This window comes from Microcebus murinus, chromosome 6 (genome assembly GCF_040939455.1).
Source record: "Microcebus murinus isolate Inina chromosome 6, M.murinus_Inina_mat1.0, whole genome shotgun sequence".
NCBI lineage: Eukaryota > Metazoa > Chordata > Mammalia > Primates > Cheirogaleidae > Microcebus > Microcebus murinus.
Window position 1 is genome coordinate 31,009,562 of NC_134109.1, and position 469,243 is coordinate 31,478,804.

A 469,243-nucleotide genomic window follows, 5' to 3' on the forward strand; every position below is an offset into this window, starting at 1 on the left:
GGGTTGGACAAGCTGTTTGAAGATATAATAGAGGAAAATTTCCCAGGCCTTGCTCAAAATCTTGATATACAAGTTCAAGAAGCTCAGAGGACTGGGAGATTCAATGCAAACAGGAAGACGTCAAGTCATGCAGTCATCAGCCTGGCCAAAGTATCAACTAAAGAGGCCCTTCTAAGAGCTGTAAGACAAAAGAAGCATTAACATACAATGGAAAGCCAATTCGAATAACATCAGACTTCTCTAATGAGACTTTACAAGCAAGGAGAGACTGGGGCCCCATTCTCACTCTTCTGAAACAAAACAATGCCCAGCCTAGAATATTATTCCCTGCAAAACTAAGCTTCATATATGAAGGAGAAATAAAAACATTCTCAGACAAGCAAAGGCTCAGAGAATTCACCAAGACAAGACCAGCCCTACAAGAAGTACTTAAAACAGCATTACGTACGGAACATCATAATATTAACCCACGAATATAAAAACAACCAAAACTCAAAGATATTAAAGGCCAGATATTACAATGGCTCAAGACAGAAATCATAGCAACAACATCCAACCCAACAGAATGATCAGTAATCTACCTTACCTATCAGTTCTCTCAATAAATGTGAATGGCTTAAACTCTCCAATCAAGAGACATAGGCTGGCTGAATGGATAAGAAAATGCAGGCCAAGTATATGCTGTCTTCAGGAAACACATCTAACCTGCAAGGATGCATATAGACTAAAAATAAAAGGGTGGAGATCAATATTCCAAGCAAATAGAAGCCAAAAGAAGGCTGGTGTGGCAGTTCTAATTTCAGATGATTTAGTTTTTAAACCAACAAAAGTAGTGAAAGACAAAGAGGGTCATTATATAATGGTGAAGGGCACAGTCAAACAAGAAGAGATAACAATTTTAAATATATATGCACCCAACTTAGGTGCACCCAGATTCATAAAGCAAACCTTACTGGAGCTAAGCAAATGGATTAATAGCAACTCCATAATCGCCAGAGATTTCAACACCCCACTGACGGCATGAGACAGATCCTCCAAACAGAAAATTAATAAAGAAATAATGGACTTAAACAAAACTCTAGAACAATTGGGTCTGACTGACATTTACAGAACATTCTACCCAAAATCCACTGAATATACGTTCTTCTCATCAGCTCACGGGACATTCTCTAAGATTGACCATATCCTAGGACACAAAGAAAATCTCAAGAAATTTTAAAAAATAGAAATCATACCATGTACCTTCTCAGATCACAGTGGAATAAAACTAGAAATCAACCTGAACAGAAACTCACATTCCTACACAAAAACGTGGAAATTAAACAACCTCCTACTAAATGATTTCTTCATAAATGAAGAAATCAAGACGGAAATAAAAAAATCCTATGAAGAAAACGACAATGGAGAGACAAGTCATCAACTCCTCTGGGACACAGCTAAAGCAGTTCTGAGAGGAAAGTTTATCTCCATAAATGCCTATAACCAAAAGACAAGAAGATCACAAATAGACAATCTAATGAAACAACTCAAAGAGCTGGAAAAAGAAGAGCAGACCAACCCCAAACCCAGCAGAAGAAGTGAAATCAACAAGATCAAATCAGAACTAAACGAAATTGAAAACAGGGAAGCTATTCAGGAGATTAATAAAACAAAAAGTTGGTTCTTTGAAAAAATAAACAAAATTGACACACCATTGGCTAAGCTAACGAAAAGCAGAAAAGAGAAATCTCTAATAAGCTCCATCAGGAAAAAAAAAGGAGATATCACAACTGATCCCAAAGAGATACAAGATACAATTTATGAATACTACAAAAATCTTTATGCACACAAACTGGAAAATGTGGAGGAAATGGACAAATTTCTAGAAACACACAGCCTCCCTAGGCTCAACCAGGAAGAAATAGATTCCCTGAACAGACCAATCTCAACAGCTGAAATAGAAACAGCAATTAAAAATCTCCCTAAAAAGAAAAGTCCCGGTCCAGATGGCTTCACACCTGAATTTTACCACACTTACAAAGAAGAACTAGTACCTATCTTGCAGAAACTATTCCACAACATCGAGAAAAACGGAAACCTCCCTGACACCTTTTAAGAAGCGAATATTACTCTGATACCAAAACCAGGAAAAGATGCAACAAAAAAAGAAAACTACAGACCAATACCCCTAATGAATATAGATGCAAAAATTTCCAACAAATCTTAGCTAACTGAATCCGGACACTTATCAAAAAAATAATCCATCACGACCACGTGGGCTTCATCCCAGGGATGCAGGGATGGTTCAACATACGTAAATCTATAAATGCAATTCACCACATAAACAGAAGCAAAAACAAAGACCACATGATTCTTTCAATAGTTGCAGAAAAGGCTTTTGAGAAAATTCAACACCCTTTCATGATACGAACACTTAAGAAAATAGGCATAGAAGGGACATACCTAAAAATGATACAAGCCATATATGACAGACCCATAGCCAACATCATACTGAATGGGGAAAAATTGAAATCATTGCCACTTGGAACTGGAACCAGACAAGGCTGCCCACTATCTCCACTTCTGTTCAACATAGTGCTGGAAGTCTTGGCTACAGCAATCAGACAGGAAAATGGAATCAAAGGTATCCAAATAGGGGCAGAAGAGATCAAACTTTCACTGTTTGCTGATGATATGATATTGTATCTAGAAAACCCCAAGGATTCAACCAAGAAACTCCTGGAACTGATCAATGAATTTAGTAAAGTCTCAGGATACAAAATCAATACACAGAAATCAGAGGCATTCCTATACGCCAACAACAATCTAATTGAGAACCAAATCAAAGACTCAATTCCCTTCACAATAGCAACAAAGAAATTGAAGTACCTAGGAATATACTTAACCAAGGAGGAAAATGATCTCTACAGGGAGAACTATGAAAAATACTGAGGAAGGAAATAGCAGAGGATGCAAACAGATGGAAATCCATACCATGCTCGTGGATCGGCAGACTCAACATCATCAAAATGTCTATACTACCCAAACTGATCTACAGATTCAATGCAATACCTATTAAAATCCCATCAGCATTCTTCACAGATATAGAAAAAATAATTTTACGCTTCGTATGGAACCAAAGAAGACCCCGAATATCAAGAGCAATTCTAGGCAACGAAAACAAAATGGGAGGCATTAATATGCCAGATATCAAACTATACTACAAAGCTATAGTAATTAAATCAATATGGTATTGGCACAAAAATAGGAATATTGACCAGTGGAACAGATGTGAGAATCCTGATATAAAACCATCCTCATATAGCCATCTAATCTTTGACAACGCAGACAAAAACATACGCTGTGGAAAAGAATCCCTTTTCAATAAATGGTGCTGGGAAAACTGGATAGCCACCTGTAGAAGGCTAAAACAGGACCCACACCTTTCACCTTTCACAAAAACCAACTCACGCTGGGATAACAGACTTAAACCTAAGGTATGAAACTATTAGAACTCTAGAGGAAAAAGTTGGAAACACTCTCCTAGACATCAGCTTGGGCAAAGAGTTTATGAAGAAGTCCCCAAAGGCAATCACAGCAGCAACAAAAATAAATAAATGGGACATGATCAAACTACAAAGCTTCTGCACAGCCAAAGAAATAGTCATGAAAGTAAACAGACAACCTACAGAATGGGAGAAAATTTTTGCATCCTATGCATCCGATACAGGACTGATGACTAGAATATACTTAGAACTCACGAAAATTAGCAAGAAAAAATCAAATAACCCCATTAAAAAGTGGGCAAAGGACTTGAACAGAAATTTTTCTAAAGAAGACAGAAGAATGGCCAACAAACATATGAAAAAATGCTCAACATCTCTAATCATCAGGGAAATGCAAATCAAAACCACAATGAGATATCACTTAACCCCAGTGAGAATGGCCTTTATCAAAAAATCTCCAAACAATAAATGCTGGCGTGGTTGCGGAGAGAGAGGAACACTCCTACACTGCTGGTGGGACTGCAAACTAGTTCAACCTCTGTGGAAAGCAATACGGAGATATCTTAAAGCGATACAAGTGAATCTACCATTTGATCCAGCAATCCCATTGCTGGGCATCTACCCAAATGATCCAATGACACTCTACAAAAAAGACACCTGCACTCGAATGTTTATAGCAGCACAATTCATAATTGCAAGGCTGTGGAAACAGCCCAAGTGCCCATCAACCCAAGAATGGATTAATAAAATGTGGCATAGGTATACCATGGAGTACTATTCAGCTCTAAGAAACAATGGTGATATAGCACATCTTATATTTTCCTGGTTAGAGCTGGAACCCATACTACTAAGTGAAGTATCCCAAGAATGGAAAAACAAGCACCAGATATATTCTCCAGCAAACTGGTATTAACTGAGTAGCACCTAAGTGGACACATAGGTAATATAGTAATAGGGTATTGGGCAGGTGGGAGGGGGGAGGGGGCGGGTATATACATACATAATGAGTGAGATGTGCACCATCTGGGGGATGGTCATGATGGAGACTCAGACTTATGGGGGAGGGGGGGAAATGGGCATTTATTGAAACCTTAAAATCTGTTGGGTAAGCCTGCCCTCAAGCAGTTAGCAGGGGTCAAAGTTCTGTTCTCTGCTTCCAGGAAAAGCTGTCAGGGCGGGGCTGGAATGGTCCGGCTCAGCCAGAAAGTATGGGTGTGGGGGTGGGGCTTTCTGAGACCCACAGTCTGGAGCGGGCCTCGCTTCTTTCCACCCTGCCCAACTCCGCAGCTACTCCTGGGCCTCTGCCAGCAGGCCAGACCACAAGCCACCAGGCCTCCCCGGACTGTGATGCCGGCGGGGAGGTTCCCTGTACAGGAACGCCACCTGGGCTGGGCGCACGGCCTCCTCCTGGGAGGAGGGTTGCCCTCTAGGATGCTGATCTGCCCCTAGAGCCACACACACCTCAGTAGGCTGTTCACATATAACCCTTCTGTGCCCCGGGCAATGCTAGCCCTCGGTGCAGGGAATCTGGTCTGCAGGTCCGACCTCTGGGTCCCAGAGTTCAAACTGTATCTCCACCAGAGAGAGGATTTCCGGTTCCAATTCACCCATAGGGAGCCCAAGCTGGGTCTATGTCTCTCAGCCTCTGAGTCGGCACCGTTCTCCTGGGAACACCGTGCCAGCAGCACCTGGGAGGGCTGGCGGGTAGGGAGCTCACAGTCTGAGTTCCCCTGAGTCAGCTGTAGGGTCCTAAAAGGGAAGGTCCCATTCCCTGGAGGTGCCTCTGGCTGGTGGCTGTATTGTCTCTCTGGGCAGCCGCGGGTAGGGTCGGCGGAGGGGAGGAGGAGGCAATATGGTGCCTGCTGCGCGGCTCGCGTCTGTGCACACGGAGGTGCCCAGAGGAAGTTGGGAATCTGGTGCCACGTCTGCTACAGGCTCACTGCTGGCTGGCGGCGGCGGCCGTCTCTGGGCTGGTATCCGCAGGTCTCTCCACCCGCTGGGGAGCCCACCAGCAGTCCCAAATGCAGGGGAGGGGAAACAGCAAATCCACCTACCCTTGCCGCTGGTCTCTGGGCTGCTCCGGTGGTCTCAGCCTCCGGTTCTCCTCCGCAGCCTCCTCCCGTGGAGTCTCCCGGGGTCTCAGGTACCCCTCCTTCCGGCCCTCATCTGCTGTATGCTAGTCTTCTTGCTTCTTTTTTCTAATTTCTGCTAGAATCTGTCTTTTCTGCAGAGACACTCTGGCGGTGTTATTCGTCCGCCATCTTGCTCCACCCCCCCTCTGTTCTTAATGTTCTTTATTCCAATAAAACTATTTGCTGGAATGATAGTAATAGGTATTTTCCCATGTAGGAATCTTATGTAAAAAATGACATATTATTACATATATGCCATAATTACTATAACATTTCAAGGTGGATTGTTTTCTTTAGTAAATATTAGTGATCTTTATGCAACAAAGATCACTAGTACATATAGAAGAAGGTTATAAAGTACCAGGTATATGCTAATAATTTTCTACTTTCCTTCTTTGATAAACAACTTGAAAAAAATATTGAATTTTCTGATTCAGCTTTTTCCTTACCCACTCCCCAATTCCACTTGCCAATATCATCAGTGACTCACTACTTTCTAAATCTAATATTTTCTCATTTTTATCTACCCTGGCTGTTCTATAGTATGGGCTACTTATGCTTACTTCCTGCTTTTTGAAAACTCTTGTCTTACATAAAACCATTGTGCTTAGGCTTTCCATAGCATAATGCTAAGTTCGAGGGAGCATCTCTGGGAGGCAGTATCTGGAGACTTGAGTTCCCCATGAACCAGGTGAAAGCTATTTTATTTATTATTTTATTTCATCTATTTTTTATTTTATCTTATTTTTTATTTTATTTTACTTAGCTTCAGAAGTAACTAGTTTTAGTTCTGTTTTATTCTGTTAGTTACAAACAAATCACTAAGGCCAGCTAAGCCCAGATTCAAGGGGAGGGGAATTAAGACTCTATCTCTTGATGGCAGAATGGCAAGGTCAGTTAGTGTAAGAAAATGTAGGATGGGAGCTACCTTTGGAAAATACTATCTACAGATACACACAACACACACGTGTGTGTATGTATATATTTGTGTGTATGTGTGTTAACATGTAGAGAAATTTTTTTCCCAAAGAACAACAATATTAGTAAATCAGTCCGAACTTTATCTGTCTGCTCTTTTGTAGGAACAAAGATTTTGCCCCATCAGTGCTACTTCCTTCTCTTCTCCCTATTATTTTTATAGTAGTCCACATAGCTACTATACACAAAAATGTAGAGTAACCACTGTGCAGTGTAGGCAAAATGGCATTTGCCACTTTAAATACTTGGAATAGCAGGTCTATTTATCTCTTTACCCTTGTAAGTGAACCTTTCTTAGAGAGGAAAGTGGTCTGGCTTCCCAGCCTTAATCCCTAATCAAAAGATAGAGAGCAGAGTATCTTCTCTTTCTCCATAATTTGGATGATACTCAATTTACTGGGGTTTCCTTGGAGTCCATTAGCAGATCGTCAATCCTTTCTATAGTTCCCTGTTTCCTGAATTCCAACTAATAACTTTTCCATGTTGCTTTTCATCATTGGAAGAACATTATTATCACATGGTTAAAATTATAATGATAGCCAGGTGCTAATTTGAATGTAACAGGATTTTGATATTGCTATGGTGGTCTCCTATGGTGGTCTTTGGGCCTTAGGGCCAGAGAGAGAAGGTACCTCATATTCTAGTTAACCCCAGTTTGTTATAATGTAGTTAGGTTAAGAGAAAGTTTCTGCAGAAGAGTGAACTTCCTAATTCTATCCATTCCAAGTTAACCCTATTTCCACTGGCAATTACACCTGTAGACATGCACATGTACCTCAGTATCTTTTCAGCTCACAGTGCTTCCCCAATTCTGTGTCCCACTTTCATATTTTTTGCAGTAGCTTTGTACCACCCTACTATCTGTATTAGATTTCTATTGTTGCATCAATAAGTTACCATAAACTCTATGGCTTAAAACAGCACAAATTTATTATTTTACAATTTTGAAAGTCAGAAATCTGACATGGGTGTCACTGGACTAAAATGAAGGTGTTGGCAGAACTGTGTTCTTTCTGGAGAATCTATAGGAAAATTCATTTCCTTGCCTTTTCCAGCTTCTAAGGTCTACCCTCATTCCTTGCTCATGACTCTCTTCTGTCTTCCACGGCAGCAATGGCAGGTTGAATTGATCTCGTATCACATCACTCTGACCTCCACTTCTGCCTCTGTTTTCCACTTTTAAAGACCCTGTGTTTATGTTGGGCCTACCTGGATAATCCAGGATAGTCTTCCTATCTTAAGGTCAGCCTTAGCAACCTTAATTCCATCTTCAACCTTAATTCCTCTTTGCCATGTAAAATAACATATTTAGTTTCCAGGCATTATAATATGGACATCTGCCCATCACAGGGAGATTTTTATTGTTTTGAGGATATATATATCTTACCTCACTAGACTATTTGAATAATGCAAAGCCAGCTGCAAGTTATCACTGAACACTTAGACTCTTTTCAACCTTAAAAATATCCAAAGCAATATGAACAAATGAGATATTCAATAATATTCTCTAGCTATCAGATTGGCAAAGATTAAAACATTTGACAATGTACAGGGTTAATGAAAACGTGCAGAAGTATGCATACTCATTCGCTGTTGGTATTACTTAATTTGATATAAATTTGGTAAGTGTATCAAAATTTAAAATAGTTAGCCCTTTTGACCTAACACTTCCACCTGTGCAAAGTAATATTCAGATGTTTTTTATGATACTGTTAGTAATTTTGAAGACAAGAAAAATGGAGATAGTCTACATATGTGTCTATAAAAATAGCTCTGATATGTATAAATTGTGATGTATGTATAAATTAAAATAATACCTATTCATTTTTAAATGTATGGATAGAGGACTTCTAGTTCTGTCCAAGATGGAGTATCCCGTTCTCTCTAGCATTTTCCTTTACAACTAAAAAACTCTGGCTGTAGTACAACAAACAATATCGGAAGACTCTGAAAGGTGAAAAGAAAACAGCAGACTGCCTAGGGACTTCATAAAATTTGGCTAAGAACTGAGATGAAGTAGTTACCTACCTCTGGTTAATGGATATTTCCCTCAATTCTTATTGCATGAAGACCTTTTGGTAGATATAAAGTGTATTTTCTGAAAAAAAAAAAAAAAGGAAAAATATTCTTAGGAATAAATGGCAAAGTCAAATCATCCCAGACCTCTACAAATTTACTTCTTAGTTTTAGAGTTCATGCACTTGTGGGATGTGTATCCCAGGATGGTTGAAAACCAGGTGATAGTCCCTGGGGAGTCTCAGGCTGCTAAACAAACATTCTTATTATAAAACTATATCCATGTAAATAAATAAGAAATATACAGTAATCATTTTTATCAACAAGTCTCTAGTTCTACCTGAAAGGCATTGACAAAGAGGTTGGTAGGACAACATGGCTTACAATGGCTTGCAGCTATGGAGCAAATCCTTTTGAAAACCAGTGGAATTTGAGTGGCTCGGAGGATAATGACAGGGAAGGAACATAGGTATTTTGGAAAAGAAAGATGTGAGGAATGGATCATGGTCCTCTTAAGCAGGGTATGCCAGGAGAAGGAAAGAAGGGGATCACAATGGAATCTATCTTCCTTGATCATGTTATTCACTTGTATCATCTTCTTAGTCCTTGAAAATGTAATGATTCACTTTGGCATGACCCTGGGAATGAAGGAGAGTGTGTACACCTGTGTCTAATGCTTCTGAAACATAATGTGAGAGGAGGATACAGATCTGATCATTGAACTTGGCAACAGGAAGGCCATCAGGAACCTGTATAGAGGAAGAATAGGCATAACTTCTAATTGAAGTGGATCAAAGAGAGAATGGGAATTAAGGAAGTAAAAACAGCAAATTTGGAAAATTTCTGAGAAATATTTTGCAGTAAAGTGGAACCGAGAAATGGAGTGGTAGCTGGAGAGAGAAGACTAATTTTGTTACAGATATATTATGGAGAATCTTTTTCATATCTGAAGTGGGAACCTCTGAAGATTTCTGAATCAAAAATTTTATTGAAAATGTAGCATTGAAAAGAGGAAAGCATCAGGAATAACTTGAAGGAAAGGATGAAATTGAGAGACCAGTGAGCAGAAACAGCAGTAGTGCAAGCATAAGGAATAAGGAAATAAGCCGGGGGTTGGGGGTGGCCACCAGGATGGAAATTAACAAACAGAAATGGGGGCCATTATAAAAAAGAGTGATGTTTGCTAAAAGACTTTTGGCAAGGCATTTTGATCACTTGCTCAGAGACAAAACTGTAGAGCTGAAAGGAATCTTACTACAATATTATTTTATAGAAAAGGAAACTGAGATCCAGAGAAAGAGGTTAAAGCATGTATCTTACATGGAAAGAAATTATGTTAAATGTACACATAAGTTTATATATTTATGCATTCCAAGCGTAACTCTACCTGAGAACATCTCAGTTAGTGGTCCTGAATGGAATCATCTGAGCACTTTGTTTCTTGGTCTTCAACAAGCCCCACCTGGCAAGTGGCAGGACTTAAGGCTCTCCCCTTACATGTGTCTTAGGTGTCTCCAAATGGCAAGGCCATGGTACCCATTATCAGAACTTACCCTCTCCTCTAGGATATCAGCTTAGACTGCTGGGCTCTTGAGGTTTCTGCTCTACAATTCTGTTCTGTGGTCCTCTTGAGTCTATCAACTTTCACACTCTCCTCTACACATTGCTGGTCCTTAGTTGACCAACTCTCCCAACATTCTTGGTTGTGGTGGTGCTGCTTGCTATTTACCTCCAAAGCTCTTTAAGGTTCAGGTACTTGCTTCCGTACTGCTGCCACCTGGACCTGCCCACCTCTGAATCAGCTGCTTTTAAGGAAACTCTTCCTTCTGTTTGTATAGCTCTTTTGGAAGGAGAGTTGCTTAAGCTCTGGTGGCATAGCACGTTAATGTTTCCCACTTTCTACTGTTCCCCTGGGTACACACACCTTAAAGGGTGGGGTTGCTGGGTGAAGGCATGTTCAAGGACAGACTCACATGGCATCTGGCACACTGCCATTGCCACTCAGGCATCACTGTTAACTCCAGCACAGAATGTCTGGCTCCTTCATTACTTATGGAGACCACACTATAGCTTGGCTACCCCCACCATCAGGCAGGTATGAATATACTTCAACTCCCAAAATAAACCCAAATAAAGTTATTTTCCATAGGCCTTTGAGCCACATATGAAGCCAAGAATGTGGCTAGGTCTGCTTTGTATATGCTCATTCATTCAAAGACAGTCAAAGGAAACTTTGTCAGGGAAGTCTAACCAGTCTACTACCTTGGGCATGATAGGTCTCATTTTCCTCATCTGGTCAGGACAAAATGAATAAATATAGGTAAAGCACTTAGAATGATGCCTGGTATCTCAGCTCTGGTCCAAATAAGGGGTGTGTGTGTGTGTGTGTGTGTGTGTGTGTGTAATCACATTTGTATACCTCATATCCAATATTTATATACATGCACAGATACTGCAATTGAAAAAGTTTAAGTGAAAATGTTCCCAGATGCTGCCTCTCCTTTCTGTCATTTAGTTTTCCCTTCCTGGAGGCCCTGAGTATGAGTGCTGCCTCCAGGAAGATTCTGTACTTCTCTTAAGCAGGAGAGAGGAAGGAAGTGACATTGGGACTGGAGAGCTTGCTGAGGAGGGGAGGCAGGGAAAAGTTGAATGCTGACAGCCTTAGGTTAGGATTACTCTGTTTGAGATTTCATCTCACATTGAACCTTATCTGCAAGATTACTTTCTGCACATGGACACCATGTGGTGAGAATAATGAGGCCTTTAAAGGATGTGCTGACATCTGTGGCAGACAGCTAGAGACCCCTCTGAGACGGACTGAACAAAGAGCATATATGTAACCAAGGAAACAGTGCCAAATAGGTTCAGGTGCGGCTTAACAAGAGGAAGATGGCTACAACCAGAGCTCTGGGTAGAATGGGAAACTGTTTATAAAGTGCAGAAATTCAACTTTCTGTTTGCTTATGAACTCTCAGATGAAAATCAAGAAACTCAAATCTAGAACTATGTGTGTGTGTGTGTGTGTGTGAAAGAGAGAGAGTGTGAGAGAGAGAATGAATGAACAAGCTGGAGTGATCTTTAAAATATGGCCAAGACTGATTTAAAGCACCATTCCTGAATTGTAGAAATTTCAAATCTCTCCCCAAGATTTCTGTGAATTTCTAGAAAAGTCTGTGTCCCCCAGGATCCCCATCAACTACATATTCCTATTCCACTGAATGCATTCAGTTATAGTTTCCATACCCTGTTTACCTTACCTAACTAAGTTAGAATCTAGTTTTGCCTCTTAGCTACTGTGTGACCTTGGACAAATTACTTAACCTCTCCATGCTTCTGGTGCCTTACAAAATGGTGAAAATATTATTGCTTACCTTATAAGTTTGCACTGAGTGTTATTAAATAATTACTATAAAAACTTAAATATGTTAGTGTATTTAAAGAGCTTAGAGCACCACTTAGCACATAATAGGTATTTTGACATTCTTAAAATTATGCTGACCTGACATTATTAAAGTTATGCTGACCTGATTATTATGCATTAAACCAGATGTTAAGCTCAGCCTCTTTCTTTTCACTCAGAAGAGTCTTATTCAAAAGGGTCTCTGTGTGTGTATGTGTGTGTGTGTGTGTGTGTGTGTGTGTCTGTCTGTCTGTCTCTGTGTATAGAAGACTTTATTGAAGATTAGGGTGATAGAGGAGTTTTCATTCATTTCTGCCAACAATTTACAATTTCAGGATATATAATTCTGTTCCTAAAAGTTCCTTAAACATTTCCAGTTTGAACTTATCCTCCTCTCATTTTCCTCTCTTTCCACACTTCTCATCTTTGTGAATGCAAAGTAATTTAGCTATCTCTTTCTCTACCTTTAGCTCTGCTGGCTTATGCTCTTAGGGTCTCATTATCCAAACTATTTATCAAGAACTTTTTAAAGCATAGTATTTACTTTTGCATATATCATACAGTAGATAGAGTTCCTAATGGTTCTCGTGAATTCTTTAATACTGAAGTATGTTGAAAGCAATCTGATTATTTTATCATTTTCCGTTTATCATTACAGAAAAATGGCTACAGTTTTTCTGTAAATCAACATTTTCACATGTCAGACTGCAAAAGTAATACAAGAAGAGGCTGTGAGCCCCTAGAGAACAGAGATTGAATCTTTTTCATCTTTATATCCACAGCAGTGTCTAGTAGGTGGCTCAAAAATTGACATATACTTGTAATTCATTGTCTTTATCTTTTCAGTAGGAATGAAATACCTTCTTCTGGGAGAAGGCTTCATGCCTGATTCTCATTTGCAATTAGTGGGTATACAGAATTTCTTCACTATCATGATGGGAAAGCAAACGATTCCTTTTGGGCTCAGCTAAATAACAAGTAGCCCAAATGATATCTGTTCCACTGTATAATCCCAGGAACTTTTTTTTTTTTTTTTTTTTTGAGACAGAGTCTCGCTTTATCGCCCAGGGCTAGAGTGAGTGCTGTGGCGTCTGCCTAGCTCACAGCAACCTCAATCTCCTGGGCTCAAGCAATCCTGCTGCCTCAGCCTCCCAAGTACTTGGGACTATAGGCATGCGCCACCATGCCTGGCTAATTTTTTCTATATGTATTAGTTGGTCAATTAATTTCTTTCTATTTATAGTAGAGACGGGGTCTCGCTCTTGCTCAGGCTGGTTTCGAACTCCTGACCTCGAGCTATCCGCCCACCTCGGCCTCCCAGAGAGCTAGGATTACAGGCGTGAGCCACTGCGCCCGGCCTAATCTCAGGAACTTTTAAACATCACAAGTAATTCTCATTCTTTTTACTCCACAGGACTTAATGTCTAACTTTATATTATTGTAATAATCTTCCTTGACATTTGATTTTTTTTTTTTTGGAACAGTAAATAACTTCAATTTCCACCATATTTAACATTTCAACTACAGTTGTTCCTCTAATGGGGTATTCCTGGGAGAAGAAAAATGGTTTCTAAAAGGGAAAGGTAACATTCTTTTCTCTACAGACATGTTATTTCCAAAATGGCAGATATTCCCTTTGTTTTATATACAATTCTGTGTAAAATAATTTTGTCAGCTGGGCGCAGTGGCTCACACCTGTAATCTTAGCACTCTGGAAGGCTGAGGCAATTGGATCATTTGAGCTCAGGAGTTCAAGACCAACCTGAGTAAGAGCGAGACCCTGTCTCTACTAAAAAAAGTAGAAAGAAATTAGCTGGACAACTAAAAAAATAAAAATAAAAAAAAATAAAATAAAAAAAATATATATATATATACACACACACACACATAAAATTAGCGGGGCATGGTGGCACATGCCTGTAGTCCCAGCTACTAGGGAGGCTGAGGCAGAAGGATTGCTTGAGCCCAGGAGTTGGAGGTTGCTGTGAGCTAGGCTGATGCCACAGCACTGAAGGACTTTTTAGGACTGAAGGCTTTCCTTCCAAGAGGTGCCTAAATCCAGTTTCCCCAAGATCACCAATAAAAATGAAAACATTCATCCACACAAAAACTTGAACATAAATGTTCATGGCAGCACTATTCACTGTAGTAAAAAAGTAGAGACAACCTAAATGTCCATCAGCTAATAAATGGATAAACAACATATGGCATAGCCAATACATACGATGGAATGTTATTTGGCAATAAAAAGGAATGAAGTACTGATACATGCTATAACATGGATGAATTGCAAAACTATTATGCTCAGTGAAGGAAGCCAATCAGAAACACATATTGTATGATTCCATTTATATTAAATGTCCCTAAAAAGTGAATCTATAGTGACACCATAGAGATAGTAACTAACCTTAAAGCTATGGCTGCCACTGATCATTTTAGGCCCATTGTGCCAGTAGGCCAGCAAGAAAAGGGTTTCTATACTTGAAAGGGTAATTGACCTTGATAATGATGAGGATTCATGATAATTATTACTGCTACGTAATGGTAGCAGGGAAGAATATATTTAGTACTCACATGAGCCACTGGGGTATCTCTTGGTAATCTCAACCCCCATTTCAACTGTAAATTGTCAAGAAGAGCAACTGTGGCCAGATTAAGTGCATGGTAACCAAAATCTCATACCCCTCAAGTCACACTACCAGCCAATCCACCTGGACCAGCAGAAGTGCTGTCTGACAGTGAGGGAAATAGAGAATAGGTTGTAAAGAAAGAAATCAATGTCAATTCAGACCTCAGGACCAACTGCAGCAGTGGAAGCTATAGTTTCATGCCACTAACTGGGAGCCAATGGTTATCCTGAAAGACACAATCCCAAATGCTGAAATCCCAAAAGATCAAAATCCCTAAAGTCTAAAATCCCCAAAATCACAGTCCTCAAAGATCAAAATCCCAAAAGTATAATTCTGGAAAAAAATAATTTAAAAGTTCTTTAAGAGATATTTATTTACATTTTAAAAAGAGGATGTTTGAGAAACACATAAAAACATGACAGAACACTTCCTAGGCTACTTTATACAATAAATAGGCAATAAATAATAACATTTTTGCAAGTATAAACACTTAGGTATACTAATGACAATCTTACGGATATAATAGTTATAAGCAGATGAACTATATTAAAAAAGAAATAGCTTATATTACTGTAACTGCAGTCATCTGGAATGTGACAGACAGCCTAAGTCTTTTGACAAGATCAATCAAAAACCGTGATGGGTCACCAATGCATATGCAGTAGCTCAAAAAGCTGAGATCTTGAGAAATTTTATCTTTTACAAGTGCAGATAAACAAAAAGGACATCTTTTTTATTTACTGAGGAAGTTTCAGCGTTTTTATGTACACACAATGCTTACACACAAAGTCACCGTTGTGATAATGCATTTTTGTGGAGTCAAATTTGCAAGACAATGTATAAAACAAATTAGAACTCTCTAAAAGTCTTTATACAATTTATACCTACAGTATTGAAAGTAATGGGAAGATGAAATACATAACATAGTGAATTATAAAAAATGATGTTGAGAATTTAAAATAGTGGGGAAAAACTAAAACACCACATAAAAAAACTAAAAAGAAAACATATGAAAAAGTATATGACAGGGACAAATTATGGGCAATTGCACATAGATAGTCCATACAGCTGGCCAACTTTCATGATCATTAACTATATTTTGAAGTCTTACATTGCAATGAATAGCTACTTTTATTCTTTTAGGGAATGGCCTTCCTCAGAATATGTTCACATTTGTTTTCTACATGGTGCTGCTCTTTTTGAAATTATTCTGTGATTTGATATACATGAACATGAGCATTTCCTATGAAATTTTCCTACCTTTTGTTCCATGTTTTTATATTGTTTTGGGTACTCAGAATTCCATTTTGCATGCACTCATATAGTGACCACAGATTTGGTGGAAACAGTAGTGATCAGACACCATTGCCTAAGTGTCTTCTTATCCTATCATGTACCTAATATTTCTTTTCAAGCCAGTCAGTAACTTTGTTGCATTCTCCAGGCAAATTCAGCTTTAACTTTTAAAAGCTCCTTATGTCATCAGCTGGAAGAAATGCCAATACAACAAAAGATACATTTTAAACTGAAGTTTTTCATCTTGCCATATCACATGGCCAATCCAGGTGAGATTTGGCACTTATCTGAATTTTCTACTGAATGCATTGGGCTGAATGGGAAAAAAAAACAACAACTTATTGTTAACACCTTTATTGTTAACACCTTGAAATTTACTTTCAGAAGCCTTGATTGCACCTAATTCAAAATCTGTCATTATGGTTTGGGGATTCAATTGACATTCATTTTCTTCTGCAAAGTCCACCAAATTTTCAAATAAACATTTATAAAATGCTTCACTTTTTCCAGTCATTAATACATTAACAAGCAGATAAGTTTTAGAATTTTCAGATCCAACCAGACCATGAATTGTATATAGTTGATTAAAAAAAACCCAAAAAACCAAACAGGACAGTTTTGAAAGTGCCATCCATTAGCCAAAGTGAAGCTTGTGCTAGCTTTTCTGTGTTAGATTTAGTGGTAAACATAAGAAGTCTATCTTCTTCAACAGTCAAATCCCGAGTCAAGAATAGTTCACCATATAATAATACATTTTGTGACATCAGAGAAACTGCAATATCAGCAAGTGTCTATGGTTCAGAAGGTCACTGAGTTTGTCAAATTCTTTTTATTCTCTGAAAAAGTGTGTTTTTTTTTTTTTTTTTTTTTTTTTTTGAGACAGAGTCTCACTTTGTTGTCCAGGCTAGAGTGAGTGCCGTGGCATCAGCCTAGCTCACAGCAACCTCAAACTCCTGGGCTCGAGTGATCCTTCTGCCTCAGCCTCCCGAGTAGCTGGGACTACAGGCATGTGCCACCATGCCCGGCTAATTTTTTATATATATATCAGTTGGCCAATTGATTTCTTTCTATTTATAGTAGAGACAGGGTCTCGCTCTTGCTCAGGCTGGTTTTGAACTCCTGACCTTGAGCAATCCGCCCGCCTCGGCCTCCCAAGAGCTAGGATTACAGGCGTGAGCCACAGCGCCCGGCCAAAAAAAGTGTGTTTTTTGAAGGCAAGCATGGTGCTATGTGTGAAGGGGCAGAAGTTACACATGATTGAGTGATGACAGGGGAGATTTCTTGCATTTTTCACCTGCATCTTCACTGCTCTAGTCTTCTAAATACTCACTGCACTTGTATTTGGAGAGTGGTTGTGGTCTACAAATTTTGTGAGTGTATGCTGCCCATTTGAAAATATGGTTACTGTTCAGTCATTACAATTAAGCAATTTTCTGCTTTCACAGAACTTAATACTTAGCTTTTAAACTTTTAGCTTTCACCATTACAAAGCCTCATTACACTTAACCCATCACAGCCTTTTTTTGAGGGAACAGTTTCACAGATCTCTCCCATTGTTTTGTAAGGAATACAGTAAGAATGAATGGTATTAAGGTTAAGTATGAAGTGTCCGATTTCCTTAAGTACTAAGTTTGATAGTTGATATCTCTGACATTTCAGTTTGACACTTCTTGTTTTATTTTTATTGTGAAGGTATTATACATCTTCAGTCTTTCAAACACACGTTTTGGCTTGTGATTTATCTTTCCAAAAAATTTTAGAGCAATTTTTGTGAAATCACAGATAACTCAAACATTCGTGTTATTTTTGAATATCAGTTCCATCGTGGAATCGGTGCAGCGCAGACAGCTTGAGATATCAACGAAATGTTTGGGAAGGATGTGGCTAATGAATGCACAATACGTTGATGGTTTGAGAAGTTCCCTTCTGGGGATTTTAATTTTGAAAATGAGCCACGTGGGCGACCTGAGGCCAAGGATAATGATGAGCTGAAAGCTGTGGTGGAAGCGAATCCATCTCAACCTATGTGTGAATTAACAGCAAGGTTTGATGTTACTATTACAACAATATTGGACCATTTGAAACTAATTGGCAAGGTAAAGAATAGATAGATGGGTTCCACATGGATTAAACAAGCATCAGAAGAGAAATCGTTCTGAAGCTTGCCTTTCTTTGCTGTCATGACATAAAGGCAAACCATATCTACATTGTATTGTTATATGAGATGGAAAATGGATTCTTTTTGACATTCGCAAGCATTCGGCACACCAGTTGGATAAAGATGAAGTGACATAGTCCAAAAAAAAATGTTAATCAAAAAAAGCTAATGTTGTCTGTTTGGTGTCCAGCGCTGTTATTATTCACTACAGCTTCCTGAAACCTGGTCAGTCGATTACTGCAGCTGTTTATGGCAACTAATTGTATGAAATGATGAGGATACTTGCAATGAAGCAGTTGAGATTAGTCAATAGAGATAGGCCAATCCTTTTGCAAGACAACTCTCAACCACATGTCGCACAAACTATGCTGCTCAAACTAAGCAGCTGAACTTGGAAACTCTCTGTCATCTACCATATTCACTGGAACTTACAACAACTGACTACCACTTCTTCCAGGCTTTAGATCATTTCTTGCAAGGAAAAATATTTAATTCTCAACAAGTTGTGGAAAACGCCTTTGGTGATTTTATCGCCACTCACTCTCCAGGCTTCTTCACTGCCGGTGTAAACAAGCTAACATTAAGATGACAAAACTGTGTCGATAGTTTAGGCTCATACTTTGATTAATTGTACTGCTTCTTGTTTGAGATATAATAAACTACACTCTTGACTGATTTGAAATACGGCTTCCCCAATACCAAATCTATTAATCAGGGTTCTCCAGAGAATGAGAACCAATAGGATGTGGATATAGATATATGAAAGGTGATTTATTAGGGGAATTGACTTGTGCAATTTTGGTGGCTGACAAGTCCCACAACAGGCTGTCTGCAAGCTGGAGACCCTGGGATGCCAGTAGCATGCCTCAGTCCAAGTCCGAAGGCCTCAGGACCAGGGGAGCCAGTGGTCTAACACTCTGCATCTGAAGTCAAAAGCCTCAGGACCCAAGGAGGCTGCTGGTGTTGTAAGTCCTGGAGTCCAAAGGCCAGTCAGCTTAGAGTTCTGATGTCCAAGACAGCAAAAGAAAAGTTTGTCTCAGCTCTTAGAGAGACTAATTTGTTCTCTTTATTTGTTCTCTCTGGGCCCCCAGCCAATTGGATGGTGCCTGCTAACATTGAGGGCTGATCTTCCCCAACTAATCTGCTCAGACTTGCACACTAATCTCCTCTGGAAACATCCTTACAGACACACCCAAAATAACACTTTATCGGGTTTCTAGCTATTCTTAATCTAATTTTAGGTGTCACCTGGTGACACCTGACACAAGTCTACCCCTTGTCAAGATGGTACCCATATACATCTTCTTAAACCATATTTAATTTCCAAATAAAGAAAATAACAAGGTAATAGGTAATAGTTCTGCTTAACACGATGCAACTCTCTTGTGACTGTGTTTTTGGTGATTTTAGAAATTAGGATTTTGATATTTTAGGATTATGGCATTCAGGATAGTGTCTTTTGGGATTATGATCCAACCGCCTACTAACTTTCTCTTTTAAGTTTTCCCAGAAATTGTAATCAACCAAAATCCTGGGGAAGTCATAAAAGAATAGAGTGACCCTAATGCATGAAGCAAGCAGACCTGAGTGGTACTAGGAAGGGAGCAGAAAATGTTGTGGTACTAGCAGAAAATGTTGGTGTTCTGTCCAGATCACCTGGGTTTCCTTTTATTGACTCAGTGTGCCCATTCTCCAGCTGTTGCTAACAGCTCACACCTGAACAGTCTCTAGAGTCTTGCCTTTGGTAGATTGAAGCAACATCACCAGGAGTTATCTGGAAGTTATGCACTCTTCCCTGTAACAACCTGTAAACAATGACTGCCTGATGCCTGGTATGGAGGTACAAGAGCCTCACTTCCTTGTTATAAGGCCGGAAAGACCCTGTGATGTAATGTATACTTCAGAGCTCTTGGAGATTTCAGGCTGTTGCTCAACTGTGGGGCTGACCCAGACAGCAGGGACCTTAACGACAACATCCCACTGCACACATCAGCCCAGAACAACTGCCCGGCAATCAAGAACACCCTGATCAAAGCAGGGGCACACATGGACATCACTAATGCCTTCAAGAGTTGGCCTACCAGCTGCTGGATGAGAAGCTGCTGGTCAGGAGCACCACGCAGCTCTTCCACTATGAGACCCCGCAGTGCCTTACCACCCCGGCCCTGGGACGAGAACAAGATCCCCTACAAGGGCTTTATCCCAGAAGAGACACAGGTTTTCATTGAGCTGCACTGACCTGCCTGGAGCTTTCACACCCTCGGGGAGGAGTCAGGAGGGTGTGTGGCAGATGCCCTCTTGCTTTCTCTAAACAGGCACAGATGAGGAGAAGGGCTTTTCCACCTCCTGTCCCCTTTTACCTACAGGCAGAAGAGAAGGAGTTAGTGAGCTGCTGGTGCGAGAAGCCTTCAGGGTCATGTGCTAGGAGGACTGTCTTTCTCCAGGAGCCCATCCTACCCATTCTGAATTGGGAGAAGACACAAGACCTTCCCTGTATCTTATCTACTTGGGTTTCAGAGGCCTTCGCCTTCTTACCTAAAGGCAGAGGGACTAAAGCCATTGCCTTCCTTCACTGCTAGAAATTCAGGAACAAGTTGAGAATAGGTCCGCTTCCGTTACCTCTTAGTGGCTGGATAAATCCAGCTGTCAAATACAGTGTTAGGACTGGGGGCTCCCAAGGTCATATGAAAGTCAAGAGCAAGACCACCTCTCTTCCAGCACAACCAGACCCTGCTCCTGCGTCACCGTGGTCATGGGTGTGCAGGCAGGGTTCTGCTCAGGGCAGCCCTCCCCTTGCATAGCTTTCCGTTGGTTTGGTGTTCTTATTTAATAAGTGGGCAGGTTACAAGTGTTGCACAGAAATTCTGAGATTTTACTGCTATTTTTTTGTTTTAAGAATTTCGTTTGTCAGACTCCCATATAAGTTAATTTCGAGCAGTAAGGATTTTGTGGTGCCTGAAGTGGCTAAGGCCATAGGGAGTGAGCTTTATTGTTTGAAGAATTTGGTGAGCTAGGGGAGAGTCCATGGTTCCTAAAACATGGGTGATCATACATTTTTATAAAACTTTGTTCTTCTGCCTTTTATAGGCCTCCCAACTTTCCACTCTTGTTCTTATTAGAAAAGAGAGCTATTCTTGAGAACAAGGATGAGATTAAGTGCCAAAGGAGTGACAACAGTCTGCCACATGGCAATAACTAGCATGGTTGGTTTGGGTCTGGGTTACTGCAGTTTTCGAGTTAAAACTACAGGCCATTCAGCCTCACAAATCTCATACAGATCTCAACATTTTGTTGTGGGCATATCCACAAGTGGCCTGAGCAATTTTTTTGGCTGCTCTACCAAGGTCCTGAATCCAGGGATTCCTGAGAAAGGCCCCAGTACAGCATCAACTCATGAATTCTTCTAGCTAAGACCATGAGTGTTAAGAACAACCTGCTGGTTGAGGTTTGTACAAAGTCTCGGTTTCCCATCACACAGGGTGGTCCTAGAGAATCTGCCCCAGCAAGAAGTTTCTCAGGAATAAGATTACATAAGTCCTGGAAAGCAGGAGTAGATTCTTCTTCATCTGTCTGGAGAGCAGCAAATAGCAGAAGGGAAGCAGCTGCCCTGTGCAGCTCAAGGGACCCAGGTACAGGAGAGTGGCATCTGCTCTTTGCACGTCCCTCTCCTGTGGCAGCCACAGACAGGCCCTTGGGGGATCAGCGGCAGTGGATACCTTGACATCCTGCCCCTTGAAGGAAACTAGGCCTCATTTGGATTTGCAGTGTTTGTTGGGAAATTACTTATTTACAAGACAAAGTTTCGACTTAACTCAGCCAAGGCAGGAAAGGCAGTTCCTGTCCCCTCCAAAGCACAGAACAAGGAAGTGAGATCGTTTAAATTGTGAGTCTCTGAGCTGATATTTAAGTCACTAAAAAGAAGATACTTGAAAAAAATAAAATTTAATGAGACTTGTTTTATGCACTGTCATAAACAATATTCTGTAGCTGTTGAGTACAGTGTTGTACATATATCATTTTCGTTAAGCTTGTTACTTGTGTTGCTAAGATTTTTTAGATCCCTTTTTTTGTCTCTTTGATTTGTTATGAGAAATTAATCTTCTGTGATGGTAAATTTGTCCCTGTATTTTGAGACTGTTATTAAATGCATACAAGTTTAGAAATGTTATATTTTCCTGATGGATTAAAGCTTTTCTCATTATGTAGTGATCATCTGTATCTCTAGAAGTGTGCTTTTTGCTTTAAAGTCTATTTTGTCTGATAATAGTATAGCTACACCAGATTTCTTCGTTTAGTATTTTCCTAATCTGTTTTTCCCATGCTTTGACTTTCATGCTTTTTATGTCCGTGTGTTTTAGACAAGTCACTAGGTATAACGTTGGATTATTTTTAACCCAGTCTGACAATCTTTGGCTTCTAATTGGATAGTTTAGACAATTTCCATTGATTGGGATCAGTTTTATATTTGGTATGGTAGAAACTTATATTATGAAAATATTCACTGACTCTAACAGCTCCTCCTCATAAGGCCCCTTTCTTTCAGGCATATCCCCGCTAATAAAGTGTTACATTTCTAACCCCATTAACATGTAAGCCTGTAACAGGGTTGGCCATGTGATTCTTTTTTAGCCAATTAAAATTGAATGGAAGTAAATGTGCCACTTCTGAGTAGAAGCCTTTAAAGTCAACATATTGTTCTGAGTTATTCTCTGCCACACTCCCTGCGGTGGTGCCACACTCAGGCAGCTCCTTCGTTCTGTGTCCCAGGTTGAACAGCTAAAGCCAACTGACGACTGCCATGTAATGTGCATGAGAAATAAACCTTCAATTCTGTAATTTACTGATATTTGTGGGTGACTTGTTAACGCAGAATGAGCTCACAGAATCTGATTAATACATTTAAATTTATTTCTACCACATTTATTTGTTGCTTTCTATGTTTAGCTCTCTGTATTTGTTTTTTTTTTCTATTATGCTTTCTTCTTGATTGATTTTTAAATTTTTAAAATTCCTTTTCTCCCCTAATAGTTTAGAATTACATTCTATATTCTTTTAAGTTATTTCCCTATATATTTTAACTTGTATACCAGTATCCATTAGGATAGGCTATATTGTACACTGGGAATAAGCAATTTCAAATTCTCAGTGGCTTAGAACAATAAAGATTTCTGTTCTTCCTCTACAATATGTAGGCTGATGGAGGATCTGCCCCTTGGGAACATCATCCGTTGTAGCAACAAGAAGAGAGAATAGATAGTTTGTAGTGGCACTTAAATGTGTGTGATTGGATCACTTCTGCTTATATTTCACTGGACAAAAGCTCCATGACCCCCAAAATTCATGAGAACAGGGAAGTACAATCCTCCTGTGTTAGTGGAAGGAGAAGAAAACTTGAAATATTGAAATATTGGTGAGGAGATGTAATGTCTACCAGTTTGCCCTTCTGCTCACCAGATACTTGAGTCACTCTTCTCCCACGTAGAGCACACTCACATCTCAAAGGAGGCAACCCCCAAATCCCATCTAGTAAGAAAGTTTGGCTCAGAGTCAGGTTCCCTTTACATTTCAGGGTAGGGCAGGCACACAACAGTTTCTACATCAGGCCTTGATATCATGTCTCTTGATATAAACCCTTTGAACCAAAAAGACAAATTGTATTCATCTCAAGCACCCAATATACAATGATGAAACAAGTACAGCATGACCAGAAAAGCACTCCCATTCGGAAAAGAAAAACTTCATGATATATAACAATTACTGGTGCATAATAATTGAAATGCTGATTGGCAAATACTGTTAAGGCCTTCTATCCTTGGGGCTGGGGGTGGCTATTCCTTGAAATCTATTCTCCAGTGGGTGGAAGGACTTATTTTTCTATAGTTCTCTGTGGCCCTGACTCTGCCTTCTGGAAAATTCTTCCTTTTCCATTATCCTTCTGGTCACATCTGAAATAGGGACCTCAGAGCTCCTTGTGGGCCATGCAGGATTCTCAGCCCTCTTCTTGTCCTATTTCTTCTGTCAATAAAACTGCTAAAAATGTAATAGGCTTCCTATCTGTTTGATTCCAATCAACTGTATGTGCCAGTATCCATATCCACAGTTCTTTGTAAGTAAGATGTGCTTTCTTAGGTGTTACATTTCTCTTCTTTCTCACACAAATATCCTCACCTTTTCATAGCCCCTTGATACTAGGTAATGTGAGTCTATTAGAGGTCACTGGGAAAGATACACTTTAGCTCTTTATCCTGAGTTATTTTATCAAAATGAAGCCGTTCATTGGATACCACATCCTTAATTGGCTTTTTGTCCTGAGATCCCCCTCAATCCATCTAGTTGTTTTTACAAGGGTATAATAATGTCTGTACTTTTAATTTTTTTTTTTTTTTTTTTTTTTGAGACAGAGTCTCGCTTTGTTGCCCAGGCTAGAGTGAGTGCCGTGGCGTCAGCCTAGCTCACAGCAACCTCAAACTCCTGGGCTCAAGCAATCCTGCTGCCTCAGCCTCCCGGGTAGCTGGGACTACAGGCATGCGCCACCATGCCCGGCTAATTTTTTTTTTTTTTTATATATATATCAGTTGGCCAATTAATTTCTTTCTATTTATAGTAGAGACGGGGTCTCGCTCTTGCTCAGGCTGGTTTTGAACTCCTGACCTTGAGCAATCCGCCCGCCTCGGCCTCCCAAGAGCTAGGATTACAGGCGTGAGCCACAGCGCCCGGCCTTGTACTTTTAATTTGACCTCTGCCTGAAGGTTGAGTGTAATTGGCGTTTGCTACTCAAAGATTTTCTTACACTTAAGTTTTACATTTCAGGGTGGTGAGGTAGTTTTCCACTCCTAAAAACTCATGGATTTTTACATTCTCTCTACTCCCTTTTATTCCTGTTTGCAAATGTACAAATTCTTTACCAAACTCAGGAAGTTACCAAACGTAGCCAAGAATAATGAACACTCACCAGTAAAGTTTTGTTTTCAAACTTACTCCCCTAGCACTACATATAACTTTATTGAGTACATAATATGACTCCCAAGTTATGGCAAATGACATTTACCAATTTTGGCATCACATCTTTCTCACCTTCAACATGCAATTCCTCACTGCTTCCAGTACCAATGTTTGTTTCTGTTGGGATAAAGTAAGTTATATTGTCCCCAAGTTTTCAGAAGGAACCAGATTTCATTCACAATTTCACTCCAGGTTATAGGCAGTGAAGGTTCAACAGGAATTGTACCTGTCTCTGGTCAAGGTGGCAAGGGAAAGAGAATGGCTACTCAAACAAAGTCTTAAATACTCTCTCTCTTGAGAGTGACACATTCATACTTTATTTATGAAAACTAGTTTTAGGGTTAAAGCTAACTTCTAAGTAGGCAAGGAGGTCTAGGCCCTCCTCATTCCCAAAAGGAGGGCAGAACCATAAATACTGAAGAGTAGCATAAACATCCTGCAACAAAGTACAAAGTTAGTATCTTTAACCTCTTTTAAAATAATGTAAGGACATTAGTACATTTTAATTCTGATTTCTCCTAACATATAATATTTCCCAGGATATTAGTTTTATCTTTTTTATCTTCCAATTAGATATTGTTAACATTGTTATATTTACTACTTTCATTATTCCTTCTCTTATATTACAACTTAATAGGTTTAATTTGGGGTATGTGTGAAATATAACCTTTAGAATCCTTCAGCTGAGAATCTGTTGGTAGTAAATTATTTTTGTATGTCTGAAAAGGTTTTATTTCACTCCCCTTCCTTTTTCTTAAGCCAGAGTTTATTCTCCTGGGTACTCAATTCTAGGTTTTCATTTCAGATTTTGAAGGTATAATTCTACTGTCTTGACAGTACCATTGTTGTTGAGAATTCAGCTGTAAAATTGCCATTACTTTGTACCGAAACTGCCTTTCCTTCTAGTTCTCTTATAATCTTCTTTTCTTTGCTCTTCTGTAATGCACTATAATTTGTCTGGGTGTGGAAGTCCTTTAATTTATCCATCCTGGGATTTTGATACTTTGAATCTGAAGATTCTTGTCTCTCATCAGTTTCAAAAACTTTCAGCCTTCATCTCTAGGATTATTGTCTTTATTGATTCTATCTTAAAACTCTGATTAGATGTAAAGTAGATCATCTTGGTCTAATGTCTAGGGATTTTTCACCTATCTTATATTATTTATCTCTTTGCCTCTCTTTTCTCTATACTATATAATTTTCTTAGAACTATTTGTCAGTTCACTAATTTTTTTTCTTTAGTTGTGTATAACCTGCCATTAAACTTGCCCTTTTGGTTTTTTGTTTCTCTCTATATATCAGATTGATATATATTTACATATTGTTTAAATATACATATTGAATTATATGTATAATTCAAGTTCTATTTGAAATTTTTTTAAAAAGCTGTCTAGCCATTGTTATAGTTTGTTACTAATACCTCTGATACTCTCTTATTGAAATTATAAACCATATTTTTATATTCTGTCTGATAGTATGAGTAGAATTATTTGTAAATCTCATTCTGCTACTCTTTTTATTGTTGACTTATTCATGGGATCTTGTTTCCTTGTGTGTTTTGTGATGTTCAAAAACTCAAGTTTAATTAATTATATCTGTGGGAATTTTATAAGGCCTAAGTTGAAAATGCATTTCTTCCAAGAGAGAGTTTGCATTTTTTTACTTCCATGCCTTGAAAATACCACCACTCCGTATTCCTTCAAAATAGATTATTGCTTCAAGTTTTTAATGCCATGTAAGTAAAGTAGTGTCAGTTTATTCCTCCAAACTGCACAAGGGCCCGCTTGTATGTAGGAACACAGTGAATTTGTCTCTTCTCCCACCAAAAAAGGTAAAAGGAAATTTTCCTTGTTATTCCTGGTCTATAGGTTATATTTTTTATTCATTCACCTTGTTTTTATTCTATGGCTCTCCTAATAGTATGTCTTCCTTGACAAAGCCCAGACATTGCCTACCATCTACATCATTACATACGGCCATCAAAATGCAAGCTCAGTGTCATCAGGGATGAGCAGATACCCTCAGAGAAGCTACCAACCTCAGTGTCACTTTCCTATCTGGGTTCCTGCTTCTATTCCATTTTTGGTCTCTGAGGATTTCCTTTCCTTTCTTGATAGCACAACTATGGATATTAAGAAATTGAGAGGGTTAAAAAACTTATCCAGAATTTTAAATTATATTCATATGTCAGCTTAGAACTGGGCATGTAGTCTAACATAGTGCCAAATATGGAAGTCCAGTTTTTCAATTTTTTTCTTATTTATTCTGTTATTTTTAAAATAAGTACTGGAAAGATCATTAGCTGGTATTTGTTTCATAGAGCTTTAGACTACACTGATCTATCCAGGAATCACTGGCTTTGATCCCATAAGTAGAATCCCAGCACTTCCAATTCTAGGCAATTACTTTGACCCTCTCTTCCTTTGTCCATTTCCTTTTTTTTTTTTCTCCCTGCTTGAACCCAGAGCATATTCAGAGTATGACCTTTGTCTTTGTTTTTCATTCTAAACCCAAAATCGACCTTCTGGACTTAAACACAAATTTAGCTTTCTGAGTTTTTATACCTTGATACTCCCTAGAACTTGCCTTTACTCACATCATTGACCTTTTGCTTTTTACTGTCAAAACTGAGCATGCCACTTGATCTGATCCTACACCAACCATTCTACTCTGTCATTAGCCCCCTGACTTATGCCCTGAAAAAGGCTGTCCCCGTTCAAAAAAAGGTGAAAAATAATAATAATAATAAAAGATTACATTAGTTCTAACTGTAACCACTCTTCTGACAGCAATCAAATTTTGATATCCAAAGCCCAATATACTCTAAGAATGTTTGTATTTTACTACTAGCAATATTAGTTTTAGTATTAATATTATGGCATCTCTTATTCTGTGCCATATATTGATCTATTGATATTACATTCAAAAATTGTTCTCTACTGCTCATCCTAGATGACTTCTTTATATATTTATTTGTACAAATTTTGCAGGCTTTAGAGTTGCTGTTTGTATCAGTGCACCAAACAGGGTAACTAGTTCCAAGGAAACATCTTTTTGTGTGCATATTTTCAGCTCCAAATAAAATAGCATGGCCAGAGGAATGCAGACCTCATATCAGCTAGGCTTACGCCATGTGACAACTGCTAAACCAGGAATGGGTTTAGCTTCATGCAAATCAAACCCTGAGATGAGGAAGTATGGTGTTCTTATGAGAATAAAAAAAACAGATGCAGGATAAACAAAAACACTTCTTAACTACTATTTCTCATTGCCTTTCAGACAAAGTCTGGCTACAAAATTTCTATTAATTTTCTATTTGGCAGAAAATATCTCCTCACCCCAAAAGCCTCCACTCCTTGAACTTTTTTTTCTTATACCTTTAAGTAATTGATTAGATCTATAAATGATCTCTCCTCCCTTGTGGTTTAGACAGCCTGGACCTTAGATACCTGATGGGTAGCCAAGGAACCTGTTGCCTGTAAATGTAGCAGAGTTTCCACCTCTCCCCAGGCTGAATTTCATTTCTTTTGATAATCCATTCTCTGGCTCACCACAAGGTATAGAAGGCCTACTCAGTGATGAGTGCAAAGAAGAGACTAGGTGAACTAGCAATTGATTATAGTCCAAGCTGACTTTGGTTCCATTTACTGGTCCTACCACATGAGGGCAATAGGAAGCAAAAGAGGGAGAGCCACACATAGGACTTTTAAATACACAATCAGTGACTGTGGCCCAAACAGTATCCCAGAATTTGACAGAACATAGCACTCTTCCTTGGGATTGAGATGAATGGAAGGACAGCAGAAAAGAAGAATGAGAGAAAGGGATGGAGATTTTCTTTCTGCTTCAATATGCATCTTTCCAGTCATTTTTCTAAGTATAGGGGATAATGTAATATTTAGTCATTTGTTTTTTTACTTAAGAATATATTTTCTACCTCCTTAAATATTTGATAACATATAACTTTTTAATCACTGGATAAATTAGATATATTATATCTAATCAAAACACTATATTTGGACAGTTGAGGTATTTCCAAATTTTCTGTACTATAAATTATGCTATAATTAACTTACATAGGGTATATCTTTACCCAAACCCATGATTATTTCCTCTTAATAAATAACTATAGGTGAAAATGCTGGATTAAAATAAATATAGATTTTTTTTTAAGGATAAATATTGCTAAGTACTCCAAGAAGTACATCCAAATTTATACTCCACAAACAACATATTGCTTATTTATCTATCTTTACCATGCCAGCACTCTGTGATTTATTTTAATCTTTGCCAACTTGACTCTTTGTTCATATTTCTAAAATTGTAATGAGTTTGAATATTTTATTCACATATTTATTGCTTGTTTTTTATTTCTTTTTGGAATTTTCCATTAGTATCCTTAATCTAGCAAGCAACACTTTTTCTGAGTCATTTTGCTCCAGTTTGGGTATGTAGTACCCGTGTCACCTCAGGATGAGAAAACATTTGCAAAAGAGGAATTTGTATCATTGTTTAGAAAAGATACTTCTTTTTCTTATGGTGCATTTTGTTTCAGTTCCTTGCCTCCCCACCTCATAATCCCCCGGCTCTCTCTTTGCTTTCTCCCCTAGGCAGCTGCCCCTGTAAAGAGTCTGTGGTAACATCTAGATCAGCTAGAAGTCCCATACGCTACCCACCGCGCCACAGAGCCAGCCAACATCTAGATCAGACCCATTCAGAGTCCGCAGGGCAGGAAATTGAGCCCAGCACTCTACTACCCAAAGGTGACCACAGGACAAAGCCTCCTTTTTTGGCCTTTCCAGGTTCCCTGGTTTGTGATGCACAGCCTTTCATTCAGTTTCCTGTGCCAGCCATTCTGATGCATTCACCTCAGAGTCACTTTTATTATCAGTGGATCCATCATATTAAAATGGCACTTAGGGGTTGGGTGAGGCAGCGAGACAGAGGGAAATAGAAAAATGAGCAGAAAGAAGAGAGAAGAGTGAGGCAGGAACCCTCATGCTTGAGGGGAAAAAAATTAACTGGTCTGGCTTAGAAATAGACTTCACTTATGTTAGGATCGAATCCCAGTGTTCTGTCTACTGGGTTTGACAGCTAGCATGGATTATGTTTTAAATTTTCTTCCTCTATATGACCCAAGTTATTTTTAGGAATAATCATGAAATGAAACAAATAATTAAAGACCAGAAAAATTTAAACAGTGAACATTTTCTGTTGTTGAACCTCATAATATATCATCTCAGTAAAAATAAGTCAATGAAAATGAAGACCCCACTTTATAAAAGGAAAAGAGAGTGAAATTTTCTTTCGTTGAACTTTCTATATATAATAATAATACTGGAAGTATTCTAAAAAATAAACTAAATAGGGTAGTATAAAAGAATGCAGTAGTAAAAAGGTAATAAATTAATATTTATTAACTATATTAATGTATATTTTTCAAAGAATAGTAAAATTTAATTTATATTGGCCTATCATAGAAATGAACATCAGCATTACAGTGTCTGTTTCATTGAGCTTTAACTTTCACAGATTTGTCTATGACTTCAATAAAATGGACCTTCACATACTCATACTCAATGGATAGTATAGCCAGATTTATTACTTAATTTTTTAATTAATTTTAACTTCAAAAGTTTTAATATGAAGTAAGAAGATGAAACAGTTAAGAAAAGCTTTAAACAAAAGGATAAACAGAGATTCATATGAATCCAATTTCTCAATAAAATCCAAGAATTGTGAAACTGCCATGTCTTTATTCCTTAGGATCAATTCTAGCAGTTTTCAAATATTCCTATAATCTAAAATTTTAAACACAAATAAAAATTTTACCTTACCATATAGAATGACAGAATGGCAGGAATTCAAGTTTTATTTCTTTGCCTTTATAATCACTGTGCTATCATTGTTTATTTGATTATTTTGTTTGAATACTGGAGTTTGTTGTATCATAAGAAGTGGAGACACAAACTGCACCCAAAGTTAGCTTGAATGATTATACACCTTTACAAAATTCCTCTTAAAATGAATGCATGTAGCTAAGTCTGCATGGGTTAGGGTTCTTATAATTAAAGTCTATGTAGAATGCAATGCTTATTAAAGAATAAGTAACAAAAATGCTAGCTCGAATGTCACATATACATTATTAAAATCCAACAGTAGCCATAGCAATTATTTAAAAGCTAATCCAATGAACTATATCTTTGGGCAACCTGAAGAATGGGGCAAAATATTTGCGGACTATTCATTTGACAAGGGATTAATATCCAGAAGGTACAAAGAATTCAGACAATAGCAAAAGGCCCCAAACAATCCAATTAAAAAATGGACAAATGATCTGAATAGACATCTCCTAAAGGAAGTATGCAAATGGCCAATGGGTATGTGAAAAACTTTTCAATATCACTAACCATTAGGGAAATGCAAATTAAAACTACAATGAGATATCATCTCACCCCAGTTAGAACGGCTATTACCAAAAAGACAAAAAACAACAAATGTTGGTGAAGATGCAGAGAAATGGGAGCTCTTCTACACTGCTGATGAGAATGTAAATTAGTACAACCATTGTGAAAAACAGAATAGAAATTCCTCAAAAAAATAAAAATAGAACTACCATATGATCCAGCAATCCCACTACTCAGTATATATATATCCAAAGGAAAGTAAATCAGTATGTCAAAGAGATACCTACATTTCCATATTTGTTACATAATGTTCACAATAGCCAAGATATGGAATTGACCTAAATGTCCATCAGGAGATGGATGGATAAAGGAAATGTGGTATATATACACAACAGAATATTACTGAGCCTTAAAAAAGAAAAAATACTGTCATTCATGACATTTTGTGGATCCAGAGGGCATTATGCTAAGTGAAAAATGTCAGAAACAGAAAAAAAAATACTGCATGATCTTAGTTATATGTGGAATCTAAAATAGTCAAACTCATAGAAGCAAAGAGTAGGAAAGTATGAGGAGGTATAGGGAGGAGATGGTTAAAAGGAACAAAGTTTTAGTTGTGCATGATAAATAAGTCTGGATGTCTACTATATAAGACAGTGCCTATAGCTAACAATACTGTACTATATACTTAAGATTTGTTAAGTGGGTAGATTTTATGTTGTGTTCTTACCATAAAATAATAATAATAATAATAAAGGGAAGTGGGAGGAAACTTTGGGAAATGACAAATATGTTTGTGGCCTTGATGGTGGTGAGTGTTTCTTGGGTGTATACTTATCCCCAAACTCATTAACATGTACATATTAAATATGTACAGCTTTTTATTTGTCAATCATACTTCATTAAAGTGATTTTAAAAAGAAAAAGAGAGAGAAGCAGCACCAAGGTCTGCTTTCTGCCTGTTGACTTCTGCTGATCCCCGAAGACTTTGAGCTTTGGGAATTTAACTGCCAACATTATGCAGGGGAACAAGAGGTAAAGTTTTCAACCTCAGAATTCTAACAAGATAACTTTTTATAAAGTTAGAAATCCAAATGAAAAATGAGAAGCAAATCTGCTGCAAAATGAGCATGCTGAGAAAAATTACCTGTTTCAAACATGGCACAAACTAGAGGTGGGGAAAATCTCCCATGAGAAGTTATAATAAGCATGCCCACAGCAAGTTTGGGGCCAAATTCACACAATATATGTTACCTTCTCTAAAAGATTTCAATAGAGAATTTAATTCAAAGTCATCTAGGTTGGTAGTGTCTCCTGGGAAACTAGGAGAAGCAAAGACAAATCTTTTTTTGAAGAATGCAACATCAACCAAGTCCCAAAGCATTCCCAAAGGTTCCAAAGAAAATAAACAGCTCCAGGATAAGTAAATTATAGGGCAGAAATAAGGTACTATAAGTGAAAGTCACAACAGAAGTATTAAATAAAAAAGAAGTTAAATATTCAAATTGTCAGACACAGATTATAAAATAAATATACTTGATTGAGAAGATGGCTAACTAGATGCAAGTAGTATGCGCCTCCTTCACAGAGAGGAATCAGAATAGGAAGTGGAGGAAAGAATCTCAGAACTTAAAGATAGGTCTTTTGAAGTAATCTAGTCAGACAAAAGTAAGGAAAAAATATATATAAAAAATTTAAAAAAGCTTTGGAATGTCTGGGACTAAATAAAGCAAATTATCAGTATTCCTTAGGGGAAAAGAGATAAAAGAAATTAGAAAAGCAATTTAAGGAAATATTCAGTGAAAAGTTCCCGAGTTTAGAAAGAAAGTTAGAGATCCAGATAAAGGAAGCACAGTGAGTCCCAGGCAAATGCATTGCAAAATGGACTTCATCATGGCATATTATATTCAGGACATCTAAAGTCAAAGTGTAAGAGAGAATTTTAAAAATCGCAAGAGAATACTGTTTAGCAACCTGCAAAGGAAAGCTCATCAGGCTAACAGCAGACTTCTCAGCAGAAACTTTCCAGACCAGAAGAAAATGGATGGCATTTATAAAGTGTTCAAAGAAATAAAACCTGTTAGCCAATAATTTTACATTCTTCCAGATAAAGCCTTATAAATGAAGGAGAAATTAAATCTTTCCCAGACAAGCAAATGCTTAGAGAATTCATCACCATTAGACCAGCCCTTCAGGAAATGTTCAAAGGAGTCTTAAACATAAAAATGAAAGGCTTATATTAACACACAAAAATAGAAAACTCACAAGCCTTATAAGACAGTTACACAAAGGAGGAACAGAAAGGAATCAAATGACAACATTACAGAATTCCATTAAACCACAAAGACAGAGAAAAAGAAAGAAACAAAGAATTTATAAAATAACTAGAAAACAATTAACAATATGACAGGAATAAAGCCACATGTATCAATTTAAACCTTGAACATAAATGGGTTAAATGCCTCACTAAAAATATAGAGATTGGCTGAATGGATTTTTTTAATAAAAGATCCAACTATATGCTGCTTTCAAGAAACTCACCTCACCTGTAAAGACACACATAAACTGAAAGTAAAGGGGTAGAAAAAGATATTCCATGCAAACAGAAACCAAACACAACCAATACTGGCTATACTTACATCACATAAAACAGATTTGAAATTAAAAACAGTAAAAAATGACAAAGATGATCATTATGTAGTGATAAAGAGATCAATTAAACAAGAGAATATAACAATTATAAATATATATGCACCTAACATAGGAACACTCAGATTCACAAAACAGATATTGACCTAAACAATATAATAATAGGGGGTAACTTCAACATCCCACTCAAAGCACTAGACAGACCATTGAGCCAGAAAATCAACAAAGAAGCATTGAACTTAAATTAGACTTTAAAACAAATGAACATAAAATATATTTACAGATCATTCTACACAACAGCTATGGAATATACATTCTTTTCATCAGCACAAGGAATATTCTCCAAGATAGACCATATGTTAGGCCAAAAATAAATCTTAACAAATTTTAAAAAGTCAAAATCATATGAAAAAGAACTTTATTCAGATCATAGTGGAATGAAGCTAGAAATAAATACAAAGAAGAACTTTGGAAACTATACATATATGTAGAAATTAAATAACATGCTCTTAAATGATCAATGAAGAAATCAAGGTGGCAGTTAAAAATGTTTTCAAGTGAATGAAAATGAAAACAGCATATCAAATTTGTGAGATACAGCAAGAGCAGTGCTAAGAGGGAAGTTTATAGCAACGAATGCCTACATCGAAAAAGTAGAAAGATCACAAATTAACAACCTAGCATCACATTTCAAGAAACTAAAAAGACAAGAACAAACCAGATGCAAAGTTAGCAGAATAAAAGAAATAAAAACACTTCAAAGCAGAACTAAATGAAACAGAGACAAAAAATACAAAGGATCAATAAAACAAAAAGTTGATTCCTTGTAAAGATAAACAAAATTGATGAACCACTAGCTAAACAAACCAAGAAAAGAAGAAAAAAATCCAAATAAAAAATTATAAATGAAAAATGAGATATTACAAGTGATACTACAGTAATACAATACAAAATCATCAGAGGCTTATGAAACTATACATTTAGAAACTAGAAAACCTAGAGGAAATGGATAAATTTCTGGATACATAAAACCTGAGATTGAACAAGAAACAGAACTCCTGAACAGACCAATAACAAGTAGAAAGATTGAATCAGTAATAATAAATCTCCACCCTCCCCCCCCCCAAAAAAAATCCCAGGACCAGATGGATTCACAGCCAAATTCTACCAAATATACAAAGAAGAACTGATACCATCCTCCTGAAGCTGTTCCAAAAAATCGAGGAGGAGGAAATTCATTCTTATTCTATGATGCCAGTATCACTCTGATATGAAAACCAGACAAGGACCCAACAAAAAAAGAAAACTATAGACCAATATTCCTGTTAAACATAGATGCAAAAATCATCAACAAAATAGTAACAAATCAAATTCAACAGCACATCAAAAAGATAATATATCATGATTAAGTGGGTTTTGTAGCAGGGATGCAAGGATGATTTAACATACAACAATCAATAAATATGACATATCACATAAACACAATTAAGAACAAAAGCCATATAATCATTTCTGTACATGCAGAAAAAGCATTCAATAAAATATAGTATCCATGATAAAAATTTTTAACAAACTAGGCATAGAAGGAACATACCTTAAAATAATAAAGGTAGACCCATAGCCAACATCATACTCAATAGGGAAAATGTGAAAGCATTTCTCCCAAGAACTGAAATAAGACAAGGATGCCCACTTTCACCACTTTTATTCAGTATAATACTGGAAATCCTCAGCTAGGCAAAGAATTTATGACTGAGACCCCAAAAGCAAATATGACAACAATGAAAATAAATAAATGGGACTTAATTAAATTAAAAAGCTCTCCACAGCAAAAGAAACAACCAATAAAGTAAGGAGATAACCCACAGAATGGGGGAAAATATTTGCAAACTATTCATCTGACAAGGGATTAATAACTAGAATATATAAGGAGTTTTAACATCTCAATAGGAAAAAATCAAATAATTCAATTGACAATGGGCAAAAGATCTGAATAGACATTTCTCAAAAGAAGACATACCAATAGCCAACAGGTATAAGGAAAAATGTTCAACATCATTTGTCATCAGGGAAATGCAAATCAAAACTACAATGCAATATCATCTCACCCTATTTAAAATGGCTTTTATTTTAAAAAATGCAATAATGAATACTGACAAGGATGTAGAGAAAGAGGAACACTTGTACACTGTTGGTGGGAATGTAGATTAGTGCAACCACTGTGGAGAATGGTATGGAGGTTTCTTAAAAAAACTACATGGAACTGCCATGTGACCCTGTGACCCCACTGCTGGGTATACATCCAAAGGAGGGGAAATCAGTATACTGAAAAGATACTGGTACTCCCATGTTTATTGCAGCACTATCTGCAATAGCAAAGATTTGGAATCAATCTAAGTGTCCATCAATGGATGAATGGATAAAGAAATTGTGGTACATATACACAATGGAATATTATATAGCCACAAAACAATGAAATCCTGCCATTTGCAACAACATGGATGGAACTAGAGAAGATTATGTTAAGTGAAATAAGCCAAGCACAGAAAGATGAATCTCACATGTTCTAATTTATATGTGGGAGCTAAATATTAAAAACAATTGATCTCATGGAGACAGAGAGTAGAATGATAGTGACCAAAGGCTCAGAAGGGTAGTGGGGAAGGGGAAATAAAGTTGGGATGGTTAATGGGTGCAAAAATGTAGTTTGATAGTTAGATAGAATGAACGATATTTGAGAGCACAACAAAGTAACTACAATCAACAATAAGTTAGGGTATACTTTAAAATAACTATTAATAATAGAGTGGAATTGGAATGTTCCTAACACAAAGAAATGTTAAATGCCTGAGGTGATGGATACCCCAATTACCCTAATTTGATTAATTCACATTTTATGCCTATATCAAAGTGTCATACCCTATAAATATATACAGCAATTATGTACTCATAGAAACTAAAAATAAAAAATAATTACCATGGATTTAAAAATCCCAAACAAAATATTACCAAGCTGAATTTAGCAATGCATAAAAAATTATGGTATAACCAAGCTGAATTTATTTCAGTAATGTAACATTGCTTCAACATTTGAAAATCAAATCTATATAATTCAGTATAATAAGGTAGAAATACTAAAATTAGGTCAAGTAATACAATGACTTGGTTAAAATTTAACACTCATTCATTACCTAAAAAAAAGCAAGCAACTATTAACTAAAATAAACCTACAACAAACATCATACTTCCCTCTGCAACAATGGAGCATTCTACTTAAGATTTATTACAAGACACGGGTTATGTATTACCACATCCAATAATCATTGTTCTGGAGTCACAAACCAGCACAGCAAAGGAAAGAAATTAAGTAAATGTTTAAGGATTTGAAAGAAGCAAGTAAAATGGTCATAATTTACAAATAATGTGATTTTCTTTGTAGAAAATCCAAAATAATCTACAAATAAATTATTAAATTATTAGATGAACAGCACTTAGCAAGTCTGTTAGATAAAATACAATTACACAAAATAATTGCATTTTATATGGCAACAAGAAAAAGTAAAAATAATAGAGATAACATGGGAATCTCAAAAATATAAATACCTAGAAAAATCTAGCAAAAGGCACACAAGACTTTATTGAAGAAATTATAAATCTTTAATGAATTAGTCACCCAAATAAAATAAGAGATACACCATGTTCATTGATTGGAAGACAATATCATAAAGATGTCAGTTCTCTTCCAAATTGATATATTTATTTAATGCAATCCTAACATGTCTATGGAAGAACAAAGGGCCAAGAATAGTCAAGACATTATTGAGGAAAAAACTTCAAGATGGGAGGAACGCCTACCAGATGTGAAGAGTTTCTTATATACCTCTAGTAATTAAGGACAGTGTGCTATCTGTGGAGATGCAAACAAATATCCCAATGGAATAGAATGAAAGCCTGGAAAAAGACTCACCAAAGTATTGAAACTTGGTATAAAATAGGGTTGACATAGCAGTCCAATAGAAAAAGTTTAAATTTTTCAAGAAATGGTGCTGGAATAATTGATTATCTGTATGGGAAAAATAAAATTATACTTTGTATTATACACAAAAATTAGTCTTGATTGTGGATCAAGAATTTAAATGTCAAAGACAACTCCATAAAAGCCCTTGTGTCCAGAATGGTCTGCTTGATTGCAACTGACTCTTCAGATTTCAGCTCATATGTTACTTCCTCAGAAAAGCCTTCCATGATATCTGGGCTTAATCAGATTCCCCAGTTATCAATGTTCAAAGGTCACTCTCCTTTTAATGCAAGCTCTTTCTTTGAGGTATAGTTTACATAAGACAAAGTGAACAAATCTCAAGTTTTCAAAGACATGGATGCCCACTTTCACCACTTCTATTCAACATAGTACTAGAAATCCTGCCCAAAGCAATCAGGCAGGAGAAAGAAATAAGGGGCATCTGAATTGAAAAAGAGGATGTTAAACTATCCCTGTTTGCCAATGATATGATTTTAAATTTAGAAAACCCTAAGGACTCCCCCAGAAGACTCCTGGAATTGATAAACAAATTCAGTAAAGTCTCATGTTATAAAATAAATGTGCACAAATCAGTAGCATTTCTATACACTAATAACAGCCTCCCTGAGAATCAAATCAAGAACTCAATACCATTTACAACAGCTGCAAAATACTTGCAATATAAAATACCTACGAATATACTTAACCAGGGAGGTGAAAGATCTCTACAAGGAGAACTACAAAACACTGATAAAAGAAATCATATATGACACAAGCAAATAGAAAAACATCCTATGCTCATGGATTGGAAGAATCGACATTGTTAAAATATCCATACTGCCCAAAGTGATTAGAGATACAGCACAATTCTCATCAAAATACCAGCATCATTTTTCACAAAATTAGAAAAAACAAGCCAAATTCCATACATAATCAAAAGAGAGCCTGAATAGCCAAAGCAATCCTAAGCAAAAAGAGTAAATCTGGAGGCATCACATTACCTAACTTTAAATTATACTACAAGGTTACAATGACCAAAACATCATGGTACTGGTATGAGTGTAGACACATAGATAAATGGAACAGAATATAGAACTCAGAAATAAAACTATATAGCTATGGCTAACTGATTTTTGACAAAGCAGACAAAAACACACACTGAGGAAAGAATGCCCTATTCAGTAAATAGTGCTATAAAAATTGGATAGCTACATGCAGAAGAATGAAACTGAGTCCCTACCTCTCACCATACACAAAAATTAACTCAAGAGGGATTAAAACAGGGATCCCCAAACTTTTTAAACAGGGGGCCAGTTCACTGTCCCTCAGACCATTGGAGGGCCGTTGGAGAGTGCAGCGCACATTCCACACATGCGCACTGTGGGCCCAGGACAAGTCGGCTGCTAAACAGGACAGGCAGCAGTGGCAAAAACACCTGGCGGGCTGGATAAATGTCCTCGGTGGGCCGCAAGTGGCCCGTGGGCCATAGTTTGAGGACACCTGGATTGAAGACTTAAATGTAAGACTTGACACCATAAAAGTTCAGCAGCATATTTTAAAACTGTGGATTTTCATATATAAATTCAGATTTCAGTTTTCTCTTGAAAATTCAGATGATATGGAAACACTGGGTCCACATTCCTCCATAGCAGTACTGACCAGCAATGCTCTCTGTACTCAGTACTTTAGTTTTCCTAGTTTCTCTCTCCCTTTCACTTACATTCTGTCAGCTTCAGTCAAGGATGTGTTACATTTACTTTAAAGAGGTAGCATACCGTAACAGTTAAGATTCAAAGCCAAGCTCTGCTACCTATTGGTTCGGTGACCTTGGACAAATTGATTAACCTCTCTGTGTGTAGATTTTTTCATTTTATAAGATTGAGCTAATAATACTATCTTCTTCATGGAGTTTTTGAGGATTTAAAGTAATAATTCAAGTAAAACCCTTAGACTATTCCTCGGCATTTATAAGTGTTTCCTATTATTATAATTACTGCCTGTCACAGTGTAAGCACTTCAGTTTGCATCCCTTGCTGTAGAGGAAATTCCATCCCTTCACCCTCACAGGTGTGGCCTAGCCAGACAATTGGATTAGATCACAATAGTCCAGCCAAAAATAATGCGGCAACTAAAGTTGTGGTTCTAAGTCAAGCAGAGGACAGTAAATCTCTCATAGTGTCTTTTTTTTTTTTTTTTTTTTGAGACAGAGTCTTGCTTGTTGACCAGGCTAGAGTGAGTGCCATGGCATCAGCCTAGCTCACAGCAACCTCAAACTCCTGGGCTCAAGCAATCCTTCTGCCTCAGCCTCCCGAGTAGCTGGGACTACAGGCATGCGCCACCATGCCCGGCTAATTTTATATATATATATTAGTTGGCCAATTAATTTCTTTCTATTTATAGTAGAGATGGGGTCTTGCTCTTGCTCAGGCTGGTTCTCATAGTGTCTTTACTGAAGACAGCTCCCCCTTAGCTCTCAAGATTAAGAATCGGCTAATTCCCCTGGTTAGAAAGGCTAGCTTATTAGGGCAGGAGTCAGGATGTGTGTGCCATGGAGGACAATTTTAAATGTCATTTGTGTGTGTATGTGTATATATTCCTCAGCTTGTTATGTATTAAAACAAGTCTGACCGGCAGCTACATACAAAATACAGTAATTTGCTCTAAAAACCAGTCCCCAGGTCTGTGAGTCTCCCCTATCCACTTTGGCTGAGGTTTTATGAATTGGAGAAGTCAGTCAGGAACCTGCCAAGATTCTAACACAATGGTGTGTACTCCCAAAAAACAACCACATGTGACATAATTTTGGCTTTTGCCAACCTCAGCCTTTCCATGCACTATTTCTTTGGTGCCACTAGAGCCTAGAGGCAAGTTTGTGGAAGTAAAAGGAAGAGTCAGTGGGAAACTGATTACTATATAATGCTAAATTTAATATTAGAAAAAAACTTGTAGCTACCAAATGATATCAGGTGTACCCAAATATATGTATATAATTATATAAAATTAGAAAACTTAATAATAGTTATCTCCAGGTGGTGGCATTTGGATGATTCTTCTTTATACTCTTCTGCATGTCTAATTTCCCAACAATAAATGTGCATTGCTTTCATAATCAGGTAAAAATCATTAGTTTTTCTTCTTTTTTAATCATTGTCACAGAAGATGCTGTTACAACAGCTGGTCTGTGCACCATCTTGGGAAGGAGCAAACCTTGCAAAAGCTGTTTTCTTTTCATCAAGCAGTGCGTTTCTCACTGGGGAAAGGGACAATAGTCAACAGATCCACACCAGAAGTTTTGTGATGATTTCCTAGGGGAGAGACTGCCCAGGGTACTTGAGGGCTGTTCTGTCTGGCCTGATGCTACTCCTGGCCCTCTGGGGAATTTAGCAGATTAATCACTGTGCTCCGTTAGAGACTCTGCTATTTTTAGCTCTATTGACTGCCAAACTGTAGGCAAACATGCAGTAGGCTGACTACCTTGCAGGTAGGCAACCAAGACCCCATGAAGAGAAGCAGCCTTTCATTAGGAAGAAGACTACTTAAACCAAAAGAAAGAGTAACATATCTTAGTCAGGAAGTATTTAGAGGAGATGAAATCAAGCTTCAAACCTCAGGGACTACAGGCCGTGTGGCTTCCCCAGCAGCCAGAGCTGTATGTCTTCCCTCACTGCCTCTCACCACTCTCCCCATTATTCACTAGACTCTGGCCAAGACAGCTTCTTGCTCCTCGGCCTCCAACATCTGTACCTGGTTAACTCCCTCATTTCATTTAAGTCACTGTTCGAGTGTTACTTCCTTAGAGAGACCTTCTGTCTTAAACAATTCGTGCTGCTATAACAAAAATAGGATAGACTGGGTAGCTTAAACAACAGTGTTCTGAAGGCCGGGGAAGTCCAAGATCAGGGTGCTGACCTATTCAGTTCCTGGTGAGGGCCTTCTTGCTGTAACTTCACATGGGGAGGAGAGAAAGAGATCAGTGTCTCTGTCCCCTTGTAAGGGCACTAATCCCATGATGAAGGCTCCACCCTCATGTCCTCACTCAAACCTAATGACCTCCTAAAGGCCACAATTCCAAATACCATCACATTAGGGATTAAGGCTTCAACATATGAATTTGAGGGCCTCACAAACATTTAGTACATAATAGCTCCCCTGAAATTCAATCTAAATTGCCACCAAATCATCCCCCACCACAGTCACTTTCTAACACCTCACCTGGCTTGAGTTTTCTTCATATAACTGATTTTCATCTGAAGTTTCATTTTATAAAAATATACCCTGCTTTACTTGTTTATTATTTCTCTCCTTCTCCATTATGGCAGAAGCACAATGAGACGGGAATTTTCTCTTGTTTACTGATGTTCCCGAGAACCTAGAATGCTGCCACGTACAGCCATACCCTGTTTTATTGTGCTTTCCTTTATTACACTTTGCAGATGATGTGCTTTTTACAAATTGAAGGTTTGTGGCAGTCCTGCATCCAGCAAGTCTGTGGGCATTATTTTTCCAACAGCGTGTGCTCATTTCATGTCTTTTTGCCACATTGGTAAGTCTTGCAATATTTCAAACTTTTTCATTATCATATCTTTTATAGTGATCTGTGATCAATGATCTTTAATGCTACTATTGTCATTGTTTTGGGGTACCATGAACTACATCCATATAAGACAGCAAACTTAATAAATATTGTGTGTGTCCTGACTTCTCCACTCACTGGCCATTTTTCCATCTCCCTTCCTCTTCTCGGGCAGCCCTATATCCTGGGCCACAACAACATTGAAATTAGGCCAATTAGTAAACCCTACAATGGCCTAAGTGCTCAAGTAAATGGAAGAATCACACATCTCTCACTTTAAATCAAAAGCTATAAATGATTAAACTTAGTGAAGAAGGCATGTTGAAAACTGAGATAGGCTGAAAGCCAGATCTCTTGCTCCAAACAGTTAGCCAAGTTGTGAATGTAAAGGAAAAGTTTTTGAAGGAAATTAAAAGTGCTACTCCATGAATTCACCAATGAGGAGAGAGTAAAACAGCGTTATGGCTGATATGGAGAAAGTTTTGGTGAGGGGAGGGAATTCCATTTTTAATAAAAATCAAACTATAAAATATCCAGAAATAAAATTCTCAAGAAAGGCAAAAGACCTAAATAAATAAACTATAAATTTTTATTAAAACACAAAAAAGAGATATCTAAATGGAATAACTTTATAAGATAGAATCATATAATATAAAACTATCTACCTTTCTTAAATTTATTTATATATTTAATGAAATGTCCACTAGAATCCTAGTTTGGTATTTTTACATTGGATATAATAATTTTAAAGATCATGGAGAATAGCTGAGAGTAGTCAATAAATTTTTACAGAAAGATAAAAGGATGATATTTTGACTTACTATATATTACAATTTGCTATAAATCTAATGTAATAAAAATAGAATATGGGAGGACAGTAGTATATGGGAACTCTTTGTACCTTCTACTCAATTTTTCTGTAAACCTAAAGCTACTCTAAAAATAAAGTTTATTAATTTAGCATAAATAACAATACCAAAAAATATGAACTTGGCATGATAAAAGACAAATAAATCAATGAACTGAAATCCAAAATTGATTCAAGTAGATATGAGTCTTAGCATCTGACAAAAGGGAAAGTATAGTGAGTATATTTATTAACAGGAAATTATGCTCTCAGAATTGGCATCTGAACAAAGACAAATTAGACCCCTGCATCATCACATACACACAAAAAATTCTAGATGAATTAAAAATTTAAAGGAAAAATACAAAAAATAGAATCAATTTTAGGAAAACATTTTTATAAGCTAAAGGTGAGGAAGACCTTAAGCAAAAGGATTGTCCCTTAGAGCCTTCAAAAAGGAAACGAGCCCTGCCAATACCTTGGTTTTAGCTCAGTGAGACCAGTGTTTGACTTCTAACCTATAAAAAACTGAAAGATAATGAATTTGCATTGTTTTAAGCCAATAAGTGTGTGGTAATTTGTTTCAGCAGCTGTAGAAAACTAATAAAATTTATTAAAGAAATTGAATCCCTGATTTAAAAATCTTCCCTCACAAAGAAACTCCAGTCCCAGATTGGCTTCATCAGTATTATGCAAACTCGTCCAAAGAATAGAGAAGATGGAACACTTTCAACTCTTTTAATGAGGTCAGAAAACCTTGATAGCAAAATCTGACAAGAACATTACAAGAATGGAAAATTATCAATTTCTGTCATGAATGTAGCTACAGAAATTCTTGACAAATGATAAGCTAACCAAATCCAGTAGTACCCATAAAAGAATAATACAACCCAACCAATATGACTTTATTCCAGGAAAGTAAAGTTTGCTTGACATTAGAATATGAGTCATTATAATTTGCCACTTTAGCAGACTAAAGAGAAATTTCATAAAATCCTCTCAATATACACAAAGAAAGCATTTGATAATATTCAACACAAGTTTATGACTTAAAAAAAACCACAAAACCAAACCAGGAACCGTAAGAAACTAGGAAGAAAAGGGAATTTCTTTAATCTGATAAAGATTTTTGCAAAGAACATGATATTTAATGGGAAAATGCTGAAAACATTTTCACTGAGATCAAGAAAGAAACAGAGACTTCTGCTATGACCACTTCTATTTATGATTGTATTTGAAATCCTAGCCAGTGCAAAAATAAGATTTGAAAGGAAGAAATTTGTAAGCATGATTATGTATGAGAAAAAAAAAACCCAAAAATATACAAATAAACTTTTAGAGTCAAAAGAAAATTTAGTAATATCACCGTATACAAAATCAGTATACAAAAATCAATTTTTATTTACCATAAAAAACAATTTAACATAAAATTTTGTTTAAGTAGAACAAAAAAGAAAAAAAATATCATTTACTTGACATGACAAAACCCAAACACCTAGGAATCAATTTAAAAAAATACAGTCATCTCTTGGTGTACTTGGGTGATTATTTCCAGGACCCAAATCCTGCCCTGCAGAACTTACATATATGAAAAGTTGGCACTCTGTATACATGGGTTTCACATTTGGAGAATATTGTATTTTCCATCTCTGTTTGGTTGAAAAATCCACATATAAGTGGACCTGTGTAAGTTCAAACTTATATTGTTCAAGGATCAACTGTGTGAGCAAGACCAGTACATTGTAAATTTTAAGACAACACTGGGAGAAATTAACAAATACCTAAATAAATAGGTATTCCATGTTCACAGGTCAGAAGACTTAATACTGTAAAGATGTCAATTCTCTCCAAATTGATCTATAAGTTCAGTGCAATCTTAATTAAATTCCCAGAAAGCATTTTTATGAAAACTGACAAGCTGATTCTAAAATTTCTGTGTAATTACATAGGCCCAAAAATAACCTAGATACTCATGAAGAAGAACTAATAATAGTCAAACTGAGAGTCAAATCAAGAAATCAAAAACCATTTACATTAGCAGCAAGAAAAATATAATACCTAGGAATATACTTAACTAAGGTGGTGAAAGATCTCTACAAGGAGAACTACAAAACACTAATAAAAGAAATCATAGAAGACATAACAAATGGAAAACCATCCCATGTTTATGGAATGGAAGAATCAGCATTGTTAATATGTCTGAACTGCCTAAGGCACCTTGAATGATTTATAGATTCAATGCAATTCCCATCAAAATATCAATGTCATATTTCACAGATCTAGAAAAAGCAATCATGAACTTCATACGGAACTGAAAAAGAGCCCAAATAGCCAAAGCAACCCTAAGCAAAAAGAGCAAATCTGAAGGCATCACATCACCTGACTTCAAATTATACTATAAGGCTAGAGTAACCAAAACAATATTGTATTGGTATAAAGGTAGACACATAGACCAAAGGAACACAATAAAGAACCTAGAAATAAAACCATATACCTATGACCAACTGATTTTTGACAAAGCAGACAAAAACATACACTGGGATAAGGATGCCCTTTTCAATAAATGGTGATGGGAAAATTTGAGAGTCACACACAAAAGTATGAAACTAGATCCCTATCTCTCCCCATATACAAAAATTAACTCACGTTGGCTTAAAAACTTATATGTAAGACCTGAAACCATAAATATTCTAGAAGAAGTTTAAGAAAAACTCTTCTGGACTTTGGCCTAGGGAAAGAATTTATGACTAAGACAGCAAAAAGGAATATAGTAACAGTGAAAATAAATAAATGGGACTTAAACTAAAAAGGAAATAATCAACAGATTAAATACACAACTTACAGAATAGGAGAAAATATTCATAAACTATACATCCACAAAAGACTAATATCCAGAATCTACAAAGAACTCAAACAAATCAGCAAGAAAAAAACAAATAACCCCATCAAAAAGTGGCCAAAAGACATGAACAGGTTTATTTTCAATAGAAGATATACAAGAAAGAAGATATACAAATGTCCAACACACATATGAAAAAATACTCAACATCACTAATCATCAGGGAAATGCAAATTAAAACCACAATGGGTTACCACCATATCCTTGTCAGAATGACTGTTACCAAAAAGTCAAAAAACAATAGATGTTGGCATGGATGCAGAGAAAAGGAAACACTTATACACTGTTAGTGAGAATGTAAATTAGTACAACCTCAATGGAAAATAGTATGGAGATTCCTCAAAGAAATTAAAGTAGAACTACTATTTGATCCTGCAATCTCAGTATGGGTTATCTACTGAAACAAAAAAGATGTCATTTTATTAAAAAGCCACTTGTACAATTCACAGTTGCAAAGATATGGACTCAACTTAAGTGCTCATCAACCAATAAGTGGATAAAAAAATGTGGTACATATCAACTAGGAAAAACAAATCCCACATGTTCTCACTTATAGGTGGGAACTAAGTGAGGGGTATATATGTTAATTAAGTCATGTAATGGATATTGAAAACTAAGAAGGGGGAGGGGAGCAGGGATGAGGGATAAAAATCTACCTATCTGGTATATGTACACTATTCTAGTGACAAGTACACCTTTTTAAAGCCTTGACTTCAGCATTATATAATTCATCAATGTAACAAAAATCACTTGTACCCCCAAAAGTATTGAAATTTTTAAAAAAGTAGATAATGCCAAGTGCTGACAAAAAATGTGGCAAAACAATGTTAGGAAGGGAGGGTATAAATTGGTACAAATGACTAAAATCTGTTATTATCAATGAGTGATGCATTGATTCCATAATGACCCTATAAGCCAGTGATTCCATCCTAGGTATATATCCAAGAAAAGTAAGTGCATAAGTGAACAAAAAGACATGTATTTAAATGTTCACAGCAGCATTATTCAAAATAATAAAAAATTACAAACAATTTTGATGCCAATCAAGAGCAGAATGAAAAGCTAGATTGCATATTCATTCAAAGAGAACTATGGAGCAATGAGAAGTAACAAACTACTGCTACATACATTAATATGGATGAACCTCACAAAAATTATGTTGAGCAAAGAACCCAGCCCCAATAGTACTCTCAATCTACTTCCATTTATATAAAGTCCCAAATCACATAAGACTACTATATGGTTTCAGGAGAAGTCCGGAATTCCCTCTGAAGAGGAAGCATGATTGGAAGGGCATGAAGGGAGAACCTGGGTTATGGGCAACATTTATTGTTCTGGGTGATGATTAAATGCAATGTATTTAGTTTGTGAAAATTCTTTGAACTTACGATTATGACTTGTACACATTTGCATATGCATGTTCTACTGCAATAAACAATTTTATTAAAGGAAAAAAGAAAAGATCATTAAGTGACACATTTTTGAAATAAAAGTTATAACAAGATTGTGTCTCACTAAACTACCTTATTATCAAGTGGTGTTTATTAAACTTCTGTCTCCCCCAATGAACTGTTCCAGAATGTTCTTTAAGCTTCAACTTGATTGTCTGCTCTTGCCTCTTAGTGGCTATCAGTTTGCACAACCCAAGGGCTGTGGAATGCTGGCGTGTAAATTGCCTGTGAGAAGCAACACTGGTTTGTGCCAGATGCAGTGCTGATGGTAGCCAGGGCAGGCAGGTCTGCTACTTGTGAGGTGCATGAGGCCTCCCTTCTGGAGAGGCACCGACTTGTGGGGTTCTGGGGCATAATGGTAAGTCACAGGGCATCCCCAAGAAGCTGGTGGCCCTTTCCCACTATTCAGCCAGTCTGCCCATGGTGTGCTGCTCACCATCGGGAAAAAGAAGGACATTCTATGACAAAAACTCATGGAATCAGCAAGAATACTTGGATTCTGCATTAGATTTCTAGGGCTGCTATCACAAAACACCAAAGACTGGGTGGCTTAAATAAGAGAAATCTATTTTCTCACAGATCTGGAGGCTAGAAGTCCAAGATCAAGTGTCAGCACATTTAGTTTCTCTCTCCTGGGCTTGCAGATGGCCTCCTTCTTGCTGTGTCCTTACAAGGTCGTCCCTCTGTCTATCTGTGTCCTAATCTCTTTTTCTTAAAAGGACACCAGTCATATTGGATTAGGGCCCATCCTAATGACCTAGTTTTCATTTGATTACCTCTTTAGAGGCCCTATCTCCAAATCCAGGCACTTTCTGAGGTACTAAGGGTTAGGGCTTCAGCATAGGACTTTTAGTGGACATAATTCAGCTCATAACAGATTCTTTTTCTTACAAAGCTCTGTGACTGGTTGAATGCCCTAACATTTCTGGGCCTCAGTTTCCTCCCAACTTGAAAATGAGGTCTGCGGCTCTTGCTCCCAATGCTAATGATAAATAGCTTGCTTGCTGACTTTCCTGTGAAAATCTCCTTGGGTTCTAGAATGATAAGAAATAAATAAACAATGGCAGAAGTGGGAGGAAGATTGCCATCACATTTGATGTTTTCCAAACCTTTATGCATATAGTAGAGAGGGAAAAAATGTGATCAACCTGTGGTTCTCAAGCCAAAATGAAAGAAAAAAAAAAAAAGAAAAAGAAAATTCAGTGTTTAAAGTGGTCTGAGACTTCACAGGCCAACATGAAAAGTGGCTATAGAACTTAGAGTGGGAGAAAAGCGGGATTAAGAGGTAGCCAGGGGTAGGGAAGGAAGAAAGAGAATCTTTGGGATTTGCTCTGTACCAGAAATTGTAATGCCTCTGAATCCTCACAACAATCCCGGAGGGTATTATTACCTTTATTATTATTTCTGTTTTACTCATGAGGACACTGAGGCCTGGAATGCAGAGTTGCTGTTGTAGTTTTAGTGAATAAGTAATGTTCATTGAAGAAATAGTAATAGATATAAATAAGACAAAGAAAATTCTGGAACAAGCAAAATTAATCTATAGCAGGTGTCCTCAAACTACAGCCTACAGGCCACATGTGGATATTTTTGCCCGTTTGTTTTTTTACTTCAAAATAAGATATGTGCAGTGTGCATAGGAATTTGTTCATAGTTTTTTTTTTTTTTTTAACTATAGTCCAGCCCTCCAACAGTCTGAAGGACAGTGAACTGGCCCCCTGTTTAAAAAGTTTGAGGACCCCTGATCTATAGTGACAAAATACAGATCAATGGTTGCTTGTGGGAAGAGGGAATGAATACAAAAAGGGCCTGAGAACAACTTTTGGAGGAGAAGGAAATGTTCTGCGTATCGATTGAGGTTGTCGCTCTACTTACATATACTTTTATCAAAACTCATCAACCTATACACTTAAAACAGGTGAATTTTGTGGCATGTAAATTATGCCTCAATAAAGTTGATCTAAGGAGAAAAAGGAAATCACCAGAAATCCTATCACCAAGAAATAACTATTACCATTTTGGTGTTTGTATGCTGCCAGGGCATGCACAACATGCACACATGTGCGTACACACATGCTGTATCACACTCTGTGTTTTGGGTTTTTCTCTCTGTCAGTAATATATCATGAAAGCCTTTCCATGTCAGTACATGCAATGTTGCATCAGCATTTTTATAGTGGTAGAATACACCATTGTGTCAACTCAACATGACTTACTTCACCAATTCTCTGTGTTAGAAAATTAAAATGTTTCCATATTTGAACTCTTATAAACACTAACCATAAATATCCTTATAACTAAATATTTGAGCATGTCCTTAATTGTTGGCATAGAATAAATTTCTTCCAGTACAATTATTGAGTCACAGTGGTTCAAATTTTTTAAGGAATTTGATATATCTTTCAAAATTGCCCTCCCTAAAAACTATGCCAGTTTATATGCCCACTAGCAATCTCTTGGTCTTGACTGCAGACCAGTCAGCATTGTGACTTTCCCTGGGAACAGACACGGGGTAAATCTCACTCGTTGACACATCCTGAAATCTCACAACTTTAGAAGTTACTGAAAACTTTCCATGTCAATGTTTTAGCCCTAATCTTAACTGAATTCAGGATTCATAAATGTTCAGAGGTCTGAGAGCACTCCTAACTGAGCACATCTGGGACTCAAACTCAGGACCGAAACCACCACGTGACTTGTTAAAGGAACATTGAGTCCAGGGACATGTAAAGCACTGGTGCCATCCCAGGCCCAGAGGTTCTCTAGTCCCTATACCTACTTAATCTCTTTGGACCAAACCTTGTTCCAGAGCATCTGGGCAGGAGAGCCAGGGATCCTGAAAGTTGCACACACTGTTGTGGTGTTAGCACAACTCTGGTTGGTTTCACCTTATTTTAATCCTTTGTTCTGTTGCATGTGGCCTCGGGATGGTTATTTAACCTCCCTAAGGCTTAATTTCTGCAACAGAAAATTGGAGTTAGTAATCGTACCTATCTCACAGAGCTTCATGAAAATGTCATGAGATAATACAATCAGATCGCTAGCACCACTCCCGGCCCTGAGGAGATGTTGATCAGTGGTAAGTATTAATATTTGTTGGCCCCCTCCTACTTGGCTTCAAGCAGCATGGGCCTGAGAGAGAGAACCACCTCCCACCCTTGAATTCTGTCCCATCTGCACTGCTGTCACTACAAAAGGCCAGCAACTGTGCTGGTTTTAGATCTGCCTACTGCCACCCATAAACTAGGGACATGAAACCCCGTTCTTAGGAGAGGCCTGCCCACCCCTCATACCTCCAGGACCAAGCCCAACAAATATAGCAGAAATTACAGGCATCTGATTTAAGGCTACGTGTGTACCCTTGGCCTGAGCCAAGCCCCAAGCCCTAGTCCTGCTGTTACATCAAAGGACCATCTCTCCTCCAGTCTCCAGGCCCAGGGTAAGCAGCAATTTGGGAGGCAGCCCCCTCTTATTTTTAGCCTTAAAAACCCCAAAAACCAACATGCCAGAGCTCACCCGAGCGTCTCTCATAAGCTGTTGTTTGATTCGGGTTGAGAAAATGACAGGCTGAGTTCTGCACCAAGAAGAGAAGAAAAAACGAGGGGAAAAAAGGAGTTTTATTTTCTCTCCACTGCCAACCTCCGTCCCCCTCAACTCCTCCCCTAGGCCTGGGTGGACCCTGCCTGGGTAATCGTTCCCTGCTATATTTAAAAACCACGGATGTGTTTTGTGGAGACTTAATTTCAGAATTGCAGGCAGCGTCTCCTGAGGACAAGGGGAAAGCCGGTGCCGCGCGCGGGTCTGCTGCCGAGAGCTCCCAACTCTGCGGAATCCAGGTCGGTCAGGACGCGCCGCCGTCTCCAGGTGCTGCCGGCCGGGAGGCGCCCGGCACTGGGCTCCAGCGATTGGGTGGGTGGCCGCGGGGTAGGGGTTCCGTCTGAACTCGGTTCTTAGGGGCTCTCTGGATGCTCCGTGCGGGCTCCACTTCCCCGCTGCGGGTCGGGAAGCTATCTGGAAGTCTCCCCTCGGCGCGCTAGAATAAATACGCGCGGCTTGCCATTCGGTGCGGCTCTCTCTCCCCGCTGATAGGGTGACGTTCAGTTTGGAGGCTTGGAGATTGGCTTTTTGATTTGGCTTCTTGCGGCAGCTTAATGGGCAAAGCTCTGGGCTCGCCCAGAAACCAGCCTCTCCGCGCGTCCCCTCTGCGCGCAGCGAAGCCGAGACGTCCCCCGCGGTGACAGCGTGCAAGGCGGTGAGCCGGCGCGCTCGCAGCCCCGGGAAAGCCCAGGCGACGCGACCGCAAGCCCAAGCCCGGGTCCCTCGGAGACGCCTGGGAGCGCCGGGCTGCTCGTCTTCCTGCCCCTCCCGGCAGGGATCCCCCGCCGCCCGCAGCCGGGACTCCGGGCCTCTCCCGGGCGTAGTCTCCAGCCCGCGCTCCCGGTCGGGGTTTTCCCTCTTAAAGCGGCTTAGAAGGACCCCTCTCTGGGTCCCCTCGCCCTGGCCCCTGCCACCCTCCCGCCCAGACCTCGCGCTCCAGATGCGCTGCCCCGCAGCTCCCTGACAGCTGCGAGCCCACGAGCCCCGGCGGGCGGGTGGCGGCGGCGGCGGCGGCGGCAGACTGACATGCCCCGGACACCGCTGCGGCCGGCGGGCAGCCCGCGGGGGCGATGAGCCTCTGCGGCCGGTGAGGAGCCCGGCGGCGGGCGCATCGCGCACCTTCCTCGCCCCCGTCACTTGCCCACTCTGCTCGGGAGGCCAAGAGGAAACGGTGAGTAATGGGGGCGAGCCTCCTGCCCTTCCCCCCACCCCCTTAGCGGGCAGCCAAGACATGGGGGGCAGTGGTTGGGGGGCTTGGAATGTCCCCAAGAGGGTCCCTGGTTGTGAATGATGGTGTTAAGTTATTTCTCCAGATCATTCATATGAGCCGCCTTCCTGTGGATTTAGTGCCAGAAGGAGTGGGGGGAGGGTGCCCCGGAAAGTGCACATTGTGTATGCGGTGTTGGGGGGGAGGTAGAACTGGCAGAGTGAGTGTCTGCGGGAGGGGCGGGGGTGGGGGCGCAGAAAGAGATGCCTGGGCATATGTGTCCAGTCGGGCCGCGGGTTTGCTGGGTCAGCGGGGGCTGCTCACTAGGGAGAGTGCTGTGCTGTGTGCTGGATGCATGTGTGCATGTGTGAGCCGCCTGTGCCAGGGCGTGTTGTGCTCCTGGGACTGTGAGTGTCCGCCGCGTTTGGGGGCCAGGAGGGGAGCGCGTTAGCCGCTTGGCGCGCGCCCGCGTGCACGCACGCACGCACGCGCACACCCCTATCTCGGGACTCCACCGCGGCGGGTCGGGAACTGCAGCCCTAGGGCACCCGCCGAGGTGGCTGAGGGGAGGGGGGGGAAGAAGGGTTTCTCGGGTCCTGAGCTCTCCAGCCCCCGGTGGTCTGCGCGGTCTGGGGCCCGGTGGAGAGAAGCGAAGTATGTAACTAATCCTAATCCCCCCCCCCCGCCCAATGCGCGCGCGCGCGCGCACACACACACACACACACACACACACACACACACACACACACACACACACACACACGGCCACAGCCCTCATTCAGAGGCTAGCGCTGCTTCTGCAGGCCCTGGCTGACCAGCCCCGAGGACCTGAGCCACTGGGGGAGACGATAAAAGCGATCTGGTTAGAGGAGAACCAGTTTTTCGTTTTTTATTCATTGTCTTTTATTTTTAACCATGAAGGTGGTAGTGGTGGGGGATTAAATAGAACAAACGCTTTTAATGCAGTGCCATAAATTTACCCGCTCGTCGCTGGCCTCTCTCTCTCTCTCTCCTCCTCCTCCACCCCCCTCCTGAAGATTAAAAAGCGAACCCTGGACGTTTGGTGGTTAGATCTCCTGGGCAGAAGGATTGAAATTGGGTGCAATTTATCAGAAATGCAGGCTGTACCTGGGAGCCAGGCGCCGAGCTCCTGGGTGCTGAAGAAACAACTGGGGGCCGGGGGGGGGGGGGGGGGGGGGCGGGGGGGGCGGTGAGCTGGATGGGCTGTGGGGGGGGATGTGGGTACGTGATAGGAGCACATCCGGCCTTCTGGTGGGGCACCAAAAGGGAAGCCTCCCGGCCTCTGGCGACCTGGTGACTTGCAGCCGTGTGTGATTAATCTTCCACAGCTGTCGTGCCCCATCCACTTGAGCCGAGCTCTTGTTTACCTCAATTTTCAAATATAGCTGCTGCGCCATGCTCTTCCTGAAATAGGGGCATCCGTTCACTCTGTATGGGCGCTTGGCTTCCCGCCGCCCTTCTCTCTGCCGGCCTGGCTGGCTGGATCCAAGTCTGAGAGAAACCTGCTGCCCCTTGGTGCCTTGCAGTTCTCCAACTGAGGCTGGCTGATGGTCAGAGCCTGGGGTGACTAGATGTGGCCTGGTCACATCTCATCCCCTCATTGCGATCTACACGTCCTGTCAGCAGTCCCCTCACGCAAGTCCATTCCATAGCCTCCTTTTTCTTTAAGTAAAATATAGAAATTGGGTTGAGAAGAAGCAGATAGGGCCTACAAAACGGAACTTGGTTGAAGTGGTTCTTTAACTTGATCGAGAGGGGAAGGCCACTCATGCAGTTCCCTCTGCTTGGAATGCTTCATTGTTCTTCCAACACTGTAATGTACTCCTGCTCACCCTTCAGCTCTCAGCTCATTACTTACTTCCTCAAGGAGGCCTTCCATACCTTCCCTGACTAGGCCAGGTCCCCTTTTATTATACCCCATAACCTGAACCTGTAATTTCAAAGCAACTTAAAGATGCACATTAACTTTATTTCTGTGATTGAGTAATTCTGAGTGCACCTCTAGATGGTAAGCTCCACAGAGGGAGGAAAGATCACTGGTTGTTTATTCACGTTGTAGCCACATGACCTAGCACTGTGCTGGCATAGGTAAGCACTCAGTACATGTTGATCGAATGAATGGAATTGGTGGGACAAGTTCCATCCTCCTCATCTCTACTCCTGCTCTCTGATGCCTACTTTACACTGCCCTCCACAGCCCCTTGGTCAGGGAAGGGAGAATATGGTTATCAAATTGACCCTGTAAAAACAATGTCCTTCCCCTGTGCTCCTCCATGGGCTGAGACCCTGGAGCTGATTGGGTGTCCTCTTTCCCCAGCCCTGCTCTGTCCCTGTGCAGGGCAGTTCCTTGTACAGTCTCTGGGCATAGTGATTGGCATTGTTTACGGGCAGTGACTGTGGCCATTGTTCTCCAGCCTGCATGGTCCATCATTGCCCACGATCTGGATTTTGGGAATGTGACACACATCTTGACTCCTCTTTGAACTACCAAGGTTGGATAAGAAGAGAGGAATAATTCCCCCTCCACTCAAGCCTGGTTGCTTTGCCTAGAGGTTCAAGTATTTGGCGTGGTTCAGAAATACACTGGACTCCCAAAGTGAAAGCATTCACTTATTCATTCATTCAGTTGGCCATTTATTCAATAAATATTCAACAACCACTTACTCTGCCAGGCACGAGCTAAGCACAGAGGCAAATAAAATAGAACGGTCCCTTTCCTCATAAACATACATTCCAGCAGGGATAATCAACTAGTGGCCAGGCAATTACGGTATAAAGTGGTTTCTGCCAGTGGAGGGTAAATCCCAGGTCAATGGAAGCATGTAGGAAGAGCACCTCTCCACAGGGGCTTAATGAGGACTTGTAGGGACAGCAAAGCCCGGAAAGGAAGGGTAGGTAGGAGTTAGCTTTGGTGAAAGCAGGGAGGAAAGGAGAGAGGAGGGAGGAAATGTTTTGGGTGAGGGATCAGCATGCTAGTTCCTAAAGTGGATAAAACTCTTCCAAATGACTGGGAAATAAAATGCAGGGGAGATTGAGTGTGGAGAAGCCACAGGAGGCAAACCCTGAAGGGCTTGTACTCTATGCTAAGGATTTCCATGAGTTTCAAGTGAGGGGTTAGGAAAGTTTTAACTATTGATGTGAAGGGTCAGCTTTACATTTTGGAAAGTTTGCTGAAAGTGGGGCAAGAGAAGGCGGCAAAGAGTGAGGAGGCTGTTGTAGAAACCCAGGTGTGTGGCTTCTGTTTTAGTGTACAAACTGGAGATGCCCTTCTAGGAAGAAGTTCTATGACTTTACTTTGATGAGCTTCGTTTATGTTTGGTTGTCTGTTTGTTTTTTGAATGGGCACTCTAAACCCAACACTGGGCAGGGTGCCTTGGGGGAAAGGAGAAAAGGGTCTGCAAGGTATAAGACACATTTCCTGAGCTGCAGAGCAAGGCAGGCTCTAAATCGTTAAGATGGAGAGATTGTGAGGCCTGGAAGAATAAGGAGGATTTAGAGACACAGGGACTATAGAGCAAGACATCTAGATAGGAAGAATCACGTGTTGTGTACGTATATGGATTTTTTAATAATATGGAGAGTGAATAAAGGTTAATTCCAGGATCCAGAGCACTTGAATATGGTATATGGAATCACGTCTACAAGGAAGACAGCTCTATTTCATCCTGGATATAGTTTGGAATACACCGAGCAGCATTTACTGCCTTGGCATTTGGAATGATAAATAGGGCTTTCCTGATTGTGTGCAGGAATGCTGGGTCATGTGGGGACTTGATCCGGAAGTGGTACTGGAAACTGGACTCCTGCCTTGGCTTGCATGTGGTAATTTCCAAACCATTTGAGAGCAGAGGACCTCAAAGTCCTAAAGAATGAAGCCAAACAGTGTGAGCTTGGTCAACATTCTTCCTTTGTACTCTCATTTCCCTGCTTGGTTCCTCATCCTTCCCTGTTATTAATCTCAGAGTAAAAAAATTCTCTTGTCCTCCTGCACAGTGTTCAGGAGCCACCCCTGCCCTGCTTTTGTAACTACCCTGCCTCCTTCTCTTATCTGGGGTGTCTTTCTTCTGCAACACAGGGTCCTCTGCCTCCACAGACCCAATCCTAAAGAGAGTATCACTTGTCTAATTCCTCCTCCCCATCTTCTCTCTCCCCATTGCCTTCAACAAACTCTTGGAATTTTAGAGTAATCATCTATATCTATTTCCTCATCTTCTATTCACTCACTTAACCCTTTGCTCCCCACTTTTATCCACCTTCTGTCCAACTCTCATCCATCAAAGACTTCTCATTCCCCAAAATATAATGACTTATTCCAGGTATCTCTGTCTATCTATCTATTGATATCTCTCCCAATATCTACCTATCTCTCTCTCTCTCTCTCTCTCCCTCCCTCCCTCCCTCCCTCCCTCTACCCATCAGATAATACTGACCATTAGCTCCTTGAAAATCTTTGCCCTTTTGGCTGCTTTCACACTGAACGCTCCCAGGTCTCCCTAACTCTCTATTTGTGGCCCCTCTTCCACTTCTGCTCCAGGATTCTGCCCTCACTCCCATTTGGTACTTTCTCCATTATCCCTTTTCCGTCTCCCTCAGTGATCTGAGCTGTCATTCCCATGTGGGTAGTTCCCAGAGTCTGTGACTCTAGCTCTCCAAGCCCAGGGTCTTGTTTCCAGCCACTTGCACAATATCTCCCAAAGAATGAGGATGAGTCAACTCCTCAAGTTGAAGTTTTACTAACCTGACATCATATCTGTCCTTATGAGCTGCTCCTCCTGACTTCCCACTTCTTTTCATGGTGCCAACAAACTTCCAGCCACCCAGCTCAAAATCCCCAAGTTTATCGTTGACTCCTCCCCTTTGGTTCCCAACTATTGCTTGATGTCTTTTAAGCCCATTCCTCTCTTCTCTATCCCTACTACCACTACTTACTTGCAAATTTTATAGCTTCCTGCATAATAATGATGTTTGTGTGTTTACAACCTGTCAGCTACTCTGTTGCAAAGTGCTTTACACTGCTTTTCCCATTTAGTCCTTACCACAGATGTATGAAATAGTTACTATTATTATTATTCTATAAAACATAGCTTTCTACCATCTTCCTAACTTCAGCTTCTCCCTCCTTCAATTCATTTTAACCACAGTTACAAAATTCCCCTCCTAAAACATCCTTCTAAGCTTGTCATTGCCCTACACAAATACTTTGAAGGGCTTTCCGTTTGTTCTACCTCCTCATATCCAAGGCCGTCTGTGGCCTGGATTCCCATTCCATGTCTGGCTTTACTTTTTACAATCCCTGTTTGGTCACCTGAGAAAACTTGCCCTTTCTTCTTTTGTGCCTTTGTTCTCAGTTTACCTTTCCCTAAGAATTCTACTTTTTCTTCAATGTTCAATTCAAATGCTTCTTCCTGATAGGAAGGCTTCATGGAGAAGTCCCTTCCTCCTGTGAATTTTGATAACACAGCATCTGGTTTTCATGAGCCATTTGCACTTTTGGAAATGCAATTTTTTTTTTCTTGCATGTGGCTTACTGCCTCTCCTGGACCACACGCTTTTTCTCTCCCCCACTCTATGTCACATGATGTCTGCCACCCAGTGGGTGTTCAGTGAAAAATGAAGGAGTGAGTAACGAGTGAGGCATGTGAAACAAGGTCAAGAAAGGGGATCTACACTGTTTATCATAAAAGAAGACAATGGTGGAGTCAAAAATAAAAGCAGAAATAGACAACATAATATTATAATAATAAGAGAGGCACTGAGCTGGTGGTAAGAAGGTTATATTCCAGTTCTTATCACTTCGGACAACCACAAATAAGCCCCACCTCTCTCTCTGGGCCTTGGATTCCTTGCCCATCAAAAGAATTTACGTTGCTGGGTGTGTTGCTGGCTGTGGTGGCTCCCGCCTGTAATCCTAGCACTCTGGGAGGCTGAGGTGGGCGGATCCTTTGAGCTCAGTAGTTCGAGACCAGCCTGAGCAAGAGCGAGACCCCATCTCTACTAAAAATAGAAAGATATTAACTAAACAACTAAAAATATATAGAAAAAATTAGCCGAGCATAGTGGTGCATTCCGTAGTCTGAGCTACTCAGGAGGCTGAGGCAGGAGGATCGCTTGAGCCCAGGAGTTTGAGGTTGCTGTGAGCTAGGCTGATGCCATGGCACTCCAGCTCAGGCAACAGAGTGAGACTCTGTCTCAAAAAAAAAAAAAAGTTTACGTTGGAGGTATTGACTTTTAAGCTCCTTCCTCATCTGGCAATTCTATATTCTGTGAGTCTTGTTTCATAGTATATAGACTGTCTCCTACGAAGTATACTTGTAGTGCTCACAGCCAATAGCTTGCATTACAGAACCATCCAGCTGTAACTTGAAGCCCCTAGTGTGTCTGTTCTCTTGTTGGGTCTGTAGAGGTCAGCTTGGCTGGCCCACTCAGCTGTCTGTGTGCCTGGCCTCCAAGGCACCCTGTGCTGGGTTGAGTGCCCTGATGTCCCTGGGTTGGCACTCCCCACTGTGCAGGTACCAGTCAGCCCCATTGCCATGCTCCAGGGCACTCACAGAACAACTAGCAGTGCTCTAGGACCCCAAATGTTCTGGCCGTCCTGTCTCAACTCCTACACTTTCCTACAGCCCCCAGGAAGGATGTATTTACAGCTATGTAGAAGCCATTGAGAGTCTGGTGGGACCGCTTTGCTCAGTGGCTTTCTAGAGGCTCTGGCCACCCCTGACCACACCAGCACACCGCCTCCCCAGGGAGACAGGAAGCATCATCTTGAGCCCGTGCCTGTTAGCCCCTCAGAGGGAACTAATGGAGGAACCAACTTCAAGGAAAATCCTTAGGGGAGTGGGGAGACAGCACAGCTGCAAAGACAGTAGCTAGATCTTCTGGGAGTCCGATGCGTCTGCTCCTGGCTCCCTCTTGTAATGGGAGGGCCCGTAGCATCCCTAGAGTTGACTGAGCAAGAAAACTCCTGAGCCTTGTTTCAGAGGATGACTTTGACAGCTTGCCAGATTTTATTTGTTCTTTACTCAGGCAATGATATGATTTAATTCTACATTTCAACATTTAAAAAATTAAGATAAATTAAATGACATCAAATAAATCAGGCTCCTGGAGAATGCTGTAAGGAAAATGTGCATAAAGGAGGCTGATCACCGGTATCCCTTGATGGCTCAGCAACGGGACAGAGGGATGTGAGCCCTCTCCTATGGGCGACCTCAAAAGACAGAGCCTGGGAGGTTCTCTCTGGGGAACAGGGCGAGGCAGGAACAATGTCCCTCCCAGGCTGCCCTGAGCTTCTGACTCCTCTGACCCTGGCCCTGATTTCCTTCCAGTTGCAGAGGACGTTTTCTCTTGGTCCTTCCCAACATGACACACTCCTTCAGGCCTGGTGCAAGGAGACCTCTGGCAGCCCGAGCACCAAGCTTTGATTGTGGCTCCATTATTTATTGGCCTAGAAACTCAACAATCAACTGACTCCCAGTTTCTTCCTCTGTATGATCACCCTCACAAGAAAGATTAAATAAGATCATGTGAGTGAGAAGGGTTTTGTGAGCTCTTGGCACATAGTGTTGCTTAATGCTTGTTGAATGAATGATGCAGTATAAATGTTGAGTATCATTATGCCATACTCTGGAGGAAAAGTGAGGTGCCAGCGACAGGACCAGGGTGGGGAGTGGGGGCTGTGTTTGGAAACAGACTCAGGACTTCTGTCCAACCACTATGTGGCCCTGTTGGTTCTTCTGAATGACCTGCTCTCTGAGGTCATTGGCTTTAACCATTTACCTCTCTACCCCAAGGCTTGCCAGGAAGTTTGAAGTCTCCCCTTATGGTTGCATCTTTACAAAATCACTTGGAAATCATTTACATTTAAAAAAGACATTTCTGGCTGTTTTGTGGAGAGTAGACTGCAAGGGGTGGGGCAAAGCTGGCAGCTCTCGCAGCAGTCCAGGTGAGAGGTGTAATGTTGAATCTCCAGCAGCTAGCACAGGGTGTGACACGTATTTGGCACTCAATAAATGTGAGAAGACATCCAGGCAGAAATGATCTTCAAAGCATCTACAACTGTGACGAGCACATAGTAAGTGCCCCACGAACACTTTCATTCATGAATCAGTGAGCAGAATCAGGCTTTCTTGTGGCCACTCTAGACTTTGAGTTAACCTCAATATTTTGGATCTTTTAAAAATAATTTTTACTTTTTTAGCTAGCACTACTTTTCAGGAGCAATACATTCCATGAGTTCATTTTCTTCTGTGCTAAACAGCATTCTCATTTGAAACAGACCTGCGATGTCCACCACCACCACCTCTGGGATGCTTTCAGGCAGTGTTCGTAAGGCCCAAAGAAAGGCCTTTGCTCACATTTAGACACTGATCTTGTGCACTTTTCTATGTGCTCCTTCAGGGCAGGAACCAGACCTGCTTCATCAGTGTATCTCCAGAGTTCGTCACAGTCCTGACTATTGAATTCATAAATGGTTATTCCCTTGACCAGACCGACGAGCACTCTAAGGCCTTGCTTAAATTCCAGCAACTTCCAGCTATTCTCCTGGGGAGCCTAGAAGTCTCACTGACGTTTGTCAGTTTACAAAAACATTTGTTCAACTGTTACAGGAAGTGCCAAAGCTGAGAAGGCATCTAAATGGAATGGTTTTGCGTTGATTCCTTCTTCAGCTCCCCTTTCCTTGGGCCTACATATCTCTGAATCAGGAGGAGCTCTGCAGGACCAGTGGGATGAAGAGGTGCCTGACGTGGTTTGGTCCTTGCTATTTCATTGTTCTCCAACTTACACCGATTCTCCTTTTGGTAGCTCTGAAATCCATGCCTTCTCCAGCAGCACTGCTCCCACGGCCTGGGTTCAGGTTCCCATCGCCTCTTCCCCAAATGCTGGGAGGGTCTGGACCGCTCTTCCTGCCTTTAGTCTCGCCCTGCTTTCATTCAGCTATCCAGTTCCCACACTGCCATCACTCTAAGTTGCCTATCCCAAAGAAACACACTGATCTGGTCCCTCCTCTGATGAAAAACCTTTCAGTGGTTCCTTATTGCCTCCCAGATAATGCCCACACTCCTTGGCCAGGAACACAAGGCCTTTTACCAGCAATTCCTTGCTTACCCCTGTAGCTTCTCTCAAGTGCTGTCTTTCAGCCATGCTGCTCACCCATCTGGAGCCAGACACTGCTAGTTCGGGCTTCCATGCCCCTCAGCATGGGCGTCCCGTTGCCTTTGTTTGAGATGCACTGGCTTCCACCCAGTTAACTCCTGTTCATTCTGCAAAACCTAGATCGTGGAGTTGGCCCCAATGATCCCAGGCAGCGTTACACCTTCCTTCCTTGTGTGCTCTTGGCACATTGCACATGCTTCCAAATCTAGTACTTGTTTTGTCATAATTGTTTGATTTTCTGTCACTGTTCTCCAGTGAAGTGTGTGCTCCTCTAGAGGGATTATATTTTGTTCATATTACTCAAATTTGAAAAACCTTGCTCACAGCATCCCTGACAGATGGTTCTCCAGCCTCCATTTGAACACTGCCAAAGATGAGAAAAATCACTGGATATTATCCCCTTCTATTTTTGCACATTCATTCAGTGTATCCATTCATTCAATAAATATATACTGAGCATCTACTATATGCCAGGCACTGATTTAGGCACTGGGGATACAGAAATACCACATAAAAATTCCTACCCTCCTGAAACTTATATTAAATTTTTTTGAGTATATGGGGGAAAAATGGGTATGGGACAAATCAATGTAAGCTTCTCTCCATAATTCCATGAAAGTCAGTCTGTGACACACAAGGCTGGGTTTCATGCAAATGCACGTGTGTGTGAATGAATGAATAAATGAATAAGTGAACAAAGAGGCCGGGAGGAAGCATGGAGAAGTTGATCTAAGTTATTATCACTGAAAGGAAAAATAACTAGAAATATGTCTTGCTGAAAATGGATGAGTCGCATCATTTTCCTATGAAGATAAGGGACCTCTGGATCTTTTATAGTTCTTTGGTAAATTTTTAAACCCAGCAGACGGCAGTTTTAGGGAGAAACAAAGGGAAAATCTGCTTATATGGGTAGGGAATTGATGCTGACCATTTTTGGCAAGGTATGAAAGCAGGTGAGAGTCCAAAGTGGAATAATTTGTGTGGAATGTGAAATATTTGTCCAGTGCATAGAAAGGCCCTATGGTACCCATTTATGAGTCAACTCATGATCCACTGAGAGTTCTTCTCCCAGTTTAAAGTCTCTAATGGTTGGAATCCCTGAGATACGGAAGCCATAGTCAGGTATGATCCTTGTCTTTTCTCCCAGAATGCTCGGGCTTGGTCTGCTTCTTAAAAACAAATAAGGAACTTTTCAAAGACATAAATATCTAGGCTCCACCCCCTGAGAGTCCAAAATTTAAGTCTGGAGTAGGATCCAGATGTCTGTAATTTTTTTAGAACTCCAGAGTGATTCAGAGGAACAGCCACCTCTAGAATGTGGTCCTGGTTCCATCACTGTCTCCAACTGGGGGATGACGTAATACAGATATAGATACAGCAGTGGGAGAAGCAGAACTTAAACTGAGCTGAGCAAAGCCCTCTCTCTTCCTATCGCTCTGGTCCACTCTCAGTGTTTGTGACTTCCCAGTTCCATGAGGGACTTGCAGAAGGCAAAGTCCTTTGGCTTCCACAAGCCTGATAAACTTCAGGCATCTTTGAAACAGAATTTTAGAGGCAGAGAGGATATCAGAGGTCAGGTCCAACCTCTTAGCCCTATCAATAGAGTTTCACTGAGTGTGACTGCCCATAGTTGCCAAAAAAACAAAAACACACAAACAAACAAACAAACAAAACAAACTTCCCTACATTAAGTTGAAATCCCTTGTGAAGCTTCCAGAAGACAGTGGAAGATGAACATGTAAACAGATAGGCCCATACACTGAGACAAGAGCTTCAATGGTGATCAAAGTGTTAGAGGAACCCAGGGAGTAAATGACTCACTGTGAAAATAGCAGAGGAGAGCACTGTCAGGGAAGCCTTCCCAGAGGAGGTCAGGCTTTCCGGAGCCTGAGGTTCTTGACCTAAGGGACCTAGATTCCTAGCCTGCTTTTCTACCACCCCTTTCATCCCCTGGGGCTTAAAAGCAGACTTTAGCATTTGACAGACCTAGTTTCATAGCCCGGCTGCACCGCTGGCTCAGCTAGTGGACCTTTGTTGGACTTTTGAGCCTGAGTCTCCTCACTTCTAAAATAGTTGACAATAGCAGATATAACAGTGCCTAGTGCAGAGCCAGCTATAGAGTAGGTCTCAGTGAAAGGATATGATCAGAGCTATTGTCATTGTCTTTTAGGTCTTTGGTTCACGAGGAAACGGAGGGCTGCTGGCTTGTCTAGGGAGCTTTCTCTTGTGCGGCAGCGCCTGGGAGAATGTTGTCAGGGCTCCATGATGTTATCATATGGTTCAGATATCATTAAGGGTTTGAGGGGCTTCAGGGAAGGCAAAATTTGACAACTGCATGAGATTGGAGAAACAAGAACAGTATAATATCATCTTGTGTGCTAGTGTAAGAATCTCTATGTTATAAAGCCCTGCTGCATTGCAGCCGCTACCCACGTAGTTTGAGGCAGCTATAGAGCCACCAACCTGAGAGCTTAGAGCAGCAGAAGAAAAAGATATTACTTCCCAGGACATAACTGTAATCAATTATTCCTATAATTACTTGTTTGGCTCAATCCCTCATCAGAGGATAAACTCTGTAAGGCTGGAGATGCAGTTCATGGCTGTACCCCCAATCACAAGCACATTTTTTGGCTTCAAATGGGCAAAAAGCAGTTGTTTGAAAAATGGATTTGATCCAAGAGGCTTTTGGTAAATCCAGAATGTAGCCTTCCCTTGACTTTTTTCTGGCCCTAATTCCTACTACCTTCCTTTCCCTTACTCTCTTATCCTCTGTGGTCTCCATGGAAGTCTGAATTCCATGCCTTGCTCTCACATTGCTCTGGGACAACTAAGAGCACTGTGTCCCTTTGTTTCTTTCCTTTCCTGTAATCAAAGCATCTTTGACTCAAAGGAACTACAGACATCATCTAACCCAACCTAAAGTTTATGGATAAGGAAGATGATGCCCTGAGAGGGTCACTGACTTTCCCAGGTCTCACAGCACACTGAGACACACCTGGGAAGGAAGTTCTTGCCCCCTGCTTCCAAATCTGGGGCTCTACCATTGCTCCCCACTGTCTTGGAGTGTGTAGAGCCTCTAAGCTTGCGGGGAGGCCTCTACATCTAGAAAGATCTACCTTGCTCTCCTCAGGCCCTTGCTCAAAGGGGTCTCCAAAGCGAGGGTACATACCAAGCACAGCAGTAGCACCAGGTGCCTTGGAGGCCAACAGCCAGAACACAAATGCCTACCTTTCCACTTACTAACTGTGCTGTAGGGCAAATTACTTAACCTTTTTGAGCTCTAATTTGCCATCTATAATGATGATAATAGCACCTCCTTCACTGTGAAGATTCAAAAAGATAATAATGCAAGAACAACACTTAGCATCATTATGTTTCCCTCCTTTGATCCAAGTTCCAGTTGGGGCAATTAAGCTGCCTAAGCAGCGGAGGTCACATCTTTCCTACTCTTGAGAGAGTAGGGAGCTTAGCTCCTATGTCTCTGGGGAGTATTTCCATGGAGAAAAGGACTCCGCGCTGATTCTCACCCCCTGCAGGCAGAGGAAGTGCAGAGAAGATGCAGTGTGCTCAGACTCGGGTGACACGTCACAGCCAGCGCAGCCGGGCTGCACTTAAAACTTTAATGTAAATTGGCTGTGACGCCTGTGCAGGGGCCCAGATATAGAAGCAGAGCAGGATGGCTCTACCCAGGCTGGTGACAAGCCTGGAGCGGTGTTCCCATTGGAGAAAGTGGAGGGCGTTGTAGGAGGGAGAATTTGCTCAGTCTGGCCTGGTGGCACTGTTTTATTAATGATCTGGAAGAGCAGAGGAACAGTGACTTTAATTAAATTTGCCAGTGATATTAAAAGATGTCAGGAGCCACTGCTGAGGACACAGACACCTTGCAGATGGCCCTGGGGGCATTACGAGGATAGTCCAGGAAAGAGATGGGAGGCGGTGGGCTGAGCCAGGGCACCAGCTTGGCTGAGGGAGAGGAATGTGACATGGGGGCGGGGTGCGGGGGGCGATCATTGTAGGCCCAATGTACCCTGGGCCCGGCCTCCTTATCTACATCTGCTCTGTCTGCAATAGAGTTCTCTCTTCTTGCTCCCCTCTTGTCCCCCCCCTTCAAGCCGTCCTAAACCCTTTAGTGAAATTGGTTTTTCTGAAATATAAATCAGACCATGTCATTCTCCTGTTTAAAATCCTATTGTTGGCTTTTCACTGCCCTTAGGATAAAAATCCCATCTTCTCAGCCTGGCATGTGAGGCTGGCCACGGACCCAGTCTCCCTACTGCCCGTTGTCACGTCCTGACACTCCCGCCTCGCGCTGCGCTCTGCTAATCCCACCCACATGGCTGGCTTTCTCGCGTCGCCATGGCTCTGCTTGGGCTGTTCTCTTTGACTCAGATGCCCTTCCCACTTTCCTTTCTCCCCCCCTCCCTCTATTTTATTTATTTATTTATTTATTTATTTATTTTGACTACAGCTCGCTCAAGCTTGAAGGCTCATTTCAGGGATCGCCTCCTTCAGAACGCCGCCCTGAATCCCTAAGCTGGCTCTGTTCCCTCTCCGTGTTCCCAATGCATTCTGCCCTTACCTCCACCTTTTATAGAAAAAGTGTCTGTGTGTGCATCTCTCCATCCCTGCTAGATTGTATCTTTGAGGGCAAACACTGTGTCTTATTTTTCAGTTGACCCACTGGCATCTAATACCTGGCCTGGCAAATCACAGGTTTTTGTCAATATTTGTCAAACTGAACTGATGGGAAGGAGACTATTTGGGTAGGAAACTGCAGCAGGAGGCCAGGGCACCTCCGGTGAGCCTGGGGCCTGGGCAGCTCTACCCAGTGGCTAGTCTGTCCTCTGAGCAGGTATAGGATTGTCACATTGCCCCTAAGTCCCCATCAGGCTGGAACCTGACTGGGGGCCATGGATGCTCTACAGCAAAGTGGGACATCTTTGGAAAATGGAGTGGTTAAAACCATAGTTTATGTCATGTGGCTCTGCTATTTCCTTACTGCACACTTTGAGTAAATGCCTTAACTAAGACTCAGTTTCCAAAATGTAGAATAGGGATAAAAATATTACTGATCTCATAGGGTTGTTATAAAAATTAAATCACAGGTATTTAGCATTTTGCATACAATAAACACTTGTAAATATTATAATTTATTATAAGTATTTATTAATTGTAAGTTATTATTAATAATAATTATTAACTATTATTAATATCTTCATTATTTGAAGGAGTTCTAGGGGTCTCAAGTTGACTCATGTCTCTGAGTACACCTCAGGGTTGATTAAGAGGCTTCTGGACCACAGAAGATCATTTGGGTCTTTAAGGGGCTGAGGCAGACCCCTAGGAAGTTGGGATCTGTCTCAATGGGTGTGTAGGCCCGTGGAAATGTCATGAAAAATGACTGTTGGCTTGGTTGCCAGAGGCGTCTCCTCTCTTTCTAACATCTTAGCCAGAAACCATTTCCTGGCAGGGCTAGAAAGGGCAACTGAGAATTCACAGAGTATTTTCCATCTTTAATTCCAAAATCTGGGTACAGGCATTTACTAGCCACCTCACTTTCTCCCCTTGTTTTTTTTTTTTTTTTTTTTTTTTTTTTAATTTCCCATCTTTTCCTTCTGTTCATTTGTTTTCTTAGGGAAGAGTTTTTCTAAACTTGCCCTTGCTCAAAGGTGTCTCTGATTCTGACCATATGGTAGCATATTCTCCATCAAAACCTTTTGCCACAAAGTGTCTACAAGACTGAGGGAGAGCAAAGACCATTTTCCCCCTTAATTGTCCTGGTATGGAAGAGAAACAGGATTCCATGCCTCTAGTTAATCCACTGCCTCAACATTCCACGTCCTTTTACTCCAGAAGGCCAGCTCTCTTCCCTTCCCTGTGGATACCCTGCCGCTGTGGGGTTGGTCGGCCTTCACAGCTGCCACCTCCTGTCACCATGTTGGTTTGTGATTAAAGGACTGCTCCAGCTGTGCCTACCTTCTGTCTCCTCCTGCATGGGGCTTATCAGAATCCACAAAGCATCAGGGTTTTCAGAAGTCAAGGAAAAGAGCCAAGATCCCTCTCCCTCCACACTTCTCCAGGACGAGTGAGTGCCAAACCTCTAATGGGGTCTCTGTGCACATCATGGGTGACAAGAGCTTTCCCAAACTTTGCATATGGATACTGAATATCTTCAACCCCCCTGCTCTTGCACAGTCATCCTCATAACCTGTTCTCCTCTGAGTGAGGTCAAAGGCAGAGACCCCAGGCACCTGCTGTGACAGCCCCCAGTACCCGGACTAATGGGGCATTGTGGGGCTCAGCTCTTGGCCACCGCTCTGGGGAACATGAAGCCAAGTTAATCCACAGAGCCCCTGGGAGGAAGGAAGGCCTTTATGGTTATGCATCCTGGCATACTGTGTCCTGAAGGGAATTTCTCTTTTTGAGTACAAGCTTTGGGAATTTAAAGAGGTCCTACCTAGCTGCTAAAATCTAGTCCGGATTTGTCTGTGAGATCTCTATGTATTTCCAAAGCAAATGGCTATAATTTAGATCATCAAATGGCTTTAAAGAAGTCTGATGTCTGAGAAACTTCCTTGGTGGCTACATTTATTTGCTCCAAAAACATACATTTACTAAGCACCTACTAATTACGTAGGATACCACATTAAACAGAAGAGAGACAGTCTTTGCTCTTATGTCATTCACAGTTTAACGATTGAGTTAGACATTAATCATCTAACCCCAAAAATAAATACGTTAGTTCAAAGTTTAACAAATGCCAGAGTGGAAAAGTAAAGCATATGCGGAGAGGACTTACCAAAGGGAGTTGACCATTTTTAGGGATGAGGGAAAGTTTTTCTAAGAAAGTGCCCTTTGAGCTGAGATCTAAAGCATTCATTATTAAGAGTGGGGTGCGAAGAAGAAACACTTGTTTCAAGGATGAATAATGGCATGTGCAAAGGTCCTGAGGTAGACAATAACTTGGTTTAAACCAGGAGCAGACATGAAGGCCACTGTTGTTAAAATGTAATAAGAGAGAGGGTGCCAGAGATGAAGGAGGAAAAGAAGGAATGAGTTCATGCAAGGCTTTGAGGTCATGGTAATGAATATTGTCTTTATATCAAGAGCGAGAGAAAATTAAAGGGATTCAAATAGGAGAGCAATATGCTTAAGTTTTTGTTTTTTTTTTTTTTTTTTTTTTTAAGATTGTGGCTGTATGAGGGAAGTGGAACTGAGAACCAGCAAGAGTTGGAATGGTGAGTTCAGTTAGGAGGCCTCTGCTGTGAGGAGTGTTGGTGGCTTAGGCTGTGATGACTGTGGTAGAGATCACAAGAGGGTTGTAAGATTTAGTGATAGATTGAAAAAGGGACAGGAGGGAGAGGAAGGCTTGCAGACTCGCACCTGCTTTCTAGCATGAGTAACTGCGTGGATGGAGGTGCTATTTTCTGACATGGGAAAGAGGAGCAGGTAGGAAGCACAGGGTGTTGAACCCTTTCAGTGCTGTGCAAATGCACATCAGCACTCCTCTATTACTAAAAGTACCCCATGTGGTTGTAGCAGAGGGGGATAAATGGGCAGGTTGCCTTTTTTTGGGTTTTGTTCATTTGTTTGCATGGTTATTTTCATTCTCATTCCATCCAAACGAGGCAATAAGTAGAAAGATGAGTATAGTTTGAATTACTTCCCATTCTTCTGAGCTCAAACTCACCTTTTAGTGGTTTGAGGCCAGCAGATGAGGCTCTATTTCACCCCAAAATATTGTCTCCAATTAAAAATTCTATGTGAGATCCATTTCCATGTTACATTGATAATGAATTCTACCACTTGGCCCTTCCCACGTTTGGGTTTGAAATTTGAGTGGCTGAATAGGATCACCTTCCTATAACTGGCTGCCTACACTGTCCATAAGCATGTTTTGCTGGAGGGTTAAGAGCTGCTGTGGCATTGGTCTTAGGCACATCCTTACAGGGTGTCAGTTTAGCTATAGTGTGAGTAGCATTCACTGTGAATCAACTCTTTTGATTTCCCAAGCAAGCTCAAAATTATAACTTGCCTCCAGAAGTTTTGTATCTGGGGAAGGAAATTTTTCCTAAGTGGGATCAATTACACACAGAGCAAAGTATTCTACCTGGGGGGACTAGCCCATGAATATTCGATTCAATATGCACCCTTGCAAACCTATGCCGTGCAAGATTCCTGAGTATTTGACAATGGGGTAAGGAAGGCTGAAAACCCTAGAAATAGTGTACATTGAAATGAAGATTCAGGTTATATGTGACCTATTTTAAGTTGCTTCTTGAGAGCTCTCACAGGAAGTAGTGGGGTTGGGAGACAGGACTCAACAGGTTCACTGTGTTTCCATTCCCCAATACTCCTAGCTATTTCAAACCATTCTTCAACAGAGTCTCCACCAGATGGTTTTGAGGACAGAGCAGCTATTTGTGCCTCCCATTGACATCTATTTTTCCAAGTGAGAGACTGCCCCATATGTTAGTGCAATATGTCACTGGAGGTGAAGCTTCAGTTTGTATTGGTGGGAACCTGCCATTTGCTGGCCCCCTTTTCCTCATGCCTGTTCCTGCCTCTCTGATCTTTTCTAGGTCTCTGGCCTGTCAGGAGGACCATTGGTGCTGCGGTAGAAGCCAGCGGCTAAGTCTTGTGTATGGCGTGGTTAAGGTTGCAGCTTCTCACCTCTGCCTTCTTCCATTTTGGGCTGATTACCTTTGTGCTCTTCCTGAATGGTCTTCGGGCAGAGGCTGGTGGCTCAGGGGATGTGCCAAGCACAGGGCAGAACAATGAATCCTGTTCAGGGTCATCGGACTGCAAGGAGGGTGTCATCCTACCAATCTGGTACCCGGAGAACCCTTCCCTTGGGGACAAGATTGCCAGGGTTATTGTCTATTTTGTGGCCCTCATATACATGTTCCTTGGGGTTTCCATCATTGCTGACCGCTTCATGGCATCTATTGAAGTCATAACTTCTCAAGAGAGGGAGGTGACTATCAAAAAGCCCAATGGAGAGACCAGCACAACCACCATTCGGGTCTGGAATGAAACTGTCTCCAATCTGACCCTTATGGCCCTTGGTTCTTCTGCTCCTGAGATACTTCTCTCTTTAATTGAGGTGTGTGGTCATGGGTTCATTGCTGGTGACCTGGGACCTTCTACCATCGTAGGCAGTGCAGCCTTCAACATGTTCATCATCATTGGCATCTGTGTCTATGTGATCCCCGATGGAGAGACTCGCAAGATCAAGCACCTACGAGTCTTCTTTGTCACCGCCGCATGGAGTATCTTTGCATACATCTGGCTCTATATGATCCTGGCAGTCTTCTCACCTGGTGTGGTCCAGGTTTGGGAAGGCCTTCTCACTCTCTTCTTCTTTCCAGTGTGTGTTCTTCTAGCCTGGGTGGCAGATAAACGACTGCTCTTCTACAAATACATGCACAAAAAGTACCGCACAGATAAACATCGAGGAATTATCATAGAGACAGAGGGTGACCACCCTAAAGGCATTGAGATGGATGGGAAAATGATGAATTCCCATTTCCTGGATGGGAACCTAGTGCCCCTGGAAGGGAAGGAAGTGGATGAATCCCGCAGGGAGATGATCAGGATTCTAAAGGACCTGAAGCAAAAGCACCCAGAGAAGGACTTAGATCAGTTGGTGGAGATGGCCAATTACTATGCTCTTTCCCACCAACAGAAGAGCCGCGCCTTCTACCGTATTCAAGCCACCCGTATGATGACTGGTGCAGGCAATATCCTTAAGAAACATGCAGCAGAACAAGCCAAGAAGTCCTCCAGCATGAGCGAGGTGCACACCGACGAGCCTGAGGACTTCATCTCCAAGGTCTTCTTTGACCCATGTTCTTACCAGTGCCTGGAGAACTGTGGGGCTGTACTCCTGACAGTGGTGAGGAAAGGGGGGGACATATCCAAGACCGTGTATGTAGACTACAAAACAGAGGATGGTTCTGCCAATGCAGGGGCTGACTATGAGTTCACAGAGGGCACTGTGGTTCTGAAACCCGGAGAGACACAGAAAGAGTTCTCTGTGGGTATCATTGATGATGACATTTTTGAGGAGGATGAACATTTCTTTGTGAGGTTGAACAATGTCCGTATAGAGGAGGAACAGCCAGAGGAGGGGATGCCTCCAACAATATTCAACAATCTTCCCTTGCCTCGGGCTGTCCTAGCATCCCCTTGTGTGGCCACAGTTACTATCTTGGATGATGACCATGCAGGCATCTTCACTTTTGAATGTGATACTATTCATGTCAGTGAGAGTATTGGTGTTATGGAGGTCAAGGTTCTACGGACATCAGGTGCCCGGGGTACAGTCATTGTCCCCTTTAGGACAGTAGAAGGGACAGCCAAGGGTGGTGGTGAGGATTTTGAAGACACATATGGGGAGCTGGAATTCAAGAATGACGAGACTGTGTAAGTAACCTTTCTGTATTCTGCCCCTCCCCCACTCCATCCCTCGCCATGTCTTTCTGTCCTTCCGTACTACTCTTTAAAACTCTCCCTTATGTTTGTGTTAATGTCAAACTTTGGTTCCATCACAGGTATGCAGGATCAGCAGCCACTACTGGACAGGGTCCGTCTACTTCCAAACTCTCCCTCAGTTTTCTCACTTTAAATTGTTCCTGGGCAAGGAATCCTGTGATAGGACCTAAGGACACAGAACGTTTTGTCCACTGAAACTCAAAATAGTGGTTGTTGGGGGTGTGGGTGACAGAATTTTTGTGATATCAGATTTTGGAGAATTCTTGTGATTAAGCAAGAGCTGGGAAACTGCTTGGGCCTCCCCTTCCTCTCTTCCTCATGGCAAGGGTGTATGTGAGCTTTGAAGCCAATCCTCACTATTCTGGGATAGCAATAGTCCAATCCGAATATTCTCAAGAAAACAAGTGGCATTGGCTTTTTTCCTGGATGCCATATTGTATAGCCAGATTTCAGATACCTCTTCTTCAACCTGGAAATTGCAAAACTGACTGAAACTTGGCAATCTCTATAAATGCCTATTGCCTATTTTATGATGCCAGTCTTGCCTAGCCTAGGTGAGATGACTCAGTATGGCTTGGATACTGGTTCTATCTTGGAGAAGCAGAGCTCCCAGGGCAGTGGCCACCTGTCTTTAGTCACAAGTTTATTCTCCAAAATCTCGCTAAGCGGTGAAGGAGAAACATCTTAGAAATTATGGGAGAAAATATAGCTTCTGTGTAGCCTTCTCTTTTCAAAGTCCAGGACTCCCCTGAAATACTTCTCAGATTCCTGCCCCATGTAGTCCTTCAGAAACTGTGGGTATTGCACTTCTCTTGTCTATATTACCCTAAGGTCTTTCCCCAATGAACTCATTGCAAATTGGATGTTCTGTATTTTTCCCAGATGGATAGCTTTGGAAATGAAAGCAGAATGATTTTCCCCAGGATTTCCACCTTATGTGAGGGTAGACTTTCCAGGGTAGTCTAGAGGGATGGAGATGACAAGGGCATACTGCTCTGAATACTATGCATGTCCACAAGCAATAAGCAGGAAGAGGAGATGGTGTGAAGAATAAACGGGGCATTTGGAAGGGAGGATGCCAGACTGCTCCAAGAACCGGCTAATTGCACTTTCAGTGGGAAATGAGACTATACAACTTCTAGAAGAGGAAAGAAGGAACTCATGGAAAAGGGTAGTCCAAGGAACCTAAGGAGAGGTGTAATAGAAGTGCTTCTTCCCAGGTCCAGCCATGGGACAGAGCCCAGAAAGGGTTGGGCTGTGCTGGCTACAGAGCTGAGTGACCCATGGGGTTCCACCCCTGTCCCTACTCAATCCCATTCTAATAATGTGACTTTGGGCAAGTCATTTAGTGGCTCTGGGACAAAACTCTCTCATATGCAAAGTGGGAATAATAATACTTTCCTTGCCTGGAGGCAGGGTCAGATCTTTTTCCAGTTCCTTCCAGCTCTAAGATTTTCTAAACCATAGCTCTAAACACAGGCTCTCAGTGTAGGACATATTTGCACTAGCCAAAAATGGAACAGGGGATATTGCCTCCTAAAGGGAAATCACCATTGACAAATTGATTTATTAGAGCTCTGTTTAGTCATTTTACTGGGAAGGATAATCATTTGTTAGTGTAAGTAAAACCGTGTGCCTTCCAGAGAATACTGTCCATTTATATGTGCTCTGGGGAGACTGTTTATACATACAAATGAAGGACAGGCCCTTGCTGGGAAGACAAACTCCATGAAATTTCACACGTGTTTATGGCAATGTCAGTATGTGAGAAATTATTGTCAGGCATTAAATGACATCAAGACCACAAAATTTGCTATAATTTAAGAGACTTGTGGTTCCTCTGATTCAGTGCCTTATCTATCCATGGCACAGAAAGGCAGTTTTAAGAGATCAGAGGCTTGGCTCCCAATTTCCTCATTCTGTTAACCAATTTTGCACCTAGGATCTCTGAATAAACCTTCCTCAAACTCATTTGTGTTTTCAGTTTGTATAGTATCTTGGTGTAAATGAGCCTCGTGAATGATCATTTCTGGGTGATATTAGTTCTAAATGTATGTCAGTCTGCAAAAGTTTGAGATTCTGGCCCAGATATTCTAGGGTTTGGCAAACAGATCTATGTTCCCGTCTATCCCTTTGCATTTTTTTTTAGATATCATTCATTGCAGAACAATGAGTCCAAAACCCAGTAGTCTGTCCTCACAGAGCAGCCCTACCCTTGGTACTTTAAATTGCAAGTTTATAACCAGAGGCAGTATTATGTAGCAGAAAAATCATAGGCTCTAAGTACTCTGGGTTGGAATTCTGGCTCTGTTACTGATCTAACCATGTGGTTTGGGGAAATTTTATTAATGAGATCATTTCCTCATTGGTAAAATGGGGATAATAATATCTCTCTTGGAGAGCTATTATGATGATTCGAGATATAGTGTGCAATGTACCTGGTACATGATATGTGCCCAGTAAACGAGGCCTTACTAGGAATACAGATGAATTAGCAAAGTCCTTCAGAAGACACCGTTGAGATGATCAGGTAACTTGGATCTCTGAGTGACCGTAACTAATCAGCATGCTAGTTTTTTGGTCGCCATGAAGAGACCTAACCTAAGCTCATAAAACATTAGAGCCAGAAAGGACTTTAGAATATCTTCTAGAGGAGTGCTTCTTAAATTTTAATGTGCACGTAAATCACCTAGGGATCTTCTAAAATGCAGATTATAATCCAGAAGTTCAGGATGGGGTTCGAGATCCTACATTTCTAACAAGCTCCCGATGTTGCTGGTCCCAACTTAGAGCTGAAAGCTCTAAAGCTCTTGATCAAGCCATGAGACTCAGAAAAGAAAGTGGGCTTTCAAAGGACTTGCTTAGTTGAATCATGAATGCCTATTCTCTGGTTCTAACTTTCAAGCTGAATTTAGCTAGAACCCAGCTCTTACCCCTGAGGCTCGAATAATTGCAATCCCACCATGGAAACTGAAATTGAAAACTTCAGGGTACTTGGACAGAAGCTGTGTGATATTAGGAATGATTCTTCTTTCTAATCCTTCCCTCTTGGTGTAGCTTTCTTTGTCTGCCTAGCCTGGTAGTATTGTAAACCTCACCATACTCCTCTAGATATAATCAGGTTGAAGCCAGGCCTATGCTTTATCAATAATATTGGATCCATGAATTCCATTTGTTTAGTTTTATGTTTTACTTCTTCAAAGGTGTCTTTAGCAGCATGGTAGAATAGTTTTTTGGAATCTAACAAAAAACTATGAATCAGTCACTTATCAGCTGTGTAACTTTGAGCAAGTCACTTCATTTGTCTAAGGCCCAGATTTTTAGAAATAGTAATATTTATCTTTCAAAGGAGTAATAAGTACCAAATACAAATATGAAAAAATGCACAGTGCCTTCTTGTAGAAGGTACTCGGTCATTCAACAAACATTTATTAAATATTTGCTATGTACTAGATACATAAACGAATCAGGCACGCTGGCATTTTTGCTTTCAAGGATCTCACTCTCAAGTGGAGAGGATCAAAGTGTACAGACAAATCAAAACACATGGGAGAAGTGGAATAATTGAGATAGATTCAATAGAAGAGGAAAGAGAGCTCCCTGCCATGTGCATGGCACCACTGAAGTTTCTAGAGTAACCGACATTAAGGTCGTAGTAGTGACAGGGGTGTAATGGGAATAGGTACATGATTAATTTACACTTACATTATAAAAAACCCTTGACATTTGAGAGAAATATTATTGATGTCTTCATGATCTAGAAGAATCCCCATCTTTGAGACTATCACTATAATAATTCATGAGAATTATGGCCTTTAAGACTGGAGCATACAGTGACAGAACCTCATGCACATAGGGGTTCTGCCTGCACACTAATGTCACTCAGTAAAGAAGTGACTAGCCCCTATATCCCAGGCTCACAGCACACCTCTGCAAAAACAGATTATTGCAGCTCATGGACCTTTGGGGTCTCTGGGAATAGTCAAAGCCACAGATGTCAAAGAAGCAAATGCCAAGGTCTATAGGTAAGCTTCCTTCATTCCAAAAAAGGAAGAGTACAAAGAAAGAAGAGAGTATTGGCTGTGGTACACATTTTCTAACCGAATCAGAATGTTAAAGCTGGAAGATATCTGACTTCCCATTTTCTAATTTACGAAGCTGAGATTCACAGAGGGAAAGTGGCTTATCCAAAATCACACAGCTAGATATGATAGAAAGTTAGAGTTGCAAAGGACATTAAAGCTACTGATTTAATGCCCCCTTTTCTTGATTTGGACATCTCAATTTTATTTTTATCCATCAGTAACACGTAAGCTTTGAAAAGGATATGGCAATTCTTGCCCTGGAAGTACAAATCCAGGAGTATTATGTGACTAACATCTACTACTAACTACTACTAATAATATACTAGGGACTATTTTTATTCTCTTGGTTCACCTTGAGACTGTTAAGGAAGAGAATTATTGAGCCCATAGAAATTTTTAAAAAACTGTATATGTTCGTTGAGAAAAGGTGACAGGTGTAGCTGGGACATCTTTTAGGCAGTGCCAGTAAACTGCATACTAAGCCTTGTTCCATGAAATAATGAAAGTTTTAAAAAATGATGCAGGCCATTCTCTTTCAGGGGAGCTTTCTCTGTAACATTTCAACCCCAAGAATCTTTCCATGAAAATCTGTAAAGATCTGGAGTGTTCCAGGATACCATTTGCACATTCTCCCATTTGACTAAAACATGGTAGGCTTTTTTCTCTTTCTTTGGCTCAGCAAGGTGTTAGGACAGTCTCTTTCTGGTTGCAGAGGGAGATGACTTGTCTCTGGAATGTCCTTTCTGTGCTTGAGAGAAGTCACAGGCTGCAAGCTCAGTGGCAGTGAGAGTCGGGTGGCGATGGTGACAACTGTCCCTTAGCTGGTATCTCTCCCTTTCTTTTTCCTTCTGCCTTCAGTGCCAGCAGCAAGAGCCCTCCCCATCTTTAGGTAAACGATCATTTAGTCACTAGAACTGCGGCATCCTGAAACCCTCAGTAGAGCTATGTACTTGGCACAGATTTGTTCTGAAGAAGAGACTTCATTTCTGAGCCAATTGTTGAGTGAGGGTACTTAGCAGTACAGTGGAGCATTTCAAGTATGATTGTTCAACCACAATTTCCCCTCCTCTGGACCCACAGGAGTGATTAAAGGCTATGTGGATTTATTAGCAGAAGCTTTGGTTAATGTGTCCAGAAGGGCCCCAGGTCCTGGTAAAATGTTTTTATCCCCCTCTCTTTTCTTCTTAATTAATGAGATTGTCAAAGAATATGTCAAAGACTGACATATTCTAACTCCAGTACCCATAAAGCACCCAAGTCTGCTGAGAAACTTATCTGTCTGCAGAAATCTCTAGGAAGACCAGAACCATGCTGGTTGATTTGTTCTAGGGTCTAGCCCTGCAGTGTCCCCTGTCAACACTAGATCAGCAGTTCTCCTTCTACCTGACTTGGTCTGCTCCACAGAGCACCCAGTGTGCTCGCTTGGGTCTGCTCACATTGGTTTGCTCTTGGTATCCATAGAGGGTTGGTTCCAGACCCCTCCTCTGATATCAAATTCTGCAGATGCTCAAGTCCCTGATAAAATAGCATAGTATTTGCATATTACACGGGGACATTTTCCCATACACTTTAAATCATCTGTAGATTACTTATAATATTAATACCTAACACAATGTAAATGTTATGTAAATAGTTGTTATTATATATTTTTATGTGCATTTTTTGTGTTATTTTTTATTTTTCAAGTATTTTCTATCTATGGCACCCATGGTTGGTGGAACTTGCAGTTGGTAGAATCCATGGATGCCCAGATATATGAGAAAATTCAGAGGTACAGGGCTGGAGATCCCACTGGGGAATGTCGGTATGGGTTTAGGAAAGACACACTGTGGTTGGAGATGATCACATGACTGGCCACTCAGACAAGGAAACAATCTTATCCTTGAAGCAGGCTCTTCTGTGCACTGCTTGGAGAGGTGCCACCCAGGGCTTCCGGCCCCAGTGATAACAGGATGTAGATGAGGATACAGCCATGGGCCTTGATTATTTTCTCTTGACTCTTCTGGATCTTAAGGTCAAAGTTTCCTCATTCACTCAAAGGAATTAAAGTAAAGGATACTTGAGCAAAGTGAGGCAGATGAATGAGGAGGACTCTTTCTGGTTGTCCAGCCTATCCTTGACTTCCCAGATATACTTGTCTGGGCATGAGCACTCATTCCTTCTCCACCCTTTGGGTGTGCCCTTGTAGACGCCATGAGGAAAGTTGTAGAGGTCAGAGCTGTGATCTTTTACTTATTCAAGAGATTTCTTTATTGTGGGTTTTTTTTTTAAGAGAAACTAAGCTGTGCTTCCAGAACCCAGTCTGAAATCCCGGCATCGAGCCAGTAGCACATAACTGATAGTTCAAGAGCGAGAAGCCCTTGATTTGTAAATAGAGCAAGGTTCCCAGACTTAAATTCTCCACATTCTAGAAGCATTTTTCGAGAATCAAATGCTTTGAACGATTTTGCTAAATAACCATGAAGGAAAGAACTAAGTAAGTAGTCTCAGGTGGCATGATAATTAGTTATTCATAGGAATTCTATTCCCACCCCTACCTCCTACTGGGTACCCAATTAGGAAATTACCTAGATAAGTAGAGAGGAATTTAAAGTTGAAAGTGATAGAACTTACCTATATGGATAAAAGTTATTTTTCTGAAAACTTAGTGATCACCAGATATCTACATGTTTAAGTTCAACTGTCAATGTGGTACCATCCTTCCCCTTCCTAGCTAAGGATCAGCTAAAGGTCAGCATGCATAGGCACAGCGTGGCTAACCCATCCCTGCCTGAGCCCAGGCCCATTACCTCTTGGTGAGTCGGGTTCATGAAGAACCAGTTATTTACAGAGCCCATAGAAAACACTCTGTAGTGGTTTCTTTAGTTGGTCCTTTCAAAAATAAGTTATCTTTTGCTAGTAACTTAATATTCAGAGTATGGCAAAATATGGCTGCAAAACTAATGATTACGGATGACTACTTCTGCCATGGCTCTGCAGTAATCCATCTTTTCCCAGACTGCTTGATCTTTATTTATGAACTCTTTGTATTTCTCCTCATGTATCCCACGTGACCTTCACTGACCCCTGCCCCCACAACCATCACTGACTATGTCTTTCTTTTCTTTTTCTTAAATTTCAATAGATTTATGGGGTACAAGTTGAATTCTGCTACATGTACATAATGTATAGTGGCGAAGTCTGGGCTCTTAGTGTACCCGACTGAGTTGTGCCGAGGCAGGTGCGCTCTGCCACCATCTCAAAGGCTAACCATGGCCCTGGATGCAAATCTTTGTACATGTTCACCTTATTTCCGGTTTATACCTTACTTTCTGCTTGTATACTATTTTCTTACACTTGCTGTCCCTTCTAAACATTCTCCTGTATCTTTTCTTTCTCCAACTGTCTGTGCTCCTGGAGCTGCAGAAGCTAGCCTTCGGTTTCCACTCCTCCTTGTGCTCAGTGCCTCTCCCTCGATTCCTTCTGCCACGTCTCCTCTTTTAATCTTATTCTATGCCTGATATTCCCTTCCTTCATACTGGTGGCATCTGTACTTGGACTGCCTTCTGTCTGCTGTCTCATCTATGATTTCTTCGATTGATCAAGAAGGTTCTGTGAAAGTGTCCCTTAAGAAAGCCTGTCATTTGGACACAAAGAACTAGCTTTGTGATCGCACCAAGGAGACTAATATCTCCCAGGAAACAAACCACTCACTGTGGTGGTCTTTCTTTCTTCTTCACCATAAAACATTTGCCTAGTCGTATGTGAAGACAAGAAGATTTGATTGTGAGGACCCAACATAGACTAGGACTGGTGTCAGAAAGCCATCAGGGACCACTTTCTCTTTCTGATGTTCTCCCTCCTTGGCCATGTAGTCTGTCTCTTGGCATCTCTGCTTCTCTCTGTGACCTTCTTCATTACTTCCAACTTGCAGTGACACTCATAGACCAGAAGTTATAGTTTGTGGATCCTCTCTCCACGTATGCTTTCTGCTCCTACCTGGAAAGCTCTTTCTATTTTTCTAGCTCAAATTTTTAAGAGAAGGACTCTCATTGGTTCCTTTTTATTCTCCCAACATGGTCATGTCAAAGACCCCTGGTCAAATACATGTTGATTTCCCTGTGTCAATCACCCCCATCTTCCACCCTTTCCCTCCCCCACCAGCTAATCTGTTATAACTGGATGATGGGGTGGAAAAATGAAGTTGCCATGGGAAATCCATGATAAGCTACCTAAGTAGTTTTAGCTCTAGGTAGTGGGCAATGTCACTTAGAAGGGAGACCCAGGTGAGACAGGCACCTGTCAACTCCAAACTGGCATACTATCTAAGGTCTGGGTGCTTCCCAGAGAGCATCGATTTTTCAGTGGTCTGTGCGGAGGCAGTAGGCTAGAGAATGGGAGAAATAGCCACTTCTGAGCCCTCAGCAGCATCAAATGCATCAAGCTGACGACAGGCCCTGCAGCCAAGATTAAACTGGCCTCTGTCCAGATCAACAGAAAATATTCTTAGTGGGTGGTGCTCAATGGCACAAATCTCAAGGCTACCAGGGTCATTTCTTCCACTTTACTCTTTTCTGGTCTGTCCTTTTCAGGACACTAGAGTCAGAAAATTACCTGCTGTCATTTCAGGTGCACTATTTGGGTACTGAGTCACTTTCAAAGCCTCTTTCTGGGTTTGGGTTTCCAGAGCAGCCTGTGTCCTAGACTGAGACAGAGAGTCTCCCTGCCGCTCATGCCTGCCAGGGACAGAATGACAGCGCTCCTGGAGCCTCTCACCCCTCTACTGGACAGCTGGTCAGCTGGACGTCACTAGAGCCAGCAGGCACCCCCGCTTTATCCCAGTAGCTGTAACTTGATGCCTTTCCAGGAACTCCCCAGAAGCCAGAGTATTCTCATCTACAGGTGGCACAGTGTGTGGCTCTACCAGGCGCCCGTGTCTCTGGGCCCAGGGCTGGGGTGGAAAATAGGACTGTCCTCTTCTGTCAGCACCAGTCAATGAGCAGTGGCCACCCAGGGGGTCACCCTGGAAAGGACTTGTGAGGCTGTATCTGGGCTCAGCTGCTGATGTGAGAAGAAAAGGCCAAATATCTGCCAACTCTAGTCGTGGGGCTAGACACAGAAAGAACTTTATGGAATAAAGAAACTCAGAGTCTCCATTTCACTAAGATGTGTAAAGTATGAAGTTGTCACCATCTCTTTAATACTGGGCCAATCCTAGTGAGGAAAACCTCCTGGAATCACTGTCTTCTTTATCTTACTTAACACAGAAGCTTCTTCTATTCCCTGGAGGAATCCAGGGAAAATATGAAATCCATATTTTCAAAAGGCTAGACATAAATTCTCATTGGACACATGAAGCAGATAGTTTCATCGTCAGACTGGCCTCGTCCAGAACCTCTGCTAACCTAGCGGGTTTCTTAACTAGACCAGTGGTTCCCAAACCAGTTCTCCACCACAGACCTCTTTCATTATCTGTCCCTCCCCATGGAACCCATGTTTTAGAAGATCATTAGCTTATAATTAATCAGATTTCCATTTTTTTCTCATAAAATATAGCAAAAGATAACTAGTGTTACTATGATGAGTTAATGTAATTCTAACCAAAGCAGAGAGAAATGGCATTTTAATTAACCTGTGTGGACTGTTGGAAGAATATAGACTTTCTATTTTGGGGGTTGTGGAGAGAGAGTAGAATGAACACAGCCAAGGGCCGACTATCAGAGCACATTTAACTGATGTAAAAATGCTTTGAAAATATCAGGCACTAATTGTTTAAAGTTGTTTTGATGAGGGTAATCCTCATCAATCCTCATTTATATAGGGAGATCAGAATATTTTGGAGAAAAAAGGCATAATGTTGGTTACTGGGGCTTTATCATTGTTGTTCAGCCCTCTAGGCAAACTTACTACTGTTATTTTTCTTACATAATAACACTTCTAATATTTGTATGAAAACATAAAATTCAACTTTTAGAAGCATTATGGATTTTGTCATACCATTAGGGTTACTATCATCATTTTGTTCAGATTAAGTAATTTACCTGGGAACACAGAACTTTGAAAGGTATCGAAACCTAGGGCTTCTACATACTGCATGTTCATACGTGGGAGCTAAAACATAATTGAGCTCATAGAAGTAGAGAGCAGAATTGTGGTTATCAGAGGTTGGGAAGGGTTGGGGGAGGGGCGGATAGAGAGTGGCCGGTTGATGGTTACAAAGTTACAGCCAGATAAGAGGGACAAGTCCTTATCCCTCTTAGGGATAAGAGGGATGGGGTGAATATGGTTAGCAAAAATTCAGTGTATACTTTCTTTTTTTTTTTTTTTTTGAGATAGAGTCTCACTTTCTTGCCCAGGCTAGAGTGAGTGCCGTGGCATCAGCCTAGCTCACAGCAACCTCAATCTCCTGGGCTCAAGCAATCCTTCTGACTCAGCCTCCTGAGTAGCTGGGACTACAGGCATGCACCACCATGCCCGGCTAATTTTTTTGTATATATATTTTTAGTTGGTCAATTAATTTCTTTTTATTTTTAGTAGAGACGGGGTCTCACTCAGGTTGGTTTCAAACTCCTGACCGCCCGCCTTGGCCTCCCAGAGTGCTAGGATTACAGGCATGAGCCACCGCGCCCGGCCCAGTATATACTTTCAAAAAGCTGGAAGAGAGGATTTTGAATGTTCACAATACAAAGAAACAATAAATGTCCGAGGTAATGGATATGCTAATTACCCTGATTTGATCATTACACATTATATACATGTATCAAAATATCACGCTGTGTTCCATAAATATGTACAATTATTATGTGTTAGCTAAAAATAAAGGGGATAAAAACATTCTAGTACATTCACATAACAAATTATGTAGCTATTAAGAATAACATTTTATATTATATCTAAGAGTGTGATAAAATTACAGTATAAGATTATGCTTGAAAATGTGTAATAAAAGGTAATATAGACAGTAAAAAAGGAAAAAAAGAGCAGAGAAGGACGGAGTCCTAAGCCAGACTGTATCCTTCCTACTGCGTAGCGCTTCTCTGGCCTCTTCACTTTGAGGGATTTTGCACCCACCCGTGTCCAGCGGTTGGCAGAGGCGGCCATTCTTGCATGTGTGATGGCTTTGAGAGTCACTGTATGTTGGGTAGCAGGGTGCAGAGTGGAAGGGCTGCATGTGGTATTTACGCATTGTTGAGAATCTCCTAAGAGTGACCCCTTTTGGGAAGTGGAACTGATGGTCTGCATAGTGGAGACATGACTTTTAACTTTTTATTTTATACTAGTCTGTGCTGTTTTGAATTGTTAACACAGGCATGCATTTCTTTAATAATAAAAATACCAAAAACGTGAAAAAAAAACCTTAGATCTTCTGATCCTAAATCACATGTTCTTTCTATTGTGTTACATATTTTAGCATCAGAATACAGTTACGAAGCTGAAAGTAGCAGGCTTCCTTTTCCTCATATGGAGGAAGCTAGGGCATCCCACGTGTCTTCCTTACTAGCAAGAGTTGGCTTCTTTCCTTTTAATTCAGGGGCAACTGGGCCCAGGGCATTTTGGAAGGGCCAAATAAAACTCCTTAATGCCCAGCTCAGAAATCTGGATTCATCACCCTTGACTCCTGGCTCAGACCCACCCTTACCCAAGCCTGTCTACAGAGGATCCTTGTTTGTGTCACTTCATCACCAGGAACTACCAACAGATGATGCTTTGGCCTGCTGCCTGGGGAAACAGGGCAAGGCTGGCCATGAGTTGAGATCCTGGGGGCCTCCTTTGATGCCGGGCCCACAGTGTCTGAGTGCAGCCAGGACCAAGGGTTAGAGTGGAGTGATGACAGGAGAGAGCAGGTGGGTCCCAGCTGCAGCCCAGAAGAGCCTATGCTGCTCCAAATCAAGGAGGCCAGGAGCACCAGGAGCACAGAGGCAGGGGGGTGGGTGTCAGTGGCCCGGTGTACAATTGGCAGACATTTGTGGGGCTCTTCCTGTGGGCCGAACACAGTGAAAAAAGGCACAGTGTCTGTCTTCAGGGAGGTGACAGTCTGATGAGGAGGACGACTGTGTGTGCTAGTTGCTATAGAAGAGGGAACTGCCAAGGGCTGTGGCTGCACGGAGGTGAGCCCTCCCTCCTGCTTTTTGTCGGGGGATTCAGTTTGGTGTCATTAGAGGTGACTTGCAAACACCCTCCTCCAGCCAATTCGGAAGGACTGTGAAGAAGGGACCACCGACTGGCTTCCACTTGTGGAGCACACAGATAGGCCTAGGAGCCGGCCTCAGGGTAAATGGTCCTCACATAGCCATGTCCTCAGACCAGAGCAGCACCTGGCTCTTCCCCCATGTCTAGTAGAAGTGCTGCCCAACCGCAGGGTGTGTCAGGTGAGTGAATAAATGAGTGAAGGAATGAATGAGTGAGTGAATTCCCAGCACTCCCTCTGCCTGTGTGCCACCTCTAGGTTGCAGCAAGCCCAGGGAGACCTGGGAGTGGAACGTGCCTCTCAGGCACAAGGACCAGGGCGCGCCCACCCTCTCTATTTGTCATCTGTTCCCCCTCCTCTCGCAGTGTCAGCAAGATCCACAGAGCCCTCTGTGCACTGTGGCACTGTGGCATCCCTGGGCCTCTCCATGGCCTGACCCCTGCCCAGGGCCAGCTCTTCAGAGGGTCTGCTTCCCTACTGCTCGGCCACCTCGGAGCCTGGGCTGCCTTTGATGCTCAGGAGACACCCTGTAATTCAATTAAGAGTTCCCTCCAGGGAGCATGTAATTATGTCCTATCTGGGCCTTGTAATGACAGCCCCTGCCACTGCACAGGGAGCTGCCCTGCTCAGCTGCCCAGAACCTTTCCCTGGGAGGGAGCTAATCTGCTTAGCCTGGATTGGACGCAGTTCTGTGCAGCACTTTCCTGAATGCCTCCGAAACACATTCCTGGCTGCCAGAACAGGCTTGCCCTGGGGGACTGGGGGCTCCCTCAACCCTGCTCTCTCTCTGCTGTGGACGCTCCACTCAGGATGGTTCTTAGATGTGTGTGTGTGTGGGGGGGGTGCCGATTCCCTGCACCTGCCCAGCCCTTCTGTGGTTTGGAAGGGAGAGGAAAGAAGACCAAAGGCTTTTGCCTGTTTTCTAGGTTAGCTTGGGCAGAGAGGGGATAAGATTGTTTGAGCTACCTTTGGCGTCTTACCTGGGTACTCCAAACGGTGAATGTTTTGGGGGGAAAAGTGCCTGCTGTGTCTTGAGCTTTGGGGGAAGTTGCCTTCATTCTCTGCATGCCTTTCTTTGCTCCTTTGGGCTTGATTTCTGCGCCACATTTTAGATGCCTCAGAATGAGACAGACGCTGCTCAGGGTGGTGCTGCTCCCCTCCGCCACCACACCAGGACAAAGGGGCCCAGGTTTACTGGAGTCCTTTCCTTGCCCTTATGTGGGATCTGCCCAAAATGCCACTGGCAAGCTGTACTGTGTTGAATAATGTCTCTCCCACACAGCGCCCAGATATATGTCTCCCCAGACCTCAGGACATGCCCTGATTTGGGAATAGCATTTTTGAAGATGTAACAAGTTATGATGAGGTTGTGCTGGGTTAGGGTGGGCCCTAGATCCTAGTCTGGTATCCTTACAAGGAGGCCATGCAAAGACACACAGGGGAGAAGTCCATGTGACAACAGACACATGGAGTGAGGTAGCCAAGGGACTCCAAAGATTGCTAGGAAACACCAGAAGTTAGGAGAGAAGCATGGGACAGAGGCTTCCTCAGATCTCCAGAAGGAATTAACCCAGCTGACACCTTGATTTCAGAGTTCCAGCCTCCCACCTGTGAAAGAATAAATTTCTGTTGTGTTAAGCCCCCAAGTCTGTGGTGATTTGTTACAGCTACAGGAAACTAACACATAAGCTCTGCACTGTGCCTACTCCGGACTTCAGTATGTGAGTCAGGGACCTCACATCTGCGGTCAAAGGACTGAGAGAACAGTGCCCCCGGTGCTGCCTGTGGGGTTCACTGTCCCTCAGGACACCGACCCAGAGCTCCCAAGGCAGGAGGAGGCCACAGCCTATGCAACTGCTTTCTCCAATCGCAAACCTCTCCCGTTCCTGTTTGCAAGTAGATGAGGGTAAAAAATAAGTAAATAAATGGCCACTCTCTCTAAGCCACATGCCCTAATCCGATCAGTTACTTTCCCACAGCGGTTACAATGGCCTCCTCTTCTGACTTCCAGTCTCCTTAGCCCTGGTCCTTGCTAGACCTTAAACAACTGCCCAGAGGCTCCAGCCAGCGCTCAAGCAGCCTCAAGCTGCGTTTTCTTGTCTGCTCCTCAATGCCCTGCTGCTTGTCATCGGGAGATTCAGTTTGGTGTCATTAAAGGTGACTTGCAGACTCCCTCCTCTAGTCCATTCAGGAGGACTGTTAAGAAGGGGCGACTGATTGCCTTGGCTTGTAGGGCACACAAGGATATTCCTAGGAGCTGGTCTCAGGGGTAAATGGTCCTCACGCAGGACACACTCTCATTCAACTCCTTTCTGGGCCATTGAAATCAACACCCCGCTGTGTAGTTGAGTTTTTCATCTTGTGATGGGAGGCAAAGAACGACCTATTCTCCAAATCCTCTCACTCTTTGGAGTTCCTTGAAGCTGGTCCTGAGCTGCAGGTGTGTTACCTGGTGTCTTGAAATGCAAATATGTTACCCGTTTTCCTCTGCAAAAGAAGGCAGGCCTCACTAGGGCACGGCTGAGACACCACAGGCAACCCTTGGGCAGCCAAGACCATGGCTGTCGGTGACTGATAGGAGGTGGGGCACCAAATGAATGTGAGGAGCTGGAAGACTGGGTTTTGCATCCTAATTGCCACAAGGACATCACCAATAACAGAAGGGCTGAGAGCAACTGTGTGGGTTAAAGCCCAGATACACACCGGGGGTGGGGGGTGGGGGGGGTAACAGAGCAGCATGATTATAAATGCGTGGACCTGCTGTCAGCCTGAGTTGGAGTCCCAGACTGGCTACTTATTGGTGATGTGATCTAGGGAAAGTGACCTAACCTTTCCCTTTACTTGTTTACATAACATGGATAATAACAGCACCTATCTCATAGGGTTGTTGTGCGGATTGAGTACAATCATGCTAAATATAAAACATTGAGCACAGTGTCTAGTCTAAATTGCTCACCAGGGGTATTATGTGCTAGTTATTAGTTAAGTACCTAGTAGAATCTTGGACATGTCCCAGCTATTTTGACCTATCTGGACCAGCATTTTGCTCAGGTTCCCCCATCAGTAATTGTATTCCCACCCTGAGCCCAAGGTTAGCTTTCAGGAAGAGACAGTTAGTCTAAAGATAGAAAGTCAAAGAGTATTGTCTGGAGGAAGGTGGAGGGACATGTCATTATCTAGGCTTTCTTTGACAATGTCAGGGAACATGACAGGCTGCTCCCCAGGGAGAGAACAGCCCCAGGCCAGGGCAGAAGGTGACCTTGAGGTGGACTCCTCTGCATCCTGATGTGGACTTTGTTGGACTTGGTTGAGAGATGAAGGGAGAGAAAGAACGAATGGAGAGAGAGAAGAATAAAAGAAGTGGGAGGAAGAATGGGCTGGGAAGAGGATGCGCAAAGTCCTTGTCTCAAGGATAATTACATGTGCAATCACTTGCCAGTGGGACTGTGGGGCTGGAACAGCTATAATAATTACAGCACAGGCTCCAGAGGGCTCTTGGGCCTGTCTCTGAGCAGCATGTAGGCCGTATCGAGGCCTCTTCCCCCAGACCCATCTCCCAGGCCCCGCAGTACACACAACACCCCGGAGCCCGGTGATGATCAAGAAGCTTAAACAGAATGATTACAGCCTCAAAGTGGAGTCACATCTGTGGGGTCATGGGATGAAAACCACAAGCCTGTCTGTCGGGCCTGGGCTCCTTCAGATGCAGAGCCCTGCTCTGGATGGCCAGGGATCTGAGCAAGGCTCACGACCCTCCCGTAGAGCTGCCGAAGGCGCTGCCCTCCCCGTGCAGCCCCAGAGGAGGGAGTTCAGTAACTAAAGACTTAACTGCTTTTCCAGCCTGATTCTGGTTTTCCCCATCAGGGCTTTATACCTTTCTTTTTTATCCACATATTTGGAGATGACTCACCCTTGCCTTCATCTTACCTAAGCAAGGCAGTTTTCTGTTATCTCCTGAAGCGCCAAACAATAATATTACCATTCATTTGGTACTTACCATGTGCCAGGTACTGCAGCAGGTGTCTGACATATATTATTTTTGGCCCTTACACAAAGCCTGCGACGGTGTAACCCCATCCCAGCCCTGACCACGCTGCCTCTGCTTCCCGTTTGACAGCACAGCTTGTCATTCAATCAAAGTCAGAGATGTGAAGGTTGGGCTTGGGTTTCACAGGTGTTCCTCCTTCCCACAGTTGTGCAGAGCCCTTAACTAAAATTTGGCATGGTTGAAGCATGAATTCGATCACTGACATAGCTCCTCCTGGCTCAACACACCTAGTTGTTGGATTTTTGCCTTGATTGTGACCCCACTCACATCTCTTCCCACTGTACAACTTCTTTCCTGCAGAACACTTGGCTTCTGCCCTGCTTCCGGTTACTTACCTGGCCCTGGTCTAACTGCTGGTTAAGCTTTGTCCTTGCATATACTGGTTGAATCATGTGTAATTGCTGTTTGTGCATGTAAAAAATCTAGTCATATTGGCAAGTTTTTGTGTGTCATCTAATACTAGGGACCCAGTGTTCTTAGCTTGTCCCTTTGTGAATCCTGCTGTCCCCAGACCCCCACTAGCTATTTCCTGAGCAAAAGGGGATAAAATACTTACCCATCCCTCCTCTCCCAACACTGAGAAGCTCCCAAGCCCTAGTGTTAGGGCTAAAACCTTAGTCATTGTATCTGAATGTCTTCCATATCCCCTTCCTCAAGAGAAGAAATACACACTCCCACTAGCCCTCACCCATGCCCACCAAGCAAGCAAGCAAACAACAAACAAAAGGTGGTGTCACTGATGCTGCTCCACATACGATGGTGTCACATCCCAATAAACTCATTATAGGGGACCTAATCCCATCATAAGTTGAAAATAACATAAGTTGAAAATGCATTTTATACACCTAACCTACCAAACATCATAGTTTAGCCTGGCCTACCCTAAACGTGCTCAGAATATCTACATTAGCCTATAATGGTGCAAAATTATCAAACAAAAAGCCTGTTTTATAATAAAGTGTTGAGTATCTCATGTGCTTTATTGAATATTGTCATTCTAGAATGGTTGTACAGGTACTCAAAACATGATTTCTATTGAATGTTTATCACTTCCATACCATTGTAAAGTTGAAAATCATAAAGAAAACCATCATGAGTCAGGGACTCTCTGTACATGGTATAAAGAGAAAGAACATCAGCTTTGGAGGCAGGCAGACTTGTGTTTGAACAATGACTCCACCAGTCCTTGGCTGTGTGTATTAGTTTTCTATTGCTGCATAACTACTTACTACAAACGACATTTATTTCTCAGTTTCCATGAATCAGGAGTCTGGGCACAACTTAGTTGCAGCAAAGGTGTCAGCTGGGACTCCTATCTTATCTGAGGCTTGAGGTATGTGTGTGTGTGTGGGGGGGTCTTTTTCTAAGTTTAGGTGGTGGCTGGCAGAATTGATTTTCTTGTAGCTGTAAAACTCATGTCTTGCTTCTTCAAGGCCAGCAAGAGAGAGAATTTCTCACTTCTTTTAAAGTGCTCACCTGATGAGGTCAGACCCACCTGGGATAATTTTCCTTAGAGTCAAGGCTTAAAAGTCAACTGATTAGGGACATTAATTATATCTGCAAAGTCCCTTCACCTTCGCGATGTAACGGAATTGTGGCATATAATCATCACCATGTTCACAGGTCCCACTCACATTTGAGGGAAGGGATTATATAGGGCATGCACATAGGGGAGGGAAAGGAATCTCAGGGCCACATTAGAATTCTGCCTTTCTGCCTCTCCTGCCGTGTGACCGCAAGTAAATTGACTAATCTTCTGAAGGTTCAATTTTCTCACCTGGAATAAAAGGGCAATAAAACCAGCCATACATGGCTATTACAAAGACTAAATGAGATACAATAGGTTGAAGAAATCTGGCAAATAGTAGACTGACGTATGTAACAATTTCCCACCTACCCTTCCTTTTGTTGTTCACTTATGCCGTAGTCTCTGTGATTTGAAATACCATGGAAAACCATTTCAAGTAGCCAAAATTATCCCAAAAAGTACAGCCAATTCTCATTATTTATAGTGGTTATATTCCACAGAGTTAGCACAAACATGGACTCAGTACTGAAGCATTGCTCCTGGGGAGCAGGGTTAGGTTTCTGTGAGCCTCTGGTCACAATATTTTCATCAACTGATCAATACACGACCTTGTCTTATGTGTGTTTCTGTTTAAAGACACCTTAGTTCACATATGCAATTGATTGATTTACTTTGAACTCATAGGCAACAGCACCGTAACTCATGCCTGAATGAAGCTTATCTAACACATATTCTCTCCTAAGGCACATTACAGCCTTCTTGGGCTTAGGAACACTGGACAGCACTTTATCATCACACTTGGGGGCCAAGTTAAACAGCAAAGCAATAAAAAAAGAAATAAAAAATTGAAAAACATGGCGCTCGATAAACTGCGAAAAGGACACTTTTTACAGCTGTGAGAGCTAAAATGAGAAGAGCATCACCTTGTTCCACTTCAGCTGTGAATGTGCAGTCAGGTCACTCAAATTTTATAAATGTATTTTAAAATATATGTATAAATAACAGATTTTTCCCCCTCAAATCTTTTTCTAGGTTTTTTTTTTTTTTTTTTCAAATGACTAGATAGAGGAGCTAGAGCAAGGGTCAGAAGCAAGGGCTCTTTTCCCTTGCTGGGCTTCTTTGGAGAGCGGTCATCCTCTCAATACGTTTGACAACTCTTCTAGACACCCTTAACAATGGAAAACTGGGCTGCTGCCGATAAGAAGCCAAGTGTGCCAGTCCCTTGGTACTAACGGGTGAAATGTGCTGGGGGAGCCTTTTGAAGACAGGGACTCCACCGCCCTGGCCTCATTGCAGATCCAGATTCCTGCCAAAGGTAATTTGGCTGGAACTTCCAGCCATGACACTGGCGACATTACAGATCTTCCACTGCCCGGAGTAGGAAGATGTCCTCGGTAGCCATTTTATTTAGCAGAACGCTGGAGGGATCATGGGCAGAGCTGGCTGTGGGTCGGCTGCGCAAGGTGCCTGTTCCTCTCTTTCCTCTGCATGTGGCGAAGAATTGTAACCAGCCTCAACTGGCGGTGGCTTTGAAGCTCACTCAGAGTGTTCCAGAAGGCACCTTATACTGAGCCTCTCATTCCAACATCTTGGGACAAGCTGTCTTCTAGGCCGGCTTGCCTGCCTTCCACTCATCTGCTTTAAAACCACCTCCCTGAGTGCCTGTCTTGGCGCTTCCTCATTAGTGGCCTTGGAACCCGCCCCTCCTTCCTACCCTGCTAACCGCAGCTCAGCTCGTTAGAGCTCAGCAGCAGCAGCAGCTGTGTGCTGGGAAATAGCAGCTGGAGGGCCAAAATTGGGGCTGAGGATTCGGTGCTGGGGGACAGAGTGTTGGAATGGTTTTCTGGGCCAGGCGAGTTCATTTGTTTTGTTTCCTTTCTGTTCCCTTCCTCCCACATAGACCTTTACTGCACCAAAAAAAAAAAAAGAAAAAAGAAAAAAAAACAATGATCTGTCTGACGACGAGGCTATCTGTGGGTATCCACGGGGAACCCTCCTAATAATCAATTGGCAAAACAGAGCAAGACCCTGTGTTTTGTAGCAGGTACAGCAGGACAGCATCTCTAGTGAGGGGGTCAAGGCATCTATTTTCTTCATTAACAAATTAAACCACAGACATGATTTCATATTTGGAAATTATGCTTAGGTGCATGTGTGGGTGTGCAGGTACCAACCAAACCCAGTGGGCACCACTGTCTTTTCACATATTGAATTTAATAAAGGAGGTATATGACATTCCGAATGATTTAGGGTTTTAAGGTTTAGGGGCTTTGTGTAAAATTGGTATGTAAGGGATTTGGAAGTGGGTGAGGGATTCTTCCACAATACTTCTCTTTCAATTTTGGAGCTGAATAATCAAGCATTTATAAATAGTAGAAAAAGAAATTGAAAGAGGGTTTATTCCAAGAAATTCTGTGTCTCATATGAACCACATCTTATAATAAGAATTATGCTTTTTCATTTCATACCCAGTTAACAAATATGATTTGTGAGTACCTAATAAGTTCAGGGCACTGGGCTAAAAGGGGTTACCAAATGTCTTCATTTAACAAAGTCCTGCTGAGCACCTACTTGTGCCAGCACTGTGCCTGGGCTGTCATATGAAGATTAATGTATGAAAGTGTCAGGCCTTAAAGAGCCTATAGTTTGTCAGGAGACTTCAAACAAGTGAGCCAACAAAATGATGCTACCATCTCAGAAATAGTCCTGAAATTCATGGAGTTTACAGTTTTGTTAGGAAGGTAGAACATAAACCTGTGAGCATTAAAAAATAACTATTGAAGATGGTAATGGAAGAATGCAATTGACAACTGAATTATACAGACTGTAATGACTATAAAAATTCATTAAAAGAGATCATTATGAGCTGGGGGCAATCCAAGAGACTTCCTTTTGGAGATAGGTTTGGAGCCAAATCTTGAAGGGTGAATTACTTTTTCTTAATTTATAGGAAAGGTTTTTTACTTCCTATTAAAAGTCTTAGTGTCAAATGGAGGTGAATGGTAAGAGAGACTGTGGCGACAGACAGAGAAAGATTTTTCTGATACCAGAATCCAGTCGTTCAGGCCTGAATGTATTCTTTCAACCCGCTTTGTTCGGGTCCTCCCACTGCGACAGGTGCTCCGCCACACGGTGGGGAGCTGGACACAGCCCCAGACCCACGAAGCTCACAGTCCAGTGAGGGAGACAGACTTATAAATAGACAATGACAATACAATGAGATAAGTACTCTCCAAGGTGGATGATCGTGTGGTCACGTGAATTCACGAGAGGGAAGGACCAACCGTGGGGGAGGAGCAAGAAGGGCCCACGAGTGCAGGGGAAGCATTCGCAGAGGATTAAGTGAGCACTGAGGTGTGTGCAATGTGCACATACCTGACAGCCATGTCACATTCCAGATCCCAGGTGGAAGAGAATAGAGCTACTGGTTCTGGGCTAGGGGTAGAGGGGGGTTGGGATTCTAGAACAGCAGCCGCCAAACCAGGAAGTTATTGGAGCTGTTAGGGTTCGGATCAGCTCTGGGATACACAACTCAAACGCAGGAAAGATGAGTGATTCTCAGCCTGGTTTATCGTTAAGATTACCTGGGGAGCTTAGAAAAAATACTGATGCCTGGGAGAGTCTGATTTCACTGTTCTGAAGTGGGGCCTGGGCATCAATATATTTTAAAAGCACCCCTATGTGTTATGATCTAATACAGCTGTGGTTAAGGACCACTGCTCCAGATTACCTATCTGCATTCCAAAGGTCTTCCCAGGCCCCACCCTTCATGAGTGGACAGGCTTCTTGCAGTAGCAAATGTTGCCAAGGCTCTAGAACTGAGCACACCTGGCTTTAAGACCTGATGTCACCACTTAGTGACCTTGGCCAAGTTCCCAAACTCCCTGAACTTTACAAATCCTTAATTTGCAAAATGTGGACAGTGATAGTACCTCCTATTGGATTATTAAAGGTTTACAAGGAATAATCCCAGCTCATAATAAGCATGCACATAGGTCTGGTGGGCTAGGCCCTCGAGACTTAATGTAACCACAGGGAACAGCTATGCGTAAGCCAACAGTAAGGAAGTTCATGTCACCAAGTCAAAAATCTGTGAAGACTTCTCAGAAGTAAAAACCTATCTCCAACAGTTCTCATTTGGGGGGTCTGTGAGCTGCAGAGGAAGAATGAACTATACAGTGTTACCTGGGGATGGTTGGGAACAGAATGAGGCTCAGGAAAACACTTGGATGTTGGTCATGTATCTGTGCTCAACAATAAAAAAATGAAGTGAGTACAGCTCCTAAACCAAAACTTTGCTGATAGGCAAAAGCAATGAGTTAGTTTTGCATCATTGAGGAAAAACTCTAGAACTGTGACCTTTTTTTAAAGAGCAGAAGAATCTGAGATTATATTTAGTCTAAGTCAATACATGGGAAAGAACTTTGTTCTCTAGAGTTGATGAGAAAAAACTAGAATGAGAGAAACAACAAAAGAACCCTCCACCAAAATACTAACATTCAGACAAGTGCTTTTGAGTTAGGTCTCCTAGAGAGGAGGTTCCTTCATAAATGAGTAGATTTCTCTCCAAGAGCAATCTTCAAAAGGCAATACATGGACTTGTGTGTGATCCCCAAGAGAAAATCAATGACCTTCCTGTGTTTACCTTTGAGGGAAATCAACCAGCCTGCGGTTAAATTGGACACACTTGGTCCCCTCTGTCAAGATTACTGGGGAAAAGAATGCAGCCTTATGCTAATTCTAGCAAAGAATTACCTGACTACTTTATTTTACACAAATTCATGAATAATTGTAGGGAAGTTATATCATATTTCAGGGAGCCCTGGTGGTCAAATGAAGAATCTTTCAGATAAACTCATGATCATTTGCATCACCCACCTGCTTTCACAGAAATCTGGATGATCATAGTCCATCTGAGTTTCAGAAGGTTTGGAGAACAGGGTACAGCATCTCCAAAGACAGCCCAGGGCAGATTGTCTGGGAGAGGCTAGAAAGCTGTCTGATTGTGGCGGTAACGTGAATCAGTTGCCGTGGTCACCCTATGCATCCAGCCTGCTTCTCTTGTGGGGTTTCTGATCAGCCCAACTCTGGTCACTGGCCCTTCTGGTTTCTCTCTCCTGGCTCACATGGGGCTGCACTGGCCACCAGTTGCTGCACTGGGCTCTGTGTTCTATGGCAGGACTCATGAGGGAGGACCATTGGGAGGGATCTACACACCCAGGGACAGCAGCTAGACGGGCACCTTTTTCAGAGAGAAGAGATTACAATGTGAAAGTCTCACCATGAGGTCATCCATGGAGGAAGCGAGAGCTGATCTAAGAAAGGCACTGAGTCCCTGAGGGAATGATATTAATAGCATTAACTTCTGGTGGCATGCATTAATTGATTTCTGGTATTCATTGAAACTAAGGAGTATCTCCTTGGTGTCTCATCCAAAACCTCACTATTCTTCCCACTGAGTCTGAAGAGAGCTTATTTTGTTGACAAGTATAAGAGGTTAGAAGCGGGACCCATGAACCCTTCTGTCCTATTGAAGAGGTCCACCGATTGAAACAAGTGTTCCTACTGCATTTATGAGTCTCTGCTTTGCAGTCCTACTTCTGCTACCGCACATGGGAACCGACTCAGCTCTAAAGCCAGGAGGTTCAAACCTCCCAACTGTCCTTTGTTAGCCACATAAACTTTGACGAGTCACCTGACCCATTAGCACGGGGGCGCAGGGTGTGCCTCAAAGCAGATTTCAGGAATCAGAATCTAGGGTCTTTCATGTGCTAGCTGTGTGCCTCTGGGCAATGTATTTAATCCATGTGTGCTCCCTTTTCTACCTCCACAATGGGTATACTGGTGTCTACCACACAGCTTTTAGGTCTACATGGGATAGCACATGTTGAATACACTTTCCATAGTGTCTGTGCAATGGTAAGCTCTTGCTAAATGTTAGTTAAAACTAACCAACTAACCCACCAGCAAACAAACCTCTTAGCCAGGATTGATGGAAGGAGTCCATGACAGAATGTGTGTAAAGCACCTGGCACCCTGCCTGACACAGAGTAAGTGCTCAGTAAATTAGCTGTTGTTTTTACCAGTATTAGTATCATCACTCTCTTCTCCATAGGCTTCAGGTTTTCCTGGCTGTTTGAGAGAGCAGTATTCCAGCAGAAGCACTGGTTTAACTGAGCTCTTCATGAGTGTGTGGCTACACGCTATAGAGTGTCTGACGTGTGAATATGGTCCTGCCCTTAGGCAGCTCATAGTCTAATTAGAGAAATGTAATTAGATAGAAGAGAAACTAACAGAATACCGGAGTGGCTTGTGGTAAACGCCGAGGGCTGCAGATAGAGGGTTCAGCAAGATCTCACTGATGCTAGAGGCGGTGAAGGAGGAAGGGTGCTAAAGCCTTGGGCTAGGCTTTCAAGAAAAGGCACGAGAGGATTAGTAATTAATGTCAACCTACATTACCTGCCATACCCTATGCAAAAGTATTCTTATCAAATCCTCACAGCACCTTGTTGATAGATACTATTCCCATTTTATAGAGGAGGAAAGTGAGGCTCAGACACATTACGTAATTTGCCCAGAATCCCAGGATCTGAGGCGGGGAAAGGACAGAATCCACTGCGGCCTCGTCCCCACTCCTTGCTCTGTGTCCCCCCGAGCGTCTGCCTGCAGACACACCTGTATTCAACGCCCAGACGGGGCTTGGGAGGCAGTGTTCTGCAGGAGTTGGGAGCCCAGGTAATCACCCCTGTGTGGCTTTTGGCCAGTTATTTGACCTCTTTCATCCTGTTTCCTCATCTGTTCAATGAAGGTTGTGTATACACACCTCGTAGAGCTGTTGTAAGTGTGACACGATGTGTGTGTGACTGGTTCGTCAGGCAGTCTGAGCTCAGAGGGTGTAACCATTGGGCAGTTTTATTTTTCTCCATTCACTGTCTCCAAAAGTCGTATGTTAAATTGCCCTCCCTCTCTGAGACATATACCCTGTGCTCAAACATTAATGACATCTTGGGCAGAATCCACGATTTTCTGGCAACTTCTATTGTTAAAATTATTCTGTCCGTCTAGTTTAAAGTGCCAATCTCAAAGCTAATTTGAAACTCCCTCCTCTGATGTGAATCAGGTTCATGACTCAACGGACTTGCAGGTGGATGGGGGACTCCAAATGTGGTCTCCCCCTCAAGTCTTTCTCCTCCCCACACCTCCTCCCCTCCATCCTTGGCATGGCATTGAGAATGCATGGTCTGCCTCTGGGACACCCCACCACTGCCAGCCTCGAACTCCTCTGGTGCTTTGGGTCAGGGAAGGGGAAAGGAAAAGTCTCTGGGGTTGTCACTCACATGGCTTCCATCCTCTATTAACGTGTTGGCTGTCTGGAGCCAGTGTTCAGCTTCGCCAAAGCTCCTCGGTCACTGTAGACTCTCTCAGAAGGGACTGCCATACTTTCCATAGGTTGGGTCCATTCCTCCAGCCCTTCTCCTGGGGGCACCACCTTGCCTGATCCAGCAGCTGCCTGTCCAGCCTGCAGCCCCTCCCCACCTCCAGCCTTTATCATCCTGTCCATGGAGCCACGGGAACCTCTGCCATCCTCTTCCACACCATCTAAGGTCCAGCGGTCACTGGGGCCAGGCGAGGGCTTCATTCCCTCTCTGCAGGCACTTGAACCACTGAGCCTCCTCCGCTGGCTGTCTCCACCACCCTAGCAGGCCTCCTTCAGCGTAAGAAGCTGCAGGCATGAATCCCTGTGTTCTCATATGCCCCACGCCCATCGGATCACATCCACTCGCTTAGGAACTCAGTACTCTGCTCTGCTCATCTTGATGGCTGTACCAGAGGGGGCTGCAGGCTACCATCTGGGAGGAAATACCAGTGTCCCCTTGTTGGAGGTAACTCTAATCTTTGTGAACAATTTTCCTGATGCCCCCTTCGCTTGGCTTGGCCAGGGCGAGAGTGGGTACTTCTTTCCTTTCTCTCATGAAAGGAGAGAGAGAACCCAAAAATCCATCCCCTAGTCAACCACTCAGGCCCGCTCCTTGTCTCCTCTGTTTTACATGCTGGGGAGGAGGGCGCTGGAGTGATGGTTGAGGGTGGCAGAGCTGGTTCAGCTGCCTTTTGCCAAGTCCTGAAGGAGGTGTCTGTCCTCAACTGTTGGCTGCTCTCTCTAAGTCTGGGGAGAATGAAGGCCTCTTTGCCTCAGCTCTGCACGCCAGGTGCCAATGTTGGGATAGCCGGAAGAGTTCCGTCCAACGTCCTGCTAAATATGTAATGCATGTTAGCACAGTGCCTGGCACTGGGCAGGTGTTTTCTAAGCGGTAGCCAATGGGAGGCCTACTATATTATTTTCCTCTTTGCTTAACCTACAAAGTGCCCAAGACCATTTGTTTGTCCTCACATAGCAAGATAAACAGAGCACCGAGACTGTGGTCCTCTCTGCCCTGTGTCCTTATTCCACCCAGGAGTCTGGAAGGCAAAGACTGAGCATGCTTATTCCACAAATGTTTATTGAAGCCAGCTCTATTTGAAGCACCATATAGCCACAGAGACTATTTTTTTCTGAGCTCCAAATCAGGGTACGTGGTTGGAATAGCTTCAAGTATGGGGACCACGGAAAGAAATGGGTATTGTAAGCGAGCTCCATCCAAGTCTTCGCCTTCCAGGACTTAGAGTTGGTGCAATGATGGGAGAGGTTTGAACCAGGATTCAATCTGCTCCATCCCAATGAGAGGTACAGTGGGCAGAGCTATGAGCTCAGAGCAGCAGGAAACCACTGGTTCAAGGAATGATCTGTCATGTCTAAGCTGCTTTGTAGCCTGGTGGGAAGTATGCATAATCATCCATTCATTCTTTCTTTCCTTCAGTCAACAAAGATGTCTTGAGTCCCTACTGTGTGCCAGGCACTCTGCTAGGTACTGAAGACCTAGCAGTGATCCAAGCAGATAAAGGCCCTGCTTGTGGAGCTGACATTTGAGTGACTGAACTCCCCTTTCTCAGCAGCCGCTCTCTTTATTGGAGAAACCACAGGCTGCTCTCCTCCTGTCCTGGGGCTGATTGCTCACAGAGCCACACAGGCCATCAGGATGCTCCGCCAGCCACCTGCCCTCTCAAGGTCGGGGGCTGTAGCCCCTGGTAGTGTGAGCAGGGTCACCCCCTTTTGTGGTCCTTCCCCTTGCCTGAAAACAAGATCTCAGGGAACATCTGCCATCCATTTTCCCTCCCTGAAGAGCGAGGGAGAGGTGTGTGTAGGGGATTGAGAGGAGTGATGGATTGAGGCGCTGTGAAAGTGAATCATTGCCCAACATGGAGAATGAGGAGACTTGCTTAAAGGACAAGCCATGCTAAGTCATCCATCGTTCTCCCCTGAGGAGGTGAATTGAAGATCCCATTTTTCCCAGAGAGCCAAATTAACGAGGTGTTGGGAGATTTCCAAATTAGAAAAAAAAAAAAAAATGTCACCATCAGCTCTCAAATCAGGCTATTGGATTTTTTGGGTTCTTTTTGTTTATTTGCTTTTTTGTTTTGTTTTGTTTTGTTTTTTAGCAGAGCATTGTATTTGGCATCTAACCTTGAAAAAGAGATGGAGGCATGGAATTTATATTGAAAATTCATCTACCTCTGAGCAGGTGGTACAAATAAACATCATTGCATTTTCAGAAGCAGAAACCACAGTTGTGCCTTGATACCAACTACCTCAACAACTCCAAAGCTTAGTGTTCACAAATTACGAATTAGGAAATTGTTGTTCACTTTACAAATTGGTTTACCTTAGGATTCCTTTTAAGTGGCCAGCTCCCTGAGTACTTTAAAAATATCACTTGATTTATAAGCAAATTTTCATGATATTCTCAATATGAACTGGTAGAAAAAGCATGCATTTTTAAGTCTTAGAGGCCTGGTTTTCAGTTCTAATTCCAATAACGTCTATTATTACTTGTATTGATTAGACCTTCTGAGTTTCATAGGCAGTGCTCCAAGACTGTTAGCATTCTTCCTCCAATAAAAGGAAATATCACAGGTTGTGCCTTAAATGTAGCATTCCTTCCTTCCTTCATTTACTGGTTCAAAACATATTCATTGAGTATTTTCTATGTGCCAAGCACTGTGTGAAATGCCAAGGATGTTTGGTGCATAAACTCTTCTGAGACAGTGACCGTGAGCTCGGGTTCAAACAACAATCCCATTGTAATGATCCATGCCCTTATGCAGCTTGTATTTTAGAAGAAAAGTAAACGAATGGCTAAAAAAAAAAAAAATTAAACATTTTAAAGTAGAGATGGATGTTGTGAGAGAAATAAACAGCGTGCTTTGAACCTAGGTAGGTAGAATGGTCTGGAAAGGCCTCTCTGAAATGGGGACAGTTAAAGCAAAACCACAAGGGTAAGAACATGCCAATCACACGAGGAGCTAGAACAATGTCCTGTGGAAAAGGACTAGTATACACAAAGGCTTCCAAGAAGAATGGGATTATTATGTTCTAGAACCTACAGAAAAGCCAGTGTGGCTGGAGTAGTAGTAGATGGCACAAAAGAAGGTGAATGAGGTAGGCAGGAACCTCATCACCCCGGTTCTCCGAAGCCATGTGCTTTAGCTTCCTGGGGCTCCCATACCAAAAAAGCACCACACACTGGGTGGCTTCAAACAACAGAAATGTATCACCTCACAGTTCTGGAGGCTGGAAGTCTAAGATCAAGGTACTGGCAGGGTCTCTGAAACCTGCAGAGGAGAGTCCTTCCTTGCCTCTTTTGAGTTTCTGGCAGGTGGCTGGCAAGCCTTGGCATTCTTTGGCTTACAACTGCATAACACGAGTCTCTGCCCTTGTCTTCACACAGCATCTTCATGTGTGTATGAGTGTGTGTGTGTCCAGAGGCACAGAACTTTTTATTTATTTATTTATTTATTTATTTATTTATTTATTTATTCACTTTGTATTTTTTATTGACATATCAGAGTTGTACATATTTTGGGGGGGGTGTGGTATTTCTACACCTGCATATAATGTGTAATGATCTAATCAGAGTAACTGGGATATCTATCCCTTAAACATTTATCTTTTCTTTGTGCTGGGAACATTACAATTTTTCTCTTCTAGCTATTTTGAAATATACAATAAATCATTGTTAACTATAATTTCCTTACTGTACTATCAAATACTAGAACTTATTCCTTCTATCTAACTGCATTTTTGTGCCCATTAACTGAATTCTCTTCATCCTATCCTCCTCCCTCTCCTTCCCAGACTCTGGTAACAACGATTCTACTTTCGGTCTCCATGAGATTCACCTTTGTAGCTCCCACGTATGAGAACATGTGATATTTATCTTTTTATGCTTGGCTTGTTTCACTTAACATAATGACCTCCCTTTCCATCCATGTTGCTGCAAATGACAGGATTTCATTCTCTTTAATGGGTGAATAATATTCCATTGTGTATACATACCACATTTTCTTTATCCATTAATCTGCTGATGGACACTTAGGCGGATTTCATATTTTGGCTATTGTGAATAGTGTTGCAATAAACATGGGAGTGCAGATATCTCTTCAACAGACCAATTTCTTTTCCTTTGGATATATACTCAGCAGTGGGATTGCTGAATCATGTGGTAGTTCTATTTTTAGTCTTTTGAGGGACCTTCATACTGTCTTCGAAAATGACTGTACTACTTTACATTCCCATCAACAGTGTAAGATAAGAGCATTGACCTTTTTCCATGTCTTTGCCAGAATTTGTTATTTTTTGTCTTTTTTTAAATAGCCATTCTACCTGGAGTGAGATGATATCTCATTGTAGTTGTGATTTGCTTTTCTCAGATGATTAGTGATGTTAAATATTTTTTAATATGCCTTTTGATCTTTTATATGTCTTCTTCTGAGAAATGTCTATTCAGGTCCTTTGCCCATTTTTTAATCAAATTATTTGTTATTTTGCTATTGAGTTGTTTGAGTTCCTTACAGATTCTGGTACATAGCCATCTTCTTATAATGACACAAGTTATATTAGATTAGGGGTATTCCCTATTCCAGTATGACTTAATGATAGCTAATTACATCTGCAGCAACCCTATTTGCAAATAAGGTCACATTCTCAGATACCGGGGTTTAGGATTTCAACATAAGAATTTTGGTGGCACACAATTCAACCCATAACACCATGGTAAGGAATTTGAACTTTATTCTACCTGTAAGTCCTGGGTGTCTTAAGAAGTTAGGTGGCATTATGTGATATTCTAAAGGCTGTGGTGTGAGAACAGCCTCAGGGTAGTGAGGATGGAAGTTAGTGACTAGTAAAGGACTAGAAAGGGCTGGTCCAAGTGAGAGGTGATGATGGCAGTACTAAGTGATAGAGTAGGGATGAGAGAAGTGGATAGAACTTAGTTATCTTTTGTAGAAAGAATGACAAAACATGCCTATGGATTAGATGCAGGGTGAGGAAAAGGAAAGACTTGGGGTGGTGTCTAGGCTTTTTACTTTAATCATGAGGGCATGATGGTGCCATTTACATTGTTGGGACAAACTTTGAGAAGATCAGGTTAGGGGCTGTGAGTGATGTGAATGGGGAAGGAATGGGGAAAATGCTGAGATGAATATTAGAAATCTTACCCCCCAATCCACAGCATCTTGCTTGTATCTGAAATATCATAAGTAATAAAGCATTCCTTTGTCAGGCAGCTCAATCTCCTCTCCAAATGCAGACATCCCTGGGAGAGGGAACACAGTCAGATGGAACACTTCTCTCAAAAGCAGCCATCAACTGGGAGAGGAGACAAAGTCACAAACAGAACATCAGGGAGAATATGCTAAGGGCAGAAAGAGCAATGAAGGGCCACAACAGAGTGTCTTGGCATCACCATTTTCCCTTAGATGGGCTGCGGGTGAGCTGGAGCAGGACCAGCACCCAAAAGCAACTAGCTGAAAGTGCCAGCATACTGGGGCTACAAGGTAGCAAGTCCCCTCCACAGAGACCAGCTGGAAAAGAAGACAGAGGGAACTTGAAGGGGATTGCGGTGGGGTGAGAGGAGCACATGCAACTGAGGAACAGGGAGTCGAGTAACATCTGTGCTAAAAGCTGAGGTTTCTTTAGAAAGGACTGTTGCCTGGGCTTGACCCATCATGACCATGGCTTTCTCTTGACTTGATTATTTTTGATACGCCATCTTCTTTGGCTATCCTGGCAATAGCTCTCCCAAGCTCGAGAATTTTGCTTCTACCAGAGTTGGGTTTTCATCACAGCATCCTATTCAGCCTGTATCTTCATTGCTCTGTTTTGTTTGAATTTCTCAGGTCAGCTGAATTTGGCCATTTTGGATGATAACCATCAATGGTGGCATCCTGGCTTTGGCAACTGACATAGTGTGACCCCATTGGTCTCTCCCCAACCATCTGATGTGGTCCACACATGGACTTTACCAGAAGACGTGCTCCATATCAGCTCCCCTACAGCCTCAGCGCACCTTGTTCTGAATAGGGTACTACCACCCACGAGTATTTGAGGGCATTTGCCTATGCCAGACAGGGTCCCCAGCCCTCTTGTAGTTTTTTCTGGGTGATAGTGAAGGAAGAGGTGGCTGCAAGGCCAACTCTCCTTGGACAGACCACCCCAGAGCCTGATCTCAGGACCAGCTTATATTGTCCAGCCTATTGAGCAAAGGTCATTCTCTCTAAACAGGGAGCACAAGAGAGGTTTAAGCATCATTCGTATCCTATTTTACTTTCTTTCTTCTATTGCCCTTCAAGGTCTCATCTTTGGACTTGAGCAAATGGTAAAGACCATTCTATTAAAGGTACCAAGTCACCTCGCCTTGGTTTCATTGCCATGCTCTTGGGAAAGGAAGCTCCTCTTTTCTTTGTATAACTTCAGAAAACATCTATTGAGTTGAGGAGATGGAGGAAGGGGCTGTAGTTGAGGGAAGAAAAGATTTCCTAACTAATGTTTTCTTGGCTTTTATTGAGTGTCCAAGCTGGCAGTAAATTAGAATCAGAAGACAACAGTTAGTGATAAGCAGAGAGGCCAACAGTGTTGCCAAGGGTGGGCAGTGGGGAGAGGGGAATTGGTGGTTGCCCCCAAAAGAGAATGTGAAGATCTCATTCTTTCAGGTAGTGAATCCCCAGAGGCCTGAGAGCGGGCCGTGATTATTGCCTGGGCCCCTGCATCAACTGTCTCGGCTCACCTCCCTCGGGGTTGACAAACAGCACACATTTGCTCACAGAGTCAGGTATTCAGTAGCAAAGCAAAAAGCTGAATTCATCTGGTTACTTTAGATACCTATCCCTCTTTCAATGCCGAATTGCCAAGATCGTGGCCTCAAAAGGCTACCCTGAAATGCAATTGGAGAATGGGACAGAGGGTTTCCTGTTTCTTTTCACATTTGCCTTCTGAGCTACTGAGAGGAGCAAGCCAATGCAGCCAGAGCCCTGCTAGCCTGCCCACACTGCACACACAATGATGTTCCTGTGGCTGGAAGTCTGAACACCTCCATTCCAGTCCCAGCTTGGCCACGGATTCCCTGTGCGCTTGGCAAACAGTTCATCGGTAAAATGAGTTGGCTGTTCCATAACTTTTTTTTTAAGCACTAACATTAAGATTCTTACTAATAAACTCAAATACTAAATTGTGCGAGGGGACCAGCCCCTAAATTTTGCAGTGAAGCCTGCAGCATTTTCTGACTTTGCTACTTTCTCTGAGGGAGGGTTCTCCATTTCTGAGTTTGGTTTCCTCTCTCCCATTCTAATCCAGCAATATGTGCTCACCCAGAGGATAATTCACCAAACCAAGGCAAGCTAATTCTTTCATTTTTAATTCATTTCAACCAAACAAATGCCACAGAAAGAGCCAAGGGACCCAGGCTCTAGCTCCAGCACTGCCATTAACTACACGTGGAACCTCCATAAGTCAGCCATTCTGGTCTTCGTTCGGCTTCTCGCTTTGCAGGCTGAAGGGGAAACCTGGATGATCTCTCTTTACTCTTTTATCCGTGGTGGAAATTTATTCACTTGGGAACTTTCCCAGGAGGCTTACTTCCTGGAGATGTCTCTCCTCTGATTTAAAGACAGGTGGTCCTCCATGACCACCTCCACGTCCTTCTCTGTGACTTGGTTCTATCTGGCCTCTGGTTCCTAGTTCTTCAATTGTTCTCTGACTGCACCTGCCACTTCTGAACTATCACTGTGATCCCCCAGGTTGATTTTCTAACATACCTGGACTTCAACCTGATTCTCACATGTATACAGGATCTTCCTAAACAATTATAAACTCTGATACATTCTGTAACTGACACATTTCCCTTATCCAGGGCAATCTAAGAAACCTACGATTTCTTCCGTTTCAGCAAGAGAAATCAGCAGCACTTGAATTATGCAGCTTGATGTTATTAGGGCCAATGTCTGAATTTGTCCTGTCTGTTCCTGTCATTTCTGTTCTGCCTGACATTTAGAAAACCTCTCCTATGACCTGTGTCCTCCTCCAGCTCCATCTGAGAGCACTTACTGTACACCTTGTGGGCCAGCTTTTATTATATTCACATCGTTGATGAAGAAACAGGCTTAGAGGTTAAATTATCCCAAAGCCACACACGGAAGCTGAGATTCTGACCAAGCACTGTCTATCTCCAGAGCATGGCAGAAGCTCCCATCTCTGCCTCTTAATCCTACATCATTTCAGCTTCATCGCTCTCCTACTTGCAATTCTCATCCAAACTTCTCGAATGCTTCACTGTCCCTGGGTCCCTCCTCCCTTCACCTGGCTCTCTGCAGTCTGACCTCCTCTCTGAGATCATTCAAGGCTTCTCTGCCCTGTCTGGCCATGTTGGTCACTGGCCTTCCTGAAGTCCCTACTCCCATGCACTCCAGAACAGAGCATCCTCCTGCCTCTTCGCATTCTGCAGCCGACCCTTGCACTGACAGCTTTCTCTTCCTCGGGCCCATAAATGTGGACGCCCCTGAGCTGTAAAGTCGACTCCATCTACTTCATACATTCAAGTTTTGTCCAAAACTTCTGTGTCGACAAGACCCAAATCTGCGTCTTTAGCCATACATGCGGTCCCTGCTGGGCATGTCTACCTGCGTGCTTCACAGGCATGCGGTGGCTCTCGCTCCACGCCTGAGTCTGGACTCCGCAGCAGAAAGCAATCCTCTTTTTATTAAAGCATAGTGCCTCTTTCAAAATAATTTACAGCACACAACCAGGCCTGCTGTGCAGCATTACAATTTGTCATTAAAACTCCATTCCTTTTGCCAGAGTAAATGAGCCATTTACAGCTGGGGCGCCAAGATGGACTGTTGTTATTTTTTTTCTGCCTTTGTATTATGAGTCTTCATGGCTCTACTCAGACAAGCCCCTGGGGGCTCCCAGAGGAGTTGCCTTGCCACTGGGGTCAACGCTCCAGGCTTGAGGGTAGCTCCCTGGATATAGAGGCATCCCCCTTGCAGAGAGCTGCAGGAAGGCTGGGTTTCCCTGATGTGAACGGTGACCCCGAGAAGTATCACTGCATCCGCATATGTTGTCTCTCACACACACACACACGTGCTCATGTGAGCTTACACGTATGCGTGCACAGGACAAAAGCAATCACGGAAACCCAGCGTCTCCACCTTCCCAGCCACCGGCACTGCTGCACCTCCATCTAGGGGTGAGAACATGTGGATCAGCAGATGAACTTCAGGTGAGTTGAGTGTCCTTAGGCGAGGTTTTTAAATCTCCTCTAAGACATATGCATAGGCAGGCTGGGTGAGCAACTTGCAAATGTTTTAGGGTGTGACGCTGTTTCCCGTAGTCTTTCAGTTCTCAGAATTCCAGCCCCTGGTGCCGTTCTGGGTTGTCTGACCCAGACTAAAAGAAGAGTAGAATAAACAAGTCAGCAAGTATTCACTGAGGGAAAAGCAGTGAGGACACACACGGGGCAGCCCGAGGAGGAAACACTGTCGGTGACTAAGGAAGACGTTTGCCCCAAGACCTGTAGGCTGCAGCTCTGTCTTACTTATCCTCACATCCCACCCACTCCTCATACACATGCTTCCCCGGCAGGTACATCAAAGATGCTTGATAAATATCTTTGCAGTAAACTATGCATCAAAAGTTAGATTCTGCCCTTGAAGAGTTTACAGTTTAGTTTCACAGAAAGCACATGCCCTCCTATCTGTGCCTTTTGAAGTCTAATCTGTCTTTCAAGGCCAATGTCCCAAATTCTTTTTTCTAAGTAAGACCACTGAGTCAGTGGCAAGCTCTCCCTCTCCCTAAGAAAATCTGATTTACATGAGTACATAACTATCTCCCTCCCCTACTCCCGGCCTGTGAACTTCTTGAGTCAGGGAGTATATCTGACTTGTGTCTCCCACAGTACCTGGTGTAAAATGCTCAATAAATGCATTAAAACATTAATGAAGCTTACTAAATGCTCTGCTTGGCAAGCCACAAAACTCAAAGCTCCCTAAACTTTGTTTTTCTCCTCTGTAAAATAAAGATAATAATAATAATGGTTGTTGGAAGGATTAAGTGAGATAATATATATAAAGCTCTTAACACAAACACCTGGCTCACAAGGATAGTGGCTACTACTGTAATGGTAACCTCTAGGACAAGTTTTCTCAGTGCTATTTTGCTATCCTGTACTCTACGTCCAGGAGTCCAGATCAGAATGACCAGCTTCCGGGGCACATAGTTTCTGTGGGAGCTTCCCTTGGAGTATAAATAAGGTCACTGTGGTTCAGCCCATGCTCTGTTGCTCTGTCGTCCTCCACTCAGACATTGACAGTTGTCTTTCCAAGCTTGAGAAGGGTGTCATCTGAGATGGGTTTGAGTATAGAGGGAAATTATATTTAGGCCTACACTGTATAGGAAAATGTGCCTTCCCAAAGTCTATCTGGCGTAGGGTACAGGAGTTATATGTTGGTATTTAGCCTCAGAACCAAAGTCAGTAATCAGGTCCACTTCTCACTTGCAGCCACCTCCTACTATCACCACAGCAACTCCAATGCCCATAACTACAGCAGAGGCCAATCCACCTGCTAAGGACATTGACAAATGTCAAGACACCCTAGGTTTAGACATCCTTTGTGTTCTGCATGAGCTTTTCAATTAATAGAGGACAACTTTTATACCCACACCTATCATGGAAGACAGATGGTAAGAGCTAAAATGGGGGCACAAAGTACAAAAGGCAGAAGAGAAGGATTTTAAGAGCCTTAGGCCTGATCATTGATGAGTGGAAAGAAAACATGCTCAAAGACGGCACCCCATAAGCACCTTCTCCATGTTTTTTCATGGTTTTGCTTCTTCTGACATCTTCTTATCATAGTCTTAAATAATCACCATGTCATCAAATTAACTTTAAAATGTTAAAACTGCACACACTCGGGGAGAATGGGTGGGATGGGAGATGGCTTCATTAAAGAGGTGGGTCTTGAAAGAAGAAGTGGGGCTTTGTCAAGTTAATATGGGAGGAAGGACATTTCTGGTCAAGAGAAGAAAGTGCAGTGCCTGTTGCAGAAGGAGTGGGTAGTAAAATGTGGCTGGAGCAGGGTGTAGAGGGAAAGAACTTCAGAGTATGACTAAACATAGAGAGCCCGCGGCTGAAGGGTGTGCATGTTACTCTGTAGGCAGGAAAGCAACCACTGAAGTTTTGAGCAGTGGAATGACATGACAGATCTGTGTTGTACAAAAGTTAGTCTGGCAGCAATGTGTCCACTGAAAGGGAAAGGAGGAGATGAATGAGAAGACATTCCATGATGAGAAATAGATATTTTTTTCTAGGTGTGAGCCTGATTTCCTCATCTATAAAATCAGGGGTTGGACAGGATGGTCCACTTTCTGTGAACTATATTGGAACAGCAGGTAACAGACCAGCTGGTATCAGAACTGAGTAAAGAAAGTTAGATATGGAGACTGAGTGGAACTATGGAGGAACATGGGGGGAAAGGGTCAAAGGTGACTGCCCAACTTCAATCCAGTGTGACAGGATAGATAGGATTGCCAATAAGTAAGATGGAGAATCCAAAGTGAAGAACAAGTTTGTAAGGTCAAGGATGAATTCCATTTGGGAAATACTGTTTTTGAGATAACAATGGGACATCCATGTGAAAATATTTTAGGCAATTGGAAATATGGACCTAGAGTTCAAGATAGGATCAGGATGAGTACTCCAATTAGAGGACAAGCAGAGTGGAGGTGATATAGAAAATACAAGTTTAGATGAGATCACCAATGGGGAGAATTTAGAATGAAAAGAAAAGGCCAAAGTTTTAGCCTGTGGTGTCCTTTCTCCTTACCATACCCTTCAGACCTGTGCACAAACCATCAGTGTCATAATGATAACATCACCTGGTGTGTGGCTATGGGCAAGTCCTCTCTCCTCAAGAGCCTGATTTCCTTATCTATAAAATCAGGTGTTGGACAGGATGATCCACATTCTGTGAAATATATCTGGAGAGCATGTAACAGACCAGCTGGTATCCCGAAAGGACATCTAGGCAAACATAAACAAAGTCCAGAACAGGGAGGACATTTTGCAGCACTGGTCCCAGGCAGACAGAGTTCAGCTTAATCTGTTGCCATCACTGTCAGCCTTCAGTCACCACGGATCACCCTCACCAGAAGAGGCAATTGGAGTAGAGAGCTAACTGTTTGGAAATGGCCGAAGAACACTGGTCTATAAGACCGTCAATAAAACCCTAGGAAGGATGCTTGGGCAGGTTGAAAAAGTCTGCCTGTTCAGCACACAAGACCCAGGTGTCTGACCTTTACAAAGTCCACACTAACCAATTCCTCTGTGGATCTAGTCTCAACATCACCCAGACTCTGTTTTCAAATAACAGAACAATTGGTTCTCAATTGCGGGTGTCTGGGATATAGCTTACTTTCTCCCACCCCTACACCCAATCTTTTCTGCCTCCTTCTAGTCTAATTTTCATGTAAATTATTTGGGAATGAGTTTGGGAGCCATTAGTAGGGGAATAGAAAGCAGATATGATGGGAAGGGTGGAAGATGTGCTCGGCAGTTAGGAGCCCCTCCCAGCGGCCAGGAATTGGTCATAGCATGAATAAACTTGATGCAGGTTGAGTATCTCTTGTCCAAATGCTTGGGACCAGAAGTGCTTTGGATTTTGATATTTTCTGGTTTGGGAATATTCGCATTATATACTTTCTGGTTCAGCACCCCTAATCCGAAAATCTGAAATCTGAAATGCTCCAATGAACATTTCCTTTGAGCATCATATCAGCATTCAAAAAATTTAGAATTTTTGAAGCATTTCAGATTTTGGATTTTCAGATTAGGGATACTCAACCTGTAGTAGGTTTGGGATGACACCAACATTCTAAGGTCAAAAAGACCTAGCTAGGAATGGCAGGGGAACATGCAACTTTCCCTTCCCTGGGTGCCACCTGAACACTCTTCTTGGCAAGGCCCCAAATTTTGTTCTAGATTGTGTGTGTGTGTATGTGTGTGTGTGTGTGTGTTGATTTTCTTTCTTCAGTTATATTCTAAGTGCCTTGGGATTTCTCCCCACATAGCCCCTTGCGTAGTTCTAAGTAATAATAAGTCATTAAGTCCTTGATTTCAGGCAGCTCCCAGTTTTCCATGTAGGAGGAGCCTTAGAGGCAACGATCTTGTTGGAAGAGAAGTTTAGGGACTTTTCTTAAAGCACATTTCACAAATATGAGAAAATATCAGTTGTGTATATCTAAGAATGGGTGGGGCTTATTGATCCCCCCCCCATGTTACTCCTTATTATCATCAATTGATAGATAGATTGATTGATTGAAGAAGCAATGTTCCCAATGGCCAGAGCAGGCTGGAAGAAAAGAAAAGAAAAGAAAAGAAAAGAAAAGAAAAGAAAAGAAAAGAAAAGAAAAGAAAAGAAAAGAAAAGAAAAGAAAAGAAAAGAGAAAAGAACATCTGTTAGGCTTTCCATTTCTTCTAATTCTGGGAGCATCTGCTAAAAGCTTTTAGATCCCCCAGCATAAGAACTGGTCTCTGCTGATAGAAGGTCTTTAGGAAAAGGAAGAGAATATTTTTAGAACGTGAACACACCTTGGAAATAATGCAGTAGAACCACTTTATTTTCTAGAAGGTGAAATAGAGACCCAGAGAAGTAAAGTGATTTGTTCTTGACTGTACAGCTATTCAGTAAAACCAGGACTTCTGAGATCCACTGCCTTTTCCATAAACCTTGGCTGTCAACCTTGGGGAGCTTTTAAAAAGCTACACAATACCAGATCCATCCCAGGTTAATGAAATCAGAACCCATGAAAATGAGGCCCAGACATCAGTATTTTTTTAAAGCACCCAAGGGTTGAGAACTATTGCTCTCTCCTATGGGACCCCTGCCTCACTGAAATGAGGCTCAAAATGAGTATAGAAAAATTTATGGATCAATTTTAAAATATTTACTGAGTATCCACTATGTTCAAGGCACTGTGCTAAGTAGCAGTAAGGAAATTAGATCAGGGAAAAAAGGCAAGGTCATGGCCTAGGTTTCAAACTAATAGAAAAGACATAAGGAATAAGAAAATATGCCACCTTCTTCCAGCTCTCACCCCTCTTCCTTTTGACAATGGCAGATACTGCTAATTGGTTTTGGCACCCTTTTTGTCTGACCCAAATATAGTCTTATAAACCTTTTCAACCCAGGGTTCCAGGCAGATGTCACCTTTTGATCTCTTGGCACCTGATCTCTTGAACACCATTTGCTGTTCTTGGACAGATCATACACATATGGCTGGAGTTGGATGACTAAATAGGAAAATAATAAAAATTAAACCTAGAAAGATACATTTACAGGAGGTCAAGGAAGGTCTTGCGTGTCAGGCAGTGATTTTGAACTTTATTTCATAGGCAATCAAGAGCTATTGACATCTTTGCATGAGAGCATTAGGTAAAATTAACCTGGTTACTGTGAAGGAAAGGGAGATTGCAGTTTGTGAGACCAGATGCATACCTGAATCATCAGGATCCAAGGTGACAAGGACCTGGACATGAGAGGCCACCATGGGAATGGAGGAAAAGAGATAATCTTAGAGACAAAAAGAGAGAAGGATGGACAGGACTTCATGATGGATTAAGTGAAGCAGTGGAGAAGACAGTGGGATGACTACCAGGTTTGGGGACAGGGTGAGGGCAGAAATGGTAATGCCATTAGGGAAAAGAGAGGTCACTAGATTTAGTGGAGAGATAATCAATGTGAGGTGTCCAGACATTTCACCCAGGGGGAAGCCTGTTCTGAAGGGGCATCAGCATACCTGGGTTCAGATTGCCGGCTCCACCATTTACCTACAGACTGAAATGGAAGTGGAGCAGGCAAGCTTTTAAATTTGTCTCAGCTGACTCTTCTGTAAAATGGAGATGTTGATATCAATAGTGATATCATAGGGCTATTTGGGGGATTAAGCAAGACAAGTGTGGCGGGTCTCAGTAAACACTGACACACCATGTGCAGCTGGTTTGTTATAGATTCTTCTGGCTCATCCACATGGATGATGTTGGGCCTGGGGGACCAGGGACCGGGAGGGAGGCCAGTCTGGAGATGGAAGCTTGGAAATACTCTCTGTGGAAAAGATAATTAAAGTTTGGGAATGTTTAAGACCTCTTAATGAGATGTCAAAAAAAGAATGGAGATCACATAGACAGAATGTTGGAGAACACCACGTTTTAAAATATTTTATTTCCATCATAAAAGAAAAACAACCACTCCATGTAGTCTACTACCATCAAATACATTGTTAACATTTTATTATATTTCTTTATTCCATGCTCTTTGCTTTTAATATAAACAATTACTTTTAAGGGAGAATAAAAAAGGAGAGAGTGAATAAAACATTACAAAAAGAGTTGAAATAATTCCAACCATGGAGAGTAATCATAATACATTTCTTTTTTAAAAAACGAGAATAAAAAGCACAGGCTCCTACAAGTGGGAGAATTGTAATGGTTGTCAAGTGTAAAATTTTTGTTTGTTTGTTTAGTCTACATTTATTAAATACTCATTATTATGTTTCAGACCCTTGGCTAAGTGCTATCCATGCAATATATCATATAATATGGCCAGAAGTCCTATGAAGTAGATGTCATTCACCATCCATTTTACAGATGAGGAAACTGAGACTCAAATGGAGGTTTAGTGTCCTGACCGGGGTCACAGAACCAGGCAGTGGCAGAGCCAGCTAAAGCCAGGTCTGTGACTTGAGAGCTCATGCTTTTAACCGCTGTCCCATCAGATCCTGTCCCCACTGTCCTTGACCCAGTAAAGCTGGAGCTCTGCAAAAGGAATGGTTGAGGGACCCCGGGGTGTGTCTGAGTCAGAAACATCTGGAAGTGGGCTGAGAAATGAGTCTTCTGTGCAACAGAGCAAAAGAAAAAACATGTAGGAGACAATAATCATTGTTCATCTCTGTGTGAACATGTGGTATGGGAGCAGGGGCGATGGGGGACTCCTAAGTCACGTAGAAGAGACTTGTGGCTGCCCACCCTCTCCCATCACTCTCCCCCACCAAGTCTTCTCTGAAATAACACTCTTTCTGGTTCTATCTCTGGCTCCTTCAGACAAAGGGTGCCCATTCGTCTCATCCTGGCAGGACAGGAGCAGAGCTGTATCAGCAGAGACGAGGAAGCCTTCCTCCACAGTGAGTTTGAATCCTTAAACAGAGAGCCCTGCTCCATAATCATTTGGAAATCATTTGTAAACCTTGGGCCATGGCCCCTTTTCTTGCCAGCCTGAGCAACACTGTGAAGAAAAGATGCCCTGGGGCTAGAGACTGGGGCAACACTCCCAGCCTGCTACAGGAATCAGAAAAGCTGGTAGAATTGCTTTTGCACAAACAGCTTTCCTGCCTCATTGGAAAGAAAGCCCTCTCCCCAGCTCTGCTCCACAGCAGCCTCCTGCAGAGCATCCTTAGCATTGCCAAGCTGTTCCCATGGCAACCAAGTAAGGGGCTTTTTGTTTTCCTCAGAAGGTTGAATCCTTTCAACCAAAGGTAACTATTAGCTCTTCCCCACAATCCACACTCCAACCCCCTACCCATGTTTGATAGCATGACTAGTTTTGCAGTAAGAATTTTTAAATGCAATTGAAAACGGAAGATATTTGGAAACTGAGGCTGAAAAGCTTAGGGAGGCAACTAGTCCAGTGGTTTCTCAGCAACCACATGTCCGGGCTGTGGATGTTAGACTTGATTAGAGCAAAACTTATCAGAATCTGTAGGAAGAGCAGCAAGAGTCTCCCAGTTCAATAGTGTCCACTGAAGAAATCCAGAGATTTTCAAAGCAAGGAATTTGGTTGATGTTACAGTGGGAAACACTCACCTGGACCCTCCATGGGGCGTAGGGTGACAATGCTTTTTCACATGTCCCATCCTTTCCAAGGCCATGACTCAAGATGACTAGTAGAAGTTTCTCAACTTCTTACGTAAGCTTGCTTTAGTTAAGATGACCTGGCCCAGCAGTGACACATACCACTTCTACTTATACTCCTCTGACCATCATTCAGTCATGTGGCCCTACCCTGATGCAAAGTGTTCTGGGAAATGTAGCCTTTGTCTGGTCAGCAACAATCCCAGCAACAACTCTACGCTATGGAAGGGAAGCCCAAATCTTTACTGGTCTCCAGCACATGTAGCTAGCATTTATACAACACATTATTTGCCAGCAATGTGCTAAGTATTATTTCATTTAATCTTTACAACAACCCTGTGAGGTTATGATCCTCCTCCATGTGCAGGTGAAAAAACTGATTGTAGAGATGTAACTTAACGAATGCCAGGTTATGTAAAAAGTTGGTGACAAATCCAAAATTTTAGCCACAGCCCCAGAGCTCAAGCTCATAACTGCTATATTCTCCTGTTTTGAGCTTCTGGCTTAAGGAACTGCATCTGTCACTCAGTAGCCTGTGTAGTCTTCAGCAACATACTTTTCCATTGGGACCTTGGTTTTATCCTCTGTAAAATGAGGATGATAACTGAGATAAGATCTGAGGTTGACCGCCAGCTGGGACATCATATGATTCTCAGGTGGGTGGAGTCCCCAGTGTTACTTGACCATAGCAAGGCCCTTTCAAAAGTTTCCTAATGCACCATAGAAACATGAAGCCTCACAGTGTCCATGCAGGGGAAAGCAAGTCAAAGTGTTCCCATTCACCTAATACAGAAATCAATGCATAGAAAAAAGGGAGTGTTTTTCCCCTAAGCCCTCAAAGAGACTTAGGGATAGCCTTGCAAATAGGCCTTTTTGTGTGTTTTTAGAGATGAGGGTCTCACTCTGTCAACCAGGCTGCAGTTGCACAGTCATAGCTTACTGTAAACTTGAACTGCTAGTCTCAAGTGATCCTCCTGCCTCAGCCTCCTGAGTAGCTTAGGACTAAATATGTGTGCCACCACCATCCTGGCTAATTTTTATTTTTATTTTTGTAGAGACAGGGTTTCAGCTATGTTGTCCAGGCTGGTCTTGAACTCCTGGCCTCAAGTAATCCTCCTGCCTTGCCCTCCCGAAACACTGAGATGACAGGTGTGAGCCACCATGCCCAGCCACAATAGGACTTTTTGTATAATACTTTTGCCACCAAGGTGGCAAGGAAAATACACTGCTTCTGTGCCCAAAATGCTGGTTTCCTGAAACCAAAAGATGTCACATGGAAATAAATCATTCCTAACAACAACAAAAAAATGCTTGCAAGCAGTAGATTCTTGCATTGACATGCTCTTGAAGGGCTCGAGATATATAAATTACCCAGCATTACTTCTCCTTAGAGGTTTCAGATGGTAGTACAGTGAACTCCAAATTCATGTTAGAATCAAATATTTAATGAAAGGAAAATCCCTGAATGACCTTATACAGCAAAGCTATATTTTACTGTGTACAGAGGAGACCAGTTGTGTGTGTGTGTGCCCCTGCTTTGTCCTTGCTACCTACGTCTTCTGATGCCTCCACCCACAGCACCCCAAGCCCCAGCCGGGGTTCCTCCTTCCCAAATCCGGAAGTAGGAGACACTCCCTGAGCCTCTTACAATGTCTTTTGGAGGCTTTATATTGTGATACGTTGGACAGGTGGTTAAGAAACAGAAAGAGCATGACCAAAAGGATTTCTCATTTTATGTAGGCATATATTTGCCATTAGTATGGGCATTCCTTTTTGGGAATGAATTGTGCTTCTAGAAGCAGGATGATCCCACAGAAGCCAGGAAGGAGGAACAAAGACTTGAGCTTAGACCTTACCATAGCCAGAGCTGCAGTGACCGAGTTCTAGGCAGATAAGGTTCAAGAGTCGCTTCAGAAGAGCCAAGAGTTTATGGGTAGGTTCCTCTGGAGTAAAGGTTCTTGTTCGTGCTTGTTCCAGAGTCAGACAGGAATGTGAGGAGTCAGAGGGTGAATGGCAACAGGGTGGAAAGCTGGGAGCAGTTGGAATTGGCTGCGGCAGCCTGGCCTAGGGAGCGCAGGCCGCTCGCTGGGGAATGACTAACACTGACGCCTTCCTCGTGCTTCCTCCATCTTAAAGGGCAGGATCTACGCAGGGATCCAGACATTTTGTTGGTCTGGAGACGCTTCTTTTTAATACCTTATTTTAAAATGTACCTGGAATTTATTTTAAGCAGGTGTGGTAAGACACACAGACATGGAAACGCTTGTCATGAAGGAAGAGGTATTTATTCTCACATGTCCCTCAAAAGGGGAGGCCCGGGACACCACGAAGGGCCACATGGGGACACACCAGGGTAGGTGACAGGCAGAGGGAATGAGGGGAAGACATGAACACGTGTCTCTCCTGCGGTTTTCGAGGGAACGAATAGGAGAGGCAGGGGGAGCAGGTTTAGGACTATCTAGTTTAAGTAATTTCCACAAGCTGTGGGGTGTCTCTATTGCCTGGTACCTGGCCCTGAGGCAATTAGGACAGGTGGATAGTGGCCTAGGGGTGGGGCCAGTGGAGGAGGCAGCTGGAGGTATGGGCTTCAGGTTGGTTAATCAGTATGTGAAAGGCACACGTGCAGGTCAGTCCTTTACCATCTCTATAGATCAGCTGGCCCTAGGAGGGCAGTCTCTCCAGGGACAGTAAGGCCCCAGATGTCAAAGCATCCTAAAATAACAGAAAATTAAAGAAAAAAAAAAAAAGCTTGATCAATTCACACCTGCAAGAGGTCTAGTATTTGAGCAGCCCAAGGGAGTCGTAAGTTGGTGTTGCGGGTCAGGTTTCCCAGAAACCAAATTCTGGGTTGGAGATTTGCAGAGGGAAGTTTAATGCTCAGAGTCAGCTCTCTGGCGCCACGTGTGCGGGGGAAGGGAAGGAGGGGCCCCCTTCTCCAGCGAAGGAGAAGCTGGAATGTGATGCCGGCCACGCAAAGCCCTCGGCAGATCCTAGTCCACGGCGAGCTCGAGAGCACAGAGGGCCTTTCAGAAACGTCCCAAACTGGGGCAAGGAGTCAGGCTGGTCCCTGGATGTGGGCTCCCCAGCTCACCCCAGGAGGGACATGGATTCAGTGAGGGAGCCCTCTGCACACAGGACACTCTAAGAGGGAGACTCGGTGCGTTGGTCGCCAACACGCCCACAGCTGGAGGAAGAGGCTTCAGTGCCTAAGGGGAACCCAGGCAGCACACCTCAGTGTCCGCTAGAGCTGGGACGACGAATCAATCTCAGAAGCAGTCTGGGCCCCATGCTGGGATCCCCTGGAAGACATGGGATCATTTCTTTCTTTTTTTTTTTTTTTGAGAGATGGTCTCACTCTGTCACCAAGGCTAGAGTGCTGTGGCATTATCATAGCTCACAGCAACCTCAAACTCCTGGGCTCAAGCGATCCTCCTGCCTCAGCCTCCCGAGTAGATGGGACTACAGGCATGCGCCACCACAGCCGGCTAATATTTCTATTTTTTGTAGAGACAGGGATCTTGCTCTTGCTCAAGCTGGTCTTGAATACCCAACCCCAAGCAGTCTTCCCACCTTGGCCTCCCAGAGTGCTAGGGTTACAGGTATGAGCCACCGCACCTCTCTGCCTCCCCCCCCCCCTTTTTTTCTCTTTAATCAAGCTATGTGTCTGAAGCTATGTGGTAACATATCTCAATTTTCTGCTAAGAAAAAGCCAACAAACCAGACTGGCTTATTCCTGTTGAAAGTCTGAGAATCACACGCAGATTTTGTTGACGACTCTTCTCAGATAAAATTTATCTATTGCTTGTGATATAGCAGTACCACTGCTAAAAATTCCAAGAGGAGAATCCAATCCATGGCATCTTCTTTCTCAGAGATTTGTTTTGCAAGGCAGACGTTCGTCTGGTGCCCCTTCTGGACCTCGCGTGCAAGTGCCAGCCCCCTCTCAAGTGGAGGAGCAGCCGCCCTGCCAGAAAGGACAGCTGGGGCTCCCTTGTTTGGAGACGAGGAAGACTTGGTGGCAAGCACTTGTTTGAGAGCTACAAATAAAGGCCTAGACTGCTTCCTTTTACCTTCCAGCCCCTGTGCGTCACAGACCTAGTGGTGTACCTGAGAACCAGCGATGACGTGGGTGATGCGTCTGTCCACTTGTAAAGGCCTGTGCCAGCCGGAACCTGCAGTGCGGCTGTTGGCCAGCTTCCCCTGTGTCTGGAAGTGCCACCCTTCTTAGAGTCAGAGTTCTCAGCCTGTACTTGCTGCTGGGCGCCACAGACCCTTCCCATTTGACCCTGCACACGCACGCACACGCACGCACGCACAGTGCAAAATAAACATAAGCCTAGGCATCCTTTTGAGAAACTCCAGCCTGACATTGGAAGATGTCTGACATAAGTTTTGTTGAAAAGGTAAAGGGAGGGACAGTCCGGAGATACTTTTTCAGGTGGCATAGGACCTCTGCTTCTTCCCTTCTGGCAACAGGAAGGATGTATTCTTATCGAATTCTACAGTGTTAGGGCTGGAATGTGCTTCGGGCATCACGTGGTTCCACCCTCTCATTTTGCAAATCTGAGGCCTAGAAAGGTTTGGTAACTGGCCTCAGTTTGCAGTTCACAGCGTTTGCTGAGTGGAAGAACCCAGATTAAGTCCTTCAGCCCATTTGACTGCTGGCTGTGTGATCAGCTAGTCAGGTGCACTTACGTGGCCATTCATGCCACCTACCATCGCACACTCCCTGAGAGCAGCAGCTTTTCCCTGCTCCAGTGGCTCTCCCTGCCTCTCTTCTCCTAGCGCACACAGACTGAGGAGTCCTAAGGGCAGCTGGCATTTATCAGCACTTACTATGTGCCAGGAATTGTGCTAAGTGCTTCCCATGAATGAATCCATTTATTCTTTTTTTTTTTTTTTTTTTTTTTTTTGAGACAGAGTCTCGCTTTGTTGCCCTGGCTAGAGTGAGTGCCGTGGCGTCAGCCTAGCTCACAGCAACCTCAAACTCCTGGGCTCAAGGGATCCTCCTGCCTCAGCCTCCCAAGTAGCTGGGACTACAGGCATGTGCCACCATGCCCGGCTAATTTTTTGTATATATTAGTTGGCCAATTAATTTCTTTCTATTTATAGTAGAGACGGGGTCTCGCTCTTGCTCAGGCTGGTTTCGAACTCCTGACCTCGAGCAATCCGCCCGCCTCGGCCTCCCAGAGAGCTAGGATTACAGGCGTGAGCCACCGTGCCCGGCCCTCCATTTATTCTTTATAATAACTTTGTAAAGAGCCATTACTGCACCTATTTTGCAGAAGGGAAAACGGAGGTGCTGGGAGCCAAATCTAAGGAATTTGGGCTTTGAACCAGCACATGATCTCAAGCAAGTAGCTAGCAATGAAAAAAGGCTGGTATCTGGATTCATCTTTGTAAAAGATTATTTTCTCAGCAACTTATCAGAGGAAGGGGCTCCTTTCTTAAATTTTGGAGGGGGAGGAGTGGGGAAGAAAAGATGACCCAACCCAAAGCTTCATGTAAGGAAAGCACTCTGGACACAGAGTTAAGTGCCCGGCGATTAGTCCTGACTCTGCCATTGTCTTGTCAAGTGTTTCCTGTGTGTCCCTTATCTCCAGGGGCTTCAGGTTCTTCATATGAGAAAAAACAGGGTAGGGGTCTGCAGGCAAGACGATCTTTTAGTGCCCTTGGAGCACTAGAGTTTCTAGAATCTATGAGTCTGTATCCTCCATATTATCTCTGTGTAGGGAATCTCCACACTTGTCCATCTACACCACCTGCATCTGCAAAGCCCACTGGCTATGGGACAGGCTGAGACAAGGAAGCACCACCTCTCAGACTCTGTGGAGCATTGTCTGTCTGTCTGTCTCTCTCTCTCTCTCTCTCTCTGTCTCTCTCTCTCTCACACACACACACACACACACACACACACACACACACACACACACACACACACACATACATGCGCTGGAGAGAGGAGGAATCTGCACATCTGAGTCTTCTCCGAGCATCTGCAGACTCCCAGCAGGGATTTGGCTTCCCTCTCAGGCAGCACAGCCCCGCCGTAAATTCATTTGGGTTTTGCTTGCTATGATAATGCATTCGGTGGAGGGGTTATATAATTGCAGAGTCGATGATAATCTCCAGGCCAATTTCAAGTCAAAGCTATTTTTAATGGAATTGCCAGAGGATGGTAGGGATGGGGGCAGGGAGAAGAGCTGGTTAGAGAGTGCTTTTCGAAGCCAATACATTCCCAACAATTTTGGCCTTTGCTTTTCTGAACTTGAATTTTCAGAGGGGAAATTGGAGAATGCTAATTAAATCAGAGCAGGGGTATGGGAGGGCTGGTTCACCTTCTTGCACCTATATTTTTTGGGGGGCGGGATGCTCTTGTGTAAAAGATGACCAGGCTGAGAGTCAGAAGTCCTGAGTTTATTCCCAGTTCAGCCAAAGGCCCACAATGTGCCCTTGAGCAAGCCACCTCCCCTATCAATTTCTTCATCTGTAAACGAGAAGGTTGAACTACAGGATCCTAATGTCCCTTCCAACTTTAAAGTCTTAGATGATCCTCAGATGTCAACAGTGGCAAAGCCCCAGGACTGTGAGCTGTCCTGTGGGACCCAAAGGGTTAGTTTCTTCCTGTTTAACTTCTTTATTCTACCCAAGACTTTTCAGTTACCTTTGTTGATAAAACCTCTCCTGTCTGCCTAAGTGTCTAAGAATATAGGGCTTTGTTTTGCAAACTGTCTTGGGCAGGAGGTCAAAGACATCTACCTTCCTAGGTTATGAATGCATCTAGGAAGGGCATGGTTTGAGTTATTCTCAATGCTGGGAGTTCATGAGGCTTATTCTCAAATCTTTAGAGAAGAAAATTCCACTAACACCTAGGAACATCAGGAAACACATGTGCCCTGTGCCATGGTCAGATTAGGCTGCTGAATTCTTATTTGACCTTGAACTTGCTGTAACCGAACAAAATAGGTAAGTGACCTAATGAAATGCTTTAAAATGTCTTGCTTCCTTTGGCACAAATGTGGCTTTCCAAACCAATTTTAAGCAATCCTGGCTTTATCTGTGCATGTTGATTTAGCCTGTGGTTATAGTGCTAACAATTTAGTGATTCACCTCATTTTTAATCTCCCTTCCCCTTTAGCAGGATCATTTTCTCTGTGTTAAGGGATCAACACTGAGGTAAGAATGACTAAATAACAGCCCTTTTTTGACTACAAATGACTTTATAAATAAAAGAAAATAAAGGAAGAAGTAGGAAGAGTTCTTAGCTCTGTTGCATTTGGCAAATGCCATATGCTTTTTCCCTGTGTGCTGATCAGGCAACTCATGGCATTGAGTCCAGTTCTAGGTACAGTCATGTGCCACATAATGATGCTTTGGTCAATGATAGACTGAATACACGACAATGGTTTCATAAGATTATAAGACTATATTTTTAGTGTACCTTTTCTATGTTTAATATAATCAGATACACAGACACTTAGCATTGTGTTCCAATTGCCTACCATATTGAGTACGGTAACATGCTGTACAGGTTTGTAGCCTAGTTGTGTAGTAGGCTGTACCATCTAGGTTTGTGTAAGCACACTCTATGTTTGCACAATGACAGAATTGTCTAACAATGCATTTCTCAGAACATATCCCAGGCATTAAACGAGGCATATATTTTAAGACCATCTTCAAGCTGGCATCTCCACTGGGCACAAAGACCCATGTACTTAATTGAATCGTGTCCCCAACAAGTTAAAGTCCACTCAGGACCTCAGAATATAACCTTATTTAGATGCAGGGTCTCTGCAGATGTAATAAGTTAAGATGAAGTCATACCAGAGTGGGGTGGACCCCAATCCAATATGACTAGTGTCCTTAAAAGAAGAGGAAAAGACACATGGACACACAGTGAGGGCAGGAGGCCAGGTGAGGGCAGAGACCTAGACTGGAGGGATCACCCACAAGCCGAGGAGCAGTGAGAACTGCTGGCGACCACAGAAGCTAGGAAGAGGCAGGGAAGGACGCTCCCCTTGAACCTTTGGAGAGAAAGGACAGCTCTGCTGACACCTCGATTCCAAACTTCTAACCTTCAGAAATGTGAGGCGCTAAGTCTCTGTTGTTTCAAACCACCCAGCTTGTGGACTTTGTCTCAATAGCTCTAGGAAACTAATATAATACCACTGGGATACAGAGGTGTCCGGGCAGCACAAGGAGAGAGCCAGAACCTCTCATTCTCTTCATTCCCACACCCAGGCGTTGAGTTGACAGGAAGTTGTGGAGCCTGTGAATTGTCTTCACCGCAAACCCTGCTTCCTAGTCCCCCAGTCACTCAGAGCCTTCCTCTGTAGGTGACTGTCTATCCCATCCCCTCGGTGACTGTTCCAAACCCTTCTCACCTTTCTCAAGGCCCAGATCCACCCACTGCCTTACCCTCAACAGATGGTTTACTCTGAGGCACTGACGAGAACATTCTTACCTTCTCTCCTCACCTCAGAGCCCTCTCTGCCTCCTGTGTCCGAGGGAAGTCGTGTAGCCCTTGAATTGAACAGTGTTCCCGGAAAGTTACTTCAATTACCTTCACCTGTGCTCTAGATCCCAACCCCCTCTGGAAACCGCAGGGACCCCGCTCCATCAGCTCTTCCCACGTGGTGCCCAGACTCAGTCTCTCTCCCTCCCCCCGCCCCATCCATTCTTAGTGCCTTTCTACAAGCAGGCCTTGATCTCTCTTAATAAAACCAAACCAAACCAACAAACAAATGTACCTCTCAAACCACTACTTGATTTCCATTTACCTTCAGATTTCTTTGCCGAGTTGTTAATCATTACGACTTCCGCTTCAGCAAACGTTTATAGACAGACTTCTGCCCGCAGCCCATACACCGATGCTCTCTTGAAAGTCACCAGGGACTATCTAAGTCAACAAGCCCAATGGGCTTCTCTCTACTGGCATTAGAGATATTAATATGGCAGATATACATTGTAAGCATCACACATAGCCTCATACTTGCACACAAGACTTGTGTGAGTTTTTGAAATTTTCCTTTCACACATACATATTTTCATGTGGTGATCATGGTTTGCAAGCTCTCTGCAGCATTTATCACTGTGGACCACCCTCCTCCTGAAACTCTGGAATCCGCTTGGCCTCTGGTTCTCCTCCTACCTCTCTGTTCCTTCTCGATATCTTTGACTGGCTCCTCCTCCTGTTACCCACTTTCTCGGGCCACCTTCTCTTCTCATCCTACTAGCCACCCATGGATCATCACATGACTTCTAAAATTTCAATTAACACCTGCCGGCCAACGGCTCACAGTTTCCTATCCTCAGTCCAGACCTCCTCGCTAATCTCTAGAACCTTTTCTCCACCTGCTTACCCAGCAGTTCTGTCTTGATATCCAGCAGACACCTCACTCTCAGCATGCCTAAAGTTGAACACATCATCTCTTTCCAAACACTCTTCCTCTCCTACGCTGTTTCTCTCTGCCCTGGCCCCTCTGCCCACCCCGCCACCCTCCCAAGAGAGTTGGGAGCTGTCTTAAGGCTCTCCATCTCCACCCCCACCTCAAGCCCACTCCTCCTCCTGAGCCCTTTTGCTGTCCATGCACCGCGACTGCCCCAGACACTCTGAAGCCACTTTCAGGTCTGTCATCTCTGTCACTCTCAAATCTAATTGGTGGTCTGGTCCTCTGGATTCTAGCCTCATACTGTCCCTCGAAACTCATTTTGGGTTTTTTTTTATTTTTACTCCTAATACCATCAAAGACACATTCATCTACACCACTGCAGTGGATTACTAACTAGTCCTCATGGCCTGTCAACTTAAATGCCGATCGGAAAGATCTTCCCAAGTACTGCTTGAGGTATGGGTTGGAAAGGGCATGACTCCATCCTACTGCAAAAATCAAGTTCTTCTGCAGCGGCAGACTGGGGCTGGCCCCCAGACACTCCTGAGTGTGGTGCGTGTGTGCCTCCCACGTCACTCCTGTACTTGCTCTCCTGCTCAGAGTCCCTGGCACTCCAGATGTTCTTTGGCCTTTGTGCCTTAGCCCACGCCCTCCTCTTCCCTCATCCAGCCCTGCCTGTCAAAATCCAGGACTTACTTTAAAATGTGTCCCAAACCATCATCGCCATCATCACCACTGCCACCTTAGAATTGTGTTTGAATAGTGTTTCACAGTTTCCAAAATGTGTCCACATGCACTTTTCAAATGAGCTTGACAAAAAACCCTATAGCTGAGAAGGGCGAGGATTTATTAGTCCTTTGACAGATATGGAAACTGAGGTCAGACAAGGTAAATTGCTAGCCAATATGTCACCGCCTTTGGATTCCTCTTCATATTTTTCTTGTCTCCCATGGTATTCTGCCTCCTATTATGATTATTTCTACATTGGTCATATCTTTCCTTCTGTAGTGGGCTTTACTTATGATAATAAATAATAAAAAGAACAGTTTGCCTTTGTATCGCACTTGATGATTTACAAAATGATTTCAAATTAAGCTGTAATCCCAGTGCTTTGAGAGGCTAAGGCAGGAAGATTGCTTGAGGCCAGGAGTTCAAAACCAGCCTGGGCAACATAGAGAGACCTCGTCTCTACAAAAAATTTAAAAATTAGGTAGGCTTGGTGGTGCATGCCTATAGTCCCAGCTACTTGGGAGGTTGAGATGGGAGGATCATTTGAGCCCCAGGAGTTTGAGGTTACAGTGAGCTGTGATCACACCACTGAGCTCCAGCCTGGGTGACAGAGAAAAACCCTGTCTCTAAAAAATATAAAAATAAATATTCATCACTTAAGCATGGTGATCCTCATTTTAAAATACAGATTTGCTACTTGAGCTAAATATTTTTGCTACAGTTGGAACAGGGCCTCATGCATAAAACCAATGCAGCATTTGTGGACTGTCACTGCAGCCTGAAAATCTAGTACTTGAACATCGGACACATGGAAGAGCGAGAGTAGATTTAATCTGAGTATCTCCACATTGTAAAACTAAAACCAATGAGTGGACTTTAGAGGAAGGGAATGTAGACTTGTTATAAAAACAACTTTATAACATTCAGAGCATCCTAATTCTACAACAGCTGAATTTTCAGCTTAGAGAGGAAACCTGGTTTAAATAGCAAAGAAATATGTAATCACAATTTGTGGAAAATGCTGTAAGTGATATAAAAGGGTGCTGAGATAGAAATCAATGGACGAACTTGAGGTTGAGAAGACCTCTTGACAAGGCAACATTTAAGGTGAACCTGAGAGAATAGTGGAAGTTAAGCAGGCAGGTATTGGGGAAGGAGCAACCTGGGCAGAGAAAGCAACCTTTGCAAAAGCCCAGGGCAAAGAGGAGGCTTGTGAAGAAATGAAATGAACGAAGGCCAGCGTGGCAGGCTGGTGGTAGAGGTGGAGAGGCAGGCAAGGCCTCTCTTAGGCCACAGCGAGTGATTTAGATTTCCTTTTCAGTGTAATAGGAAACATGGAAGATTTAAGGCGGTTTTGCATCCTAAAATAATATCATTGCTGGTTTAAAGCTAATTTTTCCAAGGATGGCAGATTCTTAAATAAACTCTTGTACACTTGGACCGTGCCACCATGAGCAGCAGCTGCTCTAATTCAGAACAGATCCTCCTGCCAAACACTGTGTGAGACAAAGCTCTGATTCATCAAGGGGGCATTTTTCTCTGGGAGGAACCCACTGATCCATCTGGAGAAGTACCTGGGTGTAGGAGGAGATGAAGCAGCAAAAGAAGTCAGCCTGTTAGGAAAAGGATATTGTGAGGATGAAAGGGGAGAGGAGGTGCGAGCCCTTTCCCCTAATCCGCAAACTTCAGCTGGGTTACGTAGAGGATCTGTCTTCCCTGTTTCCATTCGGTGGCTGGAGACAACTTGGAAGAGAATCTCAGACATAACCCTGAGTGCTCACCCAGCTGTTCAGTGAATTTTTACTGAGCCTCTATTGTGTGCCAGGATGCACTGGGGTATGACGGTGAACGAGGTGGGCAAAGCCCTTGCCTTCAGAGAGCCCACCTCACAGTGGGCATGGGGGAGCTGAAAGCATCCCTAAGAGGAAATCATCATACACACGTCCAAGAAAAGAAGGACGAAGGGCAAACACATGCACTGATGCCAAACATCTATCAGAGGCAAGCGAGGGAGGAAGTTTAAAACCTGACCTGAAAGATGAAAGGAGGATTTTGAAAAGGAAAATAGAAAGGAAAGGCAAGAGAAATTATCTGGGCAGCAAAATTTATCTGCCATGGTTGCAGTCCCAAAATGTCCACGCTGCAGACTGGTACCAGCCCATGGCCTGCTAGGAACCAGGCTGCACAGCGGGAGGTGAGCTGTGGGCTAGTGAGCAAAGCCCCATCTGTATTTACAGCTGCTCCCCGTCGCTCGCATCACCGCCCGAGCTCCACCTCCTGTCAGGTCAGCAGTGGCATTGGATTCTCATAGGAGCACGAACCCTACTGTAAACTGCGCATGCGAGGGATCTAGGTTGCACGCTCCTTATGAGACTCTAGTGCCTGATGATCTGAGGTGGAGCTGAAGCGGTGATGCTAGCCCTGGGGAGTGGCCGCCAATGCAGATTATTATTAGCACAGAGGTTTGACTGCACAATAAATGTAATCATCCCCAAACCATTCCCACCCCCAGTCTGTGGAAAAATTGTCTTCCATGAAACCAGTCCCTGGTACCAAAAGGTTGGGGACCACTGTGCTATGGTACCTCACTCTCTAATCCTTTTCCTCCACAAATTTGAAAGGATTGCAGGGAGCGCCTATTGGAGTCATTTCTGGGGTATGTGAATGCACAGAAAGGAAGACTTCTGTTCTGAGTTTGCAACCCTCCCCATCTTTCATCCCTATTGTAGACAGCAACTTGTGTAAAAAGGATGCACTGTGGCCCTTTGAGCTGCTGTGATTGTGTTAGGACCCTACTGGACAGTGTTGGCATGAATTAATCTATTGCAGCATCTCTACAAATCAAGAGGCTTTCTGGCTTCTACTGGAAATGTCTCAATGCTTTGTGCACAGGGCAAGCCAAATGCCTCCTTACCCTGAGACTGAAAATGCTTTGGTTGTTCTTGCTGATAGGACCTGATGCATAGATGCATGTCTACAATTGTGCAGTGGCTGCTGGCAACATTTATTACAACCTGAATGGGAAACATGCTATTCTATTCAAGGATTCTGATAAAAATTATCAGCCATGGTAGATGTATAAGGAGCCTGGTTTTACTGTGACTGACTAGAGTTATCCTATTTTTAAAATTTCTATTTCACCTTTAGTCTGGGAAGCAAGCAGGAAGTTGCTCACCAAATGCCGTCATTAGGGTGGGTTATTTGGTTTTCTTAGAGAAGATATAAATCAATCAGCTTAAATCATATTCTGTAGATGTCAGAACCAAAGGATCCACAATCTGGTCCCAACCTACCTTTTCAGCACCAGCTCCCACCTATTCTTTGCAACCCTTGCTCTTCCAAACTTCTCATGGGATGCTGAACTTGTCACCTTTGCTCAGACTGGTCCCTTTACTCTTCTCCACTCAGTGAGCTTTTGTCTCATCTTTTGTGATCTAGCTGAAATCTCAGTGCTTCTGAAAATTCTTCAGCCCCTACTGGAGAGCTTTTTTCTTTTGGGTTCCCACAGGTCAGGTCCTGTGCTTAGTACTGGGCTACAAAGTCAAGTACATAACACCTGTGTTGTCAGATCCTCACAATCTGGTAGGGAGGCAGACACAAGTAAATACGCCACGTGCAACATCCAATAACAAAGGTATAAAAGGGGATACGGAGGAAAGAATTTAATAGAATCAAATCAAATCAAATTGAACATAGGTTCCAACTCTGAGATCTCCTATCACAGTGAAGTTCCCAGTTTACTCCAGTGATGTTATGATCGTATCCTGGCACTCTGCCAAGCACATTAGCCTCTGTCCTATTCTTAAATAAAGGTAATCACCATTCTCATTATAAGCAGCAGCAACCTGACCACCACCCTCATTATAAAATAATCAAAACAGAGTTAATCATGTGTGATATTTCCAAGCAAACATTGCACGAGATGATTATCCATATTAAAAAGATGATTCTTCACTTTCCAAAGGCACCTCTAAATACTAACATTCCTGCCACAGTAAAACTTGGGTCCAAGTTACATATAATACATATAGTCAGTTTTTTCAAGAATGTTTCCTTTTCTAGTAAAACAAAAAATGTATGTGAGAGTATTAGCACAAAAAGATTGCAAAATTAGTTTAGTCAGATGTGAAATAAGATGCACATGCATCATTTTTTTTGTTTGTTTATTACATTGTGGGCCCTCAGTATGGTGAATAGGAGCAGTGAGAAGGGACGTTCCTAGTTTGCTACCAGTGTTCTTTAATATGATATTTTCTGTAAGTTCCTCATAGATACATTTTATCAGACTGAAGAATTTTGTTTTTATTCCTGTTTTCTGATAACACTTTTTTTTTCATGAATGGGTTTTGAACTTTGTTCATGTGTGTATGTGTGATCATCTACTGAGATGATCGTATGGTTTTGCTTTTTAAAGTTGTTAATATGGTTTTATTATATTTATTGATCTTCAAATGTGAACCAAACTTACATTAGTGGCATAAATCCTACTTGGTCATTGACGTAGTCTCCCTTTTATATGGTGCTAGATTCAATCTGGTACTATTTTGTTAAGGATTTTTTGCATTTATTTTCATGAGAGATATTGGTCCACAATTTTTATTTTCTTATAAAGTTTTTTTAGTGTTTAAGATAGATAGCAAGGTTATGCAGGCCTCACAAAATGAGAGGAGAAGTACTCTCTCCTTCATTTTCTGAAAGAATTTGTATAACATTGGAATTATTTTTTCCTTAAATGGTCAGTAGAATATACCCATGAACCCATTTGGACTTAGAGTTGCCATGGGGAAAGGTTTTTGATAAAGAATACAATTTCTCTAATACATAGTACTTACATTTTATTTTTTTATTTCAAAATATTAAGGGGGTACAAATGTTTTTGTTACATGAAGACCTTTTATAATGTTGAAGTCAGGGCTTTTAGTGTGTCTATCACCCAAATAGTGTTCATGGCACCTGATAGGTAAGTTTTTGCCTCTCCTCCCCCACTTCTTGATTTCCAATGACCTTTACGTTTGTGTGTGCCCATGCGTGCCCATCAATTAGCTTCCAATTTTCTATTAATATATCATCTTGTGACAATTTTGGTGAATCGTGCTTTTTAAAGAATTTTTCCATGTCATCTAACTTATTACATTTACTAGCATAAAGTCTTTTATAATATTCCTATTTTATCCTTTGAATGTCTACAGGATCTGTACTGGTGTTCCCTCTCTCATTTTTTAAAAGAAGACTTGATAAAAGTTTATCAATTTTATTGATCTTTACATTTTGTCTTTGTTGTTTGTGTATTTTACATTGTACTGATTCCTGTTCTTTATTCTTTTCTTCCTTCTATTTACTTCGGGTTTAATTTGCTCATCTTTTTCTCACTTCTTGAGATAGAGATCAATGATTTCAAAACTTTCTTCTTTACTAATAAGCATATTTAAACTTATAAGTGTCCCTTTATGTGTTGCTTTAGCTGTTATCTCACAAATTCTGATGTTGCATTTTCCTAATTCAAACGTATTTTGATTTTCCTGGTGATTTCTTCATTGACCCACAGCTATTTAGAAGTATGTAGATATTTTCCAACTATTTGAGGGCTTTCACAGATACTTGTTATTACTGATTTCTAATTTAATTCTTCTGTGGTCAGATATAGTAATAGACTTTTGCTCAATAAAGTAACAGATTTTTGAAATTTACTAAGAATATTTTCTGACCTAGTAGGTGATTGATTTATCTTGGTGCTCTTCCTTGCGTTCTTGAAAAGAAAATGTATTCTGTAGTTTTGGGGTGTAGAATTCTATAAATGACAATGAGGTGATTGATAATATTATTTAGATTATCTATATCCTTACTGAATTTTAATTGTTTCATGAATTAATAAGACAAGGGATGTTAAAAATCTATGTCTATGAGGATTTGGATATTTCTTTCTTTAGCTCTATCAGTTTGGCTATGTGTAATTTGAGACTCTGTTATTAGACACACATACATTTAAAATTGCTGTATCTTCCTGATGAATTGATTTTTTTTATCATTTATGAAATGTCCTTCTTTATCTCTGGTAAAATTTCTTGTCTGAAAGTCTTTTTTGCCTGATAGTTAATATAGCCACTTCATCTTTTTTATGCTTACTGTTTGTATAGTTTATATTTTTCATTATTTTACTTTTAACCTATTTGTGCTTTTATATTTAAAGTGCATGTCTTATAGACAGTATGTAATTTATTGTATCTTAATTATTCTTTCTCTTATCTGATCATTTCTGCCTTTTCATTTAATATATTAATGTAGTTGGATTTAAGTCTATCGTTTTGTTATTCGACACATCTCCCATCTTTTTTGTTGTTGTTCCTCAGTTCCTTATTTATTGCCTTCTTTTAAGTTAAAATTTTTTTTAGTATTCTGTTTTAATTCCTCTATTGGCTTTATAGCTATATCTCTTTGAATTATGTTTTTGTTGGTTGCTCTAGGGATAACAATATGCATCCTTAACTTATCACAGACAACTAAGAGATAATATCGTACTACTTTACATAAAATATAAGAATCTTGCAGCAGTCTGTGCCCCCCCCATCCTTTGTGCTGTTGTTGTCATATATATTATAGCTACATACACTGCAAAATCCACAGAAGTGTTATAATTTTTGCTTCAAACCATAGCATTTCTAGTGTAGGTCTTCTGGCAACATGTTTTCTATTTCCATTTATCTTAAAATGTCTTTATTGTGCCTTCATTTTTGAAATGTATTGTCACTAAACATGGAAATCTATGTTGGCAGTTTTTTTCCCTTACTCTTGGGTTCCATTGTCCTCTGACCTCTATTGTTTATGATGAGGTCATTCATTATTTGCTCTTTCCCTATATATAATTTGTTATTTTTCTTTGGTTGCTTTTTAGATTTTTCTCTTTATTTGTGATCACCAACACTTTGAATATGAAGGCCTAAGTGTTTTTGTTTGCTTGTTTTTCTATTCATCCTACTCGGTGTTCCCTGAGCCTCTAGACCCCATAAATCAATTTTCAGCAAATTTGAGAGATTTTAAACCATTATTTTATGTTTTTTCTTCCTCATTCTTTCTCCTCTCTTCCTAGAACTTTAATTAAATGCAAGTTAGATTGCTTAATGTTGTCGCACAGATCACAGAGGCTTATCATACTGAAGCTTACCTTTTTAAAATTTTTTTTTTCTTTCTGTTCTTCAGATTAGACAATTTCTCTTGGTCTATCTTAAAGTTCACTTATCCTTTATTATGCTGTTTCCAATCTGATATTAAGCCCACTAGATCTAGAATTTCTTTTAGGTTCCTTTGTTATATCCATTTCTCTGCTAAGATTCTTCATCTATTCATTCATTATGAGAACATTTATTTTTAGTTTTCAAACATATTTATTATAGCTGCTTTTAAGTCTTTGTCTTCTAGTTTCAACCTGAGTCATCTTGTAGTCATTTTCTATTGAGTGATTTTTGTCTTGCCTATTGGTCACGTTTTCCTGTTTCTTCACATCTAGTCATTATTTATTGTTTGAGAGATGTTGAGATGAAATATTGTAAACAGTATCAATTATATCATCTTCCTTTAAAATGTTTTGAGTTTTGTTCTGAAAGTAGTTAAATTACTGGTAGACCCTTTTGTTCTCTTTATTCTTTATTAAAATGAGTGTATTTTAGCTTTAAACTTAACCCTAGGGTATGGCTTTTACTCCATGGTATGATCCTTACTTCTACCACACTTGTTCCCAATGCCTGGGACGGTCAGGTCTCAGCATTCTGGTTGGATCTATAATGTTTCCCAGCATGGTCTGAACTCCGTGTTCATCATCAGCTCTCAGGACTACAGGAAGAGATCTCGGCTGGGCCTTGTGGAATCTTGCCTACAGTTGTGCAGCCCAGCCTTCAAGACCTGCAGGCCCCCTGTGCAAACGTCTGTGTCCTCACACCCTTCCTCTTCTCAGCGATCCTACCCTGTAAATTTCATCCACTTCAACAACCCTTATCTCTGCCTCCTCCTCTCAGCTATACTGTCACCGTCTGTGGGCTCCACCTTCCTGCTCCACAACAAGGAGACAGGCTGGACAATTGTGGAGCAGTGGCACCACTTGCTTCATCTATTTCCTTTCTCTCAACTACCACAGTTTTGCACTGCTTGTTGTTCAATACCCAAAAATGATTTCTTCAAACATATTTTCCAGTTTTATGGTTGTTTTATATGGGAGGTCAATTCTAGTACCAGTTACTCTGTCATGGCCAGAGGCACAAGTTCAACTTGTATCTTTTTAAAAATACAAATTGGGTCATGTCACTTCCTGCTCCAAACCCTTTAGTAGCTTTCCATTGCCCTTAGGATAACTTTGGGATCTACAACGTCATGTTAAAGGCCCTACATAATGTGAACCCCAGCTACTTCTCCAGCTTCTTACTGTACCTTTTGCCTCCCATACTACCCTCTTTTTAGTCCTCTTTCTTTCCTTGGACTTCTACTCCAGGGTCTTTTCACATGTTTTCCTTTCCACTTTAAAAACACTCTATCCTCTCTTTCCATGTTCACTACTGCTCATCTTTATGTTTCAACTGAAGCATCATTTCCTGAGGATGGCCATTCCCAGCCCAGCCAGTGTAGGTTACGTCCCCCTGTTACGTACTCTTGTTGTACTCTACATTTTTCCTTCAAAGCACTTATTTAAATTGTAATTATGTGGTTTTTGTTTGATGTCTGTCTGCCCTCCAGAATGCACAATCCAGGAGAACATAGACCCAGTATCTTTTATTTACACCACATCCCCAGTATTTATCAGTGCCTGGCACCCAATAGGTACTCAATACATGCTTGCTGAATAAATGAATCAACTTCTGACTTTTAGATCTACTCATTTTATCATTGATAATAAACATAATACCTTACATTCGTATAGTCTTTTTTACTTTTCAAAGAGGATTTCCTGCATAGCTCCTCTGAGCCTCACAAAACCCTGTAAGGAAGATTGTGAATATAATCAGATAAAGATTTTGAAACCCAGAAAAGCCAGATGATTTGCCAAAGCTCCTACGACCAGAGGCGGGAACATGGCTAGAACAGTCTCCCAGCATCTAATCAGGATTCTATCCAGAAGACCCCTTGGTCCCCCATTCTCTTGGGTTCTTTCTACCCTGAATTTATAGGGAAAAGTGTATACAAAGTATAACCCTCATTTTGAAAGAGAGTTTTAGTTTTTCAGATTGGAATCATGTTGGCTTTTTAGGCCCTTAAAAAATATCAGTAAGCACAGAGGAAATTCTATGTGGACTTATAATTGTCTTGCTCCTGTCAATGCCCACCCTGAGCAGTTCCCCCATCTCCATTCTTGGCCTTATGAGGCTTTTTGCCATCCCTATTAAAATTTAAAGTTGCTTGGGCCTTTGTGTTGCAAAGATGCATCTCAAACATTCTAATATCTCTTTTTGAAAAAGCCAATAGAGACTATGCCAAAAATCAGCCATCAATCTAGAAACCCTGCAGGCATTTGCATGCTGTTGTCCCAGGTAGAAGTGAACGTGCTGAGCTGTACACCCTCCATCTAGCTCCCTCTGTGACCAGCATGGATGTTCACAGGACAACTGGCTGAGGCTGGAAACACAACCTGAATGTTTGACCACGCAAAGCTGAGTGGCTGATCCAGGTTTAGCCTTGACCTCGTCAGTGCTACCTTCTAGCACTTCTTTGGCTCAGCAGCACAATTATTTATTCCAAGGGATGATTGAAGACAGGGTGAGTGTCTCTTCTGGGCTTTTGAACTCATTTATCTAGCCAGTCATTAATAAAAGGCGAAGAGGATAAAAGGGCAGGCCAGAGTGGTTTTGTACTATTAAAGATTGTCTAATTTCCAACTGTGTGTTCTTTGCCACCTTCCTGCTGTTCCACATTCTGAAGACTGTAGGTAAATCAGCACAGGGTTCTTAACATGCTGACGCTGGTTTTGCAAGGTCTTGTGCACAATGGGCCCAGGCGTAGAGCACAATGCTGTGAGGTGGTGATTCAGATAGGCAGCAAGTTCCGGCTTTAGGTGTTCGTCATCAGAGGCTTTGTCAAACTCCCTGTGGCCCAGGATTCGTGCACACACACACAATACACTGTAGCCTGAAAACTCTGGGAATTCTAATTCCTGAATTAATCATGAGGATGCATATCTGATGCTTAGTCCAAACCAAGAGCTAGAATATTTGCAATCAGAGTAATCCTTGAAAAAAATCTAGGTCATTTTCCTGCTTCTCTTTAAGCTTCCTCTTCCATCCTTCCCACTGGTGGTGCTAACCACCATTTATAGAACTTTTATGTGACCCACACAGTGCTAAGCTATTAGCGTCATTCTCTATGAAATAGGTGCTTTTAAGCCCAGTTTTACAATTGGGAACACCTAGACTCAAAGAGATTAAGTAAATTCCATAAAGTCATTGAGCTAGTCTGTGGAGGAGCCAAGATTTGAACCTAAATCTGTCTGATTCCATAGTCTTTGCTCTTAACCAGGGGTAAGCAAACTATTTCTGAAAAGGGAAAATAGTAAATATCTTCATCTTTTGGGGCAACTTGTAGTCTCGGTCACATACTCTTCTTTCTTTTAAAATTCTTTAAAAATATAAAAACCATTTTAAATTTATAAACTTTGTAAGAACAGCTCATGAACCAAGTTTGACCTGGGTCTGGCCTAGGAGCCACAGTTTTCTAATCCCTGCTTTTTAATCAGCACACACACTGCTTCTCAGGGCTTGAAAACTCTGTGCTTTTGCAGTGGGAAATGATGAGAAAAAGCGCCTGGAAACGGTAGCAAGATTACAGGAGGTGCTCTGAGATGAAACCAGGGGTCATTTAATCACCTGACAGTTGTGAAAGGTTTCCACTTTCCCTCTGAGATCCTTTTAGGAGCCTCATACCTCCCGCAGCTCAGAGAACAGGGGCTGGAGGGAAATGCCTCCTGGAGGGAACAGAAAACCTGCAGGGCAGAAATTGTCTTCACATCTGGCTGACTTTTTTCAACTTTTCTCCTCTGCACTTTCTTGGTTCTAATCAAAGCACTGGCAGAAACTTCAGAGTCAGCAGCTTTTTATTTTTAAGCTTTAATTTAACTTTTTTGCAGCTGCTAAGTGTTTGACTGTTTAAGAGACTCCAGTGGTAAATATTTATCTCTAGCCTGGCAGAAGCTGTGGTTCCCTTTGATGAGCTCACACGGTGTGGCTTTTAGGACACTGCTGACCAGGACAGCCGGCTGGCCCCAGTGGGTGCAGTCCCCAGCTGCGGGCTGAACCCCTTCCAGAAAGCACTGCTGGGCCAAGAGGCTTCCCGTGACCCCCCCACTGCCCCTGTCTACCCAAAACCTGCGTCTCCTCTCCGCGTGCCTCCCTGCCCGCTCCCTTTCTCTGGCGCAGACACATTCTTCTGCCTGGCAAAAGGAACCTTGTTTCCATGGAAGCCTCATTAAATCTGCATCTTGCTCAGTTTGGGTTTGATCGCGGCTGCCAGAAGTATTTTTAGCCCATGCAGTTGCGTAATGAGATAGAGATTGGGGAAGGGGGAGGGGACTGTATGGACAGAGAGAAGATTAAAAAAGAAAAAGTAGGAAGAGAAGGAAAACCTCAGAAGAAGAGGGTCTCACAAAAGGGGGGAAGCACGGACCACTTCTCCTCGGGTGCAGCTTCGGCTGCTGCTCCCTTGCTAGGTCTTTCCCACCGGAAGCCTGTGGACGCAGGCCATGACAACTGTCCTGGTCACATGTCAGGGGAACCTCTGATCTCCCTTTCCATGAGCTCAGTCGGCCCCAGCCAGGGTTACACTTAAGCCAGGGAGTGTGACCAATGCTGCTGCTCACAGGTTTCCCTTCCCAGGGATGCGATGGGGCAGGGAGGGTGGTGGCAGAGCGAGGGCAGGGTGATAGCAAGGGAGAGAGGGCGTACAGTGTGCCTGGTGCTGGAACCTGACGCCAAGCGTGTCCTTGGCTGCTGAGGGTCTGAGAACTTTCATATCTGCTCTTGAGCCAGACTATGCCCTCACCTGCTCCTGCACTTGAGGGAGCTCTGGACGCTGGGTGGGTTGTTTGCATTGGTGTCAGAGTGTGTGTGGGTGTGTGCACACACGCATGCACGCACGCAAGCACATGCATGTGTATTCTTGTGTAATAACCCATAAAGAGATAAAAAGCCACAGCCAGAGGTAATAGCTAAGGTTGATTGAGACTTTATCTTGCCGCACAGTGTTTTAGGCATTCTACATGTTAACTCATTTTTCCTTTCCCCAATTCTATGGACCAAACACTTAAAGCATCTCCATTCTACAGACAAGGAAACTGAGACGCAGAGGAGATGAGAAACTCACTCAAAGTCCTCCAGCTAATTAGTGGCCGAGCCAGGTTTTGTACCTGAGCAACCGGACTTGAGAATTCCCTAGAGCAGGGGTCCTCAAACTTTTTAAATAGGGGGCCAGTTCACTGTCCCTCAGACCGTTGGAGAGTGCGCACTGTGGGCCCGGGACGAGTCGGCTGCTAAGCAGGACAGGCAGCGATGGCAAAAACACCCGGAGGGCCAGATAAATGTGCTAGGCGGCCCGCATGTGGCCCTCGGGCCATAGTTTGAGGACATCTGCCTTAGAGTCCTAGATCGGTAACGTGCAGTTGGCCTGTCATACATTTTAAACAACTTTCTGTGCACAGAACCATTTATAGTAACTTTGTATTGATGGACTGAAAGTATTCTGCAGATGTGCTGCTGAGATTTCATTCATCCTCAAAGAGGTGGGGTTTTTTCTTTTTTTAAGGTTTTCCGAGGGCGGTATCTAAATTCATAAAACTCCTTACGATCAAGATTTTCATGAGTTTCCCTCTGACTCTCTTGCCTTGCCATTCTTCCCACATTTCCAGCTGGTTTGTATTGATTTCCTTGTCTCCCTTGAGCCCTGGCGCCTTCCTGACATCGCTTGCAAGACTGTTTCCTGCCTTCACACCCTCAGGCATCGGGAGCCTCTCCGGGGTCCCTGGGCCCCTTTCTCAGGACAGTGTTTGTTTTCCCGCATTTCTCTCCAGTCACTCGGCCGGTGCATGGCTGCAAGGACTTCACTTGGCTTGGCGGACTGGTTCCCTCTTTGCCTGCCAGTCTCTTTGATTATCTCTGTCCACCTGCCCCTCTTCAAGGCCTTAGTTCTCTCTGAAGTTAGCAGCTTCTATCCTCATCCCTCAAAAAACCAAAGTGAAAGAAGATGAAATCAGAACCCACCTGCAGTGCCACCTGCCACAGCCTCTCCTCTAAATACATCATCTGTCTGTTTACGACATGGAAATAAGAGGGGACGTGTATTGAGGGTCTGTCTGTTATTTTAAAATACCTTGATCATTACAATATCTCCACGGCTAAGTACCATAAATACCCCCATTTTACAGATGAGTAAACTGAGGCACAGAGAGATGGAGTGACTTGCTCAAGGTCACACAGTAAGTGGTTGGAACTGTGAGGCAGAACTGGGCCGTTGGACCCTGCCTCTTAATCGCTGCTGCATATGACTTTCCACTTGAGAACATCCAAGGAAGAGTTTGAGGTATATCAGCTGAAATCTTCTTGCACAATAAAGCAGAGACCGACTGTCCTGGAACGACATTGACCTTATCGTCCATTGTTAATGGCTTGTGTTCAGCGATGTCTTCTAAAATCCAAGGACTTGCCCAGGTGCCGCGACTACTGGACACCACTAGGAACAGACAGTGACGGAGGCTTCCTCAGTGACGCAGCCCTACTGGAGAAGGGGTATCCGTGTCTCTCTCTTCCGGTTACAAAAAGCAGAAGCCCACTAAAGCCAGCTTGTAAACATATTTTTAAAGTTGAATGCAGAACTCAAAGAAAGACAAACAGGCCTTACGAGGTGCTGAAAACAAGAACTAGGAAGTTGCCTCCTTGTCTTTCCCTGGCATCAAATGGTTTCTTATCTGTATCTCTCTGCGTCTTTGTCTCATTTCTCTCTCTCATTTCAGACTATTTTGTTGCTTCATCATGTACATGGAGAAACTTGCATTGACTCTCCCAAGTTTGCATAGCCTCATTTCAGGCAGCTGTAGTATCCTTAAAACTCCACATTGCAGGGAAAAATCTTGGGTCAGGGGCCCAACTGAAAGGCAGGGAAATGGAGGGAAGACACAGCAGCCAGGCCTATGAGCAGCAAGGAGGACAGAAAGGAAGCAGTTGTCATAGTCGGAGTGACAGTTCAAAAGATCGAGGCAGAAATAAGTCATGTCCTTTTCACAGATGGAGAAACTGAGGCACAGCATATACTTGGCTGGGATCCAGTCTCTGGCCTTTGTGTAGTGCTAGGTCCTAGACATGGTATCTGATCTTTATGAGAAGTGTGATTTCTCTACTTGATGCCACAGCCCACTCAGACCACTAGCTGGCTAGGGGGTCCTTGGACCCTCTTAGGAAGGCTCAGGTCAAGAGCACCAGGACAAAAGCAGCTGAAGTGAAGTTCTGGAAGAGCTCAGGCTCTAGGTCCTGGGACCAGCTATTTGCTACTCTGTCGCATGGTGCCCAGCTGGAGCTAACACCAAGTACACCTGGATTTGAATACCAGTCTCCAAAGCTTATACTCTTTCTACCATGTGACAAGCTGTCATAAGCCTCACAACATCTCTACAGGATAGCTGCTTTTGGACCCATATTACAGATGAGCAAATTGAGGCTCAGAGGTTATGCAGCCAGTCCAAGATCACACAGCTGAGCCAGGATGTGGACACAGCTCTGTGTCTGATTCCTGAGAGCCTGTGCTTTAGCCACTTGCACTGTTCCTACTCTCTACTTCATTTCCTTGTCTGTCAGATGGGAATGATTACACTCATCTCATATGGATATTGGAGGGCGAAAAACAGATAAAAGAAGAGAAAGTGCTTGGAGAATGTAAGTAGCCCCTGCAGATACGAACTATCTTTGTTGCTGTCACATGCCACCAGCCCCCAGGGCTGTGCTGAGCTGTACTCAGCTCAGAGCTCTGGGGGTGCCTGCTCCCCATCAACAGCAGTGGGGACAGTCTGTCTTCATTCTGAGCAAGGCTGACGAACTGAGCTCCACTCCTCCCCCAGTGCCCCATGCCACAGAAGGAGTACAGCTCATGCTGTGTTCTCTTCTTGCTGAGAGAATGGAGAACCCAGAATTTAGATCTCAGCAGGCTGGGGAGATAAGAAAATGTATTTTTTCCCCAAGATTTCTTTCTAAAATGCTTTTTTGCTGTTGATTCAAATTGTGCATGCAAGTTTCTTCCAGAAATAAAAGATCTTCGAATGATGGGAACTGTTTGTTTTATAGTTGAAGGATAGGAAAGTAAACTGACATTTATTAAGCACCTACTGTGTACCAGCAGCTACCTAGTACATTCTTCTACCAGGCATTCTTGCAATGTATTTTATCCCCACTTCACAGAGAGGGAATCTGACCCAGCAAGATTGTGTTCCATGTGCTAGTTCCCACTGGTCAGTGGCTGCAGGGCTGGGATTTGAACCCAGGTCTCCAAAGCCTCTGTCTTAAACTGCCTCCCATTGGAGAGGAGGCCAGGGTCTTGGTGTCAAAGATGCCCCTTTCCAGTCTAACAGACTAGGAAGCTGCTGGAAGCTACTTATGCAAAGGTCAGCAAGGAAGGAAGCGGAGTCAGAAACTCCCAGGCAACTTGCCCAGGCGGGGCCCCCACCATCTGGCCAGCTGTCATCATCTGGTCTTGCACAGGGCTGGCTGTGTTCTACGGAAACCTCCTGGACATGGCCCAAGCTGGGAGGAGCCTGTGAAGGAACAGTCCGTCAGGTTTCACCAAGGTTCAGCCCAACTCATTAGCCAGGTCCCAGGGGGTGTAATCCAAGGGACAGGACAGACAGGCAGGAGACTCAGAATCCAATTTCATGACCAAAGGCTGAGCTGATAGTCCTTCCAAGCTGTGGCAGAAAGGGAATTGTCCAGAAGCTTTGTTTGACAACTGAGCCAAGAGGATAGAATAGAGAAAGCGATGTCAGGTGGGAAGGCCACCTCAGTTCCTTGACGAAGGTGCATGAGACCAGCTCTTGAAGCACTGGCCCTGCCTTAGGCCAGGAGTTTATCAAAGCAGACCCATCAGCCCTGCAGTGGCCTCTGTGCTTAGAAAAGGGCCTAACATGATTCTCCGAGAAAGGATTTGACAACAACAAAGTGCTGCCTTGTATGTTTTCTCATCTCGTCCTCTCGACAGTCCTGTGAGGTATGTGAGACAGGCGTTTCTCTCTCCATTTGGCAAAAGCAGAAAGCAGGGCCCAGAGAAGTGAAGTTGCTTTCCCAGGGCCGCAGAGCTGGCCAATGGCGTCCGTCTCAGCTGTTTCATCTCCCCACATCCAGTGCTCCATGCACCACGCAAACAGAAAGCCACTGGGCAACCAAAGAGTCTGTCACTGAGTATGCATGCTGCAGTCTCCTTCATGTTGTCTTGTTGCAATATACTCTAGGAGAGCTCATTGTTTTTGTTTAGGTAAGAAATAGCCAACCCTTCTGCAGGACGGTTGACCAAATACCAACATCTGCTGATGAGCATATGCTCAGCATGTGTGTGGACCTAGTTCTTTACTATACAGCTCTAAGGTGTGACCCTCATATGTCCATCACAGTAGTAGGACACATGTTCGCTCTCACTTCAATCCCTGTTTCACATTACAACAAAAATGATTCCAGGCTTTGAGCTAACAGTGGCTAAGCTTATGAAGCATGTATTGAATGCCAAATGCTGACTCAGCTGCTGGAGACAGAGACGTGGATAAGATGGTCAATATTATTCAAGAGGGTTCTTTGGTTGCAAATGGCAGAAACCCAACTCGAATTCACTTTGGAGAAAGGGGAGTTTGTTGGCTTACATAAACAAAGTCGCAGGGACGACCACAACCAGGAATTCAGATGTCTCCAGGATTCGTTCTTTCTTCTTTCATGCCAGCTTTTTTCCCTCAGACTGGCTCCCTCCACCAGGCTGGAGACATAGCTGCAGGCAGCCATCTGGCCACATCTTCAGCTTTGACACTAGAGATGGATTGTCCCCCTTGTGTCAGAGAATGGTTAGACCATCCACTCTGTGGGAGAGACAGGATATGTAAAAAGATCGCAGGTCCCATTTGAACCACACGGTTAGAGCTGGAGGAATGAACACACCCCAGATTAGCGGAGTGGAGGAAGGAGGTTGATGCTCTAGGTGATAAACGATGCCCAGTCCCTGACCTTGAGCAGCTTGCAGTCTGGCGGGAGGTGTGGGTGTGGACAAGTAAGCCGGCAGATGCAGCACATCTGCAACACGAGAGCCCCGACGGTCCCCAGGAGGGGCGTCCATGTGGGTCTGGATTGGGGTGGGTAGAGGCAACAGGAAAACCTTGCAGGGGAGCTGAGGGCCACTCACACACTCTCCAAGAGTGACTGGGAGTCATGAGCTGTGCAGAGGCAGGAAGAGCATTCCAGATGGAAACAATCCCATTAGCAAAAATGCAGAAGCACATGAGCCCTGGAGGCCAAGAGGAAAGGTGACAAGGCCCTGATGTTAAGGATAGAAGAATGAAAGTCCTTTGAAAATACTTGTGGAGTTAGGATCTCAGAACCCAGAAAGGATTTCTTTAAAATAGAATCAAAGAACAACCTGAACAAAGCATAGGGCTGTGAAGATTGGATAGGATGCAACATGGGGAGAAATGTTGGCCTCAAAACTGTATATTGATGACATGATGACCTTTCAGAAGATTTTCCTTTGGGAAGGGAGAGAAAAATCTCAGATTGTCCCAGCAACTAATGAGCTTCCCTGTACATATGAAATCTCCATAAGTGCTGTTGTGAGGATGATGGTGAGATAGGCAAAATAGGTCACAGTGTGGTTTGTAATTCATGGTTATCAAGTTGGCACATCCTTCGGGTCACGCTTTTAAACATGACTTTGAAAAAAATCAAAGATCAGTTAAGTTTGAAGAAGGTATTGATGGAGGAAGATTATGTTGCCTCAAGTTAAAAAGAGCATAGGAGATGGTGATTCGAATGATCAAAAGCATCAAGCTGCCCATTAGGATTCAAGAGAATGGTGTGTGGCTCCAAAACCAGATCCGTGCAAAGCAATGTGCAATGAGATAAATAGTAGACATTCGAACGATTGGACCTGATATAGGATTTTCACGTGCCAGCTTCAAGAAAATGAAATGAGACCGAATAAAGGAGAGGAGGAGTCAAGGGGGTATAAGATATCAGAGAAAGTGAAGAGCTAGGGTCTGTCTGAAGGAAGGGAGGGGGGGAGGCAATGAGAGTAGCTCCTTTAACACAAGAGCCTCATCTTCCCCTCTTCTCCCTCCTGCTAAAAAATTGGTTTGTTTTAGCTGAAATGATTGTAAGGCAATTGTTTTTTTAATAAAAAAGGAGCTATTTTGTGTTGATTTCCATCATAAAATCAGAGCTTTTCTGCCATAAAATTAAATCTCATAATAGGATGAGTAGAAAACTTGAGATCCCGCAAAAGGGAAGATGGCAGCCCACCCAGAGCCACGCTGGGCTTGATTGTACACAGCCGTGCTTCTCCTGCTGGGAGGTGTAGCTACTGCCCAGTGGTTCACATTTTCTTTGCAGTTGTTTTCTTCATATCCTGAGGTTTATGAAATCCCTCACCCATCAACAATTGTTCTTTAGGCCCTGGTTCAAGGATTATCGACCTGGAGTTCATGGATCTTTAGAGGATCAATGGCTGGGTTTCTATAGAGTCTGTGAACCCCCCCAGAAGTTTACACAAAATATTGTGTGTGAGCATGTGCATTTTTCTGATAAGAGGCACCTGAATTATTGAAGCAGTTTGTAATCCCCCCCAGAAGGCTAAGAACTACTTCCTAGAGCTAAGGGGTGTTTTGCTACACCTAGAGGTTTGCAGATTCGGCCAGGGCAGCTCACACAACTGGGATGCAGTTTCACACTTCAGCGGCAGATCTGCTTCCAGCTACACAAACTCATCAGGGACATATGATGGCAGTAATTCTGTAAGAATCAGAAATTCAGCATATTTAACTTATTTAGAGTAAGAACCACAATATACAGTTTCCTCCAAAAAAAAAAAAATCAAAGTTCTTCCCTTGGCAGGAAACAGCATTATTAGATTCATGAAGTTCCCTTGTGTTTACATTTCAACCCTGAAAGATAATTGTGATTTCACTAAATCAAACTTTTATACCTCAATTAGGAAAATGCTGGCTGATTTTGACTTCCAGGGGTAAAGTGTAACCCTTGTGAAGTGTCAATGCACTGTATTTTTATCTGGTATAGTAATAGGAACTTAGCTTTTTAAATTGACAAGCGGGCAGAAGGATGTGCATGTATTTTGTGGTGTGTTTAAGCATCCACATCACTGGGGATGGAGGAAAAGAACATTCAGAACGCAGAACTTCTTATGGAAAATCAACTTAGGGTAGGCAGGAGGGAGAACAAGACAGAATATTTCTGGTAAAACATGTATGAATCAATAGCCAGCCAATGTGCTGATCAAAGGAATTATCCTTCGGGGGAAAACAGTAGAAGCCAATAGAAAAACAAGCATCACACTGCATAAAACAGCAAACAGAAGTCACAATGGCTTCACTGTATGATGAGGTAATTAACAGCTGGAGTTAACAAAATATGTAAAAAGAGAGAGAGAGAGAGAGAGAGAGAGAGAGAGAGAGAGAGAAAGCAAAAAAGAGAAATAGTAGTTAAAGGGGAAAAAAATCCCCAGCAGATCTTTAAAACCAGAAACAATGAAAACAATTATTCAGAAAATTAAGAAAAAAATCTCATTTAGACCTTCATTATCTGGATGACTGGTAAAACATCCTACCTATATAGAAGGCTTGGTCCTCTGCTCCTTTCTCTTTACATGAGTGGAAATGTAGGAATCAATAGCTAGCCAATGTGTTGATCAAGGAAATATCTTTTGGAAAAAACGGTATAAGCCAATTGAAAAAAAGCAAAATGCTGTAAAATGCTGCGTAAAAAACAGCAAACAGAATTACAATGGCTTGATTGATTGATAAAGCCACACAGTCTATATTGAAGACGTCGTCTATGCAGGTGGACTCAACCGTATATATTTATTTATGTATACATCCCAAACACGTGTCTCCCAGGTTCATTGCCACATATCTAGTCATCCTCCAAGTCAGCATGCCCAAACTGAAAGGGTCAATTTTAAAACCAGCTTCTTCTCCTCTTCTGGAAGTCCCTTTTTCAGTCCATTGCTTCACAATCCCCACCTCATTTGCCCAGTGTAAAACCTTAAATTTATCTTTTGCTTTGTCCTACTTCCCATTTTTACATTCAAAATGTTTCTCTCTTGCATCTCTTTTAATTCATTCATTTCATAAGCATTTATGAGCTCGTGTTATGTTTTGGAAATGATTCTTGTTGCCAGAGGTGGTCTTGTAAACAAGCACTCTCCGCTGAGTGCGTTAAGTGTCATCGCGGAGCCAAGCACAGGACGCTGGGGGAGGATGTGAGGGGCTCCCTACGCCAGTCTAGGGAGGTTGGGAGAAGCGTCTCAGGGAAGGTGGTGTCAGAGCTGGAGGATGTGTGGGAACTGGGCAAGAAAGACAGCGGCGAACGGCAGTCTGGAAAAAGGCCTTTCACAGCATGCTAAGAAGTCTGGAAGACAGCAAAGAACCATTGAGAAGTTTGGAGGGAAGGAAGAGCAGCATGAGACCTGCAGCTTGAGCCCTTCCAAGAACACTTTAATACTTACTGAGTGAGCACTGCACACTCACTGTAGCACCTGTTCTATAACTATTAAATACTACCTATTATGCACATACATTGCAGTCTCTTGGTGGACAGAGAACCCAGACGACTCCAGCTATGTTGGGAGAAGAAGATTAAGTGGGCATGAATCCAGTCTGGGAGATGAGTTAGGGGACTGTTAACCAGAATCCAGGCCCGAGGTGGCAGTGGCCAAGAAATGAGAGTTTTAGCAGGGAACGAAAAGTAGCAAATGAATTCACAAGATACAAGTAGGTAAAAACAACAGGAGCCGGTGCCTGATTGGGAGTAGGAGTGATCCGGACAGGGAGTCAGCATGCCGGAATGAATGGACAGCGGTGCCATCCACGAACATGGGATTAGAGGAGGAGAACAGCGTTGATCCAGAAGATAAGAAGTTCAGCTATGGGATGTCTGACTTTGATAGCAAGGGTGTAGACTGGAGAGTGGATAGTTGAAGTGGAGGTGAAGGTCCTTAAAAGTAAAAAGGTCAGGGGATTGAGGGACAAGAATTTTTAATTAGTCATCTTGGGGCACTAACACCCCCAGGATGCTGGCCGGAAGACTATGAGCCTATAAGCCAGGTACCAAAGGCTTCAATGTTGAGTCAAGTGACTCAGACGTCAGAAGACAGTGGCAGGAAGCAGCAGGAGAGGTTTATAGCCTGATGGGGAAGGAGCCATTACCTGAGGGGAGCAGGGAGGGTAGAATTATCACAGCTGACACTGCTCTGCAGGCTTTGCTTCTACAGCAACCCTTAGGAAGGAAACAGCAGTGTGCACAGGAGATGGGTGGGCACTGGCTTCCCTAGAAAACCTACCTAGATTAATTCTATTTCTAAGTAACTCTTATTTAGATAAGAGGCTTCGTTATTTCTCAGAATATCACCAACCAGATTTGTATCTCATTACTTGCTCCCACAACCCTTCTGCTCTGGCCACATGTGCCTGCCCATTGTCTGCTGAATGCGGTAATACTTCCCTGTTTCAATGCCTCACTGTTCATAACCTTCTCTCAACCTGCTCAGCTCAGCTCCCTGAACCTTCGTGTTCTTAATGACCTGCTCCATCCCAGCCCTTCCAAGAACACTTTAATACTTACTGAGTGAGCACTGCACACTCACTGTAGCACATGTTCTATAACTATTAAATACTACCTATTATGCACATATATTGCAGTCTCTTGGTGGACAGAGAACCCAATTTATACTTTGTCAATTTCCAGCACATTTCCTTGTAGATACAGATGCGCCATGAATATTTGGCAGACTGGATAGTTAATTTCCTGTTTGACATGGGCTGAAAATTTCTGGTTCATGTATGTCTTTTATAAAGTAGAAATGACAGATGGTACATGGAGCTCAAATTCCATGAAGCAAAAGCATATGAGAGATGGAACTGAATTTTTTTTCTTTATAGTTCACTTGTAGCAATTGTTTTGAATTTCTTTGATTTTGCCTAAGAGCTAAAATTGTGAATGGCAGCTCAAGTGATTTTTCTGTACATCTAGAAAATGGATTTGAGTATTTGATAGATTGTAACTGATTAAGACAGGAAAAAGGGGAGAGTATAGCTTTCAAGTTTTTTTTTTAATAGCAGAGCATTAAAAAAAAGGGAAGATACATGAGATCAAATGGCAAGTTTCTAAACCTGTTGGACATAAGTCCCTGTGGCCCTTGATAAGCAGTGTTTATCTGACTGCTGGGCCATCCATAGCTAGATAGTGTACATCAGCGGCCAGTGTTCCAGGAAGTTGGAAGAGATGAATGGAAGTCGCACAGCAGCCCAAGAGCTTCCTCAGGAAGGCCCCACTCCTTCAGAACACCATCTGCCTGTCTGCTCTTCTTTATTCTGCACATTAAACTGTCTTTCTTTTCTCATTTTTATTTTGGTTATCCTAATAATACTCTAGCCTGGACTTTGCCCAGGACATCAGGAGATACGAATGATCTTGAATTATTTCTCCCTTTGGGAAATTGTAGCAATTTTAAAAATGTCTTAGATGGCTGGAGATTCTTGAGAATTTCTTTTTTCTTGAGTAATCATCAAAGATAGTGGGGCCTGTGCTTTGGATAGTTGTACCTATGGAAAGTGACATTAACAGCAGCCCCCGGGGCTCCAGTGGGTCAGGATCTTTGGGATTACAAGGGGCTGCTCTATGTATGCCTTCCTCCCCTTCCCTCCAGCACTCCCAACTAAGCACTGGCCGCTGGTCATAGGGTTTATGGAATCCGATTCATTTTGGTTTATGGAATCTGATTAATTTCAGCAGGAGGTGGGTACAAGCACTTTCCCAGAGCAGAGGGTGTGGCATGTCCGGTCTCAGCTAAGGAAACTAGAAATACTTATTCTACTGTTCCTAAGATTCCAGCAAAAATAACCCATTATACAGGAAGGGGAAACACAGGTCAAGGGAAAGCTTTGGGCTTAGAATCAGACTAAGCTGGGCTGGAATCCTGGTTTCATCTCACATCTCTGTGCAACTTTGGACATTGTATCGAATCTCTCCGATTCTCAGTTCCCTCCTCTGTAAAATGCAGGCAATGCTAGTACCCGCCTCATGGAGTTGTAAAGAGAGTTAAAGGAGTGGCATTGAAAGCACTTAGCACAGTGTCTGGCACATAAGGAACACTCAAGCAACGCTGATTGTAAAGAAGCCAGAGAGACCTGGAGGTGATGAGAGAGGCCTCACCTCTTTCCATTTCATTGAAAAGCAATTTTTACTATCTCATTTGAAAGGCCATATAGTATAGTGGTTAAGGACATGGACCATGCAGCCAGACCTCAGTTAAATTCTGTCTTTGCCATTTATTAGCTGTGTGACCTTACACAAGTGGCTTAACCTCCCTGTGCCTCAGTATTATCATTTGTAGAAGAGGAGTAATAATAGTTTCTACCTGTTGGGTTGTGGAGATTGGATGAATTAATACACGTAAAGCACTTATAACAGTGCCTGCAACATATTAAATGCTATGTAAGGTACAACAGACATTTCTGGTAAAAAAAAAAAAAAAAAAAAAAAATAAATGCTATGTAAGGGCTAGCTGTTATTTTATTAAATAATGTGCAGCATAGGACATAGAGAAACTTCAGAATCTTTGAGGTCCTTCCCAGCTTCATAAACCAAACAGTTTGCAGTATAAATATTGGCCTTACATGTCCACTTTCCCCATTAGACTATGAATTCTTGAAGAGCAGGGAAACTGTTCTACTCATCTGCATTGCATAACATCTTATTACTAAGCCTGCCATTCACTAGGTGCCAGACAGTACTGGGCATATTGTACCGATTCAGTTTATGTGGCTCAATGCAGATGGGGAGGTGGGTCAGGTTAAAGATAAGAGAAGGGCCTTGGGGGCATCAGATTAATTAGTCACCAACATGAACTACAAACATTGCTATCCAGGAGAAAGCAGGTCAATGTTTCACCTTCCTATCAGCACCAATAGAGTCCAAGGAGAATGTGTGGAAGTAAATTATAATCTGCTTGTATGTGTTTATTATTAATAAATAATAATAATTAGTAGTAGCACTATTACTATATGGTCTTTTGCATAGGTTGGTGTGTTTTGTTTTAGTGTGCATGGAAAATGAGGTGCCAACCTACTCCCCTTCCCAAGACTAGAGTTCAGGAGAAATTTCCACAGACAGGGATCTGTAGGCTGTGAATTTGGCCATGAAGTGTTCTAGGTTACTGTTTCTAAATATTTGTCCATGTTACACCAAGCTCTTTGAGGTAAAGAACAATGTCTTCCTTATTTTTTAAACTCCTTTAGCCCCTAATGCCAATCACATGCTTTTCCCATGGAAATTCAGCAGCCATTTGTTAAATGGAATGGAATTTCTCCCATCCGAGTACTAACCAGGCCCGACCCTGCTTAGCTTCCAAGATCAGAAGGGAGCCGCATTCAGGATGGTATGGCCATAGATGGAATGGAACTTCTCAAGTCCAAGAAGGCATTCACCTTTTCCCATCCTGCCCTTACCACAGTTTGTCTAGCCATATCTTACCTTCCATGATCCACCTTATAAACAGCATGTAAACATTCCCTACACATCTTCTTCCATCATTGTTCTTGACACCTCTGCCTCTCTGTCTCCCATGTCAAAAATTGCAAATGTCATTTGGGAAACAGAATTCTAGGAATCTAGAGACCTAGAGCTCTTCAGACCCTGCAATCGAGTTTTCTGAGCGGAGATAGGTCCCTGATCTCTCTCCCCGACTCCATTTCTCCTCTTCTAATATTTCCGAATCCCTATGAGGCATGTAGGAATTTGAGAAAATATTCCATTTTCCCCTCTCTTGCTGCCATGCTCCTGGGCACACATTCCCTCTAGAGATTGAACATCAGAGGAGAGATGGAAAAGTACTTTGAAAGTGTGTGCGTGTGAGGAAAATGCTAAGTATTCTTCTGATCGCTTCAATGACAAGTTAGCTTCTTTAGAAACTTGACTAGCAGAGTGTGAGGAAAAAAATGAAAAGACAGAAATGTGTTCAGCTTGGCTGAATAATGACCAGCAGAGTGAAAAGATAAGATAACCACCCACTCACAGAGTTTCTCTCCTCCAGCCCGAGATGTTTAACAAGAAGCATTGAAACTACTCTTAATAGCCGCTTCTAGGAAACAGAATAGAAAAGTTTGTGCAATAAAGATGTCTAAGCAGAGGAGGTACCACCTCCGTCTTGGAAAGTAACCAAATGCTGTGATCTTATTCAGGGTCTTAGTTAAAACAGATTCAGTGATTAATGGCAGTAGTGGTATCAACGATCACAACAGCAATGAGTACACATTCAGTAATTTTTGCTAAGAAATTTGCAGGAGGGTATCTCACTTAATTCTCACATCATCCTTTTACAGATGAGAAAATAGAGGCTTAAAAAAGTGATTTTCTCCATGTTATTCAGCTGTAAGTGGGAGAGTCATGACTCAAACATGGGTCAGTCTGACTACAAGATCTCTGCTCTTAACTTCTCTCCCATATTGTAATATATCTGGACCACTGAAATGGACCACCTTCATACATTGATTTTGTTACCTCCAGAATGCCTAGCTAAGGCTCATGGGCAAGCAAGAAGGGTAAATTGTGACCCTGAAAAATTGGTACAAATGGGGAAGAAATGAATGTATTCAAGAGCATTTCCACCAGTGTTGAAATTACTCAGAATGCTGGTGAATTGGGGCTGCCCATTCTCACCTCCCTCTGTGCCCACAACTCCTTGGCCTCCTTCAATTTCTTTTCCCTTTGGTTCTATTTACTGAGCCCGTATGGAATGCTCCATGGCCTAAGTTAACCCCACCCTGCCGAGCACTGGAGAAACAGAGAGGTGCCTGACATGGTCCTGCCCCGATGGGGTTCACAGGACAGTGAGGATGAATAAAGACAGAGCTGTGGGTGCTGGGTGCCTGATGGTAGCTACAGAATGGAAATGAGACCAGATTTGGAGGAGGGAAAGGGCCTGAGCCACCAGGGAAGGTTTCTGGAGGAGATGGGGTCTCAGCTCTGCCTTGGAGGCAGGACTTACATAATAAATATACTGTGGTCCTTTGTTGTTATGGATGTTTTCATAGAATTTTGTAAAAAAAAAAAAAAAAAAAAGAGGAAAAGATGCAATCTACTGAAAGAGCAGGAAGCAGCAAAGGAGAAAACTGGGAAACTAACCCTCTTGGAGACATTCCTTCACCCACCTTGTGCTGGATTACCCAAAAGCATCAGCTAAAGTAGAGTCATCACCTCAAAAAAATTTTGAAATAATTTGATGTATTTTTTAAAAATCTCATCCTGGGAATGTAATCGGACTATTTATGCTTATTCTGTATATCAGTTTTGGGTAAGAGTATGCATGGGCCCTGGAATCAGACCACTGGGCTCAAATCCTGGTTGTATCACTTCCTAGCTGCATGACTCTGGGAAAAATTACTTAATTTCTAATAGCCCCAGTTTTCTCATCTGCAAAATACAAATGCTAATAGTACCTCATAGGATTCTGGGAAGGGTTAAATGAATTTTTGTGTCAAGCGCAGTGTGTGGTCCATAAGAAGCTATTATTATAAAGAAGGGAGCATCCCAAGATCTTTAGAATTTAGAGGAGCTAAAAGCTCAACCCTGACTTCCACCTTTAACAGCAAATTCAGAACCCCCTTCCTTTGTTATAAGGTTCTTTCAACCGTTTGATGCATGAGAAATCAAGCATTTATTTCCCTGCATAATTTTCTAGACTTCATGCTTGGCCAATAAATATATATTTAGTCCCAATCTCACATGCTTCTTTGGGACTTTTCATGTGATAAACTCCCTTCTATGCTCTTGTGTGTGGTGTCCTTCCTCCCTGCCCTCCACTGAGAGCCTCCTTGCACAGTCATCTGCTCCATTAGGCACAACGATGACCCCACCAAGGTCAGACAATGGCTGGGGCCACATCTGGACCGTGATGACCCTCCCCTCGTAGACTAGAGCCCAGGGCTCAGCCACTGATGGAGTCCCAGAGGGCAGTTGGAAAACCTCACAAAACAATCCCGCCTGACTATTTGGGGATGTCGGACCTCTGACTGCTAAAAATGAGCTTGAGGAATTAGATAGGAAAAGAGAGACAGGCCATACAATTATGTTCCATCTCCCAATTTTCTGAGCCAAGAGTTGCTAGTTCCAGTTAGATCAGTATTGATCAGAGCCTCCTGGGTGCTTGTTCAAATGCAAACAACCCCATATCTACTGCATCAGAATCTGGGACCAGGACCAGGAATTGGCATGTTTATGGTTACCCCAGGTGTTTGTAATATGTGAGCTTGGACGACCACACGTGGAGAATAGCTGTCTAGAACTCTCCCTTCCTGCAGGTGAAGTGGGAGGAGGGTCGTCCAAGAAAGACCTATCACTTCAATTCCAGCAGCTCTGCTTCTATCTGCCTTGTTTGGTTGCATTTCACTGTAGACTTTCTTCTTCTCATAAATTTTCTTCAAGTTTAAAAAATTGTTTTTAGTAGTCTTTGGAATATTGGAAAGAACATTAGATTTGGAGTCCAGGTGGCCTGAGTTCAATTCCCTGCCCTGCTATTTATCAGCTGTGTGACATTGGGCAAGTTTCCAACCTATCTGTGTCGCCTCCTCATGTCAAGATAATCCTACTTCATCAGGCCATTTTGAAGACCCAATGAAATGATGTGTGAGTAACAGTTTTAGGAACACTAGATCATTCTCCAATGCAAGTTTTTATCCTCAGCTTGGAGCCTGCTATGCCCACATTCTAGTCTAGCAAGGATATGGAGTTTTGCACACAAATAAAGGCACCTTCTCCCCCTTTTTTGCCTTTGTATGACTTTGGTTGCCCTGTGGACTGAATCCATGACAAGCCTGGGCCATGGCATGGAGATAGGACTTGCTTCCGGGAAGGAGTCTGGTCTGAACATCTTCTGAACTCCAACATAACTGATGTCATTCCTCCACCCTGCCCCGCTGGCTGCTGTCTCCTGACCCAATTGCCAGAGAAGCCACTCGAGGAAGGGTCCAGGAGTTAGGGCTGTGTCTGGGCCAGTGGAGTGAGCAGTTTTCAGCAATCAGTCCTCTTTGTTGCCCCTTTTCTTGAGAGCCTTTCCTAGGCAGCACCTCCTCCTATCTCCTTGCAGCATCTCCTGATGGAACTCACAGGTGAGTTTCCTTGGAGACCAGCAGCTTACTGGGAACAGTCCACGGTCAGAGCCACCGGTCTTCATGGCTGAGCTCTATCCTTCCTTTCAAGCTGTCCTCCCTCTCCCCTCTCCACCATTGCCATAGCAACACAGTGGTGTAAAAAAATAAAAGAGTTGAGGCATCTAAATATAGTCTGAGTCTCAACACTTCCAGCATGGAGCCTAAAACCTAGGGCGTGACAGCTAGAAGCATCCAAAAGATAACTGGCAGCCGGGAGGGAGGAGGGGTCTGAGGAAGGGGTCAAGGATAGAAGGGAAGGGAAGGAAACAGTTGTCTACTGCAACTGCCGCCTGTGCTTTCTCATGTAACCCACACCACCACCTGAGGTGGATGTGTTACCATCCCCGTGTTACCGTGGAAGAAACAGAAGCTCAAAAAGGTTAGGAATTTGGCCAAGGATGCAAAGCTACAAGCAATAGAACTAAGATGTCAACTCAAGTTTCTGTGATCTCAGAGTTGATGTGTTTTTCCTCCATACCTCATGGACAAGTGCAGGTGAAAGATTTTGCTGGAAGCACTGGCCTCTTTGAGCAGGTCATATAAACAATCTGAGTCCAGAGCTCAACTAAGTTATTGGATGACTTAGGCCAAATACATGGATTCTAGCCAAGCAGCCCCTGGAGAGCTGGGGAAAATGAGGGGGAGGGTTGGTGAGGCTGCATTTCCCAGAGGCAGGAAGAGATGGTGTCCGGGTGGAGGCCATTATGATGTCCTGAAATGGAACTTACACCAGTGGGAAAAGGGCATGATCAGAAGCCCTAAATCAGAAAATACTCACTGTGATTCATACCATCACTTGTTCCCTCACTTGTTCAACAACATATTTATTAAGCACCTGACACATGCTCAACTCTTGAGATATGGTGACAATGGAGATGAAAACAGCCCCTGACCCTGTAAAGCTCAGGCTAGTGGTGAGGACAGATGAGAAGACAATTACACAATTGGCAGATTCTTTACACTGTAACATGCACTCTGAGTACATAACAGTGATGATTCCAGTGGAAGAGAAACACAGAAGCTCTTACAAATAAAAGAAATCCACCGGGCGATGTTAAAGGTGATGTGCGTTGTGGAGAGGTGAAGAGAGAGACTGAACTAGCCTCAGCCATGGGCTTGTATGATCAGCATGCCCTGCAGATCCACCCCCGACCCTGTGTCTTCGTAAGAAACATGAAGTCCCTCTGATAGGCGTACAACTGAGGCTTCAAAAACCCAGCAAACTAGACCCAAATGCAATCTGACAGTAAGGCAATTTATGACATCTTCTTCCTACAGCTCTTGGTATCACTGACATAAAACTGAATGTGTGTGCTGAGGGTGCCCGTGTCGCAGTGGTATTTAGACAAGGTAGGTGATCAAGCTACGGTATCGGCTACTTACGTGCCTATGAATTATGCAGCTGCGGGCGGGGAAGGAGTAGGCTTTAAAGTTGTGAATTTCTGCGGATCCAAAGCTTTCCAAACTACCTGCAAGGCAGCAAATATGGGGGGTGTTGTATGAATAAGTTAGAATTAGATAATATAATGTGTGTGGAGCCCTTTAGTTCTTCAGAGAAAATGCTGTCTAAATACATCGTGCTCGCATCAAAGATAATGATACATTACCCTATTTTTAGTGCTCTACTACCTACCTGCCAGCTATTTCCCAGGGATGTGGTAAAGATGAATGGGCAAGATCTGGAGAAAGCGCTTTAAAATCCTTGATTAAAGGCCCTCCAGGCAGATGTAGAATTTTAAATGTATTATATTACTGTCACGGTCCCTGTGTTTTCTCTTATCACCCTGGAGTGTCACCGCCTTTGTTTCAGGTGAACGGCTCTGCCTGGCTGTTTCATGTCCCAAATGTCATCAGAAAGGCAGTGGCCCCCAGATGTGTAGTATAAACAAACGTGTTTTGAACTGCGGGATCCAGAGCCTTTCTGGGCTGGCTCCTGTCAGCTGGTCCTCACCTCTCTATAAACCTGGCTTCCCAAGCTCATTTTTTCCCCTTCAACAGGAGTATGTAAATGTCCTGCTTGAAATGTGTATGGACTGCAAGGCTTCCTTATGCCCCTGGGCAGAGTTGAGAGGTGGAGCGGGAGGAAGGGCAGACGTGTGTTAGGAGAGGGAAGCAGACTCTCCTCCACCACTGCTCCCCACCCCCACCCCCTGCCGGAAGCGGAAGTGTAAGGGAGGAGAGCCCAGGAGAAGTCACTGCAACCGGGGCAGGGTGGAAAGGCGACTTGAGAAATCGGCGCTGGCACCACAAAAATCAGATTCTGGCATCTCTGGGAAAAGAAAAGAGTGTGAGTGAGGGGCTTATCGGTCAACAAGAGCAGCCAGGATCTGGCTAGAGGGAAGAAATTCAGTTGCTGCCTCTATGCGCTGCACCATCCATGGAGAGCTTCTCTTTCCCCAACTCTGAGACGCCCTCAATAGTAGAAGGTGATACCATTGATTCTTCCACACATTCCCCTAAAACAGGACCCTTGAAGGCCCATCTGTCTCTGACCAATGGGATTACAGTAAGCAAACGAACCGCCCTGTAATGGAGCCAGGGCTCCCGTCTAGGAGGGAGCAGAGAGTGTGGGACGTGGGGGAAGGTTACCCCTGGAAAAGCATCCAGCTACCACTGGGCAGCAGCAGGTACAGGGGAACGATGACCCCTATTTCCACTATGAAAACGAGGAAAGGTGTTGAAGAAACTCAGCCCCTCTCAAGGCATACCATTTTCTCTGTCATTCTTCCTCAGACCAGACCATAGAGCTCCAAAAATACCCTGCCTGATCCCAAACCAGCACTTATCAAACTTCTAATTATTTCACCCTCTTCTGACCCTATCCAGGAAATTAGGGGGAAAATCGTTTTATTGGTTGCTCCAGCCAGTCATCAAATTAAATATTTATGACTGTTTATTCTATGCCAGTTAGTATACTATGGGTTTTACTTGCATTATTTCATTTCATCTTCTTAAGAACCCTATGAGGTAGGTTTTATTACTGCACCCAGCTTCAGTTAAGGAAACTGAGGCTCACAGAAATTAAGTATTTTGTCATAAGCCCTAAAACATATAAGTATTGCATCCAGGTATCTCTGATTCTGAGGCCAATGTTCTTAACCACAATTGATCAAATGGATAATTATTTTCATGGCATCAGTCACAGGAAGGAACAACAGAGAATGTGCTTAACTAAAGTCATCACCGAATAATTGAAGTGACAGCAGTGCCAAGGTGACTCTTCTCGTGCACGTTTTTAAGGCCAGGAAAAGGAGTTTAGACTTGTTTGGGAAGGGAAAAGAGAGTTATTAAAGTGATCTTTACATAAGAGTAGCCTAATATAATAATAGTTCTCTGAAGGGAGTAGTATGTGCAAGAATGGAGTCAGGGAGACCAGCCAAGAGTATGCCTCAGTATCCCATTCAATAATCATATGTTGGCTGGGCACTGTGGCTCACGCCTATAATCCTAGCACTCTGGGAGGCTGAGGCGGGCAGATCGCTCGAGGTCAGGAGTTTGAAACCAGCCTGAGCAAGAGGGAGACCCTGTCTCTACTATAAATAGAAAGAAATTAATTGGCCAACTATATATATTTTCTATATATATAGAAAAACTTAGCAGGGCATGGTGGCACATGCCTGTAGTCCCAGCTACTTGGGAGGCTGAAGCAGCAGGATTGCTTGAGCCCAGGAGTTTGAGGTTGCTGTGAGCTAGGCTGACGCCACAGCACTCACCCTAGCTCAGGCAACAAAGCGAGACTCTGTCTCAAAATAATAATAATAATAATAATCACATGCTGAGTGTCAGTGGGCTCTGCATTCAGACAGGCCTAGGTGCAAATTCTGGCTCCACCACCCACTGGTATCCATGAATCATTCAATCATTTGACAAACATGTCTATGTGCCAGATAAAAGACAGATCAGACAGATAAGGTTCCTGCTCTCATAGAGCTTTTCTTCCGGTGGAGGAAACAGAACATACATATAAACAAGATAAAGATGAAACAAGATGTTTTAATGGAGAGGAGCTGGAGGGCTGATCAGATCAGGTAGACAGGGCAGTGGCATGTAAGTTGAGATATTTAAAAAGAACCTGGTCATGAGGATATCTGGAGAATGAAAGTTCCAGGCAGAGAAAACAGGTAGTGCAAAGGCCCTGAGGCAGGAATGAGGTGGATACATTTGAGAAAGCAGAAAGAAGGCAAGTATGGCTAGGGCGGGATGGGTGGAAGAAAAGTGGTGGAGGGTGAGTTGAGGGGCAGCAAGGTGGAGCTTTGCAGGCTTGATTCACATTTCTCAGGGTGATTCTGGAGCCAGCAGCAGCAGCACCTGGGAACTTGTGAGGAATGCAAATTCTCAGGCCCCACCTAGATCTGCTGAATCAGCACTCTGTGTTTTATCAAGCCTTCCAGATGTTTCTGAGCATGCTAAAGTTTCAGAATTCTTCAGTTAGATTATGCAGTTTCAATTTTATTTGAGGTGCAATGGGGACCTATGGAAGGATTAAGTAGAGAAGCAGCATGTTATGATTTTCTTCAAAAAGAATTTTTTTTTAAGTACTGTGGCTGCTGAGAGGAGAAAGGACTGTAACAGGATGAGAGAAATGGAGGCAGGGCGACAAGCTAGGCGGCTATCGCAGGAGTGCTGGTGAGCAGTGACAGTGGTGACAGTGATTTGAATAGAGCAACGTGGCAGCAAGAACAGGGTCCTCCCAGTTGATGGGACGAGGCTGACAAATGGAGAGTGTGCGGCTCACACAAGCCTGGCTAGGGCAGGGAGGCAGAGCTGGGCCACCATCTCTCCGGAGTGCAGTTCAAAGACCATATTCTCAACAAAGATGCTCCACCCCCCTCCCACACCCTCCCTGTTGTCTAAAATTAGAGAGCTTTGTGTGGAGATCTTGCCTATGGCAAACTTGGGCGGGCTCAGGGCAACTATGCTTTTATGGAGGGCGGATACTTCCTCTGGGGAGGAAGAGGAAGAGGAGGGACAAATGAGGAGTGGCACAGTGAAAAACAGGTAAGACTGAAAGGTTGAGAATGTTTTCTGGCTTCCTGAAAGGCTTAGGGATTAGCTCTGCAGGGTGAACTAGGAGCCCTAGTTACATTAAATAAACACACACACACAGAGTTGAATGAGACCTGTAGTTCCTAAAAACAAGAGTTGTGGATTTTTGCTCATATCATTACCCATGAAAATCCCTAAAGAGAAATAGAACCTCTGGTCTTCCTTATATAGGTTCAGGGAGGACAAAGGGCTTAGAGGGGGCTGCAGCAAGAAAGTAACAGCAGCAGAACTCACACTCAGGCCTTTCCACAGTGTAACATTCTTTCTATGATACCACAAGACATCAAATGACACTAGAGATATTGAACTTGAGTTGGAAGAGGCGAGTCCAGTCTCAAAATGGAGGTAAAACCGCCGTCCAGTCGCCCCCAGCCCGACTCCGGCCGTCGCCGCCGCCGCCGCCGGGGGGAGGAGGGCCATGATCCAAAGGAACCAGAGCAGTTGAGAAAACTGTTGATTGGTGGTCTGAGCTTTGAAACTACAGATGATAGCTTAAGAGAACATTTTGAGAAATGGGGCACACTCACAGAGTGTGTGGTAATGAGAGACCCCCAAACAAAATGTTCTGGGGGCTTTGGTTTTGTGACTTACGCTTGTGTTGAAGAAGTGGGTGCAGCAATGTGTGCTCGACCACACAAGGTTGATGGGCGTGTTGTGTAACCAAAGAGAGCTGTTTCTAGAGAGGATTCTGTAAAGCCTGGAGCCCATCTAACAGGGAAGAAAATTTTTGTTGGTGGTATTAAAGAAGATACAGAAGATTATAATTTGAGAGACTACTTTGAAAAGTATGGAAAGATTGAAACCATAGAAGTTATGGAAGACAGGCAGAGTGGAAAAAAGAGAGGATTTGCTTTTGTGACTTTCCATGATCATGATACTGTTGATAAAATTGTTGTTCAGAAATACCACACTATTGATGGGCATAATTGTGAAGTGAAAAAGGCCCTTTCTAAACAAGAGATGCAGTCTGCTGGATCACAAAGAGGTCGGGGACGTGGATCTGGCAACTTTATGGGTCGTGGAGGAAACTTTGGAGGTGGTGGAGGTAATTTTGGCCGTGGTGGAAACTTTGGTGGAAGAGGAGGCTGTGGTGGTGGAGGTGGTGGCAGCAGAGGTAGTTATGGAGGAGGTGACGGTGGATACAATGGATTTGGAGGTGATGGTGGCAACTATGGCGGTGGTCCTGGTTATAGTAGTAGAGGGGGCTATGGTGGTAGACCAGGATATGGAAACCAAGGTGGTGGATATGGCGGTGGTGGAGGAGGATATGATGATTACAATGAAGGAGGAAATTTTGGAGGTGGTAACTATGGTGGTGGTGGGAACTATAATGATTTTGGAAATTATAGTGGACAACAGCCATCAAATTATGGACCCATGAAAAGGGGCAGTTTTGGTGGAAGAAGCTCGGGCAGTCCCTATGGTGGTGGTTATGGATCTGATGGTGGAAGTGGTGGATATGGTAGCAGAAGATTCTAAAAACAGCAGAAAAGGGCTACATTTCTTAGCAGGAGAGAGCGAGGAGTTGTCAGGAAAGCTGCAGGTTACTTTGAGACAGTCGTCCCAAATGCATTAGAGGAACTATAAAAATCTGCCACAGAAGGAATGATGATCCATACTCAGAAAAGTTACTGCAGCTTAAACAGGAAACCCTTCTTGTTCAGGATTGTCATAGCCACAGTTTGCAAAAAGTGCAGCTATTGATTAATGCAATGTAGTGTCAATTAGATGTACATTCCTGAGGTCTTTTATCTGCTGTAGCTTTGTCTTTTTCTTTTTCTTTTCATTACATCAGGTATATTGCCCTGTAAATTGTGGTAGTGGTACCAGGAATAAAAAATTAAGGAATTTTTAACTTTTCAAAAAAAAAAAAATGACACTAGAGAGATCTAACTAGGGTTAGGAATAGGGTGAGGTGAGTGAGGTGAGTCATGCAAGTGCAGGATAGGAACACGGCTTTATTTACAATTTTGATAGTTTGTTCATCATGGATTTTGGTTTTTTTGCATTAATTCTGGCTTTTAAAAATCACTGGCTGGACACTGTGGCTCCCAGCCCTATAATGCCAGAGCTTTGGGAGGCTGAGGTGGGAGGATCATTGAGGCCAGGAGTTCAAGATCAGCCTGGGCAACATGGTAAGACACAGTCTCAACAAAAAAAAAAAAAAAAAAAAAAATTAAAAAAATATTAGCTGGGAGTGGTAGCACATGCCTGTAGCCCCAGCTACTCAGGAGGCTGAGCCTGGAGGATTACTTGAGCCTTGGAGTTCAAGGTTACAGGAAGCTATGATCACACCACTGCACTGTAACCTGGGCAACAGAGCAAGACTCTGTCTCAAAGAAAAAAAATCATTGCATTAAAATATTATTTATCTATATCAGCCTTTTGCATTGACTGCGGAGAACTTCAGACTTTTAAATGTGAAGGAAATAGGATTTCTGCACCTCCTCCCTTTGTGAAAATCTCAGCTTCTGCTTTTAGACTTTATTCCCCAAGATATTGGCCTACTATGTTCCTCTTAAGATCACCAGGTTGTGTGAAACTAGCAGAAGGCTGGATTCTCACATGATAGCAAAAGATATGCCACTCCTACAACTGAGCTGGGACTAGGACTCAGGCCCTCTGGCTCCTACCCTTTGATAGCCTGGGCCCCGTTTTGTCTCTAGATGGTGCAAAATAAGAATTTGCCATTTGACTAGGAGAAGAAGGGAAGAACCCTGAACTGGAAAACAGGTCATCTAGAAGGTAGAAATTTCTGACTACCCCTTTGGGACCTACAGTTCGATACATCCAAAATGATAACAGAGGCTGACATGCAACCTGAGTGCTGCTTTGTCCTCCAGGGCCACTGCACTGCACAGGGCCGGGGAGCGGCATTCTCACGGACTTTCGGGTGCCTGAAGCTCAGCGCAGATGTGCAGTGCCGTAGCTCTGCCTTAGTTTAGTCCCTGATTGGTTCAGCCAAGAAAATGTCTATAAAATCAGCTAATCTTCCATGTCGTTAAGTCTCTAATTGAAGTATTGTTTTCTGCCCAGCCCAGGGACAGCCATCTTTCCTGGATTTGCTATTTATGGGATCTCTAGAAATTACCCACCAGAAATGTGGGCTTTGTAAGTGCTCTAGTGGACAGGGGTTTAAGATGGAAGACAAGGAGCTTTGACTGTATTTGACTCGGGTCCTGAAAAACCACTGCCTCTCACTTCCTAATTATTATAAGGTTTTTCTTGGACTCAGCATTTCATGTTTATACAATACAAACTCCCCTCCTTTCTGCTTGGGTCAAAATCATTCTTTTAAAATGAGATCCCCAACAGAGAGAGAAAGCAAGACAGAGAGACCCAACATCTCTAAAGCCATGAATCAGATAGCCAGCCACTTGTTCTCTTCAGTGCAGGGAGCAGACACACTGTTAAATAAAATGATTTTATAGATTATTCTTAGTGCCTTTCCAAGAAGGAGATTTATCAACTTCACGGCAGAGCATCCATTTATTCCCAGACCACTGGTGTTTTCTTACTTCCCCTCTTGACTCAGAAGATGGAGAGAATTGGGTGGCAAATATTCCTCTCTTCCCTGACCCCACTCCCTTGGGGGTGAGTCAGGGCAAAGCTGGGGCCCAAATGGGGCCCTGAATAACTGAGTCACATGCAGAGCTGAAGCCTGCACAGACTCCTGCTATGGAGAATGGAAATGTAATTTCCCTTTGAGAACAACTAGGGAATGCCCCTACAGAGACTGCTTTCAAGAAGGCCAGATTCTCACTCCAATGTCTAGTGGAATGTTCCCAACCTTCACCCCACCCCATCACACCCCCACTCACATGCACACACACACACAATCAGGAATAAGACACACTCCCCACCACAGGACAGCAAAAAGGAAGAGGAATCTTTGTCAGAGCTTCAAGAGTTGAGAGCTGCTGTCATGGCAAAGGGAGTATAATGAGACAATGGTTAAGCCCATTCCTTTTCCCACAGGTGTAAGTACACCCACACGTACACATACTTTTATCTTTGCTTGGTAGCCACAAGAAATAGTCAAGCTCAGGAGCCTTTCGGAAGTTTGTTGCTACTATACTCAAGCTAAGACTTATTTGAGCTGCCCAAGGAATGTGAGTAAGTTGGTTCCGTCCACAGAAACATGAAATTATCTAGGGCTCAATATTTTCTCCTGCCCCATGGAAATTCCACTCGAGCAAACAAAGGGAAAAAGCCAAGGGCTATTTTCTGTACAGGGACACACCACCAGACTGTAAGTTCCATGAGAGTAGGAACATCCTTCTGATAAATAATGGATAGGTTAGTGGATGGGTGGATGAATGAGGGACCATACATCCAATAAGCATTTTTTTCAGAGCTCTGTACCTAGAGCTAGGCTAAGCACTGCAGAGGAGCTGGGGGTGAGACTTATTCCAAGCCCCTGAAATATAACCTAGCCCAGGAGGCAAAATAATTACCCAAGAAGCAGCTAGGAAATGCCTCAGGCAGGGCATGATTAATTTAGTGTGACAGTCACAATGTAGGAAACGAGCTGGACATGCAGGAACATCCTCTCAGACCCAGGCAGTCCCTACAACTCTATTGTAGTGGGGACTCTATTTTAGTGGGGCAAGGGGGACCTGGCAAGGTAAAGGGGAGGGTATGCTATCCCCAACTCCTCAGTACAAACTGAAGTCATTTTGTCGCCCTTGAAACCACCATTTACTTTCTCACCAGCAAGCTTCTCATACATGCCATCTCCTCTCTCTGGAAGACTCTGCTCCTCTTAACCAAACCAACTCGACTCATCATTCAGGCCTCTGCTGAAATACTCCTTCCTCTGCAAAGACTCCCTGATATCCTTATTCTAGAGCAGATGTGTCCCCAGCCCTGCCCTTCCCCTATTGTCACACTTATCACGCTTCACTCTAATTACTTGATTAATTATCTGCCTGCCCACTACACATAAGACTCTTTAAAGGCAGAAATTGTGTCTCTCCTGCTTAATCATCATGCCTGACATGTATTAGGTGCTCAATAAATATTTATTGAATGAAAGGGAGGGATGGAGGGAGAGATGAATGGATAGAGGGATGGATAGGTGGATGAGTAGAGGAAGGAAGGAAGGAAGGAAGGAAGGAAAGAAGGAAGGATCTCCAGGGTAAGCAGAAGGATGACATGCTTTGGGCATAATGAGGAATCTTGAAGTGCAGAGTTTGTATGGACAAATTTGAAAAGATAAGATTGCAGAGATGGATGGGTGGATGGGTGGATGGATGAGCATTAAAAAGAGCTTCTGACTCCTAAGATAAAGGATTAAATCTTTCTCCTCTAAGAAAGGAAGGAGAGGATAAAAATTTGTGATCTAAAATCTTTTCTATCCTGTAGAGCTGCCCTGCAAGGCATGACAGCCTTCAAAAGGAAAGGCACCTACTTTAGAAGGCTGCTTTTCTAAAAATTAGAAACTTTGCCCTGACCTTTGGGAGAGAGCGAGCCGCCCCTGGGGCTTTTTGGCACCACCTTGTCTCTGATCATATCCTGAAGTCTAGGTCCGTGGTAATACAGTTATCTCAGATGCCCTTTTCCCTCTAGCCACCTGTAACAAGCTCTTCAGGAGCTGCAAACGTGGATATTTAGAACAGAGGAGCCAACCACGGGCTGCGATGCCCGGTTATGTGCCCAGACCTTTCAGAATGAACAGAGTGAGAATCAAGTCCTCATCTGTGCGGGTCTGCACTCATGCCCAGCAGTCTGATCTTAATAGTCACTAGAGACAAAGTGTTCCTGCACTTTGCCTAGGGGGAGCCACACCCTGGTGGGTTTTCTCTGATCAGAGCAGCAGAAAAGCTGCAAGTAACAAAGGCCTCATCAGGAGAGTCCAGAATAGACACCAAAACAAAAGGGACCGTGTTCATTTTTCCACACACACCCATACACCCTTCCCTCCCACTTCGTCCCTCCCTTTCTGGTCATCTTCCCACCTACCTGACCATCCCCCCAAACTGCAGAATATTCTTCAGTGAGACCCATCTCTGTGCCTCAGCCTGTCCCATATGCCTGTTGGTTCAGGCATGTATGTAGAATCATAGACCAGGCAAGAGTCTGCCCATCAGGGTTGCTGCATACAGTTGTGCAGGTTGTGTGCTACATAAAGATCCTGAAGTTGAGGCTAAAATCCAGCCAGTGTTCTCCACGCAGAGCCCTGCCCCGTGGCAAGGTGCTATGTAAGCCAGAGGAAGGCCCCCTGTCCTTGTCAAGCTGTGTATCTTCAGGGCTGTATCCTTTTTCTACTTTGCACAAAGGGCCCTACCATTGGGACAAAGTATTCTGATTATAAAATAAATGCTGCAAGATAGTTCCAAGAGATCATCTGGCTCAGTTCCTGCCTCCATAAAATAAATAAACCTCCCATAGTAGTTGTCTATTGCTGTGTAACAAATTGTCACAAGCTTAGAGGCTTAAAACAATAACCATTTATTACTATCTCACAGTTTCTGTAGCTCACAACCACCCAGGCAGGCTAGCAGGCTTCACTGGATTCTCTGCCTAAAGGTCTCACAAGGCTAAAATCAAGGTGTCAGCCAGGCTGGGATCGTCCCTCGAGGCTCTGGGGAAATATCTGCTTCCAAGCTCATTCAGATTGTTGGCAGAACCCAATCTCATGTGGCTTTAGGTCTGAGGTCTCCTTTTCCTTGCTGGCTGTCAACCAGGGATCACTGTTTGCACTTAAAGTTGCCTATATCCCTTCTCCCATGATACCCTTCATCTCCAGAACGAAGCCACATGTGGAATCATGCTCATGCTTCACATCTCTCTGGCTTCCCCCTCTTCTTCAGCCAGAGAAAGCTCTCTGCTTTTAAGGGCCCATGTGATTAAATCAGGCCCGCCTGGACAATGTCTCTATTTTAAGGTCAACAGTGGTGCCATGTAGCATTACGGAGGTGATATCTCAGCATGTTCATAGGTTCCAGGGATGATGGTAGAACATCTTTGGTGGAACATTTGAGAAATTCTGCCTTCCACAGCCTCTCTACCCACCCACAGTCCTTTAAAAAGCCAACTCTTTAAGCCTTTTTGCCAAAGGTTTTTTTGAATAAGCACATTCATACCTCATTTTATCAGATACATACCCACTTTGAACAAACAGTAGCACGTGGCAACATAATTTGTAAATCAGTCCAAACTACCTTTTCCTATCATAACTTCTCCCAGACATCTGGGTAGAATCTGATGCTGTCTGTGGTGTGCTGGAGCAGGCACCTACCAGCCTGCAAGAGCCGATTCTTCAATGTTTAGGAATTTCGTAAGTTGACTGTTCGACCGTTAAGTGGCTTGACATCGACCACAGGGAGGGTATTTTCACCACGGAAGACAAACACTCCAAATCAGGGTTCCTCTTTATTCCCAGAGAGCTGCTTTACCAGCTAGCCCACCACTGGGTGCAGCTCTTTAGAGGCCATCCACCTGACCTCGCAGAACATACTGGAATCCTTTCCATGGCCTTGTTCATGCATGGTCATCATCCCATTTTTTAATACCAGCAGGAATGAGACAATCACTTCCTTATAAGCAGTTCCTCTCACTGATGTAATGGTACATGGAAGGGGAGCAGTCCACCTCCCCGGAACTGCCAGCCAGTGGTCCCAGCCCTTTGGAAGCAGCACCTGTGACAGCCCCAGAACCATCTGGAGTGGGTACCAGGTCCCCCAGGAGACATCTCTTCCCTGGATCCACGTATCAGACCCCAGTAGTTGGAAGCACAGACTTTAGAGCCACACTGATTTCAAATCCCAGCTCTGCCATTTATTTAGCTTTCACCTTGGGCAAGTGTCTTTTCTGGTCATCATCTATCTTAACTTTTTTGGTTTCTCATCTGTTGAAATGTGGATAAAAATAGTATCTACCTCATAGCTTATTGTAAAGATTAAATGAGATAATATTAACATACGCAGAGAAAATAGCACCTTGCCTGGCCTATACCTACCTCACAGGTTAGTTGTGAGGATTAAATGACTTAATACAAGTAAAATGCTTAGAGCTATGCCTAGCACAAAGTAAGCATTAGTAAACTAATTTGAAATGTGGTTTCTAGACTCGTCATCACCCTAGTCACCCTACTCTGGGTGTACTCTAATGTACCTCTCAAAAGGTAGTGTCAGAATTGACCTAATTAGTCCAACCTTTGGCTGAAATGCTAGACTATGATTCCAGTCCCCCCTCCCCCAACTGGCGGTAGCATTTGAGCAGCAGCTCTCCTTTCCCTGCGTTTTTAACAGAGCCAGCGAGACCTCTCCGAGGAGTCGGGCCATGGAGCAGCAGCATGTGTGTCCCCTGGGACCTGGTTAGGAAGGCAGACTCTTGGGCCCCACCCAAGCTCCACTGAGTCAGAATCTGCAGGTGAACGAGATGTCCGGGTGATCCATGTGCACACTCAAGTTGGAGAAGCATGGTTTTCAGGGACCCGGGACACACTTATTTTCAAGGGAAAATCAATTAGAGCATCCTAAGCCTTCTCTTGAGACAGGAGCCAGCCTTTCCCCCAGACCTTGGGGGAGGGGTTGGGAGAGTGTCAGTGCTGGGCTGTCAGCGTGTGGGGAGGGGGGTCTGCCTGGGTTCACGGAGTCAGAAGCCTGGCAAGGGAGGAGAGGGGGGCAGCTGGCAACCAACTGGGAAGATAAAGGAGACGACAAGAAAAACCCAACACAGGGACGTGAGGCTTCTGAAAGCTCCATGGAAAGGCCCGCGGCTCCTCCACCAGCTCTGTCCTGCTGCCCCAGATCAAGGCAGCTTAGTGAACACAAGCTGGCCTGCCGCAGCAAGGATACATTTAGAAGTGATGAAAGGGAACCCTTCTCGATATGGCGAAGAGTCATTTAGTAGGAATCGGGAGGGAAAAGGTCACCGAGTCAGAAGCCCAGCCTGTATTTAGAGATTATTTCTGGCATGGGAGGGCCAAAGGGTTAGGAGGCCACCTACTCACAATGCAATGCAGAGGCAGAGCCACTCATTACCTGCCTGTGCTGCCAGAATTTCAATGGGGGGAATTCTGTGGTTCCTCCCTGTGGTGGCAGCTTGGGAATGGTGCCCAGAGCTTATCTACCTGCTTATAGGAAAAAAATCTATAGGAATAGGAAAGGACATGTGCTAAAATCCTAGCTCTGCTGACTACTAGCTGTGTGACTCTGAGCAAGTTACTTAACCTCTCTGAGCATCTGTTTTCTTACCTTTAAAAAGGAAGTGATAATAATACCTATGTTAATACAGCAGAAGGATGAAATAAGAAAGTTCTTCTCATGGTGCTGAAGACCATGGAAACATATGTATTATCTTGGATTTTGTCATTCCTTTATAAAGTGGAAGGATCCACTATATGTATATATATATATATATATATATATATATATATATATATATATATATATATCACAGCATCCTCCTCCAATGTATTATTCATCCATTCAACTCATCAATGCTGCTTACTCCCCCTTTCATGCTAAAGGAACGCAATAGCTAAAGAGAACACTTCCCTTTGCAGCACCCTGAGGATCAGAGGCTGATTTGGAACTGGATGTCCTCGATGCAAACGAATGTTTTGCAAGGCCAGCCAGACAGTCCAGAAATGCATTCCTAATCCCTTCTGGGTTGCTGGTGGGAGATCTCTTGAGAGAATCTTTTCCAAGCTGTACAGCCAGGTCTTATCTGGCAATGCTGTATGCTGTGGCCAGCTTGGAGGAGAGGCAGGTGCAGGCCCTGGAGCTTCTGACAGCGTTACTGGCTCTAGGAGTAGCTGCTCCCATGACCACTCTGTAACTGCCACTGTGATGGAAGGAGGAATTGGGAATGGGGGGACAAAGGATTCAAAGACCCTTACCTGAACCAGTGAGTTAGACCCACGGTGTTGCTGGAGAGATCTTGTGCAGAGTGGACAAATGCAGCAGCCTGTGTAAGCCAAGGGTCAAGGTTTGATGCTACTGGGCTTCCGGCTTCTTTGTCCCACTGAGGATCCTTAGGCATTCCATGAAAGTAGCCCTCAAAATATTTTTTCTCCCTAATGACTTAAATTTTTACTGCAAAGATGGCAGAGTAGATTCATTTTATGAAGCTCCGTGTGTGTTAAAAATTCACCACTAGTGGCCGGGCGCTGTGGCTCACGCCTGTAATCCTAGCTCTTGGGAGGCCGAGGCGGGCGGATTGCTCAAGGCCAGGAGTTCAAAACCAGCCTGAGCAAGAGCGAGACCCCGTCTCTACTATAAATAGAAAGAAATTAATTGGCCAACTGATATATATATAAAAAATTAGCCGGGCATGGTGGCGCATGCCTGTAGTCCCAGCTACTCGGGAGGCTGAGACAGAAGGATCGCTTGAGCCCAGGAGTTTGAGGTTGCTGTGAGCTAGGCTGACGCCACGGCACTCACTCTAGCCTGGGCAACAAAGCGAGACTCTGTCTCAAAAAAAAAAAAAAAAGAAAAAAAGAAAAAAATAAAAAAAAATAAAAAAATAAAAAAAAAAAAATTCACCACTAGTCACTCAGCAAGTCATGATTGAGGCTTCCCATACGCCAGGTGCTGGGGGGTCCACACTGGTCCACAGTAGCAAATAAGACAGACAAGTCCCTTGTCCTCGTGGAGCTTACACGCTAACGTGGACAGGCAGGTGGTAAATGAGTAACTAACCAGCTACCTTCAGGCTGTGATAAGTGCACTGAAGGGGACAAGCAGAGTGATGGTATGGCAGGTGACCACCTCGAGATAAGGTGGCTTGGAAGGCCTCTCTGAGGAGGGGGCGTGCACTGGACACCCAAAGGACAAGGATCAGCACAAACCCCGGGGAAGACTGTCCCAGGCAGAGGGAATAGCAGGGGGATGCTCTGCGTGGGAAAGGGCTTGACTTGAGACACAGGAAGACCAGCATGCCTTGGCCCCATGAGCAGGGGGAGAACGTTATGAGTGAGGTCTGAGAGGCCAACAGCAGCAGGATGGTGCCAGCTCCCATAGGCCATGGTAAGGGCTTTGCATTTATTATAATCACAGGGGGTGTGGTAGGACCTGGACTGCATATTTAGTAGATAACCTGGCTGTGATGTGGGGACAGGATTGAATGAGGAAGTCAAAGGCAGGAGTAGAGAAATCTCTTAGGAGAATACTGCAAAGTTCAAGGGAGAGGTGATGGTGTCCGGATCTAAGCTTTGATGGCACAGGGAAAGGTGTGGTAAATTAAATATGCTGGCGACAGGGCAAGGGGGTAGGGAGACGAGTGAGGAAAGGAAGGAATCGAGTGACTCTGGATTTGGGGCTTGAGCAGTTTGGAAGATGATGGTGCCATTGACTGAATGGGGAGGAACAAGTTTGGAAAGAGAAACTCAAGACCTGGTTGGTGACTCTCACTAAATTTAAATATTTAAAGAGTCCTCATTTGTGACTTGAGCATAAGTGGGAACTTTCTCAGTTTTCAAGAGCTGGAAGGGATTTCTCTAGCCTCCAGGCAAGGTAACACCTTAAGTTCAAATGGACAGGCTGTCTTCCCCAGGAGGGATCTCAGTGGGGGAATCCCACACCTGCCTCCTCCTCCCATTCCACCCTCCAACTGGTGGTTCCAGCTAGCTAACCTGGGTTCCTCCTGTGGCCACTGAATGCCTGTCCTCATCTCTGTTGTCCCCAACTAAGATGTCAATGGCATCTCTTTTTCTCTTTATCTGCTCACTAAAAATCAAAATAAGCACAAATCACGCTACGTTGTAGGACATGTGGTCTGTCCAGCCCGGAGCAGAGCTCATGGCTGATGGGGACACAGGCCAGACTTTGAGAGAATGGAAGAGGTGCTCTCTGTTACCACGCTTAACATTCCCAGCCCCCCTAATAACCCATTTGGGATCTATCATTCCTGTTTTATCCAAACCTTTCTTGACCCGACTTCTATTTCTAGCTTGTACCACCTTTTGGGTCACCAATTCTATTTACTTATTTCCCCTTAGTTTCTGACTTAATGGCTGGAGAGGGTAAGATTCCCTTCCATATTACTCTCAAGCCACCAAACTGGGGTCATTGTCACTGTTAGTAATAATGGCCGCTATTTATTAAACATTTACCAGGGAGCACAAGAGCCAAGAGCGTCACATGCATTATCTCGTTCAAGAACACTACAGAGTCAGAAGTACTATTCCACTCCACACGTGAGACTTGAAGAGCTTTAGCAAGTTGCCCAAGGTCACCTAGCTCGTGAGGGATGGCGGTTTGGACCTGAACACAGGGCGTCAGTCTCCATCACCTGGAGGAAAGGAAGACCAAAGCGTTGTGGCCATTCATGACTAGTCACCACTCTATGGTGTCTAGCCATGACTAGTCATTTCCTATGACCGGGGAGGGTGTGACAAGTGATGAAGGCTTGGAGTCTGTCTTTGTAAGTGGTGGGGTGGTGGGGAGAGGGCTGTGTTAGTAACTGCTGTTGCATTCACTTCAGGAGGGATGGACCCAGATCTGATTCCGCAGGATCAACAGTGTGGACAACGGAGCCTGTGTAGACATCCAAAGCTCTCACGGTGACTTGGGGAAGACTGGGAGAGCAGACATGTTGTCCCAAGTTAGAGTGGAAAGACATTCCTACTTTATAAGAAAGAATAAAGGGAGGACATCTTGACTGGGGTCTGGTCCTGAAAAGTCCCCTCATTAAGCAACAGTCTGGAGAGGCCCAGGTCTACCACTGTCTTTAAAGCTCTTAGTAATATTGAAAAAGAAAGAAATACAAAGCCAGGTTACTAAAACTGTTTTATTATTTTTAAATGTTTACATTAACAAAATAACACCTTTCAATATAAAAAGCAATATAATTGTGCTAGCCACAAGATCACTGTAGGACTTAGAAACTAATTGTAATTCAGGGTGCCCTGGAGTTAAAGGGGTCCAGCCAGTGCATCCCTGTGGCTGCAGAAGCTTCTTTGGAGGTAACGTCAGGAATCTTCGAGGCCCGCTGTGAATTACCAGAACGTGGGACTTGGCTGGAACGGTCCTCCTGGCTCCCCTGTGATCGTCACTGCCGTGCAGAAAGAGAAAAATTCTGTTATTTCTGGGCAAGGTTTCCACAGACCGATTAGTCCCTTCCTTTCTGCTTTTTACCATAAAATAAACCTGCTGTATCAACATCAGCTGATTTTGAAAGCCAAAAAATTCTCTCTTGTGCCGAAAGCAAGAGGGATAAGGAAGTGGACATTATGGGAGGACCTTAGTGCCCGAGCCTTTATGTGCATGTTGTTTCATTGCTCTCGCAACCGCCCTGGGAAGGTGTAAGCGTTACTCGTCCTATTTGTGTGTCAGTTAATTGATTTGTCCAAGCTCACACAGCATAGGCGGGGCTAGGACGCAGAGCTCTGGGAAGCTCGAGCTCTTTCTTTGCAGTGTCCGAATGTGATCGTGCCACGGAGCCACATGAAGCCCAGGAGGATCCCCGTGGGGCTGGAGGGGCCCCTGGCAGCCACCCTCCTCCTGGGGTGGTCAGCAAGCTTGGACACTTCACTGTTTCCTTCTCTTCTGTTTCTTCTCCTGGCTGACTCGGCCCCTCCCTACTCCTTGCTTATGATACTTATTTTTCCATCCACAGCAAAACAGTTTACATCAAGGTAATTGATGGTGAGGCGTATGAGAAAAACAAGAATTACTTCATTGAGATGATGGGCCCCCGCATGGTGGATATGAGTTTTCAGAAAGGTGTAGTACCCCGTCCTCCACACTGACACTAGCGCCCTTCGCTCCCCTTCTGTCTCTTCCTCTCTCCACCCTGTGTGTCTCTCTCCTCCTGTCTAGTCTCTCTGGTTCACTTTCCCTTGTTTCTTCTCTTGCTCTCTTTCACTCTGTTTTCGCTTCTCCCTCTCTGTCTCCTCTTTCTGCTCCCAGCTCTGTCTTAACACCTGCCAGCCTGTCACATGGTAGCCATGAGGGATGCTCAAGACCAACGCTGATTTTTCTGGGATGAAGAAAGGAGTGTGGGGAGAGAGAGAGAGAGAGAGCCAGTGCGCCGAGAGCGTCGTATACGAGGCTCTCTGCTTCCTCTGGGTGGCTTAGTGCACAGGAAGGAAAAGGCCTGAGAGCACCAGCCAGGAGGGAAGCACCAGGAAACAGACTCGGCAGAGATCTCCATGGGGCAGTGTTCTTAGGGCTAAGCTCGAAGTCCCTGGAAGTTGAGAATTGGTGTCCGTGAATCATGGCTCATCCTACTCCCTAAAGCAGGCCTCGGGAGCCAGCGGATCTTGCTACATGCCTACTATCAAGGCTTGTTTCTCTCCCTGACCTTGACTGAGCTGAAAGTACAGATTTGAGTTCCAGGTCTAGGTCAAAGACCTCCCTGCCTTCCTCTGCTTTTCTCCTTAAAGAGCATAGGCTGTGCAGGCAGAGAGTTAGAGCAGCAGGAGAGAGGATTCTGACCCGAATGGACGCTTCCCCACGAAGTCCATGGGACTTCTCAGAGTGAATGAAATCTTTGCCTTCAACTTTCAGATCCCATGCGTCCCACGGCCTCCGATAGGTAAGTCAGGAAACCCTTTCCTGGACAGACCGTACTGTGGGGAAGAAAGACTCCAGTACTGGGGCATTGTTCCTTCCCTGGCCGAGCTATGCCTGTGCCCTGCCAGAGCACCCCCTGCCCAGCCCGCACAGAGTCCCTGCAGCGGGAAAACAGCCTCACACCTTCCAAACAGCCCCAGGGTCCCATATCGAGGGTCAAGAGACAAATTCCCAAAAATTCCTCTTGACAACCAATGGGCTTTGTCTTTTGTCCACTGAGTGAGGTATGAAAATGCCCCAAAGATGAAAAAAAAATGTACACTCATGCATCACTTAATGACGGGGTACGTTCTGAGAAATGCCTTGTTAGGAGATTCCGCCGTGTGAACATCGCAGAGTGCACTTACACAAGCCTAGACGGTGTGGCCTACTACCCGCCTCAGCTCTGTGACATAGCCTGTTGCTCCTGGCCACACACCTGTGCAGCATGTTGCAGAACTGAGAACCGTAGGTAATTGGAACACTGTGTTGAGTATTTGTGTACCTAAACATGTCTAGACATAGAAAAGGTACAGTCAAAACGCAGTGTTATGGCCGGGCACGGTGGCTCATGCCTGTAATCCTAGCACCTGGGAGGCCGAGGTGTGCGGATTGCTTGAGGTCAGGAGTTCAAAACCAGCCTGAGCGAGACCCTGTCTCTACTAAAAAAAAAAAAAAAATAGAAAGAAATTAATTGACCGACTAAAAATATGTATAAAAAAAATTAGCGAGGCATGGTGGCGCATACCTGTAGTCCCAGCTACTCGGGAGGCTGAGGCAGTAGGATCGCTTTAGCCCAGGAGTTTGAGGTTGCTGTGAGCTAGGCTGATGCCACGGCACTCACTCTAGCCTGGGCAACAAAGTGAGACTCTGTCTCAAAAAAAAAACAAACAACAAAAAAAAAAAACCCAGTGTTATAATCTTACAGGACCACTGCCGTATGTGCAGTTCGTTGTTAATGGATATGCCGTCATGTGGTCCATGGCTGTGCTTGTAAAATATACACACCCCACAAATGCACAAGAGTCCTGCCCAACAAGCCACCTCCGATCAGTCTACTACACCATAGGTAGCAAAGGTGAGTCCATCTTTGGAATATAATAGGAACATCGAAACATTGGAGAAGACATTTAGGCCACCATTCATTAGCACCTCTTTGCCCTTTAGAGAGCATTTAGGTTCCAGGCCAGAAAAAAAAAAAGGCAGAAAATAACAATTCTGGCCCACTAGTGGGGCCTGCTGGGCTCCAGGAGAGGCCAGGAGAAGCCACACAGGAGGAGCCAGGCCCACGTGGCAACCTCTCCACACGACCCTGGGTCTGCACCAGCTTGGAGCCAGTCTGTGGAGGGTGATTTTCAAGAAAAATTTTGAAAATCTTGCTTCCCTGGGTGATTTGTTTTTAAAGACACTGTGCTTTGTGGAGACACCGAGACACAAACAGAAACTTCTATCACCTTGTGCCCTGGACCCATGATAATCAACATTTAAGGAAGCCAGTTTGGGGACCTATCACCCCTGTATGATGGAAGTCCAGAGGTGACTTAGAATTTGATGACTCACATCGTTTTCTTCACATCTTCCCAGAAGTGGATCAGCTGTAAATAGCAAAGGGTTCCTATCTCATATTGTGGTTAATACATATATATTTCAGTTCCCACCACTGAAGCCCTATGAGACAAAGAATGGAATTCTGTCTCCCTTTCTTTTCTCTCTTCTCTCTCTCTCTCTCTCTGGTTTCCCTTCCTCATAAATACTTATTCTTAAAATTTTCTTTATGAGGCTCACAATAGAATGGAGTATAAACACAAAGAAGGGACCCAAGCCTTGGCTTCTGCTGACATATTCCTGTCATGGACCCTGGGGCATTCCTGATGGGCCAGTAGTTTACCTGTTGTCCAGACAATTGCCACTGTTACCATGTGACACCCAACGGAATGTGCTGCCCACTCACTTCCTACTAACCCTCCGCAGGGTCTGAAGGGCCTCCTCCCCACCCCTCCTCCTTCCTCCCCACTCCTCCCCACCCCTCCTCCTTCCTCCCCACCCCTCCTCCTTCCTCTCCACCCCTCCTCCTTCCTCCCCACTCCTCCCCACCCCTCCTCCTTCCTCCCCACTCCTGGCCTGGGTTTCTGGCTCCCTCCCTTGCCCACCTTTCCTCGCCTCACTCCCTTTCCCTCTCACCCATGAGAATGACTATGACCAAGGAGACAAGAAAAGCTAAGACCATTTTTTTACATGAGAACAACACAATCCACCATGGTCCTGTCACAAGCCGCCATGGCGGGACCAGGCTGCATGTGCCAAGAGTGATGGGAATGATTTGAAAGGCTGTGCTCCAGCCGACTGCTCCATCAACCACCCCAGTCGACACACTCTCTCTCTTGTTGTCCCTACAGGAAAACCATAAGGGTTAAAATAGTAGATGAGGAGGAATACGAAAGGCAAGAGAATTTCTTCATTGCCCTTGGTGAACCGAAATGGATGGAACGTGGAATATCAGGTGTGAGATTCTTTAAAAACAAAACAGCCAAAAGAAAGAAAGAAATGATTTAAACAAACTGAAAAGCAAAAGAAAAAGCAACTATATTTTTGTCTCCCCCCTTTTTTTTCTCCTTCTCCTCCTTTCTCTTTTTGACCAACGGACTTTTTTTATTCATTTCCCTCCTGTATTCTCGCTCTCACCCTGTTTCGGTATCATCTCTGCCTTCTCAGCCTTCGCTTATTTCCAAATTCCTCCTTTCCCACCTTCTGGGCAGCACTGCAGCCACAACTCCTTGTGACCCTAATGAGTGACTTCTGTGTTTTGCAACAAGTATCCAATTATCCAATGGCCACCAGCCCATGCACTCTCCCTCCCCCACCCCACCCCACACTGAGACCCGTAAATGTGAAAACTCCTTGGCGGGTGGGGAGGAGAAGAAAAAGAAAGGAATGTGATGCATGCCCCTGCCCCCTCCCTGCCTTCCTCCTGGGGCCCAGGTTGCAATGATGCTTTGGCAGTTTTCTGCTGCATTCCCCAACCTCCGTTGAATGCTTGGCAGGTTACTCACTTGCAGAGTGGCCCCCAGGCCCCTCTGCCCTTCGTGGAGGTAAGTGTATTATCTGGCTATTTCACAGTTGGGTGGACTGTGGCATGGGAAGGCGAACCAGTCGTCAGAAGCCGCAGCATCTGAGAGTTCTCTCTTAGAGCTGGCTTCTGACTATGTGACCTGGAACCCTGAGTTATTCTTCCTCTCTTGGGCGCCCCACCCCACCATGTCCTGCCCCTGTTCCTAGCCCAAGGTAGGATATCTTATTGAGTTTACTTGGGAATAATGCAACCTCTAAAACAGAAAATTGAGAGTCTGCAAAGGAAAGAAAGTAATTTCAGGTATGACAATTCCCAGTGGGCCCTGGAAAAGGGCTGACATTGGGCAGGTGTAGTCAGTACCAGTCACCAAGAGGCAGGTGTTGGACATCAGAGATGTCCGCCTTTGCTTGGAATCTGCAAGTGAGCATATTGCCCAGATGCCAAGGTAGCCTTCATCCCACACTAGAGAAGTGGCCTTGGCCCTGCTTTCCTCAGGATGTGCATCTCAGAATACCTGCCAGGGTTCATCTCTAAGGGGGTAACAATAATGTTGCAACCAGGGTAGATGCAAGGAAGGACATCTTTCCTTGAAGAAAATGATTAGAAGTCACTTCTTTGAATGTGTTGGAGGAATAGATGTGGGAATGGGTAGGAGTGCTCTTGGGAAACAGCAAGAGGATGTTTCATGCTCCCATTGAGGACAGACATAATGCTGGGAGCCTCATGGAGAATGCAGGAGTGAAATTCACCTGTGTGTCAAAAAGGGGTGGTCATTCTGCAACTACTTCATAATCATATGACAAGGAGCAGCATAAAGCCTTTCACTCAAGGACAGTTACCCTCCCAAAGTCTCCTCTCTGGGTCTTCTCAGACCCATATGATCAGTCAGTTCCCATTGTCTGCTGGGACAGCTCTCTGCAGAGCTGACTAGTTCTGTGCTGACACTGGTTTGGACACCCCTGGTATTGTAGAGGCCTCTCCATCTTCCATTGCTGGTCTTCTTCTTGGCCGCCTAATAAGACATTGCCATCAGCCTGACTGCTGAAAAGTGCTGGAAGAAAGAGACTATCTGTGGTTCCATTGTTTCCCACATTGTATTCCTGTGATCTTCCAATTCCTGCCACCAAAAATATTCTCAGAAGTTGTCTCAGCATCTGCCCTACTCGTTCCTACCTTCCTTGAGCATTTACTACACATATCCACAATTGGTTGGAAGCAGCAGATACCAAGGCATTGTAAGCCAGCTTCATCAATTTCCATAGTCCCAGCTACTTAGGTGCAAATGGAAGCAGCACAAAGGATCATGCAAGACACTGGAAGCAAGGCAGTGGCTCCCGACAAGAGGAAGGGACTGGAAGTCCATATGTACCCTTTTTTCCACCAGTAAAGAGGCTCTTCTGGCTGGGCTCATGGCACATGCCTGTAATCCCAGCACTCTGGGAGGCTGAGGCAGAAGGATCCCTTGAGGCCAGGGGTTTGAAACCAACCTGAGCAAGAGCAAGACAAGACCCCATCTCTAACAACAACAACAAAAAAAAATTAGAAAAATTAACCAGGCCTGGTGGCATGTGCCTATAGTCCCAGTTACTTGGGAGGCTGAGGCAGGAGGCTCCCTGGAGCCAAGGAGTGTGAGGTTGCAGTGAGCTATGATGATGCCACTGCACTCTAGCCCAGGCAACAAATCGAGACTCTGTCTCAAAAAAAAAAAAAATGGCTCTTCTTTTCTGCCTCCCCTAAGTACCCCTTCCAACAGCATGACAGAAAGTGACCTAAAATAAGCCTTGAGGCCTTCAAAAGACCTCACCAAATACATCTATGTCTACCCCCCATTTGAGAAAACTTCCTTTTCTGCACTGAGTTTTTTGTCAAAGGAGATGTCAGCAAAGCCCTGGTGGAGCCTAGTCCTGGAGCAGGTGAGAAGACAAGGATTTCAGCAAGATATCTGTGTGATATGCCCCCAGACCTCCCCAGTGACCAACATGCCAAGATGGAAGTTGCCAATCAGAAACTTGTCAATTTCCCAGCCTCCTATTCCATTGTCTAGGGGGTTAATTTTCAGTTTCTTCAGTTTTCCCATATTGTGGCCTCAGACCATAAGGTGAAAGGTCATAAAACCTGAATGTCTAGACTCAGAATCAAATGAAAACCCATCCAGATTTCCAAAATTCCCTGCTGTTCTTAGAGTGAAAGACAGAACAGTGGCAATTGCTTTTCATTATCACTGCTGCATGGGAGAGGCTTAGACGTTCAGAATGATACAGTCTCTCCATGGTCAAAATGACAATTGCATTTTTTAAAAAAATAAAGAATTGCATTTGAAATAGGAGACTCTATTCTTGGCAAGCAAAACAGCCTTCAGAGGTGAGATTAAAAGCTCTAGATGAGCTGAGGGAAGGACAAAAGGGAGACTGGATAGGAAACAAGTTGCCCCAGGGTGAAGCAGACCTGGAGTCTAGAAGTAGACTTCTGAAACAACATTGGGCACATCATCAGGGCAGTGGGGCTTGGATGTTGGAAGTCCCAGGTGTGAAAGGAAAGTGCTCTGCCCCTAGAATAGGGCCTGTTTGCTCCTCCTCTTTCCACATCCATGGGATCACCCTGACAAGCTTCCCAGATGCTTCCTAATTACTCGCTGAGCTATGCTCTTTCCTGTTTGTCCCTGGAGTGTCTGGGCAGGAATAAATGACTCTCACCTGACCTTGGGGATTAATACAGGGGAAAGGTTCAGCCCCAGCTTCTCTCATTAGCAGCAGTAGGAAAAACACCCTCAAGGTATTGTGTCACTCAGAGTTGGCTACCTGAATCTCGATGACCCATCTATAACTGCTGAGTGGGAAGTCTTGGATTCATGGAGACAAGGACCAGAGAATGATGCAAATCCAGCTGCCCTCTCACTACTCTAGGGATGAGACAGATGTTGGGAGTGGCGGAACGTCTGAGTGAAAAACCAGGGCAACCCGGACCTTTCTGGAAGTGCTACCCTCGTCCAGGCTACTTGGGTGCATTGATGTTTCCACTGGAACTTGGGGGCCAAGAGGTGCTCTTCCATGCAGACCCATGGAAGGAGCAGAATAAACAAGCTCTCTTGTTAGCTATCTCAGTGGAGTGAGGAGATCCATTAATCCATTACGCCTTGGAATTCTAGCTGGGGAATAGCAGAAAAAGTCAACTGCTGTTTGCCCTGTTTATATCCCATGCAGATTCTGGATATACATGTATCTTCAGTGGCTGTGAATATAGGATGATTGATCTCAGGCCTGAGTTGCATTCCTAGAGATTCTTGGAAGAAACTATTCACAGATTCCCCCAACCCCCACACACATACACACACTTCTTCCTCAGTCACCAGCTGTACCAGGAATATGTGGCAGGGGTTCCCAGACCTTTATCTGACAAGAGCCAAGGAGTGAGGGGCCATACTAAGATACCTTGGATATGAAAATGTGGCGTGTCACAAGAATTTTTTAAATTTTTAGACCTTGAAGTCTAAGAGAGTTTATCATAAGTACAAATTCAGTAGCTAGGAACAGCCTGTGTTGGGTGTGTCTTTAACTCAGTTTCCCAGCTCACATGGGGTTGTCATCTCCTATTTCTGTGCAGCTATTGGCATGACAGTCTCTCTGTCAGTCTCTCTGATTTAGCTTGCTCTTTCTAGAACAAAAAGACCTCTACCCAAAGATGCAGCACCATAAGGTCTATGGAAAAGACAACTGCCAAAACAGACAGCAAACAGCAAACCTTTATTGAACGCTACCGAGTGTAGGGACTTCGCTAGGCACACGTGATACAAAATGGTAGTTGTCTATGGCCCGACCTCCAGGATATATCTATTTAAAAGACAAACCATTCAAGGAAAACATTCTGCAGGACTTACCTTTTCACTAAGTCATTCTTTTAAAGGGAATCAAAGTTCTGGTTAACACAGTAGCTAGGAAGCCATTTGTGGCCATGGAAACCTAAAAGCCAAGCATGACCTGATTATGAGGGTAGGGATGGAAGACATGGAACTGGCCACTGTTCCACTTTTGCACACTTCTACCCAGTGCTCTGAGCTCTCATTCAAGCCCCATGGTCACATCTGCCACTGATAAGCTAGCTATTCTGGCAGGACTGCAACCTACACAATTTTCATGATAACTGGATTCTCACTCCTTGATAGACTGGATCACAAATGCCCCATCCACTGGGTTCCCCAACCCTCACGCCTCCATTCCCAGCCCTCAGGGTTACTGGGAAGGTGCAGAGAAAACTCGCTCCTAACGACAGGGCCACGGTGCTCAGCAGCCTCTCCAGCTGCTCACTCCTCTTGCTGTTGCTGCTGCGGCTGCTGCTGCGCATGCCCGAGTGCTGCTTTGCGCATGCGGCGGCTGAGCGCTCTCCTACTAAGCTCGCTGCTTCCCTTACGCTGCCGGCAACCAGGAACCCCGGGGATACTTTCAAGATGGGACCTAATGCTTTTTCCTTTTCTCTCTTCCCCTTGTCTGGTACCCATTTGCAAACAGCGCTCCTGTTATCTCCAGGTAAGAGGTGTCTTGCCCCCTTTTTTCTACTTCTTGCCAGTGCCATTATTTGGTTGAAGACCAATGTCCTTTGATTTGTCTAATAGCAACCGCAGGGTTGAGTTAACCTGATAAGTTCTTTCAAGGACTGGGAGATTTATTTCCCCCATGAAGTAGCTGTGAGGAAGTAGACAATTCCTTGAGCATCATTTCTGTCAGTGGAGGTGGGTAAAGGCCTATCTGATCCTCTCTGGGACCAGGGAGAGAAATGAAACTTATCAAGGAGCTGGTGGTTCATAGACTTCTCCTGAGTCTTAATTCATCTGCCATCTCATGTTGTGGGGGAAGAGAAGGTGAGAGTCAGAGCTGGAATCTTCTGATAGGACTGACTGTAATGGGATTTGAAAGAATCTAGAATTTTACTGAACCTGGAGAGCTTCCATCTCATCACAGCTGAGACTTAAATTGCTAGAATTTTGTTTCATTTGTTATTGACCCTTAAAGTCACATGTGCCATGAACAAGAAGAATTAGCATGTTATGGGTGAGGGTGGGGGACAATGTTCTGGCTGGAAAAAAAATATTAGATATTTTGTTTTGGAGAGATTCTCATGCAGAATCTAGATCTGGTGGAGGACATACACCTACTTTAAGAGTATGTTTGTATGAGTGGAAAGCAATCATAAATGCATCAAACTTCATGAGCAGATAAGCAAACATTTTCAGCACATCTAGCAATGCTATAACTCTTGATGCAGGGAGGGTGGCCTATACAAGACAGTTTGCAATATATTTTAAAAGAACAGCTTATATTTCATCAATTCTTTGAACATACAAAAAAAATTTAAGGGCCTTTAAGAGGCAAAACATCTTACACAGTTCATTTGTATAGGCTACGCCCTGGATTTAGGAATGGATGTTGTACATTGTAAGGACATTTGCCTTCTGGGAGCCTTAAACAAAAACATGTAGGTAATTCCTACATTTTCTTTTAGTGGAAAAAAAAGTTACTCCAGCTTCCTTGGTTTCTCACTTTATTTTTATACCAGCAACATAGGCTTACCCCCAATCTCCAGTCTTCTCCCAGGGAATTGATTCTGTTTCTAGCACTGATTCTTTCTTCTCCGCTTCACTCATCCTCTTGCCTGTGAAGGTATTTGGGCTTCTTTGTTCCGACTCTCCACCCCATACACAGACGCACACAACAAACAGTGTGATTATATTTATGCTTCTTTATGTTTTTAACATACTTGCAAATATCAATATAAGTGAAAGTAGGGGAAAAGAAGAGTTTCTTTTTCTAGATCTTTCTGTCTTTAAGCCTTTAATTTAGGAGCCTTCGATTAGGTTTTAAATCCACTGGAAATCTCAAATCCTGGTTTTAATTTTCCTGGGTGGACAGGCAAACATGATTAACATGCCTGGTGGTGGAAGAGAGAGTAAATATGTTCATTCTGAGCCAAGCCACCCCACCAAGCTCAGGGGACTTAGAGTGACAGCAATGGCTGCATCACCCTTCTTTTTTCTGAGGATGCCTGCAGAGTATTCACAGAAACCTATTCTTGTCTGGCCTGGCAAGCTCTTTGTTCTTCCAATGTTTGTTCAATATTTCATCCTATTCATATTCTCCTCTCTCCCTCTCTTCCCCACCTATCTTCCTATTCCTAGAACTGAACGTTTGTTTAGTCCATCTGAATATCTAGATCACCCATCGTTTATTCTCTTTACTTGAAATTCTGCAGAAGCACATAAAGAAGTGATCAGAATCACTATGGTCTTTTGAGTTTGAGACTTATTCTCTCAAGAAATTAACTTAATTTGAATTTAAAGGAATGATCATGACAAAAATAGAAAAAGACAGGAGTTACTGCCAAACCAAGAAACTAGATCAGAATTGATTTAAAGGCATTCAAATCAATCAATTAACAGATTTTTATAGAGTGCCTCTGTGGGGCTGTGGGGGAGCTACAGATAGAAGATTGGTTATTTGTCAAAAAGATTATTGCAGAAAGCTAGATGGAAAAACTGACTGTCACCACAGGGGTGGACGGGTCAGCAGTTAGATCAATATCCTGCCAGATGGATATAGTGCTAGATTGATAGCTAGACCAGAGGTTAGACAGGTACATTTATATGTCACTGGAGAGCTCATTATATTGGTATAAAGTTCTTGTGTCACATGTAAAGTATGACATGGGGGAATTGGGGAGGGAGAAGTGGAATAACACTGTCACTACTAAGATAGGCATTGTGATATGGTGCTAAAGCCAGAGAGTAGAGGAAACCAGTACCCATAAGGAATCTGTATGTCTTTTTCTAAGGGTTCTTTTCCCAGAGTAGCTTGCAGTCTGGCTTCTACAATCTCTGGCCTCATAGCGAAAATCTTAGATTCACCCAGATTTGCCTTCAGCATTAACTAATCAAAGACTCGGATACAATGGATTAAATGACGTCAGGCTGCTAAAGGAGGCCTGCTGACTTGGAAATATGCAGAAGGACATAGATCCTTGTGAAAACATAGTTTCCTAAAGTGGCCATCAACACTGGAGGGAAGACAGCACCATGGACAGCTCCCAAATATTTTGGGATTGACTCCTGGTGCTTCGCTGAGTAAAACAGCCTCCTGCTCAGGAATTCGCCACACACTCTCATATAATCTTCATTCAGGCCAACTAAGAAAATCCTGAAATAAAATATGAGACTCTCTTCTTGGTGACTTACATCCTTGACTTCCAGTCTTTTCAGTGAATTCCTCTCCTTGCAACCTCGAGAGCTGGAGTCCCACCCCTCCCTTTGCTTCACCAACTGCCCAGCTAGAGAGAAAAGAAGACCTTCTTGGCCTCTCACCCATTTTGTCCTTGAGATTATCCAAGGACTAGAAGATTCCCCTGGGAGGTTCACTGTGTGGAATGAAAGCAATTAAGGAGCTGAATAAAAGAATTAATTGCATGTGAGAATGTGGACTTGGATGGGAAGATGTTTAAATGAGCTCTGAAAGAAACAAGCTGCCAAGAGCAATTTTCTAATCAAAAGGGAATAAAAAGATTCAATCTCTATTTTACTCTAATCCAGAAAACATGTCTTCATGGTGAAGTGGTCTTAAAATGGACTCACCAGCTGAAGTGGAAAAAATTTCTAACTGATCCACATGAGAAGGGACCACTGGTAAATGAGTCAAGATGCTGTGGGACACAGAGAATGCATCAAAAGAAAGTAAAGGAAGAGCTTTCTTTTATTTTGTTTTTGAACGAGTATTTGCGTTCAAAAAACTGTGCCCTGTTTATATCAAAATCTTGGGGGTCTTTCATTGGAACACCATGAACTTGAGGGAAATCTTCCAACTTTCTCATTGTGAGGATAATATTCACTTATATGAAGTGTAGATGTTCCTAGACACATCCCCCATTTCTCCTTTATAAGGAAAAGAGTGCCAACAGTGTTGGAAACAGATGCTAATATGAACCAGTAGACATTTCCCCTGAATAAGTGTACTTCTGTACCTCAAGAACTCTTACCTGAAGTAGCAGAACAAACAGGCCCAAAAATCCAAAATAGGTAAAGGTCAAGAAATTTGGCTTTTCTTCCCAGCTCCCCAACATCTTACTGAATTACTTGGGAACTCCACTTGGTGCTATGTCTCAGAAGACCTTTGCCTCTAGTCGCCCACCCAGGTCTGAAACAGAAAGAGGAATGCTTACCCAAGCATATAATGGTCTAATAGTCTAAATAGTCTAATGATCTAATGGTCTAATAGTCATAAAGTGTTTAGTGCTTCATAGAAAGAGCACTAAAATATACACAAAGTCCCCAATTCCTAAGAGCCATTCAGTTTGGACCCACTGCCCACACCTAATCCTGTAAGTGTAGACTTCCGGGGAATGGAAAAGGTGCTAAAGCTAGTCTGATTTTGTTTTGTTGCAGAGGTGACAGACAGGAAGCTGACTATGGAGGAAGAGGAGGCCAAGAGGATAGCAGAAATGGGAAAGCCAGTATTGGGTGAACACCCCAAACTAGAGGTCATCATTGAAGAGTCATACGAGTTCAAGGTCAGGCCATCAGTGAGGTCTAATTGCATAATGAATTAATTAGGATGAAAGGCAGAAGACCTCGGGCTTTTTTTTCCCTCCAGTTTTACCACTGAATGTGTGAAGTTGAAACTGAACAAATCACTTACCCACCCCAGGTCTCAGTTTCCCCATTTGTAACATGGAAAAAACAATACTGGCCATTTGTATGCTAGGAATATTGTGAGGAAACATAACATAGAATATGGAATAAATGGTCTAGAATATGAAATAAATGGTCTAGATGTATGATCACCGTTATTTAACTATATTTTTAAAACAAAGACGCTAAAACTCACTACTAAGGGGCAAAGTTTATTAACATTTTTATTGTTATTCTCTATTGTATTACTCTAAACATCCCCTGTCAAAAGTCACAATCAATTAAAAAGGAGAAAATAAAAGGATTTTCCCAGAAGATGCTGTCCAAGGCCACACCGTGCATAGCTTTCAGGACCCCTGGAAGGCAGGGCATCTTTCACCCCTTTGAAACACCAGACTCCTCATTGGTTCTGAGCATTCTAACCTCATGGTTCCAAGTTTTTCTTTCCCTGACAGACTACAGTGGACAAACTGATCAGGAAGACAAACCTGGCCTTGGTGGTGGGGACCCATTCCTGGAGGGACCAGTTCATGGAGGCTATCACCGTCAGCGCAGGTAAGAAGGGCTTCAGGATGGCTTTGCAGGGAGAAGCAGACAACACCTGAAAAGGAAGCGCGGAGCCACATCAGTAGCCCAATCCCTGGGAAGGGCTCTGTGTCCAGTCTTCCCGGCTCTAGTCCTAGGTGTCTGCCTGCTTCATGGGGTCGCTTTGGACAAGAGCGTAGCTGTCTCTAGTTTTGAATCCTGGTTCTTCTGTGTGACCTGGAACCACATATCCTCTCTGACCTCCACTTCCTCTTTCTTCAATATATTGCTGCCTTTCTCAGAAAGGTGGACGGGCACATTGTACCAAACACAAACTTCTGGTTTCCATTTTTCCTTCATTTCATTAATTTGGTCCCACTTTTCTGTAAAATGAGAGACAGTTCAATTCTGATTTAGAGGTGCTGGAGTCAGGAGTTTGAAAAAGGTTTTGCATTGACTCTCCAACAAACCTCCCCCTCCCTGGATGTTTCCAAACCTCTCCTTCGACATTTACTGACAGGTTCCCCAGTAGTGACCCACAGCCTGGCCAGGAGCCCCAGGGCCTGCAGACGTGCTGGAATGGGGTGGAAAGGGTCTGCCAGCCATCAACGCTGCCTCTCAGCACCACCCAGGCATCCTCACACTGCCCAGCACTCCTGGCCTTGTCTTTTTTCATGAGGCTTTGTTGTCATAGCAACCCACAGGGTCACATCCCCAAGGCCCCAGAGCCAGAGCAAAAGGACAGCCAGGGAGAAAGGCTTGCCGCTGCTGCTGCTGCCGCTGCTGCCCCACTTTTCTCAGCGCCCGCCTCAGATCCTTCTAGCCTCCCTCTGCTGACCCGACTCTGCCCCTGGAGACAATGACCAGGATGTAGGCCACATAACCTGCCCCTCCTTCCTCAGATGAGGGAGCCGGAGTCCAGAAACGAGAGATAATTCACCCCGGCTTACAGATTTTCCTCATGGCAAAGCTAGAATTAGAACCCGAGGGTCCTGACTCCTGCTTTGTGCAAACCTGGCCTCTCCCAGTGATGCCAAAATGTGGCAGAGTTCAGCCTTGACAAGGTGCCGCGGGCCCTCTACCTCTTCCTGCATTTCCTGGCAAGGAAACCAGGGCCCATCCCGGCTCTGTCCCAGGGGGCATCTGGAGGACGGCACCGGGTCTCTGGCGTACTCGCATGATCTGGAATGACAGCCGTCCCTCTGGGGCTGGATAATGACCAGAACCGTGACGGCTGCTGCAGCCGTCAGGTCAGAGAACTTGAGAGCAGCCCTGTGGGCGTCCAGTGAAGAGTGGCACGCAGAGCGGATGTCACTGTTCTTCGCCGAGGCTGCCAGATGCAGCCTGCTCCAGCCTCCTTCCTCTCTCCTCCACTTTCTTGTCCCTCTCACGTTCTTCCAGCCTCTCTCTTAATCTCTCTCTCTCCTCTTCCTTATTCCCCTGCCCTCTCTCTCCCACTCTCCCTTGGTGCCCTGCATTCAAAGTGACCAATGAGGCAGCTGGTTTCCCATTTCCTGACTGTCCTGGTGCCCAGGCGCTGGCATCCCCAGCTGCCCAGGAGAGAGCCGGGGTCCCCTTTCAACCCGTGATGTGGGACAGGCCTGGCATTCTCGTGAACGACCATCTGACCTTGCTGCCCTTCCTCGGGCTTGTTTGTCTTGCCTCCAGCAGGGGAGGAGGATGAGGATGAATCCGGGGAGGAGAGGCTGCCATCCTGCTTTGACTACGTCATGCACTTCCTGACGGTCTTCTGGAAGGTGCTGTTTGCCTGCGTGCCCCCCACAGAGTACTGCCACGGCTGGGCCTGCTTCGTGGTCTCCATCCTCATCATTGGCATGCTCACCGCCGTCATTGGGGACCTGGCCTCCCACTTCGGCTGCACCATTGGTCTCAAGGATTCAGTCACAGCGGTGGTTTTTGTGGCGTTTGGCACCTCTGTGCCAGGTGAGAGGGAGAGGTGCTTGAGGTTGCAAAGAAAATATCACCTGGTTCCAAAACCCCCACATGCTGCCTTATTATCTCAGATCTGAGCTCAACAGAGCCTCTGCCCTTAAGGTGCACAAAACTCAATCAGGGGATTAACGGTGGCATTAATAATGATAGCTAACATTTCCTGAGCACTTTCGATGCGACAGGAACTATGTATGTTAAGCAATTTACACGTTTCGTCCCTGCAGTGCTACCCCAAACCTGCTTAGGGAAAATTCCTGTCCCTACTTTGATAGATAAAGAAACCGAGGCCCACAGAGGTTAAGATACTTGCCCAAGTAAGTGGCCCAATTTCCTAACTTCCACATGATGTGACTAGGCCACAAATGATGCAATTCAAAGAATATAGATATTGTTCTCCTTCCACTTGCCTATGGCAGTCTCTGAGAGGCTAAAGATTAGCCTGCTTGAAGATGTCATGGTAGAAATGCCTCCTCTTCTTGGAAGGACACTGTGAGTACAAAGTGTTTCCTAGCAGGACTGGCAAAGGAGGCTTAGCAAGTTTTTGTCCTTTCATATGATGAATTACACACTTTTTTTTCCCTTAAAAACATTCAGAGACAAATGAGAGTAAGCATTCGTTCGTTCCTTCATTGGACAAATGTTTACTGAGCACCTATTATGCCCAATACAGTTCTGTGCTAGTGGCAGGGACTATAATGAGAGGCAAGACAGACATGCTTCCTTCTCCAAGTGGGGTTTATAATCTAGTAAAGAAGATGATACACAGCTACTATAATTAAAATTGTTTCAGTATTTTCTAGGAAGAAAAGTGAAGGTTCTGTGAAAGTAGACAACAGGTGGATCTGGGCTAGGCAGGGACCAGGGATGGCTTCCAGGGGAAGTTACATGGAAGCTGGACCTGAATGGCAAGTGGGGGTCAGCGGGTGGAGGGGAGGGGGGCTACATTAACCCAGCTTCCTTAATTAATTCATTTGGGGTCTCCAGGGCATCTGAACTCTGAAATCCTACCGGGGAGCTGGCATCCTAGTTGCCCCAGGAAGAAACAGGGCATGCCCCTACAGGAGGGTGAGGCTAAGTCTAACCAGACAGGACTCTGCTGGCTGGACCAAGGGAAACCCTTCTTGCACTAAGAAAATATATTCTTTCTGGAGAGTAACTGAATCTACATCACACTCTAGGAAATCCTTGTCCCAAAACCCCAGCGCAGACCTGTGGAATTATTTGTACATTAGTGATGCAAGAGGTTTGGCTATCACAAAAATGCATCAGGTGGTTAGAAATTAGATTGATTAATTGGAAATTAAATTAATTTCCAATTAAATCCAGGGAAGCCCTCTGATCTCCGCTCTCCAGGTCTTGGAGGACCTGAACTATCGTGGTGGGGGTGGAGAGCAACTATAGGGAAAAGAACAGAGGTGGGGAGAAATAGCAGAAGCAAAAAAAGTAAAGTCCTAGGCAAGACCTTGACTTTCGGCAAGAGGTTTTCTCTGGGACTTCTGAGAAAATCGTTGACAATGAGACAAGCCAAGACATGCCAGGCAGGAAGACAGCTTGGGGCATTTCCAAGCCCTTGCATTTGGCCCACAGAACAGCTAATAGCATGAGGGGCTTTAAGAAGGTTATGCCATGGTGCCTTCATCTAATTTTGTGGCTTTGGCTGAAGCTCTTTGGATATAGTTGGTAATATGGAAAGGGTTCTTACATGAGGGTTTAGGGTCAAGTCTCTTGCTAACTTCCTATATGAGCTTGAGTAGATTCCTTGGCCTTGCTTTCCTTACCTGTAAAATGAAAGGGTTGAGCTAGATGTCTCTAATAGTCCCCCTCTGTGTCTACAATCTGTGCCCAGATCTAAAATCAAACATTCTGTGATGCCCTGTGGTGCACACATAGACCACGGAGACAGAGCCTGTCCTCCTTGAGTCCACTGCTCACCTGCATGTCCCCACCATGGCTCTCTACTGTGTCCTCTGTCCCCATAAATCTAGCACCTAGCCCAGTCCTGAGCTTGTAGGCCCTGCCCATTAATTGTCAGTGTCTAGTGAGTAATGGCCCCACATGACCGTTACAATCAGCATCTACTCTAAGCAACTTCCCGCAGCGTCAGCGTTCCCAGGGGAGATATTACGGGGTGGCAAACTCCTCTTACCGAAAAAGTAGTCAAAGGAGAACAAGAGGCCCACTCAGTAAATGTCAGGACTGGAAACGCCCTTAGGAATCCTATGGATTCCTGAAGACAAGGAACAGGGAGTGCAGAGCAGTGATGTGACTTGCCCAAGGCCACACGGTTTGTTAATGGCACAGCTGGGAGCGGCCCCCTAACCCTGCCTGTCATTCCTGGGCTCAGTCACATGCTCCAGCTGCTTTTTGGGCGAACTGACACATAGGCCCTCCACCCCTCAGCCTCCCGCCAGCTCCCATTCCTCTCTCCCTTTTCCAGATACGTTTGCCAGCAAAGCCGCTGCCCTCCAGGACGTGTACGCAGACGCCTCCATTGGCAATGTGACGGGCAGCAACGCTGTCAACGTCTTCCTGGGAATCGGCCTGGCCTGGTCCGTGGCCGCCATCTACTGGGCCCTGCAGGGACAGGAGTTCCACGTGTCCGCTGGCACGCTGGCCTTCTCCGTCACCCTCTTCACCATCTTTGCGTTTGTCTGCATCAGCGTGCTCTTGTACCGACGGCGGCCCCACCTGGGCGGGGAGCTCGGTGGCCCCCGTGGCTGCAAGCTTGCCACGACGTGGCTCTTTGTGAGCCTGTGGCTCCTCTACATACTCTTTGCCACGCTGGAGGCCTATTGCTACATCAAGGGGTTCTGAGCCACAGAGCAAGGCCTCCGGCAGGGCAGGCCTGGGACCTCCCGGATGAGATGGGCACCTCCCCACCAGTGACCTCTCCAGGATGAGCAGCCGTGGAGAGGCAGCATCAGGACCTGAGCCCCAGAACCTCACCCGACCTAGGCCCTGGCAGTGAACTGAAAGGGCAAAGTCTTAATCAACCAGAACGGGGGAATCGCCCACTTGACAAAGTATTTAATTAAATACAAACAACAGCAACAAATCCACCTCCACCCATCTTTCTGCTCTTGTCCCTGACCCACAGCGAAGGTCAGACGCCTTCCCCTCCTTCTGCTGCACCTTCTCCTGCTTATTCTTGTGGCCTCTCGTTTCTTTGGGGGCAGGTTTCTCTGTCTAATTCAGTGCGTCCCTGTTATCTCATGCAGCTGGCAAGGCGCAAAAATGAGTCAGATGCATGTGGCCGGTTTGGGTTCTCTTTTCATTGTGATCATTATTGTGTTTGCTTTGTTTTTCCATGGGTTTTTGCTTATTGTTCTGTTTTGTCTTTTCTTCGTGAAGTTGAGTGATAGAGGTGCCGTGAAGGAACCTCAGGGCTGAGCCGACTGACAGAAGCACGAGTTTTCAGACCCCCGCCCTCCCGCTCCCATGGCGTAACGGCGGGCTCTTGGCTCCTTTGGGTGCTGGCCCTGCCTCCCAGTTTCCTCTGGGTTCCTTGGAGGACTGGGGGCATGTGGGCGGAAGTAGGCTTGCGCCCCATGGGGGCAAAGAACAGGGGCTTCACCCGGAGCAGGAGGAGTTTTTATGTGCTAATGTCGAAATCAAGTCACAGACAAAATGCAATTGCCCTCTCCCCTGCCCAAGCCTGCCCCATTCTGTATGCCTTGTTTCGTCGACGTCTACATGTGTATCCATCTGCAGGGAGCCCCTCCAAGTGGGAGAGATGGGCCAGAAATAGGGACGGTGTGCAATGACAAAGGCTGAGAACAAAAGGAAACATGCTTTCCTGGATCTCTTCGGCTTTGCACCTGAGGCAGGAGAGGGGCGATGTCCAACCAGGAGGATCTTAATAGGGAAAGATTCTATTTTAAATGTCAGTGTTTCTGAGAAATGTCAGCTTCACCACGCCCCGCCCTCTTCCTAATGTTCTATACGAAGACTTGAAGTGGTTTAAAAACCTAGAGGTTTATAAGAGAACAAGGGGCTGCTCCCTCCTCTCCTGGTCCCTCAGGTCACATGTGAGAGCATTTACACAAGACAGGAACTGGGAATCCTCATTTCTCCCACGTTCCTGCTTGTTTTTAAACTTCATGAAGCTCTTTTTCCAGCCTCTGGGGTATTTCTCGCCCCAGGAAGAGGAATCTTAGTTGCCATAATCTCATGGAGCCTGGGTTTTTAGACACAGAGATTGCCGTACCCTGCAGAATTTTTCCCAACAAATTTTGAAAGGACCTGGCTTTAAAACACACACACATAGATAACCACACATACGACATCATCACAGAACTGCCCACACACCTTTAAGGCTTTCTGCAGTGACATAAATACATTTTCTAAGGGAGAAAAAATAAATTAAAAAACACCTGTTTAATTTTAAACACTTTTTTAAAGAAAAAAACTAAAAAAGAAACAGTGCTTGTGTCATAAACTACGTTGACCGTTGCCAGTAGAAATGTTGGGTTGGTTAAAAAAAAATAATAAAAGCTATACTTATATCTCTCTATACACAGCTTGCTTCTTCCCGTGTTTCTTCAGCAAAAGATCCAGGGGCCACCTTGGGTTTCTTCTGAGAAGATATGACTGAGGTGAAGGTGTCATCTCCTATCAAACTCAGGTGCCAATGTGCCAGCCCCAATATTTTTTAAGCAAAAATACTTCAGGGAAATGCTGCCTGTCAAAACCTAGATTTTGAGGAGCCAGAGGATATTAGTACTAAGAGCTATGACGATTAAAGGGGAAGGGGCTTTCTGCAGTAGAAAGTTGTGACAGGGCAAGATGCCTGCTAGGAAAACAGTGCCCTGTGGCTAAGACCAATAGACATCTGTTCATTCATTCATTTACTCATCACTTATTCAACAACTTCTGAGCTCCTTCCTTGTATTGAGCTACGTTTTGGTCACACAAAGAAGGCCAAGAAACTCACAGTCTAGACGAGGGAAATGCATCAGAAACCCATTAGACTTGTTCAGAGAAATGGAGAAGGCAAAACCATGAAGGCCTGGACAGGGGAATCTTGCAGAGCCCAAGGCAGGAAGCACAGCCAGGCACAGGAGCCTGAAAGCCCTGGGAACCGGGCCCTCCTCCTGCCCCACCACACACAGGCTCTCGCACCCCTGCTCCCCTCCCTACTGGGCCTGTCCTCTCCGTCTCTCTCCCAAGGGGCTTCCTCTGCTTTCTTTTCTTACACGCAGCCCAGCACCTCACCAGCCCTAACATTGCATCGTGGCCTCGCAGCTCCAACTCCCCACAATCATCTGGAACTCCCCTCTTTTTCTCTGAGTACAAATTCTCAATCGAGAGAATATGGCCAATTCCCCACCCTAGAGGGCCAATCCCAGAAGGCAAGATCTTTTGTAGAAGGCTGTTGTGGTGGCTGGGATGCCCATGGATTGGTTGCTTTGGGTCAGGTGTCCACTCCTGGTCCAAACAAGGCAGGTAAGGAGAGAAAGGTGATGATGACATTGTGTGTACTGTTGCCCCTTCCCAAAGCCACGTGATGAGAAGGACCTTATTGAGCATATGAACACCAAGGTGCAAATAAAAACAGCAGTTCTATGCTGTTCTATGAGGGCTCTAAGAGTGGCCCAAACAAAGTGCCATGGGAACACAACAGAAAGTATCACTAACGCAGCCTGGAAGAATTGGGAGAGACTTCTCAGAGAATGTAGCATCTAAGTAGGATCTTGAAGGAAGATGAAATAGTGATTTACTTAGGTGAGGGGTCTTGATACTGAAGGACAGATGAAAAAGGAAGAGCATGTGCAGAGGCACGAGATAAGACAGCAGGTGGCATAGTCACAGAAAGACAACTGGCACGGCGAGTAGAGCCCAAGGAAGGGTGAATAGCTGTGGCCCCACTGTGTGCTTTGCTGGAGTTTAGAAGCTGTCTGCAGTGGGGTCCTGGGCTTGAACTGCCGTCCAAAAATGGGGTTAAGAAAGCAGCATCAGGAATACAATTCCTACCGTGGAAGATGATAACTAGACAGCAATGGGATTTGTAAGTAAAACAAAACAGCACAAAAAAGCAGGAATGGAGAAAGGCTGGGCCAAAAGGCTCGTTGTTTTTTGTCGGCCACAAAGTAAAAAATGAAAAATACCTTTTAGCTGATTAAATGGTAGATGCACAATCACAAAATCTATTTGTGACCATCGCTCCCCTCTTCGGAGTCCCTCCTGGATTACCCAGATGTTAGGCTTTGTCAAGAGAGAAGCTAGAATTGTGGGGAGGAGAATTGAGGGAAGCAGCCCTGGAATCTGAAAACCCGCGTAATAGTCTAGGTGCCACCACTGACTCATTCTGTGGACTTGAGCCAACCCGTCTCCTCTTCGGATCATAATTTCCTGAACTGTAAGTGAGGTTTTAATAAATGACCTCTGAAACTCATCGCTTGTAGCTTTCAAACTGTGATTCTACAATATGTACAAAAGCGATGCGTGTGTGTGTGCACACACAAACTGCCTAGCAACCTTAAATGACACACCATCGCAGACGTCCTTTTGCAAAGCCTTGGCCCTGTGCCCTGTGCATTATTGGTTATTATTATGAGGATATTGTTAGCCACTGCACACGTGCTCATTCTCAGCACTTTTTACTGACTGAGCCACAAGATTCCCACCCCTTTGACTCATTTATTATTAGGGTAATGTTAGCTGCTGTAATAAATAAACCCCAATATTTCAGTGGCTTAGCAAAATGAAAGTGTGTTTCTCACTCATGATAATTCAGAGAGGATGTTCTTGGTCAGCAGGTAGCTTTTTTCCATGTGATGATTCAGGGACTTGGTTTCCTTCCACTTTGTAACTCTGCCAGCCTCTGGGGCCTTGGAGTCCTCTTTATCCAGCAGCAGATGGAAGGAAATTAGAGAAGGCACACACTTCTAACTGCCTTGGCTCTGAAGTAGTACTCACCACTTTTGCTCAAATATGAGAAAATATATGAGCTTTTGTTAGTAAAAGCGAGTCACTTTTACCCACTCAAATGCAAGGGAGAATAGGAAACGCAGTTCTTGGCTGGGCAGCCACTTCCCAATGACCAAACAACCACTCTGTACTACAAAAAGATAATTTTTTAATGAATGTTTGCATCTGCCACACTCCCTTTGTGATTAAAGATAGACAGTTTTAACATCAATTAGCCAAGAGCAGTCTGAACTTATGTCTATGTGGATTTTCATGGTTTACAAAAACCCTTCCACATGCATGTGTTTTAATCTAATGAAAACCACAAGAGGTAGATATTTTCATTTTATCAGTGACGTTCTGAGAGGTTAGATGATTGCCTGGGAGTACACAGAGTGAGAGGCAGGCACAACCACAGGTCTTCTGATTCCAAATCCAAACTCCTCCCAGTAATCATGATCTCTTGTGCCAAACACCAGAACAAAGAATGAGACTCACAGGGGGCTGGATTGAGCCAGTGAGAAAGTTCCACCGAGAGGCAGTCAGCGTCCAGGGAGGAAGGCAGGGGAAGCCAGCCGGCAACTGGCCCTCTCATGCTCGTGCGACTCCCTTCTCCTCTCCTTTGTCTCATCTTCCTGAGCAAGGAGCTTCCTCTAGACCTGAATGGACTGATACGCCAGTAAAAGCCCAGGGCAGACTGAAATCTTGGAAATTTCACTGTGATGAAGTGATTTGGATGGAGGAGCCTAATTACCGATGATTAATGATGGAGAGTCAGCTGGCCCCAGGGAGGTGGTAATTCAAAAGACATCTTCTTGGAAAAGGGCACCCAAAAAAGACTCCTGGAAAACTGCCCTGGTAGGTATGTCATGTGGCAGTGTTGACATTTTCAGAAGGGAACAGGGAAGAGGAGAAATCAAACTGACTTTATAAAAAGTAAGATTAGCCTTTACTCATAAACTGGGAGGTAATTTATCATTCTTTTCTTTCTTGTTATACTTTTATGGAAGTGTATTTGACACATAAAAATTATATATATTCAGGGTTTACAGCTATACGTTAACACTGAAATAATTGCGGCAGGTGGAGAGGGGAAGAGTGGATCTAGAGAGGCAGGCTGGAGATTTCTGCATACCATACAGAGTTGTTGCAATGACTTCATGAGATAACAGGCTTAGCAAAGTGCCCACACATAGGCACAACTCCTGGGTGAAAACACTGAGGAGACCCAGACAGGCGAAGCTGACTGTTTGAGGACATGTAGCTAGCCCACAGCAGGACCAGGACCAGGGTAGGGACCCCAGTCATAGGTGCTCTCTCCACTGCCCTGCCTGGCCATGCCATACCATGTGGCTTTGCTACTGATATTAAGCTGTCCTTTCACCCTTAACTTCCCTCCAGGAGTTATCTTCCCAGGCCACAGCCCCACGTCTTACATTTTTGTTTTTCTTTGAGACAGAGTCTCACTCTGTTGCTCAGGCTGGAGTGCCGTCGTGTCAGCCTAGCTCACAGCAACCTCAAACTCCTGGGCTCAAGCAATCCTCCTACCTTAGCCTCCTGAGTAGCTAGGAGTACAGGCATGCGCCACCATGCCCGACTAATTTTTTTTTCTATGTATATTTTTAGCTGTCCAAGTAATTTCTTTCTATTTTTAGTAGAGACTCTTGCTCAGGCTGGTCTCAAACTCCTGAGCTCAAACCATCCACCCGCCTCAGCCTCCCAGAATGCTAAGATTACAAACGTGAGCCACCGCACCTGGCATGTCTTATGTTTTTACAGTGGTATGTGCGTCCATCCCATCGTGCTGTTTCTACCTCATTCTACCACCTTAGCAGGTACATTTCATTATACCTTAGTCTAAACCACATTGTGTCTAGATACTGACACAATGCACTACTCAACAACTCAGTAGACACACTCCTCCTTCCTCCACATTTAATGGACTTTTCCATTTCTATATCCCTCTTTAGATGTATAGCAAATTTAGTGCCATTAAAAATACTAAGTTAGGGTTTGAAAGAAGTGGATTCTGATTCTGGCTCTACCACGAGCTAAGTGTTTGACCTGGGGAAGGCCACTTCGCCTATTGAGGTTTTAGATTTCTCATGTATAAACATTAGAATAGGTGATTTTCTAGGTTCCTCCCAGTACCAAACTCAACAATGACACAAAGGAGGAGCAGGAGGAGGAAGATTCACAGATAGTGAGGCCAGCTTTGTGCCAGGCACTGTGCCAAAGATTTTACCCTCATTATCTCACTGAGCCACCATGGCCACTCACTTTACAGATGACAAAACTAAAACTCACAGTGGACAAGTGATTTGCCCAAAGTGCACATAACTACGTGGTAGCACCAGCATATCTACTTGGATTCATCTGACAGCCAAACTCTAAACCAGTGATTCTCAAAGTATGGTCCCCAGATTCTCAAAGTATGGTCCCCAAAGTAAGTATAAACAACATCAGTGTCACCAGGGAATGTATTAGAAATGCACGTCCTCAGGCCCCACCCTAGACTCCACTCCAAACCTCTGGGAATGGGTCCCAGTAACTTGTGTTTAACAAGTTTTCCTAGTGAATCTGATACGCCCTCAAGTGCAAGATCCACTGTTCCAACCATTGTGCACTAAGCCCGTGCTTGCTCGCTCTCTCGCTCTCTCTCTCTCTCTCTCTCTCTCTCTCTCTCTCTCTCTCTCTCTCTCTCTCATTATACACATTACATGTGCAAACATACAGATATCAACACTGCTCTTTAAACACACCCCCAGTGTCTTTCCATTTGTATATTCAATTTTACTTTTAAATTTGTTCATTTCATGTTTCCATGTAAACATCTCAGTATGTCTCCTACAATATATAAATGTTTTACTATCACTTGCTCTCATTCAGGTTTGCAAGGAATTCTGAGCCTTCAGGTAGTGACTGCAGGCTAGTAATGGAACAGATGTGAGGATTAATGACTAGGAAATGGGTGGGATGTGGACAGATTGATCAGAGCCTAAAGCAGCAGCATTAGATTCTGAAGCAGCATACAATGGACAAAGAAGCTGGGATTCCTTCCAAAAAGAAGTGATGCTTAGGTGGAGTTTCAACCATTAGCCAGAAGAATTGTTATTATGGATTGTTTGTTTGTTTTAATCTTAGTTCCTTTTAAAAATCAAACAAAGAGATAATCTATTCACCCATTCAAAAATTTTACTTGACTGCTCCTCCAAAGATAAGTTAAGAAAAGAGCCTAAAATAGAATCCAATTTTCACCATGTTCCTCCTGAAAGCTCAGGGCTGTAGCTGAGATAAGAAAAGGGTAGTTTGGGAACACTCAGGAGGATGCATGTGAGATTCAGACTGGGTGAGTGATGTTTGAGCTACGCATTGAAGGCCCAGGCAGCATTAGCTAGATGAAAGGTGGCGCACACACATTCCAGGCAGTTGATCAACACCGTAAGGAGAAGTGGTTGAGAGCAGAGAGTGGCTTACTTGTGGGGACCTGGGTTCAAGTCCTAGCTCTCAGATTACTGGCAAAGTGACCTAGACCATGACACCTAAGGTCCTGAAGTCTTGCATTTTTCACTAATTACATAATTAAGATCAGGTTTTTGGAGAGATTAAAATACATAACTGATAGCATTTACCCATCACACTGCTTTGTAGATTTGTGATTATTTGTGCTGTTGTTGTTCCAGGCAGAAGCATGGAACACGAAGGGGTTGAACAGCAGTGGTGCAGAGTGGTGTAATGCAAGTGCCTTGAAGAGTGCCTTGAGTGTGGCAGTAGCAGGAGCTAGATGTACAGCGATGCAGGGTGTCAATATTGCAGCAATGAGAAGCATTTATCTTACTGGAATGTGTATATGGGAGGAGTGGTTGAGGATCAGGACCAGACCAAGATGATTAGCCTCATGGGCTAAACTAAGGAAACTATTAATATATTTATCCTAAAAGCTATTATATTAGTCTGCTTAGGCTACCATAACAAAAGAACACAGAGTGAATGGCTTAAACAATAGAAATTTATTTTCTTACAGTTCTGGAGGCTGGAAGTTCAAGATCAAGGTGCTGTCAGGGTTGGTTTCTGGTGAGGTGTCTCTTCCTAGCTTGCAGATGGCCACCTTCTCGCTCTGTCCTCACACTGCCTTACCTTTGCGTGTGCAGAAAAGGTGGAAGTGTCTCTTCTTCTTCTCAGAAGGACGCCAGTCCTGTTAGATTCGGGTCCCATCCTTATGCCTTCGTTTAACCCTACTTATCCTTACAATCCCCACCTCTAAACACGGTCACATGGGGAGTTAGCATGGACACATGAATGGGGCGGGGTCACAGACCAGTACATAACAGCTATTCCGAGCCTCTGAGGACTTTAAGCAGGAGAGTAACCTGATCGGATGCGCCTCGTGGAGGGTAGTTCAGGCAGGAAGTGGATTGGGTGGAGACCGGAGGCCATTTTGTAGCCATGGCTACTGCCGGAAGTGGGCAGAGGGGTAGCAGTGGGGATGGGGAGGAGAAGGCGGTAGGTGGAGAATAAGGAGGGAGACTTTGTAGGACATGGTGACCCACTGAATGGACAGGGAAGGAGGGTGGAGGAGGCAAGGAGGGCTCTGGGGTTCCACCCAGCACTGATGGGAGTGGGTGGAGACAGTTTGTTCAGTTTTAGGCATGTTGGGTTTGCAGGGCTTGGGGGACACCAGGTGGACGTGTCCAGGAGCCTGGACTCAGCAGAGGCCTGGGCTGCATCCTGAGATTGGATCATGCAGCAGACTTCAAGTGCAATCGTTGTTCACCTGAGCATCTTTTCTGAACTTAAAATAGCCCGAATGCTGCCCTGCAGACCTTTCTAGTTACAAATACGAAAGCCTCCAACACCAACAGCCTATCAGAGCACCTCGGCCTATTTCTAGTGTGTTTCTCCAATCTGAGACACCTTGCTCCTCCCAAGCCCTCCTCCTCCACCCCCACCCACCTTCCACCTCCCTCTCACCTGCCCCTCCCCACCACGTCCATCCCCTCCAGCCTGTCCTGACTTTTCTTCACTCAAGATGACCCTTCCCCAGGCTCTCTCTGCCATTGCTCTCATTACCTCCTGCCTTGCTTCTCCCTCCGCCTGCACATCTCTTTACCTCTTGCTCTGTCTGCATCTTATTTCCTCTCTAAACATACTCATCGCATTTTCTCCTTCCTGCGCCGGTAAGCACAGCCCTTATGATGTGGATCCACTCCCTCAGAGCAGGCTTTCTCACGCCTGTTCTGCACCTAGAGGGGTGGCTCCCACAGTCTCCCCACTCCGCGCTGGCCCCTTTCACTGTGTTGATGCTCAGCGTGTCTGGACCCCCTGCCCTCTGTGTGTCCCTCCTCCCCAGAAACACACAAATCCCCTTCGTGCAAGACCCACTGACCCCACGTGCAGTGGAGGGAAAGGCCCAGACAGAAATAATCCACATCTATAGAAGGTGAAGGGATACCCAAGGTCAAAGGTAGTTCAATGGCTAAACCAGGATGAGAAGCTGACCTTCCGACTAGAGGTCCAGGACTCTTTCTGAGATACCGGGGACAATAACAAAACCAGCATGCTGGGGCCAGGCAGATCCGACTCTCTCGCCTCTCATGGGCTCTTGCTGCAACCTGTGTCCTTCTCCCTGTCTCCTGTCTCTCCCTGCTCTCCCCAAGGAGAAGGCTGCAAAGCCGGTAGTCATGCTCCCATCTTCAGGCTCTCTGGGGTCCTGGGTGAGTCTCCACCAGCCCCATTTCACATCCAGTCAAGGATTTTGAAGGGATCTATATTCAAGGGAGTCATAGCAAACATTCCTCCAGAAAGCAGAGTTCTCTCTCGTCCTGGGTGGGATGAGGCGTGCTGTGGGAAGAATCGCTAAAGCCTGGGCGCTAGGGAGGGGGGAAGACTGGGGATTCCGTGTAGAGCTACATGCCACATCTCTAAAAGTCCTTCCCTTAAAAAGACCCAACTGCTCCACTGTGCCAGCACTGCAAGGGGTTTGATCGTGCAAGAAAAGGGCCAGTCACAAGGATTTACACAGCTGGGGGCCTGTGTGAGCAGCAGGGATGAGTGTGTCCCCAGGGGTCCCATCTGGCCCTGGAGGAGATGGGAGTCTGGGGGTTCCAAGGACAGAGTTGTCTAGGCAGGCTCATTAGGGTCCTGTGATGGCCAGAGCCTGGAGGCTGCTGGGCCTGGGGTTGGAGCTACTAGGGTTCTGTGTGCTCAGGACACGGGGGGCTTCATCATCCTCCATGCTGGGGTAGAAGATCTCTCTGGGACCAACTTCCCTGCAACTATCACTAAATCCACCAGAATAGGACTTTGGGGCTGGGGGAGACATTTTGTTTCCTAAGAATTGGTCATTAGGGCCCAAAACTAAGAATATAGAGATGCCGAGCAGCCCATATCCTGAGGAACACTTGGGGTCTGACACTTAGCCCAAGGATAACTAATATGATATTGGATTAGCTCCGCAACTAGCCACCCTCTCCTCATCCCAATCTATGAAAGAAGACTTGGAAGAGAAAGGGGAGAGCGAGCCAAGAATCATTGGATTGCTTCCTCTCCTCCCCCTTGAAGCCAAAACCACGGGGACGCTCTGAGAGAATTGTCCCTAAGGATTCAGGTTGGTTGCCAGCCTGGCATCTCGCTTCCCAGCTGGACACGTGGGATGTAGCAGACATACTAAGCCTCCTCCACCTACTGAAGCGAGGGAGACGGAAAGCGGGGAAGGATGCAGGACCAGGAGAGGAGGCAGGCAAGGGTCAGCCTGCACCCTCCCCACGCGGCATGGCCGGGGTGTGTGGGTTCCCATGGGGGAATGGACATCCCCGAAGGGAGCTAGTCATAGCCACATTATAGGTGCTGAACCAAAGGCGGAGCCCACAGAACACAGCAGAAAAGGCTCTATTGGTATATACTGGCATGGGCAGTGTAGACAAGGTCAAGCCAGGACTGCACTGCCCATATCAAGGCCCCAGGACTGGACATGTGCCCTACATGAGGGCCAGCACTTGCACACCTACCGCATAGTGGGAAGGCCAGTGTTAATCTGAGAAGCTGCCAGAGTGCGCACACAGGGCTACAGCTGTGGTCTGTCTAGAGACCCTCATCATTTTCCTCTCCCTTCTCTTATCACCTCAGAATTGCCGGGTCAGGATGGAGTGGAGGAGGAATGTCTCAGGGCCCAACCATGGCCCCACTGTTCCCCACCAAGCAGTCAGGGGACCAGCACAAGAGTGTGCGCGGGCAGGGAGCAGAGAAGGGTTTAAACCAAGCTAGAGATCGAAGTTCTGCAACTGGACAGAACTGAGCTTGTAAGTAACTGAAGTGACCGGGACGCTAGGGGAACTGCCTGTATTGTCATTAAAGGGTCCACTACACAGCGCGGGGGTGACACAGCAGGAGACAGCTGGGAGAGATGGCTCCAGAGGCAACAGAAGTTTCATGTGCGTACCTCAGGGTGCTGAGCTCCCTCAACCAGCCACTTCCCCCCCGGGTTACCCGGGCCTCCCCTTCCGTCTCCAAGTCTCCAGCTCTGTGGGGACCGCAGAGGCGCTTGGGGCCTCAGCTACCTAAGGGGTGGCTTCCAAGTGGAGGGAAGGTGTGCATTCCCCTCCGCCGGTCATAGTGTCACGGACCTGTCAGAGGTAATGCACATAAAACGCACCACGTGAACCGAGAAAAGCAAGTCTCTTTGTCCGTAGACAATGTCAAACTTGCACATTTTTAATCAAGATGGAAAAGAAATCACAAAGATAACCTACGCTGCGACAGTCACCAGAGTTGTTCACCAGATATTTCTGAGTCTATTTCTGGGCACTTGCCAGCTGCCTTTGAGTTAGGTAGGGCCATGTGATTTGCTTTAGTCATTGGAATGTGAGCAAAATGACAAATGTCACTTCCAGATGGAAGCTTTAGGAACCAGGGTGTGATTTATCATGTTCCCTTTGTTCTGCCTCTGCCATCGTGGAGGACGGAGCTTCCCTCGGCCAGGGTCCCTGGGGGAGGACAATGTGGAGAAGCGCCCCAGGTGACAGGCAATGTCTGTGTTGCAGGAGTGAGAAAAAAACTTTACGTTCTAAGCTGCTGAGGTTGGGAGAGGTGTATGTCACCACAACTTATCCTGGTCTTTCCTGATCCTTATGAGTAGCTTAGCAGCATTTCCGTCGTCTCATGGAGAGACCGCATCTGAGGATGCTGCATGCGTGACCATCAAGGGTGTGAATAATCAAGGCTGCCCTGGACTTGCAGACAGGCCTAGTCTGGCGTGATACCTACAGGGTCATCAACCATTAGCTAGAGTCAATGCTTTGAAGAGGAGGATACAGGGAAAAGAGCTTTCACAGAGTGCCCCCTGGGAAAGGGAAACAGGGTGGGGCGGGTGGGAGGGGCTGCATGGATGGGGTGCTGGTTGGGGGTGGCACAGAAGAGTAGAAGTAATTGGCCAGAGTGCCCCACCCTAATTTGACAAGAAATGACAAGAGACACCGATGTCACGTATCTAGTGCAGGCAATGTAGGAGTAGGCAGGCACAGAAGCAAGGTGTTGACCCTTCTCCTTGTCACACAAAGCAGGGGAAGGCAGGGTGGGGCTGCATGCAGGCTCACCCAGCAGTCAAGCGTGACTCACTCAGACCTGCCCCTTCCCACACCAGCCGGGTCTCTCTGCTGGAGGCAAGGTCAGCCCCAAATCTCCCAGTGAGGTCCTGCAGGGGCAAACGCCTTCCTTAGTTCTCTTCCCCAAATCCCTGAAGCCTGTGACAGGCCTAGACGAAGTAGTGGTTTGTGAGAAAACCTTAACTGCTCTTACGCTCTTACACTCACAGCTCAGTGCAAACCCCCAGCGTCCAAGCCAGACAGGAGAGAGAAGTCTGCTGTTCTAGCCCCGCAAGGAAGGCAGCTGCGGAGTGGGCAGAGCTGCAGGTGACCCCTGCTCTGCCCTTCCCAGCTGGGTGGCCCCCCTAGCAAGTCACTGAACTCTTGGATCTGAGTCCACACTTGGGAAGTGGGGAGAAAGATGCCTGTGTCGCTGGGTCGTGGTGAGTGACGTGATCAGGCTGACCTCTCTTCTGAAGCCGTGAAAAAGGGGCCCGTGTGACCACATTCAAGGCCTTAGACCTTTTCCCAGGAAAGCTTAGCTAAAGAAAAACTTGGAAGAAAGCTTTGCAAGGGGAAATTATATTCTGTTTACCTGCAAAGGACAAGGGAACAGAGTGTGGCAAAAGGAACCTGGAGGTTCTCAAATGGGTGCTTGAGGTCATTTCCAGGAACAGCTGCGTGCAGAGAGTGGGCAAAAGGGAAAGAGGCCAGTCACACCGGAGAAAATCTAGAGCCCCAACCCCTGCTGCCATTTGCAGTCCCGAAGTCCTCCAGCTCTACAAACCAGACCAGCAGCCTCTGCCATCCAAAACATGTACCCGACAAAACCGGGGGACACACTGCATGAAGCCTGCTGGGGGGTCTGCTCCCCACCTACAGCTGCATCCCAGCCCGGGGTCTTGTGATCTGGATTAGGGCCCATGCACCCACTCCCACCAGCCTGCAGCCATGGAATGGGCTTCCCCCAGCCCTGCCCCCAATGCTCTGCCAGCAACATTCATTCCCTACATTCCAGTGACGGGGGAGGGGACCCCATAGAGCAGGTGTGTGGGTAGAGGTAGGAGGAAGAATCACAGAGCACACAGTGAGTACCACCTGGTGGCCGATGCTGGGTGCCCTGCCAGCAACATCATTAACTGCACAGGGAAAAGGACTAAACCTTCTAGGAAATGGAGACTTCATCAGAGGAAGCCACCCAAAGAAAGAGGCAACACCTGCCAAGGTTTACCCATTTTTATTTTTTATAAAACAAGCTACAAATAGTTTCCCTCCCTCCTTCAAAAAGGAAAACCACACAACACAGCCCACACACAGGTGTGAGAGACAAGATGCCTACAGAAGATTCTGGGCTTCTACAAGCAGGCGCCTTCTCCACGCGTACATGCCTCCTCCAGGCCAGAAATGGGCTGGGGTCTCCCGCAAGGTCTATCCGCGCTGCGTTTTCTGGTTGGGAGGAATGGAATGGGAGAGGGCTTCCTTTCCACCTTACCGTGTGGGATGGGGCTGCCGGCCATCTCTGAGACAACCTCTAGGACTTTCTCCTGGCCCAAGACCCCATCAGATCATGTTCTGCAGGGCCTGCTCCTCCCACGGGGCTGTGCTTACACTGCCAGTGCCTTCCAGCCCTGGAAGGGGATGCACAGCCTGCCAAGGTGGGCACATTTGCGGGGATACTGGGGTAGAATATGAGATGAGGCCAGGTTTCCAAGAGTGATCAGATGAGGGCACCGGGGCAGGGCCACCTGACCTCCCTCGCTGCCACCATGGCTGCTCGTGGCAAGAGGCTCTAAGGGTCACTGCCACTGTGTCTGAGGCCCACCCAGAGTGGACACATGACCTGGGCAGAGGAAAATGCGCATCTGACCCAAAGGCTGGGCAGCAAAAACACCGGCTGGAAAGCCGGGCCTGGGTGTCCCCATAGCTGGCGCAGTACCCCTGCCCTTCCCGGGGAGGCAGCAGTAGGAGACCCAAGATCAGTTTTACTTTTAGAATTGGCCCAAAGACTGGAAGCCCAAAAGAAAATTTAAGGGAACAGAAAGAACCTCAGCATTGGATAATAAAAAAAGAACAAACAACTATGGTGTTACCAACAAGGTGACCGACCCATCCCGCCCTCAGGCCTGTGCTGCCCACTGAGGACAACGGTGGGCCATGCAGGAGAGGCGAGGTCAAACCGTCTGCCCTGGCGCTGAGACAGCCATGTCTCCGGAGCCTCCGGGCTGTCCGGTTGGCGCTGTACACCCTGTGCAGGCTGTCTGTCATCCCTCTGCTGCTTAGATATTAAACATCTACTTAACAACAACGACAACAAAGCCCTGCTGTGTGTCTTCTTTCTCTTTGCCTCCCCCTCATTCTTTATACAATATAGATGCTAAACATGGATGGGAATGTTTAAACTGACCTAAGCAGACCCCTTGTAGATAATCTGCCCGGGAGGTCACTAAGATACTGGTGCACACGCAGGCCCGGGCCCCCAGGGGTCAGGACAGCAGGAACACTCGGGCCAAGCCAGGCTGGTGCCTGTGCTGGCTACTCACAGACCTGGACTCCTCGCCTCTCCCAAACCAGTCTCCCTGGACGAGGCCAAGTGACTTGTCAACTTTGACAACAAATGGCATGAGGTGGCACATTCCTCCCCACCAGAAAGGAACCGATGGGGTCCGCAATACGACCGCAGGGCTCCCCTCTATATACACATGGGTGTCAGTCTCCAAACAGAATCCAAGTAGGCTGGGGATAGAGCCCTGGGTTCTAGAAAGCTGGACCCTGTGTCCAGAGTGCCCACAGCCCACAGCAGGGAGAGGGGAGGAATAAACAGACAGCAATGCCAACACCTGTACAAAAGAACTATACAATTTACAAATATATTTATATACAGTATATAAATCTCTTTCTTCTCAGCCCCAACGACTCCCTCCCTGTCCCCCCCCCCAAAAAAACCTAAACGTTGTCAGTAGCAGATCAAAAACTTACAATAAGAGAAAGAATAACCAGTCTTTCTTCCCTTTCCTTTTCCCACTGTGGTATTAGATACTGGTGTTTAAAAATGAAACCAAAAACAAAACGCGCAAGTAAGAGTCATTAAAAGTGCAAACATGGTGGGCACCACTTATGTTACACGGGACGTGTCTGGGCCGTGGGCGGCGCTGAAGGTTAGGTGTCTGGCGGTCCGTCCTGTTCCCATGGACTCTCCGCCTGCCCTTGGATCCTCTGCTCCTTAGACGAGGCGCCCTATCGAGAGCGGGAAGGAGAGCACAGAAGCAAGAAGTTAGAGTTGGGTCTGTGAGAAACCCACTACATGCATCCATCTCCCCACAAGAGCAGCCTTTCCACCTGCTGTCAGCTGTGGGGCCAGCGGCCTAGACTTGCAGATAGGCACACTCCCCAGCCCGTCCTTCACCGCCATGAGGCACCACAGCGGCAAGTGAAATACGCGTGGCGTCCCAGAGCACCTGGATTCGCTAGCAAGCACAGGGAATCGCACTGCTCTCGGCCGCCAGCCCTTAGCCTGGGGCTGAGGCAGAGACAGCAGACATCTGTTTTCTGGTGGGTATGGCAGAAAACCGTATCTCTTCTTGGAGATTGGGCACTAACCCAATCTTTCTCTTGTATCCTCATCAAAAATCTTAAAAATGAGAGCCGAAGTCACCCGGCCAATCCCTTCACCCCTGCTACACTACGGAGCTTTCTTGGGGGTCCATGGAGGCAACAGGGGAGCTCAGAAACAAGGCAGCGTACTGAGTGGGTTTGTGCCCACTCAATTTCCCTGGGGGAAGCTGCCAAGGCTACTGCCTGCAACTAACAGGAACGTGTACCGCTCAGTTGGTCTTCACCCAGAGAACTGGCAGAGCTGCTCCTATACCTGGGTTCCTGTCCCCTCTGATCCCAGAATGAAGAGTGGATTGGGCAAGAGCCAGAAGTTGTGTGGCCATGCTTCCTGTTCTGTGGGTGTCTGTGGCTGTGTTCTGCCCAGGTGAGCCCTTTACTGGCCAACACCTTTAAACAGAATCCCTTTCCCAAAAGGGTAAGCCCCTGCTGGGTACCTCTTTGAGGTCCCCTTAGCTGTTTGCCGAGAAGGGCTTTTGTGCTGATGGACACTTGCAGAGCCTTCTTGGGTCTTGGTTTTCCAAATTACAGAATGTCAGAGGTGGAAGGACTCTTAGCCACCACTGAGTCCAGCACCTTCACTTGAGAAATCTGGGAGCAGAGACTCAAGGCAGATGAATGACTTACACAAGGTCCACTCCTGCCCGCAAGGTGCCGAGCAGCTCTGAGACTGGCCATGCCTGCTCTTGCAAGGACCAGATCTCCTGAAGGATGGGCAGGGAGGTGGGGGCAAGCGCAAGAGCTGGGCCCCTTAGGGCCACACGACAGCACACACAACTGAAAGCTCTGGGTCTGTCTGTAGGCTGGGTGTGGGGACCACAGCCTTGCTGCTCCCGCTCTGCCTCCTTCACAGAATTGCCTGCGGACCCACTGCCCCACGGAGGAGCAGACGGGCTTTGCAGAGCGTACAGTGCTGGAACCCAAGCCCACCTGTCGGTCACGTGACCCCTGGTCATGCTAACATTCCTTAAGACCCAAGAAGCAAAGACTGCACACAAGGTGGACTGGACACAGGGTGGATGTTGGTACATGCAATCTTACAGATGAGGACACAAACTCAGAGAGTCACAGGCCCAAGGCAGGCAGGTGGGAAGTAGCAGAGCCAGGCTGCCAGCTCCAAATCTCACCTTTCCTCTGCTCCCCAGGTAGCTGCTTCTCTCTGTGCTTCTCTCTAAAAGGATCTCTTCTCTCTAGAAGGATCTAGATCTACAGCAGTCCTGCCACCAAGCCGAGACTGGAGCCACACGTACAGCCAGCAGCAACCAGCTCTCTTTTGTGGAGGTTTCCTATGCCTGTCCTTTACCTAAGTCCTGTCACTTAATCCTCAGAGCGACTTTATAGGATAGTGACAAAATTATCCCTACTTTACGATGATGAGACTGAGGCTTGGTGATGTCAAATAACCTACCCAGGGAGGCACAGCTTTCACGGGTGAAGCGAATCCAGACCTGGCTCTCTGCCTGCAGGACCACGCTCCAGACCACCAGGGAGCCCAGGGGACAGAAGCAGCCTGACCCCAGGACAGGTGGCATCCTCAGACGATTTAAAGGAAGAGCTGGCATTTCTGAAAACCGGAGGCAGCAGTCCCCACCCTGCCTGCCTCAGAGGATGGTGACAATAACCCCGATGAAGGTGCTTTATAAAGTGTGAAAGGCCAGTTACGGAAGAGGCCCCAGCTCTCAGAACGTCTGGTCTTTTCATGTCGTGCAGAGAATCCAGCTCCCCCAGTGAGGAGTCTGGTTGGCAAAAATATCTGTGTTCGTGTGACATTTCCAAAAATTCAATCCCTCAGTCTCAAACCTATACACATCCCAAAGCTCCAAATCCTCCCCTGACCCCACTACTGCCCCCACCGAGTGTGCAAGCCCCTCTCAGCCCACCAGGGGGCACCACATGCTACCAGATGACCAACGTTGGCTCCGTCCCCCAGGGCAGCTACACAGCATCCGCCCAGGTGGCTTTTCTGCCTCCCCCAGAGCAGAGGGACAGAGCAGGCTGCCAGTGATGCCTCCAGCCCCGGCTGTGTCCCACCACTGCTTCTAATCTCCTGCGCCTTCACTACTTACCAGGGAACGTGCTAGGTTCTTCACATGTGCGATCACATGTGTCATCTCACACCAAATCTATGAGGTACACACTATCATCCCCATTTTGCAAACGAGGAAACTGAGGCTGAGAGAGTTTAGGTCACTTGCCAAAGATGGCAGAGCTGGGATTAAAAGGCAGGGCCGTCTGACTTCCGGGGCCCCGCTGTCACCTCCAGCCGTAACTGCACCTAGATCATGGTTCCCCTCGCCACTCCTGGGCCTCTCAGTGGCGGTCTGTGCTGCTGCAGGTGCCGCCTGCCTGGACACTGGGCTTCCCCGCTCGGGATGCTGGCGGCGCTCTGCCCCCAGCAGCCTCTCTCCCTGCTCTCACCGCCCAGGCTGGGTCTGCTCCCCCACTTCCCTGGACGCCCCACTGGCCACCCCCTTGGCTTCCTAGGCAAGCAAGACTGGCCTGCTCACACAAGGTGACACCTTCAAACCCTCATGGAGAGGACAGCAGTCTGGCTTACGAAACCCAAGGCTGAGCCAAGTGTCAGCAACGGTGCTGCCTCAAGTGTAACCTTGAGCAAACTCTGCTCCTCTCCAGGCCAGTCTAGACTCCTCAACTGCAAAACGGACTGAGGGCCTGAGGAGCCCTCCGGCTGCAAGGCAGCACGGGTCGGGGGCAGTGCATCCGCGGGGCGTGTGGACACGGAGACTGGAGAGAGAAGGATCCTGCTGCATTGCCCCGCAGGCCTTAAGTCTACATAGACTCCCTCACCTTAGCCTGTCGGTCAATCCTACATGCCCTCTTCCTCCTTTCTCCACACTTGACTCTCCTCTCTCCATCATGCACACATCTACACACACGCACAGACACACGCACACATATGTGCAGATGTGCACATGTACACAGGCATGTTTAAAGACATGGAAAGATATGCACACTGTGCACATGCACGGACCATGCATGCACACACACAAACATGCACACAGACAGGTGCACACTCAGACATGCTGAGACACACACAGATGTGCATATACAGAAACATGTACACAGACATAGGCACAATGCATGCACACATATGTATAGGTATGCACACGTGCACACTCAGGCATGCTTACAGAGACACACACAGATGTGCATACACAGACACATGCAGAGGCATGCCACAGACACCCAGACACATGCACGGACACAGCACTCCTGCCAGACTTCCAGCCAGGCAGGTGTTCAGGGGTCAAGAGTGGTCCTGAAGCTCTCTGGTCTCCTTAGTCCCACCTTTGGGCTGGGAGGGTTGGGAGAGTGTGTTGAGCCAAGAACCATGACAGTTGCACTCCAAAGCACTCTGGAAGCTTCTGTGGGAAAAGCTGTGAAGACAATTAAGCTAGGACCTGTTCCTAGCTGAGCGTGGGTAGAGGAGGAACATCCGGCTGACCAGTGCTCCCTAAATACTGCATCACAATTCACAGTTTTCTCCGATGCTTCCCTCAGGTCCTCCATGTTGGCAGGGATTGGCAGACACCTGGCGCCAGGAAAGGCTTCAGAGGAAGGCTAGGAGAGCTCCCTGGGCTCCCTGGGCAGGAGGTCACCACACTCAGCCTTCCCCCAGCTTCGGTGTGGTGTGCAGACCGGAACTACCAGCACGGGAAGGGGACTGAGGGCAGCGTCAGTACAGACCATCCCCACTCAGCCTGGGAGGCCTGGGGGCTGACACTAACACTGCACAGTCTCTTTCCAGTGCTGGCCATCTGCCTGCACTCTGCGAAATGAGCATGGATTCCAAGTGTGTCAGACCACGATGTCACCACAAAGGGCACCTCCTCATCCACTCATTCCTTCACTCATTCGTTCATTTGACAAGGACTTAAGGAACTGCTGCCATGTACTGTGCTAGAGGTTAGGAATTGAGAAGACAGAGTCCATGGCTTCAAGGAGGAATCAGAAAAGTAAATTGCAATACAGCGTGATAAGTGCTGTTGAGAGAAGCAAGAATCTCATGAAGAAAAAGAGCCATACTAAACCTCTGCTGAGTTTTCTCAACGTCTCAGGCACTATGATAAATGCTTTCCCTCACTGTCCCACCTAATCAGCACAATAGCCCTGTGAGTAGACGCTACTTTACAGATGAAGAAACTGAAACAGAATGCTTGAGTAACCTGTACAGGTTGATCATCGCAAATCTGAAATCCGAAATACTCCAAAATCCAAAACTTACTGAGCATTGACATGGTGCTCAAAAGTCAGCATCACCCAAATCAGCATCTTCAGCCCTTCCCCTGCTCTACAGACCTACTCGCCCTTCAGGTGCATCCACTCATCATGTCCAAACTATACTAGTCTTCCCCATCCCCCTACACCCAGCCCTCTCTTCCCTCCAGCTGCCCACACCAACCTGCTCCTAAACCCACTCAACCACCCACTTCTCTTCATCCTCCCACCCACTGTGCTTTTCATCACTCGCCCTCCACCACCTCTTGCTTGGGTGACACCGTGCCTCCTAGTGGGTGACTCTGCCTCGCTCATCTCCGATCCATTTCCCACCCTGCAGCCAGATTAACTCTTTCAGCAAAACTGATCTCATCATTTCTCTGATTGAACCCCATCAACAGCTTTCTGCTGCCCTTATAACATGTAAACTCTTTCACCTGGACTAAAAATATCTCCAACCTCACCTTGTTTCTTGTCACCTGCCACCTTCATGCCACCTTAAAATATGCATGCATCACACAACAGACATCCTTCAGTTCCTTGAAAACGCTGTTTGCACCTCCAGAGCTTCAACCCTCCTCTGCCTCAGCTCAGAACACTCTCCCCTCCACCGGCCTCTCTGCTTGGCTATCTCCTACTCATGCCTCGGGTATTGGTTTAGAACACGTGTTGGCAAATGTATTTGTAAAAGACTAGATAGGAAATATTTTAGGCTTTTTGGGCCATGTACAGTCCCTGTCATATATTCTTCTTTAAAAAAAAAATGACAGCCCTTTAAAAATGGAGAAACCATTATTAGCCCATAGGTCATGCAGAGACATGCCACAGACTAGATTGGGCACGCAGGCCACAGTTTGCTGAGCCCTGGTTTAGGCATCGCTCCCTTCACACAGGTTTCCGAGGCTATCTGCCCCTTAGTGACTTAGGTGTCCCTACATATGTTCCTACCTATGCTGTGCTTGTCCTACTGCGACAGAGATTATTAAGTGCTCCCCAAAAGCCATGCTCCCTTCTGCTTCCTGGGTTCCCAGCCTCCCTGCTGCTGGGTGTGGTCAAGTGACCTAGGTTCAGCCAGTGACATATGAGAAACAATGTGTGTCATTTCCAGGACTGGCCCATAAAACTCCCTCACTGCACTGCTTCATGTGTGCTCCATCTGCTGACTAGCAATGGAGATGCCCCCCAGGGTAACCCTGATAGCCACATGATGAAAATGGCAGAGTCACCTTTAGCCTGGATCCCAGAGCGACTACATGGAGCAGCCCTCACTCCTTTGCCTTCCCTTACACACACACACACAAACACACACACACACACACATACTGCACAACCTGGAACCATGCTGCACTATTGCTTGGGCAAGACAAAAAATGTCTACTATGTTGAGCCATGACATATGGGTCCACTTGTTACTGTAGCCTGGCCTACCCTAACCAAAACTCTCACAGCACTTATCACCATGTATGTGAATGCTTATTTACTGTCTGTTTCCTGTACAAGGATAGGGACCTTATCAGTCAGTGCCACCACTGTAGCAGGCATCCAGCATGAAGCCCAGAACAGACCCAGTAAACAGTGGTTGCATAAATGAGCACCTGGGATCTGATTCACTAGGAGAGCCCTTGGCCCCTGTGCTTGGGTGGGGCAAGTAACGAAAGGCCCGGAGTACAGGGGACGGCACTCACCTTCTTTGCTAACACCCAGGCAGCCCTTCAGCTCGGGCAGTGAAATGACCTTGTCTTTGTTCAGGTCACAGTAGTCGGTGAAACGCCGGGCGCATTTCTTGGGCTTGGCTTTCTTCTTCACGTAGCGCTTGAAGGGCTTCATCTCCCGCTTGTTAATGTCATTACTGCTGTTGCTGTCCAGCTGGCTGAAGTACCAGTGCACCACGCGCTCCTCCAGGGTGTGGCTGGGGTCTGGCTCTGAGAACCTGGGCCATGGACAGACACCCCCACCCCACACGACACTGCTCAGGATCTTGCAGGAGCCATCAGTCCGTAAAACTCCCTCCCGTGCCCTGCTTGAGATCCCTCCCCACCGCCAATCTCTCCAGGTGTCAGATGCCAGGGCACTCATGCTGGGCTGCCAGCAGCCAGGTAGAACAGCTCCCCCAAGCCAAGGTCCACCCGGGCAGGCTCAGCCTGCTGTAGCATCATGCCATCCTCTCCAACTTGGATCTCAAGATTGGACAATCCTTTTCTCAGGGCTCCCCAAATGGGTGATCTTATTACATGAGCATGTTTCACCCTCTACCACAGCCAGAAATGTTCTTGCACAGGATGGGGGCTTGAGACAAACTGGCTTGATCTAATTCATACCGAATAAACCACACCTGGAATCCAAATTGTCCTTCCCCTGGCCTAGGGCTCACTGTGCTCGAGCTGCTCTTCCCATAAGCACGTGCACTCTCGGGTGGACACAGCCTGGGAAGGGGGCCCTGGGAGGTGCACCCCTGGCCTCAGGCTGCACGCCGTCTCTGTGAGACAGAGCCTCAGCTGTGAGGGCCGGCAGTTTGTGCTCCCTCATTGCCGGCTGCCAAATGTAGTAGGAGTTAAGAGAAGAGGCTGACTGGGACAGACGCAGACAGAAGTTCTAAACCTGGCAACTCCCAGACCTGCCAGGCATGAGTCTTCCTGGCCTGAGGTTTTCAGTCAGGAGGTCTGGGGTGGGCCCAGAAAACACCACATGTGACCCAACACCCCCAGGTGGTTCTGCTGAGAAACAGCGGACTAGAGTAACCAAGCCACGACCACGTCCAACACAGCCCACACACTGCAGTGACCATAAAGCTACCAGACCAACGTCTACATGTGCAACTGTATGTAATGTCCTGCCCATCCATTTTATTTACTTATTTGTGGCCTATCTTTTCCCAAAAAGGAATCAGGGCGATAACTAATATTTACAATCCTTAAAGCCAGTGATGGGTCTATTATTCAGAGGGACTGAATGGGATCTCTGAGCAGAGGGACAGAGCCTTGGGGTTCCCAGGGCTTGGCACAGAGCAAACGTGGTCTAGGGCCTTGTGCTCAAATTCCTGGGCAACCTCCCCTTGGGAAGGAGAATAAGGTTGAGGTTAGGAGTCCCACACATTCAAATCCCAGGGTTCCAGGGCCTTCGGCACATTCTGAAGCTATACCTGGTAAGAAAAACATTCAAGGCGCTCACCGATGCCACCCTCTCTTCTCTGGGGTCTGTCAGGTTTTCCAGAAGGAAGGGACCGTCTCTGACCTCTCCCCTGTGAACAAGCCAGCAAACTCCCTCCACTTCCCACTCCCCACATGACCTCAAAGTTCAGGGAAAAAGAAGTTTCCTTACAGAAAAATAAAAAAGAAAGCCAGTCATCCCTGTTGTGTGCCCACTCCTAATTAGGTGGATTTCTGTCTGGGGCAGTGCCCCTGGGCATCCTGGACCGATTCCAGGGGGCGCAATTAGTGGATGTGCCAGTGGGCCTCATCCTGACTGGTTTGACTCAGGCAGTACCTGGCGGAAGGTGTGAGGGAGCCGTGCAGAGCTGCCAACTGCCTCTAATTCTTTGGAAATCTGCTTAGTCTGTCATGGAAACCAAGCTCAGGAGGTCTTTGAAACGGCGCGAAGGTATTCACTGTGGAGCTCAGACTTTGCCGTTGCCAGCATACGCAGTGCTTTGGTGGCTTCAGTCGCCCTCTCTGCACCAGTGACACGCGGTCTCAAGGCTCTCTAGACCGCTCCTGCGGCGCACACCGAGTGGGCAAGCAGAAAATTCTCCTCGGCATGCACACGGTACAGGGCGGGGAGCGCCCTGGCTGCCCCTGCCTTTCCCCAAACACCGGGGAAAACTCAGAGACGGGGAACCGAGGAAGGCACTCTGCTCTCCCACCAGAGGCTCGGACCCAGGCTTGGGGGAGGCCGACAGGGAACTTCCCTCTCAGCCAGCCCCTCTGGCCAGGGAGCCATGGCAGCCCCAGGGCTTTCCAGCTCTTCCTTTAACCTTTAGGCTCCGCATAGCGTAATGTCTACCTAGAGGCTGGAATAATAAAGCCTCAGTCGCAGAGACGGGAAGGGATGAGGTCATCCCACCCAGAGGCGCTGCCAGGGGAGGCTCGCTCCCTCCAACACGTGTTCCTGGGGCTCCCGCCTGTCCAGCTTTCAGCAGCTCCATTGATAGAGCTCCCCCACCTCCCTTTGGGCTGTTTTGCAGCAAGAAGCAGTTCTTCTTCCCAACTTTACAACCGCTGCGTTTCCTTCCATGCCAGAGAGTGATCATCATCTGGCTCCGTCCCCGTCCCTCTCTCTATTCTGACTGTCCCGTCCTGCCGAACCCTGTTCCTGCTCGCCTTGCTCCCATGAGGAACTCACAGCGAAGAGCACCCATGATTTCCAACTGCTGGGCTCCCCTCTCCCCTCTACCACCCACGCCTGTGCCCAGCTCCCAGGTGAGCTCCGGGCTGAGATACGCAGAGCTCGCTTCCTTGGGAGGGGTCCTCCGAGCCCCTCCACGCTGTGGCTCTGGGCTCCCTGTAACACTGCCACAACCCACAGCCTGCTCTGTGGGCTGGAGGGTCCTGTCCCCATCCTCCCTCCTTCCTAGCTAACTTGAGACTCTGCTTCTCAACTCCCTTGACCTCCAGAATACTCGACACCACCATGCCCCAGGTAATACAGCCCAGCTCTACCTGTGAAGCTGGGGAGCACTATGGTCACACTTTGGAACTCAACACCTTGGCCAGGCCAAACTGCAAGTGTATTTATAGCAAGAACTTCTTAGTTTTGTATAAGACGTATGCTCGAGACAAATTGGCTGGACCTAATCCACCTGAGTAAGCCATGCTTCCCCGAGGACCCGCCTAAGAACCTAAACAAAGCGACAGGCCCTCTCTCTAGAAAAATACACATAGACACAGAAGGCTGCAGATGTTAGGGGACTAATGGACTTCCTAAAGCCCATTCAAAGTCTAGGGACTCAGGTGAAGAACCATTGTTCCAGAAGACTCTAGCCATAGCCCCAGAAGAATATTTAAGCATCATACTTCTAAATGAAGGAGTGAGACAAAGACAGTGGATGGGAGGGGCATGGGGTGGTTTCCATATTTCCAACAAAACAAAATAGAAACGAGAAAACTACTGAAGACATCTGATTTAAAACTCTGTAGGTCGAGTTTCTGGCTTGCAACAGGGCACTCCCCAAGCTTCGCACCAGCTCTGGTGGAGGCTGAGACCCAGCAAAAGTCCTGGCGCAGCCAACCCTGCAGGACGTGTGTAGAAGAAGACACCAGAGGCCTCTGCTGACATCTTTCCTGGGGCAGTGCTGGGTGGACGTGGGGCAGAAAAGCTCCCCCCGAGTTTCAGGGACTCTCTCAAGCAGTCTACTAGATTCCTTTTCATCGTAATTTCTTACCGTTTACACCCTGACCACAAAGCAACACTCACTGGTCCCTCTACCTCTTGCACCTTCTTCTCCAGCTTCCAGTCTGTCCCGCACATGCACACATTTATCCCACGGGAGATGTCGGGACTGCCAGATTCAACGCTGCTCACCAGGCAAGAGCTGGGGACCCTAAACTAGAGGGAGCCAGGGCTCTTAGATCACTGCACTAGCACTGGCTGGCCCACACTATGGGACTTCTCCACGGCTGAAGTTCTACTTCTGCTAAAAGCTAGAATATCCAAGTTTCCTTGGACATGGTGTGGAAAGACACACCCAAGTGGTAGCAAATTGCAGGTTTCGGAAGACCGTGGTTCTGTGCAACACTGGTGTCTGCCCTGCCTCTGGGCTGTCTTAGTGGCTGTCCTATTGCCTCTCGCCTCCAGGGATGAGGAAACCCACTAGAGCCAGGTCCCTCCCTGAACTGGCCCCACTAAGCCTTCTCCCAATTTTAGAGGTGGCACGGGCCACCCTCCTCCTGCAGCACTTTCAGTTTTGCTTCTGCAGCCTCAGCCCTGCCAGGCCTTGGCTGCAACGCCCAGCTGGAGAGCCAGCCCCGTTTACCACAGGGAAACCAGCTCCGGCCAAGATCTGGGGCCCGGTTCTGCTGTCCTCAGCAGTTTTAGAGAAGGTAAAGCGGGACGGCCTGGAGGCACCAGCCAAGCCAAGCAGACCAACTGAGCCCCATCTGGAGCTCAGTCCAGGCCCCGCCAGCTGTGCGAGTGGGGCTGGGAAATACCAACTCAGCCACACTCCAGCCTCTTCCTTGCAAAGCCATCAATGGGCGACCGCACTGGGCAGGAAGGGTGAAGCCACAGCACAGATGGTCTTTCTTTGGGGGACCAGGGGAAGGGCCAAGAGACTCACCCAGCCCGTCCCACCTCCCCGCAAAGTTGACTTTCCATAGGGCAGGGTGGAGCCAGGAGAGAGTTTCCCCGCTCTGGAAGACTCTGCCAGCTGGGATCTCAGAAATCTTCCTTTGGGAGTGACAAATGCTCATGGATGCCATGGGAGGGCTGATCTAAGGGGAGCACTGTTCCTTGGAGCCCTGGCAGGAGGGACCAAGGGGATAACTCACTCAGCCAACAAACGTGCATTGAGAATGGCTCCCACCCAATGACACTGGCAGGGCGCCCCCTCCCGTGCATCTGCCGTAGATCTTCCATGGACACCCATTCTACTTCGCCTGTTTTTAGATACAGACGGCACTGCTTTTCGCCACCAAATCAGGCTAGAAGGCCAAAAAACAGAGTAGATGACTCCCTCTCTTCTACTCCCTGTAGCTAACAAGTCTTGAAATCCCTTTGATTTCATTACAGAAGCTTCGGCAAAGCACCCCTTCCCCACAGCCCACACTCTCATCACCCGTCACGCTGACAATTGCTGTAACCTCCCTGCTCCACCTTGCTCCCTCCAATCCCGCTTCTGTAGCGCCATCAGATGACTCTTCAGAAGTGCACACCTGGCAGGACTCAGGAGGCCCAGCACCACCCAGGCTCTGCCCGGCTCTGCAGCCTCATCTGCCTGCCTGCCCCCAGCCTGCCTCCCCACCCTAACCCACACTACTTCCTGCAAGTCCCTCCACACACCCTACCCTGTCCACACCTCACTACCCGCGTGGGCCCCTCTGCTAGATGCGCTTACCCCTGGTCCATCCAGGTTGGGACATTTTCCCATTTGTAGGATGAGTGTCACCCCCTATGCAAAGCCTGCCCTCACCCAGCCTGCCTCCCCTGAGTCCCTGCAGCATTTTATCAGCCTCTACTATCACGCTGACTTGGCAGTGTGGTCACATGCCCTTTTCCCCAGGTGTCCCCAGAACCCAGCATGGAGCTTATACTGGAAGGCAGGGGGTAACATGAGAGTTGGTACACACCCAAAATATCCATACTAGGCAAGTGGTGGAGTGGCAGGGAGACATCTTCCTTTTTGCACTGCCCAAACATCTTCCCTGTCCCTTTTTCCCCCCACTGTCCCCAAGTGGAACTGTTTCCCACTGGCATCAGCTGATGTCCGGCTTTAATTGCCAGACCCTGAGAGCATACCGGAGGGATCGGATGTGGCTCTCTTAACCTCATGCTTGCAACCCCAACTCTGCCTGAATTCCAAAGCCAAGGCCAAAACCCAGGAAGCCTGGATTTCCTAATTCTCTTCATCAGCCCTGTTTCAGACATGCTACCCAATCTCCCGCTGCCCTGTGCCTCTGCTCTTCCTTCATATGAGAGCAGTGACTAGCCAGGGTCTGTACACACATAGCACCCCAAGTTCCCGGGGGCCCAGCCAGGGTACCACAGGGCCCTGGTTACAAAGAAGCACTAAACTTGGTGGCTGGATCTGCCTGCTACTTAGTCTTGCAGTAAAGGGCAGAATGAGTAGAGCCTCTGATGCATGCCAGGAAGATGCCTCATCGAGATATTCCTCTCTATATCAGACAGGGATCCACCCATCTGTCCATCCAGCCTTCTAGTTGTTTATTCATTTAACACATTACTGAGCACCTACTATGTGCCAGGCATTATTCTAAGTTCTAGAAATGCAGCAGAGAAGAAGACAGAAGTGCTTCTTCTCCTAAACTCTCACTGGTTGGGGGGAGACAGACAATACATAAACAAGCCAGCAAAATATCAGATAGTGGAGTCCAAAAGGGCTGCTGAGGCAGAGTGTGAACAGGCAGCTCCTCTAGAATGGTGAGAAGGCAACATGTAAATGAACAAGCAGGGCCAGTCATGGGAAGATAGATGGGGAATCAAACTCTAGACTGAAGGAGCGACTGGCACGGAGGTCCTGGGACAGGCAAGAGCTTGACCTGTTTGAGGACCTGGAACCGAGGAGGACCAGTGCTTGGAGCATAAGGGTGGGAAGGAAGGAATGAGCGAGAAGGTGAGGGGCCAGCCCTGGTAGGAGCTGGGGCTTATGCCAATATCATGGGGAGAGCTGAGAGGGCTTTCAACCCAGCAAAACTGGTGCCCCTGGCCAGCTCTCTCCCTGTTTCTCTCTCTCTCTTTCTTCTCCCTTCCCCCAACCCCTTCCTTGATTCCTAAACTATTTCTTGGATCACCTTGTCTGTCTCTTGACTAAAAGTCCAGCCTCTAGGTAATGTAACCACCAAAAGCCACTCAAACCTTTCATTCCCTTCAAAATCAAGTATGGTCAAACTGATATAAGCTTAAAACGGTAAACATGTTTTGGAAAGAATATTTTTTAAAAACTTCTCTCAACTCTAAATTACACCTAAAATAGAAGGTTCAAAAAAAAAGAGCCCCTTCCCTGAGGACACACTGATATTAAAAACATTGTAAATTTCCTAGCTTTTATTATCTATAAAAATCCCTCTAGCTTGTGATTTGAAGATAAGGCACCATCCTAACTTCCCCAGCAGCAGAGCCCACTGTGCTCCCCCTGCCTGCAGCCGAGACCGTGTGTGTGTGTGTGTGTGTGTGTGTGTCTGTGTGTGTCTGTGTGTGTCTGTGTGTGTGTGTGGTGCTCAAGCTACCACGAAAGCAACCAGGGAGGAGCATGAAGCCTCCTTAGGACTAGGCAGGACTGCAGGGGGATGCCTGGGCTGGTGGCAGAGCCAGTGGCCTTCAGGGCACTGTGGGTGGGAAGCCCCCACACCTGGGATTTTTCAGCGTGGTCCTCCCTTCTTTTCTTTTTCCCTCTCTTTTAATAAACATAAATGCCTCATGCCTCTTTCTGCATGAAACAATAGATATTTCTTCATATTCTAAACACAAATAACCTAAAGGCATATAGTACTGAATGTGCCTTTTCAAAAATGACCCCTCCTTTCTCCTCGGAGACCCTGATGCAGCCTCTCTGTCCTAGGCACCGAGCCGCCTGCAGCAGCTCCCTCTGCAGCCTGTCAGCGCCTGCCTCCACCCTTCGCAGACTTCGCACTGTGCTCCTCTGGAGGGGCCGGGCCCCACGCACAGAGAAGCGAAAACGGAGCCACAGCCAGAAACCAGCCTCCCAGCTTGCAGGACCATGCCCGAGAGTGGCAACCGTGGCACTCACTTTTTTTTCTTTTTTCTTTCTTTTTTTTCTTGCTTTTTACAAATTTTATTTTATTGTGGTAAGAACACTAAACATGAGCTCTACCCTGCTAACAAATTTTTAGGTGTGTAGTATAGTACCATTAACTATACGGACAAGGTTGCACAGCGGATCGGCTGGCTTGATTAGCAAGTCCCCGGATCCCTCTCCCCACAGCCCCAGGAACCACCATTCTACTCTGATTCTGTAAGTCTGACCATTACAGGCACCTCACATAAGTGGAATCATGCAGCATTTGTCCTGCACTAGCTTCTTTCACTTAGCATAATGTCCTCACTATGACAGGATTCCCTTCCCTTTAAAGATCAAATATTATTCCACTGTATACATATGCCACATTTTCTTTATCTGTTCATTCACTGATGGGCATTTGGGCTGTGTCCACTTCTTGGCTATTGTGTGTGCTCACTCTGATATGATATAAAATTGGAGTTTCAGGACAGCTGCCTTTGTCTGCCTCAAGATGCAGAACCATTGACAGCTATGCTTAGAGTCCTAGACCCCACCCTAAACACATGCCCTGTGGTCCCCCTGACGCCACCAAGGTGGCCTTGCTTGGAGGAAGCTCTGCACCTAGGCCGGTGCTAGGGCGCTGGCTCCCCCTCCTTGGCGAGCCACGCCAGCACTGAGGCAGGCTGTCGTCCCTGCCGAGCACACGGTGCCTCCTCTGCGGCTGTAAGGAGCCTAAACAGCCCCTGCTCCCAGCTCCCCCAGCCCCTGCGGCGCCTCCCCGTCCAGCTTCATAACTGGAAGTCTCACTTAGCCTGCCTCACAGACTCTTTGGGATCAGTTCCTGCCCGTCTCTTCCACCTCATCATTACCACTCTCTCCTCCTCCTCTTCCCCCTCCTCCCCTGTCCACCCCAGCCCAGCCAAATGAGCCATAGACATGCACTTTCTTGGAGTCACAATATTCCTTCCTTCTCCTAGAATGCCTTTCTCCCTGCTCTGACTGGCTAAGCCCTACTTACCCTTCAAAACCCAGCTCAGCTATCACCTCTGCCAGGAAGCCTCCTCTGACGCCTCCTGACTGAGTTGGACAAGCTGCCTCCTCTGTTCTTCCACCTCTGTCCTGGCGCTTACCTTATAGTTTGTATGTATCTGTCTATATGATCTGGTATCCCCACGAGGCTGCGTTCTTTGAAGGTAGACCTGCCTTATATCCCTAGTCCTTACCCCATTGCTTGGCGTGTCGTGCAAGCCCAAAGGGGGCTAAGGGGATGGGTGGATGCATGTGTGCACACTCCAGCAGATCTAGTGGGTCCAAACCAGTGAGCACCAGTGACGCTGGTTCCTGGGGCCCCTCATGTGAGGACTGCCTGGGCTACCACATCAACTCCCGAGCCCAGCTGGATTTGGCTACGGGAGTGTCCAATCCCCATGCCCAGAGCTCCTCGGGATTCTCAGGACAGAAGAAAATCATAATGTGCTCTGTGCCCCCTCCCTGCCCCCCTGTCCTCCCAGTCCCCACGCTGTGCCCATCACCCTTCCTGCCATTCAGGACTCCCACTCAACCATCCCCTTCCTGGATGAAACAGCTGGAGGTCTCCAGACATCCCCGCCCTTGCTTGTGAGCCAGGTAACTAGAAGCTAGGGACAAACAGCTCCCAAAGAATAGAGAGACAGGAAGATTTTTGGCAGAGACAGCCTTCCAGCCCTTGCCTCCCCCACCCGGCCCTGCTTCCCCCAGCCGCCCTCAGCATCTGGAACCTCAGGGCCCCTTCCCTGCAGCGCCTGCTCACATTCTCACCTCCCACCTCCAGTGGGCGCTGCCGAGTTAATGGCCTGAACCATGTCGGTGGTGAGCGCGTCCAGCAGGCTGGTGATAAATTCCATCTTCTTCCCTTCCGGACAGCCTGAAAGATCAAGTGAGATTAGAAGGCAGAGGCCAGGTAAGTAATCAAGTAAACAGCTTCCTCAACTACTATCCTTTCCAAACTTCTCAAAGTCCTTATCCAGCCAAATCCACTTTGGGGTTTGTCCACTGCTCAGAGGATTCTCATGAACCTCCATCGTTCCCAACACGGGCCCATCAGAACAAATGGGTAATGACACTTTCAGTTTCCTTCCATCCCACAAATGCCAGCTGAGCACCAACGCAGGCTCTACATGAACCGCCAGGGAGACAACTGTGAACAGTATGCAGGGTCCTTATCCTCATGAAGATCACAACATACTCAAGCTAATGCCAGGCAGGCATCCTAAAGTGGGGAAATCGCTACTCCAGGGTAAGAACCAGGTGCTGTGAGAGCACAAGGGACAGAGAGAACCCCTGACGGCCAAAGTGGACTTCAGTAGACCCACCGCTGCATCTACCCAAGAACCTCCTCCTCTTTCCATGGCCCTCCTCATCCAGCTTAGATGATAACTATAGAATCTCTTGCAAATATTCCTAAACCCTTTGCTCCCCTTCTCCTCCTTGCACTATTCCAGTAAATCACAGTGAAAGACAGATGAACCTTCTCGTAGATACGCCTTTCCATGTCTACACCCGCATAGCTGAGTGTTGCTGGGGAACATACCCCCACTCAACCCCATAGATGGGTGTCCCTATAAGTTCATGATCCCCAGCCCCCAGTGGGCCCTACACACGACCACAGCCCACAGCAACTGGCTCATTCTCTCCTATCTCCAAAGCCGCCAGGCCTTGGGGTCAACACTTCCTTCTCAGAGAACCTGTGGCATCTAAAGCAGGTTCTCCCAGCCATTCTTGCGGCACCTTGGGCTCCTCTTTCAGAGTGCCTGCCATGACAGTTTATAAAGGTGCACGTTCATTGCTTTGCATGCAATCTGTCTCCTCCACTCCATAAGCCTCGCGTCAGTTTTGATCACCAGACGGCACGTGGTAGAATCTCAATTCACATTTGTGGAGGGGATGGCTAAAAAGGCAGCACCCTGACCTCCACGACTGCATTCTTGTGACGGGACAGCCCCTCCCAGTAAGCTATCTTCTCTTCACAGCCCTGGAAAAAACAATTCACAGTCCCCAAAACGTCCCAGGCACCCTCAAATGGAGAACAAATTGTAGAATTGCAGGGACAAGATTTTAACCCAACGACTGCATTTTAAAGATGAAGAGGCAAGCACAAGGAAGAGAAGCAAGGCACGCAAGGGCACAGGACTAATCAGGGACAGATCCCAGCCTAGGATGCAGGTCCACGGCTCCTGGCTTCAGGCTCCTGTGATGTCCCTACCCGGCAATCCCTGCTCCCTCGCACAGACCGGAGGAGGGAGCTGCTTGTGCAGGATGAGGGGTGCAGGAACAGAAGGAGGTGAAGGCGCCCTCAGGGGCAGCAGCATCTCCCACCTGGTAGCTCCCTGTCCTTGAAGGGGTCATCGGCCTCTGTACTCTTGGCCCTGGCATCGCTCTCACAACTGGGCATCACGTAGCTGGGAAGAGAGATGTGGGGGAGGTTGGGAGGAGTTAGCAGCTGAGCCTGCCCCGGTCACTACTGCCCACAAATGATCTGTGTTGTCACTAAGCCTAAAGTGCCCAGGGTTGGCAGCAATATATCCCCTTCACTGTCCAGCAGCTACACGGCCATCTCGGCATAAATGTTCCCATTGAGACATGTTAGGGCATGTCATTTTAACCAACCAAGCATAATAACGGTGTCACTTCACAGCTGCGCATAGGTCTTTTTTGATCCAGTGACTCAGGCAAGGAAATAATAACCTTCTGATCAGGAAACTGAGGTTCAAAGGGAATAAGTACTTTTCCAAGGTCTACAGCTAGAAAGAGACAGATCTGTGACCAGAATCCAGGTCTCAGTATCTTGCTACAAGAAACTCCTCTGCTCATAAATGGGGAAGTTGCTCTCCTAGTGACCTGACTCCCACCAAAGCAGGACAGTAATGCTGGGAGAGGCAAGCACAGCAGGGAGCTGGTCCTCTTGTCCCAGGACCCAGCCTGGGGTGCAGGGCAGGCTCCGGGTGGGCTTACCGAGTGGAGGTCCCGGGCAGTGGGCGCCCCGTGTCCACCAGCACACACCAGCAGTAGCCAGTGGACTGGTGGCACTGCACTGGCTTGTAGAGCCCCCCGGGGGCACACTCGGGGATGACGATGCCCTCTCGGGGATTCTGCCGGGCCTCTTCCAGGGCACTCTGTCTCTCCTGGTCACACGAGTGGGCTTTCTCTGCAAGAGAAGACACAGCCTTCACGAGTGGTAAATGTCACCCCTGTGACTTATCATTCCTACTGCCATGCCCAGCACCCAAAGGAAATAGAAAGGCGCAGGCCCGGGCCCAAGGAGCTATGGCATGGCTGCTGAGTCACCACAAAGAGCCTCATCTACCGCCAGCCCCTGGTGCAGGCACTGGAGGCCCAGAGCCACCCCGTGGCCATCTCCACTGCCGTCCTCGCCTGACAGCTTCTACTGCAGCAACAAGCCAGCCGGGCACTCCCGGGCTGCCTCTCAGGGCCAGTTTGCCCAGGGTGGAATTTCCTCACCGCTCCAGAGGCTCCTGCGATGCACTGTCTGCTGGCTCCAGGAGAGGTGGGCTCAGAGGCCTGGCTGCCTGGCGAGCAGATGCAGGCATGCCTGTGTGCAGGCACACCCCTAAGCCCAGACACTGCAGGACAGACACAGCAGGACAGCCACCAGCCTCACGTGGAGCGATGCTCAGCACCCACGAGGAGCGCAAGGGTTAACTCCGGCTCCTTCCCACCCTCCAAAGTGGCTGGACAAAGGAGGCTGAGTGGACTTGAGCCCATTACACAATGCTGCTCCCATCCAGTGGGGGAGAAAACAGGCTCAGCAGGAAGGTGCCGTCCATGTACCGCAGCCTTGGGAACATGTGAACACGTCCGAACAGCCAAACCTGGTTCCCCTGGAGCCAGGCCCGGAGCCGAGACACGGTGTGCCAGGCACGGCCAGCTCCAGGGGGGTCTCACACCTGCACAGCCTCGCACCGGAAAATCCTACCCCGTCTACCAGTCAAAAGACTTTCCTTTTGGTGTTTTTGTTTTTGTTCTTCTTATTAAAAATAAATGGTGTTGGGTTTCTTTTCTTATTATAAAGAAATTTTTTTGAAGATTTTTTCAAAAATCCCTAGTTCCACCAAAGTTTAAACACTGTACCTTCCCTAAATCTTCAGTTGTGCACACACATTCATGCAAATACCAATATGGACTTCTAATTATTTTTTTTTTTACAAAAAAAGGAATCGCATCATAAACTTGTACTCTTCCTTTGTTTCTTCATTTATTTGTTTATTTTTTTCATAACATTATTCTATAGTTTTCCTTTTAAAGAAGTTGACAGGAATATAGTCTTGGGCATTCCATGGAATTTTGACAGCGTGTTACAAAAATACCATTCTTAGAGCCAGGAACATGGTCTCGGCCACCTGGAGAACCACGCTGGTCACAGCACAGATGACCAATATCGCAGACACTCAGCTCTATGGAGCTGAGCCCCTTGGGTATCATGAATGGCTCTGTTAACAATGCACATATATGTAAAGTGCATAGGTTTAGCCAAACTGTGAGTGTACAAAGAGACATGAAGTAGCTCAATGCTGTTTTAGAGAGAAGCCAGATGATGATGGGAAAACCATTCTTTGTCTCACTGCTAGGAAACACAACAGCCCAATGATGCCCATTGCAGGCTAAGGGGACTATTTCCTTAAGGGCATAAAAATATCTGAGGGCCAGGAGGCAGGTATGTATAGCATATTCATTATTAAAATATAATTTTGAATGTGGAAAATTTTTTTAAAAACTATTGTTTTCATAATGCAAATGCAGCAGAGCTAAATAGAATCCCCTTGGTTAGAGGGAGAAGAGCTTAAAAGAGTTGACCTCAGGCTAGGAATTCTGCCTCCACTAACTACCACCAGAACAGCATCTAGGGCAGCTTAGGAAAAAGATAGAAAAACCAAGTGGTGAGGGCGGCCTTGGGAAACTTGGCTTAAAGACCCAGAATTTTGCCTTCACCCCCTGGCTGGGAAGGTGCCATGGCAACTTCAGGGGGATTACGCAAGAATTTTTCAATAGCTCCCCCCACTCCAATTTGGTAGCCTTATTTTCCTACCTCGTATTTCATGCCATGAAAGAGGCAATAGAGGAGCAAACCCAAAGGAAAACAGCTTTTTACTGGCACCACGTTCATGTAACAACCTCTGACAGAGGCTTTAAATTAAGACTCTGCAGGCCGACCTTCTAAGGCCATAAATCAGACTGAAAGCAGGAGGCAGAGAGAGCAGGAAGAAACCTCCCCAGGGCCAGAGCGAACGACGGACCTGGCTTCACACCACTGGGGGTCCTGAAACCCACAGACTCGAGGACAGGAGCCATCTAGGCAGAGGTGCGAACCCAGGGTTTGGGGCCCTGTTGACCGATTTCTGGACGTCCTTGAAGGTTGCTCTGAAATGTTTCTCGTCAGTGAATGCAAAGTTCTATGGAGAATAAAATCATAAAAATGAAAAGCTCACTAATTTTGAGAAATGGGCAGTAGCACAGAATCAAAGAGAAGGCTAAATGCAGGGCTTTTATTATTTTTACTTTATTATTTTTCTATTATATATTTATTTATATATTTATCTATAATATTTTTATATTATATTTCTACTTTATTATTTTTTTATTATTTATCTATTTATTACTGCATTACAGTTCCTCCAAATCTAAGTGCCCTCTAAGACAGGAGTGGTTTATTGTAGTAGGACCAACCATTTGTGAAGAGTATACAGTTTGTCTTCCAACAAAGAGAAAATCTTAAAGTCATTTTATAACTAATAACAACAAAAGCAAACATTCATTGAGTAACACATGCCAGGCAATAGACTAAGGGCTTTACTTGCATAATTCCTTTGCCCATGTGCGGTGGACACTATTATGCCCATTTTGTAGACAAGGAACTGAACTCTAGGAAGGTTCGTGTATTTTCCCAAGGTCACTCAGCTGGGGGTTGGGGGGGATCCTGAAGGTCAAGCCCAACTTGCCAACCTCTATGCAGTATTGCTTCTAACCATTTGCTCTAGGAGAAAAATGCATTTATTTTCTACAGTTCTTCCAGGTCAGTCTCTTTGCAGACTGCCCTAAATACTGCATTCAAAACAAAGTGTGTTCAACACAGCACAGCTTCTTCTGAACCTACGATGTTGTCTCAGTTCATGCCCACTACGAATCTTGTACCTGAGTATTTTTCTCTCTTTGCCCCAAAACTGGAAAACTTAACACCAGATTTGTAACCACCCTTACGGAACTATAAAATGAATCACAGTAGCTAACATTTGTTTATTTACCATGTGCCACACTTAGTCCTAGGTGCTTTACTTGTGTTAACTCACTTCAAACTCATTACAAGCCTCTAACATAGGTGTTATTATCCTCACTGAGCAGGAGGATGCAGAAACACACACTGGCTGCATAATTTGATCAAGGTCATAGAACCAGGAAGTGGCAGAGCTGGCATTTCAGCACTAGCTGCGTTCTTCACCTCTGTTCTTCACCTCTCTTCATCTCTCATTGCCACAGGCTAATCTGATTTTTATTCTAAGCTATGTTTTTCTTTTACTCAGTATGTGAGATTGTTACAAAATGGTCCCCAGTAAGTCACACCTCCCTGTATTCATGCCCTTGTGTGGACTCCTCCACGTGGACTGTGATTTGCTTTGACCAATACAAGGCAGAGGTGATGCTGTGTGTCAGCCTGAGGCCTCAGGAGCCCCTGCAGCTCCCACTTTCAATTTCGTGGAAGCCTCCCTGAGACCACCGCTCAGGGAAGCTGGCCTAGCCTACTGGGGCATGACAGGCCACACAGAAAAGTGGCTCAGCCTACAGCCGGCACCACCTGCAGACATGCAAAGGGTGTCACCTTGGACATTCCAGCCCAGCTGATCTCCACCTGGATGAGTTCAGGAGTGAAGTTATTAGGTAAAACGAGTTAAAGAACCACCTAGCCAACCCATAGACACATTAAAAAGAACAGATTATTTTTATAGTAAGCCAATAATTCTTGAAGTGGTTTGTTATACAGCAATAGATAACTGAAACATCTCGATCTGCTCAACTATTTGTCAATTGACCCATAAGTATTTTTGTAGCCACCCCCCCCCAGCCCTTTAATCAATTGGTCAATCAACCATTCCTGCAGTGCTTTTCTAGACTTCATCCAAATGCTAATCAATAAGTGTGAAGGAGCACAAGCTCATCCCACATCTGAGGACCCAGAAGCCAGTCCACTCTTAAAGCCATGGTCACCCTCTGTCCTTCTCCATCACCTCCCAAATGCATCTTGAAATTCACATCTATCAGCTTTCTCAGGTACCAAGAAGTCACTTTCCTGAATGCAAGACAGGGGGTCTATTTCATGGGTCTCTTCATGACCATGGGTTCAAAGACGGAGCCCCCCAGAAATGGGCACACACTATTCTGAAACACTCAATCTCTGCTTAGGAAAGTTCAGGATGACAGGATTAGAAGGGCCACTCCGGTAACTATAAGAATGGGCTAGAACCATCTGTAAACACTTGGAAGACATAAACACAGGGGACAGGGAACAATTGAGCTGTCCAGGAGGCATGGGGACACAAGACCACACAAGCTTACACACACACACACATTTGCCCTATAATCCTACCCCTGGGATGGCGTAGAGAAGAAGAGAGAGCCAGGTCACTCCCTACTTGGCAATGAGTGGTTAAAGTTCCACTCACAAACCTCTGACTGTCTAAGAGGAGAAACACAACAGAAAAGCATCCTGTGGAAGAAATGAGACCAAGACCAGCCCTTGCCACCAGAAAACACACAGCCCTCTCAACTGCCAATTGCGCACAGCATGGGGCAATGCAGGACCACAGTGGAGCAGGAGGTGGGCAGAGCAGGGGACAGGAAAGACCAAGTTGACCCAGACGAGCACAAACCCTGTCTCCAGGCCCAGGGCATGGATTCCTGCATGTCTCACCAAGCCCGGGCGAGCACGGAGCACGGCTCTGTCTGTTATGGCTAGCCCCGGCCTCTGTGCCTCCTGATTATTCGTGGTGATTAGGAGCAAAGGGGAGCATAGATTACCTAAATCCTCAGCTAATCCCCCATCTCGATTTTAGCCCAGAGTTTAGCCTTTTATCCCGGGAACGTTTTCTCTCTCATCATCTATTTTCTTTTCTCTTCTTTATACATTTTTTTTAAAGCAGAAATGGCCAACAAACATAAACACTATAAGATTTGAGTTTCAGCTCCTTGGGCTGGACTTCCTTTCCGAATGCTGCCTCCCAGGGGCGGGGCTGCTGAAGATGGAGCAGGCAGAAAAGCCGAGGTCCTGGGTGACCCCAGCACCTTGTGAAAGTGTAGTCAGAAGCATCAGTGGGCCAGCCACGCTGTGAACTTCAGGAAGCCAGAGCATGGGAACCTCGTGGTGGCGGGAATTGAGGGCGGGGCGGGGGTGGAGATGGGTGGAGAGAGAAGGCAGTGGCCAGAGAAGGTCTGTATCACTCAGGGGTCTGCAGAGAAAGAGAACCAACAGGAGACAGAGACAAACAGAGGTAGATGCATGTGTGACACACACACACAGAGACAGAGATTTCAAGGAATTGGCTTACATGATTGTAGGGGCTGGCAAGTCTGAGATACGTTGGGCTAGCCGGTCAGCTAGAAATTCAGGTGAGCGTGATAGGGCAGTCTTGAGTCCAAAATCAATAGGCCAGGTCACTGGGCTGGAAACTCAAGCAGGATTTCTATGTTCCAGTCTTCAGGCAGCATTTCTTCTTTTTCTAAAGAAACCTCAGTCTTTTCTCTTAAGCCCTTCAACTGATTGGATGAGGCCCACCCACATTATGGAGGGTAATCTGCTTTAATTGAAGTCAACTGCCTGTAAACATTAATCCAGACCCACAAAATACCTTCACAGCAAAGTCTAGATTAGTGTTTGACCAAACAACTGGGCATAGTAGCCCGGTCAAATCAACACATAAAATGAACCATCAGAAGGTCCATACGAAAAACGAGTGCAAGAGAAAAACCTAAACTTACAGAGAACCGTACACAGCAGAAGTGAGAAGATCCGCGGGCCACAGTCACGTAGCGTGGGAAGGTGTCTTAATGAATGATGCAAGACCGGAGGCCCTCCCAGAGGAGGCTCAGCTGGCAACTCAGGCACCTACTGGGGCCACCCTAGGAGAGAGTTACACTACAGAAAAAGGGTGTGGGACATAAAGCAGGACTAACACATGGGAATGATGGTGCAGGAAGAGGAAATAGAGAGTCTGGGACCCTGGTGGCTGCAGGTTCTCACCCAGGCTGTCATCGGATATGTGTGTACCAAGCACTGGCACCATGTCAGGTGCCTCGGGGCCAGAAAAATTCTATAAGACGTAGCAAGCAGGAAGAACAAGCCTTTAGATCTTAACCCTCCCTGTTCATGGCTGCCCTCCACCCCTGAAGCTTTCCTGGAGGACCCCACCCTAGGTGGAAGCCAAGGAGCAGAGTGGCCCTGCTGAGTGCCTATCTCCCCATCCACCGGCCTGGGCACCCCAGCTCCCCGGACTGCAAGCTGCTAAGGGCAAGGGCTCTGCCACATCCTTTCCAGTCCTTCACGTGCCCAGCCCTGGCGCCCAGCCCTACTCATGGGAGAACCGTGGAATCTCAGGTGTGCAGGATCCGTAAAGAATACTTAGACCAGGTGCCCTCTCTGCTCGAATCCCCTGTCATGCCATCCCTCCCCCAGAATTCCAGCCTGACACATCAGAGATGGGGCCTCGCACTGTTGAATAAATGGCAGGGACGAGACCACAGAGGCCAAACAAAGAATATCTATCCCTTTGACCCATCCTGGGAAACGCGACACTAAGCCCTCAGACCGTCAGGCACTGGATTGTCTTAGGGGAAAAGTCAATAAAATGTTACCCGGCCTGAAAACTGAGAGGAGCATACTTATGTCTCGTTGCAAAAGGAATCATCCCGCTGGGCCAAGAATATTAAGGAAAACACTAGTGCTGTGTCCCCTACAATGACCCTGAAACCCCCCTCAAATACCTCACGGCCACCTAGCTTCTTATCAAAAATGAATGAAATGTTGAAAGATAACCCAAAATAACAAACTGTGTGTCAAAAAACAACCTTCCTAAGTCACAACATGAAATTCCAGAGGCGTAAGAAATCGTGCGGCTCCTGCCTGAGGATTCTCTAGGGCAGTGTGTGAGCGTGTGAGTGTGTGGTGTTGGACCATTCCAGAACTGCTGGGTGGCTGAGAATTTGGCAGAGGAAGGGATTGAAGAAGCAGAGAGAGGGAAAGATAGGACCAGATTTTAAGGAACTGCCTCTGCTGTTTTAGAAGGGCCAGCACAGAGATGGGACGTGGTGCTTGGGGGGCGGGGGGCTGCTGGAGTCCCTGATCTTTGGGAGTGATTTATGGCACATCACTGAGTAGACCCTCTCTGTTTACTTAGCCACGTGAGGGTTTATCACCTATGGGTTCAAGCCAACTATGGGAACAGGTTATTTTTCTTATGCACTTTTCACTTTTTTACAGGAGCGGCTAAGTGGCCCCCAGAGGATCATTTGTCCAAGCACCATTTTCTGGGCTGGCTGTTCCCTGCCACCAGTCTCAAGTCTCAATATCCATGTGACTCAGAGTCATGGGGGCGGGGGGCTCTGAGAACCCCTGAAGACGAGGGGAGCCCACAGAACCATTGCTCAGGGCTCCTTTCAGAACAGAGGTAGACAATTGGCTCAGAAAAGGGAAGTCCTGGAGGAGAGGCCCTGCCAGGGCAGGGAAAAAGCAAAAGTCACTGGCAAACAGAACGTCAGCCCCTAATATTGTGCTCAGGTGTGTTTCAGGCAGAGGTGAGGTGGGGCTGGGGAGAATAGAAAGAGACCTGGCACATATTTAACAGTCACCTCTTCCCCTGGAGTCGGTTTCCATGTCTCCTTTAAGCTAAAAATAACTCTTTTCCCCACAAAATAGATAGCAAAAGGAAGTGAAAAACATAACATCACCACCCAGTTGTAACCTACAAAGGGAGTTCCTGAAGAGCTCCTCTGGAGGAGGCAACCGTTCTGTTAGCTCACTGGAAAAGAAGGTCGCCTCCAGCTCCGCCCTGGAAGGAGAGGTGCGGATGGCATAAAAGCTCAGCTGGACGGCTGTTTGCACAAGCCAGAGGGAACTCAGGGCACTCAGAGGGACCTGGAATGAGGAGTGGGGATACTTGGCCTTCCTTGGCAAGGCTGAAAGCCCTGGTAAGTGCCTGTCACTCCACTCCTGCACACTTCCACCCCAGGGACTGGCATGTTAGAAGGTTCTGTCGCTATTTCGCAGAAGTCCACAGCAGTTGTAATAGAGGCAGTATAGTGAGACAGTCAAGAGCACAGGCTTTGGGGTTAATGAATCAGGCTCTACCACTTGTTGGCTCCATGAGTTTGGCTAGTTAAGTTCTCAAAGTTCCAAGTTCCTCCCCTGTAAAAGCAGGATAACCCTTGCACACGCCTCACAGGGTCAGTGTGGAGATTAAATGCAATCATAGAAGTAAAGCATTTAACGCAGTGCTATAGTAAGTTGATAAAGGGTAGCTGCACTTATTATTAGCTGTCTATGGTAGCGGTGTCCTCAGCAAGTGTAGAGTAAATCCGATCTTCCCGCCTTCTCCTATGAATGACTAGTGTCCTCAACTGGACTGCAGTGGCTGCCCAAGGACAGGGTGATGAAAAGTCTGCCCCAGATACAGCTAATAAAGTTTAGGAGATGAAGTAGAAAGTATACAGAGCTAAGAGTCAGTCTGCTTTTTATATAATTACTGTGCCAGCAATTCAAAACAATGTCAGTGATAAAATATTCCTCCCCATTAGGTGGACCACACCATCACTCCTCCCTCGAGTACCCACTGCCCGATGGTCAGCTCCTCCCTTTGATGTTCCTTGTCTTGGTTCCCTTGACTCCTTTAGCACCAAACGGAGGCCTTGGCTCATAATAGTTGTTGATGGGCCTATGACCCTAAGCAAAGCCCCAACTGGTCTCTGTTTCCTCAACTAAAATTAAGTGGTAGTACTAGCAGATTCTCAGGCCCTTCTCACTCTACTGGCCCACAAACCTACAGTTAGACAGGGTCAGGTGCTCTTCCTCACCCAGACTTAGCTTCCCAAGTCCCCGTGGAGTCCAAGCACCAGGAAGGGGCTGAGTTAAGGTCCAGACTGCTAGGTGATTTCGGGTTTGCCCTCGTACCTTGCGCCTCTTTCCACAGCCCTGCCGTGTGGCCTACGAGCCATACCTAACCGGCTGCTGCATCTCGGAGGCTTCATCTCCCGGGCAAAACTGATGTTGCCCACCCCATATCCCTGACACTGGCCAAGGGTACCAACTCAGGGGGATGTTTACAGCTGGCACCACAAATAGGGCATGTTGTTGGGATGCAGAGTCATGGGTGAGGAGGTGTAAGGGAAAATTACAAACCAACCAGCCAGTCTAAATAGTTTCTCTCTGCATAACCTAAAATGGCCATGCATGGCTCACCCAGGTCTGAAGTGGTGACCGCTTCCTTCCCATGCGGTGACTGAGGTCCTAAGGGGTAGGGAAGAACGAGATAGAAACTCTACAAAGGGTATTTTTTTGCTAGGATGGATTGTTCCAATATAACACGTAGGCATTTGTTTTCTTCACTCTTCCCCCAAGCATCACTGACTCACATCCACTCAAACTTTAGAAAAGTTCCCATCTCTATTGAATCATGCCATTAAGTAAGCAGATATGACCCTTCCACCAAAAAGAATATGAAATGCGTAAAAAAAAAAAAAAACAGTATTTTTGCAGCGAACAAGTACTAAGAAAAAGCAAGCTATCTTCTTTCTATTTTTTCTCAGTCACTTCGTTGACCTTGATCTGACAGGTTCTGTACTTTAAGGAGCAGGCATCAGTAAATAAAAAATTTAGGCAAGAAAGGAGGAGAGGGCATAGACAAAAGTGGAAGATGGAATAGATATTTTTAAATTTGTCAAAATTAAGTACCAAAACTTTACTCTTTACTCCCCAAAATACGAATGTTGCACATGTGTGTTTATAAGGTAACTATCCTGCCTACTTCCAAAGTCATTTTACAAATAAACATAGGACGAGAACCCTCAGATCAAAGCAGAGACTGTGGTTGACTTTCAGCAAATTAGAATGAGTCGATGACAATACCTGGGCAGGATCTTTGATTTCGGGGGTTTTTTTAGCAGCAGAGGCCAAAAGAGAAAATTGGGACATGTGGCTTTGCTATCAAACACCAAAAAGAGTACAAACTCACCTCCAGAAACAAAACCTTTGCTGCTCCAACAAGTGCCAGCACAGGACCATGCAGCACACACCTCCACCCACACCACGCCTTTGTGTTCCAAGCAGACCACGTGGGGCGAAGGCGCAGGGCAGCCGGGAAAGCTAATTTTAAAACACAGTAAAAATGGACTCTGCGGCTAGGCTCTCTGGGGCCTCCAGATGGGTTTACCGCTTCTCTCCGCAAAGGGAAAAATTGAGAAAGAAGAAGGCCTCTGCTTCCATGGAGAAAGCCATGGGGAGGACCACTGGTCTCTGTCCCCAGCTCCATTCTATTGGCCGTGGTGGGCCAAGGCACCTGCACCAGATGGGCAGACACCCAGAAGGGCAGTTACAGAAATAAGCATCCAGGGTTTGTTTTTATATAGATATTTTAAACGCACACAAGCCCAGACCCGTCCTCGGCTGCTAACGTTAGTGGATTACTCATTTTTCCTTCCAATCACGTCATGTGCGAGATTCCAGGTGGCTGCAGGGTATTTGCTTACAACGGCTACCGCTGGTTTCCCTGTGAGCTGTTTATTTTTCCAGAACTCAGGTCATTACATCAGCCGGCGGTTTCTAGATGAGCCAAGAGTGCTGGCCTGGGGGGTGGGGGACCCGGCCAGGAGGTGCAGCTGCCTCAGTTACCCCAAGTCCCAAGCATAGCAGCTATCCTGGCAGGAACTTCCCGGGTGAGGCTGGAGCAATCCAAAACGTGGCCCAGGGGCCGGAAGCAGGTCTAGAAGAGCGACGCTCTGACACTGGTAGGTAAGGGCAGGATGCTGTGAACGGCTTACCTGAGACAGGTACAGTGACTCGGGCAAACACAGACACTCTCATGTATAAGGAGATGGGGGTGTCATTTTCATGGCAAAACTTATAAGAAATGCAATTCTACCCTGTGTCTCTGCCGATGGCTCTGTCTCCGGGAACAGAGCTACCAAAAGCTGCTCCATTCACTGATGTACAGAAGGAAGCTCTGCCGGCCACAGAGGCAAAGTGGGGTCGTTTTGGACTTAACTCACAGAGAGGGCCAGGTTCTAGGGCTTTCTTGAAGTCTCTGGTCAGATCATGAAAGAAGTAAACTAGAAAAGAGGGGGACAAAGGAAAGAGAGCTGGGGAAGCATAGAGGGACACCACACCACTGCACTCTATTCAAGGCTACAGGAGTGAACTTAACCCCCCATAGCTGAGGGAATGGGCATGGGCCTTGGGAGCATGGCTATGTCACACAGGGAAGAGTTAAGGCTCACAGGACCACATTTCTTGAGAGATTGTGCTTTCCCAGAAGAGAAAGCACAGAATTTTGTCATACAGAAACAAAAAGATATAAATCACAGCTATAGGAAAGTGTCTGCATATAGTCAAATTAGAAGCAAGGGGAAATAAGACGAAGAATTAGATGAGTCCTAATTCTCATCATTTATTCAATCCTTTTATTTTTTCTATAAAATGTAGATGGTTAAAAACTATTTTAAACGCTAGGTATATTAAGAAATGCCTAGATGGCTAAGCCCTGATACACACACACATATACACACACACACACACACAACTCAGCAAGAGTTCATATTTCCTTATAAAAGCAGAACAGAGGGTCTGGCCAACACTCATCCATGAGAAGATGCTGCTCCCAAGTTCTAGGGTGTTAGCTGGCCAGGTCCAGCGCCGTCCTGAATGCAGGAAGAAGTCCTGGTGTGCTGGAGCTACAATGGAGGAGAGAACTGAAGACCAGAGAGGCAAATCTGTCAATACTGAACCTGCCGAGCACTCACACGGCGACACTGACCACAGTGAACATGTGACAACACCTTAAAAACAAGGACCAAGACTTCCAGGAGGAGAGAAGGGCACTGGGAGAGGTTGCATGCATATGTGTCATGTTATTGCAAAACCTCAGCTGCCCAGTGGAGCCTTTCCAACATCAACAGTCCCCAGGCCAGAAAACAAACCTGGCGTCACAGGGTCTGAGTGTGAAAAAAGGATACTGGGATAGCCTTTGTGCCTCTGGGAGGTAGCTGAGAAGAAGAGCTCTCACCCCGACGGCTTCGCAGGGTCCCACTGCAACTCCCCACGGGTGTGAACTGCAGAGCACCTGAACCCAGAATCTTCCATCGGACCCTAATGAAAATCCATCCCGGGTGTTTGACCCAGAGGCTCCAGTCCTGACCAGAGCCAGCTGCCCAGACACGAGTTATCATGAACGTAAATCTGATGGCTCATTAAACCAAATGTGATAACACGTGAACAGTGGCTGGCACAATACATAAAGATTCCGTCAAGAGTAGGCATTGTGTGGTTGTTGTTTAAAATCATGTATGGTGCACCATACATGACCATGTGCCAGGTACCACTGAGATGCTGCTGAGTCCTCACAAAGATCCTGCAAGGCTACTATTAACTTTGTTTTACATACAAGCAATTCAAGACTCAGGGAAGTTAATTAACTTTCCTGAGCTCACCAAGCCTCTCAGTGAGGAGTTTGCTTTGGAAGCCAGGTCTACAGGGTTTGCCTGACACCAAATGGTTTTGCCATTATGTGGTTTATCTCTGCTAAGAGATTCCCTACCCTCTGCCTACGAAAGCCAAGCTTCAGGACACTTCCTTGGCAACTCATGTACGCAGCGTGCACCAGAACAGGATGTTAAAGCCTGCAAAAAGGCCTGTGTGAGATGGTGAAGATGCAGGCCTTGTACCTATGCAGGCTTACCTGGGCACGTCAGGAAACAGCTGTCTGCTTGGTCTATGAGAGGGGCCAAAAGACTCGAGTGACACACCCCCATACTCACACTCCCATCCAAATGCTGCTATGCCAATCAGATACACCAGGGCCCAGATAGGAAACATTCCAGGCTTTGCAGTCCACACAGGCTCTGTCACAACTATTCAACTCTACTGTTGTAGACAAAAACAGGCAATATGCAAATAAATGGCTGTGGCTGTGCTCCAATAGAACTTTATTTGCTAAAAACAGGCAGCTCGTCATTTGCCAACCCTTGCTATAGGCCTTTGTCTTTTATGTATTAACATAATTACAGCAAAAAGATTGACAGGCCCTCAGTCCATATTGATCATGTTGGAGAAAGTCCAAGTTTAGTAGGAGATTCCAAAATTATTGATTCATAACAATTATTCTTGGTCTCAGTTTCTCCTAGAGAACTGGTAAGTCTACCCCAACTATCCTGTCCTATACACTAACCTTACAGACATAACTGGGCCAACCCTGGGAAAAATAAAGGTGGGCAGGTCACTCTAACAAAAGGTAGGTGGTTGTACCTGCCTGGAAACCATTTCTCAACACGACCCTATACTCATCCAATTGGAAAGTAGAAATGGAAAACAGAAGAACTTCAGTGGAAGCAAAGATTATCAACTGACTTTGACTTTACCGCTTTACTACACTCAGAGAATACAGCCCCAGAAGACAGGCATCCTATGCCCAAGCATAACTAGTTTTTTCCAGCCTAACCCCTTACTACCTATGACCTAGGACAAGTTACTTCCTCTCTTTCAGCCTCCAACTCTTCATCTGCAAGACTGGGATCACAGTTATCTCACAGGGGTATGGTGAAGCTCAAGTGAGATGACAAATGTAAGGTTCTATAGCACCTGGCAGGGACTAGCTATTATAACAGTGCTATTCTCATTTTACTGATAATGGTGATGATGATCTTTTCTTCTCCACCCTTCCCCAAAACAGTTGAACACACTGAGCAAAGTTCTACAATAGATGTGTTAGGTGGGCAGTAAAGCCCTTGCTCTCACAGAGTTTATAACCCACACAGAGGAGTCAACTACTGGTGGGGGGAAAAGAAATTCAGGGAAGCAATTGCTAAACATCAAATCAGTGTTTCAGGCAAAGGTGCCATATAATTCAGAGCTCACCCTCTTACCTACCACTTGGTCACAGAATGACAAGTAACCCTTTCACTGGGGCCTTGCAAACCTTCCAGGGTCTTAGGGACGAGGGACAGTTGCAAATGTTACTTCTAGCCCTGTGTACTGTAAGCACCAAAACCACTTCTCTTTGGCTTATATTTGCCTAACAGTGAAGGGGCAGACGAGGGAGGTCCTAAGAAGTAGCCTAATAGATGTCTTTGCTTTACAGCAACAATCATAAATGCTTTCCTGATTAAAGAATTCTCACCATAAGAACTATCATTAATATTCCTATTATTCCTACCATAAACGATGATAATAATAAATACATGTACTTACAATTGATAGCTTAGCCAGGCATCAGTTAAGCACTATATAGACATTAATTTAGTTAACCTTTAACCACAGCCCTCTGAGGGAGAGACCATGATGCCAATTCACAGATGAGAACAGAGGGGGATTACGTGACTTCACTGGGGTCACTCGCTAAGTGTTGGAGCTAGAATGTAAACCTAGGTTTCACTTATCCCAAAGCCTGTGCTTTAACCACTGCACTATTCTATCAAAGACTCTGACCCAAGGGAGACCACACAATCCCTTTGCACCCCACCATCCCATGCCTCTGGCTTTTATCAGATAGTGAACCAGACACATGAGAGGTACTGACCAACCCAAGCCGCAGAGGAACTCCACCAGTGCCGCTTGAATTTATCCCTCCGTCTACATCACTCCTTGCACTCTAACCTCACACTGCCACCTTTAGGACAGAGCTGGCACACAGATAAGCCTTAAGAGGGCCCATGACAGCACACTCATTCATTAACGGGCATGGAAAACTCTGCCTGTATCTTTTGTTCACCGTCCTTGCCACCTATAAAGAAAAGATGATATGGCTAAATTCAACAGCCAGGAATAAATGACGCAAAGCGGTGTCTCTAACAACGAAGTCCTTGGTTGAAAGAAGGATGACCTTCTTTGATAGAAACACAGACTTAGCTTATGGATACATTTTCCTGTTGGTGGACATTTAGTTTTTATTGATGATAAATGAACTTTATGGATGTTGGTCTTAACTGATGATAAATAAATGCTACAAATAAATCCTACAAATCTGATCACCATTCAACAATTATCACTTTTCTGCCAGGGGTTCAGCCAGTGCCCAAACCTGACCATTCACAAGACCCCCAAAAGATCAGAACAGAAAAGACATGGCTGTAAGTGGCCAGTTAAAGCCTTAAAAACACATGGAACCCAGTCCCTCCGGGCTTGAAGTCCAACTTCTTTATGCTCAGCCATTCTTCTTTCAAATTCTTCCACATGCCATATAAAAGTCAAGCAAAAATTACAATATACAGGCAAAAAAATTTTTAGCTAAAAGGATCAGCTACTTATGAATGATGATCCCTGAGATGATAACTGAAAAAATTAAAGTTAGAAAGGATTAACTCATCCAATGTTCTTATTTTATAGTTGTAGAAATTGAAGACCAGACAGACTAAATGACTTGGCTAAAGTCACACAGTAGGTAGTCATGGAGCAACCATGGGGCAACCAGGGATGAATCAGGTACATATCTAATCCAAGGAAGATTATTTACCTGAATTTCTTATGTTGGTGTTGTTCAGCTTGGAGTCCTTGATTACCAAGTGCTTAATCCATAGAGTAGGAGCTGTAATTTCTGGAGGGAAAAAAAAGGAGAGAGAAAAAGTCTAGGCAAAGAGAATATGTGACTTAAAGTGTAACCCCAGGCTTCTTAATGGCTTTTTTAAAAAGTCTGAAGCACCAAAGCCTCAGCTATCTCCCTCATTCCACATCCACCTTGTCCCAGTGCCCTCTCCCTTCCTCACGAAGGAAGCTCCTCTCCCCACCAGCTCATGAGAGCCAAGCCGGGCATCCTGTGCCAGGAGGCAGAGTGGGCAGAGTCCAGAGGCGCTGAGCCACTCCATCCAGGAATAAAAATATTATCCCAGGAGGGCAGGAACATGGGCCAAGCCAAGTACTGCTCAGCTGCTTCCCTGGGAGAAGATTTAAAGGGGATAAATCAACAAACGAACGCCAAACAAACCACAGAGACCATTCTAGAGGAAATGGCTGGGCCACAGCAGATTCAGCTTGTTGGGACTCTGCTCCACATGGGGAAGAGAGTAACAGGTCTAATGTGCGCTTCAATCCCCTTGCTAATCGTTTTTCACTGAACAAAGGCTGAATTCCTCCATCCAGAGAGCGCCAGGGTGCCTTCCGGCTCTCCAGGACATGGGTCACCCAGTGGGCAGGTAGAATAAGAATCCCAGATGGCTTTGAACACACTGTGGAGTGATAAGATCTTCAGTGAGGACCTTGGGGAGGTCTCCCAATATGACATGGTCTCCATTCCCCACCAGATCACCCAGGTCCCAGACTTGCCAACGTTCCAGGACCTTTGTGGATGACAGAGACATTTGAACTTCTAGACATGAACATACATATGTCCCATCATCTCACACTTTAGTGCTTTTCTCCAGAGCTGAACCTATGAGAGGGACAGCCCTAGCCACAGTGCCAACTTTTTATTCCTCTGTCTCACTGACCAGTCTCATGATACAGGCCTGGACACACTCAGCTGAGAGCTGCTAAAAGTTTGCTGCATATTGCACTAAAAGCTGAACCTTGTTGTCAGACTTTCTAGAGACCTCAGTCTGCCAAACGTTCTGCTCCTCCTCAGGGGAATCTGGAGTCCTCAGCAGCATACACTGAAGAACACAGGCCCTAAGCAGCTCCACCCTGAATCAGGGCCATGCATCTCATGCTCTTTCTATCCACTATCCGTGTCTACAGAATATTCCAGCTTCTATTTTACCACCAGACACCACTATTTCTTTTGACCTAGAATTTCTTCTCTCCCAAATGTCTTGACTCAACTGTCAAAGTCCCTACAACCTAGCCAAATCAGCCCCACTAACCCCCTTCCTCCCTGCCGCACTGCTCACTGTACCCCATCCCCACCGCGGGCCCTCCTTGTCCATGCCAGACCCCTGCCCAGAACACGCTGATTCCTCCTTCCACTCCCAAGATCTAGCACCAGTCCCACATCTTCACAGAAGCTTTACCCAGACCATTCTGATCTCTTTCTTCCATAAATGTCTATTACAATAAAAATCGAGACCATATCATTAAACACATAACACTCTCTGTCTTGAGAGCGAAGGCTTATACTTGCACACTTCCCTTTCAACCCCCAAAGGGCCTTGCATGATGCTAGGCACAGAGCAGACCCTTGTAAGTGCTGCTTAGTTTACGGAAGGGACGCTACCGGCATGACTGTCTTTCTCAGCCATGATTCCTGGGTCTTGGCAGCTCAAAGGGTCTGTCCAGGCTGTGTTATTGTTGGACATCAGGAGACAGGCAGGAAGCCTGGAGAGAACAGAGAGCCCTTCCAGAAGTGGAGAGTGTACCAGTTCCTTGGAGGATTTGCATTTTTTAAAAGGTTAAAACAACCCAGCTTACATGGGGAAAAAATTGAAATTAAAAAAGAAAATAATAATAATAAAGATTAAACAAACACCCAAAGTTAAGACCTTTCCCAAACCTGAAGACGGGTGGGAGAACATTGTCAGAAGCAGTGGGAGGGCTTACCGTCTCCGTCGAACACTGGCTGAGTCTCCATCGTGGGTGTCGGCTTAGACCCATCATCTGAATTGAGGGTTAAAAAGAATCGAAAAGAGACTACCATTATTGAGGTAAATACTATCTACTCTCCAGCACTGTTGAATGGTTGGGGTTTGTACATGGCCCGGCCAAGTCCCAATGAATAGACCAAAGAAAAAGAAATGAGAGAAGAAAAGAACAAGAAGGAAAGGAGAACCACAGAGAGACACCAACAGTAAAACAAATCCAAGGGTGTGCTCACCATCCCAACAGATTGTCAAAAGGACCTAAGGTTTTGTGGCTTTGGAGGATCCTTTCTCATAAATCTGAGGATACCAGATGCCTCTGCCAGCCCTGTTCCTCCTGCAGGAAAGCTGGGAGGAGGAGTCCACCCCGGCAGCCCTAAACTTTGGCCAGGCATGTTAGGATCAGGTTGGCATCTCCATGGCATCAAATTCTGGTGACCCCAATTTCTTTCCTGCTTTCTCGTGAAAGGTACAGGATGAGTACTTTTTCCAAGTAGCACTGATTAAATAGCTCAAGGAAAACCAGACACCAGGATGCTCTTCCCTTCCAAACTCCTAGCAGTTTCTCCAACTTTGCCTAAAAAAAGAGGAGAAGGTGGGAAGGACCATTCTCTTTCCAGCACACTGAGCTGAAGAGAATCAGGACTCTTTAGGACAGTTTAACTGCGAAACACCAGCACACACCCCAACTCCCCACAAGGGGTGAGGGCAAACAAAATGGGAGAGGACACAGGAAATTGCAGAAATCACCCTAGACTTGCTTGGAAATTTCTAACACAGATGATGGGAGCAGGGAGCACCTAGTATTAATATTAATAACAAAGTCCTAATGCTTATCATTCCACAAGTGTTGGCAGCTCTATTTGCAGCACGAGAACCTCAGCAAGTCAGGAGTTAGTACAGACTTTGTTTGTTTACCTTCTAGGACTCTGAGTTATTTTCATCAAGGCCCCCAAAACCTTGGCCTAGAGCAGTGTTTCTCAACTCTTTTTCTATTGTCACCCACGTATGGAACACTTTCAGACAATGTTTTCCTAATCAGCTCTCTAATGAAAGTTTAATAACACAGATAAACTGTATATATATTTGTGCTTTCTATGTCAAAAGCATAAGTTTTTTTAATCTCCCAAGAAATAACTTCACTCCCTTGGTGAAGGCTGCAAGCAGGTATCTTCACCCCTCTTCAGAATATGTAGTTCAGAGATTTCTCTCTGTTTTCTCACTCGGTGGGGGAAGGGGTTGACAGCACTGTTGTCTCAGCCCATTTGATGATTACACCATCCCTCTCTTCCCAAGACCCCCCAGAAGTCTTTTAGAATGGAATGCTATATCCTCTGAGCACAAACTATTAATGGAGAAAGTGAGTTCTAAGAAAGTCTACACAACCCCCGTCAGACCATCAATAATAACCACCATTTGGAGCTCCCAGTACCTTTGGCCAACTTCCTTGCATATTATCTGGGGAGACAGAGAAGATATAGAGCCTTGATCTCTTTTGTGCATCAAAATCTCACCCTTGAGATCTTAGGATTCAAGAGCTATGGAGACCCAAACCCTTGTTACATTCTGCGGCCAGCAGCTGAGCTGACAGTCCTGTGACACCTGACCCTGCTATTATTCTCGTGCTGACACCAAGACCCAGCTCACACAGGTTCCAAAGTGATCCTGAACTATCAGACAATCACCCCCAGGAATGAGATGTGGCAGGAAGTGAGGAGTAACTATTCTGGATATCTCATTGGCCTCAAACTGGAGTCCAAAACAGGCATGTTTTGATGCCAAACTGTGTGAGTTTGATCTGGAAGTCATTGAGGGAGAATAAACACAGAACAGAGCCACACAATGTCATTTTTTTTAATAGCATCACTTCCCCTGACTCTATTAACACCTCTTTCCATTGAATTCAATGAGCCACTGAATGAAGTCTTTTGGCAGCTGCAAGTGCACATTTGCTTGCGCCTGCCGGATGCGGAGTTCACAGTCTAAATAGCCCAGCACAGCGTGCTCAGCTCCTCCACACAGGGTGGCTTCATTTTAGGAGTCTTACCGGCTAACAAAGGGAAAGTGAGAAAACTGAGAAATCAAACATTCCAAGAAGGACAACGGTGAGAACCCACGTGAAAAATGGCTTATGCAATATTTCAATATACAACATAGACATTAAAATCCTCCTATAATACAAGAGCTGTATTTCCTCTCTGGAGCAAGATAACTGAAAACATTCTGTATATTTCTCCCATTATCCAGCTGAGAGCCTGGGACTGCCCATCTGGCCCAGCCATCAGCAAAGATCTGTGCTCAAGGAGAGCAAAGAGGGTTTCCTGAGGATGTTTTGCACTTTTGCAGGTCAAGGACTTCCACAGATTGCCCAGATGCAGGCACAGAAGCCCACAGGGCATGAAGCCATGTGCAGGGAGGGAATCTTCCTGCAGGGTAGGGTCACTGAGGGTGAAGAGATACAGCTGCTCTGCCACAAGGGAGGCCCTAAATGGAAAACTTTATGAAGTGAGAAAAGACAAGGTGCCCTGCTGCCAGGAGCCACCTGTGAAATCCAGCATGCCCAAAGGCCGGGAATCCAAGCCAAAGCCAACAGGACCCTCTAACCATCATCTCCGGGCACCTGGGCACCTGGCTTCTGACCCAGCAAATAAGCACACCTCTTGTACCAAACACAGGTCCAAGGTCCACATCAGTTCTGCTTCCAGGCAAGCCTTGGAGCAGCACCAGGCCCCACACTGAGCCCTGGGGAGAGAGAAAAGTTTCTGTGTATGCCCCTGGCCTCCCAGTCTCAAGTGGAGTCACACTCCAATTCCCGCTTTACATCCAACTTATTGGATAACTTGAACCCCTCACTTTACTTCTCTGGACAGCAATATCCTCTTCTGAAATTAAAGGGTACCAGCCTCTGGACACAGTGTAGGTATAAAAAATTTTAAAGGCCTATTAGATGGGGTGTGTAATTTCATGAAGGCTAACCATCTTATTTAACTGTTTACTTTTAAAATTGTATTTACAAAATTAAAATCCTATCAAAGTCATTAAATTAAAAATAAAGTAAACTTTACAACTCAACAAGATGACAAACAACCTTATTTAAAAATGGGCAAAATATTTTAATAGACATTTTACTAAAGAAGATATATGGACAGCCAATGAATACATGAAAAGATGCTGAACATAATTAGTCACTAGGAGGGTGCAAATTAAAACCACAAAGAGATACCACTAAACACCCACTAAAATGGCTAAAATTAAAAAAATAGACAATACCAAGTGTTGGCAAGGATATGGGGAAACTGGAACCCTTATTCATTGCTGGTGGAAATGTACAATTGGAAAGCCACTTTGGAAAGACTTTGGCAGTTTCTTTAACAGCTAAACATAAACTTTTCAACCCTGAAATTACACTCCTAGGAATCTATCCAAGAGAGTAAAAACATGTCCACACAAAGACATGTACACAAGTATTCATCACAGCATTATTCATAATAGCTTCAAACTGGAAACAATCCAAATATCTATCCACAGGTGAGCAGATTATTGTGATATATCCATATAATGGAATACTATTCAGCCAATTAAAAGGAATGAATAACTACTACATCTGACGATATAGATGACAAACCTCAAAAACATTATGCCAAATGAAATAAGCCACATGTAAATACTATATATTAAATTATTTTATTTATCTGAAATGTCTAGTAAAGGTAATTCTATAGAGACAGAACAGATCAGTGGGTGCCTATGGCAGGACTGGGAGTGGAGTATAACTGTAAATGGGTTCAAGGTTTCTTTTTGGGGTAATGGAGATGTTCTCTGGTGACAGTTGTACAACTCTACAAATTTACTAAATCCACTGGATTGTACATTTACAATGAGTGAATTTCATGGTATGTAAACCATATGTCAATAAAGCTGCTAAAACAAAAGTGGGGGAATGCCAAAGTCATCACAGATAAATCATCAGGCAGCAACAGCTAAACTATTTGAGAAATCCTTAATTTGGGGAAAGATTCTTCCATATATTTTAAGATATATTTGAATCTATTTCTGTATATGCATATGATGATTTGATGTCTGATGATTATTCTTGGTGATTCTTTTGGACCTCAAATAGTAAGATTTTATTTCTGTTTGATATCATAATACTCTTCCAGACTAAGGGGAAGAGGATAAACACAGAACAAAGCCAATTCAAAGATTATCATTTTTTTTATAGGGAAGGGGAAAAAAAGGAAATTTGGAAACATTGAAAGAAATACATAAATAAGGCAAACCTAAGAGAATTTCTCAAGGATGACGTCATCTATCATCACATGTAATAGTTATTCATTCCTTCTAATTGGCTGAATAGTATAAATAAAATAATATAACATATAGTATTTACATGTGGCTTATTTCATTTGGCATAATGTTTTTGAGGTTTGTCATCTATCATCTAAAAGTTATTCGTTCCTTTTAATTGGCTGAATAGTATTGTCAAGCTCAACAATAATAGTAATACCACACTTTGCAACACTTGGTTTCTGGCAGGTGGCTTTCCTCATCTATTCTCACCACCAGCCAGGGTGCAGGAAGTTGCTAGGCAGATAAAGAGAGAATGGAGCCTCAGTGCAATCAGCGATTTGCTCAAGGTCCCAGAGGCAGTGAGCAGTTTTGGAAACTGCCCAGGCCCAGAGCCATGGCATTTAGTCTTCTTGGAGTCCCCAACCCCCAACCATGCCTTGTCCTTGCAGGTGCAGCCCCAGAAAGCCAAAGCCCCCACAGAGGCTCTGTGAGCCCGTACAGACAGTGGGTTTGTGTGACAGCACAATTCCTTGCCCTGCGAGAAGGCCTGGCCCACGCACAGACAGCTGGAAGTCACTTCGACCCCCGATGACACCGTTCAAAGCCTCCTCTGTTTGGCTTTTTGATTCCTGATTGACATTCGCTGGCGAGGAGAGATAAATGCCCAGCCGAGGACAATGTTGATCCGCTCCGACCCGCTCTCAGGGAAAGACTTTTCAGAATAACAAACAAAACAAAACAAAAACCCAAAAACATTGGTGTGCTTAAGGGACTGAATGGAGCCCAAGAGGTCCAAGGAAGCAGGCCGAGCCTTTCAAGGGACTGGCAAGTCCATTGAGGAGGTGATTGTTCCAGTGTACAATGAGTTTATTCTGACCACATACAAAGAGCTTTCTCTTCCAGGTCCTTCAAAAGCAAATGTCTCAAAGGGGCCAGAGTAGAAATCTGTATTAATGGCATCTCTTGGGGTCTCTGAGACTGAGGAGCCTTGGAGAATGAGGGAAAAAAAACCCACCACCCCCATCCTGAGATTCGGAAGGTCTCTCAACAATCCCAAGATCCCTTCAATTCTTGGGCTCCTCCCAAACTTTGTTCATCACTGGTGACTAACTCATATCCTTTCAGGCTGCCATTGTCTATCCATAAAAAAAAATACATAAACTTCAGCTTGGTAGAAGTGCTGGAAGGTTCTTGCTTTTGAAGGGACCATGTTTCTGCCAGAACCACCATCCCCTTCAGCATGTGGCTCAGGGCCCCGTGCGGAAGTAGAGTCTCATTCTGGGCATCATAAAGAGACAACTGTGCCCATTTGCCAAAGTCCCTTAAGAAGCTGGCCTGAGTCACACCAGGAGAAGGATGGAATGTCAGTCAAGCTCAACATTCCCTGAGAGGCACACCCTATGGCCCATGAGGCTCAGAAATGGACTGTGAACTGTCCCCACCACTGACCGGTGAGAGCAGAAGCGATCTGGACGCTCAGGGTCCTTTGCAAAGCAACAGGTCAGTGTTCTGCATTCCATTTACCCACCTGCACGCTCCCTCCCAAAAGAAGTTAAAACAAGCTTAAAGCTGTCTTTTCGCAAGCAGCTCCCACATCCTCCGGCTCTGTATTCCCCTGGATGAGAGCAAGGACATGAGGTTGGTGGAAAAGGCAGGCCGAGGGTAAAAGAGAAAAAGGAGGCACCAGCAATAGAGGAGTCAGGTCAGGGCTGGGTCCGCACAGAAGGCTCTGCTAATTCTTTTTCAACTTTTTCTTTTGAAGTGATTAGAGATTTACAGGAAGTTGTAAACATGACACGGAGAGGTCCCGTGTATACTTCACCCAGTTTCCCCCAGTGGTAACATCTTTATAGTTAACATAATTATCTGAGTAATCTATAATTATACAGGTAATATTAATATAATTGTAGTACAAATTCAGGAAATTGACACTGGTATAATCTGTGGACTTTATTCAGATTCCACCAGTTTTACATGTACCCATTTATGTGTGTGTGTGGCTCTCTCTCTGCCATTTTATCCATGCGTGGATTGGTGATCACCACCACCCAGCAGTACAGAACTACTCCGTCACCACAGAGATCCCCCTCGTGCTACCCTTCAGAGTCACGATTTTCCTCTTCCACCCCATCCCTCACACCTGGCAACGGCTAATCTGTTCTCCAATCGCTATAATTTTGTCATTTCTAAAATGTTATATAAATGGAATGATGCAGCATATGACCTTTTGAGATTGGATTTTTTCACTTGCATAATGCCCTGGAGATCCATCCAAGTTGTTGCTCATATATCAACAGCTCATCCCTTTTTATTGCTGAGTACTTTTCCACTTATTGCTGAGTACTTTTGCACAATAGTCCCCCTATGTCCACAGGGGATATCTTCCAAGAACCCCAGTGGATGCCTGCCACTGCAGATGGTCCTGTACCCTATATAGACTGTTTTTTTCCTATACATACATACCTATGATAAAGTTAATTTATAAATTAGGCACAGTAGAGATTAATAATAATAACTAATAACACAATAGAATAATTATAACAGCATATTGCTATAAAAGTTATGTGAATATGGTCTCTCTCTCTCAAAATATCTTATCATACTGTACTCATCCTTCTTTCTGTGATCTGTTGATCTGATAACAGAGCCTAAGTGACAGGTGGGGAGCGTAGACAGCATGGATATGCTGGACAAAGAGATGATTCATGCCCCGGATGGGATGGAGCAGGATGGTATGGTTCAAGATTTCATCACACTACTCAGAACAGCTTGCAATGTAAAACTTATAAATTGTTTATTTCTGGAATTTCCCATTTAATATTTTCAGACCACAGTTGAGTGTGCGTAACTTAAACTGCAGAAATGGAAACCACGCAGTGGGCTGGACTACCACACCACAGTCTGTTTTGCCCACTGAAGGACAGCTGGGGTTTTTTTATTTTGGGCTATTACAGATAAAGCTGCTTCTTGTTCAAGTACAGGTTTTTTTGTATGACTATAAATTTTCATTTCTCTGGAATAAATGCTCAGGAGTGCAATTGCTGGATTAAATGGTAAATGTATGTTTAGTTTTTCAAGAAATTTCCAAAGTGTTTTCCAGAGTGGCTGTACCACTTTACATTCTTACCAGCAATGTATGAGTGGTCCAGTTTCTCTGCAGCCTTGCTAGCATTTGGTATTGTCACTTTTTTTTTATTTTAGCTCTATTAGATAGGTAGTGATCTATTACTATGGTCTTCATTTGCATTTTCTATAGACTAATGATGTTGAACTTTCTTGCGTGCTTATTTGCCCTCTGGTATATCTGCTTTGGTGAAATGTCTATTCGTGTATTTTGTCCATTTTTTAATAAAACTGTTTTGTAACCATTGAGCTTTAAGAGCTCTTTGTACATTCTAGATACAAGTCCTATGTTGGATATGTAGTTTGTAAATATTTTCTCCCTGACTGTAGTTTTTTATTCTCTTAACAGTTTTTTGCAGAGAAAATTTTAAAGGTCAATTTAATTATTATTATTTTTTGGGGGGGATTATGTTTTCAGTGGTGAAGATTTTCTCCTATGGTTTCTTCTAAAAGTTTTAATAGCTTTACATTTTACATTTAAGTCTATGATCCATTTTGAATAAATTTTTGTATAAAGTGGTTTAGGGCCAGGTGTGGTGGCTCACGCCTGTAATCCTAACACTCTGGGAGGCCGAGGCAGGCGATTGTTTGAGGTCAGGAGTTCGAAATCAGCCTGAGTGAGACCCCATCTCTACTAAAAATAGAAAGAAATTAATTGACCAACTAAAAAATATAGATACAAAAAATTAGCTGGGCATGGTGGTGCATGCCTGTAGTCCCAGCTACTCTGGAGGCTGAGGCAATAGGATTGCTTGAGTCCCGGAGACTGAGGTTGCTGTGAGCTAGGCTGACGCCACGGCACTCACTCTAGGCTGGGCAACAAAGTGAGATTCTGTCTCAAAACAAACAAACAAACAAAAAATAAATAAATAAAGTGGTTTAGGTTGAGAGTTTGGGATATTTATTTACTGGTTTTGTTTGTTTGGTCTATGGATATCCAATTGCTGTAGCACCATTTGTTGAAAGGACTGTCCGTCCTCCATTGAATTGACTTCACACGTCTGTCAAAGATCAGCTGGCCATATTTGTGTGGATCCATTTATGGGTTCTCTATTCTGTTCCATTGATTTATTTGTCTCTTCTTTCATTGATACCACACTGTCTTGATTACTGTAGCTTTATACATCTTAAAATTAGGTAAAATGATTCCTTCCACTTTATTTTTCTTTTTAAAAATCATTTTAGCTATTTTATTTCCATTGCCTTTCCATAGAAATTTGAAAATAAGCAGCCCTTGAATCTCACATGTTTCTTTCTACAGGCACAGGGTCTGTGCAATGGGACCTGAGAGTGACACTTCCCTGGCCATTACTGCAGAAGACACACGGCCCTCGGAGCCGGAGATAAGAAGTCATAAGTGGCCCCAAGGCCTGTCTATCCATGTGCCCCTATCCCTGCCTTTCTCCAAGTTGCTGTGCCACCCCTGGAACTTAGCCTACTCAGGCAAGGGACAACGAGCAAAAGAATGTATTCTAACTGGCCTGACGTGCTCTGAGCCTTCTCATCTGGACTTCAGGGGCCCCACAAAGGTACCAGTTGCAGGTCCAAAGTACTTGGCCATAAGCTACACTCATCTCAGGCAGCCTCCTCCAGGGGTCTTGGGCTCTGGCTACAGGGGCTACCAGGTAGGGCTATTTGGCAGAGGGGGTCACCTGCCTTCTCTCTCCTGCAGAGGTGATAACTTCCCGGATCTTCTAGAAGTCTGCTGCTCCCCCAGAAGGCTTTACCTCCACCAGAAGACAAACTCCATAATAAAAAGTTAAGAAAATTAGCATGTGAGGTCCACTAGGTGAGACCAGGACTCATACTCACCACCAGGTCCTCAGTGACTACAATAAGCCTGGCATTTAGTAAGTTCTTCACAAATGTTTATTGAATAAAAGAACTGTGTATAAAATACCAATGGTTACCAATACCACAAGGGACTTGAATGAATCTATGACTAGGAGGGTTTTCAGATTCCCTAAATCTCCTTTTCTCTCCAGTCCTTGGAGATGGGGATATGGCGGGGATTCAAACTCTTAGTCCAGTACTCTCCATGCACAAACTTTCCTTCAAAGACCTAGAATAAGGGCCAAGCTGGAGGCGGTGGAGTGGATGGAGCCAAGCTGGAGGAACAGTGAACCGCTGGACAGAGGGAGGCCCCGAGTGCACGTGAGCACTCAAGCGCACCCGTACACACCCTTTTTGAAACTGATCTTTGCAAAGCTGGAATAGTGACATACCAGGCTTGGTCATCGAGGTGGCTCAGAGCACCAGAAAGCAGCAGCAACATGCACAGAGAACACAAAAGTGCTGCCTCTCATGGGCTTGGAGCTGGTTACGCATGGTTCTGTTTCAGCAGGCACAGAGTCAGAGCTTCTTCCCGGGGAAAGGCAACGTGAGCATAAGCCAACACCATGGAGGTCGTCAGCTGCCCACCTCCATCCAAATCCAGCCCGGCCTGGTAGATGATCAGACCTTTGCCATCTGATGGCAATGTTGAGAGATCAACTACAGATCCAGCGCCCTCCCCACCATAGCTGCCAGAGAAAGAGAAAAAAAAAATGTAGCTGGGAAGAGGCTGGAGTCATGTGAGCTGGCGTGACATTCCACGTGTGGAATGACCCTCGACAGCCAGCGCAGCACACCTTGGCCAGGCTCAGGGCCATGAAGCACCCTCTTTCAGGTGTGCTAACAACTCATGAGGGAGGAGGCTGGGGGCCACACGGTCCCCTTTGAGATGCACGCTGCCCATCACCCCTGCCCTAAGCTTGCCCCTTCAGGCTGCTTGATCCATCACTTGAGCGACAAGGTCTCCAAGTTGGCACCAACCTTTAGACCTGGCTCCATGATAGAGTCTAAAATTGGAGACACAGACAGGGACCTTGGAGAAATAAATATGACTCACTCTTTACTTGGAGCACAGCTATGGAATAGCCAGCGGGAGATTTTTAAAATAAGTCTCTGCAAATTAAAGATGGGTTGGATTTGGGAAGTTCTGCCCTTCTCTATGACTGGCTTGACAAATACAGAAGCCCATGCAGGAAATTTAAGTAGAGTTCATTAATGTTTTTATTTTTCTCTCACTTTCCTTAAACAACTAACTCCCAGATCTCTTACAAGGAAAAAGCAAAGGGCAGAAAACTGCTGATGACCCTAAACTTTCACTTGCCATTTATCACAGGATCACCCCAGGGCTCTGCAACTCTGGGCACTCAGAAGACAAAAGCTCCCAGAGAACTGCCAGAAACCATGTCACAAGTGCTGTCCCTATTCTCTCATTGACTCCTTCATCACCACCCCCCACCTCACCCTCCCAGAGGCTAAGAACTTCCCTCCTTGAACCTCACAAGCAATGAAGGCCGGGCCCAGCCACTCACTTTGTGTTCAGTTATCCTGGGAGCTCCTCAAATCACCTGCAGTAATTAGCATCAAGACCCCAAAAAGAGGCCAGTCGGGAAAACCCACAGGCCTTGGTGCAGTCAGCTACCCAGGACAAATTCCTGCCCCCTAAATACATTTTGCTTCCTAGCTACTTTCCTTCAGACCACTTCAATGAAAACCAAACGTAACCTATATCTCTGCTTCTGCAGCCTTCAACTGTTTTAGCCGCAGATTTTCAAGGCTAAAGGGGCTGTGTGGGGCCCTCCTCCTCTGCTCAGATATTCCTCTGTAGCAGGAACAAAACACGTGTGAGCATAATAAAACACATGTGAATGCACGTGCACACCACCCCCGGCACACACACCCTCACATCTCTCTTCCAGGGCCAGGACCAGAGGAGGAGGAGGGGAGGGGGCGGCCAGGATGGGATTGTCCCAGATCAATGGATATTTGAAACTCAAACACATGGCCCAGGACCCACACCGCATGTGTTAATTACCACACATGTGCCCATAAAGGAGTCCGTTAAACACAAGGGGCCCAAAGAACAGAGTGAGGAGAGGACATTCCAAGGGATTAAGTAAATAGTCTGAAGTTCTGACCTCCCGCCCCTCCTGGAACATGTGCATCTGGGTAAGATAACAGCCTCCTCCTCCCTCCCCCACCTCTGTCCTCGGGCCCCACACCTGCAGACCCAGCAACCGCAGCAACCCAGGCCTCCTGCCCAGGCCAAGAGGCTGTGACCTGCTACCACCTGGCCTCCCTCTCTCTTGCCTCCCTCTTACTATCTCTCGGGGCCTCCTCCCCCAGCCTCCTTTCACTCTGCCTTTCTCCTTCTCTCCTTCAGAGACCAATTCCTGGCTGGCAACCAGACTCTCCGTGGCTGCACAATACATCTTTTCATTCCGTCCAGGCGGAGAGAACCGATCCTCCCAGCCCTGTCAGTAGAGCACATTCAAAAAGGCAAGAGGGCAGGGAAAGAAAAGGGCGGGTCCGGTCCTTGCCCAGCTGCCCACCCCCCTCAGACCCCAGACCTCTGGCCTCACCTCCTTTCTGGCCATACCCCTCCCCCTACACAAGGGCCAGGCCCAGCATCTCTCTGCAGCAGGCAGGGAGATAGATGCCTTCTAGGAGAACCCACGTGCGGGCACCAGCTCAGACAAGGGGCCTTTGTGTCTTCCCACCTGCTGCCCTCCAGAGCACATTCCATTCTTAAGTGGCAGCTGAAAGGGGAACCTTGGCGGGTTGACACAGGATATTACAAATGCCCTCTCACACCCTGTCCCCATTCAAACCTCGGCTTCCTGGACAGGTGTGGCTTCAGGTGGCCCTTCCTACAGGTGGCCCGAACCTGCTCTTCACTGCACCGCCCACGGCAGACAAAGAGGAGAGGATCCAGGGCCTAATCGGAGCCTCTAAATCAGAGGGAAAGAAGGGCCACTGGGCAGAATTCAAGACTCCAGGGGAGGGTGAGTCCCAGCATTGCCCACCCCACAGGGCCCCTGTCCTGACCTGTGCAGCAAAGAGATGGTGCAGAGCCATCTGGGAGGAGGGAACCAGCCAGGGCAGGAGAGCAAAGAGTTGGGAACTGTCAGCCACTCATCCCTCCAAGATGAGGTGTCAGATTCTACCCCTTCTTTCCTGCATCACCCTTAGAGGAATCACGCTCTGGCCACTGACCCTAGAGCTAAAAAGGAGCAAAGCCTGCTCACTACTGTTTATTGTAAACTGACATCCCCAGCCCCTCTGCCCTCTTCCTGCTAGATCGATCAATGGGAGCCTGGGATGTCCACGGGTCTGTCTTGCACTGTTATCCCCCAGGGGAAAAGCAGCGTCGACCTGGTAGGATTTCTCTGTCCAGTTTAAGAACCGAAATCCCACGGGTGGCCTTTTTTGGTGCATATGCCTTATTCAGCACCCTATACTCAGCTCCTCTTGGCAGGTGGGGGAGGCGAGTGGAAATCTGGGTGGTCAGTTTCACATGATTGCCAGTTTTTCTTTTCTACCCCCAGGACCTCATACGCAGGAACAAAGGTGATGTTTCTGAAGATTTCAGCTGCAACAAGCAAAACTGAAGGCAACTTCCTGTCCCAGCCCAGTAAAAAAGCACCATTCAGTGTTGATTTCAGGTCTTTGCAGACCCCTCTCCCCAATTCCCCACTTGGGAGGGAATCAGCAACACTCATGGCTGTCCCCCCATGCCCTGGGAAGGGCCTGAAAAGGTACTTGCTCCCTCCTTGTCATCCACTTATTCATTTTTGCCCAGGGGAAGAGGAGCACCCATCCAGCCCACTGGTCCATGTTTTCTGGTGGGTGGTGGCATCTCCATGTTCTACTTCTATGTATTTTCGGAGCACCTGCATCTTGGGGCAGCAGGTTCTCCAGATTCTTATTTCCTGCATTCAGAGCAGGTGTCTTTGCCTCTTCTTCCCATCCCCATGGCATAAGCACTCAGGGCAGGTCCAGAGCCTTGCCTTGGTCCCCCTGCAACTACGTGTGTAGGATAAGCCTGTGACCTTCACAGTGACCCTCGGCAGGCCCAACTCTCCACAGGGACTCTGATGAGCATGCAGTTCCCAAGGCCTTATTGATGCAGGTGGGAAGTCTCAAATTCAGCCTGAGATGGGAGTTCTGGAGTACCTGCACATGGGGTGGAATACATAGCTGCTTCCATGCAACCACCAGCTCTCTGTGTGCATGCTGTCCTGAAGGCCAGTCTCCGTGAATCTTAGGCCTCAAACTGTCTTCCACACAGAAAGTTATGATCAGCATATTCCATAGACCTACTGCTCATATCTATCAACTTGTCCACTAAACAACGCTCAGACAAATGTTGGCTGCATAATTTGTAAAGCCCAGTGTAAAACGAAAATGCACAATCCTCTATTCAAAAAGCAGGAGAAAAGTGCCCTTACAGGCACTTAAATATAAAGCTTTATCCTCTTTTCCATAGCCTTCCTCTCTTGACTTTTCATGGTGTTTTTTAATTTGCTATTTAATGTTGTTCTAGGTAAAGAAAAATTAAAATTTTGGAAGCCACATAGCACACATCACAAAAGCTATATACTAATGGGTGACAAGGTTCAGCAGTGGACACTCACATTTCACATATCTCCTGTGTTCATGCACATCTTCCTTGTCCCATTGGACTCAAAGGCATAGTTATTCAGAATGTCAGGATAACAGCGACACAGGTCATATGCCCAGCCGGGCCTCAGTGAAGAGAATCTGGATGTGCAAGAACAGTGACGAAGGAGAATCCGTGGGGAAAAACCAGCTCTGACAGATTTACAAAACAAGAGAGCCAGGGGCAGATGTGAGCCCCTCTACCTTCCTCATCCATCCTCTTTGGTTTAATTCTGGCTACACTGGTCATCAATTGGCAGAGCTGCTCGGGGAACCAAGATTCTCAGGCCTCACTTTCTAAAGGTCCCTGCCAGCTCTGGGCTCTAGACTCACCCACCTTCCTCGAAAATTCTGGGAGCATGGGCTCCGTCATTGTGTGAGCCTTACTTACCTCCGGTGCTTCTGGGAGGACACAGAAAGAGCACGGAGAAGACTTGTTGGGAGCACTTGGAGCTTTCACCCCAGCCAGGCTCCAAATATCTTTTCTAAGAATGCCTGCTCAGACTGGCTCAAGAAGCAAACATTTAGATAAAGCATAAAACTCCACTCACCTTTCCTTCCTGAGTTACCCTGGCTCACGGGCTTGTCGGTGACTGAACCTTGGGTGAGAAGGGAAACAAAAACATAGCCATTCAGAACACATTATGGTCGGTTGTTTTCAAAGAGTTGGCAGAGCCTGATGTTATGAGCATATGGTGGTGTGTTTTGCATTGTATACACAGCTAGGGATATTATATACGAAGTTAGTGCCTATACACTTGTCGAGTGGGGTTTGTTTAACATCAATGTCATTGATAACCCAGCACTGTGGAGATGAACTATGATTTCCAGGTTCCCCGGCAGCAGTCTTAACCAGATTTTTACAAAATTCCACATTCATGTAACTCCCAGTTGAACATTCCGGTATCTGTCCCTCACCTTCCACCCCATCTCCCTGACTTCTCATCAGCTCCATGTTCTGAGCCACATCAAGTCAGCAAGGGCCAAGTGAAAAGAGCCCCATTCCCCACCTCCCCCCCCAACCCCCGTACTGCAAATGCAATGATTGACATCCCTTGCTTGGTTAGGACAGGAAATCAGCAATTTTCCATCTGCATTAAGTAGAAAATTGTTGGCCCAATTGTACAGAATGGGCCAAAATAGTCTGAGGCATGGAAACAATTTTCGAGACACAGCCTGTTCCTCAAGGAGGGGGCAGCATGTGTGTTTGGCCTGACATTTGCAGATCCTGGGATGGCATGTGCACCCCATCCTCCAGTCCCAGCCCTGTGGCACCTGTCCTCTCCCTGAAGCCCAGCCCCACACATGCAGGCTATAGCCAGCTCTCCCATGGAAGCGGCTCTATAGAGTCCCACCAACAAAAGAAAAGAAAGAATCTATATTTCCCTAATCCATATCACGCTCCTTCTCCATATACCACTTTTGTGAGAATTCAATTACATTACCTTGCATGGCTTGTTTCTAGTGCATTTGTTTGCTTTAAATGAGACTTTCCAGGTCATTTGCAAGGAGAGCTAATTCCTGCCCCTCCCCACCCCAACCCCAATTAAGGTTTCCAGTTTCCATGTAAACCACAAATAAAGTAAACTTCCCTTTTTGGCCTGCAAATTTTGGTTTCCTGATGTAGTTTCTTACTGCCCTTTCCACTTACTTTTCTCTTTATATAGCAGGGCAAGTAGAAATGAATAAATTTTGTGAAAATAAATAAATTAATTAAAAAGGGGGAAAGTTACAATAGCAAGACCACTAGACTTTGGAATTTCCCATAATGTTTTATACTTTGTTTATACTTAAAATGAAAAAGAAGAAAGTCAGTAAAACTCTATACACACAGACATAGAGAAACATGAATCGGCTGATGGGTGACATAGTCTTTTTTAAAAGAAGGCTAAGCCACATAGTGAATTAAGGAAGCAACTTGGAGTCCCTTCCAGTCTGGGTGGAGGTGGGCAGTATGGGGCTGTGTAAATCCATAATCCACAATCCCATGAAATTGACCAAAGAGCAAAATTTCTCTATGCTTATAAAGTCGGGAATAGAAAGGACTTAACTTCTGCTATAGACTAACCTAACAGATCACTATAAAGCAGTGGTTTCCTAACTTGTCTAATCACCAGGACCACCTGAGGAGCTTCATAAAAATAAGGACCTCAGGTCTCACTCCAGGCCTACTGGATCAGAATATACAAGGGGAGCCTCGACATATGGGTTCTTTTTAATTCCCCACGCACTGCCGATGACCAGCCAGATGTAAGGGCCTGTTATGGAAGTGCTCCCTTACTCTACATTACACTCTTCCAGGGTGGCAAATACATGGCAAACAAGCCGCCACTCTCGTCTCCTGCGCCCATGACAGACATCACTAATTGATGACCATAGCCTTTGATGTTGGACTCCCTCGCAGTCTCGAAATCCATCTCAATAAAGCACTTCAAGAGCCACTAGCGATCAGAATGAGCACACAAGTCAATAATTTACATGCCATCTTAGCTCTAGGGATCATAGCCAATGCTTAGGAAAAGAGCACTGGACCAGAAACCTAAACTCAAAATCAATAAATACATGCACGCAGGCATATACAGATTCGCGTGTTAGAGCAGAATTCTCCCTGACCTGGAAAAGGGTTCATAACCACCAACAACCATACGAAGCTTCCCCCACAAGATACAGGAGACCAACCAAGGGGTCTCTCCCCAACCCTTTTCATTCTTCCCGCCCCTCCCTACGGTACCTGAACATACAGGAGTTTTATTCTGCACGGAAGAGCCACTGATGGGCTTCCCATCTGGGGTGACACACCAGCAGTACCCCGTGTAAGTATGGCACTGCACCTGTTCAGGGAAGTGGGAAGGGAAGAAAACTGTAAGTCTTGGGTCACAACATCAGGAATCATCTCCCACACCTTTCAAAGTATCCCCCATATGGTGAAAGAGCACCTTCCACCCCTCACCCCCACATCTGTCTGCAGAGCATCTCTTACAGGTGGACCAGCCAGTCAACAGCACTCACTATGTGTTTGCTGTGTGACTCCCATGCACAGCCACAGCCATTTATCTGCTTCTTTCTTATGACTTTTCACACTTAATATCTGATATCACACTGAGATGTGACCACGGTGTTTTTCCTGAGATGGTTCTCACCAATTCCTGTACATACTCCCATCCAATTGTAAAATTTTCTGATTAGTGAATTAATTTGGCAAATTCAAGTTGGAATGTCACCATTGTAGGCTGATATGATACTTCTTTGACAAGTAGAGACAAGTAGTAAGCTTTTCTTCCTTGTCTAGCTTTTCCCAGCATCCATTCGTAGATCAACCTGACCACTGATCACATAGTTTTCCTGAGACAAGGGCACACGTGGTGGGGTGAAGGCAAGAGCAAAGTTAAGTCAAGTCTAGAAGCCCTGCTGCACCTTCCCCAAGCCTCCATGGCCAGGTCCACCTGCCTGGGAATGATAAAGGGAAATGAGGCTTTTTGCATCCTTCAGGGTAACTCTTCTTCCTCTTCCAATAGCTGTAACCCTACCTGCCTCCTCCCACGCCATCCCGCTATCCTCTTCCCACCTGCTTTCTATACGGAGTTCCTAAACACACACAAGGCACACTGCCCTGCTTAATATCCTTCAGTGATTCGCCCTTGGACTCTGGGTGGAGGTCAAACTCATGTGCACAGTGCCCCTGGTCCTCTGTGATCTCTTCCTGTTCTGCAGCCTCATTTTAATCCACAGTCTGCACACACACCCTCCACTCTGGCCACAGTGAAGCCTTTGATGCTTCCAAATACCCTAGTTTCTCATGATTCTGAACCTTTGCTCCAACTATTCCATTTGTCTGGAATACCACTCCCCAGCCCACCCCCAGCCCATGCCTAACCCCTCTGTATCCCCACCTTCCTTCCTGATATACCTTTTCTTCAAGGCATTCTTAGTCTCCCCTGCCTCCCTGCCCTTCTTCCTCCCATCCTCTGCTCATCCTGCATTCCCTGAATTCACAGCCCTTCCTACAGTGAGCTCTAACTGTCAATTTGTCTGGTCCATCTCCCTCCCCTCAAGACTGTGACCTCAAGGACTACATACTAGTTATTTCCACATTCCCAGCATCTAGCGTAATGCCTGTCATTTATTGTGGGTGATTGATGGGTTGAATAAAGGCATGAATTATCATATTTCCTCAATTCGTGGTCTCCATCAATTCTAAAAATGCAGCATCAATTTAAATAGCCCCACTATATTAAATGTAGATCCCAATTACAAGATGTGTGCCAATTGCAAAGATATTAAAATGCGAAAAAATGTGTCTCTTGGAATCCAGGATGAATTGGAATTGAGGCTAGACAATAATAGCATACAAATTGAGTGGTGAAGTGGAGAAGGGAACAGAGTGAAAAGAGATCTGACAGCCTGGGTGAAATCCAAGAGTTATCACTAATGCGAAATGCTACAAAAAGACTTCTGCTCTTGCGTGGGTACCAAACACCCCACAGTTTCCCCTAAGACGAGTTGTTTCATATGGACCTACCCACAGAAATCAGGCTAAGACAAGATGGAGAGCCCTCGTTCCTACCAGTGAGGTGGCTGGGCTTTAATGAGGCACTCGCCTCTCCCATCTATGCAAGGCAGCGGCACTCAATGCCTTTGCTCTGCACCATGTCCCACTCCACTTCTTCTCATGGCCACGGCTGCTACGGCACATGCTCACCCAAGATCCATATCTTGGGCTGGGTCAGCGCTCCCTTCCAAGGAGGCCTAATGGTGGAATGGAAAAAAATCCAGACAGACCCATGTTTGAATCCTGGTCCAGCCAGTTACAAACCAGGCATATTACTTAAGTCTTTGAGCCTCATCTATGATATGGGGATCACAGCATCAAACTTGGAGGGCTCTGGTGAGGGAGCCCAGTGCCCAGCACGCAGGGAAGGACAGACGCAGAGTGGCTGCAGCAATGCTGGCTCTCAGCTGTGCCAGAAACACCTGGCATGCCGGCCCCCTCACAGGCCAGAGCTCCTCTAGTGACCTCCGCGGGCTTGGGTGGGAAACACTTGCCAGAAACTTGGAGCTGACCCCTTCAGATGCTATCAGCCCTTCAGGGAATGTTTCCCAGAGACAATTCCTCACCTGTGGCAGCATTTTAATGGGGCCTGGCTGGCTGCTTTCTCCTCTTTGGCCAATAATCACCTCTGGGAAGACCTGTCCCAGGGGCTGGGCAGCCCGGCTGACTCACTCCCAGGCCCTTGGCTCCCACAGACAAGCAGGCCTCTCTCTCTGTGAGGACTGTGCCCCGAAAGCCGAGCACCTGAGGCTGTGCTGCACCGCTGGATTTGGGCACTGTAGTCAAGGAGACTGCAGAGGACGGGCTGATTTGAAAGCCCCCTCCTCTGGGGCATGCGCAGACCACCAGACACGGCTACTGGGGATGGAACGAAATGCGTAAGAGGCTAAACCCAAAGCTTTGTTCCAGGGGATACAATCTGACCTTGGGATCGGAGGTCCCAAGGGCCACGTTCTCAGCTGGCCCACAGGCAACACAGCTCCTTTCTCCCCAGGGCCCTCCGCATTTTCCTCAGTCCAGGCTCCGAAGAGCAGACCCCGGATTATGAAATCCTCCAGCTGGGAGCTCCTTCCAAGTGCTATAAAACTGAAATCAAATGAGGAGTTGTTGGCATGTTCCTCTGAGGCCTGGGGTACACAGTGACGGGCACACCTAGCCCAGGTGTGCTGTAGAGGCAGGACAGCTATAAGCAAAAGAAGGTGGGGAAGACCCAAGCAGGTCTGACTACAGGGACTTTGGAAGTGTCTGAGCAAAATCTCTCTGCTGAAGGAGCCCTGGGTGAATCAGCCCAGGATGCTAAATTGAGAGGTTGTCTTTAAGCTTTCCTGGGGAATTTTCAAGATGTCTTTTTGCAGAAAACAAGTCTGGGGACAAACTGTAGCTGGCCTTCTTTAACTTCCAGCTCTACCACTTCACTCCTTCTGCAGCCTCAGAAAGTTTCTGAATCAAACTAAGCCTCAAACTGTCTGTATCTATTTAAAAAGGGAAGGTAATAATAATGATGATAATAATACCAATTTCAGTTGCTAGGAGAATTAAATCAGATAATGTAAATAAAACACTTAGATCACAGGGTAAGTGCCCAGTTAGCCTTAGCTATTTATTTTTATTATCACTGTGTTATTTTTCAGCAAGCTAACTGTGCACTCAAGAAGGCCAGAGCTAGATTATCTCAGGGAGACGAAAGAACATCCTATTCTGAGCAGCCAGGGCGGGGGAGGGGGGGGACAGACAATCTGAAATCAGCAAAAAGTTTGAAAAACTTTGGGTGGAGGAAGGAGAAGTTTGTTTTCATGTAAAAACTGTTCTATTACTCTCAGGAGAGAGAAGCAAATCTTCTTGCAGAAACGCAATCGCGGTGTAAATTCTATAGAATTGATAATTTACATACATACAATCAAGCCATAAATTCTCCCTGGCTTGGCTTCCTCCCTTGAGAACTTATTCTTTTAAATTAATAACTCATATTCTTTGCTTCCCCTGAGAGCTTCAAGTTGATCAACTCTCAGACCCAACCCATGGGAGAAACCTGGGCCAAGAGGAACTGATGAGGTGATCGGCCATTTCTAGTATCTTGCAGTTCTCAAAACTCCACATGGTTACAGACACAAACCATGCAATCTGCTTCTGTCCCACTCTGGAGCATACTAGGAAGGCTGAAGTTTCAACCGACGGGTCTTCCTTAAAGGACAAAAGTGTTTGCTTGTCAACTTAAGTGAAGTTTTCTTTCTTTCTGCTTGTGCTATAACTATACAGCTGAATGTAACTGGTGTTCCCTAAAGGTACTTTAAAACCATGTGTTAGATATGTAGGTTTCATCTCTGCCTCATTTACTTTAATAGATTTGGCAAGAATCCCTTTACATAAACAGCCCAGTGGTATATTTCAGGTCAAACTCTGTCCAAATTAAGACAAATCTGAAATTATTTTAAGCCTGCTAATCTTCACCATGAGCCCAACTCCCGGACACCTGAAGAATGGGGGAGACCAGCACTCCCAGCAAAGCTGATGGCCCAGAGGGGCAAACAGCAGCTCCCAGGAGAATGCAGCCCCACGAGTGAATGGGAGGAAAGGCCGAGAAAAACAGAGAAGGCAAATGGACCTTGTGTACAGACAGCTACCACTCCGGGTGCCGTGCCCAAGATGGAAAACACCGCCTTCTACTTTTACGATGGCTTTTCGGTCACCATCGACGATCTAAGTGTTAGCGCCCGTGGGCCGCAAAGTCGCCCTGTGTGCCAGTCCTTTACAGGAGAAGATCAGAGAGCAGAGGCTATTTGTTCAAAGGTCACAGCTAGTAGATAAAGCACAGGCGATTAGAATCCCGATATCCAAATGCTCATAAAATTTCAGATTTGACAGAGATGAGAGAAAGCCTAGAGGTCACCAATCTAACCCACACATTTTACAAACGAGGAAACTGAGGCCCAGAGACAGAGAAGGAGCATGGTCCCAATAGCTAGTACTGGCACATGGAAATGTCTCGGACCTGGGGTGGGGGAGGAGGCACAGGGAGTGTTTACAACTGTTATTCTCTGGCAAATAGCAGGGGTAGGGGGATAAATATCAGATATGCTCATAGGGGAGGCAGCTGGGAGAGAGTCTTTTGCTGCAGTTTGAGTGAGAGGCCTTTTCTGGAATGGACAACGGAGGCCCCACCGTCCTGCTGTCTGGCCTGCGGCCCCTTGGCTGTTCTCTGGAGGCTTCTCTGGCAAGGGTGAGACCTCACCTCCCAGGTAGCTTCTTTGTTAAGTAGCTTATTCTTTTGCTCTCCTTCCTACCAAGCACCCCTACCTCCTTAGGAAACCACAGATGAAACCAGTCTCCCTGCATGAGCCCATTTTCTTCTCTTTTTTTCCAGGAATGGGGGGCTGCGGTCCTCCCTGCCTTTACTACTGCCGCTGTGATAGACGCGGAGGAACGCAGCTGGCGCTCTGTGAGGCGTGCATAGGAGTTATGGGAGATAATGCCAAATAACTCTGGAAATACTGGGTGAAACAAACTTAAAACATTTCTTTACTGCAGAACTTCTCCTAGCCTTAAATCAATTGGTGATTTAGCTCTAAGATACCATTTGCATCAACTGCCAAACTTATTAAACTAGGGGACCCTCCCCGAACTTTTGTGTGAGGAGCATCTCTGATGGTCCTAGTGTTCTCTGAAACGCGCTGGGGAGTAGGGAGGACGCTGCAGCATAATGAACTGCAAAGCCTTGGTGTATTGCTGTATTTCTTTGCTTTGCCCAGTCCTGCTATTAGCTTATTAAATATGAAGTGTCCGGTATCCTTAAATACTAAATTTGACAGCTGTTATCTCTGACATTTCACTTTGACATTTCTTGTTTTCTTTCTATTATGAAGGTACATCCTCAGTCTTTCAAACACATGGTTTGGTTTGTGATTATCTTTCAAATGTTTTTAGAGCAATTTTTGTGAAACCATGGATAAGTTAAAAATTCATGTTATTTTCTAATATGAGTTCCATGGTAGAACCAACACTGCACAGACAGCTTGAAATATCAATGAAGTGTTTGGGAAGGATGTGGCTAATGAACACACAGTACATCGATGGTTTGAGAAGTTCCATTCTGGTGATTTTAATCTTGAAAATGAACCACTTGGGCAACCTGAGACCAAGGTGGGTGATGATGAGCTGAAAGCTGTAGAGGAAGCAAATTCATCTCAACCTACGTGTGAATTGGCAGCAAGTTTGACATCACTATTGCAATAATATTGGAACCATTTGAAACAAATCAGCAACTTAAAGAAACTGGATAGATGGGTTCCGCGTGAATTAAACAAGAGCCAGAAGAGAAATCATCTCGAAGCTTGCCTTTCTTTGCTTTCACGACATGAAGGCAGAACCATTTCTACACCATATTGTTATGTGTGATGAAAAATGGATTCTTTTTGACAATCACAAGCGTTCAGCACACTGGTTGGATAAAGATGAAGTGCTGAAATGCAGTCCACAACTGAATACTCATCAAAGAAAGCTAATGCTGTCTGTTTAGTGGTCCAGCACTGGTATTATCCACTACAGCTTCATGAAACCTGGTCACTCAATTACAGCGGATGTCTACTGCAACCAGTTTGATGAAATGATGAGGGTGCTTGCGATTAAGCAGCTGAGATTGGGCACTAAAGACAAGCCAATCCTCTTGCAAGACAATGCTCAACCACATGTTGGACAAACAACACTGCTCAAACTACAGAAGCTGGACTTGGAAATTCTCTGTCATCCACCATATTCACCACACCTTGCACCAACTAACTACCACTTCTTCCAGGCTTTGGGCCACTTCTTGCAAGGAAAAATATTCAATTCTCAACAAGCTGTGGAAAACGATTTTCGCAATTTCATCACCACTCACTCTCCAGGCTTCTTCTCTGCTGGCATAAATAAGCTACTGTTAAGATGGCAACACTGTGTTGATAATTTAGGTGCATACTTTGATTAATTGTACTGCTTCTTGTTTGAGATATAATAAACCACACTTTCGATTCAAAATCGGACATTTCATATTTAATGAAAATTTATATAATATTTTTACAGTCCAGATATCAGGCTATCATTTAGTTCACTATGCCTGAAATAATTTCCTTCCAGGAATGATCCCTCCTCTCTTTTTTGTAATGCTTTCTTGAGCTATATATTTGTTAAGAAATCCATCTTGAATTGTCTCAACCATTCAAGGACAACTGGGATGCCACCAAGGCATAGTGCCTTCTCACCTCGTGGCTTAAATTCTCCCCATCTATTTCTCTGTGCCTCTTTGTAAAATAGAAAACATGAACCATACACAAAGGGACAGGCTTGATCAGCATTCTTAGCAACTACCAAACTTGTAATGAAATCACCACTATCCTGTACATGAATATTTCCTAGTGAGAAAAAGGTAAACTAAAAGCAGAAGCCATGCAGATATTTTTCTAACTCTCTTTTGGCAGTGGGAATATGAGATTGTTTGGGTTTTTTTTTTTCTTTTTAATCTTCCTATTGCTCCCAATCAGTTAGCAGGGTCTTTGGATTAACCTAATGAACAGTGAAACTTAAGCATCTTACTGTTGGTCCTACTTCCACAAACCCTTACTTGGCTTCAGGGCAGTATTTTCAGCTGCCCCGTTTTCCTTTGGGCTGCATTCCCTGCAGAATGTCTGAGAAATTGTGTTTTTCCATTAGTGTTAGGGGTTCTGGCTCGAAGACTGAGTCTCCAGATCAATTGAGATGGCCACTTATCTGTCCAGAACTTCTCTCTCCACCAGAAGCCTCAGGACAGCACTGTTCATTAAGTATGTATGAGATTCACCTGGAGGAATTATTAAACCATTGTGGGCCCCACCCACAGAGTTTCTGGATCACTAGTCCTGGAGTCACCTGGAGAATTTGCATTTCTAACAAGTTCTCTGGTGATGCTGTTGTTGCTCAGCCAGGAACCACACTTCAAGAACCACTGCTCTAAAGGAAACATCCCACTCCACTTTTTCTGGCATTGATCACTACTCAAGAAACAAGTACTTTTCTAGGTGGGCATTTGGTAACAAGGGGCCTTGTGACTATACTTTTTTACGAAGTTTCTCTATTCCCATTATTTTAGTGACATCGTATTTGAATGCATGGATCTAGTGACTACAGCATTAAATCTTCTGGGTGATTTCACACATGAAAGAGAGTCTGACTGCCATGAGAAGCCAAGAGAGGAAGAGAAGGAAGGGATGGTGTAATCCTTTTGGTCTGTCTAGCATGAGCTATTCTTTCCTTCATTTGGAAAAGATTATCCCACAAATTTCTCCCTCATCTTTAGTCAGGTTTGGCTAAGGAGCAATAAGATCTGGAAGGAAAAACATAGTTTTGGAGACAAAAAAAACCGAGTTTATATAACATCTTTACTACTACCTGTGTGACTTTGGCAAAGTCACTTAACCTCTCTGAGCCTACCACCTTGAAAGTTATTGAGGAGACAGAATGAGGCAAGAAATGTGAAGCGTCTAAAACAGTGTCAGGAGTAGGGTATACTCAGCACACACTGATTTCATCTTTTTCCCCTTCCCTTTTGCAGAGAGGATCTAGCCCATAGCCTCAAAGCACTGCTGTTCTTGTTGGCTGTAGGCATTGTCTCCTACTCTATGCCAAGTCTAGGGAGGATTGTCTGTTGGGGAATGAAGAATTTTCCTGTAAGAGTATTTACCTCGTTTGCCAGAATTTAAGAGAGGATGCAGGAAAGCAAGATAATCCTTCAATTTCAAATCCTCCTAAATATGGGAGTCTTTGTCAGCTACATTTTTTATGAGTTGATGGTGTGATACGGCTGCCAACATGACATGAGTTAGAAGTGGTGTGTTCAGAACCAGAGACAGCCCCGTTCCCCCCCAGGCTGTTCGTGGCCACATCTGAAATCTTGTGTCCAGTCTGGGGAAGGCTGCTTTTTAAGAAGGGCCTTGAAAACTAGATTTAGAAGAAAGAGGCCCGGAGGAAAGAGACATAAATCCCTATAATATGGGAATGAGTGACAGAACTAAGGATTTCTGCCAGGGCAAAAAGAAAAATTTGTTGGCTAATGAGACAATGTCACAAGAATATAATAATGTTAGTCTTCAGCTATTTCTGTGGAAAGTGGGATTTCTATGGATGCTGTAAGTCCCATAGCTAGAACTAGAGTGAGTCATCGGATGGAAATTACAGGAAGGCAGCTCTGAAGTCAACGGGAAGAAGAGCTTTCCAACAAAATTGTCTCAAAATGCATTATGGATTTCATCATTGCAGGAATAAGCTTCCTGTCTCTGGTGGCAATCAAGCAGAAGGTGGAAGACTACTTGGGAGAAATTATGGAACCTGGGCCCTGGACTCAGGAGCAAGGTGGGGAGAGGAAGGAAAAGATGAAGCAGATAGCTCTGAAGTTTCCTTTAACCTGGAAGGCCCACAATTCTACAACCCTGCTATAAATTGAACGTCTGCTGCTCAAGAGTAAGGTTGAATTTTACAAACTATTAATAGTACCTAGTTGTCAGGCCATTATTCCAAGTATATGGTGAAAGATCTTTTTTTTACATTTTCCACAACGTTTGGACACCATCCCTCAACTCACATATAAAGATATTTTAAAAACCCAAGTGTTAGAGCATCAGGGACCCAAGAAACCTTATTTTCTTGACTCCTGCCCCTCCGGTGCCTAGAACGGCCCAGGCTTTGTAAAAAGCAAATATGGCACCTCTCGTTCATTTACTTTCATTTGCATCTTGGGGAGAAAATATCTAGTATGTTTTTATGTTTAAGAAATACCCAATAAGAAAGTCCCTCCTAAGATTTGTTCAGATCAGAACCTTGAAAAATTTGGCTGGTGGTGGGACAAAGGTGGCCCACAGGAGTCGAAGCCTTTTCTTGATTTCCATGTCCAACTTCACTTTTAATCAAACTTTCTTGCCTTCATAACTCCCACCTGTGTTCATATTATCTTTCCCTATTTTGACGTGGAAAAAAATTCTGATCCCTTCAATTTTGCAGATATTTAGATATCTGACCCTATAGGCTGACCTATAGGGTCACTTCCTGGAATGTTATATGCATTCACAGTGCAGAGGCAATCGCCCTAAAAGTGTACGTATCAGTGGCTCTGCCTGGAAGTTTCCAGAATAAGTGGGCCCACTGTGTGTTCCTAACCACCTGATTGGACATGAGTGACTGTCTCATAAAATCCTAAAAAGTCGTATGGCATTTTCCTCCTGCGAGGTCATCAATTTAACCCCTTCCCAAGGCAGATGCATGCCCTCCCCCACCCCCATGGCACTGCTGCGGACGTCCACTTGGTCTTTGGTTGCCCACTTCCCGGGATGGGAAGGTAAGTCCTCTTAGAGTCCGACATTCCATCTGCAGACTACTCTACTTGTAAAGAGTGCTTCCCTATTTTGAATCAGAATCCTAGTCTTTACAGACTTTACTCAGTGCTCCCGCGTCAGCCCTGTGGGACTATAACAGTAAAAGGTTATTCACAGATGAAGGTCGGAATCTGGCTCTCACGTATCCCTTTGGTCATCTCTTTTCCATCCATCTTTGATTCTTCTCATCTCCATACCAAGCATCTCTGTCTCCACTGAATGAATATCCCTCATGTGACATAATTTCCTGACCTTACTCGCCTGGGTCACCCTCCTGGATATGCACTAGTTTGGCAACATCACTTTAAAGGATGGCAATGTCCTTTAGAGAGGCAGGGTGGACTAGTGGTTAGGACCTAAAACTCCGGAGCCAGGCTGCTTGGGTTTGCATCCTGACTACCACTTGCGGGCTGCGTGACCCCGGGCAAGATAGTCAGCTTCTGTGGGGCTCCGTTTCCTCATTTCCAACATGGGAATGTAATAGCGCTCACCTCCCTGGTTGCAGAGGATTACATAAGTTAATACGTGTCGGGCATGTATAAAACAGCCCGGCACATACATTGTGTATAAGTTAGGAAAGTGGTATTGATGACGATGGTGATTATCTAAAAAAAAGAAAAGAATAGCAGAGAGAGTGATTGGAGCCTCCCATCTCAGAGCCTCTCCTTTCCCAGAGGCAGCAGGGAGGCCAGAGAGGCAGGCTTCCCGCTCTTCCTCCCTTCCAAGTATACCCCCTCGGGGAAGAGCAGCTGCAGACACCAGCGAGAGCTCTCTCCTTTCATTTCCACAATGGACGAACTGTAGGCACAGAATCACCAAGGGCTACAGGGAGCTCAGATGCCCATCTGGGAGCACCCAAATCCTGCATGCTTGCTCTAAAGCAAAGGATGCCAGCCGGTCTGGAAGAGGATGCATAGTGGCCTTTCGGCTATTGAACAGCCATTGAACAGTAGGACAGTCGTTGGAATAGGCAAGTCCCCAGAGAGCACAGTGGATGCAGTGTTCTAAGCACAAAGCGTGCTCCACCCACCCTCATCTTATTGCCCAGCCCTGCACCTGATGGGTAACCCAGGGGTAACAGTTTCCCCATTGAAAAGATGAGAGTAGTGGCTCCTGCCACATGCAAGAGATTATGATGAGTCACTTCCTAGACAAATCCTTCCTGCACATGAATGGAACAGGCCTTGTTCTTGCCATCATTTATAAAATTAAAAATTTAAATTCATAACTGCATAACTTAGATTGCTTACTCACTGAAAATTATTAATATATGCCATCCAGACCTCCTGCAGGAAGGTGAAAAGGCTCCCTGTAACCCACAGTTTCTAATTTGAAAAAGAAATCTCTTCCCTGCCTATAGACTCAGAGAAGAAATATTAGCCTGTTGAAGACTGAGAGCTCTTGGAGACATATAAGTCTCATCTTTGGTGAGAAGAGTTTCCCACACCCAATTTTCACCTTTCTCTCCTTCCCCTGCAAACGTCAAACCAAGATCACTATACAGTCACAAAACCCTGGACCACAGCACAGGCTACAGGTTCCTGGGCATTCCCCCTCCTAGACGCCCTGAGCTAGTGAAGGGAGCTGGCATCCACCGCACCGGTGAGTGCGGAACAACACTCATCTCAGTGTGCATTTAAAAAGGAAAAAGAAGATTGCAAAACTTACTACAAAGTTATAGTAATCAAGATAGTGTGGCATTGGCAGAAAGACAGACATCTAATTAATGGATTAGAATTGAGAGTCTGGAAATAAGCAGTCACATTTATGGTCAACTGATTTTTGACAAGAGTACCAAGACAATTTGGGGGGGGGGTGGTCTTTTCAGCAAGTAGTGCTGAGATAACTGGATAAACACTTGGAAAAGAATGAAGTTGAATCTCTACTTTGCACTATGCATAAAAATTAACTCAAAATGGATCAAAGACCTAAATATAAGAGCTAAAACCATAAAACTCCTTGGAAAAAAACATAGGAGTAAATCTTTGTTACCTTGTCTTAGGGAATGGTTTCTTACATATGACAACCAAAGCATAAGCAATAAAAGAAAAAAGATAAATTTGACTTCAAAATGAAAACTTTTGTGCCTCAAAGGAAAAATTTTAAGAACATTTTTAAGAAAAGACAACCCATAGGATTAGAGAAAATATTTATGAATCATATATCTGATAAGAGTCTTATATCTAGAATATATAAAGAACTCATACAACTCAATAATAAAAAGATGAATTATTAAATTAGGAAATTGGCAAAAGATCTGAATAGATATTCCTCCAAAGATAGAGAAATGGCCAAAAATCACATGAAAAGATGCTCAACATCCTTAGTCATTAGGAATATGCAAATCAAAACCATACTGTGATACCACTTCACATTTACTAGAAAGGGTAAAAATAAAAAAGACAGACAATAACAAGTGTTGACAAGGATATGAAGAAGTAGGAACCTTCATACATTGCTATTGGGAATGTAAAATGGTACAGCCACTTTGGAAAACAGCCTGTCAGTTCCTCAAAAGTTTAAATATAGAGTTACCCCATGACCTAGCAATTCTACTCTTAGGTACATACCAAAAGGATTGAAAACATATGTGCACATAAAAATGTACACAAATGTTTACAAGAGCGTTATTTATAATAGCCAAAAATGGAAACAACACCAATGTCCATCAGCCAATGAATGAATACACAAAATGGGGCATATCAATACAATAGAATAGTATTTGATAACAAGAAGGGATGAAGTACTGATTCATACTACAATGTGGATGAACCTTGAAAATAGTCTGCTGAGGAAAAGAAGCCTGTCATAAAAGCCCACATGTTATGTATGATTCCATTGATATGAAATATGCAGAATAAGCAAACCATAGACATGGAAAGTAGATCAGTGGTTGCCAGGGGCTGAGCAGAGAAGTAATAGGAAGTGACTGCTAATGGGTACGGGATTTCTTCTTGGGAGATGAAAATGTGTTGGCATTAGATAGTGGTGATGGTTGTACAACTCTGTGAATACACTGAAAACCATTCAATTGTGTATTTCAAAAGGGGAAAATTTTATGGTATGCAAATTATATCTCAATAGATCTACTATTTTAAAGAACAAAAGCAGGTGTCCAGCCCACAGAGCAGTTTGCCAAACTCTGACCTAACTCAACTCTCCCATTTTACATTTGAGCAAACTAAGAACCTAAAGAGGAGGAAAACTAGCAGGGGCTAAGCAACGACCATGTGCTAAATAGAGGGCATTTTGTATAAATTATCATGTACAGTATCTGGTTGTTTGGAACAAAAGCAATTGCATGGAAAACACATGTAAAAAAAACAGCAAGACGCCCTGGACACAGTAGATATTTAAATTGTAATAATAATAATGTTTATTGAACACTTAGCAAAACAGGAAAAAGAAAAGCAATCACTTGACCAACAGTAGATCCATTTACCATTTATGCCATCTATACATAAAGGATGGGCTTGAATTTTTAACACTACGACTGCTTTATAAAAACAAGAAAAGAGTTGGCATTGTAGGTCGAAAGCAGGGCTCCATACACTAAAACATACAGAACTGGCTTTGTCTGCAGGATCCAAAAGGACCATCTGTGGCTGAAACAGCTTAGGAACACTCCACCTTACAGATGCACCCCGGGTCTCTGTACTTTACCCAGTACTTTACTCTGTACTTTACCCTCTGTCCTCTACCCTGTCTGGGGAGAGAGCCACAATGTCTGTCACTCTAGGAAAGATCTTTCCACATTAAGACAAAAGCTCATTGCCCTTGGACTCTTTTTAGAACTCCAAGCTCATCACGATAGGACAAATCCTTTCCACCCCATGAGGATGCTCAGCACTCCAGCCTGCCAATGTTTAATCAGCCAAGGGCAACGAAGGCTCACGTTCATGAAAAGCACAGATACCAGTGACGGGCACACCAATAGCACTGGCTTAAGCATTATAAAAGCAATCCACATAACAAAAATATCTGGACCCCCTTAATGTTTCAAAATTTTAAAAAAGCATAGATACCCTCAGGACTTGCTGGGAATCTGGCAAAGGAAGGACCAGGCGGTAAACCAAGGTGTTTCCAGGACAAGCTAGCCTAGCCACACAACTCAGGTCTACAGGGGTGACATCAGGAAGAAGAGGTTCTGTGCTGTGGGGGTGGGGTGGGGGGAAGGGCAGCTAAAGAGGAACAAGACCTGCTTCATAGCTCAACCCCAGGCATCTAGGAAATAAATGTGTATTTCCCCAGGTTTTAGGGAACACAACAATAAAAAAATATAGAACTACAACATAGAAATGACAAGGGAGCTCTCTGCCTTTGTCAAAAAGCACAGAACTTTTCTGGGTTATTTTTAGCTTCCAACTTCAGAAAAAAACATCATCAAGAAGAAATTACAGCTCTCCAGACCCCTATATAAAGGAAAATTATCTCAGAAATTTAAAAAAGTATGTATATGTGTGTGTGTGTGTGTGTGTGTGCGTGTGTGTGCGTGTGTGTGATATATGTGTGCACTGGTTGGGGGAACAGTGGTTAGAATGAGTGAAAATGGGAAAAATGTTAGTGCCTGTAGAGCTACATCAAGAAAAATTGTTCCTAGAACATGGAGCAGCTCAAAGACGGGAAAAAATAACACATTTTTTCACATAAAAGTAACATAATGAATAGTGTCTCATATCGTATAATATTATTAGAACTACAATCCATCTACACAAAAAATGGCTTGGGAATGTGTCTGATAGCAACCACTAATCAACCACATAGTTGCTCAACATTTATGGAAAACAATTTAGTAGTGTGCATCAAATGCCTCAAAAACTGCATGTCTTTTTGACCCAACATATAACTTCTGGAAATGTAATGCCCACATTTCCAGGATTTATGATACATTCAAACAATAGACCACACTGCAGCCATTTTTTACAAATAAGGTAGCGCTATATATAATTTACCTAGAAATAAGTTTGCAATACAATTAGTTAAGAAAATGTTATAAAACAATATATGATATTACAACATTTTTGGTAGAGTGATAATAAGTACACACAAGGAAAAAAATCTAGAGGGTTAGACTTAATTGTTGTTATTTCAAAGAGATAAAATCACTGGCTTTATCTTTCTTATGTACTTCTATATTGTCAGAATGTTTTTTAGCCATGTAGATAGCTTTTCTACTTGGAAAAAAAATGAAAATAATTCTTTTGTTAATTATTTGCTTAGTGAAGTCCCTGATACACATACATGCACACACATATAAAATAAGTGTCTACAACACATCATTTCAGTGGTTACATAGCATGGCTATGTCATAATTTGTTTGAACAATTTTCTATCATTGGATACTCAGGTTGTTTCTAAATTTTTGCTATTTTAAACAGAACTTAGGTGAAAATCTTTGTGGCTAAATATTTTCACATCGTTTTTGATTATTTCCTTAGAATACATTCCTAGGAGTGACATTGCAGGCCCACAATGTGAGCACAATTAAGAATTTTGGGCCCATATTGCAAAACTAACCCATTAAAAAGTCAGTGTCAATTTACTTTCCCAACTACAATGTATGGGTAGCCTTTTCCCTTCACCCAACCCTGAATATTATCAACTTTTGCCAATTTTTACCAATCTGGTAAGCAAAATAATCCATCATCATTGTTGTTTGTATTTCTCTAATGATAAATGAAGATAACATCATTCCTATTCACTTACTGGCTATTTATTATTATTGTGTGACCTGCTTCTTGATATCTCTTGCCTACTTTTCTACTAGAATCTTTTTCTTTCTAAATTATAGGAGTTCTTTATATAAGATTGGCTCTTTGTCATTAAGGCTAATGTGTGTCATTTGCTTTTGGGCTGCTGCTTGGTTTGATTTGGTTTCAATTTTGGTTTTTTTGGGTTTTTTTTGAGACAGAGACTCGCTTTGTTGCCCAGGCTACAGTGAGTGCCATGGCGTCAGCCTAGCTCACAGCAACCTCAAACTCCTGGGCTCAAGCAATCCTCCTGCCTCAGCCTCCCGAGTAGCTGGGACTACAGGCATGCGCCACCATGCTCGGCTAATTTTTTCTATATATATTAGTTGGCCAATTAATTTGTTTCTATTTATAGTAGAGACGGGGTCTCGCTCTTGCTCAGGGTGGTTTCAAACTCCTGACCTTGAGCAATCCGCCCGCCTCGGCCTCCCAGAGTGCTAGGATTACAGGCGTGAACCACCGCGCCCGGCCTCAATTTTGTTTTTTAAAGATGAGGTCTCACTGTGTCACTCAGGCTGGAGTGTAGTGGCTATTCACAGGTGTGATCATAACACACTACAGCCTCAAACTTCTGGGCTCAAGCGATCCTCCCACTTCAGCCTCCCAAGTAGCTGGGAATACAGGCATGTTCCACTACGCCCCGCTTGCTTTTAGTTTTATTTAAGGGGTTTGTGTTCAGAAATTTTAAATTTGTATATATTTTCTAAATAATAAAATGCATTCATAACTCCAAATAACTGACTTGTAAATGGACTTCTGTAACATTACCAGTTGTATATATATGTTCTTTTACATAGTTACTTTGTCATATGTCTTAATATCTTTTCTGCATGTAAACTCCTTGAAGGCAGAGGTCATGATATTTTTCTGAATGCCCCATTGCAACCTACAGCCCAGAATACAGCAGAGCTCAAAAATGTCTAGGATGAAAAGATACTGTGTCTGGAAATTTGCTCTAAAGCAATCCAATTTGAAGTGGGAGATGAAGATGGGGTAAAGATGAAACGGAATTGGCAGCATGTCAATTATCGCTGAAGCTAGGTAATGGGTACATGGAGTTCATTATATTGTTATTTCTACTTTTTTATGTTTTTTTCAATTTCTATAATCAAAAGTTTGGGGTTTTTAAATGTTTGTTTAATCAATTGTTCAACAACATCAGAGAGAGAACTTCTGGAATAACAATGGTGATGAAAATGGAATTCATATGCATCAAGGCCACTTTTGTAGCCCCCAAAATTTAAAAGCATGGGCCTCAAAATTAGGTAGGCTTGAATACAAATCCCTTTTAGCTTAGTGACCTTAAACCAGCTATTCGACCCCTTCAAACCTCAGTTTTCCTTTATAAATAAAGGTATTATATTAATAACCTCAAAAGGTTTTAACGAAGATTAATAAGTATAAAATTCAGTGCCTAGCACCTGGGACCACTCAATAAAGAGTCAACATCATTATCATTCAATGATGTACACGCTTGCCAAGCTCCAGCCAACACTATCTGATGGTGAAGATCCAACACCGTCCCACCATGACTGATGCTTTAGTTAATCAGCTTGGGCACCAGACAACTGCTTGGCAGACGACTTGGTAGAACAGATGTCAGGAATTATGTTCCCAATATCCAAAAGAGAAAACAGATAAGACTGCAGCCAAGGACAAAGTCTGTAGCTCCTGCTCTTCCTCAACAGATCACCAAAGAGGCTTAATTCTACCTCCCAATGATGTAATCAATAAATAAGAGTGATGAAGTCCTTAGAACAGTGGTTCGAAACTTTGACCAAATACTGGCATCACCTAGAAAGCTTAAAAAAAAAAAAAAACAATGTCTGGGTCCCACTCCCAGAATTTGATTTAATAGATGTGGCGCAGGTATTGAGACTTTGAAAAATCTAATGCACAACGTTGCTGGTATAGATGGAAGATGAGCCACTTGTGTGTGTGACTTGGGTCAGGGGTAAGTTCCCCCATAAATTTCAAGAGAGGGTTACCGTGTAATATTCACAGGGCTAAAATATGTTATTAACACCAGGATGTGTACCTATCAATATTCTAAAGAATATTAAAGCAATGTGTAGTTTGTCTCTTGGTTTTGTTCTTGCAAAAAATAAAAAGCCCAGCTAAGTGGTGGTACAGGTTGGGGGAAGGAGAAAGCATTCATCTCGGCATTTTGGCAGCTTGTCACTGGGACTGAAGCACACTCAAAGAGGCAGCCTCATTTTGTGAAGTTGTTGCAGTGTCTTTGATCAGAAGAAAGGCACATCCATTTCAATCACTTTGGCTGGGAATGGGCCGCTGTCTGGCTGTCTGGCTGCCCACCGGGGCGGGCCAGCCTCGAGCCTACAGACACATGGCAGTGCTTAGCGTGTCAAACAAATGAGCGGGTTCTTGACTGTCTACACAACCTTTGCTGAACTTTAGGGGCCCTCTCATTTAGCAATTCAGCCCGGACTAATCTGGAAGTTCCTTTCCCCCAGCAAACACCACCTGGTCCTGCCTGACCTCGACAAAACAAAGCCAGCCAGCAGGCTGTCTGTCACAAGGCAGCAAACACTTCGGAATCGGGAGGGCAGGGGGTCAACCGTCCTCATAAGCAACACGCCCAGGATTACACAAGCCTCGAGGAAGGGAAAACCGATGTCACAGACTCTGCCCTCCTCTCTGTTACCTTTACCCTGTCTCAGCACAAACTAATCTGAGACAGGTCTGATTTCTTCCCCCTGGACATGAATTCTTAGCAGTGCAGTTTCAAATATATACAAAGATCACCTGCATTCTTCTTACTAGAATAAATAATCAATAAAAAAATTAATGACAGAATTCATCAATTTTCATAAATGGGGAGTTTCAAATTTAAAAGATTTGGGTGGTTTTTTTTTTTTTTTTTTTTTTTTTTGTCCCTTAAGTGATATCAACCACAAAATCTTAGCAAGACTTGAGTAATAGAACCACAGCAGAGATGGGAATAATGATGATATAAATATTTATAGAGCTTTTATGTGTTCCAAGTGTGTTAACTCATTTAATCCTCATCGCAACCTTATGAGGGAAGCTATAATAGTCACTAATAATAGTAATGTATAATGATATATATAACATAATTATTATGACATACAATTATTATTATAACACATAACAATAATGGAGATATCAACCTCTGATTTTCAGATGATGAAACTGTGACCCTGAAAAGCTGAGGGACCTGCCTGAGGTGGTGGGGGCTGGGCTTCACGCCAGGCAGTCTGGCTCTAGAAGCGGTGCTAACCACAGCACCAGACTGCCTCCCTCCAGTGCCACCCCAGAGCCTCTACGACAGGTGCCATTTCAGAGAGCAGCAGAGTAGGGAGGTCTTTGGAGGGCTCTGGAGTCAGGGGTATCTGGGTTCGAACAAGCTCTGCTACTCCACAGCCCACTGCTGTTGCATCATCTGTAAACAGGGAGAAAACACCTACCTCACAGGCTACGATGAGGCTTAGAGGAGAAAACAGATAAAAAGCACCCCTCCCAGGGTTGGCAGCTAAGGTCAGTGTAACCCAGCAGTGCTTGAGCCTGTTTGCACATTTGAATCAACTGGGAAACTTTTAAAACACTGATGTCCAGTTCTGCCCATCCCTCTACATTTCCACCCCAACAGGCAGTTAGTCTCAAATCAGTAATCCCCTGCACCCCACCCAGAAATGAAACCGGAGACCCTTCCGGACCAAAGGCCAGACAACACCCTTTGCCCCATTGATTCAGAATGACAGGGAAGTTTTCAAACCCCTGAAGCCTCTGCCCCAGCTCTAAGAGAGAGGGATTCCCCCAAATGCTGCTCAACTGGACAATGAAAGTTGCAGGCACTGGGAGCCGAACCCAACCACTTGGCTAAGCTCACCCTTGTCCAGTGACCTTCCCCACTCCCATTGCCACGGCACCTCCAGGAAAAGAGGTTTTAAAATCTGAGTGTATGCATCCCCACGCACACCCACGTGTGCGCACACGCACGCGCACACACACTCGCTCCTTCACTCCAGGAATCACAGATCACTTTGTGCTCAAAGAGGGCTCTGCTCCGTTCAAGGACTGGGGTAGGAAGCAGGGAGTCCAGAGGGGTAGCAATAAACAGTGAAGCGAATGCCGGGGTTGCCCATGGAAACTGGCAGGAATAAGAAAAAATAATCAGCCCACGTCTGACAGAAGAGAAAAGCGCAGGTCTAGCCCTCCGAGGAGAGGCCGGCAGGGAGGACGGCCGAGCGATGCCAGTTTCCTGGCTCGGACGCCCATGCCTCTTTTCAAAACCCACTGCCAGTTGGCAAGAGGCGGTGCAGAGGGCCCGGGAGGGGGAGGTGGTAGCACAGGAGGAGCTGAGGAGCCTCTCACTCAGCAGTTTCCCAGAAAGCGAAGGCGGGGCCGAGGCCCTCACGCTGCCGGACACCTCCCCTCTGCCTGAGTCCAGGCAACCGGCCCAAGAGAATTGTCCGAGGTCTCACCTGGGTAAAGGAGCCATCCTCACTGCACTCTGGGACAAACACTGCCTCCTGAGGCTTCTTGGCTTGCTCCAGGGCTTGAGCCCGCTCCAGGCGACACTTGCTCTGGCCAGCATCTAAAAGGGGAGAGGAGTGTGTTTCGCTTTTCACTTGGAGCCCACGCTGGGACACGGGACAAAATGACTGCCCCGTGTAGAAACGCAGAGGGAGCCCCTGCACCTGTGGGGGAGCCGGGCCTGCAGCAGGCTTGTCCCACAACAAAAGGGCAGTGGCTAAAGAACTGTCGCTCAGCCCATCTCCCTTGTAACGTCATTCTTAGAAAAGTGGGGAGTGGAGGAGGCTTCATGTTTTTACCCGGTTCTGCCTGTCTTTTCTCCCAAGTGCCCTTCCCCTCACCCAGAAAAAAAAAATGTTCCACTTCCATTATTTTTCACTTGGTTTATCCTATTAATAAAACTAGGGAGCCCAAGGGGGCTCAGAGATGTTTTATGGTTCAAAAATTGCAAACACTTTCTTTAGAAAACCAAAGGCTCTAAGGCAGCCTGCTTAGCCTGCTGCCACTCCTGTGACAACACTAAACAGTCCAGGGCTACACACCCAAACACCTACAGCACTCAGGAAGGTGACACGAATTAGAGAAATGAGCCGGGTATGAGAAGAATGGCATTTAGCTCTGAGAGACTGTAGGGAGTGCTGCAGACTGGGGCAATCTGGAGAACAGCCTCCCCTTTAAAGCGGGTGGCCGCTGCTCAGCTCAAACCGTGTGACGCTTTGCAGGAACACAGACCTAATGTTACCAGAACTTCCAGTTTTGGAAGAAAGGTGCAAAAAGCCCAGATTTTTATGTTGAATCTCCCAATTTTTAAATGTTGTCCCAAATGTTTTTAAACATGTGAGTAGACCAAATAAAACATATGTGTCAGCCAACAATCTGGAATCCCTGTTCAGGAGCCAGCAATGAAGTCTTGCCATTTTAAGTATCTCTATTAAAAGAAAAGAAAAAGGGAAAAGCACTAGCCAGACAGCAGCACACCCTCTCTCCGAGTCCTAGCCTGGTGGCAGTGTTTGCAAGACAGAAAAGCGCTCACTGCTTCAGGTAGACCAGTTCTCCCTCCCTATGCCCCAGTAAAAGGGGTTGAGAGATAGGACAGCAAACCAAATGGACAGACTCATTCCAAGGTCCCTCTGGAGAGTGCACAGTGCAGGGAGCTGTGGTGCTCAGGGGCCTCTCCTTGGCTGGGGGGGGGGGGGTGTACACTCACCTTTGCATCTACCTCTGTGTACCACGCCCAGGGTCAGGTCTCGGCACTTGGCTCGCTGGAACTCACACATGGACTCGTAGGACCTGCCATCCGAGGCACAGATGGGTTTGGGTTGAGTCCTGGAGCAGTGGAGGTTGCACTGAGGGTCACGGTCACTTATTAGAAACTAGGTTGGAAAAAAGTGAAAGAGTATAGGGGTTACTTTTGCAAGAAAAGTGGGGTGAGTCTAAGACGTATAGTACTAGTTTACCCTTGGGAAGCAAGTCCCAAATAAACCCAAAGTTATTAAACCCTAGAGATGAAGGGAACTGAGCAACCACAAAGTCTAGCCAAGGAAGGCACTCTCTATACAGCATAAAAACAATAATGTCTAATGATTACAGACCATTAACAGGCACTGTGCCAAGTAATTCACATGTAGGGCCTCAGTCCTCACAACAATCCTATGAAATAAGAATTGTTTATTTTGTAGATAAGGAAACTGAAGTCCAGAGAGCGTAATTTTCCCAATGTCACATAGCCATAAGTGATAAAGGCTGATTTTGAACCTAGCTCTGCTGGAAGTAAAATCAAAGCTTTAACCATCCATGCAGATGGTCATGCAATCCCTTCTTGGGTACTTCCACAAATCAGGAACTCACTATAAATCTCCAAGTTCCATCTTTGTAAAGTTTTGTTTATTAGACAGTATTGAGCCCCAAATCTATCACCCTTCAATTTCTTCCCACTTCTCCCTGACAGAATATAGATTATGTGATTTTCTGTAGGAAAGGGATTTCCTGGTTTTAAAAATAGCAATAGTAATCAGCTTGGGAAATGCTGAGCAAACACATTTCTTTGGTGCAGGACTTCTCAGACAACTTTGAAACATTCTTATGCATTGTGAACCTCCAAGAGGTATAGCAAATTAAAGATAGCTGCTAATTATTTGCTACTCCTCCCATTGAGCTATGGAATCTAACCTCCTCTTCTTGAATCTGGACTGGCTGGCCTCAGAAACTTGCTTGACCAAGAAAATGTTGTGGAAGTGATGTTTTGGGTGACTAGGTTATACAAAGCTTTGCATCTCCCTCCTCGGCCTCTTACAATCCTCACTCTGAGGAAAACCAGCATCTCCCTCCTCTGCCTCTTACAATCCTCACTCTGAGGAAAACCAGCCACTGTGTAAGAAGCCTAACAACCCTGTGACTGCCATACTGTGAGGAAGTCCAAGTTAGCATGTGTCAAAACCATATGGAGAGAGAAATGTCCAACCAGCCCAGGCACAGGGATATATGTGGGTAAAGATGATTCTAGCCCCACTTGTTATCTGATTGCAAGTAACAAAAATAAAAATAAGTACAGTTGACCCTTAAACAACACAGGTTTGAGCTGCATGGATCCACTTATATACAGATTTTCTTCAACCAAATGTGGATTGAAACATTAGTCATGGGATGCAAAACTCTTGTATATGGAGAGCCAACTTTTTATATATGTGGGTTCAGCAGGGCCAACTACACAACTTGAATAGGCATAGATTTTGGTATACTCGGGGGTCCTGGAACCAATCCCCTGCATACATTGAGGGACGACTGTAATTGCATGACAGACCTCAACCAAGAACCACCCAGCTGAGCCCAGTTAACCTACAGAACTGCGAGAGATAATACTAAATTGTTTAAAGAAGTTCACCATCACTTGTTATTGGCAATCAATAACCAGATCAAGAAGCATACACAATGAAGCATCTTTCAAACTCATTTGATCTTAAGCACATTTATCAGTGAACCTCCTCCTGTTAACAACGATGGAATACAGTTGGAGAATAATAATTAGATCATTTCAATCCATGGGCTCTGTTCAATAACCCATAATAGATCATATGGGCCTAGAGAGCTAGGTCCACTCTCTCTCGCTCCCGTGTGGCAGAGCCCTGGGCACACTGAGGACCTTTAGCAGCAGAGTTGAGGGGACCAATATCCTGTAATACTGCATGGCAATGTCGGGAGCACACATCGGGCTGGCAGACATTGGTGATGCTAGAGTTGACCGTATAATCACACCAAGCTCATAGAGGCTTTGCGAAGGTGTGAATACAAGCCCTGTCTCAGACATATTTTGCAGGCCCTTTGTGCAAAGCACACAGAAGACTTGTTGAGGGTAGTACCACACCCTTCCAGGGAGCGTTGGAAACACAAACCCCACGCCGGCCAAACTCCAAGAGAGCCCAGGCCTGTCCATGAATATACAGACCACAGGCCAGCCATGAAGCCGGTCCTTCCTACCACCCTGACCGCATGCCTGGGTGCTGGCTGCCTAGCACGGGGAAGGGCATCTGAGGGCCGAAACCACTACACAGGCCTAGTCGTGATGGGGGGTGCAACTTGGCCATCTCACAGGTTAAACCTGAGTCCCGCCCAAGGCCCCAAAGGAACTATCCTGATAGTGTCTCCTGAGCACAGCATTTGGTAGAATCTAGTGTTCAGGGCAAAAATAAACAACATAAATAGTCATATCAAGAGGAAGCCCACTGCCTCCCAGGTTGCCACACAGAGGAGGGATAAGTTGACGGGGATGGCAAGAGGGGACAGTGTCATCCTCACAGGACCCCTGGCCCGGCTCCCTCGGGTTGCCCCTTGAGTGGTGTCCACTGCCCTTGAGGACCCTCACACGGTCGCCAGCCCAGGCAGAACCTGTCCCTGGGGACCCCCCTCAACCCAGCCTCTGCTCTGGCTCCTCTGTCACCAGCTCACTGCTGTGGGGCACACTGGCCTGCTCCCCACCTCCCAAACTACCTACGCCCCCCTACCTCCAGGCCTTCAGACACACCGATCCTTCTCCATTCCCTGCCACCCTGCTTCAGACACGGGCTCACGCCGTCTATCCTGGGACGTGCTCCCGACTCTCACCGGTGAGGACCATAAGCTCTCACACCTCACTTCTCCTTCATGGCTCGTGACAGTTTGTGCCGATGACTCTATTGGTGTGGTTTGAGTAACAATGCAATCCCCACCTCCGAGCTGCATGAAGACAAGGATGATGCCTGGAACAGCCCCCGCCCGGCATCTAGCACAACGCTGGGGCACCCCGTTATTTGTGGGATGAATGTGTCCCTGTAGAGGCATTGTCCACGTGGCATTGCCTCAAACCCTGCCGGCGTGGCGTGACAGACCTGGCCTCCCAGGCTCCTGCCCGTGCGGGGATCCCTGGGGTCCCCCACACTCTGAGCCTTGCTTTCTCGGGCCATGTCCCCCTTCACCCTCCCCACGGCGTTACACATGGGCACAGGTAGCCCAGCGCGTCCTGTCCTCACGCCACTCAGAGCAAGCTCTCTTATCAGGAACATGTCGCAGTGGGCCTCAAGTGCCTGCACGGCAGGGCCGGCTTATCTGGGTACTCAGTGTTTGGTGTCTGGTGCACACAGTAGGCTCTTAGTAAACAGTTTTTTACTTTGTGAAATCATTTTTGCCACAGGGTCAGTGTTTCTGTTTACAGTGTTGCTCTGTGACAATGAAAGGCAGGGCACCCCAGTGGTCAGAAGCCTGGCTCTGAATCCAGACAATGGGTGTCGCTCCCAGCTCCAACACCTACATGCTGTGTAATCTTGGGAAAGTTGCCTAACTTCTCTGGGTTTTGGTTTTCTCATCTGTAAAAAAAAAAAAAAGGAAAGTAGTAGCATACGTTGCTCCTCATAGTATTGTGATAAGATTAAATTAGTTAACATATCCTAAGTCACGTATAGGTTCTTGTTCATCTTTCTTATTTGGAATTTAAATGGGGAAAGAGATTTTTTTTTAAAGAGAATACACAGATAAAAAGGAGGGAGAGAGAATGACAAAGTTTCTTTTTATACCCACTGAGGCTGCCTTGCCGTCCACTCCACAGCTCACCAGAAAGGGGAGCTGCAGGCAGCCCTGTGGGGTTGAGCCATGGGCCATAAAGTTGGTCTGAAAATTGTTTGCTCTGCGCCAACAGAGACGCCACAGCACTTGTGCCAGAGACAGCGTAATAACAAGAGGAACGCTCTGTCTGCAAACAGACAGGTTAAAGAGCTCCAGAAGCCCAACCTATCCCAGCACACGGAGATCGTTCTCAGCTTCGGAAGCGCTCCCAAAGGATTCCTGTCTAGAAATTACCAGTTTTTGAGGCCAACTAAAAAGTTCAGGGGCAGCATGAGGCCATTGCTAGAGACCATCTTCAGTTGACTGCGGGGTCTCGTTTTCATCTGTTTTAAGAACTGTGTGTATTTGTGATTGTTTAAAAACAAACAAACAAACAAATAAAAACAAAGAAGTCCATGAAGTGGAGTTTAAACAGAAAGAGTATGCCCTAATAGGATCACCCAAACCTCCCCGGCCCCAAAGGGATTATTTTGTGTCCACAAACACTGAGAGTAAGGTAATCCTCCAGCTTGTTCACGCATCCGTTCATCTACTCTGTACTCAATAACTGAGCATCAAGAGTGAGCCCAACACGCTCCCAGGCAGAGGAAGCAACACATAACCAACATAGCCTCTGGCCTGAGGGAGCTTACACTCTAGGGTCGAGGCAACAAGCAAGCTGACATTTACTATATGGCGAGGTAGCAGGATATCACGTATACACTAAGATAGAGATACCAAGAGAGCACTTGGTCCGAGGGACTCAGGAATGCTCCAAAGCCACACAGTCCAACAGAACTTCCCACGATGATGGAAATGTTCTATATCTGTGCCATCCAATATAGTAGCCACAAACCACACGTGGCTATCAAACACCGAAAAGTAGCTAATGCAAGTGGGGAAGGAAATATTTAGTGGCGCTTAATTTTAGTTAATTTAAATTTAAATGACCACATGTGGCTAGTGGCTGCCATATGCAACAGCCCAGCTACATAGCAAACAAACCAACAGGAGAGGGGAGGAGAGTCCTCAACCGAGTTTTTCCTACTTGAGCCAGGCTAAGACTGATCGGACTAAGGGGGAAAAAAAAGAAGTCATTCTTGAGAATAAATGTCTGCGTTTTGAAACTAGACAGTAAACCGGTTCATTACTTATGAGTCAACAGCCAGGATATTCCCAAGAGTCTGTCACAGTCCACCTGAAGTCACGAAAGTGGCTTTTTCCTCTCTTCTTGCAGGAGACAGGAGTCCAGACTAGCAGTCCCCAGCCCCAGCCTGTGGTCTATGTCAGTTCTCCCAGCACACAGACAAACCTCCCAGAGTCTGAGTCACCCTGTGCGACTGTCTGTTGTGGGCACAAGAACACGGTTGGTGGAAATTTTTGGTGTTGGGTAGAGGCAAGCTGTCTCCCCAACAAGCCAAACACTGAGCCACTTCCCTATAGTGGGAAAATAGTATTTTTATAAAAATCCTCACATAGATTTCCTTCCTTCTTCCTAACCAAAGGACAATAAAAACAAAATAATAATGTCAAACAGGATTGCATAATACGGAAACCAAACAAAAGGGGCTGGGATAATTGTGTATTTGCAGTTCTCTCCCACCCTCTCTCCTTGGGGAGTAGATGACTCCAAACATTTTGTGTTTTGGTCACATTTGTAAAGTAGGACAGACACTTAAAATACATATAAACAAGTTATCCTTCCTATTGGAAAAGTAAGCTACTGGCTGGGGCCGCCTTTGCCATGGAGGAGATTGGGGTAGATGGAATCAATGTTAGACCAACCACCTCCTGCCTGAAAGGCACACACGCTGATCCTTTCCCTTCCGTCTCCAGCAGAGTAGAAAGCAAACCCTGTCTCCGTTTTTACTCAGGGAGACCACCCCAATACCACAAGCTGTGTTAGGCTTGATCAAGTGCCAAGTTTCCATGACAGTGTGGGGAGCAACAGAGCCAGCCTAAGGTTCCATCTGGAGGGAGACGTTCACTTCTTTATGATACAGGGCTGTTCTCGCAGTCTTAACTTCCACCTGCTAGTATCATGCTGACTTAACCAGTATCTAAAATCTAAACAGGCATCTCATAAAATGTATAACTCTATATTGTGCCCAGGTGTAGAGGAAAGGGTAGCAGTCATACTAAACGACCAGGTCAGTGGTCCATCCACTGGGTTTGAGAGACTGAATTTCATAATTTGGAGCAACAAGTGGCATTTCTCTTTATGATATCATACTCAAAAATCACAAATCAAACTCAAACTAATTTTAGGTTTTTCTTTAATAAATTCATATGTAACAGATTCGAGTACTTGCTTTCACCATTTTTGCTTCATGTATCTACTGCTACAAAACAAACCACCCTTAAACTCAGTAGCTTCCAACAATGATTTACCATTTCTCATAATTCTGTGTTTTGGTTGGGCTCAGCTGGGAGATTCTTCTACTCCACATGATATCAGCTGAGATAACACATTTGACTGCATTCAGTTGGGAGCTTGGCTGGGGCTGGAACAATCACTATGGCTTTACTCATTGGTGCTTCAGCTGAGGTGGCTGAAATGGCTAGGGGCTGACTTGGCCTCTGTCTCCAGCAGGCTTTCCTCTCTTATCCACAAGACTTCACTTAGTCCTCTATCTCTTGCCTACGTGCTTGATTCTTTGCCACCAACCTCCTGCCCCCGCCCAATTCAAGCTCAAATTCCACATTGCCACTGATGTTATCCTAAAAAACAAACATTTTCATGTTTTAAACACTACCATTAGCTTTCTTGGAGCTCCAGCTGCATTGTGTTTATACGTCCATCAAATTCCTCAATATACTGCATTATCATTTATCTATTTACATGGCTATAAAAGACTGTGTCTTATTCCTCTTTATATACATAGAGCTTAACACAGTGCCTGTCCCAAAGCAGTTGTTTCATACATGGTTGAAGAATGAATGAATGAATATCAAACCTTACCTAAAATATACCATAAGTAGCCCCTTTTTTCTGTCACTTACTATGAAAAGAGATTTTCTTTGTCCAACCCCCACCAAAGCTTAACACTCTCAAACATATAGAGTAATGAAAGCTGTTTGTTACTTTCTTTTCTTTTAAAGAACATCTATTAGATAATGAAAGCCACATATTAAACACAGGGTTTTTCCCTTGAATTGAAGGAAAGGAAAAAAAATCCCTAAGTCATTGAAGAGAATGTACCAGCATGTTGAGACCCATGTGCCCATGGCGGATGTTGCTAAATGATCATAGAATTCATTCCCAGTGAGCCTGGCTTTAGCCTCCAAGAAGCCTTCCCACCAACCTAGAGATAAGTCATCTCTCCCATAAGTCAAGCAGTAATCTGAGACCCTCAGCTGCTGAGCCCGAAATGAGTATATATCAAGGTAGAAAGCTCTGACAATTTAACAGTCAATGTGTTTAGCACTCTGGTTTTTCTGGCAGCTACCATGTGCATGCACTTGAGTAAGAACAGCCGGGTGATAAAATGGATGCATTTATAAGTCCGTTTTTTGACACCCTAAATTCATTTTCCTACAGATTCAATATTACAAATAATGGTGAGTTTCCCCACCTGCAAATGCCCAGTCTGTAAATGCCTATGAGGAAGGAAAGAGAAGGACGGCAATGCCTACCCTCATGCCTGCTGGGCAGGTAACAGGCACGCAGGGATCACAGTCCCCTCTACTGCTCCTCTCTGCCTCAGGATATGCACATGCTGGGCCCCTCCCTGGAATGTGCTTCCACCGCACAACCTCCAGTCTCAGGGAAAATACTGCTTCCTTGGGGCATCTGACTTCCAAAGTAGGTTAAGACCCCTGTAGTGAGCCCCAGAACGCCCTCTACCATCCACTGTGGCCCATGTGCGACTGTAATTACATCCTCCCCTACTGGGCTATACACTCCCTGCAGGCAGAAACCAAGATCTGGTGCCACACTGCTGGATCCCCAGTGCCTAGCAGGGGCCATGCCCACAGTGGGTGCTCAGTAAATCTTCATGGCTTGAATGAATGAGGAGGAAACCTGAGGCTCAGCAAGGCTGGGCCAGGACATGGTAGAGCACTCCTTCAAGTCTGACTCTCACGGCCCAGCTTCCTTCTACTACACCACAGTGCCTCCCTCCATGTAGGGGTTTATCAGGCGCTGTGCCCCAGATGCTGCCAAGGGACAGAGAGGCCCTGCCATCAGCTCTGCAACAGTGAATGGAGTCTCTAGCAGTACCCCCCAGTGGGACAGGAGAGGAGAGGACTCCAGAAGCAGAGAGAGACTTCCCTTAGAGAGGGGGTATTTTTCAGTCTTGTTTGTAAATCAAAGTCCAGCTCAAGTTTTTAGAACTCAAGTACAGAAAAGCATTTCTGGGAGGTAAATCTGCTATTGAAAAGGGGGAAAAGCCACTCCTGGAGCCAATGCCTGCAAGAAAAAGGGGGGAATCCCATTCCAGATGTCTGGCTGCGGCTCAGCCTCTCACCCTCCAACCAGGGACTGTCTGCCCCTCACCACTTTCTTCACCATCTGCAAAACCGGACTTTGGCCTTTTGCTCTGGGCCCCGCATCTTTGGGAATGGAGAGCAGTTTCACATTAACACATCACTCACCCGTCCACCATCAAATCCGTCTTCCCCACTGAACATCCACATCCCTGCTGCTGCCAGCTGGCCTCCCCCTTCCCTGACCCCATGACCACGGCATTTACACAGGTGCGAAGGAGGGCCTCGATCCACTGGCCTGGGAGTGGGGCTGGGTGAAGATGGAGGAGGGAAGATAAGGGAGGTCAAAGGGAAGGAGAGGCCTGGCAGCAACGCGGCGTCTGCTCTTCCTCTGCACACCTCCACTGCGGGGCCTGACAGCGGCACGCCCGATTAAAGGGCTTTTCATGCCGCTGAGGGAAAGCAGACACCCCCCTCCAGCTGTTGGGCAGCTGGAACCACTTCTGTTGTTTTAGCCAGGAGAGGCCTGACCTTCGTCACCCCAGCGCCACCCCCTCCCCAAGGGAGGAATTTAGCGGTCACTTCCCCCACCTACCCAGCTTCCCTCCTCCACTGTGACCCTGCAGCCACAGGGATGTCTGGCCAAGACCCAGGGGAGAAGGCTGTCTTACCCTGGGTGCCATGTGGGGGAGGGACAGGGAGGGAGAGTCAGTGGGTCAGACGAAGCAGTTGAGACCCTGGGGCCAAAGAGACCCCATCAAAGATGAGAAGAGGATAGTTTACTCAGATGCTCCCAACTCACACTTCCCATATGCACCCCCAAACCCATGCCCCATGCCAATCTTTCAGAAAGGCAGGTACACATAAAGCCTGGGTTAGGGCCCAGGTCACCAAATTAAAAAAAAAAAAAAAAAATGAAGCATTATTCTAAATGAAAGGAGCTAGACCCAAAAAGCTATGTATTTCTAGGACACTCTGGAAAAGGCCAAACTAAAGGGAGAGAAATCAAATCAGTCATTACCAGGGCCTGGAAGTAGGGGGAGAAGCATGAGAGAATGTTTGGGGGTGATGGAAATATCCTATATCTTGATTATGGTAGTGGCTATCCAACTATATCAATTTGCTAAATTGCATAAAAGTGTACATCTAAAAAGGGTGAATTGTACTTCATGTAAATTATAAATCAATAAACAAGAGAAAGACATAAAATCCAAATCAAAAAAATAATAATAATTGCAAAGAATGTTTGCTTTGAAGGGCACATTAGACACCCCCAACTATAGACACTCAGAGAGGTTTCTGGAGATTTCTCTGCCCACGCCCTTCAATACGAGGCATCCTGCTAGGTGCATTGGGGGTTATGAAAATAAACAAGAACACAGGCCCTGCCCCCAAAAGCTGATCTAGTTGCAAAGATTGACATGTGGACAGCTAACTCTATAGGAATTGCATTGTTGACACCAGTAACCAGGAAGCAAAGTCACAAACAGACCAAAGGATAGAATATTTGAAAATGGAATACCAGAAATTCCATTATGTGATATGGCCACAGCTAACTCTTAAGTAGGAAAAGAAAAGGCCGAGCGCAGTGACTCACGCCTGTAATCCTAGCACTCTGGGAGGCCGAGGCAGGCAGATTGCTCAAGGTCAGGAGTTCAAAACGAGCCTGAGCAAGAGTGAGACCCCATCTCTACTATAAATAGAAAGAAATTAATTGGCCAACTAATATATATAGAAAAAATTAGCCAGGCATGGTGGTGCATGCCTGTAGTCCCAGCTACTTGGGAGGCTGAGGCAGAAGGATCGCTTGAGCCCAGGAGTTGGAGGTTGCTGTGAGCTAGGCTGATGCCATGGCACTCACTCTAGCCTGGGCAACAAAGCAAGACTCTGTCTCAAAAAAAAATAAATAAATAAAATAAATAAATAAATAAATAAAAATTTAAAAAAAAAAAAAAGAAGGAAAAGAAAGGAGAGGATGGGAGGGAAGGAAGCAAAAAGAGGCATCTACTCACCAAAGAATCTCTGAGCACCTACCATGCTCCAGGGCTCTGCCCAGTGCCGTGGATAGAGCAGCTGACCCCATGTTCTGTGGGGTCAGAGTGACAGGTTAAGGGTTAAGGGGTCAGAGTGGGGTTAAGTGTCAGGAAGGATCCAGAAGGATTTCTCAGGGAAGAGGCCAAGAGTTGGATCATAAAAGGTTTCCATGGGTAAGCAGGGATGTCTAAGGACACCCTAAGCAATAGCAACAGGTGCACATACACACACCAGCAAACTAATTCCAAAATATAGTTTAGAAATGATCATTCATGGAAGAAATAAGGCTTCAGGGCCAGGCTGGGAGTGAGATCATGGAGGGTCTTGCAAACTCCCAGCTGTTGTTTTTGTTTGTTTGTTTATTTGTTTTTTAAGGAATTGGAAGCCAGTGAAGAAAGTAAAAGACAAGAGCAGACCTGAGCTTTAGAAATATCCAGCAGGGATATGAAAGGCAACAAAGAGGACAGGTAGGAGATTACTGTACCTGAAAAAGGCAGCCCGGAGGATGGAAAAGAAGGGGCATATTTGGGCCAAGGAAGTGGCTGCACATCTGGGTAATAAGCACGGCCACACTAAGACGATGAGCTGAGCAAACCCAAACCCAGCAGCAGCCCCCAAGAGCTGCAGCCTCCACACGGGGAAGTGAGGATCCAAGACTGAGTCACGGTGAGTTTCTGAGCCCAACACTAGGCATCTGTGCACACGCTGCCTTCTCCCTAGGAACTGGTTACCCCAGGCAGAAAAGCAAACGTGCCAGGTGGAACCTGAAGCTGCCTAGGGAAACAAGATCACCGAGAACCAAACACTATTGCTTCTGTACAGAATGGGGCTGCTGCCCAGGGGGAAGATCAGAGTGCTCCATTCCCACCCTCCAGGACTTCCAGGAGGCTAGGAAGGGCAAGGTGGGATGCCACAAGTATGCATCCTGGCAAGACAGGAGGAGAAATGAGGACGAGCGGGGATAAAAGTATTCCTTTGAATGAGTGGAGTCCTGTAGCTAAAATGCCCTTTGGGTTTTAGCCCTCCTTGATCACCAACAGGGCATCAGGCCTTTTGCTCAGAGGCAAAAGGCATTTATTTTTGTTTCCTGCTTACACCACCCACCCCTCCCACCACCCCACCCTACCCCCACCCCCGACCCCAGTCACTAAATACTAGCCAACGGGACTCAGGAAGCAAAGACCGGGTTGGGAGGTCACGTGCTCACTCCCCTCCTCATCCCTCAAACTCTGCCACCAACATAAATAAAAACTCCTCTCACTCCAAATCAAATAAACAGAGCACTCTCCAGGACCCAGGACTCGGATTTTTTTCAATCCTCTCAGCCCACTAGCACTGGGGAAGAAAATAAAGATTAAGTGGATGGTATTAACAAGGAGCAACACAGAAGTCTCAGGGTGCATCCAAGAGACTGTGGATTATAAGAGAGGAGCCACTTGTGGAGGTGAGAAGGCAAGAGGACAAGGAAGGCATTTCTTGGTGCCTGTTTGGTTGTAAGTGCCCTGCCCTTTTATCCCAATGGCACGCACATCTGATAGGAAGGGGCTGTTAAATTAGCACTCCCTCTCCACCTGGCAGGAGCAATTTATTCAGCCAAGACTAGTGGCTCCTTACAAGGTTGTCCTGAACACTCCTGCAAGCTCTGTCCAGTACGAGGCTCCAAGTTTCCACAGAGCATCACTTAGAACAGAAACATCTAGCACGTCCCTGAGCATCCTGGTTGGTGGCAACAGGGCCCAGGCACTCCTCTGCACCCTGAGCCCTGCTCCACCAGCACTAGCAGCAGTTTGTGCCCTGAGATACGTGGTGTGTTTTACAATGGGAGACCCAGGGAGGAGCCGGTCCCAATCCAGCCAGGGGCTGGGCCATGACTGAGCCCCTCTGGTGGAAGGACTATGTTCCAAACAGACAGAACTGTTTTCAAGGAGACTTGGTGAGATTCTGGGCAAAGCTGAAGGAGTGTTCAAGAGATTCAAGATCGCTTTGAGAGATTCCAGGCACTCACAGGACCTAGATGACAAAGTGACACAGAAATGAAGCAGGTCCTCCTCCTTGCCTCCGCATGAAGCCCAGCCCTGCTCTGGCACCTGGAGGGACAGCTTTGGCCATAGCTGGAGTTAGTCCCACTGGCCGAGACCTGGGTGCTCTCAATATGGGCACAGCCAGCAATGAGTGTCCTTTGGACAGAGGGGGAAATTATGACTAGCTTGTGGAAGTATGTAGGGCACCCCAAAATAAGGACTAAGGGGGGAGGAGGTTACTGTTTGAGCAGATGAGGGTCTTGGAGTCATTGTAATTTGGGAGTAAATGTAAATGTGGCACCATGTTGCAATCACACACAGGAGAGGCTGGGAAGATCAGTTGTCAGAATAGACACTAATGGGAGCTCAGGTCCACTCAGCAGGCTGTGGGATTCGAACAGGCTGTCCAGAACTTCAGAAGATCTTGCAGAAGCCAATTGTGGATACAGAGATCGATTTTCCGGGAAGACTACACTGGAACTGGTTGTTAGGCTCCCAGGCTGGTTGACAAAATGCCTCAGTAGCTCACAATGTGGCTGAAATAAAGCCAATACCACTTGACCCACGTAGGGAGGAGAGTTTGAGGGGTGGGAATTGGATAGTTCCCCAAATAAAAGAGCTGATCAGCTGAACCTGTTCATGAGCCGGGCATGTGTGTGTCCATCACACAGACACAGGGATATGTGTGCGCATGTGCACATACACACATGCTCAGAAGAGCCGGTAAGAAATCACCTTTTGCGGGGCACAATCACTAGCTCTTGTTCAAGAGTGTAGGGTAAATGTTGAAGGAGAGAGCTGCTAGCTGAGTTACTTGCAAAAACAATAGCACTGGAAGTCTTGTTTTCCTCTCCTCTGGATCTGCTCTGTGCTATCAGATGCAAGCCCTCCAATGTCACAACATATTCTCCAAAGGAGGTGAATGGAGACCCCAGGAGAGAGCCCTCATGCCTCCCTCAGAAGTCATGGACACCCCTAAGTTCCTCCTTCATGAGCCAGTTGCACCAGCTGAGCCCCCACCCAACGTGCTTCCTGCCACACCCCCAACATGGCAACGGCCCCACGGCCCGCGTCAGGACTGAGCCACTTAACCCAAAAGACGACTTCCCTCTTGGCCAGCTCTCCTTTCCAATCCTGCAGCAGGGCTGCCTTTAGCCCTCACAAGACACTTCTTGGCATTCTTGGTGGTACTGCTGTTCGTTTTCTGACCTTAGAAAATATCAGCCCATTCACATATTGTGCTCTTACCATTTACTGTTCCCCTTATCAACACAGAGGGGCCCAGAGCAGCCTCGCCGCAGGGCCACCCACGAGAAAAGACTCGCACACAAATTGTAAACACAGCAGGATGAAGAGGCAGAGCAGTATACCACCTGGGCCCCTGGGAATTATTTCATAGCCCCATAATCGCTCAATGGAGAAACTGGTGTATTTTTAATGTCGTGGAATTATCACAAAGGAAAATGTCATCTGAGTGCCCATTTCATTTGGGCAAGATCCTGTGGCGCACACAGAGGCCCGTCTTCTTACGTACTCACAGGGTGGAGAGATTTACACTGACGAGGGAGGTAGCAGAGGAAGAGATGCTTTATGCACAGCACTTGAGGAAATCCACTCCCTCACAGCACTAAGCCCAGGGGATCAAACTGAGCAAGTGCAGACTAAAACAAACAGAAGAAGAAATCCCAGTCTTGCCATATCATCGGATTCTGTCGGGGCCGCATGTATTTGAAATGCATGCTTCCTTTTATTGCTGTTCCCACCATCATCTTGAGATCCTGCAGTACTGGTGCCTGGCTTTGGATCACCAAACGCACATGCACTTATACACACGTAAGCATGCACGTGCGCGCACGCGCACACACGCGCGCGCACACATACACACCTTAGACACTCAAAGTCACTTACAGGCAAAAACCAAGAAGAAATCGTTCGGTGCATGTGGAACTGCCACGTGCCACGTAAACCCTGGTGCTGTCGGACCATCTCGAGCTGAAAATCCCTAATGCATAGCTGGGACAAGGATTGATTACTGCTGTCCTGGTCCCAGGCTCACGTGCTACTTTGCACAAGTGTGAGGCTGTTCTGAGCAAGAAAGAAATCCTGTTGACCCAAACTGGGCCAAGGAAAAGTAAATAAAACCATGTCAAATTCTACAGGCAGGAACAGGAGATCTGTGGAAAACCAGAGCAAAACCACTCCTGAGGTAGAGAAAGAATGGTTCTTCCATGTTCTAACCCTTTTTGTTCCTGGGCAGAGAAAATGTCTTTCTTTTAAGGGTAAAATTCATATTTGATTTTTGAGGATCTGTTTCTATGAGTCCATACATGTGTAACCCTGAAGTTCTGATTTCCCTCAAACAAGGGATTGGGAAACAGACTGAGAGGACATTTACCTTTGCACTGGGCAGATCCCATCTGTTAAGCAATCCTGTGAAAGTGAGAGAGTGAGGGGCAGGCTGAAGCCACTCTGGAAAGCCTTCGGGGACAGCAGCAAGCCTGCTCCCTCCCAAGAAACAGTGACTTCACAGGCTTTCTGATACAAGGTATGGTGCCCACAAAACTCGGTACTAAAGACTTTCACCCAGCCTTCAAAGGGGTTCTCATGACTTTTTATTGGCCAGGAAAATGCTCACAATATAAAATTAAATAAGACTAAAGCAAAATATCAAACATACATATAAATGTAAATATATACATATATTATATATATATATATATATATATATATATATATATATATATATATATCTCCTCCCATTCCAGAGAGAGAGAGAAAGATAAAAGATAAGAAATACACTAAAATGCTAAGAGTGGCTATCTCTAAATGGTAGGAATACAGATGGATTATAGATGGGTTTTGTTTTTCTCTTTGCACTTTGCTTTAGTTTCCAAGTTCCCTACCATATGCCTATTTTTAAGGAATGAGAGTGAGGCACAGACAAAACTGCAGACAGATTGACCCAGACCAGCCTCTTAAGCAAAGCTGTATACAAAGCTCTACCCTAAACTCTGGTGTCACCTCAGGAACCACAAAATCTGACAGCCAAGGGCCCACCCAAGGCCAGGCCTAGGAGGGGACTGCCCGGACTTGCAGTGGGACTCGGGGTGGGAGGGAAGGGTGCCTTCTTGGCCCCCTTATCTCCAGGAGTCTGGTGAGGTTTCCTGTTCTTCTGTGTCACACCCAAAGCTCTCAGAAGATCAACACAGACCAGCTCAGTGGCTCTTCCAGGCAGTGCCATTAGCTTTGTGGGGCCCCGGTGACCTCAGGCAGTGTCTACGCAGGCATCAGCCTCCTCACCACGCAGTCTCCCTCGTCAGCCCAGAGGCACGGCCTTCTCTACGGAGCAACTCAGTCTCCGCAGTCGGGATGAACTCTAATCTCCAAGCCAACAAAGGACGGATGTGGGTCTGCCAGCAGCACTCAGCAGCCTTCCAGGTGCACACGCCTCCTGGGTCAGCCGTCAGCCTAGAGGGTGATGATGGGTGGTGAACATGCCATCCACAGGGGGCTGGGGGAGGAATTAAAATCACTCGGCCAAAAAATAAGACCTCAGAGGACAAGCAGCTCTAGCTTCAGGTGCAGGAGGGAAGCAGAGTGCCACCTGCTCTCCCACCATTCCAGAAAGATGCCCTGAGAACAAAAGTCCCCTAGCATTTACTTCCTTGCAAAATAATTCGAAAACTGCAAGATAAAATTTTATATTCTAGCTCTACAACTTGCCACATTCATTCAATAGATATTTGTTAACCGCCCCCTCAATGGGCTAGGCACTGTGCCAGGCACTGGGTACACAGTGACGGTCACAGTGCCATGGTCCCTGCCCTTGTGGCCTCAGGGGCTGTGTTGAGTCTCCACAATCTTTGCTGTTCGTGTTTCACATCCAGATGATGTCCTAGGCCCTTGGTACTGCAGAGTCAGGTCCCAGAGTGGTCCTCAGAGTTCCAAGTAGGGTTAAGCCAAAGCACGACCACCCACATGTAGCAAACTCCTTGGAGAAGGTTCTTCTTGGTCTGAGTCACAACATGGGAGCACCCCACAAAAGGCAATTTCATTCCTGACCTTATCTAGAAGAACATAACTCTAACGAGAACCCAGAAAACTAGCTGGAGGAGGGACTTGGGAGGCCCCCAGGCCAACTCCAGAAGTTGCTCAAGCTAATCAGAGTGTGTAGGCTGTGTCAAGCTACAGGGCTGACTGCCTCCTGGCCTGGTCTCCAAGAGGACAGGGCTAAGGATAACGTGTGCTGGATTGCTTGCTCTCATATAAGAAACTATTTCTTCTAGGGAAAGCAGAAAAAGACAATTTTTACATTGTCCCGTTTTATCCCAATAAATTATATCCTCCCAAGTTCTGATGCATTTTAAAGTATCTCTTCAGAAGACACTTAAAGTAGAAGTTGCTTTGCTTTAAATAGATTCTCCATGCTAGATCTAAATCTGTTGGGGTCCCAGTATCCACCAGAAAACTGCCTAAAAATTATATTTTAGGGCAGAAGTTCCAAGAAAGAAGACTATATTTATCTAAAACCTAGACTATAAAGCACCTAATTGCACCACTAAAATTTCCAAGCACTCTTAGAGGGAGTTAGAGAGGAAGAAGCTGGAGTAGAAATGAATTTTCAAGGGATTTCCATTTATTGGGTGCTTGCCATGTGCCAGGTAGAGGGCTGGGTATTATAAACAAATGATTATAATTGATCCTGACAACTCAAAAGGTAATATTTTGCAACCAGCTTTGCAGATGGAAAAACTTAGGCCCAGAGAAGTTAAACAATTGCTCAAGGCCATTCAGTCAGAATTCAAACCCAGACCTATGACTCCATTTTATCTCAGTCAACAAGGACCAAAGAGCTGCATGAAGACCCAAAGGACTGAAACTCCTGACCCAGCCTCCGACTACATTAAGGTTCAGTAATTTAAAAAATTCACCAATGTGGTTATGTTTTTGCACAACTGAGTAAAGAAAATGTAGATTTCTCATATCCTACCACCACATTCTCACCTCCTCCCAATCATCCCCTTAAAAAAATATGGGACAGGAGGCAGTGGGGGGGGGGGTAGAACTAAACAAAGATTCTGAGTCTTTCACAGCCCATAGCACCTGGACCACGGCAGCAATCTTCCCAGGACCCAGCATTTCCCTCTGTGGACCAAGTCCACCCCATCCTTCCTGCCCCACCTGGCTGGATGGAGGGTTGCTCTCTCTCTTTCTCCTGAGGAGCTGCTCTCTGACCCAGCAAGATGAAAATAAGAAAAACAAAACTCAGAGTCAATGCCATTCTGTTTATGATGTGGGGGAAAGGGGCTGTCCTTGCTTATGGGTGGGTGGGGAGAGGGAAATGGACGCCAAACTAAATCAATATCCCAACTGTCAATCAGCTGTGACATTTTTAACAGAAACCAGATGCGAGCCCTCAACAGGACATAGCAAAGAAGGTGACGCTGCGTGGGGAGGTCCTCTGTCCTGGGCAGAAAACGCAGGGCAGGTGGTGGCATCATGGACTTTCATGAGCCAGGCCTAGGAGCCAGTCCTGGTCTGGGGACCTTGGTCAAGCCTCCATGAGCTTTCGGTTTCCTCATCTGTTAAGGCATGGAAATACAGCAGTTCTCGTAAAAAGGTTGTTCTGAGGATGCGAGAGTAGGTTGTCACATAAAATTGCTTGATATATCTTAGATGTTACTATATTATGACTTTTATTATCAACTAAATCAGAGGTTTTCAAACTGCATTCCATGGTCGCAACATATTTTCACTGAAGCTAGCAAAGATTCTAGGGATTGGTTTTCACACAAAGTTTAACTTCAGATATTTTGTGAAGTAGCCAATTCTCTTTGTATTTTCCATTTCTGTGAGTGTATTTCTTTCTAATTTTATCTTACAGTGATTTTCAAATCACCATGGCTAAAGGAAGTGGGAAATATTTTAAGTTCAAAAAAGTTTTAAATTAAGAAACAATACAAGTGGCCAGGCACAGTGGCTCACACCTTTAATCCTAGCACTCTGGAAGTCCGAGGCAAGAGGATCGTTTGAGCTCAGGAGTTTGAGACTAGCCTGAGCAAGACTGAGACTCCGTCTCTACTAAAAAAACAGAAATAAATTAGCTGGACAACTAAAAAAAAAATATATATATATATATATAAAACCAGCTGGGCATGGTGGCACATGCCTGTGGTCCCAGCTACTCAGAAAGCTGAGGCAAGAGGACCGCTTGAGCCCAGGAGTTTGAGGTTGCTGTGAGCCAGGCTGACACCATGGCAGTCTTGCCTGGGCAACAGAGCGAGACTCTGTCTCCAAATAAAAAGAAACAAGTGTTACTAACTATAGCAAAAACATTTATTTTATTTGTCTTGCGGGGATGGCAATAATGACTATTTTAAATGGAAGAACAGTGTTATGACAGCCCCATGATTATCATCCTGAATTTTCCAATAAGTAAATACTATTATCCTAAACATTTAGTTTTTATTTAGACCTTTCCAATAAGGGTCACTTTTGGCTTGAAGTAAAAGTGTAACATAAAACCTTTAGCTTCAAGATGTATTTTGCAACAGAACTTTACTCTTTTCTGCCTGTGCTGTGCTAGGGGTAAAACTCAGAGAACCGCATCAGTTTAAAGTTTTACTTTGCACACCATAGTGTGTGTCACCTGCATATACTAGTCATGAAAACTCCCAGTGGTCTGGCCACGGAGAATACAGTCTGATTGGACGTGAGAAGAGTTCCACATCTTCAAGAAGTTTGAAAACTGCTGCCTAGCCTAGTTTGCACAGCTTACCTCAGAATAGCTCAGAACGCCTCGTGGGGTGGCAGAAAGTGACAGGGGAGAACCAGTGCCACTATCCCCAAAATGCTGTCAGCCCTGCCAGCACAGCCCGTGCCCTGCATTCCAACCCTTCACAGCCGCTGTGCGTGGTCACTGCCCTGCCAGCGACTCTCAGTCTTCCGGCTCGGGGGCTCCCAGGGCGCAAGGGTCGGTCCCCAGGCCCACAAAGCCTCCTTTGAATGAATAGAGCAGGGGGCCGGCTGCGGTGTCAGAACAAAGACTGAATGTGCCTAATCCAGCCATTGAGAGCCAGGCGACGAGGGCTGCACCTGTAAGAACAATGCCACATCTGAAGCCCACACGGCACCAAAAGGTCCCTCCGGCTCCCACTGCCCCCTCTCCTCCTCACTCCTTTGTGGCTGTCTTTGTTCCTCACTTCCACTGCTCCTTTCACTCAGCGCACCCCCAACCCCCAGGGAAACAGAAAGAGGCACGTGGGGCTGCGGGCGGCCTTGCAGCAAAGTCAGGGGAAGGACCCAAATCAGCAGAGGAAGCTCATCACCTGAGGCTTAGCGGGCGTCCCAGCTTCACAGACTCCTGCGAAACGCAGCGAGTTTACTATCAAACCAGCGTCCCTACAGGAAGCTGCGCCTGGGGCTCCACACATCTCCCGGCAAACCACAGCACACCGGCAGGTGACTTTGTATTTGAGAAACACGGGATAGACGTGGAGAAGGGAGTTTCCATTCACCTAGCACACCGGCACCATACCGCCACTGCACACCTGGGCCCGGCTTGATGAAGAGCTCAGGTTTCAGGTAACAGGATGGCAAGGCCACTCTTTGGTCCAGAGCTTTCAGAGCAGGTGAATGGCCCCGTGGCCTTGGCCCTGAGTAGTCTGGGGCCCCTCCCTGCATGGCTCGGGCTCCTCTTCTCTTCCCACCACTGCGTAACGGGAGGGAAAAGTGGAGACAGCCCTGAGCTGACGACAAGGGCCAGAAGTGGAAAGCAGGACTCCAGCCAAAAATCTGGAGTCCTCAACCTGGACTTCAAAACGTGGCCATTTCTTTCCCTCCTCCCCAACCCACCCTTTGCCACGCAAACCCTGTCATCCCCCAGTAGCATTTCTGGGGAGAATTTTCTCTTATTTTTCACAAGCGTTACAAGACCCAGTACTGCTATAACCTCCCTCAGTCGGCCTTTCTAAACATCGAACAGCTCTCCAGGAATCCTTCCTTAATTCTAACCTAAAACTGTCATGCTGCAATTCAAAGTTATTTCCTGTTGGTCAATGCAACAGTTATTTCTTGGGTACCCATAGAGGCTTGACCCAGGGCCAGCCTGGGTGGGCTCCCAAGGGACATGATCTGGCTCTTTCCTCCAAAAGCCAACGCTCTGGTTGAGGAGGAAAGACAGCCAGCCCACAGAGACGCACACCGCCGGCCTCAGCCGTGTGGAGCACTGAGAGTGGACGGGTTGCGGGTCTTGGAGGAGGAGGCAGTGAGGTGGCTGAGGAGACTTCGGAGACTGTGGCTGCCCCTTGAAGGACAAATGCCACCCGCGCTCATGACTGAGATGAGGAAGGGCGCGTCGTCGGGGGAGAGCGCCTTCAGCAAAATGACGGTGCCCATGCAGGGTCCAGAGGAGAAGCATGCATGTGAGCAAGGGAAGGCTCCCTCCGGACAGCCAGGCGTCAGTCCTGGGCCGGAGGAGCCCGTGGAGACGCGGGCAGGAAAGTCACCCGGTAAAGCTGGTGTTTTCAGCTGCTGCTTCTGGCCACAGTGGGTAAACAGAATGAAGGGGAAAGTGAATAACACAAAATGGACAGTTAAGAGGCACTGGCACAGACCCAGACAGGAGGTGCTGACAGGGGCCTGGGCGACCCAGTGGCAGTGGGGATGGAAAGAAAGAATCAATATATAATAGGAGATGGTTCAGAGGAAGATTCTGGAAACGGCTGTCACCATCTTCTGGTTCCAGCCTACTTTAGTAAACGCAATGGAATTAGGTCACCTCCTGCAGCCCCAGCTCCAGGCCAAGAGCGGCGTCAGGCACTGGGGGAAGCGTCCCTGCCTGGGCGGCGGGCTTGCGAAGCGGCCCCCTGGCCAGGCAGGCGGTTTCCTGGCCGGCCTGCGCAGGTTCTCCCTTCAGGGAGCTGTTCTGAGGCCCAAGCCTGGAGGCCCAGCAGCTCCCGCTCCCTGGGCCTTTCTCTAGTGTTCCTCAGACCTCCTGCTCCAGAAACCCCAGCCCAGGGCCCCAGCTGCTGCCGCCTACCCATTAAAGGTGGCTGGAACTCACTGGGTGTGGTTGCTCGGTATCCCCTCACCCTCATCCCAAGAGCACAGCCTTCTAGCCTCAGAGATGTTTTGGGCACAAGGCAAGGGCCCCGCAAACCTCTCCGGTGAGGCGACCCAGCCGCTGATACGTGGGGCCAACAGTGCGGCCCCTCGGCCTCTGGCAGGGAGCTGCAGGGTGGGCAGGGCCCTGCCGGGGGCAGTCATGGGACAAGAGGAGGTGGGAACAGAGGCTGGAGCCCATCCGGGAACGACCCAGAAGCGAGGCAGTGGAGGCATGTTGAATTTTGCAGCCCTTCTCCACGTGGATTTGGGTTCGGTGCTGCTCTCCGGCCTCATCTCCACCCCTCGGGGGAGGATCGGCAGGGTGCAGAGCCGAGCTCCTCAAGCTCTGCACCTCTTGATCCTTCCTGAACTCCAGAAAAGAGCCTGGACCCAGCCCGGCCGGGACACCAAGAAGAGGCTTCCTCGTAAGAAGGCGTCTCTCCTCCTTTGCCAGCCTGACGCTCCTGGGCTTCCTCCTTCCACGTCCGCTCCAGGAAACAAGCCCCGCACTCTGGCCCAGCTCCCAATCACCACTAGGAAGCAGCCCCACCTGTGTTTAATCCAGACCCAAGAGGCTCTTTATCGATTTGTACTTTTCCCCTGGAGATCGTATCCCTCCGTACCTCTCTAGGGGCTCAGATTCCCAAAGAAGCCTCCAAGATTTTTTTTTTTTTTTTGAAAGAGTCTTGCTCTGTTGCCCAGGCTAGAGTGAGTGCTGTGGCTTCAGCCTAGCTCACAGCAACCTCAAACTCCTGGGCTTAAGCGATCCTCCTGCCTCCGCCTCCCAAGTAGCTGGGACTACAGACACATATCAACACACCTAGCTAATTTTTTCTATTTTAAGTAAAGACTGGGTCTTGCTCTTGCTCAGGCTGGTCTCGAACTCCTGACCTCAAGTGATCCTCCCTCCTCGGCCTCCCAGAATGCTAGGATTACAGGTGTGACCCACCCCCGGTCTGGCTTCCTTGAGTCCCAAGCTTAACTCTCACATGGCTTCCAGAACATCTCTGTAAAACAAACACACCAATGTCCTGGAAATCACTTGGTTTCTCAGGTATCTCTATGGCCAATGTAGCACGATATGTAAGAATGTGGCCTTTAGAATCACACAGACCAGGATTTCAAATCCCAGCTCCACCAATTACGTGCTGTGTGACCTTGGGCAAGTCACTTCACCTCTCTGAGTCTCAGGTTCTTCATCTATAAAACAAGAATAATGCCCATTCCAAGGATTGGTCATCAGGAATAGTGAGATGCTGCACATAAATCACTTAGCACAGTGCCTGGCACACTGCAAACCCTTGATAAATGGTAGCTGTGTCTACTAGGACTACTCCACAGCTCTTGGATTGAAACTGAACAGGGGAGACAGAGGGAGCAGGGAAGGGAAGAGAAAGACTCCAGCACATGGGACGGCTCCAGCTGGCTCCTCCCTCTTCCTCCTCTAACAGGTCAGCGTAGAGCCTCCAGGGACCTGGGGCGGGGCAAATGCTGGCCAATCACTGCAAAGCCATGAGATACCACCTTGAGAAGGTCTCTTCCTATGCAGCTTGTGAGCTTGCCACCCTGGGGAGGTCCTGGTTCCTGCAAGAGACCTTCCTGAGGGACCAGGCCCTCCAGAGAGTCAACTCCAGTGTAGAGAGACTTCCAGATGGCCATTCCCTCTCCAGAAAGGTTTCTGACCCTGTCCAATATGCCCAGCACCCACAGGTCTAACACCTGGGGGGTTGGGAGGTTATGTTTTCCTGGCCTACCCTTGGAAAATTTATGATAAGGGTGGAAAATAAGAAGAAACGCAAGCAGAGGAAGCACATATACACGTGCTTTAATTATTCAGGCTCTGGAGATATGTAATAGTAATAACTCTATTCAGGTGGACATATTAATTGGGCAAAATGGAGTTGGAAAAATTCTGGATTAATCTAGATTTTCTCCCAAGTTGATGTGTGAGGCAGTCTCTTGTTTCACTTGCACTCTGAAACAAAGGTCCCAGGAAGCAGGAAAAGGGCCCACAGAAGATCACCTCCAAAGTAGGGCACACAGTGAGCCCAAGGCACCCAGCCACACCACAGCAAGGATCAGAAGGATCCAAAGCTGGAGCCTCGCTGGAGTTTGCAAATCCAGCTATAAAGCTGTCTGGGCTGGGCCGGACCCTCACCCCCGGCAGGCTCTGGCTCTGGCCTCAAACACACTGAGCCTGGATAAACAAACAGGGGATTACACTGACCCAGACTATGAGGAGACTGCATTTTTGCCTTCTGAAAAAGTTGCGATTTGCCAAGAAAAACCATCTCTGATTCAGACAAGGAAAATCTTGAAATAAATCAGAGCTGCGCACAGGCACGGAACAGCTGAGGAAGCCTTCCTGAGGCCTGGAGGAGGAGGCCTGACTTGAGGCCAGCCCCACCTCCTGCTATCCAGCCTGGCAAGCTGGGGACCAGCACCAGCCATCAGGGTGCCAGCCTGGAGCACTCACAGTTGTGCAGATCCTCCTCCAGGCCTGGCCTTGGGCAAGGCCCTTCTCCTCACTGGGCCTCGGGTCTGAAGCTTCCTGGATTTCATTCAAGGCATCCTTTCTCTTTGGCAGGAATCTCACTGCATCGAGCCCAGCTTCCCTCTGCTCCCTCTCCCAGGTCCCGCCGCCTTCTCTTCCCTGCACTGCCCCCCACGCCCCTCTGCTCATTCCCCTTCTCGTTTCCCCCAGCGGCTCCTCTTAGCTTCACATTACAGGACAGAAGGAACCCTGCTCTGTCACCCCTGACAGAGGCGGCTTGGAAGTTGCTGTTGGGTGGGTGCTCCGTCCTGCCAAGGACTTGGTTCGAACGCGAGCAGTCGAGGAGGACCAGACCCTTCCAACCTCCCTTTGGAAAACCAGAGCAGTGGCTGGAGAAGCATCCTCCCCCCAAGCAACCCTGTGCCTCCTCATGCCATCTAACTGAGCCCACCCCCTATCCTCCCAGCCCCTCATGTCCACAGGCAATTGTAAAGCCCATGTGTCTAGCATCTGTGGGCCCCGGCACAGGCGCACAGCAGATGCTCAGAAGCCGGTGCCTGTCAGAACCAGGCCCAAAGCCCGGACCTTTTGAAGCCACCTTGTATGTGTAATGCTGAATCCGCTGGAAGTCAGTCGGCACTTTACAAAGCACATTCCATATATATGTGACCTCGATTGGTCATGTAAAACAAGTGCATGGGTTCAGTCTCTAGCTCTGGCTTTTGGCCTTGGACATGTTGTTTAACCTACGTGTGCCTCGGCTCCCACATCTACAAACGACATGCTAAGGGAACCACCACGTGAGGAGGTTCTAAGCAGAGCGAAGTTCAAGTGAAGACGTGAAGGGTTTAGAAACGTGCCTGGCACAGATTGAGCACTCAGTGAACGTCACCCATTGTCATCATCGTCTTCATAGTCTGGCTCTCACAGCAGCCTATCCCCAATCCTGGGCAAATGAACTGAGTTTCAGAGAGGTCAAGTGACTTCCTCAAGGTCACCCTAAAAAGAAGTGTTAGAACATGGCCTGCCATGAGGTCTCCTGACTCCGACGCACTCCCACCATTCCACACCCAGTGTGGCTCTCTGGTGCCCACGCACCATGCCGTCGGGGCCACAGCTGTGGGCAAGGCAAGCGCAATCCCTGCCCGGGCCCTAGGGAGGGGCAGACGTGTGAGGAAGGGAATGTGGCCTCTGAGCATTGTGACAGGGCTGGTCAGAGGAGCTGCCCCGGGACAGAGTGGGGTTCTGCTGCCTCTGATCAAAAGGCCATTTGATCCTCAGCAGTGTCTCTAGGACCCGAGGACACAAGAGAAAAAAAAGGAGATTCAGCAAGAGGAGGAACCCACACCTCTCCCGCGTCTGCCGCCCGGCCCCTTGAGCTATATTTTCCAGTCTCCCTTCCCCAGACTCTGAAAGTTAACAGGCCAGCAGTCTGCCTTGCCCCCTGGCCTGACCCAAAGCTTGAAGCAGAGAGGGTGGCTCGGTCCTCCTCAGCCCCCTGGCACAAAATCAGATGCAAAGATCCAAGCTAGCCGGCTGCAGGGCAGTGAGCAGACCTGGTGCTGAGACTTCTCCTTGCAAAACTTTGCCTCAGAGCACATTTCAGAGGTCTGAAGGTCTTAACTTCATTACTGCCCTCAGAATCTCCCATCAGCACAGTCCTGCCTCGTGTTCTTCAAACAAAGTTGTCATCTAACCTTGAGGTAGTTTGCATTTGTTCCCTAGACATGCAACTCCCAGACTCCATCTGGGCTTTTGTAATACCAAGTCAGGAGCCAATTCAGGAGATGGATTAAAAAAAAAAAAAAAAAAGTCTTGTGATATTAACCAGCTCCTTAGGCCTCCGTGCCAGAGGGTTCCTGAGCGGAGCTAAGCAAGTCCCCCCAGGGAGGTTGGGAAGAGTACAGACACCTCTCCAGTGTGTGCCCAGCTTTTTCCAGACCTGTCTATCTTTCCTGGTGGTCTGAGGTATAAGCAGGAAACTGGGCTTCATTTCCTGCTCTGCTCCTTTTGATAAGAAGAAGTTAGAAAAAGAACAACTTCTAACCTACAATGAACTTTCTAGATGGAGCCCCCCTGACCTTAAATGGGCCTCTCCAGATTCCAGAGAGCAGGCAGCCCTCACATCCCTGTTCACTCTTCCCAGTGTTCAGTCATTTGGCCAACAAATATTTGAACCTACTATGCACTCGGCACTGTTCTCAGCACTGAGGACACAGTGGTGGGCAAGATACATAAGGCCCTGCCCTCAGGACTTTCCATTTTAAGGGGTCAGGGCAGACAGACCAGCACACACATAAATGGACAAAACCATTTCAGACAGTAATTTGTGCTCTGAAGAAAATAAAACGGGGTAATGGCCCAGCAAGTGACTGCATCATGAGATTGAGAAAGACTCCGAGGCTGGGGAGGGTGATGTTTACGCACATACTTCACTGTCAGGCTCAATGTCTAGGGCACAGCATGGCTCCTGCCTGCAAGGGCCCCCGGTCTAGTAGAGCAGAAAAGATGCACAGACATGCGAGGGTCCCATCTCCCTTACCTCCCTCACTCCCCTTACCACACCTCACCTTCTGCACGGAGGCGGGGAGAGGATCGTGGAGGGGCAGAGGGGGCAGAGGTCAGACTATGTGGGACAGGGCACAGGCGTGATGAGGAGTTTGAATTTCACTCCCACGTGCCATGAGAGGGCACTGAAGGGTTTCACCCAAGGAGATGATGTGATCTGAAATCCATTTGTTAGGCGAGTCCCCACAGCTGCTGTGTGAAGGAGGACCGGGAAAGAAGGGGGGAGTAGGATATTGGTTCCCAGGGGCCTCAGGGGCTCGGGAGATGTTGGCCAAAGGATACAAAATTTCAGTAGGAAAGAAGGAATCAGTTCAAGAGATCTAGTGCACAACGTGATGACAAGCGTTAATATAATAACAATAGACTGTATTCTTGAAAATCACTAAGTGATTTTAAGTGTTCTCACCACAAAAAAACGATACATATTTGTTTGTTAGCTCACCTTATCCACTGCATGATGTATGCATACATATTTCAAAACAGCATGTTGTATAAAATAAATTTACACAATTTTTATTTGTCCATTTAAAAAATAAATTTATTTTTTTAAAAAAGAAAAGAAGCAAAGAGATCAATATTAAGGCTACTGAGGTTATCTGGGCTCAAGAAACAGAAACAGCAGTTCCGAGTAGGGTGGCGTCAGTGGAGAGAGACGGTGACACAGACCGGGTGTGTTTGGAAGGGAGACTCATTGGGATTTGCTGTTGGACCAGATGTGGGCGGTTGAGGGGCAAAGGACCAATCTGGCTTTGGGGCTTGAGCACGAGGGTGAGTGGCAGTGCAGTTTACCAAGACAGTCTGTGGCTGGACTCAGCTTGCAAGGGAAGGGCAATCCGAGGCATATTAAGTTCTCGGTGCCTACTGGACCTCAGTGGGGGTGCTGCTGGCACCCCACCCAGATCCCCTTTTCTGGCTGGTGCATCCATCCCCAGTTGCAGCAGATCTCTCTACAGAACCGCCTTGATGAAGGCAGACCCCCACCAGGGGACACCAGGGAGGCTCTGCTGCCACCCTGCCCACCCCTACCCAGTCGGTCAGGCCAGGACCAGGCAATACCTGACACCACATCCTTGCTTGGCCTCCTCTCCTGCCATATCCTGCTTGCCCCCAACCCTTGCTCCCAAGAGCACACCCTCAATAAGTCCCACACCAGAATCCCCACCTCAGGTCCTGCCTGCAGCTAGGATACCCAACTAAGACAGCAGCTAAATGAAGGTGTCAAATGGGCAGCTGATCACAGGCTTCTAGAGATAAGGGCGAGAGATACATGTAAGGGTCTCCAGGGCTGGATCTGCAGCCAGGGACTTAGTATAGCTGGTGACAGAGGGTCCAGGACCAAGGCATCAATCCTACACTGAGAAGGGGCAAAGCAGGGGGAGGCCAGGGGACCAAGAAGGAAAACCCAGTGCCATAAAGGGGGCCAAGCAGGTCTCTTCCCCCTTCTGGCCCACACTAAGTTAACCCAGTGCTCCCAATGCCCCAACCCCCGCACGTGCTGGGGTTTCAGAACCAATGAGCGGGAACTCACATTTACATAGAAATAGTTTTGCTGAATTTACTCAAACATTTATTGAGTCCTCTTGTGAGCCAGGCAGGGGGCTGGCCTGGGGGGTGTACAGTAAGGTGTACTTGTCGGTCCCATATGAATCACCTAGGGATTGTGTTAACAGGCAAGTTCTCATGTAATAGGTCTGGAGAGGGCCCAGGATGCTGCATTTCTGAGAAGTGTCCATGTGATGTCGGGGATGCTGGTCAGTGGCCACACTTTGAGCACCCAGGGCAAAAAGAAGACATGATATCCAACGGCAGTAGTCAAGGGCAATGGCAGGCAGTCAACCTGAACTCTGACTTTCCCCAGGAAAGCCGGTTCCTGCAGCGGAAAGAGTTCAGCTAACCCTGGGCCCCACTCCAACATTGCAAGCAGCAGCACATACTGTGCTGAGCACATAATGATGCACAAGACCTCTGCGCCCGAAGCATGATGGAAAGAGTCAAAAAAGCAGAAAACAACATCATCACTTTTTATTGAGCTTGCTGACCTGATGCCAGCGCTAAGAACATTAAGTGCATTTTTTTAGTCTACCCTCACGAGTGCGGTATTTGCACTTACATTTTACCAATGAGAAAGCTCCAAAGGTTACATTACCAGCCCGGGATGACCCAGCCAAAATCCGGGCAGTCCTACTTTAAAGCCTGAGCCCTGTATCATGACAACTGAGCTGCCTCTCTAACGAGCGAGCGAGTGGAGTCTGCAGCCTGGAGCACTGCCCGATTCTCTGCAGATCGCCCGGGCAGGAGAGGAGGGAGGTTGAGCAGGCAGGAGCAGTTGCCCAGGTGAGGCACCCACCACCACAGCCAGCCAAATTCATCTGGAGCACTTCAGAAGGGGTCCTAAGGTGGAGAGAGGGCCCCCTTCCCAGGTACCCATCTTTCCCCATCTGGACTCCTAATCTGCTGTTTCTATTAAAATAGTTCCTACCACAAAGCACCAGTTACTTGCAGCCCCTCTGAGCCATTTGATAAAAGGAAAGGAACACATGAGAGGCATCGGTTTGTTCTCCAGCTGAACGATGCATTGAGACCACCCAAGTTAGGGCCCGGCCCAGCCCCTGGGAATGCTCTTTGTTGAGAACAGAAGACCATAAGATTCTCCTGGGGTCTATGGCAGCCCTCTCCCTCCCCAGCACGTGAAGCCCTGCGCAGACAGGGATTTTAGTCACTCTCTCACAGACTAGTCCAGCTCACCTCTGAAGCCCAGGGACTCTGCACATGACACGCCAGGGGCTGTGCAACGACTTTGTTGAATGAAACGGTGACTCCTTCTGCCGTACTGGCAACAGAGGATAACGTGACACTACATTGTGTAGTGCATCAGTGGAAACGAGTGCAGGCGGACAGCCTCAGTCCCAGCAGCCTGCACTGGGGGACGGCCCAGGCCGAAGGTGTGAGGCGTGAGGGGCCGGTCAGGCCAGACGCGCTTTGTCTCCCACAGCCTGCAAGGTCTTGTCCGTGAGGTAACGACCCAGGCGGAAGTCTGTGGTGCCGGGGGGCTGCCGAGTCCAGCTCATTCCCCCCAGCAGCCCCGGCCCTGGCCTCCCCGGGCTGTGACTCACATAGGCAGCGACGCTCAGGAGGCATCTGGCCAGCCCTGCAGCGGGAAGTTGGTATGAGAGAGGGTCACGGCCCAGGTGCTCTGAAGAGCCCTCAAGACACCCAGCAGGACCATGGGTTCCAGGAGATGAACCGCAGGCTCTCCCACCCCAAGGAATTCAGTGTTTCTCAGGAGCCAGGTATTTCAGCACCTGAGAAATTGTGTCAAGGAGCACAGAGCCTAGCCCCCATCTAACAGCCACTGTGAGCTGGCTTCAAGAATGACTAGAATTTCACGTCCAGCCACCAGGCCTTTCCCTGTGCTGTGTCCCCTGCCTAGACCTCTCCCGCCTTCTTCCCTGGGCAAGTCCCCCACTTCCTCCAGCCCTCTCCGACCTTCCAGGCCAGGGCAAGGCCCCCAAACAAAGCAGATCTCCTTTGTCCCTGTCCGCACAGGTGAAGTTTTATTTCATTCGTGTGATTATTTCATTGCCTCCTCCACCTGACTATAAACTCCACGGTGGCAGCCACTGTCTGTGTCTGCTGTCGTCACTGTCTCCTCACCTGATGATGAGTCTGTCACAGAGTGCAAGTGCAATCTAAGTGTGCTGAGAGAGTGCTGGAACTGGGTTGGAAGACACAGCGATGACGCTTGGGGAAGAGGAAATCATTTGGGCACGGCAGGAAGCTGTTGAGACGGTGTAAGCATATGAATTATGAGCCTCTGTCCTAGTTCTGGCAACAGCCCCTCAGCGATAAGAACATGGGGGCTGCCTGCTCCAGTGAGGGGCCCACACCCCCTCTGTGCCGCCTAATTTGCATATCCATAAAACCTACAGCATTAGTTGTATCTCGCATCAGTGCTTTGGGGTTCACTCACTCTCACAGGGTCAATCATAGCAAAGCCCCAGAGGACACAGAAACACTTCAGAATCTAAGGGGTTCCTGGGCTTTGGGGGCTCACTGGCACTTGCCCGCACTGCAGGGGCAGGCTGCCCTTCTGCCTACAGATGGAACCCTGCTAAAGGCTCTGGGCCTCACTCTGATGAGGTCACTTAACACATTGACTGCCACACTACAAAAAAAACACATTATTTTCCTTGGGGCCAGGGTGTTTTATTACAAAAAGAGAATAAAAACTTAGAAAACAAAGCAATCCTTTCTAATGAAAACGGTTATTTTTTATTATTTTCTGTGGGTTTTTTTTTTCAATAAAAAAGCAATATAAAAACTTGAAAATTAGTAATGTAAAAAAGTAATGTGAAAACTTGAAAAATAATTCATAAGGGTAAAGTATTTTTCTTGACTTGTCAGGCTTAAGTGTAATTTAAAGGTAAACATAAATAGAAAAACAAAACCTATTGACTTCTATTTATTTAATCCACGTTTTTAGAATTGTCAATATTAATTGTAATAATAAGAACATCAACAAGTAAGGGTTTCATGAACCAACTACAGGGTTTTGCCCAGGAGGCCACCCATCATGTAACATGTATGCTACAGCATGGCAGCGTAAGTTGCCTGTGCACCACACGACTCCCAAGGTAAAGAGACATGTGAGTTACATATGCTTCACAAAGCCCCAGGCTCAAAACTAGCATGAGTTAAATACAATTCACATGGTAGTTAATGTGTTAAACTGGATCCAATCCATAGCCACAGCCTAGGCAGCCATCAGGGGGAGAGAGCACACATCCATGCCTCCCTGGGGACTGATGGGCTACAGCAGGCACCACCTCCACTTTAAGGTACAGCATGTGTGTGCCTTTTATCCCTACTCCGGGGGAGACAGGGGAGAGGGCATTTGGGTTAACAGGATGGATGATTTAGTCCAGATGGGGACATTAATTTTACATTGGATAATCCTTATCCAGTGTAAGTTATCCAAAGTTATGTTGAATAATTGTATAGTTAAAATACATTTTTTTAAAAGTCAACATCTGGTAGGTTTCCAGGGATTTCATCAGAGCCAGGGGAGTGAATGGAGCTGGGTTCCCTGCAGGTCTTGGGCCCACCCACCACCCAACCCCACTGTGGCTTTGATGACCCTGAGTCAAAAGCACGAGGCCTGAAGTTGGGCTGGTCAGGGCTTCACATTCACAAGCCATGACATTCCTCTGAAACCATCACAGGTATGTTATATATTACATGCGCCTGGCACCTTCTGATCTCAGTAAATATTAGTAGTGATAATTGCTGTTCTTAAAATAATAATAATTGTTTTTTAAAGTACAGAAGGAAAGGTTCAGGGTCTACTCGGGAAGTAGAGTAACTTCCCCCTTGGCTGGAACACACTCTGGACGAGACAAAGGGCTGAAGAGGTAGAGTCCAAACTGGGGGAAAGGAGCTGTGAGAGCTGCCCAGGAGCCACGGGGAACAAACACCTGGTCTCCCAAACACTCTCTCTGTTCCAGAATGCAGTGCAGCTCTCCCACAGGCCAGGCCTGGCTGTATGAGGCAGCAATAGGATTTCCCAATGAGAAGCGCCAGCCCCAAGGGAAAGAAGTCTTCCCCATTCTATGAAAAGGAATCCTATGTCAGAACTTCCTCAACTGTGTGTGCCTCAGAGACAGCAGAAAAAAATTTAAAAAGCATACAACTTAAACTCTGGAGACATAGGAATCAGAAAAACCCACAGTCACCACCCCCTTGATTTTCCATATTAACAAAAAGAAGATGTTTCCTTATACCTGTACCATTTGCCTGGGTTGTATTGGCTCTCCCAAAAATTACCTGAAGCACCTTAAGATGGATGCTACAATTCAGAAGGGACAGAGAACCTTTGTTCTCAGCTCAGTATTCTGTGGCCTTTGCCAGTGGGGCAGCTATGAAAAGTGTCACCTCTCGGACATACTAACTCAGACATATCAACATATAATACTAATATTTATAATAATAGCAATTTTATTTTTTATTGCCAGGTGATGCTCTAGGTGTTTAACATGTGAATTCGTTTCACCCTCAGAATAATCCTGTGCAATAGACACTTTTTTACAGATTTCAAAGACGAAGAAACTGAGACACAGGGAAGTTCTGTTACTTGGCTGCAGTCACCAGCTGGTACGTGTTGGAGCCAGGAATGGAACCCAGTCAGTCTGACCCTGGGGTTCATGGTCAAAATAGACAGGGTGCGTAAGTTCTGGAGATCTATAATAGGGCATGGAGACTACAGTTAATTACCATGTATTGTCTACTTCAAAATTGCTAAGAGAGAAGATCTTAAGTATTCTCACCACAAAAAAATGGTAAGTATGTGAGATGATAGCTATGATAATTAGCATGATGTAAGCATTTTACAATATATACATATATCAAAGCATCAAATCATACACTGTAAGTAGATGCTTTTATTTTTTTTGGTCAACTGTACCTTAATAAAATGAGGGGTGGAGGGTTGGGGACCACATAACTACAGGCAAGACGGGAGCTGAGGCGAGGTTTTGCATTTTAAAGAGGATACTGCATGTTGCCGCCACTTCTGACTTCTGCTGTGTTCATTCCACATCAACGTTCGCTCATGGAGGGTCTACTGTGGGCCTGGAAGCTGTCTTTGGAAAAGACGCTGAGGAGCAGCAGTCCCCAACCTTTTTGGCACCAGGGACCAGTTTCATGGAAGATACTTTTTCCAGGGATAGGGGGGTGGGAGGGTTTCGGGATGATTTCAATCGCGTTACATGTACTGTGCAGTCGATCCTCTCTGCCAATGATAATCTGTACTTGCAGCCACTCCCCGGTGCTAGCATCATCTCAGCTCCACCTCAGATTGTCAGGCATCAGATTCTCATAAGGAGAGCACAACCTAGATCCCTCTTGGGCTCATAGGGTTCTCGCTCCTGTAAGAGAATCTAATGTCGCGGCTGATCTAACAGGAGGCAGAGCAAATGTGGTGATGTGAATGATGGGGAGCGGCTGTAAATGCAGACAAAGCTTTGCTCACTCGCCGCTCAGTTCTTAACAGGCCATGGGCGGGTACCAGTCCACGGCCTGGGGGTTTGGGGACCACAGCCAGAGATCACTGGCCTACTGCACATTGCTCAGCAGATGTTGCTTATATAAAGACCTGAAAAACAATGTTTGTCATTTTTAAAAAGAGAGTTAAAAAGGAAGTAATAAGTCAGAACAGCTTGACTATTTTTAAAACCATTTTTTAAATGAACAACTGATGTGGTATAGTCCAAGTCACAACAGATTGAAGACAGCCAGCACACTCTCTGGTGTTCCCAAGGTTTTTACACAACACTCAGTAACAAAACTTCTCCCAGGCCATCTCTCTGTGTGTTTATTTAAATATTTTCTAAATGTGTCTTTCATTGATTAAGAAGCTGTAGCTCTACATGTTTTATTTTGTTTTGTTTTGTTTTTAATTCAGGCTGCACATGTCTGTTCATGTGAAATTCTAGAAGCAAGAAAAGTTTACCACAATAGCACATATGCACTCAGCCAAATTCTGGGCAATACTTCAGGCACACATGCTTAGGGAGTATTGTCAGCAAGGTGTTTTGGACAATTGTTTAAGAATCCATGAATATTCAACTTTCAAATAAAAATATCTTAATATCCTTCCTTCAAACTTCTGGATCAGTTTAACTGAAGAGTACTTTGCCATTGCAAAGTAAACTGTTAACTATTTGCCATGTGAATCAGGACTTTATCACATTTTACGAGAAGACAATGAAAACAATATAAAATTAGATAAATTCAAGCTACTCAAGTATCACTGATATCTGTCCTACAAATTGAGGCTCCTTCTGAATTTGTTTGGAAAAAGAGTTGTCCTGCTATTTAAAGTATGAAAACCACAGCCCTACTATAATGCATTTTTGGATACGTGTGAGAAGTGAGAATCCATTCATTCAACATGCTTCCAGCATGTTCCAAATCTCAAGCATTGTTTTAGGCACTGGGGTCCCTGTTCTCATGAACCTTTCTTCTAGTGTAGGAACATAGCTAATAAGCAAGTACATGTATAATCTAGCAGGTGATGATTTGTGCTACAGAGAAAAATAAAGCAAGACAAAGGGTATACAGGAGGTTGTCGGGGGGAAGTTCTTATCCATAGGTTAGTCAGGAAAAGTCTCTGAGAAGGTGACATTTGACCAAAGACTGAAAGAAGGGAACAAGTGAGCCATGCAGTTTTCTAGGGAAAGAACATTCCATACAAGAGGGAACAGTAAGGGCAAAGGCCTTGAGGAGGGAATGTACCCAGAGTGCCCAGGGAACAGCGAGGAGGCCAGAGCAGCTGGAGCAAAGAGGGCAGACAGGCAGCAGAGGAGCAAATCACACACTGTAAAATGGGAAGCAGAGGAGTGACTGATCTGACCTACATTATAAAAGGTCCCTGTTCTGCTGTGCTGATAACAGAGTGCAGGGAGACAAGAAAGGAGATGGTGTGGCAGTCACCGCAGTCATCCTGGAAAGACATCACAACAGCTTGGACCAGGCTACGGCAGCAGAGCTGGCGAGAAGTGGGCCGATTCTGGATACGTTTTTGGAGCATTTTGGATGTGCTGATAGATGTGATTTGGGATGTGAGAGAAATACAAGCATCAAGGATAACTCCAAAGGCTTTGTCACCACTGTAAAGATGGAGCTGTCACGTACTGAGCTTGGGAAGACTACAGGGGAAATGGGTTTGGAGGGTTGGTGGGGGAAATCTGGGGGTTTTGGTTTTGTTTTAGTTTCAGATGCCTATGAGACGTCCGCACGGAGATGCTGAGAGAGAAGGAGGATATGCTGGTGTGGCTACATCCAGTCTAGAGACACAGAGGTGAGGCAGCTCTGCACACAGATGCTATTTAAAGCAAAAAATGAGATCAGCAAAGGAAGGAGCATAGGTAGAGAGGTCCAAGGGCTGAGGAACTCTACCACTTAGAGCAGGGAGAGTTGGGAAGTAACAGAAGGAACTCCCACGTCAGGGGTGGGAGCGATGAGGAGGGACCAGGAAAGGGGACTGACCGGGAGCATCCAGGAAAGCAGGAAAGTGTCTCATGGAGGAGGCGGTGATCAGCCATGTCAGGTGCTGCAGAAAGCCTAACCACGGAAGTGACCAGCAGGGAGGTCACTGGTGACACTAACAAGTTGTTTCAGGGAAGCGGTGGAGACAAAAACCTGATAGGTGTGAGTTCAAGAGCAGGGAAAGCATGTGCAGACGAGCTTCTCAGAGAGTCCTGCTGTCAAGGGTGGCAACAAGGTGACATGGGAGACATTTCAGCAGTTTTGACAACCAGGAAACGAGCTAGTGAGAGAGAGGAACAGTGACACAGAAAACAGGGAGGCAGTAGCTACAGAAATGTCCTCAAGTAAGTCCCAGATGAGATCTGGCACAAAAGTGGAGGAGTTTGCCTAGGACAGGTGCGATGGCAGCTCATCCACAGCGACAGGAGCATCTGGGTACAGATGCGGGTAGGTCCAGAGATACAGAAAGGGCAGCCTGCAGAAACTCTTCTTCCCTTGCCTGCATTTTCTCAGTGAAAGAGGAGGCAAGGCCATTAGCTGGGAGCAAGGAGGGAGGACCTATGTGTTGGAGGCTTATAAAGAGAATGTGTGAACTAGTCTTCTAGAACAATAGAAGCATGAATGGACTAGAGAAAGAGAATAGAGCAGTCCCATAGCCCTCAGGATGAGTACAACAAACTTCCAGTGAGAATGATCTGAATGGTCTCATTCATGAGTTTCAGAGTTGGAAATAGGGTAGGACTTATGGAGGGACCGACATTTCTGGTCCCCGGGAGCCTTCTCTGATGACAACGCATACTCCACCAGACCTAGACAGCTCTGCTTTTGTTTTTTGTGGGGTTTTTCTGGGGGGAAGGGGCTGTTTTTCTTTTTCTCTTCTTTCTGGTATCTCCCATTTCTGATTGTGTGGTGGTTCAGGAGAATTTCACAAGTATCACCAAATAGGAGAGGCCAGTAACAAGCGAGTCTGACTACTCTGAAGGTGTTTTTTAGTTTTTTCAGAGGTCAGAAAATTCCTCGTGGGGGGCAAATCTTGCCCCACTCCCTGTTTTTGTAAATACAAGGCTTTATTTACTCTATAACACAGCCACACCCATTATTTTACATATTGTCTGTGGTGGCTTTTGCACTATAATTGCAGAGTTTAGTAATGGTGACAGAGACTTTATGGCCTACAGAGCCTAAAATATTTACTATCTGGTCCTTTGCAGAAAAAATTTACAGACCCCTAATCTATATCAGTGGTTCTCAAATGCATCAGAATCACCCCCAGGACTTGTTCAAGACAGATTGCTGGGCCCCACCCCCAGACTTGCTGATTCAAGAAGTCTGTGCTGGGGCCCAAATCTACATTTCTTGAAAGTTCCTAGGTGATGTACTCGAATCTTTATAGCAGCACAATTCACAATTGCAAAGATGTGGAAACAACCCGTGTCCATCAATACATGAGTGGATTAATAAAATATGTTATATGTATACCATGGAGTATTACTCAGCCACAAAAAAATGGTGAACTAACACCTCTTATATTAACCTGGATGGAGCTAGAGCCCATTTTTCTAAGTGAAGTATCACAAAAGTGGAAAAACAAACACCACATGTACTCACTATTAAATTGGAACTAATCAATCAACACGTGCACATTTGGGAATAACATTCATCGGAGATCAAGCAGGTTGGAGGGTGGAGAAGGGGAGGGATAAATTCACATAAATTAATGGGTACAATGCACACTATCTGGGGGATGGGCACACTTATAACTTTGGCTCAAATTGTACAAAAACAATTTTTGTAACCAAAACATGTATATCCCCATAATATTCTAAAATGTAAAAAAAAATGTTCCTAGGTGATACTGATGCTGCTGGTCCATGGACCACACTTTGAGAACCACTGGTTTAGGAAAGCCCTGAAGGTGTCAACACAGGCCCACTACAACTCACATCATGAGGATCTTATTCCTGACTCCATAGCGAACTTGAGCTTTTCTGTTCTAACTATAGGTTCAAATGTATAAACAGATATAAGACATATACTGTAAAACAAAAGGTTCTCTAAACAGGCAAGGAATGAGCCATGGAGATAAGGGAATATACACTTCATGTCCTCCCTAGGTCTCTGGAAGCCCTAGCCAGGGTTTCTCTAAGGTATGCTGTATTGAGTTAGCCTGTTAGCAGCTATGAAAAGGGAAACATATTTTCCATTGATTAAGAATAGCATCAGAAATCCCACACTCAAAGCAAAATCGGATCCACAAATGTTTCCACCATTGTGCCAAGACTGTTTTGTTAAAATTGATTCTACCCCACCAGCTACAACAGGGCCTTCTCCTGACATATATTCTAAGAGTTGCCAGATTACGCCAATAAAAACACATAAGGACTAGTTAATCTGAATTTCAGATAAGCTATGAATATGTTTTTTAGTATAAAATATGTCCCATGTACTATCCGAGACATACACACACACACACACACAACAATTTACTGTTTACCCAAAATTCAAATTTAACTAGATATCCTGTATTTTACCTGGCAGCCCTAACTCTAAGGTTCCCCAAAGTATCCAGTCATATTTTGCTTTGATTTGGTCTTCCTAGGAAAATGGTGAGGAGTATTCAATTCACAAGTATGAGCACATAGAACATTGGGTATAGGCGGAAGATCCACCATGTTCCTGCCCTCGGGAAGGTATACACAGTCTAACAGAAAGCAGAGAGACATAGGAATGATTTTGTCACCCAACAAGCCAACTCTGCAGGTGGACCAGCACAATCAAGACGCCAGAGGCTGTGACACCACACACAGCTGTCTGCCTCTGTACTAGCTGGCCTCGGGCTGTCACCGTGGGATTTTTTCTGCGTCTTCCGTCCTCGTCAAGCTGTCATCAGTGTCTCCACGAGCAGCCTTTGGCCATCATTCCTCCAACTTTCTAATGTGATGCTTCCAATTTTCAAATGAACTTAATGTAATAGGATTGTTTAAGTTGTGTTTAAACTCAAAATAAACAGGCCTGGATATTTCCTAGTGAAATAAGTGAAAGCCCAAATATTTCTTCTAAGCAGAAAGCAGTCACATGTAGGGAAGGATAAAGACAAACTGCAGCCTGAGCAGGGCTACAACCAGGAGGGTGAAGGAATGCAGGGCTCTTCCACCATGAGAAAAAAATCAAAAGCACCTTTTTCTGTTCTCTCTCTCCTGCCTGAAAAGCCAATGTTCTAGAATTTCAGCAACTACCTGTGACCTGGAGAAAGCAAGCCACAATCTAAGGATGATGACACAGAGTCCCTGACCACCTTACCAGCTCTGAACAGTCTACAGCTGGATTTCCTTTATGTGAATCATGTATAATTATGCCCCAGCTATGGTTGAGGATCTGTTAATAGCAGCCAGACACCGTTGCTAAAAGCCACAGGTTCAGGGTATATCAAAATATAAAAAGGAACCAAAATAAGGTTACCAGAATTGTGGTAAATTTTAAATATATACACTCAATGAATGTTCTTTCCACATACAAAAATACAATTCAATGTAATTATGCTATTCACTTCTTTCAGTCCTGAAAATGGTCACTATACAAGTGACCTCATTTGGAAACAACGTCCAAAACATTTAAATAATAAAACCACAGTGAGCTACCACACACTATATATTAGAATGCTGAAAACAAATATAAATAAATGAAAAATAAGGGCAATACTAAGGGTCGGCAAGGATGCAGTGCAACTGGAATCCCCACATGTTGACGGTGGGAGTACAAGATGGTACAGCCACTCTGGAGAACAGGTTGGCCATTTCTCAGAAAGTTAGATGTACACTAACCATATGATCCAGCAACCCCACTCAAGATATTTACTCAAGAGAAATGAAAATGTATTTTCATACAAAAACTTGTACCTGAATGTTTCTGACAGCTTCATCCACAATCGTCAAAACCAGAAACAAGCCAAATGCCCTTCAGCTTGTGGATGGACAGACAAACCATGATGCATTCACACTGTGGAATTCCGCCCAGCAATAGAAAGGAACAAACTTTTGTATATGCAATCGCATGGATGAATCCCAAATGCTTCACAGTCCATGAATGGAGCCAGACTCAGAAGGCCACATCATGCCACCTAGATGACATTCTTCTGGAAAAGGCAGAACAATAGAGAAGGAAAACTCACTGCTGGCTGTCAGGGGTTAAGGTAGGCGGGTTAACTAAAAGGAACTGTATCAGAGAATCTGGGTGAATGCAGGGATGGAACTACCCTGTATCTTGACTGTGGTGGTTACACAACTCTGCATTTGTCAAAATTCATGAAACTGCTAACCACTCCCCCCAAAAATGTACTGTATATACTGCATATAAATTTTAAAATAAAATTTTTTAAAAGTTTAAATAAATAGCCCTTTAGGAAAACAGGCCTGGGCCACATCGCTCTCCTGGGCTGTCCACCTTGGACCTAGTCTTAGTATCTGCCCCAAAATCTGTTCCAGCCCCAGACTCTACCTTCCAAAGTCAAACACAGTGGTAGACAGAGAAGATTCTCCTTCCAAATCCTGGACACATTTTAATACCAGCCACTAACTGGCACTGCTGAAATGCAGAACAATAGCTATATTGTATGCAGCTCCATACAGGCCACTGCATAAACATTAGCAACAAGTTCCATGGTGACTCCCTGCTACTGGCCTTTGCAGCTGCCCAACTCCCAGGACTTGAGGATTTGCCCAGGGTAACATGGAGTCTGGATGCAGTTCAATGTGTCAGTCTTAAATCTATAGCTTATAACAGTCTCAGTCCTTGGAAACTCTCTGGAAATAATACAGACAACAGACCCACTCCCACCCAAGTCCCCAGTTTCAGGCTTCCGAATAGCTATCCTCGGTGACCTCCTGGAGGTCAGTGTACCTCAAAGTTTTGAATACGCAGGATTAATCCCTAAGAGTCAAGCCATGGAAAATCCATCCGCTCATGAGGGACTCTGACCACGGGTGCCTTTGACTTGCCACCTTCTCGGCATAAACACGGTCTGTCTCTCTTGACCTTATGCAGCTGCTAAGTCTGGTTTATTAAAACTTGAGTATCCAGGGCTTACTGCAATAGGAGCATTTTTGTCAACCAAAAACAAAATTTTTTTTTCGGACATAAATCATTTAAGACACCCTCCACGTTAGCTGGCATTAAATAAACAGAGCCTGTCTTGCAAGCAGGAGGTGCCAGAGTAGGTTTGCCAACTTCATGCCTCCTGCTTGGCCATCGTATACTCCACCCTAGATACTCAAAATATAATAAAAACCTGCAAAGAAAGGTTTCTTCCCAACTGTTTATTTCCACCCACCTGTATGAGTAACCTGAATCCTGCTGTAATGTGCTACTCAGGCAGCATGGTGTAACCAGCCAGACTTGGATTCAAATCCAGACTCTTACCCTGGGGCCCCTGAGCACTATTCTTAAATTCTCTGTACCTCAGTTTACTCATTCATAAATGGGAATAATAACAGGTCCCCTTTACAGGATAGTTGACAGAAATACATAAGAGAGTCCATGCAAAACGCCTAACACAGGACTTGATCCATACGACGTGCTCATCACATTCAATCTTTCTTTCCCCTAGATAACTTCCTCTATCTGGAGTTATTCCACACAAACCTGAGAGCATAAGCTAACACCGAAAGCAGAGGCAGATGATCTGAGGCCAGGCGGAAACCATGTGCTCCAGGCTAGGGAACGAGGTTCAAAGGGGTGAACGCTATGTGAGCAAAGAAAAAGAAATTTGGTCTCCAATTGCATCCTCTTGACTATTAATAATAACCAACGGCGTCCTGTCCTAGGGAGTGTTAGACTAAGAAACCTCTGCTGTCTCACTCGAGATCCTCATTCATACCCAGTTGGAATGCTTTTGGGCCCAAGAATCAATGAAAAACAAATTAAATAGCCAATATTCATGGCCATTTACAGATTTTTTTTTTAAGTGTTTTCACTGTTCCTACCTCCTAGGGTACCCTTGGAAAATGCCCTGACATTTTCTGGAAACTTTTTACACAGCATTACTTAAAAATCTAAGATTGTTTTCCAATGGAAAATAGCTCTTCACAAAAATAAGCAACTGAACATTCATTAAAGATACAGTCACAATTTTAAAAAGCATTTGCCTAAGTCCTCGCCAGAAATCACGCTTCCCCGATGCTACCCTCTGAAATAAAAGCCAATCTCCCTCCTCGGCCAAACTTTCCGCCACTTAGACACCGCAGTGGGAGCTTCACAGGTCAGCACTGGATGCATCAGCCTGTAAAATCAAAGTGAAGTCCAGCAAAGGAAATGTATTTGCTGAGATATGTTTGCCACAAAAAGGAAAGAACACAGCCAGTTCCTGCAATCAGATACAGCGTGTGACATGTTCAGATCATAAGGCGATACTCCACACACTCAAGTAAAACACATAGCATAGAAAGTAAATATGCACTCTGAAAAAGGGACACAGGAAACTTGCATATTTATGATGAAACGCGGCTCGGTGCCATGACCAATAGAGAATTATTCAGCGCTTGACACAGGGCTAAGCCTTGGGAGTACAGAGACTTAAGACAGGTCCTGGTTTGCTGAGTTCTTCTGATGTAGTCAGAAATGAAAAGCCCATGTCCTCAAGGGGTCCACCTATCGCCTAGTGGGGCAAAGAGATCAAGAGACAGCAAACAAGCCAATCGATCCCTGTAGAGGGCCATGGCAGACATGAGTGTAAAGTCTTGTGGGACAGAGGGGAAGAAGAGAGGGACATTTCAAAGAAACAATTGAGAGAGTAGAATTCTCCCAAATAAATTTCTCTCAAACACACACACACACACACACACACGCCAATACTGAAGATCAAAAGGAAAGAGGAACAAAACAGAAAAATAACTCCCCTGCACGCTTTTGGGCCCCCCCTGCCCCAAGCTCTAATTGTGCCTGGGGAAGTCATCATCGTACACCAGAGGGGTCTCCGCGCCCAGCCTCCAGAGCTAGCAGGGAGAACAGCTGGAGCAGCACAAGGCCAGCACAGCACCCGCGGAACCCAAGGCCCCATCAGAATTAGAGAAGCATCCAAGACATACATATTTTTCAAAGAAAAAGGACAGAGGCCAGATGAGGAGAGCAAGGAGGATGCTGAGGGCTTTTTTCTCTCTACCCTTGGTTAATTACAAGATAAAATGGGACCTGAAAGTCTTCCCTGTTTTGTAGCTCCAAAGGGAGAACAAGGACCAATGGGTAGGAGACTCCAAAGGTAGAATGACATTTAATAGAAAAAGCAATCACTATGTATTAATAGTTTAGCAAGAAAATAGATTATCAGTAGAGAAGAAAGTCATAGAAAGAATTTCTTTATCAGAGAAGAAGTAAAAAGAGAATAGCTAAGATTCCTTATAGTAGACTTTATCTTTTATAAATAGACAGTGAAGTTAACTAATTTTTGCTATCAAAACAATCCTACAATTCCACAATGATAAGACATTAAATGGCCTAGTACTGCTTCCTGTGGTTGTCAGTCCCTGAATTCTAAGGCACTGCCTGCCCCACAAAGCCCCTTGTGGCAGCCTCCCAAAGTTAAAGCAGCTATGGCTCCCATTTTACCTCTAAGGAAACTGAGTCTCAGGCTAAATGACATGTGCAAGGCCCACATCTAGAAGGTGGCAGAGCCAGCCTTTGAGACACATAGGTGGAACTCCAGGGCCCTGCTATTTCCCTGTCTCTATTACCTTCCCTAGTCTCAAATATGTGAAGCTTCACCTCTCCTGGGCATTTTTGGGACAGATCAGGAAGCCCAGAAGTCAAATCTCTGAGAGGCTATAAGAAGGCGCTACCAATGAGGCAGAGGAATGCCATGTGTCAGATCCCATGTGTGACCCATAAAGAAAGAGTCATTGAAATGTCTCCCCTCCCAGGGCATGTGCTGGAGAAATCCACGCTCTCAGAGACAGCAGCACTATCATGCAGGCAAGTTACACAAATGTGAGCAAGAAACGGACACCATCCACAAGAGGATTCACACCCACACGTACTGGACAGGTGAAGCTCCAGACAGAGGCAGCTGGTTTCCTCAGAGGTAGGAAGAAGTTCTGCAAAGGTACATTTCTGACAAGGCTCCATTTATAAGAGTGTAAGTGTATTATACCGTATCTGTCAGAACTCTCTCTGTTGCAAATGACAGAAAATAACATCAAGCTGACTTAAGCCAAAAAAGAAAGTTTATCAGCTATTTATTGATATAAAACAAACCACCCCAAAGCTCAGTGGTTCATTTGCTGGTTTCGCCTGGGCCCACCAATGCAGCCGCATTAGGCTAGAGGGTCAACTGGGCTGGGAGTCCAGGACGGCTTCACGGACACAATGGGCAGTGGGTGCCAGCAGGTGGCTAGGGCACTTCCCTGCCACGTGGCCCTTCCTCCCCCAGTAGGTGAGACTGGTTGTTTACAGGGTGGTCTCGGGACAGAGGTCCAAGAGGGCGAAAGCAGAAGCTGCCAGGCCCCTTGAGGCCTAGTCTCCTCAACTCATATGCAGTTACTCCCACCGCCTCCTATAAGTCAGAGCAAGCCACCAGGCCAGCCCAGATTCAAGAGGGAGGGAAACAGACCCTACCTGTTCATGAAAGGAGCCACAAAGAAACTGTGCCCACACTTATTCCACCATGGGAAGTTTCTAACTCATATAAATGAGAGATTCAAGGAAACTTTAAGCACAGCTGGATCCAGGTACTCATAATATACTACAAGAACCCTGTCTCTTGCCTCTCTCAGCTTTAGAGTGTACCAACCCCAGGGCCTCACTTGCCCAGCAGCTCCAACTATGGAATTGAATCCATGGGCCCAGCTTGGGTCACATGACCATCCCTGAACCAGTGGAAGGCAGACCAAGCCCGGGTCATGCACTCACCTAAAACTAGGAGGTGGCATCAGTCCACTTCAGTTATGGGGAATAGGCGTGAGGGAGGAGTGCTCCCCAAAGGAAAGCAGAGATTCTATGGCCAGAAAAGAGAGAATAGATGCTAGGCAGACAAAAACAACAGATGTTTCCTACAATAGGCTTCTCAAGATGAAGACAGGGCAAAGAGCCACCACAGAACCACACGGAATCTCTCTCCACCAATGCTTCGTGGAACTCTGCCAGGTGACAAGTCCCAGTTTCCCAGCAGGGTGGTGTGCTCACCACTGAATAGCTTCTTGTGCGTTTGGAAAACAAAGACATAGGACAAAGCCTCTTGCAACACGCACGTTCACAGTTCTTCAGCCTGGTATAAGACGTCCTTTCTCAGACATTTGCCAGACTGCTCCCCGAGATGCCCTACCCTAACAGGAATCAGAGTCCTTTGTCTTCTAGCTCAGGGATCCGATGCAATCACAACTTCCCCCTGGCCTCCCACAGCCCCCTCGTAGGCCAACTCATCAAATCTTGGAAGCAACTGAGCCAACGTGAAGGCTGAAGGACTCCAGTGAAGATCTGTGCCATCAGTAAATTAGTAACTCCCAGACTTCAGATCATCCCATGGCCCCAAAAATATGCATAGCATAACCTGCAGAAAGTAGGCCCTCTGCAACAAGTAAACGAAGGAATGAGTCAAAGACTGAATAAATGAGTGAGAAAGGGCACCAAAATTGTCCTCCTAATTACACCTGTGCTTCAGGTCCAAAACCCTCAGGCCCTGAGGCAAAGATTGTGAGAAGAGCCAATGCACCTTAGCGATCCAAGCAGCCCATCTCTTTGGAACCTCCTGGACGGTCACTGATTTATACAGCAGCACCTCTCTTCATCTGCCTGGACATCGCCTGAATATGACAGTAGAAGCCAAGAAAATCTTTCATTTTAAATTTGATCACATGGTATAGCAGTTGCATGTGGCCCTTAAGATTTGGTTTTCCATGGAATTGGACATCCTTTTAGAACTGCAGCTGTCCAGCTAAGATTCTGAATTTCATGTCAGTATACGAACAGCTCCAACCCAAAAGCAAGATGCTTCTCTACTCTCAAAGATGAACATAACATCTGGGAGAGCAGAGGCCAGAGATTTCAAGAGGCTCTTTTCCTTCCAAGGCAGCTTGTCTTGGCATATGTGAGTAGCTACTGGCAGAAGCAAATGGAATTTGGAGTTGTTCATGTTATTTTACGTTACAATTGCATAGGCTTTAAGTTCCAATCCTTGACTGATACATTTAATTCCCTTCTACTATTTTAGCCTAAAGAAGCGGTCTTAAAACTAGAGTGTGCATAAGAATCACCTGCAGTGCTTTTTTAGAAATGCAGTTTCCTATACCCTGTAGCATCTCAGATGAGCTACAGACTGTACTTTGGGGATCACACTCTTTGAAAAATACATGTCTACAAAATGTAACGAGATTCTTAACTGCTGCATGTCAGCTCTTTGGAGAACAGGCCAAGATTTTGCTGTCGATGTATGGTTAGAAGCTGGCATGGCTAAAAGGTTCCGTGCTAGACCAGGCCATTGTGGCATGTGGCCATGAGCCTAATCAGCTGCGGCAGGCACAAGGATGGAGATGTGTGCTACACTGCGATGCACCACTCACCTTGCTTTAGCACTGGGGACATCTGGTCATCAGGTTTCCATACTTAATACAAGGGGAGAGCCTTTGGGTGTTGGGGATAGGCAAGGACATGTTTATTTTCTTGACACCTTCCAACACATTATTAAGTTATGAGAAAACACTCAGCTACCCAAAGTAAGCATCTTAGGTCAATGAACCTCTCTGAGCCTCAGTTTCCTCATCTGCAAATAGGGTAATAATAATGCCTTCCTCATAAGATTGTCATAATAATAAAATGGGTTAGTATGTGTAAAGGGCTTAGAAAAGTACCTGGCACATAATAAAAGCCAGGTAAGTATTATAAGTGTCTGTTACGTACTGCTCTGTAAAGTCAGGAACTATCTCCTTCCTTGTTTTGTTCTATTGTTCCCCAGTGCCTAGAATACCGGCTGGCACTTAGTAGTAGCTCAACAAATCTGTAGAATTTGTTGATTGGAATAGTGAAAAACAGTAGTTCTGTGCCAGGTTCTCTGCCAGGTGCTTCAACATGGAAAAATAAATGAAACCTAGTCCCTACCCTGCCATATCCCCTAAGACTAGACAGTTGGGTGGCTGCTTCCCCCACAGGTGGCTCTAGGAGGCACAGCTGGTCCTTCCCCCATCTTCCTTGGCCTCCCTCCACACTGACAACCTTCTTGAAGCACAGTCGCCTGCACAGTTTCCATGATCCTCCACTGAGCGCACTCCCTTTGTGTGTGTTTGGAGGGAATAAAAGTGGGAGTGGCGAGATGAGAAGTATCCACTCCATCCTAACTATAAGAAAAAGATGAACAAACTGAAAATCAACAACTCTCCTTTCAGAGAGCAAACCACTGCCCCAAAATTAGAGAGACAGGCAGACACACCAAATCACAACTTACCAGAGCAGAGACCTCCCCAGGAGCCCGGCGGAAAAACCTAAAGCGGTACCTAAACCCAACCCATTTAGGTAGAAAAACCTAAACACTAAATGATAACTTGCTGGAGGCTCAGTGTGGACAAGTCTGAGAGTTAAAAACTCCAGGGGCTACATAAAGATGTAAAATTGTAGTGGACGGAAGCCGTCGTCTTCTTATATAACATACTGAGAAAGGCATTGCCAGACGTGACAGAAAAACAGATTAATATCTTTAGTATTTAAAAAGCAAAAAACTATCACCCATATTTTTTATATTAGCAAAAACTTTGGGGGCCGGGCGCTGTGGCTCACGCCTGTAATCCTAGCTCTTGGGAGGCCGAGGCGGGCGGATTGCTCAAGGTCAGGAGTTCAAAACCAGCCTGAGCAAGAGCGAGACCCCATCTCTACTATAAATAGAAAGAAATTAATTGGCCAACTGATATATATATAAAAAAAAAAAAAATTAGCCGGGCATGGTGGCGCATGCCTGTAGTCCCAGCTACCCGGGAGGCTGAGGCAGAAGGATCACTCGAGCCCAGGAGTTTGAGGTTGCTGTGAGCTAGGCTGACGCCACGGCACTCACTCTAGCCTGGGCAACAAAGCGAGACTCTGTCTCAAAAAAAAAAAAAAAAAAAAAAAAACTTTGGGCAGATAATTTACAAAAGAAAAGAAACTAACGTAGGATTTCCAGATACCATACAGAATACCCAGTTAAATTTCAATTTCAGATAAATAACACATAACGTTTTATTTGGGTCATACTTACACATACACGCATATACAAACATACACACTTACACATACTTACACATACTTTGTTTATCTGAAATTCAGATTTACCTGAGTATTTTCTGTTTTTATTTTCCAACTCTTGAAATCTTAAACGAATGGCCAAGAACTTTGAGAAAATGATGAACCTCATTTGTAACCATTCAGAGAGGGCAAATACAATAGAAGAGCAGAGGCCTGGGCTGTGCAGAGAAGCAGCAACATGGCCCACAAAGGCAGGGAGGAGGAACAGGAGCCGGCAGAACCCCTGGACCTGAGCGCAGGGAAGGAGGCATGGCCTCAGAAAGAATGGCCTCAGGGTCTCAGGAGGGCAGGAGGAAGGTGCCCAGCTGATGGGGTTGCAAATTTGGAAATGAATAGCATGCTCAGCATCACTTAACAGACAACCCTTTACAAAAGCATCACTTTTATTATTTGTTCCTAAAACCTATTTGTGATCTATCTAAATGCATTTTAATCTTTTATGAAAAGCTTTATTATGAGGCCAGGCGAGGTGGCTCACACCTGTAATCCTAGCACTCTGGGAGGCCGAGGCAGGGGCGGATTGCTCAAGGTCAGGAGTTCAAAACCAGCCTGAATGAGACCCAGTCTCTACTAAAAACAGAAAGAAATTAATTAACCAACTAAAAATATATATACAAAAAGTTAGCTGGGCATGGTGGCACATGCCTGTAGTCCCAGCTACTCGGGAGGCTGAGGCAGTAGGATCCCTTGAGCCCAGGAGTTTGAGGTTGCTGTGAGCTAGGCTGACACCACGGCGCTCACTCTAGCCTGGGCAACAAAGTGAGACTCTGTCTCAAAAAAAAAAAAAAAGCTTTATTATGTATTACTTAATATATACAAAAAGGAATTTACCTTGTTGTTACCACCCAATTTAAAAACAAAAACCACTGCCCATTCAATCCAAGCCAAATCCCTCTCCCACTTCGCCCTCACACCCATTTTTTTTTTCAGTCATACAAAACTGTGTTTAGTCCTACAAAAAAAACATGTAAGTTGTGTGTTGCTCCTCCTGGCTTTTGCGGGAAGACTGCAGGCCTCCTCTCAATGGTGGTTTGCAGCCTGGGGGTAGGGGATGGTTCTAGGGGGAAAAGGAGAATGAGGCCCCGACTGGGAGGTCCATGTTCATGAGGGTTAGAGGTGGGTTAGGGGCGTGGGGGCACCAGAGAGGGGAGGGTTGTACCTAGTAGGAGAACCTGAGGAAGGCAGGGGATTTGGGGTTGGAGCAGCTCCCCCTGGAGCCTAGGGTGGCTCTGAGGGAGGGAGCAGGGTGAGGGGACCTCTGGTTTACAGTGGGAAGAGCCATAGCTGTGGGCAGGTAGGCTGTGGGGTAGTTGGGGTAGTTGGGTGGTCTGTACCCAAAGCCTCTGCTCACTTGGGTGGTCCTTGCCCACTAGGCTGCCTCTTCCCCAGCTAAAGTGGGGAATTCCACGTGCCCCCCCAGCTCTTAGCCTTTAACCATTAACTTGAGCTTCATACAGTATTTATCATTGCCCTTAATTTTCTCATACATCTTTTACATCTAAACAATATATAGTTTTTGCATGCTTTCAACCTTTATATAAATAGTAGCATGATGTATGTAATCTTCTGCAATTTGTCTTTTTCACTCCAGATTTTAATTATGAAATTGATCCATAATGAGGATAGCTTTAGTCATTTTCAGTTGCTGTGCAGTAGTCTGTTATTTGAATGTAATAATTTATTTCTCTATTCTTCTGTCGGTGGGCATTTAGCTAGTTTCCAATATTTTACAACTACCAAAAAATGCTGCCATGAACATCCTTGAACATGTCTCTGTAGGGTATTACCAGAGCAGAATTACAAGGTCAAAGAGTGTGTGCAACTTCAATCGTAATTCTACAAACCGATTGTACTAATTTATGTTCCCACCAGCAGCAATAAATACATTTTTTATAGTTATGTCCTGCTGGGATTAATTGAAAACTCTCCTTTAAAGTAGATTGAGCTCAAAGCATGCTGAAAATGAGCAGGAGACCTGGCACTAGCCCTAAAAGTTAGCCCAACATGAGCAGAGGCCACTTTTGTCAGGTGTAGACTGAATCCAGGGGTGACTTGGGGATCAGGCTGGACTGAGATAGGTTCAGGGGGTGTCTTTTAATCATGCATGTTTTAATCTTTATTATTTTCCTCTAAGATTAAAAGATGTTCATTACATACAAAATCATTTTAATAATTAATTAAATACATCTCACAGAAAGTAAACATTCCCATGATAACCACCACTAACAGTATTACACATAATCTACCCAATTTTTCTAGTTGTAAATCAACTTTTTTTTTTTTTTTTTTACACAAAGGGGATCATATATTTTGGCTTGCATGTTACTTCTTTTTACTGTCCAATATATCTTTACAAGGAAAGAAACCATCTACCTTTATTGAAACTTCTATTATTCAATAAACATTTACTGACCACCTGCTCTTGGGCAGGACAGAGTCTATAAAGAAAATTAAGCAACTTCACCATTAAGAGGCTCTCACCCAAAAGGAAAGAAACTAACAGATGCAGGTAAAATAACAGCCCCCATTTATCAAGCACTGTCTATGAGCCAGGCACTGTGCTAGACCCTTAATGAATGTGGTAAACAGAATAATGTCCCCTGCCAAAGATGTCCATGCCCTAATTCTAATAATGCTACATTACATGGCAAGGAGGATTAAGGCTACTACTCAGTCTGGATTACCTGGGTGGGCCCAACATAATCACAAGGGTCCTTAAATGGGAAAGAGGGAGGCAGACCAGAGAGATGGTAGAGATAGATTTGACCAGCCATTGCTGGCTTTGAAGGTGGAAGAGGCCATGAACCAAGGAATGCAGGCAGGTTCTGGAAGCTGGGAAAGGCAAGAAAATGGATTCTCTGCGAGAGTTTCCAGAAAGGAACTCAGCCCTGCCAATGTTTTAGCCCATGAAGGCCAGTGTCAGACTTCTGATCTCTAGAAATGTGGGTTATTTAAGCCACAAGGTCATGGTAATCTGTCACAGCAGAAATAGGACGTGTTAATAATACAATGAACATCGTCCATCCTTCCCACCAGCCTGAAACAGAGATGCCGTAACCTCCATTGGACGTATCGGGAAACTGAGGACCCAAGAGGTTAAATTATTTAGCCCAGGCGCCCAGTGGCAGAGCCAGATTCATACTTGAGTCTGTCTGCCTCTGAGCCTGTGCTGAGGCTGCCCCTGGTGGGCCAGAACCCAGGGCATACGGCGACACAGGCTATCGTAGGAGCAAGCAAAGAAGTCTTTGGCTTACAGGGGGCTGAAAGAATTCTGCCTGAGACCAGCCTGGGAGGACTGTGCGTATGTAGCATTCGAACCTTTTGAATGACAGGCAGGATTTTGACAGACAATTGAGAAGGGAAGAAGAGATCAAGAAATGCAAAGTGGTTCCGTGCAGCTGAAGTCTGGGGCACATGGGGGTCTCCAGCAGGAGGTAAGGGTGGGCATGCTGGGCACAGACCAACACTGTCCAGTATGATGGCCACTAGCCACAGGTGGCCACCAACATTTAAATTTCAATTAATTAAAATTAAATTAAATTAAAAACTCAGGTCCTCAGTTATACTAACCATATTTCAAGTATTCATAGCTATATGTGGCTAATATTGGACGGTGCAGGTAAATAACATTTCCGCCCTTGTGGAAAGTTCTATTAGACAATGCCACTGATGAAGGGGAGTCATTGGCATCATTGCTTTTGAGCTGGTCAGTGGCACCGTGTACCTGAAGTAGTGATTCATGTCCTTTTATCTTAACACCCTGCACCTCACTCTTTTATTACCTACTTGTGTGTCCTCTCCCCAGGGGGTTGGCAGAATTGTTCAAGAACAGATGTACAATAAACATCCAAATAAATTATTTTAAACTCCCAGCACAGTCTTAGAGATGTATATCTAGTCCAAAAAATAAATCATCCTGGGAAATAGGTCCAGTTTTTCTCTACTGCCAATACTTTAAAAAAGAAATCAGCCCTTATCTTATAGAATCCAATCAACACTGTAGGGTAAAATGGTTTTTAAGGAGGAAGGGCATAGTTGCTCACATCTGTAGAGAATTTGTCAGGTTTCAAAGCACCTGACACATTATCTCATGGAACCTCGCTCAGCCCTGGTCCTCCCTGATGGTGGGAGAGGCTCTACTGAGACCATCGCTGCCTTCCCTGCTTTGTGGACGATCCAAGATTCACTTTTACAGGCTGCCCAGCTCTGGCTCAAGAAAGGAAGGCTGAAATCAACCAAGGCGATGTCGGAAAGTACACGGAGCTCCACACTCAACAAGCTTCGATAGTGGCCAAAGGTAAGATGTTTTGTGATCTAGCAACTGAGCTCGGAAAGATATCCAATGCAAAGGAAAACCCAACCCATTGCTTTAGTGAGCTATGTTGCTTTGGAGTCTTTATGGGGACAGGTGGAAGTGTTCGTGGAGATCCAATTCTCCTATCCCCTCAGTGACTCACAACTCAGCAGAGCACACACTATACAATGCTAACCCTGTTTGGCAGCCTCACGAGCAGCTCTGATCAATTTCTCATCAGCAGTTCAACCTTTGTCCTCTCCCAAACACGAAAGGAGGGGGCCCTCCACACTGGCATCCCCCACCACTAGCAGCAATGCCAGAACTTGGCTGCCGAAACAATAAATCTCTATGTGGTCCAGGGAGAAAGGGTGCCCTGTACCTGCTAAGCAGGGCCATACACCCCAGCCTCTGCAAAGGAGGGTAAGGGGGGGAGGTGGGCGTGAAGACAGGCATCAAACTAGAAACAGGCCTCCCCCTCCCCCAGTCACTACCTCCACCCTGCACTGGCAAACAAGGCCTCCGACCCACACACCAGCTAGTGAACATTACTGCTCTGCAGGGTTAAGGAGTCAGACACTCAGAGTTGATCCCCCTGAGCAACGGGAAGGGAAGATTGCCTACTGCCAGCTCAGCTTTACAAATGAGCCCTTAGGCCAGCTGATGTAGGTATTTATGCCAGGGCCTGTGCCTGTTCTGGGTCTAACTAGCCAATAATTGAAACAAAAGCCACAACCACTCCCCAGTGGGGAATTTTAGATAGGGCCACGTGCACAGCTGGAAAGGGGGAGGAGGAAGCAGAAGGGAGTGAGAAAGGAGTCCTTTACTCTGGGAAATTTTTATTTTGACCTCAGGTGCAAAGACTTGAATTAATCATACTCTTTGGTTCATGAGACACTCAACATTGGTTTATGCAGGGCCCACTCTTCTTTTTCTTTTTTAGAGACAGGGTCTCATTCTGTTGCCCAGGCAGAAGTGCAGTGACCCAATCATAGCTCACTGCAGCCCCCATCTCCTGGGCTCAAGCAATACTCCTGTCTTGGCCTTCTGAGTAGCTGGAACTACAAGCATGTGTCACCAGGCCCAGCTAATTTTTTTGTTTTTTTGTAGAGATGGGGTCTCACTGTGTTGCCCAGGCTGATCTTGAACTCCTGGCCTCAAACAATCCTCCCACCTTAGCCTCCCAAAGTGCTGGGATTATAGGCATGAGCCACCATGCCCAGCCACTTTTATTTTTTACTTAATCAACTCCTAGATCTTTAATAATGGACAAATGTCTTCAAACCTATCCTCCTCCTCCTCCTCCTCCTCCTCCTCCTCCTCCTCCAAAAAGGTAAAGCATTGATACCAACCATATGGTCCCCACACCAATCTATCCCCTTCCCCACCCTAACCTCACTTTGAATCTGTGTCCATCAGTACTTTGATTTGCTCTGCTTTTCATATGGTTTTATTGTAACTATATGTACTCCTAAAAAGTTTTTTTAAATTTCAGTTGTTTATAAGTTTATAAAAGATGTCATCCTGCATCTTTGTACATTTTTTTCACAATATCTCATACTGCCAAGATTCACTCATATTTTTGCATGTCATTATTGTTCATGTGTCTGGGCCGAGTATAATTTCCCACTGTGTGAATACACCACCGTCTGCCTTCCCACTGATGGGCCATTGGGCTTTTTCCAGGCGTGTGGTATTATGAGCATAGTTGCTGCACATGTCTCCTGCTGGACATGAGTTCCTCTTGGGCATACACGCCTAGGAGTGGAATTGCTGGGCCATGAGAAATGTGAATATTCAACATCAGGAGATAACGAGATAATATCAAGGTCTTTCCATTTTGCTTGCATTTCCTAGAGAGTCTAAGATGATTGTTTTCTCTTCCTATCCTCCACGATTTTGTTTCTTTAAATTTCACATGTCAATTCTACCAAATGTTTAAATCAAGTTCTTGGTCAAACATCTGAGTAGCATTTCAGCTAAATTCCCCCATATGTTAAAGAAGGGTCTTGTCAGGCACACAGAAAATAAGAAGAGCATCGAAGCAAACATAAGGACCCACCCTGGTCCAGACATGGGGGCAGGCTAGTCAAATGAAAGGGAATACTTCAGAAGCTGCTTCACTTTTGGCAAATGCAAGATACAAAAAGAGATTGTTGTGAGCTAAAGCCAGTTTCCCTATTCAAATTTGTTTGTTCAATCTCTCTTCCCCCAACCTTCCCATAACCTCCACATACACTTATCACACTTATTTTTAAACAAAGAACAAAAGCCTAAAAATTAATAAAACAATTTGTAAGTAACCAACTTCAGGTTTAAATGAGAGCAGGGGGCCCAGGTTGGCTATCACTATACCGTCCAATTCACTTCAATAAATATTTGCAGAATGATTTACAATGTGATAAGCACACTAATGAATGAGAGATCATTCTGCCCTCAGAGGGCTTGCAAGTTTGTTAATTTAACAAGACAGAATCATAAATGAAGTGCTGAAGGGGCAACTTAGTGCTAAGATGGTGAATATGCTGGTCTAATGTTAAGATACTCACTGCAGAAGGATTAGTGGAAGTTAGAACACAAGTGCACCAGATACAGAAGTTGTTCAAAGGAGACAGTGATCAATTCTAGCCAAAAGAATGTTCTGCAAAAAAGTTCCTACAGAGTAATGTTGGAGCTCAGTTTTGAAGGATGAATCAAGTAAATAAGAGGAGAGAGAACAAATAAAAAATATACCTAAAACAATTAAGAAATCAATTTCAGATTGAAGAAGACACAAATTAATGGAAAGATATCCCATGTTCATGGATTAGAAGAATAAATAGTATTAAAATGTCTATACTACCCAAAGCTACCCAAGACCTCAAAAGCTCATGTAACAAAAGCAAAAATAGACAAATAGAATTACAACAAACTAAAAAGCTTCTGCACAACAGAAGAAACAATCAATCAACAGAGTGAAGAGACAACCTAAAGAATGGGAGAACATATTCAAAAACTGTACATCTGACAAGGAGTTATTATCCGAAATACATAGGGGTTAATATCCAAAATACAAACACCTCAATAGCAAAAAAACAACTCAATGAAAAAATGGGCAAAATACCTGAATAGGCACTTCTCAAAAGAAGATATACAAATGGCAACAGGTATATAAAAAAATGTTCAACATCACTAGTCATCAGAGAAATACAAATCAAAACCACAATGAGATACCACCTCACTCCAATTAAAATGGCTATTATCAACAAGATAAAAAATAACAAGTTCTACCAAGGATGTGTAGAAAAGGGAACCCTTACACACTGTTGGTGGAAATGTAAATTAGCACACCCAGTATGGAAAATAGTATGCAGGCTTCTCAAAAAATTAAAAATAGAACTATCTTATGACCCAGAAACCTCACTACTGGGTATTTATCCAAAGGAAATGAAATCAGCATGCCAAAGAGATATCTGTACTCCCATACTTATTGCAGCATTATTTAAAATAGCTAAGATATGGAATTAATCTAAATGTCCATCAATGGATGAACAGATAAAGAATATGTGGTATATACACACAATGGAATACTATTCGTGCATAAGAAAAAGAATGAAATCCTGTCATTTGCAACAACACAGATGAACCTGGAGGACATTACATTAAGTGAAATAAGCCAGGCATAGAAAGACAAATATCACGTGATCTCACACATATGTGGAATCTAAAAAAATTGATTTCATAGAAGTAGACAGTAGAATAGTGGTTACCAGAGGTTAGGGAGGGGAGGGCAGAGTGGGAGAAGTTGGTTAAAGGGTACACAATTACAGTTTGATAGGGAACTAACTATTATACAGTAAGGTGACTATAGTTAATGACAGGTGATTATATTCTTAAAAAGTGCAAAGAGAGTGGATGTTAAGTGCTCTTATTACAAAAATGATAACTATGTGAGGTAATGCAATTGTTAATTACCTAAATTTAACCATTCCACAATGTATATGTACTTCAAGACATCATGTTGTATATAATAAATACATATGTTATCTCTCAAATTAAAAAAATAAAACAAAAAAGAAATCAGTTGCTGACTCAGACCTCTTGACTTTCCCATTTTATTATATTCTTCAGACTTCCTAAATCTAGTTCCTGCCTGCAGTCATGCTAAAGCACCAAGTGCAACCCTTGGATCACTGATAAATATACATTATCTGCATTTATTTGTTCATTCCAAACATGGAAAAAGTAAATCTCCATCAGGTACCTGGCCCAATGCCAAGCTCTGGGGATACACTGATGACAAGATGGGCTCAGTCCCTGCCCTCACCCAGCTCCCTGTCTCCAAAGCAGACAGAGAATTAAACAAAGACAGACAGTTAACTTGCCTGACCATAGGCCAGACTCCATCAGCCTGGGAGAGCCCCTCCCCCATCCCATCCTCCCCTGAAACATTTTCAGCAAATTGTGCAGGATTAAAGAAATGGCTGCCCCCACAGTAATTAAAAGAGTCCTGACCAGAGTCCCAGGTAGCCAAGCAGCTGCTCAGAGCTGAGAGACCCCCAAATCAGGTGCTTCCTACATAATAGTCTCCAATCTGATACTTGATAGCTGCTGGTTTCCAGAGTCAAACAAATGTCAGGAATTTTATGAAGGAACGCAGGAAGCAAGTAAGGGGGCAAGGACTGGGGTCTAGGCCTCAGAGGAGCTCAATTAGTGAGCCAGATAAAGTTAAACCAAAAGGGCATGCTCTTGGTTTCCTAGAAAGCCAGCTGGAAAAGATGCCAATCCTTAAGCCTCTGTCACTCAAAAGATTAGCAGAAGAGACCTAGGAGTGCCCAAGGGACACTGCAACAAGCCAGATGTTTCTTCTCCTCTTATGATGCCCCCACTCTCAACCAGAGCCGCCCTTCTGGGGTTACCAAGAAGCTGTCGAAGAGAACTGGAGTCTTTGGGAATAGGTTGAAATTCAAATGTCTCCCTTTAGCTACAAAAACACCAAAAAATATTAAGAATATTTTCTCTACAGACTTGCTCGATGCATCTGGGTTCTCTGTTTTCTCATAAGCCATCTCTTCCTTTAACAGCGACGGCGTCGCCGGTTGGGTGGACGCTCCCCGCAGCCGTGTGGTTATGTGGAAAGCACACAACCTTTAACTCCACATGAACTGGGATTTCGTTCCCTGAGCTACATATGCACGATGAGGGATTCAAGCAAGTCACTTAGCCTTACTCATCTGCAGAATGGTATTTAAAAGACCCACCTTCTTGTTCTTGCTCCCATAAGAGATCAGGTAACGTGCCCAGCCCGAATGTTCATAAGTGGTAGCTCCTATTGCTGCATATAAATGCAACCAGGTAACCACATGCTCGAGACAGGGCTTCCCCTTGGTACTTTCTAAGCGTGTGTGTGTGTGTGTGTGTGTGTTTGAGAAAGTGAGAAAGAAAAAAGAAAGGGAGAGAGAAATCGAAGCAGCTGGAACACACACACGCCTATTTACAGTTTCTGTTTATGTTCCATCACTTCTATCAAATTAATAAACTGGAGAAACTGGAGGGACCCTAACCAAGGTCCCCTGTTTTCCCCTAAAGTGCCTGGCTTTCTCCTAAAAGTTGCTTCCTCTGATTGCAGGAGGTAGGGAAGGAGAGCCATATGGCTTGAGACGCTAGACATGCCCAGCAGCAAACGAGCCCCCCACCATTTGTCTCAGGGCCTCTCTCCTTCGACCCTCATGTGGGCGGGCATCCAGATTTCAGTCGGGGTGCTCTGGTCTGCGTCTCTGTCTTGACTGTTCCTAATTATTGGAGGGAACGCATGGCTCGCCTGACCTCAGAGTTTAAGAGCTTCGAGTCCTAATATCAAACCAAGCAGCTTCATTTAAAAGGCATCCTCATCTGCATCCATAAAAGTCACTCCCGGAGCCCTTACTTGCCCCAGCTTTGGGAATGCCTGCTGTCGAGGATTTATGGCACGCCCTGGATCTAATCTGCCACACTTTAACTGCTGCTGTTGCACATCTGGTCATAAAAGCAAGGGCCGGCCCAACACGGGGACAAACACTTTTCTTTCCTAAGTGGCTGCAAATCTGATCTCACAGTGATAGCAGGGCTCAGATGTAATCAGCCCAGCATCTGGGCAGGCATTAAGACTCCTCAAGTATTGCAAAGCTTTTCCTCCACACACGGCAGCTGTAGCGATGATTCTCATATAGCAAAAGCAATGAATAAAGAACCTGCAATCTGAACAGGTGGTAATGGGGCTGGGCTGAAGGACATCCAGGAACGGAGGCACAAGTTGCTTGAGGAGCCAACCTTGTTTTCACAAAGATCCTAGCTCTTTTCACGTGCTCTCCGGGGCTGCCAGTTGAGGCAAGCAGCTATCCTGAAAGGCAACCGCTCTGACATAAACTGATGCTTGGCCAGAGATTGCCTTGATTAAGTTTAGTCAAACGAACCACTAGGTGGTTTAATAGTACGTTTTTTAAGGCAGTGAAATTCTTTATTGGACCAATTGGGGTGGAGGGAGCAATAATTCAGACCAGAAATGAACACAATGCTGTCGGTTCCAAGAGGTTTTACAATGCCCTGGACAGCCTGTCCTGTGCACAGAATTGGCACGTTTCATGTGCTTCAGAAACTCCAATCAGACCAAGGTTCAACAAGTAATTCAACCTCCCAGCATCGACCCCAGGGGAAGACACCCCTGAACACTGTTCGGATCTTCCCCACCACCTCACCACGGCTCCCCACCCCTGCCCCTCCTCCAGGGCCTGCCTGGCAGGAGGGGGCATTAAAATTATCTGCTGTGGGTTTACGAGCAGTGATCGCTTTTTAAAACAACAACAACACAAGGTCCTTGTGTGGCTCCCGGGTAACCTAAAACTCTCCAAGCAGAGCTGCGCACCGCCCCCCTCCCGCCCCCACGCCTGCCAAGAACGCCAGTGCGGAGCGGGCGCAGCGTGAGACCACAGGAAAGCCCTACTCCAGCGGAGAGCGAGCTTCTCCGGGACGCAGGAGGCACCTCGGAGGGTTTGGGAGCAAACGCCATGGAAGAAGACACTGGGAAAGAAAATCCACCAGTGACAGTTCGGGGGGGGGGGTAGGTGCTGGGAGAAAGGACGGGTGGCGCCCATGGGAGAAAAAAATATTTCAGGAACTTCGCCAAGAAGCCCGCAGGCGACGGGGTAGTAGGCAGAGGACAACAAGATCTGACACTTCCCTTCCCCCTCCTCCTGCCCCGGAGATGAGGGGCAAAGCCACCGCGCCTCCCTCCGCAGGTGGGCGCACAGCTGCGGGCGCACTTACCCTGGGGCCCGTGGTGCGGTGGCCGCGAGCCTGGGACAGCTGCACCAACACCAGCAGCAAGTGGGGCGTGAGCAGGCGAGCGCAGCGCGCGGGCAGCATGGTGCCAGCCGGGCCGGGCAGCCGGCAGCGGGCAGGGGTCGCGGGCTCCGCCGGGCGCACACCAAGCCTGCCTGCCTTCCTTCCTTCTTCGCTCGGCGGCCCTCGCTGCGGCGGCGAGCAGGCAGCGGTTGTGCGGCGGAGGCTCGTGGAGGCTGCGATCAGAGGACAGGGTCATGAACCGCGAAGGAGAGCAGCTGGGGCGCGAGCGTGTGCTCCGCGCGCGGCGCTCGCTGCGCTCGGCAGGGCCGCGGCGGCAGCAGGTTGGACACCGGAGCCCGGGCCATGGGAATTCCCGTTATAAACCCCCGGGAGGGGCGGGGCGGAGCCCGGCGGGACTGATTGACGGGCCGAGAGGCCTGTAGCCGTCGACCCTCTGGCAGGTGAGAGCCAATGGGAGAAGGGCAAGAGGGGCGGCTTGTGTTCTACCCCCCACCCCCACCCCGCCGAGGAGCTTTGCTGCTGGGGGATTCAGGAGAGACCGGTAACTTTCTCTTGGCCCTCCTGTCCACGGAAGGCTTAGAGAGCTCCAGCAGCCTTAAACCCTCCAGAATGCTCACCTGGCTAATAATAATGCCCTAAGCATGCACAGTTCTTAGCTCAAGTACGGAGTTGCTGTGAAGTAGGCAGGAGAAATACTCCTCGGCCCATTTTTCAGATGAGAATGCTATGCCACAAAAGCACTGAGAAATCCACCTTCCTGCTACATCGACACCAAGAGCAACTGGGAAGTCGCCAGGTGACCCGCACAGGGTGGGCTGTGACCAACGTTGGCAGTGGGGAAAAGGAGTGTGCATTTCTTTCAAAGAAACTCCCAGGGAACGACACCTTGAGTCCCACAGCACCTGCCCAAGAAAAGTCTCAAGGGGACATGGTGAAGCATGTGCTGGGCAGGGCCTGCTGGGGAAGGCCCCCATGTATGGGAATGGTCACTGGTGGCCCTGTGGTCCTTGTGATCTGGGACTGGAGCCCAGGCATCCTGGCTCCCCGCTCTGACCCAGACAGCGAGATAACAGCCATGGGAGAGCTAGTGAGAGGGGCCCTGGTCCCCTGGTGGGGGAGAAGGAGGAAAAAATATTGATGGGGAGAAGGTAGTCTGTGGGTGCAGAGACCTCAGAGATGGGTCAGAGGAAGGAGAGATCTCTCCTGGGTGCCCAACCTACTTGGAGAGGACAGCTCAGCAAAGGGTCCAGTGAGATGTTGGAGGGGTCTGGCCAGAGCCATCCCCAGAGAGCCATCTTGGACATGGTCACAGCTGCATCAAGCAGCTCCTTGACAGAGCAAGGTGCTCCACTGCATTCAACCCAGAGACCCATGGTTATCTTCTCATGTGGAGCACAACCCTTAGTGCTTACTTCCATTGGTGTAGGCTACTCCCCTCATGGGGGAGGAATTATTTTCTCCAACCAGATTGTAAGTACCAGCGCTTAACTCTTCCTCCTTGTCTGGCCTGAGAGGTCCTGACAAAGATTAGCTCTGCTCCCCTGGGGCTTCCCACCTGACTCCTGCATTCAGTTTTGCCCACTCTGAATACTGGCTCCATTGAGCCTCCACCCTGCAGCCCGTCATCCTTCTAAATAGCAAACCTAAATGCACCACTCCCTGCTTAAAAGGCTTCACCTCTCCCCAGTGCCCTTAGACAAAAAAAGCCCAGGCTGGATGCTGGAATGGTAACAAAGTACTTGTGCTTCTCCAAACAAAAATGGAAAATGTCTCTAAAAGAATTGCCTATCTTTTCCCCTACCGGGAGTTACTGCTGTGATCAGACTCTCTTCAGCTAGACAGCAGGGGTTCGAATCCTGGGTCTGCCACCTAGTGGCATAACGGTGAACAAGTCATTTGACTTGTCTGGAGTCCAGTTACCCCTTCTGTAAAATGCGGATAAAAATAGTATCCTCACTATGGGCTGTTGTCAGGATTAAAGAAGGAGGAATATGTAAAGCCCTTAAAATGGTTAAATTAGAAATATCACAATCTGGCATTTGAAGAGGACAGGACAAATGCCTCATCTCATTTTATACTCCAAGTGACCCTGTGAAATAGGTAGGTCAAATATCCCTGCTTTACAGGTAGGTAAATGAACACTCCATGAAATTGTGACTTGTCTGGCCTCATTTGGCTGATAAATGACAGCGCTGAGATTCCAAGCTTGCTTTCCGGCATCTAATTCGCTCCTGTCACCAGCCTCCAATGCCTATGGGTTGGACGTTCCCTGCGCGCTAATGGGGGATTTCTTCAGCATCCTACAAGGCAACTGAGACTGGTGAGCTTCACTGAGCTTCAGGGGAAGAAGGTGTAAACAGCAGGGGTCAGCACTTTCTGCAAACAGCCCTGGTGATTTGGCATCCTGGGAATTTGCCCAGCTGGACTAGTGACACTCATCCAGCGCTGTGCCTCCTGCAGCACTGCATCGGTTTCCACGTGCCCGCCGAAGTGCTCACCCACCAAGGGAGGTTTTTCCTGACTCCGCCGCCGCGCTAACGCACCCATCAAGCTGGTCAACTTCTTCGTGTTGCTGAAGTTATTGAGAAATCTGCTGGAGTGAGTAAATAGGCTTGACATGGCCCCCAGTAATCTGGCAGCCCAAAGTGCCCAGGGAAAAAGCACTGCAATAGTCCTTTCCATCCCAGCACCAAATGCCGCTTTCCTGCCAGAAGGCTCCTTTCCAAGTGGTCATTGCTCCAAAAGTCTACATTATTCTAGATTTCAATCATGTAGCTTAGTTTAAAATATGAGCAACTGCTTTCCAGTTACTTTGCTCAGCAAGTATTTGCTTTCCCTCTGGTTGGCATGTGAGGCCTGTCGTAACTGTGGCCATCATTCAAATGGTGCATTTTCTTCTCCCAACTCCTCCCAAGCCCAGAGAAGGTTAGAAATTCCAGAGAACTACTAGTCCCAAGCAGCATCTCTCTGCCAGGCTCAATATTCTGATCCAAGCAAAAAAGTAAAATTGACAAGTTCCTTCTATCCCTGGAGGCCAGGCTTATGGTCCAAAAATAAATCTAGCTGTGCTGGCATCTGGTTAGTCCAGTTTCAGCCATACGCCTTGTCTTATGGGACTTCTATTTGCAAGGGGATATTTCAATGGAAGAAACATAATACTTTATATCATATATTGAGGTCTCAGGGCCTCAAATATTTAGTCCTAGCTAGGAGTGCCAATTTCAAATAAATCTGTTTCTGTATAATCCAGAGGAGTCTTGCCTTGTTTCATATTTAGAGTAGCACCTTTCTGTTCATTTTTACGAGCACATTGATGCATTTCTTTCTGTACCCAATACAATGCTCATCATTATGAGGCCTCTTTGGATGCACATCCAGCCCTCTAAGAGGTTCCAGTATAATTGAAAACACAGACTAGCCAGATATCTGGAGACCATAACTAAGAGCAAAGCCTGCAATGTGTTTGGGGAACTCAGAGAATGAGGATCCACTATAGACCTATGGGCAGGAAGATCTCATGAAGGAGGTAGATCCTGAATGGGGCTCTGGAGCAAAGCGCTCCTATAATATAAACATACCCTGACTTATATCTGCTCCGCTTATTACAACAGCTACCAAAAGAAAGAGGTGAGTTGTGTCTAAGGCCCAGGACTTTTGTCAAGTACTCTATTAAGCTCAGAAACTTGGGACACCAAGAATCCTGAGTTCTGTTACTGGATTTAGGACTAACTTGCTGTAACCTTAGCATTGGGCTAAAGTAAGTATTATTAATCCTATTATGAAAATGAGGCTTACCCACAAACATTAACCTTACTATGGTCACTTTTTAAACTTTAAATATACATGACAAAAATAATTAGAATGACAAACAATTAGAAGCTTATTTCTCTTTGTTATACAAACTCCATTCAATTTAGAAGCTTATTTCTCTTTGGTATACAAACTCCATTCAAAGTCACCAACAGCTCCCTCTAAACCAGGCTCCTTCTATTATTTCTCTGTCATAATAAGCAGCTCCATCTGGTGGTCCAAAAGGGCTGCTTAAGCCCTAGCCATCACATCTGTTTTCCAGCCAGCAAGAAGGAAAAAGTCTGGGAGGCCCAGCTTGGTGGCTAATACCTATAATCCTAGCACTCTGGGAGGCTGAGTCCAGAAGATTGCTTGAAGTCAGGAGTGCAAGACCTCATCTCTACTGTTGGAAGCCAGGACCCTCAACACCCCTATGACCTGTCCTACGCACGCACGGGCTTCGCCCTGGAAAATTCCCAGGACAAAAATAGCACCCTACCCTCCAGCTATAGCTCCAAGAAGAATGCACTCCATGACGTGCTGACCACGGAATGCTCCAGGGTGTGCTAACTGCAATTGTTCCCGACCACCTGCCCGGTTGGGGTTGAGTAATCAGTCACAAACAGCCTCGATACTGATAAGACGCTGGTTGGGGCTAATTAGCCCAAACCCAAGCCTCGTCGTCACCCTACTCTATTTTTCTGTTTCTACTTCCTTGTTTCTGTATGCTTATAAAACCTACAAAGAATCCAAGTAAAGTAGACCTTGACAACCATTTGCTTGGTCTCGTTCCTTTCTCTCGGCCATCTCTTTCAGGCACGGTCCCCCTTGACCCCACGAGTAACAGAAGGTCCCGCGGGCCGGGACAAGTGGCGCCCAACTTGGGGCCCGAGGTACGGACCTTTGTCGGGTGACCCTCGTTCTGCCGCTCACAGAATCGACGGTCTGGTGAGTAAATTTTTTACATTGTCATCCCATCAAGATGGGCCATTCTTTGTCTAAAGAGGCCGTTTTTATCAAGGATCTCAAGGCCTCACTCAGAGAGAGAGGAATTAGAGTTAAGAAAAAGGACCTAGTAAAGTTTTTTGTGTTCATTGACCATGCTTGTCCCTGGTTTATTGTTGGTGGACCTGAGATTCACCCACGTAAGTAGCAAAAGGTAGGCAGAGATCTAAACAATTTACTTCTGAATCAGGGCCCAGATGCTGTCCCTGTATCCGTTTTCTCGTACTGGGGACTAATTAGAGATATTGTTGAGGGGGCAGATTCAGACCCCAATAAAAAGCAGCTGCTCTCAGTAGCAGAATTCTGCCTCTGACCCGTGTCGCAGTCCGCTTCGAGAACGTCTTTAGAGGCGGCCGAAGGGTCAGCTTCCCCTAATAATCCTGAGGGACCAACATGCCCTTCCCCTTGCCCCTCGGTTTGTATTAATATGCCCCCTCAGGACCCCTCGGCTGAGCTCCAGACATCTAGGGACGAGCCCCCGACTAGTAAGCCAGACACCAAGACCCTCTACCCTCCCTTACCCGAGGGTACAGCCCCTCATGCATTTAACTACCTGGTATTCAAGAAACAGCCCCTCCGAGAGTCCCTCGACCCCGCAGAAGAGGCAACCCTCGAAGAGGAAGCAGCCCAATATCACGATCCTGAATGGCCGCCTCCTACCGCAGCCCCCCATAGACCTCCTCCTTATGCACCCCAGATTTGCGCACCTTCGTTAACGCCTCCCCTTACAATGCCCTTGCTTTTGCGTGCCAAAAAAGACTTAAGTCAAAGAGTCACGCAATTAAAGGATGTCTTACAACTTCAAAAAGAATTTGCCCAGATTTCCAAAGACTTGTCCTCTCTCCAAGATACGCTTAAAGATTCTGTCTTCATTAGCCACCCACGTCATGAGACCGCCCAATCACATGCCACCTTAAATAAAAAATCCTTAAAGTCCTCCCATAACGCCCTAGCATTCCCAGTAGTTACCCGGTCTAATAGGCGAGAAGACCTTACTGCCCCTTCTTTGAGCCAGTCCCCGCCCCAAGATTCAGATAATGAGGATACGGAAGGGAGGGAAAGAGAAAGCGAAAGTGATGACCTCCCGGAAGAAACAGAATCAGAGCCCACTGAATTTCGCAGACTAAAGTTCAAAACCTTAAAAGAACTGAATTCTGCTGTTAGGACGTATGGGCCCAATGCACCCTTCACCTATTCCCTCCTGGAGGCAGCCTCAGGGGGCGGCTACCTGCTCCCCGGAGAGTGGATCAAACTAGTACAGGCGGTCCTTTCTCGCGGGAAGTTCCTCTCTTGGAAGGCCGACATTCTCGACCGCTGTCAGACCACGGCTGCTAATAATTTAAAAAACCCCAATTCTGCATCTTGGACCCTTGAAAAGCTTAGTGGACAGGGTAGATTTGCCACTGAACAGCGCCAAAGGAGACTCCCAATTGGACTTTTGTCTCAGACCGCCGCAGCCGCCTTCGGCGCCTGACGAACACTTCTCTCTACGGGATCTGTTCTTACTCCCCTGACAAAAATCACCCAGGGAGCTCAAGAGGGCTTTAGTGAATTTATAGGTAGGCTTTTAGAATCTGCTGAAAGAACCCTCGGACAGGAGGATAGCGATAATAAACTCATTAAACAATTGGCCTATGAAAATGCTAACAGCACTTGCAGGGCCATCCTCAGGGGCAAACTTAAAAACAAAGACCTTAATGACATGATTAGAATGTGTAATGATGTTGACCCCTTTACCCATAAGGTATCACAGGCCGTGCAGCCTGCAGTTGGGGCCACCATCCAAGGGACCGCAGCACAGAGAGACTGCTTTAAATGCGGTCAACCAGGGCACTTTGCGAGGCAGTGCCCCCTAGCCGTCTCCTCTGCTACCCCTAACCTCAGTGAGCCACCAGGCAGGCCAGCCCAGCCCTCCTCCCTCTGTCCTCGCTGTAAGAGGGGAAAGCATTGGGCCAATCAGTGCCGCTCCAAGACTGATGTCTTTGGAAACCCCTTGCCCCCCCTTTCGGGAAACGGCCTGAGGGGCCAGCCCCGGGCCCCCCGTCCTATTCAATTTCAGTTGGCCTTGGGGAACAGCCGACAAGAGAGCCCCCAAACTTTAGACTCCTCTGAGCAACCACAGGGAGCGCAGGAGTGGACTTGTGTGCCTCCTCTGGCACAATATTAAGACCTGAGGATGGTGTTCAGATTCTGCCCACTGGCTCCTTTGGACCCCCCCTCTTCCTGGCTAATATGTTCTTTTTTATTCTGGGCCGAGCCTCCTCTACTCTTGCGGGGCTCATAGTCCACCCCTCCATAGTAGATAGTGACTTTACCGGGGAAATTAACATCTTAGCCAGTGCGCTTACCGGCCCTGTGTATGTCTCTAAGGGACAGCGCTTAGCTCAGGCATTACCCTTGCCCCTTAATACATCCTTCCCAGCCATCGCCTCTAACCGAGGAGCTTCTTGCCCTGGCTCTTCTGATCTCTATTGGGTCCAAGCTGTCACCAAGGAATGGCCCACCCTGCGGCTAAAATTAGATAGTAAACTTTTTGAAGGCCTTCTTGATTCTGGCACTGATTCCACAGTTATTGCCCAAGACGCCTGGCCCGATTCATGGCCACTGCAGCCCTCCCTTACACACTTACAAGGTATAGGACAGTCTAAAGATACTCTCCAGAGCTCAAAAATTTTGACATGGGAAGACCCTGAGGGAAACAGGGGTACCACTCAACCCTTTGTAGTCCCAAGCCTACCTGTTAACTTATGGGGGCGTGATATCCTTGCACAAATGAATGTCATTATGTGCAGCCCCAATGAAGTTGTAACCAGCCAAATGCTTAAACAGGGATTCCTCCCAGGACAGGGTTTAGGCAAAGAGGGTCAGGGACTAAGAGCACCCTTGACCACCCTCCCTAAGTCAGACAGATCAGGACTAGGGTTCAAAGACCATTTTTCATAAGGGCCATTGATCCCCCTGCACTTCAGGCAGATAAAATCACTTGGAAAAGTGACTCCCCTGTCTGGATCGATCAGTGGCCCCTCCCGTCTAACAAACTAGCCGCAGCTACAGCGTTAGTGCAGGAACAATTAGCTGCCGGTCACATAGAGCCCTCTACTTCACCATGGAATACCCCCATTTTCGTCATTCAAAAAAGGACTGGCAAATGGCGGCTGCTACAAGACTTACGGGCTGTTAACCAAACGATGGTTCCCATGGGGGCACTCCAGCCTGGTTTGCCTTCGCCCGTAGCTATCCCCAAAGGCTACTATAAGATAGTCATTGACCTAAAAGACTGCTTCTTCTCCATACCATTACACCTGGATGACTGCAAACGCTTCGCTTTCAGTCTCCCGGTGGTAAACTGTATAGGACCCTCCTCGCGTTTCCAATGGCGAGTATTGCCTCAAGGCATGGCCAACAGCCCCACCCTTTGCCAAAAATATGTGGCTCAGACAATTGATTCTTTTAGAATTCAACATCCTCAGCTATATATAATTCATTATATGGATGACATTCTTCTCGCCGGGGCCGACGAGGCAACCTTACATCAAGTTACCATGCAGGTTGTCTCAGCCTTACAAGCTCAAGGCCTCCGCCTGTCCCCTGAAAAAATTCAGGTCTGCCCCCCTCACCTGTTCCTAGGCTTTGAATTGTTCCCCAATAAGGTCCTCTCTCAAAAGGTGCAAATCAGAAAAGACTCTCTTCAATGCCTTAATGATGTTCAGCGCCTTCTAGGTGACATTAATTGGCTTCGCCCATATTTGAGACTCACCACAGGACAGTTAAAACCCCTATTTGACATCCTGCAGGGAGATGCCGATCCAACCTCTCCACGCTCCCTAACTAAAGAAGGGCAGCAAGCGCTTAATTTAGTCGAGCAGGCCATAAATGCCCAGGCCATTGGCTACTTCTCCCCCGACTCCCCCTTGTACTTCATTGTCCTCCCTACCCCCTTTTCGCCCACGGGACTCTTCTGGCAGGGCAAGCCCCTTTTTTGGGTTCACCTATCGGCTTCCCCCCCTAAAGTCCTTCCCACCTACCCTTACTTAGTAGCTAAAATTATTCGCTTGGGGCGAGAAAACTCCCTTAAGCTCTTTGGAAAGGATCCAGATATCATAATACTCCCTTACAATGCTTCTCAAATTCGGTGGCTAATACAAAATGATGATGACTGGGCGGTTAACTGTACGTCTTTCCAAGGAAAACTAGATAACCATTAACCCCCTGATAAACTAATTCAGTTCCTCTATCGGACACCTGTAATATTTCCCAAAAAAAACAAGAGTCTCCCCCATTCCAAAAGCCGTCTTAGTCTTTACCGACGGATCCTCCTCAGGCACCGCGGCCTATAGCATTAATGGCCAGGTCCGCAGTTTTCCCACCAGATTCTCCTCTGCTCAGCTCATTGAGTTAGCAGCCTTAGTCGCGGTCTTCAAACACATAGATCAGTCACCATTTAACTTGTATACCGATAGTTCCTATGTTGCTCATGCTGTCGCCACCTTAGAAACTGTGCCTCATATTCGGCCCACCAACAATACCACTCAAATGTTTCAACAACTACAAGGACTCATTCACGCCCGCTCTACGCCCTTTTTCACAGGCCATATTCGCGCCCACACTGGCCTTCCCGGGCCTCTAGTTGCTGGAAATAATTTTGTTGATCAGGCAACTCGCGTTGCGGGTGCAGTTCACACTATCACTATTGATCCTGTTTGCGCTGCACGCCAAGCTCATAGTTTACACCATCTCAATGCCCATACCCTCAGACTTAAATTCTCCATTACTAGGGAGCAAGCCAGAGAAATCATCCGCCAATGCAAGGCCTGTTTTACCCTTCTCCCTGAACCACACCTAGGAGTCCACCCTCGCGACCTGATCCCTGGAGAGCTCTGGCAAATGGATGTCACTCACTACCCTCCTTTTGGAAAGCTTAAATATGTACATGTCTCTATAGACACTTGCAGTGGATTTATCTTTGCTTCCCTACAAACAGGCGAGGCCACCCGCCACGTTATTAGTCATGTTATAGCCTGTCTCACCTCCCTCCCTCAGCCTAAAGTTATCAAGACTGACAATGGCCCGGGATATGTCAGCTCCAATTTCAAAAGTTTTTGTGCTCAGTTAGGCATTAAGCATATTACAGGCATTCCATACAATCCTCAGGGCCAAGGTATTGTAGAGAGAGCTCATCAGACATTAAAAAATACGCTCTCCAAACTACAATCGGGAGGAGGAATTTTATACCCTTAGACAGGTAATTCCAAAACCCTGCTTAATCATGCCCTGTTCATTTTAAATTTTCTCACCTCTGACACTGCCGGTAAAACAGCCGCCGACCGCCTTTGGCACCCATCCACCACAGATACTTACGCACAGGCCTTGTGGAAAGAGCCGCTTACTGGCAAATGGCTGGGGCCTGACCCCGTCCTCATATGGGGAAAAGGACATGCCTATATCTATGATACCCAGGCAGGAAACGCCAGATGGCTACCAGAGACAACAATTAAGTTATATAATCCACCCAGTGAACCCCCTGAGAAGAATTCTTAATTCTGTTCTCTTCCAGAAATACAATGACTCCCCGAAAAAAGGCACTGCCCTTCCTGTACCTGGTTCTGGTCATGATCAAGAGCACCATCACAATCAACATCGGTCCAATCTACAACTATACATGGCAGGTAATTAATGAGGCAGGATACATTGTTAATTCCTCCTCACGTCTCTCCGCCGTTATACCATGGGATCCATTAGAAGTCGACCTATGTGTATTAGCTCTTGGGGCTAAAGACCCCGCGTGGGGCCTTCCCGAACTTTACGCCCCTCAGCCAGCTCCTCCGAATAACTCCTCCCCAGGCCTTTGCTCCTCGGGAGCCGCACGCTCTACGACGAGATGTAAAGACTTTTATGTTTGCCCGGGGGACCATCGACCTCCCGCCAACAACTACCAATGTGGCAACGACCATGACTTATATTGTGCCTCCTGGGGCTGTGAGACCACCGGTGATGCCTACTGGAACCCCTCCTCTTCCTGGGATTATATCACCGTCAAAAAGCAGTTTCCCCACCAAGCCCCTTCGTCCCCTTACACCCCACAAACCCCCACTAACCCTCAGTGTAACAACGAGTGGTGCAACCCCCTGTTAATTTCATTCACCGAAGCTGGAAAAAAGATTTATTGGGATGAGTCCAGTGGATTTCAATGGGGACTCAGACTTTACATGTCTGGAAGAGACATTGGTCTCACATTTAAAATCAAATTAATTAAAAGCCTCCCCCCAGGTCCTACCTGGGGTGTAGGTTGTGGTTAGGACCTATTGGGACCCCCATAGTAGTTCTGCAGAGGAGGGGGGTCCCAATAGGTCCTAACCACAACCTACACCCACCACGACCTCGCAGTCCTTCCAGGGGTCTACCCTCCTCCCCAGCTGTGTCCCCTTCTCTGCTTAGCACCTCCCTATACCAACCTACCCTGCCCGAGGGACCCCCCTCCTCTGCAGAACTAATTCTCACATTAGTCAACGCCTCTGTCAGGACCATCCGAGAGGCCAACAATTCAGAATATCAGGAGTGTTGGGTATGCTACTCCCCCCGGCCTCCCTTCTATGAGGGTGTCGCTACATTTGGTAAACCATTATTTACTAACGACACCAGCAAACTCAGATGGGGCCTAGAGACTCATGATGGCCTGACACTCAGCCAAGTCACAGGCCTAGGCCTTTGCCTTCTTGGCCCAAAGATGCTTCCCCCCGCACCCTTAGAGAAAATATGCAATCAGTCAATTACTGTCAATTCTATCTTTCAGTATATTCAGGCATCTAATACCTCTTATTTTGCTTGTTCTTCCGGCCTTACCCCGTATGTAGTCACTGCAACGTTTCTTGAGCATAGAGAATATTGTGTGTTAGTCATGCTCTTCCCCAGACTCACTATACATCCAGCTGACGAATTGCTCAAATTTTGGGAGTGTGGCACCACAATGCCCCGGGAAAAAAGGGAGCCCATCACGGCCATAACACTCGCAGTTGTTCTAGGCCTTGGAGCCACAGGGACTGGAACAGGCATAGCCTCTCTAGTCACCTCCAACCAGCAGTACCTGCAGCTCTCTGCTGCCATCGATAATGATCTCCAAGAGCTGCAGCAAGGCCTAAAATATCTCAAAGAATCCCTCGCTTCGCTTTCTGAGGTAGTGTTACAAAATAGAAGAGGCCTAGACTTAGTGTTCCTCCAAGAGGGAGGTTTGTGGGCAGCACTTAAAGAAGAATGTTGCTTCTACGCAGACAAAACAGGTCTGGTAGAAGATAGCATTGAAAAGGTTAGACAAAGCCTAGAAGATAAGAAAAAACGGAGAGAACAGAGTGAAGCGTGGTATCAAAATTAGTTTTCCACATCCCCCTGGCTATCCACATTGCTTCCCAGTGTCTTAGGGCCGCTTATAGGCTTTCTGTTGCTCCTCACCTTTGGGCCTTGGGCATTCAAGAAACTAACTGATTTTGTCAAGTCACAGGTAGATGCAGCCACACAAAAATCGGTCTCCGTGTTTTACCAACGGCTAGAACTAAGAGGCTCCAGAGAAGACCTCCATGAAGAGTCTCCCAATACACCCACTGAATGTCTAAATTTCTCAGACCTTGCCTCAGACATGGAACGCAGTTGGTTCCAAAAGCTGTGGAGACGCCCATGACGGGATTATCGCGATGCCGTGTACAGATGCACACCCCACCGACAGTGAGGTGACTCCATGATGGGAATATTTTAGGTCCATGCCCGGGTGCACACTTCATAATCAAAAGTGCCGGAGCTGGATGCCACCTACATAGCCTAAGACAGAGGCCTCACCTTCACAGTAATCGCCCAATCTCATATTTGGGGTGCTGGTCGCGGAAGCCCATCGCGTAGCCTAAGACAGGCTCTCCACCAACCTATATAAATCTCCCTCATATTAATAAAGAGAGGGGGAGATGTTGGAAGCCAGGACCCTCAACACCCCTATGAACTGTCCTACACACGGGCTTCGCCCTGGAAAATTCCCAGGACAAAAATAGCACCCCACCCTCCAGCTATAGCTCCGAAAAGAATGCGCTCCATGACGTGCTGACCGTGGATTGCTCCAGGGTGTGCTAACTGCAATTGTTCCCGACCACCTGCCAGGTTGGGGTTGAGTAATCAGTCACAAACAGCCTCGATACTGATAAGACGCTGGTTGGGGCTAATTAGCCCAAACCCAAGCCTCATCGTCACCCCACTCTATTTTTCTGTTTCTACTTCCTTGTTTCTGTATGCTTATAAAACCTACAAAGAATCCAAGTAAAGTAGACCTTGACAACCATTTGCTTGGTCTCGTTCCTTTCTCTCGGCCATCTCTTTCAGGCATAGTCCCCCTTGACCCCCACGAGTAACAGAAGGTCCCGCGGGCTGGGACACTCTACTAAAGATAGAAAAAAATTAGCCAGGCATGATGGCGTGGGCCTAGCATCCCAGCTACCTGGGAGGCTGAGGCAGGAGGATGGCTTGAGCCCAGGAGTCTGAGGTTACAGTGAGCTATGATGGTGCTACTGTACTCCAGCTCAGATAACAGAGCAATTGCCTCAAAAAAAATTAAAATTAAAAAATTACTCCCAAAACTTATCAGCTTAAAATGACATTTATTATCTCACAGCTTCTGTGGACCAGGAATCTAGGAGTAGCTTAGTTGGGTGGTTCTGGCTCAGGTTCCGTCATGAGGTTGCAGCCAGGGCCAGCTTCATGGGCAGGCAGCCTGTGCAATCACAGAAGGCCCCATACTTGGCTTAATTCTCTACTGTTACTGCCTTGAAATCTCTATTTTTTGAAAAAGAAGCTCCCACTTTCATCTTGCACTGGATCCCATAAATTGTGTGGCCAGGCCTCTTTGCAGCCAAGCTATCAGCCAGGGTTGCGGTCAGTCACCTAGTACAGGAGGATCTGCTTCCAAGCTCACCGACATGGTTATCAGCAGGCCTCAGTTCCTCACTGGCTGTTGACTGGATTCCTCTGTTCCTGCCCACGTGGCCTCACAACGGGAGAGCTGGCTTCCAGGCAGAGCAAGTAATTAGGGAGGGAGCCCAAGGTGGACGCCACAGTCTTTTATAACCTAACCTCAAGAGAGCTGTGCTATCACGTGTTAGCCCATTTTTGCTGCTATAATAGATTACCAAATACTGGATAATTTATAAATGAGCAGAAATGTATTGACTCACAGTTCTAGAGGCTTGGAAGTCTAAGATATAGGGGGTGATGAGAGCCTTTTTGCTGAGTCATCCTATGGCAGAAGGCAGTAGAACAAGAGAACAAGACAACAAACTCCCTCTTTTATAATGACACCAATCCCACCCATGAGGGCACACCCCTCATGGCCCAATCACCTCTTAAAGACCCCACCTCGTAATACTATTATGGTGGTAATTAAATTTTAACATGAGTCTTGGAAAGGACAAATATTAAAACAATACCACATCTGCCATATTCTATTGGTCACACTGCCCAACCCTGGTTCAATGTCAGAGGGCATTCCACAAAGGCATGAATCCCAGGAGGCTAGCATCACTGAGCCATCTTAGAGGCTGACTACCACAGACAGTGAAAAACAACCTTCTTAGAAATGTTAGTACGAGGCCTGGAGCGGTGGCTCACATCTGTAATCCTAGCACTCTGGGAAGCCAAGGAGGGAGGATTGCTTTAGCTCAGGAGTTTGAGATCAGCCTGAGCAAGAAACTCCATCTCTACTAATAAAAAAATTAGCCTATAGTCCCAGCTACTCAGGAGGCTGAGGCAGGAGGATCACTTCAGCCCAGGAGTTTGAGGTTGCAGTGAGCTATGATGACACCACTGCATTCTACCTGGGATGACAGAGCAAGACTCTGTCTCAAAAAGGAAGAAAGAAAAAAAAAACGTTAATAAGAATTTAAGGCTGGGCACCATGTCTCACACCTGTAACCCTAGCACTCTGTGAGGCAAGGCAGAAGGATTTCTTGAGCCTAGGAATTGGAGGTTACAGGAAGCTATGATTAGACCATTGCATTTCAGCCTCAGCAACAGAGCAAGACCCTGCCCCCCCCCCAAAAAAAAGATTTTAAATATAAGAAAACCAAATTTTTATTCTAGATTTTCCTAGTTTTAAAGACATACCTGAAATAGAAAACAAACTTTGGCTGAAACCATCCACTCATCTAATGTCATGAACCTGGAACATACTCATGAATACTGATTCCAGATTTCAAACATGTCTCTAATTGGCTCTAGCTTATTATTCCTATGATTCTTCTGTTTGTACTTGTATCATCAAAAAACAATACTTTAGAAAGCTTTGATGGCTCATAATTTTGTTGAAGACAGAATGCGTATCTTCTTTGTCCCATAATTGCAAAACATTTTCATTTTTTTCTTTTTTAGATTTATAAACAGAATTTAAAATCTTTAATCCAGTTAAAACTCTCTTTTATACATCATCTATTTCCTCTTTACTTATACTCCTGTCTACAGCATTTGTCTATTTCAAGTAAATTTTGCACCAAAAAATCTAATTTTTGTATATATGCTGCCAAAGTAAGCACAGCACAAAAAAAAAATCTAAAAAATTTAATAATATTATCATATATCCTTTTAGCAAAATAGAAAGACCCAGGCTCTTGTCCTAAAATATTGTGTAATTATGTTCATCTTGTTAAGTGATTAACTGGATGAAAATACCATGTTTCCTTTCTGTCCTTAAAAACATTCTTGATTCATTAATTCCTGAGTTTGAGAAAAATCATCTAGGATATGGTTATCTAAAGACTCATAGGCTAGGATATCTGACATACTCAATTTCATCATCATTTTTCTGGACTTTACTTTCCCTTTGAATTCATCTTCTGATTTATCTAATAATTATATAACCTCATCCTCTATCAATTTTCTTCTCTTTCCCATAATAGGCAGAAAGTAAAGACCCCAGATTTCTCAACTCTATTTAATGAAACATAGGAGCATCCCACAAAACTGATATCCCCAGTCTTATTTTATATTTTCTTAAAAATAATGTAGTATTTTACTCAGTACATTAAGGAAACTAAAGAATGATACCATTCTGATGATTTCTTATGCTATTGCATTCTCCTCCTAGGTGAGTCCATCATTATTTAGGTTTTTTATTTTAGTTTTTTTTTTTCAGGATAGTTGGGAATAATTGATGAGGAATGATAAAATGATTCCTAAGATGACAAAATAACTAAATGTTTCAAGTCATGGGAAAGAATAAGATCACTAAGATCTCACAATGTATCTTACATTTATAAAATGCTCCAATATACTAATGACAAGATAGAATGACTTTTATTCTATCTTTTAAAAATAAGTAAATTTTATAGCTATATTTTGAAAAATGTCTAAAAAAGAAACAGAGTCAAAAAATATTGATTCTTAGAAAAGTTAGAAGTGCTTGAAAAATCAACTAGAATTGAGTCCAATGAACCCTAATGGATTAACACAATTAGTCTAAGGATTTGGGAGAAATACCACTGGCATGACCTTTAGGAGATGCTATTCATGACTCAGTCATATTCCTTCAGCCCAAGAGTTCTCCAGCAGCTTCCTGATCTCGCACACCTTCCCTTTTCTGCCTGACAGCTTCCTCTGGCCACAGGCACCTGCGTCCTGTGCATAGGACAGGCCAAAAGTGCCCGGAGGGAGTAACCCAAGGAGCAACCCATAACCAATGGAGAACCAGAATTCATAGATAAATCCCCCAACTCCCTCTCCCTCCATGGGGGATTCTGAGGTGTGCTCCAGCAGTCTCTCAGGGGTCCCCATCAGGATTGAGCCCCAGTTGCCCACAGTAGTAGCCTTCTCATTACTGAACCACTAATTGGCTTTTCTCCCTTCCCCAGTGCACTTCCCCAATTCTTTATGGTGCTTGCTTGGAGCACCTCCAAATAAACTATTTGCCCTGAAATTTCTTATCTCAGAATCTGCTACTGGGAGACCCTAAACCAAGACACATGGTGAAACCCTGCATCATGATAAAGCAGCTACGGCTCCAGAAATCGTTGGTAGAGCTGTTCTTACTTTAGCTAGAGACCTCAGCATAGACACCATCCACCCAGAGCAAGGAAAAAATAGGCTGATGCAAAGGTGAGCCAAACAGCAGGGAGACTAGTTAAGGATGGCAGACTGCAATTTGGAAGACATAATGCTTTTCATGCTTTCAACAGTCTAATTAGAATACGGAGCTGTCTAAAACCATCAGAAATGCTTTATACATTTAACAAAAAATTTGAAATGGGCTAAGGGTAGGGAATCAGGATGGATAGACTGATCTTATTTAAGAAATGGCTTGGGGCAGTAGAACAGCCCTGGGCTTGGAGATGGAGAACTTATATTATTAATAATATGTATTCTGATCCAGGCCTCTGACCACAATTGACACAAATTGTGTCTAGCAAAGGGGGATAATAAAGTCTTCACAGAGTTGCTGAGAGTAATGAACGAAATCATGTGTTGTAGTAGAATGCTCTGTCAGAGCTTATACTTGTGCTTTTAATCTTATTTAGAAAGATAATTTGCCAGTGATCTGAGGGTGTAGGCAGGAACAAAACAAAAATCACCTCCAAGCAGATCTTCCTGGTTTTGGAAGAATCACTGGGAGTTGCCTCTTTAGTTATGTAATGAAGGGTCAGTAGGCAGGCATCAGTGTCCTGGGAGAAGGGTATATCAAGACTTTTTTTATATTGTAAGCAGCTTTTTTAAACTGGCTCCTTTGGGTGAACTTGGTCCCTGGGAAGAAAAGGGACCCTGGTTCTGAGTGTAGGCAGTGGCAACCTGGGGCCATTCTGACTCATAGCCCACCTGGGGCTGTCTGAACCCTGGGAGAGGCAGAGTGAGGGAAACAGAACATGGAAAGCTGGATGCTGGGACTCAGATCTAAGGGCCAGGCCCACTAGACTGTGCGTGGTGGGTGTGGGGAGGAGGACACCCTCCATTGAGGCATTTTGGTTGCTGCTGAAGCAGCAGTAAGATCAGAAGATTCAGTGAGTGCCCAAGCTCTGCCTTCTACGTTACTAGATTCCTTCACCAGCTCAGCTGGTATGTCCCCTCCCTCTGGCTGCTAAAGAGATGCACCCACTGCCTTGTCCACCAGCCACCTGCCTTACCCACAGATAGCTCGCTGGTGCCCTGCAGCCTGTGGGCAGTGACACCTGACCTTCCTGATCTCCCAGGGCAGTATTCTGGGGACCTGCCCCAAGAGGGCACCTAGAGCTTACCCCCTTCACCAACATTGCTACTGGCCTCCCTGGCAGGTTGGTCATTGTCAGCCATGGAGCAACATAAAGAGCAAACGTGACTCCTTCTCATGGAAAGGTCACAAGCACCAAGGGGTAGGTACATAGTGAGGGATTCCAGGTCTCCTAGTGATGAAAGTGGGTGCTAAAGAGATGTTGCGGTTCACCCCACCAAATGAGCTCTCAGAGAGGCTCATGGGAGATCCACAAGCACAGTAAGACTCAGGTCATATAACTCCCAACTGTCCAATCAAAGTGGTTCCATGGTGACATCTTAGCCATGGGAAGGTCCTTATCTGGACACTGCAAAACAAGACTCAGACCATAACCAAGCTCTCTCTCTTTTTGCTCCAACAGTGAGTCCGGTCGTCATCTGTGGCATATGTATCTCACTCTATAAACCTGTATCTTGCTCTTGCTCTATAATCCTATCTTTCTCTCCTCAATAAACCTCATTTTCATGCTTGCCTTACTTTGGTGTGTCTGGTCATTCTTCGGCCATGAGTGCACCAAGAGCCAACATCTCAGACTGCAACACGACAGATGTACAGTGGGAAGGAAGGAGGAAGGACTGACCTGGAGTCTCACATCCATTTCCAGCAGGTGAGGGCTAACGCATCACAGCCCCAAGCATGTGATGGTTAATTTTATGTGTCAACTGGACTGGGCCCTGGGGTGCCCAGATGTTTGGTAAAACATTGTTCTGAGTGTTTCTGTGAAGGTGTTTTTGGATATGATTAACATTTAAATTGGTAGAATGAGTAAAGCTGATTACCATCCTTAAAATGGGTGGGCCTCACCCAATCTGTTGAAGGCCTGAATAGAACCAAAGGACTGACCCTCCCCTGAGTGTGACTTCTTCCTGCTTAATGTTCTTAGGACTAGGACAATGGCTTTCAAATTCTGAATGAAATATTGGGCTCTTTCTGAGTTTCAAACCTGCTAGGCTCCAGTCTAGAATTACACCATCAGCTCTCCTGGGTCTCCACCTCTAGAGAACCCTAACTAATACAATATCCATCCCCCAAACTGTACTGATGTACCTCAGTAAGCTGGCGACTGTGCCTGTTCAATGTTTAGTATGTTAGTTCCATCCCTGTGTTAGTTTCCTATGCTACTGTAACAAATTACCACAAACTTAGTGGCTTAAGACAACATACAGTTATTATCTTACAGTTGTGGAGGTCAGAAGGCCCAAATCAGTCTCGGTGAGCTAAAAACCAAGGTATTAGCAGGGCTGCATTCCTTCTAGAGGCTCTGGGGCGGAGTGTGTCTTCTTGACTTTTCTCTGGAGGCCACTTGCATTCCTTGGCTTATCGCCGTATCTTGTGTCTTCGAAGCCAGGAACTAGCATAATCCTATCTCTCTCTGACTCAGATCCTCCTGCCTCCCTCTTAAAAGGCCCCTTGTGATTACATTGGCCCACCAAGATAATCCAGGGTAATCTCTTCATAGCAGGATTCTTGTTTAATCACATGTATAAAATCTCTTTTGCCATATGAGGTAGTATATTCATAGATTTCAGGGATCAGGTCGTAGACATCTTGGGGGGGCATTATTAAGCCTGCTACATTCCCCACAACTCATTTCCCCTTCTGACTCCCTCCCTCTCTTTCCCCTGTCACTGGAGCATCACTGGCTCCCGGCCTTCTGCTCATCTCCCTGACATCCAAATCCCTTCATCCGCAGGCTTATTTACTGTACCAGCCTTAGTAGCAACTAGTGCTTTGGTGATTCTCAAAACTAATGCCTTCTGCCCCACCCACTCTTCAGCCTCATCTCCTTTTATACGGCCCTCTTTTGTTCCATCTCGCATATATACAGAATGCGCGATCTCCTCGCCATCCCCAAAGTCTCATCTATCCCCTGTCTCTGGGGAGAGACAGCGCCCCACAGACACCAGGTTCCTCCAGGCTCAAAAGCTCTCCTGCCCTCTTATCTTAACTAAAGCATTCCTTTCTACTGACTCCAAGTCTTAAAACAAATTTTATTTCCTTAACCAATTACAAATCAAAGAATCTCTAAACCCTCCCATAACCTGTAAGTCCCCACTTTGAGATATTCTACCTTCTGGGGCCAAACCGATAGATACATTCCATGTATTGATTTATGATTTTACATGCAATTCCTGTCTCCTTAAAATGTATAAAACTAAACTGTAACCCAGCCATCTCAGGCACATTTTCTTAGGATCTCTTGAGATATGTTCCCCGGATGATGGTCACTCATATTCTGCTCAGAATAAACTTCTGTAAATTATTTTACAGAATTTGAGTTTTTTCCATTAATAACTCTCATTAACCTCTCATTCCAACTGACATATTGATTTATCCAACATTTAATAAGCACCTACTTTGAGCAAGGCACACACCTTGCAAAAGTCAGGCTCCATCTTTCCTGCAGAATCTTCTCTCCTGCTCAACAAGACAACTGACCTCCTCCCAGAGAGGCTGACTATGATGATGTAGCCAAATTTTATAAAACTGTTTAACAACAAGGAGGAATATATACAAATCTAGTGGTTTTTCCTATGAGTTTTACATATATACCTATTTCAACAGCTATTACTTACTGAGCATTTACAACATGCCATGCACTTTATAAAATTCATTTCATCCTTGTGACAACCATATTATCCCCTATATTATTCCCATATTTCAGATGAGGAAACTGGAGCTCAGAGAGGCTAAGACACTTTCCTGTGGTTACACAGGCCCCAGTGGCAGAGTTGTTTTCTAACCTGAACATGTCTGATGCCAAGCTTGTACTTTTTGCCATTAGTCTGTGTTGGAAGAACTGGACAACCAGATTGAGCTTTTCCTAAGAGTCAGTGTAAAGGCTCAGCTGGCACCAGAGGCAGGTGTCAGGCAGTTTCCATGGAACCTTGGTTCAAAGTCAGTGGTGGAACCTGAAGGCCATGGCTTCTGGATAAAGTGGCACTCAGGAAGGAGCTGGAGTCTAAGAAGTAGGACAACACCCACCACACCCTCCTCTAGGGTGAACTTCATGGAGTCATACCAGGCTTTGCACCCAGCCAACGGGACACCCTTGTCCTCAGCTAAGACCACAAGGACACTGCAAGCACTCCTCTGTGGTCCTCAGCCTCAGCCCCTCTGCTTGTCCTCCCAGAAGCCCAGTGTTTCCTGTGGCCCATGTGTCTGTGGTGCTGGGTAACGCCTCTCAGATGGCTAGAGCCCTCAAGCCAGTTAGACTACAAACATGTGATGGAGCCTTTACCTTCTATCTTCTAAATTCTCTATCCTCCCATTCCCCAATAAGGCCAAAGTCCACACTCAATTACATTTGCTAGGCCATTAAAATGACCAGATATTTTTGAAAGGTAGATAGTATAAATAGATAGGGATAGAAGCAACAAAAAGTGAAAAAGTTGGGGGAGGGGGAGTTAAAGGATAGAATTTCTGTTAGATTTCTCTTTGCTTGTAAGCAGAGTTGTCATATGTTTAAAATAATTGGTTATAAAATGTTTTTTGCAAGTCTCATGATAACTTCAAATCAAAAAACCTATAACAGATACACAAAAAATAAAAAACAAGAAATTAAAACATACTACCAGAGAAAAATCACTTTTAACAAAGGAAGACAGGAAGGAAGAATGAAAGAGAGGAACACAGAACAACCAGGAATCAAATAATAACATAGCAACAGTAAGTCCTTACCTATTGATAATAACATTGGATGTGAATGGTCTGAACTCTCTAATCAAAAGATATACAGTGGCCAAATGGATTAAAAAATGAGCCAACTATATGTTGTCTACAGGAAACACACTTTACCTGTAAAGGCACACATAGACTGAAAATAAAGGGATGGAAAAAGATATTTCATGCAAATGAAAACCAAAAAAAGAGCAGTAATATATATATTTCCATCAGATGAAAGAGATTCCAAGACCAAAACTATAAAAAGAGACAAAGAAGGTAATTATATAATGATAAAAAAGGTCAATTCAACAAGAGGACATAACAATTCGAAATATACATGTACCCAACACTGAAACACCCACCTATATAAAGCTAATATTTCAGAGCTAAAGAGAGAGGTAGACCCCAATACAATAATCGTTGGAGACCTCAACACTCCACTTTCAGCATTGGACAGATCATCCAAACAGAAAATCAATAAAGAAACATTGGACCTGAACTTTACTGTAGACCACATGGACCTAATAGATATTTATAGAACATTTCATCCAACATCTGCAGAATTCACATTCTTCTCCCCAGCTCATGGATCATTCTCAAGGATAGACAATATATCAGGCCACAAAACAAGTGTTAAAAAATTCAAAAAAATTTGAAATCATACCAAGTGTTTTCTCTGACCACAATGGAATAAAAGTAGATATCAATAACAAGAGGAATGCTAGAAATTATACAAACACATGGAAATTAAACAATATGCTCCTGACTGACCAGTGTGTCAAAGAAGAGATTAAAAAGGAAATTGTAAAAATTATTGAAATAAATGAAAATGAAAACATAGCATATCAAAACGTATGGGATACAGTAAAAGCAGTAATAAGAGGAAAGTTTATAGCAATAAGTGCCTATATCAAAAAAGTAGAAAAGCTTCAAGCAAACAACCTAATGATGCATCTCAAAGAACCAGAGAAATAAGAGCAAACCAAATAGAAAATTAGTAGAAGAAATAATAAAGATTGAGGCAGAAATAAATGAAATTGAAACAACAACAACAAAAAAACAGTACAAAAGATCAACAAAATGAAAAGTTGGTATTTTGAAAAGATAAAGAAAACTGACACACCTTTAGCCAAAGGAAAAACGAGCGAAGACCCAAATAAATGAAATCAGAGATGAAAAAGAAGACATTACAGCTGATACTGCAGAAATCCAAAGAATCATTAGAGACTACTATGAGCAACTATATGCCAATACATTGGAAGACCTAGAAAAAAATGTATAAATTCCTAGACACATACAACCTACCCAGAATGAACCAGGAAGAAGTCCAATACCTGAATAAACCAATAACAAGTAACAAGATAGAAGCAGTAATTAAAAAGTCTCCTATCAATGAAAAGCCCAGGACCCAATAGCTTGATTGCTGAATTCTGCCAAGCACTCAAAGAATAACTAACACTGATCCTACTTACATTATTCCAAAAAATTGAGGAGAAGGAAGTACTCTCAAAGACATTCTATGAGGCCTGTAGCACTGATACCAAACAAGACAAAGTCAAAACAAAAAAATACAACTATACACCAATATCTCTGATGAACATACATGCAAAATCCTCAACAAATATCAGCAAACTGAATTCAATAACACATTAAAATATTATTCATCTTGACTAAGTGGGACCCATCTCAGGGATGCAAGGATGACTCAACATACACAAAACAATCAATGTGATACATCATATCAACAGAATGAAGAACAAAACCATATGATCATTTCAATTGATGGTGAAAAAGCATTGAATAAATTCCAACATCCTTTCATGATAAAAACTCTCGAAACCGGACATAGAAGGAACTTACCAGGAAAGTAATCCCATTTAAAATAGCTACAAGTAGGCTGGGCGCGGTGGCTCACGCCTGTAATCCTAGCACTCTGGGAAGCCAAGGCAGGCAGGTTGCTTGAGGTCAGGAGTTCGAAACCAGCCTGAGCAAGAGCGAGACCCCCTCTCTACTATAAATAGAAACAAATTAATTGGCCAACTAATATATATAGAAAAAACTAGCTGGGCATGGTGGCACACGCCTGTAGTCCCAGCTACTTGGGAGGCTGAGGCAGCAGGATCACCTGAGCCTGGGAGTTTGAGGTTGCTGTGAGCTAGGCTGACGCCACAGCACTCACTCTAGCCTGGGCAACAAAGCGAGACTCTGTCTCAAAAAAAAAAATAAAAATAAATAAAATAAAATAGCTACAAGTAAAATAAAATACCTAGGAATAAAATTAACCCAAGAAGTAAAAGATCTCTACAATGAAAACTATAAAACAATGATGAAAAAAATCAAAGAAGACACACAAAAAATGGAAAGATATTCCATGCTCGTGGATTGGAAGAATCAATATTGTTAAAATGTCCATACTATCCCAAGCAATCTATGGATTCAGTGCAATCCCCATCAAAATACCAATGACATTATTCACAGAAATAGAAAAAATAATTCTAAAATGTATATGGAACCACAAAAAACCCATCCTGAGCAAACAGCACAAAACTGAAGGAATCACATTACCTAACTTCAAATTATACTACAGAGCTGCAGTAACCAAATCAGCATGATACTGGCGTAAAAACAGACACATAGACCAATGGAACAGAATAGAGAACCCAAAAATAAATCCACACATCCATAGTGAACTTAATCTTTGACAAAGGTGTCAGGAATATACAGTGGGAAAAGGACAGTCTCTTCAATAAATGCTGCTGGGAAAACTGGATATCCACATGCAGAAGAATGAAACTAGACCCTTATCTCTTGCCATATACAAAAATCAAATCAAAATAGATTAAGGACTTAAATCTAAAACCTGAAACTATGAAGCTACTCAAAGAAAACACTGGGGAAATGCTTAGGGACATTGGTCTGTTCAATGATTTCTTGAGTAATACATTGAAAACACAGGCAACCAAAGCAAAATTGGACAAATGGGATCACATCAAGCTAAAACACTTCTGCATAGTAAAGGAAACAATCAACAAAGGGAAGAGACAACCCACAGAATGGAAGAAAATATTTGCAAACTGCCCATGTGATAAGGGACTAATAACTATAACTATAAGGAGTTCCAATAATTCAATAGGAAGAAATCCAATAATCCAATTAAAAATGGGCTAAGGATCTTAATGTACATATCTCAAAAGAAGACACACACCCGGGCATGGTGGCTCACACCTGTAATCCTAGCAGTCTGGGAGGCAGAGGCAGGAGAATCACTCGAGGTCAAGAGTTTGAGACCAGCCTGAGCAAAAGCGAGACCCCATCTCTACTAAAAATAGAAAGCAATTATCTGGACAACTAAAAATATATATAGAAAAAATTAGCTGGGCATGGTGGCATATGCTGGTAGTCCCAGCTACTCGGGAGGCTGAGGCAGGAGGATCACCAGAGCCCAGGAGTTTGAGGTTGCTATGAGTTAGGCTGATACCACAGCACTCTAGCCCGGGCAACAGAATGAGACTCTGTCTCAAAAAAAAAAAAAGACATACAAATGGTCAACAGATATAAGAAAAAATGTTCAACATCACTAGTTATCAGAGAAATGCATATCAACACTATAATGAAGTATTATATCACCCCAGTAGATTAAAATGGCTCTTATCAAAAAGACCGGCAATAACAAATGCTGGCGAGGATGTGGAGAAAATGGAGCCCTCACACACTGTTGGTGGGAATGTAAATTAGTGCAAGCACTATGGAGAATGGTAGAGATTCCTCAAAAAAATGAAAATGGAACTACCATATGATCTGGCAATCCCACTGCTGGGTATATATCCAAGGGAAAAGAATTCAGTATATCAAAAAGATACCTGTACTCTTATGTGTATTACAGGGCTATTTACAATAGCCAAGATTTGTAATCAACCTAAGTGACCATCAATGGAAGAATAGATAAAGAAATTGTGGTACATAGACACAGTGGAATATTATATAGCCACAAAAAAGAATGAAATCCTGCCATTTACAACAACATGGATGGAACTGGAGAACATTATGTTAAGTGAAATAATCCAAGTGCAGAAAGACAAATCTCACAGGTTCTCACTCATATGTGGAAGCTAAATACTAAAAACAATTGATCTCATGGTAACAAGAAAGTACCACAATAGTTACCAGGGGCAGGGAAGGGTAGTGAGGAAGGAGGATAAATTAGGAATGGTTAATGGGTGCAAAAATATAGTCAGATAGTTAGATAGAATGAACAGCATTTGGCTTCACAACAAAGTAAGTATAATCAACTATAAGTTGAGGTATACATTAAAATAACTAAAAAAGTGGAATTGGAATATTCCTAACACAAAGAAATGATAAATGCCTGAGGTGATGGATACCCCAATTACCCTGATTTGATTAATTGTATGTCTTATATCATTTGAATGCCTGTATCTAAACTTCACATGTACCATAAAGATATATACAACTATGCCATAATAATTAAAAAAATTTTTTAACTTTTAAAATACTGTAAAAAGTTCAGATAAATCAAGGTAAAAGATTACAGGGTGACCAGATTGAATAGATGATTTTAAAACAACTAAAATGAAATGGAAATTAAGAGAAAATTATTTGTTATTGTTGTTTTCCCATATGAGAGGTATAGTTTCAATAAGAACATGTAAAAACTCCTTGGACATATTTGTTCCTGCATTTGTGCCTTTACCAGATGTCTTGCACAATTAGACATCTGTCTAAAGACAAAAAAAATTTGCATTTGGGTCCTTGCCTGTGAGAGTGGCCACTGCGTTGGTGCTCTGGGGCTTGGACCCTGGCTAGCCAGAAAATAAACCTCCTCTTGTGTGATTGCATCCTCGATGTCTCTGCTTTTCTGTCCGGTGGGGCTGTGGAAGGTCGGTCCCTAACATTTGGGGGCTCGTCCGGGATTTGCCTTCCCCACAGACTACCGGATAGAACTCAGGGCTGAGGGAGGAGTGTGAAAATCCACCCCAGACTAGCCGGGTGTGGTGTTGGGCAAGGGACGCGGAATCCCCTTGCAGGACCCCAAATCAGGACGCCGGCACAGGACCTAGGCAGACGCGCTGGTGGGTCGCCGGTAGGAGCCAGGCGGAGACGTCCTCTGGCCCCGTTTGGACTCCGGAGCTGACCTTGTAGCCAAGGGCTCGGTCAGGAGGAGACCGGGGAGTAGGTCCGGACTAGGTTAGGTTGTCTGTTTACCCTACTGTCCACTTGTCTGTTGTCTGCTTTGTTTGTCGCCGGCTTTCTGTGTGTGTGTGTGTGTGTGTATGTGTGTGTGTGTGTGTGTGTGTGTGTGTGAGTGAGTGTGACATCTCTCATTGGCTTGTTGGAGTCTCTGGGTTCTATGGTTTCAGCCCGAGAACCCATCAGGGTTGTATGGGTTTTCAGGCTGGGGCCGTGGAATCAGGGGACCCACGAAAAGATCCGCAGGGGCGACTAGAACCTCCAGGTGAGTATTCCCCTGCATGGGCTGGCAGCGCACAGTGTATCTCCTGCCGCCCGTGCCAGGAGTGGCTAGTGCGGGAGGGGCATGGCCGTTACCTCCATAGAGAGTGTGAAAGGCTAGGGATTCAGATCCTTGTCCCCAGTGCCCCAACTGCGGAATATCGGTTTGCACATCTGCCTATTATTGACTAGCCATGGGACAGGCTCTAACAACGCCGTTGTCCATCCTGGTGAGCCATTTTAAAGATGTCAGGGCAAGGGCACACAACCTGTCCGTGGAGGTCAAGAAGGGAAAGTTTGTTACCCTTTGTGAGGCTGAGTGGCCTACGTTTAGAGTGGGGTAGCCCAGGGAGGTCTCGTTTGATGCCTCCTTGATCGAAAAAGTAAAAGGGGTGGTATTTAGCCACCACAGCCACCCTGATCAGATCCCCTATATCGTGGTCTGGCAAGACTTGGTTCTAGACCTGCCACCCTGGCTGAAGGCCCTCCTACCTGCCCCGAGGGGAAAGGCGGAAGTTCTGGCAGTTAAAGAGGCCAGAAAGGAGAGGGCACACGGTCAGTTGGGACGCCAGTGTTGCCGGACTCCAATCTCTGAGAATCTGAGAGACCTAATTAATCTTTTAGACTCTGTTCTTTTTACTCATCAGCCCACCTGAGATGACTGCCAGCAGCTGCTTAAGGTGCTCTTCACAACGGAGGAAAGAGAAAGGATTCAGGGGAAGGCGCGGAAGCTGGTTCCGGGGGAGGACGGCAGACCTACTACAAACCTGCCAACCATCGACCAAACTTTTCCCCTTGAACGGCCGCTTTGGGACTACAATGAGGCTGAAGGTAGGGAGCGTCTCCAGGTCTACCGACAGACTCTGATGGCCGGTCTCCGTATGGCGGTGCAAAAGCCGACCAATTTGGCCAAGGTAGGAGATGTTCGTCAGGGGCCGGAGGAGAGCCCGGCCGTACACCCCCATAGATCCCACAATGGAGGAGAGTAAGGCAGCTGTTATAATGGCGTTTGTCAATCAGGCGGCCCCCGACATTAGGCACGAGGTGCAGAGAATAGATAGATTGGGCGAGAAGACTCTGCAGGACCTGTTAGAAGTGGCAGAGAAGGTCTATAACAATAGAGAGACGCTAGAAGAGAGGTTAGAGAGGATCAGGATAGAAGATAGAAAATTCCAAGCTGGGAAAGCACAGAAAGCAAACAGAGATGGCTAAAATCTTGCTAGCCGCCACAAGAGGGGGGCAGATAGGGTCAGAGGATAGGGAAAGGCCCCGGCGGGAAAGGCTAGGCAAAGATCAATGTGCCAATTGCAAAGAGCATAGACATTGGGCCTGAGAGTGCCCCAAAAGAAAGGGGGGCGAAGACTTAGAAGTCCTAAAAAAGTCATGGTTGCAGGACAGGTAATAGACGAATAGGGAAGATGGGGTTCGGTCCCCCTCCCCAAACCTAGGGTAACTTTGCAAGTGGAGGGGAACCCAGTCAGCTTCCTCATAGATACAGGAGCAGAACATTTGGTACTAACGAAAGACACAGGAAAATTGTCCAGTAAGACCAGTTGGGTGCAGGGGGCAACAGGAGCCAAACTATATCAGTGGACCACGTAGCAGAGATTAGATTTGGGTTCAGGACAAATGAGTCATGCCTTTATGGTCATCCCTGAGTGCTCCACGCTGCTATGAGAAGAGACATTCTTACCAAGCTTAAGGCTCAAATTCATTTTAAAGAAGAGGGAGTAATAATAACTGATAATAAAGGCAATCTCATCAACAGCCCCCGGGTCACTCAGATCCTGACCCTGACACAGGCAGATAAATATAGACTGTACTAGCCCACAAAAAGCAGAGAGGAAGGCATGGAGCAATGGCTCTGTGTATTTCCCATGGTGTGGGCCGAGACAGGGGGCACAGGATGGGCAAAACACCAGCCGCCTCTTTACGTTGAGTTAAAACCCGGAGCCGAGCCAGCCCAAGTCAGACAGTACCCCATGTCCCAGGAAGCCAGAGTGGGAATTACGCCCCACATTCAGAGACTCCTGGACAGTGGGATTCTCCGGAAATGCCAGTCGGCCTGGAACACCCCCCTGTTGCCGGTGAAGAAACTGGCGGGGTAAGGACTATAGGCCTGTGCAAGACCTCAGGGAAGTCAATGCAAGGGCCCTGGATATCCACCCTACAGTCCCTAACACCTATACTCTGTTGAGCTCTCTCTCTCCCACGCTGTCTTGGTATACCATCCTAGACCTAAAGGATGCCTTCTTTAGCCTGGCGGTGGCGACACGCAGCCAAGAGATTTTCGCCTTTAAGCGGCAGGATGACAGAGGAATTCATGGGCAGCTGATATAGAAGAGACTGCCCCAGGGGTTTAAAAACTCGCCTACCCTCTTCAACGAGGCCCTCCATGATGACCTTCAGTTTTCGGAAAAGGCTCGACCTCTGTATGAAGGGTGTAGGGTGGGGCAAGCATGGGAGTGGACTGTGCAAATAAAAGATGCTTTTCAGGCCCTGAGGGCAGCCATGCTAGAAGCCCCGGCCCTAGCACTCCCTGATCCTACAAAAGAGTTTCACCTGTTCATAGACGAGAAGAGGGGAAATAGTCAAGGGAGTACTCACGCAGGCCCTGGGATCCTGGAAGAGACCGGTGGCATACTTGTCAAAAAAAACTAGATCGGGTGGTGGTGGGGTGGCCAGTGTGTTTGCGAATTATCGCAGCCAGGGCCCTGTTGGTCAAAGATGCTGATAAGCTCACCCTAAGGCAGCGGCTGCAGATCACCACCCCACACGCCATAGAGGGGGTTCTGAAGCAGCCACCGGGACGGTGGATCACAAATGCGAGGCTGACTCATTACCAAGGACTTTTGCTGGACGCACCCCACATCTAGTTCCAGGCCCCTGCCGCCTTGAATCCGGCTATGCTTCTGCCAACCCCCGACGCAGCCGCACCTGAACGTGATTGCCTTGAGATCCTAGCCGAGACCCAGACGACCCGTAGAGACTTGAAGGATCGCCCCCTTCCAGGTAGCGACCTGACCTGGTTCACGGACGGAAGCAGTTTCATCCGGGACGGACGCAGGTACGCAGGGGCGGCCATAGTAGATGACCAAGGTAAACTTATCTGGGCGGCACGCCTTCCGCAAAGGACATCTGCTCAGAAGGCAGAACTAATAGCACTGACGGAGGCTCTTAGCCAGGCCCGAGGAAAAAGGCTGACGGTGTACACTGACAGCTGCTTTGCCTTTGGGACCGTGCACATACATAGGGCCCTCTACAGGGAAAGGGGCCTCATCATGGCAGAGGGAAAAGAAATTAAGCAGGGCGACTTCTGGGGCCCCCCTCTCTTGGGGCCCCAGAACCTCGTCCAAAAAAAAAAAAAAAAAGAAATTAAGCACATACCTGAAATACTCCACCTACTAGAGGCTGTTTTGCTGCCAAAGGCAGTGGCGGTAGTCCATACCCCAGGACACCAGAGCGGGGATTCCGTGGAAGCACGGGGCAATCGGAGAGCAGACGCTGAAGCTAAGAAGTCTGCAGAAGACACTCCGCAGCCAAACATCCTGCACCTTAGCCTGCCACCCCCAGGCATGGGACGGTTGCCTCCTCTGCTGGACTATTCCAGTGTAGATGAGGTCTGGGCCTCAGAGCAGCTACGTGAAGATGGCTGGTTGCGAGACGAAGGGCATCGCCTAATAGTGCCAGAACTCTTAGGACGCCACCTGTTAGAACACCTGCATCAGACCACACATCTAGGGAAGAGAAAAATGCTGCAACTGCTGGACACTGCTCAACTAAGGTTTAAGTCACAAGGACGGGTTCCAGATGACATCGTCAAAAGTTGCCGAGCCTGTCAGGTCATGCAGCCGGGGAGGACCAGAGGGACCCATGCAGGTACGAGGGAAAGGGGGAGGCAGCCAGGACTATTTTGAGAAGTGGATTTCACAGAGGTCAAGCCTAGAAAATATGGGTACCGATATTTACTGGTCATAGTAGATACGTTTTCCAGATGGATAGAAGCCTTCCCTACGAAAGGAGAAACAGCTTTGACAGTAGCTAAGAAAATATTAAAAGAAATAGTCCCCAGGTATGGACTGCCGGAAGGGATAAGATCAAATAATAGACCTGTTTTTATCTGTCAGGTTAGTCAAGGGCTGGCCCAGGCTATGGGGATAGATTGAAAATTACATTGTGCATATAATCCCCAGAGCTCTGGACAGGTAGAGCTAATAAATAGAACAATAAAGGAGACCCTGACTAAATTGGCCCTGGAGACTGGCGGAGACTGGGTGACCCTCCTTCCCTTCGCCCTGTTCCGAGCCCGGAACACCCCTTATCACTTGGGTTTAACCCCTTTTGAAATCATGTATGGCACACCCCCTCCTGTAGTTCCTAGGATGAGCCCTGAGGCTCTTCTGGGACATCCCAAAGAAGTGTTGCAAGCGGTGCAGGCTCTGCAACGTGTCCACAGTAAAGTATGGCCGGGCCTCCGTGCTATCTACGGGCCTGAGGAGGAGGGTGCCGGACACCGTTTCACCCACACCAGCAGGGGATTGGGTGTGGGTGAAACGGCATAACAACAGAACCCTCGAGCCGAGGTGGAAGGGCCCCTATCAAATTATTCTTGTTACCCCCACTGCTCTTAAGGTCGATAGAATAGTAGCGACCTGGATACACCACTCCCACGTGAGACCTGCTAATAAAAAGACCAGGAGCGGTGCCAGGACCAGTGGAAAGCAACTGCAGACCCGAGGAATCCTCTGAAAACCAGACCTGACCCGCGTGGCGGCGACAGCCCAGGACTGCTGACCCAGACTTGGACTGGGGTTGTGGCATCTAAAGATTGAACTGGGTGACAACATTGACGGGTCGCGGTGGGGGTTGGTTGTTGTGTTTTTGGGATGTTGTGTTTTTGGTCTAATGTTTTTGGGATGGAGACCTACAGCTATACTTACTGCCCCGAACCCCCACCAACCCCATTACCTTACATGGGTCTAAAGATTACTGTATAATGGTGTTAGTGTTCCCAAAAATAATATACCACACTGAGGAGACAATGTATGAGGGCATAGTAGGGCGAAGAGTCACCAACCTAATTTTTAAAAGAGAAAGAGAGCCCTTCACAGCCATAACCCTGGCTACTCTTTTGGCTTAGGGGCAATAGGAGCAGGAACTAGTATCTCTTCTCTGGCAATGCAGCAAAGAGGGTTTAATACTCTAAAGACAGCTGTTAATGAAGATATTGCAAGGATAAAAGACTCAATTTCACACCTAAAAAAGTCACTAACCTCCCTATCCGAGGTAGTGCTCCAGAACCAGAGGGGGTTAAATCTAGTATTCCTCCAGCAAGAAAGACTGTGTGCTGCCCTCAAAGAAGAATGTTGTTTCTATGCAGACCATACGGGAGTTGTTAAAAAATCTATAGCTAAGGTCAGAGAAGGGCTTGCCTGCCGCAAACAAGAATATAAACAGCAAGCAAGTTAGTTTGAGTCTTGGCTTAACAGTTCCCCCTGGCTAACAACGCTACTATCCACCCTACTAGGCCCACTCATTATGCTAATCTTAGTCCTTACTTTCGCGCCATGTGTAATTAATAGACTAGTAGCTTTTGTGAAAGAACAGATAAACACTGTCCAGCTACTAGTATTGCAACAACAATATCAGCAGCTATGGTCAAGTGCTATAGAACTAGAGCACCTAAGAGACCTTGAGGACGAGCAAGAGTGCTCGTCTGCTACCTAGAGAAAGGGGGGAATGTAGGGCAGAGGAATTTGTAGGATAGAGGAAGGGCAGAGGAATTCTTCCAATTGTCGGGAATTTACTTGGGTGGGGCAATGAGCTAACCGCAAACCTTTGCTTCTGGTCATTGCTTGCTTGCTATGCCGCTCTAAGGGGAATTATGGGATGAGGTCATTGAAGCACGGGCAACTGGCCCATCAGGCAATAGAGGGCAACCAACCCGCCAATTATTTCAAAAGGCAATAGTGGGCAACCAATAATTTTAAAGGTCAACGCATGATCCATGCGTAGTCGGCTTATGGGCAGTTTGTGCACCATGGAGATAAAAGGCATGCCGTTGTTCCGGTCGGTCGGGGTCCTTGCCTGTGAGAGTGGCCACTGCGTTGGTGCTCTGGGGCTTGGACCCTGGCTAGCCAGAAAATAAACCTCCTCTTGTGTGATTGCAAAAAAAAAAAAAAAAAAATTTGCATTTGGATGTCTGTATCAGAGGCAGGAAATATAACATAATGGTTAAGAGTCCTAGTTTGGGAGTTAGAGTTTGATACAAATTCCATCTGTTGTTTGCTGGCTAGCCATAGACAAGTCACTCCACCTCTCTGAGCCTCAGTTTTCAGTTTTCTCATTTTTGAAACAGTAATTTAAACTGTCTTCCTTGTTCACACCTACTAGGATGAATATTACTTAAATTAAAAAAAAAAACAAGTGCTGGCAAAGATGTGGAGAAATTGGAACCCTTGTGTATTGCTGGTTAGAGTATAAAATGACACAGCTGCTATGGAAAAGAATATGACAGTATCTCAAAAAATTAAACTCAGAATTACCATATGACCCAGTAATTCCATTTCTGGGTAAACACCCAAAAGAATTCAAAGCAGAGACTCAAACAGATATTTGCACAGGAATGTCCATAGCAGCCTTATTAACAATGGCCAAAAGGTGGAAGCCACCCAACAGTCTATGGATGGATGGATGGATAAACAAAATGTGTTATGTGCATACAATGAATATTCAGCCTTTTAAAGGAAGGAAGTTCTGACACATTCTACAGTATGGATAAACCTTGAAGACATTATGCTAAGCGAAATAAGACAGACTCAAAAGGATAAATGTTGTATGATTCCACTTATATGAGATATCCAGGTAGTCAAATTCATAGACACAGAACATTTTGGTGGTTGCCAGAGCCTGGAGGGAGAGGGGAACAGATTTAATGGGTGTAGGGCTTCAGTTTGGGAAGATAAAAAAGTTCTGGAGATGGATGATGGTAATTTGCACAACAATGAGAATATACCTAATGCCCCTGAATGGTACACCTAAAAATGGTTAAAATGGTAACATTTATGTTACATATATTTTCTCACAATTAAAAAAAAATGTTTTCCTCATAGTTTTGTTCTGAGGGTTAAATGGATTGACGTTGGCAAAGCAACTAACAGTACTTGCACTTGGGCAGGGGGTGGGTGTGTGTGTGTGACTAAATTGTAGACATCACTATCAAAGTTGCCTTTAATTTTCAGAAGCAGTGGCTAAATGCAACTAACAGTACTTGCACCTGGGTGGGGGGTGGGAGTGTGTATGTGACTAAATTGTAGACATCACTATCAAAGTTGCCTTTAATTTTCAAAACCAGTGGCTGAATCTTGACCAACCCAGGGCCTACGAATAGAGTTGAACCAGGGGGAAGGAGAAAGTAGATGAGCAGAGAGACTCCCAGGCTGAGAAGGGAGGGTATTATAGCTGGAGGGTATTATACCTTCCCTGCCCCTGGTAACCATTGTTGTACTCTCTTATCACCATGAGATCAATTGTTTTTAATATTTAGTTCCCACGCAGGAGTGAGAACCCGTGAGATTTGTCTTTCTGCACTTGGTTTAGAGAAACATAGAGGGAATAACAGGACTCCAGGGAGACCTACAAAGCACCCCTGGAAGCAAAGAGGAAGACCTCAAGAAGATGAAGAGGGGAAAAGACCTGCAGGGGGCCTGTTAAATTTGAATGTCAGATAAACAACAAAAAAATGTTTAGTACAAGTGTGTCCCAATATTGCACAACCCTGTTTTATTGCATGGGATATACTTATACTAAAATATATACATTTTTTTTTATCTGAAATCCAAAGCCAACTGGGCATCCTGCATTTCTATTTGCTAAATCTGACAATCCCAGGCCAGAGGTGTGGCTTACCCTTCAATACTTCACACTAAGTCACTCTAGGATGATAAGAGATCCTAAAATAAGCTGGTACCTAAAACTCTGGACAGGGCAGTGGCTGGGGGGCAGGAATGGGACAGGATTCTTCTCATTGCAAACTTATTCTTTCACAAGTAAGTTCCTTTTGAAACTTATTCTTTCACAAGGAGACACAGTTTGAGTTTTTATCCCAGCCTTAGCAGCTGACTGGACCAGCCTAGACGATTTTGCCCAGCAGGGAAGCCATGCACAAACCAAGACTGAAATAAATAGCAAGTTCCCTTAACAGTAGCACAGAAATTCATTTTTAAAACTTAAATTTGCAGCCCCACTTTTGAAGGAGCCCACCTGTCAAAGCTCAAGGCAGGAGCAGCCACAGTCCCAAAAGCTGTGTTCCTTCTGGCTTCCGAAAGCCCAAGGTGTGGTGACTGATACCAATTCCACTTTAGAGGGGCCTGGTTGAGAAAGGCCAATCGCCACCCTGTGCCCAGAGGGTTGCGCATCCTCCCCAGGGCCCCACTAAACAGCCCAGTACCGCCAGCCCAGGTCCCTGTGGCCATTTGCATAGAGGACAGTGACAGATTCCTCTGAAGGCAGAGACCTAACACACGCTTTGTCTGTGTAAAACCAAACACAATTCTCCAGCCTCGGCCCTGAACTGATTAAAAGCTAGAGTCACCCGTTTTGTTTTGAGAAGTGCCAGGGTTTTATGCTCGAGGTCCCCCTTCCCTCCTCACTGTTTCCAGCTGCTGAGGCACTTCAGTGTGAAGGACCACACACCAGCAGCCCAGCCTGCGGAGGCCTGGCGGAGATTAAGCCCCGGCGGGGCGGGGGAGGGCCCCTTCTTGGGCATGGGCGGCCCAGGGAAGCCCGGGTGCACAAGGGGAGCTGAGCACCGAGGGAGTTCCAGGGGACAGCCGCCGCCCTGCGACCCTGACCCCCATCCACCCAGCCAGGCCTCTCCTCATCCTGCAAGCAGCCCAAAGGGCAGGTCCAAGCAAGGCCGGCCTCAGGGGAAAGAGCTCGCAGTTCTGAGCGTGGCAATGTGCTCTCCTCCTTGACTTTCTTTTTTTTTAAAATCTAAACAAATTTACTGGCCACATAACAAATTCGGTTTGGGTGGATGTCCAGAGGGAAGGCGGACGGCAAGGAGACATAGTTTGGGTTTTTATCCCAGCCTTAGCAGCTAACTGGACCAGCCCGGACGATTTTGCCGGGCAGAGAGGCCTCACAGGAACCAAGACAGAAAGGGGCGGATAGGACGCGTGGTTGGGTCGGTTCCTTTGCCCTACTTATAAGGCAGTCTGCAGGGAGCGTGAGTGTTTCCTCTCAGCTCCTGTCTGTCCCCGCCACACCAGAATGGGGGGGCCCAGCGCCAGGCCAGCGCAGGGCGTCCTGCGCCCGGTTCAGCGGCATGGAGAAGGCGCGCACGACGGGAGCGCTGCGACCGAGGCTGCCCTTCCCACCTGAGCGCAGCTTTTCCCTTCCGCATGGCCCATTTCTGTTTTCTCAGGATCAGAGGGGATATTTTTGAGCGCTTCAGGTTCCTCCGCTATTTTTCCCACACCAAATTTTGAAGCAAATGGGGTTGGATGTATGGTATTAGGCACTGGTATCCAACTCCTTTCTCCTCTGCCTTTGGAACCCACAGTCTTCATGCTGGGGGGAGCGCGGGGACCCGGCAGGGCTGTCCTTTCTGCTCCCGCAACGGAGGGCCTTAAACAAACCCCTCTTTCTGACCCCACCTACCAAGCGCCCTGCCAACAGAATGGGGTTGTCAGGGGCCAGCTAGAGGACATAAAAATAGGGCAGAAGGTACGTGATGGAGGAGGCCGAACTCCCATGTTTCTTCCCCCTGAGCCCCAGAAGAGCAGGCTTGGGCCCAGCGTCACACAGGCAAGGCTGTTCTGGGGACTGGGAGGGCCCCCTTCCCCCACCCCCTGAGGACCAGGACCACCTGTGCCTCCCCTTCCCCCTCGCCCCTATCCCCTCCTCCAACCCAGTGCTGTAATGAAAATTCACGTTCAAAGCTTCACGTGGGATCTGATTTTCAACACTTTAATTGGATTAATAGAAACAGGAGTGGAGTGAGCTCCAGCCCTTCCTCACGGACACCCCTCCCCCACTTCCACCTCCTCCCCTGTGCTCAACTCTCTCTTCCTAGACTTCTTTCTTGCTTGGCCTCTGCTGTGCTCTCTCCTTGCTATCCTCCCATCCATATCTCCCTTCTGACCTTCCTCCCAGCTCAATCCCACAGCCTCCTCCTCTCTGTTTCCAGCACTTTCTGAGGCCAGCAAAATTTTCTTTCTTCTCTAATTAAGGAAAGAGCAGTCCAGTTACTTAAAACCCTGATGAACGGAATATTTCTAAAGAAATTCTATTATATTAGGTTCTGGAATATATACTACCTACTAAGAGACATTACAGGAGAACAGCACTGAAAGTCTTTAATAGATATGAATTAAATATAATTAGTGGGCAAGTGTTACTGTTAAAGGTCCTCATTCTTGAGGTGCCTAACATTTCCCAAACATAATCCAGATGTTGATACTGCCACTCCATTTTTAGTAGACATAGCTAAAATACAGAGGGAAAGAAAATACTCTGTTTCTATGATCCATGGTTAATATTTTGGGGCTGGGAGGTGCTATGACACCTTAATAACAACAATAAAATCGTATACTACTAAAAGCTTTGGACAGGAAACCACTTGAGTCCTGGCACCTGCTCTGAGCCCACAGTGAGATTCTGGACACATGATTTCATTTCTCTGCCCCCAATTACTTTATATATACACTTAGAGGGTTGGTCGTAATTAGTGGGCTTCAACATTTTTTTATTGCATGCCTCCAACAGCAAAAACGTTTTGAGCAACCACCACTGCTATATGTATATCTACTTACAAGGTGTCTGGATATATTATTCATGGATATATTATGTACACAATGTAAAGGTTATTTTTAAGGATAAAATAAACATAAAACAAATGATTATTTTATGTCTTCTTAATCACGATGGCTTCAATTTATCACGCACTGATATTTGAAGGCAAAATATTTACTTACCAGCAAAACTTATTGCTGTAAATCCATATGACAAGTAGACTTCAAGATTATCTTAATTTGCGTTAGTCACTGACTTCCTCCTGCCAGGTCTTTGTTTTTAACTTCATAATGTGAGGAAAGGAGACCTCATATGAGAAATTAGAGAAGTGTCAGCTCAGTCATTGTTTTAATGTTATTTTGTAGTTTTAATACTATCTTTAAAACAGTTTTTTTGCGGGGACCTTTTAGGCTGCCTGTATATTTTGTCAGGGTAGGCATTAATTAAGCCTAAACAATGTGCTACAGGTACGTTGTGTTGTGGTACATCACAACACACTGATCACATAGGACAGGATGAAGGCATCCCCTCTAATCTGGAGACTTCCACTCATACATCCTGCATTGCACATGCCATCTGATGTATGGACCTAGTGGAGGGTTTTTGGTTTTCTTGGTTTTGGGTTTTTGTTTTGCTTTGTTTTTCTGAGACAGAGTCTCTCTCTGTCACGCAGGCTAGAGTGCAGTGGTATCATCATAGCTCCCAGCAACCTCAAACTCCTGGGCTCAAGCAATCTTCCTGTCTCAACCTCCCAGGGTACTACTTTTAGCAGAGACGGGGTCTCACTCTGGCTCAGGCAGATTTCAAACTCCTGAGCTCAAGCTATCCTCCTGCCTCGGCCTCCCAGGGTGCTAGGATTACAGGCATGAGCCACTGCACCTGGCTTCGTTTCATGTTTTTAGGTAGACTACAAATAGAAATCAAAGTCCAATTATTCTGTGCCACCATCCAGAGGATTGCCTTGGGGCCACCCGTTAGTGATCACTGTCTCCGTAGACAAAGAATCTTTCTCGGCTCTTCATTTCACTTGCTGCTACTTAGTGCTCCCTATTTGTGAACTGAGCCAAAGCCAAAGTAAGAAATGCCTTGCACTGAGGTCTGCAAACTGTGAAGGGCTGAGCATCTGAGTTGAGCAGCATCAGTGCCCTTGGACATAGCTGGGCCCCAGAGCCCAGCCTCACATAGTGGGCCAGAGTGTATGGGGACCCTGCTCCGGGGGATCCTTGTCCACTGCTCTCTCACCTGCACCACCACTCGCCACACGCGACAGCTCCCTCCTATCTCCAAAGCATGTGTCCCCTTCCCTACCCAGAAACCCAGCTTCTGCCTAGCCAGCCCCATGTCTCCCTGCTGGAGAAATAAGTAGAGAAGCTCCTTTTCATGTGCATAAGGGTGTTCACATGGGTGGGACCACATTGGACTTTCCATCTGGAACCTTTTTACCAGTTAGCTTCTAAGGGAGAACAAGTGACTTGACCTGGATCACAAAGCTACCCCATGGCAAAGCCCGAATTTGAAGCTGAGGTCTAGATCATTCCAAATCCCACAGTTTCCAACTCTCCAAAAGCAGAGAGTGACTATGGTTGTATACATGTCATGTGTTTCCATATGTGCATATAAATATGCATATATATATATATATAGAGAGAGAGAGAGAGAGAGTCATACAATATAGTAGAATACAGGGCTGTTGGTAGATAAATAACTGCAATAGGGTGAGGCCAACGTGTCCCAGCAGTCATAGGTCCAAACATGGACAGGCAAGTTGAGAGCCCCTTGAGCAAGCAATAGCTTTGCCCACACCCTTAGGTCTTGGTGACTGTAAGAGAAGGAGGGTGTGCCCACTCACAACATCCTAGCAAAACTGAAAACATGACTCAGATTTGTCTGCCCCCGACTCCTCTGCTTGGCCCCTTTGAAGGGATGGTATTTCCTCTGGGAGTGGACAAAAAACCTATTCTGGTTTGAAAAGGAATCAGATTCCTTATCAAGGTGATAATGACCCAAATGCCATTTGGGGACCTTCTGCACCAGCTGTCCAAGCTCGGGGGAATAAACTCAGTGAGGAATTTGTCATCCTTCTGTATCTACAAGACTATGTGATTGGCAACCAAGTGCAAGTTTCAAAAACAAGAGAGCAAGTTTCAGAAACAAACATACTAAGTTTAGGCCTGGCGCAGTAGCTTAGGCCTGTAATCCTAGCACTCTGGGAGGCTGAGGCGGGAGGATCCCTTGAGCTCAGGAGTTCAAAACCAGCCTGAGCAAGAGCGAGACCCTGTCTCTACTAAAAATAGAAAGAAATTAATTGGCCAACTAAAAAAACCTATAGAAAAAATTAGCCAGGCATGGTGGCGTGTGCCTGTAGTCCCAGCTATTTGGGAGGGTGAGGCAGGAGGATTGCTTGAGCCCAGGAGGTTGAGGTTGCTGTGAGCTAGGCTGATGCCACGGCACTCTAGCACAGGCAACAGAATGAGACTCTGACTCAAAAAAAAAAAAGTAAACACAAGAGAGCTGAGGAACAAAGCAGCAAAACCGGGCTTGGCTCACCACTCCTTAAGTGTGATTAGCACAGGCTTTCGTCACTTGTCCTCTCGGTATTACCAGGCGTTAAATCAGTCCACTCTCAGTTAAGTCCTTTTTGCAGCTTCAAGATAGTGAAGACAAGATGAAGATGAAGATGACAACCATGATGGCAATGGCATTCACCATTTCTTGTACACATACTTCATTCCAACAACAGTCATCGACACTTTTCAAACATTATCTCAATTCACCCAGTAGTCCTATGAAGTAACAATTATTCTTATCTTCAGATGAGGAAACTGAGGCTCAGAGGTGCTTGGTAATTATCCCAAATTCACATTGCTGTTGAAAGGTGGAGCTAAGATTTGAATCTGGATCTTGGAAGCTACCTGGCTCCAACGGCCATGACCTTAAACCCTATTCCAGAGATCCTGGGTTGGAAACCGAGAGAAGGGCCACCCTTTTACAATGCATTTATCATGGAGTAACTTGACCCAACAAATATTTAGAACCAGGTATCCTCTCCCTGTTAGGTGATGAGAAATCGTCACCACCCCACTATCCATCCACTCAGCAAATACTAACTGAGCATCTGCTATATGTCAGGTACTGCTCTAAGTGCTGTGGACAAAGCAATGAACAAAACAAACAACTTCCTGTCTCAGAAAACTAAGAATATAATAAATGAGACAGATAACAAATCAACTAATATATAATATGTGTGGGGGAGTGATAAGCATAAAAAAATAAAGCAGGGAGATAAAGCATAAGAGGGGGAGGGGAGGCTGCTATTTTGGACAGAGCCCTCAAGGAAGACCACTCTGATAAGGTGACATTTGAGCAGAGACCTGAAGGACTGAGGAACCAAGCATTCTGTGTGGGGGAACAGCAAACCAAAGCGCTACCGGTGAGAGCAGGCCTCAGGGCCACTTCTGCCCAGGCTTTGAGGTTCTCAAGCCTGCTTCCCCCTTTGCTCATTGGCAGGACTATTATATATTATCCTTATTTTGCAGTGACAAAATCAGAGGCCTAGATTCAGACAGTTATTCTTCTCACTGGTTTCATAGAGAAAGGAAAAGGAAGTCACTTTTGTTGTGTGTATACACATGAGCTTATTTATCCTTACAATGGTTCTGAAAAGTAGGTATATTAACGGTAGGGTCAGCTGGCTCCAAAGCCTATGCTCTTTCCACGATGTCATGTAGAAGTGGACCTTATGACTTCAGATGTATGTCATCACTTCCTTCTTAAGAGCTCAGAGCACCTGGACGCCAGAACTTCAGGTCCTCAACCATCCACCCATCAGACGTTAGCTGGGAGCCTACTGTGTGCCAGGCTGGGCACTGTGAGGGTCCAGGGATTGGCAAAACAAACACACTCCTCCTCCCAAGGAGTTCTCTGACCACTCAGCAGGGCCAGGTCCTCAGCGTGGTTCATGTTCTCTCATTCCCCCTCCAGCCCTGGGCCAGGACCCCAGAGGAATTCCTCCAGTCTCGGCTCTGGCAGAGGGAAAATGAGTCCTGGGACTCTGGTCCTCAGCCCACTCAGAGCTGCCAGCTGGGACTCAGTCTCTGCTAGCTGCCCCAGTCACCCTCCACTCTGCTTTGCAAAGTCCCCCCAGCTAACAGAGAGCTGGTTTCAAGCTGAACTTACCAGTTCTTGTCAACAGACTGAGGTAGAGTCCATGAGGTTACTAAAATCCCGTTGCTTCCCAAGGAATGGAATTCAAGAGACTCCATAAGGTGGGCCAAGCTATTAGAAGAATCCAAGATGGCTTTGGGGATTCAGGCAAAGGTCTACCCAGTTCTCCTTTGATCCAATCAATGTGCCTGACGATAAGCCCACCACATCCCCTGCCCCCAGAGGAAATTACACGCCATCAAGTGTAACCAGGAACCCATCTCTCAAGTTCCCCCATAGTGGGATATGACTTCCAAACCCAGTGGATCAATGGATTTGGCCAAGAGATGAGACTCCAGTCTGACTGGGCACTGTCAAAGCTTATTCAGAAATGGGCCCATCCGCCCACCACTTCCCCCCATCTTAATGTAGGAAAAGTAAACGGGGTGGTTGGAATCAGACGCAGAGGGATGGCAGAGGGGAAGAATGTTAAACTGCAGCTGAAATTCACCTCCCCCAACCTTAAGGGCTTCTCCTTCAGTGTCAACAAATATGCAACCAATTAATGTAATTGCAGAGTTATTTATGGTGCCCAGCAAAGTGCAGCTGGATCCTAAAAGACAAGGTTGGAAGCAGAGAAAAAACTCTTTCTCAGTTTTTGGTATGTGGTTTTGTTGGTTGGGGTTTTTTGTGGGGGCAGGGAGGGTTCTTTTTCTTTCAGATGTTTCAGTCGACTTGTGGTATCCATGTGTCTGGTGGTCATGGCCCCTTCCAGGCAGTTTGCAGGTGTTCCTGCCTGGAGGGGGGGAGAAATATGAGGGGGAAGCCAGAGGGAAAAAGCTAAAGGTCTTCCGATTTCAAACTGTGATCTGACATCGCAGACTTTTTCAAGGTTCCCCACTCCGACTGCACTCCTGTCTTAATCCTCCCTCATTGACCCTTTCCATAACAACCACCACCAAAAATTGCACAGAGACCCTTTTTCTCATAGCTGTTATGTGATTGTCTGGGATGACAGCTGTGTTGCCACTCAGCGCCCCGCACAAGACAGGTTTTAATTAGAGTTATTGAGGGGTTTGAATTGGCACAATTAGGGCCAGCATTAATGGGGTCTCCATGTGTTCTTTTGAACAGTTTGGCCCTATTTTTTGTTCCAGGGCAGAAGGGGGTTGCAACTAATGAAGTTGGAGAGTGCAAATTATCTCAGCAAAAGGAGGGCAAATGTAAACCACCCAGGGGAGGGGGAGACACTCAAAGGAAAGAAAAGAAAAGAAAGCAGTTACATATGGTGGAGACACAAACATGTTCACACACATTTATTTTCATGTCTTCCTTTTTTTAAATCGTCCTTTTAGAAGGAAGATGTGGCCACCAAATATGTATCATTGCCTAAGAGGGCTAACAGGAAAGATGTATATACTATGTCAAACTACAGTGTGATGGGGGCTGTGTGTGTGTGTGTGTGTGTGTGTGTGTGTGTGTGCGCACACGCGCATATTATGCACATATGTTTTTATGCTTGCCCCAAAAGCTTATGGGCATATTAGAGAAAGAGATACAAACATCAATTATCAAAAATCCTAACCCTTCATTATCTGAGATGTTGATTGCCCTTTACTCACCCAATTTCCTAGTTCCTTTCCTTCGGACATCTGTCTCTCTTTGAACTCCTCAAGCCCTTTTCCTCCTTGTGCTCTCCTGAGAGGGCTCCGTCAAAACAATAAGCCCACCACCGAGTCTCTGGACCCCCACCCATTGCATGCTCAATAACACACAGCCCATGAGAGAGCTGGGGACAAGCCTAGTCGGCCCCAGTGCCTTTGCTTCCCTGTGGACCTGACATTCCTCCCAGAGGTGCCTTTGGCAAAAGGTGTTTTCAGTCAAAAATCAACACAGCCATTTGGGGAAGAGGAAGACCAGAATTAGAAAAACAAATATGATCAAGCCCCTTTATACAACTGTGAGAAGGAGGCAGTTGAACTGAAACAGGCCTCAGTGTAGTGTGGCCCCAGAGCTAGGGCTGGCTTTTGAGTGGCCTGTGAGCTTGGGTACTGAGTGGAACAGGCCACAGTAGGATGCACAAGTGGAGGCAGGGCCACTCACGAGTTGCAGCCCAAAATGAAAATCAGGGTAAGCCCTGTCCCCAGCACAGGGGCCAGCAGTGGGGCTGGCTGCCTGCAAAAGAGTCCTCTCCCTACTGGTTTCAAGACAAGGCTCAGGCCCCATTTTTGCACAGGTGACGTCACCTTCCTTCATGCTGCCTCCTTGATGTTTCAGCATTCCCAATAGCCAAGGCTACTCCTGCCATCTGGCATAATGAATGGAGATGGGGACAGTCTTGGCAGAGAGAAATGGGGAGCACAGAAGGGGCTAGGGCCACTCCCAACCCAATGGGACCCAAGAAATCTGGCCAGGCAGATACCCAATTCAAAATGCCTCTAGCACTCAACAGACCTTTGGGTTCTAGTACACAGACAGGTTGGCCTTGTCTGCTGCGGCCAACTCTTCTCCTGCCACACTCCCCACCCACCAGAGTGCTGTACTTTAAGAATTCCATGTGGCTAGTTAATTGGTTTTCCCAAAAGATGAAATTTCTGAGCCCAATGAAGACAAGCATCGCAGCATGTGAAGCATGCCAAGGTTGTTTTAAAACAGTGGTTCTCCCCAGGGGGCAAATTTGGCCCGCGGGGGACATTTGGCAACATCAGGGCACATTTTTGGTGATCCCATCTGGAGAGTAGAGCCAGGGATGCTGCCAAACATCCTGCACTACACAGGGCGGCCCTGGCAACAAAGAATTATCCAGGCTAACATGTCAGTAGTGCCAAGGTTGAGAAACCCTGTTTTAAAGTCAAACAGACCTGGGTTCAAATTCCAGCTCTGTCACTCCCTAGCTGGGCAATTTTAGCAAGCCAGTAACTTCTCCAAGCCATGGTTTTCACGTCTGTAAAACAGGGACAGTAAATGCCTCACTCACAGTTAAAGCAACTCATTGGAGGGGTTCAAGAAATATTATTTCCCTTTTTGTTAACTTCAAAGAATGTTCTAGGCTATCTTTACTAAAAGAACTAAAAGAATGCAGCATCTGGGTAATCACTAATGAAGACTTCCAGCCCTGCAGTTGCCTTTTACACTTGCAGCTGTCACCTGCCTCCTTCCGGGGTGTACATAGAAACTGGAAGGCTGGGCGCGGAACCCTTTTGGGAGAAGCCTTCAGGACCCCTTCCTTATCTCCGAGTCAAAGCTACGCAGGAAAGCATTCTGCAGGGCCCAGGCCCCCTCGCCGCCTGTGGCCAGCTGCGCTGTGGTCCCCAGCTGCCCCCCCCCACCGACCCAGGGCGGGCTGGAGGTGGGGGCGGCCTCATTTCCGGTGGAGGTGGACTTGAGCAGTTGGGCCTTTTCTTTTGAGCCACACAGCGCAAAGCGTCAATTAGCTGCGCCCTGAAAAATGAGTGCGCTCTCTGCTCTCCGGGGGAGGCCAGGGTGCCCCCGGCCGGCCTGGGGTTGCTGCCCCGGTCCCCCTATTGTGCCTCCAACAAGGGCGTTTTATTGAAAAGAGCTGAGTGCGTCTAATGCAGTTATCCGTGTCCGCCCCGTCGGCCGTGGGCTGGGGGCGAGGCACGCAGCTGCCGCCGCCTCACACGCTCCCAACAAAGGAGCGTGCCGTGGAGAATTTGCTCCCCTTTGAACGCCTCATCTGGTTTCCATTTTTGAAAGGTTCCCCAATCTTCGCTTCCACCCAGCCCCCATCCCGCCTTCACCCCTCCCCTCTGCCCTCCGCTCTGCTCTAGCTGTGCCCCTTGGGAGGGGGCGCGCCACGCCCCCCACGCGGTCACCCACCCGGTCACACGTGCTGGAGGTGTGGGCGTTTCCCCTTACACCGGGCAGGGCCGCAGGTCGGAGCCCAGGGTCAGCTGGGCAAACACACCTGGCTTCCCCGCCAGCCCGAACTCTGTTCTCGGGCCTGGGCCTCAGTTTCCCCATCTTTAAAGTGCCATGGTTTGATGCCACCTTTCAAATCCAGTGGTCTATGAGTCAACGAACTGATCTGTAAAGCACATGACAAGTACCTAATAGAACAATTAAGAAAATTTAAATTGCCTTTAAATTCGCAGCCTGGAGATTAGCCAATCGTCAACTTTCCATAGTATTTTCTGCTAGTGTTTTTCTATGTATAAGAAGTCATATGCAAAATTATCTTTGTTTAATTAGGATCATGTGTATAAGTTTTATCTCCTGCTTTTACTTATATCTGGAGGCATGTTCCTATGTTTTGGTTTTGAAGCCACCAGGGTCTCACTCTGTCAACATGGCTGGAATGCAGTGATATGATCACAGTTCACAGCAGCCTCCAACTCCTGGGCTCAAGTGATCCTCTTGCCTCAGCCTCCGGAGTAGCCAAGACTATAGAAGCAATATCATGCCTGGCTAATGTTTTTTATTTTTTATTTTATAAACAGGGTCTCGCTATGTTGCCCAGGCTTGTCTCCAACTCCTGCCTCAAGCGATCCTCCTGCCTTGGCCCTCCCAAAACACTGGGATTACAGACATGAACCACCACATGCTAGGCATCCTATGTTAATAGTCTTTGAAAATGTGATATTTTTAAACAGCTGCCAAATATAACATCATGGGTTTGTCCCACAATTGATGCAACTGGTTCTCCCATTGTTGGACATTTAGGTTGTTTTCCTGTTCGCTTGGGTGGTCGTTGTTGTTTTTACCCCACTATTATAAATTACAAGGCCATTTTTTAAAAGAGAATCCTCAAGTGGCTTCTCAAGCTGACAGCTGTATCTAAACCCCTGCCCCACTACAAATCAGAGGCATAAAGCCAGCACTTCCACCTCTTCCAAGGGCTGACATGAGGCGAAAGGTCATTGCTGGCCTCCTCCTCCCCTGCCTGACATCTCCAGGCACCTACAGGAAATTCACATTTGAATCATGGCCCCTGCAAATTATGGCCTTGGGCAAACTGTGTATAATCCTCAGTGCCCTCAGCCACCAAATGAAGATAGAATCATGCCAACCCCAGAGGACTGTTGTGAGAACTAAGATATGCTGAATATATGACTAGGACACAGCTGCCTGGCTGTCCCCCTTACTAACTGTAACCATGGGCAAGTTTGCTAACCCCTCTGTGCCTCAATTTCCCCACCTATAAAATGGGAGTTATGAGGATTGAATGAAGTATTACATAAAAAGTACATAAAGGTGTGCCTGGCACATAGTAAGTGCTCAATAAATTTAGCTATCACTACCATGTACCTGACTGCCCCTGCTTCCTACCTCCCCCTTCCCACTCCCCAAGGCCCTAGTTTTCTGTTTCATCCCCCGGGACTAGCCCCTTCCAAGCCCTTATCAACACAATTTCCTCCATTCAACCCTAGACCCAGCTCCCCCTGACTGATCCCAAGCCCTCAGAAAGGCCAGCTCCAGGCAAGATGCTAAGCTCCAGCAAAGAGCCCAGGCCCCAGGGAGATCCTCACAGAGCACCCACATCCCCAGCCTTTGCTCCTCAGATCTAGCATTCTCCCTGGCTCAGAGAAGGGGCCTGGGTAGGAATGAGGGGGCCGCCTTACCATGGCTTTCAGTCTCCCCTCCTGCATTCTCAGGATTTTCTGTTCATTTGTCCAGATAAAAGTAACATCAATAGTGGCCACCACTGATTGAGACCCCACTGACTGAGACGTCAGACCCTGCAAAGCATTATAATGGCACCTGTGAAGGATCAACCCACTGTACAGTGAAGCATAGAAACTGAGCTCAGAATGGTTGAACAACTTCCCCAAAGAAGCAGAGCAGAAATTTGACCTCAAAAGAGTCTGACCACACCGTCCTGTTCTGCCCAGGACACCACATGGCTCAGGTTTCTTTATCGGTGAAGCTGAAGTTGCAGCCACCTTCCCTGGAGGATATGCCCTGAGGAACCTAAAAATGGGAGGGCATTTGGGGAAGGGTTGCCAGATTTAGTAAATAAAAATACAGAACACTCAGTTAACTTTGAATTTCAGATAGGCAATGAGTAATTTTTTTAGTGTAAGTATACTTCCATGCAATATTTGAGACATAGTGAAAAATGTTCATTACTTATCTAAAATTCAGAATTAACTGCATGTCTTGTATTTTATCTGGCAACCCAACTGGGTTCATTACATTCCCCAGCAACTGGTTCATCAGGTAAGAGGCACATTCTTAGCCTCCAGATGACAATGATATGTCACTTAGTCCTCTCCCATCTCTGTGCTTTTATAGCTCAGAGGTTAAATGACTTGTCTTAGATTGTGAGTCTGGAACTTGAACTGCACATAGCCCCAGTCTCCCAGGTCTCCTGATACAGTGCCCAGCGAAGTGGTCACTACAGCCCCAGGGTGGATCTGTGCTTTCCAGTGTAAAATTATCATTCAGCTGGATCAACATAAGGAAAATGTGGACAACATCTGAATTTTCGACAGGTAATACAACCTAAAGACTCTCTCTTCCTTTAAGACTTGTTATAAATCTGTTGGTTACAAGTGACAGAACCCTTGATCTAAACTAACTTAGACTAGAAAGGAATGGATAGCTCATACCAACTGATAAATCCAGATGACCACATTGATGGGGGTATGTCAAAGGGACACAGGAGCCAACTTAAAGAGCTCCCAATGCTCAAAGCTGGAACAATTTGAGCAACAAAATAAAGGATTAATAGTATTAGAAAATAACCCAAAGTATAAAATAAATATCCAGAAATCCATACTTACATAAATAGACAATCGAATAAATAAATGTAGGAGAAGAGGCAACTCTCCCATGCATAAGAATTCCAAATAATTGATGTAGATACTGCACCCTCAGGGGAAGGAACGTAACTCCCACTCGTTAAGCACGGGCTGCACATGGTGACTTCCTTCCAGAAGGCACAGTATGGAAAGGGGCATAGAAAAAGTAACTTTATGGTGAAGAAACCTGGCACACCCTACCTTAGCCAGGTGATCAAGGTCAATGTCTACGATGGTAAGTCATGCTGGCGGGATGTAGCCTCAATATGTGATGAGAGTGGCGTTTTGCTCCTGTGGCCTTCCTCCAAAAAACATAACCCCACTCTAATTATGAGAAAGACATCAGACAAATCCCAGTTGAGGGGCAGTCTACGAAATTCCTGACCAGTACTCTTCAAAATTGTCAAGGTCACCAAAGACAAGGGAAGCCCGAGACATCGTCACAGCCCAGCAGAGCCTCAGGAGACACAATGACTAAAGGCAACGTGGTGTCCTGGATGGCATCCTGGAGCAGAGAAAGGGCATTAGGGGAAAACTGAGAAAACTTGAATAAAATATGCCAATATCAGTTCGCTAATTGTGACAGACCTACTATACCAATGTACAATATTAATAATAGGAGAAATTGAGTATAGAGTCTATGGGAACTCTCTGTAATAGTTCAATAATTTTTCTATAAATCTAAAACTATTCTAAAATAACAAGATTATTAAAAAAAAAAATCCAGGGGCTTCAGAGCTCAAATCACGTCCTCTTCGCTAGACTCTGCAGTGCCGTGCTGGACACAGGCTCAGCGACAGCAGGGCGGCGGCAGCATCCATGCCACGTCCTGTCTGGTTGGGATCCAGCAGCAAGGAGCAGCACTGCTTCCCCAGAGTCCCAGCGAGGCTCTCGGGGCCTTGCCCATCTGGCTGAGCCACGCGCTCCATCCCTGGGGCCAGAGGAAGAAGCCCCCATTGGCTCACACCTGTCACCTGCGTCAGCTCTGAGGCAGGGCTGACTGTGAGGGAGAGATGGATACACAAAAAATTGGGGGCCATCACCTGGAGCAAGTGAATGGGTGTTTGGTGGTCAAAAGCCCCCTTCAACAGTTTTGATACTAGAATGTCCATATATGAAATGCTGATGATTATTTCTTTAGTATCCCTACTTGCTAACATAGTTAGCTACTCTATATCAATTTTTATAATGGACTCAAGAAACACCAACATAGAGGAACCACGGTTCAAGTCTGGCCCTTGAGCTAAAGGCTAAAGCATCGCAGATGAAGAAGCAGGAACAACGCATTGCAGACCATCCTGATCTCATTTTAGGACTTCCTCTGGGGGGCCCAAGAAACCAGTCTGACAGCCTGGACAAGGACGGATGGAACAGAAAACCTAGAGGGCTCCCAACAAGAGCCCTGAGCCTGAAGCAGAAAAGGCTGGAACCCCGCACCGTCATCACAATATTTAGTTATGCTGACTGAGCCGGACACTCTCCTTGGCCCATGTAGGCTTGGGCTCATCTGATCCCCACTCTGTGCCAGGCCGTAGGGATTATTATCCCCATTTTGTAGGTGAGGAAAGTAAGGCACAGCAAGTTTAAGTAAATTTGCCACATGTCATGCAGCTGGCAAACAATAGCGCTGGGATCGGATCTCAGGCTCTGGATCCAGAACCACCTTACTAAAAAGCATTATTAAAAACTAAAACAGGAAAATGACCCCCAAATATAGGTAGTATTCAATATCCAGCTTCTCAGCCCAGTTTGTTTTTGTTTTTTAAACATAGGGTCTTGTTCTGTCGCCTAGGCTAGAGTGATCATAGCTCACTGCAACCTGGAACACCTGGGCCCAAGCGAGCCTCCTGCCTCAGACTCCTGAGTAGCTGGGATAACAGACACACGTCACTATGCCCAGCTAATTTTTTAAATTTTTCATAGAGATGGGATCTTGCTGTGTTGCCCAGGCTGGTCTTGAACTCCTAGCCTCAAGCGATTCTCCCACCTCGGCCTCCCAAAGTGCTGGGACTACAGGCATGAGCCACCAAGCCTGGCTTCATCCCAGTTTTTTAATACTGGGTTACCATTGACTTTCCTCTGATTGGAAAGTCACTTAAGTTTTTAACCTCACTTCAAGTGCCTGGAATTTGCAAGGAATAAAATAACTAATCTGTTTCTCTGAAAAGAAAATAAAAACAAGCCAGGGCCTGAACAGACTACCTGAAGAAAACACAGATTTGAGGCAGTGAGTTCAACTGGCATCTGCATGCTATTTTTCTCTTGGCTTGCCCTTGAGATATTTTAGCACCAACCTGATTTTATTCCTCTTCTGAGCCTGCCGCCAGTTCGCTCTGCCTGCTCGCTGCTCAGGGCCGGGCCCCAGCGGTGTTCAGAGTGAGCCTGGCACTGCAGGGGAGAGAACTCTGCGCTGGGACGCTCAGCCTGGCCCAGGCTCTCAGCTGACAGCGGACGTGGGACGGGCACCCTGGCCCTCTCAGGAAAGCCCGTGGGACTTTTGGCTCTCGCTTCTTCACTACTACAGCCTGAGTCCAGGGTTAACTGCTAGAAAGAACGTCATTCCGAATTCAACTCATTCTCTTCACCTGTGAGCCTGCTTCCCAGCCTGTGTTCCCAGGAGGGAACGCAGGTGCTGCTGCCACCACCTAGCCAGGTGGTTCAAACCAGAACCCGCGGCCTGCACCCCACAGAGCCAGCCAGTCCTGGAGTCCTAGAATTCATCTCCTCCGTCGCTCTTACATGCGCCCCTCCTCCCTGCTCCACACCCACCCACAGGCCAGCTGCTCCTCACTCCTCACCGGGTTTGTTTCAACTCCCTCAAGCCCCTCTGCCTCCAAGTCACTCCTCCATTCCCTGGGCCATCACCCCGTGGCCAGAGGCATCTTTCTGAAACTCAATGACGACCAACTACCTAAACAAGTCCATGGCCCCCCACTGCCTACACCGTGAAGCCTGAACTCTTGATGTTCCTGAGGTCCCAGCTCATTCGAGGCATCATGGGAGAGAGAAGAGAAATGCAGGGCATTGCCTTTGTCCCCAGAGAGTCCCAGTGAGCCTGGAGAGACAAGAGAGACTTAGAAAGCTGTGCATGAAGCAGACCCGGGGGTCAATGTAAGTACCGTGTTTAGCAGAGATCCTGGCACGTAGGAGCTCAATAAATAGCACCCAAGATAATAATGATAATCATGATCATTATTATATGATGTGCCAAGATCTAGTGGGGCTTGCTCTGAGGGGGTCATTCCAGGAGCCAGCTATAGTCGGGCAGAGAAGCCACCCTCTACACACTGTGTCCTCAGTTTTCAGGTTTGCTAGGGGACAGCTTTGGAAAGAAGCTTTGACATCCTTGGTTGAAAGATGCTCACATATCCAGGCTTTTTGGATTTGTCAGCAACCCTCTACTTCCTCACAGCCCCACCTGCCTGCCCTGACACCCCCACCCACCCGCCCAGGACTGCCTGGGGGCTGCCAGGCTGGTTCAGGAGGGCCCAGTGGACCAAGGCCCTCAGCGCGTCTGGGGGCTGTGCTGGGAGAGAGAAGAGGAGGCCTCTGGGAGTCCCCTCGGGCTTTCCCGCCGCTGTCTGTGCCCAGGTGGGCGGCAGGCCCAAGCACAGCCCGAGCTGCCCAGGCCCTGACTCGCTTAGCTGTTATTAAAAATCCAGCCTTTCTTTCCAGAGAGCAGGTGGCTTGGCTCCTTGCTAGGCCAGATGCAGGCAGCCCACAACTCGCGCGTGCACACCGCACAGCTCACCGCCTAGGCCTCTGCCCTTCCGCCTCCCCTTCTCCCGCTCTGCCCCGCCACTTGCTCTAAGCCAAACCCCGGCACCCTCAACGGTTTCCCAACGCTCGTGTGAAAACAGCCCGCTGGCCCCAGCGGCTCACACCTGCACGCTCCATTCATCCCCACTGTTTACACATTGTCATCCGCAATTAATGCTTTCCCAGGAACTGCGCCGCTGATTGCCCCACCGCCGCACAGAGACCCCGTTCTGAGCCCTTGTGTCTGTTAAATTGAGCATGGGGCCCTGTGATTAAATTAAGGTTTGTGGCGCTGGCACTCTGCTCACACTCCATCCCACTCGGCCTTGCTTCTGCCTCCACTGCTGCCACCGCCTCCTCCCCTCCCCGCTCCCCCCTCCTCCGTCTGTCCCCGCTCCCCTTCCGCTTTCCCTTCCATTCATCACCCGGCTTCTTTGCCGCTTGATGGGGGAGGGGAGCAAGGGGGGGAATGGCCCGGCCTCTGGAGAGGGGGGAAGGTAGACAGACGGCTTCCACTTAAAGGAAGGATAAAAGGGGATGGTAACCCCCTGGTGAAGGGGGCTCTGGAGAGAGGGCCAGTGCTGGAACTAGAACAAAGAGGGTGGGACCTTTGCTAAGTCAATCAATCGGTCCCTGGACCCAGCATGGCAGCGTGGTTAAGGGTGCAGCTCCTAGGTTTGAGTCCTGGCTCTGCCACTTTCTAACTCTGGGATCTTCCTCACCCTGAGTCTTGGTTTCTCTGAGCCAGGCAGAGGAATCAGAACAAGCAAGGACATGAGCTATTCTCAGGAGAAAGGAAGCAGACCGAGACAGTTAGACCTTCACCTTTGTGAGGTGGCAGCTGGGTCTGCCAGTCTGGTGACCGTGGAGATCCAAGCTGCCGGGGAGTAGAAAGGGATTGTGTGTCAGCGGCAGGGCCTAGGATTCATCCTGGAGCTGGGGTTCGCAACATCACTGTGCATCGGGACGTGCCAGGGAGCGTATTGGCAACGCAGACTCCATGGTTCTGATTTCATAGGTCTGCGGCTCTCGCTTCAGTGCAGGTGGCACTGGCAGGGAGCACGGGGAGGAAGAGGAACGTCTCAGATCAGCAGGGCACAGCTGCCAGCTGGATCTGGGAGTGGGGAAGGGGGAAGTCAAAGCGAGTGCTCCGTTCTGCCTGAGTAGGCAGATGGGGACAGCCTTGGGGAGGGGCAGAGAGCAGGGCAAGGCTGGCAGCAAAACGGAGGGAGGGAGAGGAATGAGTTCTGTTTCGACCTGTTGATCTGAGGTTCCCGTGTGGCTCCCGTAGTACATGGACTTATGCATTTAGGGCTGAACAGAGAGCCCTGCGTGAAGAGTGAAGAGATCCTCCTGGAATGGTTAACCAGAGGTCAGAGGTCTCTGGCCTAACTGCTCGCTAGAGCCGCCATGGAGCTCCGATAAACGGAGACACCCACACTGCATATGTGCAGAATCCAACTTAATGAGTCTAGGAGGGGCTGGAAGTCAGTGTTTTGGGAGCCCCCAGGTGATTCGGATGCACAGCCAGGGATGAGAGCCACTGATGGGCGTTTGCTGAATCCTGAACGTGGACGATCGTCCAGGTAGGAAGTGAGGGGTGGAGGGAACCCAGGGCCAAGGACAAAGCCTGGCAGTGCTGAGGTCCAGGGAGAGCCCCAGAAAGAGGAGCCAATGGAAGCCAAGACAGAGCAGGAAGAGAGGAAGCAGAGCCAGGACACAAACGCATCCATCCCCGCAGCAAGGAGGTCATGAAGGGACAGTGCTGTCCTAAAAAGGCCAAATGGGACACTGGTGAAGAAGAGACCACTGGGTATGGTGAGTCTTTATGAGGAAAGTTCTGGGAACGTGGCGGCAAAGGCAAGTTTGTGGGCGTGAAGGAGGAAGGGCCGCAGCCAATATAGTTCTTAGCATTGGCTTTCTCCAAAAGCCTGGTGGAGGAAGGAAGGAGAAGGGAGAAATGGAAAAACAGAAAAGGGGAGCCATCGTGCAGAAAGTCCGGGGGGTGTTTCTAGGATGAGAATTTACACATGTTCGCAGGCAGAGAGAAAGAGAGTTGAGGAGCATCTGGGGGAATCACCAAATTAGGTCATTGATGGGGCCCAATTCTAGAGAAGATGAGAGGAAAGAGAAACCTCCTCCAGGTGGTTTGAGCCAATGGAGAGATTGGCCTGGAGGAAAGGCAGAAAAAAACATGTTCTCTGAGGTGAGAGAGAAGGAGGACGGGAATGAAGGGAAGAACCCAGGTGGGGAGGTGGGTATAAGAGTCACCTACGTTTGAAATTGTAGAGAGGGAAATTTAGCGGCTGAGCCCTGATTGGTCTCCCTTTTCCTGGGGACAGAGGAGGGCAATAGCTAAGAGTGCCAGAGGCAGGACTGAGCACAGGGCAGTGGCATGGGACAGCCGCCACAGGGAATGGCAAGGTTGCCAAGCCACAGTGAGAGCTCAGCAGACCTCTCAGCACCGGTCAACCTCAGGGTAGGACCAAAGTCAAGGAAGTCCAAGACCGTGAACTGGCAGGATGGGTGCACGGCATGGTCAAGGGATGGCGAGCTCAAGGGCAGCTCAGCTAGGGGATCTAAGCAAGAAGTGAAGCAGGAAAGAAGTGGTAGCCTGGGCAGGCGCGGTGGCTCACGCCTGTAATCTCAGCACTCTGGGAAGCGGAGGCTGCCAGATCATTTGAGCTCAGGAGTTCAAGACCAGCCTGAGCAAAAGTGAGACCCTGTCTCTACTAAAAAAAAAATATATATCATCTCAAAGTCCAAATTCCTGCTCCAGAAAATAAAGTAAAAATAAAAGAATAAAAATTTGTTATAAAATAATAAAAAGAAAAAAAAGTAGAAAGAAATTAGCTGAGCAACTAAAAATATATATAGAAAAAATTAGCCGGGTATGGTGGCGCATGCCTGTAGTCCCAGCTACTCGGGAGGCTGAGGCTGAAGAATCGCTTGAGCCCAGGAGCTTGAGGTTGCTGTGAGCTAGGCTGATGCCACGGCACTCTAGCCTGGACAACAGAGTGCAACTCTTTCTCAAAAAAAAAAAGAAGAAGAAGAAGAAGTGGTAGCCTGAGATAATGGGGAGCCCCAAAAACAGAGGTCACCAGCACCAGTTAAAAGAGATGAAGAGCACACCTAGCAGCCAACTTGTGGATCCTAAAGCCATTCTCCATAAAAGGACCCAGGACATCCTGGAGAAAATGACTGGTTCTAAGACTCAGAAAATGATGAGCCTGGAGTATCTTGGAGTACACGAAGTAAGGAAGTGCTCAAACACACACACACACACACACACACACACACACACACAAAATAATGGGGCTGTATCAAAGGAACACAGGAACCAAATGAAAGAGCTCTCAATGCCCCATGCTGGAACAATCAATAAAGTAGTATTAGATTATAACCCAAAGTATGATAAATATTCAAGACTCCCTACTGATATAAATTAATGATGGGATAAATATAATTTGAGCAACAAAGTAAATAAAGTAGTATTAGATTGTAACCCAAAGTATGATAAATATTCAAGACTCCCTGCTGATATAAATTAATGATGGAATAAATAATATACATGAGAGAGAAAAGACAATCTCCCATGCAGAAGAATATCAAATAATTCACATGGATACTCCACCCTCAAGGTCGTGGAGCATAACTGCTCACTCTTTAAGTATGGGCTGCACATAGTGACTTCTGTCCAGGGAGGACAGTATAGAAAAGGGAAGAAAGAGTAACCTTACAGTGGAGAACCCTGACAAACACAGCCTCAGCCAGGTGATCAAGGTCACCATCAACAATAATAAGTCACATGGACAGGATGCACCGTTGATTTAATGTAATGAGAATTGCACTTCACCTCTGTGGTCTCCCTCTCCAAATCCCACAACCCAGTCTAATCATGCAAAAAACACCAGAAAAGTTCCAATTGAGGGACATACATGAGGGACAACATACATGACTAGTACTCGTAAAACTGTCAAGATCACCAAAGACAAGGGAAGTCTGAGAAATTATCACAGCCAAGAGGAACCCATGAACACACATGACTACATGTAATGTGGGATCCTGGAACAGAAAAAAGACATTTGGTAAGGAAATACTTACCAAATACTAAGGAAATCTGAATAAAATACGGATTTTAGTTCATAATAATTCATCAATATCAGTGTGTTAATGAATGTACCATACTAATGAATATACCATAATGAATGTACCATACTAATGAATATACCATAATGAATGTACCATACTAATGAATATACCATAATGAATGTACCATACTAATGTAAAATGTTAATAATAGGGAAACCTGGTTGTAGAGTATAGTTGGGAACTCTCTGTACTATCTTTGCAATTTTTCTGTAAATCTAAAACTATCTTTAAAAACAAAATTTAGCCCTTTGGGCAGCAAAGGTAGGGAGGATCATTTGAGGCCAAGAGTTCAGACTAGCCTAGGCAACATAACAAGACCCTGTCCCCACAAAAAATTAAAAATTAGCCAGATGTAGTGGTGCATAACTGTGGTCCCAGCTGCTTGGGAGACTGAGGCGGAAGAATCCCTTGGGCCCAGGAGTTTGAGGTTACAGTGAGCTGTGATAATGCCACTGCACGCCAGCCTGGGCAACAGAGTGAGACTGTCTCTTAAAATTTTTTTTAAAAACATGAGGATAAGAGAGTGGATTCTGGAAAGATTGTGGCAACAGCGTAGTTTTTAAATCTCCCATTACCTCCTCCAAACACAGACGTAGCAACCAGGACAGCAAAATCAAAGACCCACAGAAAACATCTACAACAATATTAGGTACAAAGTATCCCCACAAACCACTAAGTACATATTCATGGGAACAAACCTTCAATAACAAGAGACTTGCATGGCATTGGCTTCTGTTTGAGCAGAAGCCAAAGAAGGTCCTGAGACCCCAAAATTAACTGGCAAATGCAGTGAGCCAATCTCAGAAGAATAGCTGAACCAGAGAGGGGCTTCTGCAGGATCCAGTTCATGGGCCAGAGCAAGAGGACCAAGGTGCAATAATGACTGATTGTGTTGTAGGAGTCTGGGTCCTAGAAACTTCCAAAACTGAAAGCATAAGCTCCTTTCCAGGAAAAGCCCCACACTGAAGAGAAAGTGCTGGAAGTAGTAACCAAACAGAGCAGAACCAGACAATAGGAGCAAAGAATAGAAAATATCAGATAAAAGTAGAGTGGAGCAGAGAAAACAGATTTCAGAAAATACCAGACCATCTCCTTTATCACTTTGCAAAAACAACAGAACAGGGAGCTCTAGAGCCAAGAAGCTAGAAAAGTTCTCCTAGCTGCACTCTCTCTCCAAAAATAGTCAATTCACTTAAAAAGTTAGTAACAGAAAAAGATCATTTGAAATCCAAGATAAAAGAGCAAATCCCTTATAAAAGAAAGAAAATGAGATTGTTATCAGACTTTTCAACAGCAATGCATTATGCCAAAACACAATGAATAACACACTTAAGATACTAATGAAAAGAAAATGTGACCTGTGGATTTTATATCCAGCTAAACTGACTTTCATATATAAAGGACACAGGCAAACTTTCAATAATGTGCAAGAACTCAGGAATACATTTGACATGATCCCTTCCTAAGGAATCTACTAAAAAGTTAGTTTCAGAAAACAAAAATTGACTGGAATGATGCCTCCATGAGCACTGGTGGTAGACTTTAATTTTACCTATAAAATTAAGAGAAAATCATGGTTATAAAATAAAATAGCATGTAATGGTTATATTCTCTGAAAATGTAAATACAATATCACGAAGTGGATGAAGAATGGAGAGTATTATGAAAAGTATAATAAGTTTGCTGATTGCCTTATAAGTATTATCTGGGAGAAGGAGACTATTACTTCAAATATTGGTAGAAAAGGAGGGGACAGAGAGAAAAGTTTAGTACATAATTTTAATATTGTTCATATTATGGCACCAAAGACAACAGGTGCCCAAAAAGAGAGAGAGAAGAAGAGACTAGGAGAATTATATAAAAGTATGTATGAGTATAAAGATAACCATTAGAGGGAAGGCGCAGTGGCTCATACCTGTAACCCTAGCACTCTGGGAGGCCGAGGCGGGAGGATCACTTGAGCTCAGTACTTCGAGACCAGCCTGAGCAAGAGTGAAACCCCGTCTCTACTAAAAATAGAAAAATTAGCTGGGGATGGTGGCACATACCTGTAGTCCCAGCTACTTGGGAGGCTGAGGCAGGAAAATCACTTGAGCCCAGGAATTTGAGGTTGCTGTGAGCTAGGCTGATACCACAGCACACTAGCCTGGGCAACAGAGCAAGACTGTGTCTAAAAAAAAAAAAAACAGAGAGAGAGAGATAACCATTAGAACAAAAATTAAAACCTCTTCAATACCAAAAGATCTATCCAGAGAGAGAGAGAATGAAAAAGTCTCCACATAGTGAAAGATATATGACAAGATCTATGAAAGATAAAGAGACATGTGAAATATATATAATATATATGACAGAACTGAAACCAAATATATTGAGTCTATCATAGTAAATGTGTTTAACTCACTCACTAAAAGAGAAATATTTTTATACTGGCTAACAAAGCAAAATAAAAACCTATGCTATATACAAGAGACACATCTCAAACAAAGAGCTTAAGATAGGTTAACAATTTTAAAATGGACAAAGATATATGGGGTATATGTAAATCCCCAAAACAACAGCAATAGGAGTCACAATGTTGCCATCTGATGTGATAGAACTTAGACCTGAAAAAGTACTAAAAGAGAAAAAAGACATTTATAATTATAAAACCTATAATTTATTTGAAAGTAATTAATATACAACAATCACTTTCATAAAGGAGAAATTACAGCATTTGCCAAGAAAAATAAAGACACCAATAATAGGAGACTTTAACATCTCTCTCTTAATTCAGGACACATTAAGCCTAAGCAACATAATAGTAAGGTAGGTCTTATTACTAAGTATCAAATTCTGATTCCCAATAACAGAATACAGCTTCTTTTTTTCTTCTTCTTTTTAAAATTTTATTTTTAATTGACAAGTAATAATTGTATATATTTATGAGGTACAATGTGATGTTTTGATATGTGTATACTGTACATTATGGGATAATGAAATCAAACTAATTAACATATCCATCCTCACATACTCTTTTTTTGTAGTTTGAACACCTAAAATCTCCTCTCAGTGATTTTGAAATATATATTACATTATTATTAACTATAGTCAATATGCTGTGCAATTGATCTCAAAAATCAGTTCCTCTGTATAATTGAAACTACAGCTTCTTTTTAAGTACACTTGAAACAGTCACCAAAATTGATCATATCTTTTGTCACAAAAAGAAAAAAACTCAAGAAGCTCCAAAGAACATAAATAAAAGCAAAAACATTAAAATAAGTGAATTAAGCATCAATTCAAAAAGCTGGAAAAAAATCAACAAAGCAAACTAAAAGTGATCAGAAAGAATAAATCAATAAAGATTAAAACAGAAATTAATCAGTGACAAAACAGAATTAATAAATGATTTTACAATCTAGTTCCTTTTAAAAAATCAAAAGCAGGCCGGGCGCGGTGGCTCACGCCTGTAATCCTAGCACTCTGGGAGGCCGAGGCAAGCGGTATTGCTCGAGGTCAGGAGTTCGAAACCAGCCTGATCAAGAGGGAGACCCCCGTCTCTAGTATAAATAGAAAGAAAATAATTGGCCAACTAACATATATAGACAAAAAAAAATCAAAAGCAAATGAACAAAAATTTAGATAACTTCACCAAGAAAAAAATGAGAAGGGGGAAGAAAGCACAAATGTTCCAAATTAGAAACAAGGAAAATAACTAAGAAAACAAATTTTTCCAAAAAAATAAAACTATCTTATACAGCTCTAGACATATAATCTGAAAACTAATATAAATGGATATATTTAAGAAGAATATAACTTGCCAAAATTAATGGTAACAGATTTTTTCCATCATATGCATAGGGGGTGATAGAGATATTTTTGGAAAAATAAAATTTAAGTAGAACAATTGCCATAAACGAAATAGAGAAAGTGGCCAGGCGCGGTGGCTCACGCCCGTAATCCTAGCACTCTGGGAGGCCGAGGTGGGCGGATTGCTCGAGGTCAGGAGTTTGAAACCAGCCTGAGTGAGACCCCATCTCTACTATAAATAGAAAGAAATTAATTGGCCAACTAATATATATATATAAAAAAAAATTAGCCAGGCATGGTGGCGCATGCCTGTAGTCCCAGCTACTCAGGAAGCTGAGGCAGAAGGATTGCTTGAGCCCAGGAGTTTGAGGTTGCTGTGAGCGAGGCTGACGCCATGGCACTCACTCTAGCCTGGGCAACAAAGTGAGACTCTGTCTCAAAAAAAAAAAAAAAAAGAAAGAAAGAAATAGAGAAAGTACTTAACTCCTCCACAAACAAAAGCACCAGGCCCAAATGGTTTCACAGGAAAATCTTACCAAACCTTTAAGATCAGATAATTCTTATGTAATTTAAGCTATTCTAGTCAATAGAAAAGGAAGGTAAACTTCTAATTTTGTTTTATGAAGTGAGTGCAATATTGGTACCAAATTTGACAAAGATTGCAACAAAAATGTCAGTCTCACATAAATATCACTACAAAAACCTTCACCAAAATAACAAATAGAATCCAACAACACACACATAAAATAATACATCATACTCAATGGAGTGTGGTCTATAAATACAAGGACAATTCAATATTAGGAAATCCACTAATTAAATTCATTCTATTAATAGAACTAAAGAAAAAAATCATATAATTATCTCCATATTTTCAGAAAAACATATTTGCTAATATTCAATGTCCATTCATTTTTAAAACACTCAATAGAATAGGAGTCAATGGATACTTTATTGATATAATTATACAGAAATAGGCTGGGCACAGTGGCTCATACATGTAATCCTAGCATTCTGGGAGGCCAAGGTAGGAAGATTGCTTGAGCTCAGGAGTTTGAGACCAGCCTGAGCAAGAGTGAGACCTTGCCTCTACAAAAATAGAAAAATTTAATGGACATAGTGGCATATGCCTGTAGTTCCAGCTGCTTGGGAGGCTGAGGCAGGAGGATCTCTTGAGCCCAGGAGTTTGAGTTTGCAGTGAGCTATGATAATGGCACGGCACTCTAGCCCAGGTGACAAAGCGAGACCCTGTCTCAAAAAAAAAAATTATGCAGAAATAGAGCTATACTAGATAGCCATATAGGAAAAGATAAATTGAAATTATTTCTAACTTCATAAAATAGGAAAAATTCCAAAAATATCAGATATTTAAATGTAAAAAAATGATACTAGAATACTAGAAGAAAATATGGATAAATTTTTCTGTAATCTGAGGTAGAAAAAACTTTCCTCTGACTCAAAATCAGAATATGGTGAAAGTTTAATATAATTACATAAAAAGTAAAACATTCTGCATGGCAAAAGGAACTACAAGCAAAGTAAGAAGACAAATAGTAAACTGAGAAAAAAATATTTCCAATTTTTATCACAAAGGTTTAAAAATCTCTAAAATGGAAAATTATTCCAAAAATAGGGAAGAAAATGATCAAAAGCTCTATAGAAAAATGAGCTACAGGCTGAGCATGGTGGCATGTGCCTGGTTCCAGCTACTTGGGCAGCTAATGCAGAAGGATTGCTCGAGGCCAGGAGTTCAAGGATGTAGCTATGATCGCATCTGTGAATAGCCACTGCACTCCAGCCGGGGCAACATAGTGAGACACTGTCTCTAAAAAAGAAAATAATTAATAAAAAATAAATAAAAATGAGCTAGAATAGAGCATAAAAATAAATGCAAATTACTCCAAACCATTTAGAGAGAGGTTCAACCTTGCTCATAATAAGAGAAATGTAAATTGAGACTACACAGAGATATTATTTCTCACCTATCAGTGTGTGGGGAGAATCCAAAGTTTAACATAACAAATAACCCCAAAACTCAGGGGCTTAAAACAACGATTATTTACTTGGCAGGTTCAGCAGGGATAGCTCTGCCCTAATCTACGTAGCCTCAGCTGCGCCTGCTCCACTGGAGGCTGATGTACGCACTTTTAAGATGGCTCACTCACGTGGCTGGCAAATTGGTGCTAGGTTTTGGCTGGAAGCTCATTTGAGGCTGTGGGCCAGAGGCCTTGATTCCTCTCCATGTGGGCCTTTCCATGGGCTGCTTGGGCTTCCTTACAGTGTGGTAGCTGGGTTCCAAGAGGAGCATCCCAAGAGAATAAGGCAGAAGTTCATGGAATTTTTATGAACCAGCCTCAGAAGTCATATAGAATCACTTCCACAATACTGTATTGGTCAGGATAGTTAAAGGGCCCAGCCAGTTTCAAGGCAAAGAGACTTAAACTTCACCTCTTCATGAAGAAGTAGGTTCTAGAAAAACACATGGGATGGGGGATATTGTCACAGCCACCTTTAAAAATTGCACTCTGTCACTCTATTGGTGGGCATTCTCAGTCAGTGTCAGTGGAATGAAAAATGGTGTAATTCTAATGGAAGAGAATTTGGCAATATTTAACAAAATTTCCATCTGACCCAACAATACCACTCCTAGAAATCTCTCTCAAAGATAGGCTGGCAAAATTATGAAAAGACATATGCACAAGTCTATTCTTTGCAACGCTTTATAACAAAAGACTAGGAGAGGAAGAATGTTCATCAGTAAGGATTGCTTGAATAAATGATGGTATAACCACATGATATAATACTACACAGTTATAAAGTATTATATAGTGATCTCTAGGACATGGTGTGAAGGGAGAAAAGAGAATTGGAAAAATATATATACACATCACTGGGTGTGGTGGCCTGCACCTATAAAATTCCAGTTACTCAGGAGGCTGAGTCAGGAGGATTACTTAAGTCCAGGAGTTTGGGACTGTAGTGCACTATAATCACACCTGTGAGTAGCCACTGCGTTCCAGCCTGGGCAACATGGTAAGACCCCATCTCTAAAAATAAAATTTAATTTAATTTAATTTTAAAATATACACACATAGTATACTACCATGTTTTCAAAGAAGAGTGGATTGTGAATATATATACTTGTATTTTTTTAATGGAGGGATAAACCATAACACTTTTTTAAACAATTACCCACGAGGGATGGAGGAAACAGGGTTGAGGATACAGGAATATAAGACAAATTCCTTTGACTATACCTTATTTATAATATTTGACTGTGGATTTATGTGATCAATTTATATAATTATAAAACAAAAAATATGTTTACTATACATATAAAGTACTATATAGAAATCAAAAGTAAAAGGTAATAAGTGAACCCAACTGTGTATTCAGTTGATAGAATAACCACACAAGGAAGAACCATTCGAAATGACAATATAAAAATTTGTACATCCCTAGGGTATAAGATATACCCTAGGGCTAAAAAAACTACAAAGACCAAACCCCGCTTAAGTGGTATGTGTGTTGGTATTCATGTTCTAAGACTGATGTGTATGTGTGGTGTGGAATAAATCAAATAAGTAATTTGTTAGTGACATCGAAAACGAAAATTTGAGGTGTGGCCAAAGGTGAAACTGATATAAGGTTAATGAGGTTGCATAAAAATATCTACAAGCTTGAATTTGCACTAGAAGTATCAATATGAACTCATCAATTTTATCCTAAATACATACATGTACACACTCATCTGTTCTAGCTCAGGGGGAGAATGCTGATCTGCCAAGATCTCTGACAACCACACTTCTATGATATGAGGTAATTATCAATCTATTCCAGTTGAAGTCACAAAGGTGTTCCCAGAATTTTTGTGTTGATGTACATGTGGGTAGAGCTCTAGATAGCACATAGGAAGATAAGGCACCAGCTGTAACTGAGATCTCATGACCTGGGGCCTGGGTTCCAGTCCTCAATTTTGTGGATCACTTTGACTCCATAACAGCTTCCTAGTGCTTGATTCAACTTTAAATTTTTATGGACTCTATTTTCTATGACCAAAAGTTTTGCTGTTGATATATATTTCCACAATACAGTAGGCACTTGATCTTAGCCAAAAGGCCAAGAAGTGATCCCACAATATTGTACGAACTGTGGCAAACTATTGAACACTTAGTTTGATTAACACATTAAATCTTTCAGAAATTTCTATTTAAATGATCAATAGAGGGAAAAAAGAATGAGTAAAGTAAGTGAGAGCTTTGGAGAGGTGAGGGAGGAACTGAGAGACCAGCAGGCGAGAGGGTTCATGAGTGTGTGGACTCTGGGGTTGTCCCGGGAGTGGGATGAAAAGGAAAACTGAAGCAGCCAGTCCAGACGTAATCCAGGATGTGCTCTAGGACCAGTCTCCCACCCCACCCAGAGGGGCCCGGCTCCAAGTCCCTGGTACACCCACATTAGATACTCGCGGGACCTGACTACCAAAGCCCAGGGCAGGGATTCAGAGGGTGCAAGATGACACTCACTAGAAGTCACACGTTTCCTGGCACAGTGATCCACTGAGAGTGACTCTCCATCTGTGTGCCTAATTCACCTTGGCCCTGGCTTCTGCTAAAAATAGCTACTCCACAACCTCAGCCATGGCTGCCTCTGAAGAAAGAGCGGGAAGAAGCCACATGGTATAGCGGCAGAGAGCCGTGGTTTAGGTAAGGGGGTGGTGTTTCTAGTCCTCCCTAATGGGAGCTCATTGAAGGCCAGGCCTCACTGTCTTTGTCTTCAGCGCCCAGTATGGGGCATGACACCTTGATCCATATGCGCGCACACGCACGCGCACGCGCACGCACACACTCATACACACAGCAGCACAGCAACCTTGGACTCAGTGACAGACGAATAGAAAATGAGATTAAAGAACAGATCTATGATAGCCCTAGAAACATTGTGAAGGTTTTCATATTTCATTTGTATCATCAAATATAAACTTTTTTTAAAAAAGTGGAAAATTTAAGAATAAATTTCAGCTAATACAAATAATATGCAAATCTTATGCAAATGTTGGTCCCTGGGTGTTGGCCATGGCGAACCAGCCTTGTTTGTCCTCACTCCCACTCCGTGGCCTTCTCCAGCCCCGGGGGCTGCTTGGCCAGCGCTGGCAGCACGTAGCTCGGCTCCAGCCGTGCGGAAGCACTGATTATCCTTGGCAGCAAGACCCAGGCTTGTGACTGGCCAGAGGAGGTCTGAGGGTCATTTCGGTGGGAATTTCTCAGAACTATTTCTTTCCAAGCAGGCTGAGGATAGGAGTAGGGCTATGCCTAAGATTTGGAGAAACCTTACACCAGTTTGGATTCCCTGCCTGGCGATGCCACATGGCCCAATGGTATCCATGGGTTCCACAGCACTAGTTTCTAAAGAAAATCCATTCATAAAAATAAGATGGTTCATAGGAATAACAGCTCAATAGGCACAGGCTCTATTTGGGGGTGACTAAATGTTTTGGAACTAGACAGAGATGGTTGCACAACATTGTGAATGTCCCAAATTCACACTGAATTGTTCACTTTAAAATGGTTAATTTTATATTGTATGAATTTCACCTCAATAAGAAAATAAGACAGTTCAATACAGTGGCTGCTGAGTAGAAAATTAATACCCAAGAATCAATTACCTTGACATAGAAAGGAAATATCCAGTTAGAACACGAAACTGAGTGGGGGAAGGAGGCTATTTTAATGAAGCAAACAAAGCTAAAACTATGAAATACCTAGTATTAAATTGAACAAGAAATATGTGACGTGTATGCATTTAAAATTATTTAAAATTATCACACTTAATTTGAGGATAGGGCAGAAATAATTTGAATATACATAGAAAGCCTTGAATATGTATGGAAAAATTTGCCACATTCCTGGATAAGAATTCTGAATATTATCCAGATGGTAATTCTATCCACAGTATTCTGTAAATACAACCAATCACAATTCCCAAACTTTTTTCTGTATCTTGATAAATTTACTATAGAATTAATTCTAAAAATACAGAAAATTGAATGTGTAATATGTGCAGTTTTCCCATGACCCTAAACAGCACAGAAACTTCTTTCCACGGTCATACGGTATCATCTTACATGTGTGTAGACATTTTTGGAAAAGTGGTAAAGCACAGTGGTGGAGATCTCAGGCTCTATAATCAGAGTGGATCCCAACTCTGCTGCTGAAGGTTGTGTCTACGACCTTGGCCAGGCGACTTAACCTCCCTGAGCCTTGATTACCTCTTTTGCAAAATGGGGAGAATATTAACCATAGATATGAGGATTCAATGGAATTTTCATTAATTTACGAGTGCTCAGCCTAATATTTGGTGCACAGTGAATCTCAGCATTCAGTAAGTGGTTACTATTACCTTTGTATAAATATATGATAGCATATATGTGATTGTATTATACACTGTGAACAGGTTTTTAAAAATGTTCTATCATGGACCTCTCTGCAAATCAAAACATATGTTTTTATTATCCAGTGCTTAACCAGGCACCCACACATACTATGTGCTCACAATGTATTTGCTTTATGAGGAAATCAATCCTAGCTCATCTTTTTTACTGGTTTGTGCTGGTTGTAATGGTTGCCCTGAGTTCCAGCATATGGATGTACTATAAATTAATCACCAGTCCTCTATTGGCAGACACGTATTATTTATAATGTTCACAAAATTGAGAACATTATCAGTATCCATTTATGAGGAGTATGGATAGACTTTGTATTTTAATAATTGAAAATGAGTTAAAACACTTCCACACCTGTATTACTTGTGACCAAGTATACCTAGAAGTCATTTCAATGAATTCCTCAACTAAAAATAGTAAAGATATTTCCATTTGGTGTGTGTGTGGGGGGGGGGGTAACAGCCAGGTTTTGACTACTCCTTTACTAGAAGGTGGTTGTAGGTGAGGGTCCCTCAGCTGGTGGGAGAGCCTGGCTGGGCCCCACTTCTCCATGGGCCTTTGTTGGTTTGACTCCCGTCTGCTTTTCCAGGAGAAATGGTAACTTTTTCCATGTAGGAAATGATCACCAAGTGAGAAGTGAACATGGTAGAAATTTCCCTAAAGAATCTGATTCAGAAGAAAGCCTAAAGCCCTAAGAGCCCTTCTATGTTGGCCAATTTGGTGATTCGGAGGTCTTCAAACTGCTGTGTCAATTAGACCCACAACCACATCTCCCACCAGCCAGCCAGCAGCAGGGGTCTGGAGCAGGCTCACCCTAACATTTCCAGGCTGAGTTAAGATACAAATGGAGGCCCCTCACTCACAGCCCACCACCCTTGTCTTCCTGCTTCCAACACCATCCTCCAGCAGAGGGGCCTTGCATGCACCCCTGTGTCCAGACAACCTAGCTCACATGTCCAGCTCTGTCCTCCTCCTTCCCCCCTCGGTAGATACCCTTGGCACACTCCAGGGGCAGAAGTGCATACTCTAGCAGCCAGGAGAACTGGCAACAAGCCTGTGGAAGTCCTGGAAAATAGAATGTGGTACAGAAAGGTGGAGGTGCTGTAGGTAGGCATGTCCCCTTAGCTCTGTGGACTCCTACCTTTAAGACAGCATCAGCTGGCAGAGGGCTGGAGCAAGGGCCCTGAAAGGCCGTTGCCTGGACACAGCCATCTTCCTGCTCTGAGGCAACACTAGTCTGAAGCAACCAGAAGCCCAGCCAAAGCTTCTACACATCAGCAGTTCAAGCTGATGATAGTTTTCCCTCTCAGGGGACATTTTGCAATGTCTGGAGATGTGTTTGGTTGTCACAACTAGGGGAAAGAGTACTACTGGTATCTGGTGGGTAGAAGCCAGTAATGCTTCTAAACAGCCTGCAATACACAGCCCACAGCCTCCTGCCCCCAACAAAGAATTATCCAGCCCAAAATGCCAATAGTGCTGAGATTGTGAAACACTATGATACACACATGAGTGTGGAGGCCAACAGATTTGGGGTTCAGACCCTGATTCTGCCACAGGCCTGTTCTGGGACCAATTATTTGATATCTCTGTACGTCATGTTTCTCATTTGTAAAATGGGGTTAATGGAAACTGTTTCACAGGGTCATTTTGAGAAATTAAAGGGACTTGATATATAAAATGCCCGGCACATAGTAGGCCCTCAATAAACGTTATAGGTGTTTCTTCAATGGGGAAGGAAGCAGACTTTGCGTTCTTCAGTGTCTCTGTGAGTCAATTAGAAGTGTTGGAGTTGGGAAGAGAAGATTTGAGCCAAGAGCAGCTTATATTATTTCTGAACTAGTATGGATGAAAGATCAAGAGGAAATATGGCTGCATAAAAATATGGCTGTACAGAATAATCAACTGGAAAAGTTATGTTTATACACAGTGCTTTAAGAAGTTGTGAATCATGTAAGGCTGAGATATGCCTCTGGAAGCTTTTTCTCTCTTCCACAAAGCATTCTCTATATCAAAACATCATGCCTACCCCTCCCCTGCATCCACATCCCCCACTATTTACTCTGTCAACCCCCAGCAGTCCCCAGTTACAGAGAAATCCCATCAGAGGTGATTTGCTGCCATCTGGTGGCAGAATTGGTAAAGGCAGTTGAGATCTTGTCCATTTGTTTGATTTTGCTGGTAAACACCAAATATGATTGGCCACACATAAGGCAATCAGTTTAACAGCATTCTAAGAGCTACACGAAATGTAAAGACAGACCAGCCCACCCTCCCTCCTTTTTTTTTTTTTTTTTTTTTTTTTAGTGGATGTGTAATAGCAGGTACCTCCCTCCTAGAAGCAGACGGAGACATTCAGGCTTCTGGGTAGCTGATGATTAATCATAACTTTGGCTCCTTCAAATCTGTTTAACATATGTTTAGTTGGAGTCAGGATCCTCTAGTTAATAAAACAAAAATCGTATAATCTCTTATGTTTAAATAAGGAATTTCCTTATATGTACGTATATAAAGCTTTAATCATTTACACTTAACCAAGGAGGGAGATCATTTACAAGGATGTAGATATAAAGCAATGTATAAAAGTGCACAAAAATTATTTTTCTGACGTCAGAAAAATATTCCCCAGCTTTCCTGTATTTCTTCTTCTCTCTTCTGTTTTCTTTTACAATTTTTCTAGTTGAGCAACTTTCTGAGAGGCAAATTGAAGGATTAAAATGTAGATATATGTAACCTTAACACTTGTATGCCCATAATATGCTAAAATAAAAATATATAAATAAATAAAAATAAAATGTAGATAATAAATCACCCCTTATTGATAACACTATACCAAAACTAGTCCAAAAACTGAGAGCGGTTCCGGCAATTACGTGTCCCAGAGAGCTGCCCAGCTGGTTCACCCCGACCTGTCTCTGCTCTTATCTTCTAGAAGGTGATCCTCCAGTGGGGAAGCCATGGCAGGGAAGCAAAGAACTGAAGAGTCTATGGAACGTGTCCTGAGAGATTCCCAGATGTTTATGTAGCACCTTCATTGAGTACACACAAAGGCGATGAACATTAGAAAAAGAAGAGAATGCCCCTTCCAAGAGAGTTAAGCCCCTACAGGATAGGAAGGATTTGGAAACAGGGTGTGGTCAAAGAAGGCCTTGTGCATCTTGCTAAAGAATTCAGATTTTAATCCCGTGGCACACGGAACGTACCTGTGCGTGTGACGAGCAGGACTGGTTTTGGGAGATTACGCGGGCAGCACCGTGCAGGATGGTCTGGGGAGGGAAGACTCAAGTGGGGAACTGTTGGTTATGGGGTTGAACTGATTCGGCCATTCCTTGGCTTCTCAGAAGAGAAAGGTGAGAGCAGGGGTGAGAGGGCACCTCCATGCCGGATGTGACTGGCCTACCTCCCTCTCCTTGCTGACTCTCCCCTGAGGATGCGCAGTGACTGATCCGGAAAGGTAAGCTCGGGATAGGAAACCAAGGGAAGCTGTCCAACTTTTCCCAGCCTCCTTCTCTCCGGGGAGGCTTCCGCCTTCCGGCTTCCAGCTTCCGGTGGGCAGCTGCCATTCCAGTGCAAGCCTCTAGGCGGTGAGGTTTTAAGGGTTTCTGCTACGTTGCTAGCCATTCATTCTTTGTATTTTTTGCAGATCTTCCTTTTCCCTAACATTAAATGCTGAAGTGCCTCAGGGCTCTGACATCTTCTCTTCTGTATCCGTCTCTCTCCCTGATTTGCTGCTGCACCGGACGTGAGCTGATGGTTTCCAAGGGAACATCCTGGCATCCTCCACACTCCACCTTCCACATCTCCACTGGGATGATGCAGAGACCTCTACTCAACATTTCCAAAATTCACTCGTGAATTACCTCTCCCCAGACCAGTTCCTTCCCTAGTCCCTTCTCTCTTGGACTCGCGTTTCTCGTCATCTCTACTTTCAGAATCCACACATTCTTGCCACCCCCCACTGTGAACACTCTAGTTCAGTGCTGTCCAACGGAAACATAACACGAGCCACAAATGCAAGCCACGTATGTAATTTTAGATTTTCTAGAAGACAAATTTAAAAAGTAAAATGAAGCGAGACTAATTTTAATAGTATATTTTAACCCAATACAGTGTAGTCAAAATACAATATTATCATTTCAACATTTAATCAATATTTTTAAAAAATATCAATGTGATATTTTATTGTCTTATTTCTGTATTGCCTTCAAAATTTAGTGTTGTGTATTTTAAATTGACAGCACATCTCAATTCAGACCAGCCACATTTTGAGTGCTCATAGCTCACAAGTGAATAGCACAGCTATAGGTCAAGCCACCTTTGTCTGTGGTCTGGATTATTGCAATCATCTTTCTGTTTCTACTGTTGCTCCCCTGAAGGCATTTTTTCACAAAACAGCCAGAGTGATGCTGTCAGATCATGTCACTTCCCTCTTTAAAGCCTTCAGTGTTCTCCCACCTCTCTGAGAATACAATCAAGGGTCTTCTCCTACAAGGCCTACAAGGACCAGTGTGCTCCAGCTGCCAGCTCCCCCTCCTTCCTCATCAACTCTCCCTCTGTCCCTCCTGTGGCTGCTTCACTGCCCAACCCTCCTTGCTGTCCTTCAAGGCTACCAAGCGAGCCCCAAACCCTCTCTGCTTGCTGTCCCCTCTGTACAGAATGCTGCTTCCCTGATTCCATTCTGTGCTCCACTCGACTTCTCCTCATCCCAATCCTGAAGTTCTTCAAAGCCAGCCAGTCACATGCCCATTGGGCAGTGGGAGTTTAAAAGAGGAGTTTGCCGATGTGGGCGCTCTCTGCCCAGCCATGCCTTCCAGCCATACTGATACAACTGCTGCTGACCACTACAGAGAACAGGAGGTTCCAGGATCTCAGCCAATTTCCCCAGGCCATGCCTGGGAAGAAGCACAGGTCGTCTCTGACCTCAGAGACCCCAGATTTATTCAAGTGACTGTCCTCAATCTTGGATATGGCCAAGGCATATACATGATAAATGCAAAGAAACACCCACAGACAGCAGAGGGCTGGGTTTGAGGCTAGCTGAGAGAGACATTCACATTCATGTGCTGGTCATCTCCACAAGGCTATTACTTTCCCCAAGCTTGCCTGTACATTTGTTTAATGCAGTGTTTATGTGGTCAAAGTCTTTTCTACTTCTTTGATTAAATTCTAACTAGCAGCTAGGTGTGGGATCATACCTGTAATCCCAGCAATTTGGGAGTCCAAGGCAGGAGGACCACTTGAGCCCAGGAGTTTGAGACCAGGCTGGGCAACATACTGAGACCCTGTCTCTACAGAAAATTTCAGAATTAGCCAGGGGTGGTGGCACATGCCTGTAGTACCAGCTACTTGGGAGACTGAGGCAGGAGGATCACTTGAGCCCAGGAATTTGAGGTTGCAGTGAGTTGTAATGATGCAACTGCACTCCAGCAGGGGCAACAGACCAAGATCCTGTCTCTTTAAAAAAAAAATTATAATTAGCATTTTTGGGGTCTTAGAAGCACCTCCAGCCAGATCTGAGTTGTTCCCAGAAGCAGCTGAGAGTCATAAGAGAACCTAGTGTAGAAAGGCATTGGCCATGGCTGAACACTTTAGAGAAGTAGATGTCTTGTCTGCTTAACTTATCTTGAAAAACCCATGTACCTGAGATGTGGCTATGTCTGCTGCCTCCAGGGCACCAACTCACTGCAGAAGGAGCCTAGTGGAAAAGGGTTACTGCGTCCCTTCTGCCCCATGATTGCTCAGAAGAAGGACATTAGGCCCACTTTTTGGCTGAGGGAGTTGATTTACAGGATCAAAAAACTAGCCCCAGCTGAGAGCTCTCTTACAGATGAACCCAAGGATGAAGAAGTTCCAAGCGGATATGAGCTTGGATATGAACACAGCCAACATCCAACTTGTCATTTCTGATGACCTGAAAAATGTCCACTGTGGGTGCTTCAGACAAAACAAGAAAGAGCATTCTGAAAGAATCAACTATGTGTAGTGGAGCTGGTTCTGAAGCCAGGGTCCGTCAGTCTGATTGAAGTAGTCCCAGAAGCTCCTTGGGTATGGAGGGTGCTGGCTCAGGGGGGCCCACTGGTTCCAGAAGGCAAGTGCAGTCCCCTGTCTCATGGACGATCTTGCTTCCAGTGCCCCTTCCTTTTGCAGAGAGGGTACGGTCCCAGCAGAGCCCACTTCCTCAAGCATTTCTTATTTAGTGACCGAGGCGATTACAGTTGAAGCAGGGTTTAGTTCCTGGAGAAGGATGTGGTTCTGGTGACCTATTGCCTGAGTCTCCAGGAGTACTCTGTCCTGAAAAGCTCTTCCTATAGCAGTAGCCACCATTTGGAAAACTTCTTTTTGCTATCAGGCCCACTGCCAGTCCTGTTCCCTCTTCCCTCTCTTCTCGCCTCATCTCGGTTATTAAAGACCTTAAAGGCCAGGTCTAAAAGTTCTGCTTGTGGGGTTTGAGACCACTTTTCAAGTTTTGGGAGTTTATATCGAATATCAGGAGCCGACAGGGATATCAAGTGCATTGCTAATATAGATTGTCCCTCCCTTGTGTCAGGATCTAAATTAGTAAAGAGGCGAATGGCCTCAGACAGTCGTGAAAGGAAAAGCGTTTGATTCTTATCCTGGCCCTGACTAATTTGTGTCTTCTAGCCCAGCAACCTTCTGAAGAGGGAGCTGGTACACAGGTGGGTAGGAGTTTTAGAATAGCTGGCTGGAGTGAGCATGGCTTGGCAAGAGGGGTGGAGACAGAGAAGAAGGAGGAGGAGGAGGGGAAGAAGTAGGGGGACATGAAGACAGTGGAGTTAAAGGGTTAGACAGCAGCACCAAAGGAGGGAGCCGATATAGAGGGGGAACGGGGGGTGGGGGCCGAAAGGGAAACATCATCTGAGTCAGAGGAGGCTGGAGAAAGAGGTAAAAAGTAACATGCAGCAGGCAGAGTGCAGATCAGATGTCAAGCAAGTTCACAGAAAGCCTGAACATAGAGGACTTCAGCCCACTTGCTGAGCCAGAAGCAATAAAGTTCGAGTTGTAGAATGGTATTATGATTAAAAGACCCATTCCCAGGCCAAATCTCCTGGTCATCTAATGTATGTTGTGTCCAGGTTGTATTGAAATAGGAGACTAAATATTTGGGTCAGAGGTTAGGAAGTCCCAAAATTTGACCGTCATATATCAAAAAATCTGAGAGGGGCGCCCCTGACCCAGACGACCTTCAGAGTTCTGATCAGACATCAGGCATCCTGAGATCTGAGTCAGACCGAAACCTAGAGATTCAGACAGAAAATGGGCATCCACGAGTTCTGACCCAGATCAAAACCTTGAGATCTTCCCCAAGGCCAGGCGTCTCTGGGTCTGGGTGAAGACCAAGGAGGGTGGTTAGGAGGCATTCCTCCAAGGCAGCCCCACCCCAAGTGGTAGACCCAGAGCCATGTTTTCCATACTAGACCAAACCAAAGAGCTACCACCCATAGACGCGAATGCACGACCATTTCCAAAGTCACTGAGTTCCCAATGGTATTGAGGGTGCCAAGAAGGATGTCCTGGGAGCTATGCAGCAGAGGGGGGAGCAGTTTCAAGACAGAGGTAGAAATTCGAGTTCCCCACATGGGCCACCAAAATGTTAGGGTGGAAACTCGCATCACAGGCTGAGAAAGAATTTTCAACTCAAAAGATCAGGATGTGTTTGAAACAAAAAATTTATTTTACTTTCCAAAAGAGAAAACGACATGGCACGAAAGAAAAAAGAAAGAAGTGCCAACAGTTAGGATGGGAGGTTTGGAGTATAGAGAACAAAGCAGTTGTTGTTAAGAAATGATCATGGGAGTCAGCTGTGTTTGTTTTTCTCTGTGCGACAGGCTTTATCAGTCTTTTCAGAATGTGTGCTGGCAGATGTCAAGGAGGGTTCACTCCTGCTGTCGGCTTAGTATTCTTCAAGTGCTGTAAAACAAACTCTCAAAGACAAAAAGTTAAGTCACAGGTGGTTAAGCAAACAAAGGGACAGTTGTGTGCTGTGTGCTGTGATTTTTCTCTTTATTTTTCTCCTTCACCTTATAGTGGATTTAATTTAATGCTGTGTATCACTCACCATTTAACAAGCAAGGATGTGCTCAACAACTCTCAGCTATCATTAACATAACACAAAAGATCCTCCTGCCTCCATAATTTTATGGACTCAGAGTGGGTACAGAGGGGATGTGAAGAAAAGAATGGAGGTTTTCAGCTTCCTAGAAGAGATCTTCTATTCTCTGCAAAGACACATTGCTGGGAACAGAGTGGACAGGGGAGGAGGGATGGCCAGGGAAAGAAGGTGTGTTTTCCCAAAGGGAAAAATTCACAGTAGGAGGTAGGAGGACTTTGGGTCCTGAGAAGAGGTGAAGAGGGAGAGTTGGTAGAGACCAAATGGTTTGGAATCCAGTTTAGAGGTCTATTGATGGGAGCTCTGCTGTTTCTGTGTGCACAATAGACACATCCCCAGACCCTGATCTTTAACAGATACTGATCAAGTAAGTACTCCTCATCCCTTTGAGCATCAGGCAGATGTATAAAAAATTAATGTCTTCCTTTGGCTTCAGGGCCCTTTGCATGATTGCACAAGATATCTGTGTGAATGGTGTCCCCAGCATTATGCAGTGCACAACCTGCACAATTGTACATGGGAAGCCTGCGTGGCCTCCACCTTCACATGCTTCTGCTTTGCATTGTGTACCATTTGGCCACCTGTGGTCTTATATAGACCATAAGGTCCCTGAGGGCAGGAACATGGATTATATAGTTTTTAACCTCCCACAGTGCCTGGTACTCTGTTGATTAATAATTCTCCTCTAGCCACTCTGTTAGAGGATCCTCTTCTGACTAGCTCCAGCCTCAAAGGAGGCTGTTTTCCTGGCCCTCCAGGAATGCTCATTCCAGGCACCACATAGCCTCATCAAAATCTAGTGCCCAGCCCTTTGTCTGCCCTGCCTTGGATACCAGCTCAACTCAAGCACCAGGATATCGTTAACATCAGAGACTCTCAGAGGGACATGGGGAGGGCACCCTCCCCTGACCAAAGGAGCTCCCAGTACATGTCACCAGAGCCATGGTGTACAGCCCCACAGGCTGTGCACTGTACAACTTCAGGTGACAACCTCATCATAGATAGGATGCATCATGTGTGGATCCCATCATGCAACCCTTATCCATGCAGGATTCCAGAAGCCTCTGAGGCCATTGTTGGAGAGCTCTCATTTTCAGGCAGTTCCTAGCACCAAGCCAAAATCTGTCCAATAGTGGTTCAAAATCTGTCCAATGTTCCCCTGATTTCTGTTCTGCCCTTTGGAGTCCTACACACAAAGCCTAATCACCCGTTTAAAACCACACCTAGGCTTCGTGGATTCCAACCCAGCCAAGAAGCAACTGCAGCTGGGATGGAAGGAGCAAGGTTCAAAATGACCTGCGTACTAGATGGCTCTGCCCCTGGCATGCCTGCCTCTCTCTGCTGCTGCTGCATGCCCCGAGCCTGGCTCGCAGCCGGAGATACACATGCCCAGTGCAAAAGTAGAGCAGCCAGGAAATCAGACAGAAAAGACTGTGCATTCCTGCTTCCTTCTCACCAAGTTTCCCCAGGGATGGGCCTCCCTGGGCAAAAACTAATCCCCACAGCCAGGGTTCCTCACAGCTGCCCTGTAAGGAAAGAGCCTCCAAGCTTCCTGAGAGCCGGTGTGCCATCCCCACAGGTTCTTCCCTCTGGAGGTAAGCATGCCAGGGAGTGTGGAGTGTTCCTCCCCGGGACACATCCAGTTCAGGTTTGAGATAAGACAAGGGTTTCCCCAGCACAGGCAAGAAGGACGCCAACATCCTCTCATCTCCCAGGAGAAGGGCCATGCACACATCCCCTCCCGGAGGCCAGTGACACCACCTGCTCCTACCCTGTCCCACAACCCCTTGGGCTGTGCATGCTGCCTATATCCAGAAACCAAAGGCGATACTCAGCTCCTTTCACTCCCATGGGTTCCGGGAACAAATGACAACCCACTGGGCATGGAGAGGGCACCCTCCCCCGACCAAAAAACTCAGGTGTTGGGGCCAGGAGCTCCAGGGAAGGAGAAGGGCAGGCCCCGGACTGCTGCGGACCCCAGACTGGTCCCCAGGAACAGAGTACCTGTGAGCCCACTAAGTGGAGAACAAGAGAGAGAAATAAGACCTCTTGTCCCAGAGGCAGCAAAGTGGCAAGGCAGGAGTGTCAGTGGCACCCGAGAGGGCAGCAGAGTCAGGGACTTTGGGAGAGGTAAGAACGGCCAGGCAGATAAGGCTCTGGGCTCTCCCCTTTGGGGCCACAGCCAGAGAAACAGCTCAATTAGTTGCATAATCCTTCTATTTGCCCAAAGCTACATTTTGCCCAGAAACTCTCTGACCTGAGAGGTGATAAAAGAACGCACCCAGCAAGGACTGCAGTCAGCTAGAGAACAAGGGGTGGTCTCCCAGCCTCTCAGGAAGATGGAGGCCCACAATGCGTCTGCCCATGTCAACTTCACGCTGCCACCCAACTTCGGCAAGCGCCCCACCGACCTGGCGCTCAGCGTCATCCTGGTGCTCATGCTGCTCGTCATGATGCTCTCGCTGGGCTGCACCATGGAGTTCAGCAAGATCAAGGCTCACCTCTGGAAGCCTAAAGGGCTGGCCATCGCCCTGGTGGCACAGTATGGCATCATGCCCCTCACTGCCTTTGCACTGGGCAAGATCTTCCGGCTGACCAACATCGAGGCACTGGCCATCCTGATCTGTGGCTGCTCACCTGGGGGGACCCTGTCCAATGTCTTCAGTCTGGCCATGAGGGGAGACATGAACCTCAGGTAGGGCTGGGGATGAGGAGGGAGCAGGCTGGGATGGGGGTCGCCTTGGAGATGTCATAATCAAGGGGAAGAGCTGGGCTAAAGTCAGCAGAGGAGTGAGCGGGGGCTGGTGGACGCTGGGGCAGAGGGGAGCTGACAATTATTGCCAAGAGCTTATGCTGGGCTGGGGACAGGAGCTGGTGTACTTCTTGGTTTAAGCACCAAGCCAAAGGGACTGAACTAATCCAGGAGCTTCCTGGAGACCCCCTTACTCCCAGAGATGTCTTAAGTGACGCATAAGGATTGTCTTAAAGGAGCCTTGCTTTAAACCAAAGGTACCTCTGGAGAACTGTACCCACCTGCACTGGTGGACAAGTTGTATGCTTGAAGCCGGAGATCCGAAAGGGGTGCAATCCTTTCTAAACATTGCCAGGGAGATCAAAGTGACTTGGAACCAATGAGCACCTCATATTCCTGCAGAGCAGGCAAGAATTTCCAAAAGGTCCTCCTAATTACTTAGGCATCTGGGATGTCTTCTTTTTAAAACCCCTCATCCCCCATCAGATGCATGCCACTTACATGTAAAGGCACAACCAAGAAGGGCCCAGAGTTCTCCAGCACCCACCTGGGTTATGCTGGCCCCACCCCAGCCAGACTGGTAGAGGGAAGACAGCAGCCTCCCCGCACCCAAAGCACCTGGAGCACAAATCAGCAAGGGCTCACTCCTGGAGACCCAGCACATGGGGGCTGGTGAATGCCTGACCTTCCAAACAGGGGGGACTCCAGTCTGAAATACCCACCAGAGGAGCCATTCAGACCCACTCCAGCTCCAGCCCCCTATGCTGAGGCTAAAGAAAACTCACTAGCAGAGGCTCTTGCTCTTAGTTAAGCCTCAGCCTGAAGCCAGTTCCCTCTGGTTCAGTCCTCAGTGGAGACACTATTCAATGCTGGGTTTAGCAGTGCAGTCCAGAGGCCCATCTGCTTGTGTCTGTCAGCACCCTACCCCTGGCCGAAATTTGCTCAGAAAACAAACAAGTAAAGAAGCCCTCTTTGGTGATGCCAAATGACTCTGGGACTGATTTTTAGAGGGGGGAAAAAAAAAAAACAGGAGTGAATTGTGGGTTGTCAGCCCCAACCTCTGAAATGCTCTGGGGTCTCAACCCACGTGGCACAGCCTCACTTAGGCAGTCCTTGAGAGAGGCGCAAAGAGGGGACTTGGCTCGTGCAGACTCCCACAGCGATATGTTGCAATGTTCAACCATCTCCTGGGAGGAAATTCTTCCCTCTGTCCAATTCAAATCCTTCCTGCTGCAAAGCAAGCCCTTGGTCTTTGATCTGGCCTGCAGCCTCTGTGTCCCCAGGAACCCAAACTATACCTTAAGCCTAGTGTAGAAGAGATGCAGGGAGTCGGGGGCCAGGGAGCGACACTCTGAGGGCTTTGTGTCTCTGTGGAAGAAGCAGAGCAGTAGGGACAGCATAAGGGACAACAGGGGAGTTGTTTTTTTCTGGGTTTTTTTTTTAGACAGAGTCTCACTCTGTTGCCCAGGCTAGAGTGCCGTGGCATCAGCCTAGCTCACAGCAACCTCAAACTCCTGGGTTCAAGCAATCCTTCTGCCTCAGCCTCTCGAGTAGCTGGGACTACAGGCATGTGCCACCATGCCCCACTAATTTTTTCTATATATATTAGTTGGCCAATTGATTTCTTTCTATTTATAGTAGAGATGGGGTCTCGCTCTTGTTCAGGCTGGTTTTGAACTCCTGACCTTGAGTGATCCACCTGCCTTGCCTCCCAGAGTGCTAGGATTACAGGCGTGAGCCACCGCGCCTGGCCTACAGGAGAGTTTTTAAGTGTGAGTGACCAGATGCCCCAGCCTCCTCAGCCAGTGGGTGCTTAAGAGGCCTCTGTGCAAAGTCTGCCTTTCCGTGGTGCTAGGCCCCACCCGGGCCGAGCCTCTGGTGACTCAAGAACAGGCCCCTCATGCTCTTCTGCTCAGCCTCTGGTCCAGGCACCTGGTGACTGTCACTTCTACCTAGACCCCACAAGAGATAACACTCTGCTGGGACGCCTACCTTCTGCCATCAAGCCCCTTCCCCACAAACAAGTCTCCCACACTGCTCATTAAGCCATGTCCCAAACCACCGGCAGGGCATGAATCTCCTCTACTATCATGTGCTGCCAGACTTCAAATTCCAATCTGAGTGCGCCTGGGACAACTTGTTACACGTGTTGTAATAAGGACAAGGACAAGAAATAGCCAGGCACTGCACTGAACGCTTTGCCTGGAAAAGGGTGCGTGATCCACATACAGCCCCCCGCTCCCGAGGAGGTGCTATGACCATGCACAGTTAGAGAAGAGGAAACTGAGTCTTAGGTTAATACACCCACTCAAGGTCTGGCGGCTCCAGGGGCTGTGTTTTCACTCAAATATCTTCGAGTCCCTCATGGCCACAAACAAAGCAGCAGCCTTGGAGGCACGGCCTGTCATCAGAGCAGACGCCATGCGTCTGCAGTGGCATTCTGGGGAGCAGGAGGCCCACTGCCACCACAGCTTCCCGCTTTTCCAGAGAAGGTAGAATCTCCATTTTGATGTGAAATCAGCAACTCAAGCAAATTGTTTAAAAAGATTATGCAAACCAAACAATACACGTTGAAGAGCCAGATGTAGCTCACAGGCCTCCATTTGCAACCTCTCTTGAAGCACAACACTTTACTATTTCCATTCAGAGTTGGAGGGAAGTGTAAGACCCCAATCCTATTTTATCCATGAAGAAACTGAAGTCCGGAGTCTTGCCAAAGGTCTCGCAGAATCTGTGGGAAGCATATTTCTAGAGCCAGCCCAGGGCCCTCTCCCAGTGAGGCAGCTGGAGCGAGTCTGGGACAGTCTGCCATCACCGGAGCCTGGGCCACCAGGTGGACCCCTCGACATAGCCAGGCATGGCACCTCCTTCCTCGCGGATACCACTAGACAGACAAGCTGCAAAAAATATAGGTGACACACAGGCAAGAAAAAATGTCCTCAAACCTGAAGTGAGCTTACCTTGCCAGGGACAGAGGAGAGAGTGCCAGAGGGGCCTGGCCCCCTTTGGCTACTCGCCCCGTTCCCCTCAAGCTCACCTGCCCCCCCACCACCACCACCACCGTGCTCACAGCAGAGACAAGAGCTAATGGTGGTGGGGATGACAGGCTTGGACACAGCCTAAGAACTTCCACAGGTCTGCCCCCCATCATGCAGGAAGCCCAATCACAATGAGATGGAAGCCACCCGGACTCCCACCTCCCCACAGAGATTCTCGTGGGTCCCCTCACAACTCCTTCAGTTTCTGCCTCTAATCCCTCTATTGACAGAGGCTCAAAACCAGTCCCTCAAACAGGGTGCACAGGTATCCAGAAATAGGGTCTATGCAATGTCCTTAACTTAAGCAGTAAGTAAAAACAAAGAACCAAATGTACTCCTTTCCCCCTGAGAGGCAGCCAGGCCCATGGTGTTACCATGCTTCCAATCTCTGAGAGCTAGAGTAGGTAAAGCCACCTCCCCTCTCTCTCCCTGTCCCTCAGGGTTAACTGAGATTAAATGAGAGGCACAGACACCAGCCAGCTAGGAGATGGATATCCCTGAACAGCCTCCAGCACCTGAAGCACATGGAAATCTAGGAACATGCTCCCACCTCCCCAAGCTGACAAGGCACACCAAGTCCAAGAGCAAACTCCAACACTCCTACACACCAAGCCAAAGTAAATTTGACTTCTCTGCTCTAGCACACCAAAACAAACACACAACTTGTGTATGACTTTTCTCCTAAGAAGAGATCAATAACTAGCATCGAAGGCCCCTGAAATTCTCCTCCCCAATCAGCACCTCCCAGAATTTGGTGTTCAGCATTTCGACAGATCCTTTTCAACTATTAGCACATGCATATATTCAGAAACAAGATATGCTGTTAAATTTGTATGTCTTTTAATTTTTTTTTTTTTTTTTTGAGACAGAGTCTCACTTTGTTGCCCGGGCTAGAGTGAGTGCCATGGCGTCAGCCTAGCTCACGGCAACCTCAAACTCCTGGGCTCAAGCGATCCTCCTGCCTCAGCCTCCCAAGTAGCAGGGACTACAGGCATGCACCACCATGCCCGGCTAATTTTTTGTATGTATATTATTAGTTGGTCAATTAATTTCTTTCTATTTTTAGTAGAGACAGGGTCTCACTCAGGCTGGTTTCGAACTCCCGACCTCGAGCAATCCGCCTGCCTCGGCCTTCCAGAGTGCTAGGATTACAGGCATAGCCACCACGCCCGGCTTTTTTTTTTTTTTTTTTTTTTTTTTTTTTGAGACAGAGTCTCACTCTCTTGCCTGGGCTAGAGTGCCATGGCATCAGCCTAGCTCACAGCAACCTCAAACTCCTGGGCTCAAGCGATCCTCCTATCTCACCCTCCCAAATAGCTGGGACTACAGGCATGCACCACCATGCCCAGCTAATGTTTTCTCTATATTTTTAGTTGTCCTGCTAATTTCTTTCTATTTTCAGTAGAGATGGGGTCTCACTCTTGCTCAGGCTGGTCTTGAACTCCTGACCTTTGAGCAATCCACCCACCTTGGCGTCCCAGAGTGCTAGGACTACAGGCGTGAGCCACGGCGCCCCGCCTGGTTTATGTTATTATATGTTGGATTTAAGAAATCCTTTACTATCTGCGAAGTTACAGATATTCTCTAATATTTTCTTTGAAAGTTTAAAATTTTTACTTTTCACATGGAAAGCTCCAATCAACTTAGAATTTATTTTTATGTATGGTGTGATCTAATTTTATTTCTCCATATGACTACAGAAAATTTCGAATACCACTGAGTAAATTTTTCTCCAGTTATGTGTATCTGGTTCGTGTCTGGGATCCCTCTTCTCTTCTGTTGGTCTATGTGGCTGTCCTTGCACCAGTGCCACCCTTTCTTACTTATGATTTTATAAGTCTTTTTTTTTTAATCTAGAAGGTCAAAATCTTTATTTTAAAAGATAAAAATGCCATTTTGAATAAGTGAACTTTACCTCATCTCTAATTATCTACAACTCCTAATCACTAATGAAATAGCACCTTATACAAAGTGACTTTTCTAATTGGCAAGAAATAATGAACATCCTGGCTATAAAGTCGCCATGTTCCCAGATGTGGCCACTAAAGCCACTCGAATAAATGCTGTTAGAGACAGAGAGGCAAGAGCATACTGTTACAAATATGCAAAGTGGAAACCTCAATTATCATCTTTCTTTTCTCATAAAAGATATTTTCTATAAAACAGATGTTCAAAATACATTTTTAACAATAAGTGAACAGCGCAAATGTTACACCTTGCCACGTTCTACTGTAACCTCTGCACAAAATCCGGAATATTGACAGCTACACAACTGCTTTGTGGCTCAACCACAGAAAAGAATAAAAGTCCACTGCATTCCGAGTTAATGAGTGTTTTCACCTGTAGTAAAAGTTATTGGTTGAAACAAACGTTAGATTGCAACAGTGGACCTGCAGCCTTGTGGGAATCGTTACCGAAGGGCCAGACCTTCCGGTCCTACCTGCCCACCGCCCTCCCCAGCAACCCAGCCGCGCCGGCAGGGAAAGACGCCGGTTTTCTTTAAAACCGTAAATGTCTTCATTCTGAAGTCCTCTTGCCTCTATAGGAAACTGTATACCACTGCCCTATCCCCCACTTAAACACCTCAACTCATTCCTCGGCACCGTCAGCGGGTGCAGGTTCACCGGAGCCTGGGGGAGCCCCGGTGCCACTCCCGTTGTGGGGGGCAGGGGGCACCCCACCGACGTTGGGGACCCCACCCCGCTGCTCCCGAGGCTCCAGCCCCTCCCCTACATGGCCTGTGCCCCGGGGGACAGGGGGTCCCGCAACCCTCGGGCTGGGACTTAGCTGTGTGAAGCGAACTGGGCAGAAGTGCAACTTTTAAAGGAAACCAGGAATCCCGCGAGTGGACCCTCGGGCCGCACGCACCGTGGGCTGCCTGGACGCGACCCGCCATCCCCGTGTCCCCCGCCGGCCCCAGGCCTTCGCCCACCGCCCGACCGGCGACCCCTCCCCGCCCACCCCGACCCATAGTAAGTGTTGCTATCGGAAAGCTAGCGCCCCCTACCTCGTTCTTGAAAATCGTGTTAGTTATTCTTAGCCTTTCGCTGTTTCACTTCAACTTTAGGACCAGCTTCCAAGTCTACAAAAAATATGTCTGGAGTTTTGATTAAACTTGCATTACATTTATACATAAATTTAGAGACCACCTTTATAGTACTGAGTCTTCCTATCCATGAATAAGGTATAGCTTTTCTTTTACTTAGGCCTTCTTTTATACCTTTCTATAACATTTTGTGATTTCTTCCATAAAGATCTTACCTCTTTTAGATTTATTTCTAAGTATTTTATAGTTTCTATGAATACTTTAAATGGTGTTTTAAAAAAATTATTTGCTAATTATTTTTTTCTAGTATACAAACCTGAATTATTCATATATTTATGTATCTACCATGTTTCCCCGAAAATAAGACAAGGTCTTATATTTATTTTTCCTCAAGAAGACACCCTAGGGCTTATTTTCAGGGGATATGTTATTTTTTTTAAGTACGGTACAACAATCTACATTTATTCAAATATAGTTAAGTTGTCTTCTTCTGGAACATCATCATAACTCTCCAAACCCCGAATTCCATCCTGAATTTCTTGCGACTCTATTTCCTTTAGAACCATTGGCCCCAATCTCTCATGTCAAGCAATAGAGCTCTCATGGGACAGATGAGAAGGGCTGCTCGTTTTCTTTACCATTTTGCGATGAAATGCATGGGTTGTGCAGATACGCTGCATAGCCACGCCCATTACTAGGTCTTATTTTCAGGGTAGGGCTTATATTGCACAAATGCTTGGAAATCCTGCTTATTTTATGGGTAGGTCTTATTTTCAGGGAAATACAGCATCTATCTATCTAATGTATTCAGAATCTCTTGAATTCTTATTTACTAGTTATAATGGAAATTCGTTTGGATTTAATCTGTGGACAATCCTATCATTGGCAAAAAAAGAAAATTTAGTGTCTTCTTTTTCCCATCCCTTTACTTTTTCTATTTCATGTTTTGCTGTGCTAATGAGGGCCTATATCTAGTGTAATTTATAAAAACAAAAAGGGGGATAACAGCTATCCTTGCTCTATTACTCTTGTTAAAGGAAATCCTTCTATTTTTTTTTTTTTTTTTTTTGAGACAGTCTCGCTTTGTTGCCCAGGCTAGAGTGAGTGCCGTGGCGTCAGCCTAGCTCACAGCAACCTCAAACTCCTGGGCTCAAGCAATCCTTCTGCCTCAGCCTCCTGAGTAGCTGGGACTATAGGCATGCACTACCATGCCTGGCTAATTTATATATATATATATATATATATATATATATATATATATATATATATATATATATTTTAGTTGTCCAGCTAATTTCTATTTTTTTAGTAGAGACGGGGGTCTCGCTCTTGCTCAGGCTGGTCTCGAACTCCGGAGCTCAAAAGATCCTCCCCCCTCGGCCTCCCAGAGTGCTAGGATTACAGGCATGAGCCACCACACCTGGCCATCAATTTTTAATACATACCCTTTTCAAGTTAAGGAATTTCCCTCCTGTTGCTATTGTGCTAAACTTTATTATGTAAAAACATTGAATTGTGTTGAATGACTTTTCTGCATCTATAAAATTATACCATCTTCTTTAATGTAATAATATAGTGATATATATTAATAGCTTATCTAAGTTTAAACTATTTTATTCATGTTGCTCATTGTATTATTTTTAAAAGCATTGCTAGATTTGCTAATATTTTATGATTTTTGCTTCTATGTTCATAAATGAGAGTGGCCCTCAATTTTCCTTTCTCATAATATCTTTCTCCAGCTTTAGTTCCAAGATTATATTAGCCTTATACAATAAACTGAAGCATGTTTTCCCTTTTAATATTCTCTGGGAAGATTTGTATACTATTGAGACAATCTGCACTTTGTATACTTAGTAGAACTCTACTGTAAAACAATACAGGTCTAGGAGAGTTTTAGGGGATAGATTTTGAAATACTTATTAAGTGTCTCTGATGAGTCTAAGTTGATTCAAGTTTTTGGCTTCATATTTACTTGATTTTTGTAGGTAACAGTTCTCATGAAATTGTCCATTTAAGCAAAGTTGAAAATGAAAATATTACAATGTCCTTGGCTTCTTTTATGACTTTTTAAAATCTTTGATCTGTAATTGTTTCCTTTTTCATTTTAATATCATAAACTTGTGCCATATCTCCTTTTCCCTGATCTGTCTTACCAGAAATGTATACCTAATTGGGTTCTTCAGAGAACCTACTTTTGGTTTTATGCTCTCTGCTAATTTACATAATATCAAAATTTCCTTCTTTCATCTTTAATGTTTTCTTCCTCCTATTTTCATTGGATTTAGTTTTTTTCTAACTTCTTGAGTAAGATGCTTAACTCATTTTTGGTCTTTTTCAATATAAATATTTAAGGCTATAAATTTCCCTCTAATAATTGCTTTAGCTGCTCCCGTTTTAAAATTATTTTTATTAAGATAAAATTCACATACCATAAAATTCATACTTTGAAATATTCAATTAATTCATTGGTATTTTAGCATATTCCCAAGGCTGTACAACTATCACCATTATCTAATTTCAGAACATTTTTATCACTCCAAAAAGAAACTCCAAAATGGAGTCCCCATCCCTCTCTCCCCATCCAGCCCTTGATAACCACAAACATACTTTCTCTCTCTCTCTGTGGATTTCATATATATAAATGGAAGCATACAATATGAAACTTTTTGTGTCTTGACTTCTTTCACTTAGCATAACATTTTCAAGGTTCATCATATATGGTAGCATGTAGCAGTACTTCATTTCTTTTTGTAACTGAATATTACATTACATACATATTAATAGTATGGATATACTATTAATATATTTTATTTATTCATTCATCCAGCTGATAGACATATGAGTTGTTTCCACCTTTTGACTATTATAAATAACACTGCTGTGAACATTCATTTTGTGTGAAGATGTTTTCAGTTCTCTTGGAATATATACCTAAGAGTGGAATTGCTGGGTCATATAACTCTGTGTTTAAATTTTTGAGAAACTGCCAAACTATTTTCCAAAGCACCATTTTACATTCCCGCCAGCAGTGTATGATGATTCCAAATTTTCCACATCCTCTCCAACTCTTGTTATTGTACCTCTTTATTATAGCCATGCTAGTGGGTATGAAGTATCATCTTATTGTGGTTTTTATTTGAATTTCCCTAATATGTAATGATGTTGAGCATCTTTTCATGGGCTTATTGGCCATTTGTGTATCTTCTTTGGAGAATATGTGTATTCACATTTTTTGCCCATTTTCTTTTTTTTTTTTTTTGAGACAGAGTCTCACTCTGTTGCCCAGGCTAGAGTGCAGTGGCATCAGCCTAGCTCACAGCAACCTCAAACTCCTGGGCTCAAGTGATCCTCCTGTCTCAGCCTCCTGAGTAGCTGGGACTCCAGGCATGCACTACCATGCTCAGCTAATTTTTTCTATATATTTTTAGTTGACCAATTAATTTCTATTTATAGTAGAGACAGGCTCTCACTCTTGCTCAGGCTGGTTTCAAACTCCTGACCTTGAACAATCCATCCACCTCAGCCTCCCAGAGTGCTAGTATTACAGGCATGAGCCACCACACCAGGCCTCCATTTTTATTTTTTTATTATTACATTGTAAGAGTTCTTCATATATTTTGAATACTAGACCCTTATCAGACATATGACTGGCAAATATTTTCTCCCATTCTCTGTGTTGTCTTTTCACTTTCTTGGTAGTTCCTTTGAAGCACAAAGGTTTTTAATTTTAATAAAATCTGATTTATCTATTTTTTCTTCGGCTGCTTGAGCTTTAGGAGTCATATCTAAGAAACAACTGCCTAACCTACATCACTTCCTCATGTTTTCAAATAGGTTATTTATTATTCTACTCTAAATATTTTTTTTGCCATGATTTCATATTTGATCCATGAGATAATTAGGAAGCCTCCTGTGCCCCCATGATCCTTTCTTTTATTATTTATTTCTCAGCTTTAACGTTACTCCTATCCCAGGCCTATGACCTCCTTTGACCATTAAAACCTAACCCTCAAGATTATCAAAACTAACACTCCACTCTCTAACCCCTCAATACAGTGCAGCTTCTGCTTGAGCCTGCCAGCTAACTACTTTGTATTGTTTCTTTTTCCTGGGCACCTCCCTTCCTTTTTTTTTTCTTTTTCTTTTTTTGAGACAGTCTTACTTTGTTGCCTGGGCTAGAGTGAGTGTCATGGATGGCATCAGCCTAACTCACAACAACCTCAAACTCCTGGCTCAAGTGATCCTCCTGCCTCAGCCTCCCAAGTAGCTGGGACTACAGGTGTGAGCCACCACACCTGGCTAATTTTTTGTTTCTATTTTTAGTTGACTGGATAATTTTTTCTATTTTTAGTAGAGACAGGGTCTCGCTCTTGCTCAGGCTGGTCTTGAACTCCTGACCTCAAGTGACCCTCCTGCCTTGGCCTCCCAGAGTGCTAAGATTACAAATGACCTCCCTTACTTTCTTACAAGCTCAAATATGTATTTATGTGTTCTAGGTGTTCACTGTGTCGTAGGTGTTGTAACCATGACCTCGTTTACTGCTTTTTCTTACTAGGTATTTTGGCTTCTGTCTGACCATCACTCCCATACCACCCACTCCCAAAGACCAAGTGCTCTGTCACTGTGTTTCACACTCAAACTCCCAAGAGGTAAAACATAATTGATGTAGTTAATCCTTATTATCTCAGTTGGACAAATCTACTACATCCAGCCATTCCCTAGGCTCTGAGCCAGACATTTAGCAACTGTGGGTCAAGTGCTATTCCATGACCCAATGGGCTATATAGTGAGGGTGATGGGACCACACAGCTTTCTTCAAAATGGGCTGTGCATATGGCAGATGCTCAAAGCAAAAACAGTTCTATTGCAGAAGAGATCAGAATGGCTCCTTCCATAATGACACACTCGGGGATTGAAACAGTTGAACAGGCTTGGGTTCAAATACTGCCTTAGCTACTTACTATCTTGTATTGCTTTGGATAAGACACAACTCTTCTAGTCCCTAACTTCCTTATTAAAAACAACAACAAAAAGAACACAGTGCACTTACTGCCTAAGGATATTGGGAAAAGGAAATGAAGCAACCTATATACTTAGCACAGTGCCCAGCACATAGCAGGCACTCAACAAAAGTTTGTATTAATGCGCTCGCTCATGTTCTCTCTTTCTTCCAATGTCTCCCACCCAGTATTGTGATGACTACCTGCTCCACCTTCTTTGCCCTGGGCATGATGCCTCTCCTTTTGTACACCTACTCCAGAGGGATCTATGATGGGGACCTGAAGGACAAGGTGCCCTATGGAAACATCATGATATCACTGATCCTGGTCCTCATTCCTTGTACAATAGGAATCTTCATCAAATCCAAACGGCCACAATATATACCCTATGTTAACCAGGTAAGAGCCCGGGGGTTTGAAAACTTAGGGGAAAACAGTAAAAACATCATACACAACTATAAGGTATAATCATTATTTTAATAAAAATAAACTTTGGTATCATGCTCCTACTAGATGCTAAGTTTTATACTGTGCACTGAGGATTTACTGTCCCCAGAGTTTTGATATTTTCAGAAAGTAAAGTAACGCACAAGAGAAACAAGATCCAACACCAGTGTACAAGCAAGTATTGGCTGAATGCAAGATGAGATCAGTAAGGGCCAGGGTGGTCAAGGAGGCTTTTTAAAGGGAAAGGGCTTGAGCTGGATCATGAAGATAGAGTACAGTTTAGGTAAGCTTGGGGAGAAGGCTGAATAGGAGTTCAGAGTACCAAAGGCAAACTTGCCTGACTTGACAAGAAGCTAGAGGGAAAAAGAGGTGGTATACACACTCCCAGCATTTCGGGAGGGACGTGGGAGGTAGAGTGAAGTGAGTAAGGCCACCGAGGGTTTAGAGGAATATTATGGTCACAGACAGGGCATTATGCCACTGCCTTACCCTTGGAAGAATCCCAGACTCTTAGAACACAGCCATGGTTCCTCTACCAACTTTTTCCACCTTGCAGTTTAACCTCTGTCAGCCTCCCCTCTGGCTCACTGTTCATGCCCTGGGCCAGAAGTATATCCTGATCCTCAGGAGGAACTTCACTTTCTGACCTCCTGTTATCATCTCTGCCCCTGGATCAAAGCCTTTGGCCTGGTCTACAGAGTGTGCTGCTTAGTAGACAGCAGCTTTGGGCCTGGGACAAAAAAGCTGCAAGTCAGGTTTTTGGGGAGTGGGGGAGGGTTATTTTCACACTACCATTGTCTTAAGGGCAATTTTTGCCCTTGCCCTGTCCCCACACCATGGCCGCAGCTCCCCTTCCCACCTCCTGGAAGACATGGACAAGTCATTCCTCTCTGTATCCATGGCTGATCACCCATCCCCCGAACCCTGGAGTCCTGGCTATATCTCCTACCCTCTCACCCTTGCTTCTCAGAGACCACCTTTTATTGATTATGCCTCCTCCCCGTCACTCTCATTTTTAAAAATTTCTGTATTGGTTCTTTACAATCAGCATTGATAGAGGTTCACATTATCTTTAAGAAACAAATCCCTCAATGGGATTTTTTGTGGAATCCACCTCCCATTCCAGCTTATACCTCTCTTGGCTCCCCTTCCTATCCTAGCCAGGCTCAGAAAAACTCCCCATCGCCCTTCTGTCAGTTCACTTCCTTTTGAACACCTTCCACCTCCACCACGCCACCACAAGAACTCTCACAAATGGCCAGGCCAACAATTAGCCTGTTAATTGAATCCCTCTCTCCTCTCCTCCTTGGTCTCCCACTTTCTCAGCATTTTGATGACCACATGTTCCACTTTCATTGCCAAATGCAATATTCTTCAATCCTTCCCCAACCTTTAGCAGAATTTGTCACAACTGACCACTGACTCTTCTTCTCAAAAGCTTTCTCCCTCAGCTTTGGTGACTTCAAGCTCTTCTGCTTTCCTACCACCTCTCAGATTCCTTTGTGAGTTCCTCTGGAAAGGTAACTACTCTACATTCAGAACAAGCTTTCCGCCTTTCTTGCCAGACTTCCCCCAGCCCAGAATCTCCCCATGGCAGGATCTGATCCATCTCAGGTCTGCACTACCGTCTGCAAGCTGATGGCTTCCATGACAGTATCATCAGCCCTCAACTCTCTCCTGACTTTGGGGTCCATTTATTGCCTGCTACATCTTTCTATCGCAGACATTTAGTATGTTTTTAAACTACTATCATCTCTTCCCCAAGCCTGCTCTCCCTTCTTCCCCGTGTGACTATCTCAGTGTCTGCCTCAACCAGAAACTAGAAAGTCATTTTCAACATACTGTTCTTTCTCCCCACTCACATCCGTCTGTGACCATCAATTAATTCCCCCTTCTGTTGCTTGAATCCCTCCATTCATCTCCGCCTTAGCTGCACTGTCTTCATTCAGGCCACTATCCTCTCTCACTAGACAGCTGAAACAGCCCTCTAACCTGACTCCCTGACCCAGTTTTGAGGGTAGAGATGTAAACAACAAATTCTATCATGTCACTCCACTGCTTAAAGCCTCTCATTGGTTCCTTACTCCCTCCAGGATAAAGCTTAAACTGCTTAATGTGGTGCCTCAGGCCTTTATTGCTCTCAGCTGACCTCACCAGTCTCAGCTCTCTTCTCGTTGCACAAGCCCTTTCCTTCACCTGGAACATTCTTCTCCCCAATTCCTATGTCACTCATCATCTTTCACTGGGTCACTCCTACTCACCCTTTAAGTCTCAACACAAATAGCACCTCCTCCAGGAAGCCTTCTTGAACCTGCCCTACCCCTGCAACAAGCCTGGGTAGGATGTTTGTCCTATTTGCTCCATAGCACCCAATGCCTGCCAACCCTTGTGGTGGTTATTACACTGTATTATAAATTACTTGTTCATTTTTATTCCCCACTCACCTGTTTCTCAGGAAGCAAGGCCATAAAGATATGTCTTAATTAACACCAAATCCACAGCACCTATCACAGTGACCTGAAAATAAATGAAGGGCAAATCCTGTCTGCTATCTGTCTATTCCACACATCAGCAGGAAAACAAAACAGAAACATGTTTGTGTCCATGGTTTTATTTCAGATAGTTTATGTGATATATAGGAATTCTAAAAATCAGAATATAAAATGTGAAGTGACCCCCACTATCATTTAATGCAATTCTGCCCGCCCCTTTTTTATAGGTGGGAAAACCAGGGACCAGAATCCCAAGTTCACACTGCTAATGACAACTGATATGAGAACACATCTCCTCAGAGTAACCATAAAAGTGTTCTTTTGAGGATGCAAAGGCAGGATCTCAGATCTTAAAGCTGGAGAGGGCTTCAAGATCAAGTTCAGTCTCCTGCCTTATTCCCAATTTGCAGAACTGAGGCCCAGAAAAGTTACTTGGAAGAGCCAGTATTATCAACCAATCTCCTATTCCTGTTTTACACATTCACTACTCAATGCCACAGCGAAAATGGAGTCAAAATGACCCCAGAGAATATTAAAAGGGCTAAGAAATATTAATACTTGGGCTAGAAAGACAGGGAACACCAACAATGGACTACATAAAAGGTGATCTACAAAACCCAGGCATACCTTGGACCCATTTTGCCCCAGGCTAAACCTCCAGTGTTAAACAACCATAAGGTCAAAAGCTCCATTTGATTTTCATATACTCCCAAACAGGAATCACTCCTGTGAGGATGCAGAGACAAACATGTAGATCAAGATGCAATAGTTGAGGTTTCCTTGGTTTTATGGCTCTTCAAGGGCTATGGTCATCCTTCATCTTCATATCCCATTAAATAATATAGTGCCAAACAAAGAAATGAACGAATTATCATCCTAGCCTCTGCACACACAACCTTCCTCGAACCTTTCAAATTGAAATAATCCAACTTCCAATAACTAGCTCTGACAGAAGCGGTGGTCCTTAATGAGTAGTCCTTATAAGCTAGCCAGGTCCTGTGCTGTCAACTTCACTTTGAGAGGTTGAGTGGCTTACCAAAGTTTACACATCTAGAGACGAGCACACACAGCTTTCAAACCTGGATCACGACAAAGTCTGTGCTTATCATAACCACCACTCTACAGCCCCCCAGAGAGAGAAAATAGGGGGAGAATGAGAGTGAACACCCATGCAGATAAAGAGGGTTTCTGGATTCATGGACAATTCCTCTAGCCCAATGTCCCCTACATTATCTATCCGTACAGTCTTTTGATAAAGGTAAAAACTATTTGGTCACTAGGTAAGGGGCAAACCCAAAAGAGGAAATCAATTAAAGATGCAAGGCAAAGTGGGAAGCCCATTAGAATAAGTTTTTTAATAAAACTTGAAGCATGTGGTTGATGAGATATGTGAATGTCGCTCCTATCCTAGAATAGGACCACTTATTGGTACAGGCGATGTTTTATATGATCATATCAGTTACAGCATGGATTAAAAACAGAAATGCAAAGCTGGGCAGCTGAAATTTGAGCAATAAAAATAAATGTTAAAATGTCATTAGGACATGTGAATGTACTTAATGCTATTGAATTGTACACTCAAAAATCATTAAAATGGCAAATTTTATTATATGTATTTTACCATAATTATTTGTTACTAGGAAATATAAAATGCTATATATGTGAATGTACTGGAAACTGAACACACGTAACTATTACAAAATAACAAGTTTGAGTTAAGTTTGCTATGTATTCCTTTACTCAGAAGATGAAAGGGACACACAGCCCTAAATTTATGCATACATCTTTAATCATTTTGGAGTTGTGATTCTTTAAAATGGACTTTGGAAAGTGCAAAGTGCATGGAAACACTCTGAAAGCATGCATCCTATGTCACGTAATGAAAAACCTTAACATTATAATTTCATCATAAACGCACATATTGAAAATTTTAAATGGTATGTGAGATTCAACTATGAATAAACAACTTTTAAAACAAATGAAAACCATACTATTGTTCCCAATGAGTGTTGCTTTCACAGCACTTACTTAGGACAGGATGGACCTGCATACTTTCCGATGATGTTTTTATTGCCCAAGATATATATATATATTTTAATTTTTTTCTTTTTCTTTTAACTTCAACAAGCATCAGAAATCCCAAGATATTTCTCAAAGTTCTTTGGGGCATTTCCTTCATATCCAATTTGCAGTTCACTCAAGAAAGCAGGCTTGTCCCCATATGGTTACACACCATTTTGTATCTAAAATCATATTACCTGGCTTGATCGTCCACCTTATTTACCAGCTTCACTTCAAACAACTCTTGCCAATTTCCAGAAGTCAAATTCATCCTAAAACGGGTGAAGTCCCTATCTGTAATGGAGGTATTTGAGACAAGTATGACAAGTTCTAATGAGTTCTAAAACATTTGGAACAATGACAGTACTGTATACAAGTTCCAAAAATAATGACTTTGAAACCTTTAATTTACAATATTTAATTTACTTTGCAGGATTCCTGAACAGACTCATTCCTTCAAAGTTATTCCCTGAAAATCTGCTATCCACAGAAGTCAAAAGCAGTAGCTGTTCTTGGCTGAGATGTTAGTAATGAAAGCACTGATCGGATTAGCTCTGTCCTCCAAGCTTCCTAGCTACCAATAAGAAATCCAAAAAGACAGAAGACAGAGGTCTTTCACATTCCCTTCCACCTCCAATCCCCATCTCTCTATTCCCCACCCTTCCAACCTTTTTCTTTTCTCATGCCCAGGGAGGGACGCTAATCATTGCCACTTTCAGTGGGGCCATCGTCACCCTTTCTGCCATCAATGTAGGCAAGAGCATCATGTTTGCCATGACACCAACCTTGCTGGCCACCTCCTTCCTGATGCCCCTTATTGGCTTCCTGCTGGGCTACCTTCTCTCTGCTCTCTTCTGCCTCAATGGACGGTAGGTATTATTTTAGGCGCCACTCTGCCATGGGCTTTATTCTTGTCCTAGCCTCTCAGGAAAAGGATAAGGAGCTAGGAACCCAAGATCTGGGCAAGGCATTTTCCTAGCAATATGTTCAAATGCACCAGCTAAACCCTATCATTCAAACAGCAACAGCTAATGACAAAGTACCCCCAGACACACCCAATGTAGACACCATCTCCTGCCCAACTCTTTGATAGTTCGTGGCACTGAGGTAGTTTCATGTCATCATAAGAGGTGTGATACTCCTCCTCTCCCACTTTTCTTCCTTCCTTTTCTGCCTAGGCTTTAATCCTGACAAGGACACCATTGGGTAACTGCTCTAAATGGCACTGAGATCTGAAGTAGCAGTGGATCTTGCCTAAAGTGTAATCCAATTCACACACACAGCTCCTGCTTTAGAAAACAGTTTGAGGACATAGTGGGGACCATCAGGCACCCTCCTGTCTACACAGACTAGTACAAGGACTAGTAAACAAATACTGATGGAGGAGTCTAAACATTAGTAGTACCCCACCCCTGAAAAAAAAACACCCTGAATTTCAAAAATACAATTAAAAAGATAATTATCTGTCTTTAAAGCCAATGTAATTTAATAAAGAATGAATTCCTATAGGATGTAACCCATGATATAGTGAGCCAAAAGGCTGCCAGCAACCACTTAGTGATTTTGACTACTTGATAACCAAATTACTTCATAGCCAATTGTAAAGTGAGAGAGAACCTACATTTGCTAATATGAATTCCAACAGAGGTTGTACATTTTCCTAGGGTGTAAATCACTCTCCCTAGGAATTAGAAAAGGTTTCAAAAAGGGGCCCTCCATTCATGGGAATTAAGAGGCAGTTGAAGGATTTGGTTAAGTGGTTAGGAAGAACATATCGATGTTTGGAGTTATAAAGAAATGAAATGTGTTATAAAGGTTGAGTTTCCTGGTTCAAGGAAAACAAAAAAAACATTAGGAGTTAAAGTATACTTTGAGGAAGGGACTCTGGTTATATTTTGAAGGTATCAATCTTCACCAAAACAGGGTGATGGAGATGATAATGGCCACAGTGCCTAGTTCCATCACAGTAGTCTCCTCATAATAAATGTGCTGTGATGTCTCTCAGGGTACTTTTTAATAGATAACTATTTTAATACACTAAGTTATAATTCAATGAATTATATCTATATTCATTAAATGTAAATATCCCACCCTTTAATCCATAAAATATAAAGCAAAACCTAAGAGAATGTGTTCCAAAGATTGATAATGGGGCTCAATCAAGTTTGGGTTTTTTTGTTGTTTTATCACATGCTTGTGATTATTAAATGCCTAAGCCAGAAACTTGGAAACAGAATAAGATCCCAGACATTTCACACAAACTATCTTCTGCTGTACGTTGAAAGTATAATTGTCCCATTAGCCCAACATAACAAGCTAGTGAATGATACTGGCTCACACCTTCCTTTCATCCTTCAACAGCCAAACATTTTTCCAAACTTTGGCAATCTTGCAAGAGCAGAAAAGTTATAGATTTCCAAGCTACTCTTAAAACCTCTCATAAAACTTCCTGACATGAACCAACAGGTCACCATCCCTTCAGAGCTTGATTAGTCTCAATGAGTCTACTTGACTTTCTTTGAACCCACGAGCAACCCACACACCTGGCTCCCTTCCATCTTCCTATGTCGGGACTGTTCAGTGGATCCTGGAATATCTGGGAGGGAAGAGAAGTGCAAGCAAAGTGGCTCCCCCATGTTCCTTCTGTAAGGGCTTACAGGGTTTTTACTGTCCCAACTCCACAGATGCAGACGCACTGTCAGCATGGAGACCGGATGCCAAAATATTCAACTCTGTGCCACCATCCTCAATGTGACCTTTCCCCCTGAAGTCATTGGACCACTTTTCTTTTTTCCTCTCCTCTACATGATTTTCCAGCTTGGAGAAGGGCTTCTCCTCATTGCCATCTTTCGGTGCTATGAGAAAATCAAGACTCCCAAGGGTAAGTACTGAATTATCCCCCTCTTCAAATTCCGCCCCAAATTGGACCTGTCTGCCAACAAGTTTCTAGTAGAGACTTTTTGGATGGAGCATTAACTCTTACCAAGTCATTAAAAACCAGGTAGCACCAAGAAGTATGCAAGAAACCTTGAAGAGCCAAGGCTACTTCCATCAACTGCATTCCATTTCTGCCTTCTAGCTAGGAAAATCAAATGGTGGGTGTAGTTTACCTCATAGAACTGAGGCAATATGGGCTGTTGTGAGGAGACACCATTTCCTCAGCATGAGGAAACAGGACAGAACTGCCCTGGACATGTGACAGTCCTGAGATAAGAGATGTGTGAATGGACTCAACCACAAGAATTCATGAAGTTTGAAGTTTTTTAGGATGAGGTTCTCATGTTATGGAACCAGGTTAGAGCTCCAGGATCTCTGGCATCCCCAAGAGGAAAAACATTAAAGCAATGCAGTCTAATATAACCCACAATCCAAAGAGGATTCTTCAACTCTGGTTACACAGTAAACTTACACATAAACACTTATAAAACAGTGACCACAACTATAATAAACTTGATTCGTATGATTTATACTTTAATATACTACTGGATTAATACAGCAACTCTTTTCTAAAATGGTCACAGCATTACCTTCAAAATATAATCAAACCTGAAGACCAGAGTCCCTTCCTCAAAGTATACTTTAACTCCAAGTTTTTTTTTCTTGAACCAAGAAGCTCAACCTTTATAACACATTTCATTACTTTGTAACTCCAAACATCAATATTTTTCCTAACCACTTACCCACATCCTTCAACTGCCTCTTGATCCCCATGAATGGAGGGCCTGGGCTCCTCTTTGAAACCTTTTCTAGTTCCTAAGGATGGTGATTTACACCCTCGGAAAATATACAACCTCTGTTGGAACTCATATTAGCAAATGTAGTTTTTCTCTCTCTCCCTTTACAATTAGCTATGAAGTAACTTGATTATCAAGCAGCCAAAATGAAACCAACGGCTGACATAAAATGGCTGAACCTTTTAAAGCTTTAGTTCCAAACTACAGTGGAGTTGTGTAAAAGAATTTGTTCTCAAGCTTTTCTCAGAACAACTCAAGAGATTTGTTGCCCATGAGGTTTCTATCCTCTTGGGGGAAAAAAAAAAAAACCACGAAGGAGAAATTTCTAGACCAACCAACCAGGTTCAGGTTTGAGTACCAGAAAGGCCTGGAATGCCCTCAGGGGGCAATACGCCAATTTTTTAGCCCTATAAAAAATTTCCAGGCTGCGAGTGGTGGCTCACACCTGTAATTCTAGCACTCTGGAAAGCTGATGCCAGAGGACTGCTTGAGGCCAGGACTTTGAGATCAGTCTGGGCAACAAAGCTAGGCCCTGTTCTCTACAAAAAAATTCAAATTTAGCCGGTGGTTACAGTGGCACACACCTGCAGTTTCAGCTACTTGGCTTAGGTGGGAGGATTGTTTGAGCCCAAGAGTTCCAGACTGCAGCGAATTATGATGGCACCACTGCACTCCAGCCTGGGTTGACAAAGATTCTGATATTTAAAAAAAACTTTCCTCATAATGTTCTCAAAAAACCCCAGTGGCAAAATCAAGTCAAAGCAACTTACCTTTGGAGCTTATGGCCCCAAACAGCTATTCTCAGGGTGAAGAATCTGTCACAAGTTTTTCTTTTTTGATTTCTATACCCTTCTACAGACAGAAGAGAGGTGCAGGACCTGGCCTCTTACCTCCAAAGCTGCTCATCACTTCTACATGGGCAGGAAAAGGAACAGATCAAAGTTGGGGACAGACAGGACAGGGAGAAGTTTGCAAACTCTCCTGGCTAGACGTTCCTAAAGCTGTTTCCTCTCTTCTCCTCCTAACTAAGTATAAATCATCCTTGCATACTAAACCCACCTCCCCCATTGTTTTACTGAATGTACAAAGGCAGCAGAGATAATGAAGGCTCAATACTCTTACTTAGGCCTTTTATTACTAGTCCTATCACTAGGAAGGCTGGGAGAAAAGCCAAGTTTAAGAGTATATACCAGGAAAGACAAGTGGGAAGGGAAAAAAAAATACACACATATATGTGTATATAGCACGCCCTACAGATAAATTGGTGTTCTTACATTTTCTAGATTGAACAAGCTTTTAACTACTCTTTTTGTTCTCCCTCTACATCTATGACTCTTTTTAACTTTACAGATAAAACAAAAATGATGTACACAGCTACCACAAATGAAGAACAACTCCAGCAGTTCTGAAAAATGGGACCAACAAAATAGAAGATTGCTCCCCTAGCACATTGTACTCCTCCCTCCACCTGGACTCTGGTCATAAAGCAATTCAGAAAACCAGTGTGGTAATATTACAGAGGAACAACAAAACACCAGTCTTGCCTGAGTCTCCAGGAAACCTATCAGAATCGTCAAGCTTTGCCTGGGAAGACAGAGAGGATGTCTACCTGAGAAGCCTCACCTACTCCCAGCCTACGATTTACTACTCATTTAAAAAATAAAAGACTTGCTCAGTGACTATAAACTCTGAAGGCAGAAACCAAATCAGGATGACTTTGACAGCAACTTCAGGCTGGCTAATACTGCCTTCAGAGATACATTTCAAACAGGAAACTCTAGGGTTCACCAGATGAAAATAAACCTAGTCCCTTCAAATAAATTAACAAGTATAACAAACTCCTTCGGACTTCAGCCTCATATTAATAATCAGTTTCGCAATCTCATGGTTTAAGTTCCAGTCTTACAAACTGCCAGGAAGTCACCTTTACACAAAGATACCAAAACCCTTTCAACCCTCCCCACAAATGGCAATTCCCACTCTGAAACACTTTTGGGAAGCCAAAAAAGCTAAATTTTTCTACTGTTTCTAATTCTGCCTTTCTCAAAATCCCTGAACAGCTGAGGGCATGAGAGTCTATGTCAAGAGAAAAGGTGGATTTGGGGTCCTAGAACCAGACTTCCTGGATTCCAGTACCAATTTACCACTTAACTTGTTCTTTGAGAAGTTCCATAGTTCCTTCCTGTTAAATGGTCATAGTCTTAACAATTCAGTTAATATACAGATAAGACACTTAAAACAGCATCTGGCTAATATAATCATGTTAAAAAGATGTTATTCACTGTTACCAACTTATCTAGCCTAGCACCCTAAAAAAAAGACAACTAAGAATATCTGATCAGTCTTTGAGATTTCTGTAAAGTGCGTTTCCTGCACTTACCGGGCAAGGTTTTGAGGGCTCAAGTACAGAGGACTCTTAACACTTGACTAAGAATTAGGACCGCAGTTTCCACTACTGTTTCCCCTTAACCATGTTGTCACATCTATGTCTCAAGGACTAAAAGCAGCAGAATGTGAAAACCCATTAATCATTCATATTCACTGACAAAAAGCTCTGTATCATCTGACCATCAAAACTGTGTAACTTTCAGGGAAAGCAAGAAACTCATTAAATTTTATAACTTGCTTCCCAAATATACTGTCCTTCACTTGGCTCTGGAAGTTTAACTCAATGCCAGCAGAGATAATAAAGGAAAAGCACAGGAGAACACAGACACAAGGGAAACTACCAAATAACTTAGTCACTATTAACAAGTTCACCGACGTCTTTGCTTATCTTTTGACCAGCCTAAAACTGCCAAAAATACTACTTAAAAAAATCATAAAACCCAGGATTCCAGGTGTTGTATTTTATATGTATGTAGATGGAGATGAAGAATAAATAGCATAGGATTTCATCAGAAAACCAGACAAAAAGCAGTTTTATAATATTTTATTATCAATAACAAACAGCTGCTTTTTATGTGTCTGTCCTGCAGCTGTTTTTTAAAAGGGTGAGTGGGAGGACACCCTTGACCCTAAACAAAGAAAACTCAAATTAAGCCTTTATATACAAGCAAATTTAGAGCTCTTTTACGTATCCAAAGCTATTAATTAGTTTAACTGAGGCATTAAACTAATTCAGAATTAACACATTTGAATAATCAGGAAATTAAAATGTTCAAATTTTTTTCTAGTACAAAAAAATTAAATTTGCTTTAGTTATAAAAGAGCTCTTGGCAATATACACAAACTATATACTTCAGACATTCACAAAAATGTGAGCAGAAGGCTTATCAAAAGACATTTAATACAATTAGTTTTCAACAACCCCTTGGTGGTCCACATCTACAAAGATATCCACCCAACCCAACCCCCCTCCAAACCCCACCCCCACAGAAAAGCACATACTTACCAGAACTTTTAGCAAGTATGGTTTGGGAATTTGTTTGTTTTTAAAAAAGGCCCCCAGGGCAAGTTATTTACAGTTTTAATTGCCACTGTCAACTGATCTGGACCTTGATCGGGACCGGGACCTCTGGCGATCCACAGAAGCTGGAGACTTAGATCTACTTGAAGAACCACGTTTCTGGCTCTTCTCAGGCACGGGAGACCTACTAACAGAACGGGACTTGCTCCGGCTCCGGCTCCTGCTCCTTGACCGGCTATAAGATTTCCGACTACGGGAACGAGATCGGCTACGAGACCTAGAGGAACTTCTGGTCCGGGATCGAGACCTGCTTCTTGACCTACTAGGAAAAGGGAGAGAGAAGGAAATCAGCCTACGTGACAAACCCTACAAATCCATCCAATAAAACTTTTGTCTTAAAAATGACAGATACCTGTGCCTTTTGCTGCCTTCAATTAATTTTATTTTTCTCCCATTTATTTCCTTTCCAGAAAGTTTTTCAATAGCATTCTTTAAGTCACCGTAAGAGGCAAACTCAACCACCCTACAGTGGGAAAAAAATGTTTTTAAAGTTTACACATCCTGTAGTCTCGAGCACTGGTATAACAGTCTAGATAAATTGTTTCTGTGTTCGCTTTGTATTTGCTACATTCCCATTTCTTTATGGATAACACAGCATTAGAAAGCAAAGTTTTGGTACTACTGTATTTCCCCCAAAAATAAGACAGTGTCTTATATTTAGTTTAGGTGTTTATTTTCAGGGGATGTGTCATTTTTCTTAAGTACGGTATAACAATCCACATTTATTCAAATATAGTTAGGTCATCTTCTTCTGGAACATCATCATAGTAAAATGGCAGCCACAGCTTTACTTCTTCCCCCTGGGGACACACAATACCTAAAGCGGAGCGTCCTGCTTCCTCACTTCACTGAGGAGACTTTCCCCTTAAAGTCTCAGCTTGAAGCATACACAGGATGGCCTTGTTGGTGGGGCTGCCCGCACCTTTCTGGTCACCTCTGGGATAGTAGCTGTCACGATGGGGCAGACGAGAAGGGCTTGCTCGTGGTCTTTACTGCTCCACAACAAAATGCATGGGTTGTGCAGATACGCTGTGTAGCCACGCCCATCACTAGGTCTTATTTGGGGGGCAGGGCTTATATGGTGCAAATGGTTAGAAATCCTACTAGGGCTTACTTTATGGGTAGGTCTTATTTTCGGAGAAACACGGTATTACATCTTAAGCCAGATAATTCTTTGTGGTGAGATGCTTAGCAGCAGGCCTAGCCTCTACCCACTAGGTGCCAGCAGCACCCTCAACCAGTTCTGACAACCAAACATGTCTCCCAACACTACCAAACATCCCCTGGGGAGCAAAACTGTCCCTGGAGAACTATTACATTTCAGCATATTCAAATCTTAAATCTTGAGAAATGTTTACAGTAAAATTTTCAGGACATTTTAAAAGGTTTTCACGACCTCCAGTACATACTCACCCTTCATTTAATTTAGGTCGATGTGCATCCGCAAAGGTTACTTCCCCAGCTTGTCTCATGAAATCTTTGAGATCCTTAACACAAGATAATTGTGTTAAGCAGAGAAGAGGAAAGGTGACACACAAACAACCACATGGTATAAAAACAAGACTACTGAAAGAGAAGATGTTAGATAAAGTACAAACATGGTATGTACCACACTTGTATTCTATCAGAAATCAAAAATTATCTATGTCAGGGCACGAAATAAGCAAATAGCATATTGCTTTTAAGCAAATGCTAGAGGGAATTCATATTTTAACATTAAAGTAGTATTAGTCTATATTGAGCCCAGTACAAAAGGAAAAAACAAACAAACAAAAAAAAACAAAACAAAAAAGAGAAACAGTACATATTTTTAAAGTAAAGACTAAAGTAGAAGTTTTATATTTAAAAAACAGAACATTTACAAGACACCAGTTATTTTGTGCCCCATATGTCATTAAAAAAGTTTACTTTACCTTTATCATTATTTCCCTAGGCTAGTCAAGCAGCAAACCATTAATCGGTCGGAGAAACCTTCATGACATATGCCCGACTGGCTCTTCGCCACCCACTTGAAGGACACTACCCAATCGATGGAAGCCTTTAATCGCACAGCCCTCCCTATTAGCAGACTACTGGCGGATGCAGACATGTTCTACTCTTGAGCAGTTACCAAGGACCACTTTACTGCGATCAGGATTCCAACGACCACCTAATTTCGTATCTTTCAACTCTTTTCCACCAGGACCTCTTATTCGGAAGCGTTACAGGAAGACAGCTCTCAACTTAGGGATCAGATCACGTTATCAGCGCTCTGGGATCGCTGCAACCTGGCACTTCAAGTAAGTGCACCGATTACGTCTAGACCGGCAAACACAGATCTAGAGGTGGCCAATTGATCACTGTAGGAGCTGACTGGCAAAGTCAACCAGGCCCAACCAAGAGTGACCAAGACAACGATTAGGATAACCCACAGGCACTCCTCGTCATAAGGCCAACGACACAGATAGGCTGGCAAATAAAGGGTTTAATATTTGGTTAAAATTGATTTTAAAGAACAAGAAAAATATCCTCAAAAACATTTACATTTGATCACTAATATTAAAGTTTGTAATATCCCCCAATTACATTTAATTAAATTTTTAAAATTACAATTAAACCCATTAATTTAATAATTAAAGATAAAACTACTTTTAATAAAATATAATAAAACATTAGCTACCCATTAACTTTTTTAAAAATCCACATTAAAATAACTCAAAACTGTATTTCAACAAACCTGCCAGCTGACTCTTGAGGATAAATTCTCAACTATAAGCCGATTTTCTGTTCTTACAGGTGGAGCATTTCTAAGGAAGAAAATGAGTATTCACAATGGAAGAAATGCAGTGATGTGCACTTCTTGTGTATTCAACTGTGGGCAAGTTCAAGCAATCCAACATGACAAGTCATTCAAATGACTTCCATCAACAGTTTCTGTGTTATTCTATATAACTTATATGGATTAATCCAGAATAGTGGGCTAACATGGGAATAACAAAACATAATACATAGTAAGTCCCAGAATCATTTATTCCTGTTAATTCCTGAACCATAAATACTGCCCATAAGATTATGATTGTTCAAAGCAGCCATCCACCTATCACATACCGTCTATCATTTCGAGGTCTGCGACTACTAAAACGATCAGAGTATCGTCCTCTACCTCTTCCACCTCGAGACCGAGCCCGAGCATGTTCAATAGTAACCCTACAGAAAAGGGAACAAAAATCTCCATTATACACTCAAGCTACATAAAACATCTTAGAAAAATATCCCAGTTGGCCTAGTCTGCTCTATATTCTAGGCCTAACTAGTTATAAAACTAAAATTCTCACCTTTCACTACAGAGTTCTTTTCCATCAAGTTCATATACAGCATCATCCGCATCCCTCGGATCCTCAAATTCCTAAAATATAAGCATTAAGATGCTTAACTTGGCTTTCAACGAGTATTCTACAACATATTAATAGTACTAAAAACGGGAGACAGAATAGGAAAAGGAGTATCTTAACGGCATTGCCATACAGATTGTCCTAATCAAGAAGTGAGTAGGAGTGGATTCCAGTCAGCCAGCAGGTAGTATCTTCTTTTAACCCTTAATAAAATTCACTGCCTCTAGGCTGCATAACATTTTCGCAAGACAATTATCCTGCTTGGACTAAAGAAGGATCAAAATCATAGTTTACCAAAAGTTTTACCTACTGGACAAATAGTTCACCTCGTTCTAAATACTCACCACAAAACCAAAGCCTCTTTTCAGATCAATATCCCTTATTCGTCCATAACCCTTGAAAAATCTTTCCACGTCTTTCTCCCTGGCCGCCGGATTTAGCCTCCCGATGAATACTCTACAGCCACTCATGATGTCCGGCTAGTATTTCCTGTTAGAAAATAATTCAATCGAGACAATACCAAATGACTGTCACAAAGGAATGCCTGGTTAAGGGATCAAAAGCATACATGGCACAAAATGTTTACCCAGTGACGTTACAAACAAGACTGCCAAGAGTGCCTCTCATGAGGCCAGGTCCCTTGCACACAAAATTAAAACCTGGCTCCCAACACGACCCCTCCCTAGGCCCAGACAGCAGGAACCGCAACGCCCACTGCCACCTCTCTAACTGCGCAGCCGCACACTGTCCGCGGCTCTCGGGCCCCCTCCCATCTGCCGCAGTTAGGAAAGGCCGAGAAGTGCGGGCGGAGCCGACCCCGCCCTCCGCAAGGCCAACCCAATGGCGGCCGGCCGCGCACGCGTCCCCGCCTCCGGGGCGCGTCACAGCGGGTGGAAGCCGGAATCTCGCGACGCCACGGCCGCGCCTGCGCAAGCGTCGGCGGGCGGGCACTCAGCAGCCACAAAATGGCGGCCGCGGAGTCAGCGGCGGGGGAGAGCTGCGCGTGCCAAACCCCGTTCTCCCTCCGCCGCCCCCGACTCCACCGTTCCGAAGTCACTGTGCCCGCACGCAAAAAGCCCTAACCGCACCCCGAGCAGGCGGAGGGCTCCCGGCCCTCTTTTCGAGGGGTCCGGATGACGAGATAAAAAAGTGGCAGGGAGGGGCACGCAACCCCTCTGTGTACAAACAACCGTAACCGCGACCGCCCTTCCACCTTCAGTACCCCTCACACAATGCCCAAAGGGAGACGTGCCCCAGCGCCCACCTCGAGTCAACTGCGTTCATTAGACGCCGTCCTCCGCAAAGAGAGCAGCCCCGGCCACTCACGATCTGAGCGGCCATGAAGAAGCCTCGATCCGAGAAGCCTCGCCCTCAAAGTGAGCCACTCACCTACCGGACAGGATCTTTGGCGGCTGAGACCCAGAGAGGTCCGTAGTCTGCGACGGAGTCGTCTGCCTCCACACAGACCAGGACTTAACTCCTCTACGTCTCTCCACAACTGACGCACTTAGCAGTCTGGCGTGCCACAAAATGGAGGGCGCGTCCCTGCGTCACTTCCGGGACCGCCCCTGGGACCTGGGCGTCCACCTCTTAGGATGCAGGGACGAAAGTTTCAGCGGTGCTGGGGCTTCCTTACCGTGACCCGGAGAGCAACCCTCGGCCTGCGGTGGGTGGCACTGGGGGCGGGAACTGGCGTGGGCGCGGCCGGCAGGCGCCCGGCGCTGGGGGTGCTGCGGTTGAAGATGTTCGCTCCTTCTAGGCCAAAGGATTCGGTTGATCATCTCGCCCACAGGACTCACCTAAGACAGACAAGTGACATGTTTTCTGTATCTAAAGTTTTTCTTAGATACCCATAAAATTACTGGTTGAAAGAAACTCACTCTGGCTTTGCAGAAATACCTGATTGTCTCTGATCTGCTGTATGCACTTAAAGGTTGCTCTTAAGGCAAGGGGCTCTTGATGCTCAAGTGAATTCCTTTTTTTACTATGCCATAGATGTATGTTTGGTTGTAGTGACAAGACTGAGAAACTGAAATTTTTTTTTTTCTTTTTTGTTTTTTTTGGGACCTCTAAACATAAGAAGAGATATTTTTTAAATGGAAGGTTTTTGCGTGAAATTGGGACTGCAGCTAGAAAGCCATCTTGAATTGAAGCCGAAATGCAGATTTCTGCATTTCCACATCCTGGGACTGAGGTGGCTAGAAGAGGTTTTAAGCTGCTTTTAAGTCTAAACGGTATTTGGTTAATTCTCCTTGTTTGGGTTTCTGTCGTGTAACACTTGAATGGCTACAGTTATTCAGAAACAGAGAATGTTGTGCTTCTGAAGTGGATGTGAAACACAGCCCTCCACATCCTTAACCTCCAGCGTTTTCCTAATAAGGTTGGTAGGCCTAGAAACTTAGGCTTAAAGAGAACGATGCTATAAAGTTTACTTTTCTTTAATACTTCTAGGTGGAACCCAAGGCACCCCATTTTGGAGAAGTACCCAGAATCTAGGGTTGCATGCTCACAAGTAGAATTACACAGAGATAAAGTAGTCCAGGAAAGAGGAGTGCAGGCAACCATACTCTAACTTCAGGGGCCCTTAAGAACTCTGGACTGGAAGTTGGATAATTTGTATGGGATGAGCTTGGCTATTCATGCTGTCAAATATGCCTCAGTGGGTACATGACAAAATTGTAAAGTTTGTATCTATGATGTGGGGAGTTAAGGGTGAATTTAAAAGAAGGTAGGTATTTGTTAAAGACAAAAAACTGTTACTTTTAGATGTTGGCCGAATAAACCTTGGCATTTTGTAATGCTCAAATTGTCCCAAGCCAGTTTTTATTTAATTATATTTGGTTAAAGAAAAAAATCTTCCAACTATTTTCTACATTTTGTGTTGACTATGAAGGCAACTGCTTGTGATTTCACTCACTACATGTTATTTTTGCTGCAATAAGAGAAAGTAAAGTGACAGAGGTTTTCTGGGGGTGAAAAACAAGAAAGGTGGTGCTGGTGCTGTACACCACCATGGAAAACGTTGCTACCTCCAGCCCATGGTGCTGTGCTTTTCCTCAGGATCAATTTTTTCATAAATCCTTTACTCTTGATTTATTTACTGTTACAAAGTTTGTGAGTTCCACAAAAGTAATTTTTCCTTGGTAGTGCCTAGTGACAATGTTTTAAAACACTTGTCTTCTGCAGTGTTTGTTTTTGCCAGGATGACTGCCTAATCTCTAGTCTTCTTACCAGACTGTTTCTTACCAACTTCTCTAATAAACACAAAGTTATCTTCCATAAGCCAAAATACTCTCCTTCCTATGTGATATCCTGCAATATTCTGTTTATACCCCTATAATTCCCTCATCACTGATTTATGTATGTTACTCATGTTTTCCAGAAATGCCTAGCACAGAAAATACTTAATATTTATAGACTTGGATTTGCATGAGCATTTTTCTCAGGTCGTCCTGTTCCTATATTAATGTTTCAACAAAATGGCTTGGCATCCTTTTCCTAAAACATCCCAGTGAATAGCACATCTTTAGTAAAGAAGAAAAGACGGACGGGCTGAGTACAGTGGCTCATGCCTATAATCTTAGCACTTAGGGAGGCTGAGGTGGAAGGATTGCTTGAAGCCAGGAATTCAAGACCAGCCCGGGAAGCATAGCAAGACTGCCTCTACAAAAAAATAGAAAAATTAGCCAAGTATGGTGGCTAGCACCTGTAGTCCCAGCTACTCAGGAGGCTGAGGTGGGAGGGTCTCTTGAGCCCAAGAGTTTGGGGCTGCAGTGAGCTATGATCATGCCACCACACTCCAGCCTGGGAGACAGACAGACCCTGTCTCTTAAAAAAGGAAAAGGAAAAAAAACAAAGAAAAGGAAAAAAGATGCAGAGACATAGCAGATTAAACACAAAGTTTGTTGGTATGTCTGTTGGGGACTTTCAGCATAACCGTTTCACACATCACAACCCTGATTTCATCTAATTCAGGAATGAGCAAATTATGACCCACAGGCCTAATCCAGCCTCTCATCTACTTTTATACGGCAAGTGAATGGTTTACATTTGTAAATGGTTGGGGGAAACATAAGAAGACTATTTGGTGACATGAAAATTATATGAAATGCAAAGATCAGTGTATCTATAAATAAAGTTTTTTAAGAACACAGTCACTCCTGTTCATTTACTTATTGTCTGCATCTGCTGTCATGCTACGAAGGCAGGGCTTCAGTAACTGTGATAGAGACCATATGGCCCGCAAAGCCTAAAATATTTCCTATCTGGCCCTTTACAGAAAACATTTGGTTTTTAGGGGTAGGGGATGAGAGAGGTTGGTTAATGGGTACAAACTTAGACAGAAGGAATAAGATCTTATGTTGGAATAAGATCTAATGTTTGATAGCAGAGTAGGGTGACTATAGTTAACAACAATCTATTTTATATTTCAAAATAGCTAGAAGACTTAAAATGTTCCCAAATAATAGAAATGATAAATACACAAAGTGATGGATATCCTAAATACCCTAACTTGATCATTACACGTCCTCTGCATGTAACAAAATATTATATGTACTCCATAAGTATGTACAAATATGTATCAATTAAAAATTTAAAAAAATTTTCAACCCCTGAACTGACTAGACTTTAAACTGCTCTATGAGTACTCCACCCAACTCCCTTTGTCAGATAATAAAATTGTGAACAAGGAAACAGGGTTTTATCTTCATTTTTTAATAAAGCTTATTTGATTACAATTATAAAAAGAAATAGATATATGCTCATTATAAGAAAAATGTTCAACAGGAAAAATAATTGAAAGAAAACTATCCCATCTCACCAAATCAACCTCTCATTGTATTGTGAGCACTATATTTTATTCTTGTGTTTTCTTTGAGTGCTCAATATGTTTTCTTTTCCAATACAAAAGTTATATATCATCATTTTTTAACACATGGATATGAGGTTTTAGAAAAATCATCCATATTTCTAATTCCTAAAGGATAATTAGTATTTTTTAAAATTTCCCTTTAGGGTTTTTCTATAAGCACAATTGTATTTTCAAAATATGAATTATCCTCATGTATATAATTTGGTATTGTGAGAGTTTTTTAATTCATAAAATTTAATCATGTACATTTCCATGTTTCTTTATTTTGGTATATTTATGATCATAAGTGTATATTCAATTTTTACTGTTTTTCCCCTTAACTGTGTTTCCCCTTTGGAACACAGCTACGTGACTGGGGAAACTATTCATTCTGACCAGCTTTTCTGTTTTTCTGGAAATGTCCTAAATATCACCATATACTTAAAAATTCCTATCCAAAAATCCCAACACTAAGAAAAAATGTTGCTTTCTTGCTTCCTCCAGCTTGTAATTCTGGAGACTTTTTCAAAAGAGTAAGTATCCTCAACTAATTTTTCTTAGAAATAGATGTTCTTTAAAATGTTCAGTTTTTGACTCAGATTCATCCCTACATACCTATTTGACTTCTTTCAGTTGTTACATTCTGAATGTTTGTTGTTGAATTTAGTGCACAATATTTAAAATACCTATGGACCCGCTACTTTTAGTGCTGGACCAGTGTTTCTCAAGCCAGCTGCACATTAGAAACAGCTGGGATTTGAGCCCACCCAGGGATGCCAAAAAACACACCTGGCGCATGTTTATAACATTCTGCTGCCTGGGTCCCTACTGGCAGAAATTCTTATTTAATTGGTCTGGGGTGGGGCTCTAATTTGTTAGTAAGGGCCCCAGGTAATTCTAATACTCACCAGGGGCGAGAACTGCTCACCTGAATCTAGGAACTCTCTCTTTGTTCTCCATAAAATCCACCTGTTAGCTGGCTCTGTCTTCCTTCCTCCTCACTTAGGTTATAGCCAGACACATTTGGGACACAAACCATTCTAACATCAAGATTAATCTTAAATTCAGGGCACTTAAGCATATCCTCCTCACCTAGCTGCCATTCTCTGGGGCATTAAGTGGCAGGAACCATGCTAAGGACATAACAAACATCATCTCAGTCAATCCTCACTCCAGGCCAGACGAGGTGGCTCAACATCTGTAATCCTAGCACTCTGGGAAGCCAAGGCTGGAGGATGGCTCAAGATCAGGAGTTCAAGACCAGCCTGAACAAGAGCAAGACCTCATCTATACTAAAAACAGAAAAAAATTAGCTGGGCAACTAAAATTCGAAAAAAAATTAGCGGTGCGTGGTGGCACACTCCTATAGTCCCAGCTACTTGGTAGGCTGAGGCAGGAGGATCACTTGAGCCCAGGAGTTTAAGGTAGGTATGAGCTAGACTGATGCCATGGCACTCTAGCCCAGGCAACAGAACAAGACTCTGTCTCAAAAAAACAAAAAACAAAAAAACCCTCACCCCAGTCCTTCCATGGAAGTGTTATTTTAACATTTTTCAAATGAGGAAACTGAGATTGAGGCTTAGAGAGTCTAATGATCTTCCCAAACTACCCCACTTTCTGATTTTCCTGCCAAGGCCGTGTTCAGAAAAGCTGCAGCCTTGTCTTCCTGGTACTCCTTTCTATGCACTATAGCAGCTCCAGAAATCCCCGAAACAGGAAGCACTTCTACTGAATTTGCAGAGTTCTGACCACCAAGGCCAGAGAAGTTTGGACAGGGTAGAAAATAGGCAGAGCATCTCTGCATGGGAATTACACTCAGGAGAAACAGGGCAGTACCTACAGGGGGCAGTGGGCTCCTAAGAATATTTTCTTAGGCAGGGATATAAAGTAATTCCCACTAATTCAGACAAAACTTAGAAATTCTTTACAAATCTGCAGCCTAGTGTGTATCTGATATCAGCCTGTGTCATGAATTAACACCCAGGTTTTATTCAATTTAATTTAATTTAACTCTGGCCTCTAATTATCCTCTAACTCAATGATTCTTTAAAAGGATCATGAGGGCACTTATTCCAAAGGCAGATTCCCAGTGCCATTTTCGCAGACAGCCTGATTCAGGAGTCTGCAGCACAGGAGTCTGCGTACAGGCGGCCCCCTACTTACAATGGTTTGACTTACAAAGTCAACTTTAGGATAGTGCGAAAGCAGTATGGGATGATGCTCTCTGGTGAAGCTGGACAGCAGCAGCCTCAGCTCCCAGTGAGCCACAATCTCAGGGGTGAACCACCACTACTCCACAGGGTCCTGCGCTGCCAGGTGTTTCTGCCCAACCGTAGGCTAACGTAAGTGTTCTGAGCATGTTTGGGGTAGGCTAGGCTAGCTATGATGTTCAGCAGGTTAGGTGTATTGCATTTTCAGCTTACCATCCATTTATTGGGACATACCCCATGGTAAGTGGAGAAGCACCTGTATTTAACTGTCACCCTAATCAGGGGGTCCCCAGCTACAGTTTGTAACCACTGATCGGACAGACCTTCATTGTCCAGTTTACCTCTCCCTTTCTCATGATCCCAACCCCATTCCACACTTTCTATCCTCAAGCTACCATTTTTCCTTTATTTTTAGCAGGTATGCTGTACAGAAAATTGCCCCCAAATTTAGCAGCTTAAAACAACAAAGATGATCTCATAGTTGCTGTGAGTCAGGAATTCAGGAGTGGCTTGGCCGAGAGGTTCTAGCTCAGAGTCTCTCATAAAGCTGCAGCAAAGTGTCGGCTAGGGCTACAGTCTCCTCTGATGTCGCAGGCAGGGGAACCTCCTTCCAAGCTCACTCACATGACATTGGTAAGCCTCAGTTCCTTGCTGGCTGTTGGCTGGAGACTTCCGTTCCTTTCCATGTGAGCATCTCCAAAGGTTGCCTGAGTGTCCTGAGAACATAGCAGCTGGCTGCCCCCAGAGGGCGTGGTCTGAGCGAGAGAGTGCACCGAAGTTGGGAGCTACAGTCCTTTTATAACCTAATCTCAGGAATGACATGCTAATACGCTGACACCATAGTGAGTTTGCTTCCTAGGGCTGCCACAAAAAGCACCAAAAACTGTGTGGCTTGAAACAACAGAAATGTATTGCCTTACTGTTCTGGAGGCTGGAAGCCTGAAATCAAAGTGTCAGGAGGGCCAAGCTCCTCTGACAGCTCTAGGGGAGGATCCTTCCTCGCCTCTTTCGGCTTCTGGTGTTTGCTGGCCATCCGTGGTGTTCCCGGCTTCGAGATGCACTCCTCCAGTCATGTGGCCATCTCCTCCTGTACGTCTTCACAAAGCCTCCCCTCTGTGCATGCCTGTCTTTGTGTCCAAAGTACCCCTTTTTGGAAGGACACTAGTCATATTAAATTACAGCTCACACTAATGACCTCATTTTAACTTGCTTACTTACCTCTTTAAAGACCCTGTTTCCAAATGAGGTCACAATCTGAGTTGCTGGGGGTTAGGACTTCAGCATACCTTTTGGGGGAACACAATGCAACCCATAGCACATAACTTCTGCCCTATGCGATTGGTCACACATCCCAACCCTGGTACAATGTGGGAGGGAACTGCACAGGCTGTAAGAACCAGGAGGTGAGGATGCCTGGGGCGCATCTTGGAGGCTAGCTAGCACAATGCTTCCTCCTTCACATAGAAAATAGAAGAGATCGGGCCACCACTTCTTCAGTCACTCCCTTCCATCTTCAAATTACCTATATCTTCATTCATCTTCTCCTCCTCCTCATCTTTCTCAAAGAAAGGAACTCAATGTTTTCCCTATGCTTTGGTCCTTCATGCACCAGAATTCAGATCTTGCTCCATCAATTATTTTCTCTCTCTTTTTTTCTGTCTTCAGTTCTACCTATCACTACCTCTTTAATTCTTAACTTCCAAATAGTCTTAGTTTCCATCTGAAAACTTAAGAAAAAAACAAAAGCCCTCCTCTAACCTATGTCACTTTTCAAGTATCTCTGCTTCCCTAAGCCAACATGTTTCTTAACAGAGCAGTTTTAGTCCTCACACCCCTGGACACCACTTCCCCAAGGTCTCATTCACCTACTGCCAAACCTCCACCCTGCCTCTCCACTGAAACCGCTCTCCAACTTACCCACCAACCGAGCTGCAGAGTCCAGTGGCATCTTCACAACCCTCAACCTACTTAATACAATCTGCCATTCATTTTTCCCTCACTCTGCACCTGGAAGACTGCTTGGGGCTTTAGATTTATTAGCCCATTTGGCCCTTATGCAACTCTGTAAAGTCAGTTTGAAATAAATCCTTTTTAAAAAGAAATACGTTGAAACCAAAGCTCAAAGTCACACAGCTGGTAAGTGGTGGAACCTTGAATTGAACCCAGTGTGTCTTTTCCAACTCTGTGGTTCTGACAGATTTTCTTTCCAGAGTTAAAGGAGTTATTCAAAGGGAATATCAAAAACCTTATCACATTTTTTAAGCCAAGAGAGAAAATTTCACATCACAGGAAAATAAGTTTAGGTAAATTTTGTCTTTGTGTTGCAAAGGTGTGAGCTATAATTTGGAAATGAATTTCATATAAGCCATAACTGGTAAGGACCGAAGCATCTAAGCTGTATTACAAATGACATCCACTGACCAAGTCACATAGGTGAAGCAACTGAGCCTGTCACTAAGAGGGTATGTGCTGGAATCAGATGTGTGTTGGAATTTCAGGTCCAATATTTACTATAGTAAGCTCCAGAGCCTGAAATAGGGCCTGGCATATCATAGGCACTCTGCAATATCTGTTAAGCAGTGTGACTTTAGACATATTGCTTGACATTTCAAAACCTCAGTTTCCTCGTGGGAAAAACAGGTCAATAATAGTACTTCATTCATAGGATTGTTACGAGGATTAAGGGAGGTAATGCAAGCAATGCTAACCCAGAACAACCCAGCTAAGCTGTTCCCAGATGCCTAACCGATATGTCATATGTTTGCTGTTGTAAATGGTTACATTCTGGGGGAATTTGTCATGTAGTAATGGATAACCCATGCAGATGGTGAGGCAAAAACAATCGCTGTGCATTAAGTCAATCATGGGATTGATGAGGCAGTGGAAAAATGAGGGGACAAATTAGAGAAATATTGAGGAGACAAATTATAACAACTTGGTGATCAATTTGACTTGGTGGGTAAGGGAGAGATAAGAATCAAATATCACCTCTGGGCTGTAGTCTGGGCACGTAATCTGGGGACAACAAAGAGTTCGGAGAATAGAGAATGAAGGGGTGATGCCCATGAATTCATGGAGGCTCACCGATCTGGAAGTGCCTGGGACACGCTGGGAGGAGAGTCCATCAGGCAATAGGGTGCGTAGGACACAGATTTGAGCCAGAGCAATTTTTAAAATTGGGAGAAATTCCCATATATGGGACAGTTGAGACCATGAAGATGGATGAAGTCACCCAGGTTTTGGTTGGGGCAAAGACGTGGAGGGAGTAGTCTGTGCAGAGATTAAGGATATGTTTGCCTTGGAAGGAGACTTCCAATGACCCGTGCAAAAAGGGCCATGGGCCCAGAAGAGTTCCCACACGAGCATCACTGTGGGATGAGAGTTCAGGGAGACTAGCTGACCAGAGGCTTACAGTTAGGGCTACGACCAAGGATCCCAGGAATATGATTAACTTGCCTTAGAATTCAGACAGAACCCTGGCACAGTGGTTTTGTGTCCACCCTCTACTTTGTGCATTTGCATATGTCAACGTGGCTCACATACTATGGGTTAGTCCATCAAGAACACATTCTTGATTTATTGAATTATACATTTGATTTTAAATATATGCTCCTTCTGGTTAGTATAAGGCATGTTAATTATATTTTTAGTGTTTTATTCAGGAAGCCATTTGGCCAACCTTGACCTGGTCTGACATCTAGGCCATAGTTACTGCAGCTCGAAATTATCTCACCTTTCTCTAAATTCCTGTAGCACTTTATGTTTGTACATCTCCTCTAGCAGTTGTCACAGGCTGCCTTGGAGTATAATTAATTGTGGGCTGATTATAAATTCTTTGATGTTAGAGACCTTGTTTTACAAATCTTTGCCTCCCTCTCAGTGAGAAGCACAGTTTCTTGCTCACAGTAAGTTGTAGACAGGTGCACAAATGAGCTTGGATGGGACATCACTTGGGCTGACTGATCAAAGCCTAGTCCCTGTCCTTGGATAATGGCATCCAGTCCTCATGGTTAACCTCTCTCAGCAACTATGCATCTGTTGCCTAAAGCTACCTCCTAGTCGTTACTAATTGGCTCATCATGGGTCAATGAAATTCTCTCTACCCCAGGAATTTGCAGTTTTGAACTGAGACCCAAAGCTAAGGCATCTTAATGACAGCAGATCAGAATGAAGTTGGCTTTCCCATCTGCAGCTGATATTCTCAGAGCTGCCCCAGTACTGGCACCTCCTGAAATTGTGTTGTTCAAACCTGGATTTAATGAGATTCCCCCAGCACCTTCCATTAATTTCAGCCTTTTCCTTAAGCTAGCTCAAGTTTGCCTCTGTAACTTGAGAGCAAAATAGCTTAACGTACAACATGATCCAGTGTAAGCAATCAAAGATGTGTTTATCACTACAGATTCAGAAGTGGTTCAGGAAACCCAAGGGCAAGAATATGCCCAGTTCTAAGAAGGAGTTAAATAGGAAGTGGAAGTGGGAACTGTCAAGAACTCAGGAGTATACAGTTTCCACCTCTCCTCTCTGTTTTTTGATGAGCATTGCCTGTCCCAGGGAGATTTAAAAGATAGGCCAAATGTAGAGCAAGTACCAATAGTAATAGCTTACATTTATTGAGTGCTTACTGTGCTCAGAACTTTGCTCACTCCCTATAGCTTAGCTTTCCCTGCCTCTCAGTTGATGTGGGAGAAGATGGCCACAACACATCACCTAGTTCTTATATCTCCTCCATTCAATAGTAGATCCCAGAATGAGAAGGAAACCTCTTAGTCTCAATTCCAAGTTCTCTGGTGAGGAAAATCTGATTGACCCAGTTGGGGCAAGGTGTCTATCCTGGTCCAATGAGAGATGAAGTCACATGGTACAAATATGGCTGCCAAAGAGCCCACCTCATAGATATGGATGATGTGTCTGAGGATTATTGCCAAAAAAGCTGATACCCCAAATGGAGAATAACAAGCAGCTCAACTTCAAAATGGCCCATCTGCAACTTCCAACCACCCACCAACCTTTCACCAAATCAGGCCAAACCGGCTTATCAGTCTTCTAGCACTGCTTTGGCAAAGACATATGAAACCATCTTATCCGCCTAAGTCATGCCTATTATCCTTGCTACATCAAACGCAAGAAGATACCCTAAAAGTTATCCATGTACCTTGTAACATTCAAGAATAATTGGTGGCCTGCTGTATGACAGGTATTAGTCAAGGAGTTTCATAGACTTATTTCATTTGACCCTCTCACAACCCTAAGACCAGTATCATTAATTCTATTTTATGGTAGGAGGAAATATGTTCCAAGAAGCTTCTTTCCCAAGTTCAATAATTATTAGTGACAGTGTAGGATTCAAGCCCAAGTCCATCTATACTCAAAGCCCATTTGCTCTTTCCTCTGGGCCAAGGCCAACTCCAGTGTGGAATGGAGGAGTGGACAGAGCAGAGTTATGTGTCTTGGCCAGGACATTGGAGGCTGAAATTGAAATTTAGTTGAGGCTGAGGGCCTCAGACATGGTGGATATCCTGCTTAATTTCTCCCCACATTCCTCAACACATGCCTCCCCAACTCACACTTACCCAGTAAAATGGGGCTAACAGGGAGCAGAGAATATGAGGGTTAACAACAGGGCTTGAGGTTCTGTACAGTGATTTATTTGTCTTTTGAGTTTCAAAGCATTTTATGAGCATTGCCTGTCCCAGGGAGATTTAAAAGATAGGCCAAATGTAGAGCAAGTACCAATAGTAATAGCTTACATTTATTGAGTGCTTACTGTTCCTGACACTGTGCTCAGAACTTTATGTGCATTAAATTACTTAACTCCTCAAGACAAAGCAAGTTTTCACAAGGGGAGACTGAGGCTTAGAACAGAACTTACTGAAGTTCCACAGCAAGTATGCATTTGAAACCACACAGTTTATCTCAAAGAGCTCAAACTCTTACTACCATGACAAAGAAATACTGGATAGAGGCTGAAGAAAACCGTAAGGACATATCCAGAGAAGCTTAAGAAAAGAACTGGAGACAGGCCAGGCTCAGTGGCTCATGCCTGTAATCCTAGCACTCTGGGAGGCCGAGGCGTGAGGATCGCTCAAGGTCAGGAGTTCAAAACCAGCCTGAGTAAGAGCGAGATGCCGTCTCTACTAAAAATAGAAAGACATTAGCTGGACAACTAAAAATATATACAAAAAATTAGCCGGGCATGGTGGTGCATGCCTGTAGTCCCAGCTACTCGGGAGGCTGAGGCAGGAGGATCGCCTGAGCCCAGGAGTTTGAGGTTGCTGTGAGCTAGGCTGATGCCACTGCACTCTAGCCTGGGCAACAGAGTGAGGCTCTGTCCCCCCCAAAAAGAAAAAAAAAAAACTGGTGACACATGAGAGCAATGCGGCCAAGGGCCATTTTTTTCTAGGGAGGAACCAGCAGAGAGCAAGGCAGCTCTGGGCGTGATGGGTCCTGGAACACACTCTGCCCAGGTGAGCAGCTGCCACCTCCTCTCCAGGTAAAGGTGATCTTTACTTCAGGCTCTAAACTGCAGCAGCTGCTCTGCACAGCGGGCCCGTGTGAATGCCTGGCGTGTGTGAATCCCTGGGGAACACACTAAGACTTTCTCAAGGATACCTGGAATTCCTCTTTAAGGGACCCCGCTGCCATTTCTAGATCCTCCACTTCAAAATGAAAGCTTTCCCAAGTTGATCTGATGGAAAGAACTCTCCTGTGGTTCGGGCATCTCCTTTCTAACACCCTTTTCCCACTAGCTAGAGACTCTTGATAGTAAACTTTGCTTTGCTAAGTGTAAGAGGAGCACCTCTGAGGCCCTAGACAAGGGGCCAGTTGGAAATATTAGGTAGGTATTGAGAAGGCCAATGAGTCTAATGATGGCATAACAAATCCTTTTGGAAATCAAATGGTTTCCAATCCTTTGCTTTAAATGAAACCGAAGGAGGACATAACCAAGTTGCCAGCTGATATGTCAAGTATAACTTTTGATCATTTGTAAAATGATTTTTAGCATATAATTCAGAAGGAATTTTAAAAATGGAGTGTCATTGTTTTAACAAAACTCCATCCATTCTACCTACTATTTTATATAAACAATGTTTCTTAGCACTTACATATATATATATAAAAGTTTCTTTCTCACAATGAATGTTCTTTATCCACAGTTACATTTTTAAAAGCCCTATTTACCTCATTAACATATATTTTTAGTACAATTACTTTTGACATGGAATAACTATCAAGATTTGTAGTGTGTTTATGTTGTTTTGATTATGTGCAATTAGATTTTTCAATTTTGGGTTTTTTTTCACTTTCTCGATTTATTTATTCATTTATTTAGTTTATTTATTTATTTATTTTGAGACAGAATCTCACTCTGTCACCGAGGCTAGAATGCAATGGTGCAATCATAGCTCACTGCAGCCTCTAACTCCTGGGCTCAAGGGATCCTCCCACCTCAGCCTTCTGAATAGCTGAGAATACAGGCATGTGTCCACATACTCTGCTGGTCATTTTTCGTAGAGTCAGAGTCTAGGAGTCTTGCTATGTTGCTCAGTCTGGTTTTGAACTCCTGGCCTCAAGTGATCCTCCCACTTCAGCCTCTCAAAGTGGTGGGATTACAAGTGTGAGCTACCATGCCCAGCTCTTGGTACATTTTTATACGTAATTTGAATGAATAACATATGAAAGGGTGCTTTAAAAGACTTTTAAATATAAAAACATATTATACTGGGATAAACGTCTATGAGAGAAGTGGAATGGAAATGAGCTCAAATAGAAATGGAATGACAGAAATTTCCATCTTGTTAGAGAGGCTGGTATCTGTGCATCAAAGTGGATCAGTGTGGGTCACAATGGGTTTATTCAAGAGGGATGTAATCATTTTATTTTGAAATGTCAATACTTACAAACACTAGAAATTACATCCTCTGCAATTATTTAAATTGATGATGAAAAGTTTTAGATGTCAACTTAAATTGCGATAAAAGTTATGTAGTTTTTCAAAATTCTTTTAAAGGGTGGGTGAACAGTAAAATTGGAAGACCACAGGCCTGAGCCACAGAACTCAACACACGAACACAGCAGATGGGCTTACGATGGTGAGTGTTATGGGAGCTCTCCCACCCCAGGGAGAGTGTAGACACCTGGCCTCACACTAAATCCTGTCCCCTATTTCTCCCATCAGGTGACATTCTGTGACGTAGATGGCTTTTCCCAAAGAGCCATTCAGTCACCAAGCACCTAAGTCACTGATTCTCAAACTCAGAGAAACACCAGACTCAGACCCATTGGGGGGTCTGGTTAACAATGTGATTTCTGGGCCTTCCTTAAACCTGTGGTTTAAGGTTCTCTGGAGGCTTCAAAAGAAACCGTCCTAAACCCAAGCCAGAGTGGAACTCTGTGGTCTGCTGTGAATAGCTGTTCCTTCCCAGAACTTTGCATTCCTGATAAAAACACTTGAGCAATTTTATGGTAAACTTTAATGGGCTTAAGAACCTTTTCTAGGAACCTCATTCAGTTAACTGTGGTCTTGAGAAGAACCTAAGGTCCTTTAACACCAGTCCTAACAGGTTTCTGATAATCTTTAACCATATATTCTTTTTTTTGGGTCTCTAGTCTAACAATGATTTTCTAAACAAACACTGTCCAATAGAAATTATAATGCAAGCCACACATATATTAAATTTTCTAGTGGCCACATTTTTTAAAAGGTAAAATGAAACAGATGAAATTAATTTTAATAATATTTATATATTTTACTTAACTTCATATATCCAAAATATTATCATTTCAACATATAATCAGTATAAAAGTCATTCATGTGATCTTTGACATTTTTCCAATTAAGTCTTTGAAATCTGGTTATTTTACACTTACAGCACACCTTAATTCAGACTAGCCACATTTCAAGTTCTCAAGAGCCACATGTGGCTTGTGGTTACCATATTGGCCAGCAAAGATTTAAACACTCTTATTTTTCCCTTTAAAAATGTCTCTGCCAAGAGAGAAATCTTCGAGGGCCAAAGTGGCTCATGCCTATAATCCTAGTACTTTAGGAGGCCAAGACACTAGGACTGCTTGAAGCCAGGAGTTCAAGACCAGCCTGGGCAAAATAGCAAGACCCCATCTCTACAAAAACTAACTAAATAAATAAATAGCCAGCATGATGGTGCTCTCCTATAGTCCTAGCCACTTGGGTGGCTGAGGCAGGTAGGTCAATTGGGCCCAGGAGTTCGAGGCTGCAGTGAGCTATGATCACTCCATTGCACTCCAGCCTGGGCAAGACCATCTCAAAAATTTTTTAAAAAAAGAGAAATCTTTGAGTTAGTTTTTTTCTTCTTTTTTTTAGAAAGCCTCTTGCCTTATAGCAAGTTTGAAACAAAACTTTTGATGTGTGTTTAAAATCAATGTGTCCAAAAAGTTGCTTCAACTACTAGAGGGCAGTTCCTAGAGATCTGCATTTTAACAGCTGTTTCAGGTGATTCTTTTGCACCATTCAGTTTTTGGATCACTCTGCTAACTAATCCATATCACATTTACATCCAAGTTGGTGACCAATTCTTCCCTAGCTGTCTATGTGGAAACTGCCTATGGTCAATTCTTTCACACTCAGGAGGCAATGAAAGATACAGCAGCTGAGGGCCAGGCGCGGTGGCTCTCACCTGTAATCCTAGCACTCTGGGAGGCTGGGGTGGGAGGATTGCTTGAGCTCAGAAGTTCGAGACCAGCCTGAGCAAGAGCGAGACCCTGTCTCTACTAAAAATGGTAAAATCAGCTGGGTGTCGTGGTGCAAGCCTGTAGTCCCAGCTACTGGCTAAGACAGAAAGATCACCTGAGCCCAGGAGTTTCAGGTTGCAGTGAACTATGATGACGCTGCTGCACTCTAGACAGGGCAACGGAGCGAGACTCTGTCTCAGAAAAAAAAAAAAAAAGATATAGCAGCTGGATGTACCGCCTCCCCTCAGGGTACTGACCTCAACAAAGGAATGTCAGACTCCTGACTCTAGGCCCTGCTACGTGTCCCAAACATAAAGCCACACCCGTGCCATATATGTAGAAAAGGCTCAGTAAATGGTGGCTGCTTCAGGGAGCCTGGCTTCGAACCAGGTTCTACCATTTGACAGCGATGTGATTTGGATGGACTACTTGACTTCAGAGTCTTCGTCTTTACTATGGGGATAATGTTCTCCTCCACATAACTGTGATAAGACCCAGTAGATAGAGTTCACTGGAGCCTGCCTATAGTGAGAAAAGGTAGGGTTATTAACTCGGTGCTAAGCAAGTGCACATGCTATGGCAAACCACGGGCATCTCGTGGGACAGGAGAAAGGAGAGGTTTTTTACAGGGTTTGGGGCTTGTACTGAATGATTCAGGCACATAACAAGGGGTAGCTCTGGAATGAGTGTCACCATGATGAAAAGACAGTTTAGCAGTTGGGATTCTCAGGAATCTTTGTTCAGGAGGGAGGGGTAAGTAGGGTGTCATCAGCAAGAAAGTAACAATGTGAAAGGGGAATGGTTGGGTGGCCTTGGCTACAGACCCTTAGAAACATTGTTTTAGGTTCTGCTAAAAACTTTGACTACCAGCAGGGCTGGGAAGGGAACTCGGGGCCATCTTTCCCTATAGCTATAGAACGTTGCATCCAAAGACCCCTGATCTAAAGCTCTGTGCCTAGGTTGGAAATCAAAGTCCCTAAGTGTTATAGTGACCCGCGTGGCTCAGAGATTTCAGGCAAGAATGGGATGTTCCATGGTCATGGAAAAGATCTCTTAGTAGCAATGTTTCTTGTAGTCTATGATTTTCGAGAACAAGGTTTCTCAGCACTCTGTCATTAATGTTAAATGACAAAGGTAGGTTTTATGGTTCATAGTTGCGCAAAGGATTAAATGACGTAATATACACAAAGTGGTGCATTAAAAAGGCTCAGTAAATGGCAGCCTCTTATTAGTATTATTGTTACCATTATTATGATTCATCTAGGTTTCCTATAAAACCATCTTTTCCCTTCTGCTGCATGGGCCGAAACCAGTTAAAAGCAAGATAGTTTTAAATTTAAATCTTAGCCTTCACTGGATTGCTGATTAAGAAGCATCATAGAAGGTCCTGTCCTAGGACTCCAAGCAAACTGCCCAGAGTCAAAGATTCTCTATATAACCGTGATCATTGCTTTCCCTATTTAAGAATTCCTTTTGTTCTCAGTCAGGTCTTTGCTTCCAGATTTTGTTTTGTTTCTCACATACAAGCTGCCTAAAGCCTCCTCGGAGAAGGGAACCTTGTTTGTCCAGGAGCCAGGGACTCATTTCAACCCTGCTACACTAGATTAGAGCCATTTGCACTCATGCACACCCCGATGTCAAAGGACTCCTCAGGTTCTGTTGGGTGTTTTGTTTCACCTGCTCAATGCCCACACCTATAACCCCCACCGCCACCCTCCTTGACACCTGCGGACACAAAGTCATTTCCAGTCTCTTCCCTCAAACCTATCTGACAAACACAGGTTCTTCATCTGACAGGTTCTTCATCAGACTGGTTCTTCCTGCTCAGGGACCTTCTTTCTCTGAGTATCACCCTTCTTGAACTCAAATGCAATGATACTGGGATTCCTAAAATAAACATTTATTTGAGTGTTTAAATTGCTTTCATTTTTCTATATGTACTGCACAGGAAAAGAGTAGACTATACAGAAGAAGAGTAGAATATAAGCAAGAAGAATGCAAAATATCACCCGAAACCCACCTCACATAACATCACTACTAACATTTGGGTGTCTTTCCAAGGCTTCTTCCTGTGTTACTATTTTTTCATTGAAATCAAAATTAGTATCATCCAGTTGACAGTATTATAACTTTTTTTTTCACTTAGCAAGAATATCCCACAGACACCTCACTCAGTCAAATGTATTTTGCAGTCAAATGCTCTACCACTGAGCTTTACCCCCAGTCAATTATATTTTGATACCAAGACCTGAAGTGGCAACGTAGCATCTGTGAATTCAATTTGCAGTGTTACTGAAGTCCTGGTTGAGTTTTATCTCTGTAATTTTTTTTTAACACCAGAAACACAACACTGGGTGGGTGAATGGTGGGTGGCAGAGTATTTTGAAGCAGGTGACAGACAGTTGTGCATCTCTCTGCCAGGACAGGCTGCCTCCCTCTGTCCCTCTAAACAGGACAAGCTCTTTTTTTAAAATAAGCCATCAAGGAAAGCCACGGATGCTAAGTGTTCATCAGGAGTCCGTTGGAAAATTTATCTGTGGTTAGTCTGCTGTTGCAAATGTCCAAAGATACATTTTAACATGATTGAAATCATGCTATAATAACTATTAATATTTTATAAACTGTCTTTTCCCATAAGCCAGGAAGATCATTTTCTGTCAGTAAATACAACTTCAACCCCTCATTTTTAAAACATTTATACAAAATTGGTAGAATATTGATAACTGTTGAAGCATAGCAATGGGTACAGGAAGGTTCATTGAACTATTTTTCTAATATTGTGCCTGTTTGAAATGTCCCATAATAATTTGTTTAAATAGGATATTGTTTGCTTTCACATTCCATCTTTAGTTTTCTGAGACCACGCCCCAGGGCTGGGGAGCTCCAAGGTTAATTGAGGTGAGTGGCTAGCTTGGAACAGAAGAATCACAAGGTTTCAGGCTGGTGTTCCTCACACTGGGAAAACCATTGTGAGATCACCAGGGCAGGAGGAAGAGGAGGGGGAGGAGGTGGAGCTGACTGCTCTGCATGGCTGCCTGGGCTCTTCCTGGGAGGAGCCACAACTGCTGGCTTCCTCCTGCCTTCCAGACCAGCTCAGGCTTCAGGTGCCATGGCCTGGCATTAGCACCTGAGCCCTCTGTCCCCACTGGAGGCAGACATGAGTGCCCCAAGGATGCTCAGCGATGGGGCTGGAGTGGAGAAGGTTTTCCTGAGGAGTGTTTTCCATTTGCTCCTACCTAAGACACCCTTTGGCTCCAGGGAGTCTGTAGCTGCAGAGCTAACCCAGAGATGCTGTGTGAAGGTGCTTGCAGATGGGGCCTGGCGCGGGGGAACAGGGTCTGGCAGTGAAGTGGACAAACACGCAACCTGCTCTGGGCACTGAGGTCTTTCTGGCTGTGTGATTTTGCTGAACTGATTGGATGTAGGACAGGCTGGCTAAGGTGGAAAAAAAGGGGATTAATCATTTACACAGAGAACTAAACCATCTGGCCCTATGAGTTTTTGTCTCTTTTTCTTTTCTTTATTTCTTTTGCTTACACAATGTTTAAAAATCAAAATAATAAACTTCTTATATTTGGTTTAAACCAGAATTATTATCTGCTAGCAATTCAAAACCGGAAGATATCTCACCACCCCTGCCCACCCCTCACCCCTCTGGCCTGGCCCCTGGGCATTTGAGCTCAGGACCATTGTTTATGGACCCACAGAATGTCAGCAGGTCATTTAGTTCAAACTGGGGGTCTCAACCCATTGGTGGCTCTTAAAATCAGTTTAGTGGGTCTCAACATGCACTATATTTTTAATGAAATAGAATAGGAAAGAGGAAAAGAGAAGAGAGGAATGGAGCAGAAAGGAGAGGTGAGGAGAGGAGGAAAGGGGAGGAGAGGGGAGGGGAGGGGGGAAAAGAATCTAGACTATCAGAGGACATCAAAAATGTTGTATAAAATGTATGTCTTACAGTGAATTACAGTTAAAAAAAATATTTGAGAATTGCTGAACTAGTCTAATCCTCTTGGTTTACAGATAAAGAAATTAAGGACCAGAGAAGGAGAATGACTGGCTCAAAGTCCCACAGCTACCTAGTAAGAGAGTGGGGAGGGGAATCTGGGGGTCCCTGACCTCAGGCCACCCACCTTGCCATTCACCATTTAAACCAACTGTGAAGTCAGCGAGGCTCAAATTAATACCCTTGATGTATTAGGAAGGAAAAGCCAAGGTCTCCAAGTTCCCCTCCCTAAAGACAGCATTTCTCAAAGTAAGGGACCACCTGTACCTGAATCACTCAGGATGCTTGTGACAGATGCAGATTCCAGCCTCAGCCACTTATTAACCTTAAGCAACCTCTAAGGTTAACCTTATCTAAGATTATCTAAGATTATCTTAGATTAACCTTATCTAACCTCTCTGAACCCCAGTTTTCTCCCTGTAAAATGGGACGGTAAGAACACCAGCTTCCCAGGAATGCATGGGAAGTGCTCCCATACAATTTCTGACATTAATAGGTAATGGTGGTTACTATTCCCTATTAATTCCCAACTACTAGCCGTCATTGTGCTGGACCCTGGGGAAAACAAATGAACCATCCAGTCTCCCTCCTTAAGGGCCTCACAGTCTAACCATTTACACACTGAGTCCTCTTTCTTCAAACCAAAATTCTAGTTCTTAATGATTCACTGAGGCCTATGCTGTGTATAGTTTCCCCAGAACAAGAAGTATTTGCATCAAAGAAAGGAGCCTCTGCTGGTTGAGGGGATGCTGCCATCCTAAAGATAATAAAGCCCTCCTCAGCATCCTTATCTGTAAAATGGGCTTTCTCAGTCCTCAGGATGAGGAGGACAGGCACGTTTGGGCTATTTTCAGAGGTCTGGAGTGCTCTCCGAGGTGGCACTGGCATAGATGAGAAGTTCTGGGAGTAGAACCACATGCTGGTCTCCCCAGGAAAAGCCCAGTGAACCTTGGACCTGGCCATGGCCAGTGAAAGCAACCAGGTGGAAAACTCAGGGGCATTCACAGAATCCCAGCCCCAAGGCCTTGCCTAGCCTATCTGGCCAACAAGTCAGGGCAGGAAATACCTGGCCACCCCCAGGACTCCTGACTGCCCAAACCTGTCTGTGTCCAGAAGGGAGAAGTCAATCTGAGATGTTGCTCTTCTGAAGCCTCACTTTTCTCTGCCTGTCCAACTTCGGCTCCCGAGCTGAGTGGAGACAGATCTCCTGTTGTTTCCAAGCCCCAGGTGGTGGGATAACCAGCACCTTTGCTGTGACAGCTATAAGGAGGGCCACAGAGGGAGGCGTGGAGTTGTCTCCACTGCCCCCCCTGGCACCAGTTACAAAGCCATCCTTGTCTTCCTCTGTCCTACATGTGGCTTCAACTACAGGATGCCATTAAGAGAAGTCTCTGGTTCCTGCTTCCAAATGGGAGATGTGCTCCTCTCCTTTGGCAGACTTTCTTAATGTTAGGCACTTAAGTTTGAATGAATGCCAAGTGATCATTTCAATTAATGAAGACAAATCATTAAATTTAACCCTCACACAGCCCTGTTCTTATTCCTAGTTGACAGACAAAAAATCCAGACTGCTAACAGTGGCAGACCCAGCACATTTGACCTCCAAAGCAGATCATCTTTTAACATCATCCTCCTGTATAGAACAAAATTATTTGCAGCAATAATGATAGAATGAAGTCGGGCATGGTGGCCCATGCCTGTAGTCTCAGTCACTTGGCAGGTTGAGGCAGTAAGATTGCTTAAGCCCAGGAGTTCAAGGCTGCAATCATATTATGCAATCATAATATGATTATGCCACTGCACTACAGCCTGGGTGACAGAGCAAGACTTTATCTCTTAAAAAAAAAAAAGAGGAATTAAACAAATAATAAAAATGAATGGAAAATAAATATAGACAATGAAGTTGTTCTTACATTAAATCGTGTATATCCCAGACAAGCAAACATTGAGAGAATGTGTTACCCACAAGAGTGGCCCTACAGGAAATATTCAAAGAAGTCTTAAACATGGAAATGAAAGGTCAATATTCACCATCATGAAAACACACAAAAATATAAAACTCACTAGTCTTATAAAACAAAGGAGGAAGAGAAAGGAATTAGATGGCAACATGACAGAAATTCAGCAAACCACAAAGACAAAAAGAGAAAAAAACACAAAGCAATTATAAAGCAACTAGAAATCAACTAACAAGATGACAAGAACAAAACTTCACCTATCACTATTAACTTTGATTGTAAATGGATTAGGTGCTCCACTTAAAAAATAGAGGTTGTCAGAATGGATTTATATAAAAACACAATCTACTATATGCTGCCTACTTTAAGGTGAGAAACTCACCTTATCCATAAAGACACAGATAGACTAAAAGTAAAAGGATGTAAAAAGATATTCCAAGCAAGCATGTATAGCTATATTTATATCAGCTAAAACAAAATTCAAATCAAAAACAGTAAAAAAAAAAAAACCAAGAAGGTCGTTATATAATTATAAAGTGATCAATTCAGCAAGAGTACATAATGATCCTAACTATATGTGCACCCAACATTGGTGCACCCAGATTCACAAAACAAATATTACTAGACCTAAGAAAGAGATAGACAGCAACACAATAATAGTGGAGGACTTTAATACTCCACTCATAGCACTAGATATATGATCAAGACAGAAAATCAATAAAGAAACGTTGGACGTTAGACCAAATTGACCTAACAAACATTTACAGAACATTCCACCAAATGTTCACATTCTTTTCATTACCACATGGAACATTCTTCAAGATAGACCACATTTTATGCCACAAAACAAGTCTTAACAAATTTTTAAAAAATTGAAATTGGCCGGGCACGGTGGCTCACGCCTGTAATCCTAGCACTCTGGGAGGCCGAGGCGGGCGGATTACTTGAGGTCAGGAGTTCGAAACCAGCCTGAGCAAGAGTGAGACCCTGTCTCTACGATAAATAGAAAGAAATTAATTGGCCAACTAATATATATACAAAAAATTAGCCGGGCATGGTGGCGCATGCCTGTAGTCCCAGCTACTCGGGAGGCTGAGGCAGAAGGATTGCTTGAGCCCAGGAGTTTGAGGTTGCTGTGAGCTCTGACGCCACGGCACTCACTCTAGCCTGGGCAACAAGCGAGACTCTGTCTCAAAAAAAAAAAAAAATTGAAATCATATCAAATATCATCTCAGATCACAATGGAATGAAATTAGAAATCAATACAAAGAAGAACTTCAGAAACTATACAAACACATGAAACTTAAACAACATGCTCCTGAATGATCACTGGGTCAAGAAAGGAATAAAGACAGAAATTTCAAATTTTTTTCAAATGAATGAAAATGAAAATACAACATACCAAAACCTGTGGGATATAGAAAAAACAGTTCTAGAGAGAAGTTTATAGCAGTAAATGCCTATATCAAAAAAGTAGAAAGATCACAAATTAACAGCCTAACATCACACCTCAAGGAACTAGAAAAAGAAGAACAAACCAAACCCAGAAGTTTGAAATAACAGAAAAAAATAAATAACAAATATCAGAGAAGAACTAAATGAAGTAGAGACCCCAAAAAACAATATAGAGAATAAATGAAACAAAAAGTTGGTTCTTTAAAAAGATTTAAAAAATTGATAAACCACTAGCTAAACTCATCAAGAAAAGGAGAAGATCCAAATAAACACAATTATAAATAAAAAAGGAGACATTACAGAAATTCAAAAGATCATCAGAGACTATTATGAACAACTATATGTACACAAACCAGAAAACTCAGTGGAAATGGATGAATTTCTGAAAACATACAACCTCCCGAGATTGAACCAGGGAGATATGGAACTCCTGAATAGACCATTAATGAGCAGTGAGATTGAATCAAGAATAAAAAATTTCCCAACCAGAAAAAAAGTTCAGGACCAGATGGATACATAGCCTAATTCTACCAGATATATGAAGAATAACTGGTGCCAATCCCACTGAAACTGTTCCAAAAGATCAAGAAGGAGGAAATCCTCCTGAACTCATTCTATCAAGCCAATATCACCCTGATACCAAAGCCAGGAAAGGATGCAACAAAAAAAGAAAACTACAGACCAATATCTCTGATGAACATAGATGCAAAAATCCTCAACAAAATACCAGGAAACCAAATACAACCGCACATCAAAAAGATAATTCACTGTGATCAAGTGGATTTTAGCCCAGGGAAGCAGGGATGGTTTAACATACACAAGTCAATAAATATGATTCACCAAATAAACAGAATTAAAAACATATACTCATCTAAATAGATGCAAAAAATAGTTTCAATAAAATCCATCACCCCGTCATGATAAAAACTCTCAAAAAGGCCAGGTGCAGTGGCTCATGCCTATAAGCCTAGGATTTTGGAAGGCTGAGGTGGGGAGACTGAGACCAGGAGTTTGAGTCTGGGCGTGGTGGCTCACGCCTGTAATCCTAGCACTCTGGGAGGCCAAGGCGGGTGGATCAGATCGCTCAAGATCAGGAGTTCGAAACCAGCCTGAGCAAGAGCGAGACCCTGTCTCTACTAAAAAAATAGAAACAAATTAATTGGCCAACTAAAAATATATAGAAAAAATTAGCCAGGCATGGTGGTGCATGCCTGTAGTCCCAGCTACTTGGGAGGCTGAGGCAGGAGGATCAGTTGAGCCCAGGAGTTTGAGGTTGCTGTGAGCTAGGCTGATGCCACGGCACTCTAGCCTGGGCAACAGAGTGAGACTCTGTCT

At 44.9% G+C, this 469,243-nt stretch overlaps 5 protein-coding genes across 14 annotated transcripts; 3 read left to right on the top strand and 2 right to left on the bottom strand.

The window, feature by feature from the left end:
* Positions 1-52,125: 52,125 nt before the first annotated feature.
* SLC8A3 (solute carrier family 8 member A3) lies at positions 52,126-202,116 on the top strand. 6 transcript variants are annotated; one of them, XM_012781188.2, is made up of 8 exons: positions 52,126-52,709; positions 70,502-72,347; positions 175,061-175,164; positions 180,237-180,254; positions 184,154-184,278; positions 184,855-184,954; positions 186,593-186,868; positions 189,315-202,116. In XM_012781188.2, exons 2-8 carry the CDS (start codon positions 70,564-70,566, stop codon positions 189,689-189,691), a joined length of 2,784 nt encoding a protein of 927 aa, XP_012636642.1. In that variant the 5' UTR covers positions 52,126-52,709; positions 70,502-70,563; the 3' UTR covers positions 189,692-202,116. The 6 variants fall into 6 exon arrangements, with proteins under 6 accessions (XP_012636642.1, XP_012636645.1, XP_012636646.1 ...); XM_012781186.3 differs by lacking the exon at positions 175,061-175,164 and adding an exon at positions 171,727-171,833 and having other exon boundaries at positions 52,571-52,709; XM_012781189.3 differs by lacking the exon at positions 175,061-175,164 and adding an exon at positions 171,727-171,833 and having other exon boundaries at positions 52,571-52,709; positions 186,596-186,868.
* On the top strand, positions 144,725-160,012 carry LOC142871452 (uncharacterized). The gene is made up of 2 exons (XM_076003909.1): positions 144,725-148,404; positions 148,464-160,012. Exon 2 carries the CDS (start codon positions 158,971-158,973, stop codon positions 159,634-159,636), a length of 666 nt encoding a protein of 221 aa, XP_075860024.1. The 5' UTR covers positions 144,725-148,404; positions 148,464-158,970; the 3' UTR covers positions 159,637-160,012.
* Positions 202,117-203,586: 1,470 nt separating the features above from the next.
* Positions 203,587-409,604, bottom strand: SMOC1 (SPARC related modular calcium binding 1). 3 transcript variants are annotated; one of them, XM_076003910.1, is made up of 13 exons: positions 409,382-409,604; positions 397,999-398,120; positions 279,728-279,893; positions 278,469-278,581; positions 258,063-258,162; positions 255,883-255,930; positions 241,389-241,478; positions 239,374-239,454; positions 223,613-223,805; positions 222,977-223,059; positions 221,420-221,525; positions 211,899-212,143; positions 203,587-205,599 (listed from the first exon to the last, which is right to left on the bottom strand). In XM_076003910.1, exons 3-13 carry the CDS (start codon positions 279,795-279,797, stop codon positions 205,586-205,588), a joined length of 1,143 nt encoding a protein of 380 aa, XP_075860025.1. In that variant the 5' UTR covers positions 279,798-279,893; positions 397,999-398,120; positions 409,382-409,604; the 3' UTR covers positions 203,587-205,585. The 3 variants fall into 3 exon arrangements, with proteins under 3 accessions (XP_075860025.1, XP_012636635.2, XP_012636633.2); XM_012781181.2 differs by lacking the exons at positions 397,999-398,120; positions 409,382-409,604 and adding an exon at positions 339,110-339,474 and having other exon boundaries at positions 241,389-241,445; XM_012781179.2 differs by lacking the exons at positions 397,999-398,120; positions 409,382-409,604 and adding an exon at positions 339,110-339,474.
* Positions 409,605-416,554: 6,950 nt separating this feature from the next.
* Positions 416,555-438,392, top strand: SLC10A1 (solute carrier family 10 member 1). Its single transcript, XM_012781171.3, has 5 exons — positions 416,555-417,001; positions 428,334-428,544; positions 433,836-434,014; positions 435,830-436,026; positions 438,230-438,392. Exons 1-5 carry the CDS (start codon positions 416,646-416,648, stop codon positions 438,286-438,288), a joined length of 1,002 nt encoding a protein of 333 aa, XP_012636625.2. The 5' UTR covers positions 416,555-416,645; the 3' UTR covers positions 438,289-438,392.
* Positions 438,393-439,796: 1,404 nt separating this feature from the next.
* SRSF5 (serine and arginine rich splicing factor 5) lies at positions 439,797-445,289 on the bottom strand. Of its 3 annotated transcripts, none has more exons than XM_076003913.1 (8): positions 445,113-445,289; positions 444,064-444,208; positions 443,663-443,733; positions 443,436-443,534; positions 443,065-443,134; positions 441,762-441,835; positions 440,701-440,811; positions 439,797-440,610 (listed from the first exon to the last, which is right to left on the bottom strand). In XM_076003913.1, the coding sequence occupies exons 2-8, from the start codon at positions 444,187-444,189 to the stop codon at positions 440,349-440,351; spliced, it is 813 nt and encodes a 270-aa protein (XP_075860028.1). In that variant the 5' UTR covers positions 444,190-444,208; positions 445,113-445,289; the 3' UTR covers positions 439,797-440,348. The 3 variants fall into 3 exon arrangements, with proteins under 3 accessions (XP_075860028.1, XP_075860027.1, XP_075860026.1); XM_076003912.1 differs by having other exon boundaries at positions 445,109-445,287; XM_076003911.1 differs by having other exon boundaries at positions 444,984-445,122.
* Positions 445,290-469,243: the final 23,954 nt, after the last annotated feature.

Bases quoted from the DNA above. Each gene is read 5' to 3' on its own strand.
- SLC8A3 (XM_012781186.3), top strand. From the start codon at position 70,564: ATGGCGTGGTTAAGGTTGCAGCTTCTCACCTCTGCCTTCTTCCATTTT. The intron at 72,348-171,726 runs GTAAGTAACCTT...TTCCATCCACAG, and splicing joins TTCAAGAATGACGAGACTGT to CAAAACAGTTTACATCAAGG. The intron at 184,279-184,854 runs GTCAGGCCATCA...TTTCCCTGACAG, and splicing joins AAGAGTCATACGAGTTCAAG to ACTACAGTGGACAAACTGAT.
- LOC142871452 (XM_076003909.1), top strand. From the start codon at position 158,971: ATGGAAGACAGGCAGAGTGGAAAAAAGAGAGGATTTGCTTTTGTGACT.
- SMOC1 (XM_012781179.2), bottom strand. From the start codon at position 339,208: ATGCTGCCCGCGCGCTGCGCTCGCCTGCTCACGCCCCACTTGCTGCTG. The intron at 255,931-258,062 runs GTACCGTAGGGA...TTCTCACCCAAG, and splicing joins TAAAACTCCTGTATGTTCAG to GTTCAGTCACCGACAAGCCC. The intron at 239,455-241,388 runs GTAAGCCCTCCC...TTTTCCCTCCAG, and splicing joins GCCAGTGTTCGACGGAGACG to AAATTACAGCTCCTACTCTA.
- SLC10A1 (XM_012781171.3), top strand. From the start codon at position 416,646: ATGGAGGCCCACAATGCGTCTGCCCATGTCAACTTCACGCTGCCACCC. The intron at 428,545-433,835 runs GTAAGAGCCCGG...TCTCATGCCCAG, and splicing joins ATATACCCTATGTTAACCAG to GGAGGGACGCTAATCATTGC. The intron at 434,015-435,829 runs GTAGGTATTATT...CCAACTCCACAG, and splicing joins CTCTTCTGCCTCAATGGACG to ATGCAGACGCACTGTCAGCA.
- SRSF5 (XM_076003913.1), bottom strand. From the start codon at position 444,189: ATGAGTGGCTGTAGAGTATTCATCGGGAGGCTAAATCCGGCGGCCAGG. The intron at 443,535-443,662 runs GTGAGAATTTTA...CCTTTTCTGTAG, and splicing joins AAAGAACTCTGTAGTGAAAG to GGTTACTATTGAACATGCTC. The intron at 441,836-443,064 runs GTTTGTTGAAAT...TCTTGTGTTAAG, and splicing joins CCTCAAGAGTCAGCTGGCAG to GATCTCAAAGATTTCATGAG.